This window comes from Vicugna pacos, chromosome 4 (genome assembly GCF_048564905.1).
Source record: "Vicugna pacos chromosome 4, VicPac4, whole genome shotgun sequence".
Classification (NCBI taxonomy): Eukaryota; Metazoa; Chordata; class Mammalia; order Artiodactyla; family Camelidae; genus Vicugna; species Vicugna pacos.
In genome coordinates, this window is record NC_132990.1 from 76,446,516 (window position 1) to 76,934,426 (window position 487,911).

The 487,911-nt window shown below is 52.7% G+C and overlaps 11 protein-coding genes and 6 long non-coding RNA genes across 56 annotated transcripts; 9 read left to right on the plus strand and 8 right to left on the minus strand.

Annotated features, from left to right (window-relative positions):
- The first annotated feature begins 5,904 nt into the window (after window positions 1-5,904).
- On the plus strand, window positions 5,905-13,305 carry BARHL1 (BarH like homeobox 1). The gene is made up of 3 exons (XM_072959018.1): window positions 5,905-6,562; window positions 10,449-10,671; window positions 12,299-13,305. The coding sequence occupies exons 1-3, from the start codon at window positions 6,097-6,099 to the stop codon at window positions 12,591-12,593; spliced, it is 984 nt and encodes a 327-aa protein (XP_072815119.1). The 5' UTR covers window positions 5,905-6,096; the 3' UTR covers window positions 12,594-13,305.
- Window positions 13,306-16,428: 3,123 nt separating this feature from the next.
- On the minus strand, window positions 16,429-83,537 carry DDX31 (DEAD-box helicase 31). Of its 5 annotated transcripts, XM_072960358.1 has the most exons (21): window positions 83,301-83,537; window positions 78,531-78,787; window positions 78,350-78,425; window positions 77,295-77,338; window positions 76,111-76,181; window positions 75,123-75,187; window positions 69,886-69,930; window positions 68,481-68,522; window positions 67,604-67,668; window positions 65,888-66,007; window positions 65,653-65,759; window positions 63,902-64,137; window positions 62,978-63,154; window positions 59,584-59,643; window positions 50,829-50,879; window positions 49,181-49,320; window positions 44,364-44,445; window positions 38,058-38,169; window positions 37,093-37,188; window positions 32,596-32,764; window positions 16,429-17,907 (listed from the first exon to the last, which is right to left on the minus strand). In XM_072960358.1, exons 1-21 carry the CDS (start codon window positions 83,400-83,402, stop codon window positions 17,694-17,696), a joined length of 2,331 nt encoding a protein of 776 aa, XP_072816459.1. In that variant the 5' UTR covers window positions 83,403-83,537; the 3' UTR covers window positions 16,429-17,693. The 5 variants fall into 5 exon arrangements, with proteins under 5 accessions (XP_072816459.1, XP_072816460.1, XP_015105317.2 ...); XM_072960359.1 differs by lacking the exon at window positions 59,584-59,643; XM_015249831.3 differs by lacking the exon at window positions 37,093-37,188.
- A 340-nt stretch (window positions 83,538-83,877) lies between these two features.
- GTF3C4 (general transcription factor IIIC subunit 4) lies at window positions 83,878-104,816 on the plus strand. 3 transcript variants are annotated; one of them, XR_012072328.1, is made up of 6 exons: window positions 83,878-84,429; window positions 90,310-92,136; window positions 94,550-94,680; window positions 97,395-97,483; window positions 98,890-99,946; window positions 100,300-104,816. XR_012072328.1 is itself a non-coding variant. In XM_006216598.4 (5 exons), exons 1-5 carry the CDS (start codon window positions 84,085-84,087, stop codon window positions 98,952-98,954), a joined length of 2,457 nt encoding a protein of 818 aa, XP_006216660.2. In that variant the 5' UTR covers window positions 83,878-84,084; the 3' UTR covers window positions 98,955-104,816. The 3 variants fall into 3 exon arrangements, 2 of the variants coding, with proteins under 2 accessions (XP_006216660.2, XP_072816458.1); XM_006216598.4 differs by having other exon boundaries at window positions 98,890-104,816; XM_072960357.1 differs by lacking the exons at window positions 94,550-94,680; window positions 97,395-97,483; window positions 98,890-99,946; window positions 100,300-104,816 and adding an exon at window positions 92,251-93,233 and having other exon boundaries at window positions 83,949-84,429.
- Window positions 92,320-114,575, minus strand: LOC140696190 (uncharacterized). Its single transcript, XR_012072329.1, has 4 exons — window positions 114,488-114,575; window positions 98,276-98,418; window positions 93,767-93,904; window positions 92,320-92,780 (listed from the first exon to the last, which is right to left on the minus strand). It is a non-coding gene; the product is annotated as an uncharacterized lncRNA (long non-coding RNA).
- A 3,210-nt stretch (window positions 114,576-117,785) lies between these two features.
- On the minus strand, window positions 117,786-238,876 carry AK8 (adenylate kinase 8). Of its 5 annotated transcripts, none has more exons than XM_072960362.1 (13): window positions 238,677-238,876; window positions 232,969-233,053; window positions 226,246-226,295; window positions 224,258-224,371; window positions 215,564-215,632; window positions 195,288-195,369; window positions 194,677-194,748; window positions 193,977-194,177; window positions 190,175-190,306; window positions 183,391-183,480; window positions 163,390-163,531; window positions 119,511-119,591; window positions 117,786-118,123 (listed from the first exon to the last, which is right to left on the minus strand). In XM_072960362.1, the coding sequence occupies exons 1-13, from the start codon at window positions 238,869-238,871 to the stop codon at window positions 117,886-117,888; spliced, it is 1,551 nt and encodes a 516-aa protein (XP_072816463.1). In that variant the 5' UTR covers window positions 238,872-238,876; the 3' UTR covers window positions 117,786-117,885. The 5 variants fall into 5 exon arrangements, with proteins under 5 accessions (XP_072816463.1, XP_006216659.2, XP_072816464.1 ...); XM_006216597.3 differs by lacking the exon at window positions 238,677-238,876 and adding an exon at window positions 234,766-234,933; XM_072960363.1 differs by lacking the exon at window positions 119,511-119,591 and having other exon boundaries at window positions 238,677-238,875.
- On the plus strand, window positions 141,251-143,125 carry LOC140695922 (uncharacterized). The gene is made up of 3 exons (XR_012071768.1): window positions 141,251-141,298; window positions 141,907-142,024; window positions 143,002-143,125. It is a non-coding gene; the product is annotated as an uncharacterized lncRNA (long non-coding RNA).
- SPACA9 (sperm acrosome associated 9) lies at window positions 234,978-244,484 on the plus strand. Of its 4 annotated transcripts, XM_072960370.1 has the most exons (6): window positions 235,432-235,550; window positions 236,728-236,920; window positions 239,797-239,976; window positions 242,444-242,646; window positions 243,420-243,567; window positions 244,417-244,484. In XM_072960370.1, the coding sequence occupies exons 3-6, from the start codon at window positions 239,827-239,829 to the stop codon at window positions 244,426-244,428; spliced, it is 513 nt and encodes a 170-aa protein (XP_072816471.1). In that variant the 5' UTR covers window positions 235,432-235,550; window positions 236,728-236,920; window positions 239,797-239,826; the 3' UTR covers window positions 244,429-244,484. The 4 variants fall into 4 exon arrangements, with proteins under 4 accessions (XP_072816470.1, XP_072816467.1, XP_072816471.1 ...); XM_072960366.1 differs by having other exon boundaries at window positions 234,979-235,550; window positions 243,420-244,484; XM_072960369.1 differs by lacking the exon at window positions 236,728-236,920 and having other exon boundaries at window positions 234,978-235,550; window positions 243,420-244,484.
- A 1,132-nt stretch (window positions 244,485-245,616) lies between these two features.
- TSC1 (TSC complex subunit 1) lies at window positions 245,617-297,190 on the minus strand. 11 transcript variants are annotated; one of them, XM_072960374.1, is made up of 24 exons: window positions 296,997-297,190; window positions 289,600-289,719; window positions 286,244-286,306; window positions 279,781-279,966; window positions 278,521-278,624; window positions 277,277-277,429; window positions 275,179-275,323; window positions 273,671-273,825; window positions 273,209-273,282; window positions 267,181-267,356; window positions 266,389-266,504; window positions 265,941-266,052; window positions 265,534-265,652; window positions 263,691-263,760; window positions 263,167-263,271; window positions 262,325-262,883; window positions 261,221-261,264; window positions 260,433-260,599; window positions 259,406-259,588; window positions 258,443-258,553; window positions 257,594-257,716; window positions 251,663-251,850; window positions 251,414-251,575; window positions 245,617-251,041 (listed from the first exon to the last, which is right to left on the minus strand). In XM_072960374.1, exons 4-24 carry the CDS (start codon window positions 279,884-279,886, stop codon window positions 250,519-250,521), a joined length of 3,495 nt encoding a protein of 1,164 aa, XP_072816475.1. In that variant the 5' UTR covers window positions 279,887-279,966; window positions 286,244-286,306; window positions 289,600-289,719; window positions 296,997-297,190; the 3' UTR covers window positions 245,617-250,518. The 11 variants fall into 11 exon arrangements, with proteins under 11 accessions (XP_072816475.1, XP_072816476.1, XP_072816472.1 ...); XM_072960375.1 differs by lacking the exon at window positions 296,997-297,190 and adding an exon at window positions 295,015-295,088; XM_072960371.1 differs by lacking the exon at window positions 296,997-297,190 and adding an exon at window positions 294,986-295,066.
- LOC140696191 (uncharacterized) lies at window positions 294,961-300,150 on the plus strand. Of its 4 annotated transcripts, none has more exons than XR_012072333.1 (3): window positions 294,961-295,257; window positions 297,263-297,388; window positions 298,473-298,769. It is a non-coding gene; the product is annotated as an uncharacterized lncRNA (long non-coding RNA). The 4 variants fall into 4 exon arrangements; XR_012072334.1 differs by lacking the exon at window positions 294,961-295,257 and adding an exon at window positions 299,341-300,150 and having other exon boundaries at window positions 297,201-297,388; window positions 298,473-298,638; XR_012072335.1 differs by lacking the exon at window positions 294,961-295,257 and adding an exon at window positions 297,475-297,604 and having other exon boundaries at window positions 297,201-297,388.
- Window positions 300,151-312,119: 11,969 nt separating this feature from the next.
- On the plus strand, window positions 312,120-321,140 carry GFI1B (growth factor independent 1B transcriptional repressor). Its single transcript, XM_006216593.4, has 7 exons — window positions 312,120-312,197; window positions 316,509-316,628; window positions 317,079-317,216; window positions 317,639-317,910; window positions 318,470-318,607; window positions 319,529-319,694; window positions 320,367-321,140. Exons 2-7 carry the CDS (start codon window positions 316,529-316,531, stop codon window positions 320,543-320,545), a joined length of 993 nt encoding a protein of 330 aa, XP_006216655.1. The 5' UTR covers window positions 312,120-312,197; window positions 316,509-316,528; the 3' UTR covers window positions 320,546-321,140.
- A 13,971-nt stretch (window positions 321,141-335,111) lies between these two features.
- On the minus strand, window positions 335,112-342,705 carry LOC140695923 (uncharacterized). Its single transcript, XR_012071769.1, has 4 exons — window positions 342,280-342,705; window positions 338,738-338,934; window positions 337,833-338,384; window positions 335,112-335,203 (listed from the first exon to the last, which is right to left on the minus strand). It is a non-coding gene; the product is annotated as an uncharacterized lncRNA (long non-coding RNA).
- Window positions 342,706-342,934: 229 nt separating this feature from the next.
- On the plus strand, window positions 342,935-357,328 carry GTF3C5 (general transcription factor IIIC subunit 5). 4 transcript variants are annotated; one of them, XM_006216591.4, is made up of 11 exons: window positions 342,936-343,388; window positions 344,983-345,202; window positions 346,548-346,746; window positions 350,559-350,754; window positions 351,892-351,996; window positions 353,036-353,150; window positions 353,601-353,681; window positions 353,800-353,897; window positions 355,035-355,117; window positions 355,770-355,912; window positions 356,643-357,328. In XM_006216591.4, exons 1-11 carry the CDS (start codon window positions 343,236-343,238, stop codon window positions 356,798-356,800), a joined length of 1,551 nt encoding a protein of 516 aa, XP_006216653.2. In that variant the 5' UTR covers window positions 342,936-343,235; the 3' UTR covers window positions 356,801-357,328. The 4 variants fall into 4 exon arrangements, with proteins under 4 accessions (XP_072816479.1, XP_006216653.2, XP_072816480.1 ...); XM_072960378.1 differs by lacking the exon at window positions 344,983-345,202 and having other exon boundaries at window positions 342,935-343,388; window positions 350,588-350,754; XM_072960379.1 differs by lacking the exon at window positions 344,983-345,202 and having other exon boundaries at window positions 343,256-343,388.
- Window positions 357,329-362,155: 4,827 nt separating this feature from the next.
- Window positions 362,156-370,928, plus strand: CEL (carboxyl ester lipase). Its single transcript, XM_006216617.4, has 11 exons — window positions 362,156-362,238; window positions 364,422-364,575; window positions 364,663-364,785; window positions 364,981-365,178; window positions 365,784-365,914; window positions 366,061-366,168; window positions 366,268-366,385; window positions 368,436-368,622; window positions 368,785-368,988; window positions 370,029-370,226; window positions 370,579-370,928. The coding sequence occupies exons 1-11, from the start codon at window positions 362,173-362,175 to the stop codon at window positions 370,859-370,861; spliced, it is 1,770 nt and encodes a 589-aa protein (XP_006216679.2). The 5' UTR covers window positions 362,156-362,172; the 3' UTR covers window positions 370,862-370,928.
- Window positions 370,929-376,611: 5,683 nt separating this feature from the next.
- RALGDS (ral guanine nucleotide dissociation stimulator) lies at window positions 376,612-422,371 on the minus strand. Of its 8 annotated transcripts, none has more exons than XM_072960387.1 (18): window positions 422,104-422,371; window positions 390,050-390,160; window positions 388,899-389,092; window positions 388,296-388,394; window positions 387,242-387,435; window positions 386,685-387,013; window positions 385,736-385,951; window positions 385,316-385,419; window positions 384,768-384,852; window positions 383,438-383,506; window positions 382,937-383,023; window positions 382,418-382,450; window positions 381,993-382,114; window positions 381,706-381,801; window positions 381,248-381,449; window positions 380,837-381,079; window positions 379,467-379,581; window positions 376,612-377,648 (listed from the first exon to the last, which is right to left on the minus strand). In XM_072960387.1, the coding sequence occupies exons 1-18, from the start codon at window positions 422,119-422,121 to the stop codon at window positions 377,473-377,475; spliced, it is 2,493 nt and encodes an 830-aa protein (XP_072816488.1). In that variant the 5' UTR covers window positions 422,122-422,371; the 3' UTR covers window positions 376,612-377,472. The 8 variants fall into 8 exon arrangements, with proteins under 8 accessions (XP_072816488.1, XP_072816487.1, XP_072816485.1 ...); XM_072960386.1 differs by lacking the exon at window positions 422,104-422,371 and adding an exon at window positions 415,647-415,785; XM_072960384.1 differs by lacking the exon at window positions 422,104-422,371 and adding an exon at window positions 406,228-406,469 and having other exon boundaries at window positions 388,296-388,391.
- On the plus strand, window positions 418,931-419,657 carry LOC140695925 (uncharacterized). The gene is made up of 2 exons (XR_012071771.1): window positions 418,931-419,001; window positions 419,441-419,657. It is a non-coding gene; the product is annotated as an uncharacterized lncRNA (long non-coding RNA).
- LOC140695924 (uncharacterized) lies at window positions 419,464-421,651 on the minus strand. Its single transcript, XR_012071770.1, has 3 exons — window positions 421,351-421,651; window positions 420,897-421,103; window positions 419,464-419,628 (listed from the first exon to the last, which is right to left on the minus strand). It is a non-coding gene; the product is annotated as an uncharacterized lncRNA (long non-coding RNA).
- Window positions 422,372-425,751: 3,380 nt separating the features above from the next.
- On the minus strand, window positions 425,752-434,782 carry GBGT1 (globoside alpha-1,3-N-acetylgalactosaminyltransferase 1 (FORS blood group)). 4 transcript variants are annotated; one of them, XM_015249812.3, is made up of 7 exons: window positions 434,514-434,782; window positions 433,309-433,497; window positions 432,663-432,728; window positions 429,015-429,065; window positions 428,899-428,934; window positions 428,173-428,307; window positions 425,752-427,125 (listed from the first exon to the last, which is right to left on the minus strand). In XM_015249812.3, exons 2-7 carry the CDS (start codon window positions 433,392-433,394, stop codon window positions 426,441-426,443), a joined length of 1,059 nt encoding a protein of 352 aa, XP_015105298.1. In that variant the 5' UTR covers window positions 433,395-433,497; window positions 434,514-434,782; the 3' UTR covers window positions 425,752-426,440. The 4 variants fall into 4 exon arrangements, with proteins under 4 accessions (XP_015105298.1, XP_006216651.2, XP_072816490.1 ...); XM_006216589.4 differs by lacking the exon at window positions 434,514-434,782 and adding an exon at window positions 434,350-434,476; XM_072960389.1 differs by lacking the exon at window positions 429,015-429,065.
- Window positions 434,783-487,911: the final 53,129 nt, after the last annotated feature.

Sequence of the window (487,911 nt, forward strand, 5' to 3'; positions counted from 1 at the left end):
AGGTCCATCCAGCTTTCTTTTCATGCTGAACCCCTACTGACTTCAGTCTATTTCCAGATTTTTAAATGAGAGTCCAAACCTCACTGGTTCTCTCATTGCTGCCACCGCCCCCCTACTCTGATATACCCAGATAATGAACAATTTTCTCAGCCAGAAGAAAGAAGTGGGGGTTCTGGAGTCTGACGTTGGGCAGGATTTTCATCAGGGAAGGTAGCAATGAGCCAGTGGCACTCAGTGTCTGCTATCCGCCTGGCAGGGGGCTTCTAGAAGCCTGAAGAGAAAGCACTGCTCATAGCCACACATCCAAATCCAGTCCCAAGAGTTCCCTGGACCCAGTTAGAGATCGCGTGTCTTTTTGGCTCACTCATCCAAGCTCCCCAGTGGGTTTCGAACCACAGATTTAGGGTCCAGGGAGAGCACACGTGGGTGACAGCAAGCAGTCCAGCAGCTCAGGTGCCAAGGTGGGCCTGGCAGCCACACAGGTATGTGTTTCCAATCAAGCACCTTCCTTTGCATTTATCCTGATGGACCAGAACTGTCTTTCTGCTGTATTTCTTTTCACTTGGGCAACCCTTTGATGCTTGAAATCATCATTAGAAGGAATAAAAAAAAAGTAGGTTGGCTTTTTATACAGGTTCCTAGAACTGAATGTAGCCAAATGATAAACTTGAATCCACAAACGGGAAATAGTCTGTGAAGGGGAAATTAGGTCGATGGGTGCCACTGAGCTCTGTGAAATCTGTGAGGGCGGGTCCATCCCCTGTCATAGTCCCCATGACATTGCCAGCATCTAGAAGGCAACGAGAGAGGGAAAGAGGAAGAGAGAAGAGAGGCAGGGAGAATGCAGGGAGGGAGGGCAGAAGAGAAGAAATAATCCACACTCTTTCTGATTTCTGAAGCTCCATGGGATTTTGAACTAAACCAACAAAAATGATTGAGAACAGCACGACCCTGAAGCCCACAAATTGTCCAAATCCTTGTCCAACCCATTTATTTACAGAGCAGAGAGATTATTAGCACCTTAGCCTGGCCCATGTCATTCAAATCCCTTGTCCCCTCCATGTTAAAGGCTGGTTTTGGCAGGAAGGCCCAGGGCAAAGGACGGGGTAGGGGGCTGACTTCCCCAGCAGGGGCCCTAACCTGCCACAGGAAAAGCTCTGCCTGCTAGTCTCAGTGGCCCTGCTGTGACGTGCATAATTGCTCTTCTCCTGAGCCAAGGGCAGAGCCCTCACTACGACCACTGAAGTGGGCAGTATCTTCTGCACCTTACACCTGGGAAATGCCCAGCCCAGGAAATGTCTGCTCAAGGTCACAGAGCAGGGCTGGGGTAATGGTGAGACAGGTAAGGCCCTGGCCATGGGTACAAACCATTTGACTTTACCCCAAACTCAGTAACCAAGACAAATCATCTTTTCATGCAATATTTTTCAATCAAAATTTTAAAATCCCTGATGCACAAACTAGCAACAGTTTCCAGAAAGACTTGCATGATTCATCTCCCTTGCCTCACCTTGGCCCCAGCCCTGGATTCTAGAGCCAGGGTTCTACTTCAAGTCTGGCTGATTCTGGATTCCATGACCTCAACCATGCCACTCCCTCTGTGTTATACTGCCCCTGGCCCCAGCTACCCAGAAGACCTCAAGACCATTCTCAAAAAACTTTGAGAGGAGAGGGTATAGCTTAGTGGTAGAGTGTATGCTTAGCAGGCATGAAGTCCTGGGTTCAATCCCCAGTACCTCCATTAAAATAAATAAACAAACAAACCTAATTACCTTCTCCTCCAAAAAATTAATTAAAAAAAAAGCTTTGAGCACATCTCCCCATGTGACTTTGAGCCAGGCGAGCATAACAATGCCTTTTCCACACTCAGGCCTGGGGGGAAGGTGGTTGAGTGGCATTCAGTGGAAAGGGAGGTGGGGCTGGGGTGGGGAGGAAGCTGGTAAGAACCACGGCTCAGCCAGAGGCCCAGGCCTGTTCCTGACCCAAAGCCAAACCCAAGCCAAGTGCCCTAGGTGGAGCAGAAGGACGTGGGTTCTATAGGTCAGCCATGGGCCTCTCCCACCCTTGCATCTCACTATAAACCTCTGATGTTAATGTCTTTGTAGCAAAGGGAAAGCTGAGGTCTAGGCAAGAGAGATGAGCTGTCCAGAGCAGGAGCAAGGCCAGAGCCCAGGACTTCTGCAGGCTAGTTCGTGCAGCTGTCCGCCTTCCCTGGAAAACAGCAGTGGCTCATTCTCCTTCTCTGTTTGTGTCGTTCTGTGAGTGCTTGGTTGGGGCCCTTCTGGGGCTCTGGGTCCATCCAGAGACTGATGGTTTAAAAGAAAGCAATTTCAAAGGACTGAATGGGCAGGGGCTGGAATCTGAAGCTAAAGGATCCTAGAGGAAGTGAGAGGCTGGGGAGGTGTTGGAGTCCTGAAAAGGGAGCCCAGACAGGGGTCTGGGTGCTGGCGTGGCCGTTCTGGGCCCCTGGTGAAGACTGGGTGATTGGGAGCCTGGTTCTGGACATGACCTCTCACTCCCTTTCTCTCCCCTGAGTTCTCCAAGCCTCTCCCCTCCCAGGGAAGGACCCAAGGCAGCTGAGGTAGGGGGCTGGAGCCCAGGGGGACAGGGGGGGAAGAGGCCTGCCTCCTGCTGTGTCAGCGGAGCTCTCAGAAGATTAGTAACCTGTCATGGTTCACGCCCAGCTTTGCTGGACCTTCTGCCCCTCCAGGACCAACCAGGCTCCTTTCTCAAAGGAAGGAGTGGGTCACCCACTCAGGATCCCCTGGATGCTTAGTAATATGCCAATTCCTGGGCTTCTTCCCAGTTAAACAAGAGCCCAGGTGAGTACACACCTATCTCTCAGACTGCGGACAGGCTGGGATGAAAGAACCTCCCGGGGTGATGGAGAAAAGAGAAAGGAGGAGGCACAGCAGTGGAGGTGGAAGCCCTCGAATAGGAATAAAACAATGTTAGTGAGAGAGGGCTGACTCCCAGAGGAAATTCCCAAATGGAATAAATGGCACAGAATGCTTTATATCACAATAGCCTGTGGTAATTCAGTACTAATGACAGTATACTAACAACCTGTTAAAGATTCTGGGGCTCCGAGCAGGCCGGGGACGCGGGCTAGGGCTGCAGGAAGCTGGCGTCCTTGCTGCTCTTTTCCACCTAAGAGGTTGGCTCCCTCGCCCCTACTCCCCACCGGCCTTAGGCTTCAGCTCTGATACCCGGGAGTACCCAGCACCACCGGAGGCATCACTTTCGCGGGGCGCAGGATCCAAAACAAACCCCAGCCTAAGACCCGAGGCCAGAAAAAGTCCTTGCGCCGCCGGATGCAGTTCCGCCCGGGGCAGGGGCGGGGCGGCTCGGCCCGCCCGCGGGCAGCGCGGGATCGGACTTGCCTGCTGCTTCGCGGAGTCCGCGGATCCTGGCCCTGGGGCGTTACGATCTCTAACAAAACCAGGACGACTGGTCCCTTTGACCCACACTGGGACCTTGGGGTCAGGGGGAGATGAGGTTCTTCCAGTGATGCAGACGCAGGCCGGGCGCAGGGGTGAAGCGGGAGAATGGAGAGGGGAGCGGGGTCTCCAGAGGCGCCCAGAGCAGGCCAGTTGACGGCTGGCCAGGAAGAGCCAGGCAGCGCAGGCTCCTCGTGATTTATGCTCCCCTCTCCATCTACCAAATGAAAATGAACGACCGGCTAGCTCGCCCCGCCACGGGAGGCGCCCACTGCAGCGGCCGCCGGGCTGGGGCAGGGGCCTGTCGGCTCGCGGCCCCTCGGCGCCCGCCCTCCCGCCTCCCTGACCCGACAGCTTGCAGCCGAGCCGGGCTCGCCGTCCCCGGGGAGCCGCCCGTCCTCGCCCCCAGTCCGGCCGGCGGCAGGGCCGCTTCCAATCTGCCGGCGGGCGCAGGGGGGAGAGCGCGGGGAGCCGGGCGAGAGGCCACCGCCGGCCTCGTCAGAGGGAGAAGAAAGTTTCTGCTCCAACCGGGTTGCCGGGCTTCCCTGGGCCGCGGCTCGGCTTTGGGGGTATTCGGGTGCCTCACTAATCTGCTGCGGTCTCAGACACTGAACCCCATCAGGCCCCGGGTAGTTTTCTGGGGGCCCATGGGGAGGGGGCCAGGAGCGCGCGGGCCGCCAGGGAAGGCCGGGGCTCCCGGAGCGGGGCGAGCAAAGAACGTCTTGGGCCCTCGGGATACGGATGCAAGTGCGTGGGCTCGGCTCCCTCCGCCCTTCGACCGCAGACCCGGATCGCGATCCCTGGCGTCCAGGCGGAACGGATCCAGGCCCCCAACGCGCTTCAGACCTGCCCGCCTCCCTGGGCCCCGGCACCGGAGACCGAGCCCTGAAGCGTGCGGAGCTAGAGCACCGGAGCTGAGTCAGGGAGTTGGGGTGAGGGGCGAGTTATTCACAGTGAAAAGACCATGTATCCAGCGCTGCTTTGAAAATAAATCCTCAAGCGAGCTCCGGCTCCGTGCGAAATGAGAAGCCGTTTGCAGAAGTCTGTACTCGCACTCGGAAGCTCTTGCGCGTTTCTGTTCAGAGGTACAAAAAACACCCGACTCCCGGGATCCGCGCCACAGGAGAGGCTGTCAGCTGCGCTGGGGTCTGTTGCGCTGCCTCGGTCGGGCCACACGGCTTTCTCAGGGTCCCCCTAACGTCCCAGACACGATCCTCCCAGATTCTCCACCCTCGCCCCACAGTGAAGCCGTGGTTCTGGCTCCTTCTAGGTGCAGACACCAGGCTTTCCCATCTCTGCCAGGCCCGCAGGGTCCAAAGAGGTCAGAAGAGAGGGCTGCAAATTTTCCTACACGAAAAACATCTAGAACCCAAAGAGAATGCCTGAAAAAAATGTAACAAATTAAAATCTCCTCTGCACACAAACAGTTATTTTCTGCTGGGTTTAGTCCGTTTCTGTTGCTGGAGGAAGAAAAAAAAAACGACTGGGTGGGGCGGGGGAGGCGGGGAGGGGGAAGAAAAGGGATCTATGACAGCCCAGCGGACGAATAATTTGAATAACTGTGGGAAAGTGTAGGGGAAAACTTAAAAAACCTCACATCCCAACCCAACGGCAGCGGCAGCCGGGCTCCGGACCCCTCCCCGCCAGCCTGTACCCCCCTCGGTTAATCACCCTCATTAGGAGCCTCATCACCAGCCTAATGAAAGCAAACCGTGTGGAAATCACCGGTAAACAGTTGGGTCTGTGCTGTAATTAATTCAGTGTCTCTTTTAATCAAACTGAAAGGAATCGGGCAGCGGCTTGCGGAGCCGTGACATCACCCCCAAAATCGGTCAGAGCCAATCAGCTTCATCACTCCGGGGACACGTGGGCGAGTCCCCTTAAAAAAAAAAACACAACACAACGAAAAAAAAAGAAACAAAAAAAAAACCAGCCCCAAAGTAAAAGTGACACAAGTTCATTTTTTAAAGAAAGGGGGGGAAGCGAAGGCGCGCGCGGAGGACGGGCTGAGAGCGGCAACCTCGGAGCCAGGAGGCGCTGTCCACGGTGCTGACGGGCCCCCGGAGCCGTGGGAGCGCGGAAAGAGGACCTCCTGGGCCAGGTGGAGCGTCATGCGCCGAGGGCCGCCACCGCCGCTCTCCGCGGTGCTGACGCCGCCAGGTGCGCTCCGTTCCCCCGGCTGGTAGCGCGGTCTGGGCCCGCTGCTATCCGCTGTGCTGACCCCACTGCCCTCGGCCACCGCTCGCCTGGAGGAAGCGTGTGGTTTGGATTTTTAAAAGGCCCTTCTTTATTTAGATTCCAACATTCTCGCATCTCTTCTGTGCCAAAGGGGAGCTCAGGTCGTCCGTCTCCCCCTTTGCTCTCCCCAACTTGGCGCACCCTCCCTCCCGTTTCTTCCTGACACTCCCACCACCCCCCCTCGGCTCGGAGGCTCGGCGCGATGCTGCAGAAGACGCGCTGAGCCCTTTTGGATCTAATGCGCAGAGGAGGTTGGCCCAGAGCTCCTGGGCTCCCCCAAGGCTGAACTCCATCCAAGGTGCCCGCAGGCTCCCTGCCCGCCTTCCCCATGCCAGCCCGCAGCTAGGGGCAGGGGCAGCGGCGGCTGGGGTTGGGGGTGGGTGGGGAGCTTTTGGGGAGGACAGGTCGCAGCTTGGCTATGGAAGGCTCCAATGGCTTTGGGATCGACTCCATTCTCTCCCACCGAGCGGGCAGCCCCGCCCTTCCCAAGGGGGACCCCTTGCTCGGGGACTGCCGCTCACCCCTGGAGCTGAGTCCACGCTCGGAGAGCAGCAGCGACTGCTCTTCACCAGCCTCGCCAGGAAGAGACTGTTTGGAGACGGGTGCCCCGCGGCCTGGCGGGGCATCAGGCCCAGGTTTGGACTCCCACCTGCAGCCTGGGCAGCTCTCAGCCCCAGCCCAGTCTCGTACCGTGACCTCCTCCTTTCTGATCAGGGACATCCTTGCCGACTGCAAACCACTCGCGGCCTGTGCACCCTACTCTAGCAGCGGGCAGCCAGCCGCTCCCGAGCCTGGGGGCCGTCTTGCGGCCAAGGCCGGGGAGGACTTTAGAGACAAGCTGGACAAAAGTGGCAGCAACGCCTCATCGGACTCTGAGTATAAAGGTAAGAAAACGGGAGGTGAAAACTTGGGGGGAATGCTATGTTTCTGAACACTGGTATTAAAACTGGAGGGCACAGACATGAAGACATATACATGTTCACTCCGAGCTCCCCCCAGGGCCCAGGCTGAGCCGGTGGTCTTGCCTGAGCCTTTCAGCCAGCCCCGGTGGTTATGCTTTTGAGCAACAAAGAGTCCAGTGGAGAGAGTGAGGAGCGGGATACTGTGAGCCCTAAGAGAGATTTCCTAAAATACACAAAGCAAACTTTTCAAACTTTGATTGGGATCGTCCAGCCTGCCGGTGGGCAGGAACAAGTTCCTTTCAGGCCTGTGGCTCTCTGGGAAAAGACCTTACAGAAGCAAGGGAAGACCCAAAGGGTTCTGCTTGAACACCCTTTTATAAGAGTGAAAACCTAGCAGGAAATTTCATCTGGAGCCCTGAGAACAGTCAGAATTTTCCTCCCTTTAATTTGAATTTCCAGACGGGAAGAGGAATTGAGCTTTCCCTCCCGCTGGGCTCGGTGTGATCTGGGCCCTGGGAATCAAGCAAAAGAAATGCTCACTTCAAAGTAGAAACAGCAGCCAGGCGGCTGGCTGGCCAGGAACAGGTTCAGAGGTCTAGTGGAGAGGGGAGGCCCCTGTACCTACCCAACTGTTCTCACTGGATTTGACTTTAAAAGCATTAAGCAATCAACTTGGGGCTGTGTGTGCAGTACCAGCGATTCCCCAGTACCCAGCCTATACTGGGGTTGCTGCCCCTTTCCCTGCCTTTCCACCTCCGTGAATCTGTTCATTAGTAGTTATTATTCCCTTTTCATCCCATCTTAACCAGGGAGCTGAAATTGGGATTAAGATGAAAGGGGGGAGGACGGAGAGAAGAAGGAAGAAAGGGAAAAAAAGACCAGTGAAGGAAAGAGTTCTCTAATTTTGTTTCTCACCCCCAGCCATTGCCTTGACTTAAGCTCTTTGGTCAGGTCAGAGGCCCCAAGTTGCTTCTTAGGAAAAAGTCAGGAGACAGGAAGGGAAGGAGCATCGGGACTTCAAGGGAGAGAGTCCTGTGTCCCCAGCCAGCAGAAAACCAGGGACTGGCAGAGGCTGTTCAGTGTTCTTTCAGCCTTATAGTGAATTCCCAGCACACTGGTGATAAGATAAAACTTCCCTATAAAGGCAACTTCTTTATTGTCTTGGGGGCTCTGCACCTCCTGGCCCATATTTGCATTGCACAAGTCTTCACAAAAATTTAGGAAGGCTCATTGAACACTCGTCCTAAGCAAGAATTCGTTTGTGGACAACACCCTGACCTCAAACCGAAATCCACTTGGGGCCCACTCCACATCTCACTTTCCTCCGCTTCCCCACACCACAGCGGAGCCTGAATCAGTCTCACTGGGCCAGTCGTGCCTAGAAAGCGGCAGGTCCGGCTGGAGCAGCCAGAAGGGAGGTCCAGAGGCATGTGGCCCAGCGACCCTTGCTCCTCCCCCTGGGGCTATTTGGAGAGGCACGGAAAACTTGCCCGGGAGAAAGACAGGTGTGTGTGTGAAGGGTTGGGGGAGGGGAACAAGGGAGGCAATGTAAATATATATTTACAACATCACGTTTTATTATGTGCAATTCTCAACAATACCCCGGTTCTATGGCTGGAGTAAGCGGCGAGACTCCCCAGCCCTGCGTGCTAACGTCTGGTGCCGGCGGCGGTGAAAGAGCGGGGCTCTTGTCTCCTTATATTTTTTTTTGCCGGTAGGCAGGATTTTGAGGAGAGCTTTCGTTTACAATAACTGGAATATCAGTTTTCTTCTCTTGTCCCTGACGATATCTGATCGGGGATGTGAGGCAGGCCGGCTGGCCACATAGCACTTAAATAGGTTTGGGGCCGAGGAGGGTGGAAGGTCTCCCTCACCCCGAGGCACCGCCGCTGCCTTTGCACCAACAAAGCCCAGGGTGAAGAGGAAGTGGGACTACCTGCAGCATTTCTCAAAGGTGGAAGCGACTTTTTCAGGGCCCGAGTTAGGAAACCTTGCCTAGAGACAGACACATTGGGGTGGGCATCTAAACCCCTATGTACCTAACAAGCTAAGAGTCATTTCCCCCAAGGAGCTCATGGAAGAAAGGTCAGTCCCATCCCGGGTTTCTGGAATCAAAGACTCCGCAGCATAACATTTAAGGAAGTGGAAACCGGGCTTTGAATTAAGGCGGTGTGCCACGCAGCCTCGCCTGCTAGAGCCGCTATCTTTGGAGAAATGAAACTGGTGCTCTGCAAGGTCGGTGGGCCTGGAACTCTGAGGCACTGAGATCTGGGTTAAGCCTGAGCAGCACCGAGCGTGTAACCGAAGGCTCCAGTTTGCGCAGGAGACAGAGTAGAGAAAAGCCCCAGGAGGCAGCCCTTTCCTCCCAACACCACAAACTCAACCCTGACCCACTCCCCACTATTTCAGAAATAGTCCGGGGAATTCGGTCAGAAAGTAGGGTTTCCACAACACCAAGCCTGCAGTTTGAGTAATTGCTTCCTGGAACTTGTTTAAACTCTATCTGCCTATCTGCATAGACGGAACTCAAGCGCCCCCACCCACCCCCTGCCCTGTCCCAGCACATCCCTGTCTCCCTGCTCCAATGTGGCCCGAGCCCAGGAGGGCAGGGAGGACCTGGATGCGCTGGCTTGGAGGAGGTGGGAGGAAAGTGTTGGCCCCGGTTTCTCACCAGCGAGCACTCTCCCGGCTCACCCAGCTCACCCAGCTCACCCGCCTCGGTGCACTCGGTGTCCGGCGCCATCCCAGCCTCGAAGTGCTGCCTTTCCGGTTGAAAAGTCTTGCTCCCTAGTGGCTCAATTAACCGGATTATTGTTTCCTACAGAGAGAAATCAACTAACATTCAGCTGAACCCTGTCACTGCAAACGCCATGCTCAATGAAACTCACCATAAAGGAAAATAGAGAAAAAGAGGGGGGAAGCCCCAGCCCCCAGCTGCCAATTTTACAAGGTGGTCTCTGGTTATATCACTTCAGGGGGAGAAAGAGGGAGAGCATTGAGTTTGTTCGATCAAGTGTACGTTTTTGGTGCAGTCAACCCCAAAGGAAAGTGTTGGGGGAAAAAGAAACCGCCTTGTCCGGTCCTCTCCCTGGGACTCAGGAGCGGAGACCTTGCTGGGGTGTCCCGAGCGAGGTTCGGAAATGCATGGCAGCCACAGTGGGCACCACATTGACGGAAACGCCGACCTCTGTGGTGTGCTCATTTGCCGGGAACACTCCTTGCTTATTTTTCCAAGCGTTTTGAGTTCCCAGATCTGGGCCCCCAGTGACTCACCTTCTGCACAGCATGCTGATTGTAGTTTAAGAATTAGGGAACTATCACTATAGATTCACATCCACCTAGGGGCCAGGCAGGATGTGGATGCAATTATTTGTTCTTTGGGACCACGTTTCGCTCCAGCGTAAACAGGATTGTCTCTCCATGCGGGTTTCTCTCCCCAGACTCCGGCCCTCAGCTTCCTCCCTTCCTGGTCCAGATGTAGCCAGAGAATCAGGGCACAAATGTGCAGCACAGTCCCGAACCCCTGAGCACACACCCTCGCAGCCCACCTGGCTGGAGCCCCTGGGTCCCCTCTCTTCCCCTCCCCTAGCAGGTCTGCCCAGTCGATCCGCTAATCCCTCCAGGGAGCACCAGCACATCGGAGGAGCCGGGCTGAGAGAAAGCGGATTGAGTTCTCTCGGCTTTGGGTTACTTCTCCCCGGAGGTGTCTGTCCTCCTCGGTCTGGGGGCCCAGAGGTTCCGGCTCTGAGCGGCCTTGCCTTGTCCCCACGGGCTTGAGTGCGGTGGGGCCACCGCTGCCGTGGGGAGCCGCATTTACGAGAACACGGCTGGCGAAGCCAGGCCCTAATGCACGGCTGTGTCTCCCCAGTGAAGGAGGAGGGTGACCGTGAGATCTCTAGCTCAAGGGACAGTCCCCCGGTGCGCCTGAAAAAGCCACGCAAGGCACGAACAGCCTTCACCGACCATCAGCTGGCACAGCTGGAGCGCAGCTTTGAGCGGCAGAAATACCTGAGCGTGCAGGACCGTATGGAGCTCGCAGCCTCGCTCAACCTCACCGACACGCAGGTCAAGACCTGGTACCAGAACCGCAGGTGAGACCCGGCTGCGCAGCAGGGGGCAGAAATGGCCCCCTCCCCTCTCCTCCCTGCCCCAGGACAGGACCCATCAGGGCATGGCCTGACTCACTAAGGGAGGGCTCCTGAGCTTTCCTCATTCTATAAAAAGGGGGAAAGTGGGGAAACAGGCCTCAGGGAGAGAAGGCCTTCCCCAAAGTCCACAGTGAGGGAGAGACACAGGGCAAGATTCGGTCTCCAGTGCCCAGGACAGATGCACAGACACGTGGGCCAGTGGAGATCCAAGGCCTGCCTCACCCCAGCCAGGTCCTACCACCAGCCCAGACAGCCCAGGCAGCTGCTTGGGGGCATACGGGGTGGCTCTAAGCTCTCCCAGGATTCTTCTGGCCTCCCCACCCTTTCTAGTACCTGAAACCTGAGGAGGGAAGGGGCCCAGCCCTAGCTCCTTGGGGACTGTGTGACTGGTTGAATGGGAAATTGGTGCTGGGCACTAAGTCTTGAAACTGGTGTTTCCTAACCTCCCTCCCCAACACATTCACAGGATGAAGATAAACACATACAAAATACACACTCAGCCCACAGTCACACACTCACATCCATCTGCACAACTCACGAAGTAATACAAACACACCCACAGTCACGCACACACTCTTAGTGGAGGAGGCCAGAATGGTGCTTTCCATAAACAAGCCTCAGAACACGTTGCCCCATTAATAATAAATACCGATTACTGCTCCAGGCATCAATAATTAAGGCCCGTTACAGTAATTACACAATTATGATGATGATGAATAATTCACAGAGGGAAACGGGGTTGGTGTGGCTGAGTCGGACTCAGTGGGACCGCCTCGCTGGTCAGGTGCACCCACGAGTCCAGCCACAGCAGCCCTGGCAACCAGCTTGGCCTCGGCTTTCCGGTCTTCCGCAAACCCCGGCCTACATTCCCTTTGTGGCTTCCTGGCTTCCGGACCAGACGGAACGCAGGGCTCCCCACAAGCCTCCGACCTGCGCGCGGAGTGCAGGGGGTGCGGGCACTTGGTGGAGAGGTGAGCACGGATCCTCCCCAGCATCGTCTCCAGCCGCAGTCTCCAGCCCGCGTGCTTCCAAAGAAGCGCCGCCAACTGGGGTACCGCGGCGGTGCTGGCCTCCGCCTCCGGCGGTGCGTCTGGACCAACCGCGCCCCCTTCCACGGAGAGCAGACCGGCCCCCGGGGCCCCGCCGTCCTCTCCAGGGCAGTCTTGCCTTCCGAGGGCCTCCCTAGGGGACAGATGCACAGGGGAACTCCAACACTCCACTCCAAGGGCCCTGACTGCGATCCCTTGAGCAGGGTATGGCAAGGTTAGATTCCCAGCTTAGGGATAAAACAGCCTGGCTTAGAATGTGCATATCCTCTTTCTAGGCCATCTTGAAAACTGGCCCGTGCCTCAATTTTCTTATCTGTAAAGTGGGGATAACAGCCATGGGTGGCTGGTGGAAGATTAAAGGAGTTGATGCCTGTAACATGCGAAAACGTTATTTATGAACGAATTCGTGTGATCCCTCTTGGACTCCCTGCAGGGGCTCCGGGACAAGCACTCCTGAGAGGCAGGGGTGTCAGGGTGCCACAGTTCTGACCCCGCCTTACACCTTTCTTTCCGGTCCCTAGGACTAAATGGAAGCGACAGACTGCCGTCGGGTTGGAGCTGCTGGCGGAGGCAGGCAATTACTCAGCGCTCCAGCGGATGTTCCCGTCGCCTTATTTCTACCCGCAGAGTCTCGTTTCCAACCTGGATCCCGGCGCCGCACTGTATCTGTACCGCGGGCCCAGCGCGCCGCCGCCCGCTCTGCAGAGACCTCTGGTGCCCCGTATCCTCATCCACGGACTCCAGGGCGCCAGCGAGCCGCCCCCGCCGCTGCCCCCGCTGGCCGGCGTCCTCCCGCGCGCCGCGCAGCCTCGGTGAAGCGCCGGCTCGAGGCGCACCCGGCGCTCCGCGCTGGCCCCTTCCGCCTGCCTCCGGGAGGGCGCGGGGTTTCAACGCCCCTTCCCGGGGGCCCCTGTCCGGCCCTCCCTGGCGTACAGCCTAGTGTCCCCAGAAGGGCCAAATGCCAAGTCTTCTGAGGCCCGGACCCCCGGACTGAATCTCCCTCACCCTCCTGGGCGCCCTCTGTCTCCCCGCCACTCCATCAGCGAGCCACTTCCACCGCCGGATGTGCATCCATCCCTCAGCTCCCTGCCCCAGGCACGGCCCCTCGCCCCTCCCGGGAGCAGGTGGGGCGACCCCCATGCTGCACCCTCCCCTCCCCCTCCACGCTCCAGCTGCACACCGAGTCCTCCCTGCGCACCCCCGACGTGTAGGAGAAGGGGAGTGTGGAGCCTCCCCGCAGCCCCTCCCCCCGCGCCAGGGCCGGCGGCCGAGCTGTACATACCGTGTGCAAAGTGTATATGAAGTTATTTATTCGTGACCCATGAGCCCGTGACTGTGTCCGTGAATCAGTGAGTTTGTGGCCTGTGCCCACCCGCTCCCAGGCGGTGCAGGAAGGGTCCAGGGGACTTGCCCACCTACCCCGACCCCCAGCCCTCACCTCCAGCCTGCGTCCAGGGGCAGCCAGGCCCCTCGGGTTCTTTTTTAAATGTGGAAATAAACTTCTTACAAATGACCAGGCGCCTGTCCCCGCTCGGCCCTTCTTCCCTACTACTCCTCAAGATTCATTTTCCCCACCTGGGGCTCGGACTCTTTCCACCCTCAGTAAGGAAATCCTTGCCTCGCGCTCTTCCTTGGTGCTGTGGTGGTGGGCGGGGGTCTCCCTCCCCGGCCTCAGTCTTCCTATCTTTATAGTGAGGCGAGCACGCTGCTCCCCCACCTCCCCCGCCTCTCCATCTGGTTCCTCGCTGCTCGCAGCCGGTCCCGGGGGCCAGGGTGGGGGTCAGCACGCGGGCTCGCTCGGCTGCGGGCCGGGCTCCGGTGCCCTCGCTGAGCCGGCTCATCTGGCCGCAACAAGGACGCCGGCAGCTGGTGACCGGCCCGTCGGGCGCGGGGGCCGACAGATGGGCTCCGAGGCGACTCCCCCCGCCGGCCCCTGCGCCCCGCGCCCCGGCCGCGCTCGGCTCCGGCCGCTCGCGGGCGCCGGCGCGGCTCCCAGCAACCCGCGCCGGGTAAGACGCGAAGAACCTTCGCTGGGAACCTGACGCCTCGCAGGGTAACCCCGACTCCCGCATCTTCTCACTTCTCCTTTCACCCACGGAGGACGCTGGGGGTGAGACCCAGAGGGGAGCCAAACCCCAGCGTCTGCCGCGGAGCCCCAGCCTGCGGCCCCAGGGTCTCAGGGGAGGGGTTTAAGTTTCCAGCCAGACTCCAGGCTCCCGTTCACGGAGAGCCAAGGTCACCTCCGGAGGCTGTCCCTCTCTGGGGAGGTGGGCTCAGGTGCTCCCCTCCCACACACCACCTGCAGCTCGAACTCCCAGGACACGCCCAGGGCTGGGAAGTTTGGGGGCTCAGCAAGCTGAAGCCCCCCACCCCCGTTTTGCGGCAGGGTTGCTCTGGAAGAGGGCTGCCTGGTGAAGGAGAGGTGGGCTTATGTTTAAACTCTTAACTCCCCCCACCCTGGACCCTGCTACTGTTTCCTCCCCGGCCCCCAATACTCTCACACCTCGTTTTTCTTTCTTGGGATGGTGAGGGTATTATTCTAATTTTGCAAAATGCACAGCAGCTGATTAAGTCTAGGAGCTCCCTCGGCTTTCAAGTTCTTTTGCATGTGAATGGGGGCCGGTAAATCCCCAACTCCGGCTGTGGTGGGGGTTGAGGGGGAGACTGTCCCCAACCCAGGGTTAATGAAGTGGGAAAGGAGTCTCTCATAGCCTCCTGCAAACAAAACCCCCCAGTGCAACAAACCCTGCCCAAATCCTACATGGATTGACTTAAACCCAGGGGATAAGTGCTTTAAATTAATCTCATTGAATAAGAATGAGACCAAACAAAACTCTTTAAAATCATATTAAAAATCTATCAAAGGACAACTTGCACTGGTGTGCTTTTCATTTTGTGAGAGAGAAGGAGGTAGGCTGGAGAACCACCCTTACATTTACACAGCGGCAGTGTAAATCACCGACACATTCTCAACTATGTAATTGTCCTTGTTCCTCGGAGGCGATTTCATATCTTACATTAATGAAGAACAAGGCCTCCCTACAAGTTTATAATTACAATATTTTAAATTGTCCTGCACTTGCCATCTGTAATAATAACTTTACAACCTTGGCAGTGAGGATGCTTTTCATCCATTTAGAAGGCTAAATTGGTTTCTCTGTTCCCAACCCTGGGGCTGGGGGAACTCTCATTGGAGAAAGGAAAAACAAAAATGCATGTGTGAGACCCCCAGAGTGCAGAACAATAGGAGGGGCGCCCAGAAGGGCGTCCCCTCTGCTGCTCCAATGACCCACCCCCACCCTCCTTATAAGCCTAGACTCAACGGGGCAACAAAGTTGAAAAGAAGTCTAGATTCCCCGACGGGCCTCCCTGCAAGGCTTCTGGACATTTTTAAGAAGTCGAGCTGATTTTCCGGGTGCCTCACTGCCCCCACTTGGACAGGCTTTGCTCTAAATTTTTCCTCCGACGGAGCAGATTAAGAGATAAGGTGTAATGGTCATGCAGGCAATTTAACAAGACCCGTGAAGCGCCCTTTGCAAGCAGGGCAACTTCTCCAGTGGAAAAAAGCCTTAAATTTCTGCCTCCTGGAAGCGGTATTTGGATTTTAATGGCTTCTGCTGACTTTCCGTTGAGGGGCTGAAGGGCTAAGTAGAGAGGGCATAGCAGTTTGGGAACACCTGCCTTAAGGGGTGCTCATTTACTCCCCTCTCTTCCCTAAATCTTGCCTCCCTTCGCTACAGGGGGAAAAAAAATCAAAGGAACCAGGCTTTGTCAAAATGTCCTTTGCTGAGATCTGGTTGGCTCTGCTCTTCTAAGAGTGGAAAATGCTGTTTGCATTGCATCAGCGCTGCCTTAATCACTCACCAAGGGCTCTTTGCCCTTCGGTGCGTGAGAATGGGGGCCCCTCTGAAGATGTGCAGCCACTGAGGACTGCAGACATGAAGATGTCTGGGACTAAAAAAAAAAAGCATTTTACAAGCCCACGAGGGCAAAACGCTTTTGGCTGCAACATTCCATGAAATGCCCCAGTTCTCTGTGACTTAAATGTGAGGATCAGGCTTGTGACACAGAGAAAGAGGTAAGTTTGGGAAATCAGGAGAGGCTCGATTAGAAAGACACACAAAATTAGAATATGTACAGTGGAATTAGGCTAAAGCTTTGCCTAATTGATGCCTGAAATGTATAATCTGTCAAGAGCCATAATAAGAAAGAGATTTATTTTAAGGTTATTTAAATTTAGTTAATATTAACCCTAAATCTGCTAAATCCATATTTCTTTATTAACTGGGGGTAATATATTGATTCTGCTTAGAAACAGACCCACATAACATCTATGGCAAGAAACCCTCACCTCAGTGGTAGCAAATTAAGTGTAAGTTTCCATCGCAGAATTATAGTCACTTACATGCCTTGCAAGCTTCTGGCACTTCTCCCCCGAGGAATGCCGAACTCTGTGGATTCACCCTTTAATGGAATGAGTACTATGAGGGGGAGGGGAGAGTAGGGTTTCTCTTTGATCACCCCCATCACTGGCGTTAATCCTGTTTCTCACAAGGCTGGGTTGTCTTTATAAAGTTTGATCCCTCCTTTTCTCATCCAAATCGTGTGGACCATCACACATCAAAATATAAGGAGGCAGATTTGCCCAAAGTCAGTATGACATGTGCTACAGGTTTATTTATTATTATTGTTACAGATTTCATCAACTGCCCCTATTAATTTCTGTGTGATAGCCGGCTCTGAGAGGTCACTTTTTCCCTCCTGCAGAGGACCAGTGCTTCCAGGCTCACGCTAAACCTCACGAGTCCTCAGCTGAAGTTCACTTACGTCTGATGGCTGGCTGCGGCTACCAGACAGGGATGGAGGGAAGGACGCCCCGACAACTCTCGAGATCCTCTCCCTCCCTTCAGTTCGTGTGGAGCTGGAGGGGCTACTGAAGCGGGGCCTCCACCCCTGTGCCAGTAACTTCAGAGGAGGAGGAGGCTGGATTTTTAAATGGATAACAGGAGGAAAAGTGGAGAGAAAAGAACAGACAGACGGATGGATGGAGAGGGTCAGGCTTTTACTCTCTTCTCCTTTGGACCCCTCTGGAGTTACCCGTGTCCAAATCTTACATTTACTGGGAAATCAATATGCCCCGGGGGTCCTCTTTCAAACCTCGCGGAAAACAAAATGGGGGAGGGGCCGCTGCAGCCTGGCCACAGGCCGGACCCCAGACCTTTTTCAAAGACAAGATGGGATTCGAGCGGAGAAAACGCTCAGGACACTGATGCCTCTGGTCTTCGAAGGCAAATAATAAAAAAGCAACAGTAAATCAACTGTCCTGAGAAAGTGTGTTCTCCCTGGACCAGAAGGAGAGCGCAAGGCGTGTGAACGTGACAGGGGGCTCCGAACAGCCTGCGGGCGGAAAGCAGGGCACCCTGGCGTCGCTTCTGACCCGCACCGAACACTCCTGTGGTCCTTTTTAATAAAGCATTTGTGCATCAAGAAAATGATCGGATAAAGAGTTTTTTCTCTTTCTTTACAGAGTCAATTCTAGTTTTAAAAACCCTATTTCCTGCCAACAGAGGTGTTGAGAGGGCAGGTTAAAGTAAACTGTGATGCTTTACAGAACATCGTCACAGGCAGGGTCAAGTCCCTGGCTGGCTCGCAGGACCCTAGGTTTTCACGTTAAGTCGTGGGGGCACCATGTGATCTCTGGGTGTCGCTGAGCGTCTTGCCTTGATGGAGTAAATACAAGACAGGCTGCTCAGCTAATCCGGCCTGTGCTGACCCCCAGCCCTGCTCTGGGCTGTGCTCAGTCTCAGGGACGAGTCAGCGGGGAAGGCCACACTGTTAGTTCCCACAAGGCCGCTCGGACGAGAACAGGACGCCAGCTCCGGGATCCACTCAGGCCCCGTCCTGTGGACGCAGAGTTTACAAATACTTCCTGGGAAGTCTCGCAGTCCCTCCGTGAGGCTTTTGGGCTTGTTTTTTTCCCACGGCCGAGGCTGGGCGCTGGCTGCCCGGCCCCGCGCACTCGCTTTGCTTTTTGACCTTGGCGACGCTGGTCTCCATCCCACTTGAGTATTCTGAGCGCAAGATTTCAGCGAGGCGGTGTCTGCTCTGGGTCCTCCTCTGAAGGTCGGGCCTGAAGAACAATAGCAGCAGAGGAGGAAAGAAAACTTTATTATGTTTTTTCTTTCCCATTTGGAAGCGGCTGTGAGCAGCTGGTTCCGAGGCTGTGGAACTGACATTTTTGCATTAACAGAAGTGCAGCCCCTTCAATAGCGATGTTTTGATATTCTATGCACAAGAAGATTAGATACGGTGCTGACAGATTTTCATAACGGTGGCAAAATACCATGGCATTTTTAAAAGTGAGGCTTTGTTCTGTGTTGTTTTCATGGGGAAAAAAAGAATGAAACACACTCGTACTCTGATGGCAAACGAGGTGTGTGATACAGCAGTTTGCGAAAGGATGGGGGAGAAACCCGCCTTGGAACTCGGCAACACTGAGCCGAGGCTCCTGGAGACCCCCCTGCAGTTCAAGGCAATCAGCCTCCTCCTGGGGACCTGGCGGCCACGGTGGGTGGGGGCGTCAGCCGCAGACACCTCTTCACTGGCTGAAGAGACCCTTGTAAATTACTTCCTACCCCCGCAAAACCCAGACCCAGGAACGCTTGGGGAGACGTCAGCACTGGCACCCGGGACAGACCACAGCCCCGGGGGCGGAGGGAGGGCCTCCCTGCCCCAGCCCACCCGGGAGCCGCCAAGGGCTGAAAATCAATTTCAGGTGATGAATCCCAGCAGCTGTTTTCAAAAGACAGCGGCCTTATCATTTATTTGATCAGAAGATCAGAGGGGGAAATTTGTAGAAGTTCAGCGCGGGACACAGGAAAAATGATTATGAAAATTGAAGGGTAAAACAACGTTTCCTGAGACAGGATTTTCACCAAACAGCAGAGTCGTTACCACTGAATTCATCTTGCTACGCCGCCCGACGTGGCAGTCTTGGCTTCTTGCAAAAGGCAGATGTTACCCTCTGCTACTTATATTTACAGCATTTTCTTTGCTGTAAAAATCAGAGGATAAACTGGACTAGAAGCAAATATAACAGAACTCCTCTGAAGCCCAGGAATTAAAACAGGACGAATCTGTGCTATTGTACTGATTATGGAAGGGACCCCATCATAACCAGGTTAAAGCTACCTCGTCTCTTCAAACTCACCTGCAGAGGGTGGGGTGCAAGTGACAGCGGGGCCAGGGCTCCGTCAGTCACACAGTGGATTCTGCTGTGACAAAGAGGGAGAACTGCAAAGTCATCCTGCGCTGGGGAAAAGATCTGGGGCAAGCGGGTAACAGGGCCGATAATCAAGGGCCGGACATTTGTAGCAAGAGCACGTGTACAGGACAGGGACTTCGTGAGACCACAGGTACACAGGGAAGCACTGTCTGGGTTCTACGTCATCTCACGTGCCCTTCCCTCGATGAGGTACGTGTGATCACCGTCTCACTTTACAGACGAGGAAACAAAGCCTGGAAGAGGGGAGGTAACCTCCCCAAGCCCACCCTCAGAGCAGAAGCCCAGGTGCGAACAGAGCGCGGATGGACACGGCCGAGCTCTTCCCCCTGGGCTGCCAGTCCCAGATGGACAATGGAGGGGACAGGAAGGTCCAGCAGGGTCAAGGCTGACAAGTGACCATGGTTTGACCCAGAAGAGCCCTTCATGGTCTCACAGGACTGTTCTGGTGGGACGATGGTGGGGTGGAGGCCAGATGACAGAGTGAGGAGAGAAGGGAGAGAGGACAACTGAGGGGGGAGGAGCTGCTGGGGCCAGAGATGCAGGACACGGACCCGTCTGTGACTTGGGCTTTCTCATCTGGAAAATGGGGATGCCACTCAGAACGACACTCACGAGGCTTTGTAAAAAGGGAACAAGACACAGAGGCTGGCGGCTGGCACGGGGGCTGCAGGCAATCACAGCTACACACGAGGCAGCTGGAGTCCAGAGATGCCAAGCGACTGCCCCCAGGCCACACAGGAGCCAGGACCGACTCTGGAGCCCTGGCAGCGGGGCCGGTGCTCTGTGATCACCTCACCCTTTCGTAAAGAGCAGGACGCTGCCCTGTGGACTCTGTGCGCCCATGTCCCGGGCGAAGGTCCGCGCCTCGGGGGCCCACGTGTGGCGGGGAAGCGACAGGCCTGCAGTGAACACAGCAAACCTGCTCCAAAGGAAGGCTGCCAGTTCTGGGGCTTGTAGTTTATTTTTAGTCGGGCGACGTGACAGACAGAGTGAGAAGGTTCTGACAGGAAGGAATGCTGCTTCTCCCCGCCTTGTTTGAAGCCTGGTACTCACAACATGTATAATTTTAAGCGTAACAACCCGAGTTTCAAAATATGCAAAATTTCAGTCAAAATATCCTCCCTGGCAGAAGAGCCACCACTTCAATGACGACTCCTGCCACCAGTAATGCAGAGTAAATCACCAGAGTCGCATCTGGGCGACTGGCAGGCCGACTGCCTGCAAGGCGCCCGGAGCGCGGGGGCCGCCTGGGGCTGAGCCCGCCGCCCCACCAGGCAGAGCGGAGGACACGGCACAAAAGGCCGCACAAAGGTATGCAACACACTGTTGTGCACACGCACACACACACCACTCGGTCTGCCTCCAAGTCACGCAAGATCTGTCCCTTCCCAAATTCAGCCAGGTCTGGGGCCGGGAAGGTAACCTCTGGTGGGTGTGCTGCGCCACTGAACAGGAATATTTATGAAGGGTCTTCAAGTCCACAGTGCGGTAGAGGATGCTGTTAGATGGTCCTCCTTGCCTTGAGGTTACGGTCTCAAATTTTCCTAGCCATTCTATGATTTTACTCTAGTCAACGGGCTTTTGACTTGGGACTCAAACTCAAACCCCGAGTGGCGGTCCAGAGAGCAAGCAGGGTCACACTTTCCAGACTCAGACCTTGTCCTCAGGGGGAACAACCTTGGGGTCAACCCTGCAGCCACCCCGATGGGACCCACCTTTCCCTTGGCCAGCTCACTCCCTGCTTTCCCTTTGTTCTGGTCCCAGTGCTGAAACAGGCAAAGTACAGATGGGAAGATGAAACACTATAAACCCATGCCCGCCACGGGCACATGTGGCCTTGGTTCTTCCTCCTGCCAAGCTGCAGTCCTCTCAGAAACTTGCCAACTTTCTTGCCCTCCTTGCCCTCCAGATACCCAAACCCCTCTCAAATGGGCGTCCTGAGCATCCACCGGAGTAATCCTGTAGTTACCAAGCAACAGATCAGTTTATCTAGCCACAGGGAACTCCCTTGTAGTGAAGGCTGAATAACCCCCCTCGGGTACCAGGCTGGATTACCCAGCAGGACAGGCAGATGCCACTTTCACTGCCAATAAGGTGAAATCACAGCCTAATTAGTAAATCAATGTGCCCGCTAGGATGACCACTGGAGGAGAGAGATCTGAGGACCTTCTCCCAACTTTATCAGTAAATTCATAGATGAACATCGGAGGAGCCATTCTAACACAGGCTTTTGTTAACAGCATTCTACTGCAGGACAGAATTTTAAATTTTGTTTTATCACAAGAGAAAAATACGTATTTTTATGTGAAGTCTATCAATTTTTTTTAAGCCCATCAGTTTTTTTAAAAAGTTTTATGGCTTTAAGATCGTGCTTAGAAATGCCGTCCTCAGATCTGAGCATTTAAAACAGACTTGAGTGTACTTGCTTCTAGTCTGCTACTGCTTTCATCCTATCTGGGTTGTATTTTGGTTGATGGTAGGATGTTGAGAATTCAGCCACTTCTTCACAAGAGTTACCCAGTTACCCAAGGCAGTGGGCAAGAAATCTTTCCCCTGAGGTCCTGAAACACACTTCTAGAACATTCCTTCAGACTTTCAGGACACTTCCTGTGCGGGCTCTGTGTAAGCAAGAGTAGATGACATAATGATGGTGATGATGGTGGTTGTGGCCGGCGGCAGTGCGGTCTCCCAAGCATTAGAACAACACATAAGCAAGTGACAGTTACGTGGGTTGTTAGTGGATTTAAACATAACACAGTTCAAATCACAGTCATTCAAGCTGGCTATGTGACTTTAATAACAATGGTATTATGAACGCTTACATGGCCCTTACTTATGGCAGGTAGTTTTAAGCACTTGGGAGGCATTTAGCCCACACACCTGAACACCCGTGAAACTTTCAGGCACTACGAGCACTCCCACTTTACTGGTGACAAAACCGAGGCACAGAGAGGTTGAGTAACACGTCCAGGGAGGAGATGGGATCTGAGCCCAGGACTTCTGACTCCGTGACACACCTTTACCAGCGTGCTGTAAGTTTTTATCAAAATAAGGAGCAAGCTCCTTGCACAAAATATTTTTAATACCAAAGCAATGCCCGCATTGTATCAAATCTCAAAGACTTTTGGAACCCCCGAGAGAGTGCACTGTAACACAGTTGGATAACTGAAGTGAAAAAAGCACTTTTAAAATCAAGATTTGCTCAATCTCACTATAGATATTAAAAAAAATCCATATATGTATATATGCAGAGAAAGTGAGAATGATAAAAACTGTGAATCAAAATTAACTTGGACTGTGAGCTTATTGTGTGATTTTTAAACTTTTCTCTTTTTCCTGAATTTTTACAATAAAAATGTATTATTTTTATAATCAAGAAAAATAGTAAGTTCACTTTGGGGGAAAAAAAATGGCAGCATATTATCCTGTGCTGAAATATCAGAGTATTTAAGTTTTTACTAATGAAAACCTCTTTGCCTTTGGCTTCCAGTTTGTTTGATTTTGTGAGGGATTTTTCTCTTACAGTATAATTAAAACAGAGAGAAGACTGGCAAGGTGTATTTCTTCCTCTAATTTGAAAAATCCTGCTTGTAAGCGAATGGCTGAGGGCCAGGGTGAGGCCCCGAGGACTCTGCAGGAGAAGGAAGGCCCCCGACTGAAAGAAAGGCCTGGGTTCTAAGTGACCACGAGGAGACAGTGACAACTTGAGGTGGTCTGAGGCCAGGTTCTGCTCCTGCCTCACCTTCACGGAGGAAGAAAAGTCTGAGCAGGGTTTCAGTGGCTCTCAGATGACAGAGTGACCAAGTCCATGGAGAACCTGACAAGCAGTCTCTCTGGTGCCACGAAGTAGGTCAAGGACAGAACCCGCTAGCGCGGGGTGATCATTCAGCCTACCGAAGGGCAACACGCTCTCAAACCTCTTCGGTCACCGAAGGAAGAGGAGCTACCTCAGGGCTCTTTAAACCTCTGGGTTCTGTATTGGCAGAGATGCCGGCTGGTAGGACGACCATTTTAGGGGAACCTTCTCTGTGATTTCTTAGGATCAAACTGGCTCTGGCTTTTGTAAAATTGCCAGGGCCCCAGGAGACACTTCCGCCCAGGTAAGCCCTGCTGGGGCCGTGGCTATTACAGCAAAACCCCTGAGAGAAGAATAAAAAAGGGCTCTCTGCCTCACACCCAAGAACCAGACCCAGTGAAGAACACGAAAGAGCCCCGAGCCCCGGGCAGGCCCAGGCGGTCGGCAGGTAGAGCCCACGATCCACCTGCTGCCTGGAAAGGCGGGAGCAGTGGCAGAGGGGAGAGGGGCTACGTTCAGAGATGGCCGATGTCTGAAAGTGAAGCACTGAGTCAGGACCCCAGAAGTGGCTGGAGCTTTGAGATTACTTGGCCCAAGTGCCAGAAACCTCCACAGGAGCTCTGTCGGGACTGAGGCATGGACGGCACACAGCAGGTGGCCATGCCGGGGCGGAGGCACGGGGCCCAGGTTCCGATGACCCTGGCTGGACCCTGGCGCTGACCTAGCTGATGACCGCGCAGGGTCGCAGCTTCCCCTGAGCCTGGTTCGCTCACACGTCAGAAGGGGCCTGCACGCGGGTACAGGGCCAGCATGAAGGCACAGCGAACCAGAGCGTGTTAGAGTGCTTTATAAAAGCAAATTCTCTGTGAACATGTTAAGATGGAGAAATACTGGGTGGACACGGGAACAGTTCGTGTTCCTGTAACTGGTGTGATTACATCCTACAGATACTGACGGAGATGGATAAGCTTGGGGCCAAATTCTGGCACCAAACCCTCTGGGCCTGTCCCGCTCGCGCCACCATTATTAACGATTCGAATGACGTCATGAGGCCTATTTATCACCTTTGCAGACGGAAAGACGCCTGCAGGGACAGCTGACATGCTGGATGACAGAGTACCCACCGCACCCCAACAGACCAAAAGGACGGGCCTCAGCCGCAAGGTGACACTGAGCCGGGGCAGGCGCAAGGCCCTGTTCTCCGGCCAGAGAAGGCGGGGGCTTGGATCACCACATGTGCAAACAGGCAGGGACTGAGCCACCAAGTTTCCACCCGAGCCACACGCTGCGCCGATGCCTCCTTTGATCAATGACAACACCACCTTGTATTTTCATGTTTGTAAATCAATCGCACACATTCGGCATCTGAATCTCAGAGACCAAAGGGTGGGAAATGAAAGTGGTCAATTTCGGCCCATTTCAAGAGCTCTACCAGGGAGCAGGGCCCACTGTGGGGGTGGCGAACCCCCAACTGCAGGGAGCGCTGAAGCAGAGGCCTAACGGACAACCACTCCGTGCTCATCATGCGCCAGGTTCCGCGTGCCCATCATCTCTTCCCGTGTCCCACACGACCCCCCGGGACCCAGACTTCCAGGCCAGCGCCAGGGTCGGGACCAAGGTCAGGACAGCCCGACCCCAAGCCCAGGCTTCTTCCACCGCGTCCTTCTGCCTCCAGACTTGGAAGGGAACTAGAGAAAAAGTCAGAGCCACATCTTGTCCACAGGTGTCTCAAAAATCTTTCGACATGACTGCCCCATGAGCACAAGTTTCTACGATCCATTCCAGGGTTTGCTACTCTGACTTCAAATCAAATTCTTGCATCTATGCACCAAAATGTCTCCTGCTTTAAGTCCACTTCTTTGGTTACACAAAGAATGATCTGTTCCCAGAAAGAAACACCATTAACAGAATTTATCTACTTGCTACTTAGCCCAATGCTGATTCGAGAAACCAGAAGCTTTCAAAGGGGTGCAGGCAAAGATGCAGTCAAGCGCCGGGAGTGTGGACCCTGGGGTCTCATTCCCAGTGCCACGCGACCGGGCACAGCCACTTCCTCCTCAGCTACTGGGGACCCTGCCTTGGTCCCGGGCACGTGATGAGGGCTCAGTGAGAGGGTGCCCGTGGGCTCAGCGCTCCCAAGGGCACACAGAAGCCCTCAAGGCAGATGCCTCGTGCCACCAGAGAACTTAAAGACTACCAGGCAGAGTCACACGCCGTCACTCCGGGATGTCGGTTCTCTCCAACCACACCCCTCTCCTTGACTGTTAAGTAGTTAAGACGTGAGTCCACATTTCGGACTGCTGGCTATAACATCAGGGCCAGGATGGAGATGACATCTGAAAAAGACCCGGGGTCATTCCGTCTGGGTCCTAAGCAGATGGAAAGGCTCTGGGGTCACTAAAGCAAAGGGCACGTGGAGGGGCTGGCAGTGGACACCTCCCACTCAGAAAGGGGCCGGGAACGTGGGCGGAGGTCAGAGGAGGGAGTGGCTGTCCCCACGACAGGAGGACTCCGGGGTAACAGAAACCAAACAGTGTGTATGCAGCAGGGGCGGGGGGTACGCGGCTTTCTTTCCTGATTTCTCAAATGGTCTGGACGAGAAGAGCCCGGGCAAGGACAACGCGGTTTAGAGTCGGGTCTCCTCCTGTCGCGCGCAGCCTCGTCCAGCATCTGCCGATTCGTGCTGGGCTGGCCGCACCTTCCAATTTCAGTGCTTGGAAGGCTCAACGGTGACTGACGTCTCGGGCATCCTCCCGGGAGAGGCTGGCCCGGTTCCTGTTCTTTGTTGTCAGCCCTGACTGCCTGGCTGAAAGCACACCCTGTGGTCCCCGCTGTCTGCAGGTGACCCAGGTGTGGAGGAAGCGAGGGTCACTGTGAAGTCCCCCTAATCGCCTCATTAGCCGAGTGGGGACGAGGGCGTGTGTGTTCCACGAGGAGGCAGAGAGCTGGTAATTGCACGGTGTCAGGTAGAGACAAACCGTGGGAGAAGCAGGGGCCAGGTGTAAAGGGCTGTGCGGGCACAGCTGTCATCAGAGCGGGGCCCTGCCGCAGGGTGGGCGGCAGGAGCGACCAGGAGCTGCGCCGGGGCGCGGGGAGCGGGAGGGCAGGCCCATGCGGCACCACCCGAATGCAACGCGGGGCGCAACTCCATAATCAGCCAGGAACTCGTCTGACACATCGTCCCCGAGGGACTGCTCTGTGCCAGGTGTTCTCCAACCAGAAGAGACCCAGCCACCGTCCACAGCACTCTTCCTGTCCCTTGTCCCAGTCTGGACACTTCTCCTCAGAACAAATGTCCCAAGGAGACAGTCTAGTGTGGAGGCAAAGTCACCCATCTCGTCGCCCTTGATGGAGGGGCCAGTCGAACACGCCCTCATGCAGAGTCTGCGCAGCTGAGCCAGGTTCTGTGTTAAATACCCCTACTTAGCCCTAACCCACATCCAGGCCACAAGGACACTTGGTGAGCACCTTGCTGGCCCTCTGCATTAAGGAGGACACCCAGCCCCTGCTCTGAGGACCACTCTCCTTCATGTTCTGAGGGGCTGACCTGGTCTAGGTGCTGGAGGCTGGGGGATCAGAATGGCCTTCCTCTCACTCTCTGGATTCCAGGCTTCACGTGGTCCCCTGGGTTGGGGCCTGGCCACTCCCAGCAGATTCTGAGAGCAGAGTCTGTCCCCTGCTCCACAGGACATGTATGTCTGTCCTCAGTCACCACCACGGTCCTGGCTGCTCCCCTCTGGTCCCCAGGCCGAGTGGAGACCCCACTCCCTACCCGCCTCTACTGTGACAGCAGGGAAACAGGGCCCAAGGCCGGTCCTTTTGGGGGACTATTTTACGCGAAGAGGAACGTGCCCCAGGGCTCGCTCTCTCAGGACGGACGGACAGGGAGTGGATGGGACTCTGAAAGGCAGGGTCTGCTGTTTGCCGAGTTCACTGAACAATTAAGATGCATTTCCCTGGTCGTTATGTCAGAACAATTCCTTTTTAATCTTTCCCTTCATGCTCTTCCTTTCAGAATTACAGAATGCTCTCAGGTTCTAGTCACCTATTCAAAAATGCGTCCTGAGCACCTGTTGTGTGCCAGGTAGGTGCTGGGGCTGCGACGGGGAACACCAGACAGGGGTTTCCACCTGGAGCCACACGCCAGAGGAGACAGACACGAACCACACACACAAACATCATGGACGGGGCAGAGCTGCCAAACAAGGATGGGGGTACAACGTCCCTCGGGCAGGCGGGTCAGAGACGCCTTCCCCACAGAAGGGACGGGGGCCCAGAGGCGAAGAGGAGCAGAGGGCGGTCCAGGCTTACGGCACATTTGGCGAAGGCCTGAGGAGAGAATGGGGACCCAGGGGGTGTTTTCATCATGGGAATAACGAGACATCACTGAAGGGCTGGAAGCCAGGGCAAGGCTTCCCTGGGGGTGGAGGCCCTGTAGCTGCCGGCACTGGGCAGGGGCGCAGAGTGGCCGCGGGAAACACAGCGGCAGACGGTTCCAGAAGGGAAGCTGAGGGGACAGGTGAGGATGGGGTTTCAAAGCTACAGAGAGCAAGGCAAGGAGGCCAAGGGCCGGAGAGCTGCACGCTGCTCCGAGACCGAGGAGAAGCCCTGGGCCTCCGAGGGTGGCTGTGCCCAGCCTCTGCTCTCCTGTCTGGCCAATCTGTCCTTTTACAAAATGACGACTGGCTGAACGAAACTGAGATTCTCACAGCGGGCAATACTCCAGGTTTGCCTTCAGCTAATTAAGTGATATTAGGGAGGCTGTAAATGCCACATAAAAATTGGCAGGCAAGCTGCTTGCAATGATGAGAATATTGCTTTGCAGGGAGATGCGGCTGCAGTGTCTGAGTGCGCGTCTTGGAAGGACCGTGTTCTCAAGGTGGTTCGTGATAAGAAAAGTTCAAGGTGCTAAAAGGCTGTCAGCTAACAGGGGCACTTCTAAGAATGATGAGGGCTGGGGAGAAGGACCAACGTTGCTGTCCTTGTCATCGTATCTGCAAGTGCTCCCCCGTGCTCGCATCCCAGGCACCGTGTCGACGCTTGATCCACATCATTTGGCTTGGTCCCCAGACAGCTGTGAGGCTCTGGGGCCCCCATCTGAGAGGTGAGGGGACTGAGGCACAGAGGCGCCGAGTCACTGGTCCATAGAAACAGAAACGGTGACTCAACCCAGATGCCTGTGTGAGTAAGGCCCTGACTTGTAACCACTGTGACACTCCCACAGCCAGCCTTTAAGGAACAAGGGGGCCAGGGGCAGGGAAAGGGGGGCCGGGGGCAGGGAAAGGGGGGCCGGGGCAAGGAGATGGCTAGCAGGGGTACAGACTTCTCCAACCAGGGTATATTCTGCACAGTGACTCTTACAAGTTACAAAACACTTACTGAAAAAGCAAGGACGAGAATCCCAGGGAGGGGCAGGGCAAAGGCCTTCAATGAGGAAAAATGCCCCCCAAATGGAGGGCTGCAAACTCTCTACTTTGAACCTGAAGGATAAAGCACTTCACAGGTGAGGAAAGTCTGGCAAACATGACCACCCTAAGCACGTCTCCTTATTTCAGAGAGGACGCTAAATGACAAGTTTGGAAGTCACAGGTGAGGGACGTGCTCAGTGGAGCCGGGGGTGGTGGCTGGGATGTGGGGCCGGGACCCAGGGGACTGGCCCCCCCCTTCATCCCTGAGCCCAGCCTGCCGATTGGGCACGCCCAGGTCCAGTAAGTACTAAGGCGGGAGCGATCTCTAATTTCAGGCTGTTTACCTGTTTGATAAGTCAGAACTACTAGGTAACACTTAGCGGGGCCGGCTGGTTTGAGAAAATTTGTACGAAAACGTTTCCAAGCACTAAGAACGGCATCAGAAAGACGCAGACGGCAGGAGCCGGGGGGAGGCCCGTGTTAGGTCACCACAGTGAAGCTGTTGGGGGGAAAGCAGTGCTTTTTCTAATTACAGCACATAATCCAAATGAGACAGACTGGCTGAGAACCAACAGACTCGCTCGCTCTTACTGTCACAGAAACACTAAGACCTTGGGGATCGTTGGTTTCTACGTTCTTGAACCACAGAGTGTCAAACAGATGGGGCATTCGCAGCCCCCACTGGGTGTGGTGTTGTGTGACTGCCTAGACAGACAGACAGACAGACACCCCGGCAAACAGCACAGGCGCGCCCGCTCAGAGCCGGTGGTGCTGGGTCTCAGCGTCTCCTGGGAAGACGGCAATTTTGGAAGGTACGTTACCCTTGCCTCTCAGGCACTGCGGCATCTGTCTAGCTTCAAAATAAGAACTGCATTTCCCGGGAGGAAAATGCTGTGTTCATGATGCATGTTGCCAAGGGGCCACTCAATATTTCACCCCCAGCACCGGCTCTCGGTGTGCACGTGTATGCAGGCGTCTGGGGCGGGGGCTGCTCTAACAGGCTCCCGTGTCGGTGTCAGAAGAGTCTGTGACTGTGACTGTATTTCTGGGCACAGAGGGAAGACACTCACTGTTCCCTTTCAGAACTGAGGGCCCAAAAAGGAGTCAGAGACCTAGTGATTAAGATCTCGTTTGGGGACATTAACTGTTTTTCTTTTTCCGAGCAGCGGTCCAGTAAAGGCATTAAGGCACAGAGATGAGATAAAAACTTCCCGTCACTGCACGGAAAGGCCCACAAGGCTCCTCGCCTGACCTGCCCTTGCTTCACACGCTGACACCTGGCTGAACTTCTTGTCTGGGGTGTGGCGGGCGGGGCAGGGTTCTGCTTAGTCTGACCAATTTGGTTTGCACGTAACGTCATTATTCTAGGCAGTAAACACCATAAAATGGAATGCAGAATAACTTAGAGAATTTAGTGCTATTATTTTATCCCGCCATACAAGACATAAGGAACCCATTCTCTTTCTTGACAGATGGATTTCGGAGGAGACGCCTCAGCTCAGAAACAATCATTGTGGCCATGGCGTTAACTCTCCACACTTGTGGGGGTTTAATGGACTTTTTTTTCCGTCCTCAAAAAGCAGCAACTGGCATTTGCTTGAGCCCTGACTGAGGTGAGGACAATCTGTCAAGCCCCTCTGTGGCTCACCCTGCCCACAATTATACGGTTCCCGTGCAGATTAGCTGCAAAGTCATTCTTCCTCCAGGAGTGACAGGTTTCCCCAGCGAAAAAAGGTACCTACTGTATCTTCGAGTGCCCGTCTGCATCAGCGAGGCAGGGCTGTGGTGGGAGGATGGAAGGAGTGTGGGGAGAAATGCCTTCAAAAGAAGGGCGTAACAACGGAAAAAGTAGCTGGAACAGAGTGGTGACATGGCAAGAACAGAGAGCGGCATTGTCACGGGCAGAGTAATCCTGTGACACGCTGCTGTCACTCACCACCAGGCTCCCTGCCGCGCCAGCCAGACATCAAAGGCTGCCCCGTACCATCTTACATGCTCTTTATCGGCTAATCAGCCCATTCTTCCCCAGATAAAGCCCTGTTAAATCCCCGCTCACAGGGGCGCGGCAGCCCTGGCGCCCATCTGCCAGCGAGGGTCAGCGGAGGCAGGAGGGGCGGCCTGCTCGCTCCCTAGTGGCCTCCCAAGGGAAGGGCGACGCTGGCTCCAAGTCCCCCCAGCACCTCCCGCCTCACTGCTCTGCTTTCCAGGATCTGGAGAGGAGCTGAGGACACCTGGTCGTCGGCAGGGCTGCTGCCTGGGCGAACACTTGCTAATGAAATTCCCGGTCGGAAAGGTAGAGTGCCTGCTCGCAATAAAATATTGGGGTCACATTTATCTGCAGGAAGAGGAGTGAAGGGAATACGTGTTTCTTACCAGTAATCATCTGGCCGTCCTGGTACTACTTTCTCCAAGTGCTGGCATTTTAGAGAGGGCAACAGGACGGCTAGGTTTCCAGACCGCAAGGGGGTCGCCCGCATCTGACTGCAAGCCTCATGGTTCTGTCCCAACTCAAAATCAGCTACTACATGCAGATATCGGCCACCCCAAACCAGACACTGTGCTGGTCCACAGGCAGGACCCTAACTCTGGTGCAGGGCAGCCCCAAATCTGGAGAGGAGCTGAGGCACCCTCTCCCTCTGGGAGGACCGGGCTCTAGCAGAGGGTGGGCCGAGGCACGCAGTGTGTCGCAGCAGGCAGTGCTCTGCACCCCAAACTACCCCGAAGAAACCAGAGCCGGACGTGCCAGCCTTGTCCGGGCATCGGAGAACAGCAGTGTGTGGAGAAATGTCTGCCTCACAGAATTACTGGAGTGCTGTCCTGTCTGCGAGGGACTGATAGAACAAACAATCAAAAAAACCCCAAGCATCTCAAAAATTCCAAAATGGGGATCCGAATTAGGCAACATTCTATCCATTATAAAGAGCCGTGTAGGCGCCAAGTCCCTGGACAGATCAAGTTGGATGTTCTGGAATCTTAACTCTTCTGGCTTCTACTCTCTGTCCTAAGGTGTTTCATCTGTACGGCCCTTTAAGGTTCAAAGGGCAGAGTCATGTGCATCACCTGATCCTGATGCTTGTGAACAGACTTCCTCTTCCCGTTTGTAGCTGACGAAAATGAGGCTCTGAGAAACGGTCCAAAGCTTACAGGCTCACACGGGACTGGAGCTGGAAGTAAGTCCATGCTTCCTGACCCTAAGACCAACGGTCACCTCCCTGACTGGGTGGCCCTCCTGTCATTTCACACCAGGGGAACTGGGCCTGATGAGGCTGATGATACAACCAGCACACCTTGGTGAATACGCAAGACAGACACTGTGCTGGAATGTGTGGGAAAGTGTGGAGCTACCTGCAGACTCTCGGTGCCAGGGCAAGTGTACAGCGGCGATTGTGATTCATACGCAGAAAGAAGGCTGCACGATGCAGGATAACCATCCAGAGGACTCAAGGGTTCTCTGTGCCCCAACATTTGATCTGTGCATACTTCCCACCCACACATCCCACAAGCAGTAACGGCAATCCATCCCAAATTTCCTATAAAAGCAGCTCTTGGCATCTAAAATACTCTGGTTCCCTCAAGGGGCTGGGTCTGGCACTAAAAGAACACCCTGTCTTTGAGGAGAGAAAGAAAACCTTTTACAAATGTATTTTGTTGAGGAAAATCATCTCAGGACCTCCTGACACTGTGAAGATGGACTCAGAGGTCAGTGTTTAACCAGCAGGGCAACACTCCTCACTCTGACTCTCCTCTCACCAGGACCCCTGGACAGTTCCTAACACGCTTTTTGGCAGGGTCGGGGGGGGGGGGTCGTGAGAAGAGCCCACTGTGCTTGTCTCTAGTCGTGCTCAGCATTGGAGGCGCATCAGCACCAAGGAGAGCGGCACGCGGCCCTGGGAGCCTGGCTGCTTCCCCGAGTTTCATGGAACACGCCGCCCTGCGCAGGTCAGAGGCTTTCCAGCAAGGACCACGTGAGAAGGTCTGACTGCGGCGTCTCCGAGTTACTCTACCAGTGGGCAGTGAAGACAGCCCAACAGATCTGTCTTGCTGCTCCAATAATCCCCACTACTCTGGGCACAACAGGAGACCACCGAATTTCTGCAGGTGCCTTGCAAGCATTCAGATTAGGCAGTTCTCCTGCTGTTCCCGGCACTTATCACATGGAGAGAAGAGCAGATACCAGTGATAATTTACTGCAAAAACCCAAGTTGGAAGAGTTCACACTGGGCACACGGCGGCCCACCACACCATACCACCCCTACCCACCTGAACACAGCTCTCTAAACCCATCTGCCCCTCAGCTGCTTGTCATAGGCCCAATTCAGCTCATCTTACCTCTTCAGGTTTGCTTTCTTCTTCTTTACAGACAAGGCACTAAGATTTTTGGGGGCATCTCTTAGCCCAAAGCTCTTAGCCACGTGCCCGAGGTGGAGCAAGCGGACGTGGAAGATGTGCTTCAGCTCCCGGGGGTAGGTTGCATAGGCCCGGATGAAGGACTGCAGGGCTGAAAGACAGGTGAGGGGGAGGGAGGCCGTCAGGGTGGGGGCTCGGCTGCCCCAGCTGCCGCAGCCTCACGACTGTCCTGTGCAGTTCAGTCTGCCAGGCAGTGATGGACACACAACCAGCATAGCACAACAGACACGAACAACCTAAATCTACAGTTGTGTGGGTTTTTTCAAATTCCTCAAAAAAAAAAATCTACCAGCCACAATTAATTCACCCAATATAATTTCACTTGAATAAACCCAATATAATCGCAGATACTACTGTGTAGCTTGTAATGAAACAGAGGGCAGGGGACCTGTTCTCTTTGCCAGTAGAGCCGTGGGGCCCCGCACAGCACCTGGCACACAGAAGGCTGTGGACACACGTTTGTTGTGTAAATTAGTGGATGAGAGAATGAGTGAACAAACTAAGACAGGATCACTGTCTATCATTTTCTTATGAAAAACTAAATCATCAGACATTTTAACTAGGAAAAATTTTTCCTAATTATATTAAATTTTTTTGAATACTTAATATATGCAAAAGTTACAAAATTTGAAAGGCTTTCTTACGACTGGCATCTTATGTATTATTACTGTATGCTCTTATTACTTCTAAATGCAGCCTCCACCCCAAGTCCCGCCGCCAGCTCCCCCATCCAAAGGAATCACGGAGACCAGCACTTCGTATACTCATGGGATTGTAACACCAAATTCTTTCTAAAGTATCCAGGACTGACCTACAGAGTGTTCCTTATCCATTCGAAGAATGTGTAGAAAACGAAATGAAAAGATAATTTTTAAAAGGAGGAAAAAATTGTTAAATTTCTAAAATAGCCCAACCAGTTCACCTGTTGATTGCCAGCAGTTTAGAGGTGTTCATCGGAAGGTCTAGCATGGAAATCTCAGTCCTATTGTAAAATCAAGAAAGAGGCCCCTGTTCTAGAGCCGGCACTGGCCAGAGAGGAGCCAGAGCTGGTACCCAGGAGGGTGGAGCTCCGGTTACACCTTGAGGCAGCATCCCTTCGAGGAACGATTACTCAGTTCCCCTGAATATCTTGCAGTAACTGATCAAGCGTCGGCCCTTTTCTCGCTCCCACAGGGCGGGAGGGGACTGTTCTGAAGTCGCCCCTCCCCGTCCCCGCTGCCTGTACCCCCCGCTCTCCTGCCAGCCGGGGAGCCCAGCAGAGCTGCACTGCCTGATGGCAGCAGGCACTAAACACCAGCCTCTCTCGCCCTCGCCCGTTGAGCCACTGGACTGGCAAGTTTGCCCACAGCTTAAACGTAATATCCCAGCAGCACCTGGAGACTGGCGTTTATGAACAGTAATAAAAAGTGTCATTTTAGCAGATCAGCTCCTGGAAGGATCCTGGGAATCCATCAAAGCTCTATTTACTGAGCAAAGTGAACTCCTTTTCCCAATCGATGAGAAATAATAACCAAGGCAACTCCTCTGCACCCCTCTCAGATTTGTGCTCACCCCCCTTTTCAATAACTGGGGACTAGGTTTTTCAAGGAAAACCTTTAACGCTTCAAATGGTCTGTGCTGCGGGGAGGGTTCTGCCACACGCTCAAGGCCTCAGAGGGGAAGTTGGTACGACTACCAGGACCCGCAGACTCAGGCCTCATCTCCTCCACCTCCCTCTCTCCCCCAACCCCGAACCCCTGCTCTGGACTGAAAAGGCAGACCGAGACCGCGCCCAGGCCTCCTCGCTCCCCTATGCTGATGCAGACTAGCCCCCAGCTTCCGCTTCCACTCCTGCACCTTCCCCCTCGCCTCCACGCCAGCCCGGGGCTGAGGCTGGAGAGCCACTGTCCCAGCAGACGTGCGTACTCGGCTGTACAGGGCCAACGCGCTCGCCAAGAAATGGCAGAAGCGCCCTCGCCCTCGACAGCTGGTCAGGTTCAGGGCGTCTCTCGCTGTGTATTTTTACTAAGCCTCCTTGTCCTCAAGGCTCCTGTCTCACGGGGGTCGTGACCACTGGTGGGCCTCCCATACTTGAGTGGACTCCCAGGTTTGGATAATTCAGAGCAGCAGGAACCTCAGATGCAGCGACAGCCGCCTGGAGGACCTTCCAAGGGGCAGGAAGTGGCACGTGATCACAGTGTCAAGAATGTCAAGAAGGAACAGGGGCTGTGGGGCCAAGACAGGCAGAAAGCAGAGACGTAACGAAAGCAGACGCTTGTCTGGGATGACAGATGAAGTACTGGCCCATCAGAGTGCGCACCCTCATGTCACTGAGTCCTATTTCAGGGTCATAAGGACGACAAAATTAAGGGAAATTTATTTAAAATAACTTACAAGGACATGTTGTCCTTTTTAGCAATCAAATCACATTTGTTCTTTAATAAATCTTTGACATCTGATCAGGAATGGTCAATGATCTATGGACGATGCCCAGGATCCAGGAGCAGAAAGCAGCAGGACTGCAGCCTAGAAGGTGCCGCTCGTCCTCGCTCCTCCAAACCCACCCCTGCGCTCAGAAGAGCCCGGTCTGCACGGAGGAGGCGCAGGCATCTCCCCAGCCAGCACATCCTCAGCGACGACTACCCAGAGGACGTGGGCAAGGAGGCAGCTCATTACAGCCCTCCTAAAGACAAAGCATCTGGCTGAGTAGCCAGCCACCTCCGATCACACCGGCGGGCGAGGGATGGTTTCATCAGTGACTTGTGTTTTCTTGACTTTGAGAAGCACCTCTTCCAGGCCAGGCACAACTCCTACACACGTGGTCCCTGCTCTTCAGGGAGGAGAGGCTCCAACCACAGGACAAGGGGTGGGGTGCAGGTAAAGGACTCCGCTCTCCAAAATTTTTGTTCAGAAGCCTAGAGTTCAAACTTAGGTTACCTCAGGCTTTACTACTTGAATCTCTAGCTACGAGGTGCAAGAAATGAGAGGGAAAAAGGGGTAACCACTTCTGGAAAGTGACAACAATGAAATGCTGGTTACCAGCAATGACTGGGTCAGAAAATGCAAAAGGAAAACAAACGCACACTTGGCCCAGGTTCCAGCTAGTTTTCTGCCATAAAGGCAAAGCCCAGCTGCTTTGTTAATCATTCATGAGGTGGGCTCTGAAATGGCAAGAAGGGAGGCGAGTCGGTAGTGGGGAATTGGCACATGCAGACTGAAGGGCTGAAGACAGTACCCACTCACAGGGCGTGGCAGCCACGGGCGCAGCCCCAAGCCTCCGGGACTCGCAGCCCCAAGAGGAGGAGAAGAGTGCGGGGAACCTAACGTCTGATGTGGGGTGACCAACATCTACTCTAGGCAGTTTCCTTAAAAAAGGGTACACTTATTTCCTTCCTGGGACATACACGCTGGGGAGTGGCCCCACTCCGACATTCTTTACAAGAAGACAACGAGCTCTGCCTGCCTCTTGGGATTAGTAAGTTCAATGGTAACAACAATGAGAGAAAACACAAAAATCACATTCTCTGGGAATTATTTCCTGTAACTTTTACGCTGGTGCCCCAGGCACCCTGAAATGGTTGTGGTCTCACCAGAACATCCAAAGCACCTACCTCTGCCATCAACGTCACAACGGTGGTGTGACTTTGACTTCCTTCCCTTCGCTGCCACTCTGTTATGAACCCAGAAACTCTGCTGCAAGCTGTTACGCACTGCACCGCAAGCTGGGTTTCCCTAACTTCCAGCAAAGCACCAACCTCTAAAGTTACGCTCGGGCAAACGTTTTATTCCTCTTGAGAGAATGTTCCTGTTCTTCTCTAAAGGCAGGTTCTCAGGAAGACTCTCAGGAATTGCTGAACTCATTCTAGGGAAATGCCTGGACAGGGTATTACCGGCAGCCAGACGAGCAGGACACACGCTCATCATTTGCTGGTGGTTACGGGCAATTACTGGGACCTCATCTTTCACCTTCGCGCTGCTGGCTTGCCGCAGCGTTCAGGCCACAACCGAGGCTGCTGTTCTAGTGTGCTGGGCATGTAATGGGCACTTGGCGGCATCTGCTGGCCCGGCCCATTTCTATCATCTATATCCTGGTGACCACAACTGCTGGTGACCAGCCCCTGGCCCTCACCCTTGCCCGCAGAGGCCATGCTCACATGGCAGCAGGTGACTTGTGCAGACCTATCAGACCAGGTCTCCCTCCAGTGGCTCCCCTTCCACTCGCCCTCCCCCTCCCACTAGCCACCCTGCTGTCCTGCGTTCCCCTGCGCGCTGTCCCCACTGCCTGGATGCCCTCAGTCAGAGCCTCCCCACCCCAGGGCAGGCCCCCTTGGGGTTTCTGCCTCCTGTGCAACGGGCTCGCTCTGCCCTCACCCCTTCGTCCCCTCACCTGCTCTACTCTCCTCCCCTTTCACCAGACGATCTGGTTCCCGGGTAACTTACTCACTATGTCCATTACATTCACTGTCTGCTCCCCGACTAGACTGTTAGAAAGGTGAGGACTTCCGTCTGGTTTGATCCCTGTGGTATCCTGAGCACCTGGAATAGTGCCCAACACAATAAATGTTTGTGAAACGAATTTTTTTTTAAAGTTTCAATTCATAAGAAGAAGAAAAGCAAGAATGCTACAGTGTTCATCTATTGGAAGCCAGACTGGCATTCTTCTCAAAATAGCAGGTAACTACCAAGAACTGTGGCTCCCCCAACAAGGGGGAGGTCTCATAAGCACACATGGGAGAGTCACTGGCCAAGACACACACGTTCCATCATAAAAGACATTCAGCTGTTCCAAGCGCCCTTCCCCTGTACTCTGCTCTGTGCTCAAAGTGGGCTGTGGAGTCCACACCTAATGCCTGATGATCCCAGGAGCCAATTAATCCTACAAAGGGCCTGAACATTAAATTAATACCTAACTCTCTGGCAGATTTCCTTGGAATTGGGTTCATGGTCTACAGTCCTTCCTCTGCACTGTTCTTTCTCATTTTTCTTTGTACTTTCAAACAGGAACTGCTTAGGTCTAATGTTTCCAGCCCTTACCTTCACCTCTAATTTCCATCTCTACAGCTATTTCCACCGACATGTCATGTCTCTTCCTTGCAGTTTTCAAAGAAAGAGAAAAATGGATCCCTCAGATTCAAGCTGCTGGGTCAAAGCTCGAGTCCTGATGTAAGCCAAGATAAAGCCTCATTTGTGCAAAACACGGGGAAGGATGAAATTAACATTTAATATCACTTTAAAGCCTTCCGTGCCTGCTTCCAAACCCTGCAGAATTAGGGAGATTGAAGGCTTTTGCCAGGGAGCAGAGACGCCTGCTTGGCCTCTCAGCTTGTCCGGGGGCCAAGCGGGTGGAGCTGGGGCTGAGGCTCTGCTGGGTTACCCACCCACCACCACCTAAGAAACTGACCGACCTTTCTTGGCCCCGGAGACCCTCCTCTCGCTGGAGTGCACGTAATCTTCAAACACCGTCTGCAAGACTGTGGCTCGCTCTCGGATTTCCTGGGGGCCAACGGCGTGGGATTTCTGGGAGGGTGATGGAAGGATTAAAGGAGACAGAGTCAGAGTCAGGAATAATGAAGCAGTTTATAATAGATTTAATAACAGTAAAATCACACAGTAACCACCTAGGGGCCAACAAGGGTAATCCTTTCAATATTACTAGGGAGAAAGAGAGGGCTATGAAGATGTTAAAGTCGAGCAAAGACGAGGGTGGCTTTGAGAGGGAGCGGACCAGGCCTCTTTATTTATTTACTTATTTACCTACTTTTCTTCCTGGCCTCATAGCACTCAGGTTCAAAAAAAAGTCCACTGGAGACGCTGGAATTGTCCAGGTCCAGCTCAGGCGTTTAGAACATCACTGCACATAAGCGGTTTTCAAATGAATCTTGCGTGTTCTACTCTGGCCTTAAATCCCCTGCCCTGCCCTGTACTCATCGACGGAACACTGACCACTCCTGCTGAACGGCCTCCCACAGCGACCTGCCTACGGCCCGTCCTGGAGCTGCAGAGCACGTGTCCCCGGCCCTAGGACACTCAGACTTCGTGTTTCAGACCCGGGCTTTCGGCCCAGACCGCTGTGCTGAGCCCCCAGGAACCTGTGGGGGAGCGAGTGGGCTCTCGCAGCAAACCACACGCGAGGAAGACAGCATGTGGCTCTGCAGCCAACGGCCCCCCAGTAAAAGGGAACATCTGTAGGCCCTGAAGGACCCTCTACAGGTGGAAAATGGGCATAAAACAAAGGCTCATTTTCTTCTCATCCTTCTGCAACCTCACAGAAGAGCCTCCTCTTTCCACGTCCCTCTGAAAACAAGGGCTTTGTGTTTCCTGTGTCTTAAAACAAGCCGGAAGGCTTCCTCCTGGACGTGAAGCTGAGGCCGAGAAGAACTCAGACGCTCCAGCCTGGTCTGGCGACCGTGTCTCCCCAAAGGTGCCCATTCCGCGAACGGTGCTATTAAGCTCTATCCGCACCTCTCCCCAGCCCCCCGACCACGTAGGTCACCAGGAAAAAGCCAGTGGGAGGGCCAGCTCGCTCTTCTTTTATCCCCTGTGGGGACAGGGTGTGCGCGCCCGGGCCTGGGTGACCGTGCCCTAGCCGGGCTTGGGGTCTCTCCTGCGCTGAAAGCTGCTGGGGGAAGAACAAAGGAAGGAGGAGAGAAAAAGCCCCCTCCTAGCGACATCGGTCTCCGGATTGATAGAGACTTAACAACCTGAAGATGTTCTTAGTTTAGTCAAATCATTCCTGCTACCTGTTTGGTTGACAACAGTCTAGCCGGTTTCACAGTACATGGTCCCCCTAAGGGTTTTATCCACTCAAATGTCAAGAGAAAAGTCACTCAGGAGCTGTGTTACGAAAGTGGACATTTGCTGTTGTCGTTAACGAGGATTTTTTTTCTACCCCCTTAACTGACGTGAAATGCAAACTTTTTTTTTTTTGCTGCCCTCTTTCGTTAAGCCACCTCAGCAGCACAACTGTCACCTTCCTTGCGTGTTTTTTTTTTTTTAATATGAATGTGAAATTAGCAAGGATGCCCTTTCCCCTGGCGGACAGAATCCTCTGTTATTAAAAAGTAAAGCACTTTAATAATGAAAACTTTTTCCTCTTTTTCCTGTGTTTTAACTGTTTAAAATTAATGAGAAGGGCAGAATGGTTGTCAAAGCGATATTGAAAGCCGGGCAGCCAGGACCGAATAAGCACAAAAATCCCTCTAGAGTGTTAAGTAAACAGAGCCCCAGTCCTCTCGAATCCTTCTGTTGGTTATTGTATACATTCTGTAACAGCTCTCAGAATAGATCTGAGAGCCAGGGAGGCAGAGAGGTTTCAGAATTCCAATAAAGGCCTCAAATTAAAGACAGCCTGGTGCGAATTCCAGGAGAAAATTAAAGAGACCTCAAGCTTAAGTGACAGGTGACTTGCTTCTGTGTCACAACTGTCAGGGGATTTAGTGATAATATGGCAATATATTACAAAGGGCTTTTCTTATTCCCCCCTTTAGGTTTCAAAATGAGGCATCTTTTCTTCCCAACCATAAAAAAAAAAGGAAAAAGAAAAAAATTACACATATATAGATAATGTGAGTGTGTATACAAGTGAAATCTGTAGGAAAAAAGGCAATGAGACTAGGTTCACACGTTTGAAATGATGAGGTCAGTTTTAGAGAAATGTAAGAAAAAGTTGACGGCAGAAAACACAGTGTACTTAGGAGAAAGCCGGTCTCACCCTCTGTCCGCCCCTCGTTTCCAGAAATACGCTATTTTAAAAATCGCCCCTCTTGAGAATGACTGAGGTATTTCTCAGTTGTCTTTGGGGGAGGACAGTCTAAATTTAAACTGAAGCCAGAGAGGGCAGAGTCATGCAGCACCAGCTCAGCCCCAGACAGGTCAGACGCTCCCGAAACGAGAGTGGGTCAGACCCGCAGGGCACGCGGCTGCCCCACAGGACTGGCCCTCCCACCCTCAACAACGCAGACCCAGGGTTGCTTAGAGATGCTCACCTGCAACTAATGGACCACAAGGTCCAAAAGGTCTATACACACTCAAAACCCTTTGTCAGTAAGACCCTGCTGACCTTGGAAGGGACAGATAATCAAAAAGCACTGAGCAAAGGGCTAGAGGTCTTGCTTTAGTATCTTGCCACGCCAGTGAGTGTGCAGTTAGGATAAGCTTACGGGCATATTTCATAGGACAAGAATACATTTAGGGGAACATGTCTGGATGTGTGCCTACCCTGTGAAGAAGGAAAATTCATGCAGACCAAGAGGCAACAAATGAGTTTACGGTTGGCAGGCTGGATTATCTGTGCTGTAAAAGTTTTGGGTGGGAGCAGCGGTCGGTGGAGGGTGGCTTTTTTTTTTTTTTAAGCATGTGTCTTGATCTTGCCAACTTCTAGGTGTTTTTAAACTAAATGGAAAGATTTTGTTTTAATCACTTTATTGCCAAGCTGAGGTTTACCCCTACGGTCCCTAGAACCTTCTGAGCGCTTCCCAGTCAAGCTCAGAGATGGAATTTATTCTCTTTGTAGGTGGGTGAACATTCACACACCCAGACGTAGCTATATATATTTTATCTACCTAAATATGAAATATACATTTTACAGATGCTTCGCTCGCTTTCTTTCTGTTCACAGAAACCCAAAAACACACGCGCCAGAGGGACGTTTACAATGGACTCGAACCAAGCTGGGGAAGAGGGACACCCTAATGAGGGTCTGTCTGGCCGTGTGTGCAGCAGGCCTGTCTGCTGAGGCCACACTGCTCCGCCCGGCACTGGTGTGTCTGCTCCAGGGAACTGTCCAAACTGAGAATGCCAGTTAAGACATGCTGTCTTTTTTATGTAAAACAGAATTAAAAGTTGTATCCAGCATTCACTTGGTTCTCTTTTCTGGTCTCTCTTTACTGGTCACGTGAGTCACACACATAGTTACAGCTCTCTGGCTGGACGTCTAGATAGCAATGTTGTCAATTCAGTTTAGTTTTCCTCTGTCCTCCGAACTAAAGTTGATCAAACAAGTGGTGTTCACGGACCTGAGCCTGCTATGATTAGCTAAGTTTTCTAAGGTAACCAGTTAGTTTGGTGTTGGTGAAAGCTCGATCTTGCCTAGCACTTTTTCTTTTTGAAAACAACGATCACCAAACCATAAGACCATCAAAACATTCCCCTCGTTCCTACCCACCAAGGCAGAGCCAGGGCTGAGGGGAGCTCGCATGACCCAGCAGCGTGCGGGGCGCTCTGTGCCCTGTCTTACTGAGACCTCCCAGCACCGGGCATTGGGGTGGGCCTCACCCCACAGACGGGTAACTGAGGCTGGGGAGGACCAGCTGGGGGACAAGGGCTTGAACCCATGCCTGTGTGCCTGCCTCGGGCCCAGCTCTCACCCACGGCCTCCCCCGGCCCCTCCAGCTCAGTGGTCCTCGAGGCCGGCCTCAGGGGAGAAACTGGTGCAGCCAGGCCACAGGGGGCAGAGGCTCAAAAGAACGGCCATGGCTCATCCCTGAAAGAGCAGAGGGAGGGGCAGCTGCTCTGCTCCCGCTCGGGGAACACGTCCTTCAGCAGGGCCCCCGCGCCGTCCACCTGCTGCCCCGGACACGTGCAGATGCAGCGGCCATTGGAGCCCCGGAGAGAGCCGATCTGTGCTCGGGGTAAACACCCACCCCAGGGCCCGTCGCGGAAACAGGCCGTAAAGACCAGATCCGACCAAACCTCTCCGGCCTCACTTTGCCGTGGTCCCGCCTGCCCTTGTTTCGGGAGGGCAGGCAGACGCTGGTTTTCCACTTGGTGTGACTCAGCAGAACAAGGGACGAGGCTCTGTGTCACTGAGTCTGGGCCTTGCTCCCACACCTGCTACTAACTGATGTGGCCACAGTAACAACACCCATAGTGAAGGCGCCCTCTGCTATCGGCGCCCGGACTTCCGGGCTGCTTCCTCCTGAACCCCTGCGACCTCCTCTGAGAAGAATACGAACGTTGCCTCCGTTTCACACGTGGAGAAACCGAGGCTTAGGAGGGTGCAGTCCCGGCCCAAAGCCACGCAGCTGGGGAGACTAGGAATGGGACCCCAGGCCACACTCCTGACCATCCAGCTGCACTGCCCCCGGCTGTTCCCCAGGCACCCCCGCTTACCCCACGAAGCTGCCCCACGGTGAAAATTAAACAGCTGTGGGATCATCTGAAAATTAAAAATAAACAAACAAACAAACAAAAACCCCACCCTAACTAGAATTTGCAGTCAGAGGAACAGAAGAGCATGCCAAGACCAATGAGCATCTAGTTTCCGGTGAGGTCCCTTGACAACAAACTATGAGTACAGGATGGTCCAAAGCCTAGTGTGGCCGGGATGCTTTGCGACGCAGTGTCACTTAAAATAATATGATCAACTGAGTCTTAAATCACGTTTCTTACTCATGGGGACCTTTGCTGCGGTACCATTTACTGACCAAATTTCACCTTTATGAGAATGGCTGATGTTACCTCATTTGAAAAGCAACTTAGTTCCATCTTCTTGGTCTAATTACTACTAAGGGAGGCAGGCTGGTACACAGTGGAGGACATGTGCTTTGAACTTAGAATGCCTGCTCTCACACCCCAGGAGGGCCAGTGGTCATTAATGTGCCCTTGTGAATGTTCCCTCAACTCTCCAAGCCTCAGTTTCCTCATCTGTAAAGTGGGAGGGTAACATCTACCTCACAGGGCTGCCAAGAGGATTAAGTGGGACCAAGCATATAAAGAGCTTAACACAGTCCCAAGTCCAGGACACACGCTGGGTACCAGACACTGTGATTACTTCCTCTGACTTCCTTACGCAAGTTTCCTTAGGTACCCTCCAGAGCAAGAGAACTCAAGTCAGGGTCAGTCAAAGCGAGTCCTTGCCTCGGGGAGAATATCGATCCAAATAAAGAGACACACTAACGTGTAAAAGAAACTCTTAAACTTGATCTATTTGGCTCTGATTTTCCAGTCTATCCTCAGGCATAAGAAAGCAAACGTAAAATACCCAAATTAAAGTTTCATGGACAAAATTACACACACACACACAAGTACACGCGATCTACCGAGTAACCTGTTACAGTGGGGTAGGAAGTGATTCCTAGACGGGGGAACCTCAAAAAAGAAGCAGGAAAGGATGCTCTGGGCTGTCTGCGACTGCTCAGGACCTCCATATGGAACTGTGCGGATAATAAACATTTTTCTTCTTAATGATCTCAACTTTACTCTTCCTCTGTGTACAGCACACGTTAAAAAATGGATGAACTGAGTGTGTCTGAAAGGAGATCTAGAGATATTTCCCTTTTCCACGCTGCCCTGGGTGGATGGGCCCTGTTGGTAATTTGGAGAGGGACCACCAGGGATGAGGGTGGAACACTGCCTCCAAACTCTTTCTGGGATGAGACCTCCTTTCTGGAAGGCCTGCTGCTGCCTGGCACACTTCCAGAATGGACTACAGCCCATTAACTGGATGAGACCAGCAAACACATCCAGAGCAGAGAAAAAACACAATCAAGATTTGACCAAGGCGGGTGGGAACAGCTCGTGTTTAGCACGCACGAGGTCCTGGGTTCAATCTCCAGTACCTCCACTTAAAAAAGAAAAAGAAAAACTATTTGGCCTCATCTAATGTTCATGATCCTTAAAAATAACTGCTCCCCACACAGGATCTCTATGGCCCCAAGTCAGGAACTGAGTCACGTCTGTTAGCAGCAAGCACACTAAAACACAAAACTCACCTGGTTTCCACGTCGGCTCCTTTTAAAACAATCATCCTTGGTCAGAACAGACAGGATATCTTCCATCTTTATCTCAGAAATGCTGTAAAAGGAAAGGTATATCAAGGTCGACTTTTCATTCTTTCAAAAACGTCCGGAATCTTGACGCACAGAACCGGCCTCTCGGGCTGGTTCCACGTAAAGCTGAAGCCACACCGGGTCCTGCGAAAGCGGGTATTTTCTGGACGTTCAAGAATCTGGAAGGAGGGGACCTCTGTGATATTAGAGGGACGGGTGGGGTAACACTCCCTACTGTCTCCTTCCTCCCTGATAAATTGAAGCAGGCTACGTTTAGAATTTCCTTTATAGGAATCATTGCACTATTTCTCAATAAATTCTGAATACTAAATACATGGCTCTGCTTATTGACACACTCCCTTGACTTGGGCAGAAGATGACAAAACAGAAAACATTTTGGACTGTCCCTTTAATTTCATACTTAATACAAGAAAGGAGATGGCAAAGGACCCTTAACTGTGGGGGCGAACACCTGAGTGACAGTAAACAGGTGACCGACTACGTTGATGTACCGGCGCTCCCTCCTAATCTACCCGGAAGAGACTTCACTTCCTGTCTCCGACGAATCCGGGGCTCTGGGCACACGGCGGACACCAGAACTCAGGATTCACCCGGCAACAGAAACCATCGGGAACCAGAACAGAACAACCCACCCTGCCTAGCAGTGGCGTCTGGACAGCCTCCCTGTCCCCCCTGCTCAGCAAGCCCGCAGCCCTCCACGTGGGAGGGCTCACAGCAGACTCAAGTTTTAGAGACCAAGGAAGGAACAGACGCTGCGGAAACACATCCCAGGGAGACAGGAACAAGGGAATGAGGTGCTCCGGGGGAGAAAAGCAGATCATAAAAAGATAAATGATTTTCTTGCATGTCTTTTTTTTTTAATGTAATGGTAAATTAAAACTCGAGAGGCAACCTCCTCCGTGGGAGAAGACAACTCTCCCCGGGTCCCCCGAAGGTTACTCTGACAAAGCTCTGAATGAACACGCCACGTCTCCGGCAGCGACTCACCTGAAACGTGTCACCGTGTCCCTCAACACCCCCAGCCCCCACCCCTCGCCCGGCTCCTTCTCCGTTGCTGGCTCCCAGCCCTGTGGGTACGTGAAGTCTTTTCACAGCAGGAAGAGTCACCCAGAGAAGGCGGTGTTCACCCCGAGAGGTAGGGGTTAGGGGGGAGACGTGCATGCTTTTACAGGAAAATCTATTTTTCGTGTGGGAGAGAAATGTTACGGCTATCGGATTTGCCTTTTAGGCCTGGAAATCTGAAGGGAGGTAAAAATCGTAGCCCCGTCCTGTCTTTTCCTTTGTCTTGCTGACTTGACTCTATCGTCCTTTTTTTTCTTAAGGAAAAAAAAGGTGGGGTGGGGAATACAAAAGTAAAAGAAATATAAGAACTTGGGGTCAAATCCTGAAGTCGGGAAAAAGAAAGGAAGGATGATGCCGTTCACAGCCCGGGATACACAGAATTACAGGCCGGAGAAAGGCGCAGATTCCTCAAGCGCCCGGGACGGCCGGCACCTCAGCCAGGGCGTGGCTCGTGCGCTGCGGGTGTCCCCATGACAATGTTGGGGACCGCTGACCTTAGTGAACAGGAGCTGAGAATGAACTGAGTGACAGTTTAAAAGGGTCTTCCTCTTCGTCTAAGAAGTCATTGCATCTGAGGAACAAAGCACATCTACTCTGCTGATTCGTGGTTCTATCAGCACATCTGAACCACCCCACCTTACTAGAAGAGACAGATAAATAAATTCAAGGAACTGTCTTATGCCTGATCTAAGAAACACACATTTTGGTGAATCATTTACATTTTAATAAACCAATGATGACTTTCATTGGAAATGCATTTAAAGGAGAAGTGAGGAAAACTTAAGAAGTTGGCAAATACAAAGCAGTCAAAAGGACGCAGAAACAAAGTTCTGAGCATTTAGAAGGAGGCGGCCACGGCCCAGGGCACCTGTCTCCTGCCCCTTCTGTTAAATTAAATTGTCAGGGTGAGTTCCAGGCCGCTGGGCGTAGAAGGGCAGGCGGCAATTTGCTGTGACGGCCCTGCTGCCGAGAGCCTCGCCTGCCTTCCCGAATCTTCCCAGTAATTTATCAGCCATCCCGGCGTCCTGCCACCTGGCTCGCAGGTTCTTAGGCACCAAACACACACATTTCCCTCCCTCCACCTCCTGCCACCCTTTTAGGATATTTAGATGTGCACATTTTGGATTTCCAAAATCATCAAGTCTGCCTCTTTCCATGGCACACTGTGTAATTAGTTATTAGATTTAATTATTTTGCATGAAGTCAAAGAAACCGTCTGCGTACAGATCCCCAACACGCTGCCCTGATTTCCGCAAACAGAAACCAGGAAGTGCAAGCTGAGGCAACGACGCAGCGATCGGCTTCTGATCATCACTCGGGTTCCCACCTCGCCCACGAGGCAGCCAGTCAGGCCCAGGCACTCCAATGGGCGAACACTCAGCAGAGGAACCGGCGAGGCGGGACCCCTACAGAACCCTTCGCCCCTGAAGTGAGCGTTCCCACGCCGCCCTGCGCACGCAAGGCCCAAATCTCTCCCCCGCGGGGCTCCCCTGTCTTCACCTTCCTGAGCATCCCGTCCGAGCCCAGGTCCCTGCCTGCACTGCGCTCTCGCCTGAAGGGGAACACGCTGCTGGCTTTCTCACGGATGCCGCTGGCTCTTCCTCCAGACGAGCCATCACAAAGGATGACCGTCCTCGTCGCACCTGTGAAGCGCACCCAGCTCACGAATGGTTCGCGTTGGTGCTAGTGACTGTTCCGCCTTGTTCAGTCTGCGGCTTACGCCTGAACCTGCCATCACAGAGAAAGGCTGCGAGAACACCGAGCGGCGGCGGCACGCCTGCTGCCGACTCTGGGTTGCACAGTCACCGTGTGACTTCACGCCTGTGAGCGCCTGTTTCTCCAAGATCACGCGCAGGGAACGAGCACAGACCAACCAGAGGGCTGCTGACGGGAGGGACAGGGGAGGACGTGAACTTGCGGGTCTAGAGCAGAAGGAGGAGGCGCCGTGGGGTGAGAGGGCGTCTGCTGAGGGGCAGCGAGCACTTTCTACACGGGACGGCCGCGCACCGCTCTGACAACGCCTTCCACGGTACGCGAGTTCCCAGGACGGAGGGAGAAGGGCTCCCAGGCCGTGAGAATGGGCTACACCAAGGGGTTTCATCTCAACCCCCCGGATTTCTGGAGCAAAGTGGCCTGATCCGGTGCCGGCCTAACTCAGAAGGGGCCACAGAGAGCAGCGTGAAGCAGCCTCCAGCCCCAGGGAACCCAGAAGCCAGCTGGGGGTGAAAAGTGACGGACGGATGGATCGACAAGAGACTTCTCTCACAAGGAAGGTAACAGACGCACGTCTTCCCCAAACAGATAAAAACCACCCTTTCAACCGACGAACTGTATCAAGATGAGAGAGTTCAGCGAGAGGAACACCTAAACCTCCCTCCTGTTGGCGTTCTCACCAGAGCCCTCGGGAGTGGGCCCGTGCCTCCCCCAAGACAGCAGGGTGTGAAGCACACCTCCTGAGGAAGCCGAGCCGGCAACCCTGAAAGAGTGCTGAGGGTGCCGGCAAGTCCGACTAGGGCGAGAGGGAGGGCCTGCGGGGTGGGGCGCGGGCGCTGCGGCCACGCCCCTGCTCTCCCAGTGGGTGGCCGGCCCTTAGTCCCGAGGCTCCCCTAGCCCAGGTCCGCGTGCCGGCGGCCTGGGCCCTTCGGTTCCGAGGGAGGAGACCACGCTTCTCCCAGCTCTGCGCTTCAGGGGGAAGGAGCCCTGTGGTTACGTGGGATGCTTTCCATAAAACACAGGGTGCGCACCAAGAAACGAGAGCCTCCCACAGAGCCAGGCTGGGTGCCGGCGTCACTGCGTGGCTTCTGAGATGCCCCCGAGTAGCTGTGGCCGCCTCGGTGCCCGGTGTGGGTCCACGCCCACCAGCCTGCCACACACGCGGCTTGCCCTGGCCTTCAAAGGCACTCTGTGCATCACCGCACTCTATCTGAGCAGAAGAAAATCGTGAACGTACATTGGTGTGAAAACCTGCGTGCCTTTAGAAGCCCAGTTTTAGAAGTTTGTCATTTCAGGCGCTGGGGAGCTTATGGAAAACGCGACAAAAAAAATTCCTCTCTGAGGCCCTTTCATCCTAACCCACCCTGGCCAGGTGGAGTGCTGCTCTCTTGGCCTTTTCTGGGTGAGATCAGGGAGGCTCCAGGCTGCCGAGTCCACGATCCGGGCACAGTGGGGGCTCACACAAGATGGCAGGGGGAGCCTTGGCCCCAAACTTACGGGGCCTACCTCGACTGCTCCTAACAATTTCTTTCCTCGGTTTCTTTTCCTGGGGAAGGGGGAGCCAAGTGATGAATCAAGAGTACTATTTTTTTTCAAAGACACGTCAACTTTAAAGGTCCAAGGCGTTAATTAATGGCAAGAAACAAAACCTGTGAATAAAAAAGCTCTTCAGGAAGCTGGCGGTGAGGGCGGTGCACACACATTAGAGAAATGAAATCCAGACCTCTGCCTTAAAGGAGAACGACGTGCAACAGGCCGCTCAGTGCGCGCACAACGCAGCGAAGGCTGTCACGTGCTGAAGCTGTGAAGGGTTTTAGTTTTTGCCACTGGCTATTCTGGGACTCATTTGGGGATCACAAGGGTTAATGGCTCTCCGTCAGCTTACAAGGCCCTTCCACTGTAGAAAGCGACAGAAAGTTAATTAGGTGAGATCAGCTGAAGCCGCGTTCAGGTTTCTGACTCACTTGATTTTGTGAGAAGCCAACGAGTTGACATATTCTGCCTCTGAAGGAGCCAAAATGAGCAGGCTGCTCCCACGGCAGCCAATCCGGGCCGTTCTCCCAATCCGGTGGATGTATTCAGCAGGTGAAGCCGGAGCGTTGTACTAAAAAGGGTAACAAGAATGAAGGCATTCGCAGATCAAGGGACTGCCATTAATTGGAAGTGCAACACCCCTCACCTGCCTCCAGGTAGCCCGAAAATTAAACCCGGGTGCTATGGTTACCCTAACACAATCACGAGGCGAAGTCTCTCAACCCCGAAACTCCTGGCTTCACTGGAAATAACAAGGCTCTGACGTGCGAATGTGAACAGTGGCCAAGTTTCAGAGAGACGAGGCATCTTCTCGTCCCAGTATCTCCCTGTTAATTTTACTTCTCCACAGGTCTCTTCATTTTCCCATTTGCATCTTTTCACGGAGGTGACTGCAAGGTGAAAACGCAGGCGGGCGGGGGGGCTGCTGCGGGACGACCACATGACCTTGGCCTACTTCCTCAGTAGACGAGCAGAGCGGGGGTGAGGCCACAGAGGACACTGGAGGTTCCCTCTGCTCCTGGGCCCTCAGGATCAGGTCCCTATCGCCCCAACGGAGCAGAGCTGTAGGGCAGGCCCCATTCGTGCCTCCACTCCCACGGGCAGTATTCCTGACTCAGGAAAAGAGCAAACTTAAGAACTGAGAACAGGTGTTCTCTGTGGTGATCACGCCGCCATCATTAAGGCTAACTGACCAACTATTCACTCTTCCCTTTTTTTCTTTGTTGCTACATGAATCAATGATTAGAGGGCCAAGATCAGAGGGCCAGGCACATTAAACTGACCGTTACCCACGACTCTAAGCCGGCTGTAAATGATCGATTTTGTGTGTCTGGCCTCCCGCACAATAAACCGATCCTTGCCTCCCTATTTTTAATTTGTGCCGCGGCCAGCAGGAAAGAGGACACAATGCCTCTAGTCGCAGAGTGATCATCTGCGAGAGCAGAGCAGACTTCCTAGCTAGTGACAGGCATGCAATCCCACTAAAATGTGAATAAACCATGACTCACGTAAACAGGGCACCTGCCCCCCGGCCCCCACACAGAAGGGCTTAAAAATACCAGTCCCGCAGACTAACGAAAAGAAAAAACAAAACTAAGGCCACTAGACTCCAGCGCTAACACCTCTACCCTCCGGCAAAGCATCTACGGCGAGAGGTCTGTGTAAGATGCTGTCAGGGACGTAATTGCCCCTGCAGGTCAACGTGCATGGTCACAGCTCTCAGGACAGCTGAGCCATCTCCTTCTGGATGCGACGAGGCCGCCCAGGGGCCCAGGTAGTTCCCGTTAGTTTCAGCTGGCCGAAACTTTGTGTGTGAACAGGCATCAGTCTGGGAGCAGGGGAGCCTGCCCCTCCCTCCCACGACTGCAGAATGGAGGTTGTACTGCAGCAGTTAGGTGGGCTGGGTTGAGGCAAGATGTCAGAACTGTGCAGGTAAGACTGGTTGCTGCCTGGTTACCAGGGCAACACCCAAGAGGGTCATAATAATTGTCCTGCTTAAAGCCAATACAGCTACTCACAATCATATATACTCCTGCCTCAAGCTCATCCCTTAACCAAGAAAAAAGGAAAAAAAATTACCTGAACAATCCACGTGACTTGAGGGAGATCCAAGCCCCGAGCGGCAACATCCTTCAAAACAGAAAAGAATATGGCTTAGGACTGAGCACCTCAACCTTTCTTGGCTCACGGCTCTGAGGAGCTAATGCAAACCACGAGGGCTCAGCCCCCACTAACGTGCATGGACTTGTGTGCACACGTTTGCACACAACTTCAGGAACCCACTGAAGTCCATCTGTGGGTAAAAGTCCAATTTCGGGGCAAGTTCTACAGAACCTCCCAACCCACTTCCCCAAAAGAACAAAATCTGCACTTCAGCCCGAGAACTGCAGTAAGTCACCATCAGCTGTGCCATGGAAGAAGTCTGAACAGTCACGGCGTGTTTTCCATTTTATCTGAAAACCTACTTTACGGTGAACGCATTCACAGGTCACTGTCCCCAGCCCACTCTACCAGCCACACCTAACAACGACGTGCTTTGAGGTGGGCTTCTGAAGATCGCCCAAGGTGTTCCGTCGTGGAGGTGCGCTGCAAAGTTCTGAGGACTGGCTGATTAGCCTGAGAGAGCAGGAAGGAGCGAGGGGTGCCTCGCCTCTGCTGACAGCTGAGCCAGAACGCAAGCCAAAGACTGAGCAATGCAGACCGGAAGTATAAAAGCACTGGAGGTACTTTTTTCTTTTCAGCTGGTCACTATCTATAGAACAGAGACTGCTGTCTGCTTTCTGGCCAGTCTGGCAGAGAGACCAGAAAATGGGGATTTTCCAGTCTTCAGCAATAAATGCACAGTTGACATTCACCTTCAAGTACAAGTCACGCCAGGAATCTACGCAGCCAAAGTGCACTGAGCACTCACTACGCACCAGATGCTGGGCAGAGCATTTCACCTGTGTTATCTTTTTTGAAATAACCCCTCAAACAACTATTACTCCCATTTGACAGAGAAGAAACCAAGGTTCAGAGAGACTGAGTAACTTGCCCAGGGGCACACAGCTAAGAAATAGAAATAGGTCTCAAATCCAGGTCTGCTTTACTCCTCCAAGACTGTATTATATTACACTGCTCCACCATCAAAAAAGATGCTATGTCCCTCACACGCTGTTGGTGGGAATGCAAAATACAGATCCCGAGGGTGTCGAATTTGGAAATATCCAGCAAAATCACACAGGCATTTGCCCTTTGACCCAGAGCGATCTCCCTTCTAGGAATCCATTCCAAAGAGACACTGGCAAAAATTTAAAATGACATATGCACAAGGCTATTCATTTCGGTACCATTTACAGTGTACGTCTGGCAAAAACCCCAACGTCTAGCAGGAGACCGGCTGAGTAACACAAGGCAATACTGACTCGGTATAATCGAGTTCACACAGCTACCAAAGGAACGAAGACGGTCCGATGTACTGACATGGGGAAACATCTAGGGTATATTTTGAGTGTGAAGAGTATGCTTATGTGTAAGAAATGGGGGAAATACAAACACAACTGCTCTTAGTTCAAAAAGAAATAATGGAGGGAAAAGCCCAAAGCCTCTAAAAATAGTGACCTACTGGGAAAAGAAGAGAATGGAGGGGAGGGGACAAGGACGGGAGGTGGACTTCCTTTAATGGACCTTTATCATTCGGACCCTGGGACTGTGTCTTAGAACAACTAAAAAGATGACAGCTGTCACGTGACAGGAAGTCCCGAGTGCAGTATCGCCCATGACATATTCTTGCCAAAACAAAAACAAAACCCTTGAACTGGAATCTACACAAGTGTCCAGACCTGCTAGTGCAGAGGAGATACGGGGAGACGGGAGCAGGCTAACCACCACCGTGAGGACACAATTAGCCAAATCCGGACCGTGGGGCCTTCTAAGGGGCAAACGGTCGTTCTTCCACCAAAAAAATCCAGGGGAAAAGAGAGTGACAAAAAGAAAAGACACGCGGTAGACGATGGATAAAAGGAAATGGACAGACGGATCGACAGATAAACTGAGAACCAACACCTGGAAGGAGGGTCACCGAAGCTGTCAACTCTGGTTACCTCGAAGGAGAGGGACCTGGGGTGATTTCTGCTTTTCTCCCTTACGTTCTCCTGTGCTGTTTGCTTCGTTTTTCTCTTAACAATGAATGCATATTATTTCCCCCCAACTTTTTATTTAGAAAAATATGAATGTACAGAAAAGTGGGAAGGGTAGTATAATGAGCACTCGTACATCCGTCATGTGGACGCATCACCCGCTGAGCGTGGGCACGTCTGCTTTTGTTCTCTATACGCACAGGGTTTTCTCAACCATCGGAAAGTAAGCTGCAACTATTGTGACATTTTACCGCTATACACTTTAGCACGTACCGCCTACATAAAAGGACTTTCTTCTACATAATCACGGCACCACTGCCACACCTAAGAAATTTACTGTTAGATAATCGTTTTTTCTAACAATACGTCCACATTCAAACTCGCCAGTTGTACCTAAGATGGTTTTTCTTTCCTAACTCAGGACTGAAGCACAGATCATGCATTCTACTTTCTTTTAATACCCCCCAGACATCCCTAACCTAGAGCAGACAGTATCCCGCCCTTAACACTGACTTTTTTTTGATAAGCACCATTTTTTGAAGAGTCCAGGTGTCTTGAGGAACAGCCCAGAAACTGGATTTTTCTAATTGTTTCCTCCTGGTAAAATTCAGGTGGAGAATTCTGGCAGAGACATCAGGGTGGGGGGTACCTCCCAGCACGTGACACCAGGGGACACCGAGGGCGGTCTGTCCTGCACTAGTGACACTATGCGCTGTCACTGGAGCAGGCGGCCCCCATCATCTCTCTCTGTCGTGAAGGTACCTTTCTCCTTTGTGATTAACGAGTAAGCTAGGAATGAAACTTGGAGACTGTTTCCCAGAACCTTTGGCCCAGTGGTTTTAGCAGCCTCTGATGCTGCCTGTCTGTGTCCCAATGGCTACAGAATGGTGGCTTTCCAAGTCTCTCATTCCTTCCATTGTATAACTGGCATTCTTCTGTGAAGAACAGTTCCCCCCACTCACTTTAATGTGTCACTGAGGATTTATATGTATTTAAGGTGTTTTTAAAAAAAATCCCACGCAAAGTTCTGCAAGAAGCACATTAAAACAATTGGTGCTTATCCTCCAGGGACGGAGGCAGAACCCGAGGCAGATGCTGTCCCCCATCATCCACCTCACCCAGAAGGACCACTGCAGGCAGGTCGGGCTTTGTCTGCCTTTGCCCTGACTGAATCACACCCGGGACCCGCTGGTCTCCTTTGCCCGGTGGCTAGAGGCTTCATTTTTAAGTGTTAAGTGGAAGTTTCACGCACTAAAAGTGTGTCAACCACCCAGAAGCGCTTTCAGACAGCTCCCACGGGCCCTAAGAGCGGAAGGCTGACGTTCCAGAGCCGATGCTTTGGGAACACGATGTAGAATGCTCTCTCAGGGAGCGGGAACCGCGTTCTCCGCTAACCACCGTCACTGTCTTCAGAGAAACTGACGGGTTCTTAAATCTGCTCAGCTCTTGTTAAGAAATGATTTATTTTATTTAAGTGCTCTGCAGTGGGAGATGCATGAAGACAATGGGCTGTCTGAGCTTTACAGACAAGTTTGGTAAAAAATTTAATGCTCATCAGTTCAGTAAATTCAACTGAGAAACACCAAGAAAATGCTAAAACAGTGTATGATGTTCATGAGACTCGCTCTGAGTACAAACACGCTGACGGGGTAAGCCAGGGAGAATGGCAGCTGCCTCCCACTGGGACTGCTCAAGGTTCTCTTCCCCACTTGGGCGACTGAGCTCAGGACCCCTGGCTGAGACACCTGCCCGTCTCCGTGACTCCTCGTGTGGGGCGGGGAGCCTCACCACAGCCAAGCAGCCGCAGCTCGGACTCAGCCCAGCTGCTTCCGTAAGTGCCCCTGCCCAGTCCCGGCCGAGGCGGCTACGCTGAGGACGGCAGAGGAACCGTCTTCCTGGTGCAGGAACAGAGAGAACCAAGCTCCAGCATCACGTCAGCACTGTCCAGCCTGGGCAGGTCAGCTCAGCTCTCTGGGCCTCAGCGTGTCCACCTATAAGATAGCTGTAACTTACTCATCTCGCCAAGCTGCTGTGAAGATCAAAGGAGACAGCATGTGTGAAAAGTGTCTTGAGAATTACAAATCCGAGCGTTCCGATCCCTCATGAACCGGTACAGAAGCAGCGAGGCAGGGATTTAGAAGCCTCTCCCCTACCACAGCCCACTCGCCCCGCAGGCCGAGGACCACGGAGAGGCCGGGGAGCGCTCCGTCATCGCAGACACTGCAGCCACGGCACCAGATCCACAGGAAACCGCAGCCTGTAGAAGACGCGGCAAAGCCTTCGGTTCTCTGCCCACTCTCAGACCTTAGATCCAACCCAACCACATCCCTTTAACCTAATTAGGACGAAAGAACCGCTAAAGTCAGTTCTGAAAGACACTCCACAGTGAGGCCTTGAGGGCCGTGGGCCTGACAATTGGCCGCCTCCATGAGACCAAGGGGTACAGATGGAAGGCAGCTTGCTCAGGTGCCAGCCTGTCAGTTGGATTAAAATGACTCATTTATTTACCCAAGAACCTCACAAAGTGCTTTTACTAACAGGGAGAGGGGGCCTGCGGCTCTCTGAGCGAGGGACGCAGCAAATGCGCCTCTGCCGCCTTCCCGGCCTGCCAGAAGTCATTACTGCCGTGTGTGGGCGGCCATCAGCGGGGCACAGGCCCCCGCCGGCCGGGTGACAGATTGGGTTGCGTGATCAGAGGAGGGAGGAGAGAGGGCAGAAGCTGTCAGAGGCGCGAGATCTTGGCTGGAGCCGCCAAAAACTGGCAACATGAGTTAGCGTAACCGGGTAAACAGCCAACAATCTCCAAATGATCTTGCCATGAACACGGATGAAATAAAAGTGGAAAAAGATAAACTTCGCCTAAAAACGCATACCCCTGGGAACACCAAGAAAGCTGACTCTTTCGGGTGGCGAGCTGCGTTTCTGTGACCCTCACAGCCTCACTCCTTTGTCTCCCAGCCTCCTGGCATGCTGCAAAGTCCCCGGGAGGAGAGGAAATTAAGAACCGCACAGACATAGCAGCGTGTTTCAAGCACAAAAAAAAAAAAAAAAGAGAGAGAGGTGGAGGGAAGTAGCACAGTGCGTCAGGTATCTTCCGAAAGAGCACGTGCTGGACAACCACAATACACTCCAACGCGCACTCGGCCGGCAGACGCGGGGGGAGCCCACCGTGCCTCTCCTTGCTGGGGAAAGGCTCCTGCGCTTGTCTACCCGGGGACAACCAGGGAGGGCCATGCATCAGCCTGAAACCAGAGGGACCCTGGAAACAACATACTCCAGTCATGGAGCACGGTTTCTCTTTACCAACCTGTCAACGAAACGATGGTTTTAAAACCCTTTGGCTCGGGGTGAGTGCTTCACAAGCAGGAGGAAGTATTTTGTAGATAATCCAACCTCCTGTATCTGACGCTTTGGATTTCTTAATTCCATTTGGGAAAATGGGCTTTGAACCTGGCTGCTTCTTAGACCTAATTTTCTAGAGGACACAAAATTACATTTCAAATGTGTAAAGACTTCTCTTCACAAACTGGTCTCTCCTGCCCAACTGCCTTTTTACCTCTGCCCAGATCCATGACACCACGGTCTCACATTTACCGAGAACTCACAGTATACAGTCATGTAGCAGGTCCCAAAAGATTGCATGAAATTAAAAAGGTCTTTGCTTTTAAGATGTTTATAATTAAGATGAAAGGTATATGTATGTATGTGCATGACTGGGAGGGGTATAGTGCTGTGCACCAGAAACTGACACGTTGTAACTGATGGTACTTCAACTAAAAAAAAAAGATGAAAGGAAACGCCCCCCCCACACGCACACACACGCACGCACAGACACGCGCATGCACACACACACACGCACACTTAGCTTTCCTTATGACAGAAAAGATACAAAGGAGGAGGAAGAAAATGGGGCTGGAGGAGGGACTTTCTAGAAGTAAAGGAAACAGCGTAGTTGTGAGCTTTTCTGTGATCACACCACACTCCCAACTTCTCACACAAGGCATTTGGTCTCCTGGTCTTGTTAAAAGGATCTTGGGATGATAAATCAAAATGGCAGAAGCTCCGGAACAAAGGGGGAAAATCCCCGCACAACAATTAACAACATGATCCCCCCTTTCAAGAAAAAGCAGGTCCTCCATCTGCCTGTCCGAACGCGGCCCCACTGCTCATTAACACTAAGGAGGCTCCTGGAGAGCTTGCAGAGCCTGGCAAGCAACAGGCTGCTGAAAAAGACACAAAGTGACAATACTTCCCCAACCCCAGCGCCAGCTATTACAGCCAGCGGGTCTCAGACGCCCGAAGTGTCAGGCTGAGGCAGACAGTCAGGGCAGAAATAGAAGGGACTCTGAGAGGGAAGGAAGAACTCATCACTGGGGAGCCTGGGCTCGCTTCCAGAAATGGAGGGACATGAGCGCCCACCCAGTCTTTTTCAATAATATCTTCAAGCAGCACAAAGAAAGAGATGAGACCAGCAGAGGCTCGGCCCCCGGATGTGACCTGGACCAGCAGGTGAATGTGCACCGAGGGGTTTAGAGAAATCGGACTGCGGCAAGTGAGAGCTTGCTTGTCATGGGCACCCGGGACCAGCAGGGGCAGGGGCACGGGGTCTGTGCTCTGCCAAGTCAGCGGTGCTCTTCGCCGAGCTGACATCACCTGCCTGCAGGTATCAGCCAGGCAGAACAAGGGAAGTCCTCCTGTGCTTTTGACCCCACTGAGAATTACATTTCAGAAGAAGGAACTTTTCTTCTGTAAAGCCACTAAAAACACCAAAACAAAACATGGCACTTCAAATAGCTGGAGCTTTCTTTGAGACAGAAGGCTCACCCGTGTCTGCAATACGTGGTAGCACTTAGACACTAGGAGTCTCGACTATTTCCCACCAGGGATAAATTCAGCGTCTTAAGGGTCAACAATGAAACATTTTGTTCCGATCCTAATCCAGACTCCAACACCCAGGTTCCTAGTGCCTTCTGTTTCGATACAGTCACTCTTCAGATGACCCCATACATGCGAAAACGTGAACTCGCTCCCAAAGAGCAAATGTATTCATCTCAGACTCTCTCAGTCTTCAGAAAAAGACATACATCGGTGGTTCTTAACACCGAGTTTCTTGGGCCCCAGCCACCCACCCATTTAACCCACAAACACCGAGAGCCCACTGCAGGCCTGCCCTGGGCCAACACTGGGACGGGACTGCACGAGTCCCCGTGCTCACCAGCTCACGGCCTGCTGGGAAGACACCTAGACCCCTGGCGATGAGTGCGATAAAGAAATACAGGATGCGCAGGGGCTGCCCGTGGGGAAGAACCCGGGCTTCTGTTTCCTGAAAGAAAGAAACTGAAGCTGAGACATAAGAAGGGGTGAGTCGAAGTCAGGGTGGGGTGTCCCAGGCAGCGGGAACTCATGGTCCAAGACCCCAAAACCAGAAAATGCAAGAACAGCACCTTCAAGGAGCTGCCAGAGGGGCCTGTTTGGCTGAAGGACAGGGAGCAAGAGGGAGAGGGGGACAGAGGAGACAGGAAGGGGTCAGGCTCCAGGAGTGTCACTGGCCGTGGGATTCTGCAGATTTCTTCATTAAGCAGGTTACCCGGACTCACTGTCACTTTCAACCTGGCATTTAAAGTTTTATAGCAAACACAAGCCTCTGACTAGGGAAGGGCTACCTGGTCGACTCAGAGCTCCTGAGGAGGCAAGCATTCCAGGGGTCTGTCCTCAGATGCGAATGATGAGGGTTGGCAGAACCGCTGTCCGTTTGCAAACGCGCGCGCGCGCACGTGAGGATCGGCACAGTCTGATCAGGAGGTGGCCGGGCGGCCGTCCTGCAGATGCTCAGAGACACCCAAGCTGCACTCACTCACAGGCTCTCAACTTGGAAAGAAAGCAGTCTGGAGTGACAGTTCCTTAAAGAGCCATCGCAGTAAGTGAGGCCCGGACAGGCATTCAAACGGCTCACGTCTTTGTTCCTACCCAGCGCGTGTTCGTGGGATTCCTAAATTTATAGTGCAATTTCATTACCGAATACACAGGGGTTTCTCAAATAACCAGCTGGGGACTGAGTTACTTCTTCCGACATGGCACAAATAGTGAAGGCACTTTAATCTTAGGAGGGAGCAGCAACTCGGGGGAAGTGAGTCCCCAGAGAAGCAGGGACGTTGAAGGTGTGAGTTTTCAATTTCAAAAGAGCACAAGAGGCATGCACGGAAAATGTCCAAGCGGCGCTGGAGGAGGGAGCTACCCAAGCCCGCGAAGCCTGAGGCCGAGGGAACTGGCCCTGAGAACTGCAGGCCGAATGACAGTTTCAGACAATAGCAAGTAAAGTCTGTCCAAGCCCAGCTATTTTCATTTAAGAAAAAGCTGAGCGGAAGCAGGTAGCATGATTCTGCCACGGAAAGGCTTTCTCAGCTCTAATTACTCCCGATAGCTGTAATTTACAAGTTTCTGGTGGACAGAAATCGCCGAGATTCACACGTTTTCAGACCAACAGCTGCCACTATTAGTGAGCAAATCGCCAAGTCTTCTGCACGGCGGCAGCCGGCTCTCTGTGGCAGTCAGGTGACAAACCAGGCGGGTAAAGAGACCAGCCACACCAAGCAACCCCCGGGGTTTCCGCTCCCCGTGGGGCCAGCTGCAAGGCACATCGCCGTTGGGAGACAAAAAATGCCCACCACGGTCACACGAATCTTCAACCCTCCCACGGAGCGCAGCACCATACATACCGTGCAGAGGAGGACGCCCGCTTTGGAACGTGAGAATTCTTGAAACACGGCCGTTCTTTCCTACAGAAACAAGGAGAAACAGGGCCTTACAAGTCCGAGTCCGATTCCAGCGGGGAGGCTTAGGTGCTCATGACTCTCCCAGTTTTCTACCGCTCCTGTAACTATTTTTAGGCACAGAGAGGCTTTGCCAAGAAAGAGGAAGAATTGAGTTCCACAGGACTAGACCCCTCGGGCTGCGGCAAAGGCGGGGCTCTGAGGGCAGCACGTTTCTGTAAGACAACAGGGCGAGGCCAGGGGTGGGCGATAGGACCCTCCAGAAACAGCCAATATCAAGAGCGGGGAGGGGGGAGGGCCAGAGGTCACAGGTCATTGCACTCAGGGCCCCCAACTCAGAATTTATTCCAGTACTTTTCCTACGAGAGGCGTGGAGGCTGAAGAGCAGCCAACCTTCCCTCCAGGGTGATTTTTTAAAACCTGATTTTTAAAAATACTTCAAAATGATAAAAACCATATATTTTAACTGTACCAAAATTATATTTCAAGTCAAAGGAAGAACATTTAGCATCCTACTGCTCAAAACAAACCACCACTGCTGGCAACGCTTTCTATCCCGAGCCCCTTTCTATGCAAAACATAACCAAATATGGGGCTTTAAAAAAATCGGCACCATGGGTCTTGTACTAACGTGCTCTCATGATGTGCTGACAGAATGTGAACATCTTTTCATGCTGATAAATATCCCCAAACCACATCTTCTCCTGTGATGACACTGCATTCAGTGGGATAGGTGCCCCATCCCCATGTGACCAACACCCCACTACTGGCAACTCAGCCCGTCTGCATGGCTGATAACCACAAACAACACTGCGGCGAACGTGTTTGTAGGTGAATCGCTGCGCACACGCCCAATATTCCCTCGGGGTCAATACCTAAAGGCAGACTTGCTAGACCAAAAGGCCCTGGACGTGACCTTGCAGGGGGCACACTGGGGCTGCGTTCAAGTCACGGTGTTGTAAGCAGCTGACACTTGGCTGTGCCCATCAGCAACAAAAAAAAGGGAAATATAACCAAATTACTACAGGTTTGGAGAAAAAAAAGTGAAGTCTCTCGGTTCTGGCACAGCCCCCGGGCCTCCGAGGTGGGTCTCACTCTGGCCTTTTGTGTGCACGCATCCGTCCCACACCTGGACCCCAGGATACACCTCACTGAGCACAGTGGACGGGGACAACCAACATGTCCTGAGAGCTTCCATGCGCCAGGTGCTGCTGGCCTGTGCTGATTCAGCCCTCACGGCAACCCTATGAGCAGGTACTATCACCATCCCATTTCCAGAGGAAGAAACTGAGGCACAGAGAGGCTGAGTAACTTGCCCAGCACATGCACACACTGTGGATAAAGGGCTGAACCCAGGGAGTCAATGGTGGTATTGCAGAGTCAGAATCAGAAAAAAACCTCAGGAAAGTTCACGACAGCCTGTGACACATCTTAAAGACTGGACGTCAGACACTCAGATTTGGGGTAAGGAAAAAATCACCAAACCCCTGAGCATTTATCACAACTTCCTAGCACCTTCTTCAAACTAGCTTCTCTTAATGCTCTTAAACTTGGCTGGGGTCATGGCAATCATTCAGGGAGACCATGCTGAGGTCCCTGTGGAGCAGTGGCCAGGGTAACGAGCCAGGTAGCTATGATGGGGACTGTTCGAGCTTAGTCCCCTGGGACAAGACCCTTACACAACATTTAGAAAATGACCTGCAGAGATACTCCCTGCCACCTTCCACCCACCTCAGAGGGAGGCTGTGAAGGCTGAATACTTAACAAACAAGCCAACACAGGTAAAATACTAAGAATAATTATCAAATTATGAAATAGCTACACTTTCCCTGAGAGGGAAATAACAATGATCCTGACACCTGACAGGTACTGGATGCCTGCTCTGTACCAGGACCTGCACCAAGTACCGGATCTGCGCTGACTCAGTGAATCATCATGGCAACCCCAGAAGTACGCACTGCCGTTCTCTTCATTTCCAAGACATGGACACTGAGGCACAGAGAGGTTAAATGCTTCCCTGAGGTCACACAGCCAGTGAATGGCAGAACCGGGACGAGAACACCAGCAGTCTGCCCCCAGAGCACACGGCTATAAACAGTCTACCCGGTTACCGCCATTACAATGTGAGATGCAGCGTCTCAATTAACCTAACTACAGAATCTTTTGTTGACCTTTATTCAAATCCCTGGATCCCTCTGGGTCCACATCCAGCCCCCTCATCACCCTCACACGTACCGCGCAGAGTGAGTCTGAAGGAAACAGACCCAGAGGATTGGTAAAGTAAGGTTACAAAACAAAAATGGCATCCGTGATGGAATCAACAAGCATGCCAGCCCTGGGGACCCTGAAGGCAAGAACCAACAGCTTAAAAAACGCACTAAGGTTGGAATATTCAGGAAACTCTGTGTTTAAATAAAGAGCTGTGTCCTTGAGAGACCTTGAGCAAGTTCACTTCTCTGAGCCTCCATTTCCTTAGCAATTAAAACAAAAAAGGCAAAAGCAAAAAGAGGGGCTGGACCCGAAGGCCTTTAATGTCTCCTTGGCTCTAAGAACACTCCCGTTTTTTTAAGCTGGTTCTAGTCAACTGTGATTTGCATTCCGGCTTTGTTTTGGGCTTTCTAATTTCCTGAGCCGCCTGGTAACCTCTCCTCGAGGACAAGATGGCTCCTGCACCCGAGCCCTGCTGGTCCTCCTCTCACAAGCCCAGGAGTTCATCCAGGCTCCGCCCCGACCCCTAAGTGGAAGGCCGGCTTCCCTTCAGCGGAAGGGAAGCTAACGCAGCTAAGTGCTCAAAATAAGGAGAATGTTTTACTCTTCCTCCTGAACGAAAATACCTGCCCGAGCCGAGGCGGCGCTGAGCCCCGGAGCCCCGCTGGTGCCCGGTGCCCTCTCCCGCCTGAAAGTGTTGAGCGCGGGAGCGCTGCATCTTGTTGACAATGACAGCAGTCACGCTCAGCAGTACCATATGGGATCCACAATTTAGCTCCATTAATGCTCTTAATTTGAAGACATCAAGCCCTAATTACACACTGGGTACTAAAAAGGCAAAACCCTTCCCTGGTGCCAGCTACTTAGTGGTACTCTGTTGCCTTAACAGCTGGCTGAGGTAGATTCAGGCCAAGCCGGGCCTGCGAGCTCTTTCAGGTGGAAGGGACCAGCCCCCAGAGCGAAGGAAAACTGGGACGAAGGACCCCCCCTCCCCTTGGCCACATCGGCACAGCAGGGTGAGCCGCTGCCGCCAAAGCCCTGGCCAGCCCAGCGCAGCCGCAGGGAGGCCGGGCTCGCGTCCGACGGGCCCGGGAGGCCCGGCTCCCGCTGGCGGGACGCGTGTGGCGCTCACCTCCTGCTCCATGTCCCCGTGCAGCCGCAGGAATCCGAACTGCGTAGAGGCAGATGGCAGCCGCCCCTGGGCAGGGGCCCCCGAGCCGCCCAGCAGGGTCTGGAGGAAGAGGTTGTAGTGGAACTCCACCAGCTCGCAACTCGAGAAAAAGACAACCATCTTCTGGTCTCTCTCAAACTACAGCGATAAAGGGGGGAAAACCACCGCACATTTTTAAGATTAGGTTATGCTAAAATGAACCGCTCTGTAAAAGACACAGGCTGACTGGCCCCAATTTGGAAACAGAGGTGACAGATGGCTTTGAATTATTTTTAAAAATAACACTTACGCTCCATGCTATGAAGGATGCGGGGAAGGACAACGACGTGGCTACAACCTCGACCGGGCCTCCCACCCCTGAGAAAACGACGACGCTCCAGTGTGGAGCTGCACCTTAGCTCTGTCCCCTCACTCACCCGGGACCCACCGCACACAGCACCCCCGCGGGCACTCCGAGCACGCAGGATATCTTGAAGCCTGAAGTAGGGGGACCTCAAGCTCCTCCACCTACTATTTTCCCAGGTACTAGAAGTCATCACACAAATCTAGTAAATATACAAAAACCCCGATTCTTTAAAAAACATGCGCACAGGCCCCTACCTCTGCCTCATGGCATGTTTCTACCACCTGTGACCTTCCCAGTGTCACTCCAAGGAAAGACATTTGAGGCAGATTTTACGCTGAAAATAATGGCTCTCATTGACCTGAGTCTTTACCATGATCGGAGAACCACGGGCCGCAAAGACCTCTACGAAGGTCTGGGCTCACAAACACAGGCAAGCTGGGAAACTCCTGCGTGCGTCTCAGCCCACGGCCCTCCACGCCTGGCAGAAACAAAACCATGGTCCTTCCCTGGATCAGGCTGGGCCCAGTCCCCAGACCCACCTTGCATTTCTGCAGGATGAAGGCCGCTAGGGAGACAAGCCTCAGTTTGCTGGGAACCACTGTCACGTGCTGATCGAGACCCGCTGGGATGGCAAAGCTGTCCAGTTCACTGCCAGTCCGTGGGGCAGAAGCTTCAAGAACCACTCTGCTCTTTGGGTCAGACCGGTCATGGCTTTCATCCGGGACAGAAATACTGACTGGGTTGTGTAAGCTGATATCGGCTAGCCGCGCAACACCTCGGATAAAAAGCGAAAAAGACCGAATAGCCGACAGGCACATTACTGTGGAACTGGCCACAGAGGCGCCCGCCACCCCTCACTCCACATCTGGGCTTATGAAGACACTGCTAACAGGTCTCACCAAATGCCAGCACTGATCGGCCCTAACAGCCAGTCTGCTGCGGGCTGACACCGCTTTCCTCCCATGGCCTGACCGCCCACCTACACCGCCAAGGTTTCTCAGCTCCGACCCATGGAAAACCAGTGAAACAGACGCCACCTGCCAGAAAGGGCTCTAGGGTCAAGTGACTTATGAAAGCCCTGAGGGAAAGGTTTCATGGGATTCCTTCACGGGCTTTACAAGTTTACAGACCTTCTCAGGTCCTTTACTGTGTTAGTGCGCACACGTATCTCCAGGAGAAGAAGGTCATGTGTGGCATTTCCCTAATTTTTTGAGCACAAAATCCCTTTTTCGTGGATTCTATCTTAAAATTTGTTAGTTAGGATCTAGTAAACAATTTTATGCTTACCGGGGGAAATGGGTGGGAAGGGATAAATTTGGGAGTTTGAGATTTGCAAAAGTTAATCACTACATACAAAAGTAGATAAAAAACCAAATTTCTTCTGTACAGCACAGGGAACTATAGTCAATATCTTGTAATAATCTTTAATGAAAAAGAGTATGAAAACGAATATACACGTATGTATATGCATGACTGAGACATAGCGCTGTACACCAGAAACTGACATGTTGTAACTGACAATACTTCAATTAAAAAAAAAATTCCTGTTAGCTAGAACACCCTTTGAGAACTGTTGGGGGGTCACGTGAACGGCATCTGGTATGCGTGCACCAGCACGCAGCCAGTAAACCAAGTAAACCAGACCCAAGAGCGTGAAAGCTGTATTGTTGTTCAGGCAGTGACTCGCTGTGTGGGGGATCCTGGTGGAGACCGAGGCAACGTCTCCCGGCCTAGGTGTTCCCACCCACTACAAGGAGCTGAGAAATTCCGTCTCACGAGGGTGGAAAGACAGAAATGAGCTCAAAGCAGAGATTTTTCAGGTTCAGTATCTCTTCAGGAGAAAGGCAGGGGGATCACAGTAGCAAGTGCGCTGGGACAGAGGTCGTCATCTTCCAGACAAGAGCCTGGCTCTCAGCGGGGGAACGATGGCGATCACAGCCCCAAGAGGCCGCCAGGCGGGTGGTGGGCGGCAGGCGGTGGGCGGCAGGCGGCCTCCTCCCTCCCCCTCCACCCAATGTGAGCGCCAGCAGGACCCTCCTCACTGGGATGCTCCGGATCTGGGACCTGCCTTCCTCCCCTTCCCCACATGCTGGGACCACAGGGACTCAGGATGACTGGGAGAGGGAGGCCGGGCGTGCAGGACACGTGGTTTGAAAAGCAGTCCCCTGGGGATACTCGCCCCCTCGCCCTCTCCCCCAAGGCCGAGCATCTTTGCTGCCGACAGACAATGCAGATTGTGCCTGGGCCCTCCCTCTTCGTTAAGAACAAAGAGCACGTCTTTTCAACTCACCTTCCGTGAGTGTTGCCGACAGCAAGACGTTCTGTCGTCCCTGGCACTCGGCATTTATGGCATTAAGTATCACGGTGATATCCTTTTCAAAACCCAAATCCAAGATTCTGTGATTTCAAGGAAGGAATTTCCATCTACGTGAATGAACGTGCACTCAGGGGCTACAGAAGCTTCCATGAAGACAGCAGAAAGAGCCCTTTTCTTCCCCCTTTCAGGCTTCCTGGAAGAGGCTCACCTGTCTGCTTCGTCCAGAATCAGCCACCGTATCCGACTGAAATGAATGTTCTTTGTGGATTTTATATGATCCACGAGCCGCCCAGGAGTTGAGATAAGGATATTTATTCCTTTCCGGATTCTGTTTAAAATTATTTTTCATAAAAGAAAGTAAATCAGATGGAGCCGCAGCAACAGAAAACACAGGGAAAAGGCTAAGGAGACACTCAGGGCGAGCACCCGTGCACCACAGCCTGGAACCGCGAACACAGCGACAGACTTGCGTTCCAGCTTTCCTCCGAGGTTTCTCTTACAGAACGTTAACTGTGAGATCTGAAATCCTATTAAGATCATAAACCCTAACCCTCAAAGGAACCTTTACTATCTAATCCAACGCCCTTTATCTGATCTATACGTGCTTTCTAGAACCCTCCAGAGAGATGGTCACCCAGCCTGTTCTTGACGGTGTCTGTGCCAGGGAACCTCTCACCTGAGTGACCTACCCAACGCCAGCGCGCCAATGGCCAGAACGTTTTTTCCTCATACTGAATCCTTGGAACTTCCATACAACGGGCCTACCCTTGCCCGTAGACTAGGCAGAATAAATCTAATTCTTACTCCCCAGACAGCCTTTATCCCATTAGTCCCTAGTAATTAAAGCCCACAGTTCTTAGCTGAGTGCATTTTCCAGCTTCCCTTGCAGTTCAGTTTGGGCATGTGCGTATGTTCCAGCAACGAGACAAATGGATAAACGGAACATGCAGATCCCAGAAGTACCTTTGGAAGGAGGAGGTATGATTATCTTTGTTCCTACTGGCAGGAAACTGGATACAATGGCTGGAGCTCCAACAACTATCTAACACTGTGAGGAAAGTCTGAAAATGGAAGCCTCCCTTGGTGGCACAAACAGACAGAAGGAGGCTGGGTCCTCACACCGGCGCACACACCACGCCAGCCCTGACGGGCTACCATCAGGCTTCTTAAAAGTGAAAGAAAGAGAAAACTTCCATGTTGTCTGTGCCACTACTGTTGTTTCATTTACAGCTAAGTCTAATCCTGAGCAACACATGAAGGTTTCCAGTTTAATATTAGCCACCTCGCTTACAGATGCTGCACATGGTTGGGTATAACTACTAAGCATTAAACTACAATAAAATGAAAATGCTTTATAAAGAACACAGACAATGAGATTTACTTTCTGTAACAATTTCCCTCCTCCTTCTGTAGGTTCTTATGGGACCTGTGTGTTCCGTTTATCCATTTGTCTCCTTGCTGGAACATAAGCACGTTGTGCAAACTTAACAACACAGACTTAAGAATCGATGTGTTGGGGTGTAAAGTGCAAAGAGGCAAAGCGTTATGTAGGTTTACAATCTTGTCTTTGTAAAATCAAACAACAAAGGCCTAAACTCCCAAGGTACACAAAAGGAGTCAAGGGGACACATTCTAAACAAGACGGGGTGGGAGACAGGAGGGTAACCAGCACTCTTACTGACCACATCAAAAGGTAGCCCCTGGTTGGTTCATCAGTGTTTTAAAAAACAGCACTGTCCAGCGGTGACCACTCCCCCCGTGACCACTCCCCGCAGGCTCCATCCATCCCACACCCAGGGACTAGGCCGCGTCGCCTGACACGAGGCTCTCTCCAGGTGGAGAAGGGCCAGAGAGTCTTACTGAATAGGAAGGCAGGACCGATGAGATTCAAAATGGAACGAAAAACAAGCCAACTTCCCCCTACCTGGCTTTTTCTGATTTTCTCTTCTCTCCTCCCATTAACACTCCAGGCACAATCCAGGTAAATGGCTACAGAAAGACATCAGACCAAAATCAATGCAAAGTCCTGTTCAATGAAAGCCGAGACTGATTCCCAATTCCTTTTCCTCAAGGGAGTCGGGAGGGAGGACTGGGCTTCTCGTTGCACGAGGGATTACTGGGCAGACACGACTCGCAGGCCTGGCCAGGCCCACGGCAGCATTATCTGACTGTTAGCAGCCGTAACTTAAGTTATAGTCACGCAATGAGCTCCCAACACCGAGAGAGAGAAATGTGAGCTTTTTAAATGATTCAAGTCGCTTCTCCGCCTCCCCGCAGAGCCTGAACTGAAAACACATTTCAGCAAGTCGAGTGCCTTTCTTTTCCTTTTTGGTTGAGCTAAGACCCGAGTACAGCACTTCCTTGTGCCTGCCTGTGATGAAAGAAAGGACAGATCGAGTCTCCGCCTAAGCTGCTGGGTTGGTGGGCTTCGGCTCTGAAGCGCTCTCTCTTCTTTCTTACACAAACCCTACTTGTGGCTTGTTGTTTCAGTGGGTCACCTTAAGGATGTGCCTGTGAACCTCTGTGCGTGGCTTGCTGGTGACTGTGATGAACAGATTATGGGACCTGAAGTACCAGGAAACACTGTAATCTAGCCAAGCTAGAAACTGGTGATTAATAAGGTTCAGATCAATAAGAGCCCACACCCCGTACCTGGGGAGAGCAGAGACAGCCGGGGAACAAAGGGGGACTGGAAGAGTTCCCGGCTCTATAAAAAAATAAAGAAAAGGCCGTGGCATATTTCTCTTTCTTCAAAAAGTCAGGGGGAGAAAAGATAAAACTGAACTCACGGCTTGCCTTACCTTAAGCAGTTTCTGGACAGTCTCAAAGCTTTGCAGAGCCAGCTGTAAGCATGAAAAAGTTACAGATAAGGAGCAAGATCCCATCTCCCCTTTTTATTTATTTTTTCGAATTTAGAGAGTGTAGAGGAATAAGGATCTAATGCTGGACCCCAAATTAGGATTACAATAAATACATAAATCCTATACACAGACTCTACTTGGAAGTATGACTTGTTCTGAGACTGACTCTGAAACCTGTCAGTTTGGAGAATATGGGTAGAGACATCACATCTATTTCTTGGACGTACACAAAAATAGTGTTTTGTGCTCCCTCTGCTGGCTCAAATTCCCAGAGTACCACAGAGAACAGTCTAAGGGGCACAAAGATGGAAGAAAATGAAGGAGAGTCAACCTGAATTCGGTTCCCTTCGGAAAGAGAAAGAATGTAATATGGGTGAAGGGTAAAGCACGTCGTGGAGCAACAGGCCAGCCCTGAGAACATTACTTTAAAGGTGACGTGACTACAGCCCAAGGACATGCCAGAGCAGAGCCGCAGCTTAAAGACAGAGAAGGTCATCCCCCCAGTTTATTAAAGGGAGGGGAAGTAAACAAAAGGAAACAAACAAACAAAAAACACCAACAAGCCCACCGGAAAACACCGATAGTGAAAATTAACGTAAGTTACAACCGTTAAAAACCATCCCAAAAGCGGCTACATAATCCCTTTATCCAACGACAGACACCGTTTCCACACGTTTAGTATTCACGAAGCATCCCAGGGAAGCAGCGAGTTTGCTGCTGTAAAAATTTAAATAGCTTCGTGCCTGCTCCTTCACTGGATGGAGCTGAGACAGGGCGCTGCAGGCTGTACCAAAGGCTGAGTGAGACCTCCATCTCCATGGCCAGTTCTCTGCAAGGAAGTGATTAGCATGTGATACGGAAAACAGATACCCTACCCTGAAATTGCCTCTGTAGGTAAATACAATAAATCAGATAGAAGAGAGTTCCATCAAGAAAGAAGAAAACTATCCAGAAGCTTAACTTTCAGAAACAAGCAAAATTTTGGGTGCAGTAGCTTCTTAAAAAAAAGTTCATTTTTAGGGCTGCTTGCTTTTATTTTTTAATTAAGTTGCAATAGAAAAAAAGCAAAGGAAAAAGTGTGATTATTTTAATTCTTTTGAAAAGCACAGAAATTTATAGTGTCATTAGTTTTTGGATAACAGAGGATACTCTTCCATACTTAAATTGGGGTTTTCAAAGAGTACTCAGGTTTTATTTCCTGACAGGAACCAGAAGGTGGTTCCCAGCAAAGGAAAGGGTGTACCGATTTGTGCAGTGGAGAGAAAAAAGGTTAACACCACTTTCAAACTCAACGATACAGCTGAGAGTGCTTGCTTAGCGCCCATCCTGAAAGCAGACTGCTTACCTCTCTCGTTGGCACCAGTATCAGGGCATAGGGGCCGTCAGCACGCTGTTGACACAAAAGGAAAAAAGTGCCATGAGTTGAATGAATGAAGGTCACGGGAGCCCAGACAGAGAGATTAAGGGTGGTCACTTGTAAACCAGAGCAGTCTCATTAAAGAGGGGACAAGACCGCCCACTACCCTCATTACCATAGAACACTGACCTAGAAGTTCTGGCCCATGCAATCAGACAAGACAAATAAATATGTATAAATCTAGAAAGTAGGAGGTACAGTTGTCATTAGTAGCAGATTATATTTTATCCTAGGAAAAAAAAAAACTCAAGAAGATCACTTGAAAATCTATTACAAAGAAGACAATTCAGTGAACCAGCTGAATGCAAAATTAATATATAAAAATCAACAGCCTTCCAACACAGAATGTTAGATGGAATCACACTTATACTAGCAAAAAAAAGATAAGAATGAGCTTAAAAATGTACAAAATCTGAAGGATAAAAATTTTAAAATACCTCTGAGGCACATAAAATAAAATTTGAATAAATGGAACAATGTATCTTATTACTGGGTAAGAAGACTCAATATTATAAACAAGCTAATTCTCCCTAAATCAATCCATAAATGTAATGCAGTTCTAACAAAAATGTCATACATATGCATTCTATGTGTATATAAAATATCTAAAAAATGCCACATGTATGCACATGTATATGCATATGAAAGTAACATATACAACCAGACAATCTGATTCGAAAGTTCATATGGAAAAATAAATGTGCAAGAATAATCAAGACATTTCTGAACAACATCAGATGTTAAAACTTTAAATCTACAGTAGCATTAAAAAATTGATACTAGCAAATAGAGATTACAATAGCAAACACAGTTTAGAAAAAGGGCAATTTGTATCAGTACTGAAAAGATGGATATTTCAAATGTCCTTTTACAAAAAAATTAAGTTAGAAATAAAGTTGGAATTAAGTTGGCATTTTTATAGGTGACATAAAACTCTGAAACTATATAAAACACTGATCAATTTTATTATGTAAAAATTTTAAATTTCGGAATGGAAAAGTAATACCTAAATAAAATTGAGTCAAATGACAATGTGGGGAAACAATATGCCACCTAAGGGAAAGGGCCAATTTCTTAGTTTATAAAGAAGATTCAACATCCAATTAAAAAATAAAAATGACCAACAACTCAAACAGAAAAATGAAGGACATAAACAGCTAATTTATGGAAATAAGAATTCAAAAGATGGCTTTTAAACATATAAAAAGATGCTCAACTTTATTCCTAAGAGAAATTCAAATTAAAACCATGATACAATATTTTCCCATCAGATAAGCCAAAATAAAACAGCTAATAGTGTCGATAAACGCACAGGCACACAGGAACTCTTGCACACTGCTGGTGGGAGTGCAAATTGGTATAACTCCTTTAAAGGTCAATTTTGGTATTATAAATAAAAATGCTAATTCCACTTACAGAAATTTCTCAAAAATATACACTTATATGTGTGCATAAAGAAATTCTAAAGTATTTTATAGAATGTAGAGTATTTATAACAGCTTTGTTTGTAGCCAAGTGTGGAACACCAGTGAGGGAATGATTCAATAATTTATGGTACATACAGGCAGTGGACTACTAGGCAGCCATTAAAAAAACAAGGCAGATCAACATGGTGTTAAGAAACCATCCCCAACATATAAGTGAATAAGAGCAAGGCCAGGAAATCATGCATAGCAAGCAACTACTTGTGTATCAAACAAATAAAAACTTCAATCAACTTCAATAGGGGCACTACGCATACTCATGTGTACTTCATATGCAAAGACTATCCCCAGGGGAACAGACAAGAGTCTGGTGATGGGGACCTTCGCATCCTGAACCACTCCGGGAAAGGGGCAGAATGATGCACTTCCACTATGTATTTTTTGGTACTCTTCACATTTTTTAAAACATGCACATTATATCTAAAAATAATAGGAATGATGACAGAAGAAAACAAAGTAATCTGATAAAGGTCCCGAAGTCAACGGGGCGTCTTGTACCTCCGAAGTGCTCACAGACACCTAGTGAGTGAATCAAAACTATGCTAGTGTAGAAGCTAAGCACAGAGTTGGCGGCAAATTAAATTACGAAGATGGTTTTCATGTTTTGCATGGGAAACATTTACCCACAAGGAGAAAAGGATTTGGAATTCAAACGAGAGCCGTCTGTGCTCGGCATCAACTTGGCGAGACTGTGCTGAAGCCCAGGTGAGGAACGGTAAACATGTTAGTACAACCGTCTTGATGCCACAGTGTGACGTTAGGAGATGCTGACATTTCAAAAGGTGTTACTACACAGAGGAGAAGAAAGAACAATCAATTCCTCACAGGGCAGAAGTGAGTGAGGAAGGATGGATGTGATGTTAAAAAAAAATCAGAGCCAAAATAGCTGAAAGAGTGAAAACACAGAAAGGCAGTCAGTCCATTCTCATTCTGTCACGAAAGTAATTGAAGGCTCTGCTGGGCGCCTTGAATTTGCTGCTCCCTCCAGATGTGTTTTTTACAGGTCAAATCCTTTCGCAATGAATTCCAAGGGCCTAGACTGAATATTCCTCAAGATAAGTGAATTAAATTTGGGCTTGGAAAACTGTGTCTACAGAATATTTTCAATCTTTAATAGAATAAGCTGTTATTGATATTAAAAATATTTCAGTAAATAAAAACGAGAAGGCTTGTTAATGGTCTGAATATAAGCCATTCAAAATGCTGCCCTTCAGACTGGCCACATGTCTGTGTTGACAACAGCTGATGTTTAATGAGCAAGTACTATCACTAGGCGCCTGGTAGCAGCTCCCACCTCCCCACGTTGGACTCGATCCTCGTGGCAATGCTAGGATAACCCAAGTTATTCCCCAAGAGGCACAGACGGATGAAATGATTTGCCCAACGTGACACACAGACCCAGGACTTGAGCAGAGCCACCCACCACACTGTCTACACCTTAGGAACGTAATCGAATCTCTCCTGTCCTCAGTTCATGGCTCCAGGAATGAGACAGCTGGGCTAGAACCAAAGGACCCATTCCAGCTCAAATATACGCCCAAACTCTGCAACTTTCCCGGAAGGAAAAAACCTCTAAGGGAAGAAGTTCTCCTGGAGTGTGCAAGCAGATGAGATTACCACATTGGTCTAAGAATTCACATTTCTTCTTCTGTAACCTACACGGGGCACGACGCTAAGCCCCTCGTACGAACCATCTCACTGCAGAGTGCCCAACGGAGGGGAACACCAGGAGACAGAATTCTCACTCACTCGCCTCGGACAGAACCAGTATGAGTAAGATGTAAATGTGTTCATTTTGAAATAATTTCCAACTTACAAAAAATTGCACCAACAGTTCAAAGGACTCCCTTCCACCCTTCTCGCAGGCTTCCTTAGGCGGCACGGAGTCTCAGAATCCCAGGGCAAGGATCAAACAGGGAATTAACGCTGACCCGATACGGCCAGTTCATCTATAGACCTCACTCACATTTCATCGCCTGACCTGTTAACATTCCTTTTCCAGATTAAGATCCAGTTCAGGACCACAAGCCGCATTTAGCTGCCATGTCTCCTTCACCTCTTTTAATCTGGGGTAGTGCCTTAGTACTGCTTCATTTTTTGCGACCTTAACAGTTTTGAAGAGCACTGGCCAGTTCTTTTTAGAATGCGCCTTGATTTGGGTTTGTCTGAAGCTTATGATTAAATTCGGGTTATGCATTTTTGGCAAGAAAACCACGGGTGTACCACTGCGTGCTCCACGCACCGATCAGGAGACATGATGTCGACACGTCTCAGGACCGGTGAGCCCACTCTGACCCCTCGGCTACGGTGGTGGCAGCCGGCTTCCCCCGTGAAGTTGCCCTTCTTCCCGTATCTTATGGAGAGATACTCTGAGACTGTGTAGACGCCCGATTTTCATCACGCTTTCATCCTCTCATTTTAGCGGCTCTGGGGATTCTTGCCCGAAACAGTACTGCCGTGGCATCTGCCGGGTGATGACGTCTCACATTTACTCATGGAATTCTACTGAAAGGAAGCCCTTCCCTTGTCTCATCTATTTAATCAATAATTTATATCGATTTGGACCCACGGGGATTTGTTTTAGACTACGGGCCATGATCCAACACTGTCTTTTTTTTTTTAATCGAAGTACAGTCAGTCACAGTGCGTCCGCCTCTGGTGCGCAGCACAATGCCCCAGTCATGCTGAGACATGCGTATCTTCGTTTTCATATTTTCTTCCATTAAAGGTTATTACAAGACACTGGACATAGTTTCCTGTGCTGTACAAAAGAAACTTTCTAAAATCTGTTTTTATAAACAGCAACACCCTCATTATTTTGTCACTCAAATAACAGGAAGGCTGGACACACATCTAATTCTGCATGTCCAGACTGAGAAAAAAGTAACCAATCAGCTCTCCTCACCTGTTTGTGAACCTGTCTTGCTCCCTATTTCTGATCTCACTGTTTCCTCTCAAGTGAGAATACCCAGGGCGTGTGCGGGGTTCTGGGTTTTGAGAGGACACCCACGCCTGTGGAACACAGCAGGCACACGGCCTCCCAGGGAACCCAGGGAATCCAGCTCTGGCCCTCCTGGCCCAGGTGCTAAGTGTGTTTGACAACTAAATTTCTAGGAAACGCTAAATCCGAGGTGGCCCAACTGTCACACTCACCAACTGGGTGCTTATTTTCACGCCTACTATTCATGACAAACCACCATCTTAAATACAATGCTCACCGTCCTCAGTCAGAGGAGCTGGGCCTCCAGAGCCAAAGAGGACAGAGGTGGAAACTCAGCTTCACGATCCCCCCACTCGGCCTCAGGAAGTTATCCGACCTTCTCAAGCCTCCATTTGACTTTTCCTTAATCAAGGTTAACAGTAATACCTTACAGCTGGGGGGTCTGGGGCAGTTAAGAGAGTCAAGAAAATAACACAAGGAAGCGTTTGGCCGGATGTCTGACCCACGGGGAGCATCTTACAAACGTTCCCTGTTAGACCTGCCAGGACGACCATGTGTTTACTCCATTCCACTCTGGGCACAGGCTTCAGATGCAACATGCTTATGTAATAAATTTAAAAGAGGGAAGAAAACAAAGCTAAGTGAAAAGACTCTCTTGGTCCCAATCTTACCGCTTTGGTTCAGTTTGATGGCTTCTAGTGCGCTGTGAACAATAACAGAAAAGCACACTTTACACTCACCTGTATTTTGGACTCCATTGCTTGAAGGGACTGGACCACAGGGATGCAGTAGGCAAGAGTTTTACCTTTTAAAGAAGCACAAAAGCAGTTAACATCACGGAGCCTGTGGATGTCAGAAAAGCACAGACAGCAGAGGAAGCTGGCACTGCTCTCCTTGGGCCGCCCTGAAATCTGGGGACAGGAGCGGCCCACCCACATCCAGTGAAAAGGGAAGTGACCTGTCTGCCACAACCCCTAGTTCTGCTTTGTAAAGTCAGTGCTTCTAACAAACCTGCAGCTTCTGCTCCTTTGACATCTGACAAGGGAGCCGATGATGCATCTTCCAGGTCACACAGAAGCTCAGCTCAGTGACTGTCACCCTGTATCCCCTCTGAAGCACCCCTAACCTCCCCAAGGAGCCTCAGTGGTCAGGGAGCATCCTCTGCAGTGCCCACGTTGGGAGGAGCCTGTCTGAACCCCAGAGATGGCCTCTGAAGACCAAGGAGAAACCAGGGGATGGCAAAAACTTTGGGATCCACCCGCCTGAATGGTGGCCGAGCCGGGGCAGGGGTGGGGGGCAGGGAGGCGGAAGGGGGCAGAGAACAGGGGACCTGCCATTAAGGGCACAAGAGGGTCAGAAGAGCAAGCCCAGACTGTTCTGGAACGCACAAAAGCAGTGTTCCATGTTCAAGCCAAAAGACTGGCATCCACTCAGCGTGTGCTCACCACAGAACAGTTTTAATACCAGAAGAAAATGCTCACTGCCCACTAGAGTGAGGCGGGGCAAAGCCCTGAGGCGGGCTCTGAGGAATGACAGTGGAACTTGGCTGCCTCCTGATCACTCCTGATCGCAGCCCCACTGACTGTCCCCTTCCTTTCACGATGTGAATGGATCCAGGGCTTCCCTCCCCCCACAAAACAAAGCAGCCACCACCCCTCGCCAGACCCCTTACGACACACCCGGCTGCACAACCACGTGGGGAAGGGCAGAAATTTACTGACGACTGACCTGAGCCCGTCTGGGATCTCACGAGAGCATCTCTGCCTTCCAGCAACACAGGGATACTTTGCTTCTGAACGCTTGTGGGCCCAAAAGAAAGAGCACATGCTTATCCATCGTGTATAGCTCCCCCACGTCTCCAGGCAGGGACGGAGGACACACGAAACGCAACCGCCCACATGCTGACTAGCACCTGTCACCTTAGGGTTCCCTGAACAGTCAAGGGGAGGGCTGGGAGACCTTTGACAGCTAGTAGAAAAAAACTTGTTAATTTTTGGGACTTTTGGAGCTGCAAATGTTGAGCAAGCCAGAGACTGGCTATTCTCTTAGACTAGTTAAACAGAAGAATGGGGCAGGCGTGATGACAGCTGGAGCCACCACAAAAGCCCGTCACATGCCCTCTCGCCTGCCGTACCGGGGATGCGGAACGATAAAACGTCAGGGAGGGATTCCCATGCAGAAGGGTGAGAGGATGCTCGTGAGCCTTGCAGACGGCCAGGAACCGCTGTCCCTTCCCCAGAAAAACAAGCTACGACTGCTGTGAACACACCGAGATGTGTGTTTTCGTGTGCGTTCAAAAACAGAAATCAATTCGGTGACAGCACTGAACCCCAAAAATGGCAAGGGGGCTCCTTACTTCACTCCTCAATGTTCTTACCAGTGTTTACTTCTAAGCGAAGGTGACTGCTGTTAAAGGGACAGCAGCAGACAGACGCGTGGAGGGGCCCTTCTCACCCCCACACCCTCACAACTCCATTTCTATTCTCCAGCAGTGATCACAACTAACATTTAAATTTTTTTTTCCAGCATCCCATTACATTCAACCAAATATTTTACTCCTATCTTACAGATGTATTTAATTTTTACTACTAAGAAGTGACAAGATAAATTCTGTATTTTAGACAAATTACTTTCAAGGAAACACAGACAACCATGGGCTCTTCTGCAGACCATCCTCTGGACCAGGGACCTCTTATAGTTCAGAGCTGACAGTGGAAGTGGACGGAGACCCAGTCTCTCCATCTGACAGGTGGGGAGGCCAAGTGGCTGTCAAGCCCTCGAGGGTCGAGAACCGGGCACTGCTCTCTAACGCCGGGGCACAAATGGGCTCTGTCCTCCACAGACAATTCTGATTTCATCTGGTTACACCCACTAAAGTCCTAAGAGAATCCAGACAGGCCGGGAACTCTTACCTGGTCATACTAGACATTTTTAAGACTGAATTTATTGTGGAAATCTAAGAGAAAAGACAAAAAATATTTTTGTTTATCGATTTTTTTCAGTACAAATGGATTTAACACAATTAAGGATGTAGAAAGGGAGAAAATACTGGGGAAAAAGTGATGATCATGATCAAGTCAAGTCCTCCCACCCAATGGTTCTCACCTGGAGGCGGTTCTGCACACCACCCCCACCACGCCCCAACACGGGGCAATGTCTGGGGAAACTTTCAGCTGTTAAAACTTGGGGAGAGGATGCCCTGGCATCAAGTGAGCAGAGGCAGAGGATGCTGCTAAACATCCTACAATGCGCAGAGCCGTCCCCGTGACACAGTCATCCATCCAAAATACATGGGGCACCACGCCTGAGAAAGCCTGCTCCAACCTGCTGCTGAGAAAGCAAGCATGTGTAACCCACCCGACGGAGCAGGTAAGCCGTAATCACGCGAGCCAAGGAAATCCAGACTCCCTGCAAGTCAAATGTATTTTCTCTCCTTACTCATAAATAAGGCTGGAAAGCTCATTCATGTTTTTTTTAAAAAAAAAGTGTTCATTTGCCTGTAGAAAATGCATGTTTTAAAAAAAAAAGCCCCTTCTTCCTTCAAGTCTTCATAACTAGACTTCCCTTAACAGCAAGATGCCAGTTCAGGTCCCCCTCCTAGGGTTCCTGTGACATCTGCCACCCAGAATAGCCCCAGTAGCACATCTGTCCAGTCATTAGGAGGTGGTCTTCAAGCCCAATAATTGGAGTCCCAGTCCTAAGTGAATCAGGTGAGCAAAGTCTTTAGAGTTCTTAAAAAAAGGTGGGGGTGGAGGGGTGGGGGCACTGGGCGTAAAGACAGTGAACAGAATCCTAAGCTCACTTGAATCGTCCTGGAACAGCACCTTATCAACCTGAAATCACTCAGGTAACTTGGAGCAGAAATAACCATTCTTTGATTTTTCTTCCTAGAACTGCCATTTCAGACATTCGGAATGAATAAACACATCCCCAAACCCGACCACATAAAACACCGAGAGATACTTACTAAATGTGGGTGGAGGTCCAGTTCGTGAAAGGCATCTGAAGTGAACACTTTTTCTTGCACCTGCTTTACCACAGGTCTGCAAATGATGAACAAGACTCAGGCATCAGTTCCAAGAAGCAAGAAAAAGGCAGAATACACTTAACTCCTTTCATTCCTGAAGGGCGTCTGCACCTGGACATACCTGTGGAGTTCCGGGATTTCAGGGTTGTTTTTAAACAGGGATGAAGTCTTAATGCCCGGTTTCCGCTCTTGGTTTCTATCACTCCCACCAGCCGAAGACTTCTTTGGAGAAAACGTTTTTGGTGCCTTTCCCTGAAAAGTCCCTTGAGTCTCTTTACCGGCAGTTTTCTTGGCTGGGAGACAGGATGCTTCGCTCCTCCGTTTCGCTGGGGGAGCCTCGCTGGACTCGCGGTATCTTCTTTTGGTGGCCTCTGCTTGCTGCGACGATCCCAAAAGGAAAGAGCAACAGAGGTGCATCAGTCCATGAACGCAGACCTCAGAGTGAAGCCTGACTGCCCACAGAATTGCATCCCTCCCCGCAGAGATCATTACGCCCCATATGTCAAGCAACAGTTTAGGGTCTGCAATCAGATTCTTTGACTCAGTTCCCACAACAGCTCAACTGATCCATCTACTAGACTCCTCCAATCATCTTCGCGTTTAACTCCACCAAGATGAAGGTGAGGATCAAGAAAAGAGAAACATTTTTCAGGCTGAATGTTAACAAATAGAGTCTATTTTAAAGGGCGCGAGGACCCACCTTGTGAAGCATGCAGGCTGAGTCAGTCCAAGTCCCTAGGAATCCACTTACGCGAGGAGAGCGGGAAAGGGGGAAATGAATCGTTTCTCCCTACACAAAGCCCATCGGGGACTACACGTGGGACGCCGCATCCCAGCCCACGCCCAGCGGAACCTTCATCACTGCTCTGCCCCAGAGTGCTTGGATCGCTGTCATTCTCTGCCCTCAAGCTGCTCCCCCAGATTCAGATGGCTTGGAGACAATTCTTCCTCCCAGTCTCCATTCCAAATGAGAATTCTGCTCCATCCATCACCTCTCTCACAATTACTTCCAACTCTCCTCGCCTTTCCCCATCTGAGCGCTGATTACAGACTACAACACCGGATATTTTCTCGCCTGTTGCTTATTCCCATAATATGAATGCTGTTAAATGCATGATGTCCAAACTTCCCCGAGGAGAACACCTGATGCCTCTATTTCCTCTGGCCTTCTCTTCCAGTTTACACATGAATATAAAAGCATCCTGGGAGTATTCAGTGCTTGCTATTCTGGAGTTTTCGTTTCTCTTGGAATATGTTATTTTCGTCTCTGCTGAAAATCATGACTTCTGCCTACACACCAGCCTGCTTTAGCCATGACCGTCAGCTTCAGACTAACCTACCGATAACAACAGTTCTTTGTTCCTGGCAACTGGAAGGAATTCTATCACTAAATAAGTCAATAAACACAACTCCACACATTCTATATTAATAGAGTAAGTACTGACCTGCTTCACTTTGTAAATTTATTTTTACGAAGTTCTAAGTATTCAGATAAAAAAGGAGATGAAGTCAAGTTTCGGGTCTCTGGAATCATCTGCAAGATGGAATGAAATGTGCAGACTTCACCTGGTGTACAGACCACAGACTCCTGGAGCACAGAAAGGCCTACAGGCCTCTCCCACGGCGCACGGACGTCCCACCCCAGGACCCGGACAGCTGGCCCAGCAGCTTCTGCCTGCCCACCTGCCCCTACTGTTCTCCATCCCACGAGGCGACCCATTTTCTTCCCGACCAAATTCTACGGCTTAGGAAGCTGTTTCTGACATTCACACAAGATCTGTCTTCCTGAATCCTACCTACCAGCCTGAAGTCTGCTTTCTGCCTCAGCTCTTGTACATAACATTCCTTCATCCATCACAGAACTCCTTCTTTCTTCTTCTTTGGATGAAATATTCCAAACAGGACACAAACTTTGGATCCCTTACCATCCTGGTCCCTCTTTATGCCCATGTCAAGCTCTCTCTAAAAGCAAGTGTCCAACATTAAGCACGGTATTAGACAGGTTTCCCACTGCTCTTAGGTGAAAATGTGTAACACGATCTACAAAGCCCTTGAGAATGTGGCCTCTGCACATCTCATCAGTCTCAGCTTTACCCTCTGCCGTCCTGGTCTTCCTCAAGTTTCCAGAATGTACCATGCTCCTTCTCTCCTCAGGGCCTTTGCACATGCTACTCCCACACCCATGTCCCCGCCCCTCCCTCTGGCTGGCTAACACACCCACCCTTCAGATCTAGGCTTACCTACTGCCTCCCTAGAAGGGACATTCCTGACCTCCTCTCCACCCTATCAAACCAACGTCCCTGTTCTTATTCTCTTTTGTCACACCCAGTAAAACAATAAATGCAGCATGTAATTTGTTGTGTGATGTCTGTCTTCCCCACTAGACTGGAAAAAATGACCAGCCTGTCCCATACAGCACTGAGTCCCCAGCACAGGACCATGTCTGGCACAAAGTAAATACTCAATAAATACTTGTAAGATGAGTAACATGATGGAATTACTCTTTTCCAAGATCTGGACACTTGTCTACTACTTGTTCGCTTCTCCTCCCCTCCCACCCCACACCAGCATCCACAACGCATTCATTTAAAAAACTGACCACTTAGTAGCTGTCAAGGAGCTTGGTTCTGATGATACAAAGATGTGCCAAGACCTTGCAGGAGTCACAGACTAGTGGAAGAGACAAAAGGGTAAAAGTGCAAATCCAAACCTATACTTGTACAACAGAAGAGGTACGAACAAAGGGATTTAAGGGCACAAAACGAGAAGAAAGACTACCATGGCCTTCAGCAACGGGGAGGGAGGCAGAGAAACAGGAAGGCTTCGTGAGGTGGCAACTGAGCACGGAGGAGCAAGGACATGGATCTCCTAAAAATCAGCACGTCCCTGAGGCTGCTCCCCACCCCACCCTCAGTCCAATGAGGGGATTATAGCAGATGATCTCCAGGGTCCATCTGGCCCCAACAGGCTACGCGCCCTGTCTCTGATAGTAATAAACATACTGAGTAGTTACTATACACCAGGCAGTATGCAGAATGCTAAGTACTTCTAAGAATTGAGTCATCTGCAGATACAGTACTGGTATCAACCCATTTTAAGAGAAGAACACTGTTCCTAACAATGACACTACAGTACCATTTAGGAAGTGGATCCTGTTTGGCTAGAAAACATCACAGATAGTTTGATCCCTATTTTGTTTTGCGCTGTGTTCTAGAATGATACAGACCAAAATGTTACCCAGCGTTATCTCTGAGTTTGACAATCAGGAGTGGTTTTGTTTTCTTTTCATCTATTTTCCAAGTTTCCTACAATAAATTTCTACTTTTCTCTTAAGAAAGAAAACATTCTGCACAGTCTTAGATACAGCACAATTTCAGCTGTCAAGGACTTTCCAAACCCAGTACATCAGCTACTCATCCCAAGTTCAGGCTGATAGCAAATCTGATCAGCAGATACGTAATCCTCACTCGTGACATAAAAATGTCGGTGCAGACAAGGCCACTGCAGACAGCTGTCATCACCTTATTAATATCCACTGGACACAGTGGTTCAAGCAATCATAAAACCAAATAACTTTATTTATTCATACAACTCACTCAACAAAGTATTAGTAGGTACTTTCTATGTGTTAGTCCCTAGGGATGTACCTGGCACAAGCACCTCACAGACCTCCTGACACAGCAATTCTATTACCCAAAACGGAGCCAATATGACTTTATTTTTTTATTACTGACATTTATTAAGTGCTCTTCTGGGCCAGAAAATGTATATTATCTCTCTTAACCTTCCTAACAACTTGATATGAAGTAGAAATTACTGTTCTCATTTTATGGATAGAAAAAGTGAGGATCAGAGAGGTGAAGTTAACATCTCCAAGGTCACAGAGCTAGCATGTTGCCAGGCTGGCATTCAATCCCAGGTCTGTCCTACCCCAAATCCCATACTCCCAACTGGTTCTTTCCTACTTCCCCTTCCCCCTCCTGAATAGATGCAGCTACGTATTGCCCAGCTGAAAACTCCTTACTCACAAGCCTCTAAGTCCTAAAGTTGATTATCACTAAAAATTTTAGTAATTCAGACAGTGGGTGTTAGCTAGCGTGAGCATATATGAACTCAGGGATGAACGGAACCGAACTTTGGCTATTAATTTTCAATGTAACTAAGTGTGGCTTTTTTTTTTTTTTTGAGAAAATACAGACACTCTCTCATTGGCATCAAATTGTATTCTTCCTGTTATTAGGTACCTTATGATTTTACAACAGATTTTCTGCCCCACAGCCCTCCTCTTTTCTAGGAGGTAAGTCAACCAACCTAAAAACCAGTTTTCAGCTCTGGCTTGGCTTAAATTTAAGGTACCCTTCTCTCACTTAATGAGGAGATTTTATTGATGAGTTGTGTTTTCTTTTCCCCTAACATTGCGTGTGGATGAAAATACATCACATTTTTTGAAAACTCTTCGAAGACACTTCCAGTCTCCAATTCGCATTGTTGAAACAAACGACTCTTGGAGTCGAGGAAACGGCGGCTAAGTTTAGAGACGTGGCTGGTGCGTGACAGGGCTGGGACTTACACCCAAGCGCCAGCTCCTAACTTCTAGAGGCGACAGCCTCAGACCCTTGCCACTACCTCTCCAACTAGTCCTCCAACTAGCGGCAGCCCTAGCCAGCTCCACCGCCGCTCCGCTCCCTCCAAGAACATCTCCACCGGGTGGTGATCCGCTCTTAGACACGTGTTGCTCAGCGACTCCTCCAGAAGCTGCCCAATGTCTGACTCCCCTCTACTGCCTTTTAATTCCGCGAATAACTCGCACCCAGACCGAGAGGCAGGGCTGCAGCCCGCGGCACGCCACGGCTCCGTCTGCGAACGCATCTGAAACCGGATCGGAACTCACCCGCCTAGCCCGGGCCGGACGGGGTCTGGAGAACGTCCTGGTTCTGGGGGCGGCGGCCCGGGGCTCGGGAACGTGGAGAAGCACCCGGTCGGTGGCTGCCATGCCGGCGGACAGGCGAGTCGGGACCTAGCGAACCGGGACCGCCGCTCAGCTCCGACCCACGTGGGACGCGCGCGAGGACCCCGCGTAGCTGCCCCGCCGGGTCCTGCGCCCGCGCCGCTTCCGGGTCCCGAAGGGCCCGCGGACACACGGCCCGCGCCCCGAGGGACCGAAGCCGCGGCGCCGGGGTCACCGGGAGGGCTGGCTGCCCCGCGTGGCGACCCTCGCGGCGTGGCCGGTGGCAGGGGATGCCAAGTTACACTCAACTCCTGCTTGTGCAGTTCTTTGAGTTCTTCTGGAAAACAAGAAGAGACGTGCCCCCATTTAACCGACGTTTCCTGGTTTGCCGTCGGTTTACTGTTTCCTCAGCACTTTGGTCGCCCTGGGAGACGCCTAAAGGGGCTTGGCGCTCGGTCTCCCTGCCCCTCGCCCACTTATTTCCTTCCCGCCCGCGGAGGAGGTGCGTTTTTGTTTTTTTTTTAACAGGCAGTGCCTTGGCCACCTGGCAGGGCTGGGTCGCCTAGCAACAGCGGGGTCCTTCCTGGCTCGGCGGCGCTCCGGGCCTGAGGGGAGAAAACCGCCGCGGAGGGCGCTGGGGGCCCGCGGCCGCGGTACCGGAGGCGGCAGCGGGACGGCGACACGGCATTAACCCGCCCGCGGATCCGGCCTTTGCGTCTGAGGAGAGATGAACACGTCCGACAAGGCCCGGGTGGGGCCCGCGGCCAGCCGGCCTCCTCCGCCCGAGGAGGAGGAGGGCGAGGGGGGCGGGAAGGAGCCGGCGGTGGACGCGGCCCCCGGGCCCAGCGCCGCGTTCCGCCTCCTGGTGACTCGGCGGGAGCCGGCCGTGAAGCTGCAGTATGCGGTGAGCGGCCTGGAGCCGCTGGCGTGGTCCGAGGACCACCGCGTGTCCGTGTCCACGGCCCGCAGCATCGCTGTGCTGGAGCTCATCTGCGACGTGCACAACCCGGGCCAGGACCTGGTTATCCACCGCACGTCGGTGCCCGCGCCTCTCAACAGCTGCCTCCTCAAAGTAAGTCAGCCCTGGGCTTCAGCCCCGGGGTCTCTCGTCACTCCCGGGGCCGCGTCACAGGTCCCTGGGGAATCCCGGCCCACGCCTAGTTCGGGGATTCCCCCTCCTCGCGCCCGGCGCTTAGAGCTAAGTGGTTAGGGTCGCCTTAGCTTAAAAATCAAACAAAAAACCTTCTGGCCGTTTGTTCCCAGTTTCCCAGATCACCCGCCCGGACACGCGTATATTTCGGGAGGTCCCTCTCGGAGCCAGGTTCTTCCCTCGCCCCGGCGTCTGGCTGGCTGCTGGCGCAGATTTGTTGCCTTGGTGCTTTCTGAGGCTCCACCCACTGTTGACCCAACCCCAGACCTGCCTCTGCCGTTGCTCCTATTGTCTGGGGCTTGCTCCCCGAGGCCCTTGGCTGGCTTTGTTTACTGTGATGTGCCCTCTTCTTGCGCTTCTTACACTTTGAAGAAAAAAAAAAATTGGTCCTTTCCGTTGTCTTAACAACAACTTTTTAATGAATAGTCCTTGCTTCTCATCTTGGGCAGACGGATAAATACTGGAGGTCCGTGTTAGTACTCCAGTTTTTCTTCAATAACTAAAAATCTTTGTAGAATGAAAAATAAAGCCTCTGGAAGTACGTGCAGTTCTTAAACTTTAAGCCCAAGATCTCCATGTAGATTTAGTGCTTTCAGCTTCATATTAGCGAAGTTTGCCTTCAGAACTTAAGGGTTCTTAAAGTTTTATTGTTTTATTATCGCCATTTTCAAATTCTTTTGAGTAGTAAGTTGTATTGTTCATTTTAGTGGCTTAAATGTGTAAAAACTTCACTTAAAATTTCCTTTGTAGATCGGTATGCATCTCTGTGACTATCGAAGGGTATATTCATTCTTTCAACACATATTTGAATACCACTGTGTTATCAGCCAGGCACCAACCTAGGTTCTGGAAATAGAGCATTGTACAAAACAAAGTCCTTGTCCTCATGAAGCTTGCATTCTTTTGGCAAGTCACGAGCAAATAACAATGTGATATCAGGTAGTGATAAGCACTGTAAATATATGTATCTGTGTACAGAGAACGTGTCTGTGAAAGTGAAGTTAAAAAAAAACTCTTAGTCTGCACAGCCATTTAAGATATGGATTATTAACTGTGGGTAGGGTGCAAGGAACCCACACCACTTTTTAGCATACATACTTATTCACGTTTTAAACTGATAATTTGATGTTGAGTTAGATCATTGATAAACTTGTTTGACCTGCGCCCTCTAAGATCTTGGACAAGATGTGAACAACTTGATTCAAGTAAAAACAAATCAGATGGCCAGATGTTGGTAATGCTATGAAACTGAGAAACACTCAAGGAGGGAGGCAGAACAAAGGGGTTTTAAAAGGTCTGTCCTCTGCTGGAAAGGAACTTACTGCTGCTAAGGATGTTCATATGACACATCAGCTAGAGAACATTTTAAGTGTATCTCGATATAGTAAAGATTTAATACTGTAGCAGAGAGAATTTAAAGAAAGAAAGGAATAGTGAGGTGGTGTTTATCAGGTAAGGTTATTTGGTGGTGACTCTGCAGCAGACCTAAAAAAAGGTCGGATTTGGGTTGTAAGAGGAAGGGAGGAGAGGGTCATCCATATGGCAGGAGTGGGATGCTCATCTCATGCACATACATGTAAGTCAGGAACGTTAACCTGCTGTTGTTTTGTGTAAATAATGATGGATCAACAGGTGAGTCTCTTCTAGAGAGTCAGAGAAAGGAAGGTGAGGCCGATTTGGGAACTTTGAAGGTCAGTCTGAGGAGGCTGGCTTCAATCTTGGAAGCCCTAAAGTGCTGTTACAGTATCCTAAACACGGACTGACCTGGTATGTATGGGTCAGGAGTATGAATCTGGCTGCACTAGAGGCAAGAACATGATTGTTGGAATCAATATAAAACAGGGTTAAGAGATTGGGCTTTGGCAACAGATAGCAAGATAAGCCTATTTTTAAAAGGACGATAATAAATTCTATAAATAGAGGATAAAAAAATCTCTTGATGAGAATTTTTGGAAGAATAAGTTAAACACATGTACTTATATGTGTACATACCTATACACATGTACACATGTATAGTCAGTACAGTTCCTGGCAGCCCGTAAATGCTCGAGTTAAAAAATAGTCATGCAAGTATGAAGGAGGGAGTCTGGAGTAATGCTCTGGCTATGAACATAAAGATATCTGTTGTACTGTATTCTGATAAAAATTTGACTCTGTCATTGGTTCCACAACTGGCAAATGAGTAGTAGGAAATCTTTATATATTCCTCTAATAATTGGTGGCTTTCCTGTAATTAAGTAGTGGCATCTTCCCCTTCTGTACTGATTTTTGGTATTTGCCTCACACAAACCATCTATCAGTTAGCAGTCTTATTAAACTAACTGTGCCTGGTGAGTGAATGCTGAGTTGTCCCTGCAATTCTAAAAGAGGCCTCTGTGGGAGAAAACTGGAGTAATGGTAGGAATGTAAAGAAGTCTGTATCTGTAGTTTGATGTCACTGCCCATTGACAATCCCTAGGGATTTAGTTCCACTCAGTACTGTCCAGCTTGCCTTTGCTCTAACACAAAACATGGACATTCTGCCACCTAGATCACAGTTTTAGTGCATACAGCTACGAGAATGCTAGATGTTAAATCTCTTTGAAGCTTTTGCTCCATGATTGTTACTTAGATTATGAATTTCTTAAGAAAAATGCACCGTTAAATAATAATTCAAATATTGTGTTACTTGCAAGTTACTGTTCAGGGTACTGAGGTTATGATATAAAGGTGAATGATATAAATCTGAAAAGCAGTAAAATGGTGATTTAAGAAAAAGTTGCAATTTCTCTTCCCATTAGACTGCTGACTTAGTGAATCATATAATTGTATACAGTTAGAAATTCTAATAATATATGCATAACTAATTTTATTTGTATCAATTGTTAGGAACGTTAGCAATATTAACTCCATCTGCTACATTAAGTTAAATAACTATTGCCTGTCTTTGGAATCATATTCCTGGCCTAAAGAAGCTTACTATCTAATAACTTCAAATGAGTTTTTATATATTAGATGCTCAGTCAGTTCATAGCTATTAGTTGTAGTAGTAGCCAGCTGGAAACAGGGTAGTGCATAATTAAATGATTGGCTGGGGGCTGGCCTCTGGGAGCTGGACTCACTAGTGTGCTCCCTGGACATCTGAGTTCTTGTTTTGATTTGTTAACTAGTTTTGTGATATGGAGAGTTGGGGTGAGGTGCAGTAGGGTAATTCAAACTACCTAAGATACTAGAAATTACTGCACAAACCCTAAGGATTTTCCCTACTGGTCGACATCCACGCTGCTCTCCATCCTATCAAGGATTCGTCCTGCAATGAGTAGGACAAGGCGTGAGCTTCATTTCATCCTATGCTGCTGTTTGGGGTTACGCATTCTGTACGTTGACATCCAGTTCTGTAGAAGCTTTCATTGTAGAGGATTATCCCAGTCTGAGGATTATTGCTTAGTTTACAGCATTACAGGATTTGGTGAACAGTTTTATATCTACCCTTCATTTGGTGGACAGCTTAATTCCTGTCTATCCTGCATTGTACATATTTTTATTAGGTCTCATTAACATTTACTTAATCCTCAGAGAGTATTAATAATTGTCATCATAGCTAACATTTATTGAGTGTTTATTAATATATGCTTTACATATATTGACTTAATTAACCTTCCTACTTCTGTGAGACATGTATTATTATTCCCTTGATAAATTAGGAAATTAAAACCCAGAAGGTTTAAACAGTTTGCTCAGGGTCACAGAGCTAGAGTGTGATAGAGCCAGGGTTTGAACCCAGGCAGTCTGGCATCATAACACAGATTTTCAGTCAAATTTTATCTACGCATACAAAGCTCTGGGCTTTGATTAGTATTGTTTTATTAACAGGCTAGGCAGCAACACCTCTATTTAATTGGAATTTCCAGGTTGTATTTCTCCAGCATGTCCAAGAGACCACCTTAAATGCCTTTCTAAAATCAATATACTATTGTGCTGAGCACTGGAATTTGACACAACATTGCAAAATGATTATAAATCAATAAAAAATGTTAAAAAATAAAAAATAAAAAAAATAAGATCGATATACTGCTTAAGACACCACTTCCAGAATATTATTTAGGATAATAAAAGATGACCCCCCCCCAAAAGGTTCTATTTTTAAAAAATAACTTAACTCTTCAAGTATAACTGTAAGGATAACTCTGATGTAAGCCTCTACAGTAGTTCCCTGGCTCTAACTCTTGAAAGGGGAATAATGTATAATATATAACATTTCCAAAATTTATTTGGTTACAGAACTCTTTCAACGGACAGTTTAGGGGAGGGATGGCCTGTTTAACACACATTAGAAAAAGTATTGTAATTCATTTGTTGGACTTTATAGCTACCTTTCATTTTATATGCTTGTTTATTCTGTGATCTAGCAGTTGACTATTTGTTGCACTCTGGTTTTGTGACACATTCCTGGTTGTCCAAGCTTTATCAAGGAGTGTAATGGTTCTGAGTTCATCTTCCCAGTTCTTTCTGTATCCTGGAGTGGAATTCCTCTGGGCTTGGGGACTTAAACTCACTTAAAATGACTTTATCATAGCTGTATATATCTTAGGATTTAATTCCTTTTTAATCATGCTTATTCTACCCCTTCCAGTTTGAAGATCAGCCTCTATGTAAAGGAAGATTGACACTAAAAAGGAGTCGAAAGATTCTGCTTTCTCTCTCTGTTACCCGTTTCTCTACAGACAGTGGGTCAAGTCCTTTCTTCTTCCTGCTTCCATCGGAACAGAAATCGTATTTTAATTGACCCCCTGCTCTTTTCTGACTTTAGCCTTCCTGGATATTTTCTTATGGCCCTGAATCACTTTCTTTTGGTCATTTATTTCTTCCTCCATCTTTAATGGCCCTTTAAAATCTTCTTAAAAAGCTCACCGTCGTACAGCTAGATACTAAACAAATAGCACTGCTGATGTATGTTATGAACCTGGAGGAGGGAGAGATGAATGAAAGCTAGCATGATCTCAGAAGACCTCATGGAGTTTGACCTGGAAGGATGAATGGGATTCAGATAGGAGGAAAGAGAGCATTTTACACAAGGGAGCCAGGAAGGCTGTGGGAATGTTCAGGGAAGAGCAAGTAGTCTAATGAGAGTGAACATTATCCTATAGAATCAGTGGGACTTGGCTCTCAGCATCTTTGTAAATGAAATTTCAGATAGAAAACTCAAAGCTGGCATTGGTATTGCAAAGATACTGTTAAAAATCGGCACATCTAATTTTATCAAAGATACATACAGATTTACATTTTTTCATGACTTCTTAAGTCCTTTATTGTTTTGTGAGTGGTTCAGCAGAATGCTCTGACTCTTCAGAATCCAGTGCATCTCCATCATTGCTCCTCCTTATGTCAATTTTGAAAAGAATGTAGGAACCAGGCCATGAGTAATAGCAACATTTATTCTGACCCTTAAAAAAAATTGCCATTTTCTGAGTAAATGCTCATTTGGTTTTAGACATGTTCTTGATCTTTTTTAAAAAAATTATTTTGTTTATTTTGGTTTTTTTCAACAGGGAGGTAATTAGGTTTATTTGTTTATTTACTTAAATAGAGTGACTAGGGGTTGAACCCAGGACCTCATGCGTGCTAAGCACACGCTCTACCACTGAGCTGTAGCCTCCCTCCAATTCTTGACCTTTTAAATGCATGTCATACCAAAATTAACAGAATTGATATAAAATTACTGTGTATGTTAACATGAATCAGTTAATTCACCCTACGCAATGTAAATACATTCCTCTTAGAATGAAATATTTATCTGATAGTTGTTGTCTCCCTTATTTTCAGGTGGGCTCAAAAACAGAAGTTGCTGAGTGTAAGGAGAAATTTGCCACCTCCAAAGACCCCACAGTCAGTCAGACTTTCATGTTGGATAGGGTGTTCAACCCTGAGGGGAAGGCGTTGCCACCAATGAGAGGATTCAAATACACCAGCTGGTCCCCCATGGGTTGTGATGCCAACGGCAGGTGCCTCTTGGCAGCACTGACCATGGACAATCGCCTGACCATCCAGGCTAACCTCAACAGACTGCAGTGGGTCCAGCTGGTCGATCTGACTGAGATTTATGGAGAACGTCTTTATGAGACCAGTTACAGACTCTCTAAAAGTGAGGCCCCAGAAGGGAATCTCGGGGACTTTGCTGAGTTTCAGAGGAGGCACAGCATGCAGACACCAGTCAGAATGGAGTGGTCGGGCATCTGTACCACTCAGCAGGTCAAGCACAACAATGAGTGCCGCGACGTGGGCAGCGTGCTCCTGGCCGTCCTCTTTGAGAACGGGAACATCGCCGTGTGGCAGTTTCAGCTCCCGTTTGTAGGAAAGGAATCTATCTCTTCCTGCAACACGATCGAGTCTGGAATCAGCTCTCCTAGTGTCCTGTTTTGGTGGGAGTACGAGCACAGCAACCGGAAGATGAGCGGCCTCATTGTGGGGAGTGCTTTTGGGCCCGTGAAAATTCTCCCTGTCAACCTCAAAGCCGTTAAAGGCTACTTCACTCTGAGGCAGCCTGTCGTCTTGTGGAAAGAAATGGACCAGTTGCCAGTACACAGCATCAAGTGTGTCCCATTGTATCACCCTTACCAGAAGTGTAGTTGCAGCTTAGTGGTGGCTGCCAGAGGATCCTATGTGTTCTGGTGTCTTCTTCTGATCTCCAAAGCAGGTCTGAATGTTCACAATTCTCACGTCACAGGCCTTCACTCGCTGCCCATCGTCTCCATGACGGCGGACAAGCAGAATGGAACGGTGTATACTTGTTCCAGTGACGGCAAGGTGAGGCAGCTGATTCCCATCTTCACAGACGTCGCGTTGAAGTTTGAGCACCAGCTGATTAAACTCTCAGATGTGTTCGGCTCGGTGAGGACACACGGGATAGCAGTGAGCCCCTGCGGCGCGTACCTGGCCGTCATTACAACCGAGGGCATGGTCAATGGCCTCCATCCCGTTAACAAAAACTACCAGGTTCAGTTCGTTACTCTGAAAACCTTTGAAGAGGCAGCGGCTCAGCTTCTGGAATCCTCAGTTCAGAATCTCTTTAGGCAGGTAGATTTAATAGACCTAGTACGCTGGAAGATTTTAAGAGACAAGCATATCCCTCAGTTTTTACAAGAAGCTTTGGAAAAAAAGATTGAAAGCAGTGGGGCCACCTATTACTGGCGTTTCAAACTCTTCCTCCTGAGGATTTTGTATCAGTCGATGCAGAAAACCCCTTCAGAAGCCTTGTGGAAACCCACACACGAGGACTCAAAAGCCTTACTAGTGGACTCGCCCGGGATGGGCAATGCTGACGATGAGCAGCAAGAAGAAGGCACGTCCTCCAGACAGGCGGCCAAGCAAGGCCTTCAGGAGAGGAGCAGGGAAGGTGACCCAGAGGACCCCACAGATGACTCCCTCACTCCGTCTGGAGATACTGGAGGCCGAGAGCCAATGGAAGAGAAACTCCTTGAGATCCAGGGGAAAATCGAAGCCGTGGAGATGCACTTGACCCGGGAGCACATGAAGCGAGTCTTAGGAGAAGTGTACCTGCACACCTGGATCACAGAAAACACCAGCATCCCCACCAGGGGCCTCTGTAACTTTTTAATGTCTGACGAAGAGTATGAGGACAGAACAGCTCGGGTAGGTGTTTGTTAACAAAACACTGAAACTGTGAGAAGACTGCTTTCTTCATGAGAAAGGAATGGCCTAAATTTAATTTGTAAAGCTCAACTTCTTCTTTGACTTTTTTTTTAGGTAATTAATTGGCACGAGGTGCAGGAGAATAAATAGGAAACATGGATTAATGCAGAGGACATACGCGTATCACACAAAGAATATTTCATTCTTACTCTCACTAAGGCTTTGATTGATATGCAAGGTTCGGGAGGTTTCCGGGCCATGGATGAGCTCCAGGAGGCTGCGTTTAGCAGAGTAGGTTGTGATGGGGCAGTCACCACAGGGGCAGTGTGGTGTGCCCCCCGCCTCTGGAGGGCGGGAGGAACTTGGCAGGGACTGTTCTGTTTGGAAAGACTTGAGGAGGTCGTCTGATTTAGTCTAGAAGGGCATGTAAAGTAAACATGATTATTTGTGGTATTTTTGCAAAAACTAGGTGTAACCGTTATTTTGATGTTAGAACAATCTTACAGTGTTACCCAAAACGTGTTTCACAGAATTCAGGTTCGCTGATAGAACACTAGGGCTCCACACATGGAGGAAGACCATGTACTCCATACTCCTCCTAAAGGTTCCCAGTGTGCATCATCCTTTAAGGGTTCCGGGAATTCCTATAGGAAAGAAACCGTGTAACTTTGTGTAGCTCACCAGGTTATCCAGGCTTATTAATCAGGGATCCTGAGCTAACAGCATCTAAAACCCTGAAGAACTGTGTTTCAAGGAACATCCTGTATACTAAAATACTTAAAACCACGGACACCCGTGGTCCTTTTTATTCTGAAGATAGACACTTACTCTCACTACCAACAGTCTTACTTAACATATTAACTGAAAGCAATAAATCCACAGGTCTTCATGTCTAATGTTAAACTATTTACAAACCACTTGTATTTTCTTGTTGGAAAGTGTGTGTGTGTACGTATGTATATGTACATACACCCCTAAAATTATCGCCTAAGGATGTATTTGCAATAATCTCAAGAGTAGTTAAGATGTACTGTTTATATAACTGATTTTTCATCTTTGAAAGTCAACTTTTATAAATTGTTTCATTGTGATCTGAATTGTTTGGAAGAGTTTTCTGGTTATCACTGTTTCATAGGCCCCAGCAGGGATATTATAAGCCTGAAATACTAGCATTTTAGGAAATTTGTAATGGTAGTTGGTTGGTAATGATTTAGAATAATTGCCGAGGTGCGACATGAGCATGGAAAGCTATGTTTAGCATAGTTCTTGGTTCCACCAGAGCCAATTTAAAGAAGGAAAGATTGTACTCTGCCCATCTGCAGCAACTGAGTTTTGATTGAAAACAACACGTTTCATGTTTTAAAATCCCACTGTGTGCCTTAAATGAATCTTCTCGAACCTAGTACTTTGGTTGTCCCTGCTGTAAAGGACCATAAATTAGAATTCTCAAGGCCAAAAAAGGTCAAAAGTGAATGGGTTTGAAGTTTGTAAATTACATGCAGAGTAGGTAAGACACACTTCTGCACTACTGATGCCCTTCAGAACTTCAGTGAACCCATTTTAGTGACGGTAGACTTGAGTTCTTCCACAAGAGCTGAAGTGTAAATGGGTTAAAACTGAAAGACATTACCTGCTAGTGAGACGAGGAGGCTCTTGAGGATCAGTGCTTCCCACGCCTCCCAGTGATAGAGCTGGGAAAGGTTTTTTCCAGCAAAATAATGAAGCAGATTGGAGTTTTTCAGATTTCCGTCATTAAAGTGGTGCAACCCTAATAAGTGAAGCAGAGGAGGAAACGAAGCTGAAGTCAGGCCAAGGCCTGGAGCTCGCCCCGCCTGCCCCCCCCCCCCCAGAGGGTCCTGCGCGGAGTCGGTGGGTCTCAAGTTGCAGGCCAAAACTGGATTGGTCACGGGTCTTTGGGCCATCAGAAGGGGAAATTATTATTTTTCAATCCTGATGATCTTTTTACTTTGTAAACCCTTCTTAAAGAGTAGACATTTCCGTAGTTCTACGAAGTTAGTATTTCACATGATATTTTGCCTAAGAGGTTATGCTTTTCTCTCTGAAAGTCAGAACATCATGAAGTGTAGCTAAGTGTCCTTTGTCTTCTGACAGAACTCTGAAGTCCTTATTTCAGGAGCAACTAAAGGCAAGTAGTAAGATTTGGGTTTCCAGAACAGTTTTTCCTTTAGTGGGGATAGTTCACGAGGTACCTGCATGAATTTATTTGCTTTTACTCGGCCAGGTGACACAACGTGATGGTCTAGCTTTTTTACTTTCCAGACTCCGCGATGGGCCTAAGTGGAGGAGCAGGGCTCCGGTCTTGTGTAAGATACTGCATAGTGTCCCACTTCTCTTTTGTATCTGGAAGCCCTGTGCTCACCACAAAACATTGCTGACTGCCCTGTGTTACTAGGTGCTGATCGGACACATCTCAAAGAAGATGAACAAGCAGACGTTCCCCGAGCACTGTAGTTTGTGTAAAGAGATCTTGCCGTTCACAGATCGCAAGCAGGCAGTCTGCTCCAATGGCCACATTTGGCTCCGGTAAGCTGCTTTTGCTCCTTCGTCACTTTCATGCAGCACAGACCACCGTGAAGTGTTCATCTGAAATCGATGTTGCCCATGCCATTAGGTTGGAGAGAAGCTGCTGCTATAAAACCTGGTGTGAGCTTGTTGTTTTTTCTTGTGGTCAGTTTGACTAAAGTAGGATACCCTTTAAAGAGAGGGTTTTTTTTTTTTACTGCTTAACATATGTAGGGATTTCTTTCTTTATTTTGATAATACTGTTTTGCTCTAAAGTAGCACTAAATTTTTAAAAATCATTATTACCAAAGCAATACCTGTTAAAGTTAATAGAATGGAAGGTGCTTATGTACTTTGTTTGGCTTAACTTTGTAACAAAAGGTGGAGGTCTTTCCTCCTTCTCCCCCCTGGGTCTCACTTTAAGTGGGAACCTTGAGGCTGCCTCATTATATGGCCTGTGGGCTGCGTTTGGCACGGGCTCCTCCCCCTCAAAGCTCTCTTATCACCTGGCGTCCTGGCCCCTGTCTCCTAGATGTCCGTGTCTGGACCTGTTTCTCTTCTGGCAGCACTCTCCCCTGGCTGTCGCATATCCTCTGTACACTGGGAACTTAAACCTGCCACTTTAACCCGAATCTCTCCCCCTCAGTCCAGACTTCATATTTAAGTACCTGCTCAGTTTCTCTGTTTAGAAGTTTAATAGGCATTTCAGACTTGGATCCAGACGTTTCTCACTCCCTCCACCCCTGGCCCAGGGCACCGTCGTCTCTTGCCCAGATCATTACAGTTGTCTCCCAGCCAACCTTCCTGTGTCTTTCCTTCCCCCTCCAGCCTGTTCTAAGCAGGGCCGAGATTGTCAGCTCACGTCACCCCTCTGCTCAGAACTCCAGTGGCTGCCCATTTCTGATGAGCAGAAGCTAAAATCCTTTCAGACCACACAGCCTGGCCCCCGTCCCTTCTCTGACCACATATGCATTTCTGCATCTTGCTAACTTCACTCGGGGTGCACTGGCCTCATTGCCCCTCAGGTACACGAGGCACCCCTTCCACCCCGGGCCTCTGCACTGGCAGTTCTCTCTGCCCGGACTGCTCGTCCAGCAGGTGTCCACATGGCTTTCTCAAGTGTCCCTTTATCAGTTAGGCCTTCCTGGCCATGCGACTTAAAATGGCACCACCTGACGACAGCCCCCTTCCCCCTCCCCCCGTAGTCCTCTTCCCTCTCCCTTGCTTTATTTTCCTCCTCAGCAGTTACCACCATTGATTTTTGTACGTTCTGTTTTTCTCCTCCCTCTGGAATAGAAAGCTTCACGAAGGCAGGGAGTTTTGTGGTTTTGTTCATGGCTCTTTCTGGAACATTGCCTGGCACATAGTAGGCACTCACTAAATTTTTTAAATTTATTTTTAACAGAAACAGGATTGGGCTACAAATAACTATCTTGACAACTTGCCAATTCTTTTATCAAAGTGTTGTGGCCGTTTCCCACATCAGTGCATAGATCCATTCTTAGCAGCTTTAGAGTTTTCCGTTGTACGGATGTTCCATTATTTACTCCCTTATTGATGGATATTTGGATTTTTTCCAGTCTTTATTGGTTCTTATACTTTTTCTAATTTGTTCAGACTTTTTTTTTAAAGGGGAGGACAGGAAACAAGCTTCTAACAACCAGCACTGTTTGGCACTGCCAGTGTGCCAGGCACTATTCTGAGCAACACACACATCCTGAGTTACTGTGTCCTCACAACAGCCACACGTGGGGCACTGTGATTGTTTCCATCTTTACAAATGAGGAAACTGGGGCCTGGGAAAGTCCAGTAATTTGTCCAAAGTCACACAGGGGGACGTGGCAGAGCTGAGAACCCGTCATTCTGGCTCCAGATTTTGTATGTGTAACTGCTACACATTGTTGCCTCTCAGACGGCTTTTTTCACATTTTTCATTTTTGCTGATTGAAGTTAGTGCCAGAATCCCCAGGTGAGGGTGGGTACTTGCTCTCACTCAGGTATTACCGCCCTTCCTGTGCACCCAGGTCTGTACTCAAGGTAAACCTACCTGGAATTTCTTCCCCCAACCGCCCTTCCTCTTCGTATTTTTCACTCCTTAGTTGCTCAGCTTAAACACTTACCTTTCAAAAAACCTTCCCGCAGAAGCCAGGTGCGCTGTCGGCCTTCTCACTGCTCCACCTTCCCTCACTTGTCTGCTCCTGGAAGCTGCTCAGTGCATGGTCACTGGGTGGAAGGGAACCCGTGCACTTTGGTTCATGGCTCTTCTTTTTTTGCACCATTAATTTTGTCTTCTATATCTGTCAGGTTTTCCCCACTGTAGATTCTTAAAGATAGTGCCTAATCTCAAAAGTCACTAACAAGAATAATTTCCGGTATAATACAAAATCAGGTTTTTTTAACATACCAAAAATTCAAAGCACAACGAGATATAGACAGACTAAATTCTTTCCCAGTGCTGCAAACATGGTGGCAGAAAAGGAGCTGCAGTGACTGGATGAGAAGTTTTGTGCCTCTTGGTTCAGAAGCCCAAGACAGACACTTTTACTAAGTGTGGGCTGGTGCGGGTCTGGCCGTCTTGGTGTGCAGAGGGAGACATCGTGGCCGTGAACTTGCGAGCTGGTTTTGCCCTCTACTTCGTTAACTTGCGGGCTTAGGACAGCCGCCTGTGGTGAGTCCCCCGGCGCTGTGCTGCTGCCCTGCTGGTGGGACTGACGATGCACTCCGTCCACTTTCAGGTGCTTTTTAACCTACCAGTCCTGCCAGAGTTTGATATACAGAAGGTGTTTGCTGCATGACAGCATCGCCCGCCACCCAGCGCCGGAAGGTGAGTGCTTTCCCACCTCGGGCAGATGAGCTTGCGTCCGCGGGCTCCGTGCTGCTTAGCCCTGTGCTGCTTAGCCCTGTGCCATCGGGGATGGTGGGCAGATCCATCCCGCTCTATACTGTATTATGAAGCCACAACTAAGTAAAAAATGACCATTGGAATATGTCGTGTTAGCGTACACACGGCATTTTGGTATGTAAGTTGGGCTGCAGTTTATTGTTTTGTCACTGCAAGCAAATTATCCATTCAAAGAAAGTCATCTTGTTTTAGATGACATATATAGGTCGTATTTGAATGAAAACTCTGCAGATGGTAGCGTATCCAAAGGCGGCACTGCCAACACAGCGATGGGGTCGCACCTGCAGTCTTTCTTCCAGGAGACATGGGGGTGGTGTTTTTCTGTTGGTCAGTGTTCTCTCCCTGATAGCCCCAGCGTCAAAGCCCACATTTCTGAAGTGACTAGCTGGGAATAAGACTGTAGACACGAGCAGGGGATTAGTGGTTTAAATAGTTCCATGAATGTCCATTTATGACCTGAGGTTCATTAACGTTACACTCACCAGATCAGCGAAGAGACACAGTGTGACAGTTATGTACATTTGGGGGTAATACTTGGTCTCAAGTAAAACCAAACATTCCATGTAAACTACACCTTTATTGATTTTTGCTCTAAACTGGCCGAAGCGCTCTAATTCTGAGAAGGAGGTATATCAGCAGCTTGTGTGCTAACTCTTTATTATGGAAAATACAATCATAAAAGTAGAGAAAAGAGTATAGGAAACTCTTACGTACCCATCGTTTAACTTCGGAAATTTCCAACTGATGACCTCTCATGTTTCATCTATAGTCCTCCGGCCTTCCCTTCTCTTACTGGATTACTTTGAAACAAATTTTAGGGAACTTCTAAGCACTCCTTGCAGTTGAGAGTTGGTATACTATTTAGACAGGAAATCAGGAGAAGATTAAAACAAATTTAAGAAAAAGACACGCTGACTGACTTTGAGCTGAGCTACATAGAGTTTCTGGGGAGAACGAGGGTCTGGGAGAGCTGCAGAGCGCTAAGCAGTGAGCAGAGCGTCCGCAGCCGGAGGGGACTTTTCAGAGCAGGAAGAGGTGTTGACACAGTGTTGCCAGGTTTTTCCTTCTTCAAAGTAACACGTTTTAAAAGTGTTACTGTAATTTTATGAGCATTTTAACATTAACCATGTATGATAGATACACTCCCAGAACAAAGTATAGTCCTTTCTTTAAAGTCTCGTTTACAGTGTTGCAGTGAGGTGCTTTGTCCAGGGACACAGAGCTGGGACCAGATGCCCACCTCTTGGCACTGGTCCATCCAGGGCTCATCCCATTTGGACTGCCTTTTCTGAAGTTAACACTTAATACTAATTGTCTTACTTTTGCAGATCCTGACTGGATTAAGAGATTGCTGCAAAGCCCCTGCCCCTTCTGTGATTCTCCTGTCTTCTGAATGTCAGTGACGGGAAGACAGGAAGGGCACATGCTCTGTATAGAAGATGCCCTCCAGCCGGGAGGGACCGGGTGCGTGGGAGGAAGCCCGGCCTTCGCGGCAGGAGAGGTGCTCTTCATGACTGTAAATGGGGCCCTGGGAACTGCCTGCTGAAGTGCAGTCTCCATCTCCAGGGACTAAAGGATATCTTTAGAATGACGGAGTGTGGAGATTTTAAGTCATTTTGAGATGAACATTAACTCCCCACTCCTTACTCAGTGAGGAACACTTATTTTTCAAGTGTCTTGAAGTGGCTTGAACAAAACGCATGCCCTTTCATTTCTCAGAGAGGACAACCTCTTCTAGGGAGTGTGGGTAAGGGCCTGCCTGGGCTGAGTTAGGCTTTCATCCCGGCCTTGGTCTGGAACTGCCATGTGGCTCCAGAGAGTTTCCGTGACCTGGTACGTGGCATTCGGTGTTCCAGCAGATACAAAAAGTGTCTAAAACAGCACGTGGGCCGGATATTTTGTTCTCAACAAATAGGCACAGATCTGCATCCTGCCAATTCCTGTTTTTCATGGATATTGAAAACATTTTCTTAAAACTACATATTTTTAAGAGGTTGAAGCCAAGACTAGAGTTGGTTTTAATGTGTCAAAAGATCAGGTGACTCTTACAGGTTAACAATTGCGACTCATTTTTAACGATCTCTGCCATGTCATCAGATCTCCTGCCTCCGGCTCCTTAATGTGCATGAGGATGTCAAGTATTCCAGTCCACCTGCATCTCATCCCTGCTTCAGACTTAACTGTGATGACTGGGAGAGATTTGTACATAGAGGAAAAAGAATATTTTCTCCTTTTAGTATTAAATTAAAACACTTAGTATTTCTAATGTTGACATTTCCAGACATTTCATTTATATCCCATATAGTGTGCACAGGATCTATCTAGAGACTTCCAGAAAGAGACGGACCACTCAGACGTGCGGACGCTTGAGCTCTGGTGCGGCAGGTGTGTGCAGCTCTGTTGACCAGAGCCTGGAGATTCCTTCTCTCTGCAAAGGTCCTTGATATTTATAATACAGGTATTTTCCTGTGGGCTGTTAAGAGGAGATACTAGGCATTAATTGGTCTTAAAACCTGGGATTAAAAATAGACATTCTGGAGCTACAGTGTTGTTGGATTTTTAAAATAAGTATCCTAGGGATTGGTGCTAACTACCAGGGCTGCAATGCACGCATCTTAAAGGGTGCATATTTCTGGAAAGTTGGATGGGAAATACAAAATGTGAAATTCTAGCTCATACTACACACTATTTTGCCTTTATTCTAACACTTATTACTGCTTTTATTTTTGTATCCTTAGTGAAAGGTCCTCTGTCCTCACTTGAGAAACGCTGTCATTTGCAGGACGCAGCACGCGTGTAGTGCTCTTCCCCGCTCTGCCCCGTGGGCTGGAGACAGGAGCCCTTAAGAGGCACTTCCAGTCTGGTTTGAAATGTCTTTGTTTCTCAGTTTTTTGTTTTTGTCCCCCGTGTTTAATTCTGTACTTGCTGAGTCTTCTGCTTATCTTTTTCATTTTTGTGGTAATTTCAAGGATCATGTTTATCCAGGTCTAGCGTGTTAAATTGATTGTCAAGGAGGAGAACCAGGCAGCATTAAGATCATGAATAACACAACTCAGAGAGCGGTGCAGCTGTGGTCGTTTGTGCCAAGACCTGTTTCACTTTATCATAAACATGACAGTGAAGACTGCGATCACGTCAAGGACTTACTGCAGTTTTCATAGTCACGGCATGCTTGGGTTCACTTGTTTCTTTATTCCTAATCAGAGGTAGTAGTTGATTTGTTCTTATGAGGGGATTTTTTGCTGCTGCCACTTAAAACTTACATTAAGTTTTTATTTAAAGCAGTTATGCATTTTGGGAGAAAATTTGACTCTCAGGAGTTAACTAAAAAGGATCTCCCAAATTCTTTTGTATGTCTGTGTAGGAATAAACATGGCAACTGTTCTACTAGAACATGGCTTCTGTCTGCATGGGGCTGGGCCCCCTGGCGTTCTTCAGACTCTGAAATCCAGCCAACACCTGCCTCAGCCCAGATTTCCCCACATGGAGTTGGGAGCCCTCACTCCCTTCCCTCGTACCCCCCACTCTGGCGGTTAACCCATGGACCTGTGAGCACGGGAGATTTTCAGTTACTGGTAGCATCACAAACAGAGTGCCGTTCTGACTGTCACTAAGGGTCAGCATACCTGGTGACAGCATGCTGACCTGTGAAACCTTGAAGGGTGGAGTGACACCAGAAGCTTCAGACCAGTTGCCTGGTTCACACTTCCTGTACGTACCCTCTGCACCTTCCTAACACCTGCCTGACCTGTTTAAGGGCTTTCAGGTTTATTTCCACTGTCACTGTCTCCACGGGAACAGGAGAGGTGGCAGAAGTGATGTCACCACTCTGCATTAAGGCGCAGGAGCGCAGGTCCTGTACCACTAGACCTTTGAAGCTACGACACTGTTGCATTTTGGGACTCTGATATCCACACCTGCATCACATCTTCTCTGTCTAGGGTTAATTTGTTCCTACTATTCTAGATCAGAAGTTGATAGCTTGTTACACTTGATATTCATGATGAAATCCTCATGTGTCCACTGCCCAGACTTCGGGCAGCCTCTGCCTACTGTTGTATCTGCCACAACTACCCATTATTTTTCAGTGTCAGAAGTTACTAGAACCCCCGGCAGAGCTCGCGGCTGAGCGTGACAGTTTTCTGCCTCTCCCTCTAAGGAGTTCTGAGAGCGTTCACATTGGAGCGTGTGGGTTAGTCCTGTGAGTAGAGAGCATCACTGGTTAATTAGGTTAAAAGAATGTTAAAGGGTGATAATTAAATATTGAAATATATCTGTTGTCATTGTAATGGTGCCAGGTAAGATGCAAAAGAAATCGAGGCCAGTTGGTGTTGTCAGGCGGAACACAGCTGGTTTTACGGGGCATCTGCGGCCCTGGCAGCGTGTGTGCTGCATCAGGGTTCGGGGAGTTGCCACAGCTCCTGAAATGAAACCGGGAGTTACCATCACTGTCCGATTCCCACGGGGTCTCTCCATCCTCTGTTCCTGACCTCGCTCCCTTGCTTCTCCTTCCAGGAGACGCCTCTCCATCTCCATCCCTGCAGTTCTCTCAGCTCTGCTGGGACGCCTTCCAAGCTAGCAGATTTAATGTTTGAAAGAAAACTAGGTTTGTGACCAAATTTCTAAAGTCTAAATAGCATAGTGGGCCTCCCTTCCTAGAGGAAACTGTTAAACAGTAGCTTTTTCTTCCTAGAGGAAATATTGTCGGTTGTTAACAACTTGGTCAACTATCTGGTTTTCTTCAAAATTCTGAATTCTGATTTCCTTGTTAGAGAGCTCAACAGCTCCAGGCTGAACTTCGGGTGGAGTTTGCTAGATTTCAGCCCCTCGCTACCACCTACCCCGCACCCCGAGCTGGTTATTCCTGACGAGCAAAAACTCTGGTATATTCGAAGTCGGCAGGCCTGGATTTTTTAAGGTAAAGATAGGTTGCGCCCTTTTTCTTTCTGGGATTGGGCGGCACAAACAGCACGTAGCCTGATCGGTAGCCCGGCACAGGCTGCCCGTCTGCAGGTGCCTGCGGCCGAGGGTGGCCGTGGCCTCGCGCGCTGCCCCGCTCCCCGTGGCGTGGAGTTCAGCACTGCTGACCTCACAGCCTCTCGAGGGTCTGGCTCCTCCCCTCAGGGTTGTCGGGTTATAAAAATGCCTCTAAAGGGTCTAACTGAAGTGAGTGTTTTTACTTAAGCTATTAGTGGAAATATCAGTTGGCAGCTCAAGCAGAGTTTCAGACCAGGTCTCAAGTCTCACAGTTACTAAGCTTTGAACTACTCTTTCTTGACGCTAAAAGAGGTTTTTGGAGTTAAGATCGTCACATTTGCTAACATATCTGGTGTTCAAACTGATCTTGGAGCACGTGCGGTTTGACTGCCCTTATATTAAGTCAGATTTGCAGAGTTGTTTCTGAAGACCACTCTTGCTGTAGCGTCACTGTCCTGATGAACAGCAGGGTGTTGCAGAGGCTGTGAATGCGAGGACTCACTGGCTAGTCTGAGTCTGGCAAATAGGATGCAGCCTCCCGTCTGCATGTATGGTTTCAGACGGCTGTTTCTGAAAACTTGCTTTGGAAATACATTTAGCAGGGGAGTGACTGTTTATAAAGATGTCCTGTAAAGAAATTAAATTTGGGTATATGAATGTTTCTCCCCCAGCCTCTTTATCTGATAAGGTGATTTAGTTTTTCTTACCTTGCCTTTTCTTGAAGTTACAACTGTTCTGTAGGGAGAGTGAGGTCTACAATCTGAGGTGAGTGTATTTAGCACAGTATTACATGGTTTGCTAGAGGGTGTTGGGAGCAGCTGAAAGAGGGGGCTGATACTTGCAAACTGACGTGATAAAGGCTGTCTGGTTGAAATACTGCAAATGAGTCAGGGAGAACTGAATTTCAGAACTCTGAATCTTACAGTTACTTCTAAGGTAAAAATTTGCTTACTTCACAATCATGAAATTATGTTTCATGAAGAAAAACTCCTGTGACATGGTTACATTGGATGGTGTTGGAGGTAGTGGTAATGGCTTGGGAGCATTTCAGACTTCCATCAGTCTGACGTGTGGCTAACAAACTGGTGAGGTTTAGGGTGTTTTGTTTGGTTTTGGTACTAATGCAGAATTAAATGCAAAAAAGTGAATTATGTCTTTTTAAAGACTTTGACTCAGATTTGTACTTCAGTGTATGAAAGGAAAGTGAAAATCAACCTCGTGTACACAGAAATAAGACTATATAGAAAAATGAGTCTGTGTTGTGTATGGTGATATATTTTATGTTTACCCAATGCCTGTGCTAATCTCTGTGCTTGGCTTCAAATTATGTGTCTGTTTACATATGACATTTTCTGAAATAAAAAGAACAGGCATCTAAAAACTTAAGGTTACAGGGAGGAGATGTTTTTTTAATTCTTACCATCTGATAAGGTGGTGTGTGTGTTTGACTTTCTGTGTTTAAATGAAAAAAAAAAAACTTTTAAGAATAATAGCACGTTTTGCTTGGAACGCCCCCATCTGGAAGAATCAGCGGCTTCTCCGCATTGTGCATATGTACGTAGCATTCATTATTAGATTGTAAGCTCCTCGAGGGCAGGAACTGTCGGTCTCGTCTTGGTAGTTCCTGCAGCACCTAATGTAAGTGCCTTGCACAGAGTAGGTGCTCGCGATACAGAGAATGAGTAACTTCCCGCCACCTCGAAGAGGAAGCATGGTTCACGCTTCCCAGGGCGTTCAAAACTGCAAAGAACTGATGACCAGAGAGGGCGGAATTCTTTCCTGGGCTTGAAGCAGACCATGCTGTATCCTTAGCACCCGTTGACCTTTCCCTGAAGAAAAGCCAGTGTCCTGAGCTTTTTATCTGATACTAGGGCAGAGTTTTCTGGGGAAAGGTTGAAGTGGGAAAAACTATTGAGAAAATGAAATGGAAGTTTTGGAGGGTGTTTGTCAGATGCCACTCTGTGGGGCGACCCTATTTCAATTATTACTAGAGAAAAAGGTAGCAGATCCTCTTTCTTTACCAGTTGGCTGGTTGGCCAGTTTTCCAGTTAATGAAAGATCATTGGTTTTTAGCTTTTTCCCATTTTGGATCCCCCTCAATTGCTCTTATGATTCTAGTACTTAGAGAGTCTATTCAAGCTGCTGTGAATATCCGGTGCTGTACATAATGGCAGTTTTGTAAATGTGGAGTAACCTCAATTATGTTGTGTTTTGTATGCAGAGCCACTAGTATTGTTATCTTGGCCACTTTTTTATTCAAAATAAATAAATAACTGAATTATTTGTATATCATGTGCATATTTTATCAAGTTCACATGGTTTGTAGCAAAACTTAGAAGCCTTTTCATCCTGACCAGCACCAGCAAAGGTGGGTATCAACCCAGGCGCAGGCAGAGGAGAAGGGAGAGAACTGTGTGTGAGAGGGAGACGGCCACTAGCAAAGGCCTCAGCAGCAGTAAAGTGTGCCCTCAGTGGTTTATTCCAGAAGAAGTGTGAGGGCTGTGGGGGGAAGTGACAGCTTCAGTCGGCTGTTAGAGTGCACATCCTTAACAGTGTGAGGTCGGTAGTATCTGCTGAGGATGTAAATGAAGTGCTGAGTGCAACTTACACACTTCAGCAGCAATGAACCTGTAATTCGGACAAATCCTCCTGCCAGGAACAGTCAGAAAAGCTAAACAAACAACAAACAGGACGCAAAATTAATAACGGTTCACCATAAAATAGTAGGAAAAAAATAAGGAAATAGAAGGGACCAAAGTTGGAAGAGAAGAGGTAAAGTTGTCACTGTATACAGATGACATGGCGCTATGTATGGAAAACCCTAGCCTCCGCGTGAAGACTACTAGAGCCGATGAACAAACGCAGCGAGGAAGGAGGAGGCAAGCTAACATGCAGAAGTCGGCTGTGCTTCTTTAACAATGAAATATCAGAAGAAGAAAGCAAAGGAACAGTCCCTTTTAAAATTGCATCCAAAAAAGTAAAAGGAATAAATCTGACCAAGGAGGTGAAAGGCGTACATGTGGAGAACTACAAAATGTTAAGGAAGTTAAAGATGACTTAAAGAAACGGAAAGATACCCCATGTTCTTGGATTGGAAGAATTAATACTGTTAAAATGGCCATACTACCCAAAGCGATCTACAGATTTACTGTGATCCCTATCAAATTACCCAGGACATTTTTCACAGAAGCAGAACGAATAATCCTAAAATGTATATGGAATCACAGAAGACCCAGAATTGCCAAGGCAATACTGAAGAAGAACGAAGCTGGAGAAATAACTCAGACTTCAGACAATACTACACAGCTACAGTAATCAAAACAGCATGGTATTGGCCCAAAAACAGACATACGGATCAGTGGAACACAACAGAGAGCCCAGAAATAAACCCCAAACCCACGGGCTTAAAGTCAGTCTTCAACAAAGGAGGCAAGAATATACAATGGAGAAAAGACAGTCTGTTCAGCAAGTGGGGTTAGGAATGCTGGACAGCTGCATGTAAGTCAGTGAAGTCAGAACGCCCCACACCATACACGGTCTCAAGATGGCTTACAGACTTAAATACAAGACAAGACACTATAAACCTCCTAGAAGAAAACAGGCAAAACATTTTCTGACATAAATCTTAGCCATGTTCTCCTAGGACAGTCTACCCTGGCAATAGAAATAAAAGTAAAAATAAAGAAATGTGACCCAATTAAACTTACAAGCTTTTGCACAGCAAAGGGAACCATACGCAAAACAAAAAGACAACCGACAGAATGGGATAAAATGTTTGCAAATGATGAGACTGACAGGGCTTAATTTCCAGAACATCCAAACAGTTCAATAACAACAAAATCCCAATCTAAAAAATGGGCAGAAGACCTAAAACATTTCTCCAGTGAAGACATACAAATGTCCAATAGGCACACACAGAAGTGCTCAGTATCGTAATTATCAGAAGAATGCAAATCAAAACTGCAGTGAGGTATCACCTCACACCAGTCAGATGGCCATCATTAAATAGTCCACAAATGATTAATGCTGGAGAGGGTGTGGAGAAAAGGGAGCCCTCCTACACTGCTGGTGGGAATGTAGTTTGGTGCAGCCACTGTGGAAAACAGTATGGAGATTCCTTAAAAAATTAAAAGTAGACTTACCATATGATCCAGCAACCTCACTCCTGGGCATGTATCTGGAGGAAACTCTAATTCAAAAACATACATATATCCCAATGCTCATAGCAGCACTACATACCACAGCCAAGACATGGAAGCACCCTAAATGTCCATTGACATATGACAGGATAAAGACGCTGTATATACAATGGAATACTATTCAGCCATAAAAAATAAAATCATGCCATTTGCAGCAACATGGATAGACCTGGAGATTGTCATGCTAAATGAAGTAAGCCAGGAAGAGAGAGAGAAACACCTTATGGTATCACTTATATGTGGAATATTTTTTTAAAAAGGACACAAACTTATTTACAAAACAGAGACAGACTCACAGACATAGAAAAGGTATACTCAATACCTTGTAATGGTCTATAATGAAAAAATACAAAAAGGAATATATATATATATATATATATATATATATATTCCTTTATGTATATATACCTTCCTTTATGTATATATACCTTTATATGTATACCTTATGTATAAATGAATCACTATGCTGTACACCAGAAATGAACACATTATAAATAAATTATACTTCAATAAAAATTAAAATAGTAATACTGCTGAAAATCAAAAATTTTAAACAGTCAAAGTAAAAAGACAAATTACCTTAAAAAATCAGTAATAAGACTTACTAAAGACAACTTCTTGATGGAAATGATGAAGGTGAGAAGGCAGTGGGAAGGTGCCTTTAGAGGGGCTGAAAGAATAACTTCTAGCCTAGAATTCTGAGCTTGGAAAAAAAGTCCTTTCAGAGTGAAAGTTAGGCACTTCCAGACAAAAGTGGAAAATAACACATCACCACAGACCAGCACTGAAGGAAATTCCAAGGGTGGTGCCGGGTGGAACTAAGCTGAAGGAAGAGCACTGAGAAGGGGAGGCAGGCAGGCACAGCTGGCTGCACGAACCCCCAGAACGCCCTAGCTTCTGAAATAAGACAGGCCTGCGAGGAGTCAGGCACTTGGTTCTTTTAAGTCCTGGACCTGAACAGGAACAGACAGAATGAATCCATATTAGACTTTGGCAAGTAATGTTTTCTCTAGAGTAAACTCTTGAAGAAGAGCAAGAGGGTCTATAATTAAAGTAATTGAGGGAGGAAACTAGAACATTTTTTAAATAACCCAAAAGGCAAGAAAGGAGGAAGAAACGAATACAGAATAGGCTGGGAAAAGGGAAAGCAAACAGTAAGAGAAGGGGTTTACACTGAAATAGGGCAGTAATTAAATTACATGCAAATAAACCATCCAATTAAAGCAAAGATTGTCAGACTGATTTTTTTTTAATGTAGCTTAAGAGTGATAAAACATAAGGATACAGATAGTTTCAAAGGATGGGACACTATACTATGCAGACACTAATCGAAAAGTGGCTGAGGGGGAGGGTTTAGCTCAGTGGTGAAGGGCATGCTTCTGAAACAGCCCCAGAGCAGATGCAGTAGGGCAGCCTAAGGGGTGGACTGTAGCAGAAGCTTGCTGCCTGTCACTCACTGAATGCCCTTGGCTTCGCCGACCCACTATTACACGCAGTAAACAGGTTCCAGCACCTGACCACGTCTCAGCCTGAGCATCGGTGTCTCTTTTCTCTGCCTGAGGGCTTTGGCACCCCAGGAACTTGCTTGGTTGCAGACAGCAGTAGCGTTGGGGAGTCAACTCCCCTTGAGGCAACTCTAAAGCAATGGGGAATGAGAAATAAGATAAAAATAAATGCCCTTCTCCAGGAGGCATGAGTCTGAGGGGTGTTCCACAGAGCTGCTCAGAGGACCCGCAGTGGGACGGCACCCCCACTTGCCCACAGCAGTATCCCGCCCGCTAACCTAGACTTACTGGCTTTTCTCCCTCTCCTGTCACACGTCCCCATTCCCAAACATGTGCTGCTTGGGGTCACCTCCCAGTACCCCAGGCCCCTCCTGTCTCGGGGTCTGCTTTGGTAGGAACCCCAGTAAGACAAAGCCAAGCTTACTGACAAACACAGGTGCAAAAAGCCTAAACAAAATGTTTTCAAAAGGAATTCATTATATATTTGAATAAATGCATTTAATAGATAGTAAAAAAAAAATTTTTTTTTACTACATCACAACCGAAGTGGTTTACTTTAGGAATGAACCTGGAAAAAATAATCAATGTGATTCACCACAGTAAATGGATAAGACAGAGAAATTGTGTGATCATTTCAAAAGCTGAAAAAAGATTGATAAATTTCAACAATTTTTAAAAGGACCAACTTTAGCAATCTTGGAATAAGTGCAATTAACTTCCTAATTTAGTAAGTGTATCTAAAAAAATCTTACAACAAATTTCATACTTAATGGTAAAATATTGAAAACTTTTCTACTGAGATCAGGAACAAGAAAAAAGAGACTTGCTGTCAGCACTTCTGTTCGACACTGCACTGCAGTTCTTGGCCATTGCAATAAGACGAGAAAGGTATAAAGACTGGAAAAAATAGAAATCACATCCTCAGTCAGTATGATTGGGCATGAAAAAAGCATAAAAGAACCCACTGATAAACTTATCAGAATTAAGTGAGATTAGCAAGGTATCTGGATACAAAGAGAATCCTAAAAAGTAACCTCTAGAAATACATATGGCAGTTTTGTTCATAATACTCCAAGGTCTAGAAACAACTCAAATGTCCATCAAGAAATAAAATATATAAGCAAAACGTAGACTAACCATGCAAAGGAATATTACTCAGCAATAAAAAGGAACAAATCAATGATACACACGTGCCACTTACTGGTTTTTTAATGCTCAGCTCCAAACTCACCCTTAAGTGCCTGCTGTCCCTTTGCAATGAGCACTATGTTAAGCTTTGTCAATAGAGGGCGCTGGAGGGACACTGCTGAAGGAAGGGGTTTCCTGGATCTGGGGGACTTGGTCCCCTCTTCCCTCCCTCCATGTCCCCCTCCTCCTCTCACTCAGCAGCTATGACCGTGACTATAGAGGACCCTAGCTTTCCTAAGTGTCTCCAACCCTGAAAGCAGCTGGCTTGTGGTTCCCAGATTTGACCAGCCTGGTAGGGTGACCAACTGGTCCCAATTTGCCCAAGACTGGCCCAGCTTGTAAACTGAAAATCTGGGAACTCCTTCAGTCCCATGGAAACAGGCACAGAGATTCACCCCATAAACCATGCTCCTCAAACATGATTAGTTTTCAAAAGGAAGGGAGAAGCACAGAACCCCAAGGTCCTCTCCCTGCAGTTGTGGGAGGATGCCGTCCTCGCCGGGAAGGCAGCCAGCCCAGCACCACGGCTAGTGCTACAACTGGCTGTACTCCGATTTTCAGGTTCTGTGCCCTTCCCTCCCTTCACTATTTTCTCCCTAAAACAAGCAAAAGAAGTCGGGGGTAAAAGGGAGGCATTGACCATGTTGGGGGAACTGTCCTCTGGCTGTGATTCTTTGACAACAAACCATGCCATCTACCACCCTGGGGCCCCTGCCTAGGACTCCCAGTGGGGACACGAACCAGTGTTGGAAGTGTGGGGGGATCTTTCAAGACAGGCGCCTCCAAGAGTCTCCTGGAGCATCCAGCGGGAGGCCCAAGTGGGGCGGGTGACTCAATCCAGGCCCCCAGGTCCGAATCCCTGATTCTCTGATTCTCTTGGCTCTGCTCTCCTTTGCATTTCAGCTTCATCCTCAGGTTGGTAGCAAGATACAGGGACCTGATCGCGAAACTGTTTTCAAAGCAGTGCCCTAGCCTGGCTGCACACAAGAAGGCAAGAGCCTGCGGGGTGGCGGGAGGGCGGCTCTTAAACTCTCCACGTTGCACAAGCTCCTCAGGTGATGCTGATGCCCCTGTTAACTCGCCTGCAGCCTCTCACTGCTGCCTGAGGGCAGGCGCCGCTGCCTCCCTCTCCCAGGTGACCCCTGCCCCCCCAACCCCATTTCCAAAGCGCTAGACCTTCTCACCCCCATCAATAGTCTGTGTGCGTTCCGTTGCTCCCCGTTCCCTCAACGTAAGGAGCTGCCAGATTGTTCAGTCACTGCCAGGCTAGGTGCGTGTAACACTCTCCCAGTGTGCATTTCCCTGGTTACTAAAAAGTTTGAGGTTTCCCCCCATATTTAATTCATGTTTCCTTCTGTAACATGCCCACTTAATGCCTTTTTTAAAGTTTTCTCTTCAGTCACAGATGTGTGATGCTGTTAAAGCCTATCTCAGATGCAAGATGTTAAAGCCTATCTCAGCTTTCAAGTTAACATATACCACATACAATTAGTTCCATGGCTTAAGATTTCAGCGTAACCACTACCCAGACTGACAGAGAAGATTCACATCCCACGGAAGGCTCCTTGTGCCCCTCCTCAGGCAATGGTCCTCTCAGAGGTGACTTAATTATTTCTGATTGTCTATTAACAGTGATTTGTTTTATCTGTCCTTGAACTTCGTCTAGATGGAATCAGACAGCAGTCAGTCCTCTGGGTCTGGCTGTGAGACTCACCCCCACAGGGGCATTTATCAGGAGTCTTTTTCATTGTCACCGCACGTTTAATTATAGGACTATGCCATGATTGACGGACACGTGTTGTTTCCGATGTGAGGCTATTAGGAACAGAACTGCCATGAACATGTTTGTATACACAGGCACTCCCTTCTCTTGGTGATACTCGGAATTGCGGGTCAGGCACGTGAAGCATCAGTAGATAATTGCCTTGCGGTTTCCTGAATGGTTAAACCAATGTCCCCTCCCACCAGCACTGCGGGAGAGTCCCAGTTTCTCTCTGTTCTCTCCAACGCTCTGTATCGTCCATCAGTCCTGTTAAATGCTGGCGGTGAGTGTGCTGGCAGCTTTCACTGTGACCCTAATTTGCATTTCTTTGATTGCTAGCGAGGTTTTCCGTTTTTCATGTACTGTGGCTAATTGATCGCTCCTGTTTTCTTCTGTTAAATGTCTGCTCGTGTCTGTTTCCATTTTTCTACATGGTTGCTTGTATCCTGATAATATTGAGGACTTCTTTGCATATTCCGGACAGTAATCCTGTTTAATTAATTAAATGCATTGCTAATCTCCACCCACCCTGCCCCACGGTTCTTTCTCTCTCTGTGGGGACTCTGCTTTGTCTCCTGGGGATACAATGGAATACTACTCAGTCATAAACAGAATCAAATAATGCCATTTGCAGCAACAGGGATGGACCTGGAGATCACAGTCCTAAGTGAAGTAAGTCAGACAGAGAAGAAAAATATCATATGGTATCGCTTATATGTGGAATCTAAAAAAAAAATGACACAAATGAACTTACAAAACAGAAACGGACTCACAGACATAGAGAACAAACTTATGGTCAGCAGGGGGGAAAAGGTGATGGGGAGGGATAAATTGGGAATTCAAGATTTGCGGATACTAACTATTGTATATAAAATAGATAAACAACAAGTTTATACTGTATAGCACAGGGAACTATATTCAATATCTTATAATCTATAATGAAAAGGAATGTGAAAAGGAATATATGTATGTATATGTATGGCTGAAACATTATGCTGTACACCAGAAACGGACACACTGTAAACTGACTATACTTCCGTTTAAAAATAAAAATAGAAAATAAAAATAATTTTTAAAAATTTAGAAAGAATATAGAGAAGTTGGAGCCTTCATATACTGCTGATGGAGATGTAAATGGTGTAGACACTTTAGAAAATGATCCAGCAGGTCTTCAAAAGGTTAAACACAGAGTTACCATGTGACCCAGCAATTCCACTCCTACGTATATACCCAAAGAAATTAAAGCATATGTCCACACAAAAACTGGCTCACAAGTGTTCATAGCAGTGTTTCCTGTAACAGTCAAAGAGTAAAAACAACTCAAAACCACCCAGCAGCTGGTGAACAGATAAACAAACCTGTAAGACATCCGTACAATTGAATATTATTCCTCAATAAAAAGGAATGAAGTACTGACGCCTCCTGCGACGTGGACAGACCTGACAACATTACACTACGTGGAAGAGACACAGGAGGCCACACAGCGTGTGGTTCCAGTGATACGAGATGACCAGCGCAGGCGAATCCACAGAGACAGGCAGGAGCTGAGAGGCTGCTAACAGCCAGACGTCGGGGCCGGGGAGGGACTGCTAATAGGTACAGGGTTTCTTGGGGGTGGGTAATAAAACGTTCTAAAATTAGTAAGAATGGCTGCACGACTGTGTGAATATATTAAAAGCCAGTAAGTCACACTTTAAGTGGCTGAATTCCACGATACGGAAATTACATCCCAATACAGTCGATACAGGTAGATAATTCATTTCCAGGCATCTCCCCCCATTATACTCCAATCTCTCGAGGCTTCGTAGAGCCTGTAAGACGTCATCAAGGATGAGATTCATGTCTCCAGGACAAACCCCACCCCCATGAATCCGAGGCGGCAGGTTCGATGCAGGGCACCTCCCACCCGGCCTGTGAACGGGTCCGGTTGGTTCTTCTGCACCTGAGGTGGCTGGAGGCGCCTGCTGTTTCTGGGAATAGCTGTGTTGGCGCTCCACTAGCGAGTTAAGTGTAAGTTTGATGTCAGTGTCATCATTCTGGCCTCCGGGTCCAGGACCAGGTGGAAAAAATTTGCAAAGGAAATAGCTTGAGGGAAAAAATTGGATTTCCCCATGTGGGCAACACTAAAAGCCAGTGTGCAGTTAAGCAGAAGTGATGGCTGTGAAACCTGAACTCAGCCCTCTTGCCCTGGGAAGGCATGACCAGGTTGGGGGAGGGCAGTCGCTTATTTGATGTCCTTGGATTGCTGGTGGAAAAAAAATCAGGAAATCGTTTTGCTAAAGAAAGATGCCTTTTGTGACCACCTATGAACTTTTGAGGACATTATGCTAAATGAAATAAACCAGTCACAGGGGACAAATGCTGCATGATATCACTTATACTTGGGATCTCAAATAGTCAAATTCATAGAAGCAGAGAGTAGAATGGTGGTTGCCAGGCGCTGGGGGAGGGGGAAGTGGATGGTTGCTGTTCACCAGGGATAGAGTTTTCGTTGTGTGAGGTGGATGAATTCTAGAGTTCAGGTGCTGAGCAATGAGCTTAGAGTTAATCCTGTATTATTAAGAGGATAGATCTCATGTGACCTGACCACAATTTTTTTAAAAAAGGTTATATACAATACAGTCCCATTGGTGTATTCATACCCATCCATCTATCCACCTGTCTGTTCATCCTTCTGTCCGTCCATCCATCCATCCACTCACTCCAGACTTCTAACCCTGGTTATCTCTAATGAATGACAGTTAAGGGTTTTCTTGGGGCGAACACAGGAATTTCACTTCCTGTGTGATGGGCTTCTGATGCATTGCTTGAGTTTTTTGTAAGTAACGTTTTAGTAATAAAAATACTTATATTTCTTTTTTAAGAGGGAAGTATGTTCCACAATCAATGAATACATCACCTTCTCATGCCTCTGAACTCTCCTGTGCCTCAGAAGTCAGCTCCCCGGCCACCTCCACCTCCCTGAGGGGCCCTCCTCTGAGTCCTGGCCTCATTTAAATTCCCTTCCTCCTGCTCCCATGGCCCTGGGCACACCCCCAGGCTAGTCCTAACCACACACTGGGCCCAGGAACCTTGTCTGACCCCCTAGGCAAGGAAGGGGAGCTGGCTGGGAGGATGCAGGGCCGTTTCATGGGACCCAAGGGCAGAGGCGGGTCTCAGGAACCATCAGAAATGAGGGAGTCTCTCTCATCTCTATCATCTTCGTAAAATGTAAGCCTCACACGGGCAGAGATTCCTGTCTTTTTTCTCAGCTATATCCCCAGCGCTGGGCACATAGTGGGCACTCGGTAAATACCTGTTGAATGAATGGGGTGGGCGCGAGTCGGCTTCACTCTCGGCTCCTGCCGATGAGCTGCGCTGCGCACGGGCCAGCCTGACCCCCGTCCTCGCCTTCCTGCAGGCCGCGAGCAAAGAGGGACCAGCTGCCCTTGGTTCTCTTTCCGAATTCCTGGGAGAGAGAAGCTGATTGGCCAGCTCAGAGTAAGCACAGGTGTAACGCTGGTCTCACCAGCGGCAGCCAGAGGCAGGTCCCACAGCAGGAGCACCTGCGGAGGCTGCGGCTGGGGGCGGGCAGACACCCCAAGGGAGCCTCTGGGCCGCCTGGAGTTCCTGCTGCCAGCGGAGTAGGGCAGGGACCGTACAAACACAGGCGTGAGCCGCGGTGAAGGGATGGGAGAAGTCGGAGGGGCGAGTTCGTGGTGACAACGTGCTGGAAGAGGCTGGAAGTGAACGAGGGAGCTAATTTCATGCCGACAAAGTCGGAAGCGACTGTTCCGTTAATCAGACCTCAGCGGTTAACTTCAAGCGCCGCTGCCGATCTGGAAATTAACAGGGCATTTGCCCTCCAGCCGCAGGACTGTGCCTCTCCGGGGCCAGGAAGCCCCCAGACGGCGTCCCTGCGGCGGGAACCGGATGCTGATATACTCCAGCCGGGCCTCCCACTTCGGCGACAAGGCTGGGGCTGCGGGCTCCAATCAGAAGAGCCGAACTCGTCCCCGAGGCTCCGAGCCCCTTCTGCTAAGCCGAGCGGCGGGAGGGGCTGCGCGTCGCAGGGGTGAGACGCGGGCCATTTGCTCGGCGCTTCCGGGCGGGGCGGGGAGCGAGCTACACGAGCAGGAGCGTGTTGGGCCAGCCCCGACGGCGCGCCCCGGGCCGCCGCACACCCGAGGGGCGCGCCCGGAACGCGCGCCGAGCGCATCTCAATGAAGCCTGCGCCGTCCCCGCGTCGACCGCGGCGCCGCAGCCCCACCGAGGCCCTGCGTGGGAATCCAGGACGCCAGGGGCTTCGGGAAGCGGCGGGACGAGCGCTGGCGACATCTGTCTGCGTGGAGCTCCCGGGGGCGGGGGCGGGGGCGGGGGGAGGCAGGGGCCCTGCACGCCGGGATGCCCCTGGCAGCTCCGACAGCGACGGCAGGAAAAGCAGGTGCCTGCGCCCAACATCACGTCGAGTTCTGGGACCAGCGGGTGTGACTTGGGTCCTGAACCCCTGCCGCCACTTACCACGTGCAGCCTTCCACAAGTTATTCAACTCCTCCGAGCCCCAATTTCCTCATCTAGGGATAAAAACAGCGCTGACCTCAAGGGGAGCTGTGACAATGAGACTGATTAGGACTCCGTTTACGGAGCGTGTGCGACGTGCCCTACTTTCAGCCTTGGTAGATGTAATAATCCCTCATCCCACAATGCATGCTTGGCACTGCCTAGGAGGCAGTGACTACTCGTTCTCATTTTACAAGGATCCAGAGAGGTGAAGTAACTTGCCCGAGGTCACACAGCAGCATGGGGACACAGGCTGCTCAGTTCCACGGCCCAGGCTTTGCATGGAGACAGCACCTGCCTCACAGAGTGGGTTCAGCTGCTCTGCAGGGCGGGGCGGGGTGGGGCAGGGCAGCTAGCGGAAGAGGAGGGCTAACTGTTTGGGCAGCCCCAGAGAGGAGGTCATCCACAAAGCAAGCATCACTCTGTCAACTAAATAAATGAGTGTTTTATGATGTCCTTGGCTAAGGATCTATATCCAAATGGTGTTTCATTGAGAGAAAAGTGAGACTCTATCCTCTGGTACCCAGAATGACAAGTGAGGGGGAAGGGGGCAGAGAAAAGGAAGTGATCCCAGGCCAGGCTGGTGCTGGCCACCTTCCTGGTTTTCTGTCTCCTCCAATCTGGGGGTGCTGGGTACCAGTGTGCCGCTCCATCACAGCATGCAGCACGTGCGACCTGGCCGCGTGGGCTACACCTGGGGCTTCTCCGGGGCCTCCGAGTGCCTGGGGAGGCTTAATGGGCAGGAGCCTGTTGTCAGGGGACTTTCCAGGTAGACACCCTTTTCCGGGGCTTTGGAAAGAAGTGGGGCCTAGGCAGGCAAGGCCCTGATGGAATTCTGGGCAGTGGTACCCAGTGCCTGTGCAGCACGAGGAGAGAGAGTCAGGGGCTGAGCCGCTAGGCAGGGGAAGGTGCAGAGGCCAGGATGCTGCCTCTGGAGAGGACCCAGCACCTGGAAAGTCTGGCTGGACTGGCTCGGGGCTCAGCTTGCAACGACCGGGGTAGAGACAGGAGGGCAGGCCCAGAGGCCTGGCTCCGTGCACCCCAGCTGCCGGCTGGCACGGTCACCGGCTACTATGGCTGGTGCCAGGGTCAGATCTTTGCTGGAGCGACTCTGGGTGCCCGAGGCTGGAAGGGGCTTTAGTCATTAGGCCCGAAGCCCCAGAGCTGCCCAGAGCCCAGAGGCTAGAACCCGAGTCTCGGGCCCAGGCCAGTCTGGCCCACTGAGTCCCCTACAGGCAGAGAACACCAGAGACTGGGTTCAGGCCTAGCCATGGATCTGGGTGACCTCAGGCCAGTCACTTACCGTCTGTGGATCCAATGTCCTCTCTGTCCATGGAGGGAATCACCCAAGTACCTTCCTAACGAGGTAAAAAAAAAAAAAATGGGGAGAGGGGCTCATGGAAGAGGATCAGAGCTGGCAGCCTTCGATATCACTGTCCACCGTCCTGTCCCTCCAGTGTCCACTCTTGGGCACTGTGGGCTCGGCAGGACCCAGAGGGGTTGTTTTAGTGGGAGCTGAAGGCAGGCCTTCTAAGGGGTTCCAGCAAGTCTTAAGAAACAGCTAAACATGTCTAAAACTACGCTGTCTTGCACGGCTGCACTGGCCATGTGTGGCTACTTACATTTAAAACAGTGAAAATACAGTACATGCCTTTTTCTTCTCATTTGCAGTAGCCACGTCCCCCATGCTCAGCAGCCACCTCCAGCTAGTGCCTGCCATGTTGGACAGTCAGAGAGCACGCCCATCATTCCAGAGAGTTCTGCCGGAAAAGGCTGCTCTACAGATTGTGGCTTTGGGAAAACTGCTAACTGAGAGTGTATCGTGCGGCAGGCTCTGTGCCGAGAGCCTTGCCTGCATCATTTCATTTAATCTCAAAGCAACCTGGTGAGGCAGGTACCATCATTACTGCACAGAGGCTCTGAGGGTTCGGTGACTCATCTGAGGTCTGATCTGGCTCCTCTGGGCTCCACTTCACTGCCTCCCTGGGCTTCGCCTGTCCTGTGTCCCCAGGCCCCCAAACAAGGCCACCTTCCAGCTACTTCATCTCTCAGAATACATGAGACTGCACTCTTTATTGGTTTGGCTGAGGTTCCAGAAGGTGGGGGTGAGGGTTAACTTCGTTTCCCTGGGGGGTGCTCCTGGCTCTGGACCCATCAGGGGACTTTCTTGGGTAAGGGATTAATGATCCCACTCTCTATGTATTCGAAGACCGTGTAGGGGTCCTGGTCCCCGTTGAGGGTGATGGCCTGCCGGTAGAACTGCTCCAGGTCCGCAGCGTTCCTGTAGAACAGGTCCATCCTGAGCTTGATCCGCTCATCAGCATCCTTTGGGTTCTGCAGGAGGCGGGCCTGGATCTCCATGGTTGGAGGTGGCTTGTACATGAGGTGGTACCTACAAGAGGAGAGGAAGCCGGTGACCCAGGGCCCAGCCCTGAGGGCAGGGGAGAAACGGGCCCTCTGTCCTACCGTCGAGCAAGTTGGTGCCCATTCCCACCACCATCAAACATTTACGAAGCACCAGCTGTATGCACGCCCTCGGCTGACCCCGGGAGCCTCAGGGAGACCAGAGGTGTGTCCCCGTCCAGGGGAGAGGGAGGCAGAAGGTAATACTATACTAAGTGCCAAATGCCTTTCTTTCATTCCCTTCCTTCCTCCTTCCAAACAATAGTTACGAAGCACCTGCCAGGTCTGTTGACAGGGCAATGGCAGGCAAGACAGACGCTGCCTCTGGTTTGTGGAGTTTACAGTCAAACGGGAGATGGGGTGTTATAACACGGATTGTGAGCAGCGAGATGACAGGAGTGCCGCGGTCACTGTGGGAGAGGCCCTGGGCAGGCTTGTGAAGGCCATCGCACTTGACGTGGGTCAGCGCGTCCCCCAGCAGCGGGGCGAGGGGTCAGCTTATAGTTTAGGGAAATCCGGATACCCCCGTCCTGCCGCCTCCCTGCACGGAGTCCTGCTGAGACACGTGGCCTGGTGACCAAGAAACAGGACGCTGGTCACGGGGAAAGAGGGAAGCTTCTACCTCTTTGCAATAGCAGGGACTTTGTTTTATTTTGTTTATTTTTAATTTTCTTTGTGGGGGAATTGGGTTTATTTATTTATTTATTTTTGAATGGAGGTACTGGGGATCGGCGGGGACTTTGTTTTTTTTTAATTTTTATTTTTTAAGGTTTATCTTTTATTTTTTGAGTTCTCTTCATTGATTTTGCACATTTTTAAAATTTTTATTTGTTTTTTGTTTTTGATGGTGGGGAGAGGGGTAATTAGGCTTATTAATTATTATTATCTTTAATGGAGGCACTGGGGACCGAAGCCAGGACCTCCTGCGTGCTGGGCGCGCGCTCTGCCTCCCGCCTCGGCAGGGGCTTCAAATCGTGCTTCACCACCAACACGGTGAGAGTACTCGGTCAGGCTGCAGAACAAACCCTGAATTTACTCCCTGTAACTGCGGGGGGGTCCGGGGGTGCGTGTCCGCTCAGCGACCCCCTCTGGGACGCGGGGCAGCGACAGCGAAGGCCCGGGGGGCCGTGTCACACACGCGGGGGCGGCCGAGCCCCGGGCGCTGAAGTCCTCGCTGCTCTCCCAGGAAAAGACGGCGGACAGAGAGTGCAGAGGAGCGAGCCAGGCGAACCCCCTTTCTGGAATCTTCTGTCAGTCGCCACCCGCGTCCTCCCTGGAGCAGCCCGCCCCGGCACCGGGCGGCGGGACGGAGCGGGGCTCCCGGGGGCCGTGGCGCCTGCAGCCCTAGGCCCGCCCACGGGGAGCCTGGCACAAACCTCTCTCCCGTGACGGGGTCGGTTCTTCTCAGGGTCAGCCGCTCCGCGATGGAGTCGAACGGCACGTTCAGGAAGAACACCCTGCGGGGAAGAGCGGGCGCCGGTCGGCCGGGAGGAGCCGCAGGCTGCCCTGCGCGAGACCGGGCGGCGTCGGCGCTGAAAGTGGGTGGGGCCTCGGGGCCGGCGCTCAGGGCTCGGGTACCAGAATCTGGGAGGGAAAGATGCGCGAGGGGGCACCTGCCGCCGCAGCTCTCCACCCCCGACTCCGGGACAGCTCCCAGCCCCCAGCACTCCCGGGGTGGGGGGGGGCTTCCGTGGAGGGGGCGTTAGTCAGGGGAGCTCGGGGGGCACATGCCCCATCCCGGTGGGAGAACAGCATATTCTTTGGAGTCACAAACACTTGGGTTAGAATCTCACCTCCACCGTGAACCTTCTGTGTGACCTCGGGCCACTAACACAACCTCCCTCAGACTCAGTTTCCTCACCTGCAGAATGGGGCTATAATACTTCATGGTGTTGAAGATTCAAGGAGACGAAGTGTGTGACAAGCTTAAAGCAGGCTTTGTGCGCCCTGGGCGCTCAAACATGGCAGCGAGCGCTCTATTCTTCTTGGCCTCCTGGACCCCTTCCTGAGGGTCCAGGCTCTGACTGCCTGTGCCCCCCTGAGGGGGCGGGGCTGCGTGTTCTCTGCTTCCTCACTCTCTCTGCCACAAAGGGCTCTGGATCCAAGGGAGCAGGGCCCTCAAAAGTCAACAGGCCAAATCAGAGCCCAGCAGAAAAGACCCAGCGCTCGCCTCTGATAACTCAGGACTCTCCAGCTGGGCATGCCTGGGACTACATCTCCTGAACCCCTAGTTCAGATGGTTTAATCCCTCTCTGGCAATGGAATCCTTTTTTTATATAAAATTTTCTTTAAATAAAAGGAGGATGGAGGTTCTCAGTAGGGACTAATTTGCCCTGAGAAGACATTTGGCAACATAAGGGGACACTTTTGGTTGTCACAGTTGGGGACGGGGTGCTACTCACATCTAGTGGGTAGAAGCCAGGGTGACAGTTCCCACCACAAAGAATCGCCCAGCCCCGGCGTAGCAGTGCAGGAAATGGGACAGGTGGGAGGTGCTGCTGCTCTGATTGGGGGTGGCGGGTCGCGGGGCAGAGGCCCGCGGGCTCTGGCTCCTGCCCGCAGATCTAATCCAGGCCCTGCCTTCTGGTGTCAGACCGTCTCAGTTTGCTTTTAAAACAATAAGTTCTGGAATATTCCATAGTTCACTTACTGTTTACTCATCTGTCCCTTAATTAATTCATATCTACACTTATTGAATGCCTGCTGTGTGCCCAGCACTGAAGTAAGCCCACGTTTACCAGCCCAGCGGATAGGACTGACACAGGACATTGAAGAGAGCTGTCGTCACGGCATCAAGGTCCCATGATGCTCCCTGGGGGGCAACGTCAGTGACAACACTTGCTGTGCACCCAAAGCCTCATTCATTTCATTCCCAAGTAAGTCAACTCAGATGAGAGGCACCTCTAAGTGTAGCGAAAATGCACAGAAATGAGATCTCCCACTGCCACTCTTGGCTGCGAGGCTTTTGGGATGAATACTCTGCCTCTTCCAAGTGCGTGAATGACAGAAGCCCCTCACCGTCATCCCAGGAATTCACCAGATGTGTTGAAGGGGCTGCCAAGGGGCTGAGCTTTGGTGAGTCCAGTGGGGCATTGGTCCCTACGGGCCCTGGACCAGCCTCTTGGGCGCCGGTGCCACCCCTGGGGTCAGAGCAATGCCCGTCCCCCAGCCAGTGTCCTGACACTGGGAACGTGCTCAGGAAACTCATGTGAAGGAATGAATAAGTGAATAAACGACACACGGTTCTAGTGTTCTGTTTACACTCTATCTGCCTATTGCCTGACTGCTCCATCCCAGCCAAAAAATTCAACCAACTGGTAGCGTTGAGAATGATGCTTAATTCCAGGGTTGGAAGGGATCTAAGACACGTTCCCCTAATTCCCAGGGACCAGTTGCAGCAGCGTCCTCTTGGGAGTCTGTGACTGTGCAGGATGCCAACACCCTGGCCCAGAAATGCTGGTTCAGCAGGTTTGGAGGGAGCCCAGTATCCCTCCCAGGGACTGGAATCCAATGCCTCGGATAACACCTGGACCAGGGATTCTGACCCAGGCACATTTGCAGGTCCTGTGACCTCTGGCACTTAGATACAAACTGAGGGCTCCATGTGTTTTCTGGGAGGGGATAGGTCCACATTTCTCAACAGATTCTCAAAGGGGTGCTAGTTCTTAAAAATGATTGAGTCACTGGTCTGAGTCAAAACCTCGTGTATTACAGAGGATGCGGCCACGGCAGACTGAGGAGATGACAGATTGCGGAAAGCTGGGCTGCCCCAGGTGTCGCACGCTGTCCTCACACTCGGCTTCCCAGTGATTTTCCCGAACCCCTCTGGGGAGCCACCCTGATCCCCTCTCATGCCTGTGACTCGTTTGGAGTTAGCCCATCCCAGGACTGTGGGGCTGGGCATGAGGGAGGCCCAGGTGAGGCCAGTCTGAGTACCGGCTCCTCCTGGCCACAGGAAGTGGGTCAGGATGCAGACTGATCCAAGCCAGGCCAATGAGAGGCTGCCCCGCGGCTTGCCAGAGAAGAAGGAGCTTCATTTTGTCTGGGCTGCTAAGCTATTGGGAGCCTGGGGTTGCCTGGTGCCTGCGCCCCGGAGAGAGCCTGCCCAAGAATAAAGCCCACCCCAAGAGAGGAGAGCAATGGCCGTTTGGGGCCCCAGATCAAGCTGTGCCTGAAGCCAAGCCCCCTCAGTGCTTTCCCGACATGGATACATAAATCTCTTTTGCTTAAGCCAGACTGACCTGGGTTTCCTGCGATCACAATCCAAAGGCCATGTAATACACCTAGCCGCTCCAATGCAGCTTGCTTCCCGAAAATGTGTGAACTTAAAAAAATAAAAGTGAGTCAAATGCTCTCCTTCAAGACCAGCATCTCCCACTGTCTTTCTTCTCCTTCTCTTGTTCTGCCCACGCTATTTGCTGAGGTCCACTTCTGCCCAGTTGCCAAGAAGCCCCTCGTGGGTACCTGATGAAAGCTGCAGCCACCCCTCCACGAAGTGAGTGCAGCCTGGCGGGCGGGAGCCATGAAAATCCACTTCTTCCCCGCACGCCTTCTCGACTATGATTTCCATTCACCACGTGCGGCAAAATAACAGCCACCAAATAAAACACATGAGATCGGCAGCGTCTGAACACGGGGAGCACAGCTGTTTCGATGTGCTTTCATCCCCTACACTCCAAACATGCCTCCCCCCGCACCCCTCTGCCTCGCACCCCCAGAACTTGAGAGGCTCAACAGCAACACCAAAAACACGGCTGTCACCGCGCCCGGCGGCTGACGGTGCCGCTCCGGATGCCGACGCCAGTAGAAAGGAAGCCAGTTTGGAAATCCCTGATAATTGATGCTGCTTCATAAACAAACAAGGCCCCAATTGAAAGATTTTTTAACCCAGCATATCAGGACTGCTTGTCGCCATTCAGCGGAATGGCTTGTGAAAGGCTGGCAAGATCAGAAGCACGAGGACACCAAATTGGGACTTGAAACACGTCGCTGGGAGAAGCCGCGCTGGGGAGGAGCTGTGCTTCCATGCTGGAAGCTTCTGATTAGCCAGGCTCGTGGCGCCCCGATGCCAGAGCTGGCTGGCAGGTGGAGTGGGGAGCCCAGGCAGCTCTGCGGAGATATGCCACCCCATGCGTGCCCCCACCTGCCAGTTTTTTGTCTTCTGCTAGTCATTTACAGTAACAGCCAGAAGAGGGAGAATGGGGAAGCAAAGAGAGCAAAGACTGCTCAAAGCAGGGCGTGCCAGGCAGAGACACTCGTGTGTGTGAGTACAGGGGGTGCCTGGGTTCACCAGGGGCGGGAGCCACACCTGCTTTGGGATTTGCAGAATTTCAGGCTGGTCTACATCCCTCGCTGCTCCAAGTGTGGTCCCCGGACCAGCGGCATCAGCACCAGCTGGGAACTCACGCCCCACCGCCCGCCCACTGAAGCAGAATCTACATTTTAGCAAGACCTACAGTGACCTGTATGCACAGTGAGGTTGGAGAAGTGCTGCTCTCATCCTGTATTTCCCAGATTTGTCTGATGTTGAGAATCCCCTGGAGGGCTTGTCTAAAATACAGGTTCTGACCTGAAATTAACACAATATCATAAAGCAACTATACTTCAATAAAAACAAAAAGCCATAACAAAACAAAAAAAACAGATTCCGGGCACCACTCCCAGAACTACCAAACCAAAATCTCCAGAGGAGGGGCTGGAAGACCTGTGTTTGAAAACCAGCATCTCAGGTGAGTCACGCTCAGGCAGCTGTGGGAAGCAGGGCTCTAATCCCCGGTCTCACGGGGGCCGAGCCCTGGAACCATCAGGGGAGCTTGGAGAACACTGAGGCCTGGGCCCTACCCCTAGAGATACTGCATTACTTGGCCCAAGGTGAGCTGTGAGAATGGAGATTTTTAAAAGCTCGCTAAGTGATAACAGCATGTTGCCAACACTGAGAACCACTGCTCTGACCCAGTGTGCTCAGTGTACAAGATGGGGAAACTGAGAGGGGAGGGCTCACACTCTGTCACTCAGGACGCTGATGTCAGACACCCAATGACAGCTGGGATCTCCTGACCCACCCTCATCATGACCCCTCTGATCATACTGCCTGGGGTTCTGTTTGGGAAACAGAGGAAGCTTTCTTCCTCAAAGGCCTTGAAGCTTACCCCCTGCCCGAGAGCTAAATTCACTGAAAACTGGGGGACAGAATTTTCTCGGGACCCATGGATAGATTTGATAAACTGAGAGATAAGACATAGGATCACTGACTTTAAGTAAATATGGTGTCCCGTTCTGCCCAGAGGCTGCTCTTGTAGCCCCTTGATCTCAACCCGTAAGCCTCTACCACGTGCAAAACTCCATGCAGAACATCATGATGTAACAACGATGAGACACCACTTCGTACCCATCAGGATGGCTGTTATCAAAAACCCAGCAAATAGCAAGTGTTGGTGAGGATGTGGAGAAAGTGGAACCCTTGTGCATTGCTGGTGGGAATGTAAAATGGTGCAACCACTGTGAAAAATGGTATGTCGGTTCCTGGAAAAATCAAACATAGAATTACCATGTGATCCAGCTACTCCACATCTGATATATACTCAAAGTAAAGGAAAGCAGAGATTGGAACAGAGATCTGCACACCTGAGTTCACTGCAGCATTATTCACAATAGCCAAAAGGCAGAAATAACCCAAATGCCCATTGATGGATGAGTGGATAAACAAAATGTGACATATACCCACTCTGTAATATTAGCCAGCCTTAAAAAGGAATGGAATCCTGACACCTGCTACAACCTGGATGAACCTTGAAGATGTTACATGAAGTGAAGTAAGTCAGACCGAAGGACAAATATTGTAGGATGCCACTTATATGAGACATCTAGACTAGTCAAATTCACAGAGACAGAAAGTAGAATGGTGGCAGCAGGGGCTGCAGGGAGGGGAAGTTTGGAGTTGTTTACTGGGGCAGAGTTTCAGTTTGAGACGATAGTAAAGTCTGGAGATGGATGGTGGTGGTGACTGCACAATGAGGAGCATGTACTTAATACAAATGAGCTGTCCACTTAAAACAGTTAAAATAGCAAATTTTATGTATATGTTACAATAAAAAATAAGCACTATGATGTGGTTAATAAACACTATGATAAAGTACGGGAAGGGGTGGATTTCTGGCCTCAAATAAACTTACAGTTTAATGAGGTTTAATGAATATACACATGTATACAAAAAAATGGACAGACCAAAAAATATGAGCCATACAATAATATTAATTCTACACTAACTACAATGTCAATGTTATACAAACTCAGAAAACAAAAAAGGAGAGGCTAGAACTTATTTTATCAGGCAGCCTTTCCCTGATACCAGAAACTAGACAAAGACACCACAAGAAAACTGTAGGCCAATATTCCTCATGAGTAGAGATCCAAAAATAATAAAATATTAGCAAATTGAATGCAGCAATACATAAAGAGAATAATACATTATAATTAATTAGGGTTTAGCCTGGTAATGAAAATCCATTTCAAAATTTGAAAAGTAATCAATCTAACTATATTATCAGATGAAAGAAGAAAACTATATAGTCATGGCAAGAGATGCAGGAAAAGCACTTCACAAAATTTTACATCAGTTCCTGATAAGTATTCCAAGCAAACTAGAAAGGGAAGGTATTTCCTCAATCTAATAAAAGGTGTTTAGCAAAAAACTAAAGCTAACATCATATTTAATGGTCAAAGACTAAATGTTTCCTCTTAAGACTGGGAACAAGGCAAGGGTGTCCATTTTCACCACTATTCACTCCTATTCAACGTCTTATCGGAAGTCCTGGCTAGTGCACTAAGCCGTGCATACAAACTGAAAAGGAAGAAATTGTGTTATGTGCAGATGACATGATCATCTAATTAGAAGCCCCGAAGAATCTTCAAAAAGGCTACTATAACTAATAAGTAGGTTTAGTGAGTTCACAGGATACAAAATCAATAAACAAAAAATAAACCAACTTTTCAAGATACTAGCAATAAACAATTAAAAATTGAAATTTTAAAGTACCATTTACAATAATACAAAAATGAAATACTTAGGTATAAAGCTAACAAAATATGTAAAAAGATCTGTATAATGAAAACTACAGAACACTGATGAAAGAAATCAAAAACAGATAAACAAGTTTATATTGTATAGTACAGGCAACTATATTCAATATTTTGTAGTAACCTATAATGAAAAAGAATATGAAAAGAATATATATGTATACATATGACTGAAACATTATGTTGTACACCAGAAATTGATACATTGTAAACTGACTATACCTCAATAAAAAAAATTTTTAAAAAGAAATCAAAGACTTAAATAAATATGAGGAGATATACCATGTTCATGGATTCAGATATTCAATATTGTTAAAATGTCAATTCTAATAGGTCTACAGATTCAATACAATTCTAACCAAAACTCCAAGAAGGTGTTTTGAAGATTTCACACAAGTTAATTCTCAAATTTATATGGAGGATGTTTCTGGAAAAGAATTAGAATCACCAAAAAATGTTGAAAAAGAACAACAAACTGATTTCAAGGCTTACTGACAAGCTACAGTAGTCGAGACAGTATGAGTGTTAACGGAAGGCTAGATACACAGATTAAAGGGACAGAACAGAGTCCAGAAACAGACTCATACAAATATGACCAATTACTTTCCAACAAAGGTACCAGCACAGTTCAATGGAGAAAGATGGTTTTTTCACCCAGCGGTGCTGGAACAATCAGACATCCGTGTGCAAATAATCATAGTCATAATCTTGACTGGTACCTCACACCGTTCACAAAACTTAAATAAAATGGATCACAGACCTAAATATATACCTAAAACTATTAAACTTCTAGAAGAAGATCTTTGTGACCTGGGGTTAAAGATTCCCTACATATGACAACAAAATCATGATCCATAGATTTTTTAATTGATGAATTAGGTTTCATTAAAAATCTAACAATTGAAAAACTCATGTGCCTCAAAAGACATTAAGAAAGTGAAAGACATGCCACAGACTGGGAGAAATATTTGTGAAACCTGTATTGGATAGAGGGGTTGTATCCAGAATATGTAAAAATGTGAATTATATGCACGCTAATGACATTCAGGAGGAGGCACAAACAGATCCCTTCCACCTTGTGTTTCCAAATTTGATATTCAAATTGGGAAAGTCTGGTCTAGGTGAACAGATTCCCCCAAAAAGGCTCAAACACCTCCTCCTGCCCCAGTTCCCTCGAAGCCTGGAGGATGCACTGGGCCCCCTGGAGCAGCAGCGCTGTCTGCGCTTTAAACTAACGCTCAGCCTCTGCCACTGGGAGCCCCTTGCCAGGGCTGGAACTCAGGCAGAGTGGCTCTCAGATTTCGGTATAATCAAGGGGTCTTCTCTCAAGGGGAACTTTGCAATGACCGCCACTGAAGCAGGGAACCAGAGAGAAAGGAGAGCCACCAAGGAAAAGGCAAAGTGACCCTGTACAGTAGAATGGCCTTCTCGTCTTTAACTAAAATGTGTGCCCCTGGCACATCGAGTGGTGAGGCAACATCGAGGCAGTCGCCAAACAGTGGGGTGATCGCACAGCACAAAGCAGGAGTGACCACTGCTACAGACTCATGGGGACAAGAGTCCAAGGGCAGCGGGAGGCAGCAACCCTGCCTAGAGGTGACGGCACTGGGGACAGCGGGGAGGGATGGGCAAGCTGTTAGAGGAAGCTAATCGGATTGAAAGATGAACGGATCAGACGAGATCGGGCACCTTCAGGTGGTGTGGTTACCAGGGCGGGGAGGGGTAGAGTGGGAGTTGGGGATTTGCAGATAGAAACTACTATATATTAAATAGACAGACAACGAGGTCCTACTGTACAGCACAGGGAACTTTATTCAATACCTTGTAAAAGTCTATACTGAAAAAGAATATAAAAAGGAACATATATATAATTGAATCACTATGCTGTACACCAGGAACTAACACAGCATTGTAAATCAACTATACTTAGGAAAAAAAAAGATAAACGGAGCTAAAAGTAGCAGGAAGAAAGGGGACTTGGGAGGAGCAAGTGAATTGTGCCTAGATGATCAAAAAATACAAAGTAAGAACTGGGTCAGCTGCAGAAGAGTCACCCCTCTGAGCGCACTGGGGTGAGCCGGGTGAGGACGGGCTGGGCTGCCCGGTCTCCGCCGTGCCCTTCGTGCAGGGACGTGGTGAGAGCTAAGCACACGGGTAGCGCAGGAGTGGGTGAGCAGGTGAGGGAACCAGCCGGTGCCGCTGGGGGCTCGTTCCACCCCACAGAGAAGGGCCCCTCCGCGCTGCGGGGTCGTGCCGGCCCTCCCGGCGCCCCGGGCCGCAGGTGCAGGCGGCCCCCCATCGCAGCTGGGCGAAACCTGCCCACGGGGGAGGGCGGTGCTGCGGACAGTTCGGACCTGAGGCCTCCCTGGAGACGGGAAGGGAGCTTCCCTTCCCGGGAAGAGCTTTACATTTTTTATTATGTATATTTTTTCACTCTGACAAGAGTGCCATTTGAAAATGAAAGGCCAAACATCTCAACCTCATTTTAAAACCCGGGGCATCATGTCTCCTGCCCTCAGGTAGCAGCTGCAATGTTCCGTCACTGCCGCTCCCCACTCCTGAGAAAACGAGGCTCCCGCTGGCCATTTCTTGTTGAAAACTGTGCATAATTGATAGCGGCAAATCTACCGTGCCAGTGTCTAAAATCTCTCCGGGGGCAGGAAGAACACTCTCTTCGACTGTCATTAACTGGTAAATCAGCGAGCGCGCCTGGCAGCTCACCACGCGCCACGCAGAATGCAGCAGGCTGGTGTAAGAATGACCCCAGGATCAAATTCCAGCATAATCGGTCTCTGTTTTTAAGTCATCTAAAATTTTTTCTGAGAATAATTCCTCTGCACACGACCACTCCCGAGACGATCGTGAAATGCAGATCGCTGGAAGCCAGAAAGTTCTGCAAACTTCTCCCGAAGAGAAAGGCAAATGGTTTGGGACAGAAATGACAGTGGACACGTGGAACGCTGGCCAGAGCTCCACTCCAAGACAGCCGGTCTGAGCAGCCGGTGGTGCTATCCAGACCAGTGGCTCTCAGCCTGGACGTGTGTGGACACAGGAGGACTCTAAAAATTCTGGCCTTTCCCGGGTCCAGCAGGCCTAGTGTCCAAACTTGCCCCAACATTGCCCTCTCCCGGCATGTCTGTGCCCGTGCACACTGGGCAAGCCGGCCATCAATACAGGGCACTCACCTCGGTGGAGTCACAATGGCTCTTAGGGGCCACTGGGCACCCACACTCATCACTCCCTTTTCTCTCGCTGTCCCTTCAGCTCCGTGTGTGTGTTTGAGGTGGCCTGGCTCACTACCCAGCTGGTCTCCTGTGTGAGAAGTCCCTGCATGTTCCTGGAAACCCACCATCTTCCCTGCGCACGAGCCAGAAGCCACACCCTGCAGCTCCACCAATGTCCTGCTGCCTCAGGGACCACCTCTGACAGTGGGAACATTGAGCAACACTGATCATCGATGAAGTACGCTGGTGTGGACACCGGTTCAGTCCCAGAAGCACATCTGGGCTGGAGGACAGTCAGCCAGCGCCCGGTAGTGTGGCTGACACGAGCATGTTCCACTGGGTCCCCCTTCAAGGAAGAATTTGTGGTTCAGCCACAGGAGACTGGTACAGCCTCCAGCTGTAAATATCTTCTGGGACTTGAACTCTGCTCTTGTTTTGTTTTTTTTTAAACATATTTACTGAGATATGAGTCCCCCCCTTAAAACTGTACAATGCAATTCATTTTGGTGTATTTATAGAGTGTGTAACCATCAAGACGATGTAAGTTCAGGAGACTTTCATCAGCCCCAAAGGAAGCCCTGTATCCATGAGTGGTCTCTCCCCATCCTCCAGCTCCCAGCCCCTGGCTACTGTGAGTCTACTCTGCCTCTGTGGATTTGCCTAGTCTGGACACGCCATATAAATGGAATCATACGAGGCATGGCCCTGCAAGTCTCCATTTAGAAAAATGAAAAAAAGAAAAAAAAAGACAGCATCTCGCAAGGTTATTTTAAAGCTTAAACATAATAATCTATTTAAAGTGCATCATAATAACATAGAATATCCACTTGGACCTACATGCCAGCTACACTCCGGGCATCTTTCACTTAGCCTAAAGTTTTCCAGGTTCACCACACTGCAGCACGTATCAGCACTTCCTTCCCTTTCGTGTCCAAACGGTGTTCCATTGGAGGGATAGACCACATTTTGTTTACTCCTTCACCAGGTTATGGGCATTTTAACCTAAGCTTTCGAGCAAGGTCACACTCTTCTAGGGGCGGCCCTTGGCCAGTGACTAAGCACGGAGGGGTACCACGGCCATTTCTGCCCAACACAGCCCTCCCTCGGGAGGTCCCCGCCAGGTTGGCAGAGCCTGGGGCGGGCCTGCCCTCTGAGCCCACGGCTCCTCCTGCCCCATCCTGCTTCAGTCCCCTTTCCTGGCTCCGCTGTTACCTCCTCATGAAGCCTTTTCTACCCCAAGACTTTGTCTCAGGGTCTGCTTCCGGGAGAACCCAGCCTGTGACACACGTCCCAAAAGGTACCAGGAGCCTGAAAGTCCTCAGTCCCACTGAAGTGACCTGTAACTTCTGGTTTGCATGTCTGTCCTCCCCCAGGCTGCCACCCGCGAGGGCAGGGACTCCCGAGGCAGCAGAGAGAGGGGAGTGCCTGCGACATGGGCTCTGAGGTCAGCAAGACCAGGTTTGAATTCCAGCCTCACCTTCCAGCCAACTGTGGGTCTCCCATTTGAGAATTTTTTAAAAAGTACCTCACTAAGTTATTTTAAGGGCTAAATATGATAATCCACACAAATTGCTTAGTGGGAGATAATAATACGGAACACCCATGGGGCCGTAAGACTTGACCTACCTTAGGCCATAACTCCTCATCACTACCTCCTAAGGGGACTATTACTACGTCCATTACAGCGGCTGAGAAGACTGTGGGACAGAGGGGTCCAGCAACCTGTCAAAGTGCCCCAGCTAGAAAGTGGCCATGATGGTTACTTTTGTGTTCAACTTGAATGGGCCACAGGGCACCCAGGTATTTGGTCAAACGTGATTCTGGGTGTATCTGGGAGAGTGTTTTGGGAGGAGACAAACATTCCAATTGCAGGGGTGAATGAAACAGACTGTGCTCCCTAGTGTGGGCGGGCCTCATCCCATCAGTCGAAGGCCTGCACAGACTAGAAAGGTTGACTCTGTAGCCCCCCGACTGTGGGAACAAAGGAACGGGCCTTGGGCCAGAATGGTAAACAAGTTATAAAAGGCTGCAGACGCAGAGGTGAGAAGGCTGGGTAGCCAATGACGGGTAAGTTCCCCGGCGCGGGGCGGGGGGGCGACCTGAGACAGGCACAGCCGCCTGACGCCAAGAAGAGTGTTGTGAAGCAGCCGTTTCTCATATGTTCCGCCCTGATAAGCTGTAAGGCTCGCTGGTGCCAACACGAACATGATTTACCAAAACATCAAGGGTCTTCTGACCTTGAGCCAGACGCTGTCTGTTAACCACTTCCCTTGTCATTCTTCTTTGCTGTATAAGACTGTGCAACTTAATAAAGCTTCAGAGTAGCCATCAGCTCTCTCCGCATACGGTGCATATGTGTATGTTGATATTGCGACGCCAACAGACTCTCCCCCGAGTAAAGAGAATTCCTCCTGCCTGCTCGCCTTTGAGCTGGGACGCTGGCTTCTTCTTACCTTCAGATCTAGAGGGTGGGGGTGGGATGGACACTGCTTATGAACCTCCATCCGCAAGGCTCACTGGACCCCGCCTCAGATTCCTTGAGGCCAGAACCTTCCTGCCTTCTGGCTCTTCCTGGGGCTCTGGTTTGACGGCTCACCCCGCAGATCTTTTGGCCTGCGAGTCTCCATAACCGCATAGGCCAGTTCCTTATAGTGACTCTTTCTATATAATACGCACCCGTTAGTTCTGTTTCTCTGGGGCCGGATCCAAACCCAGGCAGCCGGCTCCCACGTCTGTGCGGTAGAGCATGGCTCTCCATCATGAAACCGCTGAGAGGACGGGGAAGGAAGGAGGGAGGGGGAGGTCGTGGCATCTGCTGCTCAGCGCAAACCCCAAACCCCAAGCCCGAACTCGGGGCTCAGCGTGAGCTGCCACAGAGGAAGCCGGCGTCAGAGCCCTCTCCCTCCACTTTAAGCAGATCAGCTGGAAGGATTTGAGGCAGGAAATAGGGCGTCTGCTCTGCCAAGGAGGGCCCCGCCATGTGCCTTCCTCTCGGCCGCCCTGCTACCACGTGCACCCCCCACCCCCGGCACTGCTGTACAAGCAGAAATTTGCTTCAAGGACCAGAGAGTAGGGTGTGCAAGATCTGGACCCTTGGGCTGCTGGGGAAAAAAGTGCATGTCCTTGTCACTCGTCCCAGAAAACGGGGAGCCGACGGAGGGGAGGTGAATGAATTTCGAGGTTTCCTTTCTAAAGCCAGTCTCCCTCAGCGACAAATGCCACATGATGATGCACCCAGTGAAGAGCCACCAGAGCAGGTCCCAGCCACGTGCTTTCTCCTCCTGCCGTCAGAACCTCCACTCTTGACTTTGCCACGAGATACTCTTTTATAGGGTGCTGCCGAGAAGCCGCGGCTTTAACCCTTTCCACAGCTGGAGTTTTCCTCCATGAATCTCCCTGTCTAAAAGCATTTACTTTTTTGGCTTCAACTTTAATCCTTTGCCCCTCTTTAATCACCACCACCATCACCATCACCATTGTTGCAAACGGTTACATACTACGCACCAGGCGCCTGTGCTAATATGCCTGTTACACGCATGTGTTGTCCCACTTAACCCATGAAGGTCCTGTGAGCCTGCCCGTCTCAAGGGTGAAAACAGGCTCCCGAGAGGCTGGGTGGTGTCTCCAGACTGGGCTCCAGGTCCGGCTGCCTCTAGGTCACTGTTTTTGCTAGCTTCCTGCACATAAACAGTATCACTTGTTCCCTGCAGTCGTTAGAACCTTCCTGAAGCAGCTGGTGAGAATCAGGGGATGGAAAAAGAACCCTGAAAGGATGTAGGAGGGCAGCGTGGGGTGAGGTCGGCACCACTTAGGCATCCCAGCCTTCAGGCTCACCGGACCCCACACCTCAGACTCGTTCGGGCCAAGGCCACCACCTCACCTGTGTCCTCCATCACCTGAGAGCCACCGGCTCCCTGGGGCTGGCACCCTCTGCTCAGTTTGTCTCCCTGGGGACGCCATGCACAGCTGCCTCTCAGAGTTAAAGATAAATAACATGGATTCCAAAAGAGCCTTCATCCCCAGTCACAGCTGTCTTGCCTAAGGAATCCGCCACTGTGTTTGTTAAACCCATACTTTAATTACTCCAAAATTATGTTAAATCCTTGCATAAATATTGCAATGGCATCTTCGAAGAATTTCATTACAGTGAGGTGGGCTGCCGCCAGAGCTCTCGGTTAAAACGTAAGAGGGAAACAGACACGGGCAGGAAAGACAGATACTGTTTTCAGGATAAAAAGGCAGGGAGGTCATCCTTCGTCAGATTACCCAGGTGTCACAGAGAAACAGACTGTCCCATTTTACAGACTGAAGGAGAAAAGTGCCCTTCGGGCCTCTGATCTAATAGGTTTTCCTTCTCGAAAAAGCTAAATCTGATTAAATATTAACAACCAGCGGTATTAATTAAGGGGGAAAAGTCCATCAAGAGAACCCCAATATGCTTACAGTGTCCCCGGAAACTGGGAAAATTCACAGTCAAGTGTGTAAATGTTCTAAAAAAGGGTCCTGAATATTTTATGAATATTTGTCATAAAACAGAAATAATAACCACTGTGCAGAGCTATTAGAATTAATATTTATGCTGCCCGCCATGAAAAATTCATGGGGACAGAGAAAGGGGGGCCCGTAAGACAAGAATTAATTTACACTGGGCTCGGTTTACCCGCTGGCTTGATGTTTAAAGACGGTTGACAAGCCTCCGTATGAATCCGCCAGTCACTTCCCGCAGCCGGTGGAGTGGCGGGGGTGGGGGACGGGTCCGGGCTGCTGACAGCTCACAGATTGAGTTTCTGACAGCCCTGAAAAAACCTAAACGGCCCCCCACCTTTTTTCCCTTCTTCCATTGCCCAAGGCGCTCTGTTCTGCCACCGTTCATCCGATCTCCCCTTCCATCTGCTGAAATTAACGAATTAATGAGCGCGAGCCGCTTTACAGTGGGGCCCTATGAATGTTTACAGGCGATTAAATTATAATGCGGGGCGGCTGTATAATTCATGAACCAATTAAAGGAAGTGTTAGTTGATTTGATGGGATGAGGACGTACAAAATGCATTTTACTAATGGGGAGCCACGGGCTGCCGGGGCCGGCTCCCTCTCTCGGATTACGCGGCTAATTGCCGCACTTTATGGGGCTGTCACCGATAGCCATGCATATTTCATTGTTCTCAAATACTTCAATTGTGTGCGTCCCTGTCGCGGCTGTAATGTGGAGAAGCCGGGCCAAACGTGGCTGTAGTTACAGCGGCCGGAGCTCCGGAAACCTGAGCTGGGGCGTCGGGTGTCCCCGCCATTAGGTGATTAAAAGGGCTCGGCAGACGATCGCCTTTTGTTTTACTAACAATTCTGGACGCTGGCTTCCTTGCAGGGGCAACGCTGGGCCTCTGACCCCTCTTTCTGTGGAGGAGGAGGAAGGGGAAATCCGTGGCTCCCAGATTGTTCCCACCGTGCCTGTGTCCAGAGTGCAGGCAGGGGTCCCTCGGGTCACCCAGAGGGCCCAGTGTCCCCCGGGGCAGTTCACCATCCGCACAAGGTGGCCGCTCGGGGCTTCATTATTCGCAGTTAGGGCCAAACTTGGACCCATCGTGAAGCTCTGTCATCAGCATGCTGCTGTGTGCTTGGAAGGAGACTGCAGAGAAGAGCAAGACGAGCCTGATGCTCAGGGGAGAGCACGCGTGTGCCCACTTCTGGGGCTGCAGGATGAGGGGGGAACGCGGCCAACAGGAGGGTCTGGTGCTGAGAGACACCGCCTTCATCCCGACAAACCCCGTTCACCCCCGACGCCTCCCAGACCGTCAGAGCCCTGCCTCCAGGGTCTGCTGGTCTCCTAGCCCATCTGACAGGACCGGCCGTCCCGAGACGGCTCTGTTCTCCCTGGCTCCTAAGTCTGGACTTCACATGAGCTGAACACACGTGCACATCTGACACACCCACCCCCAAAGAAACGATTTTAAAACCCTGCGGTTCGTATCTTCAGCTCCCTACCCCTGCCCGTGGATGCCTAAGGAAGTTTCCTTTGCTCCCACTTTCGCACCCAGAGCTGGGAGGAGGGACCGGCCGGTGGCCGGAAGCTGCATTCGCGGATCAGTGCTCACACCCTTTCTCCACACTCGGCCTGAACTCTCTTTGCGACCAGAGCTTAAGTAGCACTGGGTCGATCTGCTGGGTTTAATGCATTCGGGTTTAAAATAAAACCAAAGAATCAAATGCTTACCCTGGGCACCCAACCGGCCTACATATTTTACAGACATGACCTTATATCATCTTGCAAGGTAAACATTAGTATCCTCAACGCAAAAACAGGGAAACTGAGGCCTGGGGAGTCCACCAACTCGGCTCAGGAATTGCTTCCAAGAAAATAGTTGTACAAGGTGCAAAAATAAATGCGCAAGACTTCCCACTGCCTAACCAAGGTCCTACTGCGCAGCACAGACACTGTATTCAGTGTCTTGTAGGAACCTATAATGAAAAAGAATATGAAAAGGAAAATATGTCTGTGCATAGAAGACTGAAACGTGGTGCTGCGCGCCAGAAATTGACACAACATTGCAAACTGACACACTTCAGTAAAAAGAAGAAAACGTCCCACTGCCGAGTTACTCGTAATAGCAAAAAACAGGACACGACACAAACGTCCACAAACGGGGGGGCTTGGCCACTTGTGGCATCCCCAGATTCTGCAGCTTTTAAAAGAAAGAAGGTACTCACCTTCCAAGGCCACGACACAATCTTAAAACGAAAAGTTACACAATACACGTATTAGATGAACCTGCTTATGTCTAACGAGAGAAGTAAACCTGGAAGGGTGTGCCCCAGACTAGCCACAGTGATTACTGTGGGGGGGGGACTTCACACACGTCTGCCTTTTTCTTTTTACAATGAGACTGTATTCTTTGTACAACTAGGAAAAATGCTGATTATAAAATCACAAGGAAAGGCTAATTTTTAAAAAGAAATATCGTCGATTTGAAGCTACAGGGCCAGCATAATGGTGATAACACAGATGAGTGGACGAGACTCTCCCGTGCAGATCACACAGCGCGCAGGATCGGAGTTTACTGTGTCCGAGCGCCAGCCCGAGCCCCTGACGGCATCACGGAGTCAGCAGGCAATTCACGCGAGTGGGCTGACCGGAGACAGGACACAGCAGACGGTGGCCACCCAGGGGTGCACACAGTGCAATGATCCCGTGTGCAGACCCCACCGCTCAGCGCGCCGCCCACGGGCCCAGGTGCAAGGGCAGCCAGGTGATTGGCAAGTGTAAATAGCGCAGTGCAGACTAACGCCTCTGGTTTAGGAAAAGCAACTTATGTTCATTCATTCAACAAATACTGATGCAGTGCCTCCTGTGTGCTAGTCACCTCCGGTCCCGGGTCCCAGGGAGCTCAGGATGAATAAGCCAGACACGTTCCTGCGCTCACAAAGCTTACGAGGTACGTTTTACGTACATGCGAATGCAGACTCCCCGTCCCTGGCACTTGGGGGCGGTCGGGCTATTGAAAGATTAAGATGTAGTATGAAAAGACCAGGTGGCCACCAGCCGAGGGATGAGAGGCGCAAGGTGTTTGATCCCTGTGGTTCGGAACCGGCGGGTGAAGTTCACCCTCATGTCTTAAGTGAAGAATTTTCCAGTGAAATGGCCGTTGTTGATCAGCTAACATTTACCGTATTTGCTGAGGGTTACGCATGTTACAGACTGAACGTTATCCATGGACTCTCTCCCTGTACGACATAAGTACAGTTATTATGCCCCACTGGATGGGTCTGGGAGCTGGGGCTCAAAGCAGTGAATCTCCCAAGGTCACATCCTTAGGAAAAGCAGACGTTTTGAGTTCAGTCGGACATCCCGGGCTGAGCTGTAACCATCGGGCCACAGAGCCTCTCTGGCCTCTCTGAGTCTGCTTTCTGCCTCTGTGGGTTTACCTGGTCTGGACATGTCATACAAGTGACATCATACAGCATGTGACCTTCTGTGACTGCCTTCCGTCACTCAGCATCGTGTTTCTGGGGTCTCTTCCTCAACCACCTTCAAAAGTGGTTCTAAGATCAGCCCCATTTTACAGATGAGAAAACGGAGGCTCCCAGGGAGGAAGGAACTTGCCCGAGGCCACGAAGCGGTCAAGGGCAGAGCTAGATTCCAACCAGGTCCATCTGATCCAAGAGCCATAATTCCACCAGCTCCGTGTCTACATGTTGTCCCCTTTAGACGATCTGTTACACTGGACCGACTGAACGTTTACACACGCCTGGTGTTAGCTGCTCACAGACCCATCCCCTCCACTGCCCCTCACCCCTGACTCCCGGCCACACGGCCTCCCTGCTGTCAGGAACACACCCTCTGCTCAGGGGGCCCCTGCCCTTGGTCTCCCAGCAGCCACAGGGCAACCCCGTCAGTTGGCTCAGAACTCCGCCGAGATGTCCACCCCCCGGGCCCCAGCGGTGAGCAGCACCCCGTCCTCTCACACCTCTCGCTCTGTCCTCCTTGAAGCCCCCTCCCCGGGAGACTCCACAGAGGGGATCTGCTTGTGTTTCCTGTCGGCCGCTGAAGGCACAGGTGTGTCTGGGCTGTTCACTGCCCCACTGTCAGCCCCCGAAACAGTGCCCGGTATCCAGTGGGTGCTCAATATATGTCTGTGGACTCAATTATGTCCCCTCGAGAATCCCGTCCTCAGAAGGGAGGGAGGCTTTGGAAGGGTGGGTTGGAGCCGAGGGCAGTTGGAAGAATAAGTTGAGGGGGTCACAGCCACAAGCCACAGGGACGCGCACCTGCGACGGCCACCACGCCGGGTCTGGGGCATCGGCATCGCGTGTGCTTTTTATTTCCTCCACCACTTCCCCTGTCTTCCTCTGCTGGACACTCAGCTCACTGCTACTGAGTTCCTGCTGTATGCAAGCTTCTGGGGGAGGCCCAGGCCCTGCCCGGGGGCCCTTACAGGCAGGACCTCAGCCCCCACATGTGCCGCCGAGCAGCCTCTCCGCTGCGTCCTCCCACAGCCCTGTCCGGCCTCCACCAGCTTCATCTCCTCCACGCGTCTTTCCAGAGCAGAGGCCACAGAGACCCAACAGGAGGCACACCTCCACGGCATTGCTGGCACAAATCAAAGGACTCTCCAGAACATTCCAACTCCGGGAAATCCCCTCTGAGCTTCCATTCCCAGAAGGCCACTTTCTCTTTCTTCTCAAATGTCTAACCATGATAGGACGCTCTTACCTGTGGGCTAGCAGAGACCCAGGTTCAGATTCTACAACGTCACATAGTCTCCACCTGGAGAATCCCGCCACGACACAGTCCTACCCCACGCGGGCAGCTGAAGAGAGGGGCTCCCTCAGGCCCATCCCCTCCTGAATCTGCACCCAACTTCAGGGGAGCACCCAGAGACGGTGACTCATGGAAGGTAGGTACGAACTGCACCCAGGGCTTGGTTGATCACAACTGGAGGAAAGCTCAATTTGGGGGTTAAAGGACGCTTGCCCTGGGAGGGCTCGCTCCAAGCCCAGCCCTGCAGCTCGGCGGTCCCCGGACGAGATGCCCCTAACTGCCTACCGAGAAGAGACCCAGGGTTAAACTGTTTATCTGGCTGCGCTCCTGGGTTAAACTTAAGTGAACCTACCTACCTATCACCTAGGGGGTGACACCTGAGTTGCTAGATGATGCTTTTCCATGTCCTTGGCTGGGGACCCAGGCCTGCTACTTAAAACTTCTGGGTTTCAATAGTCGCCTGTGAATTAAAGCTACTATTCAAGTCCATCCTTGGTAGGGAAGGGCCCGCTGTGGCTCCAGGACATGCTAGTGTCCTTGTGGAGGGCTGGCAGTCACTCTGCAATAATCTTGTGCCTATGCAGGGCTGGCGAGGTGTTTGTGAACATGGATGCACAACATATTAAGTGCAAAAAAAGGGATGTGATACAGTTATAGTTAAAAACCTGTTTTTGTAGAGCAGCCCTGAAAATGTCAGAATATACACGCTATACTAACATGTTAACCTTGATTATCTCTGGGTATTGGGAAATTTTTACTTAGCTACGTTTTCTAGCTGTTCTACAACAAATGGATTCCCTGTGTAATAAAATGTTCGAAATACACAGAATACCCGCCCCCGCCCCCGGGGTCTCCGACCAGCTCCTGGAGGGGCCTCCCCAGCCCCGCCCTGGCTGACGGAGGCGCCGGGTCCCACCAGGTCTTCATCCCGAGCTGTCACAGCCTCCCTGCTGCCCTCACCCAACCCCACCTCCAGGTGAGCTGCCCTGAAACCTACCTGACTCCTTCCCGCCCAAGCCTGGGTGACTTCCTCCCAACCCCCCGGCAGCTGGCTCCATCTTTTCATTGAAATCCTAGCTTAAACAACCCCTTCTCAGAGGCGCCTTCTCCTCCCATCCAACCTGCCACCTCGCCCTTCCCCACCGCCCTGTGGCATTTTTTTATTTTTACATTTTTTTATTGAGTCATAGTCATTTCACAATGTTGTGTCAAATTCCAGTGTAGAGCACAATTTTTCAGTTATACACGAACATACATATATTCATTGTCACATTCTTTTTCGCTGTGAGCTACCACGAGATCTTGTATATATTTCCCTGTGCTATACAGTATAATCTTGTTTATCTATTCTGCATTTGTCTGTCAGTAACTACAAATTTTGAAATCCCAGTCTGTCCCTTCCCACCCCCGACTCCCTTGGCAACCACAAGTTTGTATTTTATGTCTATGGGTCTGTTTCTGTTTTGTATTTATGTTCTTTTTTTTTTTTTTAGATTTCACATATGAGCAAACTCATATGGTATTTTTCTTTCTCTTGCTGGCTTACTTCACTTAGAACGACATTCTCCGGGAACATCCAAGTTGCTGCAAATGGCGTCATGTTGTTGGTTTTTTATGGCTGAGTAGTATTCCATCGTATAAATATACCACCTCTTCTTTATCCAGTCATCTGTTGATGGACATTTAGGCTGTTTCCATGTCTTGGCTATTGTAAATAGTGCTGCTATGAACATTGGGGTGCAGGTGTCATCCTGAAGTAGGGTTCCTTCTGGATATATGCCCAGGAGCAGGATTCCTGGGTCATATGGGAAGTCTATTCCTAGTCTTTTGAGGAGTCTCCATACTATTTTCCACAGTGGCTGCACCAACCTGCATTCCCACCAGCAGTGCAGGAGGGTTCCCTTTTCTCCACGGCCTCTCCAGCATTTGTCATTTGTCATTTGTGGACTTTTGAATGACGGCCATTCTGACTGATGTGAGGTGATACCTCACCGTAGTTTTAATTCCCCACCGAGCACATTGCCTCCGCAGATACTTCTCCTCTGCTTGCATGTGTATTGTCTGTCTCTTCCCATGAGAAAGTTTTGTTCACAGCTGTGGTCCTGGCATCTGGGACAGAGCCTGGCAAAGAACTGCCTGCTGTAAATACCTGTGGGGTGGACAAATCCACCCCTTATTAATAGAAGTAGCTGCCCAACTGGACTCGGGCCGAGCACACTCACCAGGGACTCACACAGCGTTCCCACGAGAAAGGGGCCAACGCTGCTCTCTGCCTCTTCTAGTCATGAGGAGTTGGATGTTCAGATTGGTAAAGTCACCTGCCAAAGCTACACCCCAGTCAGCGTCCACGTCCTTGTCCCTGCCAGTCTTCATCTTGCCCCTCCGTTGTCCAGACGCCCGCCGGCGGGTGATCCTGGCCCTGCAGGACAGCAGGCACTGACCCTCTGCCCGGCCCCAGGGCGGGGCCCCGGGATTTTTATCTGGGAAGGACTTGGGGCCGCGGCCTGGTTAGAAGTGTTTCCTAGGATGCGCTGCAGAGTCTCACGCTGCTTAGACGCTGGCTGGGAGCTCATGGAGGCGAGGGGCTGAAGCCGTCCCGGATTCTCCCCAGGTGTGCACATCCCTGGTAGGGAAGGGCCAGCTGCAGCTCCCGGACATGCTAGTGTCCTTGTGGAGGACTGGCGGTCATCCTCCCTGGGGTGGCCCTGGATGGCAGGTCCTCATGGGGTGGGGCCCCTGCGTTCACGACCACAGGAGGTAAGTATTCTCACAACTCATTCCTGCAGCCTCTTGGAGTGGCACTAAGGTGACAATGGGGACAGCAGGCGGCGTGCACAGAGGTGTCCTGCCAACTCTGAATTAAACACTATTATCACCTCCACTTTCCGATGTGGAAAAGGGGCCTGGAAGAGAAATAACCGGCCTTAGCGCAGCTAAGAAGGGGCCGGCCCTTCGCCAACGCCCCACAGGGCCTCTCTGTAAGGCACTGGCCGCAGGCAGACCCCGAGAATCCGCTCAGCTCAGCACCAACTCCGAGGAAGGAGGAAGCACAGATGCCAACGCCCAGAGTCTCTACAGGGAACGCGCGAGGTCAAGAGAGAGGAGGCGCGGAGAGGATTGCTCTCTCTGATGTTTCTAAGTGCCTCGGCCACGCAGACACAAAGATGTATGTGGGTTCAGGACACAGGTGGCTATTTGCATTTCATTATCTTTAAGCAGGACCGCGGCTGCAACCAGGGACGATGATGGAGCGAATCTGCTCACTGCGGAGGGAGCCCAAGGTGACACCAGCCTGTGACACTGTCACAGCATCACCAGTGAGCCAGGATGATGACTGGTAAGCAGGCAAATGAGGGAAGAGCATCGAGCCCCCAGGCCTCCCTGAGCGGACGTGGGGTGTTATCAGAAGCCCCTCCCCCTTTTCAATAGCACATCTGTGGCTGCTGGCTCGTCCTGGGGCCCGTCCACCAAGGGACGCCTCTGCAAAAGGCAGCCCCCCTGCTCCCGCCCCCTGGCCGAGCCCGTCTCACAGAAGGCCCCCACTTTTCCCATTTGATTCCGCTTTTCTCCGAGCACCTCTAGAAAAAGGCCTTGCGGCCAGAACATGACCGCTGACCTGAGCAGCCGTCCTCGCTGGTATTTTTATCAGCATCTTCCCTCCACTCTGCTGGCAGGACTCACTGTCACGTCAGGATGTTTGGCTTATAACTTGTCTGAAATATTTAACAGGCCTTCGTACTTCCCACGTGTCAGGGGACCCGGCAGGCCACGTGTCCTTGGTATCCCCCCAGCGGTTTCCCTGTGAGGGTGTCTTTCCAGCACTGAGTGCCCTGCCCTGCACCCCAAGAACCCCCCAGGAGAGACTGCTGCGGGTCGAGCACCCCCGAGTCCCCTTCTGAAAGGCAGACCTCTGAGGGAGGGAGCCGTGGAGGGCAGGACCACGTCTCACTCACTCTGCATCCCCGGAGCCCGCACGGTGTGCACGTGACGCTCATCCTAGGGGCTGAACCAGGGTTTGTGGAAGAAACCAATGACCTTTCCGTTTGCCGAGATCCATGACCACCAGCTCCAGAGTCAGCAGGCCGGGTAGCAACTGCAGAACTGCACCCCAGGGCCAAAGAGAACCCCAAAGCCCCCCAATTCTGCGGGTAGAATGACCATCTCTAATTCTCAAAGATTTGCAAGGAAGGAGATTTATCCTTCAGCCTCCTTTGTTTTTCCCTCTTATTGCTGCCTTTACAGACACTACCAAGGTTCTTTTTGTCCAGACTCCTGTCCACCTAAATTCTGCTTCCCTTTGTTTCTCTCCCACAGGAAATACCGAAACAGCAGCTCCCTTGCGCGCAGAGAACCGTCCCCCCGAAAAGAAGCTCGCAGACGGTAAAGAGACGGCGCGGAGGGCGGTCCTCAGGCCACTTGCCCTCCGCCGCGTTTACGGAAAGGACGCTGTTCGGGCAGAGGGCGCCGGGCTGTGGCGCTCCGCTCGGGAGCAGGGCAGGGGTGCCCGAAACTTGTGAAAGCGTCTGTTAAGTAAATCATTTACGTATTTTAAAACTTTCACTGTTCTTGGTAATAAATTCCTCTCGACCCACCTCTCCACCAACCACGAACTATGTCTCGCCCTGTGGGGGCAGGTGTGGGCGGGGATCAGCTACCAGGGCCACGTTCCAAGCCGCAAACCAAACCCGACCCACCCTCCCACCAGAACCTCCCTCGCTCTGCTGCCAGGACCCCCGGCATCCTTCCAGCCGAGCCAGAGGGCAGCAGATGACCTCACTCTTTGGAGTGAAAACGTGCTTTCTTATGTACTGAACATGTATCGCCTAATTTATTCTCACGAGACCCCGGAAGCAGGTACCATTATCATCATGCCTGCTTTACAGAGGAGGTGAGGGACCTGCACAGGGTCCGTGGCCAGTAAATGGCAGAGCAGGATTTGAACCTGGGCACTCTGGCCTGACTGCCACACGGATTGCTCTGTCCAGCCTCAGGGGCCGCCGCAGGGCAGGGGTTCAGGGCACTTTCCCCATCAGCTTCCCCTGCACAGGTGCACACCCGGCAGGCCTCCCGGGGAAGCAGTTCTGAGCACCTGCTGGTGTCTGGTAAGCGCTCCATAGGCCAATGGGACCCCTTCCCCAGCCACCTGCACCTCTGCCCCTCGGTTCAGATATCTGTTGGGCAAACAGCTTGAGGCGTGATGTGAGACACTGCACATGTCTGTGTTCATCAAATTAACGTCTGCACACCCATAAAATGGCTCACTCAAGATCATTACCGACCCTACATATACAACTCAGCAGATTGGTATCTAGAGAGTTCCGCCTGGCCGATTTTCTCTGTTCTTCCAGCTACTCCACGACTAAATGTTTCACAAAGCCATTTCCTCCCCGAAATATTTATGTTCTCAAACGTTTATTAGCCTCTCTATCATGATCAAGACTTTATGAGCACTCTATACCAACTATGAATTAAATACATAATTTCACATCCATCAAATTCCAGTTTGGTGCCGCATTTGTCTCTATTAGGCCACACGCTCGCCACGGGCGCCCGGCAGAAGACAGCTCAACGCGTCTGTCCAGGGGCAGCCGAAGTGGCTGACGTGTCGATCCGGAAGCAGCCCCGTGGGACTGGTGCCAACCGCCATCAGCGGCAGGGACGTTTCCATAGCTCACTGGCAGGGCTGGAGGATTTGGGAGCAAAGGGCAAAGGTCAGAAGGACACACCTCCACCCTCATTCCACCAACCAGGCGCCTCCAACCCACCCGTCCCTGGGAAAGGAGGGCCAGCATCTCAGGGTGAGTGAAAAAGACAGCTGAGACAAAAAGACTGCTCCTCCCTCTAAGGAGCTCACCTGCCTGGGGACCTTGGGGTCAGTCCTGTGGAAACACACAAGGAACAGTTCCCCCAGACGGCCCCGGGGTGCTGCCTGCCATAGTGCGCCCTTCACCTTCGCCTCCCCTGCCCCTGAACCTGGAGCCACTTTACATCGCATGAACTATCCATTTCACTTTGCAAATGAAGAAACTGAGGCTCTGAAAGGTGAAGTGACTAGAAAGAAGCGTGGCGGGTCCTGTCTCCGGGCCTTCACCCTGCCCCGACTGCCCCCCATGCAGCTCGGGATAATCACCCCACCCATGCCCTCCTCCCGTCCAGAGCAGGCTCCCAAATAGAGGGCAAGCTGGCCTGTCCGACCTGCTCCCTGTGCCGGCACACAGCACGTGCTCACTAAATGTCAGCTGCCACCGATTCAAACTCAGGTCTTTCTTTGACTCCAAGGCTCATGCCGTTAACACGAAACCTACCACTTCTAGAAAATGTCCTGGCAACGCCGGCCAGCAGTCGGTCCCCAGGGGAACCGAGCAGTCTGCTTCCAGTTGGAGCCCCATGTCCGTGCTCTTCCCAGGTGCACAGCTGTTCTCACAGAGGATGGACTGTCCCAGGCACCAGGACAGGCAGCCTGAGCTACGGGCCGAGCTTCCAGGGCCTTGTCTCCCCGAAGGCTGGGTGCCTGGGACCCACCCCAATTGCCGGTCAGCCCCCATGCTCTGCACTTGGCTGGGGTGCTGAGGCTTATCCAGGAGGCAGCATCTGCCTCATGAGAACCTCTTCTTTCGTGACTGGCCTTTATGTTCATGAGCCTGTCGCATTTCAGTTGTGGCTAGAGGCTCAAGGCACTAAAAATTGGAATAATTCTCATTACTTAAATACTCTAAGTCAGAATGTAACTGCTGTGGGCAATACAACCATTCTTGAAACAAAACATTCAGGCATATATTAAATCAATTATCAATCCCAAGAAAAACACACATGCTCCCTAAAACGTCAGTTCCCTGATGGCAAACATTTCCATAGCTTGAGCATGTGCATGGTAATTCAAGTGAACTGTGTCACAAACTTGGGTAGCCCCAGGAACCCACATTGCTGCCTGAGTGTCCTCTGGAGTCCTGCAGCGTGGCGTCCCCAAACCTCTGTAAGTGAAGACTTTGTTCCTTGGATGTTCCAGCTGTCTCCCAAGCACACACCTCGTTGGGTCACAGGGACCCTCCCAGCAGAACCAGGAGCTCTTGGGCGCTTTGTGGTGCCCACTGAAAATAAAAACCCAACTACATTCCAGTAATTCCATGTCTAGTATTTTCATCTGTAGACACAGTCCCGTGGATAGACAGAGCCTGTTTGCAAAATGAAAGAAGGAACCCAATCTAAATTCTCTTCAATAAGGACCTGGCCAAATCAGTTACTGTCTCGTCTCAGGCAAGACTATTACGTGGCAACTAAAAAGAATGAGGATTCGGGGAGGGTAATAGCTCAGTGGTAGAGCATGTGCTTAGTGTGCACGAGGTCCTGGTTTCAATCCCCAGTGCCTCCATTGAAAGATAAATAAAAATAAACAAATAAAAATTTTAAAAACCCTTTAAAAAATAAAAATGAAAAGAATGAGGAGCAGAGCCAATAGGCTAAATGGAAATATGTCCAGACACGCCATCAAGAGAAAAGAGAAAGTAAGCAGTGTGTGCAGTATGCCTCCATCTGTGTACAACAAAGCCATGTATGTATATCTCCTGATTGGTGCAGAGAAGTTTTCTAGACGAATTCCCAAAACACTACGAAGAGTGGTTGCTTCTGGGGAAGGGCGAGAAGACAACAGTTTTTTCCCCATTTTTTATTATGACATGCTTTGGTGTATAAAAATGAGTTACATAACATATAATCATGTATGAAGCACCTATAACGTGCCAGGTATTATTTTAGGAGCTTGAGATTTATTGCTGAACAAGACAATCCTTTCCTAGAAGAATTTCTATTCTGGCGGATATGTCCACCGGAGAAGTGCACCCCGACAGTGACACACTCCAGATGCTCTAACCAGTCCCTCTGCCTACACCCCGCCGCCAGGAGAACCACCATCACCAGTGTTTCTAAAGGCGTATGAGCACTTAAGACATTGCTAAGTTTTGCCTGTGTTGGTATCATGCTATATCTGTTCTTTTACCAATTGCTTTTCCACTCAACGTTATTTTTCTAAGATTCCCCGACACTGGCGTGCGTGGCTGTGATTCATTCACGTCCGTCGCTGCGTGGGACCCCTGTGTGGCTCTGGACTATTCACCCAGGACCTTCGCCATCGCTGGTGTGTCTCACTGCTTGGCGGCCACGCTCCGTGCTGCCACAGTGCTCACACCCAGCTGCGTCTGTGGGAGGGTAGACTTGGGTTTTATGATTCAATACACTTCGTTACAGGACTGTCTGGATTTTTCTGCTTCTTCCTACGTCAACACTGGTAAGACTCTTTCTCCTGCGAATTTATCTGTCTTGTCTGTTTCCAGATTGATTGTCACAAACTTGTTCCTAATATTTTCCTTACCCTGGTAACCTCTGCTCGGCTTATGGCTATATCCCAGTTTTTATCCTGAATATTGTTTATCTGTGTGCTCTTTCTTTTTTTTTTTAATCTATCTTGCTGGAGATTTCGTATTAATTTTTGAGCTTTATTTATTGACTTTTATTAAGTTTGTCAGAGAACCAGTTTCTGGCTGCTGCTGCCATTTTGGTTCCTATTTTCTTGACTTGCGTTCCTACGGTCTCTTTCTCGCCATTTTGGGCGCTGATTACTTTTCTAATCTAAGTCAGAAACTTAGATCATTAATTTTCAGTTGTTCACCTTTTGAGAGTTACTTTTCACCGAATATCCATGTGTATGTCTTCAATCTCTGACTCCTTTCCATTAAAAAATAAAAGTAATTAGTTTTTCAATTGTGCACACCCTTCGGCTCAGCAATTCCATTCCTATGAACTTTTTCTAAGAAAATAACCAAAACCAGCGCATAAAAATGTGCGTGGGTGTACACATTTGTTACCGCATTATTTATAATAGAAAAAAAATTGTAGCTAACTTAAATGTCTGCCAACAGAAAGCATTTGAATACATTACAATACATCTGGACTATGTAATCCTGTTCATAAACTGTTACTCTGTAATAATTTGCAGTATAAAACTATGCAAACATTTAATGAATTAAAGCTTTATGGAAAGAGAAGGATGTCCACAAAGTTTTACCAAGTGCAAGCAAGTTACAAAAGGACATACACATGACTTTATTTCTGGTTAAAAAACAAATTCATTGGAAAGCAATCCGGGTTTTAGTCCCGGCCGCACCACCTGAACATCACCTATGTATTAAATGTGAGATGACACTGTCTTGCCCTCATGGAGGAAAAACAGACAAGGCTGTGAGGGGAGAGGGGGGCTTCAGGCAAGTTTCCCAGGAGACAACACCAAATACTCAAAACACAGTGCACGGGGGCTGACAGAGGTGCTGAAAGGGCAGGACCATCCTGCGGGCAGGGGGCGCAGGGCAGAGCCTGGAGCACCAGGACCACCCTCCCCGCCACTCCCTGCCAAGTGACTCTGAGCTCCAGGCTCTCAGCCTTCCTGACCCCCCATTTTTCACGGGGTAAAATCAAAGATTTGAGCTGACAATCCTTAGGGGTTTTTCAAAGTCTGAGATTTTCAGCTGATGTTCGCCAACTGCAAGGCTGACTCGGCGCTGAATCCCACACCTCTGGGGAAAACGGGGGCCTCAAGCCAAGCGGGCCACCCTCCCCAGACACTCCCAAGAGCAGGGACCCCAGCCTCTCACGCCAGAAGCGCTCAGTAAATGTGAGTGGACGAGAGAGTGAATGAGTGGCGGAATGCATGGAGGAAACGCCAGGAGGGGCTGAACAGAAGGGGTCCGGCAAGATTTTAACGGGAGGTTTTTCTAAAGTGGTTCTTCAAGGTGATGGTGAGCTTGCCTCCAGCGCAGCCCAGTGCTGGGAGGAAAACTCAGCCGGGGGCTCCCAGCCCTCATTTTTCACCATTTTTCGCCGGCCTTTCTGCCCACCCCACTTGCCACGCCGGCTAGGTAGTCAGGTCGCTGCTAGTGAATGAAGCTGTCAGGTGAACTGTCCTCTCCGGTTGCTAGAGTCCTTCCAGAAGGAGAACCCTGCCATCCCCACCCCGCCGCCCCTGGGCTTGCGGCTCAATTACCTTAATGCTATGCAAATGAGAGGCCCTTCTCATCATTAGCTTAGAGCCCTCCAGTGTTAATCACATAATTGGGCCTTCAACAGGGTAATTAGACGAGACTTCGTCCATTAGTCTTACAAGGCTAATCACTGCTGAGGGGAGAAGGGGGGCGGCCCCCAGAGCGCCACGTGAAGAGGAGAGAGGCATCTGCTCAAAGCAAACGCGGCCGAATCGCCACCAGGTACAGGGGTGGTCACATGCAGGCCAAGGGGACAGCGGGGGAGGGGGGAGGGGCCCGGGAAAGCCTCAGGCACTGGGCAGGACTGCCAGGGGGCAACTGTGCACAGCCCTTAAAAGCAAAGCAAGAGGCCAGGCTCCGGCCCCCACCCAGTAACACAGTGTGACCTCGGGCCAGGAGCCTAGTCACCCTGGGCCACAGTCCCCTCTCTGTGCAGTGTGGAGGGCTCGCTGGACGGTCTCCAGGGGCCTTCTCAGCTGAACGGTCATGGATTTGGATATTGGAATGAAAAAGAGAGCTGAGGGGCTGGGGTGGGGAGGAAGTGATGGAGAATCTTGCCAAGGAGCCACAGGGGCTGCTGGGAGAAGCACCCCCCACCTGAACACGCCTTGGCTGTGCCCTGCGCGGACACAAAGATGAGGCTGAGATGCCTGTTAGGAACCGTTTGCTCAGGCTGCCAGAGCAAAGGACCCCTGAGACTGTTCGGCGCTGAACGTGTCCTCCAAAATTCCTATGTTGAAAGAAGCCTTAACCCCCCCAGGACCTCAGAATGTGACTGTATCTGGAAACAGGGCCTTTAAAGAGGTGATTAAGTTAAAATGAGGCTGTCAGGGTGGGCCCTAACCCAACCTGAATGGTGTCCTATAAGAGGAGGAAATCTGGACATACCAGGAGTCACACCTGCACAGAGAAAAGACCCTGTGAAGACGCAGCCAGAGGGCAGCCGCCTGCCAGCCAAGGAGAGAGGCCTCAGAGAACCCAACCCTGCCCACACCTTGATCTCGGACATCCAGCCTCCAGAGCTGGGAGAAAGTGAAGGTCTGTTGCCTGAGCCACGCAGCCCGTGGTGTCTGTTGCAGCAGCCCTGGGAAAGCCCTTCAGATTCCTAACAGGCACCTCCCTCTTACCAAGTCCAAGCGGAGCTGCTGGTCCCTCCCCACACTGCCCCTCCTGTGTTCCCTGATCAGCAGATGGCCAGCCCACTCTCCCTCTCCCCAGCTGCTCCGGCAGAAGCTGGACTGGTCCTTCATGGCTCTCTCTCATCCACCCACAACCAGTCTGAAAGCATGTCAGCTCTGTCTGTTCTACCTTCAAAACGTGGTCAGGGCCCAGGCACTGCCTGTCATTTGCACGTCTGTTACCTGGGCCAGGCCACCGGAATCTCTCACCTGGATGACACCCACTGCCCCTGCCTGGCCTCCCTGCTTCCGCCCCTGTCCTCCTGTCGGTAGTCCACTCTCCACCCAGGAGCCTGAGTAATCCTTTTAAAATATAAGTTAGACCCCAGCACCATGCCTCCCCCTCTGGTGGCTCCCACCTGACTCAGAGGAAAAGCCTGAGTCCTCCAGGAGCCCATCTACCTCTGACTCATCGCCTCACTCTGTCACTGCTCCATCGGCAACAGCCTGCACGATGCTACTTGAATTTGCCAAGCACATTACACCTCAGGGCCTTTGTACTTGCTGCTCCCCCGGCCTGGAATGCTCTTGCCCAGATATTTCCAGGATTTGTATAAGCCTCTGTTGTTATCAGAAAGGCCACCCCTGACCACCTTCCATACAACGTGCCATCCCACCGCAACCCTCCCCACTGCCCACTTGCCCTTAGTCCCCTTTTCTCTGCTTTACTGCTCTCCATGGACCCCAACATCGTGTGTATCTGTCAGTTGTATATAGTGTTTCTCACCCCAGCAGGAATGTAAGCCACGTGATAGCATCTCTTGTAGGTTTTGTTTCCTTTTGTGTTCCCAGAAGTCGAGCGGTACCTGCACACTCTGTAAAGATGTGTTGCTCATCTGAATAAAGCCATCTCCATCTTGCTGCACAGGAGGAAACTGAGGTTCAGAGATGGTAAAACACCTGCCCAGCCTCACACAGCCCATATGGGGCAAAGCCAGTGCCTCCTGCTTAACCACTGTCCTGAGGACAATGTGTAAAGTGCTGTGAAGGTGAAGAGCAAGAAGCGTCTGGGAAGGCTGCCTAGAGGAGGTGGAGTTTGAGCTAAGCCTTGCAGAAAAGATAAGATTTGGACAAAAGCCCACAGTGCTCTGAGCGAGCAGGGGAGTGTGGTCGTGGGAGAAGGGTACCCCCGCTCCTGATCCCCACCCGACCCCTCCGTTCTATGGGTGGGAGCGCCAGGCCTGGCGGGTTTCTTTCCCCTGCACACAGTCCTGTCCTCGGATCTCGAACCCCCACGTCATGAGTCAGAGGCCCAGGAGAGAAATGAGGGGCTCTGCCCAGGAGCCCCGTGGGGGTCTGACATGCTTGTCCTTGTGGGTGGGGTGGGCTCTGGAATCTGCAGACACCTCAAAGCCAAGCCAACAAGGAGGCAAGGCTCAGAGTTCTATCAGCTCAGAAAAAGTAAAGCTGAACTTCAATTTGTGGAAGACTTTCTTTAAAAGTTTTATTATTATTATTATTAAATAATTTCTGTGATATTTAGGAAGAAGAGCAGCAAGCTTTTAGACAGCTGCCACCCGAATCTGGCAGAGGCCCAGGCTTTTAAAGCATGAGCAGGGGTTCAACAGTTCAGCGCTTTATTCATGCCTCTAAGGAAGATGGAAAATTGAAGTACACACCGATGTCTCCCCAAGTCTCCTATGGGTAAAGAAAACAAATACGATCTCTCCAAGTCATCTCGGCATCCGTCCTCTTGCCTTTCTCTGGGAAATGAATTTAAGTTAACTCTCGAGCATCGCGCCTGCCAAAAATGGGGGCGTCTTCATCAGAGCTGGACTCAAATGCCAACTACCCTGGGCTCCGTTCTGTTAAAGGTCACCTGTCACTCTCCACCGAGGCCGGGAGATTGCTTCGGATCCGGCATAACGGTGGCAGGGGGAGGTGTGTTTATCTCCTCCTCCACTCAGACGCCACCAGCTTCTGCCCGATTATTACTGGTTGGATAAAATCCACTGGACTCTTAATAAGAGCTTAGAATGAGAAAAGTTGTCACTGTCTCCCCAAGTGACACATTGCTGTGCTCAGAATGCTGCGCTCCAAGTACAGGGTGGCACACTGACCCTGAACCCCTTCCTAGACCTCTTAGAGACAGCAGGAGAGTCGGACAGGCAGGATGGGGTGCTCTCAGAAAGTTCTTAGGAAAAAAAAAAATTAATGGTTAATGAATGAACTGAGCTTCAATTTACTATGGCGAGACTGTTAGTGTCAGTCTTAACAAAATTGCTAACTGAGAAAATACCATGCAAATCCCTTGCTATGCGTTGTATGTTACATCTGTATGTTGTATGTTACACCTATGCGTTGTATGTTACATCTATGTGCTGTATGTATGCCCTGTCTCTTCCTAAAAACTAAACTCCCCGATCCTCCATCACCCAGCACAGACCATCTCTCACGGCTCCTGGCTTGTCACCTCCCCTAAAGTTTCTCGCCACCAGCACACCACACAATGCACCTTTCGGATCATGTCCGCGTTGGGGACCGCAGAGCTAAGCCCGGGGACCAGGACTGGCTCTCGCTCTGGGAATTCCCTGTGCTTTTATTCTCTGAAAGATTCCTGCGGCTGCAGGCAAAGAGTTCAAAGGTAACACAGATTTTTGATGTTACTGCTTCAAAAGTAATTGCTCTTAAGCTCTCAAAGACAGACGACAAACCTTAGTAACAGACTATTATAAACTAAATTTTAACCCAGGAAAGAAAGCAGTGCTGGCCTTCCACATTTGCTCAGAATCACCCTCACCAGACTTCTCCTTATACAAACACTGGAAATCAGCGGTGAAATGCTAACTGTCCCAGGCGGGAAGATACTGGGAGAACTTCCTTTCTCCTACTTCCGTCCCTGTTTACTGACAGATTAAACGCTACAGCCCAGGGACTGTGGGCTGGGGCCTGTCACCAGTGTTTCTGGCCACAGTTTTCGCTCGCGGTCCAGGGTGCCCCTCCCTCCCTAACTCCAGGCCCCGGACCCAGCACTCTGGGAACCACCGCCTGTCTCCCCTCCAATCTCGCAGGCGGCTGCCAGATCCCCAACACTAGCAAGTATTTCTTTTTGCCACAACGAAACACAACACTCACTATCAGAGGCAGGACTGTCGGGGTGTGCTGTCACCGAGCGCGAAGTGGCTGTAAGAAGTGTGGTGGAAACTGAGCTGGTGACCCAGGAAGGTGGCCTACGTACGCCTCAGGGGGAGTGGATGTGGAAGTGGGGACAAGGAAGTTTACTCGACCAGGATGCCCGAGCCCACGATGACAGAGCGCCCAGGGATGCTGCAGGATGAAAGGGTAGCCGGGATGGACGGCCTTTCGGCTGAGGGTTTTTTTTTTCCTTTTTTCCCCCTTTTTGAAAATTTTTTTTTCTCTTTTTTATTTATTTTTTATTTTGGGGGGGTAGTTAGGTTTATTTATTCACTTGGTTTCTTCCTTCCTTCCTTCCTTCTTTCCTTCCTTTCTTTCTTTCTTTCTTTCTTTCCTTCTTTCTTTCTGGAGGTATTAGGGCTTGAACCCAGGACCTTGTGCATGCTAAGCACGAACTCTACCACTGAGATATACCTTCCCCACCTTTTTTTTTTCCTCTTTTTCAAATTCTTTTTTAATCTTTTTTTTTTTCAATTGAAGTACAGTCAGTTTACAATGTTGTGTCAATTTCTGGTGTACAGCATAATGTTTCAGTCATGCATATACATACATATATTCCTTCTCAAGTTCTTTCTCACTACAGGTGACTACAAGATATTGCATATAGTTTCCTGCGCTCTACAGTAGAAACTTGTTGAGTTTTAAGCTTTTCCGGGCTGTCTCCAAAACCATGTTTCGATCGTGGGAAGGTGAAGAATAAGGGATTCGGACAGGTGGGCTGTCCAGCCCACACAGGCAGGTGGGGTACAACATGTTACAGGTGCTGCCTCGACCTGCTTTGAAGAGGATAGGTCTCAGTTCCCCTTCTTGGGCAATTTGCCAAGCCCCACTCCAACCCCTTCCCTCATGGGCCCCCACACTCCATCCGCGGGTGGCTCCTGTGCCCCGGAGCCACTGCAATTATTTAAGTTAGCCAATCCACCGAGAGCCTGTAAAACCTAGCTAACTGCCCCCTTGCCACGTGGAAGCTGCCTTCCACAGCTCAGCTGCGGTCACCCTGTCCCCAAGGTGCAGCCCCCACGTGGCCCCACGTGGCCCCGCGTGGCAGCCACCTCTCATTTGGAACTGTAAGTAATAGAGTCCTGCCTTTCATCTCTCCGAGTGTCGCTGTGTTGTGTCCTGCCATCAAAAGAATCTTCAAACTTTATAAAATAACAGAGGACAGGTGCTCCACACCTTTTTGCAGCCTCTGTGTGATCTGCGAGGCTGTTCTAGGCTTCAGACTGCCCCGTCTGCCTGGCTTCATGGCTTCTCCAACAAAAGTGCGATTTTGTATCTATCTGTGGGATTATCTTGTGCGCCGCAAATCACCAGCCAAATAAGGAAGTATCTTTCTCCGACCAGAGGGGAGCCATTTGCTCTGAGCAGCCCAGGGACCAGCCTGGACCGCACTTCCTTGGGGAGGAACTGGTCTGACCTTACTTTTCAGAAGCTCTGATCTCCATGCCCAGGTCCAGAGTTCCCAGTGTATTAGGAATAAATGTGGGTCCCACATCCAGAGCCCCTCGTAAGGCCAGGCTCTGTGCAGAGTACTTCCTGCATCACTTGTACCATCCCCCACCTGATGGCCCCAGTGTTACTGTCCCTGGTTCTCAGTGGGGGAAACTGAGGTGCAGAGGGGCTAACAGCCTGTCGCAGGAAACTCCAGTTATGATCTTCAATCTGTTGACAGCATCATCTTGGTTGTCCGGAGTGTTCTTCTACTTCATGAGTCCTACCCATTTGCATTTTCCCAGCAAACACGTACATGAATCCAGCAAAGGATGAGCCGAGGCTTGGGTTATCACCCCATCTGATGGAGAAGGGAACCGGGGCTCAGAAAAGGTGAGGCCACGCCCCCAGACTGCTTACCCAGCAAAGCAGATTGTCAGAAACACGTGGCTAACCATCAGGAAACTTAGGGGCGGGGAGGGATCCGTGCAAAAGAGCCAGCTGCTGAGCATTAAAAGAAAGCGCAGGACCAGGAGAGACGGGGGCCGAGGGGCTGGGGCCTGCCCCACCCCCACGCCAACACATGCCACACTTCCATGCTCACCCTTGACCCCCGACACTGTTGAAATCATGGAGACTATTCCTCCAAAGCTGTTCACGTGGACGCCGAAGCCCTCAGACCCAGTGGACATCTGCCTGGAGGCGCCAGTGGAAGCAGGGGGCCCCGTGGCCCCCTCGCTCATGGGACGAAACCAGAGTGACTGGGGACCCAGCTGTGGCCGGTGCACAGCGACTCTGCTGTTCGGAGGGACCCTCTAGCTAACCGATCTTTAAGGAAGATCTTCCTTCCCAAAACAAAAGGCACCCTGGAGCACAAGTGGATGATATGTATTCCGGCCCATGTCTGGTAAACTCTCAGCCGACGGCAGCAAGGCAGGGTCAGTCGGGTTCTATTAGCTCAATTAATGAGGAGTAAGATGAGGCTAACATGCCGCTTGTCGGACGGCTCGGCACAGAGCTGGAGTAATAGAGTTATTAACCTCAGCCAGCCACCGAGTTCTGCGGCTGATTCCAACTCCATTTCCTAGTTCAGGCCTCCATTAATGGGCTGTTTATTATCCCTAATCCACATAAGGATCAGCTGCAGAAATATGAGAGCTTCCTGGAAGGACCAAGTGATAATAAAAGAGAGGCAAGAAATCCTCTCCATTTCGCATTTTAATTTTTCTTTGGTCCTACCACTGCTCTCTTAAGAATTGATAGCATTCTTCTCACTACGGAACACGTTAGAAATGGCAAAGCCATTATCCGAGGGTTTCAGTGTGTTGTCCTCCCAAACATGGTGTCATATGGAGCTAAAAAGTAGTAAGCTTTTAATCAAATTAGAGAGCTCTGGTGTATCAGCTACATGCCGGTTCAATTTTTACTCTCATAATGTTCCATGATATCCCATTGTTTAAATTTAACATAGTGGAAACCAAGAAATCAAACCATCATTCAGCAGAATAATTTATCGACATCGTTAAACACCCTGATCTCGATTTTTCAGTTTGCCTGGCTCCATGGGGGTCCTTCCAGGCAAAAAGGTGATTTTTGTCTGTGTCTATTTCAGGGTCGCTCTCCCATCCCACATGCTACCTTCCCCAATTCCAGCCCAACGGGAATTTTTAAAATGTCTTCCATGGGTAAGAAGAGCAAGCAGACTGTGATTAGAGGAAGAATATTTTGAATAGAAGTTAGTGATTTGTACCAACCCATAATGAGTAGATGAAACAGTTACTCTCCGACCGTCACCCCTGCAGAGTGTAACGATTTTTGCCGTTTTCACCTCTTCTTATGTAATGGAAATTCAAAATCACATGTGTATCCATCATAATGAATATTTTCACACTTCTTAGCATGTAGACAAATCGGTAGCATGCCTATTTAGGGGGCGTGAGTGTGTATTTACTATGTGAAAACAAGAGAGAAAACTCTATCGTACACTTTGAATGCGAGTTTGCCCTCCCAGGAGTTGCGGTGGGGGAGGGTACACGGAGCCAGCTCACAGGGTCACTCTGCCTGTGCGGCACTCACCAATTATAAATCACACCCACACATATTCCACTAACTCTCCAGAGCAGTGGTTCTGTCAGGTTAAAAGAGTAAGATTAATGTTCCCATTTGACAGATAGAAAAACTGAGGTTAAATGGAGTTTTTCCAAGTCAGCTAGCCAATCAGCGGGGACAGATCTAACCTGCAGAAAGGGTACCATGTAACCATTCTGAGCAAAGAGCTGGGTTCACAACTGGTCTCTTCCACGTGGTCTGGGGCAAGGGACACAGCTTAACCCCTGTTTTACTGAACAAACCAAACTTACTTTATGGGGATATTGGATGGATTAAATGAGATACAAAACAGGGACATGATTGGCACTTAATAGATGTCAGGTATCATGACCTTCATTCTTGTTGTCAGGATGATGATGAAGGTTAAAGACGAGGGGGCAGGAGGACCGGGGAGGGAAGACGTGTCCTCAGAGACTTGCCCTAGGAGCGAGGCAGGACCCCTGCTGAGCAGAGGCAGAAAGTGACGGGAAGGATGAAGAGGGGAGAGGACGTGAGCGGGGGTTCTCATCAGCACCAGCAGTAGCCTGGATGGAACGTTCCGAGTCTGCCTCTGACCGCCAAGCAGAGACGTAACCACAGAGCCACCTGGGCTTGTTTCAAAGCTCCAGCCGCAGGAAATCTGAGACGCAACCAGACCCGTGTGTCTGAGGGGCAGGCTGCCCTTGGGTGTGGGATTCCCAGCTCCTCTAGCCGGGGGGGGTCATGTTGAGCAGCCTGGGTCCCCTCGGTGACCCTGCTCCCTGCTTTCCTGCGGAGAGGGCTGTGCCTCCAGCAAAAGCCAGCAACTCACCCAGCACCAACTGGGAGCCAAATGCAACAGAAGGGACCTGCCACTGCTTTCCCAGGGACAACTAGCCCTCTCTGGGCTCCTCTGGATGCGGGACACACAACTGTCTAGTTTAAGAAATGATAATAAATACAACATTAAAACCCATCACACTCTCCAAAGAAACTACAGAGCAGCTGCCAATTTGCACAAAACGACCTTGGACATGACAGGCTAATCTAAAATGCTGTCCTTGGCTGATTTCATCCTAGTCCCCAAATTTAGTCCAACGGAGCAGAGAAAGAGAGCCATCCCGGAAAACAGCATTAACAGAGTCGCTGCTACATCTGCTGAACGCCACCGCCGCGGCTTCAGCCAGGGCCCCCCCTTTTATCCCCTTTCCAGGGATTTCTGAGCGACGCTGCAGCAGCCCTGACCTGGGACCTTGCAGTTGGACGTGACCCAGACCTTGCCCTGCAGCGGGACAGCCAGGTCGGGGAGGAGGCACCACCCGCCCTGCCTCCTCCACGCAGCACTGAGGGAGGAAGATGCAGGGGGAAAAAAAAGGAAAAAAACAAACCAGTCTGTCTGATACACTGCAAACTTCCCAACATCAATCAGAATCCTATACTCCTTCTCCACAGTAAACATTAATTTTAAAAGGAAACACCGTGCTACAAACTTGCAGCATGAAATGAGTGATTTTACAGCCAGGCAGAGGGCAGGATTCGGATACAGCCTTGGATAGCTCCTTCTTTGTTTCTTTCTTCTTCTTCCTTTTTTTTTTTTTTCTCCTCTTACTATTATTATTATGTTTTAACAAACTTTATAGCCCATTTTATTTGTTCTCAAATAACTTTCCCTCCTTCTTTTCGACACATCAATTACTTGGTTTGTTTCCCTCACCGTGTGATGTTGGAATCAAGAGATTGATACTGCTCAGCAGAATATAATTTAGTATTATGTGCCATGGGTTTATGAGGTAGGAGTCAAACAAAACATTGCGTTTGAGCACTATCCATTTATTAGCTCTAAGAAGAGATTTATATTTGACAAGGAGACAATAACTTCGTTTCCTGATAAGCCAAAGAGGTCTATTTCTGTGTCCAAGACACAGAATAGCTTATCCTTCCCCAATAACTCTACTTACTAGTATGAATATATTTTAATAATAAAATTGATATATATGTAAATTTATTTTAATCTAATTTCATCGAACCCTCCTAAAAAAAAAAAGAGCCTTTGTAGATTGTTTTCACATCTGAATTATAGATTTCTGTGTCGTATTCCCAGATCGATTCCTAGGCTATAATTCTGTCAAGATTTCCTCCTGGTGTCAAAAACAGCAACACCACAGCCAGAGTGCTTTATAATTGGCATCACAACCCAACCAGAATTACAGCCCTGATATCTATCCCGGTGCCAGGTGGGTTCATTTTAGAATATTTCTCTCTTCCTCAGCCTATACCTGGACTTGAAGGTGTACGGCTAAAATTGCTTCCTGAATCAATCATAAAATTGTTTAATTGAAAGCTAGGGTGGAAGAAGTGGATTAGTCAGAGAGGCGAAAGGAGGAGGAGAAACCCTCAGGGATGGGAGGGAAATACAGGAGGATGATTGCACAGTGGCACGTGATTAAACCTCTGCTGTAAACAAACATCTTTTTTTTCTCTCTCTGCTTTTCCTCTGCCCTGGGGGCAAATAAATTAAACTGACATTGTTTACTAAGTCTTTAGAAACTGGTTTTTACTTGGGGGTGGACAGAGAAGTTTTCCCTGCAAGCCTGCCCTAAACCAGAGAGGTTCTTGAATCACCTTCCCTGCAGGCTCTAAGTAAACATGGCGCCCTCCCGCTGTTGGTCGTGCAGTCCTGGTCCCGGGCACAGGGCCAGTAAAGAAAGCAGTCGTTTTTCCCCTCGGGGCTCAGAAAAATGAGCACTAGATTCTCTCCCGACGCGGTGTCAGTGACCCGCCCCCAGCCTTCTTTTAAGTGACTGTTTTTGCATCTTCCCCAGTGCCTCTTATCTCCAGGTAGATGACGAGTTTACGCAGAAGCTAACTACTGACACCAAAGTCTGTCCTATCCCCAGAAAATGGAGGGGAAGCTTGGCCTTGCGGCACTGTGGTCCCTGGAAGTTCACAGGCAACGCAAGGAGAAAGACAGGATGCTCAGGAGGGCTCGCCGTGGCCCCAGAACCAAACAGACCGTTCAGCCTTCCAGGAGGAAGCTCTCAGGACCCAACTCCAGGGGGACGATTGAGGCAGTGGAGAAGACTCCAACCGCGGAGGACAGAATGAGGCAGCCCCACCCAAGGCCCACCTCCTCAGCCCCAGAACTCGTGAACATCCCACTTTACGTGGAAATGGGGCTTCGCACACGAGATGACACGAAGGGTGTGGATCAGGTTGCGTTATCCGGGTTGGCCCAATCCAATCACATGAGTCCTCAAAATCTGAGAACTGTTCCCAGCTCCAGTCAGAGGGAGATGTGACCACAGGAGGTCAGCGTGTGGCAACGCTTCTGTCCTTGCACACAGAGGAAGGGGGCGGTAAGCCAAGGATGGGGGCGGTCTCTAGAAGCTGCGGAAGGACAGGAAATGGACTCTCCTAGAGCCTCCGGAAAGGAATGCAACCTGTCCGACGTGTTGATGTCAGCCTTACAGAATTGTACCACAATCAATCTGTGTTGTTTACACCCCCAAGTTTGTGGTAATTTATTACAGCAGTCATGGAAAACTAATTTTCTATTTTCTAAAACCAACTCATGCTATTCTTAGACAAACAACAGTCCTATTCAAAGATAAGAGATTTGCAAAATACATCCACCTTGGGACTCAGGTACAGATGTTGTCAAAAAAGTGTCCTAAAAGTTAAAATTAAAAAAAGAGAGAGAGACCGATAGACAATGAATACCTTCTGGAAGCACAGTTACTCCAGGAAACATCAGAACCTTCTAGATAAAGCCTTATCAGTATACTTGAAATAATTTAGAGAGGACAGACTCCATGATATAAGAAATCAAAGAAAAGAGGATGAGATAAAATTTAAAAGGCAATGAAAGAAAACTGACAACATGAAGAAAAAAACTAAGGGAAACGTAAAAGCATTAGAGAAAAGAAAAATAAAGTAGAGGCAACAAGAAATACATATGATAAAAAATAAAGTTATCATGAAAGACAGATTGGGAAAAAATACAGAAAAGGAAAAAAGAAAAGCTACTAGAAAGAAATCAGAATTATGGGAAACAGATGCGAAATGTCCAACACACACATAACTGGTCTTCCTGAAAAAGAACACCCAGCAAATGAGCCGGAAAGATCGTAAGAAGTGCACCAGACGAAGGTTCTCCTGAAATAACGTAAGTGGAAAGGATTCACAGTATTTCAGAGAAAAGTAGTAAAGAGAACCGAGACACGGCCTGGGGAGCATAAACGAACTGAGAGGGAGGGGAAACCCTTTGAGCACCCGGACGTAAGAAGCACACCGCCTGTGCAGGAAAGACCCTCGCTGGCCTCGGACACGACCGCGACCCCGCAGGAGTGCGCGGACGGCACAGAAAGGGCACAGGGTGCTGGGGACGAGACGCGTGATGGGAGAATTCTCCAGCCAACAAACAGAGACACGTTCTCAAAGGTGCAAGAATTTAGGACGCTTAGCCTGTATGTACCTTTGCTGAAACTGACTCAAAGACAAAACCCATTCAAATGAACAAGGAGTCAAAACTGATAAATGGAGAGGTTGACTTATGTAAACAGCTGGTGCTGAAATCTGAATCCAGCTGAAGAGAAAATGAAAACGTCACAAGTACAGTAATTGCAGCTACAGACAGAATGTAGTTGTTATATTTCTAGAAAGAAGAGCTCAATAATCTTAAAATAATCTGAGTATAACACACTGAGACAAAAAAGTTTCAGAATGTGTTTCTCCCTCCCTCCCTCCACCCCCACCTGCCAAAAACAGAGAACGGCTTGGGGAGGGGAATGAGGAGGTGTGCATCTGGGAGCATTTTCCCTTTCATCTTTCTTATGACCAAGTCAAACATTTTGCTTCATTTCGGAATCGATAAATTGGGAAATACAAGTTTAATTAAATCATCCTGGTGAGACCAGTAGAACTAGAAACACTATCTCCTAAATCAGTTGAAGGGGAGGAGAAAAATCCAACAACAGCAATAACAAAACTCAAAGAAAACACAGACCATAAAAAAGGATGGAAAACAAAGGAAACCAGGATGAAGCATAAAATAAAGTGCTAAAAGCAAATTAAGTGGGAGAAGCTCAACTATTCAAGGAAAAAGACAAGCAGGTGGAATAAAAACTATGAAACCTGATTTCATTCTGTCCACACGACAAGCTAAAATACAGCAAGCAAAGTAGTTAAAGTAAGTACATCCCGCAAGGGCAGCAGTGCCGGGGCCAGAACGGCAGGACAGCCCTTCAGGTCAGGGGGACAAGCACCTGTCCGTCGTGGCCCAGGTCTGGGGGTACTGCCCCGCGCAATTAGGCGAAAGAGTAAAATGAAAAATACCAGCACTGGAAAGGAAGAGAGAAAAGGATAAATATTTGTAGATGACATGACCATCCCCCACTGAAGAACCCAAAGAATCGACTGAAAAGCTATCAGAAGCAGTAAGAGAGTTCTAGAAACGAAGCTGGAGTACAAAGTACACAAGAACAAATCAGTATCTTTCTTATACTCCTGAAAAATCCAGCTAGAAAATAAAATGGATGAAAATATATTATCACACATCAACAAGAACATCAGATCACATAACAGCTAGGAATACACTTCAGATGAAAAGCATGAGCCCCAGGGAAGTGGCGGTCATTTCGCAGAGAGGACAGGGCCGTGTCCAGGTGCAACAGACTAACCGATAAATCGAACTTGACTCCAGTTAAAATCTCAATGGCAGTTCATGATAAAATCATCATAGTGTTCATTTGGAATAATAAATATATAAAATTGACAATAAAGAAGAGTAATGAGAGGGCTGTGTTCTGCACCGACTTGAAATTTACGATTAAACTGAAGTGGCCAAACAGTGCGGTACTACTGCAGAAGCAGGCTTGTGGGAAACAACAGCAAGTTTAGCGTACAGCCAGGTGCGCGAGAGGCTGTACAGGAGCAGACGGTGGTCAGAGTAGATAAAACAGAGAGCCCTGACCTGCCCCCGCAGCCCGGCTCAGGAGCCGAGTCACGACCTCGGCAGCAGGCAGCCCCCAGGGAGCTGGGACTTTGTCAGTGACTAGCAGCTTCCCTAATTTTGCCTCCATTTCTGATTTAGGACCAAATTAGAGAAGGCCAAACGTGCTCCCTGAACCAAGCACATAGGATGCCCGGCCTCCAGCGGGCCGCCTCCAGCCTCCCCAGGCCCACAGCCTCCATCAGGGGAGCCCTTAAGCCCCGCCCTTTCCACTAGAAGCCTCTCCCTCCCCTCGGCCGACTCCCTTGCTATAGACAGCAAGCTCTGACTTCACAGCCTTTGTTTTCTTCATTTGGGTGGTCTCTGTTTATTTCCACAATGTCTGTAATTTTGGGGTGTTCTCAAGTTCAAGTTAGTGGAGGAAGGACAGAATATTCAACAATATTCAACATTGTTTTGAAAAAACAGCTGATCATTTGAGAAGAAAAAAGAGAGACTCGTACTGCATACCCACATCAAAATAAATCTCAGACGCATCAAAGATTCAAACGTAAAAAATGGTAAAAACAGTACAAGAAAACACGAATTGCTTTGCACCACAATCCCAGGAGCAAAGCAAGACTGGTTGCTACGTGTTGGCATTCACAGGTGCGGGGAGCAGGCCCAGCAAGGTGAGTGGCAGAGCCGGGCTCTGAGCCCGAGCTGGACTCCTAGGTCACAGGGAAAATGGGATGAGTGGGTGGGAGCGAAATGAATAGGAGACGCTCCACTTCAGGGACGTGGGGAGGCTCTTGCAAGCTGCAAGCTGTCGGAGATCTGGCCGGCCGGCTGGGCCCCTGGGAAGACGGTGCCCGGGGGCGGAGACCTTCCCAGGAGGGCTGCGCTGCGGCCCCGCCGGAAGGGGACTGCTCACCTGTTGGGCTTGTAGCCCCAGCTGTCCAGCACGTGCGCCTGGTCCAGGTCTCGCGGGAAGCCGTGCAGCACCCAGCCTCTCTCGACGCAGTCCTGCTGGTCCAGGCGCTGGCTCAGCACCTTCATGATGATGCTGTCAGGGACTGCAGAGAAAGGAGGACAGCGGTCACTCTGCCATCCTCTCCTGCACCTCTCCTGACCCAACAGGAAGGTGAGGGAGGATCTTCGGCCGTGGCCCGTGGGCTTCCTAACTTTGACATGGGTTGAACTGGTAAAGAGGTGGGTTTAGGTGGACAGGCTGTGGGTGCCCGTTTCCCAGGTCCCTCCACAGTCCCAGCAATGGGAGGAACCTGGCTGCCTGAGGAGGGGGGAAGCACTGGGGTGACCCTGACTTCGACAGGACACTTGCCCACTGGCAGAAGGGTGGTTCCCAGCCCTTCAGCGATGTGTGGGCATCCCTCCCCCCAGGATCCAGTTTTTGCAGCCAAAGACTTTTCACCAGGGTCCCAGTGGAAGGTTTCATTTTCCTCGGACAGGAAGACAACGGTGCCCTCAACACACCAGCAACCCCTTCTTCCCTTCCCCCAGCTCTACTTTCCTGATGTTTAGAATCAAATTTCTCTCCAGAATCACAGCTTTAGTTATAACCCGAGACTGAAATAAAGTCTTACAGAGAATGAGATGTCGAGAAGCCCCTTGTTTACATTACTGCAACTGACATTTTCCTGAAATTTACGCCTCTCTTCTCAGACTCATTAAATGTCCTATGTTGCTAATGTACTGCGTTCCAGCAATTTGCACTGCATTTTCTGCACTTTGCACTCATTTTTCCAGAGATACTTGGTAAATATTACCGTTGTTTGCTATGAACGTGGCCCCCATGACGAGCTGGTCTCCTGGAGCAGCAGTGACAGAGCAGCGGGCAGCTTCTCTGGAGACGCCTGGTTCCCTCCCACCAGCCATCCGTGTGCCACCCAAGTGCCCTGACACACACGACTGAAACCCTCCCCAGGCCCCCAGGCTGACAGCCAGGTGAAGGCGGGGTGAGAGGCTCAGAAAAATCACTAACTGCTGTTTTCCTCCGTGGCCACGGGTTCCTGCCCTGTGGGCAAAGACCCCTAAACTTCAATCAAGTCATTTGCATTTCCTTCCCCGAATTTGTTCTTTCTCGCATCTTTCAGCCTTTCTTCCCCAATCTCTGGGATAGAGCAGAAAAGGGATTTTTCTCTGATAAGATCTGGCTATCTTAAATCAAGGCAAAGTTGATACAGCTAATCCCATCCCTCCCCCGCTTAAACCTGCCATGGCTCCCCAGTGCTCTGAGAATGAAAGCAGTGCTCTTCCCTGTGGTCACCAGGGCCCTGCAAGGTCCAAGACCTGCCTCCTTCCCTGGTGAATCTCCAGCTTTTCACTTCCCCTGGAATGTGGCGGTCTCTCCCTCCAGGACGTCCTTCCCCTACGCCTTGCCTGGACAAGACCCAAGATGAGTGTCCCCTCCTGGGATGGCCCTTAGCTAGGTTGGCACCTGCCACCTTCCCCCTCACCTGCCTCCCGTTACTAACTATCTGGCCAATTCTTTGTGAAATGCTGCCTCTTACGAGGACAAAGGGCCATGCCCACCTCACATGCCCATGATTAACACAGTGCCTGGCAAATAGTAGGTGTGGAATACATAGACAGGAGGCCTCCCTTTTCAAAGCTTCACTGCAACTAAACAAATACATTAAGACCAACTCGACCAGACATTGGGGCGCTCGGACGAGGAAGAAAGAGAAGCGAAGCCGGGCTCGAGGCACACGCACATCTGGGGTCTCATCTTAACTCTGCCCTCAGGTGCCAGCCGACCCCAACTCGGTCACTCAGCCTCTCCGCGTCCGTTTCCTCAGCCACCGAAAGAGGATGCCAGGGTCTGTCGCCACAGGGCCGACACTGCATGTAGTTCCAGGCACGCGGGAGACGCTTAGAGGGGGTGGCTGGTATTTCTCAGTTCAGGAGATGTATGCTGGGAATCGGTGTTTTGTGATTCTTTTCATGGTCATTTGCACCTCGGTCAAGGTGTTCTGAGCTGGCTTCTGGGATGCAGGATGGCTGATGTCAAAGAAGCTTCAGCAGCTAAAGACAGAGAGACTTAGGGACCTCTGTCCCAAGTCCTCTGTCTGTATTCCAGGAGTTGCAAACCTATGACCTCCCCCCGCACCAGGAATTGTCCGTATTCAGGACAGAGGGGCAGGTGTGCCAGCTGCCTTCTAGAAGCCCCAAAAGGGCCCCCTTCCCACTCCACTGCCGGCGCACGCAGAGTGCACTGGCTCTACCCAACGGCCCCTGTGCGCAATCGGGGTGTGGGGAGCCGTGCTCAGGTTACTGTGTGAATAAATTATGAGTCTCTGATCCAGAAACCACATGTTTTCTGTCAAGAGAAATATATACAGGTTAAAGGCAATGTACGTTAAGAATGTGCCCAGAGCTTTCCAACCCAGGTCCACCCTGAATACTTCGATGCTCTCACTGAAATAGGAAGCTGCACAGAAGCAAGCCTCTCGCAGCGGCTCTAGTGGAGCGTTAACGTGGCATCCTCACTGTGTCCAGGTGCCGGGTTTATACGCCACGCGTCACAAGCAAGAAGCCAAGGGTCTTGCCCTCCTGAAGTTTACATTCTAGCCGGGGAGACAGATCATACACAGATATATAAAAAACCATTTCAGAGAGCCAGGAAGACTATGAAGAAAACAAACCAAGGGACAGGAGCCTGCTGGTTTGTCTGGGTCCAGGATGGACTCTGGGGAGGTCACAATGGGCCAAGATCTAAACGGTGAGTCTGGCCTCGTGAAGATCTGGGGATGTTCTGGGTGGAGGGGATGGCGAGGGCAGGGCCCGCGAGGCTGGAATGATCTTGGCACATTGAAGGAGTAAGCCTGGCCGGTGTGGCTGGAGCAGCGTGGTCTGCGGGAAGTGGGGGTAGGGAGGCCCTGCCAGGTCTTCAGGAAGGAAGGGGCTCCGGCCACGCCCAGGCCATGTTGGGAAGGATCACGTGTTGGTCTTCGATGCATACATATTGAATGAGCATGCAGAGGTTCATCTCAGGATCCTGAGCTAGAACGTCCAGAAGCGTTTCCAGCTTTGCCCACCGACTGCTCACTTTGGGGGATCAGCCAGTGGAGTCCCCACGGGGGTCCCCAGGGCCCAAGGATGTGGCTGGTTGACAGCACTTGACCTCCTGTAAAGTCTCCAAGGAGCTCCGGCTGAGAAACCCTGAATGCAAACCAGCAGCTCATAGCTCCGGCTTTCTGAATTTCTAAAAGGAAACCATCTTTTGCTGACCCCACCAGCACCGTGCCCTTCAAGTCCCTGGACACCCTGAGCATCTGCGGGACACCCCAAGCTTCTAGCAATGCCCTGTTAGAGAGAGGCCAGTAAGTCAGACACACAAAGACAAATATCACACACTTACAAACCAGAAATAGACTCCCGGACCCAGAGAGGCCAGCTGTGGTAAAAAGAGCTCTTTGCATCGCTCTCCCAGTCCCAGGTCAGCCCCAACCATCTGGGAGACTCTAAGCTCCAGTCTGTTCGTCTGCAGACTGGGAAGGTGGGTGGGCTGAGCTGTAAGTGGGGTGGGGGTTGCAGGAGGATCTGCAAATAGAGCTGCTTTTATGAGAGTTCCTTAGAATAAAAGCCAGGAGACTCAACTCTTAGCCCCTGGGTTCCTTTCTTTGAGCAAGTGTGAGCTGAGAGCCCTGTGGTCCAGCCATGGGACCTCCCTGAACCTCAGTGTCCTCCTCTGTGACACCTGCCTCACTGGCTGTTGTGGGGCCTAGAGACGGCTCACAGGAGCTCCCAGATCCATCAGAGGTCTTTGGGAGGGATGTGTGGGCATGATCTTAATTCCTTCTAGAAGTTTGCTCAGATCCCCAGCAGATGGCTATGATGAAACCACTGGCAAGAACATGGGGCCCTTAATCACAACATGAAGTCCCACATCTGAGTTTGAATCTGGCTTTAGGAGAGAGCTGTAGGCCTGGAGTGGACTTGGCCTTTGAGGAGGAGGTCCGCTGGGTAATTAGTTTGCTGACCAGTGACACCCAGGGTTCATTAAAGCCTCAGTTGTTCGAAGGCGAGGACTGGATGGGGCCAATAATTTGACTGTTTTCTTCAACAGTTGGGTCCTGCTTGGAAACCAAGCTGCACTGCAGGAGGGAGGGCTGAGCTGCAGCCTTCTGGGGACAGCAGTGGGCAGTAGGCTCAGCGCCTTGGTGATTCTGAGAGGGAAAGGCCTGGAAGGTCAGCCTGTGGACCTCCCTCATTTCAGTGTTAAGAAATCACGGTCCAGAAGGGCTGTGGCTTCAGTGACCTGCCCAAGGCAGTTTGTCAGCTGGGAAGAAATCTGACCAGATAGAAACACAAAGATTTTTTGTTTGGGATTTGTTTTTTCCCTGTTAATTTGACAAAGAATTCTAGTGGGAATTCCTGACTGGCATCAAAAGTTAAAATGTACAAGCCTTTTGGCTTAGCAATCATGTTTCTAAGAATTTACACCGAACATATAATAGCAGAGACGGCAAAAGATGTGCACACAAAGATGTTCATTTCAGCACTGTTTATAATAGTGACAATCGGAAACAATTTTAAATGTCCATCAGTAGAGGACAGCTTAAATGAAGAATGCATGGTATACTTATGAGATGTGATGTTACGTAACCTTTGAAAAATCATTTATATTTATGTTTGTAAGCAAGCAGGACCATTTGGGGCCTTCCCAGAACAGACCCCTCCACACACCCCATGTCCTCTGCCTGCCTCTTGTGTATAGAAAAACATTACTCTCTTAGGCTTCCCCAAGTTCCAAAGGGAACATTTAATCAGAGACTTGAGAAAATGCAGAAAGTAAGGAAAACAGTCAAGCAAGATAAAATAATAACAGTTTAGCCATTAAACAAAGTCAGGACCTTCAGTGCCTGCTCCAGGGCTGTAGATGGTATTCTGAGCTACATCCTGTGGCTGTTTTGCAGAGACTGAAACCCCCACCAGGTGGAGGAAGTTAACTGCCTGCTCCCCACACGCACTGGACCCCAGACGCGCTGGCTGGAACCAGGTTGATGACCTTGACTCCACATGACCTCACACCAACCAATCAGAAGGATGTCCACGAGCTGATCACAGCCCACCATTCCCGACTCTGTCTTCAAAACCCTCTCTCTGAAAGCCTTTGGGGAGTCAGGCTGCCCTCGACGCCCTGCTTGGTGCCTGCAGTAAACGCTGCACTTCCCCTCACCGCAACCCAGGGGCAGGAGGTCGGCTTTGCTGTGCTTGGGCGAGTGGACCCAAGTTTGGTTCGGTAACATGTTGACTTGGAAAGAGGTCTCTGACAGAATAGCAAAGGGGGGGGGAAAGCAAGTAAACAGCTTGTATAATATGGCCTCATTTAAATATGCCTCGACCTCCATACAGACACCCACACATGCACACACTACACATGCACAGGGGAGAGAGGGCCGTGAGTTAGAGCCAGTCGCTGGGGGCTGGGGGTCCAGGAGCTGAGAGAGAAAATAACGTTAAGTCAACACATCCTGGCTGGAAAGCCGACAGACACCGGAGACACGGGACACGCGGGGCTTCAGGGGGCAAGGCCGCATTTCTGGAAGACGCGGGAAGAAGGTGAAAGCTGACACGGATGCCAGCTTTGAGCCAAAACCAAACAAGCCCCTCTTTTCTGGAGTCACTGCTCCTCAGAGGGCCTCACCGCGACTGTGGATCAGTAGTCCCTGGTGCACTATTCGTTTAACGCCTGTATGCCCACCCTCTGTGCCCACCCCCGAGAAGGCAGGACCCCTGTTAAGTCAGGCTCACTGCTACGCCCCAGCACCGGGCATGTGCCACGTGCCACATGATAGGCACTTAGAAACACTCTGAATGAGTGGGCGAATGAATGAGTGAACGCAGAGTGCCGTCTCCCAGGACCAGGACTGCCTCCCGAGCACTGGGTCAGGTCCCGTGGCCGTGGGAAATGCTCCTCCCCCAGGGGTCCCTTTCTCCTGCAGCACAGCCGACCTGGGGACTAAACAGCAGTCAAGGGAATGCATGCTGACGTCTGGGGTTTGTTTCAAAATAGTCCTGTTGGGGGAGGGGTCTTGTAGGTGGCTCTGGATGCGCCACGGGTGACCACAAACACATGTGGCTTCATTATACCTGCAATTCATTATTCTAGTCTCTCTCCTTTTCATATATGTTGAAAGGAGAGAGAATACTCCATCTAAAAGGTAGGGCTTTAGAAACAGACTCACAGACATGGTAAACACACGGTTACCAGGGGGCCAAGGGGGTGAGAAGGGATAAATTGGGAGCTCGAGATTTGCAGCTACTAACTACCATATATAAAGTAGATAAACAAAAGGTTTCTTCTGTACAGCACAGGGAACTATATTCAATACCTTATAGTAATCTACAATTAAAACATACGTGAAAACAAATATATGTATGTGTATGTATGACTGAAACGTTATGCAGTACACTGGAAATTGACACATTGTGAACTGTACTCCAATTTAAAAAAGATTAGAAAGTAGGGTTTTTGTTTAAAGGAAACTATTTAAAAGCCTAAAGAAGGTAGACATGGCCACTGTGAGAGACCACTCCAAAGGGACAAAGGCTGGGGGACGGAGGGGTGGGGAGGGTACAGCTCAGTGGGAGAGCACATGCTTAGCAGGCACAAGGTCCTGGGTTCAATCCCCAGTGCCTCCATTTTAAAAATAAATAAACAAATAAACAACTACCACCCCCCTAAAAAAAAACCCAAATTAAAAAAAAAAAAACAGAGGCAAAGGATGAAATCTCCCTGGAAGGCTCTCCTCGCACCCCAGAAGTGGCTCTCACTTTGGGGGGACCAGAGGTGCTGAATGGAGCCCTCGCCCTTCGGTAACCCTGCTCTGGACCCCGGGCCCCGGAGCCCGGCATCACAGGTACTCGCCCAGATCTGCCCTTCCCGGCAGTCCTGGGGAAGATGCTCAGACCCTCCCATGAGGCTGTTAGCCTCTCTGTGTCTCAGTCAAGTTTGAATATTGGTACCCGGAGCTCCCGGGGCCTGGGAGAGAGTGGGCTGTGAGGCCATGGGGGCTCAGTGGTCCTCCCCAGCACAGGGGCCTCCTCTGCAGGCCTGGTAAACACTGCTGGCGGCTAAAACGAACAACAGACCCCTCTGGACGCCACCTCCAGGGCCAGTGACCTTGACAGTGCGTGGCCCTCCTGACGGCGGCGTGCAGGCCCAGGGGCCAAGGGTGAAGCCAGAAGACCCTGCCTGCAGTACATCTCCCCGAGTCCACCCCTGCTCCTCCCTCCCGAGGCAGGATTTCTGCTCTGCATCTTTGTTTCACCGCTGCCTTTCTTCCCCTGTAGGCTACGGACTCGCTTTTCCAACCCCACATGGTCTGACCAGCCAGTTCAGCAAAAATGCGGCCTTTTAGGAACAGATCTCGCTTGCCGTGTTCTGCTGAAAGTTTAACGTCTCCTTGATAATTCTGTGCGTCTCTTCATCTTCCTCTCACAGAGAGGCCTTCAGCCCCGTGTGAAGTCTCCTCCACTGAGTCAGGTGCCTCGGGGTTGATTTCCGGGCCTGACAGTTAACACGTTACCCGGCATATAAGCTACTGCCAAAGGCTACCTCTCCAGAACGTCCTGTCAACCCTAAATTTAGCAAAGTGCAAGATATGAATATCCTATTATATCATAAGGCCACACCACACGGTTTCAGGATTTTTTTTTAATCCTGAAAATCTTCCATAAAAGATGGCAGTCCTCACACTGACCTCGGGGTTATTAAAACCTCAACCCATTTATTCCCTGCCTGCCGGGTATCCTTGGCACTGGAGTTGACGGGGAGCCATGGTCAAAGATGAGAGGTTCCCGGGCCCCATGGGCGTCCCACCAGCTCCCCCACCTACCCCACGCAGGGCACCTGGCCCACCCTTTGTCTTGAAGGGGAGCCACTCCTGTTTAGAGGCCCAGGCCCCCCTCAAGCTCTCTCCTGCACTTCAGTTGCACGGCTTGGACAGAACGTGCCGCTGTGAGTCAGGCCACCCATGAGGTGACTGGACGGGACTGTTCTTCCCGAGCCACAGGTCTGACATCCTCAGTCAGGTCCAGCTCAGAGAGTGGGCGAGTGGGAGTCAGGGAGGGCCTGGAGAGAGAGCACCTGGGCCAGCTTGAGATTCTCCTGCGGAAACGGAGCTGAGGACAGGGGACTGGCTGGGAGCCCTTCCTGCTGCCGCCTGTGGTCCCTGGGGAGGTCAGGGGCACAGGGGCACTGAGGCTGCTGGAGCCGGCCCTGGAACGCTGGACAAAATGTGGGAAAAGGAAATAGCTCCCTCAGCTGGTGCTTAAAAGTAAAAAAGACCCAAGGTTGATTGACGTACCCAGAATAAACCATTTAACCCTCCCACCACCCCAGGGCAGATCAGAAAAAGCTGAGAACCTCACCCGACCCCCACAAATACACTTAGACACCCACCCACACACACCCAGGCACTCTCCGACACCACCTCTCCGCGCCCTCCAGGACACACACACACACCCCCCGCTGTGATGTCTTTCTCTCTTCAAGGCCCCATTTGAAATCAAGTAAAGTGACACTAGGCTCTCTGTCAGGGTTCGTGGAAGACTCAGTGTCTCTTCTGTCCCCCCTCCCAGCGTCCCTGCACAGTCCCTGGGTCCCGCGCCCTCCGGAAAGAAGCCCAGTGGGAGAGTCTTGGAGAGGAACCAGACTGTGGAGGAGAAAGGGCTGCTTTTGTTTTGGGTTCTGGCTTCCGTCTCATGCGTACTGTGCTTGACAGAAACGGGGCTCCCACCCCCTCACCACGTCTCAGCCCCAGGTTGGCGGCTTGGCCCAGGATACAGGTTGTAATTCAGGGAAAGCTGAACGCCACCATGTCTGGGAGACAGTTGCCCTCCGGATGACACTGATTCCTGGCCGCTGAGGCCTGTAAGCCCTCCTCGCTGCCGTAACCAGAAATCAGGAGTGTCTGAGAAGGATCTGCAGTGCCAGCGGCGCCAGGACCCCGGCCAGGTGTTCCGTTAATGATGCTGTTTGTTTATTATTTACTGCCACCTGCTGGTCAACCATGGATCCTGCACCCCAAGCAGGCACAACAGAACATTTCTAAAACCCATGTACGAGGTCACTGGAGAAACTGGGCTGTTGGAACTGGTCGTGCTCTGCAATTTTTCAGCGAGAAGCAGACCCCTGGATAGCTTGTCTCCTTCGTAAACACCAGCCGCTTGCCCCAGACAAGCGCCTGCATGGCCAGTCGGTGTTTCCCCGGCACAAGATGGAACAGATGTCTCCTAAGACGTCCTCAGGTCCCGAGCGTCTGTGTCCTAACGCCTACATTGCTGAAGCAGCAACATTTAGATCTGCGTGGTGGACAATGGTGCCAGGAAATAACGAATTTTTTAATACTGGCTTTTGTCCCAAGTCCAGAAAAGGACACTGGGGTGGGGCTGTCACCAGCTAGGTGGATGTTCTGGATTGTCCATCCCTCGGTGAGAGGCTACCCCCCTCCTACCACTTCCCATCACTCCTCTTGTTGCCACGTCTACTCGGGCCGAAAGCAAAGATAAGACTGAGGGGCCTACACCGCTGACCCGTCCGCAGCTGAGAGGCAGCCCCCCAGCAGGGGGTCCCTGGGTTTGTCTCGCAAAGGAGGTTTTAGACGAGAAAAAAAGACCATTTAAAAACAGACATTCTTTGCGGGAAGGGTATAGCTCGGTGGTAGAGTGCCTGCTTAGCATGCACGAGGTCCTGGCTTCAATCCTCAGTCCCTCCATTAAAATAATAAATAAACCTAATTCCTGCCCCCAAAAAAATTCCACGAATTTTTTTTAAAAAAACAAAGCTAAATAGCTTTGATTTAAAAAATAAAAATAAAAACAGACTTTCTTCTATAAATAAATGGTGCTTCACTTAGCAAATCAAGACGACTTTTCATAAAAATGCTCACTTAGACACACAATGTCTAACAATTGGATAATTAGTTATTCTTAAAATACATTTTTGCATCTTTTAGTGGAAAATGAGACAAGGTCAGCAGTCTGTGTGTGGACTGGATTGCTGTAAAGTGCAGCGTGTTAATGTTAACTATACGCCGCAGATCAAAGAGTTTAAGGAACACGATTTTCCATTTTAATGAAGTCAGGGCTCAAAACCGGGTATGTTCCCCAGGTCTCAAGGGCGGAGAGAATGCCACTGCCCACGTGATCTGTGAGGAGAGAATCAGCCTCTACCGGGAAACCTGAGGACAACCAAGAGCCCCGTTTTCTGGGACAGAAAAGACGTCACGGCATATTCATTTAACAAGCATGAGCTCGGCTCTGTGCTAAGTGTGGATTTTCTAATACAAGCAGCAATCCATGTATTCTTCATAACAACCCCATTTTACAGGCTAGGAAACTGAGGCACAGAGAGAGGAAGTCACTCGCCCAGGGCTACACACCAACAGGCTATGGGGCCCAGATTTAAACCCAGGCCACCTGGCTCTGGGGCCACCTGCTCACTCTCTGCCAACATTTCAGGGGAAGCAGCAGCATGAATCCTGCCCTCCACTCACAGTGTGCCCTTGGGCAAGTCGCTTTTCCTCCCAACTGGGGTGTCTCCTCTAAAAGGGAATTGGACTCTGCGGTCTCTGAGTGCTCAGCAAGCCCTTATGTGGCACGTCACATCTGAAGACATTCCTGGAGTCATGCCATCCCCCAGGCTCCTGAGGACCTACAAGGCCATCTATGCTCAACCTCCAAGGTCACAGGATGCAGCCAATCTTCAGCAAAACCGAAGCGCTCAGTTCCAGCCTCCCCCACGTTGGTAGATTAGAGGTGGTCACGCCTACCGTTGGGAGGTGGGCTCTTTTTTGTTTTGTGGGAGGTAATTAAGTATTTATTTTGATGGAGGTACTGGGGATTGAATCCAGGACCTTGTGCATACCACCTGCATGCGCTACTCCTGAGCTGTACCCTCCCCGAGAGGCGGGTTCTGATCCCCTTCCCCTGGAATCCAGGCTGGCTCACTAACTAGGGGGATGAACAGACTCGGGGGAAGCTCATTCTGGGACTTCTGAGGCTGGGTCAGGAGAAGCTCCGTGGTCTACCCCGTCCCCCTCCCCAGCCATCACTGCCGCCTTGGCCTCCTCGGGACGCCCGTGCTAGGGGAAGCTGGCCACGACACGAGGGGCCGACTCACCCAAGGCCGCCATGGTGGGAGGAAGCCCAGGCCGGCCACGTGGAGGGGCTGCAGGGAGAGACGCCCGACCAGCCGCAGCTGGTCCAAGCATCTCATTCCAGGCACCGGGCACGGGGAGGAAGACTCCTGCCCCAGCAGATGCAACAGGGAGAAGAACCGAGGAACCAAGTCGACACCAGAACTGAGAACCTCCCTGGGGCCGCAGAGGAGCGGCTCAGCTCTCTCCCGCCGTTCGAGCCATGCCAAGGATGGTAAGTCATCAGGGAGTCAAGGCCTCCCCGCCACGCCCTGCCTGAAGTCCTGGGAGCGCCAGAGGCAGAGCAGCCTGGGCTTCTGCCGGTTCCTGGTGACCCCAGGGACCTGGCTCCCAAAGCTGGCACCAGTCACAGGAAAAGAATAAAGTACAAAAAAATCCACATGTGAAACATATGCGTACACTCAACGATGGTGCTACCATTGCTTCTTCTCCAGTGACAATGACGCTGCCACTACTATTAATAATAATGAAGTATCCAGTAAGTGGCCCATCGTGTGACGTGCGCTGCGCTAAGCATTTCAGACTTTTGAGTTAGACACCTAGCACACCGAGACTTTGACACTGCGAGCAGCTCGCCTTCTAGTGAGGGAGCCATGGCTCTGAGAGGCCGGGGGGCTTGTCCCAGGTCACATCGCGGGGCAGGGGCAGAAACTGGAGTCAAGTGGCGATTCCACAGCCCAGACCTGCAGCCTCTCCCTTGACCACGCAGGAGTGACCGTGGTTGGCCACCTCTCCAGAAACCCTCAGGCCGCCTGCTGCTTTCTGCCACCTGTCCTCCCCTTGTTCCTTCAAGACGAATGGGGTCTTGTCTGTATAGAAATGCAGGCCACAGGAGGAAGCTTCTGGGCTCCTGATGCCATCCCAATGTCACACAGCGCCATCCCGGGCCAGCTGCTGTGTGCGCCTGCCGTCCTTCCTGCCTTTCTGCCTTCCTTCGTGCCTTCCTCCCTGCCTTCTTTCCTGCCTTTCTTCCTTCTTTCCTTCCTTCGCAAACATTAGCTGAGCTCCTACTACAAGCCACACGGGCAGGCAATGGGGGTCGGGGAGGGGGCAGATGGAGCAGGAGCAGAAGCAGGCAGTGGGGGTGCTGGGAGAGCAGATACCAGGGTTGGAGGGGTCCCAGGCAAGGTCCATCTGACCTCCCTGTAACCTGTGTCCAAAAGGAGAGAGGGCAGTAAGATGGGAGCTCTAGCAGTCAAGGTCACGGGTGTGTCCCATGGGATGTTCCTGGAGGGCGAGTGGGGGTGGTGGGCGCTTCGCTTTGTACTCCAAACTCTTCTCTCACCTCCTGCCCCCAGGTCTGTCCACCCCCACCCCTCAAACCCCTCCCTCTATCCCGTGCTCCCTTCTCGCCCAGAGCAGGGCTCGCGGGGCAGAGCTGAAGGTGTGGGCCCTGCGCCTCCCCCCAGGCTGTCACGGCTGGGCCAAGTTCCCCACCAGGAAGTTTCGGCACTGCCTTCCAGCTGCCAGACCCCGGCAGGTCTCCTGTCCCTGGGCTGTTTCAGGGACGTGGCTACTGTCAGAGGTGTAGGGGCTGCAGGTCACAGCTCAGGCCCCAGTCACAGCGGGAGGAGAAAGCCGGTGTCAGCTCCCCTCCAGGGCATCGGGGAGGGGGGAGAGGGGCTTCAGTTGCACCTGCCTCAGGGGGTGGGAGGGGCTGCACCGGGAGACCTCCTGGCTGGAGGAGAAGGCTGGGGCCTCGGGGTCTGGCCTGTCGCAGACGATTTCACAGCTGAGTGGGCTGGAAGCCCGCAGGGCTGTCCGTGGAGAGGAGATGCTTCCAGACGCTCTGCTCAGAGTGAGAAGGCCACCAGGCGCCTCTGGGCCCACTGCTGGTTTTATAACCTGGGTGCCCGACACCCAGCAGGCGCCGGGCGGGCGCACTGCTCCTCTTTGGTGCCACAAGACCAGCCCACTCTTCTGGGGGGAGGGGCGTTTCCTAGAACAGAATGAACAGCACAAAGGAGCTGCCTCAGGCTCCCCCCGGCCTGGCCATTCAGCAGGAAGCCTCACAACCTTTTGGCGAAGGAGCTTTGGACGGCGCCCCAGGCAAAGCACTATTTTAAGAACGTAGAGAGAGGACGCATACTTCTGCAATGGAGGTCTAGTTTTAAAATACGAGGAGCCGGACCCTCTAGGGGCCCGGACCTGTTGATAAACAGGGCGCTGACCCCCTTTCTCCAGCTGTCCTCATTAGCAGGCCTCTGGCCCTCAGAACGCACCCCCACCCTGAGACCCGCGGTTCCTCTGGGCCGTCTCGGCGGAGAGGCTCCCGCCTCCTTTCCAGAAGGAAATCTTTGTAGAGGTCCCAGCGGAAAAGTCAAAAGTTTGACTTGAAAAAAGGAGCTACTTCAAAAGCATTGTCAGACCGAGGTGAGGGTGCCTTTAAAAGGCATAAATTACAGGGGTGCCCATTAATCAACCCAGAGGCGAGCCCACAGTGGGGGCTCCGGGTGGGGGCGCCAAGGGGACGTGTGGGGACACATCTGGGGGAGGCGAAGCAAACAAAATACACGTTGAATAAAAGAGTAAATTAAACCGCACTTGGAAAAAAAGAGTAAATTAATGTGTTTATTACTTACTGCTTGGACTGCGTGCGTGCGTGCGTGCATGTGTGTGTGTTCGTGTGTATGGAGAAAAATGAAAGGAAAATGTGGGATTTTTTCAATAATAAAAAGGGAGTTGCACCGCGGGGCCCCTAAAGCTTGTGAAAAATTAAACTCGACGGATTCAAACTGTCCTATTTCCACTTCAAAAGAGGCGAGGCACTGAGCTCTTCCCAACTTATCTTCAAACGCCCAGCACCCCAGAAAGTTTCTTTAAAAAAATAAAGCCTCCCGCTCCCCCAAGCACTGCGCCGGTTACTGTGCCCGCCGCCTCTCCCTCCCCTAATTATACCCCTGTGAGGCTATTAATCAGCTGGTGAATTATTTAGCGAGTCACGCGCTGTCTTCAGCTGGTACAAACACACCGCGTGCAAAGACTTGCTGCAAACGGGTAGGGGTCCCTCGGGGTCTCCCCTCTGCGGTAAGACAGCTTCCAGCTCGCCGAGGCTGCACTGCTAAAAACGACGAATCGCTTTCCGCTTACCTCCTCAGATGGGCAGATTCACTTTGTCTTTCAACCCAGCAACTCTTGCAAGTTTTTAACAAAAGAGAAAAGCTGGGGTATTGTCGAATCTTTCGTGTGCATTTAGTGATGAGAATATTAATTCCCCTTAAAAAAAAAAAAAAAGGCAGCACTGCGGCTGAGCGCTGATGCGCGCCTCCTGGGGTGTGGGCTCGCGGAAGGCTCTGGAAAGCGCTCGTAATCACGCCCGTTTGGGGCTGGTTTGGCCTGTTTGTGTTCCGAAGGCTGCGTTGGCTATGGTGAGGTCTCATTACCAGAAAGGGTGCAAATCAGAGTCTTGAATCTCCATCAAATCTCCCACCTCTTTTCAGGTTCTATGAGGCCATGCGGGACCTTCTCCAGACAGAAATATTTGGGAAACACAGGGTAGACGGGAGGGGGCACAGGTAACGCTCGGTAATGATCTGCCTTCCACACTACCTTTTCTACACACCAGGACTTGCGCTTTTAGGGCGAAGTTACTACGCCAGTGAAATCACTGTTTTCTCACCTGAAAGTCAGTACGTGTCTGGCGTGTGCACCAAGGAATCTGGGCCTCCTTTAATTGAACGCCTTTAGCTGTTGGGGGTTGGGGATGCTGGCAAGGGTGGGGCTGGGTAAGGAGGTGAAGTGAGGTAGGGGCTCACTGTAACTTGGCCAACAAGCCAGGGTGGCAGATGCTGGAACACAGAGTTCTCCTGTCCGCTCCTGGAGCGACAGGAGATGTGAAAAGTCTGACTTCAAAACCCCACCCCGGGGACACGCTCTCACTGGTGGCTCCCCCACCTGACAATTCCAGCGTGTTCGGAGCACAGTGTGGACCGACCGAGACAAACATCTCACACACTCAGAGCAAAGACGGAAACAACGAGGGTGAGATACACCTCTGGCTGCGTTAGTATCTTCCCCGGGCAGCCGGCCTGCAGAGACAGCCCAAGCAACGCTCGAGGAAAAGCACAGCCAGAGCCAGGGCAGAGGCACCCTCCTGAACCAGGGAGAGGGCGGGCACCGCCAACCAGACCCAGCCACCCGCAACTAGGTTAGACCTACCACCAGCAGCCATGGGACCGTAATTCATGACTGAGATTCCCCGGAGAAGGCCTAAAAATAGAGCAATGCAGACTTCTTTCTGCTCAGGTGAGTTGAGGCCGTTAAGAAGGGCTGGTTTTGTATTAAGTGAAAATTGGGAAACTACATTAAGTGCTTCCATCGGGAAGCTCTAGGTTTGTGGGATTAAGAAATGTCAGCCCCAGAGGCCCTTTGGAGCAACGAGGCCAGAGAAGGAGCTGGGGACGCCCTGGGGAGGCAGTGGCCACTGTGATGATGCAGAGGATTGAGACCCAGATGCTCCTCTGCCTGATTTCAGGGAGAAGGAAGGGACATCTGCACGCACGGCCACAGGACACCCTGGCCCGGAGCCCGCCAGTACCAACCATCGAACTTTAAACAGCGTATAAGCAAAAGCAGAAGCCAGAAGCCTTGACTTGTTTTGTTCCCACGTAAAAGTGACGGGAGCTTCCCGGCAGCCAAGCCTGCGTGACGCGCGGCTCCACCCTGTGTCAGAGCGCCCGGCTCCCATGGACGCTGTAGCACACGGAGTGCCACGCGGAGCCCCAGGGAACGTGTCTGCTGTGCTCGGCGCGGCTAGAATCGGAATGAGTCTAGGAGGTTAGACCAATTTCAAATTCCAGAGCACAAGATAAAGCATCCGCCCAACCCTCTGTCCACGGTGCTGACGCCAAGAGCCTAAGATCAAGAGATTTGGGACGGGCTGAGAGAGGGCCCTGGGGTCCTTGGCCCAGTAAATGTGGAAAGACGGGAAAACAACACCGTTATTAATTTTGCCACTGATTTGAAAGGAGAAGGTGTTGGCAGCACCTGTGAGGACAAAAAAGAACACAGCTAAGTCTGCGGAGGTCACGACTGGGACACAGCATCGCACGGCCCCTCGGGGGGAATGAGGGGAAGGGCCTCCGCGGGGAGAAAGATGACATCTGGATCTATCCTCTGAGCTGCTGGTGGTGACGGCGACAGCAGGGGGGCCGAGCGACACTGTGACAAGCACACTGTCAGTCCCCAGGGCTTGCAGCTCCGAGGCAAGTGGAGAGAGGGCAGGAGCCTGCAAGGGCAGGAACCCCGGGGAGACGGGCAGCAGGCGTGGCCAGGAGCATGGGGCAGAGTCCCCAGCAGAAGAGATCCGGCCCCCGGAAGGGCACCGACTGCCTGGCTTGGAGGGGGCGGCCCTGAGGGTGGGCTTCTACACGGCAGGACGCTCCGGCGGCGGCATCTGCCAGCTCCACGGTGCTGGCGCTCTGCCCTTGGGGGGAGACCTCTGCACCCTTACAGGCATCTCTGCCCCGTCTCTGCACTCCCTGGACCTCGCAGGGCTTCTGGAACCTCCTGGGTCTCATGTGTGAAAACACAGACCGGGGGCTCCCAGGAGGCCGCTGGCACTCGGCAGAGGTGTCTGCCCAGGGCTCCGAGGAGGGAGGCCTGAGGCGCCTCAGTGGCCCAGCAGGCGGCGGGGTGGTAGCACTGTGTCTCTCCCTCCCAGGAGTTCTGTCCACGGGCAGAAAGCGTTCAGGATGAGCCGGCTGCTCTCGAGTACTTGGGAGGACCTCCTGATCCAGGCAGTGCTGGGAGGATGAGTTCCCTCTGCCGCCGCCTCACCCTTGCCCAGAGAGGAGAGTCACTCATCCGACTGGCCCTGTCCCTCCGGCTGCCCCCACAGCTGGCTGGCCCTCGTCCTCAGTGTGGAGGAGGGACCCCCTTCCCACCTCCGCCTCCACTCAGCCGGGCCCCTCCTGGGGAGGCCTGGGCTGGGCTCCCCGTCCCCGCCCGCAGGGTGTGGCCGTTTGTTGTCAGGTGCCACCTCTGCATCCTGGCTGGCCTATCCTGGGGCCTGGACTTGGGGGCCCGAGCCCTCAGATCCCTGCCACATTCTCTATCCAGCGCTCCCAGCAGACTCTGGGTCTGTCTCCTAATGGATTCGGAGCACAGGGTTGTGAGGTGGCCGATTCCCACCCCAAACCCCAGACGCCAGCAATGCTGGGCTCAGGAAGCTTCCAGCTGTGGTCACTGGAGGTTCCCGTGTTCAGTCCGACCCTCCCCTCAGATCCGGGTGGGTGGGTCCCCCGCTTGCCCTCTGCCAGCCGAGCGCGCTGGTTTCTCAGCATCACCACCGCCCACTAAGGAGACCTTGTTAGCGGTGATGGATGTAAACGCATCCTTTGTTATCCCTGCGAGGTCAGGAGTAGTGAAATGACAGAATTTATTGCTTCTGTTAGGAAGATATGATATTGGCTGTTGCCGTTTTGCGTCTTTAATTTTGTAGGAAGTGCAGGAGGATTGCGCTACGTAGTCTAGGTAAACAGAAGGCCGAGGAGGAAAACATTTAGCACAAAGCAGTGAAGATGGAAGCTACTGCGGTCCCGCTCACGTTCATAGAAAACTGGGAACTGTGCACGCAGTCTCCACTGCTGACACCAAAAATAAATGACAAAAACCACACACAGAGAAACAGCTCTGCCTCTCGGCCCACCGGTGAGCAGACTCCTTGCTTATTCTTAGCGGTCAGAGGGAGAGAGGTTCACAGACGCTGCTGGCTTTGAAGATGGAGGAAAGGGCCTCTGGCAGACGGAAGAGGCAAGGAAACAGACTCTCCCTAGAGAACCTCTCAGGGAGACATGCAGTCCTGCCAATGTGGCTGTTTTAGGCCTTCCAACCTCCGGGACTTAAAGACAGCACGTCTGTGTCGTTTCATACCACGAAGCCGGTCCCAGCGGCGAAGAGCCGCACAGCACCCAGAGGCGGCAACGCCGCGGAGGCCTGAGCGGCCCGGGTGCTGGTGGCAGGGCGCCCCTCAGCTCCATGCAGCGAGGCACACCGCTGGCAGGCCCCCATGCGCCCTATGATGATCGGGCTGTCTGCGAACCTGAGGAGGTACGGGGGGTGTGTTATAGTACCACGGAAGGAGCGCAGATTTGGAAACCACCTAAATATTTAGTTGTTTGTAACTTTTTGTTTTGAAAAAAATTCAAAAGTACAGAGAAGTTGCAAGAAGCGTCCAAGCCTGCGCGCCCTCGCCGCAGATGTACGCACCATCGACACTGCTTGGCCGTTGTCCTTCCTTCTGAGCTATGAAGCGCTCTCTCGTGGAGAACCAAACAAATTACCATCCAGTCCGTGCGGCTGGAATACTGCGCCGCACATTTAAAGTGACATAAATCCTTTAACTCGTGATTGTATTCACTCATTTAGTCCAGAAATGTGCTCTACGGTGCTGGTGAGCACCAGCACCCCACCCGGTAAAGGGGGAGCGGGCATTGCTGGGGGGCGACTGTGCTTGCGTTGGCGTCAGGCCTGGTCCCTGCGGCTCGCGCTCTCACTCTCCGTAACAGTGTGGCTCCCGCGTGCCAGGCACACGCATCCTGGACCTTGCAACCTGGGCTTCCTGCCCGCATCTCACCTCCGAGAAGCCTGGGCCACGTGGCCGGTGGGGGCAGCACTGGCATCTGAACCAGGAAGGGGGGCAGCAAAGCTCCTCGCCCAGGGCTCCTGCTCCCGCCCCGTCCTCTTCCTGCCCCTGTGACTCAGGAGGGAGCAGACGCTCGCTGGGATCACTGGGTCTCACTACACAGGCCACAGTGTCTGACGGACCCACCTCCACCTCACGTGAACTTCACCCCGGAGACTAGAACATCTTAAGGAGGGCCTTGGGGAGCCAGGCCAGGACGCCCTCCCCGGGGGGCTCTCTGAGCCAGTGGGAGCAAGCAGCCTGTTCCGTGCTTCCTCATCAACTCACTCCATCCAGAAAACGGCAGGAGGAGGCCACGCACCTCCGCCCAGATGTGCCCCCGTCACCGCATTATCCTTTGCAATGGCAGCTTCTTTCTGGTCGGCTCTCTTCACAGCAAGTACCTGTTCATATCAGACTTGATAACGAGCTTGTGCTGACTGCCCGGAGGAGCCACAGCACTTCGCCTGAGTGGGAGACGTGGGTGAGTGTGCGGAGGCGCCCGCCCCAGATAGGAGCCCAGCCTGGGGTGAACTGGCTCCGTGGCCTCGGAATCTTGGTCTCCTCTCAGTGGCTTATTTGAGGACTCAGGAAACCAAACAGAATGATCTCAAAGGTGCCCCCAGGGGTGGGGTCCAGGGAATGCTTTCAGAGCAGAGGTCACAGAGGGGCTCTGGGAAGATGACCTCCCCTGAGGACCAACAGCTGGTCCGTCCTCATCTCTGCAAAGCTGTCTGAACCTCCCGGCTTCTGACTGCTGATTAAATCAGAACATTTGCCCACAGTCTGTTTGCACACCAAACGACGAAAGATGGGGGCAGCCCTGGGGCCTCTCTGGCTCTTGATTTTACAGTTACGGAAAGCAAGCCTTCTCGAGTCATGGAAACATCCCACACCACTGGTGAAACACGTCGCATCTGTGGACTGCCCTCACTCGGGACACCCTCAGACGCCAAGAGGACCAACCAGGGAGCAAAAACAGAGCCTCGACCTGGGGAAAGGCCCCATTTCCATTTCCCAGTTGTTTCCCCAGTCTGAGCCCCCAGGTGCCCAGCAAGCCTCACACGGAGCAGTTTCCCTCCAGAGCCGGGAAGGCGGTGGCGGGTCTGAGAAGCCTGCCTACCTGCTGCCTCCTTTTCGAAAAAGGGCAGGATCATCTCGCAGTATTTCGACTTGTCTGCCACGGCCTCTTTGAGCAGTTGTCCACAGCAGACTGGAGGAGAGAGGAACAGAAAGACACCCGTTAAATTTTAAACAGAAGGAAGAATGAGAAAAAAAAAAAGAACCCCGCAGTGCTGCCTGTTGGGGGGGGGAAAGGCCACCAAAAAAAATATAAAAGGGTTTTTCTCTGAGTGTGGGTGTGTGTCCAAGTGAAAGTAAGTATCAAAGAGAAATTGGAAAGAAAAAAGAATCCGAAGAGGAAGATGTGGAATGAAAAAGACTGCGTTTGGCAAAGAATATATTAAAGATGGACGGTGACAGGATGTCACCACCAGAGAAGGCCCCGTAGGGCCTCGGCCACACCTAGGCCTGCTGAGCGCAGCCCTGGCGGGTGTGGAGCATGTATGTCGGGGTGGAGAACCACGTGGACCCACATGACATGCCACGGGTGTGCTGGTGTTCACACTATTATTATGCAGGGGGTGGGGGGTGGGAACCCATGGTGTTTCCCAGGGGAGGATGGGACCACAGACAGGACCATCTCCTATAACAAAAGGACCACAGGCGTCTTCCTATCACGAGAACCACTATGTCCCTAGACCCCAGCCGGGGCCAACACATGGGGGCGTCAGCAAACAGGTGTGCAATGAATAAACCCAGCTGCCCTTTCCTTGGCTATGAAAACCTTTAATAGCCAAAGCTGGAAGGGTCCAGCCACGTTTTCCGGAGTTATTCATTGCACAGCCTTGCCTTTCTTAACTTTAAAGCTAAGGCCTTTAGTTCCTGTATTAAAGAAACCAAAGGCGATCCTAAAATTAGCTGGATGAAGTGAATGTTGAAGACAGCGACCACTGCCAGAGATGCATTCCTCCACAGTGATCTGTTTCATTCCCTGTGTGGTGGCAGTGGCCACATCCAAAGCGCCTGGCGGCCGCACCCACCAAGGGAGACGTAAGTAATAACAAAGGCTGACGGAAGCCGGGCCCTTTCTACACGCCGAGCACTGTGCTAAGCACGCTGTGTTACTCGGTCTTCACAACGACCTGCTGCTTCTAGACGAGGAAACTGAGAGCCAAAGAGGGACCAAGCACCCAAGCTGTTCTAGGTCCCAGAGCCAGCGAGCAGCAGAGCTGGATGCAAAGCCAGGTCTGTGTGACATCAGACGTATGCTTAGCCTCTAGTTCTGGCCAGGAAGGAGGAACAGGTATCCTGTTTACCATCTGTCACGAGAAGCCGTAAAACTAAACACAATCTATGAAGCAGCCCTTTTTCAGGCACTTGATAGCAGATGGCACAGGGCTGTGATCCTTCAGAGAAGGGAATCGCACTCACCCTGGGTTTCTGCCTATGGGCACTTCGCAAAGCACAGCACGGGCAGAGGGGAACCCAACCAGAGCAGCAGAAAACAAGGCCTGGAGTTTGGGGCCCTGAGACAGCTGGACTTTGTGGGACAGGATAACGGATGGAAGGCAGGGTGCAGAGGAGGAGTTTCGGGAATCTGCACGAGGGCACACTAGCGTCTCCGGTCAGTGCAGCGCTGGACACATGTAGGGGGAGACCCCGCACGGCCTGGCAGAGAAAAGCTCCTGGGAAGCCGTGAACCGAGTAGAGACCCACATTGTGCAGGGAGGTGCTGGCACTCTGACAGCCGGAGTCAGAGACCTTGCTGAACCCCAGACGTTCAGCTGAGACCTGAGAAAGGCCGCACTGTAGGTGCAGGGATACACAAGCCTTAGACAAAGCACTAATCCCACCTCAACACAGACTAAAAATAAGCCTCAATAGGATTATGTTGATCCTCCAGCAAATTAACTGCCTGTGAGAACTCCATTCTTTTTAATGCAATATTCTCAAAGCAGGATCACACGATCCAGACTCTCAAGAATGTGAGAACCACGATGTCTAGCACATAATAAAAAAAAAACTAATTGACATGCAAAATACAAAACAAAACAAAATAAAACACACCAGGAAACTGTGATCCCCTGCAAGGAGAGAAAGCAGGCCACAGAATCAGATCAAGAGGTCACACAGATGTCAGAAGCTGCACATAAGAACTACAAAATGGCTGTTATGAATGTTTAAACTTTAAAAGAAAAGATAATTGAAATGAATGAAAAGATGGGAATCTCAGCAGAGAAGTGATAACTATAAAAAAAAAAAAAAGAACCAGATGAAATTTCCAGAACTGGAAAATACAGTACCTCAAATGGAAAACATCACTGGATGGGCTGCAATCAGCAAATCTGAAGAGATGAAAACAGGCAATAAAAAGTACCCAGACTGAAGCCAAGAGAAGGTGGGGAGGGACTGGAAGAAGAAGAAAGCCTCAGGGACCTGGAAGACAGCAGCAAACAGTTTAACATACATGTAACTGGAATTCCAGAAAGGGGAGAGAAAGGGAGAGAGAGAGAGAGAATACTGAGAAAATAATGGGAGGAGAATTTCAAAATCTGATTTAAAACATCAACCCACTGACCCAAGACTCTCTGATACGCAAGCAAAACACAAAGAAAACCACACCTCAGTACATCACAGTTAAATTTCTGAAAACTAAAGAGAGAGAGAAAACGTTACAAGCAGCTAGGGGCGGGGGTAAGATGCTTTATATACAAGGGAACAAAGAGAAAAACAATCTGAGTTCTCATCAGAGGCAATGCAAGTCATAATACAATGGGATGACATCTTTAAAGTGCTGAGAGGGGAAAAAAAGCCTGTCAACATAGATTTCTATATGCAGCAAAAACATCCTTCAAGAATGAAGGTGAAACAAAGACATTTTCAGACAGATGAAAGCTGCATTTCACCAGCAGACTTGCACTACAAGCAACGTTAAGGGAAATTCTTTAGGCTGAAAGAAGACGGTATCAGATGGAAACCTGGATCTAAACAAAGGAGTGAGAAGTGTTGACACTGTGTCTGTATAGAAGCCCTTTTCTCCCACTGCTTGACTTCAAAAAAAAAAAAAGACTGTTTAAAGCGAAAATAATTACAATGTGTTGTAGGGTTTACAACAGATGTAGAAGTAGAGGTGTGACAACAGCAGCACAAAGGGCCAGTGCGAGGAGGGAAAGGGAAACCCAGGCCGGAAGGCCCGTGTGTCACACAGAGGAGGCGGCACGCCAGCTCACGGCAGAGCATGGTAAGCGAGGGGTGACATCTAACCCCTAGAGCAACCTCAGACAAACAAGCGAAGAGATACAGCTAAACAGGCAGCAGAGGAAATAAAATGGACTGCTAAAAAGTATTTGATCCATCCAAAAGTCGGCAGGAGAACAAAGAAAAGGTTACACAAACAGAAGGCAGAAAACCAGGACGGCAGACTTGAAACCAACTATATATAAAATTTCTTTAAATGGAAATGGACTAAGCACTTCAACTAGAAGGCAGAAAACGTCAGACTGAATCTTTTTAAAGCAGGACCCAATTATGTGTCACTCTAAGTCACATGTTTAGAAAATAAGGCAGACAGTTTAAAAGAAAAAGAACAGAGGACACTTATCAGACAAGCAGACGTCAAGAAACTGAGTATTCCTGGAGAGGCGGAGGACCGTGGCCTCAAGAGAACAGGATGATTTCATCAAGAAGCGACGACAGTGCTTAGCGTACACGCACATAGTATCACAGCCTCAAATTACATGGAGCAAAGACTGGCAGAGAAGTAGACAAACTCAGTCAGAGTTGGAGAGTTTAACGCACCTCTCTCAGATACTGAAATAATAAGTGGAGAGAAAGCGTTAAGGACAAAGAAGCAGTGAACACCACCATCAAGCATTTCATCCTGACTGGCGTTCTTAGAGCACGATATCCAGCAATACCAGAGTATGTACTGTTTCCAAGCGTACGCAGAGTTCACCAACACAGAGCAAATGCTGGGCCATAAAAAGGGATCAATCAATTTCAAAAGGCTGAAATCACACAGGGTGTGTTCTCTGACCCCAAGGGAATTCAACAACGACAACAATCTGGAAAATTCCCAAATATTTGGAAACCAAGCAATACATTTCTAAATAATACACAGGTCAGAAAAGAAACCGCAAAGGAGATTAGAAAATACTTTCAACTGAATAATAAAACACAATGTATTAAAATTCTGTGAGATGCAGCTAAAGAAGAGTTGAGAAAACTGTGTAACAGTAAGTGTTTTTATCGGGAAAGGATGGTTTAGAACCCCCGTGCATGGCCACCTCAACCTACAACCTCTCACGAAGAAAGACTTCCGAGAGGGTCCAAGTACGAAGGCTGCAGACACAGAAGATCCGGGACTCTGCCAGGACCAGCCCTGCCTCGGCTCACTCCTTCCCCTCCCCCAGCCCAGCAGGACCCACCTCTGTCCTGAAGTTCCTCTCATTCTCCCTACATTGTCCCCATCTGTGTACCAAATACAGTGCACTGTGTGCAGCAGGCACTCAATGACTAATATCAGTCATATTTTAACAGAATTTTTCACGGTTGTTTCTGGTTAGAAAATTCATGCTCGATGCAGGAAAAAAGAATCAGAATTGATAATACATGGCTCTATGGAGATAACCGATTTGCTATACGGATGGTCCTTCAGACTTTTTCTGAGCACAGGCTAACATGTTTTTGAACAAAAACGAGACCGTTCCCTGAACACTGCTGAGCAACTTGCTTTCCACCCCACCCTCATGCAACAACACATCATGGACATCCAGGCACTTTACGGGAGGTGTCTTTCTAATAGCTGCCCATCACTTACTTAACTAACCCTCTCATGAACAGGACTGGGATTGTCTTTTATTGTTCATTACACAGTCTTCACATCTCTCGCCGAGTATTTGGGTGTTTCAGCAGAATAAAATCCTAGGTGTGAAATCACGGGACCGAAAGATGTGCACAGCGAATATGTTAATCAAGAGTGATCTTCATCTTCAAAAAGATGTGCCTGTTTACAATAACACGAGATCCGTGTTGGTGTGAATGTTAGCTTGTTTGGAGATATTTTCCGATGACTGAGAGGTTCATAGATGCTGAGATTAGAACCAAGTCAGAGGAAGGCCGGGGGCCGAAGGGGTGGGGTGGGGCAGGCGGTTCCCGGAGCCTTGGGTGCAGTCAGGCCTCTGCCAAGAGACCTCAAGCTCAGTGCTTGCCTCTGCCAACCACAGCTCCCTAAATAGGTTTATGGAAATCTCACAATGTCTTGTATTTATCAAGAATATCTCTGAGAAATGTGAACTTTCTAGGTTAGTCTCCAAATGCTCAATTATTGCAAAGAGCCCCAGAATGGCCCTTCTGCTCCAAAGCAAAAACCACGATGAGCTCTTCTTATTTTCATTTTTGGAAAAAATCTAGGCAGGTGATTTCATTTCTTTATGATGGGCGTGCTGGAAACAGTATAGATTAAAAAATACTTTCCTTGAATGAGAGCGTCTGCAAAAGCAAAATCCAGCAGAGTGACAGTGAGTTGCATTAAGCTGGGCGCCATGTGAAGGTACTGCCGTCGTGGTGTCAGGCCCTCCCTCTGCCGTTAAGGGGCTGCCCCCTACAGCCCCGCGCGTGTCCTCACGGAGCAGGAAGCGCAGGCGCTTACACAAGCGCGCGGGTGCAGCTGCCAGCAGGCTGCTGCTCGCTCTTAACAAAGGGGTCGTCCTTCCCCTGGTGGGAAAGGCAGCCTTACGGTACTCTGAAGAGGTAAACTCGGACGGAGGAGGAATCATCTGAATAATGCCATTAAAATAAAACCACTGACACAAGTAAAAGCCTTTTTTTCCCTAAAGGGCCCAGTCTATTTTTCCATATTCGTCAAGTCAGAATCCTACTCTTTAGTATTTTCACTAAAACACGAATACGACCGTTACTACTTTTTTCATACTAATCAGAATAATTGCTCAGCTCTCTGAGCCTTCAATTTATGGGTATGATTTCTGTCATTGATTCCTGGCTAAGGAATCTCAGTGGTTTTTGGAATTTTAAGTTGGAGGAGACGTAACTGAAAGCATTTTTATTCCAAACTTGATCTTTCTGGGATGGTATACACATATACATATATATATATAGTGTGTGTGAGAGTATACACATGTATCTGTGTGGTGTGTGTGCACACTTTGGGGGCTACAGGTGCATGTTTACATATGTGGGGTGCAGGGCTCACGTCCCCTTGGTGAATAAAGCAGGGCTACTTAGACTCCTGGAGCATTTGAAGTGGGAGGGGTCCAGTGCCTTTGCCTCCGTCCAGCACTATGTCTGCTACAGCCTCCTTTCCACCCTTTACCCTCCTGAAGCCAGGCTGGCATCCACGACCGCCTGGGACCACCCCAGGAAAGACCTGGAGAACTGATTTCAATATTTTCTCTCCTCCTGGTAAAATATTCATTGAAACGGTGCTGAGCGAGAAGTCTTCCCCTGGTTCAGAAATCGTCTGCCTGTCAGCACGCTGACCCGGGTTGGGGGAGCCACGCGAGGCGGGAGGAGATAAACAAACAGCAGGTCCCCATTATGCGAGACTGCAGGGGCCGGACGGAAGCACCTCTGGGGCCGAGCACAGAAAAACCACTGCTCCAAAGGACAAGAAAAAGGAGGATCAGGAAACGTTCCAGCCCTCTGGGCTGTGGACATGTTTTTATCGGTTAATGTTTTTATGGCAATGACCTTTGGGAGGAAAAACCCTTATCCCTGAAAAGATGGACTAATGGGAAATGGTTCAGAGCAGAGAGCAAGAAAGAGCGGTGACGCTGACCTCCGCCTCCCGCTCCGTAACCCGGGAAGGCTGGCTCCGGGGCACTCACCGTTGACGAGGCCGTACTTCTGGGCCAGGAGGGCGGCCTGCAGACTCTTCCCGCTGCCCACGGGCCCGCACAGCAGCACCCTCGGGGTGAACGGGGCATTAGATCTGTGGATGCTTTGGACATAGGTCAGAGCTGGAAGAGAGAATATGTGAGGATAATAAACCCTGGTCCTAAAGAAGGGGAACCAGCCGACTCTGCCTCTGCTTGGGGTCTCGTGACGGCAGGAATTATTTCTGTCTTTTACAGCTTCATGGAAACCCTCTGTGCATCTGCCAAGCAGCCACAGGCCGAAGCTGCGGGGGGAGGAATTACCCTTCCGGCCTGGGTACCAAGGAGGGAGGGGGCAATGATGCACAGAAGCCAGCCTCTGAGCAGAGCCCTGCCCTGGAATTCTTCTCCCACAGCACGGTGTCCACACTTCCCTCCTGGTCCAAGGAAGGCTGCAGTGTTGTTGGGGGCTGGTCCCGGGACACAGGACACACTCCGAATATTGGGTTGAGAAGATTTTAAATTGTATCCAGGCTGAGCCTCACCCTGAAGCCCTGGGACCGGGCTGACCTAGAGTCAGACACGAACTTTGATAAATGCACAGGCCGCACGGGGGCCTGGCACGCGGGGACTTCTAAAGGACTCGGGAATTGGTGGAGAATAATTGGCAGCCGTGCTCCGGTGACACCAACTTTGTTGCGAGCCTCCAAAGAGGCTGCGATCAAACAGGTCCCAGGAGCGGGCAGGTGGGGCTGTGTGGCCCTGGCCCACAGTGCCCCCGGCATTTGATGAGCAAGGAAGTGGGGAGACGGGGGTGAGAAGCCTGAGCCGTGGGGAGCCCTGGATGCCAAAAGCCACTGAACATCAAACCAGGTCACCTCCCACCCAGAGCGGAGGGTGGAGGAGGGGGTGTGAGAGCAGGCTGAGGATGTCCTTAAAGGGCAGCCACTCCGCGTGCTGAGGCCGCGGGCGGATCAGCTCCCCACCCCGCCTCCCATCAAAACCCGGTTTCCCTTCCCAGGCCCGCCTCCTGCCAGGGGCCCAGATCATTCTGTGCCAGGTCGGCTGAGGGTGGCCCTGAAACACCTTCCTGCCTGCAAATGGATTTCACCCAGGATGAGGGGCCGAGCCCACATGCCGCCTTCAGGAACCCTGCGACCCTGCAGCCTGTGGCAGGGGGCAGGGTTTGCCAGCCTCGCACTCTTGACGTCTGGCTCACCTCCCTGGCCTCTACCATCAGGTGCCAGTGGCGTGCTCCCTAGTTGTGACAGCCACAAATGCCTCTAGACGTCGCCAAATGTCCCCCGGGGGTAGGAGGGCAAAATTGAGACCCACTGGGAGATGTTCACTGGGCAAATTTTGAACTCGCCAATCCTTGTAGGATTTTTTTGATTGGAAGGATCATCAGAGACACTACGATCCCCCTCTTTTAGAGCTAAATGCACAGGTAACCTGCCCGTCTTCAAGGTCAGGGTGACAGTCAGCATCGTTACGGCGAGCAGGCATTCACCGCCAAGCTAGACTCTCTCCCGGCCTTAACAGCTCTGATCCGAGCACAGTCCCACGAGGGATGCGTTCTTCTCGTCCCCCTTTTACAGAGACTTGGCAGGGCTGGGGCAGCTCTCCCAAACCCGCTGCCATGGGGGCACTTTCCACCGCTGAGACTAACCCGGAGGAAGAGATTCGAGCAAGGCTGCCTTGCTTCTCAGGCCTTCCGTGACCCGGCACATCTGAAGGGCACCAACACTACAGGCGAAGCAGCCGGCTAACAGACGATGCTTAATTTACAGCAAATAACTAAGTTAATTAGAAGTAATGATCCCCCAGACAGTCTCAACATCTAATTATTCTTTTTAAAAATATGTGGTTGCTGGATGCACTGCAGAGAGATTAAAAAAACAACACAGAGAGAATTTGGCATTCCAATTTTCAATTTATCTCTCTGCATTATTAATTAATAATAATTAATATTCAGACACTCACATTTTTATTTACAATTCCAGGCATGAATTCTTTATGAACGATCATCTGAACTTTTAAATTTAATTAAGTAATTTGGAAGTAATTAATGTGTAAATTCAGAATCATGGCATAAGATAAATGTTGTGGTTGTTTATCTTTAGAGTGCAGTGTCTGCTACTAAAGACCCTTCCGAGATGCAAAATCACTGGAAATTTATAAGGCATCCGCACGCCTGGCAGTTTTTAAAGTAGCATCATTCTCCAGACATCCTCCACCACTGACTGACCCCTTCGGAGGGCCAGGCTGCACCGTCTCCGGCTCTCAGTAAAGCGAAGTTGCTCAGATGAGTCCACTGGCAGGTGGGGGCCAGTGGGGGGGCCGGTCCAGGGAGCTCAGACCACCTCCCCACCAAAACAAAACTTCCTGAAGAGATCTGAGAGAATATACCAAAAAAGGACACTGTAAACTGTCAAGTGTCTTAAGTGCCCGCGGTGCTATGTTCATGGTGTCAGGGACCCGGCACTGCGTAGAAGGGGTAAGCAGGCGCGGGGACAGCTGAAGCTCAGCAATACTTTAAAAAGATGATAATTCAGCTGCTCTGGGGCAGAATTATTCTAAGGTTCCTTGTCTTTTGGAACAGGCTGTTGAATCATGCTGACAGCGATGTCTGATGTCTGCTGAGCCGTTTCTCCGCACCAGCTACTGGGCTCACAGCTGTAGATACACGCTTTTTGGGACCTCACGAAAGCCTCACCCAAGTCGGTGCGGAGGGAAGGATTTTTGTTCCCATTTTAGGGAGGACACTACTGAGGTTCAGAGGGGGTAAAAGAGTCACCGCAGACTGCACAGCTTGCTGGATGGTGGGGCTGGGATTTGTCAGGTCACCTGGCTCCAAAGTCTCGGGACTCATTAGACACCCCCACCCCCCCGCTCCCCACACAGGGCTGCTGCAGCCAGCTCCCGGGACGCGCTGTCAACACTGGTCATTGCTCTGGACGGCAGCGCAGCGCCGGTCCTCGGAGGACTCAGGACACCCGGGCTGTGTTGCAGTTTTTTGCTTTTTGTGGTGGTGGTGGGTTTGGTTTGTACGGCTGTTTGTTTTATTTATCTTTTTAATTATTTCTGTATTTATTTTAATTGATGTTTAGTTGATTTACAATGTTGTGTTAGTTGTGTTAGTTTCAGGTGCACAGCAAAATGATTCAGTTATACATACGCATACACCTATTTTTTTCGGATCCTTTTCCATAATAGGTTATTGCAAGATATTGAATATAGTTCCCTGTGCTATGCAATAGGTCCTTGTTGTTTATCTGTTTTATATATAGTAGTGTGTATCTGTTAATCCCAAACTTCTAATTTATCCCTCCCCCTGCCACCTGGTTGCTATTAAATTTCCTCTACCTTTGGTGTTCTGCAGTTTCACCGTGTTGTTTCTTTTTTTTTTAATTGAAATATAGTTGATTTATAATGTTGTGTTAATTTCTGGTGTACAGCGTAGTGATTCAGTTATACATATATATATATTCCTTTTCATATTCTTTTTCATCATAGGCCCTCATACTCAGGTCAAAACTTCTTGCTCCATGTCCCTCCCACCCCACCCCTCACCTCTCCTCGCCCCACCCCCTCACTGTCAAATCACCTGACCACTTGGGAGGGTAGACCATTAGCCCAGGATCTCTAGATGGGGCTCTCCCAGGGACTCCACACTTGTTTCTGCGCAGGGAGCCTGGGCCACCCACGACTGGACTCTCAGGGTCCCAGGCACACCCTGGACACTGGCCTCTGGCAGTGCCGCCAGGTTAGGTGTCACCAGGACGGGAAGGTGGAGGGGCCCGTCAGCATTCACCCTGGGAGAAGACGTCCACACACGGCTGGTCAGCAGGGATGACTTTCAGGATTTTGGGGTACGAGGGGAGGATCCTGGTGATGTTCCTGTGATACTCCAGCAGCTTCTGTGCAGTCTCCCCCTCTGAGATGCCTGCTGGCACCATCAGTCGGTTCTGGATTTCAGATTCAGGGGGCCAGTCGAAGGTGGTGTGATAAATCTCTGCAAGGGGAGGGGTACGTGGTTAGTCACCCACCATCCCAGAGGCAGAGCTTGCGAGTCCCGGGGGCGCTGGTTCGCCCAGATCAGTGGTGCAGCGCGAGGCTTTGGCTCCAGGTCTGCTCATACATCACTCTGAACAGTAACGAAACGATGATGCTCCTCGGCACCAGGGCAGGACAGCCGTGACCTTGGCGCTCACTCTGAGCCAGGCACCCACCTGCAGGCCCTCATTTCATACTCACAGTGACTGGATTGTAAGACAGGGCTCGGTATTTTAATTCTCAAGTCCAGATGAGAAAACCAAGTCTCAGAGATGCTGGGGAAATCGCCCAGCATCCCACAGCTAGAAAGGGGGCAGGAGCCACAGATCCGGGTCTGCCTACCACCACAGCCTAAGGGTAAGTGCTCAGTAAGGGGTGCATGGGTCTGTTCCTAGGATCACCTCCGGAACCTGCCCCCCACCCCGGGGTGGGGAGGGTCGGGGTGGAGACGGCCGTACCTCCAGTCTGAGGGTCAAGTCTCTTCCCCAAGTTTCTCTCAATCAGGACCGTGTCTGGCGCGCTCAGCACGACTGGCAGAGGAGAAAGGAGCATGGTGAGCTCCGGAGCTTTTGCTGCATGAGGACATTAACCAACCACCACCTCCCATCCCCAATAATCCCTTAAAAGAGAGGTCTTCTTGGCCCAGAACACAAACGTGTTATCTCTGGACAGAGGGAGCCTGCACTTGAACTTGGCCTGAGGACCGCCGTCCCTGTCATAAATGACACCACAATGAGCATCTTGGTACAGAACACTTTCACCACATTTGGGATTACTGGCTAAAGAGAGTTTCCCAGATACCTGATTCCTGAAACAGGGAATCACCAGGGTCAAAGCCAAACCCCACATTTTTTTAGCACAAGCCCTGAATGCATTTAGCTCTGTGGGAAATTCGATTGCTGGGTCTTCTTTTTTCCCACTGGGTCACAGGCCCATCAAACCCCTCTTGGATGGTGCCTGGACTGAGGGTGGACACCGGGGAGCTGGTGACACAGAGCAGGGCGCTCACTCGTGGATCTGGGGGCTGCAGCTCTGGGGAACGGGCCCCATGGGGTCGGGGGCCACTCACTGACGTGTCTGGGGACGATGCCCAGGGTCTGGATCATCAGAGCCTGCTCTCGCGTTTCAGGGATGCCGTCCAGAATCCAGCCCTAGGCAGAGAATTTGGAAAGATGCTCGTCTATTTTTACTTCTTCAGGTTTGGGGGAATTATTATACAATAATAATATTTTATTTCTTCATAGAAGATAAATTTATAGAAAGACTGGAACTTTTAAGATAACAGAAAATTAATGTTTCTGATATCTCCATCACCCTTACTTAACAAGCTATTCACAGGATGTCATGTTCCCTTCTGGATCCTATGTTTATCATTATAATCACAACATACAGATTTTATGTCCTGACTTTCCCCATCACATGTTATAACTACCACGGCGTTTATTCACATTGGCCCACCTCTTCACTGCCACCGATTTCACTGGCCACGCAATGCTCCATCAAGTGGGTGTGTCCTCCTTAAACATGCCCCATGACTGAACGTTCCAACGGCACACAGTTTCCACTGTCATAAATAACACCAAGAGGAACGCCTCTGTGCTGCAGCTCTTTCCACATTTCCTAAAGAGAGTGTCTTAGATATGAGAGATAAGGAACCACTGGGGTGAAAACAAAAGCCCACTTTTCCTTTTTTTTTTTTAATGGTTAACTCTTGTTTTTTAATTTATTTTTTAATTGAAGTGTAGCTGCTTTTCAATGTTGTGTTAGTTTCTGGCATACAGCATAGTGATTCAGTTTTATATATATATATATATATTCCTTTTCATATCCTTTTTCATTATAGGCTATGACAAGGTACTGAATATAGTTCCCTATGCTATACAGTAGGTCCTTGCTGTTTATCTATTTTATACATAGTAGTTAGTATTTGCAAATCCCTAACTCCCACTTAAGAGCAAGTTCCAAAACTTGTTCTTAAGAAGCTTGATCATTAAGAGGCCTGAGTTCAAGTTTCTGCTCCTTAGTGAACTTGCTATAGGGCTGAACTCCCTCAGGCATCAGCCAGCCCCTTCTTGGCACAGCTGGGGAACTGATTTAGAAGATTTACTATTTTTATTAACTCCTTAAGTCCAACCATGAAAATAACACACGATTGTTCCACACTGTGCGGAAAATACTAAAAAGCGGACATAATAAGACTAGTCACTAATAACACCACTGACTCAAAGCAGCCACTGTTAACACTGTGGTCCACCTCCTTCCAGGCTTCACACCCACACAGATCTGTTTTTCTCCCGAGGGGGATAAAGAAGTTCACACTGTACAGACTGCGGGCAGCCTGTGCTTTTCGCACAGTGAGAAGGTCTCATGCCCGTCTTCCCACGTCACAAAGCGCTCTTCTCCCGGGAGCTTTCAGAGCTGCCAGGCATTGCGTGAACTGACCCGTCAAATGTTAACGGATCACAGACTGTTGTTCATTTAGTTTTGCTCCATTATAAAGAACTATTATTTAAACAAATGTTGTATATACATCTTAATGTACCTAAGATATCCTCAAGATAAATTTCTAAAAGCTGATACCTTCTCTTATAACTTTTTGATATATGTCGCCACATCAGGCTACAAAACTGCCCACCAGTTTATGAATCCCATTCCAGATCACCTGTTTCCCTGCATCTCTGTCAGGCATAATCCTAGGGGACGATCTGTCCACAGAGTAGAGTATACCATTGTTGCTTTAACTTACATTTCTTTGATCACAAATGAGGTTCAGCAGGTTTTCCATATGTTTATTAGCTATTTGAATTTTTTCTTTTCCAAAATGTCCATTTGTGCCATTTTTTTTACTGTCACCTGTTTCTCACCTTTTTTAACTTTTTAATTAATTAATTTATTTTTTGTTTTACCCTCTTATTTATTTACAAGAGCTCTTTACATATTAAGAACATCAACCCATTTTGGCAAAAGCTACCACAGACACTCTGGGGCAAACAACGTTGCCAGCATTTTCCACAGTTTGTCTCTGGCATTTTAATTTTGTGTCTGGTACTGTTTCTAACACATGAGTTTTTGGCCAAATCAGTCAGTGCTTTCCTCTTTAGATTCTGGCGTTGTATGGATGTGTAAAAAGGCCCTTGCCACTGCAGAAGCTGATAGATATTTACTTGCATTTAAAGTGTGATCTCTTACAGTTTTACTCTTTACATTTAAATATTTACTAAAGCCATGGTTTATTTTGAGGAATGAAGGGAGTCTTGATCTAACCTGTTTCTTTGTGGCCCTCCAACCGTCCCCATGCCATCTATGAAACAGCCTATCCTCTCCCCTCTGAACATCACTTTCCTTTTTTTTTTATCTCAGTCTAAATGCTGACATGATGTTGGCTCCAGCATCTTTCTGCCTGTAGGCTCTTGTATCATCCTCACATTTTATTGTGGTTTTATAGTTTATTGCTCTATCTGATAGGATATGATCCTCCTTTTTCTTTTTTCAAAAACTTGTTCTTCCAAGTAGGCAGGAAACTATCTTGTCAAGTTTCAAAATATCAGTTCTACTAGGATTTGGAATGACATTAAATGTACAGTTTAATTTATGAAGAATGGACATTTTTACAATATCAAGTCAACACATTATCTTCCCGTTTGCTTAGGTTGTATTTTTTTTATGTCCCTCAGCAATGTTCACATTAAACAATTTCTAAAGTTCTTTCAAATCCTGTGAGTCTAGAATTATACACACACACACAGAATCTGATGCTTTCGACCTGAGAGCAGGATGAAGTAGACAGAGCGAGTCTGGAAGAGTGAAATAGAGCTGCAAGGTGCCTCAGGTCTCCACTCTGCAGTTGTGGTGGATGGGGTCAGACGACTGAAAGTTGAAGCCAGGGTTTCTGGCACTGGCTCCCAGAACAGGACCCCCCTCCACTTTGCCATAGGCCCCTCCCTCTCCGTCCTAATAAGAACCTGGTTGCAGTCCATCCAGAGGATGGACTGGTGTGGTGAACTCAGACTCCAGGTCACACATAACTCATAACGCCTGATTTACAGAACACCATGTGGATGAGGGCAAGAAATATCTTTCTTTAAAAAAGGACAGGAGGCCCGTATTTCTTCCATATTAAAATATTTAGGTTCCAACAGCCTCAACTGACAGTTAAAAAAAAAAAACTAAACAAATTTACAGAGTAAAGAGCACTGGAAAAATCAGGCATGCTTTCATTAATTTCTTAAATTATGCAGGAGAACGCACAGCCACGGAGCCCCTGGTTTCTAGAACTAATGAAGCAAAAGTGCAAAAAGACATCTTTTTAACAGCCGTTTGCTCCCTCAAGTCCTTGTTATAGCCAGCCCAGCGCTGGCGGCAGCTCTTAAAGCGCAAACACCTACAGGTGTGCGCGCTGGCACAGGAACCAGGAGGCGCCGCGGCGGAGAGCTCCCCCACCTACGCTTCTGGAAGCCGAACCCCAGTGTTCTGAGCTTTGGCTGCATTCGGACCCCTTTATTTTTCCCCTTATTTGGAGGGGAGGGAGTAGGGGCCCACTGATCGCTGCTTCTAGGACAAGGGCTGGTGATTCTGTTTCAAAATCACTTTGTGAGGCTGGCGGAAGGCTGGAACTCCACCTTCGCTCAGCCCTGAGAAGGACCTCCCGCTTTTAATATTGCATTACCGAGCAATCATTATAAGCTCGCCCATAAATTTGCAGCTGATATCAGTATGTGGTCCAAAGCTTTTAGAACTATTCAGGGGAACAGCTCTCACCGACTTCTCGCTGGAGAAAGCGGGCCTTCCAATTACACAGGGAAAGTGCAGCAAAATGAGGAACATCTCCCTAATTAGCCTGGCCTCACTGATGCATCGTTCTGACGTGGATATGAAATTTAAAGAAGGACGTGGGGGGCTTGGCTGTGAATCCCAGGCCACCCACTCTCCACGTCTACCCTTTCAGACTCAGGGAGGTGGGCCGATCACCCAGGTGCAAAGAAACGAGGTCCCTAAGGGACCTCTTAGGGCAGCACCCCCCACCGGCTAGTGCAGCCCCACGCTCTCTAGGGAAGGCAGCCCCGCACCGGCCCCCCTGGGAAGGAAGGGCACGGTGACCACGGCCTCTGCGCCAGGGACTGCGGGTCCTGGAGCATCCTCGAGACGGAAGCCCAGGCTTAAAGCCCAGAAAAGATCTTAGTTTTCCCCAAAGCGCTCACATTTATAGAGGTTATGTGCAGCAGCCCAGCTGCAAAATGGACCACAATTTCAGGAGGAAACAGCAAGTCTGGTTGAGAGCAAGTTAACGGCTGTGAATTCTGGCAAAGCCAGAAGTCATAAATCAGTAAGGAGCACCCCGGCGCCGCTGCGATGGGGCACTGGTGAGGGTCGCCGTGAGGGTCGCGGGCCTGACTTCCAGGAGCAGCTCAGTGCAGGGGTAGCAGTCAGGCCCTAATTAGAATACATTATCCATCTTCCTGACACTTCAGTGAAATGTCTCTTCCACTCTGGAGCTGCAGCTTTGTTCCGAGCAGGTTAATTGATATTCTGATGCCTCCGCTCACCATACCCCCGTGGCTCGGTTCTGTTTTATCACACATCAAAAAGGCCGTCTGCTCAGGGCACTCCGTGCACCAGCACAGAGTTGGAGGTCTGCACAGCTGCGAGGGGGACGGTATCACAGGAGGGACAAGCACCGAGCAGATGTCACAGATGAAAAAAAGGGGAAGAAAAGCAGCCAGCCAGCCCAGGGAGCTTGGTGAGGCCCAGCCGAGCGCGGCCCGACCTGGAGCAGGGCGCCCACTCTGTGTGAACACTGGCCTTTTCTGCCCTCCTGACTATTATTAAAGAGCAATCAGCAACCTCACACTGCAAGACTCTTGCCCTCCGGGCCCTCTGCCTCTTTGATGTGGTGCCCCTGCTCTCCTCCCCTCTCCTCCAAAGACCAGAGCGGGCGCTCCCCTGGGATCTGCTAAGGCTGCCCTGATCCAGCTCCCTGCTCCAACCGCAGACTCAGGGAGGCTCCCTCCTAGGCGTTCCCCGGGCCGAGCGCTGTCCTCACAGCCCTGAGGAGGCCATCTGAGGCTGAAGGTTTGGATTCGATAAACCAGGTTCACTCAGCTCGAAGTCTGAACCAGGTGAAGCACCACAAGATGCATCACAGGTCTGCCACCACCCCCCCAACTTTTTTTCTAATGAAACATTATGCAGTTTGCCAATATATAAAAAGGAGAGAGATTTTCTTGGCCAGAAGAGACACGCGTAATAAAAGATCACGTTCGGGACACCAGTGTGTCTAAAGACAGCCAGGGAGAACAACAAGGCTGTTCTGACGAATACGAGGACGTGAGCACCAAGCTGCCCTGGTGCCAGCTCCCTCGGCTGACACAAAAGCACGGCAGTCTCAGCCCCCACATCGCCTTAGGGTGCCTTCCACATTCAACTCGGCTGGAAGGTGACACACAGGAATTCTTGCTTCAAAGTTTAACCTCAAACAGCAGGCAACACCTGCTGGCGCTCCCCACCACGCTCAGGTCCAGGATGCAGCTGGGATGCCTGGAAACTGGCCCGGCACACTGGCTCTGCCACCCAACAGGCTTTGCCCGGCCGCTTTCTGTGCGCAGCCCAACAGTACATACGCTCAGATAGGCTGAAATGTGCAGGAGTGATTCTTTTAAATAACCCATAGGGCCCAGTTCTGCCCTTGCTAATCAGTGACATGTGCATGTTTTATATGCAAACGTGAATCTGGGAAAATCTGTACTCCTAGGTCTTCAGGTTAAAAGCCAGTAATCTCCAGGTGTTAAGATTTGGTAAAGCACGGATGTGAACGTTAAGAGGCTTTTTATTCGTTCCCAAATAGCTAAAAAAATGTTTTAAAGTCAAATTCACATACAACGTCCATGGTGCCACCTGCAGAGGAAGACACAGTTTGAAAATCACACTGTTCTGTCCCCAAATGGATCAGTCCCAAAGCAGCTCCGAGACAACCCACCACAGAGATAACTCGCTTCGCGGAATCACATTTAGTTCTCAGGCACACAGTGGGCTCTGGTTGAAAGTACAAGAAGCGGATAATCCAACAACAGCAGCCAGTTAATGGGTCTGTTCCTTCCAAATATTTTAGAGCATGTCTGTGATGTAGACCCACCTCTCCAGAAACAAGATTAGTCCATTAGGGTGCAGTTTATCACAGTGGTAAAGGCAAGGACTTGAGAATCGGCCTGTGCCACTGCCCGCCGTGTGACTCTCAACCAGGCACCTCCACCCCTCTGGGCCTTGCTCTCCTCATCTGTGAGATGGGGAGAGTAACAACAGTCTACCCCGTAGCTGCCGGGATAATTAAATGAGGACCATAAACAAACAGCAAAGCAAGCATAGTACCCAGCAATAAGAAACGAGCCAATCACTGTTCACAGCAGCCAAGACATGGAGGCAACCTAATGTCCATCAACAGAGAATGAATAAAGAAGATGGGTGTGTGTGTGTGTGTGTGTGTGTGTGTGTGTGTGTGTGTGTAATGGAATATTACTCAGTCATAAAAAAGAATGAAATAATGCCATTTGCAGCAACATAGATGGACCTAGACATGATCACACTAAGTGAAGTCAGTCACTTAGAAAAAGACAAATATCATATGATATCACTTATATGTGGAATCTTTAAAAAATGACACAAATGAACTTATTTATAAAACAGAAAAAGACACTCACAGACGTAAAACACAAACTTATGGTTACCAAAGGGAAGAGGGGGGAGGGATAAGTCGGGAATTTGGGAGTTAACAGATACAAACTACTGCACACAGAATAGATGAACAACAAGGACCTGCTGTATAGCACAGGGAGCCCTGTTCAATAGCTTATAATAAACTGTAATGAAAAAGAATCTGAAAAAAAATATGTATGTATAACTGAATCACTATGCTGAATACCAGAAACTAACACAACATTGTAAATCAACCACACCTCAATTCAAAAAAAAAGATATTCACAAAGAAAAAAAATAGCCCAATCAGTGTTAACTAGTTTTCTCATTTTAATTTTGAAAAAGGTGAACTGTGTTCTTTTTCTCTACCTCCTTTCAAGAAGGGATCCCACTGAAGCCTGTAGAACTTAACATGAAGAATTCATTTTAAAAGGCAGTGTCTTGGAAAGAGCATTCTAGATATGAACTGGGGAAATCTTTCTAATTAAAGAGGACATGGGAAAAACACATTCTGATTAAAATGAGGGAGTGTAGCAAGGTGTTGGATGGCGCAGATCCACTCCGAGGTGCCCAGCCATTTGCCAGTGTCCGACCCGGGGCCTCCCCAGGGGCGTTTTCTCCTCCAAAACCACAGCCAGGAGCCACCTGGGCCGCGAACCTGGCTCCAGCAAGTGGGGAAACAATAATGCTGTTGCAGTAGGGTGAGAGTTTCCACAAGAAGACCTAGGATCCATTCATTCAATCACTCACCCCTCCGTTCATTAATTCACCAGTGTATTAATCCACCACCATGGGCAGTGCACTGCTTTCATACTGAAAAGTTCAGAAGCGCTGAGTCTGGGGGCTTGTCCAGTCAGTAGCATCTGAACAGTCACCGGTTCACGGAACTAATGACCCCCAGGTCTGGCTTACCCGACGCTGCTACTTGGGACTCTTTCCTAATTGGCCATCTGACTTGTGCAAGGCCCCGGTCATCACCTGTGAGTCAAGAGGACTAGACCAGGTGACTTGTAACAAAGACATCTATGGTCTAACAAAGACATTTTAAGAGTGAACAGCAGGTTATAAATAATTATGCATGGAAAACGCGTCGACCAGGACGAGTGACCGCCCTGCCTCTACGGTCTCCGCACATTTAAAACATCACAATTTTCTTGCCATGGGGGAGGGGACAGCTCAGTGGCAGAGCGCATGCTCGGTGTGCACAAGGCCCTGGGTTCAATCCCCAGTACCTCTGTTAAAAAATAATAAATGATCCAATTACATACCCCCATAAAAGAAAAAAAGTAAAGTGTTAAAAAAAAGACTGTAAAAAATTTTTTTAAATCATAATTTACTGTCAATCATGCAGCCTGATTCTCTGCGGAAATTCTTCTAGCTCCCTGAAGTCTTGAAAAGGAGGGAGGCCTCCCCGCCAGGCAGTGGAGCAGACACTGGGGCCAGGCTGACAGCTGCTGCCGTCCGATCGACAACGACACCGATTTCTCGCAGGGAATCCTGAAGTCCGAGCTGGGGCACTGAAGTCGGCACAGAGCTCCCAGCCTCAGTCACAGAGGTCACAGCGTGGCCCAGACCTCATCCCTCTCTCTCCCTTCCAAACCCACTGACCCGGGCACAGCGCGAGACCAAGGCGGCCAGCCCCAGGACTCCTGCCTCCCCCTCAAGTTGGTGCTCTCTTCCCCTTGTCCTGGGGCGCCCACACCCGTCCATCTAGGCCCTGGTACCGGAAAAGCCCTGGCTGTACACAGACTTGTGGCTGAGTCCACGTTTTGGCTCTAGCCCTATAGCCTGGTGGTCTTGAATTATCTAACTCCTGACCTCAGTATCCTCATCTGTAAACTGGGGCGGTAAGACCCACCCAGGAGAAAATTTCTGCAACGACTGCATGGAACTGCTAACAAGCGTGATGAGACAGTGCCTGACCCACAGCAGGTGCTTCACAGACACCAGGGCCTTTCTCCCGCCAGAAAACCAACTGCGGCGCAGGGGTATTGCACTTCCGTAAGACGGAGAAAGGCTGAATCCCCAGGTGGATGACTTTCCAGAGCTGCCATTTCAGGCCCCAAGAGTCGGGCAATACTCTGGAGGGACGCTCAGGCCCCACCCTCTCAAGGAGCAGCTGTCCCTCCATCCTCTCCCTCTGTCCGACCATCCCCGGCGTGTCTGGGCCACTTATTTTCTCCAGAAAATACGTGCCACTCCCATTCCTCCCTCTCCGGCAAGCAGCCTTCTCCCACGGGCTCAGTTCCCTGGGGATGTTCACTCTAACGCCCAGAGGAGGCCAGGACCACCTTCCACATCCTCTGAAAGCTCATCTCAACTCACGCCCACGGCTACCTGCTGCCAGAGACCAGACCCCATCCTCCTGCTCCAGGAAAAGTGCTGCCTAAGCAGCTGTTGGAAGGGGAGTGTGAGAGGGGGCGTCACATCCTCCAGGAACGAGAACTCACCCACCTAGACGCCAGTGAATTCCACACAGTCCCAGTAACTAAAAGGCACACTGGTAATAACACCAGCCACCACCCCTGGACCCCCGCTAACCAGCTGTGCACAACCTGCGCATCTGCAAAGCCGGGACAATGCAGAGCGCGCCTGGACTTCCTGGCGCTCAGGGTCAGCTGTGGTGGCAGGCAGCCCGAGGGCCGGCCGCCCGCAGGCGCTGGGAAACCGCAGCCCCTGCTTCCAGCCTCTGGCACACACACCCCAGCTCTTCACAGTGGACGGCGAGCTCAGAAATCAACACCAAGAGCTTGGGGTTGGGGGAACGAGGACGCCCCTCTGTCCCGTCCTCCTGGGGGGCATCTGCAGCCCTCTGCTCCAGCCTTTGAATTCAAGCGCAACCCGCCCAGGGCAACATGGTTGGCAGTTCTGAGCCCAAACCTGCCTCCAGCACCACCAGGCCTCTCTGACGCTCTCAGCTGCTCCAGAGACCACTGATAGCTGCTCGGACATCGGGCTCTGCCCTGTGTTTTTCCTCCCCACCTGCACTGAGAGGGATCGTAAGAGGCACCCCAGGCACCTGCCGCCCACACCGGGGCACCTGGGACGCCGCTGCTCAGTGCGCGGAGAGCTGGCCGCACGCGCCATTAACAAGGCCCACATCGCACCGCAGGGCCCATGCACAGATGAGGGGCCTCCATGGATGTGCCCACGGGCTCCACCCCGCGCCCCCCCGGCCCTCAGAGCCCCCGCCTCGCCATGATCACGCCGTAAGTTTTCCGAGTGGAGTTCAGACCTCCCTCTGACACCCGGCCATCCTGACTGCATTTGTATTAGAGGAACACACAGCCCCGGGCCTCAGCAGAGCTGTTGATCAATAAAACCGCGCTCCTCTGAGGATGCGAGTGACATCTACAAACCCGTGAGTGTCAGAACAACGGCAAGAAAATCCTGTGTTCCCACCGTTGGAGAATGAGAGCTGGATAATTAATGCCAGCCCAGTGATGCCGCCAGGAGAAATAAAACAAACAGCTGCTGGTTCTGTAGACCAGGACCGGGCTCCTCCGCCCCGCTGGCTTCCCACCATAAAACACAGACTCACGCCAGGGGCAGGGAGGCATAAATCTCTGACCAAACCAGAAAAAACAAAATGGCTCTAGAAACCTGCCAAGGAAGTTTTAAACTTTTGGTTCCACCATCAAAACTAGGCGCCAACATCACCTCCTTCACCGTGAAGTATCGGAAAGTCTCCACGATGTTCAGTGAGATGGGAAAGAAATTAACCCGTGAACGCCAAGTACAACTGAGTTTTGTGTGCAGTAAAGGAAACACACTCCCGCCACCCTGCTAACTGGTTGGTGGAGGGACCCTCCTCCGTGTGTGTCGGGGACACCTCCCTGACTGTAACCTGGGGGTGTGGTCAAAGTTCTGCTTTTGATGTCATTCTTCGGCTCAGGGGGGGAGATCACTGGGACTCACCGGGCTCCTGGAAGAGCCGGTCTTCTCTCAAGGAACATAGGGATCCTTCCTCTGGATCAGCAGTGGGTTTCCGGCCTGCCGCTTCCTCTCCAGTGAAATGGGAGAATCACCAACGCCTACCTGCACATCCAGAAAGCGGCACTCTGTTTCCTTTGTCCTGTTTTGTCCTAACGTGACCTCGAACAGTCCCCGGCGCACCGTAGGTGCCCTCAAGTCTTGGTTGTTGAAAACCTCTCAGGACAATTGTGCAGATCCCACCGGAAGACGCCTCAGAGCGTGGCCGTGCCCGGCACACCACGTGTGCTAACAAACGCGGGCGAACCGTTACTTGTATCTGTCTCCATGGACCCACTCGCTCTCCAGCATCTGCGGGGGGCTTGGCTCTGGTCTTCGTTTTCACTCTTCCCGATCTGTACCACAATCACAGGGCGAGGGGTATCTCTTAACTCAGTAAAGGGCCTGCTCACATTCCCACTTAACTAACCAAGTGCCCCAGTGGACAGACTCCGTTTTTCACTCGTTTGCTTTTGGTGGGGGCGTTGGGAAGACTTCTCGATCTCAGCTGGGGCTGAGATGTTTAGAACTCAGCACCCTGGATGCAGACTGGGGCAGCGTCCCTCCGCGCGCCTCTGCTGGGCCGCCCCCAGGGGGGTGCGGACGCAGCAGCTCAGAGTCTGGGGTAGTCGGGGTGGCTTCCACTCAGAGCAGGAGGCGGCTCGAGCCTCGTGGTCTGGGAAACAGAAAGAAGAGGTGCAACAACAGAGAGCATGACGGAGGAGGGTACCGACCGCCGGGGGGCCTCCAGCACACCGATTCCTGCCTCGGTCACACAAAAGGTCGCTGCCAACGGCCCAGCTCAGCCTACAGGGGCTTCCTGCCTTACACCCTGCCAGCACCAGGAATGGAAGTCACAGAAGGAAAGAAAAGTCGAGGCAAATGGACAGAAACGGGTGGCATACGGGCGGGGGAGGCTAGCTGGTTTTGAAATTTCATTGTTTCCCCCGCGCCCCCTCCCAGGCACTACACTTAGAAGACTCCTAATTGCCATCCACGCAGGATCGAGGATATTGCAGAACTCACTGGAGCAGTGATTCCCAAGGCACACTGCAGGCTCGCTGGCCCCGGAGTGTACAGAACTCCTCCTTAACACGCAGGGAGGCGCGGAAGCAGCAGCCTCCCACCTCGTTAGAGATTCTGGCTGCTCTCGCCCAGCTCGTCTGGGGTGGGAGAGCGTGGCAGCCCTGCCTAGTGGACCTCCAGGCCAGGCACGGTGTGGAGCAGTTTGCTTGTATGATGCTCTGCGCACCCCAGAGCCCTCACGGGCAACCGCGGCACACCCACACCTAGACGCACGGAGGCTGAGCAGCTCTCCCCATCGGGTCCCGCTGCCTCCCCTAGTGCCGCCCCACCAGCCCAGATACTCAGGGACACACAGGCCGGCAGAGGCGCACAGGAGCCATCTGTGGAGGCCTCTGCCTCTTCATGGGGGATGAAACTCCCCCTGTCTGACAAGCCATCATAATTGGGCACAGCCTCTCCCTCCCCACAGGTGGCTGACCATCCATGGAAACACTTCTCCTTTCTCTCTTAGTCTCATTCCAACTCAGTCTAGTTCTGGTGATACAAACATGCCTCTGTCAAAGGGCTGGCACCAGATCACGGAGTTCCGGGCTGAAGCCAGGCCTGGCAGCCAGGGGTGGTGACAGTCCACCCCTGCCCTGGCCCACTGACCTAGGCCAAGTCCCCTCCTCCACCCGGGCCTCAGTTTCCCCTTTTGTAAGAGGTTTTAGGTAGGAGTATTTCTCAAGACAATGTTTAAAAAGAAATCGATGAACAAAAGAAAAGAAAGAAAAGAAAGGAAATTGATGAGACAAACTGGAATTCATCCGAAGAAACAATGACTTCTATGAAGTGCTGTCACTTAGTGTTTTAAAATCAAATGTCCTGGTGGTTGACCCTCGTTATCATGGATGAAAGGAATGGAGGAGGACACAGGAAGTCTCGGCACAGGGCACCCAGATCAAACTGGAAGACTGGGTCTCAAACACTGGAACCCCAGATCTGGTGGTACAGCACCCTCCCTGGGCACAGTGGTTGAACTTGATCAAGCTGTAGGACACCAAGGCCAACGGGAACCTTGAAAGCACTGATCATGGAGAACAATCTTAAGGTGCGATGAGGAGTCACTAAGCCAATCTCCACAATTCAGAAAAGGCTGGGGCAACACTCAAAACAATTCTCCCCAGAGAAGCTTAGGACAAATCTGCTCAAATGATGGTCACACCCGTCATTAGGACACTCAGATTCCACTGAGCAGTGAATTTTAAACTCCTTCCCTTTCTTGGGTCAATAGCAAGTTTGGAAAGAATTTCATTGCCATGGCGGTGCAGACTGGGGGATTATCTGAACGGCATTCATCCATTCATTTCATAAATATTTCCTGAGTTTGGCGTCTGTGCCAGGTACCACGTGAGGTGTTGGGGGGTTCTGCAGTGAACAGGACAGATGAGGCCCCTGCCCACAGACCTTGCATTCTTAATTACAAGTGCAGAGGAGAGCAGGAGGCTGTGAACTGGTGTAACCGGAGACGAAGTGACTTGAACCTGAGACCAAAGAATGAGAAGCAGCTGCTCAGCTGCAGGGCAGGAGGGGCGGGGATCCCAGTGAAAGGAGCATGTGTGTGCTAGTTTGCTGTTGCTTCACAACAAGTGATCACAACCTTAGTGGCTTAAAACAACACATTTATCTCATAGTTTCCATGGTCGGGAGTCTAATGCTACTGAGCTGGGTTCTCTGCTTGGGGTGGGGGGGACACAGGTAGCAATCAAGGTGTCAGCTGGGCTGTGCTCTCATCTGGAGGTACGACTGAGGAAGGATTGCTCCTACGCTCACTCAGGTTGTTGGGGAATTTACTGCCATGCTGCCCGAGGGTTGAGGCGTGCTGAACACGGACTGCAGGCGGGCCCAGGCCTCACCAGCTTGAAGTACACACTCCAAGATGGAGGGGAGCCGTGGGGCCCTCAGCAGAGGAGGGACACGGCAACACTTGTTCTCAAAAGACCAGCACTTCTCTACGTGTAAAATCATCTTCAAAAGGATGTTCTTTCAAGGGAGTGTTAACATCAGTTGCCTCCAGGGAACAGAGCCGGGGGTTGGGGGATAGGAGTTCAGGGTGGTGATGGGGAACCTGGGTACCTTTTGAATTTTGAACCGTGAATGTTCTCCAGGAAATAAATTCGTTCATTTTTTAGCCCAGCAATCCCTCGGGCAGCCTCATGAAGAAAGAATCAAGAAGAAACCCCAGCAGCTGCAGGGAGATGGATGAGGTGCCAAAGAAAGGAAAGGGATGCTGAGTCATCAAAAACAAAAACAGAAACAGAGTCGACAGTGACTACAGTGAAGGTGAGATTTAGCATCTCTTTGGTACGGAGCCTTCCCCCTCACATTTCCTGAACTCCCGGCCTTACTTCCTAGCTGCCCTTTGCCCTACAGCCGTGATCTGAAAAACAGGGCATTCTCAGGCTCCAAAACTGGGCTGCCCCTAAAGAAAAGCCAATGGGTCCCCGACAGATAACGCCCACCTGCTTTTGATAATTCCAATATAAAGTGCTAATTTCTCTTTCTCCAATGTATTTGATGGTCACTTCAAAGACATTCTTCAAAGAGATTGCATGAGACAAAAAAAAAAAAAAAAGGAAAGGGAAAAACACAACATGAACTACAGAATCCTGATGGGTTATGATTGCTTTCTTTTTCCCTGAACACTAGTCGCTGCATCCCTTTTTGTGCTCTAAATTACCAGTTCTAGTCCCTGTGTAGCTAAATAATAATAATTACCATATAAATGAATATGCATATGTGTCATTTTTCTCCCTAAAAGCAAGAAAGCCTGTTTATTTTGGATGAGGGTTTGTTTTGTTTCTGAACAACCAAAGCACATAATTAGGAGCCTCATCTCTTCCTCTTGAAATCCTGTCTCCACCGGGAAGAGATGAAAAAGGTACTGGATGCCCCTGGAAGCTCAGAAGAAATTTAAAAACAAATTAAAGGGGATATTTCTTTACTCTGCAGGTAATGATGGCTTGGACACAATCCGAATCAGAAAGCAAGGCCAGAAGGAGCTTCAGTGCTCAAGCCCGGCTGGCGTTTTCCAGACCGAGGCCTTAGGAAGCAAAGTCCTCGCTGGAAGGACACAGCCGTGTGACAGTTCGACAAAAACAGGGTGGCCCAAAGCATGACCCCATGTCTGCATCTTGGCTCTGGGACTGACTGTGGGACTCTGAGTAAGACTCTGCAAGTCTTGAGATTCTACATCCCTAAAATAGCGGTGATGACAGTCCCCCTCCATTGGGCTATTGTACAGATTACAGGAGCCGGTGGCTGCGGCTCCAAGCCCCCAGTCAGCAGTCACCATCAGTGGTGTATTGATCACAGCCTCTTTGCATAGTGCTCTTCAATGTGGCGTGGGGGACGAAGTGCCGCGCCAGGTTTCCCAAGCCTTTGTTTAGAGTCCAGGGAACTAACACGATCATCAAAATAGCAATAATAATGATAATAATTATAAATATTAATATAAATGGTATTAATTCAACCAATTGCATGAATAGTAATAATAATGATAATAATTATAAATATTAATATAAATGGTATTAATTCAACCAATTGCATGAATCATAATGCACAATACAGTCATACAGTACAGTATAACTGATAATAGCATCACTTACCATGCAATTAACTAGTAAATGTCATTGCCATTTTGATGACACTGGCAGCCGCTGGCAGACAGGGGATGCCTGGTCTCACACACTGTCCACACTGCAGGTGTGCAGCCTGAGCTCTTCGGTAAGCTCGAGAAAGGCTCACAGGTGTTAAACGTGTGGGAGAGACCATTCCAGATCACTGAGGGCAGATCTGGGACGTACAGTTGTAACCACAGAAACCAGGACTCAGTGACTTAGGAAGATTATAAATAAATACGCATGTGAACAAGCCAGCCCAGGCCAGCTGGCTCCTGTGTCTGGACCCAGGGGCTGGACCTCCCTTGGCATGAGTTCCAGGGGGTTCATCTCACCGGTGGGACACACCCAGTAACCCAACCTCACAATTCCACACCTCTGAACTCTCATTCGAATGCTTACGCTCCAGAAACACTTAGCTTGGGATGCAGTAAATTATAAAAATAACTTTCACAAAATAAGATTGTTCTGAATAGTTCAACGCTGGGAAGGACGGCGTCCCTGGCGGTCGCTCAGTGGTCCAGATGCCTGCTTCCATGCCAGCCGGTTCGCTGCCTCCTCCATCCTTCCCCACCCCTGTGGCCCTCTGCACAGCTCTGGGGCGTGGGTTGGGGAGGGCCCTGCAGTGGCACCCTGCCCTCCCCCTAGATACACCTCTCCTCTGGGAGGGTCTGCCAGGCCCTCTTCTGGAAGCATCTTCTCCCAGGCGCCCATCTCTAGCCAACGCCCTGACCGCACATTCCACTTGTTCATTTGGTGGTCGTCTGTCTCCCCATGGCGAGAATCTGGGCTCCGTGAGAGTGGGTGTTGAACTGGTTTGCTCACTGCCTTAGCATTTGTTGCCTGAGAGAATAAGTGACTGAACAAACAAGTGCCTGCAGGAAACCATGGTGGGTGGGTCACCCAGTCCCGGCGATGCCTTTGGTAATGATGGTGCAGGAGGCGCCCTCAAACCTGGACCGCGCAGAGCCCACATGGCCTGTGCTTGACCTCAGATTCCTCGGCCAGGCTGCACGGCACCAGGTCCATGCTGGCCGGCCCTGCCACCCCTCTCTGTGGCTTTGGGCACCCTCAGGTCCTGCATCTGCAAAACGGGATTAATAAAAGATTAACACCGACTGTGCCGGGTGGTGTGAAGATGGGTGAAGCGCTGGGCATGGTGCCTGGTCGGGGAGCGGCGGTTCTCTGGGCTGGTGGAGGGTTGTGCAGAGAAGTTGGGCTTGGCCTCCTGCTTGACTGCACCCCAGGGGCTCTTGTATCGCAGCGGTCAGCGGGGCTCAGGCCCAGGGCCTCTGCTGCACCTAAGCAGCCGGTGAAAGCAAGCTGTTGATGGTGAGGGAGGGCCTGTGAGCAGACCAGCTAGGGCTCAAGTTTCCACTTAAGCTCCTGGATCACAGGATGGTTTGGGGTTGTGAGCATCTTGAAAGGAAATCTGGACGGGGCGTGGGAGGGCCTGCTGCCTTTGCTGGGGCTGAGACAGACCGTGGAGCCGTCTCCGCTGGGACTTCTGTTTGGCAAGGGTGTGACCGTGGCTTATTAGCAGCCCACGTTCCTCAGGGCAAGTACGATTCCTGGGACAGGAAGCAAAGACGGGCACACTCCCTGCCCATGTGTTTACAGCCACAGCTAATCACGCTGATGCCCTGCTTCCAAGAGCTCGCAGCAGCTGAGCTCGCTGACATGCAAGGCTGTGCCCAGCTGTGCTTTTTAAATACAGCCTCCATGAATGTAAACTGGTGCAGCCACTGTGCAAAACAGTATGGAGGTTTCTCAAAAAACTAAAAATAGAACTACCTTATGGCCCAGCAATTCCACTCCTAGGTATATATCCAAAAAAAAACCCAAAAACACGAATTTGAAAAGACACCTGCACCCCAATGTTCATGGCAGGATTATTTACAATAGTCAAGACATGGAAACAACCTAAGTGCCCATCGGCAGATGAACAGAGAAATGGATAAAGAAGATGTGGTATACATAAACACACACACACAATGGAATACTACTCAGCCATAAAAAAGAATGAAATTTTGCCATTTGCAACAACATGGATGGACTTAGAGGGTATTAAGCTGAAGGAACTAAATCAGACAGAGAAAGACAAATACTGTATGATATCATTTATATGTGGAATCTAGAAAATACAACAAGCTAGTGAATATAACAAAAAGAAACAAACTCACAGATATAAAGAACAAACTCATGGTTCCCAATGGGGAGAGGGAAGGAGGGGGGCAATGGAGGAGTAAGGGACTAAGAGTTGCAAACTATTACACATAAAATAAGCTGCAAGGATATACTGTACAGCACAGGGAATATAGCCAACATTTTATAATAACTATAAACAGAGTATAACCTTTAAAAATTGCGAATCACTGTATTCTACACCTGTAACATCATAGTGTACATCAACTATATGTCCATTCAAAAATACAACAAATATATAAATAAATAAAATTTTAAAAAATTAAAAAATACAGCCCCCATCTCACTGAGGGGTTCCAGTCTGGGTGACCCGGGTCCACCCCCATCAAAGGAGTGACACTCCTCCATGTTTGGCCAATGCGACATGCACTGCTGGTGAAGAGGAGAAACGGCTCAGCTCTAAAGAGCAAAGAGAAGCAAGGCAGACCTGAATGCTTCCAGCCTGGTGACCTGCCACGCCAGAGTTTAATTTGACTTGGCAACTCAAAATCAATTATGGATTCAGGCATAGAGCATTTTGTATGAGAAAGTGCCACCCTGTTTCCAATCACCCAGGATACTCTATCCTTCCCTTTATTCCTGACAAATGATTGTCACACCATTTCCCAGATAAGAGGGTGACCGATGGATGGGTCAGTTTTAAAAGAGGGGATCTGACGCTGGGTGAACTGAGGCAGGGGTGCAGGTAGAGAGGGGGGCTGTATTTCAAAAACACTGAGGAACGAGGTACAGCACAGGCCCCTGCCCTGGCCCCACAGGGGCCCCGCACAGCACAGAGCTGCAGAGCACCGCACAGCACTGCCACGGTTTGAAAACAGAAGTGGGGTGGAACCCACAGCCCAGAGAAGGTGGTTAGAACCTGAGGCCCGAGCCCAACAGAACCAGCTTCTGCTGAGACAAAAGTCTCAGCATTCCCTATAGGATTTGAACAAGACCCAGAGTCTCAGAGCAATATTTTGAATGTCCAGGATACAAAATTACTCAGCACAGGGAGAATCAGGAAGATTTCAGCTCACATGGGACAGGACATCAGACACCAGCACCAACATAACGCAAGTGCTGGGATGATCAGACAAGACACAGAAGCAACTGTTAGTAAAACCCCACCACCGCCACGTAGCTCCCAGTAAATGATGGACGCACAGAAAGTCTCAGCAAAGAAATAGACGATTCAAGGAGAGACCAAATGGGATTTTTAAAACTGAAAAATACAATAATCAAAATTAAAAACTCACTGGGCAGGCTTATTAGTAGAACGGGGGTGAGAGAGAAAATATGCAATTAGCCTGAAGCCAGTTCAATACAAATGATCAAATCCTATCAATAGAGAGGGGAAAAAAAGGTATTTAAAAAAAAAAAGAATAGGGCTTCAGGGACCCCTGAGGAAACACTGAAAGGTCTGACCTTCATGCCACCAGAGTCTCAGAAGGGGAGGAGAGAGGGAATGGTGTGGGGAAATTACTTGAACAAACAATGGATGAAGACATCCCAAGTTCGGAGAAAAACAGAAACTTATAAATTCAAGGAACTCAGCTGACCCAGCAAAGGATAAATCCAGAGGAATTCATGCCCAGACATATCCTAGTTAAACTGCTGAAAATTAAGAACGAAGAAAATAATATTGAAAGTAGCAAGAGAAAAATGACGCATTATCTGTAAGACTTTGAATGACCATGGATTTTCACCAGAAACCATAGTGTTAAAAAATGAACATTTGTGAGGTGCTGAAAGAAAAACCTGTCAATCTAGAATTCTGAATCCATGGAAAAATATCCTTCAGGATTGAAGTCAAAATAAAGACACTTTCAGATGAAGGAAAATCTAGAGAATTCATTGCCAGCATATCTACTCTAGAAGAATTGTGAAAAGGTTTTCAGACAGAAAGGGATGCTTGGAAAATCAGGAATGAAGGAAGAACAACAGAAATGGTAAATACCTGGATAAATGTAATAAACTATTCTCCTCTTGAGTTTTTAAAATATGTTTGATGATTGAAAACAAAAATTACAACATTTGCCCAGTGGATTTTCAACACGTATAGCTGTAATACACAAGACAATTACAACGTAAAGAAAGGCAAGGAGAGGGACTTACGTTGCACATTCTGCTTGAAACGGTAAAATACTGACTCTAAATAGACTAGGAATCTAAGTCTGTGTATTGTAATTACTAGGTCATCCACTAGAAAAAGAGACATAGTAAAAAACACAAGAGGTAAATTAAAGTGGAATGCTAAAAAATGTTCAAAAAATTGATGCATTGGACGAAGACCAAATACATATTTCTTATTACAAATCACAGTAGCACAACCCCTGTCCACGCCCCAGGAGGCTGACCTCCATGGTCAGCCTCACCTGGACCCCTGCCCCCCGGCTTCACTGGGTCTGGTGGAAGAGGACACTGGCAAGAGATCAGAGGATGGAATGAGGGTGTGGGGTCTCCCCAGTTCTCCCTCTGTGCTTCCAGGTCCAGAGGCGCCTCCCCAGCACTCACTGACGGCCTTGACTCTGCACACTCCTGCCACGGTCCTTCCGTTAAAGGCTCTCATGTGACCCCTTGGGGCAAGTCAGCTCTTTCCTACAGGTACCAGGATGGATTCCCCAGATTCCCCCTTGTTATTTCTCCTCTAGCCACATCTACAGATTGACCTTCACCGAGTTTCAGAGTGTCAGTTCTTACCCTTCTCCGCAGGTCACCTCTGCTCTCAGAAATAAACCACACCCCTCACCCTCTTTTATCTGGTAGCGGAGCCCCATCTCCCGGGAGCCCCCAGCTCGCTCCACACATGGATTCTCACCCGCCTGACGCAGTCCTCTTCTGACAGGCGCTCCTGAACCAGTCTGATGAGCAGCATGCTGGGCACCGTCTACAGGAAAGATGACGCACAGAGTGAGGGCCTGAACTTTTGTGCTGAGCTCAGGACATGTAACTGGCAGGCCAGCGGGTTCAGCTAAGAACTGAGGGCCCGGCCCTGTTGGCACCAAGCTTCTCCAGGTCCCTGACTAAGGCCTGTGGCCTCAGTAAGCCCAGGCCCACCTTGTGGCCCCACCCTCGTCCAGCCTCCACCGCTTCACCTGCCTCCCCAGCCTTGGTCTGCCCTGGGCTCCTCTCCAGCAGCCTCCCCACCAGCCATGCGCACTGACTCCATGTTTTTCCTTATCCTGTCCGCACCCAGAAGCTCTCCCTCACCACCACCTGAGTGACTCTGAGCCTCAGCCCCAAGTGCCACTGCCTCCAGGCAGCCCTCCCTGACCCTTCCCAGGCTGGGCTAGAGGCTGCCATAATCTTCGACAGCAAACTCTGCAATCGCAGTAACTACATGGCATTGCAGGGGCTTGCTCACCTGTCTGTCTTCCCAGAGACTTTCAAAGTTCCTGGAGGAAAGGGGCTGAGTCTCACGACCTTTGCCCTCAGATAAGGGTGTGCTAACGCTACAAAGGAGGGCTTTGTCCCCCAGAGAACTGGTTGTGAGATGCTGACCAGCACACCTCTGACCCAGCACCAGACAGAGTCAGGGACGGAGGAAGCCCCAGCTGACTGATGACTTAACAAAACTCCATGTTCCTTAATTCATTCAAGAGGCAGAACAATGGCCGGCTTCTGCCGAGCGTGTGCTGGGCGCCAGCTTCTGTGCCAAGGCACAGCATTCGATGCTTCCGGCTCTGTGAGGTCTGGCCTATTGTCATCCCCTTTTTACAGGTGGGGAAGCTGGGCCTCAGAGAGGTTAAGCCACCTCCCCAGGGTTACACAGCCAGGGAGGAGCAGAGGCAGGCCTTGAACCCAGGCAGGCCAGGCTCCAGAAGGACAAAGCAGCACAGGTGGGGGTGTGCAGGGGGGTGACACCCACAGTGGCCTTCCTTCGGTTTCTCTCAACTGTCCTCCTGGACCAGAGTTGACACCCCAATCTTCACAACCAGGTCTGCTCTTTCTGTCTTGCTGTCCCAGAGCCAATGTCCCTGGAAAGCCCACTGCCAGGTGTCCCTTTGACCCAAGGTCACTAAAAGCTGGTGCTTCTCCCCAAACTCCCCAAACATCTGGCCAAGGGGGCCGAGGCGAGCCCCAGACCACACATCTCAAGCTATGTCAAGGCTGAGCTGGCCTCCAGGTGCAGGTGAGGCCCCCCAGGGCCACAGCCAAGCAGGTGGATGCTGGGTGCACTCAGAGGCACTCAGTTGAGGGGTGAGGGGCAGGGGAAATCTACATTTTGCCTGCCTTTTGCCAAGCCAGGGACTCCGAGGCGGGAACATGTAGGCCCAGGGGGATGAGCAGACAGTGGGAGGGTGAGGGGACACCTCGGGTGGGAATGGAACTTGTAATGTGTCCCCGTGAAAGGCATGGGATCACTGAGGTGTCTACAAAGGGGACAGCGAAAGTCAAGAGTGAGCGAGAGAGAGGGAGAATGAATGAATGATGAATGACACACAGGGAGAAGAGGAGGTCAGAGAGACAAGAGGGAGGCTAGCCAGCACCCAGCCTCTGGTCTCAGTATCTCCTAGACACCTCTGTGTCCCTACATCTGCCCTCTGCCAATTTCCTGCTCAGGCCAACAGTCCTCAGCTGGAACGTGCATCCCGGAAGAGCTTGTTAAAGCACAGATCACTGGCCCCGCCCAGGGCTTCCGACTCAGCATGTCTGGAGTGAGGCTGAGAACTGGCATTTCTAGCAAGTTTTTGGGTGATGCTGAGAACGCTGGTCCAGGCACCGCAGCTGGAGAACCACTGTCTTGAGCAAACTCAAGCACCCAATAGCCTTACCCCATGTGGAAGAAGTTGCTGGGGAGGGAGGGTGTCTGTCTGCTGGTGCCCATATCACCCCTGCTATCCCGGCGACTTCCCCAGGCTAACCCCTCCCACCCACATCACTTCTATCTTTTCCTGTCCCCTAGCGTCCCCTGCCAACCCTGGGCAGAGCCAGTTTCCATCCTGAGGCTGGTTTCCCAAGATTCCTCTCTTCCGTGACAACACCCCTCCAGGAGGCAGCATTCAAACAGGTCCTGGGATGTGGGGAACGAGGGGGGTGCAAGCCAGTCAAAGAACACAGGTTGAAAGGCGACAGGTCCGGGCGGGGCGCAGCGCTCCCCATGGCCCTCACGGCGGGGGACAGGTCTGCGACTTTGAGCCCCGGCCCCTCACGGGTGCCCCCCGCCGCTCCCTGCCTCTGCGCTGTCTCGGTGCCAGCTTTGATGTGTCACGTCAGCAGCGGGGGCTTCCCGGGGGCCGCTTCTCAGAGCTCTGCCAAACTGTCTTTGCAGGAATCAGGCTCCCTCCTTCAGGAGCTCTGCCAGGCTCTCCCACCCCAGCCCCCAAGCCTGGATTTGTGGGGAGAATCAGGGACAAACTGATGGAGCCCAGCAAAGCCCCTGCTGGTCGTGGAGAAGCCCCAGCCCAGGGGCCAACCACCGGCCCCTGGTCTCCCTACTTGGTGGTGAGGCAACACCCTTGCTGTAAAGGGCAGAATCGGCTATGTTGGCCCCAATCTGGGCCTCTCCTCCCCTTTCAGCTCCCGGCGCCAGGCCCGGGGCCGCACAGCTGGTCTGCCAACCTGCCCCTCCCCCGGAAGACGCAGCCCCAGGTGTGGAGGGCCAAGCCCTGGCTCTGCCTGCCTCCCAGGCACCTGGCTGCCCTTCTGCAAGCCTGGGCTTCCTCCCCAGGGTAACAGCTCATGTGGTCCCATCACCAGGCCCCACCCTCAGGGGTCCAGATGTCCCCATGTCACCTTTGGGTGACGCTTGATCAAGACTTTTGATTGACGGTATGAACTTCCATCCGGAGCAGAGCAGGGAGTGGAGGAGCTGAGATTCCTGGTCGGCCCAGCTCCTACCTCTGACCCCTAAAGGGGCTGCTAGCTGGCGGAGGAAGCCCCATACTTGACTTGAGCTCACTTAAGAACTGAGCAGAGAATCCTTTAGGAACAGCTATCATTTCCAAGTTTCTGCTGCTTCTAGGGGCTGTCAGGCAGGGAGATGGCAGGAACTCTACCAGTTCTGAAAGGCAGGGCTCAAGCTGAGTCTAGAACAGGACAGGAGATGAGACGGGGGGGGGGGACAGGAGACAAGGCTTTGAAAGAAGAACACAGGCCCCACCATGAAGCACCCAACAGGCCTGAAGGGGGAGGTGGCCTGGAAGGGAGACCCTATAGTGGGAAGGCCAGCAAACTTCAAAAGAAGCTACGGTCCTTGGGTTCATCTGTCTCCATCCTGGGCTGTAACCACCTCCACTGCCCCCAATCCTCCCCAAAGGCCTGTTCCACAGCACTGCCTCGAGGCGCTGACGAGGAACACAGGGCAAGAGGGCTCCTGCTGGCTCTGTCTTAGCACCGCCTCCAAGACAGAGAGCCAGGAGGCTAGAGATTTGGCCAGAGGTGATGGACACCATCCAGAGGACTTGGAAGCAAGAACTGACCAGCAATCCCGGAAATCCTCAGAAACACGTGGAGGGGACCACTGTTCTCTGTGCAGACAGAGGCAGGATAAGGGCACAAGTTCTATTATTTGGATTTTAAGGAAAATGGTGACTGACAACTGGGTACTTAGGTACACTGGGTTACATCAGTTTCTTAACTTTTAAATGGAATTGAAGTTAGGAATTAAATGGAATTGAAGTTAGGAAGAATCCAGCTTTGGCTCCTTCTGGTCTGACCAGCCTTCGAAGTGGGGGAGGGGTCATTTATTCATTCAACAAACACAGGCTGTTTGGCTCCAGTGCAATAGTTGCATTCCAAAGAAACCTTGATTCAGCAGTAATTGTGCTGTAAAAGGGATAACTGCACTGAGAAACGGGGAGTCGGATTTGGGGTGGGTTCCCAGATGACCCTATGAGCATTCCGTAGGGAGCCTGTTTAAATCCAGACGCCTGGCCCCACTTCCAGGGATTCAGACTGAGTCCAGTGGGGCCCAGGTGAGTCTAATGTGCTGTTAAGACTGAGAGTCTCTGAACTAGGCAGCTGTAAATTTGCAGACACTTAATCTTCCTGCAGGGATTTTAATAGTAAAGCATTTCTTTCCTTTTTTTTTTTTTTTTTGAGTAGAAATCTAAAACTCTAGAGCAACCACATCCAGCTCCTGCTGGAAAAGATCCTTCTCCCAGCGAGCCTCTTCACCTTCATCACCTCCTGTGTGATTAAAAACCAACAGGACTTGGTCTTGACCCCCCTGATTTCCCGAACCTCCAGAGGGGCCTGGACTGGGCCGAGGCTTTCCAGGAGCCCTGGGCCCAAGTCGAAGGCTGGGCTCGTGTTCAGGTTTGTGCAAGTGCTGGAGCAGCACCTGAAAGGGCACCGCCTGGCATCCAGCACCCGGGGGCTCCTGCTGGCCTCACTTGCTCCCTCCCGGACCCCAGGGCCCACTTCACCCGAGCCTTTTTGTGGTGTTTGTGATTGTGACTCAGGTGGCAGGCTTAGAGACTGGACCAGAGAAAATAGATGAGGAGAATGGACTTGACAGAGCAGATGAATTCAACTAAATAAAGAGACGCAACAGAGCGCAAAGGTGGCCTTGGTCGGCTTGGACGAGAAACATCCGCGGGGCCAGAGTGGGGAGAGAAGGGAGGTGCTCACACCGAGTGCCCTGGGGCCGGCCGAGGGGCCGAGGAGCTGAGGACCGCGAGCCGCCTGCCCCCCCAGGTACAGTTTAATCCTGACCGGACACTGGAGAAATATTGATAAGTTTTCTAAGCAGGACAGTGTGTGTATGTGTTTAATCAAAAAGTTCCTTTACCTTTTAGGGAGTGGAAAGAAGCAAAGACCAACCAAATGAGGAAAGCAAAGCTTACCGAGTCAGAGGTGGTTCTAGTGAGGGAGCCGGCCGCCATCACCTGCATTTGGCAGAGACTCAAAGGCAGGTGGAGGAGCAGGACAGCTCTGCAGAGGAAAAGGAGGCCGCGGGTGTGCCTGGTGGAGGCTGCGGGCGTGAGGGAGCCGGAGGCGGCCCGCCAGAAGCAGGGCGTCCTATGGGCTTGCTTAGGGGAGCATATTTGGCCTTCTCTGGCAATAGGTTGGAAGTGGGGACAAAGATTACGGAAGCTGGCAGTTTAATATTAATCAAACCCTGGCCATTGGGACTGATTGTTACAGGGGTCAGGCCTCCTGGACTAAATAAGAGGTGGATGTCCGACTTTTCCACGTCTGACTTACAGCCCGCCGGCTTCCTGGGCTGGTCACCACAGGCTGTGGGCCTTTTCTCTACTTTTACATATGGTCCGACCATTGTACTCTCGGCTTCTCAGCAGTTAGAGACTAGAACATCCATGGATGAAATGAAATGCTGTGTGGGTTTGCTTTCAAATAACCCAGTAGCAGGGGAGATGGGGTGTATACACGCAGCTAGACGGCCATGGGTTGATTCTGGCTGAAGCCAGGTGATGGGTCCACGATGGTTCTTTTACTTTTCTCACTGCTTCTGAACATCTTTACAATATCTTATAATAAAGCTAGAAACAAACCAACAGAAAAGCTGTTTCCCATCCCTGGTTGCCTTGAACCCCAGCATCCTCAGGTGATGCCTGCCCACGTGGGTTTTGTGGCCCGCTGCCAGATTCTGGGTTCTTCCACAGCATGAGCCCTTTAGGAAAGCTTTGTTTAGCATGACCATGGTGATGGCTCCACAGGGCCCCTTAATCTTGCAATCTGTACGCTCTTCCCAGCCCAGAGCCATGCCTGGGGCTTAGAGGTGCTCAGAGAACACTTACTGAGTGAATGAATGAGTCAACCAAGCCACCGCTGGCATGAGGGCTTCCTGGCCCTGCGTCCTGGGCTGGGGACCCTCGGTCTCCCGCACTGGCTGGAATCTCCCAGGGCAAGGAGAAGGACCTCATCTCGGGGTCTCCCCGGCACTGGATGGTGCTTGGCATACAGGAGGTGACTAGGGAGGATTTCAGAAACCTTCTGGAAATTCCTAAAATGGAGACGTCTAGGTCAATACCAGCTATGTAAGAGAATTCTGGAGGACGGAGCCGAGATTAACGGGAGAACATTACGCATTTGAAGGTGTTAGTGCTACTTGCAAGAAGAGCTATAAAGCCCCGAATCAGCAGATGCTTTAAAGACAGCACGGAACGGGCGGCCCCGGGCGGCCGCCTCCACGGCAAGGCCGCGCACCCGTCTCCGCTCTTCAGGACCTTTTACTCCTTGATCAGTCCTGACGTCCCAGCCTTTCATCTTCCCTCCACCCGTGCTTCCGAACCAAAGAACCCCAACAAGATACCCTTGAAAGCACTGCGATGTGGTCTGAAATACGCTGATAATTAGTGTAATGAAACCCAGGAGGAATTTCCCTAAACCCCCTCCTCTCTGCTGAATTTTATAAACCTAATAAAAGCATCTTTATCCTAGAAATAAGCCTGCCTCCCCCACCCTGAGAAGCTTATCTTCTGCAGAAGTGAGATAACCACTTTCTTTCTAAAACCAGACTCCTACCCCCGAAACTGGGATCCCCCAAACCACAACCGTACACTTGGACTCCTGCGAGGTGGCGGGAGCAGTGGGGCGGGGGCGTCACTCCCCCCCACTGAGAGTGCCAGCTGGGCAACGTGGGGTCAGGAAGCGCTCTGGATTAAGCAGTTGTAGAGCTGGTTCACCATTTGGAGGGTGGAGGGGGCTGACCCTGATGAATGAGGTTTTCCTTCTTTTCCATGAAATTGTTATTATCAGCAAACTTGAGGCTGGGAGTTTGCCTAAGTCACACCCCACATCTCCAGGAACTGCCCTCACCCCACCCGGGCCCTCCCGGCCATGGCCATGGCCCGTGGCCTTGCCAAGCCCACTCCGCACACCCCTCACCAGGGCTGACCCGGCCCTGGGGACACCAGACCACCTGGCCCACGCAGATCACTCTTCTGAAAATTTGGCCTCAGAGCTGCCTCTGTAGGTGGCTTGAACTGAAGACACAGGAAGTGGGACCAGGGTGGTAGCCAAGGAAGGCAGAAGACAACAGGAAGCGAGAACCAGAGAGAAAGGAGATAAGTGGCCTCAGTGGGCAGTGGGGCAGAGGGAGCCACCCAGCTCCCGGCCACAGAGCCAAAGCAGTGGGTGCCCCTCCACCAGGGTCCCAGGAGTCACTGTGCGCCCCTTCAGATCCCCTTTTCTGCCCTGGGCAGCCCAGGTGGACCTCAGCTACTTGCCACCAAGGGCTGCTCAAGAGTTGTCCCACCTCCCATCAGTCACTGGCAGCCCGCAAGGCCTGGAAACTTCCTTCTAGGTTCTTGGTGAAACAGCGACCACACGGCCATGTGGTAGAGACCCTGCCAGATGAATGAAGATAAAGACTGACAGCAACCAGGCCTCTGCGAAGCCTGGTGGGAGACCCGGGGATTTCACCCCGATGGGCGGGCAGAGCCCTGGGCAGCCCCGGATGAGGCCACGCTTAGCATGGCCACAGGCCTGAGTCCTGCCCCGGCCCTGGCAGTTACTTAACCTTGACAAGTAATACCACACCTTGCATGGAGACAGTGAGGTGTGGAGGGCAGGCCTGGAAAGTGCCAACACTGAGCTCAGTGCTCAGCATACCCCAGGATCCTGCTGGTCTTGGCTGCCTCCCCTCGTGCACAAGGAAAGCCTGGGTGTCAGGGAAGAGCTCCTGAAGGGGCATCCCCTGCTGCTCTGGTCTGAATGCCTGCCCCCCAGAGCTCAGGGTGACGGTGCCAGGAGGGAGGCCTTCGGGAAATGATTAGGTCATGAGGACAGAGCCAGAGCCTCATGAGTAAGATCAGTCCCTTATGAAAGAGGCCCCAGAGCACCCTTGTCCCCTCCGTCGTGTGAGGCCCAGGGAGAAGATGGCTGTCACCCAACACAGAATCTGTGGGCTCCACAGTCTTGGACTTCCCAGCCTCTAGAACTGTGAGATAAACTCTGTTTCCAAGCCACCCAGTCTGTTCCAGCAGCCCTGAGGGACTACGACGTCTGTTCATCCCCAAAGGGGATCTGGAAAGGTATTTTGACATTTGTGTTTAAGAGGACCAACACGATCAAGCCCTACGTGTCCGTTTTAAAAATGTCTTTCAAATACAGTATTGGTAGGACTTTAGCAACAGACACCCGGCCTCCCAGGGTGCCCCCACAGATGTGTGCAAGAGGGACAGAGTGGGTGGGGGGCTGCCCCCCGGTTCGGGCGCCCAGGGGGCAGAAGGAAATGCCCCTGAGCTGCAGCACACAGGGTCTTCCCACCCTGGAGAGAGCTGGACCGCTGCCCTCTAACCCGCAGCCCGCTCAGGCTTGCACATCCTGGTGTCAGCTGGCAGGTGCATCACCTGTGGGCTGGAGCCCCCGCCACCCCCACTGTCAATGACGCTTTCCCACCACAAACCCCTCTTCCTGGTACCCACCAGGGTCTGCGCCCTGTTTAAGAATTCTCTCCTTCCTTCTGTCCCGTCCTGCCTGTACCTCATTTCCCCCCAGGGCTTTCTCTGTCTTAATCCAAAAGGAAATGGGAAGCAGGTGGGGCAGGTGATGGGGAGACTCGGGAGCTCTCACCCCTCCTGCACCCCAGGACCAGTCCTACCTTGAATTTCTGATAATGCCTCCTGGCATCTGCAGCCAGAGAGGAAAATTCTTTTGCCATCAAGTTCGCCACGCTGAGAAGATTGCTATTCAGATGTTTGCAAAGCCACATGGCCTGAAGAAAGGAGAGAGGAAAAGAACATTTCAGTGAAAGCGGTAATTAAGAGCTCTCCATTAAAATGCCCAGGGCCTTTCAAATTCTACAAGGAAGCAGGGACCATAGGGAAGCACGGTTGTTTCTGGCTGGAAAGAGGCACCAAGGGAGACAAACCCACAGGGCCCCTCCCGGCCTCAGGACTCTGCCTGTCTGCCTTCTCCTCCTCAACCAGCCACTGACTCTAAGTGCGCCTGGAAAACCTGCACTTCACTGCCCTCGGCAAGCCTTTTCAAGCTCTGTGGACCATGAGTTTTTAACTCAAGAAAGGTTTAAAGCAAGAAACACGGGGACCAGACCCGACCTTGGGTCACAACGCAAACTCAATGTCCATCTTTTCCTGAAGACTGGGAGAGGACACATCCCGGCCGAGTGAGCGTTTATAGTTCACTGACGGCCACTAGCTACCCTCTACCAGGGAAGAACACATTTTGAGGAACAATCGTGCAATAAAATGTTCTTAATACCAAGATTATAGTGATGACCGTTTCAGCATAGAGTTGCTTCAGAAGGCCCTGAAGGTCCCCTGGGGCAGGTATGAACCTGAATTCTCCCTGCTCCTCGGGCTGGGGGATGTCAGCAACAATACAGGACAGAGCCCGTGAGCGCTCGCTGTGTGGATTTCACTGTAGATCATCATGTTGTAAGATTAGAGCCTGTGTTTGCCACACAGCAGACAGGGGAGGGACAGCGAAGTCACCAAAAGGCTTGCAGCCAAAACAGCAGCTAGTCCTCGTGACCGCCAGGCCCGGGAGCCCCTGGGCTCTAACACTGAAACAACGCCAGGGCGGGTGGCTTGCAGGGGTCGGGGGCCACCTGATCCCAGAGAACAAAGTCGAAAAACTACAGAGCAATAGACAGACAGACAGATGGACAGAGGGATGAGTGGATGGACAGACAGGTGACAGGTAAATGGAACAGCTGGCAATACTAGCTCCAAAAGCACGGCAGATGCAGGCAGTCTGGTGTCAGGACCGGCCATCTTAATTCCTTCTCAGAATAAAGCCAGGTGCCAGCTCATTGGGGCCCAGAAGGAGGGCTCACAGCGATGACACCGTCATCAAGGAAGGGCTCACTAGTGTTAGCTGATGCTCTCTAACCTGGCTTTTAAAAGACAGAGTTCATCTCAGACGATTATAATCTGAACAAGCTTTTGGCACTTAAAAAAAAGGAGCTTAAAGATGAAAACCCTACAGGGATGAAGCCCACCGGCTTCAGGACGGGGGTCACCTCCAAGGAGAGAGACCAGAGTGAGTGAAGGGGGACGAGGTGTCCGCTGCATCTTTAAAGCTGTGCTGTCTTTGAAACGGAGAGGAAATCACCAAAGCAAACATGGCCCAATGATAAATTCCTGTAAAACCTGGGAGTTGGGCACACGAGTATCTACGGTGTAGGTTCTTGGCTTTTCTGATGGGCTGAAACATTTCATAATGGAAATGTTATGAGCGAATCTGCAGAGTCCATATCAGAAGCCTTTGGAACGTGTCTGTTGTCTGACTCAGAGCCTCTACTTCTACAGACAGGTCCTGAGGACACAAAGGGTGTGCAGGGTCAGGGTGCATGTAGCCACGAGAAAAGCCTAGAAGGTTTACCCCAAATGGTAAAAGAATGCTTCTCTCTGGATGGCTGGGGACCTGTACTTTTGGGTTTTGTGTTCTGCAGGTTTTCTATGATGAACACATGTTGCCTCTTGTAATAAGAAAGTAAGTTAAGGTGGAGAAAGAAAAGATGAAGAGCTCAGTTCCACTGAAAATTCACTGAGGTGCAGTCTCATTCCAGCTCTGCAGGATAAATGAGGCATTACCGTATTTCAACACTTAATATGATACACTTACTATAGTGGTTTTCCCCGAGGCGGGTGGACCTAATATTACGATCTTCGGCACTGTGGGATAAAGAGATTTGAATGTCACCGTTCGGCATGACAGAGCAACCTCCCACGCCTGCGGGGCTCTGGGTGCATTTACTTCTTTCCCCCGGATTTCATTTTCTGGGAGTGACGCGGTCGTTTGCAACCCACCGGCTCCAAGATGCTCTCGCCATAGAACATACTCTCTGTGTTTAGAGAGGTAAGTGATCACTGAGATGGTTTACTTTTCTGTCTCCAAGGGGACATGGACATGGTAAATTGTTTGCCAAACTGATAAATATCAAGAACAATTGGCATTTCAAACACCATAAAGCATTTTAAACAGGGACTCTGTCTCAGGGACATGCTTTCAAATAAAGTTGTATTTTATGTAAATCGACCTTCAAATTTTTTTTTAAGTATTTATGCCTTTTTATTTAGCAAATTGTATTCCCCATCATTTTACAGAGGGAAATAATGGGGGAAAGCCTGGAGTGCCCAGGGCAGATTTATAAAACCCCAGATGGAAAAGTCTGTTTCCAAATGGGGCATTTCTATGCAGATGGAAACAGCTGGGTTTGGCTTTGGTGCGAGACTCCTGGCTCGGGAAGGGTCTTGGCTGCAGAATTCCTAAAGCCACCAGCAGACTATTAAGTAGGTGCTGGCCACAGGAAAAGAAAAAACCAGCATCTTAAGAAGAGCGCTGGAAGGCGTGCGCTTGGGTCAAATCTTAGGAAGCAGAATGTGGTGTCTGGACAGGCGAATCCATGCTGGCTCCTCCCTGAGGGTCACCTTGACTAGGTCACCCCTTCCCCTAACTGTGGGGGGCGAGGGGCCCAGCACAGACAGCACAGAGGTGGCGGAGCCAGCCCTCTACCACTGCCCGCCGGCCCGGCCCCCACCCAGGGCGCGGATGAACAGAGGCGCGCTCCAGCTCACTTGGGCCTCTGAACTCCACATGCGGCCGCTCCTGTCTGGCTGCCGGGGCAAGGGGGAGCCTCGTCCACAGAAGGTCTTCTAGTTTGGGGACAGGGAGTAGGAGCAAGAGTGTCCGTTTGGCCCACAATTTAATGATCAGCACACCTATGCCCAGACAAGCTGCTTGGGTTTTTAAATGGACTTTTGCCCACATTCACAGCACCTTCTCATCTTCAGGGAAAACATGGAAGGTTGGTTCAAGATAATTCACTGATTCCACAAATACTCACTGAGCGCCTCCTCCGAGCTCAGCACTGGGCTGAATGCTGCCGAGAAAAGCAAGATGGACCGCAGCCCCCCGGCCAGGTCAGTGAGGTCATGGCATTGGATGAGCACTGGCAGGGAGGGCTGTCCTCGGCTCCAGACTCCACGAGGGAACTGCTCTCTCCTCCAGAACATGACCCGTGTCAGATGCTCATCCCGGCTTTCCGCTGCTACTGGGTTTTTACGTGTCCCCCGTGGACCGCTTTACAACACCATCACTGCCCGTGTTTCTATACGTTTGTAAAGCTAGTCCATCGCCCACTGATGTGAAATGTAGGTACCTTGTGTCTTGGAAGCCCAAAGCCTTTCCTGGGGGTGCTGAGGTGAATCGGGGGTATGGGGCAGGAGGGTCCTGGTCGAGGCGGCACCAGGCGCACCTTCACGCTGCTGGTTCCAGCTTGGCAGACCCCAGCACATACTTTTCTCTCCAAGTCTTGCTTGGCTGGCATGCTTCCTGCCCTCCTCAGTACAGTGGACTCAGCTTCCAGGAGTCTCCTGGCCAAGTGGCTCGTGATCCTGTGAGTCCTTTTGGACCGGAGGGACCCGACCTCAGCAGAAGGCTGGGGTGTGTCCTGAGAATCCATACAGCCTCGCCTCGCCCGGGAGCCCTGAGCAACCCTCTGCCTGGGTCCTGGACCTCCTCGTTCTTCCTGACGACGTTCTCCCCACGTTCCTGCCTCGTCACTTGTCATTCCCCCCATCAGGAATGTCTTCCTCCCCCCACCCACCCAGCGCCCCCCATCCCAGCAAGGATTCTTGCTCCCACTCCTGATTAAGCGGCCTGCTGCTGCCGCCTTGGTGAGTTCTGTCCCCCTGCTGAGCAGCTGAGTGGGGCACCGCTGTCCCCACAGGCTCCCTGGGGGCAGGGACAAGTCTCATCTTCCTTTTCTGCAGCCAGAACTGCGAGGAGCCGTGCACAGAGCAGGACCTGCGGCAGCCGCCTCCTCCTCGGCTGTCTCCCTCTCTGCGGCCACTGGGTGTTTGGTCACCTTTGTCACTACCATTACTACCTCCTTACAAAGGCACCTCCTGCCAGTTGGCATTCTTGGGTGTAAGCTGCAGGAACCAGATGTGGCTGAGTCGAGGAGAGAAAGGGGTTATTCAAAGGCCAGTGTGGTGCAGAGAATCCTGCACAGGCAGGAGCCGGGCCCGGGCACCCCTGCCAGGAACAGTGCCCCAAGCGAGGCCACCAAGTGGTGTGGGGGAACCAGCACTGCTGTCCCGGGCACCAGACACTGCAGCCTGTGCCCGGAATGCTGTTCACATCGGTGGGTCATGGGGCTGCCCCACCAGCCACACAGCCACTGCCACCCAGGAGCCAGGCTCTGCAGGTGCCTCCCAGACCTTGTCCAGAGTCTGGGCTCAAATGACCATTGAAGCTCAGGACAGAGGCCCAGGGAGGACGAGGCATTTTCAGCTTCTGGGGTGGGAGCCAGGGCAGCCCACTCCCCGCTCTGGCCTTGTAAGCTGGGCAGGGCCTTCCAGGCCCTCCAACCCAGACGAGAGAAGCCACAGCAGGTAGAAAATACTGCTTATAGGATGAGTCTGGAAATGAGGTGGCTTTGGGGACACCTGGTCGGAGGGTGGAGCTGGGGTGCCATGGAAGGTTTAGGGGAGGGGCAGCGTTAGAGCAGCAAGGAGGGAGGTCAAGGCGGGAGAGGCGTGCTGCGTGACGCCCATCACCCCTGCTGCCTACCCAGGGCTCTAAGCACAGGCCTCCACTGAAGCTCCCTAGAACTTGGGCCAGAGCCAGCAGGGCTCAGGGCCTGCAGGACTGAGAAGCGAGAGGCACCGGGACAAGAGCATTTGGGGAAATGAGTTGACTCCCAAATCACACGTTCATTTTGACAAAGTGATGAGGCGCCGAGGCTGCCGGGGAAACCCTCCCCTCCCAGGCTCCTGTGAGTGGCACCCAAATTGTACACATCTAGGAAAACACTTTAAAAGGGGAACATCCTCGGCCTTTCTCCCCACCTAATTTCTTGCACACATTTCTGTGATTAATTTCAGTTTCTTAAAATCTAACACCTTGAAATTCCAGCCCTGCTCATGAGTAATTATTTATAAACAGTGTCATAAAAGGCTGCTTGACTGCCAAGAGTAATCAACTTCTTCAACACACTTCAAAGGAAATCAAAAAACCTTTCCATCCACAGATCCTTTTGAGGTTTAACTAGGAGCATGATTTAAAATTCACAAGAAAACCCTTAGGTATTGGAACTCTAATACACAGCTTTCTTGGACAAACGTTTGATAAAAAACGAAACATACCATTATATACACCATCGCCTGCTTTAATATTGCCCAGGGCTACTGTAAACGCTCGCTTTGTACTAAATCTGCTTTTTTCGCAGCGAAGGGGCTGCCAGCCCGTGTGCTGGTGGCTCATTCCCTCCCGTGCACACTTACAGGGAGGGGCCCAGAGCCTTCGCTCCCTCTGCACTAGCCGCCGGCCCTGCCACCGCGTATCCCAGCGAACCCCGACCCACCCGACACCCATGCCCTGTGAGCAGGGGGTGGAGAACCCGGCTTCAGTTAACACAGGCCACTGCACACGGGAGGGAGGGGCAGCAGAAGTGCTTGCTGGGTGCCAGGAGACCTCTCCTGTCCTCTTCTCCAACCACCAAGGTTGGGATACACTCTTTCTAGCTTTCCCGACTCCTAGAGAAATCCCAGGAGCATGGTCTTCTCCACTCCCTCTCCCAGGTTTTTGCCTCACTTATAGGTGGAGGACTGGGCGCAGGAGGGAAACCCAGAGACGTCCCCTCTCTGGGCTGGGACTTGAGCCAAAGGGCAAAGAGGAGCCAGCATCCTCCAGAGCTGGCAACCCCACGCCTGGGGATGGGGGTGGGAGGCTGGGGGAACAAATCAACCCCTCACAACAGTGGGCACTGGGATTCAATGACTCGAATGCCCGAGAGAGGGTCTGGCCAGAAGCCTTGACTCCAGCTACGGGGGAGGACAGATGGGAGGCCGGCCCCCAGCTCGAGCTAACAAAGAGGGGCTGAATTCTTAAGCTGCTAGAGGGCAACAGAGCAGGAGGAATGTGGACAAAGGAGAAAGGGCTCCATGGAGGGCAGCCTTGGAAAGCCAGGCCCAGGAATGACTGGAAAGGGGTGCTGAGGAGGGCGGAAGGAGGTGGTGAAAGGGGCAAGGAGGAGGCGCCCAAGATGACCGTCCAGCTAACGTCGGCTGCCTTGCGTCTAAAACAAAGACATGACGTTGGAACGTAAAACTTCGGGTGCAGTGGGCCGTCTGACAGGGAAAACTCCATCGGCACACAGAGGAGCAGGGATAAAATGTTAAGGCAGAGACTGACTCCAATTTCAGGCTCTTGCTATTCCAGGAGAGACCAGCTAAGCTTTGAGGTTCGCAGTTTAAGACCCCACATGCACCCTTAAACAGAATTTTTCAAACTGGAAGTGTGAAGTGCCAAACAAGAAATTAAAAAGAAGGAAAAAAAGAGAAAAAAGCAGCAGGAAGCGCCACCACCACCCACTCAGGGCTCGCCCGGCTACATTACTGTCAAGCACTGCTCTAGTTCAGGAAACTCTCGTTAGGCTTTCCACAAGCGGCAGCTCGCCTCGGCACCGCCTGGAGCCCTGCGGGAGCACTGGGACCTGGCCACCTCTTCCCTACTCGCCAGGGACCAGGCCAGGGCATCACCACCCGCACCTCAGCTACCAAATCTGCCCATTTTACAAATGAAAAAACTGAGGCCGAGAGACAGCAATGATCTCTCCGTTTCTTCACACTTTACCAGGAGAACGGAGCCCGCTGCGCTGAGGGCTGCTGGGCTGGGAGGGGACGCCTCCCTGAACGCACCTTCCTGCTCTCCTGCCTTTGCTTTGCTCTTTGAGTTCCACTTCACTTTTATTTTACCTTTATTTTGCCTCTCACTTTTACGTTACTTTGACTTTGCTTTATTGATTTGGTAGTGGCTGTGAGAGGGGAACGGCGGCAGAAATGCTCCCAGCAGCCCTGGAGTAACAGAGCTCAGCCACACGGAGACCCAAACGGCCTCGGGGTAGGGGTAGGGACTGCAGAATCGGCTTCCTCCGGCCTGTGGGGCCACTGGGTGAGGCCTGGGCAGGGAGCTGAGGTCTGCAGCAGGACCACCAGGAAGCAAGGTGGCTTCTCACCCTGCGGAGCAGGTGAGCCTCCATCTCGCCCCAACCAGAGAACCAGAGAATAAGGACTACAAAGAAAGGAAGGAAGGAAGGAAGGAAGGGAGGAAGGAAAGAAGGGAGGAAAGGAGGAAGGAAGAAAATTAAATGTAAAAAATAAAGAACTCAGGCATTCTGCCTTCATAAAAAAAGGGGTGGGGGAGGGACAGACCTAGCTCAGTGGTGGAGTGCGTGCTTAGCATGCACAAGGTCCTGGGTTCAATCCCCAGTACCTCCATTTAAAAATTTTTTTTTACTAAAAACAATTTAAATTAAAAAAAAAAAAAGAAGAGTCTCTGTGGGGTGAAGTGGATCCCCCCACCCCCATCATCCCAGCTGATCGCTACCTGGGGCACCCAGGCTCACAGTCAATGTCAGTTCTCCACTCTGCCTCACTAGAGGCTCAGAATAGGGCACTGCGGGGACCCTGTGAGCCACGCTGAACCACCCTGCCTAGGTCTGTGAAACAGCCCCTCGCTCTGACCCGCTGACCCTGCTCAGGACCTGTGGGCCGGCCACGCTGCAGAGGCCAGGTGTGCCTGGCAAACCTGCAGGCTTGGAGTCTCCTCCCTCTGACCATTTTTTTTTTTAACTACTTAGCAATCTTTCTCATCTTAGGCCTCTGAACCCCACCACGGGGCATCTCAGGCCTCCGTCCTTCTCAGTGGCACTGCGCGCTCATTTCACTGGTGCGCTGGTAGCTCCTTCAAAGCGGCTAATGCACCAATGAAAGAAACATCAAAGCTCCAGGACACCGGTCTCCCTGACAGCTCGCACAGGATGGCAACGATCCTCCACTTGGCAAATCGACCATGGGATGGAGCGCCTCCTCTCCCTCCTCCCCGCTCGGCGTTCCGGCCTTGGGTCCAACTCGCGCCCGCCCGGGTGAGGCTGGGGGAGCTCTGGAACTCATTAACGGGCGCCAATAATGAGACCATCAGGAAAACCGGTGCTGTCTGTCTAGGTAGACCAGAAACCACACTTACACCTGACAAGTGGAGTGATCACAGAGCTTAAACCCAACAGGCGACATCAGCTGGGGCATGCCAAAGCATGAATAATTGATTCCGTGGGCCATTCGGAGGTTTTCATTTTAATAACTTGGCAAGAGAATTTTTATTAGTTGTGCTCTGAAAGAAATTAAGGCATTTTTCAATCACCCACCTCCCCAAGTTGTCAAATCATTCCCCAGCCAGTTCTGACCTCCTTTTAGATACAGAAGGACAGAGGGCCTCACAGATTCCTGGGAGGAGGGGAGGGAGACAGCTGGGGAGGGGGAGGAGGGCCACTCGAATGCTCACCATAATCGTTGTTTCGTTGCAAGTGATTAATCATGAACGGGATGGGGTCCTTGGGCTGGTGGATCAGGAGCTGCTCCAGCATGTTCTGTGGGCAGAGGGCAGACACCCATATGGTTAACACCTACATGGACACCCAGGGCCCCAGGCTCAGGTGGCCCAGCACCCTGGTTCGCTACGGATACCAGCCCCGCGGCCTGATCTCTCCCCTGTGCCCTACCCTAGCTGGCATTTGCTTGGGTTCCTGCAAGCAGAGGCATGAGGGTATTGCTGGGGAGGGAGGCAACTGGGGGGAGGCGGAGCTGGAGGTCCTTCTCCTGCATTGTGCCCATTCACCCCCTCAAGAGCCCTAGCAAATGCTGTGCCCTCAGCCTGGAACACCTTTCCCTCAGGCCTCAAAGGAAACATCCCTTCCTGATCACACTCACCAGCTGAACCTTGTCATGTGCTCCTGCAGTCCCCGTGCACCCCTAGTATTGCTTCACCCTTGTCCCAGCGCCTGGCACAATCACAGTGGGTGCCCAGCATACATGGGCTTGGGGACACAGCTGTCACTGCTCCCTGTGTTTCGCCAGAGTGGGACAGAATATTCACCAGCTAAATACCTAAGTAGTCCTGGGGTAGCCTGGCCATTTAATTCCAAGGAAAAGCAGCTTCCATGGTTCCAAGCAAAAGGCACAGAAATGAACCAGGCAGCTGAGAGGAGTTGGGCTGGGGCACTAAGGAGCATCCTTCAGCACCACAGACAAGCAGGGAGGGGCTTTAACCCTTTGGGGGCAAGGAAAGAGTGGGGCAGTAAAAACAGCGCTGAACTATGAGGTCGTGGCCCCACTGTGCATCTCACCAGCCAGTCCCTTCCCTTCTCGGGGCCTTTGCTGGCCCACCCACTAAATAAAACCACTGGACAAGATCCTTCATCAGTCATATTTCACTGGAGAGATGGTGTGAGAGATGGTGGAAAGTTAACGCTTTCCAAAGAAGCGTACATTCGCTGGGAGGATGGAGACGCAGGTTTCTGAGTCTGAGCTCTCCTCTCACATGTGCAGGTCAGAGGCTCAAGTGGCCACAGGTATCACTAAGGAGGTGCCTCTGGGGATGGGATACATCTGGAGGAGCAAACAAATGCTCCAGCTCCCCTTTGGCCCTCAGAACCTCTGAATGGCTGAGAGGTCTTCCAGTCAGGCTCCTGAAAGCCTTTACTTCCCCGAGATGCCCAGGGGACATCTGGAGCACAAGCAAGGGTGGGGTTTTGCCTAAGGTCAGGAACTCAGGATGAGGGCTTGGACGCTGCCCTGAACTCTTGGCCGAGGAGGAAGGGCCAGATGGGAAATGCTGCTGTCCAAACCACAGGGCTGCTGTTTCAGGAGGCCGCCCTCTCATTGGATGGGGATGCCACCTCCAACTCAGACGCTCCCCAGCTGAGAAACCAACACCGCAGACAGCGTGGGAATTGTTAGGGTTAGACAAGTCCCTTGGAGACCACCTCTTGCAACCTGGCATTTCACAGATTGGGGAACTGAGAAAAGGAAGGGACCAGACCGTGGAGCGGACTGGCCAGGAGCCCAAACCAAATCCTGGCCTCCCACCAGGTTCCGCGGGATAGCGTCAGGGGGCATCTTCTGATTGAGGGGTCCCTTGAGGTACGACGGTACGGAAGTCGTACACCCCAATTTGGGCGGCCTCCTGGGTAACAAACGTGATCCCTCCCTGATGCGGGGTCACCGGCGCGCACCCGGACCGCGACAAGCGGTTCCCCGGCCGCCGCCTTGTGTCGCGACAGGACAGGGCTGCCCGGGTCACCTGCATCATCTCGAAGACGTGGTTCGCCTCCCCATACTGGGGCATTTCCGGGGGGATGCGGTGCGGGGCGGTGGTCGCGTCCATGCCACCGTGCAGCGCGGCCGCTCCCTGGTGACCGGCGTCGCTAGGGCCGCGCGTCATCGGCGCGCGCCGCTCCCTGGTGACCGCCGTCGCCAAGGGCGCCGTTACGTCATCAGCGCGCCTGGCCCGCCGGCCCGGCGATGGGCCTGGCCTCGGGCTCTTCTGCTGGTTTCGTGCCGCCGCCTGGGGCAAATGCTTTCCCCGCCCCGGCCTCCCCTTCGCGTCTGCGCCTCAGTGAGGTGCCTCAAGTCTCTTCCAGCTGTGGCCTCCTGGGGTCAGAGGCGCCCTCTGTGCTGTGACAGCGCACAACACCCCGGGGCACCTCGGCCCCCGAGAGGGCGGGAGGCGGATCCCGCTTCTGGTTCCGCCAACGCGCCCTGGCCCAGACATTAGGGCCTCAGTTTACGTCCTTAAAACGAAGGCACTGGAAGATGTGGGGGAGGGTGGTTGAAAAGGGAGGGACGGGCGCGAAGTCCTCAGCCCAACTCTGAGCTTCGGAGCCCCCCCAAGACCGCGCCACTGGCTCCGGGGGTGGGGCGGGGCTGCCTCCTGACCGGATTGCTATGGCACCGGCGGTAACAATCGGGCCCGCGGCCCCGCCCCTTCTCACCCCACCCACCCCGCCTCCCAAGCCCTGGGAAGGGCCTCCCCGCCCCTCCGGGGCCCCAGGCACCCACGGAGGCACCTCAGCTTCAGGACGCTCTGTGAGTGAAGGCCGCTCTGGGACAAGCCCTGGGTCTGGAGACTGGGTGGGGTGAGGGGGTTGGAGAATGGAGGGGACCGCCGCTGCTGCTGCTGTCCCGGGAGAAAGATGCGGTGGGATGCGGTGGGGGGAAGGAGGTATGCGAGTCGTGTTAATCCCCAGTGGGCAGCCTGGTATCGGACGCAGAACTGGATTCGGAGCTCTCCCTCCTGTCCGTTGCTATTTTTAGTAGAAACTACCTTTTTTGAGCTGTGCTCCCAACGAAACTTTGGTGTTTGTGTACATTAGGAAGAGGGAGTATGGCATCGTCAATACAGATTGCCCAAGACTCACATCTTGGCTCCGCTCTCACCAAGCTGTGCCAGCCTCCCCTGGGAAGTGGGGATTATGGCAGGACTCCATGAGCTAGTATGTCTGAAGTATTAGAAAGTAACTGGCGTGTAGTAAGTACACAGTGCTTAGGGCTAGTATTAGTAATATCATCTCATTTAATCTTTGCACCAACCCTGGGAAATAGGTACCTTCATTCCCATTTTACAGATGAGAAACTGAAGGATCAGAATGATGAAAAGTTGTTCACTGAGCCATTTCCCCCTTCTGGGCCTCTTTCCCCATAAGTTGTTGATCATGCAGCATTAAAACCAGAAGAGCCCTTGAAGAGCCTCAAAACCAAATTCCCTCATTTTACAGATGGAGAAACTGAGGCCCAGAAAGGGGGAAATTATTGGCTAAGTTCACCCATTAAATCAAAGGTAGAGCCAGGCTGGAACTAGGCAGCCTGACTCCTAGCCAAAGGCTTTTCCAGCAGCCACCAGCCTGGAGATACACCCTTCAAGGCTAAAAGGCTGCAGTTCTGTCTCTCCCCCTCAGAACTGCCTCCACAAAGCACGCACACCTTGGTAGCCTTGTCAAACCCAACTGCAAAGATGGCTGGGGGAGGAAAGGAAGCTGCCTACCCCCCGAACAAAGAACACAACCGCCAAGCCTGCAGTTTGCACTAGAGAGGCTCAGTTTGCTTCCTGGACATTTTTGAAATGACTTGCCTTTCTCCTCATTTATTTTAAGCCCTAGGCATTTTTCATACCACGATTTAATCTTCCTTAGCAGCCTGGAAAAATACAAATCAATTAAAGCCTGAAACCTATTGGGTAATCATTTTTCCCTACCTCCTCCCCCAGATTGAGAAGTGCTTGCACCCTGTGCCTTTCATCCAGACTAATTTGGCTGCAGTGACTCTGGTTCAAGGGACGATCACTTTGGATAGCTTATTACAGCTCCTCTCACGACATTCCTGGTGTGCATGTCACAAGTCCATAGGATCAAGAACCAAGTCGGTTTTGCTCCCAGGGGCTCTTGGGGCCACCAGCTAAGGTAGTACTTTATCCCCGGAGAATCTGGCAGCCCCAGGAGGGTGGCAGAGCTGGGCACACAGGGCAGCCCCCAGAATGCTAGTCCTCATGGCTTTGCGATAGGGAACAGGGAACAGTCTCACGGTAGTGGGAGCGAGGCCCAGGGGTCTAACTATGCAGGCCCTTGGTACCCACCCCCACCTAACCACCCCCCAGCCATAGTAAATCTGATATTCGGCGTGTTTCTCTCTATGGACCACGACTGAGGGAAGGTGGGAGGTATCCAATTTAAGATCCCAGACTTTATAAAGTCAGGCAAGGCTGAGTGGGAAATCCTGGTTTGCTCATACCCTAAGATGCCAGACCTCAGCTCTGTCATCTGCCATGTGGGGATAATCAGCCGTGGTCCGCCGTTCACAGGACTGGGAGGAGGACTTGAGATAATGCCTGTGCTGCGCCTGCCCCGCTCCTGCAAGTGCCCCTCTGGCTGCCTGTGTAGCCCTCTGCTCCCGCCATTCCTGCCGGCTGCCTGCTTTCTTTTCTCCTTGTCTAAACTGCTGTTCATTTCACTTATCCTTATGGTCTGCCTCCCACTCTCACAGTCCCTCCAGGGTAGGGAATCCTGTCCTGTTCAGTGCTGTATATCCAGCCCAGCAGCCGGAATGGTGTCTGGCACGGCAGCATGAATGAATGAACAAATGATCGAGTGCTTGGCACCTCCTCGGCACAGAAGCCTTCAGTGGTTGCCCTTGCAGCTTTGCCTGCCGCGTGGGTCCCTGCCAGCTGCATTCTGCACTTAAGCTAGTCCCACCCCCCAATCTCTACCCAGGGCCCACCCCTCAGCCCACCTGCCCTCCTCCCCTCCAAAGCCCGCCTGCCTCTTCAAACCTTCCTTCCTCCAGCAGCCAGAGCCCTCAGCAGCCTCTGCCTCTTTCGGGGTACACATCATGCCTGTTTTCATCCTACCTTGATTATTGAGTTTCTGGCACCCCCTTAAATTTTGTCCTGAGGTGTGTGCCTCACTCTCCTCGCCCTAGTCCAGGTCCTAAGCCTGCTTCCATGGGAGGCGACAGAAAACCACTGTGCCCCAGGTTTACTGTCATTTCTGCCTCCAGGTAGGGGGTGGGGGCCCTGGCTGGATATGGCAGGTGTTCAACACGCCTCGCCGCGTCCCCTCCACCCCGCTCCCCTTCCTGTCTTGTGCTGAAGGGGGAGGAGGCTGAGCTGGAAGGAGGCCACCGCCCTGCACGGCCCCAGACCAGGCCCGTCTCCAGTGGAGCTGCACTGCTCTGTTGGCAAGCACAGGTGCTATGGCTCCAGGGGCGGGGCCCTCCCCGCGTCTGCAGGAGACCCACCTGGGTGTGTGCAGCACGACCGTCAGGCTCCCCGCTGCGCGGCCCCTTAATGGTGACCCGGCTGCATTCAGCTCCCGGCCCGGGACAGGGGCTCCGAGGCTGCACGTCCCCAGGCCCCAACCCTCCCAAGTTCTCTGATTCACCGCTCCCATCACGCCGTGAAGGACACCTCATGGTCTGTCCTCCTTAGGTTTCCTTTCGTCCCCCTGACGCCGTCTCCTCTTGCCACAGAGTCTCCCTGGCTGCAGTCCTGCTGTGCTCAGGATGCTGAGGGAGACACAGCCGAAAGCAGGCCTCCTCTCCACCTGGGACCTGCCAGGAGGAGCCTGGAGTGTGTCCCCCTGACCCCGCCAAGCATTCTGGCCCCTTCCACCTGCAGCATCTGGCTCAGCCCCTCCCTCAGTGCCGCCACCTCTGACTCACATGGGGCACATCCAAGCCCAGGTTCCATGTATGCTGGTGCCCCGTGGTGCACAGCCAGCCAGCTGCTGCAACTTTGAGGATGCTGGTTAGACAGCAGGACACCCGGGACCCAGGGTGTCTCTGGAACAAGCTTCTGTGGCACCCCGGGGAGTCAAGGGGGGGTTGACCTACTGAAGCCCCTTCCAGCTCGGGCATTCCGTGAACCTGTGACCTGCAGCATTTTGCAGTCGCTTAGCAAAATTATGATGTCACGGAGGGCAGAACCCACAGCCTTTTCTGCTCAGAGGAGATTCTGGACGCACGTGGACCTCCTGGATCACATCAGAGACAGTCTGTGAGGCACCAAAAGACAGAACCCCTCGCAGCCTTCCTGTTTCCAATCAGGCTCACCCCTGCAAACACTTTGGGGGGCGGGGGGTCACCAGCGGCCGACCCCTGCCCTGGGGATGGGCAAACCCGAGCTCGGGCCCCTGCCCCCCGCAGTGCAGGGACACCGCGGCTGCTTAGGCTGGTGAACCCAGCGCCGGCTCTTTCCTGCTTCGCCCGCTGGGGAGACTCCCTACGCTTTCCCAGCAGTTGCAGAGGGGCAGCTGTTTTAAAATAATTTGCTTCCAATTGATAACATCGTAGATTTTCCATGCTGTGGCTCGCTCCTCAAGCCCAGCTTTTGCTGACACTGCCTGGAGGCATTGGAGGCCGTGTGTGTGTGTGTGTGTGTGTGTGTGTGTGTGTGTGTGTGTGTGTGTGTGTGTGTGTGAGTGTGTGTGTGTGAGAGAGAGAGAGAGAGAGAGAGAGAGAGAGAGAGAGACCCATAATCTGGAGAAACCAAGGCCCAGAGAAACTCGTCTACGGTTGAGGGCAAGTGGATTTGGGGCGGGCAGGGCTCTGTCGCCACAGCCTGCTGGGTTCTTGAGCGAGTTTGCAGCCTCCTGGGACCTCATTTCCTTCTCTGCAACATGGGGGTGAAAACATTCCCCGCTCCCCAGGGCTGTGGGGAGCTGCTCCGCTCGGTGTGCCTCTGAGAGGCCCCCCTCCGTGGCCGCGGGCATCTCGCGACCCCGGCGCTGGATCACTGGGCCAGGCCCCTGGGACCTCATTGCTCTCCTCTTCCTCGCACTAGACCCTCCTCTACCGTAAGTGACCACCGAGGATGACCATGAATGAGGTGAAGGAGTCCCTTCGGGGCGTGGAGCAGAAGTACAAGCTCTTCCAGCAGCAGCAGTTCACCTTCATCGCGGCTCTGGAGCACTGCAGGGAGAACGCCCATGACAAGATCCGGCCCATCTCCAGCATCGGACAGGTGGCGCCTCCCGGGCGGGCGGGCGGCCCGGGTCGCAGACACCTGCCAGACCCAGAGGCTCCACGGTGGGGGGGGGGCACTCAGGGGGTGGGGGGCGGGCCCAGGCCCAGTCCTCTCTCTTGAAAGTTGAAAAACTGAGGCCCAGAGAAGGCAAGAGCATCTGTGCCAGAATCAGGACTCGGATCCCAGTGGTGGAAGGAGCCCTTCATTCATTCCCTCAGCAAATCTCTGAGTGAATAACAAAGGGGTTAAAACGCAGGCTCAAGGCTCAGCTAGCCAGGGCTTACGTCCCGGCTCTACCACGCCCACCTCTGTGACCTCGGGCCAGCCAGTCACCTCTCTAAGCCTCAGCTTCCTCATCTGTAAAATGTGAAAAAAGCAGCACACACCTCCTAGGGCCGTTAGGCGGACTCCATGACATCATCCGGAACACACGCAGCCAGCACCTGCGTTATCCGCGGGGCCCTGCGCTCAGTGCTGGGGATGGATGGCAGCAGCTGCACGTGGTCCCGGCCAGTGGACCCCACTGGGTCGGAGAAACCGCGACACACCTAGTGCATTGTCAGTGGTGTTTACGGATGTTTCCGTTTAACCCGAGTCTCCTGGGGGGTTCGCTGCCTTCCAAGTTTGCTCTGCAGGACTTCAGGATTGAACGAGCCTTCCAGGAAGTCACAGGCTTGAGCCACGGTGTGTTGGGAACACTACCCTAGATGGTACCCTCTCCAGCTAAGGAGATGCTACCTGCTAAGGAGCTGGCTTGTCGAAGGCTGACTGCTCACAGGGTGGGGCAAGAGTGGGGACCAGGGCTCAGAACTGCTCAGGAGAAGCACACAGGGCCACAGAGGGCAACCCCTGCCTGGCAGCATCCTTCAAAAAATTCTTTAATTTTTGCAAGAATTTCTCCCAGTTTTTTAACTTGAAATTTTAAAAACCTACAGAAAATGAATGCCCATGTAACCTTCACCGAGATACACCAATCTGTAATATTTAGCCATGTTTGCGTGTACCCTCTTCCCTCCGGACTATTTGAAAGTAGACTGGCTGCATCCTTTTTAGCCCATCCCCCAGAGGCTCAGATTTCCAGGGCACTGAACAGGTTTTCAGCACCAGGAAGGAGCACCTGAGACGCCCCTACTTCTGCTCAGAATCTGCATCAGGGTGGAGTGACCCAGGCCTGCTCCTTCTTGCCTTAGGTTCAAGGAGGCTTTTGGTAAATAGTGGCCCCACGTGTGTTGACTTTCAACCCTCACCCTGCCCTTCCTGGACCAGAAGTATCCAAACGTTACCCACACACACACTCGGCATCTGGTGACAGTGCCCTTCTGTGCTTACACCACAGTGCAGGCTCCATTCTCCCACCACAGACCCGGGCCAGGGGTGCTGGAGTGTGGGCATACGCTGTGGGATCAAGAGTCTCGTCCCCTGACCAAGCGACTGTGCTTGGGAAGGGACGACTTGAGGTCACGTGCGAAGACATCCCCTTGGAACGAAAAGGCCATCAGTGGCAGCAGGAAACCCTGCTTTAGACCTCAGTTCCTGGGAACTGGAGGAGGTGGGCGCTGCCCTGCCCCCGGGTCGTGGAGAGGAGGCGACTGTGTGACCTGGGCCAGTTCATCCCACCTGGACCACAGCCAGCTCCTCCCCAGCACAAGGTCAGGCATCTCAGGTCACCCTGGAGAGACAGCCCTGACCCAGGAGGGATCCCCACCGCCAGCCAAGGAAAGGAGTTGAAATTAGACCAACTTACCGCTCTTCTTGGCACCTTTTATGACTGGTTTAAGAGAAGCCTCCCTGCTGCCAAACACACCCATATGGGAGGTTAGTTTCCAGTATTTAAGCTCCGCTCTCCTCGAGCTGATTTTTGTCTACGGCACGAGGTAGACACTACATTTTTTTTCTCACATGGGTAACTTTTCCCAGCTCTCCTTACCGACATGTCCCTCTTCTCTAACCTTGCAAACATTGGACACCACCGCTACAAAGGAGTCTAGTCTGCACCTCAGTCTGAGTGGCCCAACCCAGAGGTCCTCTAAGTGGGCCCTCTAAGTGGGACTGTGGCGTGAAAACTCAGGGACCAGCCCTCTCTGCTGCAGGTGTTGGCACAGGCGCGTGGGGACCAGTGGGAGGTCTGGGCTCAGAGCGCCTTGAGCTGGGGGTGAGATCCAGCTTTGCCCCGGCAGGGTGCCTGAGCAGGGCGTCTCAGCCCTCCGAGTGTCCACATTCATCTGTCAGGTAGGGGTGTAAAGAGGTGCCCGGCACTTAGCATGTAGGTGAGGACGAAGTGCGATCAGGCCTGCAAAGCCTTCCGCTCGGTGCCTGAGACGCTTAATGACGTTTGCTGGATGCAGTGTCTGTATATTCAGATACTTCCACACTACTGGCTTCTCCCCGGTGACTGTGGGCAGGTCGGAGGACCAGAGTGGGTTCTCCTGTGTCCTCCCAGCGCCCGTGACGCCGGCCTTTGCAGGTCCAGAGCTACACGGAGCACTACTGCAACAACTCCACCGACCGGCGCATCCTGCTCATGTTCCTGGACATCTGCACAGAGCTGAGCAAGCTGTGCCAGCACTTCGAAGCCCTGCACTCCGGCACCCCCGTCACCAACAACCTCCTCGAGAAATGCAAAACCCTCGTTAGCCAAAGCAACGACTTAAGCAGCCTTCGAGCAAAGTAAGACCCACCCCCCTGCCCGTCCTGTTCTCAAGGCTTCAGCGTGTGCATCTGGCGAGGGGGCGGGAGAGGAGGCGTCCTGAAGGAAAGGACAGGCTTCTGGCGAGAGGGCAGCTCCGTCTGAACTGGTGACCCGCGTGGCCACTGTCCAGACTTTCCTCGCCCGGAGCCCGAGGCCCATTGCTTTACTGGAATGACTCTGATCCCACACATCATTTTATTGAAAATGAGGGATTCTGGGGCCCAGATCTAGTCAGGCACAAACCCTCTCACTGGAGCCAGCACCAGGCAAGGTTCCCAGAGGCCCAGGAAGAAGTGGGACGTTTGGAGCCGGTTCCCATGGGTGTCAGCTCCGCAGGCGTGCTCCCCTAATTCCGAGCCCTGGGGGATCCGCGGCACAAAGCACCACACTCCTGAGGAAGCTGTTTACACATTAGGCTAAGAAGAGTCACAGGGACGAAACGGTATATTCTGGAGGGGTTACAGCAGATTTCCACGGCCTCAATCCAGGTTTCTACGAACCGCAGGCCCGTGGCTTACAACTCTCGCCTTTCACACTAGGATTACCCGGGGCCCCTGGCCCCCTAAACCTGCTGAACCACCGCACCTGGAACCCCGAGCCCCGCCCGGTGCGTGCACAGTTCTAAAACCTCCCAAGGCAGGTCTGAAGTGCAGGCAGGTTAGAGAGCCCTGCCCGCGGCCTGGCGGTGTCTTGCTGCAGCGCGGCGAGTCCCCGCGGCAGGGCTCACCTGGCCCTTCTTGCCGCCCTGCAGATACCCTCACGATGTGGTGAACCACCTCAGCTGTGACGAGGCCAGGAACCACTACGGAGGCGTGGTCAGCCTCATCCCCATCGTCCTAGACTTGATGAAAGAATGGGTTGCGCACTCGGAGAAGCTGCCCCGCAAGGAGCTGCAGCACGTGAGTGAGCCCCAGGCCCGCCAGGAAGCCACCAGGGCGGCCGCAGGGGCTTTCCAGACTGCAGGCGCCCAGCCTGGCTTAAGGAAACACAACTATAGGCAACTGACAAAAGACAGCCTCAAACCTAGGGGGACAGACAAAGGATGTGCAAAACCTCCCTGGAGACCACCTGGTGGGAAACTGTAAGGCCTCAACCCCAGTCCCACCCCTTCCCCTTCCCTCCCCTTCCTATAGGGTGCTTTGTTACTAAACTTGGTTTCCACTAGCTGATCCATTTTCATCATCGCCCACAGTCCCTGCCACTTATTACCCCAAAGGGGACTGCCCAATACACGACTGAGAACCTTTCTCCTTCTCTCGCTCTAACTTCTTTCCCTCGCCTCTGAGTGTCAGGCTCTGTGCCGATGAAGGGGACCCTCAGAGTGTGTGTGGGTAGAGGGTGTCGCAGGGAGGCTGGGAAAGAGCTGACTGTCCAACCCAGGTCCAGCTTTCCAGGCTGAGCCATCCGGCCGGAGGAGGCCGCACAGCTCCCTTCCCGCTGCAGCGGCGGCAGTGGCCGTAGGCGAGGCCCGGACCTCTGCAGGCAGGGCTGCTCCCGCCTCGCAGGACGCTGCCTCGGAGTGTTTAGGTCCCTGGACCAAAGCCCAAACGGGAATGAACTGGCCTTTCCTCTCCTTTACTTGAGAGAGAAACTCTGAGAGAAGCTGGAAGAATTGATTTTGTGGATCCCGTACAAGAATAATTACCTCGTTTTCACAACATAACTGAGGCCCAGACATTGAAAAAATGTGTCACCAGCTCCTGAGCTTGCCAGAGGTGCTGTCTGACTGTTGGTTTTTCCCTTCACAGGGGGCGACTTAGCTTCTGTACTCTTGCTTCCTCGGGGGCGACAGTCAAGAATAAAAGGTGTTCTACCACCTCTTTGCCTGGCTTGCTTTCCTGAGACTTGTCCCTTAAAGATAATGACATTTACCCGAAGACACCAGAGCGCACCGGGCAGCAGCAGAGCCGCTCTGGACAGGAACCCCCGGCTCCAGTCGCTTCGAGGAGGTGCAGGCCACAGGCCCACAAGCCAGCACAGTGACTCCTCGCAGAGCCAGCGGCCTAGCCAGACATCCGAACATCTGAACTTCTCAGACAAAACTGAAAACTGCCACCTCTCAGGCTTTGTCTCAAAGGAGCTGCTTCCGCCATTCCAGTGGGCAGAGCACACCCACTTCCGGGCAGCTGGGCAGTGGGGACCCACACTGTATTGCAGCTCTTCGCCTCCGGTCCTTTCCCAGGAAGGCCAGGCTGGACCTGACGAGTGTTCAGTGGTGGCTTCCTGCCTTCCTCCCGGTAGCCGATGGCACATGGAAGGCGGCGGATGTGAGCTGCACGCTCTCCTTGGCACACGCATAAGACACGGTTGGCAAGGCTCAGGGTCTATCAGTTCTCAACAACTTCAGTGTCACTTGAGCTCCATCCAAAGGGCTGTGTTCGGGGGAGGGTATCGCCCAGGGGTAGAGCACATGCTTGGCATGCTTGAGGTCCTGGGCTCAACCCCTAGTACCTCCATTAAAAAAATAAATAAACCTAAGTCCCCCCCACCTCAAATACCCAAAACCAAAATCAACAATAAAAATAGAACTTAAAAAAAAGGCGGGGGGGAGGCTGTGTTAAACCCAAGTTGCCAGCCAACCCCTAGGAAGGCGAGCACACCCTGGACACAAGGGTGGGTGGCGGTGCAGAACCGGCAGACTGCCTGGCTGTGAGTCTGCTGGTAGAGCCGCCTCCAGTCACCTCTTCCCACATCTCCAGGACACTTGAAGGGCATGAATTTGAGGCAGATCAGGGTAGGATCTGTGGCTGTTTGCCACATGATCTGCCAGAACAAAAGGGTCTTACAGAGACTGAAGCCAGATTCCCCTCGGCAGTACCTTCCTCCAGCCACCCGGGGTCACCAAGCAATCCCAGGCCCCGAGGCTTCAGCATCTTGGGACTAGTTCCTACTTTGCCCGCAAGCCCCTCAGAGGCCGACATGAACCACTTCATGTCAGTACAGCAGAGTAGTGCAAAACAATAAGTTTTTATTTGTTCACAGTTAAACACAAGCAACTGCCTTGACATTTTAGGACATTCTAAGGACAGCAAACCCTTTTGATTCCACTTCCCACTCACTCAGATTGTACCATTTTCTCCTGCAGTTCATGTTACGGCATCTGATGCGGATTGTTTGACATGCTGTTAAAGGTCAAGGCGGGAAGGTTTAAACCTTTTGACAACAGATGACTTTCTCATATTTAGCTAAAAGCAGTCAGCCAAAAAAATCTGGTTTTCAGTGATAGGACCCCTTTAAACTGCAAGTTAGCCACATGTGGTTGATCCATGATTGAGTTATAAACCTAGATAATGTCTTAGCAAAATCTGTTCCTCCATAACGTATTTCTGGTCCATGGAAGTCTGCTGAAAAGCGATCACTGATTCTTCCTAGTGCAAAATGCCTGGCTGCCTCTTGGATGAGCCAAAGTACCTGCTGCTGAGGGCAGTGCTGTTCCCTCCTGTCCCAACACTGTATCAAGGTGGGGAGAGGGGGGCTGATCTGGGGGGGGCCTCAAACTCTCAGGGGTCGCCTCTAAAAGATCTATTCCAATGGTTCGACTAGCCTACTTATCGCAGAGGGTGGACGATTTTGTGGCACTGTGATGGGGAGGAGAGAAAGCCCCTCTGCCTTCACTAACTCATTTCAAAGCCAAAAGCAGTCATGGGCACAGGCACATGGCACCCAGGCAGGTTCCCCTTGTGGCTGCAGCCATGCTTCTCTCAGGTCGGCACGAACAGACTGCAGGACGGCGTGGGAAAGACGGAAACACTGTTCTCTCTGGGCACATCAGAGAGTCGTGGACGGGGCAATGAGCCACACGGGGACAAGGGTCGCAGCAGCAGCCCAGGGGCCAGGCCCGGACCTAAATTTGTTCTCTCACTTGTAAAGAAAAGCTTAACTGTGTGCAATCCCTCTGCAGCGGTCGGGGCGGGGGGCAGGGGCACGTGTCACAGAACTCTGGATGTGAACGGATGCACAAGCATCTCCAGGCCAGATACATTCTCCCCTGTTCACTGCTTGTCAATGTTTAAAGCACAAGCCTGGGAGAGTGAAACCGCGCAGGGTAAGACGTGCTGATCTGACAGCCTTCTCCCCTGGGTGAAACGTACACTCCCGGCTGGGCTCGGGCTTCTCCCGGGACCACCCGGAGGAGAGGCTGGCCCCTCCGGGAGCATCGGGCAGAAGGTGGTGGCAGCCCACCCCGAATGCGGTTCTGGGCCAAGTCTTCACAGTGCCCAGCCCTCCTGAGATGTGGCCACACCCCCTACAGCCTCTTACTGCTTCTGGTTAGAAAAGCTGTGCGTCTTCGCGTAGCATTTTCTTTCGTTTGTTCTTCAGTTATTTCTTCCTGGATTCAAGTGGCATGTTCTAGTATTTGGTGAAAATTCACATTGGCTACCATAGCACTTTCGTTACATTCTCTACACAGAAACATCCACCTTTTTAGTCTTAAGTGGAAGTCGGAAGCTTTGTGGTCTCCAGGGACCCCCCCATCGTCACCGTCATTTTATTCATCCTCTTCTACAAAACTACTAGAGCTTTATCTTTCTCAACAAAACCCCAGAAACTACACGCGCTGTTGCACGTGAGGCCGGCCCAGGGCTGGGGTTTCGTTTCCTGCCGTCCTGGCTCTGCCCAGTGGAGGGCTGGCTTCTGGCCACGGGGGCACGGCGGGCTGATTTTTCCAACTGTCAATGGCTTGTGGGACCTTTTCCTGGATTGTAACAGTTTACCTTTTAAGAAGAGTTCGGACTACTTCCCCCTAAACGCAGTACGTATATTCTGGCTCACAATGTAGGTTCTCTGTCAGAGAGCCTATGAACCTTCAGCAGCTTACTCCCAAAGGTTAGGCAGCTCTCCCTCTGCTGACAGGCCTAGGGTGGCACGTCTACTGCCCGCCCCCGCCTGGTAAGGCTGGTCCCAGCGCTCATCTCCAGGGAAACCTCTTGACCGAAGAAACGATCTTCACCTCCCACCTCTGGATTTCAGTTAGTTTTCTTATTCATGACCAGGTATTTCTTCCACTTCCACAGTAACCACTTTCACAGATCTGGGGCAGAACCTTGTCAAAAGCTTTTGAAAACTCCCTGAACATTCTGTCTGCTGGAAGGCCTGCAGCAGCATCAGGAATTCATGTTCCCCACGGAGACCGCGCTGCCACCTTCCACCCCTACCCTGCCCCCGATGACACTGCAGTGCTCCCTTTTAGAACAAGGTTTCACGCTACCCAAGAAGCAGGCTCTGATCTTCTCTGGGCCTGTGCCGATCCCAGTTAGTGGCAGGTGGGGATCAGAACAGGTTATGGACGTTGGCCAAACAGCTCCAAGGCAGACAAGCCTGCTCAAGAGTGACCCTGGATGGAGGCCAACCCTGACGCTTGCAAATGCTGCCCTGCTTAGTCTCAGGGAAGGCTCTGCTGGGAACACCGTTTCAATGCCTTTGCCCTGCCTGTTCCCGGGCCTCAATTATCTTTCAGAAGTTCCTCCATCACCATCACCTTTCCCTCTTTAAAGACACTCACTGCAGCATAATCAAGTGAGCTGGTGACTCTTGGCAGGTTTATCACTTTCAAAATCAAACCAAACCTTCTTACCGACTCAAGTCTTTTGCAACATAAAATCCTAAATTTCCAGGTTGGGCAAGTTCAGCATGCCGCCAGACCCCCATTCCCCAGCCTTGGCCCCCCAGAGCCCAGAGGAGGCTGAGTGCTGCTGCCTTGGCCACGGCGAGGCTGAGCAGACGGATGCCCAGGCTAGAGGAGTGGGCAAGGGCCTCACAGAGACCCGCCCACAGAGCCTCCAGCCCAGGCCTCAGGCCACATGTCCATGTTGTCCGCCTCTTCCTTATACTTTTACAAACTGCCTGCTTAAAAAAAAAGGTTTTTCTTTCTTTACGTTGGCCTCCTTGCCTTTGCCAGTTAGTCAGGGTAAAGGCTTTGGTTTAAGTGCCTATGTCTTTGTTCTGCAGCACAGATCTTTTGGTCTTGGGGAGGGGTAAGCACTGAGAACCAGTTGTAATAGTTATCTTATAACATTTCTTTTCTGAATTTGTTCACGTTTTCCCTTTCTAAATGAAACTGAACTAGGGAGCTAGAATGCATTTGATTTTAAGCTTTCCTTTGGAAAAAGCTGAATTAAATATACGGTGTCATTAACTCCGCAGCGGACATCTGGCGGCCACGGCCGGCGCCGTGCTGGGCCGAGAGCAGGCGGGCACACACCCTCCCTCCAGCTGCGCAGCAGCCAGCCGCGCCCCGGGAGCCCCGTGCCAGGGCGGCCCCCCGCCCGCACAGCCATGGCCACAGGGAGGCGCTTGTTACCCAGCTCCCGCTGGTCGGGACACTAGAGTATTTATTGCCACTTTTTAAAAGAGACCTTTGCCCTCATGTGCTGGGAGCTCCCACAAGCGGTAACATTCGTACCATCACAGTTTGCCTTTGCCCTCCTCGTGGGTGAACACTTATACTTTTACTGAAAGAAGAGAAAGAGAAAAACCAAGTTCATCGGCTCTTTCCTGCCAGCCTCTCCCCGCCTCAGTCTGGGCTGGGACACGAGGCAACAATCCTTAGGCTCTAGCATTTGTTTCCGGGGCATCTGTCAAGTTCAGATTCTGTGCCACCACCAGTGTCCTGACTGGTGTCACCTCTCACGGGCGTGCGCGGGCAGCCCTTTGGCAGCGGTCACCAGGCCTCCGCTTTAACGCTCTGCCAGGTCTAACGTGGGGGGGGGGCAGCATCAAGCTCCCTGCAGAGTTGGCCCAAAAGTCAGGATTGCTGTGAAAAAGCTGTTACGTTCTCGGTGGCCTAGAACCTACCACAGTGAGGCAACTCTCACAGCCTGAGAAACAACGGTCATAAACTTTGAAGAAACTCATTGGACCTTCAGAGCCTTTCTGCTGCAGCATCACACAGAAGCTGACAGAAACAAGAGGCATACGGGGTGCTAAGGGAGGTGAACAGACAGTGGCGTGTCAGCGCGGGGCTCAGCCGGCGCAGCCCTGCCTGGACCCGGGGGCCAGGTCCCCACCCACGGCGCTCCTCCTTCCAGGTAACTGCTCTAGTCGCCATCCTGCCCTGCTGCAGAGAGCAGGGCCGAGCACCCACACGCCAGCCTCTGCTCAGAACAGTGCCAGCTTTCGAGCAAACACCACAGAAATAAGAGGTAGTGGGGGTGGGCAGGGTGTTCCCAAAGGGCAGTGTGGTCTCCACGGTGCCAGCTCTGGACTTTCTGAATGATAGGCATGTGTTCACATAGAAGTTTCTAGGCAGCTTATCAGAACCACCAAAAAAACAAGGGTGAAGAAACCATCACTTTTCTAGATCTGCTGCTTTAGGTGCTAAACCAAAGAGCAGGGAACAAGGCTCACGTAAGAGCTTTCCTGTGAAGAAGACGAGCTTTGCAGGCTACCCCTCCCGGAAAGGGACAGAACCAGACTTACCTGCGATGCCACCAGTTACCTGGGCCAGCAGAGGGCCAACCCAGTTAGCTGAGCCTCAGGAAAGGAGAGAGTGGTGTGTTAGCCTCAAAGATTAAATTTGGCCTCATATTGCACAGGTTCAAAGGACCCATTTTGCAGGAAAAAGAAGAAGATAAAGCTAGTGAGGAACACACACTGGCCCTCGGGTTAGCACACGCTGCCGGGTAAATGAAAGACAGGGTCTGGGGGTGGCTGAGGGAAGGTTAAGAGGCATTTCAATGCCAGATCCAAAAACCGTTCTGCACTCAGTCAACTGTCAAAAGGACCTCCATCCCATTTCCACTGCGTGAGCTAGCCACTCAAACCCTGGAAACAGGAAAGCTCTGAAGCGTGCATTCACACTCCTGTTCTATGCCAGCAATATGCAGGGTAACACTGACTGACCATCGTCCTTAGCTGTGCTCATTGTGAGCCTCGTTGTAGTCCATGATACGGAGCTGTCCAACACTGTCCGCGTTTGGGGGAGATGGGTGCGGGCCATCGAGGCTCAGGGGCGTCTTGGCTTCCATGCTGGAGTCTTTGCCCAGTTCTGTCTTTAGGGTCTCAGAAAGGCTACTGATGGTCACACCGTCCTCGTCACACTGGCTCTCGCTCTTATTACGAAATAACTCTCGCGCCTTCATGCCCAGGAAGCTTTTGGAGCTGGGAAGTGAGCCAACAGTCGCAGGGATGCTGGTAGAGGGCTCCCCGGCGGCAGTGTCCCACCGACTGCCGAACGGGCCCGCCCTCTGGTTCGGGGGCTTCTCCGGAGTGGAGAGCTCGCTGCCGCCGCTGCTGCCGCCTCCGCCGCCTCGGCTCCCACTGCTGCCGCGGGCGCCGCCAGGTCTGAGGGGCCTGGTCTCACCGTTACGGCCAGCTGCCTCTTCACTGTGCCCTGGTGCAGAATCCGAGCAGCCGTCATTGCAACAGTCAAGCCTGTAAGAAACCCAGGAAGGGGAAAAGGAGTTGGTGGTTATGGCGTCCACATCTGGGCATTATCCTGACCCGCGCTCACGCCGACACTGAACTATGCCAGCCGGCCCTCTGTTTTAGGATCGAGGACTTGAGTATGAGCACTCATGAAGAGAAAGGTGAGTCATGACTAGGGACCTCAGATGGCAATCTTAAATATGAACGCCTCCATGACTGTATCAAGTGATTCGGAACCGGGAAAAGGAATGTGGAGAGGTGGCTGGGCTCTCTGGGGAACAGAGCCGGTGCCACAGCTGCTTCTGACACCACATGACACAACCCTGTTCTGTCAGGGGCGGTAACGATGAGGCCATGGAGGCCAACTCTGGCTCCTACCTTTCTTCTGCTGCTTCAGCTGCTTCTGTTTTTTCCTCTTCAAGTTTCTTCAGGAGGCCATCTTTCTCCAACCTGCCATATAAATCTAAGATCTCCAATTCAAACATCTGGGTGATCCTTTTCTGAGCCTCATACCTGCTCTCTGCGGCCTGCAGCTGTCCTCTGAAAGATACAGACCACACAGAATGTGGGAAGCTCCCTCAGTGACGCAGAACGCATCACAGCCGAGCCTTTCCCGATGAGAGTTACCTTGCCTGGAGCTTGACATCCTCTAAATATTTCTTCTGTTCCAAAAGAAGGTGGTCTTTCTTGGCCAGATGAGATTCCAGTTCCAATATCCGTTTCTGAGAGGTATCGAGCCTCTGACTCTGCTGGAGAACGTGGCTTCTATTTTTTTCTAGTTCTTTCCGATATGCAGCTTTCATCATTTCTACTTCCTAAAAAAGGGGAACTGGAGTGAGCACTTTTAGAAAAGGTATATGCCACATCCATTTCAAAAGCTCAATGAAATAAGCACTGAAAGGTGCTGTATCAGTATGCTCTTAGTGGAAACAGAAACTAGCCAGCTTTCTGGAAAGGGTGCTGGCAGTAAGTATTAACTGACACCTTGCCTGAAATTTATCCCTTAGGAAATCATTTAAAACATAAGTAGATATTTTGGCACAAAAATAATCACCACAGTATATTTAGAAGAGCAAAAAACAAAAAATACTGTTAAGTCCAATGTCAAAAAACCAGTTAAGTAAATTAAAGTCTATCTTATACTTGGTAAGTTTTTAAAAATTGTATGTACCAGCAAAAAGATAAAAAAGCAGACTACAAAGCCACGGGAACAGTCTGATCGGCTGTGTAAACATACATGTTCTGAAAACCCCAAGGAAAACACGCCAGTACTCAGCGGCGACTTCCGCGTGGGGGCGCCGTGGGCCATCTTCCCCTTTCCTACTCTTCTCCCTCCTCTAACAACAGCCCAGATAAATCTAGAGACGCAGCAAGGAGTAGGTTTGCTCCCACAAAGCAGCACCTGCAGACCAGGTACCCTGACGAGGCCTGCCAGTCCTGCAGGACGACAGCCTGCCACTGACGGAGGAAGCAGCTCAGGACCCAGGGCGAGCAGACACTAGCGTTCAGGGAAGGGGGAAGGGGTACTCTCCTAACAAGCATGTGCTGCGGTGTGTTGCGTGCTTTTTTATTTGGGAAAACATATGCAACATAACATTCACAATATGTTTTTTTTTTTTTAAGATAATAAACCGTAAGGAGCATGGAAATGAGATTCCAAGAAGGCACCCCTGCCTCGAAGACGACCGGCGAGCCCAACGCTTCTTGGGCAGAAGAGGACAGATTTAAGCTCAGAACTGAGCAGACCAGACAATGCGGCCACCAGCTACGCCTGACGGCTCCAGACGATAGCATAGACTAGGTGAACAAACTGGACCTTTGTTGTAAATGATAGTTACTCATGGAGAATCAAAGTCTCTGCGCACTTTCACTACCCCTCACAGACACTGTGAGAGGGGCTATGCCCAACACCTACCAGCCCTCCCCACCTAATGTGGACGCCACTCCTCCTCCCCCCCCTGGCTGGACAAGAGCAGGCCCAGCTCCAGGGCTGGAGGCAGATCCCGACAGGTTCAAGGCAACGGCTGGGCTCGGGGCAGCACACGACATACTCCTGGCCAGTAACAAGGGCGGCAGGTCTGGTAGAGCTCCCGGGAAAGGTTTCCTTGATGAGGGAGACCTGCAGGAAGCGATGCTCTCCTCTTCCACAGGGCAACACGACACCCAGCGGTGACAGCTTTAACTGTGGCACATGCTTTGCAACCAGGAGCCCGGGCAGCCCAAAGACAAGGTCGACACAACAGGTGGGGCCATGCGGAGGAGTGGAGAGAACCGGGCTCCTTGGTGCTGTCCATGAACTGCTGATTTGGCCAGCCTGGAACCCACCTGCCTCAGGACTTCTTGTCGAGTGAAATAATGAAACTCTTTACGGTGAAGCCAGTGAAGTCTTTTTTTGTTGCCACTTACAAGTGGAGCCCTTCTAACTGTTGCAGTCAGTATCACTGTGCGCATTTTATGAACTGTGGAACCAGGCCCGAGCGGGCAGGTGGCTTGTCAGAGGTCTCAGGGGGACAAGTGCTCAGGCCGGCCCATCCACGCCTCTGTCGGGAGGTATATGCAGCGCACGTAAGCAGGCTTTCTCAGAGGTTCTAGAGTCCCTGAGGCGTGTTTTCCCTTCTTTCTTTTTCTGAGGCCATTAAATTTCCGAAGTTAGTGAGAGCTGATTTCTAGAGAAAGCCCCACATTTACACGCTTCTAAAGGGAGCCGGAACCCGAGAGGTGAGAGAAGCTGGGAAATAACGAGTAACTATGATGGAAATTACATCCCTCTGGTTCTAAGACTGACTCCTACATTTGGCCAAGAGAAAAAAAGCTTTACAAAGCACAAGCTCAAGAAATCCTAAAAAGAAAGCCTGTGCGTGATGGAAAAGTTAGTGACAGGAAGCATCTAAGCAGCTACTCTTAAAACTCCATTCCCACCTCATTCACTGTTACCCGAGGCTATTCATAAACTGACGTAAAACTTCTGCCTCCACACCACTGGTGAGGCCCTAATTAATGTAAGACCATCCCCCTGCCAGCCTTGTTGCCAGGACTGAACCACCATCTCCTGAAGTTACATTAACGCTTCGAAGAAGAAAAAACATGTACAGGAGAGAAGCAAGATGGTGGAGTAGAAGGATGCTTGTAGCTCACCCTCTCCCATAAATACACCAAAACTCACATCTACGGACCCACTCAGCCAACCAGAGCACCTGCCGAACTCCGACAGAACATCGCCCTCTTCAAAAGACAAAGACGCCAAAACTCTGGTAGGAGAAAAGGGAAAAAGAAAGAAGAAAAAGCAAAACAGTGCGGGACCGGTCCCGCAGGGAGGGAGCGGCAAAGGAGGACTGGCGCTCGTTCACTGGGTCTCCCCGTCTCCAACGGAGAGGCCAGCGGGACAGAGAGGGAGCCTCTGAGGCTCAGATCTGCCCCAAGCACCCCTTGACCGACAGAACTGAGTTAAACGGGCACAAAGGGTCCCCATGACACCCAGCCCAAGACACGAGCCGGCAGCTGGGGCCGGGACAGGCCACTCGAGCCAGGCGGAGGACAGGGTTGGCTGCACTGAGGCAGCCCCAGGGGATGACAGGGGGCTGCACGCCATGGCTGGGAGGGGATACGGAGCAGAACAACCTCGGTCCCCCATAAATAGCGAAAAAAGCAGAGCAACACGGCTGGTGTGCCCTGAGGGGAGGGGTGCCATAGCCTCCGTCTCCTCAGACCCACGCCACCATTACTGGCGCTTCTCCCGAGAAGAAAAGCGGGGCTCAGCCACAGCCGCCATCTCCTCCTGTGTGCAGCGCCCGGGTGGGGGCGGGGCCAAGACCTGAATCTGCACCCGGGGGCTCCACAGCCTCCTGGGCAGGACTGAGACTTGTTTACAGCCCGAGGCACATAGGATCTTTCTGCCCTTGCACCTCAGAGAACTCGTGCCGCCAAGACAAACAAGGAGCTGGGATTTGGCATGGAGCAGGGGTGGGGCGGTTCCAGGGTCATCCCCGAGCCCGCCTTCGGAGCGCCGACCCGAGGCGGAGTGGCCAGCTGTACAGAGCAGTGGAGCGACCGGGGCCAGGAGAGGGTGGGCGGCCACCCGCCTTCCTGGCAGGAACATAGCACCTGACTATGGTGCTGGGAGGGGGCGCAATCCACCCACCTGCCTCGCCTGAGTGCAGCACCTGACTGCGGCATCCAGAGGGGGAGTGACCCGCCAGCCCACCAGGTAATAGCTCAGCACCTGACCCAGTGTTGGGAGGAGGTGCAATCTGCTAGCTGACAGCCACTGGGAGCAGCACAGACAAGGGTGCCAACAAAGGGCCTCTGGAAACAGCAAGCTGAGTTCGTGAAACAGAGTGAAGACACAAAGACCTCTCCATAAAATCATTAAGAGCACTCCGTCTCCAGGAGAACTAGATAACTGATACTCCTTAAGCCACAGTGCCAGAGAGATATGAGCAATATGAAGAAGCAGAAGAACCACTCCCAATTAAAAGATCAAGAGAAATCCCCTGAAAGCACAATCAAGGAAATAGACATTGACGGCCTACTAGATCAAGATTTCAAAAAAGGAGTGATCAAAGTACTGAAGGAACTAAAAGAAATAGTGTTTAGAGATATAAAATATGTCAAAAATGAAATAGAAGCTATAAAGAAGAACCAAGTAGAATTAGTAAACTCATTTGCTGAGATGAGAGCTGACCTAAAGGCTGTGCAAAGCAGGCTAGATAATGCAGAGGAACGAATAAGTGACCTAGAAGACAGGACAACAGAAAGCACCCAATCAGAACAGCTCAGAGAAAAACAAATAAAAAACAATGAAAACAATATAAGGGACCTATGGGATAATATAAAGCATGCCTATCTACACATAATATGGGTTCCAGAAGGGGAAGAAAGAACAAAGGGGACTGAAGAGGTATTTGAAGAAATCATGACTGAAAACTTCCCAAACCTAAAGAAGGAATCAGATATCCAAGTACAGGGGGCTCAGAGAGTCCCAAACAAGAAGAACCCAAATAGACCCACACCAAGACATATCATAATCAAGATGGCCAGAGTCAAGGATAAAGAAATGATTCTAAAGGCAGCAAGAGAAAAGCAAAAAGTGAATTACAAGGGAACCCCCATAAGGCTCTTAGCTGATTTCTCTACACAAACACTACAGGCCAGAAGGGAGTGGCAAGATATATTCAGTTCTGAATGAAAAAAAGATGCAGCCTAGGATACTTTATCCAGCAAGGCTACCCTTTAGGAGAGATAAAGAACTTCACAGACAAGCAAAAACTAAAAAGAGTTTAGCAACACTAAACCCATGCTAAAAGAAAAACTGTCAGGTCTACTCTAAATAGAAAAGAAGCAGGATGCTACAAAAATGAGAAACTCATAACTGGAAAGGAGATAACTGCCATGAATTACAAAAAGAATAAACACAAAATTGTAAAAGAAGACATCTAAATCATTAAGAGTGGGAGAGGGAGGCAAGGAAAGCCACTGTGGAAAACAGTATGGAGATTCCTCAAAAGACTAGGAATAGACTTACCATATGACCCAAGAATCCCACTCCTGGGCAAATATCCAGAAGGAACCCTACTTCAAAATGACACCTGCACCCCAATGTTCACAGCAGCACTATTTACAATAGCCAAGACATGGAAACAGCCCAAATGTCCATCAACAGATGACTGGATAAAGAAGCTGTGGTATATTTATAAGATGGAATACCATTCAGCAACAAAAACCGACAACATAACGCCATTTGCAACAACATGGACGCTCCTGGAGAAGGTCATTCTAAGTGAAGTAAGCCAGAAAGAGAGAGAAAAATACCATATGAGATCGCTCATATGTGGAATCTAAAACAAACAAACAAACAAACAAACATAAATACAAAACAGAAACAGACTCATAGACACAGAATACAAGCTTGGGGTTGCCTGGGGGGTGGGGGGTGGGAAGGGACAGACTGGGATTTTAAAATGCAGAGCAGATAAACAAGATTGTACTGTATGTCACAGCAAAATAAATGCAGGATCTTGTGGCAGCTCATAGCGAAAAAAAATGTGACAATGAATACGTGTATGTTCATGTATAACTGAAAAATTGTGCTCTACACTGGAATTTGACACAATACTGTAAAATGACTATAACTCAATAAAAAAAAGTTAAAAAAAAAGCATGTCCAGCAGTATATACCCACAGCCCTGAGAGCTGTATGTTAGACTGAATTGGCTCCCCATCCTTTCCTGTTGTCTGTCTGTCTGTCTGTCTTGAAACAGAGTGAAGGGCTTGGGTAAGAGATGGAGAACACTTCCATCACCCACTCTGCACCCAGTGCTATCAGATGCTTTCACACGTGCCTGATTTAATTCCGAAGCAGCCCGCCCAGGGAAACAAGCTCACGTGGCAGCTGCGCAGTGCCTGTGCTGCCAGACCAAGGAGAGGTGGGAATAGACACTAAGCTGCCACGCCATCTTTCAGGACACAACTCACAAAGCCATTCTCTGTGGTGTGCCACAGACATGTTGCCTAGGTCCTAGGAGCATCCCAGGTGGGGCGTGGCTCCCCGAGCCCACATACCTTTGTCGTGTCCGAATGCTTGTTCTGCAGCTGTTCCAAATACAGCTCGTTGACCTCCCCAAGAACCAGCAGCTGCCTGTTCAAGAACTCCATCTGCTGCTGGACCGACTCACTATTTGAGAGCTGACCAAGACACACAAATGAGCAAGGTCAAAGGGCTGACAACACAAAGCTAGAAAGCCCTGGACATTAAACGGGGAGCCAGCAAGGAGCACGCTATTTCAGGGGGAGGGCAGTATGAACAACTCCCCTGGTTTCAAAGGCCACACCACAATGGCTGGTGGGGAGGAAGGCAACCAAGGGCAACAAAAGTGGACAGAAATGCACTTTAAAACCGTCCCTAAGCCAAGGGGAGGGAGTGCAAATGCTCCATGTCAAAACTGGCCAGTGCGCCTAGGGAAGACGAGTTTGTATACAACTACCACTGCCGGGACGCCAGGTCCAGGGACGAAGCCCCACGGAAAACCTCTGGGTCTTGAGAAGTGATTTATAAAGAGTGCAATCGATCCCAAAGAGGGGAACAACACAGCTCAAACGAACTCTTCACAGTTATGTAAACAATGTATTAAAAAAAGAGTTCCCAGGACACACCCAGGGCGGGGCTCGGGCTGGGCAGCCGCCCGCTGCGGGGCCATCTGCGCATCACACGGTGTTTAGGAGCACCCTTGCCCCACCCGCTCCACGTCAGTGCATCAAAAATGTCAACCAAAAATGTCTCCATATATTGCCAAACGTCCCCTGGGGAAGGAGAGCAGCATCAGTCCCCACTGGGAGCCCCTGACACAGACACCCAGGTAACACACATGCCCACCCGGAGGAGGGCGCAGGCCCGGCCCGCCTGCCTCTTACCTTCTGCGAAACCTGGCTGAGCAGCAGCTCGGTGTGGCACACCTTACTGTTGGCCTTCTTCAGCTCCACGCGCAGCTCCGCAATCATGTTCCTGCAGTCCACCAGCTTTGTCTACGCAAAGAGACATGCCGTCACATGACAGGGCGCCATCAGGCCAGGCCACGAGTGCATGTGGCCACCGGCCCACAGGGAAAGGGGAAAGCCGCACCCTCAGCTGCTCTATCCTCGGGCCACCAGGCTTAAAACTAACTTCTTAGTTTTAAAAAGTAAGTTATACTTAATTTCTGAGTTCCTGACTAACAAAAACAAAAACCAAAAAAACCCTCAGATCTGCAGCTCCCAAACTATGCACCAAAGAGCCCCAGGGCTACACAGCAACTCACAGGGGTGCTGCGGGGCTGTTATTAAATTTTGAGGGAAACACAGCGACACCTGTTGGTGATCGTGTGAACTACTAGCTGGAGGAAGCTGCTTCAGTATCAGGTGTCCCACGTCCCTGTGGAATACATATTATCTTCGCAAAGCTGGGCCTGAGGTGGCTTCTGTGATAAACATCACCACGAGAAAACCAGTGTGAAACAGGAAATGGGCGCATCAATGTCTCATCTGATTCCAAGGCCTGAGACGCTCTGCAGTGCCCAACAGGTACACAGAAAGCACTGGAAAGTAATTTCTGACATTGAAAAATGAGATTGAAAATTGAGAAGATGTACCTGTATTATTTTCAAACAGCACTAAGTTGTTAGGATGTAAATTCTAAATTGTTTGGATCTACTAAGTAAGCAGAACGGTGAGGTGTTTCTTTTGGCTGTGAAATGCTAAGAGAACTATGAACCAAGAAAGCTGGGGACCCTCTGCCCTAAATAAAATGCACCTGCCGTGAAGTCTACCTGCCATGATTTCAGACAGAGGGCGCCTGCACGCCCTCTCCTGGCTGACTGTGCTGAGTGCTGCCGCTCGTACCTGCAGCTCCTGGCTCTGGTTGTAGAATTCTTCCCGGTCATGCTGAAGCTGTCTGATCTGGCTGTGGAGCTGGGTGACCACGGTGTCTCGCTGCTCCTGAAGCTGACTGTACCTGGCTTGTTCTTTCTGCAGACTAACCTTCCAGATCTGGATGTCTTTCTCTTGTAACTTCAACTGGTCTTTCTAGCAGAGACCAAAGATGCCATCACTTAGCTGCCTTCCAGCATGGGCAGTGACGCTCAAGTTCAACGCATGCTGCAGGCACTTCACCCACAGTCACAAGCTACCCTGAAGCCGTGACACAGGCCCAGAGTCTGACAGCTCACAGCTGTCTAGCTTGGCTTTTGGTCAAGGGTTTCCAAATTCCACATTAGCAAATGGATCAGAAGTTGCTTATAGAACTTTTCTCAGGGATCAATCTGCTCTCGATACTTTCAAAAGTCCTAACCACCAGCACTGAAGTAAGGGCGTGGTACTGACCCAGGTCACTGAAGCGACCGACACTCACTGAAGGCCTGCCCGGCGCCGGCACTGAGCAAGCGCTTGCCGAAGTGGTTTTTCACCGCCACAGTTAAACATAGATGCTGCTCTTATTACTCCCACTTTACAGAACGGGTAGCAGAGGCTCCCAGGGGCTAAACTGCTTTCCTAAGGTAGTGAGCGGTAGAGCCAAGGTCAATCTCCTGGTCTGCCTGGCTTCACTGCCTTACAAGGTTTTGCCATAAAACTGCTTCGGGAGAGCTGGTTTCACATTTGGAGAAACAAAAGTATCTTTTGACTCTGTTATCATCTTAGCCAATTATAGGCCAACAAACACACAACAAGATCACTTGTCCCCACAGCTTCCAAGAGCTGCAGGAAAGTCAGAGATCTGGCCATTCACGCATTACCCCCAGAGACTGAGGGACCTGCCCCGAGTGTGCAGAGCTAGATCAAGGGCTCTGACCTCGACTCAGCTGCTGCTCCTCCCCGCCCAGCACGCTGACCCAAACCCAGGGAACCAAGAGCCCCGGCGCAGGGCGCTCACCATGGCGGCGTTGCGCTCCTCCAGGGCCGCCGCCCGGATCACCTTGCGGAGCAGCCGCCGGTTCCGGAGCGCGTGCTGCTGCCTCTTAAAACGCTCATACAGTAACTGGTTGTGCAGTAAAAGCAACTGGTTACGGAGGGTGCGGATCTCATCTGAGGGAGGAGAGCCTGATTTTAAAGCAGAGGGAGGGTGGCAGAGAGGCCTTTTACATATCTTTCAAGCAAGCCCCTGCCCATGGTTTGTTAGCTTCAAAAAACAATTCTTCAAGAAACAAGACCCTCACTGTGCACACGACCGCTGGGCTCCCAGCCACAGTCACTCACTGGGGAAGTGGGGACGGGGCAGTGTTTACCACCTATCTTCCTTTTAAAGGAACGCAAAGGGGTACAATGCAGGAGGACGCTTTCAGAGCTTGGTTTACTTCCCCCACAAACCTGGAAACACATATAGACACACACTGAAGACACCTTTCCTTGCTTCACTGGTATGCTGCCCCCCACGAGCTCTCCCAGCACCACTGGCCTCACGTGGATCTTTTCTAGGGAAGCCTGCAGTGAGGTACGCACTTCTGGCAAGTCGGCTCTCAAGCACATGGTACTTGCCACTTTTCAGAAATAGGCAATGCTGACTTTGCAATACGTGAGACACTACTTAGCCAAGCAGATAACCTGCCTGGAGCAGCAGCGGAAGGGAGGTGTTTCCTACAGGGAACCCCCTTCAAGGGCAGGAGAGGCAACAAGCAAACAAGACCCTCAGGGCCAGATTCAGAGCTGAAGCAGCAACTTTACCTCCAAAGTGGGTCCAGTCCACAGACTTGCTGGGTAAAGACAACCTAGGAAGGAAGGTTTTGAGTAACAAAGTTACCGATCTTACCTAGAAAAACCTATCTGGACTTCTAACGTCAGATCACTTCCTTGTAGTCAAAAGTGCGAAGGCACGAGAAAGTCTCAAACTTGAAGCCCACCCAGGTTAGAGGAGGAGCCTTACAGCAGACGGAGGTGGCGGGCGCCCCCACTAAGCACACCCACGTCTCTGGGGGGGGGGTCCTAACTCGAGCCCACCCACAGCCTGCGTCCCTGGTCAGCGCTCCCGGGAACGGAGGGACCAAACACAGAGCTGTCCTCAGCCCTCTCTGTGGGAAAACATGCGGAGCAGCTCCCTGCTGAGAAGCTACTGTCGTCCAAGGTTATGGAAAAACCAGGCAATTTACCTGAGTTTATTACACTAAACTTCATTCAAAAAGAGATCTGAAACATTACATACAGAATCTGCCAAACTCCCCCTCAGGGGATTCCACAGAAGAAAAATTAAAACTAACATTCCCTAACAGCCTATTCGGAGACGGCGTCACTGTGGGTTAGTGATGCCCCTACCCCTCCCCAAGATCACCTTTGAAAAGGGTAATAAAGGAAGGGCTGAAAACAGGGTCTCAGACGGGTCCTTAACCCATGCGTGCGAGAGGAGAGCCGGGGCAGGCCACCCTGAACGCGTACTGAAGCGCTGAGGGCTTTATCTTGCATCGGCTGAGCTGTTCCCAAGACAGAGCAACAAGTCTGTCCCCAGAGAAGGAGACACTGTGACCGATCTTCCTGTGTTATCTGAATACCACAGTCTCACCCTCAGGTGTTCAGAGGGCAAATGCGAACACACTGGCGCTTCCCCAGAGCACAGGGCACAGAGCAGCTGACAGGTGAAACACTCCTTCAAATGGTGGTTTAAGAAGTTACCCGCCCTTAACGTGCACATGCAGAGCATACACACATCCTGCATATGAAAAGGCGACAGGCTAGAGGGGCTTCTGACAACATGGAGAACCAGGGGCCTCTGGTGAGCGTGTGAAGGGGGGTTCCCGTACTTCACAGTAACGGGACCCCCGGGGCGCAGCGGCCTACCTGCTCAGCTCCTTGCTGTGCGCGTCCGCCCCCTGCTGTATCAGTCTGTCCAGCACCTCCACCGGGGAGGCAGAGGGCGTGTAGTCTTCCTCTGCGTTTCCTTTCGCTTTCTTTAGTAGTTCCTCGGTCTTCTTGCTGACAAAATGATGGGCAGTCTTTGGCAAAGCCACCTCAAACAGATGATCGTACGGGGGAGGCTGCCCACTTCCAAACCCCACTCCCCTCTGAGGTGGAATTTTACAAGGGCTGGGAGTGAGGATGCTGGTCTCCAGAGAAGGCTGGCGCTCCCGGCTCCCGGCAGGGCTCTCAGAGGCGCCTCCGCAGGGCAGGTCTATGGGAGTAAAGGCTTGCTTTGGTGTGTCAGGCCCAGGCTTGTCCAGGGAGGAGTTTAAAGGCTCGGGGTTCACACTGGCGCTCTGAGCACCGGAGGTGGCCGAATGGGTTTTCCGAGGACAGCCCGGGAGACTGTCCCGGTAGAAGGGAGAGTCAAAGCCTCCTCGAGGGACCAGGGGCTCAGCGTCGGCCGTGGTGATCTCAGACAGTTCTTCAGATATTGCCGCTGAGGAGGGAGGGAGAAAGAGACACCAGAGTAAGCAGGTCACCTCGGTAAGGCCAGGCAGTGCGGGGCCACATCTGCCACGCGCTACCCGGAGGGACAGATAAAAAGTAGCATGCCTTTACCTGGCACAGGACCCAGAAAAACACTCCCATCTTCCTCCCACAGAAGAAGAAAAACCAAGCAAGCCTGTGCAGGCTGACACCAAATCCCAGCGCCAGGGCAGAACGAGGGCGCTACCAACTCGCAGCAGTCTCATACAAGCCCAGAATCCCACCCGCGTTACCTTCTTCTTTATCCTTCTCAATGCTATCTTCTTCAGAGGCCAGGTCACCTAAAAACCCTGGAAGATCACTGAGAGTGACCGAACCTTTGCTCCCAGATAGTTCTTCTAAAAAGACACAAAGACAGCTCAAGTCAAAGAAACACACTGGTAACCCTCGTCGCTGTGAAACCGCTCGCATGTAACAGGGTGGGTTCCTACTGCACAGAGAAGGCTGGAAACGGCTCCCTCCCGGAGCACCCACAGAGCGCTAAACAGCACAGCAATCTAACTGAAGGGACCCAGAAAATCATCGCACAGAAAATGAAATTCTCCATTCTTAACATCTCAGAGAGCAGAGGAAACCACAGCACACGACACAGGTACTTAAAAGCTTTTTCTGATGCTATTATTAGGTTGGTTTCTAGACTTAATTACGTGTTTCATTATCTCTGGGCTTCAGGGTTTTGCGGTGTTCCAGAGTTTCCTTGTTTCCACGTATAACCCATCAAATTCAAGCAAGTTGTACCGTTACCCGGGGATTTTACCTAATCCTCTGTCATTCGGAAGATGGTGTTGTCTATGCAGACAGGGCCTTGCAGAATCTGCTCTCTCTTCCTGAAACAACACAGGCACCATTTACATCACAAGGCAGAAAACCGTGTACATGTTCTCTAATGTAAGAGAAATATCCTAAATACCTAAAATCTTGGCATATTACAAAGGAGTTTAAAGCTTAGTCAAGTGCTTCTCAAACTATTTTGTCTCAGGATGCCTTTACTTTCTATTTTTATTCTTTTAATTTTTCTTCAGGGGAGGTAATTAGGTTTATTTATTATTATTACTTTTAATGGAGGTACTGGGGATTGAACCCAGGACCCTGTGCACGCCAGGCATGCGCTCTACCACTGAGCTGCACCCCCCGCCAGCAGGATGCCTTTAAGTTCTTAAAAACAATTGAGAATCCCAAGAACTTTCGTTTATATGGTTGTATCTATTGATAGTTACTATGTCAGAAATTAACAAATAATTTTTAGAATATTTATTCACTTAAAAATAAAAAGCCCAATACGTGTGAACATAAATGACGTATTTTTATGAAAAATAACTGTATTTCCAAAAACAAAGATAAAATGAATTCAGTGAGAAGAGTGGAGCTGTTGTACATTTTAGCAATCTCTTTAATATCTGGCTTCATGGCAGAAAGCTGGATTCCCGTGTCTGCCTGTGCTCTACTGTGTTATTCTGCCTAAGGTATACGAAGAAGACTCCAGGCTCCGTGGATAAGTAGTGATCAAAAGTAAACAGACTTTTTAGATAACTGCAAATAACCGTCTGCGCTATTACACCACAACTCGACAAGGGGTCATTTCTTCAAGGCCAGTTACACCTAGAGTCCGAAAGCACACAGCAGTTACTCTCTACACTGCGTTAGGGTCCATGGCCCACCCTGCACCCTGAATGCATCTTTTACGCACGTGTGACTCTGTCACAGCACACATCGGGCACGCAGAACCCTGGTACACCTTACACAGGTCTTCTGGGTGTTGATGCATCTCATTACATAATATCAAAACCTCAAATGATTAAGCAAGCTTCACAAGGCTTTTCCAACTCATCATAAAAGACCTGGGGAAGCTATCAAGCTCTCGGTGGCAGATACCAGTTTTTTAATATTCCAATTTCACCTTTTATCACTGGCAACAAATACTGTCAGTTGTTTATCCTGAAGCGACAGACTCAGTTTGTCTTTTAAGATGCTAACTGCCTGCCAAACACTCTAGTCTGAACAACCAGTTTGTCAGTCAGTTGTTCTTTGCTCCATGAAAAAAGCAACTGGTCCAGCTCTCAACTCAAATGACGCCACAAGCACCTGAGGCAACCACCACGCAATGGTGCGCAGTCCAAGTGCTTTACGTGCAGTTCCTGCTTTATCATGAACAGTGTTAAAGGACGCGTTCCTTCTACAGAGTACTCTTAAGTTGCTTTTTTCTGGCTGTTGTTTTCCTTTCTTCCGTTAAACTGGAAGGAAGAAGCACACAACGTGGGAGAGCCTGATCTGGACTAGGGGCCGGCTGCTTTACCCACCGCTGCTTCTGTGCCACAACCACAAAGGCCAACGCAGTGAAGAGGGCAAACAACCCCTCAGCATTACTACGGAAGCAGTTCTGGCCCAGCACATCCCCTTAAAGGGTCTTGGGACCCCAGGGGTCCAGCCAGCAGGTCACACTCTGAGAGCTACTGGTGAGTCTATTTTCAATTGTTCTGATTCAAACCCATTACATTTTAGGTCAAAATTCTGGCATATCTGGCATAAGGAGCTTCCCAAAGTGGGGCTGCAAGCAAGTCACTGTGCCTGGGCAAGGGGGCAGCAGACCAGCCTGGGCATACCTTCTTGGGGGCAGTGGCTGCGGCCTGCGACAGTGAAATGTGCACGTAGTCATCGGGATGGCAGAGTGGGGCTGGAGGAGGGGAGGTTGCAGGGGTTCCCAGAGGAGTTCCTTTTCCACCTGCCCAGAGACAAGAGCAGAACATACACACTTGTCTATTAGAAACTGCCAATTTTTTCAGTCTATTACTGCAAAGAAAGCTGCCAGAGTTAACTTTCTGAGGATCCAGATCAGTCTTTCTTTTTTTTTAGGTTCACTTTATATGTTCTGAAAGCTCCAGAGGTTTGTATTGTGTTGCACATAGGTTTACTACTGCAAGTGGCTCTCAAACTCACCATGCGATCTAAGAGACAGCTCCTTATCACAAAAGGGAGGACCAAACCAACGCCAAATCTAAGACATACATACCAGCTGTACCAAAGACTTTACTGTAAGGGTGTGACAACTCAGGCGGGATATTTCCAGGAGAAGTTGGAGGAGTGGTCATCCCACAGACCACAGACGGGCTCCAGAGCGCAGCCTAGGAAGTTAACAAGGCGTGTCAGCAGTGAGGAATGAGCACCAATGCCTCCCACGGTTCATGTCCAGGACCAATGGCCATTTTAAATTTAGCCTTTTTGGCTAGAAAAACGCATTTTATTAAGATTTATCAAAAGACACGTTGCATTTTGTAAGACTAAACTAAGAGAAACCCACGTGGCAGCAGGAACTTTTTTTGCAAATTTCATGCGTTCTTAAAATTAACTCCTGGAATGAGCAGCGTGAGGTCTTCCCAACCATATGCTAAATCCTGACCCAAACGGTCAGCGGCCGCAGCAGGCAGAGGGAAAAGCAGGCCCGCTATCCAACAGCATACCTGTGGCGGCTCAGTCAGCAGCCGTGTGGATGGGGAACTCAGAGTCCGAGGCAGCTGCCCTGGTGTGTTCGACGACGGCAGCCGGGAAGCGGGGTAAGGGGTGGAAGCAGCAGGCCCTGCAACGGAAGGGGAAGAACTTGCGGGTCAGCGCGTGGCTCTAGATGATTCAGATAAAAATGATGGTCCTCTAGACTGTGTGGTAATAGTTTCTTCTCTATATTTAGAAAGTCTGAGGGGACTCCTAATGCCCTTGGGGAAAAGGTTCTTACACTCTCTGGAAATAAAGTTCCACAAGGTTTGATGTCTAGTTAAGCTTCAGGATAACTTGAAAAAGCACTACCTATATGTCAACTTCAGCGGGTGCTACCTACAGATAAGCCTAGACTTTTACATGAATCTAATTCTGAACTGTCCAGATTCATTCAAAACCGTGTCAGTGTGACAGCCCAGAGGCTCACTAAAGGTGTCTGAAAAAGCAGAAAGATTCCCTTATGAGCTGGAGCCTAGCAACCAAATCCTTGAACCCATTCTCTTTGTTAAGTGTTGGAGACACATGCCAAGGCTGCGGGCACGCTATCATGCAGGATATCGAGGACGTGGGATTGCAAATTAAACTTGGAGGCTAAATTAATGGGGAGAAAAACGCAGGCAAATACAAATTTTAAATATTTGGGAAACAGTTCCTAGGAGGTAAACTAAGTCTGATTCTAGGAAAAGAAAGTCAACAAAAATAAAACAATGCTTTCCATAGACAAAGTTGTAAAGCAGATAAGTACCAAAGTTACTTTTTACCATAGCTATTCTGTGTGTCAACATAAGGGCTGGCGATGACATCGGCTGAACGATGTGGAAAACGGGCTGAGATTTGGTGGGACACAGAATAGCCATCTTCATATGAGGCTTCTGTAGGGTCCAGAGAGATTTTGGCACATTCTATTACAACATCATGTGTTTCTAATCTCTTCCATCTGCAAAAGGCAATGAAAGTCAAGAAATGCAAGTTACAATCCATTTTCTCAAACCATCAAACACTTAAGAGTGCTAACCCATTGCCGAACCACTGAACCATGATTAGCAAAGAACAAGGCAGAACCACGCCAGCCCAAGTATTAATGAACATTACTATATAAAGAATTAACCATTCATTTTACAAAACTATACCCTCCCTATTTAAAATGGCTATATCAAGTTATCAGAAACTAATCTGAAACAAAAATTTCATCAACAAAAGACTAGGTATAGCCTCAAAATAGAACACAAACCATGCAGAGCAGCCACGAGGGGGAAGCTCCAAAGGTAATCAAAGAACAAGGAGACCTCAAAACTGCAAGGTAGCTGAGGTAAGGTCTCCTATCCAAGCCTCAGGATTTTAGTCCATTCCCAGACCAGAAACACAGTGCAGCAAGTCTCAAACCCACAGACGGCCCATGAGGACATTTAAAGAGTTGTCTAAGGATTCCTGCTATGTGATCCAGAGTCCCACTGCTGAGGATTTAGCCTATGGAAACAGACATACATCAAGATGTACAACACTCAGCACGGCTTGTAATAGAAAGAAGAAAAGAAATAACCCAAAGTCCGACCAAAGACAGAAATCCTACAGAAGAAAAATTACACCACCACCATGAAAAAGCATGCTTTCAGCAGATCAGTGCTGGCCAGATGTGAGGGGGGGACTGACCACGGAGAGCACGAGAAGCTTTCTGGGCAACAAACCGTTCTTTTTTGTGACTGTGACTTTTGCCAAACCTTAAAAAAACTGATAGATTTTATTGTATGTAAATTGTCTCACTAAAGTTGATTTTTAAAATTATGCTTTCAAAAAGCTCAGGATATAATCTCAAATGAGTAAAAGATACAAAACTACTCAGGGATATGCCCACAGACAGGTCTGACCACACTAAGAATTCGAATTAAAAGAACTCTGGTTCCAGGTGATGTTTCTCTTCCTCTTTCACCTTTCAGTATTTGCCGAATGTTCTACAAAGCCCTAATAATTAACACAACACGACCTGCTCAAGTATACGCTTTCTTCTAGACAACATAATTTCGCTGTACATGCTCCTAAGTAATTAGTAACCCAGCAGAGATTTTCATCTGCACGCTCCGAAGTTTACAGGAAGACAGCCCGGCAGCACTAACGGTGCTCCGCGGGCCCACCCCGATGAAGCAGCTGGTGCTCCACAACCGTTCCAGAGTGCTCAGCCCTGAATCTCAGACGCTGAACACACGGTATTAAACACAGAGTGCAAGAGCCAGGGCGTGGGGAGCAGGAGAGGCAGCTTCCCTGCAGGGAAAGCCTGTGAGCACCAGCACCGCATCTCCGGTCACCACGCTGGTTCCGGCGGCCTGTGCCGCCTGGCCCTGGGCAGTGGTATCCTGTGCGTTCTCAGCACGGCTGGAAAGTGATCGAGGGGGAGCGAGAGCCCGGACACACATGCACACATAGGAAGACTGATCTCAGAGAGGAAAGTGATAGTCAAAGCAGAAATGTAAAGGTTTAATTCTAATCAAAGTAGCATGTATTTACAAGATTTCCTTGATTCTGAATGAGACTTTTCATATTTTAATCTCTCTGAAACTGGGAAGTCTAATCAGTTGGGTGTTGGTTTATTTGGCATTTTTTTTCTCTGATGTACATAAAATGCAAGTTCATTCTGTGTTCAATTGCATCTTAGATTCAATGAAATACGACAGTTTAAAAAGTCAGCATAGTATTAAAAGGCGCCTCCCACGACTCCCCTCCACCTCTCTGGCAGCTGCTTCCAATTTTGCTCCCTAAACTGTTGCCCTACCTCCATATTTCTAGGCCTTCAATGTCCTGATGTATGAATTTCAGGCACCAAGTGTTTACATCTCCATGGTAGGTGAGGATTTAGGTCACTTCCATGTACCCTTTTCCCTCCTCCCCAACGCTCTCAAAATAAGCACGTCGTTGGTTTTTTGTTTGTTTCAAAACTGACTTTGGACAATTAATTATAATGACTAGGTGAGGGCTACTCCTGGCCGAGCCACAAAGTATACGATTAATATTTCCAGTTCTGTTCAATTACGTTTGTCCTGGAGTTTAAATGTTTCTGTTTCTCCTCCTCAGTCTTCTTTGTACCTATTACTAATCCTTCCTAAACTGACTCTAACAGCTCTGAAACAATGCCCAGCACAATTTCACACAACGAAAAGCGAACGGTCCACGGGGATTACTCACCCTCTCCTAAGGCGCCCCCTGCTGGAGCCCCTCCCACTGGCCGTCCTCAGCACTGCTACACACTGTCATGCTGAGACTTCCCCTGACCGAGAGCCTCAGTCGGGCCCCCCATTTCCTGGCTCTGGGTCTTCCTCGATTTTATTTCCGTTTTGGTGGAACCCATGCTCCAGCGGTTCACTGAGGCAGGGTACATGGGAGGTAAATTTCAGTCCTTGCATATCTAAAACTGCATCATACTTGATAGGCAGATTGGCTGGGTAAAGAATTCTAAGTTGAAAACCTTTTCCTCTCAGGTTTGAAGGTTTCTCAGAAGCTAGCCTCATTCTGATTTCTGATCCTTACTGTTTTGGAATTTCACAATATTGAGGCTTGGCAGCATTGACTGAGCTGGGCACTAGGTAAGCCCTTCAATCTGGAAACTCATGTCCTTCAATTCTTGTGTTGTTGTATTTTCTTGTATTATTCGTACTCATATGGGAAATTTTCTTCTACTATTTCTTTCACAGTTTTTTCCCCACCAAAGTTTTCTCCTCCCTTTAAAAAAAAAATTTTATTGGATGTTGGACTTTCCAGACTGATTATTTTGAATTTCTTCTTTCCGCTCGTATTACTCATCTCTATTCTTTGATCCTGCTTTCTGAGATATTCTCAACTAGATCTTCTAACTCTTTTACTGAAATGTTTATTTTGGCTATCATTTTTAATTTCCAGCAGTGCTTTCTTTAGTCTGACTGTACCCCTCCGTGGCACTGTGACCTTTATATACACACAAATGCCTCATCTCTGTGGCTACTGTAGACATTTTCTTCTGCTCTCTGTATTGTCATTGTTTCTTTCTAGCTCCTTTTTCTCCCCTTTACACTGGTCTCTTGTCTTTTGTGTTAGAGCTTCCTTCAAAGGCCAGACAACTGTCCACCCACTGTGAGTGAGGCTCTGTAAGATGACCCTTAGGCTTCTGAGTTAACACAGCATCAAGCTGCACAATCTCCCCAAACCCCACCAAGTCCAGAGTAAAGACATGTTTGCTCCCTTCTAAACATTAATGCACAAAAAAGAAAAGAATGAGAAAACAGAATAGCACCACAAATTTTTGAAACTGGAAAGCAGACAGGCAAGTGCGGACTGACTTAGTGAATCCAAGAAAGCAGAATCCTAAACTGCCAATGTATCAAAGCTAAAAGTCAGCCTGACTCACGCTGTGGAATTCTTAAAAAGCTACAGAATTTTACATCAAGTACTTCTGGAACTGGACATGAGTGACAGGTAGGTGAGGGCAGCTGAAGTCAGGGGGGCAGGGCCAACACTATCTGAGATCCTTCCCTGACTCCACACTCCCCGGCAGCAGCCCTTTCCTCACCAGAAATCTGGACTGTCCTCTGAGGAGGTTGCACAGAGGACAACTGGGCTGAGGCACTCCAGAAACAGCTGAGGGCATGAGTACTGCTCAAAGAAGAGGATTAAATAAGCATGTGCACTCTAAACGCCTAGACCACTAACCTCTCCCTACCAGAAGCCTCTTCTCTCCAGGAGGAGCCAGACCCTTGTCAGACTAGCAATCAGAAGACCCTTTTCTGGAAAAGTCTGACCAGCTCAAAGGAAAACAGTACTGTCATCAGTGTCTCCAACAGATGCTCAGATCAACACACAAGGAAGCTCAAAGGCAACAAGTCCCGTCCCTGTAAGCAGAGCTTCTAAGTCTCCTCACCCAAATACAAGCAGAGTACCAGATCTTTGCAGAAAGCCTCACAATTTTGAAAAGAACAACAAAAGAGCAGTTTAGAGGAAACAGATGATGGAGGGAAAGGTAAAAAAAAAAAAGATCAATATTCTCAAAGACATGAGAGACTGCACCCATGAAACAAAAGCAGGCTACTATAAAAAAGGAGCATTCAGAGAACTAAAACGGGCTCTTAGATGTTGAAAGCATGATGGTAGAAATAAAACTACAGTAGAAGAATTAGAGCTAAAGACAAGGAAGTCTTCAGGAAATAGAAGAAAAGAGCAGAGAGAAAAAAACAGGAGATCAAAGAGAAGCAGAGAACCACTCCAGAAGTCCCAACCAGAATACAAGGAGTTCCAGAAAGAAAAGACAGAGACAGTGAAGGACAACAAATCAAGTACAAAATAACAGAAGAAAGTTTCCTAGAACTTAAAGATAAGCACTTTCAGACTGAACACGGGAAGAGATTCATACCGAGGGACATCAGTAGGCATCAGAACATCGTGAGAACGAAGAGGAGACGGCAAACACAGATGATCAGAAATCAGAATGTCTCTGGATTTCAACAGCAGCCCTGGAAGCAAGGTGGCAATGGAACAAGGCCTCCGAATTCCTAAATGAGAATGACTCCCAACCTGGAAGTCCGTACCCACACAAAAAACTGCATCCTTCCTCTGCACCCAGTACCTGGCCCTCGCGACAGGCCGTGCCAGATGCCCCGACTAGGGCGAGCCTTATGCTTCCAGGACTTGCTCAGGACCCTGCCCACTGACTTCCCCAGAAGGGGCTCCTGTAAGCTCTTGGGGCAGGGGACGCCACACCGAGACCCGACACTCAGTTCTTCCTCTCCTGGGAACCTGCGCCGCATAGTGACGAGATTGCCTGTTCCTTAGCCAGACTTTGTCTCCCAATCAGCTTTTCAAAATGCAACAATACATGTGGTAAAACGGTAAAGAAAAGGAAGAGAATGATTACAGTAAAAGCGGGAATAGCAGTTGTTGCTGCGGGGAGACGGGAAACGGGGAGGAAGATGGCTGCGACTGAGGAGGGCAAGGTTCCAGTTTTTAAGCCAAGTGGTGGCTGCACAGGTGTTCCTGTTACTACTAAACTTCACATACGCATTTTCTACGCATCTCCACCTACATCTCACAGCGCGCTGCTTTAAGCTGAGGTTCTGTGTGGCACGGGGCGGGTTGTGGAGAGGTGGATTTGCTGGAGGGGGTGAGCCACCCTTCCTGGTGGGAGAGCCTCAAATGTCAATATCCACGGGCTGCTCTCCCCCAAAAGGCTTTAATCCCCTGCCCGGGAGCACGAGGCTGGCAGCCAGCCAGAGAGAAGCAGGGCAGGGGGCTGAGCCTCCCCCAGCTCAGTGTGCAGGACTTCATCTCCCCTCCTTTCCAGTCACGACTCGGCTCTACCCTCCGCCATGCTGGGCGTCCTCAAATCAGGAACCTCACAAGTTCTGCTTCTCCAGAGAATGATCGGGGCACTTCCAGGGGGCCCTGTGGAGGACGGCAGTCGCCTGGCCAAGCAGGATGGAGGAAGGGCCCAGGGAGCCAGACCACTGGACACCCAGGCTGTCGGCAGCGCGCCTGTTTCCAACCACACCTGTCACCGCCGCCTCGCATGATGGTCGCACCCCCGAGCTGCGAGCATTTCTGGGGTTCTGCAGGGCTGGCACCTGCACCGCAACTTCCTCCACTCTGCCAAGTTACCAATTCTCTGTCTCTGAGGAGCATGTTTTAGACTCAGGCAGAGTTTTCACCACACAAGTCCTTCAAAATGGAATGATTCCACAAGCAGAAGAACAGCACAAAAGAGGCTTCTCCAAGATCACATTTTCAATCTCTCTACTGATTCTACAAAATTCTGCTTTACTAGCTTAGTTTCCATACCTTCGAGGGTCCAGTTCATGGTCCTTGGATCCAGTCACTAATTCCGGGTGAATTCGCACATGCTCCATCATTGGCTAGAAGAGTTTGAGTTGACCAGTCACAAAAAGCTCAATTTCTGTGATATCGCCACACCATGAAATATTATTTGACAATAAAAAGGAATGAGGTACTGATACATGCCACCACATGGATGAATCCTGAAACATTCCGTTAAGCCAAAGAAGCCATTAACAGAAGACCACACACTGTATGATTCTATTTACATTTATGAAATGTTCAGGACAGGCAAGTCTATGAAGGCAAACAACAGAGCAGCGGTTACCAGGGCCGGGGGCAGCACGCATGACAAGGAGAAGGCTAAACGTCTTTTCAAAACCTCCCTGTCCACCACTCAGCACGGAAGGGACAAATGCAGCCTGTCCATGCAGCGTGCTAGATGTCAAGTAATGAGCTTCGGCCTACCTTGACCACTTCTTCGAAAGTCTCCAGGTTCTCCTTCATGCTGTAGTGCGAACGCAGAAAGGAGACGAAGTTGCACGGGTACATGCCGTACAGGCGGTGAAAGAGCGCGTACACGCTGGCGTGGAGGTGGACCAGATAGATTTCTGTCACGTGGCCTGAAAAGGAAACCATTGCGAGGAGACTCTTCGCGGGACACAAGACTGATGCGCGCCAAAACAGACACGGGCACAGGGCCGCCAGCACGGCTTCTCACCTCGCGCCAAAGACGGTAGGTCAGGGTGGGTTTCCAACACACAAATCGAACATACAGGACACCCCTGTCTGAAATCCATCAATGGCTCCCCACGGCCTCTGGATAAAGTCTCATCTACTTAGACTGACCCATAAGGCTCACACTGATTTAACCTCTGCCCTCCTCTCTAGTCATCCCTTAAAAAGGACTCCAGACGTTCTCATAATGCTGAACTACCTTTACAACGACGCTCCCTCACGTCCGTCACTGTACTCCTCCACTGCCCTGTTCAGTGTGTGCTTCTTGAGAACAGCACTGTCACACTCACCTCTGTATCCTTAGTGCCTCGCCCTGGGCTTCATGCGTAACGGGCATTCATATATTTGTGGAACAAATGTGTGAGAACCTTTTAAAATCAGTATGTAGTCTTAGCTATGCAGATTTGGAACTACAGAGTGGAAAACTATTATCTAGAAATTAGCTTAAAGAGCTAAGAGTGAGAGAAATGGAAAACTTAATTCATGTAGCCTTACCTAGACCCTACAGAAACCCCAAGTCCACAAAGCTCCTCTACTAAAGGACAGGCCGTCCTCTTCTCCCCAGGAAGAGCCTACAGACAGGCCAGCATCACATGGGCCTCATGCCTGCTTTTTAATCCTATACAGGAAGCCACAATATTCTGCTTCCCAGTGCGTACACATTTCATTCCTTCCACACGAGCATCTCATGCGGGATTACCCAAAGATCCTGAGTTTTACATGTTTACAGCCTGTGAATGACTGGGACAGAGCTGAGCCACCTGCGGGTGCGGGAACAAGCCCCCTGCGCTGGGAAGTGGAGCACTACTTAGGACCCGCTGCGCTCCCCTCGCCCCTCCCCACGTACAGCGGACAAGGTCTCCGCTGAGCCAGAAGCCTGTGTTCTGCCACGACAGACCAGCAGCATAAGACAAAAATGTTCCACAAGCTTGTCCTACAGTGTACGACACAGACTGAAGCTGGTTTTCAGTGTGCCAAAAATAAGGAAGTTCTACCTACCACTCAGTATCTCTGATGACTGACGCTCTCAAGCCAACAAAACAAAGGAAGGTGTCTCAACAGTCACACTTCTTATTTGTGCCCCTGGTGGACGTACCCAAGGAACGTCCTCATCCGGCTGGTGACAGGCACCCACTTCAGCTACAGGATTCTACAAGCCCCACTAACGGCGCACGAGCTGCTGATCAGCAAGGAAAGCACGCACCCCGCACGCGACGGGCACACAAGGACAGCCTTACCTGGTTTCTTCAGGCACCACGACGAAAGACGGCCGAAAATATCAAAGAAATCGTGGAGGTGCTGTTTCCCCGACTGTGGAATCATTGGTAGCATGGTTATCAACACTAAGACGCCGGTCGTGAGGACGACGACATCGGTGTCCACCTGCAGGAGGCAAGGTCAAACGGGAAGGAACACCTGTCAGGCACAGCATTAGGATTAGCGCACGAAGAGGTCCTAATGCCAAGGGGCCACAAGTCAGAGGCCCACCCACAGACTCATTCCCCTACCCCTAAGGGTTCTGGGGGCACAACATTGAAATAGGCTCAACCAAACACCACCGAGGACCGGCCCAACTGTGCCGAGTCTGCGGGGACCACTGCCGACACACCAAACTCATGTGGGGCAGGGGCTCAACGTGGCCCAGGGACTCCCAAGTCCCAGAGACGGAGGATGTCCTCGTGTTAGCACTCGGAGGGAAGCACAAGAAGCTGCTTTTCAACAGAACAAAGGAACGCTGCCGCTTTTGCTCATTCAATCAAGTCCTAAAATACTTGATTTTTAAGTCAATTAAAAAACCTTATACATTGACACATAATTGACTATTTTTTAAAGAATCACAACAGAGTTGTAACTGAAGAAGAAATCAGTATAGCACTAACCAGTATACTTAATGGCTCACCTTCACAACAATATTTAGAGACCAGCAAATAAAAGAAGATACAGTGATCTCTTTATATTAAGTCATACAAATTAAGATTAATTCAAGGCACTTAATAACCAATGGATAATGAATCAACTCAGGCTGGCTACAGTGGCTCACCTGACCCATAATTAAATCATGAATGTTTGCCAAGTGACTGGAATTCAAATCTAAGACACAAGGCATTAATCAAAAGACTACCATGCAGGCTAAGACATTATTATTTCTACTGATAAAGGAGACAATGAGTCCAGAAATAAAGTTTTAAATATACATAGTTTTTACATCAGGCACCAGGCCATTTGTTACAGCAGGTACCTAGTAGGAAGGATATAAAATATTGGTTGGAGAATCTAGAATATATAATGAGTTCCAGTAAAAAGGACTAACTCTAATTTTGGTTATGGTAACATTCAAACTGAAAGCTTGGGTAACCAGCCCATGAGTAATTTTCAAGGCTTGTCCTTTTGGGAAAGATAAGTATTCTGCAATCTGAACTAAACAGAGTGCCTCAAAATTGGATTATATTACCAACCCATTTGCTTAAAAAAATTCAGTTGTTAAAACCGTTCCTGTTTTAATCTTAACATTAAATGCACATTTTTATGATACTCTACCAATGTGACTCCTTGGGACCCACCTCTAGGGATAACAAAACAGCTACCCTTGTTGGCAGAGACAAAAATCGATTTGCATGTTGCTGTATCAGACGGCTCCAAAGGTCCTGCCACCCTGGAACAAACACTACTGGATATTTTCACGTCTCTGTGAGGTACAGGCAGTTCGTATTAACCACACTGTCTTATTTTATAGATAGGAAACAAGTTCAGGAACTAAAACAGATTAAGCAAATAACCCTGAGGATTTCAGCAAGCCACAGTCAAAACTAAAACCATAAAGTTCTGTTTAGGCTTTAACTCCTTGTGCAGAAAAACACACTAAGGTCAGTGCAAAAAAGTGGAGTGTGACTCACCCAGCAGGGCTTGTATCAATAAAACCTTCGTTACAGCTGCAACCAGAACGTGCTCCCAAAGACTTAAAAGAGCCCTTAGCCATTTTTCTATCAGCCAAAAGAGAATTCAGAAATGGGGGCTGCCCAAAGATAAACCAGCATGTTTTCCACTGAGGAAAGGCTAGACGATGATGAAATCAAAGAGGACTGGAACAGCGCCGTGTTGAACCAATGTGACTGAAACTGTTACCATGTCTGCTTGGACCGAAGACATTAAACAGTCACAGCGATGCACTGGCAACTTACCAGGCATCAACTCTGGACTACATTACATTCGGGAAAAACCAAACACCTAGAAATTTTTAAACTCTCAAAGTTAAAATCTAGCTTGCTTTATAGTTACTCAAAATTTCAGAAATTATACTCAAAAGCCAATTCATTCAAACCCATACAATCATCGTACCTTGAGACATTTTAGTAAAGAAGGCAAAAGAGGTGCTTGAGAGAGCTTATGCTTCCAAGACGGCTGCAGTCTCACGACGTGCCCAAGCAATGAGAGGGTGGATAACCGAGAGGCGGCTTTGCCCATGTATTCATTCATTTTGTCCAAGAGGTGCTGAAAATGTACAAGAACAAGAGAAATATATCTCAGTAAAGCTGGGGGGGAACCAAGGGAACCAAGCGAAACACTCATCTGCGTGTACAAAGCTAACACAAGTGAGGGCAGCAGTGACAGGCTCCAGTCTCTCAAGTCTTCCCTTTGATGTAAAGCAAGGGTCGTGCAGGTAAAGAGATCAAACACGAGATTTCAGGATCTTCTAAAACCATGCCAGCAAACAAAACACTGCTGCATTTGGCCTAAGAGAGGGCAACCAGCTTGCAACTCCTGAAAAAGGATGCCCACAATTCAGGTCTGTAAGTAAGGAGGAGCCCCCTTCATAGGCCCTCTTTGTGAAACACAAATAAGCCACTGCCTAGAATAGCCACCGCTCCCGGGAGCCCGTGGCGGGCTGCTGGAGCTGGAGGGGGCCCTGCTGGAGCGGGCACTTAACGCTACAGCAGCCCAGCCTGCGTGGCTTGGCCCCTGGTATAAATTAGGTAGGTGCAGAAGTTAAAATTCAGCCCAGAGTGGAAAAACTAAGATGTACTGTAAAAGGCAGACAATGGCAAAGCCTTTACAGCCCAGTAAAGTAAGCGCATACAAACCCAAGACTTACCAAAATCTGCAACTACAACGCTTTGTTAGCTATTTACCACCAACAAGTATCAAAGCAAAAATAAAACATAAAGGAACCTTCCAAGTGCCTGGTGCTGGCGAGCAGCACCAGTCAGTCAGCGCCATCGTTATCCACACTGACAGGTTCTGCCATATTGATTAAAAACCCAAAAAGCCTATTCAGAGCATGGGTTTAAAGAGGGGTACCTTACAAATCACACTGTCACCACACAATTATAGTTTGAGATTACAGGATTTCTTTAAACAGCAAGATCTGTAAAAGCCTCTGAAATATGTTTTACTTTGAAAATTCTACAGGAAACAATGGTCCTGACGATTATATGCAGTTATAATCCGGGAGCAAAACCATCTAAGGCACCCAGAAGTCGAACGAGTAAGCTCTGGACAAACCACGTAGTGGGTCTGCACAGACGCCGCCACACGACTTGAAGAAATGTATTGACTCTCTCCCGTTACACTCCAGCACTCACCTTGTCATGTGGCTCTTGCAAGGTAGTCAGGATGTGCAACACGGGCTGAGAGCTGGTTTCCAGGTAATAATCCACCAAGGTGTTCACAAGCATCGGACCACGGTCTAAGTAAAGAAAGGGCAGTTTATGATGGTTACTTCCTTTAACATCCTAAACTTACCTTAAACAGCTGCCTGTCACAAAATCCAGGACATGCTTCTTTATATGCTAGCCAAAGTTACATGAAACATTGTATTTATGCCCCCTTAAATTAACTTAGGTTTAACAATTAATAGCTATGTGCCTAAACAGCCACAAAAGCACATGAAGTACCATCTTCTTTTTTCATTCACTGCAAAAATAATTCATGTTATTGTTAACAACTCAGATTATACGGAAGTATACAAAATAAAAGTAGAAGTCTTCCTCACCACCTGCCTCCCAACCCGCTCTTCAGAGACAAACACCCCTGGCTTGCGACAGGTCCTTTCAAAGCTTTTCACACCTGTATCATCACACACACACAGCCTCCACGTCCACACACCACAGGCTGGGTATGCGTGTGCTTTTCCCACTTAACAAGGCATTTTAGACCCCTTTCCGAGACAGTGACCTCCTTCGTTCTCTACTGAGCTCCCAGCTCACTGCATGGCTCCACATAACTTAGCCATTCACCTGCTAAAGGGTACTTGGGACTTCCCAATTTTTTGCTGTATTTCATTCAAGGCTATAATGAAATACAGATTCTTTTAAGTGGGCCAAATGGTATCTGTTTTTAAGTTGATGACAGATACTCCAAAAGCGCTGAACGCCAGAGCATTCTCTGCTGACAGTGCCCATTTCTGTGACCAATATTTGATTTCTGCCAACCTGTTAAGCAGAAAAAAAGGGTCCTGTTTATACTTCTGATTAAAAAGAGGTTATGTATTTTTCATATTAAAAATCATGTATATGATTTACAGTTGAAATGATATATCTGGAATTTGCTTTAAAATACTTGGGTGGGGGAAGTCAGGGAGGTAAGATGGAACAGGGACGGCAGAAGCTTTGAAGCTGGCACACAGGGTTCGTTTCTCTGATTCTTACTTCTATGATTGTGTGTATATTTGAATATTTCCATAATTAAAAGCTTAAAACACACATAGAGTGAATCGTTCAATTTATGTTTTTCCTTGGTGGTTTTAAAGACTCTTTTTAGAAGATGAAAACCAAATTCAAGTCACCTCTCGGTCAATCCTGTCTGATCAGCAGATAAGCTAACCGGGATATGACTTTGCTCACCAGAGCTGAGGTTCTCTTTAAAGACAGCTGTTACGTCATCACGCACACTCAGCATGGGGGAATCCAGCATGGAGAGGAGCTCCCCTATATTTGCTTGCTGGGCCATTATCTTACACGAATGTGCTATGCCGGGTCCAGGACGTGCATTACAGACTCTGAAGGCTCTTCATTGGTGCCACTACCAGACTGAAAAAAAGGAAGAGGAATGGTGTTAGGAAATGGCCCCATTTACCCCCAAAAAAGCTACCTGCCAGACAAACCAAGCATGTATTCAAAGCCGTGAAAAGTCTGTCCAGAGCCCTGCTGATAAAAGCAGCTGAGGTGTGTAAATAGTTCTATCCTTGACAAATTTATGAAGAGGGGTTCCAGGGAATGCAACAGAAAACCTAAAAAACGTGATGCCCATCAGAATCAGCACAGCAACTCAGCAACAGCGTTAAATCGAAGCTTTATTCCTCCTTCTGATTCTACCTTGGGTTTTTGCCGAGACGATGCTTGCGTCTCAAATCACTGCTCAAAAGAGTCGATGAGCTACCTGCAGGAAAAGAACACGCGCTGTTCTCCTCCTGACAGCCCCCCAGCGGCAGTACAGCTGGCTAGGTCACAGGCACACGCGTTCAAAGCCTCCTCTGAGCCAGGGCTTGTTTCTCTATCTTCAGCGCATGCTCCGCACCCCAGACATCAACCACACACTCAAGGGCCGCTGGTCACAGGGAAACAGGCCTGCACGGGGCATCAAGGTAACCCTGCACCCTTCAAAAACTCAGCTCTTTACAGAAGTGGAGCAGCTGCCTTATCTTTATACATGAAAAAAGCAGCTCATTCTCCAAGTGTCACTACACACATTTACAATTATTCACTCCTCCCTACTACAGTCTCTAAAGCTGTATTTTCCAAAACAAGTGAAAACAGTCACCCCTTGTTAGACAGGCACTGCACGGCTCTCACAAACACCATCGAACATACTCCTCATGCTGCCACAGTAGGAGTGGTTCTTTGGTCCTCATTTTACAGGAAGAGAAACAGAGACTAAGCCACTCGCTTAGGGTCACAAAGCTAGCAAGAGGCAAAACCAGGGTTGAGCCCCAACCTGCTGAACTCAAAGCCCAGGTCCTGAAGTGTGACGTCAAACTCACTCGTGGCTTTGGTCCTCACAGCAACTGTGAGGGAAGCAGAGACTATCCTTACTTTACAAATGAGAATACGGAGACTCCAGAGGGACAAACGGCCCTGTCAAGGTCACATGGCAAAGCAAAACTGAGCTGGCTCCACCGCCCCCGGCCAACGACCGGTACATGTCACTGGCAGCCATGGTGAAACACATTCTTATTTCCACCTGGCTTGTTTTTGGGTAAGCTGCAGTAGCAAGGCTCGAGCTGTAATGTGCATCTGGGATGTTCAGTTCCTGGTGCCATTCCAGAACTGAATTTTGGGCTCAGGAATCTGTATTATAATAAGTACCCCAGGTAATTCTTACATAGGTGATTAAAAAGCGCCATTTGAGAAACACTACACTAGGGAAAAATTCCACTAAGAAGTTAAGCTCCTCCTACAGGGATACCAGATTTAAAGTAGCAATAAGCCCAGAAACTGCTGGGTATTAACTTATTATCATCTATGCTCTGTTTGATTACAACCTAATGATATTCACTGATTCTGCTTTCAGTGAATCAGAAATTCATTAGCCAGAAACATCAATTAAAATGTAAAATGCATTTCTGATAGCAAATCATGATGTAAAAAGTATGATGTAAAAATGTAGTACAAATTTATACTTACATAAACACGATCTTACAGGTAAATCACAGAGGAAGTGAAAGGGGTCAGAACTTACCACAACTAGTAAGATTTTATCGCAAGAATTCAAAGCTGAAAACAGAAATAAATGTCACCTTATTGTGAGCTGGATTAAACTAAACTTACGAGTGAAGGTAACACCAGCCCGTCGGGGCTCACGGTCTGCGGAGATTAAGTGAGACACTGCGCGTCCCGGCATGGCACCCGGCACAGCACTCACTCGCTGAGCAGCACGCACATATCATCAGAAAGAAAGCTAGTAAACGTCTCTGGGCCGCCACCTTCAAAATAACTTTCAATAGCACGTTTAGCATCTAGTTAGTCCCCACACTCATTTCTACGTCAGGTAAACCACAAACAACTCTCAGGCTTCAAAGCATTTTGTCCCTAAGTGTGGTTTTGTTCCAATAAAACTACTACTGACCCAGTCTCAGGCTAGCGAGACTCTGAGTTTGTCTTTTGTGTATTCAGAAGACGGTAATGTCAGAGCTCTTCCTCCAAACACAGGCAGCCCAGAGCCCAGAATGACATGAGCTCGATTCTAAACAAAGATGGCGCCCATCCAGTCAACTTGGCGGTAGTCAGGGCTGATCGGCATGGGCCACCTAGCTTGTTTTTCAGATTATAAATGTAATTTAGGTGTAAAAGTCTGTCATCTGGAGCCTACTCTTTCAAACGCGTTATAGAAAGCAAAAATAAGGTTTTATTCTAAAATGCACTAGTACATTTTTGGCAACAAGCTTTTGTTGTTTTTCACTTTAGCCCTAAAATTCTACCTTTCAACCATATTTTTTTTAATACCCAGAAAAAATATACATCATGGGCTTTGTGTGGGATTCTTCATTTAAGTGCCTCAAGTTTAAGGATTTTTGACATTCCTTTTAAAAAGCCCTCAAGAGAGTTAAATCATAAACTTTCGAAATCAGATTGGAAAACCTGTCCTTTTTAAACTTATTCAAATATTTCTTGAGGGGCTAAGTGCAGGCTACTAAGTAAGGAAGCAGACTTAGCAAATGCAATGCAGAACTATGTGTGCATGAGTAGGAAATGGACATGGTTCAGTGAGAACCCAAGGAGGGAAGGGACCAGCTCGACCTGGACAAGGTGGTAGTGGGTGAGCTGCACACATTAAACACACTTTATAGCCGACAGAGACCAGCTGGGAGAAGTCACTTAAAAGTTAGCCCCACAGACACTTGAAGCGTCCGTTTACAGCCATGGAAGTCTCTTCCATTTTGGAAGTACCCAAGTATGGAAAACAGGAGGCAGCAGATGCCAAAAGTCAATATTTGGGTTAGTACATTTCTGTATCTTACACGCCGCTTAGTTTAATAACATCTTTGGTGGCCACATGCCACAATGCAGTGCTACCAATGACACTGTTTATATTAGGGAACCATGACTTTCAACACCCACTCCCCGCCCCAAAACCTGCCACTCTGTCAGTCTTCCGGACCCCACGACTGTCAGTCTGAAGCAAACATCGAGGTGACATCTTCGACCCTCACCTCTAATCCGTCAGAAAGCCCACTCACTGATCCACTCTGTTTCAAGTCCCCATCATCTCCCCTTGGGATACAAGGGAGCAGCAGTCCCCTCACCACCCTCCACTACAAATTATCTGCCACCAAACAACCACAAAAGACTCTGAAATACAGAAACCAGAATCTACTACTCTCGTTTAAAAGCAGCCAATGGCTTCCCATGGAGCTAGTAAGACCCAAACTCCCAAGTAGCCTAAAAGGCTCCACAGATGTGGCCAGCTGTGAACTCCCCACTCCTCAGCCTTCATTTCACACCACTCTGCCCTTTTATTTCTCAGCTCTAGTCCCCACCTCCTAAAACCCAGGGAAGCGGGTTCTTGCTACAGCCTCCGCACTTGCGGCTCCCTCTGTCCTTGGAACGCTCTTCTCCCAGATCCCTGTGGGACTGCTGGCTTCAAGTCTCCGCTCAGAATGTCACCACCTCTGAGAGGCCTCCCCTGACCGCTCGATCTAAAGCAACAGGGAGTTGTCAGTCACAAACTTTGAATAAGCCAAGCTTAAACTCTGCACTTTAACCAGACTTTTCTCAAACACAACAGTTAGTACCATCTCAACAAGCATGGAAAATAGAGATTTAGCAAAGTTCGATTTTAGTCTCCATACTTGGCCAAAATCTGGTCTTCAGAAGGACAGAAAGTTGAACCATCAATGGCCCACTTCAGTAGCATTTCTGGCATCCCTGACAGTGTGTGTGTGACCAACAACTATATGTTGACAACTGTATGTTAATGTTGTTATCATCATACCCAATCCAGATGATGTCACTAATGTGCACAAGGCATGCATTTGCAACTACTGCCAATATCTGAATATTCACTTTCAAATAAAGGTAAAACATTCTAGATGTAACAGCCAAGTTTTGTTTTGTAAGCTGAAATTCTGTCACTGTAGTACTTATTATTATATAATTATTATAAAAATAAAAGCTTCATTAATGATGTAATTTTTATGTTCAAAAACAATTAACAACACCAAATAGTTAAATATATTAACTAATAATATAAATAGTAAGAAGGTAGACTCACTGAATAGTTTTACAAATAACAGTGTTCTTTAAGCCAAATATTTATAAAAAATTTAATAACACATGGCTAAATAATAGAAATTAAATTATATTTTAATTCTTTTATATAATTGTTTTGTAGCATTTATTCAAAACAAAATAATCTTTAAGAGCTGCATTTAATTTGTAGTCCTGTTTGTAGTCTTTATTTCAGAACACTTCACATCTTGTGAGGGTGAATTAAAAATAAAATGTCAACCTGTTACCTCAATTTTATGACATGAAAAAAATCCAAAATCAGTCACCGATATCCATGATAAATCATCTTCAAGCCAAACATAAAAAATACAAAGAGTATGAAGAAAACAATATTAAGAAAAAAAATTAAATAAACACATTTTATACTTACTAATCAGATTTCAAAACAGATCTACAAAAATATCTTAGGAGGACAATTCCTCGTAGTTTTGTGTCTATGGAGGCTAAAAATTAAAACAAAAAGCTTGTCAAAATGATTGCTGCAGGCTGCCAGTAATTTTTAGTGGCTGAAGATGAAGGATCCCTGAGGCTTGCCCGAGCTATGAATCCCGGGTACAGGTTCCCTCTAGAAAACAATGAACAAGAAACTCCCCTGAATTACATTCTGCTTTGTCCAAAATGGTCAGTTCTGGGACTAAACGTGGCGGCTGAAGGTGAATGTCTATTTGGTGTCACACACACATAAACGCAGCAGCAATCTAGCAGCTGACAGAGCTGACAACGTATTTTTCCTACATTAAAATTTCACACTTTAACAATCTGGCAACTGAAACGTAATACAATGCCAATACTGAAAAATGCTGAATAAAACCTGAGATTTATGATGTGTGATGCTCAGCTTGGGCCTCAATGACGTGAACATGACCCTCTGACCCTGGGTTCAAATTCATGTTCAGTGGACATCTGACAACAGACAGGGTGAGGTACACATCAAACATTTGAAAATGAAAAGCCAAACTTAGCAAGCTTTTCCCTACTCGTGCGAGAACGGTACTTTCACCTTCCTGCTAGACGGTGTATGATCTGCATTAAGTCCCAGTCTGTGAACAGACACCAATCTTTAAGGCAGAACCCCCACCTTACTTCACAATTCCTGTGAGGTGAGGCTGATGGAATACGGCAAACGGCAGCCAGCGAGGTGGTAAATGAATCCCATCAGCCATCCGTGTCTAAACTCAGCAGACCAAGCGCCTTCCCTGCCTTCCCTGCACCCTTCCTTCCTCCAGACACAGAACACGGCTGCACTGCACACTCCTGCCAGTAAACTCAAAAGCAGAGCTCAGTGATCAGCAGGCCACTGAGACCACATTCATGTGCACAGGAATGCCAGAGCCTCAACATTTAGGAAGGATATATTCTAGGACTTTGAGAATCCCCAGTTCCTGGAAACCACACATACAACTCATCACCCCCCAAATTAAGACAATTAATAAATAAAGCCATGTTAAGATGCAATGCTAACTCATTAGCTCAGGGGTTCTCAGCCCACGAATGTACGCTGGAAACACCTGGAGAGTCTACAAAATCCTGCAGCCCAAGCCTCACTCCAGAGCAGGTTAAGGGGTGGGGTCCAGACAGTATATTTGATTTGTTCTTACAGACCATGTGGATTTTAAGGCACAGTCAGAGTTGAGAACCTCTGTGTTAGTTAAAAGATTTGCTCAAACACACAGGCTTCGGTTTTACGTAGTGGTTAGAACCAGACTTCGCTGCTAGTCAGAACCGACTTGAGTCACAGGCCCACCAAGTACTAGCTGCACAGCCTCAGGGAAAGGACAAGACACCTCAGAGCCCAATGCCTCATCGTAAAATGGAGAAACACCAGAAGTGTGGACAAGTAGAAAATAAACAACCAAAGAGCGAGCCTGACACAGTGCCTGGCGCTGAACAAGCAGTCTACAGACTCCGGTGACTTAACTCATTACTTCAGGCCACAGAAGGCCCAGCTCCTGGCAAGTGGCTACAACCATACACGTTAAGTCCTAAATGCAAAGAAACGTGTCTACACCAGCACCACCACAGCAAGATAAACAGTTCTCTTCCGCCGCCCCCTAACCATTGGACTGAGTCCATGCCTTACCTGTTCTGGGGACAACTGGTACTTCAGTTTCCAGTGCTGTCAACCTGGTGTCTTTCATGGTCACTGAAGAGGAAAAACACATATATGTAAATAACCACCTTATAATGAAGTGAAATCCCGGAGGCAATCGGAGGGAGTTCAGGGTTCATCTGCTTCAGCCTCCTTCCTGCTCCATCCCTGACAGGTGGCCATCTGGTCTCCACTGGAACGAACACTTGCAATCACTGGGTGCACGTGCCTCTCCCTGTCTACATTTCTGAACAGCTGGTTGCTGGAAATTCTTTACATTGTGCTGAACTTGTAATCTGTGCCTTTTGTTAACTGTCTTTATTAGAGCTATAAATGAACGGGCAGTAACGAATGTGCAGGACAGGCTCTAGAATTAAAGAGTTGCGAGTTGAAGTCCAAGCTCTCCCACCTTTGTCTGTAACTTGATTATTTATCTTAAGTCTCCGACGTCTAACCTTAAGTTACCGCATCTATAAGCTGAGTAGAATCTGGGCATCCACCTCACAAGGCCATGTGAGAACTGCAGGAGACGAGCACCCTCTGGCCCCTGGCACAGAGTCATCACTCAAGGAGCCCCTGCGAGGCAGCCCCCAGCGTAAGAAGGGTGCCAGGTGGAAAGCGCTCAGCGGGCCTGCCTCGCCTCATACCCGCCGGGCGCCCCCCCCTTACAATGCTCCCCCACTAGCCTCTCCATCTCGCAGCCAAGCCACATGCGCCCCCCCACTTCGGGACCATGTACACTGTGTCCCTGTGCCTCAGAGACGTGACCTCTGCCCCCTCCCAAGGTAAGTCTTCACCCTTAAAATCTTGGCTCAAACATTCACTTCATCAGAGAAGCCTTCACTTCCCTCCACTCTGCCCAGGCTGCCTCGTACTCTGAGCAACCTCTATTTCTCTGCATCGCTTACCATGACCCAATTAAGTAAGCGTAATCAGTTACTGAACGTGTCTCCCTCACCAGAATAGAAGTTGGAGCCAGTGAAAGACGGTGGCTTCTGCAGCACCGTATCTCTTGCAGCTGCCACACTGTCTGGTACTTGCTGACTGAATGATTAGGAGTTAAAAAATTTCTTAAATAAATATACAAAGTTGAATTCTGCCTTCAAAACAGATCTTAATCTAATCCTTCTACACGACAAGTATAAAATAACTTGAGAACAGCATCATTTCTCTGTTTTCTTCCCCCTTTTACCCTATAATAATTCTGCCTAAATTATCTCGTATTAAAAATCCATGTTAAACGTGAGTATATATAAATACATTCAAGTTTGCTTTTAAAATGCAGGCCCTTCAGACTACATTTAAATATGGTCTGATCATTAGATTGTAAACTCCATGGAGACAGGGACCACCTGTCTGGTCCACAGTGCACACCCAGGGCCTGTTTCAGCATGGGCACACAAGGGGCAAATACACCCTGTTCAGTTTAACGAAGACTTCATCAGCTTCTTTGCTGGCCATTCCAGGGCTGATACAGAGTATGGAAGCTGACCCTCATCCACTAGATATGCCTAATTACACTGCTCACGGAAGGGCGTGAAAGCAAGCCCTCAACACACAGTCATGGTCAAAGTCAAACTGGAGTATTGAGCAACTCGAACAACTGCCGTCTCCTGCTCCAGATGACAGGGTAATTACATTTCCTTGTGGAACACATTCTAGGCATTAACACCAGGGATCCCCAGTGGCACACTGCAAGTGTGTGTGCGGTGCTGGGAGGCGGGCTGGCCTTTCAGAAGGGCCAGCCGAGCCATCCAGACAGGGAGAGCTTGCCCAGTCACCGCCATTCAACCCAAAGAGCTGGAATTAAAACACTGGAGCCTCCAGTCTTCGGAATCTTAAAATCAGCTGTTAGTCCAGTGAATCACACAGACTTCCTCTTGCAATTAATCTGTTGGATCTTTCAGCTGAAAAGGAGTATCTAAGGCAAGGGTAAGGTTAGGACGCACACAAGAGGAGCGCGTGTAGCCCGTCCGGCCAAGATCACCATCCTGAATAAAGGCACTGGCATGGGAGATTCAAGTGTCTTTTGTCCAACACTCAACATCATGACTTCTTAACTTCTTTATCATTCCACTAAAAATGGTAATGGTAATAAATCGGCATCAGTTCAATGCCGGCAAGTCAAAGGCTGCCTGCCATTATTTATATTTTAAGTGTTTGTTTACTTATTCATTTCTATTTAAATCCTGCCCTATGGAGGTCCTGTTACGTAAAAGCTGTGACCTGTGGACCTCCTGATCAGAAGTGAGGAATGGAGAGGACCCTCCTCAAAAATGTGCACCCCTTACGGGTATGGACGGAAACACCTGTCAGAGCACAACGGGGCCAATCCACGTTCCTGCCTTCAAAAGTCAAACTAAAAGAGAAACATGCCCTCAGATCTAGATTATTCCTCTGGTATCTGACCCAAAGTTGTGTGCTCACCTCAAAGCCAACTGCAACTGCACTTCTACAGTCAGCCTTTTTGAATAAAAATACAGGGTAGGTTTGAGTTAGAAGATGAGAGCTTCTGTGTTTTGAGATTAAACAGAAGGAGTATAGGTCATCGTGTTCTCACAGTTCACCTTCATCTCATTTAGACAGAGAGATGACCTGCACACCCTGGTTACACGCGAACTCCAGCTTAACAGCCAGGCAGAGACGTCATTAGCAGGACCTGTTCCCGTCTGCACACACCTCCGCCCCAGGCAGGATGCACCACGAGCGGTGAGAGAGCTAAGGGCTATGTACACCTTTATGAAATACCAGTGGCAGGTACCTAAAATGCCTTTAAGAAAGTATTTTATCTGAAAATACCAGTTAGGAAAACCAGTGCTGCACGTGACCTTCTCCCTCCTAGGACCCCTCCGAACTACAAACCACATAAAACACGTAGCTGCATATACGTCACAGCTGCATACGTCACCTGACATAATGCTGTACAGTGATGTAAACACACTACAGGTGTAAATGAAGGCAGATGTCTCTTCACTGTAACTTGTTTTCTATACTGAGGTTTTTATCTAAAAAAGTGCAGACAATTCAGATACAGGTTCAGGCATAGACGGACTGTTTCACTATCCAGCACAGCAAAGGGAGAGGAGAAACATTACACTGTTACGTTACTGACACAGATAACAACAATCATGTCTCAGTGATACACCGTTACACAACTATGTTAGGCTCTGGCTCAGCAATGCTCAGGTGATTTCTTAGAGTAACATTCTATGAAGTGAACAAAGTTACTTTCAGCCTAACTGCACCCAAAAAAGGCAAGGCACAAGCTGCAATCCACTCTTTCTGCGGATGCACAGAAGCAGAGAAAGGGGTGAGGAACACTACTTGGTGTGTGAAATAAAACTTGCCAAAACATGTAGTCATCCGTGATTTAAAGGGTCTCAGCAGTCGTGGTCCCTCTCAAGGTCATATAAACAGGGGCAGAAGAGCGGCAGATTCTTCATTCAGAACTTTCGCCATGAGGGACCCTGAAGGACAAAGCACAGACCCTACTCAGAGGTGAGCCCTCTAGTAACTCACCTGCAGGGACAGAGCTTGACTTCGGTAATGTGTTCTCTCTTCTACAGATAATGTTTCTTATGTCTTGACCTTCTATTAGCATGAACAAAATTATTTACCCAGAAAATAAACCAAACATCCTCTATGTTTCAAAAACAGAGCTTCCCTTAGAAGAAATCTGAGCAAACTGTAAGATTTCCTTAGGTTTCAAATTCATAGGACTAAAACAGAAATACCCTAGGAGATAAAGGTGCAGGGTTGGACAGTCTAGACCTGACAAACGTGGTTCTCAGCTCAGCAACATCACCATCACTGGTGGGTTTGTTAGAAATGCAGTTTCCTGGGCCTTGAGCCTTGGTCCAAGACGTCTGAATCAGAACCTTTGGGAGTGGGGTCTCTAGGAGATTCTGATGCCCACTAACGGTTGAGGACCACTGGTCTAGGAAGAAGGATGAAGGCAAGAAACATCAAAAATATATACTTAATATATACTTTATAAATGCTTTGAGGTTCAGAAGAAAAAAACAGATAGTGTATAAATCTTGGGAAAAAAACCTACATGGAATTCTGCCAGGTACTAAAGGTACACACAGACTAAATACCAAACCTGGCTAGCATTTAGCAAGTTACACACCTGAGTTCTCCACTTACAATTTTTTTAATGTGGCACTTAAGGCTGAATTCCCAGTGAGTGTAAAGAGCCTTTCAATGTAAAAGCTTAACAAAATGATCTATAATACGAACAGTACACAGTCCATCCTTAAAAGACGGGGCCCTTTCCTATCTGCTGGTTTTTTTTAAGCCAAGTCCATTTTTTCCCCCTTAATGGAGGCATTGGGGATTGAACCCAGGACCTCATGTATGCCAAACATGTGCTCTACCATTGAGCTATACCCCTCACCCCCCACCCAAGTCCATTTTTAAGACCAATAATCTATCAGAATGATCAGTTGGGCTTCAGGCTGGGTCCATAAAGTTTGTAAAGCCATATCCAAAATTTCACATCTGTATGAATTTTGTTGGTGGTGGTGGGACAGGAAAGGATATTTGGTCCACAGCTTCCCACAGATTCTCAGAGGGGGATGACCCCCCCCAAACTTGAGAATCACTGACCTATGAGTTAGTTTATGAGATCAGCAGTTCAAGCAATTTATCAAAGTTAAAGATGAAATGTTTGGACTCTGGAGTCAACCAACAGGGTTCAAATCCCAGCTCAGCCACTGAATAAGTGATCTGAACTCTCAATTTCCTCATCTCCCTGTCCTGCCCCTTAAGGCTGTTGGAAGAGCTAACAGGATTATGCATGTAAAATATTTAGCACTGTTTGGCACTGTGTCAATAAATGTAAACTTTATTGTAACAATATTACTCTTAAACAAAATGTATTGCTGGGTACCTAAGGCTTAGAAGTCTACATTTAATAACTTACATTTGCAACATTGATAAAGTTACTCTATCACTTTGTAACATTGATAAAGTTACTCTATCACTTAAAATGGATACACTTCATGTTTGTTGCTGTGCTCTTGTGCTCTGTCAACTACTCAAAGCAGCACAGGTCTGAATGATTGCAGGCATTAAGGTCACTACACCTGTTCTTCCTTACCCCCCACCACCACTGTGTCTTCCATCACCGACAGAAGGGTAAAACTGTCCCTTGTTACTCAAATAATTCATGGCCTCTCCTGCCATTATCTTTATTTTAGAAAATGACCTGTGAATCCTAGGCCAGTAACTACTTGTTTTGTATCAAAGCTAGGTTTTTAAGGCACTTGACTCATTAGATGACAATCTGAATTCATTCAACCTTAAAAAGTGTTTTGTTACCTTTTGCTACTTCCCTGTATAGGACAAAAGTTAGTACTGCCCAAGGGAAAGGACGATGAAATTAGCAAAGTCCTGGAGTTATATATGCTTTATACATACATATATATATTTTTAAATTCTCCCCTCTCCCCAAAATAGACACCAAACATTAAGTTACTAATTTCTGGTAACTATAGGCTTAAAAGTAAATCAGAAAAAGAATAATCCAAAATTGCTGACGGTAATTTTAGACCAATTTAAATGGTCTTTCAGACCAAGGGAAAAAATAGCATTTCATGTAAACTAAATTATGTTAAATGCTGAAGGAAAAAAATTAGTGTCTGAGTATGTGCTAATCATAAATATATACGTATTTTTAAAACAGAGCTAGAGCTTTAAATGCTATTGAGTATTACTTTTCTCTCATGCCTGCAGCTACTTAAATGACTAACAAAACTAATACAAATAAAACTAATTTCTCAAAGAGACATTTACAATATAAGGAACTTATAGGGAATACCTTTTTTAAAATGTGATATAAAGGAAAGGATAAAAAAGCATCACTCAACAGGTCAGGCTAAAAGTCACCCACTTGCTTAGTTATCATAAAGCCATCAACACTTTGATTCAACCAACTTGGAATGTTTAACTGAAGTCCCAGGAGGACCTGAAATCACAGAAATGTAGACTGAAACACTCATATACAATCAACTCTCTTATTTCACAAATGAAGAAACAGAAGCTCAGACAACTTAAGTGACTTGTTAGAAGTCAAAAGCTATTTGACTTTTAGAAAACCTTGAAATGGTTGACGTATTGCTGTATTTGGCTCATACGCATCCAAGAATATCCAGTTAATTCCAGGAAAAGTTAATTTTAGTCCACCATGGCCCTAGAACCCAGAAAGAACATATCTACACCCTAACAAACTTTGAAAGAAAACAGATCTATAAGATTAAATCACCTGTAATTCAGAGCTCAAAACTTACCCACCGCTACATACACCAGAGATTAGAAGCTATTTTAAGAAATGCCTCTGTAATAAGCTATAAATTAAAATTAAAATAGCCAGTTTGATACTTTAAGTCACTGGTCCTGAACTACTGCTGCACATCAGCATCACCTATGACTTCTTCCAAAATATATACCCAGGTTGTCCTCTAAGACAGATTATGTTGGTCTACCCACTATGGGGTCAGACATCTGTGTGTGAAGGTTCTAATGAAAGCTATCATTAAAGAGCTCTCATTTTCTGACAATTTCACTATTCTGTAAACATCACGTAGACAGGTAAATATTTGATTTGTCCTAGCAAGACTGTTCAGTTTCACCTCACAAATGAAAACAGGCACCCACAGAAGGCATCGTTTTACACTCCAACGGCAGTAGCATGGGGTATCTTTGCTCTCAACCCAGCAAGGAAGAGTATAACTGAGTCACAGGATTTGAAACACTCCAATTTAAAGAAAACGAGTAAGAATGCTTGTAGCCACCTAGCAATCTGTCTAACTAGGAATTTAGGAACATACCAAAGTCTTTATGACACCAGGAAATGCATGAAGCAAAGAAAGCTTACATCATTCGACCTTCCAGGCACGTGATGTAACAGTGTTTTGGATAAGATATTAACTTTAGTAAGAGGATATTTTCCATTTACATCTTCTATAAATACCCCGTAAGTTTACACCAGGTGGTTAGAGGAAGATTCTGCAGCTCCCCAGGGCAACAGCAAGAATGGTTCAGTGTTTCTGAGGAGCCTCATTTGCCTGATACATGACTGGTAAAGGTGCATTTTCCTACACAAACCTAAATCAGTTTTCATATTTGCATATTCCATGTTTACTCAGGAATGTTCAACTTAAGAATTACAGGTGGTTGCTTAGTAAATCAAGGGCTCCCACAAGGCTCAGTTTTATAATGCCAAAATTTACAGCACCACTTTGCCAGCATGTTTGAATTCAGATGACTCCCAGTTGATCCCAAAATTATAAATCGAACTATTTCAGAAGAGTATTATTCTATTTTAGTATTTTTACAGCTTACTGGATGTAAAGTGAAGTGCTATTTCTACGCTTTCTATAAAAAAAATCTAGCAAGGATTTTAGCAGGACTTCTTTCTGCAGTAAACGCATCAGTTTTATGAAAACATCAAATACTTTCCAGCCTAATTTAGACTAACATGTTTACAGGCACAACACTGCCATCCCAGACTAAAGCTAAGGTTTATAAGCAAGTGCGCCCTTCTTCAAAAGTAGACAAAGGCACGCATACACACATGCAGAGACACTTATGCACAAACCTGAGCCAACTGATTAATTCTAATCACCTAATTAGAAAGAAGGACAGCCAGCTTTGATCAAATAACAGGTAAATGAAAGAGTGGCGTGAGTACAAATGACAGGAGCATGTCTTGGAATCAGTCAGACCTCAGTTCCAGTCCCGACTCAGATAATTCTAGAAGTGTGACCTTGGGCAAGTTACCCTAATCTCTCTGGGCCTCAGTTTCTTCATCTGAGAAATGGAGGTATTAACAGTGGCTGCCTCTCCCCTTTGTCAAGAGGACTAAAGAAGATGATGACTTAAAAGCACTTTCACAGTGAGCGCTCCATAAACAAGCTGTTGTTATCAGTTAGGAAGACCGCGCCCCCTCTACGGCCCCCTCTCCCCAAATCCAAAGAGCACGAAGCAAAACTCTTTTAACAGGAAACACAAAGTAACAGCTTTAATTCTAAGAGGTCTCTCTGACCGCGGGCTCTTCATACTCCAGTTCCTCAAATGAATGAATGAGCGTCTAGGAGTGGCTCTGCAAATAGCTGTCTTAAAAATCACCTCTGCTGACTTTAAGGTAACTGTCTTTCGCCGTCAATCAAACACCCACAAGCACGCCCGGAGCGAGGCACTCCAGTCTTGCAAATTTCAGCGGAGATACCGAGTCCAGGCGGATCCTTGATGCCCACAGGCAGCCTCCATTCATTCCCCGCCCCCCACCCTTCGCCCCCTCTCCTCAAGCCCTGGGACCAGCCCCGCCACCCGACCCTTCCCCCACGGCCGGGGGTCTCTCCCCTGCTCTCCGCAACCCCGCGGGAATCTGTCACCCCACCAAGCGAGGGGCTGCCGAAGCGGCCCACCTCACCTGCCCTCGGCACCGCGGCCCGGGGCGCAGCGGTCCCCTCCGTCGCCAGAGAAGGGCGAAGTGCCGGCCGGGGCCGCCTCTCCTCCCCAGAGACCCGCCAGCCCCGCTGGGCCCCGCCGGAGAGAGCGCGTAATAAGAGGGAGGGGAAAGCTCTCCGAACCCCCCTTCCCGGGGTCCTTCCCCGGCAAGTGAGCCCCTTGCCCCCGCCCCACAGAGCCTCCCAGGCTGGGGTCATGGTGCCAGGACTGCCCCGAGAAGCCCCCGTGAAAAGGAGGGGGCGACACCCCCATACTCACCCACCGTCTCCTCCCCCTCAGCTGTTTACCTCACAGTTCCTCCAGCCTACAGGGCGCCGCCATCTTGGACGTACAGCACCTCCCCCCGTCGTGAAGTGTCCACAGCCGGCTGCAGCTTCCGCCACGAAAAAGAGTCCCCAGCTGGGTCTCGCCGCCCCCGCGACCCCGATAACAGGAGACCGCGGTCCGCTGCCCCTCTGGACAGAAGAGGCCGTTCTTCTCATTACTGAGGATGCTAACCGGTCAAGAAAGGACCAAGGGGAGTTTGCAAGGTAGGGGGGCGGGGACGTGCGGAAGGATTCCGAAAGCAGGCCGCTGAGAGATCTTGTGACTCCGAAGGAGGCAAAAAGAAGGGCCGGCGTGGCGGGAGGAGCCACGAGAGAGAGCGAGGGGCGGGGCGCAGGTCACGTGGCCCGGCCGGGCGGGAGGGGCTGTGCAAGAGGCGTAAACAAGTTCGCCGGTCTGGGTGTGGTTGGGGTCCGTGCCGCCCTCCCGCTGCTGCTCCTCGCCTCGCAGACCCTGCTGCCCCCGGCCCAGGGTCTCCCTGTGCCCGGCCGCGGAGCTGCGATCTTGTTTTCCTAGGAGCCAGTGGGGCCCCCGTGGGTGAAGGGTCTGCTTTGGACCCTTACAGGAGTGGCAGTTCAGCTAGGGAAGGAGAAAAAGCTGCACCAGGGCAGCCTTCTTTGCTTCGCGGACGATTTGCAAAAGCCCACCTCTGGGACTGCGACGAGCCACACTGGCTTCCGCGCTCAGATTGCTGACGTTTCAGACCTGGTCACAACATCTATTGGAAAGTCACCCTAATCAGAGCAGGCAGTTTTAAAAGCAGAACCCGTCAATTCAGTTCCTGCCTTGCTACTTCCTAGCTGTGTCAACCTAAACCAGTCTTGAAGTCCCCTTAGCCTCAGTTTCTTCCTCTGTGAAATGGGCATAACAACGTTAGCGAAGTGAGGACTCAAGGAGAAAAGTATGGAGAGTGTTTAGCACAGTGTCCCACGGAGAGTAAGTACTCAAAAGATGATGGTCCTTATCAGAGGCAGGGTATGGTAAACGCTGTGACTGAAGCGAAACCGTGTGAGAGAGGCCGCAGGGAGTGAGGTGAAGACCAGCTGTGGTGTCTGAAAGGCTTTTTGAAGGAGTGCGCAGCCAGCTGGGTTTAAAGGAAAGGTAGGTGTTATGATATTACAAATGGGAGAAGCCGTTGGGAAGAACAGGGCATTCCAGGCAGAGAACCAAAGCAGCAAGTATCTAGAGGCAGTAAACGCTGGGTAAGTTATGGGAATAACAAGTTTTGTCATGGGAACCAATTGGGTCACAATGCAAGGCAGCATATGGTTTCAGGGGCCTGCTGTGTCAGTGGCCGGCACTGTGGGTGCTGTCAGAATTCCAAGAGGCCCTGGCATCGTCTGCTGGGGTAGGGCTGTTGCTAGCCCATCTGGTGGTTTGTGAGAATTAGAAAAAGGCACTGCCTCTGGGCCCACAACCCATGTGAGCAGAGCCCAGGCTGTATTTTGGCCCCTACCCAGCTACACTTACTCTTCCTGGGGGCTCTTGAGCAGTACACAACCTTGATAACTGTGCTGGCTTACAAGGGAGGTGGACTTTGAGCTAGGGGTTCCACCAGCCTAACACGGTCATGGAGGCAGTTGGGAGAAGCTAAGAGGTCATGAATCAAACAGACTAGAGTTTGAAGGCAGATTTCTGCCTTCACACTAACTCAGTGAGCCTTGCTTTCCTTATCTGCAGCAGGGGAGTAATAATAATGCCTACCTAGTGGGGATTTGGGGTGGATTCAATGTGACATTAAGATGTAACTAGCATAGAACCTATTTCAATCAGTGTTAGTTTTGTTACTTTGTTAACTGCACTCGCAGGCAGCATCCAGTCACTGCTGGAGTCAGTCCACCAAATGCTAACTTCCATGTAGCTGCCTGGCATGGTCCGCTTGGGGTCCAGGTTCTCCCCACTCTGCCACCAGTTCACAAACCATCTCACCAGAACAGATTCCTACCTTTCCACTAACACCGTGGCAGGAACTCAGGCACATTCTGAGACCACTGGAGATTGGGAGAGTTGGGTTAAGGAATGGAGTCAGGGAACAGGCACTGCTTCAGAGCTCTGACTCAGGAACCCCCGTTCCCTGGCTCCAGTTTTCCTTCACTCTGTGACCTCATCCTGCTGGAATGCTCTTCTCCTTGGAAGGGAGCAGTGATACATGAGGCTCATCAGCTCCTGGCCCCCAAGGGGGCCGTAACCACACTGTTACTGTTTATACAGTGTCTGGAAGAAGAATGGTAATTGTTCTCTCAGCATGGACCACCAGAGGCTTGTGCGAGGAGGCTGGGAAGAAGAGGCAGAGGCAGCCCTGTCACCATCTCCAGCCACTGACCATGGGCTGCCTAGGTATTTTCTGCATTTCTGGGGTTAATTTTTTGCCATTAGCTAAATAGATGTTAATCAGATCACTACCCTCCACACTACCACCCTAGACCCTTCCCGTGGCAGGGGCTTGCCGACCGGGGATTGCCAACAGCAATCATGTCCCGCCTGTCTGAGTGTGACAGAAGACAGAAGGAGTGCGCCCTCAGAGGCAGGCGGTGCTGACTTGATGCATGTGATGTACGTCTTTGCATTCGTGTGTGTCTGTGTCTCTCCCGCTCCCTCCTGGGGACACCCACAGCACCACCCTCAGGCTGCAGGCTCCTATCCAGCCCTAGCCAGTCCAGCATCACAAGCATCCAGCCAGAATGGTTGGCACAGTTGGGCCAATCAGGGGCTTCCTTGAGTCGTTATACCTGGGTGCTGAAAGAGACTTTGTCGTTCCTCCAGGGTCACTAAACTGGGATGAGAAACCTATGGCCCTCCCCCCTCCCTCCCCTCCATCAAGCTCTGCAAGGAGTCTAGCCAAAAGACGGAAAAGACACAGAGGAACAAAGACACAGAGGGAGAGCTGGAAAGAGAAATGCAGGGTACTAAGATCTTGTCAGCTTCCGGAGCCCTTGAGGCCAGCTTCACCCGGGTCCTCCCAGTTCCATGAAGCCAAAACTGACTGTTTGGACTAATGCTAGTTTCAGTTGGGTTGCTGTCTCTCACAAACAAAAGGCCTTCCAGATGCCAGGAGATTTGAAGGTCTTTGGAAGGACACCACTGGTCAAAACTATGTCCCTGTCAGTGCCGTAGTTCAGGTTCATCCATTTAAGTGGCCCTCCTGCTTCAGCTGTCAGCCTTCTGTGTGGCAGCCCCCTGCCCCTTGCCCTGCCTTCAAGGGGTCACACATCTCCTGCAGGCTGGAGTCCAAGCTCCAGGCAGTGGCCCCTGAGGCTCTCCTCGGCCCTGGCCTCTCCAGTCTTATTCTTGGCCCCTTGCTGTCCAGTGCCGTGTCCAAATAGACACACATCTATATATAAATGTATGCGTGTATTTTTAACTTATGTAAATGGACCGTGTCATAGATGACAGTCTGTATCTTACTTTTTTCCCCGTTCAGCAGTATGTTTTGAGGCTCCATGCACGTTGCTTTGTGTCCATCCAGCCAGGAGCTTCTAACTGCTGACAGCTATTCAGTGGAGTGTGTCTGCCCTGAGCCGCTCTGCACCCTCCCAAAGTGCCACCAGAAGCAACGCTGTGACGAACCTTGCTGCGCTTGTTTCCTTGTGGGTCCAGCTGAGAATTTCTTCGGGTTACACAACTGAGTGACGCTGGTGGCGGGTCATAGGGTGTATGTGGACTGCTACTCTCTTGTGGTGTTTTTAGAGAAAAACAATTTAGCTTTATTGAAGTGTCATTGATACACACATTTAATGTTATATCTTGATGACCCTGGACACGTGCATACACCTGTGCTACCATCGCCACAACTGAGGTGCTTAACATACTCATCACCTCCAAAAATTGTGCACAGCCATGCTTTGAAGGGACCCCCCTGAACTGTTCTCCAGGACAGCTGCACCGCTCTGCACCCTCACTAGAAATCCACAGAAATGGCCACATCTCTGCCAATGGTCTTTAATTTTTAATTTTTTTTTTTTTGGTGGTGGGGAGTAATTCGGTTCATTTAGTTAGTTATTTATTTTTAGTCTTGCTTTTTTAAGTGAGGCACTGGGAAATGAACCCAGGACCTCCTGCATGCTGAGCATGAGCTCGACCACTGAGTTGTACTCACCCTCTAACTTTAAACTATAATAAGCCTACAGTGACACATCCTCTTGTTTTCATTTCGCGCTCTCTGCGAAGAAGAGGGAGCATTTCTTCATCTTGTTAGTCTTGTGGGTTTCATCCTCTATAAATGGCCAATGCCTGTCTGTTGCCCGTTTTTCTTCCCGTGGAGTTACTTTCGTTTCCTTGTTGATTTGCAGGATGCAACACACAGCAGTGTTTCCTTTGTTGGCTACAGGTATTTGTGGCGTCTTCCCTGTCCTCCTGCTAACTATCTTGTCCTTCGTTGGAAAAGAGACATTAATTTCAATGTTACCAAATCATGCTGCTGCTGCTGCTTTGACTTAATTGGGTTTTGAGGGTTTGTTCAAGAATGTGTTTTCTGACCCTCAGTCGTAAAGGACAGTCAGCATGGTGGCCACGGGCATGCAGCACACGGACCAGGCCGTCGGGTGAGGTCCGAGTTGGGATCCAGGCTCTACAACCCAGCCTTTCGAGTCACCAAGCTTTAGTTTCTCTACCTGGACGATGAGGGTGCCGCCAGTACCTTAAATACCCAACTCACAGGGTTTCTAGGACAGTCTAGTGCGAGACTTATCAGAGCACGTGCCAGAGTGTGAGCATCTGTGAATATTGTCCCTACTGTTACCTGCTGCACGAGTTCCCTCAGGTTACTGTAACAAAGCCACCAGCAGGATGGCTTAAGACAACAGAAATGTAGTCTCTCTCAGTTCTGGAGGCCAGAAACCTGAAGTCAAAGTGTCAGCAGGGCTGGTGCCCTCCGGGGTCTCTGATGGAGGATCTCCATCGCCTCTCTCCCACCTTCTGCTGGTCCCAGCCATCTCCGACACTCCTCGTCTTGTGGCTGCATCTCTGCACTCTCTGCCTCCATCTTCACGTGACCTTTCTCCCTGTGTGTTTTCCATGACCTTCATCTCTGTGTGTGTCCCTGTGTGTCCTCTCCTCTTTTTCTGAGAACACCAGTCATTGGATTTATGTCACCAGTATGACTTCAGCTGAATTCACCCTATTTCCAAATAAAGTCATATTCTGAGGTTCTGGGATGGCATGAATTTTAGAAGGCGGGACACTAGGCAATCCCTGACACCTGCTTCTCAGGTGCACAGAGTCCAGCACATGCGATGGAAGTGGGATGACCATACTGTGACTCAAAGTCAGGGCCAGCCCAGAACCACCTTGTGAAGTGCTGCAGAGTGAGGAGGTCACACATGCTCCCACGGGTGGGGCTGGGATTTGAATTTTGCTTCCAGTTTAATCAGGAATCTGAGACATGGTGACGGGGAGGATGGGAGGAAGGAGGAAGGAAGGAGGAAGGCCCAGCTTGAGCAAAGGCATGGAAGTAAGACCACTTAAGGCTCATTGGCTGATAAATGGGCATTTTAGGATGTACATGGAATAGGAGATAAGACAGATAGCACCTCGAGCTACATCAGAAGCCTGAACGCTATCTAGGGGCAACGAAGAGCCTCTGAAGGTTCAAGAGGTGAGGAAAGAGGAAGAGAGTTGTCTGTTGAATACTGGCAAAGGCTTAATCCTGACTTTAATGCCTGCCGATGGAACTTTGAAATCCTGGGCTGTCTGTCTCATTGGCAGGCCACCTCCTCACCCAGACCCTCAGCCACATCTCTCTGCACCCCTTGCAGTACGATGTGTAGGACCACACCACCCATGTGCTGCATGTTCAGAGGTTTTCTGGTCACTGTGAGACCTCCCTCCCCCAAAGCAGAAGCCTTCACAACTAGAGGTTTTATTTTAGCTGGGCCTCCCCTGGAGGATGTGCAGGGATCATTCGAAAAAAGGTAAGTCTGGACCCCGACTTCACACCCTGTACCAGAACAAACTCCACAGGGATCAGCGCTCTCAGTGTCAAAAGTGAGACCGTACAAGAGCTAGGAGAGAACAACGCAGGTGAGGTTTCGGCATCGGGGATGAAGAAAACCTTTCGTGAAATGGCTCAAAAGTCAGAAGCAACAGAAGAAAAGGCTGACAAATCAGATGCCCCCCTAAACAAGCAAAACAAATGCCCTTCTTATGCCAAAAACAAGACAAGCGAAGTCAGAAAACAAATGAGCTTAGAGAAAATATTTGAAACTTCTTTCACAGACAAGCCTCCTAGTATAGAGAGCGCTCCTTAAAAATCTTCTTTTTAACCCAATTATTTCATAGAAAAAGAGGGCAAAAGATATGAATAGAAAGTTCACAGGAAAAGAGGCGTCATTGAGTTCAGACTCCCAGCCTCTGGAACCAAGAGAGAATACATTCCTGCTGTTGAAGCTGCTCAGTTGTGGTCATTTGTTACAGCCGCGCTCAGAAACTAATACACTGGGAAGGAATTTCTGTCACGTAACGTAAACCATGGAGAAAATACAAATCCATGAGCTCATGGTGATACCCAAATGTAAGGCAAAAAAAAAAAAGGGGGGGGGGAGAGAGACGATTTTAAAAATCCAATTATGCCAACACCTTACTATGGAAATCAGCAATTGGAGAGAAAAGATAATCATTATTTGGAAGACCTCTGGCTCGCCCACAGTTAATGAGGGAAAGCTCTTCATTACAGAAAAAAACAAATCCCAGGTAATCAGCGCAGAAGGAATGATGGAATTGGAAGAATTACTGTTTTGCAACCGTCAATGAAACAGTTGACTCAGCAACAACCAGCAGCGGAGGCAGAACCCACCAGGAGAAGGCTGTGGGGAACAGGATGCTTGCGTGCATGACAAAGCCTTACTCTACAAATTGTTCCCCAACTCACCTTCATGATGGAGAGTGCTGGCTCTCCCCTTTGAACACGCTGACCAAAGTTAGTATCACTAATGTGGGACAACCTGACTTTAGGTACCTCCAATGCCGTAGAGCCCACAGCATCACCTGCGAAGTATCTTCGCCTATGACATCTCACCTAAATTGAATCAAGGCTTGGCCCTAACCTCCAGTAAACATGAGACGGAGGAACAGGTTAAACAGCCCCTTAAGGAAACAGTCAGGCAAATCCAGGAAGCAAGACCTTCTAGACTGGTCTGGGCTCTTTTGAGGGGTTGGGGCGGGGTGGGGGGGGACTCAATATCAAAAGAAAGGGGTAGGGGGCACTGTTCTGTCATAAAGAAACAGGCAAATGCAATGCTGGAAACGGCATGATCCTGATTCTACAAGAGCAATTCTAGAAAATTGGGGGAAATTGCAAAAAAAAAAAAGAAAAAAAAGTGAATATGGACTGAACGATACTAGGAAATTATTGACAATTTTCTTAGATGTGATAATGACAGTATAGTTACGTGATGATGTAAGAATATCTGTTTTGGGGAGGTAGATGCTCAAGTCCTGATGGGAGAAGTGTCATAATGTCTGCAATATATCTTGAAAATGTTTTATCAAAAACACATTGATGACACAACATTGTAAAATGATTATAAATCAATAAAAAATTTTAAAAAAACACATTGATATGCATATATATGCACAGAGGAAAATGAAGAGCATGGTTTACAAATGGTGACTTGTTGAATGAAAGTGCTGGATATATAGGTGTTCATAGACATGTTTCATTCACTTTCCTGTTTGAAATTTTTCATAATAAAAAGTTGAAAAAATATTTGAAACTCAAAAACTAATTGGACGAAGCATTGAAGGGAGATCTGAGACCCCAATCGTGAGATGGTGAGGTTCTCGGGGCTTCACTTCCACTCTGTCGATCTGTGAAAATGAAGGATGGGGCAGGGAGGTTTGTTTTTAACTTGTGGTAAAATACTCGTAGCATCAAATTTACCATCTTCACCCTTTTAAATGGACAGCTCGGTGGCATTAAATACATTAACGTTGTACAGCCACCACCACCATCCATCCTGGGACTTTTTATCTTGCAAAATGAAAACTCCATACCTGTAAAATATCTCATTCCTTCCACCCCCAGCTCCTAGCAACCACCTTTCTACTTTCAGTCTCTGCGATTTTGACTTCTCCCTATACCTCATGTAAGCAGAATCGTAGAGTATTTGTCCCTCTGTGACTGGCTTATTTCACTTAATAGAATGTCTTCAAGGTTCATCCATGTTGTGGTTCATGCATGTTGTAACGTGTCAGGATTAGCTTGCTTTTTAAGGCTAAATAACATGCCATTACATGGATAATACTATATTTTGTATACTTATTCGTTTGTCAATAGACACCGCTTGGCTGTTGTGAATACCGCTGCTGTGAAGATGGGCATACAAGTATCTCTTTGACTCCCTCCTTTGGAGGCTTCGGGTACATACCCGGAAGTGGAATGGCTGCATCTGGGCAGGATGGTTTGTGAAGGATTCTTTCCTGGTTTCCAAACGAGCTCACTACGTGTGTCCTTTTTGAACTGCAAACCGCACATCTTGTAGAAATGCGTGGACAGACCACTTTTCAAGGTGGTACCAAATGCAGCTCAGTGGTAGAATGTGTGCTTAGTGCACATAAGATCCTGGGTTCAATCCCCAGTACCTCCACTTTAAAAATTAAATTAATAAATAAGTGAACTTAATTACCTCGCCCCCAAAAAAGTCTTAAAAAAGGCGAGGAGCGAGGATGTACCAACTGTAGTCACAAGACTACTCGGTCCTCCCCTTCTTCCCAGCATCTACATCCTTTTCTTCAGAGGAGGGGACCTCGCTGCGTGCTTTTGGTTGATAAGAAGCAACAGGAAGAGAAAAATGCTCATCCTTCGGGGAACAATGATAAAATGGTCATTTGAAAAACCTCTGAAAAGCCTCTGCAAAACAGATGTAAATTGACTCCAAATCCTGGCGCTGGAAGGCTCCCTCACATGGATTCCACCAGCGCCTCCTGCCGGACACTCCTGGTGCTGATCAGCATTGAGACAGAGCCGCGGGTGTGCACAGGAAGGGCGCGCTCTCTCCCTCGTGGGTTGGTATTTCCAGTTCTCAGCAGAGATGTGTGCGTCCTTGGCTCTCACGTGTTTGTAAGCTCCTTGGAGGCTTTGATTTCTGAGTCTGGAGGCTGAAGCTGTGCCCGAGGCCCGAAGTCCCCTGACCTAAGTAGCACATGGGGGGAGACAGCGCCCCTCCCCCCTCATCAGCCACAGCAAACTCCGCGCTGAAACTGCCCGGGCATCAAGGCCACCGCCCGCTGGGGCTGCTCCTTGTTGGCCTTGACCAGGGAGGTGAGGAGCCGTTGGAGATTTTCACCGTCCTCCGGCTGGCTAATGAACCCCCGTACACAGATTCACACACACACACTGCCTACTGGGAAGAACACAAACTTGCATTCGTGCATGGCCAGCTTAGAGATCCCGTGACACGCCAGGCATGGTGATGATGGAGAAACACTGGGGAGTGGAAGCTGGGGTCCTTGCCCAAGTGGATGGGGCTGACCCCCCTAGCCCCACCGACCTTACTGCTGTGTGGACTTGACTATGGTGCCAGCTGCACCTGGGTGTTGGTTCTTGGTTTCCCATCATTTGGTCAATAATTCCAAGTGGCAAAATGCTCCCTGGGACTGAAAAAGACGAGTGTTGTGAAGACCCTGCACCCTCTCTGGCCCAGGTGAATGTTCACAGAACTTTCCTTCCTCCATGTCTGCAGCCCCCACGTGGACTTTCTGTGAGTTATCCAGGGACCGTGAACGCGGGAGTCACCGGAAGAGTGTAACTGGATGCCGTGTGTTTCATTCATAAACAACCTGCCGTGGAAATTAGCAAAGCCCACCCAGTAGGGATCAGGCTGCCCCGCCCTGCTGGCTCGCTCACCCCCAGAAGCTAAGACTTCTTGAGTGTCCAGCGAAGCAGAGAAAGGGTAGAGTTCCACAGTCAGCTGTTGGCTGATTGTGCTGAGAAGCGATAACTCACACATTTTAGCCTTTAGAAAACGTTTTGCATTTATTATTTCACGTGCCATCTACATCTCCAAGGAAAGCTTTATCTTAGCCCTGTTTTAAGAGATGGAAAGTCCGAGGCTTGGTGGAGGCTGATGCCTGCTTGTGGTCTGGGGTGTGCCGAGACCAGGTGCAACGCCAGGTCTGAGTCCCAGAACGATGCTCTGTTTCACCCAGGTGACTCTGGGGAATCAGACATGATCTGCTCTGCTAATTGCCACTGGGGGTTATGTTTTATAAAATGCATGTGAGTTATCTAGATGGGAGGTCGCCATTATGAGGGGTTGTCAGGAAGAGTTAGGAGGCCAGAGTCCCAGCCCTGTCTCTGCTGCTTGAGAGCTGTGTGACCTTGGCCAGTCTCTCTCTAGGCCTCAGTGTCCCCTTCTGAAACCTCAGGAGGCTGCACTGAGGATCTGCCATCACCCGGCCTCTCCGGTCCTCACGGGCCTCCCCCAGAGGGTTTCGTGAGGTCGTCGTTGGGGCTGAAGGAGCAACGACGCCTTATTTTCTCAATCTAGAAAGGGGGTCCCAGCACCCTGCTTGACAACCTCTGCCAGGGGTGTAGGGTGGCACCAGGCAGGAACGCGGGCCCTCACAGGCTCCTCTCTGGTACCCTCTGCCCATGCAGAGCTCCCCTGCTTCCCCTGAGCCCCTCTGTCCTGCCCTGCTCCTCTGAGGCGAACCAACCAGTTTTTGAAGTGAAGGCACCCTGAGCCTCGCCCCATGGTCTTCCACCAGGACGCTGCCCATCCGCATCCCGGGGTTCATGGAAGCGGGGGGGTTGAAGTGTTGCGCTCACAGAGGGAAGGGGGGAGATGGTGGTGGTTGTGTGGTTCTCACAGCAAAGGGCCAGTCAAGATTTGTTTGAATTGAAAGGCACCTATGTGGGGAGAGGGAGACTGGAGAGAGGGGGAGAGGAAAGAGGAAGGGGGAGGGAGGGAGTGGGGAGGGAAATTAAAAGAACACACATCAGGGTGGAGGTGCATGTTTTATTTTCGTATTTATACCCTGATCATATATTATTCTCATAATTTTATTAATAATCATAATTATAATTAATTAGGTAGGTAGTTGGATAGGCAGATTGATTGGCTGGTTGATCGTTTTCTGGCTAGTTTTTGTTAGAGGAAAAGGGGGCAGGAGCGCCACCACGTGGCAACCCAGTGAATTGCTGCCTCCCACTGCGCAGAGGCGCCTCGGTCATGGGCTTTGGGCCTACGGGGAGGAGTGCCCTCCGGAGTGGCAGGCAGCGTGGCGCTCCCTCCACCTCAGCTGCCTGCAGCTCCTGGCGAGGAGCCTGGGCTTGGACAGAGCTCCCCCATCTCTCTGAATGACCGAGTTGCGGCAGAACCGCCATGGGTGTCTGGGAGCCCCCACCCCCAGGACAAGGACCATCCTATCCATCCTCACATTTCTGGGGCAGGTGGGCTCAGCTCAGCTCCTGTTTGGTCTATTCTGCATTCTGTGGCCCTTCTAAGCCAAGGCCATAGAGGTCCCCAAGGTCACACAGCTAATGCCAGCTGGTGCTGGGACCAGAGCCTGAACCCTGCTGCCCACCCAGCGCAGCACAGGCTGGCGTTACTGAGGTCAGTCTGTGCCTGTCGTCTGCTGAGACAGGATTCCACACTGTTCCTACCCTCGGATAGCTGCTGGTCTCATCGAGAAGCAGCTGAGTGCCCCTGACGGACAGACAAGAATTTGAGGGTTGTCATGGGTGAGTCAAGTCCTTTATGCCACATGGACGCCGGGGGGTTGCAGGGAGTCTCAGAAGGCTTCCTAGAGGACTAGACTGAAGGGAAAGGACATTCCAGACAAGGGAGAACAGAAAGGGCACAAGCAGGATTTGGAATTTGGTCTTGTGGACAAAGAGTGTCACCTGCCATTTAGTTAACAAAGGATGTTGCAGCCATCAAGCCATTGGCCACTGCAGCCGCCCCTGACCCTGCACCCTAAGGGGACTCAGGACGGAGAAAAACATATATCTCCGGATATAGGCCCAGGAGTGGGATTGCTGGATCATATTTAACTCTATTTTTAGTTTTTAAAGGAATCTCCACACTGTTTTCCACAATGGCTGCATCAAATTGCATTCCCACCAACAGTGTGGGAGGGTGCCCTTTTCTCCACATTTTCTCCACCCTCTCCCAGCATTTATCGTTTGTAGACTTTCTGATGATGGCCATTCTGCCCGGTATGAGGTGATACCTCACTGTAGTTTTGACTTGCATTTCTCTGAAAATTAGCGATGTTGAGCATCCTTTCATGTGCCTAGTGGTCCTCTCTATGTCTTCATTGGAGAGATGTCTGTATAGGTTGTTTCTTGTTTGAACCCCTAGCATCTGGTACCTACTAGGTACTCAATAAACAGGTATTAGCTAAGGGAGTGTGATGGACTGAATGTTTGTGTACCTCCAAAATTCATGTTGATGAATGAATGATGGTATGTGGAGGTAGGGCCTTGGGAGGTAATTTGGTTTAGTTGAGGTCTTGAAGTTGGGGCCCCCATGATGGGATTAGTGTCCTCACAAGAAGAGAGACCAGAGCTCGCCCTCTCTCTGCCAGGTGAGGACTCAGGGGGAAGGTGGCCGTCCACAAGCCAGGAAGCTTGTCCTCGTCAGAGACTGAATCTGCCAGCACCTTGACCTTGGACTTCCCAGCCTCTGTGAGAAATAAATATTGTTTCATCACTGAGTCCGTGGTGTTTTGTTATGGTGGCCTGAGTGAGGAGGAGGAAGAGAGGAAAGGGAGGGGCCTGCCACGGGAGAGGTACCGACAGAACCTGCACTAGTGAGTGAGTGGGCACAGAGACGGTGCAGGGACTTAGCCCTTGGGAGGGACCAAATGAAGGCCCGTTGTTCCCAGGACTGGCTACCAAGGGGAGAGGTTCTGGCCCTGCAGGCAGCCCGGGAGAGGACCCAGAGGCTAGGAGGCCTCAGGCAGCAAGAGCCTATGTGGGGCCTCCTGGCTTCAACTGATGTGCCCAGGGGCTGGGGGCTGGGGGCCCCGGTGGTTCCCTGGAAGTCCTGCATTTACTTGCAGGCTGGGATCCTGGTCTAGGAAGGGAGTCCCTGAGACGGTTACTCAAGGGGGAAGATAAGGACCCTGGGTGGGATTACATCTTAGAACAGCAGCTGAACTGAACATGCCCGATACAGCAGCTTTACGCTAGGAAATACCCCAAACGACTAAATGCCTCAGAGGGAAAAGGGGTTGGCAAGGTGAGCCATGAAAACCTGGACCTGTTAAACATGTTCGTAAAAGCCATGGAGAATTTAACACTCAGTGGGAAAAATGACCTGCTGGTTGACAATAGCAAAACACAGGCATGTGTGTACAATGAAGTACGTGGAGAAATGGGGATGCGTCTGGTTAAGGGACAGGTCCTTGAATTACTTCTGATTTTTCTTCTTACTTCTAATTAATAATTTTTCTAAGTATTTTTTATTTTTCCTAATGTCCTCCAATTATTTTTTAACGTTTCTTTTTATTTCCAATATAAATTTTCTAATTATTTTTTATTTTTCTTAACGTCCTTAAATTATTTTTCAAGTTTTCTGCCCTAGTGACAGACACTTCAGTTGACTGTTGGCGAAGTGCAGCATCCAGAGACCATGCCAGGTGTTTCCACTAACCTCTCTCCGTCGAGAGGAGAGACCGACTGTCCCCCGTGTTTGGCTTGTGGTGGGGACCCGGGTGACCTCCAGGCTGCCACTGGCTGGAGGGCCCGGTCCAGCAGCAGGGAGAGCCCGCCCCATCCACCACCCACCCCCGCCTCCCTCTCCTATCGGACCTTGGACTTCAGTTATGTCAGGGCTTCCTGTCGCCAAACTTGTTTTCTTTATGAGGGAAACATAATCTCTCCAGCACTGGGCTGGAGGGTCATGCAAATCAGCATAACAGTGCTCTGTTCTGTGAATTCTCCTCTTATGCAAAACCTCCTGAAATAAACCAGCCGGAGGAGGAGGCTCGGGTGGGGGGGGGGCAGAGGAGGAGGAAGGAGGAGGTGAGGGCTGAGGGGTGGGGCTCCAGGTCCCAGCCTGGCCATCCCAGCTTTCCCGCAGGTGCTGGCACACCTGGAGGGCCTCCCCTGGCTTCCTCCACAGCCACCAGATGGCAGCACACGCGGGCCCTGGGACAGGAGCACAGGCTGCCAGGGGGCCTGAGCCGCCGAGGGTCGGGGAAGCGGGCAGCCATCATGCTCAGTACCACGCCCGCTGCTCCTCACCTGTCCTAGGGTCACGTTGGGGGAAGCGTGAGTTTGACTTTTTTTCTCAACAGCGACCTCTGCAAGGACAAGCGAGGCCACTCTAAAAGCGGTCTAGGGGAGCGAGTCCAGGGCTTTGCAGCGGAACGTCCCGCCCCAGGCTGGGGATGCTGAGCTTGGGGAGGGAGCAAGCGAGGGCAGGAAAGGAAGAGGGGGAGGAAGGAAAGAAAGGGAAGGAGGGAGGAAGGAAGGAAGGAAAGAAAGGAGCAAGGAATGAAGGAAGGAAAACTTTCTGAGTCCTCTACCCAAAATCGGGTTTATAAGTAAATGTTTTGTTTTAACTTTAATTTTTAAAATTTAATAATTTAGCCATTATTTTTTCTATCTACATGTTATTAAAAGTTTCCAGAGAGAAAGAGTGCTGCTCCAGGAGCAGAGGATTGGACAGGAGAATGGAGAGTCGTGAGTCCTGGAAAGCTTTGATAAGCAAATACGGCCCAGCACTCTCGCCCTCCCTCTATTGGCTGTTCCTTCACCGCCAGATTTTGACACAAATAATCAGATTGAAAATCAGGGAGGGGAACAGAAGAGGAAAAAAAAAAAAACAGAGAGAGAGAGAGGGGGGAAAAAAAAGGAGAAGTATCTATTTGTGCAGAGAGTCACGAAGTTGACCGGGTGGCGCATATCCCCAGAGGGAGGCAGCGAGGTTCCTACCGCGGGACACGCGAGCTGGGACAGGTGAGTGCCCACAGGACGCCCCTGCCTCTTCTTTCTAAATTTGCATGTCTGACTTAGATTGCTTCCAAGCAGGTTCCCTGGTCCCCTTGGCAGTCCTAGGAAGAATAAGGTGGGCTGGACGGATCTCTTTTATGGAATGTGACTTTCAGCCCTTGAACTCGGAGAAGAGTGGTAAGGAGTTAGTCTTATCTGAGATGCTGCGAGCCCGTGGAGGAGTTACCGTCCGCCACCTGGGCATGGACAGCCTTCCAAGACTCGATTTTAGGCTGATGGATGTCACCTACCTGCACGATGCCATATCTACATCCCAGGGTCTGGGCGGGTGAGGCACGACACACGTGGAGTTGGTTCAGGCACAACTGGTTCTGTCCCCAGGGCACCCTGAGCTTTTCTTTGGCTGTGAAATGAGCGGGGCTGAGAACGCTGAAGGAGGTTGGCGCTCCAGCATCCCGCAGTCCCAGGCGACCTTCACCGATGTTCCTGGGACACTCTGAGAAAGAGGTGCCTCTCACCCACAGTCTGTCCTACAGAGCTCTCTACCGAGGGGAAGCGGGGGTTGCCAGCTCCACCGCACTCCCCCCAGCCTCCAGGAACAAGAGATGGGGAGGTGGTGCTGCTTAATTTTGACAAAAAAGCCAAGTTAGAGTCTGGGCATCCGGGCAGAAGTGCTTGCCCTGAAGTCGGGCTTCTTAAGGAGGCATTCCACAGCATCACGGCTGGTATGTGCCTGTGTACATTTTTCTGGGGAGAAAGTTCACAGCTTTCATGAGATGCTTTGGAGGGGTGCAAGTTAATTTGTAGTCTCTGGACATGGATCTGGTAGAAGCTAGCTGGGCTGCACCCGCCCATCTGGGCTTACTCGTCTGCGTGGTTCTTAGTGGGCGGTGGGCAGACGGCAGCAGTCTTTGTGAGGTGGCAAGTTTCTTGTCCTCAGAGGTGGTGCAGGAGGGACTCTTTGCATAAGGAAGATGTGTGAGGTTTCCTTCCACCCAGATCTGAGGGTCGCTCTGCCGGTTTCCCTGCAGGTAGTTCTCAGGGACAGCCAGAGAGCTGTGCCTGGATTAGGTTTGATGGAGACACCCAGAACCAGTGCAGACCACTTTCTGGGGGCTCTCAGGAGAGCGGGGGTGGGGTGAGGGGTCCCACTGGGGAGCACAAGGTCTCCCGAAGGCTGGGGGGCCAGATCGCACCCCGACCCCGGGAAGACTAGCCGGATGCCATGTGGTACCTCGCAACTTCCCCGCCCCCTCAGAAACGGCAGAAAACCTACCCTTCTCAGGCTAGATGGAGGTTTTCGTTCCTTTGTTTCCAGAAATTCAAACCAATGGGAGCTGCTTTAGTCTTTGATTCAGAGATGCTCAGAAAATGTTTTATTCATTCTTTTTAAGATTTTTATTGAGGTTAAAATATACATAATATGAAGTTGACCGTTTTAACCATTTTTAAGTGGATGGCCCAGTGGCATTAAATACTTTCACATTGTTGTGCTACCGTCACCACTGTCCATTCACAGAACTTTGTTCATCTTGCAAAAATCTGAAGCTCTGTCCCCTTTAAACATTCGCTGCCAATTCTCCACCCCGCCCGCAGCCCCTGGCCCCCATCATCCTACTCTCTGTCTCTGAATCTGACCCCTCCAGGTAACTCACATAAGCAGAATCATACAGCACCTGTCCTTCTGGGTCTGGCTCAATTTCGAGAGGCACAATGTCCTCAGGGTTCATCCACGTTGGAGCCTATGTCAGGATCTCCTTCCTTCTGAGGACCGAATACTATTCCATTGCTATGTGTATGCTACGTTTTGTTTATCCACTCATCCAGCAGCGGGCACGCAGGTTGTAAATCCCACCTTTTGGCTATTGTGAATAATGCTGCTATAAACATGGGTGTACAAACATCAAGTGCCTGCTTTCAGTTCTTTTGGGTACAGACCTAGAAGTGGATTCGCCCATTTCTGATATTGCCTTCTGTGAACTTAGGAGGAGAACTGCTTCCAACTTTCAAATAAAAACAATGACCACTCTGTGCTGGGACCCCTAGAGCTACCCGCGCTTGCTTCCCCCCGACTCCTAGACGGAAAGGATGTCTTTTCTGATTGTTTGTTTGTGTTTCCCCTTGAGTCACGTCTTTAAACAGAAAGGAAGTCCAAAGGGTCCTCTGCAGCAGACTCTGAGAAACAGCGGCGTCTTACCCAACCCTCCCAAAAAGGGAACCCGAGTGATGAGTTTCTTAGTCAAGGTGGGTCGGTCCTGTGCTAAAATCAACGAACCCAGCTTGGGATTTTAGAGCAAAAGGGAAGTTTAGAAATCTTAGTCCAACCGTCCCTGTTGAGAGATAGGAAAACCAAGCCCCAGGTTGGCAGCTGACCTGGTCCCGTTCAAGGTCACAGAACTTGACTCGGCCCCCGGGAGACACGAGGCGCCTGTTGCTGGGAAGTCACAGGCCTGCTGCTCTGACTCCATGTGGAAGCTGGGGCGCAGGGCTGTTCCCCCACCTCCTTCAGAAGCACTGGCCGAGATTCTGACTCAGGGTCAGGGGACCCTCTGTCAAGATTGGGGTTTTTTGAAGAGATCTTAACAGTGAGGTTCTTTCCGGAGGCCCGATACCATCGAGGCCACTGTTTTATGAAGAAATCTTGGGCTTCTTTCACAATCTCTGCTCTGAGCTCTTTCTCAGAACAGGTTCGTGTGAATCAAAACGGTGTGGTTGTTAATTAACTGCAGGATAGGTGATTGGTTCCTGTTTTTTTTTTTTTTTTTAAACTCCACTAACAGGGGCCAAAAGGAAGTTCTCTGAGTGCGTTTGGCCACCACGGTGAGCTCGAAGGCTCGGCCAAGGGGTTGGCTGTGCCACTGTTACTTTGCCAGGTTCAGCAGAGAGAATGTGCCAGGGAGGGGCGGGGGGAGATTGGGGGCCCCAAGAAGCCGTCCTCCAGCAGGAGAGCCCCAGACCCTGGGACCCCCCCTTGCTCCCCTTGTGTGTGTCCTGAACCCTGGGGAGCCATTGCTGGGTTGTCACCCCAGCTTCCAATCAGCTGACTTCTGGAGTCTCCTCAGGTTCTGAGCCCAAGGGATCCCCGAAGCTTTCTAAAAGAAGTCTGTTCTCTTGCCTTCCCTCCACCCAGCACTGCTCAGGAGCCCAGTTGTGGCCTTCTGGGTTCCGGGAAAGGCCCAGCATCAAGGGAATTAGATTTTTTCCACCATCTTGCTCCACCAACAGGCCCTCCCCTTCCTGCTCCAGGCAGGCCATCTTCCTCGGGTGTTGAAAGGACCACAAATGAGGATGAGCAGAGCGCTGGGCCAGGAGCCAAGTCCTAGCAGGACAGGAGCGCCGGGCCTGGCTCTGCTGTGGGGCCCTGGACAGGCCACTTGCCTCTCTCCGTCTCGGTGCCCCCTACCCCCGTGACCCGGGAAGACAATCACTGCTTCCCTTGCCCAGGGGGTGGGGGTGTCAGATTCAATGACATTGTGCCCACCAGGGAGCTTTCCACCCTCTCCTGCTGTCCTCCTCGGCTTCTCGGCTCAGTTCCCTCTGCCCTGAACAAGTGCCCCACCGTGGCCTGTTGATCAAGGACATTGAGGCCTGGAGGGGCTAGACATCAGAGGCCAGCTTGGCCTCGCTCTGCCTTGGGATCCTGGGCCAGTCTCTAAGCCTCAGCGCCTCCTCTATAAAATGCTCACAGGTCAGGACTGAGGGAGCTAAGGCTTTGCAGATTGGGAGCAAGAAGTATTTCCTGGTATTCTAGCTCAGTGGATTTGTACATATATTTGTGTTGAAGTATAGTCAGTTCACAGTGTATGTCGGTCTGGTGTGCAGCACAATACTTCAGTCGAACACGAGCATACATACATTCATTTTCATGTTCTTTTTCACCATAAGCTAGTTCAGTGGTTTTAATTCCTACCTCTGGTTCTAGTTGATTTACTAATGAAATACTATGTTCAAAATAAATCGTCTTTGGATAGAAACACAGACCACAGCCCTGGAGGCTCCCCCACCTGCAGAACAAAAGGCCAGGGGAACCCAGCGCCACCCCCTCAGTCCTCTCCTAAAGTGTGGGGGTCTCCTCCTGCTCTGCCCAGGGTCTGGCCTCCTCAGGGGGCTCCAGAAGCCAAGGGTTAGAAGGGGGAAGGAAGGAGGGGATGGGGAGCCCTGCTGGGGGAGGGGGAGGAGGCGGGAGGAAGACTGTCCCTGGGAGATAAGGCCACCGCGGGCTGCTGCACATGCGGGGGAGGACAGCGGGCCAGCCAAGCCTGGTGAGGCCAAAATCTGACAGCTGGACGGGCCCCCAGAGCCTTCAGGTCCCACCCTCTCATTTCAGAGCCCAGAGGGGAGGCGCCTGGAGTGTGTCCGGGCTTGCAGAACGGGCCAGCTTTGGGCCAGGAGTTAAGGGTGCCACCAGACAGGGTGGGACTCGAGCAGTGCCTGCTTTCCAGAAGCCTCCTATCCCCTGGGCACCCCCGCAGCCCAGGCACCACACCAGGCCCTTACACACTGGTTTGTAATAAATAAAGGTCCTTTACTGCCCCAGCAGTCCCGGGAGTTTGGTTGTGTTCCCCAGTTAGCACACCTGGACACTGAGGCCTGTGTCAAGGAGGGCTGGGCCTGGGATTCCCCCGGGCAGGGTAGCCACGGCCCGAACTCCTGATCCCCCAGAGAGGCAGGCAAGTCTGGGTGCAGCTGGGGTGCCATTCTGTTTGCTCTGGGTCAGCTCCCTGGGGAAGGGGTGACTCCCCGGGGCTGCTCCCAAGGCAGAGCTCCAAGCTCTCTAATCTGCCTCCTCCCAGCCTGCTCCTTGGCCGTGACCTTATCGCCCAGGCCCTCGCTGTTGTTCAGAGCTGCGTGATCCCTTTCCCGCGCTTGGCCCTATCGCCCCTGCCGCCCTGCCTGGTGGCTGGGCTGGCCTGGGATGGGGACTCACTCCTCCTCTGAGGCCTGGGGAATGGCACTGGCTGAGTATGTCGTCTGAGCTTCTGCCGGGGTGTGGCGTGGGGGTGGGGAGCAGAGAGGACCACTGCAAGATGTTCTGTCTCCTGGGAGCACTCAAGAGAGCCTCATAATGAGCACAGGGCTGTGAATCATTTGGGGGGCAGGAGAGGGCTCTGCACGGAAGCCAGGAGGACCGGGTGGTCAGGCTGGTCCCGGCTCTGCTACTGCCCCACCCCGACCAGCGGGCTCGGTGAGGCGCCTGGGCCGGCATGCCCGGCACTTCGTCCTGGAGCTTGTGGACATTGGTCTCTTCCTCCTTGTGCACAAAATGGCCTCAGGCCTCCAGTGGGGTCCTCTCGGGCCTTGAGCCCCCCACAACCAACTCCAACTTTCCCCTCCACCCACACTGAGAGAGAAAAAGCCCCTCCTCCACCTCTAGGGACCAGACTCTGGACTGGGGCTGTGGACAAGGCACAGGCCTGCTCTGGCTGCATCAGCTCCCAGCTTGCACAATAACGTGGACTTGGCATTGAGGTGCCCCCTTCTTATTGCAGCCCACCTGCCAGGTCCCTCTCTGATAGGCACTGGGCACATAAAATGCACCGGCCGACACCACCAGCCTGGATGCCCACTGCACGGAAAGGGAATAGGTCCAGAGAGGTTAAGCCTGTGCCCCAAATTGCACAGCAGGTGAGCTGGGATCCTAACCCATGAGCATGTAACCCAAAAACCTGAGCTCAGACCACTTTCCACGGCCTCTGAATGCAAGTCCCACCGGGATGCAGATGTAGCTTGCTGGGTGCAGGGTCCACAGTGTGTCACAAATGGAGATACACCCACCCTTCCTCCTCTGCTCTCAGTGCAACTCAGGGCACACGGTGGGAACAAGCTGACCCTGGGGTTTTCTAGAAGTGGGTGTATTAGTTTCCTAGCAAGAGACTAGTGAGGCACATTAGGCTTTGTAACTGCTGTAACAAAGTGCCACAAACCGGGAGGCTTAACGCAACAGAAAGGTATTCTTTGAATATGAAAACAATTACATGTATGTATATGTATGCCTGAGACACTGTGCTGTACACCAAAAACTGACACATTGTAACTGACTGTACTTCAATTTAAAAAAAGGAAGGAGGGAAGGAAGGGAGGAAGGAAAGAAGGAAGGAAGGAAGGAAGGAAAGAAATGTATTCTTTGAGAATCCTGGAGTCTAGAAATCCAAAATCAAAGTGTCAGCAAAGTCAGCTCCTCCCACGGGTTCTGAGGGAGAGTCTGTTGCAGGCCTCTCCCCCAGCTCCTGCTGGTTGCCTTGTCCCTCCAATCCCTGTCACACTTCCACGTGGCTTTCATCCTGTGTGTTTCTATGACCAAATTTCCCTCTTCTTATGAGGACACTAGTCATATGGGATTTCTCCAAAGCCAGTGTGACCTCATCTTAACTTGATTGCATCTGCAAAGACTGTTTTCAAATAAAGTCACATTCACGGGTTCCAGGTGGACATGAACTTCTGGATGACACTATTCAACCCAGGACAGTGGATTCTGATTTTAGGAGGAGGTGCTAAAATACAGAGGAGTATGGTCCTCTTGTCTCTCCTAACTGTTCTCACCCTCTCGCCCTGCAGGTGTGGGGCACCTGCTGACAATGCCACGCTCCTTCCTGGTCAAGAGCAAGAAGGCTCACAGCTACCACCTGCCCCGCGCCCAGGAGGATGAGCCGCTCTGGCCTTCTGCCCTCGGCCCTGGTGAGTCAGAGCCCAGGCCAGGCTTCTGCTGCGCCCACCGGAACCCCCTGCCCCATGTGACAAAGATGAAGTAACATCCGACCTGATGTAGCCTCTCTTCCAAGTCTTTAAGCAGGAGGAGCTCAGCAAATGCTGGTTAAGTGAATGAGTAAATGCACCCATCTCTCCTGACCCCGTGGGGAGATGAGAGCACGCTGATTGGAGCTGGTCTTCAGTCACTGATGTGTGGCTCCTAATTGGTCAGCAGATCTAGGGCTGACGTCCGATACTCAGAAACTGAGACTGATCCAGGGGCTCTCCTCGGGGGTCTCCTCCTGGACTCCACCCTCTCCCACCATCCTGGGCAGAGCCCCTGAGTGTGAGCAGCAGTGGATGCCCCTCCTTCCCCCGACTCCCTCCAGACTTCCCGGAGCTGCAGCTGCTGATTCTGACGGTCTTGTCTCCCCACAGTGGCCGGGGACCAGGTCCTGAGCAACAACCCTGTCCTCGGCACCCTGTTCCCAAACCAGTGCCTGGACTGGACTGACCTCAAGCAGGAGCCAGAACCAGAGCTGGACCAGAGCTTGACCAGGATGGGCCCGGCCCCAGGTAGCCGCCTGGGCCTCCGGCCATTTCCCAGCGCGTGCGGCCATTCGCCAGCGAGCGCAAAGGGGCTGGAGGGTGGGTGGGCTTGTGGAAGCAGAGCCCCTTGGAGCTGTGGAGTCGGGGGGATCCAGGCTCTCGGGCTTCTGCCTGGATTCCTCCAGGCTGGGGAGCTCGTTCCCAGATGAGCTCTTCCGTGCGGTGGGGCGGAGGAACCAGCCGGCCAGGCTGGTGCACAGGGTGAGGCAGGCACTGCGCAGGGGCTGGGGCACATTTCTGGACCGAAAAGTGAGGCCCCAGACCCTCTCCGACAGTAAACAATCTGAGCTACACACCAAAGGCCTCGGCACGAGGTCACTGTGGGGGTGGCGGGGAACAAGTGCCCTGTTTTTCATGTCACCACCAGCCATCTGTCCCCCTCTCCACAGAGGGCCCTGTTTTGATGTCCCGACCCCAGGATGGGGACTTGCCATCCTCCGACTCACCCCCATTCTACAAGCCCAGCTTCTCCTGGGACACCTTGGCTTCATCCTATGGCCACAGCTACAGGCAGGCCCCCTCCACCATGCAGTCTGCCTTCTTGGAGCGCTCCGTCAGCCTGTACGGCAGCCCTCTGGTGCCCAGCGCCGAGCCGCCCTTGGACTTCAGCCTCCACTACTCCCCGGGCATGGACGCGTACCACTGCGTCAAGTGTAACAAGGTGAGTGAGGGTGTGCAGGTGGGCCGGCCTCCTCTCCTTGGGAGCTGGGAGTGTTCGTAGCGGGGTGCTCCCTGTGCTGTGGCTCTTGAGTCCTCTGGTAGCATCAAGGATTCACAATGTTCATCCTCATCACCATTCATTGAGCCTTGACCATGTGCTCAGACCTTTACTTAGCATTTGATACGCATGAGCCCTGGGAAGTGGAAGAAGGGCTAAAGTTCAGAGAGGTTGAGTCACTTGCCCAAGAGCACACAGCAAGTAGATCTCAGAACCAGAGTTCAAGCCTGGCTCTGGCCAACTGCTGGCTCTTAACCCCCAGGCAGTTCAGCCTCCAGAGATGGCCAGGAGTGGCCTTTCAGATTTCTGCTCCCAGACTCCATACAGGAAAGCCAGCCACAGAGAAGGAAAGAGACCTTCCCAGGACGCACAGCGCAGGCCAGCAGAATCGGTCATCCAGTGCTGCTGCCCCTGTCCGCCCATCTGGCTGAGCTGGGCGTGGAGGTGTGGTCCGGCTGCCTCTGTAGCCCCCGGGGGCCTCACATGTTGTCCCTGCCTGTAGGTGTTCTCCACCCCGCATGGGCTTGAAGTGCACGTCCGCCGCTCCCACAGCGGGACCCGGCCCTTCGCCTGTGACGTCTGCGGCAAAACCTTCGGCCATGCCGTGAGCCTGGAGCAGCACACGCATGTCCACTCCCAGGTGGGGATCTGGCCGAGTCCAGGACCCCCAGTTCCCACTCCTGCTCTCCGCTCCACCCAGGAAGCCTAGGGGACTGTGGCCAGTCTCTCTCCCTGCTCTGAGTGTGACAGATTGGGGGTCCCTGACCCTGCCTCCCCGATCTGGGTCTCTCCACCACCCGCCCTTAACACCTTTCAGTCCCTGATGGACCAAGTTGGCTTGATGTCCAATTGGAAGAGGCCTTTGGCTCGAGGGAGATTTGGGGGGCAGTGAGATATCTGTGATGCTCAGAAACAACCCTGCATCCTGGGCTGTCCGGGCAGGTGTCCGCACCTTTGAGGCCCTCAACTCTTAGAGTCAAGCTTAAACGTTCATCTCGCCCCGCTTAGCCCTGCCTGAGGCTGGAGTCCGTTCTCCAGGCTCCCATTCCGGGAACAGCACCTGAAACTGACCCGAGGTGCCAACACGTGGGTGAAAATAAAAGGTCAGGTGGAGAAGCAGGGAAGGATGGTGAGAACTTCTGTTTGGGAGCGTGAACCACGTGCCAGTGGCCAGCTCAGCTCTCGACCTCCAGTCCTCCCAGCGACCCTCTGAGGTCACAACTCGTCCTGTTCCAATGTACACTTGAGGAAACTGAGACTCAGGGAAGTTAAATGACTTGCTTACGGTCACATGGTGGGCAAGAGGCAGAGGCCGGAATGGGGCCCTAACCAAACCACAACGGAAACCCCCCAGGAGGCCACTCAGGCACCAGGCCTGAGGATGCGGGAATCAGGGTCCCAGGGTCCTGCTCCTCCGGGCTCCATCCTCGAGGCCACCCCAACGGAGTGTCCTGTTCCTCAGGGGATCCCGGCCAGGTCCAGTCCTGCGCCCAGCTTGGCAGTCCCGGGTCGCGAGGCCCCGCCTGTGCCTGACCCCCCGGGGCCTCGTTTCCTCCGGCAGGAGCGCAGCTTCGAGTGCCGAATGTGCGGCAAAGCCTTCAAGCGCTCGTCCACCCTGTCCACCCACCTGCTCATCCACTCGGACACGCGGCCCTACCCCTGCCAGTTCTGCGGCAAGCGCTTCCACCAGAAGTCGGACATGAAGAAGCACACCTACATCCACACTGGTGAGGACACGGGCCCTCGCTCTGCCCCAGCGCCCCTCGCCCGGCCCAGGTCCCTCCCACCCAGGCCCCCGCCAAGCCCACCAGGGCCCAGGCAGAGTCTATGGGCACCCCCACCTTTCACTATTAAAAGGTCCCGGCTTTAGAACGAGGGTGGGGTCAGGTTGCACAGCGGGGGCCACTCCCCTCCAACAGGAGGGCCAAGCCCTCTGTGATACTTTACGTATTAAAAAAATATGGGAAGGAAACAGCAGAATGTCAACACTGATGACCTGTGTTAGACACGAGAGCAGGAGGTGAATTTCCCCTCTGTTCATTCATTCTTCCATTTACTCATTCCTCCACTCATTCGCTCGCTTCCCACTCGGTCATCCGTCCATTCATCCCTCCCTCCGTGCGTTCGTTCCCTCCCCAGCCGTTACCCAGTGCCTCTGTTGTGCCCTGAGCCAGGTGCAGGGCTAACTGATAAACAGGGTGGATCCAGTCCCTGCCCCAGACAGGGAGTAAGTCACTGGAGGGTGATGGTCAGAGTGGTATTTTTCTTGTCTCCCTCTCCTAATTCTTTTCTCAAGTGAATGTGAAATAAAACATAGTAAGTTCTGGAGAACAAATCCAGGGCATTGGGGCAGCTGCGCTGGTCCAGACGGCCCTGACCCCATCCTTGCTGCCCCTCAGGTGAGAAACCACACAAGTGCCAGGTGTGCGGGAAGGCCTTCAGCCAGAGCTCCAACCTCATCACCCACAGCCGGAAGCACACAGGCTTCAAGCCCTTCAGCTGTGAGCTGTGCACCAAAGGCTTCCAGCGCAAGGTGGACCTGCGACGCCATCGCGAGAGCCAGCACAACCTCAAGTGAGGCTGCCCCCACTCCCGGCTCCTGGCCAGCCAGCCCCGAGAGCACGTCACCTGGAGGGAGGCCAGCCTCACACCCCCAGACGCCCAGTCTCCTGGAGGCAGCACTGGACGGGAATCTTCAAGCTTGTTTTGAGACTCACAAAATTGCTGTGTGACCTCGGGCAAGTCAGTTTCCCTCTCTGGACCAACATTTCTCCTGCTGCGAAGTGCAGCAGCCGGGCTGGGCCATTGCTGAGCTAATGTCTGCAGGTTTAACAGTTTGGTGTCTTCCCTGGGGTAGAGCCCTGGAGGCCAGAGTAGCCCCAGGGGGACAGAGGTGCCAAGAACAGACCGGAGCTGGGACCCACAGAGAGATCGCCCCACTCTGCCTGCTGCCCACTGGGATCTGGTCAGCTTGGGTTTCAGCAGGTCTCTTTCTGGCTGCCACGGATGGTCAGAGCTATCTCCTGCCCCAGTGGGAGCCTAGCACCCCTCTGCTTCCACCGACATGCTGGCTGCCCCCCACTTCTGACAAGTACTCAGGCCACTGGGGTTCCAGTTTTGCTGTCAAAACACAGGGCTGGGGAAACCAGCCATTATTGCTGTCAAAGCCTGTTCCTCTCAACTGCTGTAAATAAAAATGAAAACACAGATTTGCTTACCTTTGACCAGCATTTATTAAGTGCTTCCTGGGTGCAAGCTGTGCCGAGGGATGGCGGGGAGCCCTGAGAAACAGAGAAAGCCATGGAGTGGCTCAAAGACAAGTCAGGAGACGGGGACCCAGACCAAACTGCTTAGTGCTGGAACCAAGGCGTGAGACCCTTATGCTGAGACCGGGCAGGGGCAAGGTGGATGCGCTTGGGGGCTGTTTCCGTCTCCTGTGGCTATTATCACAAATGACCACAAGTGTGATGGCTTCGAACAACACACAGTTATCCTCTCACAGTCCTGGAGGTCAGAAATCCCAAGTGAGTGTCATGGGGCTAAAAGTCAAGGTGCTGGCAGGTCTGGCTCCTTCTGGAGGCTCCAGGGCAGAATGTGTTTCCTCACCTTTTGCAGCCTCTCGAGGCCACCTGCCTGCCTCAGCTTGTGGCTCTTCCTTCACCTTAAAAACGCGTCGCTCTGACCTGCTTCCATCCTCCCACCTCATTCTGCTGTGGGCCTCCTTGCCTCCCTCTTGTAAGGACCCTTGTGATGGCACGGAACCCCTGGATCATTCAGGGTAACCTCCCCATCTCAAGGTCCTTAATGAAATCCCCACAGGAGGCAGAATCGTTCCCCCAAAGATGATATCCGCGTCCTAATCCCTGGAACTTGTGCATGTTACACGGCCAGAGGGACTTTGCGGAGGTGATGAAGTTAAGCCCGGGGCTGGCCCCCACTAGCTGTGTGATTGCAGGCTGAGCCTCCTCCTCTGTGAAAGGTAACTGTAGCAGTCCCTCCCCGAGGCCCTGCGTGAACAGCAGTGAGCAGGGCCCAGCACATGGGAAGTGCCGCTAGGCCCTGAACGTATCCTCTAGAAGTCCTGCCCTTCCTGCAAGGCCTGCTCAAAAGCTGCCTCCTCCAGGAAGCCTTCCTAGGTCACTCCAGTTGGAAGGTCTTCTGCTTCTAAAACACTGAGCCCCTTGGGCTCCTGACTCACAGGTCAGGACCCACTGAAGCTGGGCTGGCAGTTATGTGTGGATAAGTTTCCCCTCGGCTAGTAGGAAGTCCCCCTGGGCTCTAGCCCCCGCCCGGCCCCCAGCAATGGGCACTTCTGAATGAGTCACTCTGGGGTACCGAGCTGGGCCCAGGGTTTCCATACATCATCTCTAACACATGCAGCCCTCTGCAAAGGAGGTGTCATCATCCCATCTTACAGAGCAGGTGACCGAGGCTCAGACAGGGTGGCCGTTTCCCCAAGGTCACACAGCGGGCAAGTGCAGAGCTGGGATTAGGATTCTGAGCCAAGTCTTCTTTGAGTCTCTGTTTACCCCTCCTCCCAACGACCCCTGCAGATGTTTCACCCCTGCAGATGTTTCCTCTTGTCCTCGCCTCTGCTGTGAATCTGGAGGGTTCCAAGGCTCCTTGGGGAATAGAAAAGCCATTCACTCCGAGGCTCAGGTTTTGGCTGGGCAGGACCCCAGGGTATACTTCATTCCAGAGCCCTTCCTGTTTACTTTAGCAAGAATTCCCCTAAACAAACCTGTCAGGTGTGCGGAGGGTGGGGTGGAGGCTCAGGATTTGCATACGGGGGTGGTCCGGCCTCCTCAGGCTTTCCTGTCCTGCAGGCCCCACTCTGGAAGTCAGAGGAAGACGGCCTCCGGCCTCCGGCAGGCAGCCAACCTACCAGAGCCATCAGAGCCTGGAGACCACCTGCTCCCACCCCTCCTCCTGTCCCCGGGGACCGTTAGCCCAGAGAGGGGAAGGGACTTGCCCAAAGCCACACAGCAAGGCCAGGCTCACCAGAGCTCCTGAACCTGGAGACACACATACACACGCACACACACACATATACACAGACACAGACACACACACACACACACACACACACAAGGAAGATCTACTTTGCATGCTCCTTGTTTGCTAAACAAAACCACACCAATACCAGGATTTCAGCCACTTCTGCAGCAGGGTGGGGCGAGGAAAAGCAGCCAGACAATGCGTCTTTCTTCTTTCTTCATCAGCTGAGGTTGGGACACCCGGATTTGCTGTGTCGTCGGCCCCTCCACTGAGTGCCCACACGATTGGGAGTGAGGGGCCCCCCCGCAGACTTGGAGCAGGGGACCTGGAGCCCCATTTACACATTGCAGAGAAAGGGGGCCAGTGCGTGGGCAGGTATCAGGGGCGTGAAACCTGCTTCATGGGAAGAGTCAGCGCTGGATGGAGGGGCCCAGCTTGGTGCTCCTCCAGCCCCAGAGGGGAGTCTTCAGGTTGTTGTCCTGAGCAGGGGAGCAACATCGCTGCCCCACCCCCACGCCCACCCCTCACCCAGCTGCAGGAACCCCGGGGCAGTGGCAGGAAGGATGGGCGGCACACGCAGAGCTTCTCCCTGGAGCTCCCTGAAGGTTGGCACCAGCCCACGAGACACTCCCGCCGTTGGGAGAGGAGGTCCCATCAAAGCCGCGTCTCCCTGGGGTGGGGGCGCCGGGGCTGCGCTCATCGCGCTGGGGGTGGGGGCCCGACTGGTAGTGCCGCGGGCGCTCCCTGGCTGCTGTCTGTGATTGGAGCGAGTCCAGTCTCCCCGTGCTCTGCCTCCCAGTCCGTTTCCACAACCTGCTGGTCTGAAAAGCCCAGCATCACAGTCACGGTGTGTAAACAGGGAAGCCCTGTCCAGCCTCTCACCGCACCGGGACTGGGCCAAGGGAGGGAAGGCGGTGGCCCCGGGCACGCATCCTGCTGGCAGCAATGTCCATCACACAGAATCCAGGTTTTCGGAGCCCGAGTCTAGTGGCCTTTCTACCAGGGCTGTGAGAGGATCGCACGACTCCCGGGGACCTTGTTCACGCAGAATACAGCCAGTGGTGGCCCCTGAGTTTGTACAGTGGGATGAGGGGCTGGCGTCCTTCTTGGACTGTGGCCCCCACCCCGCTGCTGAGGGCTGGGAGGGTGTGGATGGATCATGTGAGACGTCAGGACAGCACCCGTAAGCCGACCTGCAGCATCAATTTCCTCCACGATAAATAACAAGACCAATATCTTGATATTAAAACACATGGGTCACATTAGGGAGCAGAACTCAACATCTGAATTAATTTTCAGAACAAAGGTCCCGTCAGTGATGGCAGCTTCAGGTGACACCGCTGGGCCCCTGCCAGCCCCTGAGGGACACAGTGGGAGAGGCCCCACAGCCCTCACAGAGATCACTGGTAAGGATGGAAACGTGTCTCCCAGGGTCAGCCTGGGCACAGTGTGGCTGAGCTGGCTGCAGCCTGTCCCCGTCCACCACTGCCCAGAGCGGACTACACTCAAGGGACAGTGTGGGGAGTGGAAGAATGGAGGGTTCTCAATTATCTGGGAGAACAGGACCTATTCTGAAAGTTCCCTGGAGACCAAATGTGCCGCCTCCCATCACCTGAAGAATCAAGCCTGGCCATGGCCATGACCTAACTTGCCCAGCGCTGGATGGGCTCCCTGGTGTGGGCGCAGGCTAGGCCAGAGGATAAGAGCAGGCCGAAGAAAAGGGCAAGGGCTGTGATGAAGAAGCTGGACTGGCCACACGCCGTGGGGCAGAGCCTGGCACCGGCCGGGGGCAGCAGGAGGGCCCTGAGGCCCAGAGAAGTTTCTCAAGGCGCCCGAGCCACTGGCTGCTCTGAGACTAGGGGAGGACCCCAAGAGACATGGGAGCTGAGGTTTAGAAAGACATCGGTGGTGGGTATGCGGCGTGGTCCGGGGAGCCCAGCGGGAGCCCTGGGGGTGGAGGCAGTTCTGAGTCAGTGTCCGGGTGACTGGCGGCAGCACCGGGCTCCCTGCGATGCTCCGGGCTCCCAGCTGAGGCTGGTCAGGGAGAGGAGGCTCCCCGGGGGTGGAGGGAGGACACACCATCCCGCTTCCCAGGGGTTCTGGACGAGCAGTCAAGTCTTCCCTGTTACTCCACAAGAGCCCTTTAGGGAATTCCGGATGCACTTCTTACCCTGGCACCTCTGCCCACGATGTTCCCTCCGCTGACGCCCTCTTCCCTCCTCTGAACCCTTGAAACCCAGCGCAAGGTCATCCATTTTCAACATGTGCTCATCTCCTGACCCTTCCTTTCACTCCTAGGAATTTGTGTGAAAGAAATAGTCATGGATGGAGGGGGAGGGTACAGCTCAGTGGCGGAGCACGTGCTTAGCATGCACGAGGTCCTGGGTTCAACCCCCTGTACCTCCGTTAAAAAAATTAAAAATGAATAAGTAAACCTAATTATCCCCCCAAAAAATTTGGGAAAAAAGAAGAACTAGTCCTGGATGGGCTGCAGATTAGCTGCACAGACTTCTTCTGAAGCCCGTTGGAAATGGAAAACAAACTGGACCCGTCCTAGAGTCCCACGAGAGGAGACTGGCTGGGCGACCGACGGTGGGTCCAGACGGTGGGCGTCCGAGCAGCCACTAAAAGGAGCCTCCGTGCTTTACAAGGGCTGACCCGGAAGGGGCCTGGGTGCTGCTGCGGTGTGAGAGTGCTCACTGCTCCGTCGTGCGCTGGTTCCCAGAAAACAGCACGACAAGCACCTGCAGATGGTCAGAGAGACAGAGCCAAAGGCAGGCCACCAAACCATCGGTCGCACTTGTTTCTGGGGGCGGGGAGGACGGCTGATTTCACTCTCAACACTATCTGTAAAAGAGACTTGGATTTGTGTGTGTGTGTGTTTTGCTAAAAAAAATTGAAGAGAAAATAGATGTTGCAGAGTAAGGCATCGACATAGGAAGCTGTCCCTGATATCTTCAGTGAAAAAGTGGTTTAAAATCAGTATATACCATATGATTCCATTTAGTTAATTACACACACGGAAGGAAGTCTGGGAGGATAAAGAGCCCCTTATTTTTCAGTGAGTGTGTTGTATTTTTCGGTAATGAGCGTGCGTGATAACGCTATCGCTGGCTTTACAAAAAGACTCCCTCTGCTCAAATAGAACTTCTCTGCCTTGAGGTTTGGCTCTCCACTCCGCCATCCAAGCTGCTAGCCCTCCACGACTCCACGGGCAGGGTGTTTTCGCCCTCACTAGTGCTGCCCAGCTTGCCCCCAGCCCCCAGCCCTGTCATCCGCTCCCAGCAGCCAATCCTAACACTCAGCTTCGGCCCCAGTAGCAGGTCCTCAGTAAGTCTAGAATGGATGTACAACCTGGTCGGGACCCCTGGAGCATCCGTGGCATGCGGGGTGGGACCCCTAATGGGGACCCTCTGGCTTGGGAGCAGTGGGGCAGACCCTGGGCACCCAGCTCGTCCTCCTGGCCTTGGCGGAGGGCTGCCCCTCCTATCTCCCGGGGGTCCAGCTGGGACTGGGTCCTGGCCAGGAGACAGGCAGGGCCCGGGGTTCCAGCAGTGGAGGGGGCGGCGGGAAGGCAGGAGGAGGGAAATCTGAGACAGGGGCTTGTGCTGCTCGGCCGTGCTCAGGTTTGGCCTGATAAGTTTATCACACGGTGCCGGCTGCCAACCGTCGGTGTGGAGCAGGCTTTGGCGGGAGGACGCTCCCGGGCTGATAGCGCCTTCCAGGGTTATCGGGGGGCCTGGTGGCCCAGAGAGCGGGAGAAAGGGACAAGCCGAGAGAAAGAATGAGAGCGAGAGGGAGGGAGGGAGCGAGCCGTCCAACCACTTCTCCCAAACGACAAGGGCTAGGAAGAAGAGGACTCTGAGGTTCCTGGGGGACCCTGGACATCAGCCGCAAAAGCAAATGTAGCTGGGAGCCAGCCCCTGGAGGTGCAGGCTGGAGCCCATTGCTCCCCGTCACAGCCCCCCAGGCCACAGAACAGGGCTGATGCTTCCCAGCTTTTCTGCAACGCCGAAAGAAAAAGCCCCCTTTTCTGGAAGGTTCCACATCCCAGAAGGCAGGAGGGAGCAGAGGGCACTTCTCCACCATTCTTCCCCACCCTAGCCTTGCTCCCTGCTGCCCCTGTGGTCTCAGGGTGAAAGTCAGACAGTTCACATCAGGGAGCACCCCTCCTCCCCGAAAGTCCAGCCTGGCACTTGTCACTGTCCTGGGAGTCACCACTCAGGGAGACAGGCACCTGGTCGTCCCCGCCTAATGGATGAGGAAACTGGGTCTCAGAGCGAGTGTAGGCGAGGGTCAGGAGGAGGAGGGCCCAGGAGGCTAGGAGGAGGAAGAACAGAAGGAGGAATGAGAGGCCGGGGACCACCCCCACCCGCCCCCCTGGTCTGGAGGTTCCCCAAGAAGAGCCTGTGCTCTGCAGGGGCAGCCCTTCCACACGTGGTGCTGGTCCTGGGCCCCGAGCGCTGCGGCACCGGGCCGCTGACCTTGGCAGTGGGAGGAAGGGCCAGACCCCAAGGTCTGCAGGGTTATCTTGGGGGATGGGGCATCATGGCAGAGTCTTTTTCATTCTTTAAATTTTTATTTTTATTTTTTATTGAAGTGTAGTTGATTTACAATGCTAGCTCCAGGTGTACAGCAAAGCAACTCAGTTATACCTATCCACACGTATATGTTTTTCCTTTTCAGATTCTTTTCCATTATATGCTGTTACAAGAAATTGAATACAGTTCCCTGTGCTGTACAGTAGGTCCTTGTTCTTTATCTATTTTTTACATAATAATGTGTATCTGATAATACCAAACTCCTGATTTATCCCTCCCCCACCCTTTCCCACTTGGCCAGAGTTTGTTTTCAATGTCCGAGAGTCTGTTTTTGGTTTGTAAATAGAGTTTGTATCATTTGTTTTAGAGTCCACGTATAAATGGTATCATATGATGTTTATCTTTCTCTATCTGACTTCACTTAATATGATCATATCTAGGCCCATCCATGTTGCTGCCAATGGCATTATTTCGTTCTTTTTAATGGCTGAGTAGTATTTCATTGTATATGGAGATCATGTCTTCTTTCATGGAGGATTTTTATAGCTTCCTTCCCTAGTTTCCTGGGTTTTCCATGGTTTCTACGATAATAATGTGGGGGGCTGGAGGGGAAGAAAGGTGATTTGTTTGTTTTAAGAAGAAGAGGAGAGTAGACGAGGGTCCCTGGTGGGCAGGGAATGCACAGCTGGACCTTCCAGTGAAGGAAAGGCCCACAGGTGCTGTGCCTCTGCCCAGCCTGAGGAGCAGGCAGAGTGCCAGGCCTGCCAGGGTCTGCAGAGGGAACCGCCATGTCCCCTGGGTCCCATAGGACAGCCTGGGCCCAGCACCTCCCAGAGGCACACAGAGCGCTCTAATGGTTTGGAAAGCGTACATTCATCAACTTGTATTTACCCAGCACCTGCCACAAGCCAGGCATCACTCTGGGTGGCGAGGAGAGGGCAGTGGGGTGAAGTGACACAGTGCCCATCCTCCTGGCGCTCAAAGGGGACACAGGGGAAAAGCAGACAAAACCAGGAGAAGCAGGTGCAGGGGGAGGGGGCAGCGGGGAGGCTGGGGCATCCCTCTGGCCCCCGCTTGGCCAGGTGGCTTTCGGGCATTTCCCTCTGGGCCTCAGTGTCTCTCACCTGTAAGATGATGACGCTTGTCTCCAGGAATCTCTAAGTTGAGCCTACACAATTCAGGTGCCAGGATTTCCTTCTGTCGACTTTTCTTCCCAGCCTTTTGCATTTTAATTAATTAATTTTGAGATATAATTGACATATAACATTCTAGTAGTTCTACGTGTATCATGTAACGATTTGATACTTGTATGTACTATGACATGGTCGCCCCAGTAAGTCTGGTCAACATCCGTTACTACACAGAAATTTTTTTCTTGTGATGAGAACTTGTAACATCAACTCTTGTTTCTCTCTCTTTCTCTTTGAAGTAGAGTCGATTTGCAATACTGTCTTTGTTTCAGGTGCACAGCAGAGTGATTTGGAGATATATATACTTTTTCAGATTCGTTTCCATTGTAAGTCATTACAAAGTATTGAATAAAGTTCTCTGTGCTGTACAGTGAATCCTTGTTCATCTATTTTATCATAGTAGTATGTGTCTGTTAATTCCATACTCTGAATTTATTTCTCCCCCCTACCTCCGCCCTGTGACTCTTGAACAAGGGAACGGAGGGTGAGGGTGACAACTGTCAGGAGAGACAGCAGAGCAGGCACATTCGTGGGCCTGCAGCCACCTGGGTGCAGGCGGGGGTCCAGATGTGCAGCACAGTTTGAAATTAGGGAAGACGGAAAAGTAGTACCTGACACATCTTTGCAGCTTGGACCTCTGCGGCCTGCACCTGGCAACACCTTGACCTCGAGACCCTGCTCTTGGCCCATGTCAGGTACAGAGAAATGTGCTTGCTGTCATCACCTTTGCCAATGGCCCTGACCTTGGAGCACAGGCCCTAGGCTGGATCCCCGGGCCAGCGCCCTCCCAACCATCATGTGACAAACTGACCCAGGCCACACTGGTGGGCTGGCCCTGCTGACAGCTAGAACCACAGACGCCAGGCTGAAGCTCAGAGCTATTTCTGCAAAGAGTGACTTGGGACTTCCTCCCGGATCCCTTAAAAATAAAGAGGTTATCGTGGCCCTCAGGCTCCTTCCTCCACGCGAGGAGCCCTGGCATGATTTCTGGGGGCGGCCTGAGCCCCCGAGCCCCCGAGCCCCCTTGGCCCAGTGAGGACTTATCTCTGGGCTCAGCTGGGCAGCAGGAAGGGGGTGAGGCGACCACCGCAGCCATCTCTTCCTGCCCCAGAAGCCCCTTTTGGGAGCAGGAGGGGATGTGGCCACTGACTCAGGGGCGTCAATCACCCCTCTCCCCCGGCGCTGCGGTTGCCCACCGGACCCTGGGGGAATGAGAAATCAGGGGGGCAGAGAGCGTCCTGGGGACGCCTTCAGCACGTCCAGCCCAGCCTCTGCTCCGGGCCTCCCACTGCGCCCGGTCTCTGTGTGCGGCCCGCCGCTGTGCCTGCAGAACGGACAGTACAACGGTCTCCACGAGACCGCCAGCCCCTGCAGAAGCTGGGTGACCAGCACCGGGAGGTCAGGCCACCCTACAAGGAAACAAGGAGCAAGGAGGCGGAGGCTGTGGAAAGGCTGGCAGGGGCTGCCTCACCCGACAGGATGTCCCCTCTGCAGCAGGCAGGCCCCTCTGGGGATTCCTTCCCACCTCGCAGGCCCCAGAATTTTAGTCCCAGTAGAAGACAACTCCTCTCAGGTTTCCAAGGAGAGAACCTCCAGACTCCATTCAATAAGCTGAGCATCCCCGCAGGCTGGGCCCTGATGGGACAAGAGCTTGGAGAGAGGACATCCAGGAAACTCTGGGAGGCTCTGGGGCTGACCAAGTGCAGCCCTGTACCAGGAAAGTCTTCCTGGAGGAAGCAGACTTCTGAAAGATGAAAAGAATTTGATCTGTCAAAAGTGGAGAGGGTGGCCCCAGGCCAAGGAAGGGCAGGTGCAAAGGCCCTGGGGAGACGCAAAGCCTCCATCTGACCCCAGCTCCATCCCCAGCCTGCAGGGGAGATGGAGGCCAGCCAGTGCCCTGTTGGGGCCACAGGAAGCCAAAGTGTAGAGCAAGGGTGCCCTAAAGGGGTTACAGGAGCCATCCTGCGGCGCTCGGCGACCAGTCACGGTCACCCCTACTTCCTGTCAGCTCTCACAGTCCCAGCCAGCCTGCCCCTGCTGGCTCTACAGGATGCCCACCCGTGGCCAGCCCTCCTCTGGACTCCTCCAAGAAGAAGGTTCGGGCCCATGACCGAAGTGAGCGTCCCCAGGGCAGCTCTGCAGAAGCCAGCAATCTTGGCTGGAAACCGTCAAGTTCGGGGTTTCCTCCGGGGCAGGCTCCGCAGCGCCCCTCAGCCCAGCCTTAGACTTATCACTGCCCACCAGCTGCCTCGCCCCCGGCCCCTCCAACCACCTCCCCAGGATGATTCAGCAAATCTTCCCTCCCTGGGGGGAAAAACAAGGGTAAAAAAAAATCACAATGTCAGATTACAAAGCCCCAACTGTAGGGCAGGCCCCTGGCAGGGAGATAAGGGTCCCCGCTCCTCCCGCAAAGCCCCTCTGGCAGATAAACCTTCTAAAGCAGCAGCAGGTGTGGGTGTGGAGGCCTGGCCTCGAGGAAGTCCGCTGGTGGAGGCATGCCGTTGGGCGGCCCTGCCTGGGCTGAGGGCCCAGGGCCACCCCGCAGGGAGCCCGGCCGAGGGGAAGCACCCGCCGCAGCTGCGGCAGTGGCCGGAGCTGGTGTGGCCATCCCACCCCCGCCGGGGAGGCAGAAAGAGAAGGGCGGGGGCCTTCTCAGAAAGTTCAGTGGGAGCGTGCCCACGGAGGCCCTCCACCCGGCTGTTCCTCTCCAGCTCGGCCTGCAAACCATGCTCCGTGCAGGGGGCTCAGCTGTGTGAGGAAGTGAGTGCGCCTGTCCTCTGGAGGCCCTGGGTGGAGGGAGGTGCGGGGATGCCCTGCAAGGCTGGGGAGGCCTGGGGGAGGCTGAGGCCGGCTCAGCCCATCAGCTTTGGACACGTCTCCAGGGGGACAGGCCAGACCTTCTGGCTCCAGGTAGACCCCTGACTCCATCTCAGGGGGCCTCTGGACACGGGGAGGAGGCAGGGGGAGTGAGAGCACCGCCTTTCTCCACCAGTGGGGTCGGATGTGGGGTCAGACAGGAGGATGACAGATTTGAAGTTAGGGCTTGTGCGGGGCTCTGTCATTCTAGGCAAGACATTTTTCTACTCTGGGCCCGTTTGTCAGTTTGTAAAACGAAAGTGATTGCAAAACCCACGACAGGGCTATCCCAAGGCCTGAAGGCACACACGTCAGGCACGAGCCACCCCGGCTCTGGCCTCCATCTCGGAGGCCAGGGGACAGCATCTGGCTGGACGGATTGGGGTGGCTTGGGGACAACTGCCCACACCGTGCTTGGCACACAGGGCCAAGGGCCCGACGACCCAAGCATCTGGCTGGCTCTTTGTGGGGCAGTTTTATGAGGTCTTTTTTCAGGAAAGGGTGAGGTTGGCGAGAGTGGAACAGGTACCAGAGGGGGTGCTCCAGGCTTGGGCCCGGGTCCCGGGACCTGACGCCTATTTAGGCCTTGAGGACTCGCAGCTCCTCAAACCCCTACTGTGACTTTGGGAAAGTCCCCTTCTTCCCCTGGGCCTCGGTTTCCCGAGACACAAAACTGGGAAAGCTGGTCAAGGTGGGCTCAATGGTGCCTTCATGCTGTGGTTTTGCAAAATATCAACTGCTCGTGGGGCGTGTGCTTGGCCCGAGGGGCCAAGCCAGACAGCAGTGCCGCTCACAGCAGCTAAAAGGGGAAGCCGCCCCAGTGTCCAACGAGAGATGGTAGATAAACAAACAAAGTGGTCTGTGCACACAATGGAATCTTTTTCAGCCTTCGAAAGGAAGGGAATTCTGACACCTGCTGTAACCTGGATGAACCTGGAGGGTACCTTGCTAAGGCACGAAAGGACAGATACGGTGTGATCTCACTTGTGTGAGGGACCTAGAGGAGTCAAACTCATAGAGACAGACAGTAGGAGGGTGGGTGCCGGGGCTAGGGGAGGGGGAGTGGGAGTTAGTGTTTTTAATGGGGGCAGAGTTTCAGTTTTACAGGATGAAAAGTGATGGGGCTGGTGGGTGGTGATGGTTGCACAACAATGTGAATATAATTAATATCACCGAACTGTATGCACAAAGATGGTTAAAATGGCAAACTTTATATTATGTATATTTTAGCACCATAAAGAAAGAAAGAAAGCGGGTGGGTAGCGTGTGGCCTTGGTGTTTGCTGAACAAAGGCTTTGGAACCAGAGTCCAGCTGCAAATGGTCTGGGTGGAGAGATGGGCTGGCAGTGTTGTCCACTGAGGCCAGCCAGGCGGAGACCGGGGAGGGACCTCAGGGCTGCGGGAGAGCCGCAGGGAGAGGCCACCTCGCTCAGGGCTAAGGGACAGCACCCACAGGGCAGCTGCAGCAGAATTCCAGGGCCCTCCTCTTTCTCCCAGATGGCTCTGCCTGCCTCTTGGCCACCTGGAAACCTGTTCCCTCCACCTGGAAGGTGGTTCCCTCCATTCCTCACCAGGCTTGCTCCTTCATTCTAGTTTCAACCCACATGCACCTTCCGAGGAGGCCTGGGACTGGTTCTCTCAGGCCCCAGCGATTCTCCTCTCTAACGCTGATCATAATTGTCATCCAATAGCCATTTGTGCCATTGTCTGAACACACTCCGTGAAGGTCCCCACTGCTCCCTCTGCGCCCAGCTAATACACACTTTTCAGCGGATGGATGCATGGATGGGCAAACAAACTAATGGGGCTGTCCCTTCACACCCCAAGGGGCTGGTGCGTGGTCAGGGCGCAGGGCTGGGGGAGCCGGGGTGGAGGGGATGCTCGACTTGGAGTTCAGAACCACCCATCAGTCCCACCTGCGTCTGCGCGGACTGTGCACCTGTTTGAGACCGGCTGCCCCGCCATCGGCTGACAGGCGAGACCCCAGCCCAGAGCTGTGCCCACCGCCCATCGCGAGGACCAGCCCTCAGTCGGGAAGGCGGAGCGCTGGCATCAGCGTCTAGAACCCCCTCCCTTCCTCTTCACCCCCGCCCCCCTCGCTCCCCGTCCTCCTCCCCACGCCCCCGCCCTCCTTTCTCGCCCTACTTCTCCCTCCCCACCTCCCTCCCCTCTTCCTAGCCTCCGGTGGGGTCACGGCCCTGGCAAGCCTTGAGACCCAAATGCTGCATTATGCGATTATTCGGGTCTTTCATCCCCGCTTCTCGCGTTCCCTAGCGCCCCTTTGCGGGGGGTCCCAGGCGGGTCGGTCCGGGCGGGTAGGGTCGGTGCCCCCTGGTGGCCGCGGGCGGCGCGGGGCGGGGGGCGGGGGGCTGGGGGGGCGGGTCTCCTTTCACTCCCTGAACATTTCATTCAGCAGCCGCCGCGCGTTGACTGGGCGTCTGTCTGTCTGTCTGTCAGGGAAACTCTTAAAGGCGCTAGAAAACAGGCCAAAGAGACCCCAGATCCCAAGAAACAATCAGGGCGGGGTCGGGGGTTCGGGGGGGGGCAGCAAGTGTGTCACGAGCTGGGGCCTCTCCAAACCTGGGGAGGACGCCTCTTCTCAGGGGTCACCCTGAGGAGAAGGGAGGGTGTAGGCAAAGGCACAGAGGTTCGGGGTGGGGCGCCCCGGAACCGCAGGGTTAGGAACTGGGGGGTAGGGCGTGGTTGGGAGAGTCCGGGGAACAGGACCCTCGAGTCTCTATTAAAGTGTTTGGGCTCCTCCCACCCCACACCCCGCAACCCCTGCAAGAGCAGCCCTGGCAGCGCGGGGAGGGTGGGATCAGCTTTGCGTTTGGGAGCGAAGCGCCCCCTGGCTTCTGCGAGGGGGAAGGGCAAGCAAGAAGCCTTGGCGCAGGCTGTGAACTCGGAAAACCGGGGTGGGGGTGTCCAAGAGGAGCCAGGCGGTTCTCGGGTCTAGGGGCCCACGGCGGACCAGGGCTGGAGGATGGCTTGAGGCCCGGAGGCCCCTGTGACCCCGACACAGCCTGGCCCCGCGCGCGGAGGTAGGGGGAGGAGATCACATATGATTGTGGCCCTAACAGGGGAACATTTAGTGACGTCTAATAAAATCACAGATATGCCCTTTGACCCAACAATATCTTACAGATACCTGCCCATGTGTCAAGCGAGACACAACAGTGATTCATTGCTACATTGTATTTGCAAAGGGTTGGAAACAACCTAAGTATCCCTGCAAGAGGGCTGGTTGGATAAATCATGGCCCAGCCATACAGTGGAACAGTGTGTATCTGTTCCAAGAATGAGGAAGCGCCCTGTGAATTGACAGGGAGTCATTTCCATGATATATTGTCACATGAAAGAGGCGGGGTTGGGAGGCAGCCTATAGTGAGCTACCATTTGTGGTCAGTTCATTTATAGTTGACTTTCAAAGATCAAGGGATCATATTATAATCTCTAGGGAAGCCACCAAAAGCATGTGCAACAATTTATTAGAAGGAAAGTAGAGTAACAAAACCGATTTGGAGCTTAGTGGTTTGATTTTCAAGGGGGATGAAGAATCTATATACAATTTTGCTTCTTACTATGTAGAGTATCTCCAGAGAAATTAACAAGCTGAGAAGGGTCACCTCCTGGAAGAGATGGTTCCTGCATCTGGAGAAAGGAGTGAGAAGGAGATCTTTTCACCAAAAGGCTTAGGTGTCTTTTAGGTTTTGAACCACGTGTATCTAGCTACATCCCCCGACAGACAAATACAAGTGGATGTGTGAGGGGACCCCCACCTGCTAGGAGGTTGTTGGGTGGCCAAGTTGAGAGGTGACATGAGCCAGATGGGGGTGCTGGAAGGGGTGGGGAGGGGTGGGCCCGCACCCCCCTGCCATGTGTTTAGGAGACAGAGAAGTCCATGCAGCAGCGGGAGGCGGGGGCCAGGGAGAGTGGGGAACCCAGGGCGATGCCCCCATTTCTGGGGCTCCCAATCCCGGGGAAGGGGGTCTAGAGGAGGGGGCTTGGGGGAGGCAGGTGAGTCCAGTTTGGGCTGATTTGTCTTTTTTCCTGCTTCACTGGTCCCCACCTCCTTGGTGGAGATATTTCCTCCTGTGGGCGGTCTCGAGGGGAGGGCAGCTCCCAGGCCACCCTTGTCCGTCCAAGTAAGCCCTGGTGTCAGATGCCTCCTCGGTCATCCCCCTCTTCCCAGAGCCCCTGGGCCCCTGTCTGTTTTCTCGGCCTCCGCTGGTGAAGTGACTCACTGCAAAGGGAACTAGGGGGCCCTTCGGGTGAAGTACTCCGTATCACGGCTGAGGTGGTGATTACATTCATGTATCTGTAAACTCAGTCGTGGAACTACACATGCCAACTGGATGTTTACTGCAGGTAAATTACACCTCAGTGAAGGTTTTAAAACACACACACACATATATATGACATGGTAACAATGGCACAAAAGGCAAGAGGGGTCTAACCATGTCTTTGCTTTGTCACGGAAGTGATAAAAGTACTAATTTACCTTTGACTGTAATAGATCAAGGGTTCAGATGGTAACCTCTAGGGTAACCAGTAGCACTACGGACAACTATTTATTAGTGGGGAAAACAGAATAATAAAATACGATTAGTATAACAGAAGAGGGAAGGGAGGAAAAGGACGGAACAGTTGGACAAACAGAAAACAAATAGGAATATTTAAACCCAAATATATCAGCGTTACATTAAATATAAAAAATTTAAATACTCCAGTGAAAAGATAAAGGACATTAGGAGAAAAAAATTCACAACTTCATCCTGCTTACGAGAAACAGATTTAAAATATAAGGATCCAGAAAGACTGAAACTGAAAAGATGGAAAGAGATATATAACATGACAAAATTAACCAAAACAAGTCTCTCTCTTTTTTAATGGAGGTACTGGGGACTGAACCCAGGACTTCGTGCAGGCTAAGCACACGCGCTCTGTCACTGAGCTATACCCCCACCTCCAGAAAAGACAATTTTTATATTCCCCAATTTTGGGATATTAAGCAAGACTTCTAAATAACCCAAGATCAAAGAAAACAGTCACAAAGGCTGTTGGGAAGCATTTTCAACTGAGGGGAGAGGGAGGAGAGGAGAGACAAGGGGAGGGAGCAAGAGGGGGAGGGGAGGGGGGACGAGGGAAGAGGGGCACCGTTACAGGTAGTCCAGACATTTAAAAGACCCCAGGAGAAGTCCCAGGGGGAGGGTGCAGCTCAGGTGGTAGAGCACATCCTCAGCATGCAGGAGGTCCTGGGTTCAATCCCCAGTACCTCTTCTAAAAATAAATAAACCCAATTATCTCCCCCAAAAAACTTTAAAAAATAAGCATTAAAAAAAAAAGACCCTAAGACAAGCTCTACTTTCAGTTAGGATGTAGGAAGTTCTGAAGGGCAATGAAAAAACTGTGGATATTTCCAAGATTTGGGGGTTTCAAAGCTTACAGTTTTAAGGCCAACGAAGACAAAATTAAGAATACAAAATGAGATAGCAAAGCAAATAGTTGTGTGGGATGAGAAAAGAAATCATAACAAATGATAAATTTTATAGGACAAATATTTTTTAAAAATAAAAAATCCAGAAAAAATATTTATGTTAATTAATCGCCATACATCTCTTTATAGTACCTTTTCCTTACTTTTTTCCCATACGTACTCTTTGCTTGTCTCTTCTTACTACAGTGATTCTGTAATATTTTTTACCAAGAGAACGGAAAGTCTTTAGCATAGTTGATCAAAATTTGGCTTTTTATTGTTAGCTAAGAACTTTCTTTCTTTCTCACCCTCACAACTTATTGGGGATGCCCAGGTGAGAGATGATCAGACTTGTTAGAGAGCAGAAAACAGGCTGCCTTGCTCCCAGGCGAGCTGGCTACCTGTAGGGCGGCCACAGAGTTGGGCCCCACACAGAATTCTGATCAATTCAACTTTGTGCGAATATCGTCAAAAACAAACAAAAATGCATGGTGCATTGAAACGTGTACTTTGCATGATCACCTCTATTCCTGATGGGAGAGAACTTCCATTCTGACCGTGGAGGAGAACCAAATCCTCTGCTTACAATTCAATAAAAAAATTGTGATGGAAAACACATAAAATTTACTATCTTAACTGTTTTTAAGTGTACAGTTCAATGGTGTCAAGTACATTCACAGTATTAGGCAACCATCACCTCCATCCATCTCCAGAACTCTTCCATCTTGAAAACTGAAACTCTGTCCCCATTAAATGCTGACTCCCCATTCCCCCTCCCCCAGCCCCTGACAACCAACCTCCTACCTTCCATGTCTCTCAATCTGACTCCTCGAGGTCCCTCGTATCAGTGGAATTACACAGTATTTGTCTTTTTGTGACTGGTTTATTTCACTCAGCATGATATCCTCCAGATTCATCCAAGTACCCTGTGTCAGAATTTCCTTCTTTTTGAAGGCTGAATAATATTTCATTTTACAGATGGACTGTATTTTTTTATCCACTCATCTGTTGGAGGACAGTTGGGTTGCTTCTGCCATTTGGCTATTGTGAATAATGTTGCTATGAACATGGGTGAGGAAATACCTTCGAGACTCTGCTTTTCATTATTTTGGATGTATACCCAGGAGTGGAACTGCTGGATCACACGGTCATTCTGTTTTTAATGTCTGAGGCACCGCCATACTGTCTTCTACAGCAGCTGCGCCATCTTACACTCCTCTGCTTACGGTGTTACATGTCTGCTGGTTGCAGGAATTTTCCAAAGCCTGGCTTCTGGCTCTGACTGCTGTACTACCTTTGGCCCTGGATCCTCATATCACACCAACAGCAAATTGTCACTGAAGGTGGAAGTCATTCCTGCACAACGAGACAGGAGGGAAGGGGGCAGGGCATAGCCATTAAAGGAATGACGCAGCATTTGGCACCAAGATGGCAGAAAATTCAACTCTCAGTAGACCTTGAGGCCCAAGATGGCCGGAGATGTGACCTCCAGTGGACCCTGAGCTGCATTACACGCTCATTGTGATATATTAATGTGGTAAATGACACACCCACAGGCGCCATGACAGTTCCGGGCTGACCATAAAAGGTCAAAAAGTGGGCAGTGGCTCAGTTCCTGGGAATCCCAGCCTCTTCTGGGTAGTTGGAATAATCCTCCCACTTGTTAGCCTGTGAAGCTACCGAGCCCATAAAAACTAGCAACACCGCACCTCGTGGCCGCTCGCTCCGAGACGGCCCGTACGCTGTCTGTGGAGTGTGCATCTCTCTGAATACATCTGCTTTTACTCAACTGCGGCTCACTCTTGAATCCTTTCCTGTGCGCAGCCAAGAATGTACACTTGGCGAGACGCATCCCAGGGACTCAGCCAAGATCTGGGACACGGCCATCCTTTGTCACCGCATTTTCCTGTATCAATACGATGACCAGCAGTAACTTAACTATACACAGAAGTGACTACAGACCACACACACATATTCCACTCAGTCCAAACTGCATGTACTCCCAGTTTGACTTCCCCCTAGCGCAGCCTCCCAAATACCCATGACTACTTCAGTGCCTTCCGGCACAAGGGCAGGTGTGACCAGAGGGCAGGTTAGATGGAAAGAGATGCAGTCCCAACCAATCGCAGTTAAAATATCTTACCTTTTCCATTTTCGTAAGACATATGCCCGTGTGAACACAATGACAAGGCACCTCCCAGGGCCTTGAAGAAAAGCACCTGCAGTTGAGGGGCCCGGTGCTTAAATTTTATTAGCTTCATTGAAATTTGCCTCTGTCTGGCACATTTTTAAAAATATTTATCTTGGCAACATAAACTGTATTTATAAACAAATTTTGATGTTCAGCCCTGTAGGTAGAGAAGTTTAATGTTGCTTTGGAACAAGCTGACTAGGAAGACGAATGTCATCTGGAAAAGACTGTCCCACTTGGAAGCAAAAAGAAGGCTGAAACCTCTGTATCAACCCCATTTCCCACGCCCCCATCATTTGCTGGCAGCGAAGGGACTGGGTGGGAGGCTTCCTGGACCTGGGAGGGCTTGTACGTGTGAAGCCGGGGAGATGGGTGGCCACGCCTCTCCGCGGTCGGACCTGAGAGGGAGCAGGCTGCTGACCCTCCGCCCAGCACAGGGGTGTTAGGAGGCTCTGTTCCCTGCGCCTAAGTGGGTTTCTCTTCCTATGAGGCAACTTCGCCCTTTCTTCCAGGGAGTCATGAGCGTGGGTGACCAGCAGGTGGCAGTGTTTGCCGACGGGGACGCTCCGTCGCCATCTCGTGGCCGAAAGTGAGCACTACGCCTCCTCTCCCGTCCTAAGGGTGCAGTGAGAATCTAGTCCCCGCTGGGGAGTACTAACCACTCACTGCGTGCTTCATAGACTGACCCAGCGGCTCAGGAAGGAATATTCAGATTCTGGGGCCCAAAGGAAGTATTTTCCAAGGCCCTCCTTGCCCTCGTTAATAGAGGATCAATAAACACCCATCCCAGGTACATCCTCCCCACCCCTGCCCGTGCTCTGCCCCAGAGAACGGGCTCCTCAGCCAGGATTCAATATTCAGACCCTGAAACAGGCAGGGAAAGCGCCCCTCCATGTGCAAACATTGTGTCATTGTTATCTGCTCCAGAAGCTGGGGTGTTTCAGGAAGTCACGGCTGTTTCTTTAACTGGGGTCCTGAGCCTCCCTGGCCTCCCTCTCCTTCCCAGCCTTGCCTCACCTCCCCATCCCTGCCTCCTCCCTCCCCCTTCTAGCCCCCTCCTCAGTTTCTGTGCACTCCCGGGATACGCCCCTATCTGAGGAGCCTCAATTTGTTGTCCTCGTGACCGTGCCCTGATCTAGAGGCTGCACTGAACTGAAGGTTCAAATGAGTCAAGTAGCCTCATCCACGCATTGAATAAACATTTCCCGAGTATCTGCTCTGTGCCAAGGCCTGGGAAGACAGTGGTGAACCACACAGATTGGTTTCTGCCCTCAGGAAGCTGCTACTCCTGGAGGAGGAGAAATAAGAAATGAAAACTGCGCTGCAGGCTCTGTAGCAGGATGAGTTTGGGTGCCATGGGCACAGAGGATGACGCCGACCTCTCCAGGCAAGATGAACTCTAAGCTGGACACTAAAGGATGCAGAGGAGTCAGTCAGGTGGTGAAATGGGGAATTGGTGGGGAGAGGGGTCCCTGGAGACAGGGCCAGAGCCAGCTCCTCCCAGAGAGATCACTCTTGCTTCCATAGAGAGCAGATCAGAGCAGACAAAACTAGAGGGTCACTGAATTGGGGTGGGGGGTACAGGGTGGTCAGGATCTCAGTGGATTCCCTAAGGTTCTGGGTAGTTTGCAACCAGCTTTGCAGATTCAGAAACTGAATTCCTTCAATACTCAGAGGAAGGGGTGCCATATTTAGCAAATAAAAATACCCCTAGCTAAACTGGAATTTCAGATAATGAATAAATGATTACTGTCTGTCCCCAGTATTTAATTTTTAAAAGTATGTCCCCAATATTATGTGAAATTCTAACTTAATTGTGTATACACTATTTTATCAGTCAACTCTACTGATAGTGACAGTCTTCAGGATTGACTCATGTGTACCAAACTCACAGGGGGCTGATACACTCACAGGGGAATGAAAATATACATCCGTTATTCAGATTCTCCTTTCTGGAAAATCAAATCAATGCAGAATACTGCTTGGTGAGCGTGGAATGAGAGCAAAGGACAGGAGTGTAAAAGGATACTTCATCTCAAGGCATGGAAAATTCTGGAGAATCACCCTGGCCTCACTGCACAGAATCTTCTGTGGTGGTAGAAGATGCAAGTTCCTGCTGGAAAAGGCAGGTCGGGGCTGCTAAGCCCTCAGGTCCAGCCTCCCACTGAAACACGCAGCTTCTGTCCACCATGTGCTGCTGATTGACTCCTCACTGTGCTCTCGGAGGGGCCTTCCTTTCAGAGTTCCAGGGCTCCCAGCCAGTGACATATAGCTCACACTTGAATTACAAATTTTTCTTTTGAAAAGGGACTTTGTGGTCTTTGCAGCCATTTATTTGACCTTCTGAAATCCATCTAGAACAATGAGGTAGTCTTTTGATTCAGAAATCATTTCTCCCCCTCACCCCAAAAAGGACATTATAAACTCATCTACAAAACACAGACTTGCACACTTAGTAAACAATCTTACTGTTACCGGGGAAAGGGGGTGGGAGAGGGTAAGTTAGGGAGTTTGAGATTTACAAATGCTAGCCACATATTATATATAATAATATACTTTTTAAGTTTCTGTTGTATAGCACAGGGAACTATATTCAGTATCTTGTAACCTTTAATGGAAAAAATATGAAAACGAATACATGGTGGTATGTATATGAAAGACTGGGACATTGTGCTGTACACCAGAAATTGACACATAGTAATTGTCTGCACTTCAATTTTAAAAAATCATTTCAGCAACTTGGGGTACCCATATCCAAGGGGTCCCTTGCTCTTACTGATTTTTATCTCCTAATATTCTCAAATCCAGTCTCTTCTTTCCATCCTCACTGCCACTTCCCCGGCCGGGGCAGCATCTCTTGCCTAGATTACGCAGCCTGTCAGCTGCTTTCATCTCAGTCCACTTTTGCCCTCTTTGGTCTACTCTCTACACAACAGCCATAGAGTCTTTTAAACGCATAGATCAGATCCGGCACTCCCTGCACAAAAGCCTTCAAGGGCTTTCCATCGCACTCAGAGAAAGCCAACCCGTTAGGTACATCGTTTTTAGGATCTGTCTGACCTATGTCGACCTCCGACTCTTCGTCTCCCCTCACTTTGCTCCAGATAGTTTTGTCTTCCGTCACTTCCTAGAATGGTCCCTGTCCCTCGCTTCAGGGTCTCTCACACAGCCGCTCACTTAATGCTTCTGTTGGGTTTGAGTGGTGCCCGGCACAGCAGGCGAGGAGTAACTGTCCGAGAAATGAAGGGCCGACGCCCGCATTCCGCCCCGAGCTCCCGCGCGGAGGGCGCTTCCGGGCTCCCTGTGCGTGGAGGCAGGCGAGCCTTCCAAGCGCAGTTCCCCCGCGCTCGCCGTTTTCACATCAAACTCCTCGCGGCCTCCACGCGCCGCCAGAAAGCTCATCCTGGGGCAGCCAGCAGGAGCGGAGGTCCGAGCCCGGACAAAACCTCCCCGCGTACCCGGGTTCCGGAAATAATTCTTTACGGGGACCTTCCCGTGCAAGAGGGCGGACCGGAAGTCTTTCTTTGTCTCGCCCCCGGGCTGTCATTGGGTGGAATCCGAGAAAGAGGCGGGAACCTGGCCTAGTCCTGGTTCGTTATTGGCTAAACCTATGGAGGGGGTGGACGCTGGAGGGGCTCCTCCCGACTCTTCGTTGGCTAAAAAAACTCTGCTTGGCCCTCGGGTTCTCATTGGCTAAAGTCGAGGACCGGGCGGTGTCTTACAAACAACCCGGTCCCTCTCAGGTTGGTGGGAGAGACAGGTCCTTCCCCGCCCCTCGGGCTCTAACCCGCATCATTTTAAACACAAAGTTAAGGACCGGCGGGTGTACCCTGAAGTCTTGGGACCTCTCCATGGGCGTTTGTTCCTAGAGGCCTTCGGGCCTCGCAAAACTCAGGGATTTAGAGAGACCCGAGCAGGGAAGGACCCCGGAACGATTCCTTCGCGGAACCATTGAGGCTAGGCCTTTGGGAACGCGTGGAGGGACAGGCTGCGGCGGCCCCACCAGACGGGCCGGGATGGCGGCGGGGGTGGCCGGCGCGGGGACAGGGGTCGCGGTGCCCCTGGAGCTGCCGCGCGAGCGGCGCATGGTGTGTGTGGAGTACCCGGGCGTGGTGCGCGACGTGTCCAAGATGATGCAGACCTTGGGCGGCGAGGAAAGCGTCTCCCGGGTGAGGAGCGAGGAGCCTCCGGGGACCGGGGGAAGGACTGAGTCGGGGGACGACGCCGGAGGGGCGGGATGTGTGGTTTCCTTGGCAAGAAACTGAGCCTGAGGCAGGCTCGGGCGGCCATGGGCGGGGTTTGCTTCTGAGTTCGCCGGGCGCGGACCGTTTTCCCCGGGAGCTGAGGGGAAAGGTCTGCAGAGGAGATCCAAGGAGGGGAATGTCTTTTCCATCCCATCCTCGGATGAGCCGCAGCTTCCGCATCCCTGTCTTGAACGCAGCTCAGCTGCAGCCCCCCCCCCCCCCCCGGATGTGCTGGGCTGCCACATCCTCATTTCGCTGAGGCAGAAAGCTGGGGCAGAAACCTGAGGAATGGGTAGATGAAGAACCATTGACCTGCGTGAGAGGAGGGCTAAGGATTATGTTATTAGGGTTGAAGGTGGTAATAGCTAACAACTTACTCTGTTCCAGGCACAGTTCTAGGTGCTTTTACTTACTTACATTCAGTCCTCATTAGAACCCTGCCAGGTAGAAACTGTCAGTGTCCTAATTTTTGCAAAGAAACCAAGGCAATGTGTTTACGCGGCAAATAGTGGGGCTGGGATGGATTCTTACCTTATACAAAGCTCTATGTGTAAGTGCATTACATGCATCAGACCTTGAAGTGTCTCCTTTAGAGAGCCCTTCTCTGCCTGCCCTCAGTAAAGTGGCTGCTAGCAGTTAATATCTACCGACTCAACCTGCTAATTCCAGTCTGAAATTATGTTTTAATGTGTTTATTGTCTGTCTAGGATCCTTGGCTCTGAGGCTGTAAACTCCATGAGAGCAGGACCTTGTCTCTTTCATTCACTCCCTTAGTTCTAACATCTATAATACTTGTCAAATGCAAGATTGAATTTTCACAACATTTTCTAGTGAGTTAGGTAACATTATTATTCCCATTTTTCAGATAAAGACACAGGAAGAAAGATTGGATCAAATAAGTTCCTACATGGTACAGTGGGGATTTGAACTCATGCTCGCCTCCCTCTGAAATCTTAACTCTGCCTCCTCATCCTTTATGGATGTTAAAAACCGTGAACTTGTCATTAAGCACAAGATGCCTGCCGAGACCCAGTCAGTCATGCTTTATCCTTTTATCCTGACTTACTTTACTGCGGCATTGACAGGACCCTCCCACTAACCCTGGGGATGTCAGCCCCCCAGTTTTAGTGTGAGCCCTTTGGCAAGAGACTGGTCATTCATTCATTCCATGCCTGTTTCTGGTGCACCTCCTCTGGGCCTGGCTCACTTCTGGGATCATTCCCACCCTAACAGTCTATAGACCTGTGTTTCATGCAAAGGGATTCCTAAGTCTTGGGTTTGAAAAATGATTCTTGGAGGGTGGGTATAGCTCAGTGGTTGAGCGCATGCTTAGCATGCATGAGGTCCTGGGTTCCATCCTCAGTAACTCCATTAAAAAAAACAAATGAATCTTTTGGGAATTAAAAGCTGAGAATGAAACACGAGCCTCTGGCCCTGGCCACCTGGGTTCCCATTGGGATTTTGTTGAGAGGGGAGCAGTTTCCTGCTGCCTGCTTAGCTGGTCACTGCTTCACCACAGATCTATACTGACCCTACCAAGAGGCTGGAGCTGTACTTCCGGCCCAAGGACCCCTACTGCCACCCGGTGTGTGCCAACCGCTTTGGTTCCAGCAGCCTGCTGCTCCGGGTCAGGAGGAAGACGAGGCAGCGGAGGGGGGCCCCAGGGCTTGAGGCTCACCCCGAGGTCACAGTCGACGTGGAGGTCCTTGGCATTGTCTCCACCGTTTACAAATTTCAAGGTAACTGCAAAGTGCAGTTCTTCCTGCACTGAGTTATTTCAGGGCGTGTGTCCCTCATACCTGCAGGAGTGTGTGGGCCATTCACACCCTGCTGTGGGTAGGGGACGAGGGGGTGGCATAGTGCAGGCCCCATCCAGGAGGCAGACTCTCCTCCCTCCAGCCAGCAGCTCCCTGCAGTCTGTGGGCTCATTGTTGCCTGGCTTTCTGCATTCTTTAGGGAACTGGAGTTCTCTGAGAAATCTTGTTTTTAAAGCCATTATTTGGGGCCAAATAAAACTAGTCAGCAGGCCTCTACTTTTCAGCCCCCGGTGTTTGGGAACCTTCTTGGTCTTGATGGCTGCTGGTCTTGCCTTCCCTCTAAAGCCTTCCAAGATGACTTCCCTTGGGATCTCATGTCCTGTGAACTCTCAGTGGACTGAATATCTCCTGTGGGGTCCTCACCTGAGTTTGCCGCCCCCAGGGAACTCCTGTGAGGAGGCAGTAGGCGTGGGATGAGGAAGGGGAGTCAGAAAGAACATGGGCTTGGGCGTGGTGCCTGCGCCAGCTCTGCGAGTCTCTCTGGGCAGGTAGCTTGGCTGCCCTCAGCCTCGGCCTCCTTGTCTGGGCGGCCGGAGCCCTGAGTTCCTTAAAGCCTTGGGGAGATTCGGGGAGATTCAGGGAGATAATGCCTGTTTAAGGGCCGGTTCCCACACACTGGAGGCACTCGGCAGGTTACTAACAAGCCTTCAGAAGGTCTGTAGTTGCAGCTGCAGTTCTTGAGATAGACTCTGAAGAGGCTAAAGACTCAGAGAGGAAGGAGGGGATAGAAAGCGTAAGGAAACCAAGACGGCCTGGGATCCCACGTGTTGGGCCTTTTGAATGTCGGTCATTCTGGCCGTCATTCTGGTATCCGCCGAGAGGGCTGTCCTTCCCAGGATGAGGCTTTCCAAGTGATCGTGTTTTCTCTCTCTGACGGAGCCAGCATCTCCCCTTCCATGTGTGTCCCTGGGCCAGCAGCATCGGCCTCACCTGGGAGCTTGTTAGAAATGCAGCGTCTCAGAATCTGTATTCAGCAAGATCCTGGGTGAGTCACGTGCGCCTAACATTTTGAGGCACACAAGTCTAGACTTCATCATCACATGTCATGTAACCCCCTGCCTCCAAAATACTTATCCGAGTGACTTGCAGTGCATTGGGCTGAGTTCACAGGAGCGACTCGCAGGGGTGGTTTTGGCTCCTGCCACCGCTGCCCAGCAGCCTCCCCCATGGGGCTGGCTCAGGACCCTCGAGAAGGTGTGGGTGTCGGTGCGTGGCCACTGCCACGCCTGGGCAGGTGTGATAGGGTGTCTGTCCCGTCTCTTTCCAGGAATGTCCGACTTCCAGTACCTGGCTGTGCACACGGACGCAGGCGGCGGGCACATGTCCATGTATGACAAGGTTCTCATGCTCAAGCCTGAGAAGGAGACTTTTTTCCACCAGGAGCTGCCCCTCTACATCCCCCCACCCATCTTCTCCAGGCTGGACACCCCAGTGGACTACTTCTATCGACCAGAGACACAGCACCGGTAGGTACTCCCAGCTCCCTGCAGCATTGGGGTTCAGAGCCAGGGCCCTGCGGTCAGAGGGCTCGACTCTGCCACTCATGGGGCAGGTGGCCAGGGTGGCTGGCTTCACTCAGGCCCATGGCCCCAGCGCCTCCAGCGGCAGAGTAGCCAGTGATGAGGGACCCTGATGAGAAGTGTCAGGAACAAGCCCTGGTCCCTGTGCCCCACCCGGAGGCCTTGCTCAGAGCTGTCCCCACACCACGGAGCGTGAATCAGGATGTCACCTTTGAACGTGAAGACCCAGCCCCGAAAGCGTGTACCTTGAGGTGCGGAGAGACAGACCCCCGCACTGAAAGGGCACCAGGAGGGAGGCCGGCTCTTTTGGAGAGCAGCCTGGCGGGGTCTGTTACAGTTTCATAGGCTCCTCCCTGTTGGCCTAGCAGTGCTGCCTGTAGAAGCCTATCCCACAGCGACGATCAGAGCTCAGAAACACACTTGGCACATTTCCTGGTTGTTATGGGCAGCAGCAGGAAGCTGAGAGGGCCTGGTGTGGGAGAGCCCAGGTGAGCTGGGGCCTGTGTTCGGGTGCTGGCATGCAATCCCGAGTGAGCCTGGACCTCCCGTGCCAGCCTCCCGCCTGTAACGGGGCTGGTGATAACAGTGCCGCTTCCCTGTGCTGTCGGGGGGCTAAAGGACTGCCGTTTTCTGAAATACTTATGACAGTGAGTGCCTGGCGGAGTCCGACAAGTAAGTGATCGGCCCACTAATGGCCTGTTCGTGCCCAGGAAGACCGCACAGCCTGCAGGAGAGCAGGCTCCGTGGGCTGACGCAGCATGCGTCCAGAGAACCTTGCTCTAGTAGGTGTTCAGGCAGAGTCTGTGGCATAAAAATAAATTGGGGGGTGATTCTAGAAGCCTAGAAAAATTTGGAAGATTGGGCCCAGAATAGTTGTCTCTGGAGGGGTGGGAGGACGAGAACCTTCTCTCTCCTCCCTAAATACTTCCATTCACGGGGACTGACCGCCCATCAGGGCCCAGGCTGCCCTTGGAGCTGGCATCAGCGGGAACACGTCAGGGGAGGCTCTGTGCTGGGCCGGGGGTTCGGAGCCGGATGGAGCCTGAGTGAAGGGTGAGCGGACGGTGGGGCCTGTGCACAGATGTGTGCCTTGAAGGCTGTAAGAGAGGAGTGGGCGGTAATGGGCAGTGAGTGGGGGGGTTAGGGCCCTGGGAGGAGCTGACCTTTGAAACAGGCCTCTTGATGACAGAGCCGGGCAGGTGAAGACCCAGGGAGAACAATCCAGACACGGGGTAGGGGTTGGCACAGGAACAGTCGGGGGCATTGCCTGCAAAGCAGAGCAAGCCAAGAGCGTGGTGGGGTGGGGTCCCGTAGGCCGCAGTACGGTGCTTAGATTCTGTCCTAAAGAGAAAGATGTACTGTTCTTTCCCTTTGAAAACATATTATGGGGAGTTCCACAGGTGGAGAGTTGTCTGATGCACCCTCACCTGCAGCACCGGCTTCAGTGATCAGCAGCCTTCTGCCGCCTGCTCCCTGCCCCGCCCCCCCCCCCCCCAGCATCACAGCTCATCCTCCAGAAACAAGTCAGTGTGGGTCTCTAACAGGGAAGGACTTTTTTTTTAACTTCACCAGAGTACTATTATCGTAAGGAGCAAATGCGACAATGTTCTTTAATGTCACCCAGGACTAGTCCTTGTTCCATTTTCCATTTGTCTCAAAAGTGACTCAGGAGCCAGACCAGGGCCGTGCGGGTGGCTTTGGTTGACGTCTCTCAGGCCTGTTGGGTCCATAAAGTTCCCCCGCCCCACTCTGTGATTGCAGGAGACAGAGAAAGTCGAACGGTGCCGAAGCGTGTAGCTAGAGAGAAGCGGGTCACACCGCCCCCCCGCCAGAAACTAGCGTGCTGAGTGAGAGTTTGCTGTGCCTGTATTATCTGCGGTACGGGAGTTTTAAGCAGGGGGAGATACAGTCTGTTTTTTAAATTTACATATTTATGAAATATTTTGACTTTTTGCCCCACGAGCATTTTACTTTTACAGTCAGAAATAAACAGAAATGTGTACAAGAAGGAACTAGAGCCCCCCACCCTGGATCCGCATTGCTGGCCTGGCACTGGATGGCAGCGTCTGAGTCAGTCTGTCCTGCGGGGCCAGCAGACAGCTGTCCCCCAGCTTCTGGGAGGGGATGAGGGCAGAGGGCCAGCTGCCCTTGACCCAGAGGCCCTGTTTTCCTCCCACGTGGTCTGTCGATTTTCCAGCACATGGAAAGAACCTGCCGTTTCTCCCAAGGCTGCTATTGATTTTTCTGCTCTGCTGGCCTTGCTGGGGCCCCGAGGGCTGGCGGGGAGGAGGCTGGCCTAATGGGGGTCCCTCCTCCTCAGGCCAGTTGGTGGGGAGGAGGGCCAGTGGAGGCCGCCGGCTCCCTCCTGCTCCTGCTCCTGCTCCTGGTTTGGAGCCGCCAGGATCTCTCCTTGGGTGTCTGGGGCTTCAGGAGGTGTCTTTGAAAACAGGATAGTGTTGCTGTTCAGGGTGGTTTCCAGTGGTGTCATGTGTTTTGTTTTGTGTTTTTAATTGAAGTAGAGTTGATTTATAGTGTTGTGTCAGTTTCTGGTGTACAGCAGTGTCACTTATACATATACATGTATATTCTTTTTCAGATTCTTTTCTATTATAGGCTATTATAAGATACTGAATATAGTTCCCTGGGCTCTACAGTAGGACCTCGCTGTTTATCTTTTTTATATATAGTTGTGTATATCTACAAATCGCAAGCAAATGGAGTCACGTTTAAAAAAAAGGCACAGATTTGCAATGGTCTGTACTCATGTAGAAAATTAAGGTAAAATGGAACACGTTTAAAAGGTGGTGATCACCTCAGTGTTGTCATATGACATCCAGGACATACTCTGAAATATCCCTCAGAGTGGCTGAGCGGGTCCGGGGTGCAGTCTGGATGACGTGAAATCAGCCACGTGACAGTGATTGTTAAAGCTGGCGGTGGGCTTTGGGGGCTCCTCATCCTGTTCCCCCGCTCTAGCGTAGGGGCGGCGTTCCTGACATCCCTCCTCAGAGGTGGGCGCTCTGAGACCCCAGGGCTCGTCTCCCTGCATGCTCTGTGCTCACGTGGAGGGAGACCTGCTTGTGGCAGAGCCCATTTTAACCTCTGTGCTGTGGGACGAGACCATTCAGTAGCCTCTGTCCCTCCTTTCCTTGGTGACGTCGAGATGCTCCCAGGCCGGAGACTCAGGCTCTGGCAGGCGTGGCAGGACGGTGGTTGGCGGCCCCCAGCCTCCCTGGCTCAAGTCCCAGCTCCGTTCCCTTGAGCTCTGCTCTCGTTGGGTTTCCAAGCCCTGTGGCCTCAGTGACTTCATGGGAAAATGGATCCTTCCCCCATAGGATAGTTTTCAGGGTCAAGCAAGTGAGCTGTAGACATCATTAAGTACCGCTGTTGTCTGACAGCTGATCCCCGTGTCCTATGTGTCTGTGCCCCACCTGACTTCCCCATCCCCGCCTGATGGGCATTTAGGTTGTTTCCAGCTTTTCACTGGCTGGACTTGAGCAGTTGTGAGGGCACCAACCTCACGACAGGAGCCCTTCCCTGCTCCCCAGCGTCTGGGACCTTTTGGCCTTGCTGGGCCTCAGAGCCGCCGCCGCTTCTCCCAGAGACCGGCCTGGGAACTCAGGCCCCTGCCCTCAGCGGCTGGCGCTGAGGTCCTCTCCTCACCCAGATTGCAGGGAAAAGCACACGAGCGTGGGCCGCCGGTGTCCGGCCAGGCCCGCGCCTGGCGCTGCTGCCCCAGACGCGCTCTCTGCCCCCAGGGAAGGCTACAACAACCCCCCCATCTCAGGCGAGAACCTCATCGGCCTGAGCCGGGCCCGGCGCCCCCACAACGCCATCTTCGTCAACTTCGAGGAGGACGAGGTGCCTGCGCAGCCGCTGGACGCTGCGGTCCAGACGTGGAGGAGGGTCTGCACCAACCCCATCGACCGGAAGGTGGAGGAGGAGCTGCGGAAGGTGCGCCCCGCCCCCGCCCCGCCCCCCTGCGCGGGCCCCTCCCGTTTCCCAGCCGGCGCCTCGGTGTGGTTCTGCTCTCACTCTGCTGCACTGCCCTTTCTTTAAACTCAGGCATCAACACTTGGGAACTGTGCACCTCCTGTCACGTCTGAAGTGATGCCAGTATTAAGCCCTGCCTCCCCAAGGTTGAAAGTGCTTCTTAGAACTCTTAAGGGTCTCTTTGGGGTGGGTAAACCTTGTCCAGATGTGACTTCAGGATGCGCTCTGAGACCCGGAAGCTTTTATTCATCCAGTCGCTGGTTGCAACATACCAGACAGGGCACCTGCTGCGCGCCAGGCCCGGCGCTTCCCCTGCCTTAGAGTCCGAGTGGACGTGCGGCCCTGGGAGGAGGCAGCCTTCCACCTTGCCCACTGGCTCTCAGGTTCTAGAAGACACAGTCCAGGGGCCTCTGTTCCTTGCGTCCCCACAGGTGGGGACAGCAGGTCTCAGGCCACATCACTGCTGGCTGATGCCTCTTCCCCTGTTGAAGTTGACTAACCCTGGCAGGGGTGGGACAAGGCGCTGTCATTTCTTAAAGAGACTGTGTGGACACTTTGTTGTGTTTCTAGCAGTCATTAGGTCGGTGGGTGATGGGGGCCACTCTCCGAGGCCCCTCATTGTCCTCTGGTCACAGCCCAATCCCCCACCTGGTCAGGGTCCTTCCCACCCTGGCCCTTTGTGGTCCAGACCCCAGCCTTTGGCAGCCCTCCCCTAGGCTGGGCCGTCCCCTGCGGCCTCCATGGCGTCCCAGCTCAGGCCTCTGCCCTCTAGGCTGGTGCCGCTCAGGATCCCTGAGCTCTGGCATGTCCCCCTCATGGCCCTGTTCTGGGTTGTCTGCCTCCCCGGCTGCCCTTTGAGCTGCACGAGGACAGGGACGGTGTCCCTCAAGGTCATTTCAGGACCCTCAGGCCCTGCAACTGCACTTGAAACGTGCTGGGCGCACAGCACACGCTTCTGAGGGAGGTGCTAAGCGCTCAGCCCCTGCTCTCTGCTGCCTCCTCGCGGAAGGCCCTCTGGGGGCCAGACCACGCAGGGAGCCTGGGGCAGGCGGGCCAGAGGCTGCTTGTGCTCATCTCAGCCCCTGCCTTGACCCCCAGCTGTTTGAAATCCGACCCATCTGGTCACGTAACGCCGTCAAGGCCAACATCAGCGTCCACCCTGACAAGCTCAAGGTCTTGCTGCCCTTCATGGCCTATTACATGGTGAGTGTCCGCCCACCACCCACCTTGGCTCCCCCTGGGGTTCTGGTCCCTGATGTGACCGCTCAGAGTCGCAGCAAGAGCAGGCGGCCCTGTCCCAGCCGCACGGGCTTGTTGCAGCCCCTACAGAGGCCTCCTCGGTAGCACGCCTGGCCGTCCTGGGATTGTGGCATTGAGGAGTGGTCGCATGACTTGTAAGTGAAGGAATTGTACGTTTTAAGTGACTTTGTATTAAGGACTTTCTAAGGACCAGGCACTGGGCTGAGTGCTGTGTGTTTCCTGTCCTGTCTTCCTCCGGCGGGGATGGAGAAGCCTGGCTCAGGGCAGTGACTCGATGTGTCAGGGTCCTGCGGCCAGCAAGTGGCTGAGCCGCCCGGGGGCCCCGGCCTGTGTGGCTGCAGAGCCTGAGCCCCTGACGTCGGTGCCACTCCGCCTTCACTCAGTCTGCCTGGGTTGAGTGGGGTTCAGTGGGGCAGGTGCACCGTGGACTCGGTCCTGGAGGGCATGGAGATTCCCACAGGTGCTATGAGGAGGAGCCCCGTGTGGTCCCCACCATCCCCAAGGGTCCCATGTGGAGCACTGGGGGGGCAAGTGCAAGACATGACCGTGACAGTGATGGCGGGGGTGGGGTGCACGAGGACACCTCCCTCCTGTGCTCAGAGCCGCCATCTGCCGTTCAGTGTTGGCTTCCTAGACAAGGGCTTCGGGAGTACTGTTCCGGGACCTTACGTCCGTCCATCAGTACACTAATGACATTTTTTGAGCTCTTGCTCTCTGCCCAGCCCTGTGGTGAGGGCTCCGGGGCAGCATCTCATTTAATCCGCACAAAAACACCATCTGACAGGTGGACCATGCCTTGAAAAGGCCAAGGGACCTACCCGAGGTGATGGAGCCACACTTGGCCGAGCTGGGGTGGGGTTCCAGAGCCGCGTCCTCACCTCTTGGACTGTCCCGCTGCCCCACCTGGATGCACCACTGTGGCCCGCGTCTCTGGGGGGCCGGGGATCGGCCCCACTCGCACTCCCACCCTTTCTGTCTCCAGATCACTGGCCCCTGGAGAAGCCTGTGGATTCGATATGGGTACGACCCCCGAAAACACCCAGGCGCCAAGATCTATCAAGTCCTTGACTTCCGGATCCGCTGTGGCATAAAATACGGTAAACGTGACTAGTGCCTTTGCTCCTGTCTTTCTCTCTTCGTCTCTTTCTGTGTCTAGCATTTTCTTCTGCAATGAGAGTATATCCATATGGAGAGGATGAAGAGCCTTTCCCCTTTGGTGAGACTGTTGTGGGCAGAATAGCATAGGGATGAGGACCAGAGCTCGAGTCCTGGCTCCAGCGTGGACCCTCTGGCGGCTGAACCGCAGTCCCCATTCGGGTATTCCGGTTACTTGTGGCTTCTGCGGTGCGGGCCGGGCCTCCAGTGAGTGTCCAGTGTCCAGCCTGCCCTGGGCCCCTGGCACATAGAGCTCCAGAACGCGGGGGGCCTGGAGTCCCCCTCTCAGGAACCGCCCCCGGGACACCCGCGTGCGTCTGTAGTGCAGACCAGTGCTGTTTGCCAGAGGGGGCGGCGCGCCCACCCGCCTGACGCGCCTCCCTCTCCATCAGGCTACGCCTCCAGCGACATGCCTGTCAAAGCCAAGCGCAGCGCCTACAACTACAGCCTCCCCATCACCGTCAAAAAGACGCGTGAGTGCCCGAGGCTCGCCCTGCTCCCTAGGGAGGGGGTGGGCGGCAGGAGGGCAGGGCGGGGGGCTGGGGAGAAACACCCCGTATATTCCAAAGCACTGCTGTTGTCCCCTCGCAGCCAGCCAGCTTGTCACCATGCACGACCTCAAGCAGGGCCTGGGTCCCTCGGGGACACCCAGTACACGGAAGTTGACCTCCAACAAGTACAAGCTCAAGGTGGGTGTCCCTGAGCTGGCTGCTGGGTGACAGTGAAGGGGACAGGGAGAGGCGGCTTCTGCCCGGGCAGGCCAGGCACCCACAGCGCGCTCTCCAGGCCCCATGTGTGACGGCGGGAGGAGCCCTGACGGAGGTGGCTCTGCCCTCTCAGTGCCTTTGCACAACTCCCAGCTTCCAGGACAGCCTCCAAAAACAGAGTCAGAACTCGGTGTGAACCACCCAGGGCAGTGGGGGTTATGGACCACCTGGGCGGGTCTCGGGGAGGGATCTTTGACATCAACAGCCCCAAGTGGTGCCCTCCGTGAGCCAGGCCCTGAGGTCCTATGTGGCTGCTGCAGGGCTGGTCAGAATCGGGCACCGGGAGCGTGAAGCCCGAACAGACCATCTGAACCTGGGCTGTGAGCTGGGTCCAGGGTGTGGAGTTTACGGGCCCAGGGCCCCACCCTCACGGGCTCATGCTTTCGTTGACACAATGGCCCAGCAGAGGTGGCGATTTCCAAAGGCCTCTCCCATGCTTGGGCTGGCCTGAGCTGCTCTGGTCCAGGGCAGGGGTCGGGGGAGGCCGCGCAGGGCACGTCCCCCGCCCTGGAACCACCTGCCTCGTAGAGGGGGCGGGGCGGCGTCTTGTGCCCTCTGTCTCTTCAGTGCAGCCGGCTGGATCCTCACCTGAGCGACCGTCCTCCTCAAGGGCTCTCGTTTTAGGCCACTATCCCCACCTCTGGGACTTGGTGCCTAGGTGGGGAAGGAAGAAAGCAAGCAGTAAAGCCCGCTTCGTGTCTTAGGGGTGGACACACAGGGCCATGTAAGATGACCAATTAGTAGAAGTTGGCGGGCAGTGAGGAGGGCTGGCTTTACAGGAATGCCTGGAGGCAGAGCCTGGCCTCAGGCTGGAGGGACACCCGCCAACCGTGAGTGGCTGGCCGGCTCGTGGTTCCGGGGGCCGTGGGCCACCCCTCGACGACCCCTGGGGGTCAGAGCTTGTTTTCCCCACGCCTGCTCCCGGCCTTTGGCCTGACCGCCCCGCCTGAATCCGAGGAGGCAAGCCGGGCCTGCTGGAGCCTGGGACTAGGACTGGGAGCCACCTCGTGGGGGCGAGGAGGTCCCCAGCACCTTCCCGTGTCTCCGCTCCTTTCCCAGGACTCGGTCTACGTCTTCCGGGAGGGGGCCCTGCCGCCCTATCGACAGATGTTCTACCAGTTATGCGACTTGCACGTGGACGAGTACGTCCCGAGGCGCCTGCCACGCCCAGGAGGGACCGTGGGGCGCGGGTCAGGGAAGAGGAACTGCCCGGGGACCAGAACGCTTCCTGTGGCTCTTCCGTTTCGCGTCAGCCGTCGTCTTAGCGAGAAGGCTGACTGCCTGGGAGTTAAGGCCGCCGGGAGATCCCTCTGCCAGGGCGTGCGGCCCCCGGAGCGGGTCCAGGGTGCCAGGGTGTCCTGTGTGCACCGCAGGCGGTGCTGGGCTGTGGTCTCTGCTCTCCTCCTCTGTCTCCCACGTGGGGGTTCCCAGTCCCCAGGGCTGGCCGGAATTCCAGGAACCTTTAGTCCAGTTGTTCTCAGTGATGTTTAAAAACTGGGGATGGGATGCTGGGAGTGGGTAGGGATGAGAGCAGGTTAAACACAGCCTGGAATCTGGTGGGAGCTCTGAACTCTCACCAGAGACGTGGGCACGCGCCCGCTTTGTGTGCCATGTGGGGGTCAGGGACCCCCTGTCCAAGGGCCCCGGCGGGGGATGTGCCACTTTCACGGGCGTGCTTCCTGACCATACTCACCCCCCGAGCGGGCCCTCTAAGCATGACCCTACCTCTGCCACAACCCTCACTGGCCTCTGTGAGCAGAGGCCCCGCCCTGGGACTGGGTGTCCTGCCCCCAGGTTGCAGAAGATCATTCGCCGCAATGACGGGGCTGAGAACTCCTGCACGGAGCGGGATGGCTGGTGCCTCCCCAAGACCAGTGACGACCTGCGGGACGCCATGTCCCTCATGATCCGCCAGACCATCCGCTCCAAGAGGCCTGGTGAGAGCCGCTCGGAGTGATGGGACGCCCCCCGTCCCTTGGGCCCCACTCGGAATGGAGCAAGTGTCCCTCGTGGCCCCAGGTGGGGCTGGAACAGGGCGCTGCCAGCCAGGGCCGCCCCCACACCCGATATCCTCTGGCCATATGTGGGCACGGGGCACCTGTCCTTCCCCTGGGAGCCTGAGTCCTGTTGCCCTGCGCTGCCTGCCCCTCCCCGGGTGTGAGGAAGGGGAGTGAGCCCTCGCTGGGCTGTGCGCCTGATGGGGCAGGGGGAGGGTAGGCAAAAGGGCCCCTCTCAGGGTCCCGCCTAGGCTCGGGCAGGGGGTGGTCCCAGACCCATCAACCCCCACGGAGCTGACGGGAGCAGGGGTCTCAGCCTCCTTTAGGACGCAGTCCCCCGAGAGTCTGGTCCATAAAAGGCCTCCCACGGCATCCCGTGCACACCCGGGGAGTCCACTGGGCCCGTGCAGCCACCCAAGGCTCCTTCAGGAGGTGATTTTCAAAGCCACTGGCTCCAGTGTCCCCTGAAGTGCTTGTTAGACTGCAGGGTCCCAGGTCCCCCAGACGGCCGTGCTCCCCAAAGCAGCTTCTGCACAGATCGAATTCAGATGCCCGTAACTAGACAGGCGCTCAGGAGCCTGCCTGGGGGCGGGGCTGGCTCTGGTGAGACTGGTCTGGGGGCCACCCAGGAGCCTACGTTGGGAGACACGGCTTTGTCTTTTGGCGCCAGCTCTGTTCTCCAGCCCGACCAAGGCTGACGGCGGGAAGGAGCAGCTGACCGGCGAATCTGGGGAAGAGGAGGAGGATGAGGAGGAGGAGGAGGAGGACTTCAAGCCGTCGGAGGGGAGTGAGAATGAGATGGAGACAGAGATTCTGGACTACGTGTGATGCAGCCCTGGGCCCGAGGCTGGGCCTCCCTGACCAGGCCAGAGTTGTGTCTGACCTGATGAGGGGGCCAGGACGAGCCCGGGCTCCCCACGCTGCCTGCGGGGGCTGGAACGGCGGCCCCTCTGAGGAAAGCTGGGATCCCAGCAGGCGGGGGCAGCTAACCTTGTCCTTCCTGGGACCTGCTGCTCACGGCTGCCCGCTGGCCCTGGGTGCTTGGGGACATCCGCGAAGGTGGCGCCCTGGCTTCTCACAGCCCCGAGCCAGCCCAGTGTCCAGTGGGCTGAGCCGGCGCCCAGCACCTCCCTCTGGCTGAGACCAGCTGGAGCTGGAGGTGGAGATGGTGCGGTAGGGCAGGGGCTGGTTTCGGCTGGGCCTCACGACCGAAGGCAAGTACGGATGGGGCTGGAAGCCTGGTCCACGGCCACAGGTGACCAAAGAGCCTCCTTGGATTCAGACCCCATCCATTTGGTGTAGCCTGACAGAGGGCAGGCCCAGCGGGAACTGTCATTAAATACGTTTTCCCAAGGAGTCTTGGTGTCTCAGTGCGGGTGTTGGAGCCAGAGGGGGTGTCCTCTTGCCTTGGGGCTTGGGCTCCGGCCAGACATCATTGGTTCCTTCAGTTGTTCATTCAGTGACCTCATGCTGGGTGACACTGGGATGACTGAGAACAGGCCTGCTAGGCCAGGTGAGAGCAGCCAGAAGGAACTCCAGCCTTGCAGTGTCCGACAGCCGCATGCTCATCCCTTCCTGTTCCAGATGGATGTGTTCTTGAGAGGTTCCTGGGAAACAGACCTGTCTTCTTCAGCTGCCCAGTGTGAAACCAGAGGCCACACGGGTCCCTGGTGGGCTGAGCCACCCTTCCTGGGGGAGCGCTCCCCTCCCCCTGCTGGGCAGGTGCTCGCAGTCCTGCAGGGCAGCCAGAGCCAAAGATGAACCCATCACTCCCTTCCTCAGCCAACAGACTGGGCCACCTCATGTGACCACAGGTTCCAAAGTCAGTGGACGCCCCATCCTGCCCATCAGGCTCCTGGGAAGCCCTCCCACGACAGATCCCAGTGGCTCACAGTTGGCCTGAAGTGGCCGGTCCTGGGAACCTACCTTCTATAGTCAGCCCCCCTCCATGTGCTGCTCCCTGCTGCTGGGGACAGGGCATACCCAGCTGCTCCCCACTCCCTCACCTCTGTCATCGTTTCCCTCAGAGGCCGCTGGTCTCTGCTGGTGGATCTCAGCTGGGGCAGTCCACCTTCCCTGAGCCGTGCCACTGACCTCGAGCCTCAGAGGGAGAGCGTCTAGGTTCTGGTCCCCTCTCCCGGAAGCCGCTGTGGTCCCTACGCAAACCTGAGAAGGGCTTTCCTGGGACAGGGACACTCCCTCTGCAGCCAAGCCCTCCCTTACCCGGAGTGCGCCTTCTCTGTGCCAACCTGGAGGGGCCACCCGAGGTCTGCCCACGTTCTTACAGAGTGTGAAGTGGGTCCCCACGTAGAAACCTAAGTGCCTACACCCCCTCCCTTAGAACATTTTAAGGGAAAATTGCAGGTAGACACAGAAGTGCTAACTTACTGCTGAGCCCCCAGCCACTCACCCTGGGGCTTCGCCAGTTACCTGCTGCCGAGCTTGCCGCTTGCCTCCCCCGTGGCTTTACCTTTGTTCCACCCTCGTGCTTTGCTGGAACCGTTCTCAGGAAAACGTGCATCTCTAACACATCAGGACTTTTTGTTTAAAAAACACAATAATGCTGCAATCACACCTAATAAACAGCAGTTCAGCTCGAACGCGCCCGTCAGCCTGGGAGGCACGGGCGTGTGCTGGGTCCCTTTAGTGACATGAGCGTTGCCGGCAGGGCCAGGTGGTGTCACCCTCATCCCCTGGCCTTGTTTACGGTGCTGTAACGTGGCCAGTGGTGACCAGGGGGACACTTTTTAGCTTCATAATGAACTCAGGTTTGTTTCAGTCAATCTCGGTCTTGCTTTTTGATGCCCAGTGTATCTCACCTCTGGCCTGAGAGCAGCCCCAGGTTGGCTCCCTGTCCTTCGACACACCCTCTGGTGTTCCCAGCCTTCCTGCTTCTGGCCACCGTGATGGCCCAGCCTCCCCCACTGCGTCTCCTGTCTCAGACCCAGCCTAGTTGCCCCCCAGGGGGCCCCTTTCCTTGGTGTGGAAGTGGTGTTTAGAGACCCCAATCTGGGCAGCAGCGGGGGCTCGTTGCTCCTGGGTTTCCTTTACCTCTAGGGCTTTGGACTACACAGCGCTAAGAAACAGGCATTTTTTTATTTCAAAGAAAAAATAAAATAATTTGTTATAAAAATAAATTATAAATTATGAGTTCATGCAGATATTTCCCAATTGAAATACTTGTTTCTTTTTCCACCGATGCTAAAAATCTTATACCACTAGCATAATTACTTTTTCTCCTACCAGTATAATAGATCGTATAATAAATCACCAAGTATACGATTATTTAAACAAATGATAAACTATATAAAGCAATACATGATAAAAAATAATAAGACCCCTGGAGATCATTTAGGATTGCTTTGCCCTTTCTTTTTCCTTAGGATAAATCCTGCTTGGACATACAGTCCTGCCTCCAAGTCACTGGAAGGAACTGTTTTCACGGAGGCTAGAACATCTCCTGATAAATGACCTAAAGTGGATGTTCTCTGCCTGAAAACAAATTTTAAATGTTCCTTTTGAGCACCTTGTAAATAGTAAAATTCGTAGACCCTGATATTAATTGTGCTATGAACCTATCATAGGTAGTCTCCCTGAGCAAAGGTATCAGTGAGGAAGTTCAGAGAGGTAAAGACACCGGTTCGGGTCACACAGCTATCGAGTGCGTCTCTGATTTGCAGCGTCTGCCTTGGATGACGTTGACACAGGTGCATTTGCCTTTCGTAGAAAATGCTCCAGCCCAGAAAGAAACATTTTCAAAATGTATTTGCCTAAGGTCCATGTGCCATTAAATCAATCGGGTTAGTTTTCTGTTTTGTCAATTATATCAATTCAGAACGTTGGTCATTCCAGCCTAGACTTTTTGGAAGGTCATAGATGCTCCAAGCATCCAGTGATAACCGTAGCATTTCTCTGAAGAAAAACATGCCTACCCACACACACGGGCATCCAGTTCCAGGGGCATCGAGGCCCCCATGATCTGTCCTGAAACTTCCTCACAGGTCCGCAGACCAGGACTCAAAGCTCCCGGTTCGGACGTTTGGATTAAATTTTCTCCACCACGTTACCACAGTGCAGCTGAAATGTCACAGCCACGACTAGTTTTGTCTGATTTTCCCAGGTTTCTTTTGTGAGAACCAGGGAGTCAGAAGATTGCCTGAGAGAGGAACAGCAGCAGCGAGGCCACAGCGCAGCAAATGCCACACCGTCCACGCCCGGGGGACCGAGGTGGCCGAGGCACACAGACCACCCCTCCGCTGGGCTGGGGTCCCAGGGTTTGGAGGAGATCTGTAAGAGGAAACCCAGAGCCGGGCAGTAGTTAAAGCAGTAAGAACAGTTTATTCAGGATTATTGCAATAAGGGGAGAGAGACTTCAGCACAGAGCAGAGCTCAAGCCCAAATACAGCACGGGCAAGTGGGAGTTCATAGCCACAGAGCAGGGTGAGTCCGTGGATGGAAACTTACTGGGAGGGAGCATCACGGGTGAGGGGGCTTCTGGCGAGACTGACCTAGCGGGATTCTTGCTGACGGCAGGCCAGGGTGGTCAGAAGCACCTGGGGGACGGCGGAGGGCGGGGAACCCAATCAGACATTGCAGGGGCTCAGGTATGGATGGTGGGGGATACTGGTTAAACCAAACTGGCAAGATTCTTGCTAAAACTGGACAATGCAGAGCTGGAAAAGAGTCCGGAGAGCCTGAGTAGAGTTTGGTCAAGGAAAGAGTCTTTGTCAGGCCTCAGACGTCGGCCAAAGCTTTCCTGGCTGAGATTAACATCCCAAAAGTCAGATCTCTAAAGCAGGGCCAACCAGTGGACGCACTGGGCAGACGCAGCCAGGAGCCCAGCCGTGAGCCTTCCTTCTAGGCTCTTCCGGGCCTTTCGGGACGCGCTCCTCAGGTGTTTGCTAATCCCCTGCTCTGTGCAGGACCTGGTGGGCCCTTGCTGTTCTATAAAGAAGTAGCCACCTCCTATTATTGAGATTCAGGAAAAAACCCTCTCCCCTGCCTCCCCTCCAGCCCCCCACCCACCTCCTTCCTTTCCTCCTTTACTGTAAAGAAAACTGCACACAGGGCCCCCTCCCCCACAGTCAGAATCACTTCCTTCAGAGCAGACGCTCAGAACTGGAGGAGCTGGGCAGAGCCGTGAGTCAGCAGGAGTGCTTCCTCGTCACTGACAGCACCCCTCGAATCCTTTGTGCCCCAGTCCCCACACCCGCCAGCTGAAGCCGTGCCCATCCGGCAGGCCCCCTTTTTCCCAGCGTCCTGACTTCTCCCTCCTACCAGAAGCCACCCCCCCTCCCTACCTTTCCTGCCCTCTCTCTATCCACTCTGCATCACAACAGATGTGGGCGCTGGAAACAGTAACAGGTAGACTGGCAGACAGGTGTCTATCTGTAGGTCCCTGTGGGTCTTGGTGATGGTCACAGGCCTGTGGCCCCAGGGTCTTCACTTAGGCCATTTCTGTGGCCAGAAAGCCCAGCTGTTCCTTTTCCTCGGGAAGCCCTCAGGGCTGGGCTTGAGCCTCCCGTCCTCCCATCCCAGGGCTGTCCCGGTGACGGTGAGGTCTCCCCACACTCAGGGCAGGACAGCCTCCTGATGCTCAGGTCCCCGCCTCCCACCTCAAACTGCATGACCAGTGCGCCCTCAGTACCGAGGGGCAGCACATTGGCCACCCAGCAGCACCCAGCCCTTTCTGCCCTGGAAGTCACGTGCCCAGTCCCCTGTAAACCCCATCTGCTGAGCTGCAGGCAGGGCACAGGGAGGAAGCACACCCACTTCCCCAAGGTTGAAACGAAGCCCTTGTGCCGGTGTCAGAATGCAGGGCACTGGGCACCCAGCCCTTGCAGCTCCCCCACCCCGTGCCACCTGCCTCTGCTCCCAGGTAGGCAGTCACCTGCACAGGTACACTGTGGGCAGCAGGGCACCTGGGAGCAGCCGGCCCTGGGAAGGAAAGACCATCCCTGCACGTGTGTGTGTGTCTGCACGTGACCTTGGCCAAGCCTGAGCCCGGCTGGAAACAGCAGCTGTCTTCTGGCCTCGGTTACACCACCTGGAGTGCGGCCAGCCTGGAGGAAGGGGCAGAGGTTAGGAGGAGGGGGAAGAGACCCTCCGCAGGCAGCTGCCAACCCGGGCTCCCGGCTGGCTCTGGCCCCATAAATTCCCGCAGGCCAAGAGGGAGGGCCACATACAGGCAGACACACACCATGGGGCGCCCGGGGCTGGCCGTCTTGGGCCTTGCTTGCTGCTTGGCAGTAGCGAGTGCGGCGAAGGTAAGCGAGCGCCCAGCAGAGGGGCCCCTCTCTGTCCGCCAGGCCAGACCCGGGAACACTGGGGATGGGGCCCAGCAGAGGGAAGGCAGACAAAGTCACAGGCAGAAAGACCCAGCCTGAGAAAGAGAAGCCAGCAGCAGTCCCAGCGGTGCTTGCTCCTCCTTTGCAGGGTGAGTCAGGCTGCCAGATAAAAGGCAGAACGCCCAGTTCAACACGAACATCACCTAAACCAGGAGGAATTTTTGATACATGTTCCACACAATATCTAGGACATAAATATACTTAAAAAAATCATCATTTGTCTGAAACGCAAGTGTAACTGGGCATCCTGAGTTTTTACTTGCTGAGTCAGCTGCCAGGCCCGTAACAGCCCCCGGGCTCCTTCCTCTCTCTAGAGATATCGATGTCGTCCCCTTTCCCAGAAAGGGGGACAGGGGCCCAGAGCAGACAAGCAACTTGCTCAGCATCACACAGCCTCAGTGGCTGAGCAGCAGTCTGGAACTTGGGCTAGTCCAACCCTGGATCTGCCTCCTAATGGAATCTCCAGCTTCTGTTCCTCCCAAGGGGGAGGTGACTGCCAGCTGGTTGCAACAGCTCCCCTCTGGAGTGAGAGCCAGGAGGCCCAGCTAACCCTCCCGGGGCAGCTATAAAATCTACCCTCCTGGGGTAGGAACAGGGCAAGGAAAGCAATTCCAGGAGGGAACACGAGCCAAGCCACATGCAGACAGCGCGGGTGCCAGCCAGTCCCTGCTCCCAGTAAGGACTCCAACAGGGCCCCTCAAAGCTGGTCTCTCCACCCTGCTCTCGGCACCCCTGCTGCCCGGAGGGAGGTCCAGGCACTGGTCCTGGGCCCCTCCTGCCCCCGGGAGGAGGTCCCTTCGAGGGAGTTGTTCTCTGGATGCTGAGAGGACACTGGTTTCCTCCATGCTACTCCAGCAGCCAGTGACACCCCTCCCCACGCTGCCATGAAGGCCGGGGTCCCATGCCGCGGGACCCCCCACCCCCGGGGCCCTCAGGCCAATCTCCGTCACACAGACATACTTTTGAGCAGCCATCTCCAGTCCCCCAGGCCCTAATCTGGCCCTGTTCCCTCTCCCAGCAGCTGGGGAAGCTGGTCAAGAAAAACAGGGGGGGAGGGGTGCCGGACGGGGCCTGCCTCCTGGGCCCAGACCCCCAGGCACCTGCTTCTGCCTCCCTCCTCTCTCCACTTCCAGCCATCCCCAGTCCGCACCCCAGCGAGGCCAGGGGGCCCTTGTTAGCCTAGACCTCAGAGGGCAGCCGGGGCCCAGCCAGGCTTGGGATGTGGGGCTGCCCTGCTCTTGCCCACCTGGAATCTAGCACAGGTGAGAGCTGGGAGGTGTCCACCTGTGCGCTTGCCCTGGTGGGCAGACTGGATGGAGCACTGAGGGTGGAGGCTGCAGGGAGAAGGGCCTGGCTCTGAGGTCAGGCAGCAACATCCCAGCAGGGCAGCTTCAAACAAGAAAGCCTCAGTTCCCTCCCTGGGCAGATAAGCGCCAGCCCCCAGGCCCCTCGTAAGGACAGGGCATGTTGGCCCATGTGGGACCAGCTCAGTGCAAAGGCCACATACACAGCAGTGGTTCTGGCCACCTCAGGTAGGGCTGGGGTCTTGCCCAACTTGGAGCACAGGGGCTGTGAGAACTTGGGACCTGGCTGGTTGGACACCATAGGGAGGGAGGAGAGGAGGAGAAAAAGGGCCTATGGCTCAGGGAGTTCACAGTTGGGTATGAAACAGTCAGTATCCACAGAGCATCTCCCACTGCCGGCAGCCAGACAGGCAAACAGGCCATGAGGGAGAAAGTGTTTTCACCCATCTTACAGATGGGGAAGCTGAGGCTCAAGGTCACAGGAGGCCATAGGAAGAATCCCAACTTTCACCTCACCTATCTTGGCCTCCTTGAAGGGCTTCCTTGAGTGAGAACACATGGGTGGGACCAGCTTTCCGTGAGATTCAGGGAGCAGGACACCCTGTGGGGCGGGGGAGGCAGGGAGCTGGCTCCTCAAGCCACGTGGGCAGGCGGCAGGAGTCTTGGTCTCGGGTGCAGATGGGCCCCTTCTTGACATTGTCTCTGGGGAGCCTCTGGGCACTCAGGGCCTGCTGGGTGGCCCTCGCGTGCTGGGGACTAACCAGCCCGAGCCCACCTGACCTCGGCCTCCCGTCCCAGCTGGGTGTCGTGCATACGGAGGGCGGCTTCGTTGAAGGCTTCAACAAGAAGCTGAGCCTCTTTGGCGGCGACTCTGTCGACATCTTCAAGGGCATCCCCTTCGCTGCAGCCCCCAAGGCCCTGGAGAATCCCCAGGAGCACCCCGGCTGGCAAGGTGTGGGGGGGTGAGGTGGGCCCTGCGGCCCCGGGGGTGGCCCAGGGCGCCCGCCATCCTCACACCAGCCCCGCCGGCCGCCCACAGGGACCCTGAAGGCCAAGGACTTCAAGAAGAGATGCCTGCAGGCCACCATCACCCAGGACGACACCTTCGGGGAGGAGGACTGCCTTTACCTCAACATCTGGGTCCCCCAGGGCAGAAGTGAAGGTCAGCTCCCGCCCGCCATGCCCGCCACCTACCCTGCTCCCACGGGAAGCCCCCAGGCAGCCAGAGGCCCGGGCCCAGCCCCTTGGTCAGGTCTGGGGGCCTCAGAGCTGAACTTCCCTGACATCTGCACAGAGTGGAGGGGGGGCACAGGAGGGGGTGCATCTGGGGTCACCGAGCCCGCTCCCCCTGCCTCAGTCTCTCACGACCTGCCCGTCATGATCTGGATCTACGGAGGTGCCTTCCTCATGGGGTCCAGCCAGGGGGCCAACTTTCTCAGCAACTACCTGTACGACGGCGAGGAGATCGCCACCCGGGGCAATGTCATCGTGGTCACTTTCAACTACCGCGTCGGCCCCCTGGGCTTCCTCAGCACCGGGGACTCCAGCCTGCCAGGTCCGCCGGGCACCGTGGGCTCGCGGCGGGGGTGGGGGGGAGGGAGGAGCCAGTGCACCCGGCCTGTGAGCTGAGCCCAGTGGGGCGCCCCCTCAGCACAGCCCCCTGACAGTCCCCTGGAAAGGCGCAGAATCCTACTTGCAGAGTGAGGGGGAGCTGGACTGTGAGCCCTAGGAGGAGCCTCTTGGCAGCTGCAGTGAAAGCGAAGAGGCTGCCGGTGGCCAGACCCAGAGGGATGCCCGGGGGAGGCCCAGGAGGACACCCACACCTCGGGGCAGGGAGCCATGTGAAAGAGACAGGAGATGGGACGTTGAGGTGGTGGCTTGGCCGACACAGAAGCCACAGGACAGACAAGAGGGGCTATGGTGGGGGCAGAGCGCTGCACGGGCCTGGCCCTCCTGCTCCCCTCCCCTATCCTGAGCCCCACCCACCCAGACTCACCTAACCAGCCTCCTGGGGACCCACCACACACCATCCTGGGGCTCCACAGTCTCCCTGCAGTCAGGGACATTCTCACCCCACCCACGTGGATTGTGCACCTTGTGTGGGCCAGGGTGTGGGCCCTGGCCAAGAGTCCAGGATTCAGGCCCCCGCCCCGCCCTCAGGTAACTACGGCCTTCGGGACCAGCACATGGCCATCGCTTGGGTGAAGAGGAACATCGCGGCCTTCGGGGGAGACCCTGACAATATCACCATCTTTGGGGAATCAGCCGGAGGCGCCAGCGTCTCTCTGCAGGTCTGGGGACCCCTGGAGGGGAGGGCCTGCCCCCACGGGTGTGGGAGGGGGCTGACGGGGATAAGGAGCAGCTGGATCCGACAGGCAGGGTGTCCTGGGCGTGCCCTGTGGGCCAAGGTGGGTGACAGGACCCCTGTGTGCTGCAGACCCTCTCTCCCTACAACAAAGGCCTCTTCAAGCGAGCCATCAGCCAGAGTGGCCAGGCACTGAGCCCCTGGGCCATCCAGAAGAACCCCCTCTTCTGGGCCAAAAAGGTAGGCAGTGGGGGTACCTTTCCATTCCTTCCTCCTTTCCATTCTCTGTCCTGGACCCCACATTCTCTGCCCTGACCACTGCGTCTCCCCAACCCCCAGATCGCAGAGAAAGTGGGCTGCCCCGTGGACGACACCGCCAGGTTGGCTGGGTGTCTGAAGGTGACCGACCCTCGTGCCCTGACACTGGCCTATAAGTTGCCCCTGACAGGCCTGGAGTGTGAGTGGGGGCTGCTGGGGCTGGGGTGGGGGGCATGGGGGCTCCACAGAAGGGAGGCCATGCTCCCGGAGGGAAGAAGAAGTGATGGCTGGCTGGCGCCCCCGGGCAGCTAGCTGCATGGTCCGGCTGTAAGGGGAGGAGGAGCCAGTCTTTCCTCCTGTCCTCCGTGGGTCTTGACCCCTTTGAGAAGCTGATGAATGTTTGGGCCCCAATTCCCAGTAATGCAGATGTATGCAACCACTTGCACAAAATTTGGGTGAGATTCAAGGGGAGACCAAGAGCCTCTATACTAGACAAACTCATTCTTTCCTCCAAGCATTCATTCAACAAACATTTCCTGAACACTTGCTGGAGCATCTGGCCCTTCCGGCTCTGCTGCTTTACACCCCAGGAAGGCCAGGGGACCCCAGCAGCAAAGGCCTATGAGTGCCAGTCTCGTCAGCCCAGTAGGCGAGAATTCGCTCTTGTTCCTTCTTCTAAGATAAAGCGCTTGGGGCCGTAACAGTGGCACTTTTACCTAATGGGAATTAGACTATGAGTGCCTGGCAGAACGAAACTGCAGCCAGCAACATGGCCCCAGATGCAAACCAACGCTGTATCGGAGGGTTCTGCCTCTGCAGATTCAACCAACTGCAGATCAAAAATGTTGAGAAAAAAAAAATCCCAGACGTTTCCAAAAAGCAAAACTTGAACTTGCCTCTTCTTGGCAACTATCTACATAGCGTTTACATTGAATTTACCACTATTTGCACAGCAGTTACAATTGTATTAGGTATTATAGGTAATCTAGAAACAATTTAAAGTACACGGGAGGCTGTGGGTAGGCTACATGAAAATGCGACACCGTTTTACATAAGAGACTCGAGCCACCGGATTTTGGTGTCCGATGGGGGTCCTGGTCGCAATACCCCAGGTTTGCAGAAATACTTTATTTCCTTTAGAGCTGAACGGGAGGGAAAACGGGCCAGACCTAATAACAGCGGAGCATCCAGCTGCCGAGAACCAGCCACTTGGTGCTCTCGGGGCCAGTTCTGGGGTCTGGAGGGATGTGCAGGCCTCGCACCATTTCTGGGCAGCGCACTAGAACCCAGGCCTGAGAGGGGGCACCGCTTTCTCCATCGGTCCCCTTGGCATTTCCAGGTCTTCCTCCTTCCTGATTTAGGCCCAGCAAGACGAGGGAGACAGGAAAGGGCCGCTGGCTATAGTGAGAGGACAGTCCTGGGCCCTGGACCAGTGGTTCTTGTTGACTGAAAAATGTACGTCCTAAAAGTTGAGAGTTCTGTTTTATTCGGTGGAATTTCCGAGGACTCAAGCCTGGGAGGCAGCCTCTCAGATGGCTCTGAGGGACTGCTCCAAAGAGGCGGGGGAGGAGCCAGGATATACCCCGAAGACCAGGGCATCGAACATCAGAAGAGTATTGTTAATTAAAGAAAACCAGATATCGCAAGTTAAGGAATTCAGTGCTTTTTTATGTATGGGAAGGTGCAAAGATCTGAGCCACTGAAATCGCTCCTCTGATCTGCCCCTGAGCTGTCCAGGGCCAGCGTCCTGTGCTTTCCCACCCGAGTTGCTCAGGGGACACCGCTGGGGGAGCTGCAGAGGCCGGGCCGCCTGTTTGTCTCCACCCTGAGTTCCCTCCGCTTCCTGTTGGGGGCGGTGGTAGCAGCAAATGACTACCACCGCATCCTTTTTTTACCGATTGGGCTGGCAATATTTTTCATTCACATTCTCAGAGCTGGTGAATTTGTGTCCAGGGATGAGTCTGGAGACTGTTCTGGTTCTCACAGCTCGGGAGAGGGTGGAGGGGCCGCTACTGGTGTCTGGTGGGTGGAGGCTGCTCAACTCCCTATACAGCACAGGACGGCCCCCGCGACCTAGAATTCTCCTGCCCCAAACGTCGTAGATCTGTGGCCGAGCAACCCTGCTCTCCATCAGAGGAGGCAGATCTCTGCCGCAGCCTCGTCAGGGCCGCGTCAGCTCCTGCCTCGGATGTCAAGGGGAGGGCAGGTGGGTGCCGGCAGGGGTGAGGACCTGCCGCTCTCCCACCCAGACCCCATACTGCACTACCTGGGCTTCGTCCCCGTCGTCGATGGAGACTTCATCCCCGATGACCCCATCAACCTGTACGCCAACACCGCTGATATCGACTACCTAGCAGGCTCCAACAACATGGACTCCCACCTCTTTGCCGGTCTTGACATGCCAGCCATCAACAACGCCCAAAAGAGCATCACCGCGTGAGCTGGGAGTGTGGGGCCCAGGGCAGCTGCGGGAGGTGTTGGAAGAATGAGGGAGTCAGCACCACGGTGGGGATGGTGGTCCATCTGTGGCCTTCTGCAGAGAGGGGTGCAGATCCCCTCCTGTGGGCAAAGGGTCCAGTGCTGGCTTGGTTCCTGCAGGGAGGACTTCTACAAGCTGGTCAGCGGGCTCACCATTGACAAGGGGCTCAGAGGTGCCAACGCCACCTTTGACTTCTACACCGAGCCCTGGGCCCAAGACTCGTCCCAGGAGACCAAGAAGAAGACCGTGGTGGACTTTGAGACTGACATCCTCTTCCTGATACCCACAGAGGTCGCCGTGGCCCAGCACAGGGCCAACGCCAAGTGAGGAGGGAAGGGTGGGGGAGGCCCACCTGGGATCAGGCACCTTCCCAGGGAGGCCGTGCAGGTGGGCGGCTCCCAGGTGTCCCAGAGGCTTGGGAAAGCATGCTTGGGTCCCCACCTGTTTCGCCCAGGCTTCACCGGGCCTGAGAGAGCCCCTCCTCCCCTCCCAGGCTTTATGAAACCCTCCTGTGAGCCTCTGCCCAGCCCTGCACGCCCTCCCACACCCCACAGTCCTTTTATTGGAGAGTCCTTGAGTCTGCCTTCCATCCCTCCTGCTGTGTAGGAGGAGAGACCACTGAGTGGTGATCTCTGTGGTGGGTTTCAAATTTGCCAACTCGCAAAATAACTTAAGCCTGTGGCCGCATTTAAAAACCTCCATGTAATAATAGCCAATGAAAAATGAAAAAATAAGTTAAGAATGCTTAAAAAGTAGGGAGGAGGGAGGGCATAGCTCAGTGGCGGAGTGCGTGCCTAGCATGCACGAAGTCCTGGGCTCAATCCCCGGTACCTCCATTAAAGGTAAATCCAAAAAAAAAAAAAAAAACCACAAAAAACAAAACAAACCTAATTACCTCCCTCCTCAAAAATAAAAACAAACAAATAGAAGTAGGGAGATAAAATCACACCTAGAAGTCTAGGATGAAAGCTTGGCAGGAACTTTAGCTCTGAGCTTCCTGTCAGTGAGGCCGAAAGGCAAACATCTGAGGGCACACACTATCTTGTCCAATCACATGAAGAACACAAATTCATCTGCAGAGAAAAAAACCTTCCTTGATCCTGAATTACCAAAGGAAGATGCCTTGAATACGTTCGGTGAAGCAAAGGACAGATTCAGCTGAAATCGTAGAACCCGTGAATCTGTAAATTGGCCACAGCTTTCCCTTCCCCAGGTGTAAGGACCCAGGTGGTGCTTGAGTTGTGCGGGAACTCCCTGGACCCTTCCCTGATCGCCCCACGGCCTCCCCTGGGGCCCACGTCTGGGATGCGTGGCCCCAGGTGAGCACCCTGCCAACCTGGGCGGTCTCCCCTCCCCGCCTCAGGAGCGGCAAGACCTACAGCTACCTGTTCTCCTACCCCTCGCGGATGCCCCTTTACCCCAGCTGGATGGAGGCCGACCACGGGGATGACCTCCAGTACGTCTTCGGGAAGCCCTTCGCCACTCCACTGGGCTACCGGGCCCAAGACAGGACTATCTCCAAGATCATGATCGCCTACTGGACCAACTTTGCCAGAACTGGGTAAGGCAGGGGTGAGGCCTCCTGCCGCCTTGTCCGGCAGCCCCTGTTCCCTCTCTTACACGTAGCCTCCCTGAGCCTCGGTGCCCCTGTCTGTGTACCTGGCTGGGCCCCAGGGTGTGCACGTGCCCAGCCAGCGCCCAGGATGCAGGAAAATGTCCCAGTGGTTCCACTCGGCCTGAGGGTGGAGGACTGCCCAGACAACCCGGGGCGGCACTGCGTCGGGGACATGGGTCTCCAACCCAGAGCCCCCAGGCCCCACTCAGCCACCCGGCTCCTTTTTTTTTTTTTTTTGAGGGTTGAAGTACTTTTAATCACGGAAGAGTCACTCAGCCTTTTCATGCTTGCTCCGCAGGGACCCCAATGTGGGCGAGTCAGCTGTGCCCGCGAACTGGGATCCCTACACCCAGGAGGGCGGCGACTACCTGGAAATCAAGAAGGAGATGGACAGCAGCTCCATGAAGCAGCACCTGCGGACCAGCTACGTGAATTACTGGACGCTGACCTACCAGACGCTGCCCACGGTGGCCGACGAGGCCTCCACCTCTCTGCCCCCCATGGCGGACTCTGAAGCCGCCCCTGTGTCCCCCATGGGGGACTCTGAGGTGGCTCAGATGCCCATAGCCATTGGCTTCTAAGGTCCTCGGCCTCCAGAGGCCACAGGGTGGGACCCCAGGGCCCACCTTCCCTCCTGAGCTTTCCCGAATAAAGCCTCTTTCTTCTGTCTGGAGTCTTTCTTTGCTGGAGGCAGGGGGCTCTCAGTTGTGGTTATAGCATCAGGTGCCAGGGCTAACGCATTTCCCCATGATCTGCCAGTCCTCGAGCTCCAGAAAGCTGACAGGACCATCCTCGTTTTACAGAGGAGGAAACAGATTTGCAGCAGTGAAACGTCAGAGCCAGGACTGGGATTCAGGTGTCGACCCCTCCATGCAAGTCTGCTGGCTCCGAGGGGCTGGGCTCTGCCCCAAAGGGTGGGCAAGGGTGGCGGCAGCCGCAGGCAGGAGGACAGCTGGGCTCTGCAGGCGGAGGCCTCCTCGGGACCAGTGAGTCCAGCCACATCCAGGTCCTCTGGGTGCGGGGAGGGACCTCTGTGTTCTAACTATGGTCTGGGAAGAGAGACAGATTCTGCCTCCAGCTGGATCCATATCAATGAAAGGAGAAAACATCACACTGGAAGGTCAGAAGCAAAGGATGTGAGAGGCTGGGCCCTGGGCTCTGGCAGAGGTAGGGGGTGGGAGGCAGAAGTCAGAGCTGGGACGTCTGGGAGCCTGGCCCTGGGCACATGCCCAAGGTCATCAGAGCACGATTCAAACCCAGAGACCCCAAAGCCAGTGCTCACAGCAATGTCGGGCATCTTCCCTTCCCGTTACCCATTCTTTAGTCTCTGTGGGGTGGGGGTGAGGGCTCAGAAAAGAGAGTCCAGAGTCCTGAGCAGCTCAGCCTGGGGTGGGAGGGGCAGCAGCACCAGGGGCCCTCTGACCACTTTCCCTCTCCAGCCGCAGACAGAAGACCTAGGCGGGGGGAGTGAGTCCTGCAGTGGGGGAGGGTGGGGGTGGTGGAGCAGGGGAAACCGCAGGCTGGCCTGGGGCCACTGCCCTGGACTCCCCGGCTTGGCCGAGGGCCTTCAGGTTTCGTGAAAGACCCCCGCAGCAGCGCGCGCTCTCCCGGCAGCTGTCCCTGCTCTCAGGTGATGGAGCCCAAGGGTGCAACACGCCCTCCTCTACCACATCAGCACCTGGTGACTCTAGGTGTTTCTACCTGCTGGGTCCACTCTCGGAGCCTCCTTGGGCCTGGCCAGTCCTGGGACGTGGCACTTCTCTCCCTTGCTGGGGGAAAGCACAGCTGTGTCCGTCACTCAGGACATCATATCCCCGGGTGCCTGGGCTGCATCAGAACCCAGGCTTCCCCACTGCTATTGTTATTATTATTACTATTATTATTATTATTATTATTATTATTATTATTATTATTATTTTTGCTGTTGTTGCTGTTAATGGAGGTACTGGGGATTGAACCCAGGACCTCATGCATGCTGAGCACACGCTCTACCACTGAGCTATGTTCCCACCCACCAGCTGGGGTGCATCAGAATGGCCAGGATCCGGGGTTGTGTTCAGTCCCTGGGCTGCACGGAGAAGGCCTCCCTGGCAGAGGCGAGCCCTGCTGTGGGCCTGGGTGACACCATTGAGACAGCGTGGGGACATCTTATTTTCACCTGGCTCTTGCCTTTAAAAGCCGATCTTGGGGACAAAGCTGAAAATACCAGTTGCAGGCTGGAGGCTGTCCAGGGTCCTGGAGGCTCCCAGCGGGGCCAAGCATTAACTGTATTAGCTCCTCTCGTGGTGAAGCCCAGGGGAAACGCGTGGGTGAGCTCGGGACAGTCTGTTTACCACCGCGATGAAAGGTGCTTCAGTATTTCAGTGGCAAGGCTGTGCCCAAGCACGCCCATGGGCTGGGAGTCTTGGTGGCAGCCCCCTCCCCTGCCCCCATGCTCCATATTGCAACCTTCCCCAAGGAAAAGATTCAAAGCACCCACCTCCCTGTGACATAACCAAAACAAACTTGGACAAAGAACACAGCATCTGGGGGGGCTGCAAGCTCTAAGGGCACCTGCCCAGCTACCCTTCAGGACAAAGTCGGTACCAACACGGCTGCATCTGAAAACTGGTGACTGCATAAGACAGTGGGCCTCAGAACCACATGGCTCTGACTTCACCTTGGCCAGAGAGGGATGGTGTAGGGTTCCTTCACTGGCAGGAGTCAGCACCCTTACGCCAGCAAAACAGCACTTACCCTGGATTCATCGGACGCCAGCGAGGATGAACAGCCACCCTGTGCCTGACAGAGAGGGGCAGGGGGTCTTCTAGTGAGTTTCTGGGTGAAATCAATTGTAGAAAGAGTTGCAGAAAATCCTAGAGTTGCTGGAAATTCTAGTTCACAAGTAGCAGAAATGCTTAAGGAATGAGGCCAGCTGTAGCCTTAAAAGCTGCACCACAAATATTTCTCCCAAACATAAAAGCTGTAGGAAAAGGAATTTTGAGGCCAGAGACAAGGGTTCCAGGAGGTAAAGGGTCGATCACGGGGCCTGGGTCGGGGCCAAGGATGCACAGCCCTGCACTGTAATCTTTACTATTTCCTTCCTTCAGCTAGCTTTGGGTTCAGTCTGCTATTTTCCTAGCTTTTTAAGGTGTACAGTTAGGTCACTGATTTGAACGCTTTCCTTATTTTTAATGTAGGTGAAATTTCTTCTTGGCACTGCTTTCACTAGATCCCATAAGTTTTTTGATACATAGCATTTTTGTTTTCATTCATCTCAAGGAATTTTCTAATACCCCTGGTGATTTCTTCTTTGATCCACTGATTGTTAAAGACTGTTTTGAGGGGGAAGGTATAGCTCAGTGGTAGAGCGTGTGCTTAGCATGCACGAGGTTCTGGGTTCAATCCCCAGTACCTCTGTTGAAACATAAATTAATTACATGATAAATCTAATTCTCCTCCCCCCGAAAAGTGCTGTTTAATCTCTACTTACGAGTACTCCAGTGTCCCGTCTCCTGTTCATTTCTGTTTTTATTCCACTGTGATTGGAAAAGATACTTTGACTCCAAGCTTTTAAAATTTATTAAGACTTGTTCCACAGTTTAACATGCAGTCTACACCGACCAAGGCACCACATGCCCTTGAAAAGAAGGCGTGTTCTCTGTCGCGCTCCGCACATGGCCGCCGGGTCTGACCTGACTTACTGTGCTGTTCACGCCCTGTTTCCTTCCTGGTCTTCCGTCTGGTTGTTCTAGTCATTATTGCAAGTGAGGTCTGAAGTCTCCAACTGTCTCCTTTTCTCTCCAATTACATCGTTTTCGATTCATGTGTTCTGGGGATGTGTTTGCAATTGCTGCTTTCTAGATGGATGGAACTTTCACATCAATACTGTCTTCTTCTCTTGTTACCTTTTTGACTTAAAGTCTATTGTGTCTGATAATAACATAGCCACCAAGCTATCTTCTGTTTGCTATTTTTAGAGAATATCTTTTCCATCCTTTTATTTCAGACTTTTTGTATCTTTGTAGATAGGTCATGTTTTTTAAAAATCCACTTTGTCAAACGCCAACTTTTTCAGGGGGCAATCAGGTTTATTTATTTATTCTTAGAGGAGGTGCTGGGGATAGAACCCAGGACCTCATGCACATTATGCGTGCGCTCTACCACTGAGCTCTACCCTCCCCCTGAACTCTGACCTTTAATTGGAGAGTTTAACCCATTTATATTTACAGTGATTATTAACATGGATTTCCTTCTTCCATTTAGCTATTTGTTCTCCATGATTTTTGATCCTCAAGTCTGCCATTACTGCTTCTCAAGGACCTGGTTAATTTTTCAATAGTGCACCATTGTGATTCCCTCCTTTCCTGCATATTCCTAAAAATTTTTTCTTATCGATTACCTTTGGGAATACAGTGAACATCTTAAACTCATAGCAACCTAGCCTGAATAATACCGAATTAGTCTCAGTAGTATACACACAGCCCTGTTACCTCCATCCCGCCCTCTTTTTGTTGTTGTCACAGATAACATCTTTATACGTTCTGTTCCCATTAACATAGATTTATACCTATTGTTTTATGAATCTGCCTTTTAAATCATATAGCAAAAAAGAAGAGTTACGAACAGAAGTGCAACAATACACTCTTTTAGAACTGCCTACTGGTTACCTCTACTAGGGTTCTTTATTTTTTCATTTGGCTTTGAGTGAGTGTCTAGTGCTCTTCAATTCAGCCTGAAGGGCTCCCGTTAGCATTTCTTATAGGAAGGTCTACTAATAACAAACTACTCTAACTTTGTTTATCTGGCGACATCTTAATTTCCCTTCATCCTCAAAGGATAGTTTACTGGATATAGAATTCTTCTTCTTTCAGTACTTTAAACATGCCATCCTATTGCCCTCTGGTTGCCATGGTTGCTAAAGAAAACTCAGTTGTTGATCTTATTGGGGACCCCATTGTGACAAATTCTTTCTTTCTTGCTGCTCCCCAGATGTCCTCTTTGTCTTTCAGCAACTGTGTTATACTGTATCTTGGGTGGGTCTCTTTGAGTTTATTCTGCTTGGAGTTCATTGAGCTTCTTAATGTGCAGATTTATGTCTTCCATCAATTTTGAGATGTTTTCAGCCATTATTTCTTCATATAATCTCTCTGTTCCTTCCTCTCTTCTCCTGGGACTCTCATTATGCATATGTTGTTACATTTGATGGTGTCCCTAAAGTCCCTCAAGGTGTGTTCAATTTTCTTCATTCTTTTTCCTTTCTGCTCCTCAGGCAGAATAATTTCAATTGCCTTAACTACAAGTTCACCGATTGTTTCTTCTGCTTGCTCAAATCTGCCATCGAATCCCTCTAGTTAAGTTTCCCCTTTCAGTTACTGAACTTTGCAGCTCCAGAATTTCCATTCGGTTCCTTTTTATTTCTATCTGTTCATTAAGTTTCCTATTTGTTTTTACATTGTTCTCTTGATTCTCTTTAGTTTAAAATTTTGTTTTTGTCCATGGTTTCTTTTAGCTCCCTGAGCATATCTAAGACAGTTGACCTAATGTCTTTGACTAGCGATGTTAAGATAGAGTTTCTGTCAAGTTCTTTTCTCCCCCTTGAACAAGCCCTACTTTCCTGTTTCTCTGTATGCTTTGTAACTTGTTGAGAGCTGGATACTGAGTATTATAATATGGTAACTCTGGAAATCAGATCTTCTCCCTCCTCTGGGGCTGTTCCGTTGCTTGAGGGCTGCAGCCTTCTGTTTCTGCAGCGACTCTTCTAAACCGTTTTTGCAAAGCCTGTGTTCCTCGTGCAGTCACTGCAGCTTCTGCCCCACTGTCCCAGGGGTCAGTGTGTGACCTGACAGAGGTTCCCTTGACAGCTGAAGTTCAGCCGCAGCATCCTTCCTCAGGTACTTCCCTGGCTGCTGTGTCCGATGAGGTTCCAGAGCCCCCAACTTGTTGATTCTGATAGTTTTTTACCCCCAGGTTAACTATTGTTTCCATGGAGAGACTGACCCCAACTCCACCATTCTCTGTTAAAAATGTTATTTTTTAAATCACTTGCATTTCAGGGGTTGTTGCTATGCCATGTGAGAGTACTTCCAAATTCGAATAGCAGGGGTTCTGAGTGGCTGTCTTAGTTTGGTGTCCAGTTTAGTGACACTGAGGTGACCATCTGCTCTGTGGCAGGTGGGCTTCTGTGCTTCCTTGCGTGAGCCATGACAGGCAGGCTGGCCCTTCTCACTTCTCCTGCATAAAACCACCCAGTAACCCTGCAAAATTTCCTGTTTGAACACAGAAATGTGAGAGTCTGCACCTCATTTAAATTAGCACAGGCAATGAAAGAATCAAGCCACAACACTTAGGCTAGAGTAGAAACGGAATTTTAATATAATATTCAAGTCTAGCCTTTGCTATTTACAACAAATAAATATTGTCCCTCCCCAAGTGGTAAACATTTTCTTTTCACCTTTTATACAAATATTCAATCCCCGCCCCCTCCCCCCCAAGCCTCCTTCCCCACTGACCCCCGTCCCTTGTGGTCTCACACAGCCCAGGATGCAGCATTGCGAGATTCGACATCAGTGGGCCTCGGCTGAGACCGTCCTCGCTTACCGGTTAAGAGTGTGGTCCATGAAGAGGGTCTCTCTCTCCTCTCCCGGGGGAGGGCTGGAGCGGGCAGTGGGTGAGACTCCCTCACTCTCAGTTGGCCCTGATGATGGACTCTTTGGTGCAGCCTGAGAAAGGCCAGAGTGGTGGGAGGAGGGGCCAGGACCCCCCCAAGGGCACGAGGAGAGAACTGCAGTGGTCAGACCCAGTGGATGAGTGGGTGCCCTGGGGTGCCCACGGGCACAGCTGGCAGTAACCCACACCTGGCAAGGTGTGAGGGAAGTGTACAGAGGGCAGTGCCCAGCAGCAGGCAGGGCTCCGTGCCCATTGGCAGCGCTCCTTGGCAAAAGTCAGCTAGTCCTCTGATTCCAGAGAGCAGAAGGCACCTAAGGCAGCGAGTGGTCCACGGGAGGCCAGGTCAGCCCATCGGTCACAGGCATCAATCCCGGCAGCAGGAGAGGTTCAGGGTGAAACTGGAGTCTGGGGGTGGCCTGGGTTGGCAGGTTGGGCAGAGGTGCCCGCCTGGCCGGCCTGGGCCACTGCAGTCTATAAGTGCTTAGTTGCCCGGCCAGCCAGACCCTGGAAAGGGTGGCTCTGGGGCTGGCCAGCTAGGGACCAGTTAGAAGATGCCCTTGGCAATCTTGAGTCCTTTCTGCTTCATTCGGGGGAGGGTAGAGCTGGCTCCATGCCTGACCTTTGCCCCCTTGGTGAAGGTCCGTTTCTTTAGGACAAAGTCATAGTTGGCGGTAGAGTTCATGGCGTAGAACACGTTGGCGTTGTCAGGTATCTTCAGCTCTGGTCAGGGAAGGGCAGGGGGGTTCAGCTGTGCTCATGGGGGCCCCACAGGACACCCCACCACTTGAGAGCCCCCACCAGGGCAGGTCTGATCCAGAGACCTGAGACTCCAAACGCCACTCCAGGGTCACCAAGGACGCCTTTGAATGACACCTACCTGGGACAGACTCTGCTGAGGCACTGATGAAACCTAAGGACTCTTGTTTAAAAAAGACTCTGGGGGGTTGGGTATAGCTCAGTGGTAGAGTGCATGCTTAGCATGCATGAGGTCTCGGGTTCAATCCCCAGTACTTCCATTAAAAAAATAAATAAATAAAAAGACTCTGACTCCAGAAAGCCACATCTCGGGCTGGCAAAGGTCGTGCCACCCCTACACCTATGCTACCTCCACAAAGCAGGATCAGCAGCTAGAACAAGCTTTCTAGAACCCAGACCACCTGCACCTGCCCTGAATCCTGTCTGACTCGGGACAAGGGCTCTGGTCCCAGCAAAGGACAGGCTTTGCCCCAGGCCTTCTGCGCCAGAGTCCAGGGAGGCCTCCGAGCCAGGCTCCCAGCAGGTACTTGCTGTCGGGTTCTCTTCCCCGCTGTCTCCTGCTGAGCCGGAATATGCACTCTGGCCCCACCAAGTGGCTCTTACTGCAGGTCTTTAATCTCTCTTGGCCTCAGTCTTATTTTTCTGGAAGATGGGGGTCCCACCTGCCCTGTCTACCTCACCAACATGGTGCTGGAAGGTGAGGGGGGATTTAGAAAGCAACTTCTAGGCCTCGTGGGGGGGTCATCACTAAGTGTCTGGGCCAATGGCTGGGAGTGGGCGATCAGCTTACGGGAAAGGAAACAGAGTGATGGCAGTACCCGCGGTCAAGGCAAGTAACTCTGGGACGCGCACACACACACGAGCTCGTGTACAGACACCTGGATTAACTCCCGACCTGTTTTATCTCCATGGTAGTGATGGGAACACAGGCAAGGAGGACAGAGGAATTTGCCCGAGGTCCCCGAGCCACAGCTGTCTGGCTCCAAGTCTGCTTGTTTCTGATTCTTTCTTTCCTAATTTTCAGAAAACCAAGCTGCACCCTGGTAGCCTCCGTGTTTAGTGTCTGCTATGGCCCCAAGTTTGCATCCTCCCTAAATTCACTGAAACCCTAACTCCTGATGGGATTAGGAGGTGAGGCCTTGGGGAGGCAATTTGGTCATAACAGGAGAGCCCCACAAATGGGATTAGTGCCCTTGTAAAGGGGACCCCAGAGAGCGTCCTACCCACTCCCACCATGTGACAACACAGCGGACATCAGCAGCCTGTGGCCTGGCAGAGGGCCTTCACCAGAACCGGATCTTGGACTTCTAGCCTCCAGAACCGAGAGAGAGGAGTTTCTGTCATTTACAAGCCAGCAGTTGTGGTATTTCATTACTGCAGCCAGAAGGGACTAAGACAGTGTCATATGCACATAGATTTTAACAGATACGATGCATTTCCCATCTTGGCCAGAAGGTGCCCCTTCGAACGGCCTGTGGGCTCTGCCATCTGGCCGCCTGGCCCCAGGAAAAAAGCCTTTTCTCTCCTCTCCTTAACGATTCCAGCACCTAACTAGGTTCCCACTGACTGTCCACGCCCAGGGAAGGGCAGGTAATAGGGGCCCAGCAGCCACTGGGGGCCAGCGAGGAGACACGGGGGGGGGGGCGTCCAGGGCTGCCCCTGGGTAGGCCGGAGGGTGTACAAAGCCCACTCCCTCCCTGGTGGCATGTTTCCTGGGGCAGTGGTTCCCAGGACATGGTGCACCCCCTCTCCACCTCCCGGCCCCGGACTGGCCCTACTTACTGCGATCATCCGAAATAACCTGCACCAGCTCGTAGTCTTCTGGCTCGTCCTCGTCCAGGTTGTGTTTGTCCATGGCCTTGCGGATTACAGCCGGAGCCTTGTCTTGGCTGGTCACCTGGATGGGGTAGGGGACAGGCCATCAGGGCGAGGGTCCAGAGCAGCCCGAGGGTCCAGAGTGCGGCAGCTGAGGACCCTCAGTCTGTCTCGGCACCAGGCACAGGGGCTCACAGCCTCTGGCCAGGTGCAGGGTCCAGGGGGGTTGTGCTACCTTCTCCTGCCCTCCGGGAGAGGCCTCTGTGCAGTGACCATGGGTCCTTCCCAACTGCCCCCCACTTCCAGAAAGACCGCCTCCCGCACCACCGAGGGACACTGCCTGCTTCTGTGGCTGCCCCCTTGGCCCTACCCGTCCAGGGCAACGGCACCAGTGAGCCTGGGCATAGACAGCGTCTAGTCCTAGCCCTGGGGGGAAGAGGGGGCTTGCTGGCTGGACACCCAGCGGCCGCCTACGAGCCAGGACCACACTGGCTGGAGGCTGCAGGGGTGGACGGTGCAGGCCGACCCCTCCTGCCTCGACCCCAAGGGCCAGCGCACAGGCCGGACTTGGACTTCAGGTCACACAGATGACTGTGTGAACAGGGCACCTAACCCAGTGTAAGTGGATGCAAGAGCTCGTTACGGGGTGCGAGGGGCTCCTCTGCAGCCTGAGTTCTGGAGGATGAGAAGAGCCCCTCAGCCCCCACCCCCAAGAGACACAGTGTCGGTGGGCAAATCCCGTTGGCTTGATCTTAGTCTTCAAATTACATCCAGTGTCTGACACTGCCGGCCATCCCACAGCCACCAACCTGGTGTGGCCACTGCATTTCCCCACCTGGACTGTGACAGCAGCCCTGCAACTGCCCCCGGGCATCTCTTGGCACCAGCCTGTTCTCCATGGAGAAGGCGAAAGTCACTGCCGCCCCTCTGCTCCAACACACAGTGGCTCCGATCTCCCTCCCACGAGGTCCAGGCCCCTGACACTTTCTGGACCTCTGCTCCTTCACCTTGTGCCTCCTCACTGATCCTCCAAGCCCCAGGCACACTCCTGTCTTAGGACACTGCACGGTGCTCCCTCACCTACACTCAGGTGCTTTATCAGTGAGGCCCACCTCGCCCCTCTCCTGCCACAGATGTAAACCCCTCGTCTACTGCCCTCAGCACTGATCACCATCGGTGCCCTGGCTGCTTTATTTCTGTGCCTGGTTGACTATCTGTCCTTCCTAACTCACTAGAAGGCCATCTCCAGGAGGGCAGGGGTGATGCCTGGTGTTCAGCACAGCCCGCCTGCCCAGCAGAGCGCAGGGCCAAGGGCACAGCCCGCCCGCCCAGCTCACCAGGATGCTCTTGTACATGTTGCCGTTGTCCACGTCCAGGCTGACTCGGATGATGCAGCAGTCGCCCACCTGCTGGTTGTAGAGGGGCAGGGAGGAGCTGTAGTTGCAGACCCCTGAGACGGAGCGCTTGTGGGTGCGTGTGCTGGCCACGGGTGTGGTGGAGGCTGAGGAGGAGGAGGTGCTGCTGGAGGCCGAGCTGATGCCAGAGGTCTCCGGGGACGACTGGGAGGCCGACTCCCAGAACTGCGGGGGACGGCACGGTCAGCAGAAGCCCCGGGCCCGGCAGGGCCCCCCAGACCAGTGTCCAGCTCTGGGGGGTTCTAGGAACCTGTGCAGGAGCTGGGGCTTCCTGGCCCCTCTGGCGGGTACAGGGCTGGAAGGGCTGCCAGGGAGGAGGGATGGGGCCGTCACCTTCTTCTCCTGGCCGTCAGGGGACTCTGGGACAAAGCTCATGTTGATCTCCTCCACGTCAGAGCTGGAGGAGCCGGCTGAGTGGACGCTGAGGGCGTCGGCAAGGTCCCCGCTGCTGAGGTAGGGGCCACACCTGAGCTGGTCACAGGACTTGGAGTGGCAGCTGCTGCTGGTGCTGAGCTCCGTGCTGGGGGCCTGGCGGCTGCACAGAAGGGCTAATTTACTTGGGAGAGGCCTTTCCTGGGACACGTCTCAGCCCTGCCCTGCATGCTCTGTGCCAAGCACCCAGGCAGCTGCTCTGTTGGCTCCAGTGTCTGAAATCACCCCGTTTTACAGGGGAAAAAACTGAGGCCCAGAGAGGTGAGGCGAACCTCCCAGTGCCAGCTGTCCAGAGCCACTCTCACCCTGAGCCAGGAGGCGGCCCTCCCCAGCCCTACCCGGCCCTCCCCAGCACTCACTCGCTCCAGCGCTTGACGATGGCTGTGTTCTTCTTGACCTTGAGGGTGTTGCTGGCCGAGTCGGAAGGGGGCTCCAGCTCACACGACAAGTTGTAGCTATGGGACAGCAGCAGCTTGGCTACCAGAAGCCACACTCGGGTCTCCCTCCCGGCACCTGCCCCGCAGCTAAAGTCCAGGTACCCGGCTGTCACCAGGCAACAGTCCCAGGCTGACCTCGATCCCATGCCATGGGCTCCCCGGAGCCGGCCCGGGGACCCCACGCTGTGCCGGCTCCTGCCCAGCCTCACCTCTCCGTCTCGCTGAGCCGCTCCAGGGACCGGAACCAGGCCCCGAAGTGCTCTTCGGGCGAGATGCTGTAACTGTTGCAGGCCGACTGGAGCAGCTTGATCTGGGCGATCACTTCGAATTCCTGGGGCCAGAGGGAAGGACAGGATGGTGACGGCCTGGTGGGCAGGGCCTGCCGTGTCCTCTCTTTCCACTCTCTTCTTAGAACTGGGTTCAGCCCCTCCAGGAAGTTGTCCTTGATTCGACCTTCTGCCCCACCCTCCATGGGAGACGGTCCCCCTCCCTACCCTGAGTCCAACTCTCAGGATAAATGTAACAGGGCGGGGGGGGGAAGGAGCCAGGTGTCCTACGCAGGGGGGCCTCTGATCTCCACCCGTCAACATCCCCGACATCCGCCCCCTTCTCCCATGAGGCTGTGACTGCTCACCTTCCTCCTCTTCTCGAAGTTGATCAGTCTCCCCTGGAAAACAGACGGCCAGTGTCAGAAAGTGTCCCCTTGCCCATGACCACCCCTTGCCCCCTCTCAGGCTGCACTACCCAGAGCACACAGCAGGGGGCAGGGCAGCACACACCTGGCCTGGGTGGACGTGGGCACCAGGGCTGGGGGAAGTGGGTAGAGGCTCAGAGACCTCCCATCCAGTCCTCTGAGGCCAGTTGGAGGCCTTGGGCAGAAAGGCCCGCTTGGCCACAATATGCCTGACCTTCGAGGGTCCATCCTCTCTCCAGTCACAGCCACCGCCTCGGGGAGGGGCTGTGTCCTGCTGGGCCAAACCCCCTGTGGCTCTGAGCCCCACCAGCCAGGCACCAAACTCTGTTCATTTGCTGCTAAAGTGGGTAGGTGTTCCTGGGACACAGGGAGGCCAGGGGGCTCTCACGGGAGTTGCACCCTCTGCTAAGAGCTCAAGGCTCAGACCCCACCCCCACCCCAGCCCCCGGGCTCACTCACATACAGATAGTCCTTCATGGCGGTGTCCAGCATCACCAGGTCTGTGAGGAACGTGCCCAGGTAGGGAACGGTGCCCTGGATGACACCCTGTGACATGGGGGAGGGGAGCTGATGACCAAGGCCCCAGGCCCTGGCCCTGAAAACCCCTCAGCCCCAGCCTCCTTCCCACCCAGGCCTCTCATCTGGAGCAGCTTGGGGACGTTCAGCCACCTCCTCCAAGTCCCCCTCCCAAACTCCCTCTAGTCACCTTCCAGCCCTGCATTTGGCAAATCCCCAAGGTTATACGGTCCCGGGCCCTCCCCACCACATCCCTGCTGAGCCCAGCTCTTCCAGTTCCCTGCTCCGGTGGCTACAGCTAGTCCCCCAGGGACACCAGCGGGTCAGGGTGCAGCCTCACTGGGGCCCAGGGGAGGTCAGGTCTAAGAGGCACGTAGGCCAGTGCGCCCACAGGAGGGGAGGGGTTGGGCCAGCCCCTCCTCTCCAGGCCTCGGGCACACTTACCGTCTCCTTTGGCCGCTTCTGGGCTCTCTTGGGGTTCATCTCCAGGGTAGCAAACTTGGAGGTCCCCTCCTGCAGGGCCGAGGACAGGGCCGGTGAGGCCTTCGGCCCCTCCCCCCTTTACACTACAGTAGACCTGCCCCCAGCCTTGGTCAGTCGTGCAAACACTCCGGCCACCCCCAGCACACTCAGCTTCTAGATCTGAAGCCCCGTTCCGGCGCTCACGGGGTGTGGGACCTCGGGCCAGCAGCCTGGCCCCCCTGAGCCTACTTCCTCAGCTGGACAGTGTAGACAAGGACTACATTGGCCCCTCAGGGTCTCCAGGGATACAATGTCACATGCCCGTCACTGTCACCGTGTCTGTGCTGCCCCCCCTCTTCGCAGTCATCATTCCTCCACTTTCCAGAAGAGGAAACAGGCCCGGAGAGGGGCAGTGACTGCCTCTGAAAGGGACTTAGAGGGACTCAAGGAGAGCAGGCTCCTCCCTCCCCCCCAGGCCCCGGGAGCCTCTGCTGAGTGCTGGGTCCTCAGCTGGGCGAGCCAGGGAGAGAGGGTCAGGGACTCTGCCTGCTCCCGCCTGCCCAGCACACTGGGGTGTCCGCCCTGCTGAAGGCTTCATGTCCCCACGGAGCCCCCCGGCTGTCCCCTGCACAGAACTATGCCTTCATCCACTCAGCAGGGCTCTCCTCGGTGCCACCTCTCACAGGTGAGATGTGGCTGCCAGGAGCACTGGGTGGTGACACTCTGCTTCCTCTTTTGCACGGAAGCTGCCGTGGAAGGACCCCTGTGAATGCATCGGCCCCCCTACACCTGTCACAGCCATTTCAGGCGTTCGTCCTGGCCAACTAAGGCTGGTGCTGAGAATCCGAGAAGAGTCCCTGGGTTTCATTTGTAGTGTCGGCCCGGGGCCGAGTGAGGAGTCCTCAGCACCCAGACCTGCCTCCCGGGTCTGGTCCTTTGGACCCGCAGCTGCGCAGCCCCTGTGGTGCCGGGCAACCCCTGCAGTGCCGGCCCTGGGCAGCCCTTGGAGGTGAGTGCGGACAGAGGAGAAGCAGGGCCTGGCTTGGTGGGCACAGGCTGGGCTGGTCTGGGGAAGGAAAAGACCCCCTGTCCTTGACCCCATCCATCCCCCTACCTGGGGGAAGCTGAGTGCTGGGGGGGAGGGAGCAGCGAGGATGCAGGAGACGCTAGTCCTGCTCCTCCCCTACTCCATCCCAGCACCAGGGCCTTCTGTCCCCCAAAACTGCCCCTCACCTGCCCACAGACCAAACACATCCCAGGGGAATTTTCCAAAGCAACTTGCAACGCAAGGCCACCCCCGCGCCCCCCCCACCTTGATGAGCAGCTCTCTGCTCAGGGAGTAGTTGTTCTCATCCGAGAAAATCTCCGACAGCTTCTGGAAGATTCGAAAGCTGTCCCTGGAGGAAGAAGGAAGGAGAAAGTGGGGAATGTGGGGAGGGGTGCGCGTGCAGAAATACTGAAGAACCCAGAGACACAAACTCCCTGGTCGGGCGGTTTTCAAACAGGGTTCCGCTGGGCCCTGAGGGCTCCATGGGCCTGGGGGGCGGGGCAGGCTCTCGTGGGTCACCGGGGCCTCATTCCTCTTTTTACTGAGAAGCTTTGGTGGCTAGTTATGATTTCAAGTGGACAGAGTTGTACGGCTGCGACAACCACATGAAAATCTCCAAAGTGACTCAATCCAGGACCTGACAGATAAGGAAACTGGGTTTTGAGGCAGAACCACTGGCCTGAGGCCGATGGACCCTGAGACCTCGCCTCCCCAGGGGCCTCCCCCCAGGGTTGCCCCCAGGCAGGTCCCAGGCTCCCCGGCCCAGCAGCACACAGCCCTGCGGGGGCTCCTACAGGGAGAAGCCTGCCCACCTGGAAACCTCCTCCCACGTCTTCTTCAGTCGGTGGATGGAGTTGCTCTGCAGGGCAGACAGGATGGCGTAGAGGGACGAGAAGTTCTTGAGGACTCGGCACTCCTGGGAGGGAGGGGAACAGGACGTGAGGCGGGGCTGGAGCGCCACCTGGTCAGTTGCAGTCCCCCTCGGCTGGGACCACCCCTCCCGGGTGAGACCCGAACCCCGGGAGGCACTCCCAGGAGGAGATCTGTGCTCGACCCAGGGAAGGACTGCGAGGAGGAAGTGGGCGCACAGGCAGTGAGTGGGGTGTGTGGGTCCAGTCCGCGTGCCCCTGTGGAGGCAGGACCCCTGGCCGTTCAGGGGCTCAGATCATAGACCACAAGCCTGAGGGCAGACAGGGGTGAAAAGGGGTTCCCCCGGGCCCTGGGCGGCATACCCTGGCCACCTCGATCCAGTGCTCCACCACCCTGGCCCTGTCCCGGGCTGTCACGTTCCGGTCCCCGAGGCAAGTGGTGATGACGCAGTTGGCCACACTGTTGAACTGGGTGACGGTGGCACGGACGGTGGGGGCCAGGTGCTCCTTGCCCTTCTTGTCCCGCTGGGACCAGATGGAGCCCAGGCAGTGGTAGGGCACCACCTTCTTGAAGAGCTCCTGGGGAGCAGGGGGCGTGTCACCTGGCTCTGCCACACCCCAGCTCAGCGTCCACAGTACCCCCGCCCCCTCCCCGGTCCCAGGTAGGGTGACCAGTCAGAGCTGGGGCTCAGGAAGCTGAGGATGGGGCATCTGGGTTTTGTTCCCTGCCCACTGCAGGTGCCTAGCACATGGTGACCCAGGATGAACTGGCAGGAAAGAGTTCGGCATTTTCACTCGCCCATCCTAACTCCAAGGCCCAGAAAGGGCTCATCCCTGCATGGACAGGAGGTGCTTTCAGCCCTTGATCATGCCTTAGGTCTGTCCCCCATCCAGATACGTTCATGTGGGTGCCACAACCAGAGGCTTTCTCTGGTGTTTGCCATGGCCTCTAGCACACACCAGGTGCCTATTAAGTGCTGAAGCTGGGGGGCAGTGACCCATGGAGCTGGCTGCACCCTGGTGAGCTCCCCTCCCCCACCAAGTGGGCCAGACCTCTCCCCACCCTGGCTTTCTACTGTTCCACCTCATTTCATCCACTGTCACTCTGTGCAGAGAGGTCCCATGTCCACAGTCTGGAGGGGAATCGAGGTCTCAGGGTTAGGAAACTTGCCTACATCACACGGTTTGTAATGACAGAACTTGGACTTGGAGCAGGGCAACAGCTCTGGACAGGGAATGGCAGGTCTGGGCAGCACATGCCAGGAAGAAGGTGCACCCCTGCCCCCCCGCCCTGTGGAGAAGAGCTGCCTACCGCATCCATCAGTGTGAACTGCTCTGCCACCAGGTCCGGGGGGAACACCAAGAGATGCGGCTTCTCCTCACTCAGCCCGTTCTCTGCAGGCACAGGCGAAGGCCAGGGAGGTTCTGGTGCTAGAGCTGACTCTAGCCCTAGACTTTGCAATAGAGCTGGTTCTGGCTCTGGAGTTGGGGTTGGAGCTGGTGCCGATACTGGGTCCAGCTCTGGAGCTGGTGCCGATGCTGGCTCAAGCTCTGGAGCTGGCACTGAACTGGGTGTTAGACCTGGAGCTGGCTCTCGCTCTGGAGTTGGTTTCTGAGCCGGAGCTGGAGCTGGAGAAAGAGCTACAAGAGGATAAATGATCAGCAACGTGCATGTCTTTTCAAGACATAAAAACACGCCACCGCCTTCAAGAGGAGCTGCAACCCAAGACCACCCCAGGATGACTTCCCGGACTCTGGTCCACCACATGGGTGGTCTGAGGCCCGCCTCTGCTCCTGGCCCAGCAGTGGCCTCTGGGGCCCCTCCCCATGTGCTCACACCGCCCCCCCACCCCCGGGGGATCTCCTCACCCTGCGGCTCTGTCTCGGTGAGTTCAGCATGCTCCAGCTGGGCCAGGAGAAGCTGGGAGCGGCGCTCCAGGTCAGAGCCAGGCATGTTGAGCTGCACGTAGGCCACCAGCTGCTTGAGGCAGGGGAAGTCCGGTGGCTGACAGAAGTCCTCTGAGTACTGGTCCAGCCAGGTACCCAGGATGGAGGAGATGGCACTGGGGGCAGGCAGTGGTGGGGGGCGGGGCACGACAGAGTCAGAGGCCTGGGCGTTCCTTCTGCACTGCCCTCCCATGGCACCTCCAAGGCGGCTGGGTGTTGGGGCCCATCCCTGCCCATCCAGAGGCCAGCCCCGCCCCAGCCCTCCCAGACAGGGGCAGCCTGGCCAGCAGGTGCGGCGGGCAGCCTCCGTGGGAGGGAGCCTTCCATCCATGGTGACCACCTCTCCCTTTCTCAGGGAACCTGACTCACTCCTGTCCGACCCCAGGCCCTCCTCACTGGAGTGGAAACTGCAGGAGGGCAGGGAGGGTCACGTCTACTCCATCACACTGGCCTGGCCGGCACATGGCAGGTGCTGCATGAGTGTGCGAGGGAGAAGGGGACGAGCAGAGCGTGGCCCCTGCCTGGCTTTCCTGGGCCTCGTGCACCTGAGCCTGCAGCTCAGCCCTGAAGGGCTGCCTTTGTCTCTGCACTGCGTGTCAGCCTCATTCCCCCGGTGACACTTTTCTTGGGATTGGGAACACGGCCAGCCTCCGAGCCCCGACTGAGCTCTCGTGAGCCCCAGCCGAGCACTCACACTGGGGCACGAGGCCGACGTGTGAGCAGCTCGCCCCTCACATCTCCTGTCCTGGGCCCCAGATCTGGGAGGGGATGGATGTTCTCAGGGGCGGCTCTGAGCCCCCAGCCTCCCCTCTGCTCCCTGGGGACTCAGGACCCCAGCCACAGCTCCCTGACTCCTTTCCTCCTGCAGGAGAGGCCCCCAGACCTCAGCCCTGCCCAGCCCCTCCCCAGCCTCAGCCCCACAATGTCCCCATCTTGGAGACAGGAGGCCCCCCCATCAGACCCAAAGCCCACTCACTTTCTCAGCTGGTCCTGGGGCCCGCCGTCCTGGTTGGAGTACGGGAGGATGCATCCGTATCTAGAGGAGGCCGTGAGGGCGTCACATCTACCATACCTGCTGTGACGTCTGGTGTTACTGGCTGACCCCCCGACCAGGGTGGAAGCCCGGGAGGGCAGGGGTTTCCATCTGCCCCAGTCACTGACTTATGCCAAAGGCCTGAAACAGTGCCTGCGCACAGTGGGGGCTCCATGTGTAGCCCCTAGTCGGCCCCTTACAGCTATCTGAGTGGGCTCAGCCAGCGCCCAGCGACCCCTGCTCCGGGAGGGCCCCCCGCCCCGCGACGGAACCCTGAACCTCCTTCACAAACGGGAAGACAGCTCTGCCCGAGGGCGGGGGCTTCTTCGCGGGGGAGAGGAAACCCTCAGGAAGAACCGCACGTGCCCCGGCAGCCCTTCCCGCAGGGCTGGGCACAGGGTCGCGCTGTGCACGCTCACCCGATGTCCTGCCAGCCCTGTGCGGCCGGGCCTCTGGGCAGCCCGGCCTTCACAGGCGCAAACAGAGCCTCGGCGAGCTGAAGTGGCGCTCCCAAGTCACACGGCCAGGAGGCGGGCAGGGGCTCACCTTTTGAAGAGCAGGTCCAGGACTTGCTGCGTGGTGGTGAAGGCTCGGTAGGTGCACAGGAAGATGGTGACATAGGAGAGGTCGCTGCCCTGGAAGGCAGGCACCAGGTGTTCCACCAGCTTCTCCAGCGTGCCCGCCTTCACGGTCCGCACCTTGCACGTCTCATACAGGTTCAGGGCCGACTCATTTTCACACTAGGGTGGGACAAAGAAAAATGGATAGTCAGTGGTGGCGCCATGGCCCACTGGGAGGGCAGGGGGCTGGGGCTCAGAGGACCTCCCCAGTGCTCAGTGACTGCCGACCAGAGCTGGGACATGAGTGCCCCCAACAGGAAAAGGTTCTCAGCTTTCAAAGCAGAATTGGAGGTGGGGGTGATGACAAATACTCACACCTTCAGGTTGTCTTATTAGCTGAGTAATGACAGCACCTCGCTGTGTTAAGAGTATTTACCCCTGCCAAGCCCTGGCAAAGCAGCCCCATTTTAGAGACGAGAAAACCGAGGCTTATCCTGGGGCAGGAGGGAGCAGTGTATTAGGACACACAGGCTGTGCAGGGCAGCACTGTGGAAATGGCCACGGAAAGGAGTCACATCAAGGGCCAGTGCAGTGAAAGGCTCAGTCACGGTGGCAACCAGCCTCCCTCCCGAACATTCACGTCAGGCTCCCGTTCTGACCTGGAGGGGTCACAGGGCTGCACTCCAAGAGAGCAAGTTGCAGAGAACTGTATATAGTAGAATGAGCCCTTTCTGGGTTAAAAAAAAAAAACCCTATTAAGTATGTGATGCAAGGCTTGGAGGAGGTGTGCAAGGACATTTAGGCTGACGGGTACCAGGGACAGCTGGGGGCAGTCGTTAAAACAAGAAGTACAGGGGCAAAAAAGGCACAAATGACCCTAGCCTGACATGAAGTGAAAATAGTACGAAAATGTCTTTTTTTGATGTTCACACATATATGTGAAGAGTGACTGTGCACTTGGCCCAGCCCAGGGTAGGACGGTAGGGGAGGGCTGGGGGCCCAGATTTCTCTGGGAGCAGAACTGGGGCCCCGCGGGCAGAAAGCCCTGGGAGGGAGCCCACTAGGGTGGCCAGGGCGGCCCCTGGGTCACAGGCCCTCTCGGGGGCCCTGGGGGTGGAGGCCCCACGCCGCACTCACCCCGAGCCGGCGCTGGCCCTTGCTGGCGCCGTGGTGCGCCTGCACCTTGCGCAGGGAGACAGAGTAGATGACCCCGCCGACCAGCTCCTCGCCAATCTCCTGCGTGGGGCTCTGCAAAGACAGCGCCCGGCCGCCGGGCGGGGCGGGCGTCAGAGCCGGCCCGCCTGGACTGCAGGGGGTGCCCCCGGGCCTCCTTCTGTTGTCCAGAGGAGGCAAAGATGGATGGCCACAGAGACCACCGGTCCAGAATGCAATGGACCACAGCTGGACAGCTGTGGATTAGCATTGGGGCAGGCGGGCACTGACCCCACCACTCCCCTCCTCTCCCCACCAGCCACGAGGTGGGCGGGAACAAGACGCGCCCACCAGGGTTCTGACCCCACAACAGCCTGCTCCTGCCCGGGCGCCCCCACCCCTGCCCCATGATGAGTACTGTTAAGTGGTCGTTTCACAGATGAGTACGCGGAGGCCGAGGAAAGGGCAGCTGTCCAAAGCCGTGCGGCTGCAGGTGAAGAGCAGACCCGGGACCCTGAGGCTCCTCCAGGGCCTGAGGCCTGCGGCCTGCGGCCCCCTCACCTCATCCGCCCAGCCAACCCCCCCACAGCTGCCCAGACCCTGGAGTCAGCCTCACAGGTCTTGGGCAGTTGCGAGCATCCTCGAAGGCCACAGCCCAGGCCACTTCCTTCCCTCTCTGCTCATTCATGCTCTTGTGCCTTCTTGGGCAACAGAGGAGTTCCCAGTTCCCTGTTCGTCATCACGTGCGTGGGGACAGCACAGCATGAGAAAGACAACAGTGCTGGCACCTGGGCTGACGATGGGGTTCCACAGAAACCCAAAACCACAGGACTCAGGCTGGGCCAGGAAGGGGGGTCATCTGGCTGCTCCCTGGACCCCGGGGAGAAAGGCTCTTGTTTTAAAAGGCAGCCATCCCTCCCGCTAGGCAGGCTGGCCTGGAGGGGGCATCAAGGCCTGGCCAAGGCCACTTGTCCCCCACCTGCCCCTGTTCAGGGAAGGGGCGAGCCTGCAGTGAGGAGGGGAGACTAGGAGCAAAGACACAGGCCTCTGAGAGTTTAGGGAGGAGGTGGGAGGCACGAGCTGGCACCAGGCCATGAATCACACGGTCAGTGCCAGTAGCTGGGAGCACGGGTCACTGCCCCAACTCAGGGTGGGCGTGGAGCTCAGAGAAGGCCCAGTGAAAGTGCCGATTCAGCCTGGGCCTCGCCGCAGCCCTTCCCTAAAGCCTCTGGCCTGAGCTGGGCCTCTGGGCAGGAACCAAGTGCCCAGCTTCCTGTGAGCTGTACCCTCAGACATCAGCCCACCTGGGCAGGGGCTGGGAGCCTGGGCCTCTTACCTCCTGCCTCAAAGGCTCTGGGAGGCCTGGGAGCCATCCTCCGGAAAGCCACTTCCTCTGACCTGGGGCTGCCCTCCCACTCTGGGCATCATACCAACGGGAAAGCCAGTGCAATCACACCGGGCCTCCTGACCCTTCTCTGCCTCTGGAGAGAAAGCCAGGCGTTTCTTGGAAGTTAGCAGGGAACCCGCAGGCAGAGGTTCCCCCGACTGAGTGCCACCTCCTAGGCCACAAACCCCAGCAGCCCACGCCTGGGGAGGTCCAGCCCTTCCGTCAAGGAGGGGAAATTCCTTCTCCCGAAGCAGAAAAACTGAAACAGATGCTGGCTTCCCCCCCGCCTCACACAGCCCTCCCCCACCTAGAAGAGGCCACAGTGACGCTGGGGTGCTGTCCACCTGCCAGACCAGGGCCCTGTCCATCCCTGCATCTCCTCAGGGGTCCAAGCTGCCCCCTGCAGAGGCTGCTGGCCCACCTAAAAGGGCCTGTCCCTCTCCTGAGGATTCCAGCCACATCTGGTCTAGCTGGGAGCCAGACAGTTTCCCAAGCGCCCAAGTCGCTGGCAGCAGCTTGGAGGCCCTGTGCTGGACCTGCCTGCCAGAGGGCACCGGACTTGAACCCCATGGGAGCCCCCACAGCACCTGGCTCCCAGCGCGGCACCATCAAGGCCTGCTGGATGGAAGGGCCCCCTGGCCAGGCCAACCCAGGGGAGGACTTGCCGCCCCTGAGCAGGTCTAAACAACGGTGCTGCAGTGAGCCACTGGCCCCACTGGCGGCAGAGCAGCTGGTCAGCCCTGTCTCAGTGTCATGTGATCCCCGAGCCCTTCCACCTCCCCGAGGGGCCCCTTTCTGCCAGCCGGGTGGGGGGGCCGGGAAGGACGCTGAGTGCCACACATGCTGGGCCAGGGGGCGTCACCGCCCTGTTGCACAGATGGGGAGCTGCTCCCGCTGGCGCGGCGCTAACCCTGTCCTCTCCGGTCCCTTTGCAGAAGCAACAGCAGCAGGAACAAATCAGACCCTTAGAGCAGTGCTGAGAGCAGGCACTGCTTAAACCGTCCACCCAGAGACACCAGAGCAGGGGGCTCTAAAGAGAGCTGCCTGGGTCCTGGGCACAAAGTGGCAGAGTGGGACATCTGCTCTCTGCTCCAGGGACAGAGAGGAAGCAGCCGACAGCCTTGGTTTGGCATCTGCCCCTGGTAACCCATCCTGTTAGCAGAGCAGACAGCGCACAGGCCCAGGGACAGGCAGCCTAAAAGGACAGTGCCAAGTGCTCCCGAGGATGCTCTGGCAGGGTCTGGGGGCTCCTGGGGGAGGGAGCAGCTGAGCAAACAGCAGATGCCCCAAGGGGAGGCGTCCACAGGGCAGCACCGAACTGTAGGGGAAAAGAATGCCACGTGGGCAGCTGTGTCCTCAGGGGACAGATCCTCCAGTCCCACTCCAAGCAGGTACTCAATGAAGTCCCCGGGGCACTGCAAGCCCGTTGGCAGCTGGGCCTCGCACACCCTGTCTGGCCTTCCTGCACTTGATTGTTGAGGAGGGAGGGTGGTGCGGGGCCTCCAGGGGAGCAGAGGCTGGTGGAACAGGCACCAGGGTGTCCGGCACCCGCTGTTCCTGGGGGCGCCCTGTAGCCCCAGGGACAGGAAGACGGCCTGGGTGGCAGCTGCTAGTGTGTCACCTGATCGGCCTTCTCAAGGTGACGGGTCTGCAGGATGCCGTGTCCCCCGCTGCCTGCAGCCAAGCCCCAATTTCCTCAAGGTAGATAACGGGGTCTCCAGGGGCCGATCCCATCCGTATTTTGGGATAGACCCCAGGGGACCTGCCGAGCCGTTCCCCAGTCCTGCCACCTCCCCCAGAGGGAGGCTCGTGACTGCACACCCGGAGGTGGCACCTCCTCCCATCTGATGACCCCTCCACACCCGTTCAGCTGTCCACTTCCTGTGGAAGCTACAACCAGGGGCCACGTGGGGCCTCTAGGCCCACAGATGTCCTCAGCTGCAGACCGGTTCCTCCTAAGGAGACCTGGCCAAGGCCTGCGGCAGATGGAGGAGGACTAGAGCCCAGACCATAGTCTCTTCCCTGGGCTGCGCGTGGAGAAAGCTGGGCTCACTCAGGTGGGCCGGGGGTGGGGGAGTGGAGCAGTGGTGGCTCCAATCGCAGGGCCTCCACGTGCACAAGGTCACTGCTCTGGGGCCTCGTGGCACCCTGCTGAGCTGCTGCCCAAATCCATGGAGTCATGAAGGTCACCCGAGGCTTTCACCCAGCCAGCTGCCAGCACCCTGCAGCAATGGGCATATGAGAACCCCCTCCAGGGCCCACCAGACCCCAGGGTACTGTCTTTCATGGAGAGTCCTGGCTCCATGGAGCCCCACAGCCCTCGGCCTCAGTGAGCCTGCCTGGGAGATGAAGGAAGACCCACAGCTCTAACAGGGCGACAGCGAGGGTCACGAGAGGGGGCACCAAGAGCCCAGGAACGAGACCCGAGGACACTGTTGTTGGGGAGCTGATGGTTGACACTGGGCAGGGGAAAACCTCCCAGGAAACCTGCCAGAGGCTCTGGGAACCTGGAGGAGGGCCATGTTCAAGGGAGAGCAGGTTATCCTAAATCTCTGCGGAGAGGGGAGAGCCAGGCCTGCAGCTTCCTGACCTTGGAGCCAATACACCAGAGGGATCAGGGAGCAGAGAGAGCTGCTCAGCCTCTCCAAATCCCAGGCTCGAGGACAGTGTGAATACAAAGTCGTGTACCCATTTTACAGAGGTGGAGACCAAGGCCCAGGGGAGATGGTCAAGGAGACAGTGTCCAATTTACAACAGCCAAGACATGGAAGCAACATAAACGTCCATCGACAGATGACTGGATAAAGAATACGTCATGTGTACACACACACACACACACACACACACACACACACACAATGGATTATTATTCAGCCATAAAAAAATGAATGAAATAATGTCATTTGCAGCAACACGGATGGACCTAGAGATGATCATACTAATTGAAGTAAGCCAGAAAAAGACAAATATCATATGATATCCCTTCCACGCAGAATCTAGGAAGAAGGCACTTATTCACAAAACAGAAACAGACTCACAGACATAGAAAACAAACTCATGGTTACCACAGGGGAAAGGGGAGGGAGGGATAAATTAGGAGCTTGGGATTAGCAGATACAAACCACTGCATATAATATAGATAAACAAGGTCCTACTGTATAGCACGGGGAACTACATTTAATATCTTGTAATAAACTATAAAGAAAAAGAATGCACATATGCATATGCACTTACAGATAACTGAACCCCTATGCTGTACACCAGAAACTAACACGACATTATAAATCAAATATACTTCCATTAAAAAGGCAAAGGATAGAGTGTCCAGAGGGAGGAGAGAACCCAGGACTCCTCAAGTCCAACTCCTGGTTCATCTCTTAGGCTGTAGTATGCCCAACAAGGCAGGAGAACAAAAAGGCCAAATGTGTGTGACCCTCCCAGTATGGACAGGGCCCCACCTCGGGCCTGCCCCCACCCTCCGGTGGGGGTCCTCCACCCTGGGCCCAAGGGCATGCAGAGGACCCTGGTGAGGACTCAAGGTCAGCCCTGGATGGGGGTGGGCCACATTCCAGGTCCCCAGGCACCGCTGCCCAGAGGAGGCCTGGGCAGGGGACCACACAAGGTGCCTGGCTGGCAGAGCAACCAGGGAGCTCAGTGACCCTAGAAACTGGAGTCTGGGGACTAGCCTGTGCTGAGTCCCTGCAGAGGCTAACCCATCTCCCCAAGATCCTGCCTGGCCAGCCCGAGCCCAGCTACTCATCAGTATTTAGAAGAGAAAAGTGCCTCAGGTGGGGATGGGAGACCAGCCCTCGCAGTGGCCTCGCCCGCCTCGTCCTCCTGCCCATCCAGGACTGGGTCCTGACTGTCAGGCCTGCAGGAGCCAGGCCGGCAAGGGGGCGTGGCCAGTGACAGCTGAGGAGGGTGGCCTGGCCCAAGGGGGTGTAGGCAGGGCTGGCTGAAAGTCCAGCCCCAAAAGCAACCCTGCCGGCCACAGCATCCAGCACAGGTGGGCACTCCCTGGATGCCAGGCCCTCGCACACTCCTCACGTTTAACCCTCCCCACAACTCACTTGATGGGTGAGGAAAGCTGAGTGGGGAGCTCATCCCAGTCAGGAGCCAGGAAGAGGCAGCTGGGGCAGGGATTTGAACCCTCGCCTGTGACTCTCATGTCCCATGGAAACACACTGAGGCCTAGCTCCACTGGTCACAGCCACAGTCACAGCCTCAAAGCAGAGTCCAGCCCCTGATCACACAGATGCGAGCGAGGAACCAGAGACAGGATGCGCTTCCTCCGGTGGCCCAGCGGCAGGTCCCAGCTCCTTCACACCCACACCTCTCCACAGACCGGGGGTTGGTCAGGGCTCCTGTCATGGGATGGCAAGGCACCCATAGGCCCAAAGCTGGCTATAGGAACCAGGCTTGGGAAACACCTGGCTGACTGGGCCGGCAATGTCCTCTTGGAGCCCCGGGCATGGGCATTTCTCTGGCACCTTGTCAGAAAACACAATGGTGGCAGCCACCGCCTGTGTGGCTCGGACACCATGCCAGGCCCTGTGGGGACTGCTTGTCCAGCTGCCTGTCTTTCAATCCTCACCAGAACCCTAAGCAGAGGACTCAGCATCAAGTCCATTTTACAGATAAGGAAACTGAGGCCTAAGCACAAGAGCAGGTATAGGGTTACAAGCAGCTGAGCTGGCGTTCCAGCGGGGCTCTCTTCCCTCCAGAGCCCAAGTTCTTGACCCGCATGAACAGTTCTGCCCCTCAGTTCAAAAGGACAAGATTATGCCTCTAAGGCATGACTTCAGGGCCAGCTGTTTAAACATCCGAGGATTCCTTGGGGAGCAGAGGAAAACGTCGAGGAAACACTCACTCCCAAGAGGTCCCCCAGGGCAGGCCCTAATGCTGGGTGCTGGGCTGGCCAGGGGATGGAGGCAAGGGGTGCTCAAAGTTCTGCTTCTCCTGCACTGGGCTGCAGGTTCAACGCCCACCTCCTCAGAACTGGATAGGGGTAAGTCCCTTCTCTGAAACTGTGTGTCTAGGAACACCACGTTTCTGGGCCTGGGAGGCTGGATGTCGGAGCCTGAGACCTAGTGGACATAGCCCGGTGCCACGCTGCGGGGGCTGTCCAGGCCGCCAGTCCTCCACTGCCTGGGTGCTGCCTCCTGAAGCCACGCCCACCGGCTGGTTCGGAGGCTGCCGCCGGCCAGAGCTAAGCCTACTCCAGCCTTCTCGCCAGCAGTGAAGACGGGGTCTGGAGACAGCCAACTTCCAGGCTGTGGATCAGGCCTCGTCCCTGGGCGTCAGCAGTCTAACATCTCCCAGGGCTGACCCTTACCACACACTTCTGCTTCAGGGCCATCCCTGAGCCTCCTGGGCAACAGCCCCAGCGTGCCCAACCCAGAAGCGCCCAGGACCCCGTGCCAGCCAGCCTGGCCTCCTCTCTCCTCTTCTCCTGGGGCCCCGGGGAGTCAAGCAAGAGGGGAACCCAAGGGTCCGTGGAGGTTCGGCCGGTGGCAGTCAGTCCCCTCTTGAACTTGACAGGCTCCACAGCTACAGAGTCAGCCAGGAAGTCCTCCTTGAAGGTTACAGTACATAGACGCAGACACACGCACCTATCTCTGAGCCATGCCTCTTGGCCTAAGGCTAACAAGCCCTGGAGGTTAAGCCGAAGACCTGCACACAGTGTGATCAAGAGACCAGACAACGGAGGAAGGAGGTGGGGAGGCTGGAGGGAGACGCTCCCCTGCATATCTCCTCCTGAAGATCAGAGAAGCCTTCCTAGGTTCATTCCACCCACACGCTGCGCTCAGGGCTTGCGGGCATACTGCCTGGGTCGGAATCCCGCCTCTGCCACTCACCAGCTCGGTGAGTTTGTGCAATCGAATTACCCTCTAGTGCCTTGGTTGGTTCATCTGCTAAATGGATGACGGATAAAGCTGACCACAAAAAGACATAAAACGCATGCAAACTACTTAGCACAGGGCCTCCCACAAAATGCTGGTTCGTATCAGTTAGTATTTAAAACCTTTAGGGTCCAGCTGGGGGCTTGTTTCTTCCTTGAAGCTCTCCCCAGTGTCTTTTGGCCCAAAGCACTTTCTCCTTCCCTCTGGTCTGTAGGCATCCCTACCCTCCATTGACAGAGGAGGCTTCTGGGCTGCCTGGGCCTGGTTCCATTCCTCCTCACAGCTCCACCGTCTGCTCCATCCTCCTCTGATCCCTGTGGGCTCTTGCACACAATTGGCTCCCCATAGAGAACACAGCCCATGTTCAACTCCTGGCTGCATCTCCTTGGCTGTGTGTACGTTTAGATCAGGGACTTCACTTCTCTGAGCTCCAGTCTCCTATAAAGTGGATTTGGCACCTACTCTGGAGGGTAGGTCAAAGCCAACTGGAATGAGGGGGTGGTGTCGGCAGCCAGTAGGGACTCCAGACTCCAGAACTCCTCTGGCCTGGCTGAGGCAGCCGCCTGCCAGGAGGCAGGGGCATAGGCCCGCTGACCTCCAGAAAGCACAGAACCATGCACGCTGAGCTGGGTCAGCAGTGGCTTGGCTTAGAATCATGATGACGAGCAGATGCCCAGATGTGCAAGGACATCTGGCAGCCCAGAGAGGGAAGGACTGGGTGGAGGTCTGGTAGGGAAATGGGGACTTGGGAAGGAAACAGAAACTGCCTGGTGGTTTCCAGACAGGACAGGGACTACAGGCGGGCCGCCTCAGCTCTGGCAGGCTACAGCGACCAGGAAATCGGCCCCAGGATGGGGGGGCGGGGGCGGTGTACTGGCAGGAGGGACAGGGACTTCCCCGCCCCCTCCCCCAGTGCATGGTAAATGGTCATTGTGTTTGGTTTCCGGCAGTGGCCTCCTCTCCTGCCAGGACCCTGGTTTTCCTGCCCCAGCCAGAAGCTTCCCCTTTGATTTCTAAACAGCGGACCGTGGCCTGGATCTCAGTGCTGAGGCCAGTGAGGGAGAGCAGTGGGGAGGGGGGAAAGGTGGGGAAGAGAGGGAGAGGGGAGATGAGGCAGACCCCTGAGCAGGTTCAGGGCTCAGATTCGCCTCTCCCCTGGTTCCGCAGGGATGCAGGGCGGGGGGGGCGCGGAGAGAAGCAGCGGCCCGCCCCTGTGAGCAGTGAGCACGCAGGCTGGACCCTCCAGCACACAAAGCCCGAGTAGCTGCCAGACCTAATGAAAGTCAGATGAGTGCTCGGCTGGTGTCAGGCCTCCCACCCCCAACCTCCCAGGGGTCTCGCTCCAGCTGCCAATGGAGACCAGAGCTTGGGTGGATGAGGGTTCCCCCACCAAGAGCTCCCTCCACCCCTTGCCTTCCCCTGACTCTGAGCGAGGAGATGCGCTCTATCTTTGGGCATCCAGGCCCTGTCTGGGCACTGGGGACACACAGAGGCACAAGACTCAGGCTGGCAATTATAACGCGTCGAGGCCCAAAGTGATGAATGCGGGAACACCAAGGGGCCCTAACAAGCATGGGGGCTCAAGAACTCCACTAAGGCTCCGGCTCGGCCGAGACATGCCTGGAGCCCTCTGACCCAGCAATGGCTTCTGTCCAGACCCAAGCCTGGATTCTGCTACCTTGGCCGCAGGGAGTCAGAGTCAGGTGGACAGTCGGATGGGAGGGAGGGGGCACTCCCTCCCCCATGACCCACAGTACCCTCTCCTGCCCCCACCCAGAGCACTAGAAAGAGGAGTCCACCCCCACCTAGTTACCCCGACCCCATCCGTGATAGGCACACACCGCATTCTGAATCCTTCCAAATTCAGGGTGTCGGTGCATTGTCTAATCAAGCAGAAGTGAGTCACCCCGGAGCCTGAGAGGCCGTTGTCCCAACCTCCCAGCCAGGACACCTGGCCCCAGAAGCTGAAGCCCCGCCTCCCCAGCCCTCAACATCAGTGTCCACTTCTGACACCATGGCGGGCTGTCTAGAAGGCTACTGTGGTCCCAACAACCTCTGAGGATTCTAGGAGTTCACCACCTGTACTTCCTAGCCAAACTGCCTGCCTATGCAGGCCCCGGGCTGGCTACGTGAGTGAAATACGGCCCAACCCTGCTGTCGGGAAATTCAGACTCAGTGACTGCCAACTGGAATAGGTCTACCTGGGCTGCAGGGGCGCGGGGCCGGCACACCTGGGCTCGGCGAGGGCTGGTACTGGGACCGACAGAGGTGGGCACGAAGAGCCGGTTCTGGTCCCTGGATCAACCGTGCGGCAGCCCCCACGCCCACCTGGCTGCCTTGGGGTTGGCGCAAGGAGGGGGATTTCTGCGGAAGGATCTTCCCCCTGCAAGGCCCCCCCAGGCTGGTTGGGTGGTGTGACCCGCTAAGGACGCTGGGCCCCCACCCACTCCTCGCTGGGCCCAGCTGGCTCACCCACCTCCAGGCGCGGCAGGTCAGGGTCGAGCTGCGTGAAGCTGTGCAGCACCACCGAGCAGCTGTCGGGGCCGCCCACCTCCAGGCGCACCGCGTCCCACACGCTGCGGCTCCGCCGGGAGCCCGGAAACAGCGGCTCGGCGCCGCCCGCAGGCCCGGCTGCCTCGGCCCACATGCGCTGCACCATGGACGGCTCGCAGCGGCGCGGGCGGCCGGCCGGGCCGCAGGACCCAGGGCGGCGCGGGCGCGGGGCCGGCCCGGCGCGCGGCGGGGGCGGCGGCAGCCCGCGCGGCTCGGCGCTGCCTGAGCTCTGAGCCCGCGGCCCGGCCCCGCTGAGGTCAACCCGGGGGCGGGGCCGGCACACGGAGGCGGGACCGGCAGCGTGGAGGGGGCGGGGACAAGGGGCGAGGCTAGAGACACCAGAAGGGCGTGTGTACGCGCCTGCGCGCGCGCGTCCGCGGGAGGGCTGGGCGTTTGCCTGCTGCGGAACGCACGTGTAGTTTGTGTTGCGCGGCTGTGGGTGCAACGGTTAGGCACTTTGTGTGGGTGCGTGCGCAGGTGCAGTGCATGAGTTGTGTAGGTGTGGGACTTGTGTACATGTTAACGTGTGGACAAGCGGTGGGTCTCCACCTCATATAAATCCCAATTAAGCCCTTCCTCAGCTCTGTGGCTTTGGGCAAGTTGCTTAACGTCTCTGAGCCTGTTTCTTCATCCAAGAGGATCACACTGGGTAACTGACGTATTGCACTCAGCCGGTGCCTGTGCCTGGCTGCGTGCTCCTGAATCCTGGAACCGTGACTAGGTCCTCCGTGCACATGTGCATTTGGAAGTCCTGAGGGTTGTGGTGTGTGTTTAGTGGAGGGGGGAGCGGGGCCTCTGCTGGCACTATTCCACCCCAAGGAGGTAGAAATGAGGCTGCGGAGAAGGGGCAGTCAGGGGGTGAGGGGGAGAGTCCAGACCATGCATCACCAGGTTGGGGCCTACAAACAAGAGTGAGGAGTCAAGAGAGGCAGATCCCAGCTGAGTACCTGCCACCGGTCTGGTTCACTGGTGCCATGGTGGCTTGGCACTCATGGTCTCAGGGAAGCGGTCAGAGTGGCTATGAAGATGCTGAGGGCTGGGGAGGAGGCAGAGCTAGGGAGCCTCAGCTACTCCTTCTAGAAGCCAGTGAGGAGGCAAGTAGACAGATGAATGAACAGGACCAACTTACTGCTGGGGCCTGGGGCTCCGCCCTCAGCCCTCACAGAGCCCTGCCGCGGTTAGCAGCAAGCTACAACCTCCCCAGAACCGGTTAACTGGTTCCACACCACTGGGCCTCAGCTTCCCACCTGTAAAATGAGAGGGCGGGTCCAGACCACATATTCCATAAGCACATCTTGCACACCCACTGTGTGCCAAGCCTCAGCTATCCGTGGACAGTGGGGCCCCAGCTGCTCCCACCCACTTGTGAGGCCACCTGCTGGGTGGTCCTCCATCGGGCACAGGCAAGGCCTTGACAAAGATGCACGGAAAACAGTTTGGTGGTTTCTAGGGATGGCATTAAAAACGCTCATACCCTCTGACTGACAAGCCCACTCTTTGGAATTCACCCTGAGGAAGCTTTCAGAGGTGTGGACCTGGATTTCTATACAAGGATGTTCATGGAAACCTCGATGACACCTCAACTGCAACTCGGCCAAACGAATCCACTCAGACACCCTCTAACTGACAGGACCCTGCACGCCGTTACACGCCGTGGTAAGACAGTGACGCAGGGAAATGCTGCTTTCACTGTGAAGTCAGAAAACCAGGATTCGGGACATGCTTTCAGAAGTCGACCCTGCACGCCTGCGTATGACTAGAAGGACATACTTTGCAAAAGTAAGGGTGGTTGTTTCTGGATGGCGCTATTCAGCTTTTCCTTTTTACTTCTTGGAATTTTCTCCTTTTTCTAAAATACTTTAGTAATTATGCACATGTCATGATAAATGCTGGGTTTTGTTTTTTGTTTTTGTTTTTGTTTTAAAGCTAGATGGGTAGATTTGGCTTGGGGTGGAGATGCCAGGGAGGTTGTTTAGGGAGCCCCAAGGGAAGGTGAGGTGGGTAGGGTGTCTTTAGAGGAAGGAGGTCCTCAGAGAGCCACAGAGGGGTGACCTGGACCCTGCTGCTGCCTTAGGCCAGCCACTCCTCTCAGTGCCTGGGGACTCCAGCACCTGCCTGCCTCACTTTATCTCTTTTCTTTGGTCCCTTTATCTCTTTCTCCCAGGGAGGGGCTTGACAAGCAAGCTCACACCCATTTAACAGCTGGAGAAAGGGGCCCATGGAGGCCAAGTGACTCCTGAGTGCACCAATGTCACCACCTCTCTGACCTTGAAGGTCAAGCCGGCTGGAGTTAGGAGGGCCTGAGCAGGCTGGAGAGGCGAGGAGCCTCATCACCACCCTAGACACAACACAGTCGGCCAGGCCGCCTCACCTCTGACTCCCTGGGCACCATCTACATGGTGGGAGCGGGCAGGGCCGGGGAGCGGGGCTCTGGTCGGTGTCGGTCCCCTCCCTGCCTTGTTCACCCCTGCTTTGGGCTCCCCTCCCTGGTCCTGGCAGGCTATTCCCTGCTCCAGCTGCACGCACACGCGTACACACACACACACCCCTAGTTCCCAGGTGGCAGTGTAGCATGGAAGGACAGGTTCTGGCACTGAAATGCCTGGGTTGAAGCCTGACTCCATCCCTTTCTTACTGCATGACCCTCAGTCGGCACAGGTGGGGCACCTCCAACCACCCCCAGGGCTGGCTGGCAGCTGGAGACTTTGCCCACACCGTTAGCAACAGGGGCTGCGAGTCAGCGGACGCCTCCTGCGTGCGAGGCCCTCTCCCCAGCCCTCCAGCGTCTCCTCTCATCATCCTCCCCTAAAGCTGTGGGGTAGGCCTCTCACCAAGGGCAGGGCTAGCCCCCCAGAGAGGGGACCAGGACAGAACACGCCACCTAACGGGAGAACCCGTAGCCACCCAAGAAGTGCTCTTGCCAAAAACCTAACCTGAATCCAACCAGGCTCTGCATGGAGGAATTTGGCAGAGTTACAGGGGACCGAGGACCGTGTTAAGCACACGTGAGGATGCATCCCCATGAATTCCACACTGGGAATCAGCACAGGACGAATCGCTCAGTTTCTTCAACAGATACATTTCAGGGGAAAAAAACAAGGAGAAACTGTAGACTAAAAGAAAGTTGAGAGATAGTAACCAAATGCAGTGGATTCTGAATTGTGATTTGAAAAGGGTAACTGTTAAAAAAAAAACCAAAAAACAAGCCCTAAGAAACAACTGGGGTTGTTTGAACACTACTGGACATAGCTGACATCAGTTCTGGAGTGCGATGGTGGGATTTCAGTTACTGTTAGAGTAACATATTAAAATACTGATGGATGGAACATCGTCCCTGGGATTTATATAAAGATCGTCTGCTCTGGGAAGGAGGGCAGGGCGTGGGTCCCGTAAGAGAAGACACAAGAGTGGCCCCGCACTGGTGGTCAGTCCGCTGTGTACCTTTCTGAGATTTTCCCTACTTTCATGTCTATTTGGAATTTTCCAAAAAAAGAAAAAGAACAGAGTTTGCGACTCACTCTCTGATGCTGCCAAGGCTCCCAGCCATCACGGAGGAAGGGCAACACTCTCCAGACCCGGGGCCAGTGCGACACCCGGCCAGCATCACCATTTCCCGAGTCCCTCACTCCGCACCTGGGGCACTTGTAGCATCCTTACAACACCAGGGTCTGGGGGCTTACAACACACACGGCCCGAGGCCGTGGGCAGCTGGGAAACTGAACCATGCAGTTCAGATGGGGCTGGAGACAGCCCTGGGGACCTCAGGTGAGGCTGAAATCAAGACTATGCCAACCCTGGCCCTTGGAGGGTCCGCTGGGAGGAAGAGAGAGCACAAAGCACCGTAGGGAGTGTGGCGCTTTACAAACTGGTGTCCCTCCTTGCCTCCCTCCTCCTGCTCCCAGCTCACCCCACCCCCAGCCATCCCAGGTTCCCAGCCTTTTCCTGGGGAGCGCATCTGCCCTTCCCCGGGGTGGGGCACAAGCAGCCCTGGAGAACATGGTTGTACAGACCGCTGCCGCCAGCGCAATCCTTCTAAACACAGGAAGCTTAACAGACAAGTTTCTAGTTGACAGTCGGGAAGGGAACCAGGCCTAATCTAGCCCACACGTGTGTTTTGTTTGGCTTGCAAAGTGTTTTTCAATTTTGGAGCCAACAATAAAAGGTCAGGTGATTTCATCTAAAAATCCACATTTCCCGCTGCTCCTGTAACTCCGGACAACCCAGCCAAGCAGGGTCTTCTTTCCCGCAAGACAGGAGGCTGGGCGGGAGCTGACGGGTGCTGCCCTCTCCAGCCGGGCCATGTGCTCGTGGGTTTGCCGTAGACCCCACTGGGCCTCCCCTCACTCGCACCTCCAGGTTAAGATGTGCTCAGGCCAGACCTCTGGGGCCCCATCTCCTTCCCACTGTCATCCCATTGGTCCCCCTGATGCAAGACCCCAAGACAAAAGACCAACAGTGACCTCAGCGTGCACCTCTGGGTCCTCTCTTGCCACACCCGGCTAGGCTCACACAGAACCGCTGCAATCCCCAGAGCCTCACGCCAGCCCCTCTCTGCCTGGCCCAGTCCTCCCACTTTGCACCCACCTCTTTGCCCTGCACATGATAGATGATTCACAGGGTCCCAGGGAATGGGGTTTGGGCCGAGGGTGCAGCTCTGGGGAGGCCTGCCAGGCACACAGTGGCTCAGAGTGAATGGGCTCAAGGCAATGTCCAGGTGACAAGGGCCTCGGCCATCACCTCCTCCAACCTGGGCTCAACCAAGGTGATGGAGGCAGCTGGGGGCCCAGTGAGAAACAGCAGTCAGGTACCCAGACTCAGGTCGGGCCTTGATGGAACACTTTCCATCTCTCACTGGGCAGGTGGAGGTCACCCCGCTCTGTCTTTTGTGGTCTATATTTAGAGCCTGGGGAGTTCATGGAGGGAGTGTGGCCTGGCCAGGTTCCTTGGGCATTTCCCTGACCTGACGTCACCATTCCTGGCTGCCTGGGTCCCAGGGTGGCCTCTGTGGGCGGGTGAGCACACACCTTGGCAGGAGGTGAGGCACCTGGGCTGAGCGTGGGAGTTCTTGGCACAGCGGGAGGGCCCGGCTTAGCCCCACCTCCTGTGCGGCTGGGGTCCTGGGAACTTCCAGGGCCCTCCTCCTCCTTGGGAGAAGGGGGAGTCCCTACCGGCTGGAGGCCAAGCTCAGAGATGTCAGGAGGCGGGAAATGAAGCCTCCAAACGGCCAGGAGACCATCCTGGGTGGAGGGACCTGACATCATCATCCGAAATCTCTGTCCTCACGGGGTGTTTCTGTCCCAGGGCAACCAGAACAAGATGAATCAACGCTGGGAGCTGTGGAAGTGGCTCAGGAGTAAGATGCTGGCAGCTCGCTGTGGGGCCTCCCTGTCCCCCCTAGAGAGGTGTGCTCACGGCCCCTGACTTTACCTCTGGGGATGCTGAGGGGGGCCCTCAGAGGACTGCATCCCAAGTCCAAGGTCACCATGACAAACACTGTCCACAGGGAGACCAGGGGCCACTCTGTTCTCCACTCCCAGGGCGCTTAGTGCCCAGCACCCTGAGGGGTCCCTGATACCCCCAATGGCCACCAATCCCCAAAGGGCCTGGGGTTGGGGTGCAGGGGAGGAGAGAGGAAGAGAAACTGAAGGGGACACAAACAGGTGGAAATAGAGCCTAAGCCTCTGCAACTGAGCCTGAAACCTGAGAGTAAGAGGGGAAGGTTAGGAAGGGAAACAGTCGGAGACGGGGGCGGGGGGCTCCTGTCCCTCCCAGAGCCCACACTGGTGGAACACTGGCACACACCACCGAGGAGGGGGCCTGCAGGTTTGGGAAACTCTTCAAATTTAGAGTCTAGGTTTGTGCTCAAGTCCCTGCTGTGGACCTTCCTAGCCTCAGTTTCACCTCCCTGAGCCTCAGTTTCTCCATCAGGAAGATGGGGATGATGATAACAAAAACAGTAGTAGTAACACCACCACCATCCGGCTCTCGGCGTTCTCAGGAGAGCAGACGATAAAGCAACGCACAAAAGTTTTGTAATCTGAGAAGCAGCGTAGGAACAGCGTAGGACAATCCCCAGCCACCCAACCCCGCCTGGGCGGGCAGGGGGCAGGCAGACAGGCCGGCCGGGTGGGCACACGTGGGTACCCCTGGCAGCATGTCCCCTGCCTCCTTTCTCACACCCAGAACAGGAGATGGAGCCTCGCCGGCAGCTCCCAGTCAAACTCCTTCAACCTGTTCTGACATGAAGGGAGGAAGTCGAGGGCCCTGGCCGTGACCTACCCAGCCCCTTGGCAGAGGTACCAGTTGCCCTGGAAACTCACCTCGGTGGCTGGTGCCGGCAGAGGTGTTGTTGGCCAAGGTGGGGGGCTCTGGCTCTGGAGAGCAGTGCGGCGGGCGATGGCCCACCGCCTGGCGGTCACCACGGAGACAAAGGCGAGGAACACCCCGCCCTTCCTGCCCTGGGGCTCAGCGGGCCTGGCTTCCCGGGCCATGGTGGGGCAGGAGCCGGGCCTAGGGTGGGCTCCAAGGGAGGCCCTCTGCCAGTCTGCCTGCCTGTCCACTGGCCCCAGTGGAGTCAGGCACCTGAGTGCCTAGGCCCGGTGTCACCCGCATGGCTGTCATACCTGCTCCCGTGACGACAGAGCCAGGAATTCCCGCTTGTATCCGGCTGTGGGCCAGCCAAGGGCGGGTGGATAGGGCTCTGTCCTGAGCTGGGTCAGTAGCTCCAGCTCAGACCTACTCTCTTGGGGTGGGCCCAGCTGTGTCCCCCAACACCCTGAGGCCCCATCCCCACTCCCCCTGCCTAGGGGGGAATCACCACCCAGAGTCACAAAAGGTGGCAGGTCCAAGTTACCGAGATTACAACAGGGCTCGGGCAGCGGGGCTGCCACGTAGGCGTGAGCCCCGCCAGGCACTGCCGGGAGTGCAGGAGACCCCACCGTTCTAAGCCGCCATCTGGTTCTGGAAGCCCCCCCTGCCACTCAGCCCTTAAAGCTCCTCCACCCCAGGCACCCAGTCATGGGACTTAATTTTAAACTCTGGGGACCCACCTAGGGTGGGGAACTGTTTATTTTGCCAGATAGAACAGATTGAAAAAACCCCAAAAAACAAAAAACCCCATCACCACCACCATTACCATCATTCCAGAAAAGACAGCACCAAAAGTGACTAGGGGGGCAGGCTGTCGGAGGAACGGGCTGTCGTTAAATGAATACATTTGGCTTTAAGAAAAACTCACAACCTTGTCTCCATTTTTCTCATTTCACTGCAGATCAGACACCAGAAGCCATGGGATGAGTCTAACATACCCACCTGACAAATGGAAAAACTGAGGCCCCAGGGGAGCTGGGACTTGCCCAAGATGTCACATGGAGATTCCAAGTCCTGTGTCTGTGCAGCTCGGCAGAGCCCAGATACCTTCCTTCCATCAGCATTCACAGCTCAGATCCCAAAACCTGGGGATGCCAGTGACCCAGAAGTCAAGGGGCCGGGCTGCTTCCTCACCCTTCTGGGACCCTGGGGGGCAGGAGGCTGGGTGCGCAGGGTCCTGGAGGCTGAGGGGAGCGAGGGCTGGGTAGGGGCTCTGGAGCCGGCCTGCAGGCACCTCAGGCCCCCAGGCCCTGGCAGGGTGGCTGGGGCCCAGCGTGCCACCCTGACACTGAGCCCCGCCAGCCCTCGGTCTGCTTCTCTGAGCGAGCGAGCGTTTCACATCCTCTTCCGGTGGGTTTGTGGGGTGCAGGGGACCCGACAGGGCGGGCAGCGCAGGGCTCGGGAACCGAGACTGTTCCTGCCCCCCCCCCCCCGGTGCTGCCTCCCTGTGGGACTTGCAGTTTCCTCTTCTCTCTCAGCCTCAGTTTCCTGGTTGTTATGGGAGGTGGAGGGGCAGTGTACAGAGCTTTTCAAATTCAAATTCCTCCTCCCTCCATGGCAGGAGAAGTTAGGAGCCCCTGGGAGAGGGTTCTCTACGGGGATGTGGGTGGGCGTCTAGGGGGTTCCAGGTGGACCATGGGGCAGCTGCCTTCCTGTCTCCATGCACCCACCCTCGAGCCTGCAGCCAGATCACAGCACGTCTTCCTGACACTGAAATCCTTCCAAAGGCTTCTGTCCAACCCACCAGAGAATCCAAAGTCCTCCCTGCCCTTGGCCCCCAGACCCTTCCGACTCACTCAGCCCTCACCACCTTCTCATGCTCCCCACTACTCAGGCACCCCCTGCTCCTTCTCCCCAGCCACCTCAGCCCTTCTGTGCACGGTGACACTGAATCCGGACCTTTAAGAAACAGCAGAAGTGACCGGGCTCTCTACTAGCCAGCTCTGGGACTCTGGGCCAGTGATGTAGTGGCCTCGGTTTTCTCATCTGTAAAATGGGCACAAGGGCATTGGAGGCTTCGGCAAGAACTCAGCACAGGCCTGGTTCACGGTCGGCACTAAGAGGACCCAGACTCTGACTGTTTCTCATGGTCATGTGCCTGCCCGGTGGCCTGGCACGTAATAAACATTCAGGGAATGTTGGCGGGTGTCGCCCATGTGCCAGGAGTACTGTGGCCTGCTCCAGCCCCACGAGCAAGCTCCAGATGGCAGTCTGAGGTCTTCCTGGTGCTTAGCATGCAGCCCTGCAACTAGATCCCAGTGGGTAACTTGGAAGCGTCTGTTGTCTAAAATCGGCAAACATACGTTGGGCACCGAAAGGCAGCACTGGTCCCAAGAGAGGGGAGGCTGAGAGGGCTGGCAGACACGCTCTGGTCCGCTTCCCCTGAGGATATACTGGCACAGAGGCCTCCCGGCTCTCAGCCTTGTAGTGCGGAGGCCCGTGGGGACTCCAGCAGGACCTGGGTGAGGCAGTGGGCACTAGAGCTCTGAGGGGGGAGACAGCCACAGGCTGCCAGGGCTGACGCCACCCGTGGCCAACTCCCCGGTGTCGCCAGCTGACTGGCTTTGTGACCTTGGGCATCTCTGGTGTGGTTTGGCTGCTCTGTACATGTTCCAGTGAGATCTCCCCAGCCTTTGGGGGCATTTGATGAAACGGGAGAGGGCCTCCCCGGAGCCGTGGCCTCCTTGTCCTTGAGCCCAGTGCTGTGGCAGGAATCAGTGGGCGAGGGGCTGGAAAAGCCTTCCCAACTGTGTGGACATGTTTAGGGGTGGGGGAGAGCTTCTAGAGGCCCCTGGAGGAAGCGTGGGCGGGAGTGGTTACAGAAACCCATAGGGATCCCAGCTGCCCAGTTGGGCGTGTCTGTGTGTTAATGCCTTTGATTCGACATGCATTTATTGAGTGCTTCCCAGGCACCAGGCCCCAGGCGTGCAAGGTGGCACATCTTCCCTCCACCACTCCTGAGCACCAGGCTGGCTCCCTGCTCCGCTCTAATGTCCTCAGCCTCCTAGCCTGTTACCTCTGCACTTCCTTGGCCCCAGCCGCCTGCACAGGCCAGCCTGGCCTCAGGGTCATTCGGGCCATTCCTCTGGGAGCAGGGCCAGGCCCAGGCAGGGCTGCCCCAGAGCAGTGGGCTCTGAGCTGCTAGTAAGGCTGAGGGCCTGAGTCACAGCCAGGAGGCAGGACAGGACCAGCTGCAGGCAAGAAATGCAGGAGCCCTGAGGAGGCGGGGTGAGCAGGGGGAGGGGCGGGGCAGAGCACATCCCTCTCCTCCCACCCGCAGGGGGAGAGCAGAGGCGCCTTTGTTCCCTGCCGGCCTTGTGTCACCACATGGTGCACCACATCACTGTCACGGCCTGGAACGGAGTCGGGCCATGGAGAGCTAGGGCTCTGGGGCTGGGAGCAGTTAGGGTGCTCCACCTGCCCCCCCCAACAAATTCACTTCTCGGCTGGAGTGCGCACAACCTTTTCCTGCTTTTCTTGTGTCCTTACTGTGCGTGGAGCTCTGGGTGGGTGCTGCCTCGGGGAACATTCATACCAGCCCTGAGACGCTACCCAGGCCCCCACACTTGTCCCAGGACACCGAGGTCATATGATCCACAATCAGTCCCACAACGCTCTGTCCACCATGCAGGTGGCCCTGGGATAAGGACCCTGGCCACTTACACACAAGCTCAGCCACAGCAAAACCCCGCTCACGAACATGTGTGTATGCGCAGGTATGAGCCCGGAATCAAGCCCTTCGAGTGAGAAGGGTTCCCGGGGGCCCGTGGCACCCCCTACTGAGGGTCCTCTCACCCTCTCAGGCTCCTGTGGACAGGCCCTGATGGGTGCAAAGCACACTGTTTACAAACACCGCGTGGCTGTCGCTAGGAGCAGTGACTCAGAGCCAGAGTGGTGACTCCTCTCGAAGCTGTTTACTCAGCACAACATCCTGTCCAGGAAGCAGACAGGAGAGGCCTGGGGCCAGGCTTTCGAGCCTCTTTCCTGCAGCCTCCTGACCTGACCCCGGGTCCTGCTGGGGGTGGGGGGGCAGCCTGGTTCTCCCTCTTATTTCTGGGAACCTGAGGCCCATCATTAAGTCGCTCAACACACCGTCACCTCCAGCCTGGCTTTGCTAGGTAGGGGTGACCTTGCAGCCATGCACGCAAGTGACCTGGCCCCCAAGCGGGGCCTAGGTCCGGAGGTGGCGGGGATGCACTTACATCTGGCATCCTTCCCTCTTGAGATCTGCCAGAGACTCCCAGGGACTAGGGCATAGCAAACATACAGCCCAAAGGCAAACGCCCCCATGTAGAAAGCTTACAGGCAGAAGCAGCTCCTGATGCCCCCTCGTCCCCCAGATCCCGGGCTGGCCCTGCCTTTGGTGCTCCTTGGTGGGACAGAGCACCTTTCCATGCAGTGTTTGTGAAACAGATGAAGTCACAGTAATTATCTGTTGTACAACTAAGACAGTCGAGGCCCAGAGAGGGCAAGCAACTGGCCTGTGGCCCACAGCGGGTCAGTGCCAAGCCTAGGTACATGCCTGAGCCTGTCCTGCCCCCAGTGCGGCTTGCTTTCCTCCACTCTGTACTGGGTTAATGTGGATTTGCTCCCAGCAGCACAGGCAGGCATGGGGCTGCTGGGTCCCTGTCAGCAGGCTGAGTGGTCTGTGCCCTGTACGAGGCCCAGCTTAAGATTCTGCCCCCTCACGTCCCTGTTCACCATTCCCTCATCTCAGGGCCTGAGCCGGAGTCAACAACTCCCCCATTATTTTTCCTCTTCACCGATGTGCCAGTGTGACTATCATTTAATTGTCATAATATGTGAGGCAGGTTTGCAGGTGAGCTTCAGGGCAGAAGCTCAGAGACAGCACCAAACTCACCCAAAGCCACACAGCAGTCTACCTCTGTGGCTGGTGTTCCCAAGCTGCTCCCGGCTTTTTATAAGAGCTGAGGGTGAATCTACCCTGGAGATGCCCTTCCATGGACAAGGGGCCCCTCTTTATGGGAGGGCCAACAGGCCGGAGCCTCCGAGTGGCTTGTGGATGGCCACAGGCCCAAATAGGGAGGCTCTGTCCCCTGCTCCAGGCTGGGGAGACCTGGGGACCCCTGGGAACAGCGAAGCCCCAGGAAGCACCTGTCAGGGGAACTGGGAGAGAGAAGAGCAAAGAGGGGCTGTGCTGGTTTTGGCAGCGGAGGCTTGGCCCCACCCCAGGCAGAACAGTAACCCAGCGGTCAGCTGCTCCGACTGCTGACTCACCCACCACAGGGTTCCCCTGTGCTGGCTGCCCGCCCGCCGGCCCCTTTAACCAGCCCACTGAGTCACACAGGTTGCCAAGAAGCCAAGGATCCGAGAATCCGGGGCCGCCCCAGCCACTCCCACTGGCTTCCCGCCCAGCAGGATCTAGCCCTGTCAAGAGTGCCAGCCCCCTCAAGCCCCATGGTGGCCCAGGACAGGTCCCCACCCCCTCACCGCTGCCTGCCCCCCACCCCCGCGTCCAGCTTGGCAAGGAGCCCCACGCCCAACTGTAAGGATTAGAGTGGCAGCTATGAGCTGGGGCTCCGGGGAGATGGCGCCTGGGCTCAGTCCCCAGGTCTGCCACTTACTGGCTGGAGGAAGCTGATAGGTGACTTACCCCGCTGAGCCTCATCCTGACCCAAACGCCAAACGGGGCGGGGGATAACCTCTGCTTCCCAAAGCCTACATGGGGTAAATCAGATATTGGATGCACACGCTTAGGATGGGGCCTGGGACAGGCCCCATGTTTAAAAAAATCCCTGTCCTCAAGTAGCCTCGGACACTCTGTGGGGAAGAATCAGTGGTCCTCCTGTTTAATTCCCAGGTCAGGGCCAACTGATCCTTTTGTAAAATGCAACTGACACGTCGCAGCAGTGTCCCACTGCCGTAATAGTCTCTAAACAATTTCGATTTCTATCCCCAAGCACTGGTGATAGGGCTTGTGGCCTGCACCATCCACGGACCAGAGCGGCCCTGGGGCCCAGCGACAGCATCACAGTCAGCGCACACCGAGTTACTGAGCACCTACTAGGTGCCAGGCCCTGCTCAAGTGCTGGGAATACACCAGGGAACAAAACAGAAAAAAGTCACCTTCTGTTCCTGCAGTATAATAAATAAAGTTCTTTCCTCTTTTAAAAGTTATTAGGACTGTAAGCTCCCTGAGAGCAGGGAATTCTATCGATGGCCTAGATCCACCTCTGACACACGAGGGGAGCTCTCAACCAATACACCGTGGTCAGGATGGTTCCTCCAGCTTCAAGATTCCTAGACTTAAAAATATTCACAGTTCAGGGCCAGTGAGTTCCTTCTGGGAAGATCACCAGGAAAGCTTCCTGGAGGAGGCAGCGAGGCTGGAGAGGAGCCTGAGGGATGGCAAAGAGGAAAGGCATGGGCAGGGCAAGGCCCTCTCTGCCAACCTGCCAGAGAGTGAGGCTGGGAGCAGAGGAGGGAGGCAAGTCCAGGCAAGAGAGTCAGAGTAAGGTGGGGCAGGCAGGTTCTCTGGGAAACAGGGGCCTGGATGGTCCCTGAAGCGGGCCTGTCTTGGGATGTCAGTCAGGGGAGGCAGGCAAACAGCTTAGCTCTGGTTCAATCTGGGTTTTTTTTCCTCCTTCCTGAATTCCTGGCTCAACAGTAATTCTTGGGGTCTCTGCTCATCGGGTAAGCAGAGGTTGCTCTGACGGGTCTGGCCTGGGCTAAGAAATCCCTTCGCAAAACACAGACAGCCCGGCTGAGGCTGCGGGGAGGGAGCTGAGCCCCCAGTCAGGCCCTTGTGTCCAGCGGCGCCTGGCCACTCGGGACTTCAGGGCCAGGGGAGTGGGGATAAATGGGCCCTTGTGGTGAGGAGGCTGCCCGCCGTGCCAGGGACACTGCGTGCCGGGTGCTACCACCCACCCACTGCCCGCCTGTGGGAGCCCAGGGCCTGGAAAGCAGGGCTGCCCTTTCAGAGGGGGAACTCCTGAGCTGCCCTGGCCTCAGGAAAGGACCTGGGGGTCCAGCTGGCTGCCAGGAGGTGATGGGGCTGGTGCCCACTGCCCTCTTTCCCACAGTCCTTCTCCAGCAAGGAAGATCCCGCAGGCCAGTGCATGGAGGAGGCGGGTAGAGGTGGGGACTGGGGTTGGGGAGGCGGGGAGGGTGCCTTAGGTTCCAGGCCCCAGGGCTGAGTGATGGTTTCGTGGCTTTTGTCCCACCTTTCTGCCACTCGCTGTCCCTCTGCCAAGCTCTGGTCTTTGCTCCTTCCTTGGTTCCTCCTACAGAAGGCAAAGCTCCAGGGCCTCCCCTCTCTGCCTCCCCCTGCTCATACCTGGGATTCAGGCAAGGGGCCCCTGGGCACTCCCAGGGACGGTCCCAGAGCTGTCTAGGTCTCCACATGACCGCCAGGCAAGAGCGTGCATGCGTGTGTCAGGCCCCGGGCTAAGCACTTTATGGCCCCGTGAGCTGGGCACACTTATCAACACACTTAAAGAGAGAGGTTGAGGGGCTCAGGCACGAACACTCAGGCCTCCTCGGGTCAAGGCTCGGGCCCAGTGTTTGGGAAAAGCAAGATGTCAGCGCTTACACAAACACACGCGCACGCGCACACACAAACACACACACACACGGCCTCCCATGACACGTGCTCTCCCTCCCACAGGCACCAGTCTGCACACGTCCTTTCACGTGTGTGCTTGCTTGGCCACCGCCGGGCTGCCGCACACACTGGTGGAACCTGATGACACATGTCACAAATTCGCTCAAATGTGCCCTTATTCACCCACAGGCAGGGAAATGCTCCCAAGACACACCCACGCCCATATCCGTGGATAGGTGCAGAACGGCACACCCAAGCCCAGGAGCCTCGAATGTACCCCCAACTCCCTGCAAGTCTGCCAGACCAACAACAGCCACCCCATGTCCCTAGCCTCAGCAAGCATGTGTCTTCAGGGACGCTCCTTGCCCACCCTGTGTCTGCTCCTGGCCGGGCTGGTGAGAGGGGAAGGAGGCAAGTCCTCTGTGCAGGGATCTCCCGGTCCCAAGTGGCTGTGAAGGAAACTGCCCTTGCAATCCTGAAGAATTGCAGTCGTCTGCGGTGACGGGGCAGGTGGGTGGTGCTGCCAGCTCCCTGCCCTCAAAGTCCACAGCTGTCACCTCCCGGGACACCCAGGGCCTCAGGCCAGGTGGACTGCCTCACCCTTGAACTTCAACTCTGAGCAACAAGAAGGTCGCAGGGCAACTTCTGGGTGAGCACACCCTTTGAGGGTACGGGGTGGTGGTCAGGGGCTTGGGACTCTGGCCTCAGGGAGGAAGGACCTCGGGTAGGGCTCCCTGTATGACCTGGGCAATTTTTTCAATGTTTCTGGGCCCTAGTTTCCCTCCCTGGAAATACATGTGGATTCAACCAGGGGCTGGCCTCCAGCTCCCCAAGGGAAGTCAACACTGCATGTCGTCACAGCTGGTGGGCCAGCCTTCCTTGAAGGTGAAAAGACCTTTCCGGCCACCTGAGCAGGGCCGGCTTGTGCTGGTGCCAGGTGCTTCAGGAACATTTCCTACACCTTGACATCCAAGAGTCCTCGAGTGAGGAATCCAAGGCGTAGAGGGGGCAAGGAAGCTGTCTGGGGTGATGCAAATCCTAGCCAGGGCTCCTGCCCCGTCCCAGACTTCTCTCTCTCCTTTGGCCTCTAGACAACCTCCCACACGCCCGAGGGGCCAGGACTTCCCTTCGAGATGGTGGTGGAGATGGTCAGGCCTGGACTCTCCCTCCTTCCCTCTGCTGCAGCCCAGACAGATAGGGGTGGGTGTGTAGGAGCAAGAATCTTGTTGGAACGGATTCATTTCAGGTGGCGGCAGCCCCGAGGGCTTAATAAACACCATCCTCCACCCCACACGTTCCCGCCCTCCCAGTTCTGAGCTGGACAGGTCCAGGGAAAAGGCCCCCCAGGACAAAGGCCTGTGGTCAGGGTGGAGTCCCAAAAGAGGAGAGGGTGGGAGGGGGTAAGATCTTGGGCTCAGGGCCACCCACTGACCAAGGGTACTTTCCTCTCAACTGTCCAGGAGCAGCCCATCCCCATCCCAGCTCCACACAGTCAGGTGTGCATACCTGGAATCTCAGGGGATGCCAGAGAAGAGATCCCGTGTCAAGAGAACCAGTTCTGGGTCCCAGTTCAGAAAGGGGGTAGGATCTGGGGTGTTCTCTGGCCCCAGCGTGGACCCGCCCCTTCTCACCCTACCGGGTAGGGGTAGCGGAAGGAAGGGCCGAGAGGCCTCAGTTCGGTTCATCGGGCACCCACCAGGCAGAAAGCCCAGGGTGGGTGGGGGCAGCGCGCCTGCACCTTAGCTCCCGCCCGCGCCGGGGGCCTCCTGCCCCTCCTCCCCGCGCCCCCGCGGGGCTGGCGCTCACCTCGTCCGCCCGCGCGCCCGGCGGCGGGACCACCAGCATGAACGCCGGCAGGGGCGCGCCGCCCGCTCTCGCCGCCCGGCCTGGCCCGGCCGCGCCCCCGCGCCCCGCTCCGGGCACTGCCGCCGCCGCGGCCCCGGGCCCGGGCCATTGTCTGCGCCGCCCTCGCCCCGCCCCCTCCTCCCGCCGCGCTCCAGCGTGGTGGGGGGGTGCGGGGGCTGGGCAGTCCCGGCGGAGATCCCCGCACGCCCCGCACACCGAACCCACGTGCCCCGCTGGGCAGGGGTTGCAGCGGGTGCCGCCGAGCCTCCCTCAACTCCGGAGGGGGGCACAAGCCCTCCCTGTCTGACAGATGGGGCCGGGGAGGTTCAGGGGGATGAGTCCGGCCCAAGGCCAATCAGAGTGAATGGTCACGGTCAGTCTAGCATCCTGTCTCCTTGAGGGCACCCGGAAACGTGTGTGTGTGTGTGTGTGTGTGTGTGTGTGTGTGTGTGTGTGTGTGTGTGTGTGTGTGTGTGTGTGTGTGTAGGGGGGTGTCACCAACAGTCCCACCCCTCACTGCCCTTCCCAAAGGGAACAGCTGAGGGCAACTGGGCCTCACCCCATGCCCAGCTCCAAAATCCAACCACTGGGCAGCCTGGCGCCTGCTAGCCCCCTCCTCCATTCCAACACACTGCCCTTCTGTGGTCTGGGGCTCTGGCACCTCGCTTCTTCCTGGCTGGACGCAGCCCTGATCAGTGTCCTCTGTGATGCTGGACACTAAATAGCCCCTAAGAGGTCCACAGGGCCGACTGCCTTCCACTCTTTACACTGGGGAGCAGCGTGGCTCCAGGGGTTTAGTGTCTGTTCTGGGCCACTCAGTGCTAAGCAGTGAGTGAGCGGGGACACAGACACAGGTGTCCATCTCAAACCCAGTGGCCTTAACCCGAAGACAGCCTGCCTCCCCCTGAGTACCGAGACAGATGCAGGCAGGCAGAGGAGGAAGAGGTGGCTGGCCCGGTCCTAGCCCCTCACGCTCCCACCCCAAAGCCCCAGTAGGTGGCATAATTTACAAGGCACTGAATGCTGAACTCACAGGCACAAGGGTAGACGGGGCCACAGGTGGGGAAACTGAGGCAAATGAGAAGGTCACACAGCCTGTCAGTCTCAAAAGTGGCCCAGAAACAAAATCCCCTATTCCACAGGCTCTACCCACCCTGCAACCCCAGCCACACCCTGCCTTGCCATCCTGCCCCAGGCCCAGGTTGCTCATGGCAGCAGGATGCAGGGGATGCAAAATACAAGGTACCGTGTGTTCCCCCCTCCCCCACCGCCACCAACTCTGGCTGGTACTTGGCTCCATCCACTGTGCCCTCTGACCCTGCATTTTATGACATTTTGCTACCATCAACTGTCACTCGTATATCCAGGAAGTAGCCTCCATTGCTAGGAGACTGGCCTGATGCTGGGTGGCTGGCCAGCAGGGTAGGGCGATGGGCAGGGGGAAGCAGGCTAGGGTTTCCCACGGGAAGACTCAGAGGGTGGGGTTGCTGGGTGGAAGTGGAGGGTGGGGGTGGATCAGACACAGAGTAGGTAAGGTCTACACACAGGCCATGGGAAAGCCCCGGCCCTGAGCCTTCCTGCAGGCAAGTATTTTGGGGACCTGGAGTTGCCAAGCAACTGCTCCAGGTTACCATGAGAACTCCCCTTTCTCTGGGGCTTATCATATTTAGGGGGATACCCTCTCCTCTCCACCTCCTGGCTTGGCTGCCCTGGGAGGAGACATCCAGGTCCCATAAGCTCATGTCCCCACCCCCCAGGGAGACCACCCAGTCATGATCCTAAGAGAAGATTCTTTGAGGTTCAAAAACCCAGAACCCTGAAAAAATGCAGAGAACAGAGCCCAAGGCCTTCATTAGAGCGGGGAGAGGACGAAAGGGGTTCATTAGCTCTGTTTACGTCTCCACTCCCGCTGTTAACCACCACCTTGGGGCCTGCCCAGCCCTGGCCGTTGGAAGCTCACCGTAATTGGAAGGAATTTGGCCCCCTATGCCTGGGCCCTCCCAGGCTTGTCTGCACACAGGGACATGCCCCCACCAGCCCTGCCACTGCTTAACTGTGGGATACCTCCACCTTCCAGTGCTTCAATTTCCCCATCCAGAAGGGAGGATGACAGTGGTACCCATCTTGCAGATACAAGACACCGCAGCCCAAGGCCAGGAGCAGGGAAAGTGCTCAGGGCTGGCAGTCATTACCAGGCACTTCCACAGCATGGGGTGGAGGTGCGGGAGTGGCCTGGGGAGTTACTCTGCAGGGCTTGGTCCACGGCTAGTGTAACACTGATGGCTGAGTGGCCACCAAATCCAGGTCCCCGGCTCCCAGCTCAGTGCCTTCCCATAGGATCTACTGCTTATCTTGTATCCATGTTGCCCCATTCTTCCTCTATGGTCGGAAGCTACAGGAGCTAAGATGCTCCACACAGGCCCGGTGCTCAGCTCTGAGGCCCTCGATAAATATCTGCTGTGCGAATCGATCAGTAGCCTTGGCCTTGTGAGATACGGAGGTGTCCGAGGGCCACAGTAAGAAATGGCCTCCACAGGTGGAGGGTACAGCTCAGTGGTAGAGTGTGTGCTTAGCATGCACAAGGTTCTGGGTTCAATCCCCAGTACCTCCATTAAAATAATAGAAAATAAATAAATAAACCTAATTACTCCCCCCAACTCTTTCCCCCCCAAAACCCAAGGATAAAATACTGGGCTTTAAAAAGGAAGAAAGAAAAAGAAAAAAAAAAGAATAGGAAAAAAATTTTTTAAGTTTAAAATGGCCTCCACTTCCCAGGCCAGTGCGCACTTTGCTCTTTCTCCCTGATGCCCAGGGGAGCCCAGGCCCCTGCTCCTCAGCAGATGGCGCTCCCCGCTTTGTGTAAGAGGACAGGGCAGAACCCCACCAGGGGGCAGTGGGGTAGCTCAGGCAGCACCAGCCCCAGGTCTCTGGGGAAGGGACCCCTCCAGCCTCAACCTGCATGGACACCCCCGTGGCTGTCTGGCTGCCCTCCGTGATCCCTCCCCAGCCCTGGGACACATGGCTGCCCCCCCTGCAGTAATAGGAGAGCTGTCTGGAAACCACCAGTGTAATCATAGCCGCAGGGCCCCTGTAAGCGACTGAGAAAGGCCGGTTCAGCTTGCAGATGAAGCAGGAGACACAAAACCAACCCATGTGGGTCTGGCCCTGCCGGGCTCCCTGGCCACACATCCAGGTGGCCACCCCGTCACTACCCCACAGCCCCGCCTTGTTTAATTTCCTCCACAGAGCGTCACTCCTGAAATGACTGTGCTCCTGGTCTGTTTACAACTGAGTGTTGTCTCCCCGCAACTGGAAGGTGAGACCTTTGTCTTTGGGGCGGCTGCTCAGAGCAACTTCGTGGCAGCCACAAGCAGGGCACAGCGCCACCTGCTGGCGTTGCGCCAGGATGCGCCAAGCTGGGGAGTCCCGTCGTTCCTGGCAGCAGCGCAACCCCAGGCTCCATTCACACCCCACAGCCCTGCGCTGGGCGCCAAGCCCCGGTGACCTTCTCAGACCCCAATTTCTCCCCCCATCTCTGTGGGCACCTGGGTACCTGGCCTTTGGGGCCACTCCAATGCCCCTGATGTGGGGTAAATTTTGCTCCCCACCAAAAGGTATGCTGAAATCCTAATCTCATGCTCCTGGGAATAAGACCTTATTTGGAAACAGGGTCTTTGCAGATGTAGTCAAGTTAAGATAAGGTCATACTGGGGTGGGATAGGCCCTAAGCAAATGAGCAGTGTCCTTACAAGCAGAGGGAAAACTGGACACAGACACGTGCAGGCGGAAGCAGAGTTTGGAGTGATGCACTGACAAGACAAGGAACATTAAGGATCGCTGGCAACCACCAGAAGCTGGAAGAGGCAAGGCAGGATCCTCTTCTAGAGCCTTCAGAGAGCCTGGTGCTACCAGCAGCTTGATTTTGGGCTTTTGACCTCTGGAACTGAGAGAGAAAGAATTCGTCTTGGTGTTTTTGTTGTTGTTTTGTTTTCATTTTTCGGTGGAGGTACGGGGGCTTGAACCCAGGACTTCGTGCATGCTAAGCATGCGCTCTAACACTGAGCTATACCCTCCCCCTAAATTTGGCTTGTTTTGAGCCACACAGTTTGTGGTACTTTGTCATAGCAGCCACAGGAAACTAGTACCACCCCTACTGCCCGTGTGGGACCAAGCCCGGCCTCTGCTGCCCTGGCCCAGTGCAGCCGAGCCAGCGCTCCAGGCGAGAGCCCAGGAACCTGACGACTGCGCAGCTGACCCTGGGCAGTGAGGATGGGACACAGGAGCACTCAGTAGATACCAGACCCAATCCTCCTCCTCATCTTCAGCATCGTACCTTCCCGTCTCCAGTCAACTCTAACCACAGGACATGCCCTTCCGGAATCTCTCTCTGCACCCACCCGCTGCCCAAATGAACCCTGCCAATGACCTGTGGGTAATCTCAGAGACAGACGCACCCTGATGGAACCTCAGTTGAGACCACAGCCCAGCACCTAGGGAGACCTGGAGGCAGAGGTTCTCAGCTGAGTCAAGCCTGCATCCTGGTCACAGGCACGGAGATGGTCGATGTTGTCTTCATAAGCGCTAAGTTAGGGGAACGCTGTCACCCCGCACAGACAGCGGGTCGGCCTTCCAGACCCGGGTCCGGCCCTGCCCTCCTCCCTCCCGCCCACCTCTCTGGCCAAAGTCTCTTCAGTCTCTGAGTCTCTGCACCTTCGACCTTCCCCCGCTCACTGCTCACAGTCTGCAGGGCTGGTGCCTCTGGTCTTTCTGGTCACAGCATCATGATCACCCTGGAGACCTTTAGACACCATTCCCCCACCCCAGGAGCTCCCGGCCCTCCCTCCAGGACCCTGACTCGTTTCCCTGGAGCACGTGCTCTTCTCTCTCCCAGGGATTTACTTTCCTGCTTTTGTCCATCTGGCCCTCCAGGCTGTGTGCTCCTGGGTGAGTGCCCAGGGCACAGTAGCTGAATGAATCAATAGAGGATCTCAGAGCCCCTTCCCGCCTCTGAGCAGCTTATATTGTGGACACAGAAGCTAGTAATAAAAGGCCCTTGTTGGATCAGGGGCAGGGGGACACCCAGAATGACTCCCTGGTGTCCCTTCCCCGCTTCAGTTCCTCCATTGAGCAGAGTAGGCACAGCCCGCCCCCTGGTGGTCAGCTCCAGCACTGCAGTCCCAGGCAGGAAAACCAGAAAACAAAAACACACACCTTTGTTTGGGTGTTGTCAAGGCAGCGGCTCTCCCTCCCTCAGAGGGGCAAAGGAGCAAGAGCTGCTGGCTCCAGAAGCGATGTGAGCATCCTCAGAAGTCCTTCTTGTCCCCCTGTTTCCCTCCACTGTCGTAGTGTCCAGTTCACTCACAAGGCCTCCTGACCCCCACCAGGGTAATGACTCCACCCACTTCCAAATGAGGACCCCTAGGCTCCAACAAAGATAGATTTGTTCCTTGTCCCTGGACGAGTGGTCCTGCCTCATTCTGCACTACCCAGGTTCCCTGTCCCCCAAGTCCCCAGTCTGCCCTCTGCTCAGAAGGACCTCGAGGAAGTAGAAAACAGTTTCCAAGGACTCAGAGCACGGTGAGTCATGGATGGAGAACCAAGGCCAAAAGACTCTTTTACAAGCTGTAGGACCCTTGGGATCACCCCATCTATGTACCCCACTTACAGTGGAATATGCTGAAGCCTTCTGTCCTGTAGTTCCTTCCACACTGGGGTTGGGGGCGGATCTCATCCTAGTTCTATGTGCCCAGAGTGGTGGATGCAGGACTCAGAAACTGTCCTCTCCAGGCTACTCTGGGGATGGTCCCTGCCCAGGCAGACCCCTGGGCACCTTGGGGATACTCTGTCCATCAGCCTAGCATCTTTCCCCCTCATGCTTTGGGCCCTGAGTATGTTGCCAGGAGACTAGATGGTCCTGCCCCATGGTAGAGCTGCCTCCAACCTCTTTCTTCTTTCCCTCTGGTCACCTCCCAGTATCCACTCCTCCTCTGAATCTACGCCGTGGTCCCCATCTGTGACGTCAATGTGTGTGCATATACCTGTGGGCGCATCAGGATGCCGAGAGGAAACAGCCTTTTATGGGAGGGGGTGGAGGAGTCCCCCAGGATTTTAGGAGCGTTCATTCCCAAAGGAAACTCCATGGGAGTGGCCGAGCCCTCGCATAAGAGGCTGGGACCCTTCCTTCTCTTCTGGACTCTGCCCACTTCGTGGGCCCCGAGCCAGTCTCTGTCTCTCTCCTGGCCTCAGTTTCCCGGTTGTACCAGGAAGGGTGGGACACGGAACTGCGTAAGCGCGCGCTCAACGTGGACTCGGCGCCGGGCTCCCTCCGGGATGGATGGGGTGTTGACGGGGGAGGCATGTGGTCCTCCCTCCACCGCCGACGCCGGGGAGGGCGGCCGCGGCCGGGCGGGGCACTCACCTGGCAATCTACCATCATCCTCAGCCCTGGCAGCACATCGCCAGCCCCAGGGCGGGGCCCAGCGCTCGCAGAGGCCGCTCGCCTCGGCCCGCGCGCGGCGCAGGGGGGCGCCCGGCTGCGGGGCTCATGGCGCGGCCTCCCGTCCCCGCCGGGCCCGGGACTCCACGGCCGCCACCAGCGCCGCTCCCATTGTCTGCGCCGCGCCGCGCCGCGCCGCGCCGCCGGCCGCTGGGGCCCCGCTGCTCGGTTCCGCCTGGGCTCCCGGGCTCCGGCCGGGTGGGCGGGGACCACCTCGGCCCCGCCCCCGCCCGCCGCAGGTGTCAGGGGCGGGCCCCGCCGTGCGAGCTCGGGGGCGCGCACTGGCCTCCTACTCGCGGGCAGACGTGGGTGGACCCGGCCGGGGCAGCCGGGCCTCGCGTCCACGGCCGGGCGCGCACACGGGGCCTGCGCGGGTCCGCGGACCGCGCGTGCACGTGAGCCCCGCCTTGCCTTGCGCTGGCGCGCCGCGCACCCAGGGCTCAGCTAGCGGCGGGTCCCCTGCGTCCCCACAGCCTGCTCTGTTCCTCCTGTGCACCCTAGGACCCGAGCCACCCCAAACCCAAACGGGCAGGGGCTGGGCCGGGTGGTAGTGTAGACCTGGGGTTGTGGGAGTCACCGATTATACACCTCATCCTGTCCTGGTCTCCGTATGCCACCTGCTGGAGACAGCTCAGTGCGTGGCTGGGACAAGTAGTCCTCCAGGCAGCAGTGGGCACGGAGTACAGGCAGGGAAAAAGTCAAGCCGCACCTACCCCCTCCTCCTCATCCCCTCTCCTCCTCTTCCCGGCAGGACCTCTGGACACAAGGTCCAGCCTGCCCCCCGCTGCAGCCCTGGCTGGTGAAAGGGGGTTGGAGGGAGCCCAGGGAGGAGGGGCCCCACTACCGGGATGAGCGAGTGCTGGGAGTAGTTAGTGATGGTAAGGACACCTCCTGGGCGCTCCGGGGTTTTGCCCCTTTTTATGCATGAACAGTGCATGTATAAAAGGTCTCAAGGTCACTCAGCTCTGAGTGACCAAGTCCAGCTGTGAATGCGGGGCTCACAATCATTGCTCTTTTCCATCACTGAACCCTGTGCTGACCGTCAGAGGCCTCCTCCTGTGCTGGGCTCCCCCTGCCAGGCAACATCCTGAGTCCAAGCACTTAGGGCACCTTCATCTCCCTGCTTTAATCCCCATCACTCCCTCCCAAGGTCAGAGTCACTGACCCCCTTTTCAATGGAGGAAACTGAGGCTCTGAGAGTCTCAGGAGCTTGCCTGTCACAGGGCTGTGAGGTCACAGGGCTGTGGGTTTGAGCTCAGGTCAATCTGACCCCAAAGGCTGTGCTTACTCAGGAGCCCGAGGAGGTGGCCTTTGGGCCCAGCCTTGGAGGTGAGTTCATCATGGATGGGGGGCTGTGGGGAGGGGCACTGCAGGCAGGGGGCCCTGAGCAGGGCAAGGGCTTGGAAGGGTCAGTGCAGGGAGGAAGGCTGTGGGGAGGTGGAGTGGGGGTGAGGGGTGCACACTGGGAGGACATCCAGACCACACAGGACTTTGAATGTTGGGCAAGGAGTACGGGGTCACTGCAGGTTGGGGGCAGCAGAGGACATGATCCAGGTGGTTTAATCAGAGCCACAGCATCTCAGTTGGAAGGAGCGTAGTGCGTGCATTATTCACGCCACTCAAGCGTGCATCCCTGAGATGCAGCCAGCGATGCAGTCTGCCTGTTTCCTCCTGTGTACAGTGTGGGCTCTGGTGGTCACCTCCCCCTCTCAGGGTTGGGCATGTTGCCTGGCAGGCCCAGATCTAGCTATTTCTCCAAGTACCTGCCTGGAAGTCAGTGCCCACAGGTGTCCCCACCATAATCCCATTTCATCCTCACCTCAGGGCTTCAGGGAGGTGACCTGCCCAACATCCCACAGGTGCTAGGACATGCTCAAACCTGTGTTCTCAGCTGCCTCACATTCACACAGTCATTCAACAAACACTCATGGAATCCCTCTGGGGTTTCAGGGACTGGGCTAAACCTGGCAGGCCACCATCTGTGCCCTCTTGGGGTTTACCAGCCGGGGGAAGGGGTGGAGATGACTAGAACATTGTAAATGATGACACAGGAATGAGGATTTATGGGAACACTGAAAAGTACCCACTCTGGAGGGGGACACAAATCAAGGTAGGCTTCCTGGAGGAGGTGAAGTCAGGAGTAAGTATCCAGGAACTGGCCAGGTGATTGGACCGGGAGGCCTGACTGGTAGGCAGTGTGAGCAGAGGTGTGCTGGGCCAGGCCCTGTGACAGGGTAATGATGTTGGGTTGTTGGGCGTGGAGAGGAGGTAGCTGGCCATGAAAGGAGAGGTGGCTTACGTTTCAGGGGCCACTGCAGACATTCTGTAACTGTAATTTTGTCTATTTCTATTTCCAGGCATTCTCACCTCCTTCTGCCGGGCCAGGCCTGTCCCCCACCACCCATCCCACCCCTACTAGGCCCCTTACTTCCTCCCAACCATGGAGGAGCTCCAGCCCCCAAGCCCTTAGCATCTTTTTGGAAAGTAGACTGTACCCCAGTTTGGTTCCAGGAGTTGGGCACTGTCACTCACTCAACTTGTTTCTGAGGGCCATGCCTGGGATGGGGACCAGGGTAGCCATAGTACCTGAAGGCTTGGGCCAAGGCTGAGAATGGCCCAGAGTGGCCTGGGAGCAAGAAGGGACCCCCTTCCCCCCTGCAAGGCTGATGCTGCCCAGGCCTCAGGGCCACCTCCTCCTCCACATCACAGGCCCTCTCCCTGCTCCAACATGGAAACTCCTCGAAGGCAGGGCCTGTTCCTTCAACCTAACTGGCTTCACAACCCCTCCCTCCCCAGGGCATGGACAGACATCCTAGGAAGGTGCTCCCCACTGGCGACACATGGGCCATGGTCCACCCAGGCCTAACTGCCTAACCTCCCTGATGCGTCTTGTCCAGTCCGGGCTGTCTCCTCACACTGGTCAGCCTGCCTACACACCTGTAGTCTGTCCTTGTTCGCTGGCCAAACCTGCAGGAAGAGTGGGCATGGGGCTGGCCCAGCTTTGCCAGGGGTGGCCAGGTCAGGGGTTCCTCCTTCTCCCGTTATGACCACAGATTACATCCCTCCCTGCCCCCCGCCTCTCCCTTACGTGGTAAAGACGCTGCTGCCCCCAGGAGAGTGGACACTGGGCCGCCCCCACCACCACAACTCTGTCCCACCAGGCAGATTGGACCACAGCTGGGCTCTGAAGCCTCTCTAATCCTGAGCCTGCACAATGCATGGCCTGGGGGCCCCATGCCCGCCAGGGGCCTCACAGGGCTAAGGCTCACCTGGGACACAGGGGCCCTTGCAGACACATTTGCTATGTGCTCAGGGTCTAAGAGCCCACAGGGAACCCAGCTGGTGGGCTCTGCTCCAACTCACCAGTGCGGCTTGTCTGGTGGCACGGTTCCACTTCACCCGTCTTCCAGGAGACTCGGGGTGAAATCCTGTCTGTCGCAGGGACCAGCTTCAGCCCAGGTTTCCTGGAAGACTGTACCCCTCCACCAGCTGACTGTATCGGCCACTCCGGCTGACTGAATCCCTAGGGGCTGGCAGCGCAGACAGACGTGCGGGTGAAGCAACAGAGCCTAGCGCTCACCACCTTTATTAAGAACTGCCCTAACCCTCTTACAGAGAAGGTGGCTGGTGCCAAGGGAGTGTGGGCCACCTCAAGTGCAGGCTGGACTTGAAGCCAGAAAGCCTCAACCTGGTCCATTTCAAAGGCGCACTTGGGGTCCCGAGTGAGAAACTGTCTCTGTGTGGCTGGGGGACATCCCAGGACCCAGCACTCCTGCAGCCTGAGAAAAGGGGTCCAGGATGCCTTTCACACCAGGGTGCTGGAAGTGCAAACTTAAGGGCAATAGGCGACAAAAGGAGGGGGGTGTGGGGACTTCAGTCCCTGGGCGGGGCTGAGACTCCAGAGCCCGCCCCCAAGGCACGTGTGTGGGGTGAGGCCTGCGGGCCCTGTCTCCTTCCACCTCTAGTCTCCCTTCCTCCCTTTCGACCATTCTGGGGCCACGTGCTGTGTGATCTTTGCATTCTTCTAGTGTGAGCATGGCCCTTTACAGTTTGCAAAGGTCTTTACACGCCCATTTTCCCTCTGGATTCTGCTGGCAGACTGGGAGGCAGGCGACACAGGGCTGGTCTCAGCTAAGGCTTGGGAAGTGAGGCACTGTTGCAAGTAGGCTGCACTGGGGGCTGGGGGGCTGGGTACTCACTGGGGCGAACTGGGTGCAGGGCTTGGGGTCCCCCCATCCACAGCAGCCTGGACTCTGCCGTCAGCTCCTTAGCCAGTTGGTGTCCTTGTCCAGTGTAGAAAAGCGGATCAGCTTCAGGCTGGGAGGCTGGGGCTTCCTGTCATCCCAGAGGTACTCGGGGGACAGCACTTTGGAGGGCTTGTGTGAGATGAAGCGACGGTTCAGGTGGCTCTCCTCCTGCCAGGCCGCCATGATGCCATTGGCCTTGTCCGCCAGGATGCCCATGTGGCAGCCCCTGGTAAACTCGTACACCCTGGCCACCCGCCCCCCAAAGACCGCCCCACCATAATAGAAGTCTCCCTCGCCGTCAGCCACAAAGGCAGTGGACACATGCCTGCGCTCGTAGGGGAACTGCTGGCGGGGTACAGCGAAGTAGCCTGGGTGAATGGCAGCCACCAGGTCCCCTAAGGTCTCCGGGCCCCATGGGTTCCGGAATACCATGTCCACATCGACGCAGAACAGGTAGTCCACCTCCCGGTGCGCACTCTCTGCAATGTGCTGGCTGATGGTCTCCATCCGGCGTGTGGAGATCTCCTCCCAGTGGGAGTACCTCTTGATGGGGACGATGCTGAGGAGGCGGCCGGGGCCCAGCGGGACCCGAGGAAGGACCGTGGGGTCATCGGTGAAGACATAGTAGCGCACTCGGTAACCCTGCATGAAGAAGCGTTCGGCCGACTCCAGGAAGCGCTGGACGAATTGGGTGTACCTGGTGGACATGACTTCATCATCCACCACCACTGCCACAAGGCTGCCGCCTGGGTCCCCACTATGTGCCAGCACCACGTGGGGCCAGGGCCTAGCTTCCCGCCTCGAGAAGTCGCTCAGGTCTGACCCTCGTGGTCTTCGTCTGCCAGATTCCTCCAATCATAGCACCAACCTCCTAAGATCATCCTAATAATGATACTTTATGACTCTCATAGTCATGGACAGAACTCACTTTGACTGAGTCTTACTAAGTGACAGGCAGTGTTCTAAGAGATTCTTACTTCCTTCTGGCCTCATAAACTCCCAAGAAGGCCAGCACCACAATCCCCACTTTACAGGCACAGACACTGAGGCTCAGAGAGAGGAAAGTAACCAAGCAGCAGGTGAGTGGTGTGGGGTGCTGGGTGCCGGGACCACGTTTCCCGGCCGCAGCTGATTGGGTGGGAGGTGCTCTGACCCCAAGCGGGCAGCACTTTAGGCGTTGGGGCCCCATCAGGGTCGCTCTCTCAGGAGCCCCAGGAAGGGACCCAGAGGGAAGCTGCCAGGTAATGGCTCCTAAAAGAAAAGCAGTGGGGGGGAGGGGGAGGGAGGGGAGGGGAAAGTGTGGGTGGTGGTCCCGAGAGTAGGCAGGCGTTGGGGTGAAGAGAAGGTCCTGGGGCAGGTCCAGCTTTGCCTAGGTCTCTTGACCTGCCTGTGGCCTGACTACAGACCCCTGTTTATGTGACGTGGTCTGGGGGGTTTCTATTCCTTCACACCTGCCTGGACCGTTCAGGGGAAGCAGGGTGGGTGGGCGAGAGGGCAAGGATGTCTCCTGACAAAGGCTCCTGCTGCTCCCTCACCTAGGCTGCCTCCCCCGGCCCCATTCTGTGCCAGGGCCAGACTGTCTTCCTCCAGGAAGCCCTGCTCCTACCATCACAGTCTGCACCGTCCCACCTGCACCTGGTTCAGAGCCTCCCTGGTGCCCGGGCCAGGGTCCTGTCTCTCCCAGGACTATCAGTCCCTGGGGCTCAGAAACCACCCTCTCCCCGCAGCCCAGCCCACCACTCACTTCCCCACCGCAAACACTGTGAGCCCGATGGTCAGGTTCAGCGGCTGGTAGATGTGATGCAGAAGCTCAGGGTCGAAGGTTCCCTCAGAGACGATGGGCGCCAACCAGGGTGTGAGTGTCAGTAGCCTGGTGTGCCTGGCAGCAGAGGAGGCCGTGGGGGCTGAGACCCTCCCCTCATGAAAGCCTCAGTCTCCTCTTGGCCCTGCCTCCCCTGCTGTGTGACCCTGGGCAGCTTCCTCCCTGTCTCTGGGCCACAGTCTCCTCATAGGGAAAGTGGGGATCATAATAGCTACTCCCCAGCACAGTCAAGAGGAGAGAGTTAACACACGCCAAGTGCCGGGGAGGGGGGTGTCAGGCATTTCAGGAGCCTGCTAAGTGCCTCAGAGATGGAGGTCATTAACATCATCATTACCAACAGATCACGTGCTACGAAACAGCAGGCCCTGTGCTCTGCGTTTCACAAACACCATCTCATCTGGTCCTACAACATCCTAAGAGGGGGGTATTATTATTATCCACCTGTGCAGAAAAAGCTCAGAGCAGTTGGGGAACCTGCCCAAGGTCACACAGCAAGTGACAGAGCTGGACTGGGGCCCAGGTCCCAGACTACCAGAATCCTAAGGCCACATGACACCTCCACTACCCCAACTTATAAACCAGAACTCTGTCCCCGCCACCTCCACCCCAGGTCTCTCCCTCTGCACCCAGGCGCTGCTCCACACCTACTTTTGCTCCAGCAGCTTGGGCTGAGGGTACTGTGACCTGCAACCAAGAAGGGCCAGTGGTGAGCGGAGGCAGCCCCCACCCCCGGGGCCACCCAGGGGGAATGACAGTCAGCTTACTGTGCCACGGGCTGGAACGGCTCCTCACCCTTGTACTGCAGCTTCATGTTGCTGGTGGGAGAGGTGAGGCAGAGCCATTAGTGCCAGGGTCGGGGGCAGAGATAGGAAGCAGGGAAGGATGAAGCTGAGCTGAAGCCCCCCGGGGCAGGCACCCTTTCCCGCCGCCCCAGGCTCCATGCAGATGCCCTTCCCCACTGCTCGGCCTGCTCCGCGGGGCCTGGGCTCCTACAGAAGCCGGCTGTCCAGGGGCACTGTATGATTTGAGCCTCGTGCCACTTGTCAAGAAGTGGTGCTCTTTCAGACTCATTGCTCTGTAGGATGTGGCACTGGGCAGGAGGTTTGAGAGGCTGTAAGGTCCCCGTGAGCCCACTTTCTAGCCTGGGACCCTTGGGCGAGTTAATTAGCCTGAGTCCACAGCGATGGGCAGTTGTAGCGTCCACTTACACAAGCACCAGCTGAGGCGCTACCGTGAAGGTGCGTGCATGTTTGGTAGATGTGAATAACATCTACACCGGCTGAACCTAAAGATCATCTTCTTCAGTCTGGGGGGCGCCTAACACACTCAGTTGAAAGACCTTAAGAATAGAACTGAGGTTTCCCTGAAGAAGAAGAAATTCTGTTGATGGACAGCCGTGTCAGCTCCTGCCCAGAGTTCCAGCTCGTCTTCCCGACGGCCTGCTCTGTGGATTTCAGACTGGCTTAGCCACCCCCACAGTCACGGGAGACACTTTCTTTCAGTCAATCAATTGATCGATCTGTCGGTGTCCTTCCCTCCTCTTGGTTCTGCTTCTTTAGTGGATCCCTGACTGATACACCCACTTTTCCTCATCTGTAAAAGGAGGAAGCATCCTTAACCCTCAGGGCTGCCATGAAAATTAAAGGAGCCATGGAAGTCAGGGGCTGTCAGCCCATGCTCAGCACGGAACAAATGGTCAGAAAGACCAGTACCCTGGCTTCTTCTTGTCAGGCAGTCTGTGTGGTCAGCCTCCACCAGCTTCAGTCCAGGCCTACCTGGGTGAACTAGAAGAGGGGTGCCCAAGGAAGGAGGTGGCCGGTGGCAGGCTCAGACACAGGAGGCTACAGGTCATGCAACTCCGGGTTCTGCCACTAGGTGGCTGGAGAGACCTGGGGCCAGACATCTCAATCCTCCGGGTTTAGTTCCCTCACCCTTAAAATAGGGACAATACATTCATTCTCCAAGCAGAAGTGAGGCCTTCAGAAGGGAAAGGCTGGCCCAAGGCTGCCCAGAAAGCAGGTCAGAGCCAGCTCCAGCAGAGGCCCGAGGTCGGCCATAAGGCTCAGACCACCTGAGGATGCGGTGCCCGTCTGCTTGGGTACCTTCAATATGTCACATAGGATGGGATGCCCTAGGCCTCTTAGAGCTTTCCTACTTTTTCCAGTCTATGCTGTGTGTGTGTGTGTGCACGCACACATGTGTGCATGCGTGTATGTGTATGGTAAGATACACATTACAAGGATTTAACATTTTAACCATTTTAACAGTTCAGGGCATTAGGTACATTCACATTGTTGTGCTACCATCACCACCATCCATCTCCAACTCTTTCATCATCCCAACCTGAAACTCTGTCCCCATTAAACACTCACTCCCCATCCCCTCTCCCTGAGCTCCTGGTCACCATTATTCCTACTTCTGTCTCTATAAATTTGACTATTCTAGAGTGCTCATATAAATGATACCCTGTAATATTTGTCCTTCTGTCATCAGTCTCTACTCTTGAAGCAACAATGTTTTTAAAGTCAATCCATCAAATTGGCCTTCTGATCTAGTTTCACAAAGACAAGCACATTTCAAGTGCCTGCTCAGAAACTGATGGGACTGAGAAGATGGCCAGTAGTGAGAAGAGGGGAAGGGCCCCTGTTCCCCACTTCCCTGGCCTTCAGCGCCTCCCCTGTCCCCATCAGCTTCAACACACCCTACTCCGGCCACATTAAAGAGTTGAACATAAGAATACCAAGGCCACGGATGAGCCATAGCCAAAAAGAGGAACTTCACATTTCCAAACCTCTGAAGGTAATAAAACCAAAAGTAAAGGAGAGATCCAAATGAACAGAGGGGCAGCTGTGACCATTTGAAACAGACAAAAAAATCTCCAACTTCAGTCTATTTAAAAAAATTACTCAGGAGAACCAAAAGACAGACAAACTGGAAAGAAAAAAAATGCAGCAATTACTTGCGACCAAGGTGACAGAAACCCCAAAAACAGGCCAAAGAAGGGAGGTGGCTGAGCAGGCGAGTCACAGAAGAGAAAATTCAGTTAAGGGAAAGCATTGGGGAGATGAGGACCTGGTAGGAATCCAAGAAGTGAAATTTAAAAATTTAAATTAAAAAAAATAAAAAATTAAATCAGATGGCATTTCCCGTCTCCATCTCTGGAATCAGCAAGATGGTTTGGTTTTTGTTTGTTGTGACGCCTGATACTTCCAGCACCTGCCCAGATGCAGGCAGCTGCTGGGGGTGGGAGTGGTGTTGTGTGAGTAGGAGTGGGAGTGTGTGACCGAGATGGTCCCTCTGGGGACAACCTGACCAGATGGATGAAGAACCCAGCCATGTCCTCTGGCTCAGGAAGGAAATGTACCAAACAAAAGGATCTTCAATATGGAAACCGCTTTATAATCAGAGCTTTACAAACTAATTTAGAATGCTAGGAGACTGGAAACAACCCAAATGCCCCAAAGCTGTTGGTGGAAAAAGGAGAGGGGTTCAAGAATCAGAGCCCAGCCCCTGGGTTGAATAAAATGATGGTGACCAAACGCTGGCAAACAAAGCCAGTTCTGGGAAAGCAGGATAAAAATTGCAAAAACAGCATGGTCGCAACTATTTTCAGTATCAAGTAGCCTTTCTGCTTCTATTCAAATCTATTCAAATTAGAAAGCGGAGCAATCAACAAGTTGATGATGAACTTTGGAATCAGAGTATGATCAGACCAGGAGGACACAAGAGGGTTTTTTTTTTTCTGTCTTTTCTGTTTTCCAGCTTCTTAATTTCCATATTCTATGTTTATAAGAGTAAAACACACCTTGTTGTTAATTAGTAGTCTCTGATTCAGATTTTAAACGTTCCTTTTGCTTTCACAAAAAACAAAAGACGATGGGGCCAAACGCACCCTTGAGACTGTCCCAAACCATCTTCTCCCCTCTTAACTGTCAAAAAAATCAGGTTTGTGGAGAAGACGGGTCCCATATCCATTTGTTCCATGAATCCACATAGAAGACAAAATTGAGCAAAAAGGTCAAGTCCTAAAAGCATCGTTTACTGAGTACTTCCAATGGGTCGGTCAGGTGCAATACCGGATTTGTACAGGCATCATTGCAGCCCATGCTCCAAGTGGCCCGGGAAAGGCACCTCTATCATCCCATTTTACAGATACAGCAAGTGAGGCTCAGAGCTATGCAACAAGCTCCAGGTCACACCATGGAGGGGGTCCTGCAGGGACACCCAAGGATTGAAACAAGAGAATTTCACTCCACATTTAGGGCAGTTCACAAATTACCTAAATATTTATCACACTGATCAGAATCATGAGCTTACGACCTAAGAACCTGCAAAGTGACCTTAAAAACCCTCCCAACTCCCCCACTCTGGGTAGCTCACAGCGCCCCCAATCTTCCTACCCAGATACTTACAAGATCGATGGGCAGGGGAGATAATAGGGGACGTAGGAGACTGGCAGCGAGCTCTCCACATACACCCTGGGAAGGAAAAACACCTGTTTGACTCCACTCTGCCCCTGAGGCTGAAAACTCACTTGTTTGTGGGAGTGAAGGCTCCCAGGGCTGCACCTGGGGATCCCCCATCACTCCTTGGGTCTGGCTGACCTCAGAGGACAAAGCCTCCTGGCCTTCTGCAGTGCTGTCATTATGCCCCCATGCAGCCATTCATTCCTGGGGCAGGAATGTTCTGGATGCCACGCCCTGCACATAAGGGGCTGAAGGTGAGGGGCAGCCCCGGGAGCTTTGCAGAAGGAACACCTGGGGCGAATTTTGGGGCACAAACAGGAGTTCCTGATTAACACAGCGAGAAGAATAGTCCAGGAAAAGGAAAGAACAAGTGCAAAGGCTAGGAGGCCAGTACAAGGCAACCCCCCCCCGGCTCTACCCCCATAGGCCAGACTAGTTCAGTCTTAACCGGGGCTGGGGCTGGGGGACAGGTGTGCCAGGAGAGGTGGGTGGGACCTGGGAATCCTGTGAAGGGGTCAAGGTTTGCGGGGTTGAGATGCTGACAGAGGGAGTGTCTGAGGTGGGGAGGGAGGGCTCCATGGGGCATGCTCACCACAGACAGTAGAGGGCCATGCCCACCAGCAGGCAGAATCCCAGGCCCAGGGCTAGCCTGGGGCAATGCATCTTGGGGTGCAGCATCTCAGCCTGGGCACCTGCAGAGACTGGGTGTGCCTTGGTGAATCAGCCCACCTCTCTCAGGGCTCTCAGGCTCTGGGCCTGTGTCTCCAGGGTCCGGAAACACCTGCAAAGGAATGTTCCTTATCCAGGGAACAGTGGCCCCGTCCTTGCTGCCTTGCCCTCCCCTGGGTAGCCCCACCAGGGGAATGTGGATTCCGGGTATCTCCTCGTCCTGCTGGACGCCCCGCCCCCGGCCCAGATCTGGCAGTTCCGGTAAGTTGACCCGGGGACAGAGGCTCAGCGCTCAGCCGAAGCCTGCAGCTGTGCCTTGGGAGAGGCACTCGGGTCCGGACGATCGGCCCCCGGCCTCGGCTCCCCCAACCTCCTTACCCCGCGAGCAAAGGGTGGCCATCCTAGGGACTAGGGCAACAGTGCTGGGGCCGGGCTTGGAGGATTCCCGGGGGGAACAGGACATCAGAAAGCAAGCCCAGAGCCGGGACAGCGGGGACACACCAGGCCTGAGGACGGGAGCGCTGCGCAGAGAGGGGCGGCCGCGATACCCCTAGGAGGGATGGGGGGTCGGGCAGGGGTGGCAGCAGTGCATTCCTCCGGGAGGCGGGGCCTGCGCTTTCCAGGGGACCGCCGGAAAGCACCTCAGCTCTCACAGCTCGGCGGTAACTCGGGGCAAGTCACTCTCCTTCCCGCTCCGCCACAGCCTCAGTGTCCTCCTCAGTTATAGGGGTCTTGGTGGTGGAGGGGAACAAGACGCACTGCCCCTGATGGGCGGTAAGGGCTGTGAAGCCGCTTGGTCCCGCCCGGGTCACAGTGAGCCTGGGACCCCCGGCAGCCCTGCGGGTATCCGCCCGGGATCACATAAAGCTCCCCGGACCGGAGTTTTGGGGCTTTGGCCCCTGCTCACTCAAGTAGCCTCTAGCAAGCCCGTCCCTCTCCTCCGTCTGCGGACCCGTTTCCCTACCGGGCTTGGGGCGCAGCGTCCGCCCCTTAAAGCCCCGCCTCGGGCGTCGGCTCCGCTAGATCCTGCCTCCTGCCCGGCCCAGGCCCCCGGGGCCGCTCTGCCGACGCAGAGCCAGGCCCGAGCTCCGTCCGCCCCAGCCGGGGATCTGCATCCAGAACGCACACCTGGACTTCCGCCGACCACTGCGGGCCCGGGACTCGCGTTGCTCGTTGCTCCTCCTCCGGCCGGGCGCGGGGCGAGGACAAGGTGCGGCGGAGGGAGCGCGACTGTCCCTGCGGGCTGCAGATTCACCCCTCTGAGGCCAGACCAGCCTTAGGACGGATCCTAACGGCGCACCTCGGCCGGGAAATCAGGGATTGCCGGGGTTCCGGCGAAATCGGGCGGCCGCGCCGCACTTCCAGTAGCCCACTGGGTAGGGCCTGACTCAGGGCCGGTCGGGGGCGGAGCCTGGTGGGATTCTGGGGAGGGAAAAGGAGCCTTGCGCCCCGCCCATTGGCCGCAGCCCCACCGACCAGCCTGTGCGCCACGCCCACTCACCGCTGCCCCGCCTATCTGCCCGCACGCCCCACCTACCAGCTGCCGCCCCGGTCCCCCGGGTCCCAACGCGCAGGGAGTCCTCTGGGCTCTATCCTGCGTCTAGGAGGCGGTCTCCGAAGCAGCGGGCCCGGCTTCCGGGCGAGAAGTGCGGGTCCGGCCACTGCGGATGGGGATGTGGGCCTGAGAAATAAGAGAAAGGGTTTGGGGGAAAAAACTATTGTTTTTAGAAGAGTTGGCCGTACTTTCCAACCATGGCCTGTAGGGGTAGTATTGACCCTGGCTCACCCCAGGGATTCCAGGAGCCCCAGGGAGACCCTCTTACACGTCTCCAAGCATAGACCAAGCGCAGGGCTTGGAGGCCTTGGAGGTAGAGGCCTCTGCTTAGGCGTGGTGGGGGGGCATTCAGAGGGGCAAAAAGAAGGTACCCTGATAGTAACTAAGGGGCCAAGCAACAAGGGCTGGGGAGGAACTTGGTACAGACCATATGGGACTTTTATCAGGAGGTAATCCCATTGGAAGTCTGGGAATCGGTGGACAGAGAAACAGTATGGAAGACAGAACAACCATCAAGGTTCAGAGAGGTTATAGGTTTGCTTGAGGTCACATTGATGCAGCTTGAAGTTACAAACCCAGATCTTCCTGGCGCCTGGGCACAGCCTCCCAGGTCCTTTGTGGACGTCATTGCCCGTGTCCTTGGGATTTCCCTTGAGGACCCTAAGTTCCTGGCTTGTTTCCCCAGAGTCTGCAGGGGCCTGGCACAGGCCGGGGGAGCTGGTGACTGTTGGCTGAAAGGTCATGACTATTTTTAGATGCAAGCACTAGTTTCCCAGGATCTAGTCTGGGACCAGCTGATTGGTTTTTCTCACTCAGTTTGTGTTTTTGCGAAGTTCTCTGGTGTACCTTCCGGATACTGGTCCCATCCTGACAATAAAGAGTTGGGCGGGATGGGGCAGACCCAGCCCTGTGGCCCTGGCAGACATGCCAGCATTCTGCCAACGGGCAGCAGCTGTCCCCTGACCCAGCCGACAATCTCTGTTTTCCCCATGCCTCCTACCCTCCAGGAGAGAGGACAAAGTCAGCCTCAGGGCAGCCTCGGGGTAAAAGGGTGAGGGAAGATAAAAGGTTCCTGAACTCTCCTCCTGGAGAGTGACTCGGCAATGGGACCCGGAGACCCTTCCCTTTGGTTCAGTTTATCTACTTCTAGAAACCAGAGGAAACGACTAGAGACATGTATCAGCTGCTCATGTGCATGGATGGCCATCTCTGCCTGTCTCTGAGAGCCCTGCAGAGGACACCCCCAGGGCCGGGCCCGGGGGTCTCAGGCAGAGGTCCCCACTGCCCTTACCACTGCTTAGTGGGCCATGACCAAGCGTGTGGGGTAGCTGGGACTTTCAAGTAAAACAGAAAACATGAGACAGCAACCGTCCCAGGAAGAGCCAGCGTTTCACGGACTCTGTGTGCACGTGTGTGCACGTGCAGGTCCTGCGTCAGATGTGACGTGTGTTCCAGGTGGGGACAGGCCCAGGGGACAGGCCACAGTGTGTCTGGTGTGCGGGGGAGGGAGCCGAGGTATTCCAGGCCCCAGGGCCTCTGACGTCCCTGCTCAGGGCTCCATTTTCCAGGAAGAGGCCGAACCAGCCAAGCCTTGTGCCTTTGGGCTGGAGGGACACGGCTTTAACCCCAGTGCTGCTCCTCACAGGCCAGGAGGGATCTTGGCACCTCAGTTTCCCACTTAGAATATAGGGGAACCATTGTCCCTACCTCAGAGGTTCTTTTGTTTCTTTCATTCTTTTTTAATGAAATATAGTCAGTTTACAATGTTGTGTCAATTTCTGGTGTAGGGCATAATGTTTCAGTCATATATACATATATACATACATTCATTTTCATATTCTTTTTCATTAGAGTTTACTACAAGATATTGAATACAGTTTCCTGTGTTGTTTATCTATTTTATATATAGTAGTTAGTAGCTGCAAATCTTAAACTCCCAATTTATCCCTTCCCACCCCCTTTCTCCCCTGGTAACCATAAGTTTGTTTTCTATGTGTGTGACTCTGTTTCTGTTTTGTAAATAAGTTCATTGTCTTTTTTTTTTTTTAGATTCCATATACGAGTAATATCATATGGCATTTTTCTTTCTCTTTCTGGCTTACTTCACTTAGAATGACAGTCTCCAGGTCCATCCATATTGCTGCAAATGGCATTATTTTATTCTTTTTTATGGCTCAGTAGTATTCCATTGTATAAATGTACCACAACTTCTTTATTCCATTATCTGTCGATGGCCATTTAGGTTGTTTCCATGCCTTGGCTGTTGTAAATAGTGCAGCTGTGAACATGGGGTGCATGTACCTTTCCGAATTGAAGTTTTCTCTGGATATATGCCCAGGAGTGGGATTGCTGGATCATATGGTAAGTCTATTTTTAGTTTCTTTAGGACTCTCCATGCTGTTTTCCACAGTGGTGACACCAAACTGCATTCCCACCAGCAGTGTAGGAGGGTTCCTTTTTCTCCACACCCTCCCCAGCATTTATTGTTTGAGGCACCTTCTTTTTAATCAGAACTTCATTTCCCCCTTGCATTTGCTGACAGGGAGCACAAGTGATCCCAGAAGCCTAGAGGCTCTCCTGCACTAGATGCTCCCCTTTCTCACTGCCAGCTCATCCATCAGCTCCTCACCCTCTCCTTCTCCCCAAGCCCCTCCCATCTCCCCTCTTCTTGGATGACCTGGCTGTGGACCAGTTCCCCTGGGGCAGAAAATCCAACCTGGCCAATCTCAGAGAGCCTGCCTCTCTCTTCCAACACGTGGTTCACTGGGACTCTTGAACCTGAGGAAAAGAGGATTCGCCTACCTGGTAACAAGGAGTTTGACCCTGTTAGCAGTACCCCCGCCTTTCTAGGAGCACTGTTATGCCTGACAGCCTCCTGGGGAACCAAAGTGCTGGGCAGGGGTCAGGTGGAGGGTACCCCATCCATAGCTTTCCTCATCCTCTGAACTGGCCTCACTTCCATTCCCTTCCCACCAGCAATGAGTCTGTCCTCTGTGTTGCCCCTGGGGCCCGATCTGCTGAACCAATTGCACTAAACCTTTTATAGGACACTGGTGTGCCAGGCATTCTATTAAGTGCTTTCTCTGTACTAACTCATTAATCTTCACCCGATCCCTACCTTTAAAAGGTAATCAAAGCCCAGAGAAGAGAAGTGATTTGCACAAAGCAAGCAGCAGAGCCAGGATTTGGACCTGAATGATCTGGTGCAGAGGCGAACCTCTTAACCGCCCCACTGTGATCCAGCACTTGCTGGAGCCCAAAACTCATTCTTGCCCAATATCATGGTTCCTAAAAGAGCTGTGTTTAGGTTTTTCTGCCCTCCTCAAGCCCCCAGCTCTTTGCCCCAGCGCTCTGAGCTGTGCCCTGGAGTGCAGCTTCTGTTTTGGTGCATTGAGAAGTAAGAAGGGGCTGAGATTTGACCCACTTGCAAACTAACTGAGCCTGTCACCATTTCCTAGATGCCTTAGACTACACGGATTCCCGGGTCAGAGACAAAGGACTTTACACCTCTCCCCATGGCAGAGAGCCAAGCTTCATGTTCCCAGGGGTCCCTGTGTTCTCCCAGTCCTATTCTGGTGGTGGGATGCTAAAAGCTTCCCAGGAAATTTGTCCTCTTCCAGCTGTCGTGGAACTCCAGGTGCCCTGCTTAGACTTCTTGTCTGACTCATCATCTCCTGAGCACAAAATCTGCTTGGAGGCACGTGTGCTGGGCGGGAAGACCTCATCTGTCAGCTCGTCAAACGATGTGTTCATTGCTATGCCACCAGCATTTAGAGCTCTGCCTGCATGGAGCACACCCTCAAGAAATGTGGGAAGTTGCAAAAAAAAAAAATGTGGGAAGACGGAGAGTGGGTACAGTTCCGTGGTAGAGCGCAGACTTGCATGCATGAGGTCCTGGGTTCACTCTCTAGTCCTTCCATTAAAATAAAATAATAAATAAACCTAGTGACCTATCCCCAAGGGAAAAAAAAGAAAAGAAATGTGGGAAGAAGGAATGAAGGAGTCCAAGCAGCACAGAACCGCCTTCACCTCGTCTGTCCCCTCCCCATGCTGCGAGGCTGGTCTCAGTGTCAGGAGACTGGCCGCCCCTGCCCGTGGCAGAGCTGCCTCCAACCTCTTTCTTCTTCTCTCTTGTCACATCCCAGGGTCCACTGGGACCCCCAGCAGGACATTTAGTGTGTGAGTCTGTGTGTGAGTGTGTGCCCACGTGTCAATGCCCAGAGGAAAGGGTCCCGATGGGAGGGGGTGAGCAGGGACCCTCAGGATCTCAGGATCTTCCATTCCCAGTGCAAACCCTATGGGACGGTTGAACCCTGGTCTGGGAGGCTGGCACCCTCCCTTGTCCTCTGGACCGTGTCCACCTCCTGTGGCTGGGGCGACTCCCTGCCTCTCTCCTGGCCTCAGTTTCTTCATCGTCCCACGAGGGCTTGGTTAACGACCTGCTTAACAGGCTCAGCGTAGACGCTGCGCTGGCTCGCTCTCCTGGGAGGCCGGGAGGTGCGCTCCGGGCCCCGCCCCTCCACCCACCCCGTGACGGGAGGCGGCCAACCCCGCCAAGGGGGCGGGGCCTCCAGATCTCGCGTGGGAGCCTGCGCGGCCCCAGCAGTCTCACCGCCCGCACGCGCGGTGCCGACGGCTCCTCTCCCTACCGGTCCTGATGGTACTCCCAGCCCCCAGTAGCTGCTTGGGCCCCACCTCCCCTTGACCCCCAAGACCCCCCCCCCGCGCCGCAGCCTGGCTGGCCGCAGAGCGCTGGGCCGAGTAAGCATGGAGACCCGGGGATAAGATAGCCACGGAATAAACCCCCACCCCTATGTCCTCGGCCCCAGACTCATCCGAGGGTTCAGCTCCGTGCTGATGCTGGGTCAGGGGGGCGTGGAGGCAGCAGTGGACACCGATTCCGGCAGGGGGAAGGTCAGGCCACCCCATCCCCTCCTCTACCTGCCTTCCCTTTGTCTTTCTGACAGCGCCCCAAGACACCAGGTCCAGCCTGTCCCCCGCATGCAGCCCCGGTTCGGGTAAGAGGGACGGAGGGATCCCAGGGTGGAGGGTCCCGCCACCCCTGTGGGTTGGTGTTGGGGGTAGTTACTGTTATTAGCGATCCCTCTGGGCACTCAGTGATTTCACACCACTTTATAGGTGAGCTGTGGCCCCAGCTCTCAAGGTCACTCAGCTCTGGCTGACCAAGTCCAGCCGTGAATTGGAGACTCAAAATCATTGCTCTTCTCCATCACTGAGCCCCATGCTGACCATCAGAACTTTGTCCTGTGCTGGGCTCCCCTGGCCAGGTGACCTCCTGAGTCCAAGCACTTTGGGCATCTTCATCTGTCAGCTTTTATCCCCAGCACTCCCTCCCAAGGTCAGAGTCACTGACCTCATTTTTCAGTGTGGGAAACTGAGACTCTGAGAGCCACCACATGAGCTTGCCTGTCACAGGGCTGTGAGGTGGCCGTGCTGTGGTTTTCAACTCGGTCAGTCTGACCCCAAGAGCTGTGCTTGGACAGGAGCCCGAAGAGGTGGCCTCTGAGTGCAGCCTTGCAGGTGAGTCGATGGGGGGCTGTGGGGAGGGGCACTGCAGGCAAGGGATTCTGAGGGGAGCAGACGTTTGGTGGGGTCCCTGGGGGAGGAAGGCTGCAGGGAGGCTGGAGTAGGGGTGAGGGGTGCACAGTAGGGAGGACATCTGGACCACATAGCACAGGGTCTGAAGATTGAACAAGGAATCCATGGTCCCTGCATGTTGAGGGAGACAAGATGCAGGCTGTCTTGTCAGAGCTTCAGCCTGTCGAATTCTAGCTTTTGAGGGATCCTGTTGGATACGTTATCCATGTAATCCAGCATGGATCCCAAAGAACAGACCCAGGATGAGGAGGCAGCCTCAGTCTCCTCCTGTGCACAGCGGGGCTGTGGGAGCCAGCATCCTCCTCTCAGGGAGGGGCCAGAGATGGCTTCTTGTCAAAGTAGCAGTTCAGGTGATGTCTGTACCAGGAGGATGGCTGTACCAAGAGTATACTATGTGCTTGTTGCTGTCCTCATGTCCAGGCTGACACGGATGGTGCAGGCTCACTCACCTGCTGGACAGAGAGCTGCAGAGAGGACTGCGGTTGCAGACCCAGAGACACAGCACTTGTGTGCCTGGGCTACCAGGGATGCGGTGAGGGCTGAAGAGGAGGAGGGGCGGCTGGCGGCCGAGCTGATGCCTGAGGTCCCCGAGGATGATGAGGATGTCAACACCAGGAACCTGAGAAATAGGAGATCAGCAGAGCCCAGACCCTGCAGGACACCCTATGCCAGCATCCAACTTCAGGGGCTTCTGGCAACTGGGGCTTCTCGGGCCCCTTTGGGTATGGAGTGAGATACGCTGGAACTGGGAAGGACTGTCAGGAAGAAGGAGGGGCACTGCCTTCTCCTCCGTCAGGTGGAAAAGCTCATATTGATCCACTCCACTTTGGAGCTGGAGTGCACACTGAGCACATGGGCAGTGTCCCAGCTGCTGAGTTCAGGGCCTCTCCTTAGCTGATATCAGAACTGGAAATAGGAACTCTGCTGGTCCTGGGCTCCATGCTGGGGCCTGGAGGCCGGATGGTTGGGCTGGCTTTGCTATTGTCAGACCTACTGGGTGATGGATGCTCTAGGATGCCCATGGGCATAGGTACCAGTGACCCAAACCTGGGAAGGTGTGATGGAGGTGCACAGTCAGTGCCTGGTGGTGGTAGGTAGGGCTCTGTTCCCGTGGGCAGTGCTCCTTGGTAAAATTCAGCAAGTCCTCTTGTTCCCAGAGCACAGAGAACACCTAAGGCTGTGGCCTATGAGAGACCAGGTCGGGCTGTTGATGGGCAGGCATCAAAGCCTGGGAGGAGGAGAGATTCTGGGTGAAACCACAGTCTGGGGGTGGCCTGGAATGCCAGATGGGGTGGAAGGTGCCCTGGTTTCCAGCCTGTAATTACTTATCTACCTAACAACCCAGACCTGGGGAGAGAGGCCCTGTGGCTGGTTGTTGCCTGGGGCTGATGAGAAGATGCCCTTGCTTAGCTGGACAAAGAAGAGCAAAGCAAACCTAAAGTTGGAAGGACAAAGGGGCGAATAATGAAAATCAGAACAGAGATAAATGGAACAGAGGAACATTCAAGAAAATCAATGAATCCAACAGTTCTTTCTCTGATAGATTTACAAAATGACAAACGTTAAACAATTTAATAGAACAGGTTGGTTAACCTAGATGAAATGGATAAATTCCTAGAAACACACAAGCAACCAAAACTGACTCAAGAAGAAATGGAAAACCTGAGTAGTTGTATAATAAATAAATAGACTGAAGCAGTAATAGGAACTTCCCAACAAAGAAAAGCCCAGAACCTGATGCTTTCACTGGGGTTTTGTCTTAAACATTTTAAGATATAACACCAATTCTTTCTGAAGTCTTCAGAAAGTACAGGAGGAGGGAACACTTTTAAACTCGTTTTGTGAGGCCAGCATTAACCTGATTCCAAAGACGCCAGAAGAAAGCACATTTACATGCCAAAACCCATTACGGATAGAGATGCAAAAATCCTAAACAAAATACTAGCAAACAGAATTTTGTGGCATATTTAAAGGACTACACATCATGTCCGATGCGACTTATCTCAGGAATGCAAGGGCTGTTCAACATAAATTAATCAGTGTCACACAACACATCAATAAAAAACATGATCATCTCAGTTGGTGTAAAAGAAAGCATTTAAGCATTTGAATAAATCTAAACGTTTTAGTAAGTTCTCTCCATAAAACGGAAACAGAACATTTCCTCCACATGGTAAAGGATATTTATGAAAAACTCACATGTACATTACACTCTGTGGAGAAAGGATTAAAGTTTTCTCCCTAGGAGCAGGAGTAAGTCAGTGATGCCCACTTTTGCCTTTTCATTTCAGTATCGTAAAGGGAGTTTGGCAAGAGCAGTTAGACAAGACATATATCAATAAAACAGAATTGAGAATCAAGACATAAGCCCAGGCAATTGATTTTGTACTTAGCTGTCAAGACCATTCAACAGAGGAAAGCAGCCTTTTTACCAGATGGTGCTGGGAAGCTGGATGTCCACGAGCAATAGAGTGAGGATGGAGCCCTACCTCACACCATATAAAAAAAATGACTCCAGATGGATCAAAGACCTAAATTGAAGACCTAAAAGTAAAGCATCTTAGAAGAAATATGAGGGCAAAACCCCATGCCCTTGGATTTGGCAATGGTATATTTAATATGGCATCAATCATGCAAGGGACAAAAACCTGATAAGTTGGACTTAATCAAAATGGAGAACTTTTGTGAATGAAAGGACAATCTCAAGAGAGTATGAAGACCCAAATACTGGTAAAAGATGTTTACAATCTGATCAAGATCTTGTACAGAATACATGAAGGACTCCTGCACTTAAGAACATAAACACAAGCAACACAAAAATAATAGACATTTCTCCAAAGAAGATATACAAATGGCCCATTAAGTGCATGAAAAGATGAACAACACCACTAGATATTAGGGAAATGCAAGCCAGTGTCACCCATCACTTCCACCCACTAGGATGGCTATAATTGGATAAATGGAAAACACCAAATGTTGGAGAGAATTTGGGGAAATTGGAATTCCCATGCGTTGCTGGGGAGGGGGTCCCTGGAAGTAGGAGGAGTGGGGGATGGGGAGTGAATGTTCAGTGGACATGGGCTGGACTTTCTCTTTCGGGGTAATGAAAATGTCTTGAACTAAATGGTGGTGATGGTGCCCAGCATAGCAAATGCAGTTAATACCACTGAACTGTACAGTTAAATATGTTTTAAAAGATAAGCTTTATTTTGTAGGAAAGTTAACACATAAAGTACAGATAACCTTAAAGTATGTGAAAAGATTTTTAAGAAAAGAAAAACAGGAAAAGAATGCTGTCCCAGTGAGGACAGGAAGACTCTGGTTCTGGAGCTGACACTGGTGTGTTTCCTGAGCAGCCACCGGGGTGGGGTCGGAGCTTCCTCGCGCTGTGGACAGGCCACTGGATCTGGCTCTGGGCTGGAGCTGGTGCTGGTGCTAACTCTTGCTGGGTCAACTGCACCAGCCATAGCTCTGCAGTGGGTTCCAAGAGCTGGCTCTAAGGCAGGAGGTGGGGCTGATTCTAGTCCTGAGACTCACACTGGTTCTGACTCTGGAATTGGTGCTGGAACGGCTTCTAGCTGCAGAGCTGGCAATGGAGCGGTTCCTCTCTGGATGCTGGAGGTGGTGGTGCTTGAGCTACTTATAGCTTTGGTGTTGGAGCTGGAGTTCTTGTTGCAACTGGTGCTGGCTCTGGGCTTGCGCAGGCTCTAGCTCGGAACTCGTGCTCAGGCTGGCTCAGGACCTGGCTCTGATTTGAGCTGGTTCTAACTCCAGGTCTGGTGCTAGAACGATCACTGGAGTTTTCACAGGAGTTGGTAACAAAGCCGCTTCTACCTCTATAGTTTGTGTTCAGACTGGTACTAGAGATTATTCTATTTCTTGTTTTGGTGCCAGAGCTGATGCTAGGGTGTCTGGAAGGCAGCTAGGCTCACCACTATACCACCAATGCGATGCTAGTCTGTTTGCACCTCTGGAGCTGGTGCAAGGGCTGCAACTGGCGTGGCTCTAACACTGGAGCCCATGCCGGGTCATCCTCTGAACTTGGCATTGCCTCTAACTCTGCACTTGCTGTTGGAGCGGGTTCTGGTTCTAGATGAGGCCTGCCTCAGTTTCCCCCTGTGTACAGCTATGGCATCCCTGGCTTCAGGGGTGGGCACGCTGCCAGGAAGACCCGGTTGGGCTCATTGTCCAGGCAGCCATTCAAAAGAGGTGTGTATCCAGAGAGGTCCAAGTGAAGGAACCAAGAGGATGCCTGGCCTGCCGAACTCACAAGGATGCTCTTGTACGTGTTGCCATTATCCACGGGCAGCTTGATGTGAAGATGTGCTGTTGCCCATGCTGGATAGAGAGCTGCAGCGAGGAGCTGTGGCTGCAGACCCTGAGACAGAGAGTTTGTGGGTTCGTGGTTGAGGCTTGAGGAGGAGATGGTGCTGGGGGCTGAGCTGATGCCAGATCTTTGGGGACCACAGGGAGGTCAATTTCTGTAACTATGGTGGGCAGCACGGTCAGCAGATTCTCAGGACTCTGCAGGGCACCCCGGGTTGGCAACAAGCTCTTGGGCTTCTAGAAGCTCTGTTTGGGAGCCGGGGCTTCCTGCCCCCTTTGGTGGATGTGGAGTGGGGAACTCTCATGCTAGGAATGGAGGGGCTGGGGAGGGCTGTCTGGGAGAAAGGGCGGGGCCATCACCTGGTTTTACTGGACATCATAAGACTTTGTGTCAAAGCTCATTTTATTTCCTCTACTTTGAAGCTGGAGGAGCTGGCCAAGTGCACACTGAGCACAAGGTCACTGTCCCTGCTGCCAAGGTCTGGGCCCATCTAACTGGTCATAGGACTTGGAGTGGGAGCTGTCTCTGGTCCTGGACTCTGTGTTGAGGACCTAGTGACTTGGTGGGTGGAAAGGCCGCTTTGCAGTGGTTAAATCCACAGGATGAGTGGTGCTCTATGGGGCCCATGGGTACAGATGGCAGTGACCTGCTCCTGGGGGTGTGGGGGAGATCTACAGAGGGCAGTGCTTGGGTGGTGGACAAGGCTTCACGCCCAGGGGTAGTTCTCCTTGGCAACCATGAACCCACAAACTCTGTCTCAGGGTCTGCAGCCACAGCTAGTCCTTTGGACTCCAGAGATCAGAAGGCACCTGAAGCTAAAAGTGGTCTGTGGGAGGCCAGGGCAGCCTGCTGACTGGCAGGCGTCATCCCCGCATTAGGAGAAGTGCAGAGTGAAACTCTTCCTGGGGGTGACCTGGGCCAGCAGGTTGGCTGGACAGTGCTCACCCGACCTTTGTCACTCCAGTCTGTAAGTGCTTAGTCACCCAGCCAGGCAGCTGCTGGGGAGGGCGGCCATGTGACTGGCCAGTGCTAAGGACCAGTTAGAAGATGCCTGTGGAATCCTGAGTCCCTCCTGCTTCAGGTGGGGGAGGGCTGAGCTGGCTCCTTGCCTGCCTTTCCCCCCTTTGCTGGAGGTCGTCTTGGTCAGAACACAGTCGTTGTCGGTGGTAGAGTTCGAGTTCGTGGCACAGAACATGTTGGCATTTCCAAGGGTCTTCACCTCTGTTGGGGAGGGACGTTGGAAGGTCAAGTTGAACTCATGAGAGGCCTGTAGGCCAGGGCGGGAACTGCGTAGAGACAGGAAGCAGACTGGCAGCTGTCAGGGGCTGAGGGAGTTTGGGGCGTGACTGCTAATGGGACAGGGCTCCTGCTGGGGTGATGGAAGTGCCCGGAGCTAGATGCTGATGGTGCGCAACGTAAAGAAAGCAGTAATGCTGCCAAATGGTACAGTTTAAAATAATTCCAGGGCTACATTTTATTGTGTCTAAATTTTAACACATAAATATAAAAATGAAAGCTCATATAAAGGAGAAAAGTAAAGGAAAGATGGCCTTCCTGGGCAAGGTGAAAAACTGCTCTGGTGCCGGAGCGGGTGCCAGCTGGAGCTCAGCTGCGGTGGTGAGGTGACGCAGGAGGTGGCTCGGGTACTGGCGCTGGTGCTGTGGCCGACGCTGGGGATGCCGCCGGCCCGGCTGCGGGCTGGCCTCGGAGCTGGTCCTAGGACTGAGTCTAGTTCCGAGCCGTAGGCGAATGCCCACATCCTCACCTCAAAGCATATTACGTATCTTCATTAATCAAAGCTTTTGATACTGTCATAAAAATGAATCAACCAGAGGAACAGCATAGCTGTCCCACAGAAGGACCCTGTGTAAATGATCGAGTGACCGTCAACAAGGGAGCCACGGCACACGGTGGAGAAAGACAGTCTCTTCAACCAATGGTGTTGGGAAAACTGGACAGCCACGTGCAGAAGAACGAAGCTGGGCCTTTATACCAGGTGCAAGTCAACTCACAATGGATTAAAGACCTACATGCAAGTCCAGAAGCTGCGACAGTCCCAAAAGAAAGTGGAGGGGAAACACTCCATGACATTAGATGGACAGTGATTTCTTGGACGTGACACCGAAGTGATAGAAGACGACACCAACAACAAAATGGTCCAACAGGACCGCGTCAGAGTGCAGACGGCCACGCCTCAGCGCGTACAGCCGGTGACAGGGTGACCTATATAGCACGGGAGGAAACGTTTGCAAATTGTATATCTTATGATAGGTTAATATGCAGAATAAATAAAGTACTCCTACAGTGCAATAGCAAAAGCAAATAAACTGATTAAAAAATGGGCAAAGGGCTTGAATAGACATTTCTCCAAAGATGATCTACAGATGGCCAACAAGCGTAGGAAACTAAGCTCAGTATCGCTACCCGTTACCTCCCGCACTGCTGGTGGGAATGCAGGCTGGTGCAGCCACTGTGGAAAACAGTGTGGAGATTCCTCAAAAGACTAGGAATACACTTACCATATGACCCAGGAATCCCGCTCCTGGGCATATATCCAGAAGGAACCCTACTTCAAAAAGACACCTGCACCCCAATGTTCATAGCAGCACTATTTACAATAGCCAAGACATGGAAACAGCCTAAATGTCCATCAACAGATGACTGGATAAAGAAGAGGTGGTATATTTATACGATGGAATACTACTCAGCCATAAAAAACCAACAACATGACGCCATTTGCAGCAACTTGGATGTTCCTGGAGAATGTCGTTCTAAGTGAAGTAAGCCAGCAAGAGAAAGAAAAATACCATATGAGTTTGCTCATATGTGGAATCTAAAAAAAAACCCCAAAACATAAATACAAAACAGAAACAGACTCATAGACATAGAATACAAACTTGTGGTTGCCAAGGGGGAGGAGCGGTGGGAAGGGACAGACTGGGATTTCAAAATGTAGAATAGATAAACAAGATTATACTGTATAGCACAAGGAAATGTATACAAGATCTTGTGGTAGCTCACAGCAAAAAAAAATGTGACAATATATGTATGTTCATATATAACTGAAAAATTGTGCTCTACAGTGGAATTTGACACAACATTGTAAAATGACTATAACTCAATAAAAAATGTTAAAAAAATCACTACCCATTAGAAAAATATAGACCAAAGAAACTCAAAGAGATATAAGTCATTAGGATGGCTAATTAATTAAAAAAGAAAGAAAATATCAAAATATTGGCAAGGATATGGAGAAACTGGAACACCTGTGCACTGTTGGTGTGATTGTGAAATGGCACAAACAGTCTGGAAAACAGTATGGAGGTGACTCAAAATTAAAAATGCAACTACCATATGATCCAACATTCCCACATCTGCGATATATCCAGAAGAATTGAAAGTAGGATCTGGGAGAGAAACTCCGCACACCCAGTTTCACAGCATAACTGTTCACAATGGCCAAGTTGGGGAAGCAATCCAAGTGTCCACCAGTGGATGAGTGGATACACAAAATATGGTCTATCCATATAGTGGAATATTACTCAGCCTTAAAAAGGATGGAGATCCTGGCTGCATCATACATAAATCTTGAGGACATTATGAGAAGCGAAGTAAGCCATTCACAAAAGGTAAACAGTGGATGAATCCACTTCTAGGAAGTATCTAAAGGAGCCTATTCACGGAAATGGAAACAGAATGGTGGTTACCTGGAGCTCAGGGGCAGGGGGTGAGGGGAGTGTTGTTTAGGCTACAGAGTTTCAGATCTGCAAGAGGAAAAGCTCGGGGGATTTGTTTCACAACCCAGCAAATGTACTTAACCACTGATCTGTACACTTTAGATGGTTAAGATGGTGAATTAAATGTGATGACTTTTTTAAATCATAAAAACAGAGTACATGCTGTATGATTTCATTCAAATCAAGACCAACACGGACTTACTCATATGAACAATTTCATCAAAAAAAGATTTGACTAGGCACTTCACCAAAAACATAACCAATGGGTTAAGTATATAGTACGTTTTAGATAGCCAGAGTGATGTATACAGGACCCCAGCCCCTTGTTCTCTCAAGGTGCCCTGTGGATGGTCCCCACTCAGGCAGTCCCCTGGGGACCCCTTGCCATCAGCCTGGCATCTGTCCCCTCCCCTTGCTGTGGGCCCGGGCATGTTGCTAGGGTACTGGATGCCCCTGCCCCGTGGCAGAGCTGCCCCAACCTCTTTCTTCTCACCCCTTGTCACCTCCCCACTGTGCACTCCCCTCTGACACCCAGGAGGGCAGTCTGTGTGTGTGTGTGTGTGTGTGTCCACATGGGGGGGTGCCTAAAAGAAAGAGCACTACATAGGAGGGGTGGGCAGGGTTCCTTGGGGACTTCAGGGGTTCTCATTCCCAGTGGAAACTCCAAGGAAGGCTGAAACCTCCTGCACTGGTCTCTGGCCACCTCAAGTGTCCTGAGCCTCTCTCTTTGTCTCAGATTCCCAGTTGTCTTCTGAGGGGCTGAAAAGGGAACTGCAGGGCCCCTGCTCATGTGGATGTGGCTTGGATTCCATCCCCTGGGTGGGGTGGGGTGTGGACCGTCCCCAGGGGTACTCACCAGCCTTCCTCCCACAGGCGATACAGGCTAGGTTGGGCACATGGGGCCCGTGTACAGCACGTGACCTTGCCTCATAGCACCCACAGGCAGCACATGTGCCAAGTCCTATGTGGCCCCTGCACCCTGCAGCCGGAAAGAGGTGCCAGCCCAGCCTGACTTTATGGACTGCGTGTGGGGAAGGGGCGGTTCCCCAAAGAGAAACTGAGGCACTGCTGGTAGAAGAGGACATGGATCAGAAAAAGCACCAATGTTCAGAATCAAATAAGACCCTCACCACTGCCTCTGCCACTGGGCAGATGGTGAATGTCCCAGAGAAGAGATGGTTCTTACCCCAGTCACACAGTGATTCAGTGGGAAAGCTATTATGTTATTTTTTTTATTGAGGTTTAGTTGATTTACAATGTGTTAGTTTCCTGTGTACAGCACAGGGATTCAGTTACACATGTGCATTTTTTTCAGATTCTTTTTCATTGTAGGTTATTACAAGCTACTGAATGCAGGTCCCTGTGCTGTACAGTTGGACCTTTTCGTTTATCTGTTTTGTATACAGTAGTGTGTGTCTACTAATCCCATACTCTTAACTTCTCCCTCCCTCCCTGTCCCCTTTAGTAACGTGAGTTGGTTTTCTATGTCTGTGAGTCTGTTTCTGTTTTGTAAATAAGTTCATTTGTGTCATCTTTTTAGATTCAACATATAAGCGATATCATGTGGTATTTGTCCTTCTCTGCCTGACTGACTTCACTCAGTATGATCATGTCCAGTTCCATCCGTATTGCTGCAAATGGCATGATTTCACTCTTTCCTATGGCTGAGTAGTATTCCACTGTGTGTGTGTGTGTGTGTGTGTGTGTGTGTGTATAAAAAACATAATTTCTTTATCCAGCCATCTGTTGATGGACATTTAGGCTGCTTCCATGTCTTGGCTGTTGTAAATGGCGCTGCTGTGAACATTGAGGTGCATGTATCTCTTTGAATTAGAGTTTTCTCTGAATATATGCCCAGGGATTTCTGGATCGTATAGTAACTTCCTTTTTAGTTTTTTTAAGGAATCTCCATACTGTTTTCCACAGTGGCTGCACCAAACTACATTCCCAGCAGCAGTGTAGGAGGGCTCCCTTTTCTCCACACCCTCTCCAGCTTTTATCATTTATGGACATTCTAATGATGGCCATTCTGACCAGTGTGAGGTGATACCATTACAGTTTTGATTTTTATTTCTCTCATAATTAAAGCTATTACTTTAGATAGGATTCGATATCCCTACACATAGCAGAAAACTCAACATAACAGGTTCACAGAGAAGAGAGAGATTCTTTCTTTCTCCTGTAAGTGGACTTGCATGTGAACAGTCCATGCTGGCCCTGGATGGCCCGCCATGGCAACCAGCCATCATTTGTCCTTCTGCTCCAGCATCTTAGTAGGCGTTTCCATTCTCAAGGCTGTCCTGTGGCCCGAGGTGGCTGCAGGAGCGCCGGCATGGTCCTGACACCACGGCTGCATTTGAGAGGGCAGGCAGGAGGAAAGCAGGCAGGGCAGAGGAGCACCAGGCCCATCAGAGCACCCCCCCCCCGCCCCCTACCGCCAAACCCCGTGTAGCACTTCTGCTCCCATCTAATTGGCCTGAACTTGGGCTGGTCACGCCCAGCTGGGAGGGAGAGCAGGAAGGGCAGCCTTTCATACTGTGATTACAAGATCACTGAGCCCAGAAAAGTAGTCCCTCGAAGCGGTTCCTCCCGCCAACCTAACTTCGGAAAGGAGAAGACAAGGAGGGACTTACCGCCCTCATTTGCCTGGATTCAGAGCAGAAGTCTGGGGGCCGACTGGATCAGGACTTTTGCCTTTTGTCGGTTCTTCCCAGTGTGCCTCCGGGGTGAGGGTCCTCCCTTAGAGGGGCGATTTTTTCCCTCCACCCTCATAGGATTAGCTGCTAGAGGCTGCAAATCAAACTGACAAAATCGGGTTCCAGGAGAAGAGTGTTTTCTGTGCACACAGCGAACAAAGGACGCCGCTGACACGTCAAATGGTGAAAGAGAGTTAGAAACCTGAGGGGAAAGCAGGGCAGAAGAAACGGAGGCTGTGGGAAGACCAGACAGGTTTCTTCAGAAAAGAATGACGGGTTCCTAGGAAATCAACGGGGTGCAAGAAATTCTGTGACAGTGTTTGTCTGCACAGGTGTGAGCGGGTTGCATCGCGCAGAAGACGTTGCGGCGCGTTTATTCTTAGCGTCTCCGCTGGGGCAGAGGCCGCCCGGAAGAGGGGATTCATGGCCATCGCCGTTTCTCCGAAGCTTCCGCTTTTAGTCAGAAAAGGGGAGGCCCCCGTAAGCCCCCTTTTCCCTCTACATCTGCTGAATCTCAAGTGTCCTCATCGAAAAGTGCCCTTGATACCAGTTCTGGGGTTCCACGTGTATCCTCATACTCCAACTTTATGCTTTCTTAAAAATTCTGTTGGCTCTCCTGAGTCCTGTGCATTTTCTGTATGAATTTTAGGATTGGCTTGTCAATGTCTGCAACATGCGGCCAGGACTTTGGGAGGCCTTGTGCTGAATTTCTGGAGTAGTGCCGTCTTAGCAGAATTAAGTCTTCTGATCCATGAATATGGGACTGTTTCCCACTCAGGTCTTTAATTTCTTTCGGCAATTTATCGAGGTTTTCAGGGTACAAGTCCTGCAACCTTTACTGGATGCTCATTCAGAACATGCAACTCCCTGGAGTACCTTGCCCCACCCCCGCAAGGTATTGCCACCTAGCTGGCACTGTAACCGAGTTATCAAAAGGCCATCGCACCGTTTTATCAAGCCAGCTGCTTCAGAATGGTGGCAGGCGTGGTAAGATCAGTGAATTCCACGTGCGTGAGTCATTGCCACACTTCACGTGCTGCGAAGCGAGTTCCTTGTTGAGAAGCAATGCATGTGGTGTACCGTGACAGCTGATAAGGCACTCTGTAAATCCCTGGATGGTAGATTTGGCAGAAGCGTGGCTTGTACCGAAGGCAAATCCGTATCCAGAGTAGGTGTCTATCCCAGTGAGAGCGCCACCCTGTACCACCCACGGTGGAAGAGGTACAGTGCAGCTAACCTGACAGCAGGTGTGGGTGCTGTATCAGGGACTCAGAGCCGGTCGGCAGCTTAGACTCAGCAATGTCTGTAGGCAGGTCAGCCTGGGTGAGTGGGACTCCATCTGGCCGAGGCCACGCACACCCTCCATCACTGCCGCCACGGCCACTTTGTTCCTGAGCCTGTTGGGTGATGACGAGTTGCTGTGGAAAGTCGCTGACTGCTGTCCACAAACGGGTCACCCACCCCCCTTGACTACTGATATCCTCCTCTGCTGAGGTCACCCTGTGGCCGGCATTGACATAGGACTCAAATTTATCTTCACATTTTCTGCCCTTTCAAAGAAGTCTGTCCACACTTCTCTGCCTCAGACTTTCTTGTTAATTTTCCAGGCTGGTTCCTTCCAAGTCCTTGCCCATCTGGACAAGCCACTGGCCACGGCTCCACTCGGTACACAACCCGTGTGGCCACGCTCCTCCCCCCGACCCTGGGGCAAAATGAACAACCAGGCGAACTGCTTGGCGCTCTTCCCCGGGAGGGTTGCCCTTCACGGTTGTCCTTTGCCAATATCCCCAAAGTGGGCTATCGTGCTGGCGCTGTCCACTCCTGGTGGTGCCTACATTTCAAGCAGAACCCTCTGTGAACCCGGCCCAAGCTTTTCCTTCCTCTGTCAACTGGTCGTGCGGACGTTCCCGGTGAGGCTGGGAGCGAGAAGGCAGTGTAGCAGGAGTGGGGACCATCGGCCCCTGGACCACTTCTTTATCCAACTTACTTGTGCCTTCCGAGCCCGCCCGTATTGTTTCCACCACTCGCATTTGATGAGGGAGTGTTGTCACGTGTGTCCCACGTCATAGCTTGGTAGGTCTGGAGACCAGGCTGGCTGACAAGGGCTTAGACGTGGCACTCGCTCAGAAAAACAACAAAATTCAGGCTTGCACACAAAACCTGGCAGACCAGCTTGTGACTCTTACTGTTGACTCCAGATTGGCTTTAAGGAAAACTGATTTTTCTTTGGAGGCTGAATCCACTGGGATGCCCTTCAGCTCTGTGTTTATTAATGGGCTAAACCAAGGTCTTTCTCTTAAAAGGACTAGGATGGAATGGGAAACTACATCCACTCTGGATTTAGTTAATTTGACAAACCAGCTTGCCAACGCCATAGATGCTTTGACTAAAGGGAAGACCACCAAAAATCTTGATTTTCAACTCCGGCAAAGGGAGGCCCCCAAATGATACCAAACCCTCCTGGTTTCTGACACTATTGTAAGAAGTCGGGACACTGGAAAAAAGATTGTCGCAACCTTAAGCATTCCAGATGCCTTCAACCTTCTATTAGTCTTTCCTACATTCTCCTAATTCCCAATGATGGGAAGCGCAGGGGCTCTTTCCAACCCGTGCTTTTAATCGGCTCAGAGCGACAACTCTCTAGACTGGGGATGAGTCTCTCAGTGCCGAACCCCACTGCTACGAAGCAGCGCCTGCCTCGGAGCACCGGGATGGTCCAGCTAGTGGGGGTCTCTAGTGAACAGCAACAGGGTCCTGTCTCTGAATCCATTCCCTTTTTAGGCTCTTTGAGAGATACCCGCCCTTTCTTCCGTAGTTCCTCCGTCCCTATTCATTTGTTAGGATGAAACTTCTTAGAAAAGTATCATGCTGGAATTTCATTTTCCAAAAAGAGGGAAATAATTCTGGGATTCGACAATAACAGTAAAAAGAGCCCAGCAGGCGGATTAAATGACCCTCCAGTGTCTTTTATTTGCTCCGTCTCTGACGGCACCATGGCTGCTTCTGGGAATACTGGTCATTTTGTTACCGAACCAAACTTGGGTCCACTTGCCCAATGCACAGCCAAGCCCACCCCCGGGCACTGGGTGGTGCTGAGGGGAAGTGTTTATTGCAAGCTACCACACAAGGAGTATAGGTGCTAATGCTCCAAAGACCTGACCCCCTGATGGCTCTTTCAGGGAAGGAGTTTTAAAGGCAAGCTGAGAGAGAGGGCACGGGAAACACGGCCAGCTCGTGCACGATCTTCTGATTGGTCAGTGACGATGTCACCAGATGAGGCCATAGGAATGAGCACTATTCAGGCTGCAGCCAGTCTGGGGGCTGCGTGTCCACAGTCACCACTCCATCTGACTGGAGCCTGATTTCTGCAGAACGGTTGAGGAATATGCGCTGGGCTTTACCTTTGAGACGCTGGGAGTCCTGGGGCTGGCTTGCTGTCTCGGTTGTGGGGGCTTGTCTGCCCAGCCCCCCGCTTTGCTTCTGTGTTAGCTTTTCTGATCACAACTGCTGGGGCTGGTTTCTTTCTCCACTCACGGAGGATCTAAGAGGCCGCAGACTATTCCCACAGCTTTTTTCTAATCACCAGTAAGAGGGGACACATTAGGGGTTCTGCCACCGGCAAGGCCTCTACGCAGGTTTCAGTTTATCCCTATTGGATCGCTCCCACCCTCCTTACGGGCAAAATCTACAACTGGTATTGGCAGAATCCAGTGTTCTTCCTGTAATTCTGAGGGCCTTTCATTGGACAGTGGACACACAAGGCTAATTCCATGGAGCAAATATGCCTTCCTGCCACATGGCAGTGTGAGGAGCCATGGAAGGGGCACAAACAGCAGGGCTGACCCGTCAGCAGCAGCAGGAAGCCCCCCCAGGAAGGCAGCCTGACTTTGTCGTGACCACGTGGTGACGCGCCCTGAGCAGAGGGGCTGCAGGCTCAGGGCTGGCGGGCTCGGAGTCACCGTCTCGCTGGTCCCTGGCAGCGCTGCGCGCGGTGCCCTTCGCGGCCGGTCCAGGCCAGACCCGTCGGGGTGTTAGACTCACGGCAGGGAGCCCTGCAGGTGCAGACGGGCTGAGAGGCGGGTCAGCTCCCCTTGAGGTGGGAGACCATCCCGGATCAGCCAGGTGGCCCAGAGCAGTCTCACCTGTTGGGAGGGGCAGGGGGAGGGTCAGAGAGGGAGGACGGGAGGATGGGGCAGGGTCAGAGTGACGCCCGTGGGGTGACTGCGCTGGACACTGCTGGCCATGAAGGTGGACAAAGGGGCCACCAGCCCTGGGAAGGCAGTGGCCTCTAGATGTTGAAAAAGGTGAGAAAACGGATTCTTCCCGGAGGCTTCAGAAGGCAACCAGCACGAACTAGAAATACAGCCCCTGGTGTGTGAACTGGACGTTTGAGCCGCACCACTTCCACTCACTGGAGAGGCCGCCGCACCGTCCGGCAGACGAGGAGGCGGGGCTGGCCCACTCAGGAGCGGCAGGAGGTGGTTCTGCACGGAGGGCCTGGTCCAGGCCTCACAGGACCGAAGGCAGAACCTGTTCTCCCATGCTCAGGGGGCCTTTCAAAGGGGGTAATTCAGCCTGTGATAAAGGATTTGCCTGTGGACACGAGAGTGGCCTGTGTGTGTGTGAGAGAATGAATCTGTGTCTGTGTGTGCGGCTGTGTGTGGCCGTGTGCATACACAGTGTGAGCAGGTTAAATAACAGAAATGTATCCTTTCGCAGTCTGGAGGGCGGGTGCCTCAAATCCAGGTGTTGGGATGCTGATCCAGTGCATGTCCTGAACCAGTGAGCCTGTGGCCGCCGCCCAGGGTCTGAAGCCCAGGGCTCTTCCGAGGGTGGGGCTGGGGGTGTCCCTGACTGACCACTGCCCGTGGTCCCTGCCAGTTTTACAGCCAGATTATCCAGATGCCTATGAAATGTGCGAGCTCCGGGGTCATCTCATTGAATTGAATTTCTGCTTGAATTAGCCTGAGTTTCTTCCAATTTGGTAGGTCAATAGCAGATCCAGATGTTTATAAAGAAAAACTTCACCCCGGCAACTCCTGCCCCCAGAAGTCTGTAGCAGAACCAGGTCCCCGGTGTCCTGGGACCAGGTCAGTCAGACAGAAGGACAAAAAGACAGAAAGCTCATGAAGGAGAAGAGAAACCCCAGGGAGGGTGTGCTGAGAGTTTTACCTGACTCAGAAGAAGTGCAACCAGGGACTCAGGCAAGTCCATGAACAAGGATGTTCTTTGTGGCTTTATTCACTGCAACCAAAAGATGAGAACAGCCCTAGTGTCCGTCAAGCAGAGAACAGATCCCAGAGGTGGTCCATCCGCAGTGGGATATCCCTCAGCCACAGAAGGATGCAGTCCTGACACACCTGCCACGTGGATGAGCCTGAAACGTCACGCTGGGTGAAGGCAGACGCCAAAGGCCCGGGACTGCGTGATTCTGCTGATAAGAAATATGCACAGTGGGTAAATCCCCAGGGATGGAGAGCAGATTAGTGATTTCCAGGGGTGCGGGGGAGGGAGGGAGGAAAGGGGGAGGACTGTGGAGAGGAAGGAGGAACGTTTCAGGGTGATGAGAATATTCTGGAATTAGATAGTGGAGGGGGCCACTCCGGGGCTGTGCCTCTCAGAAAGGGGGGAGGGGCTGCCTGGAGTTTCTGAGCTTGACACGGAGCGAAGGCACAGTGACCCCCGTCCTTTGCTGACTGTGTGGCCTGGGCCACCCCCACTTACGGGCTGGGACGCCTTGATGTTGACCCCAGGAGAGGTGGGTGAATGTCAGCGAGTCCCACAGAGCCAGCCCCTCGGCTGCGGGTCATCGCTGTCTGCTGAGTGGACAGCAGGGCCTTGTAAGTGCTGTGGACACTGAGCCAGGTCCCTCCTGGGAGGAGACAGCGAGATCCAGGCTCCAGTGATCGTTCCTGACAACTTCTAACCAGACTCAGGAGTCGGGCAGCAACTCTGCACTGGCAAGGTGCTCCCTCCCATGTGAGTGACCGAGCGAGGACACACACTGGCCACCTGACCCGGCGTGTGTGCAGGACGGAAGGGCTGGGTCTCCTCACCCTGGGAACTGCTGAGACCAGGGTAGGGGTGTCAGGGGGAGGGGCAGTGGGCAGGGACAGTGGTGGGGAAGCTGTGAGGGTCAGTCCAGCCTACGGGGCTGCTCTTGCTTCAGGGCCACTCCTCGGCCTCCGCCCCAGAACCAGGCCCGGGTGGGGACAAAGCACAGTGGCCCGATGGCAGGACGTGGGCCCCACGACGCCAGCTGCCTCTGAGAGGCTGAGGTCCTCCGGGGCCTCCGGGGCCCGTCCCCTGGGAAGTGCGGGCTGTAGGATTCTGTTCAGATCGCGCTGCTTCCCCGCTCATCTCAGCCCTGACCGTCCTCCCCGGACACGAGGGCCCTGCGGGGTCCGGGCCTCCCTGCAGCCCACGGCCCCGCCTGGAGCCCGCACCTGGACACCCTGCAGGCCGGGCCGGGGTGGGGAGGTGCGGACGGCGCTGGGGAGCGGGCTGCTGGGCTCGGGCTCCCAGACAAAAGAGAGCGTCTCCACGGGGGAACCTGCTGCCCTTGGCCAGGAAGATGGACCCCAAAGTAGGCTCCTTGGAAGCCCAGGCGCTGGGCGCAGAGACCCCCAGCTCCGCCCAGGCTTCTCCAGGTGGAGGGAGGCCTCCCGGGCAGATCTGAGGAGGACTGTCTCCTGTCGGGTCCAGCACCCCCAGCCCAAGTCTTAGCCCTTGATCGTTAAGCCCTGGCCCTGGCCAGGCGCCAGCCCCTTCTCTGCACAGCCCCTTGGGGGCAGCCAGGTCAGAGGGGACCCACCGCTTAGGGGCAGGGCAGCACCAGGCAGACAAATGGTCCAGGGCCCAGATCCCAGGACAGGGGCCAGTGGACCAGGCACTGTTCACCGGGTCCCCCCACCAGGCACCCAGTTTGATGGCCTCACGCCATTGCAGGGGCAGTGGGGCCAGGAGAGTTGTCATTGCAGAAAGTGGGACACTCACCACCAAAGCCTGAGGTGGCCGGACCCCCAGACACCCCCAGACTGGTGAGGGGCTTGCACTGCCGGGGAGCCCCATCTGGCGTCTCCTTGTCAGGGAGGGAAGTGCCTGAGCCCCAGCATCTGCGTGCGGGGCCTGCTGTGCCCAGGAGGGGCCCGGGAAGGCTGGCCTCCCCGACGGGGGGCTGTGGGCCTGGGACTTGGGAAGGTGCACCTGAGTGGAGGGAGCCCCCTTGTCCCCAGTCTCCAGGGAGGTTGGTCTGGGGTCACCCTCCCACCACGAGAGAGGAGACCCTGGACGCTGTTGCCTGGCTGTCAGGCAACGCATCACCAAGCCCCAGGGTGATTTTGGGAAACTGCGGTGTTGGCGTCAGAATATGCGGGCAAGGTCACTGCTGAAGTGATTCCCTCCCTGGGGGCAGCGCCTGTGTCCAGCCAGGAGTGGGGGAAGGGGCAGGAGTGGAATCCCACCCCAGCTGGGGTCCCCGTGTCCTGCTGTCCCCAACCTGGTGGGCCTGGGCCAGCCTGGCCCCTTCCTGCATCCTCCACTGGGGGCTCCCCTCACTCCTACCTCGGCCTCCAGCCAGTGGGGAGCTAGGGGGCCAGGCCATTCCCACCTGCACAGGTGACCCCACCTGGGGACTGGAGCTGACCCTGTCATCCTCACACCCTTCCCCCCACCCCCAGGACCAGGGAGACCCTGAGCTTCACAGGAGTCAGACCTGCAGGAGCCCCCACGGGACCTCGGGCAGGGCTGCCGGCACCCACCTCTCCCCTGACCCTCATACCTCTTGGACTGAGACAGGACCAGGGAGACCCAGGACAGCAGGGGTCCTCCCACCCTCCCCCACTGCGTCCACACCCCCTTCTGGTCCCAGCCCACCTGAGGGACCCCACAGACAGGCAGAGCCACGGAGGATGCGGAAGCTCTTTATGTGAAGCCAGGAGAGGGGTGGGGGGCTGGGGGAGGAAGTGGGGGGGCCAGAGGGGGCGGAGCAGCCCAGGCCCCCGGGACAGGGCCCCTTCCATGTCCTCCACGACAGAGGGTCCCGGTGCGGCGGCCCCGGGGCTGCTGTGGAGACTCGGTGCCCCTGCCGTGGAAAGGGGGGACAGTCAGTGAGGCCAGGAGGGGAAGGGGGAGGGCAGATTCAGGCCACTAGGGGGCAGAATCCAGCTCCCCAGGTGCACGGGTGGGTGGGGACAGACCCCGTGTTCCCGAGTGCACAGCAGTGAACCCAGCAGACACTGGGGGAGCAGAGAGGGGGCCTAAATGTCTGGGAATGAAGCTCAGGAACAGACATCGAAGGGAGGGTCCCGTTCCAGAGGGGTCTCGGAGCAGAGAAGTCCCTCCTGACTCAGGCCGGGCCCCTCCTGCCTGCAGCTTGGGGTGGCCCCTGACGTCCCACTGGACCCAGGACTCTGGTTTGCTTCAAGGTCACTCACCCTAATCACTTTCAGGATCGCAGCTTTCTGTAGAGACCAAGACAGAGCCGGGGATTAGGAGACGCCGGGCCAAGGGCCAAGGCCCCTCCCCACCCCACGCAGGCGCCAGGGAAGGGGCAGGAGGGTCATGAGCTGCGTGGAGAAAGAGGAGAGGACACAGGGAGGGGCACGGGGACACAGCAGGGCCGTCCCCTTACCCATCAGTGCAGGAGTGAAGATGTCCTCCTGGGGTAATCCCTTGCACTGCGTGAACTTCTTAAAAGCATCCAGGGCTTCCTGGTTCACTTCGGGATTCCTGCCTGCAGGCCGGGCACCAGGTGAGCCCCAGACTTGGGGAGCAGATCCAGGGAGCAGGGGCCCCCCCCACACCAGGGTTCACCCTGGAGTGTCCGAGGGCAGGAGGGGCGCTCAGCCGGGGAGTGGAAACAGAGCAGGCCCAGAGGAGGCAGGCCCCCACCCAGCTGACACATCCCCAGGAAGGGGGGTAGCAGTGGGGACGCCCTGCGTCTGTGAGGGCTCCGGGGGGCCCCAGGCTGGCTTCCGAGGCTGACCTGTAGGGTCACATCCCTTACCCAGAGGAACGTGCTGCCCTCTGACCAGAGAATTCTTGGACTTGACCCTCACCCTGGAGGGTCCTTGTTGGGAAAAAGCCTCCATCAGCAACACGCTGACCAGCCCCGCGTCCGAGACCCCGGGAAGCGGCTCTTTGCAGCAGCAGTGGCTGGAATCCACCCCGTGAGTGGTCAGGTCACTGAGGGAGCTCAGACCGGCCACCCGGGGAAGTAAACTGGGCCAGACACACAAGGACCACCACTTGTTCATGTTCTGGACCGGGATGTGGCTGATGCCGGTTCCGCTGGCTTCTGGAAGCAGAGCCTGAAGGGCCGGGTCAGGAGGTGCGGGTCTCCGAGGGCCCAGGATGGCAGCCCCTCACCTAAGAGTTTCCCCGCTCTGAACTGTTTGCCATGGCGCTGGGCCTCACAGTAAAAGACGTAGTGGTCCTCCACTGGCAGCTCAAAGATGTACACGTGCTTCCTGCCCCCATCTGCAGACAGAAGGGAGAAATGGGTCCTTTGTGTCTCAGTTCCTAGAGAAGATATCTGAGACCGCATTAAGGAGCACTCGAATGTTCCCGCTTCTTGCCACCCCGGCAGTACCGAGCTCCCTGTCACCCAGGTGCCAAGTGGGCCTGTGCCCAGGACATGCTGCTGCCCCAGCAGTGACCCTGACGTGGGGAGGAGCCTCCTCCTGGCAAGGTCTCAGCTAGAGCCGTGGAGTCAGGAGAGGCTGGAGGACTTAGAGGCTGCGGCTGGACGCTCCAGAGCTGCCCCGCCCTCTTCTGCAGCTGTACCCCTTAGCTCCCCTCGGGGTGGGGGGACAGCCAGGACCACCCAGAGGGAGGGCGTGGTCCCTTCATCCCTGATGTGGACAAACCTGTCCCATCTGGTGTCTGACGTCAGGCCGAGACCCCTGGGAAGGGAGGTGAGCATCTCCTGAGAGGGGACAGGGACCCCCAGGGGGAGGCCTGGGCTCTGGAGGGGGCTGGGCCGGGACTCACAGGCACTGTATTTGCCGGGCTCCTCAGTTGGCTGCATCACCTCTCTCTTCTCATGGCACTGACCCTGTTTCCTGGGAGACGGGCGGAGCAAGGAAGCCATGCTCAGCAAACACACCTGCGCCCACCTGAGCTCACCTGACACGTGGGCCTCTACCCAGTGTCCCCAGAAATTCCACCATTGCCCCTGCTGCCCAGGACTCTTTCCCCTCAAGGTCAAGGGGACATGCATTTTACCAACACCCAACTGGGATGGGAGGAGGCACCTGGAGGCCACCCCTAGGCCAGGGCAGGGGGAGGGAAGCGGGGAGCAGGGCCCACAGTGGGTGACACTCACAGGAAAGTGAACATTATCTCCAGGTCCCCACCGTCCAGGGCTGTCACTGTCACAGGGGACAGTTTCCTGGGCCTCCTCTCCTTAGGCAGGTCATTGTCGACCACTATGGCGTTCACATACCATGTCCCTGTGATCTGAGCAGATGGGGGTCCTGAGCCCCTGAGTCCACCCCAGCGTGGCCCAGATTCCCCTCCTCACCCAGCGCCCCAGCCCCCCAGCGCCCAGCTGCAGCCCCTACTAAAGGCAGTCTGGGTTGTCTCGTGCCCACACCCCTCGCTCAGTCAGAACAAGCCCGGAACCCAGGGCTCCCGGCCCCGAACAGAGGCAGGGAGTGTCTGTGACCCCACAGATCTGCTCTCCTGCTCCATCTGACCCCTTCCTGCAGAGAGCACAGGCATAGCCAACCTTCAGTGACCCTTCCTAAGACAGGGCCCCTGGGACTGCCGCCTACAGGCAGTCCGCCTGTCGCTCCACCTGCCCGCCTCGCCCTCCCAGGCTCACATCCTGTGTCTCCAAGGGGAAGGACAGGGGGTCCTGTGCCTCCAGGGCAGCAAGCAGGCTGAGAGTGACGATCAGGAACAGGGCCTTCATCTCCGGGGCTCTGCGCTCGCAGCTGCCGGCAGGTCACCTGGGGTCTGGGTGAGGCTGTGCCGGCTCCACACCAGGCTGCAGTTTATACCCATCTGAGCTGCTGGCACCTGAGCACCTGGCACAGACCACGTCCCTCCCACACAGCATCCCGGCCAGTTCTGCATCGGGAAGGCGGCTCGTGGTTATTGCTGGACTCTGCTGAGTGACCATTAAGAGCCACCCCACAACGAAGGACGCATAACGCTGCTGCCCCGCCCAAGGGCGCAAACCCACAGGTGCGCCATCGGCAGGGGTATGCTGTCAGCACGGACGGGTGTGCGCTCGGCACGGAGCCCAGGCCTTGGTTTCCTGACCCTCCCTCCCACCCCCGACCTCCCAGAGCCCCGGCTGGGATCTTCAGCATGGCTCACCTGGGAGGAGAGAGGGACTGGCCTTTAGCGCTGCAGGCCTGCGGGGTGCACTTGGCTGAGGGCCCCGGGGTCCCGGGGGCCAAGTACGCCCCCGCCCCTGCCCTGATGCTCTGCGCTCCTGGCTCTGGGCCTGGGATGCAAACCCCAGAGCTGCCTGGGGGCGGGGCACTACTTTGTGGCCTGGGCTCAGTCTCAGTGCCGTCTCCTCAGGGAGTTCCCTGCAGGCCCAGGGAGGAGCGCCATGGCCTCCCCGGGGCCCCTGGCTCGGGCTCCGGGTGCCGGCCGTTCCCGGGAGGGCGCACGGTTCTCTCCGGGCGGGCCGGCTCGCTTCCGCGCACGCGTGTCCACGGCCTGGCGCCCCCCCCACCCCATTCCGACCGCAACTCCCCAAAGCAGGGGCTTGATTCCTGCGGTTTGCTGGCTGGTGAGGGAGGAGCTCCGGCCACCTGGCAGGGGGTCGCTGGATATTTGGCCCTGAAGGGATAAGCCCGCGACTCGTCTCCGGAGCCTCAGTGGACTCCTCTCCAGCGGGGGCCCCTCAGCTCCCGCGGCTCTGGGCCACGGCGCGGGCTCCCCGGAGGACGAGTGACGGGCCTTCCCAGCCCGCAGGAGGCTCAGAGCGCGTGGGTCCGGAGAGCCTGTCCAGCCCCTGAACTTCATGCTTCTAGAATCCCGGCCACCTGGGAGCTTCTCCCCCATCAGCTTTGGCCCCCACGTCACCCAAGACAGGCCTCGCATCTTACTCCTTTCGGATAAACGGGCTGGAAGAGTCCAAGGCGGCCCCGTGCGAGTCTGTGCTGCCGTCGCGGCTGGGCCTCCCTGGGCCCCGGCCCTGCTGGCCTCGGCCCCGGCCACGTCCCGAGCAGGAACCTGGGCTTCTCCCTCCCTGGCCCTGCAGTTCCCGAGCCCGAACACCTCCCTGAGACCCACGGCTGACCCGGGCCCTGCGGGCAGGTGCTGGGGTCACACATGGTGTCTTTGTGCCTCTTTGGCCCGAGGTTGGATGCTGCTGTAGGTTGTCCACCCCAAGCACTGGCTAAACAATAAGAGTTGGCCCTTTCTCTCCCCCTGGGGCTTCACTGAAAGCGCTGGCATGATCCGGGAATCACTCCAGCTTGGAAGGTGCGGCTGAGCAGAAAGCCCCTGCCTCGCCCGCCCCCCATGGTGGGCCGGAGGTGAGCGGCTGCGCTGAGTCTCCTCGTCGACGGGAGAGCTTCCTCTGCTCCCTGCGCCTCCCAACGGTGCCCAGGGAGCACGCAGTCAGGCTGTTATGTGGGAGTCACTGCTCTCAGCGTCTATGACAGGGACCAGTTTAATTCAATCCTCGAGGAAACACTGGAACAACACGCAGGTCTCACCGAGAGAACAAGGGGGCCCCCGCCCCTGAACCCTCTGCTTGGGGTGGCTGAGCTTTCCAGGGCTCCCGTCCTCCACCCCCGTGCCCTGTGCCCCAGCGGGCTGAACGCTGCCCAGTTCTCCAACTGTGTGCTTTCTGGACACTGGATGTGCACCACTGAGGGTGGACCCCACTGGCAGATGGGGGGCAGGAGGGGGGGACACAGCCCTGCCACAGTGCCAGAGAAAGGCCGGGACCTTTCTCTGGTTCTGCACCCCTTCGTGATGTGGCTGCCGGGGGCTGCCCCCTCCACAGCCCCGGCTGTCACCGCTCTGCTGAGTCTCGCCTTCGAGTCTCGGTGCTGCCACCTCCCGGGTGCCTCACTGAAGTGGACAGTGTCTTGCTTTCCTTGGTATTTGGGTATCAGAAGGTTTTGACGGCCCCACCTAGCAAACACCAGACCAGAGGGCACGCCGGCTGGGGCTGAGGGGCGTGTAGAAGGGAGAGGGGAGGCAGGATGCCTACACAGAGGGTCCAAGAACGGCTGCTCAGCGGGACTGCGGCTGCTCTGCTAGCCGTCCATTCACATCACTTGAGGGGCTGTGGCCATCACTACCCTGGAGCCTCAGCTCCAGCGCTGGCCAGAACCACTCAATACGGGGCAGGGGTGCATCGGAGCAGGGCGAGGGGTGGACTGTGATTGATGGCGCCGATCCCCCCTCCAGCCCCTCCTGCAGCTGGAGGACACAGTCCCTGCCCCCGACAGGACCATGGCTTCCCGTTTCAACTGCCTGCATCCTTCCTTCTGTGTCTCCCCTGACACACGGGGTGAGAGCGGATGTGCAGGCGAATTAACACACCCAGTGCAACGGATGGGAGCTCAGGGCTACCCGTCCCGGGCTCCTTGCTCCCCAGTGGGACATCTGACTGGTCCCACCCACTTCTCGGAGGTGCTTAGGAGGACCGAGTCCCCGTGCCTACAGTGGTGACCACCTCATGAACACGCATTTGACTGCATGTTCTCCCTCCCCGTCTCACTTGACTCAGACTGCTGGCTTCTAGAGCTGTGAGAGAATGAATTTCTGTGTTTTAACCCACGTCATATGTGGCACTGTGGCACAGCAGCTCTAGGAAATGAATACAAGCCCCAACACGTTCATAATTCTGCCAAAAGTAAAGGACGAAGTACACAAAGCAGACCAGGGGTGGGCAGAATGGATTAAAAGCCGTGATACAACTATGTGCTGTCCTCAGAAAGCTTACTGCAGCTCTCACAACAAAGGCAGGAAGGAGGTACAAGCACAGAAAACGTCAGCAAGCGCCTACGGAGCCGCTGTCAATGGGCTGCCTCTGTGATGCAGCGTCAGTGCACCGTCCTCCGCTGCCTGCTCTGCAGCGATGGGGCCGGACCCAGCAGACACGCCTCTTTTGCACCTGCTGCGAGTTAAGCTTTGTTGGTAGGAGGCTTAGGACGAAGGGGCCTCCTTCCCGGGTCCGGGGTGCTTCCGTTTCATTCTTTCTCTCTCTCCTGCTGGATGACTAACTGCGGCACCAGTCGGGGGTGTCCACCACCACTCAGCACGCTGATGCAGGGAATCCCCAGGGATGGCTTCCTGCGGAGAGTCAGAGGCACCTGGACAAGTGGATTCCCGGTGAGCCCTGCAGGATTCCCAGCCTCAGCGCACCCGCCCCTGGGAGAGGAGAGAGGCCTGCTGCTTGCCAGTCTCAGCCTGTGCTTGCCTACCTGCCGGCCTCTGTCCTGACCGTGGACCAGCTCTGGCCCACCGTGACCCAGCGAACTTGCCCACCATCCCTCGGGTTTCAGTCTCCCCTTCTTCAACAAGATCTGGACCCAGCCCTGGGGAGGGGCCTTCTCCCCAGCCTGACCCTTCCTTAGCCGCTCTGCTGTAGCCCTGGGCTCTTCTCTGTAGTTCTTCACAGTTCATTGTTCATTCTACAGACCATCCCTGCCCAGCCTATTGAATGGCTTCTGTGTCCTGATCTGAAGGCTGATTCATATAATTATATATTATTTTAAAAGGTGATACGTGCTAAGGGGAAAAGTCAAAGTGGAACGGGTGGAGTAGGAAGTGTGGGGACAAGGGGATGGTTTACATTGTAAGTGGTGGGTCTGAGACGGCCTCCCCAGGGAGACATTTGCACACACTGTAAAGACATTGGAGGAAATGAGCCATGAAATCGGCAGGTGGAAGAGGCTTCCAGGTGGAAAGAACATTCAGTGCAGATCTTCAGGTGCGAGAGTGTCGGGTGTGTTCCAGGGACACAGGGGAGGGCAGAGGGCCTGGGGCAGATGACCAAGGGAAGACTGGCCACAGGTGAGTCAGACAGGTGGGTGACCAGTGGTGTCAGGAGGGCAGGCCCCCATGAGGACTTTATCATGTGCTCCGAGAAATGGAGACCCCACAGGGACAGTTTGCAAAGTCCAGGCGTGCTTTATGGCTTTAAAGGGTCACCCCAGTCGCCACGTTGAGGATAGGATGGAGGCAGAGCAAATACAAAGACGGAGAAACCAGCCAGAAAAATACAGACATGATCTAGGCCAGAACGATAGTGCAACGAGGTCTACCCAGCCATCGGGAGTAACAGGGGTGGACTTACGTGCCCACTGCAAAGAGAAAACGGGTCCAAATATACGAAAGGATTGTTTCTAGACATTGGCCAGCAGACAATGCGAAGCTATGATCCTGAGGGAAAACAAGTGAGGTGAGCCATTATCCCTGCAGCTGAAAGTCAGGAGGGAATTTCAACACCGCGGCACAGAGAAGGGAATTCCAGCAGAGCAAGGCAGCCATGCTGAGCAGAGGAGACAAAGACTGGGCTTTGGGGCTCTGGGATGATGAGAGTGAGTTGAGCAAAGAGCCAGAGAAAAAGAAGTTAAGCACAGGAATTACCGGAGAGACCCACAGAGCACCTCACTAAAACCAGTCTACATATGCACCAGGTGAAGCCCCTCCAGCCAAAGATAAACAACTTCTGGGTAAAGAGCATCTCCAAGGAACTGTAAGTCAAACCACACCCCCAAACACAAGTGCAAATGTTAGTTGAGGTGCCAAGACAATGGGGAAATATAGTCTTTGGCACCAAGGGTGCTGGGATAGCTGGATATCCACATGCCACAGAAGGAAGTCAAATCCTTACCTCACACCGTATGTAAAAACTAAGCCAAATGGATCAAAGATGTGAGACCTAAAACTGTAAAACTCTTAGAGGAAAACAAAGGATTAAGTCTTCATGGTTTTGGAACAGGCAATGGTTTCTTACGTATGACCCACCCCCGCAACCTACAAGCAACCAGAGAGAAATAGATCAATTGAACTTCACCAAAATTGAAACTTCTGTGCATCAAGGGACACTATCAAGAAGGGAAAAGACCATCCTCAGGCCAAGAGAACATGTTTACAACGTCTGTGTCTCTGATAAGGGGCTACTGTGCAGAGCAGACAGTGAGCTCCCACAGCTCAGCGCTGAGAACACACGCAGCCCGGTCAAAACGCGCAGCGCACGTGGATGGCGGCCCTCCTGAGAAGACACGCAGGTGGCAGCAAGCACACGTGGAGACAGCGACGGAGCAGCGGACATTTGGGAAACTTAAATCAAAGCCACAGGGGGATGTCACTTCACACACACGCTAGTGTGGCTCTAACAATAATTTTTTAAAATTTAGATAATGGCAAGTGTTGAAGAGGATTCAGAGAAACTGGAACCCTCCCTCTTCACTCCTGGTGGGAATATAAACAGAGCAGCTGCTTAGAAACATAGGTTGGGAGTTTGCACTTCCCCGTGTCTCCCCAAGAGAAATGGAAGCACATGTCCACACGAAAGCCGGTATGCGAGTGTTTATAGAGCAGCATCACTCCTGAGAGCCTGAAGTGGAAACAACTCAAATTTCCATCAGTCGATGAAGTGATAAACAGAAGTGGGCTATTCATATAATGGAACACTATTCAGTCATAAAAATTAACGAAGTATTAATACATATTACAAAATGGGTAAACCTTGAAACATTATGCAAAATGAAAGAAGTCAGACACAAAGTACCACATTTTGTATGATTCCATTTATAAGAAAAGTCCAGAATTGGCAAATCCACAGGGACAGAGCATCGATGACTGGATGCCAGGGGCTGAGGGAGGGAGGCGTTGGGAGTGACTACTAACAGGCACAAAGAAGGTCTTCAGGATGATGAAAATGTTTCTGGAATTAAATAGTATTGATGATTACACAACCTTGAGAATATATTAAAATCCACCAAATTGTATGCTTTTTAAAAAAATTAAGAGTTTATTTTTTTAATGCAGTTTTAAGTTAACAGCAAAAATCGAGGGGAAGGCACAGAGATTCCTCAGAGACTCCCTAACCCGCAGATACACAGCCTCCCTCATTCTCAGTATCTCCCCCAGGGCGCTCAATGTTTTATGACTGATAAACCTGTGTTAACACATCGTGATCACACAAAGTCCATAGTTTACCTTAGGGTTCACCCTGGGTGTTGCTTACTCTGTGGGGTTGGACAAAGGTCTGGCACGTATCCATCACCATGGTATCACACGATTTCAGTGTCCTAAACCCCCCCGCACCCACCCCCATCCATCTTTGCAATCACTGAGCGTTTTACCAGCTCCCTGATTTTGCCTTTTCCAGAAAGTCCTAGGATGGAATCACGCAGTATGCAGGCTTCTCTCACTTAGTAATACGCGTTTGATCCCTCCATGTCTTCATGGCTTGAAGGCGCATTTCTTTTCAGTGCTGAATAATATCCCACTGTCAGGATGAACCAGTTTATTGATCCATTCACCTACTGAAGGACGTCTTGGTTGCCTCCAAGTGCTGGCAATTATGAATGAAGCCTCTGAAAACATCCGTGGGTGGGTTTTGTGTGGTTGTAAGTTTTCAACTCCTTTGGATAAAAACCAGGGAACAGGATTGCCAGATCATGCGGTGTGAGTTTGTTGACTTTTGCAAGAAACCGCCAAATCATCTTCCGAAGTGGCTGAACCCCGCTGCGCTCCCAGCAGCGGTGATGCGAGTGCCTGCTGCTCCGCATCCTCACCAGCGTTTGTTATGCCGGCGCTCCAGGTTTTGTCCAGTCCAGTAGACGTGTAGTGGCATCTCGTTGTTTTAATTTGCATTCCCCTGGTGACATGTGATATGGACAGTCTTCTTTAGGGAGGGCTGGGGGGGTGCCAGGCAGGAGGGTCTGAAAGGCTCGTTGAGGTGGCGGCTGCTGCGACCAGAGTGACAGGAGCAGCCGCCTGCCCGCGTCTGGGAGCAGTGAGCCGGTGCCGGCGAGGCGGCTCGTGAGGACGCTCAAGGCGGCTAATGCATTTCTTCTGGAGCAGAATGCAGAAGCTTCCCTGCAAAAGGGGAAGCCAGTTGTCACCACCTGTGCCTGGGAGCCCCTGCCCTGTCCATCAGAGGTTGGTGGAGACAGAGCTCTGTGCAGGAGCGGGGGAGCATCCGGAGGGCTTCCTGGAGGGAGGGGCAGCCTTCCTGGCCTCGGACCAAACCTGCAGGAGACACCCCAGGGGCGGGGGCAGCAGAAGCTGCTTGGCCAGGCCCCCAGGAGAGTCCTGGGCCTTTCCTCTGCGGCCCATCGGGTCTGGGGGCCGGGACACACACCGAGCACCTAGGGGAGGGGGCCCTGGTCAGCGGTGGTGCCGCAGGTGGTGAGGGCCGCTGGGAGGGGCCTCTGGCTGGGAGGGGCCCTGAGCAAATTGCTGTCCCTGTGGGCCTGGGTGTCTGCATCTGGACTTGGAGGGTGGTGATGTTGTGCCCAGGCCTCACAGGGCAGAGATGAGGTTCAAGGGCAGAGAGGAATGGATGGTAGCAGTGTGCTTGGCTCCCCTAGGGGGGTGAGGGCCAGAGCCAGGGTGACCGCCACACGACAGAGTCCTCCGGAGACCCTGGGAGGCAGGGGGAGTTCCCCTCACACCTTCCAGAGGAGGAAAGCGGCTCAGGCAGACCAGGCCCCAGGCCCACGCTCACACCAGCCAGTGTGGGATTGATCTAGAACCATGGCCGCAGCTGGAGGTGGAGGCAGCACTGGGACCAGCTGGCTCGGGCCAGATGTTCTGAGTCAGGGGCCAGAGGGACGTGAAGGTGGGGTGGGAGGCCTCGCTGACCTTGTCCTCGACCTTGGCAGGAGGGGACCTCCACGATGGCCAGCCTGGAGAGAAGCCCCCAGAGAGCCCGGAAGAGGCAGCAGCATGAGACGTTCCTGTGGCTGTGGGGGAGGGGCTCCGGGGTCGGGGGAGGGGCTCCGGGGTCAGAGGAGGGGGGCTCCTCCCTCCCCGCAGGAGGCCTCACGTGGTGGGGGGCGTCCTCCCCAGCCCCTGACTCCTGCTGCCCCAGGGCCCGAGTCCCATCCATCAGAAGTGACCAGAGCAAGGGCCTGGGAGAGCCAGGGGCAGGATGGGTGTGGGTGGGCAAAGCTGTGATGCACCAAAAGCTGGCCCTGTGCTGATGACATGACTTACAGAGCCTCAGATTCCTCCCCGAATTCAGAAATGGGCAGCGTCAGACGAGTTGCAGGGCCTCAGCGCACCCTCCGCGGGTTTTCCCTCCCTTCCTAAGCTTCCCGTCTCTTGTCCTTCTGTCTGAGGACAGAGCCTAGGACGCCGGCGCTGGCTCCGCACAGACCCCAGTGCTGGCGCCGCCGGGCTGACTGTTCTTTATAAGCATCTGGCCAACCGGGGCTCTGACTGCAGGTGCCAGAAGGCTCTCCAGTGGGTTTATGTGGAAATACAGTTCAGGGCCATGGTCCTGTGGCTCTCACAGCTCGTAGGAACCAGGACAGTCAGACTGGATGACAGGACCCAGGGGGCAGAGGTCACAGGGACACCCAGCCCCACCCTAGGAAGAGCCCAGGCAGCCGTGTGTCCAGGGCTTCAGATGCTGGGCTGCGGCCACAGACACCACTGGTTCAGGACACGCCCTGGATGACTTCCCGACAGCACCTGATTGTAGACACCTGTCCTCCAAACTGTGAGAGAACTTCCTGTTACTGTGAACTACCAACATCATGTGGGTGCACACAGACACACACAGAGACACACAGACACACAGACACACACAGACAGACATAGACAGACACACGGACACACACACAGAAACACACAGACACACGGACACACACACATACGCACAGACACACAGACAAGCACAGACACACACTCCCACGGGCCTGGACTAGGCCCTCCGTGCAGAGCCACCTCCTGCCTTTCCCGAGGGGACCAGCTGCGCCTCCTCGTCTGCCGGACGGTGCGGCGGCCTCCCCAACGAACCATCCATTTCACAGACCAGGGTTGTTTTCCTAGTTCATGCTGGTTGCCTTCTGGAGTCTCCAGGAAGAATCCGTTTTCTCACTTTTTTCAGCCTCTAGAGGCCACTGCCTTCCCGGGGCTGGTGGCCCCTTCATCCACCTTCAAGGCCAGCAGCGTCGAGCGCAGTCACCCCACAGGCGTCACTCTGACCCTGCCCCATCCTCCCGTCCTCCCTCTCTGACCCTCCCCCTGCCCCTCCCAACAGGTGAGACTGCTCTGGGCCACCTGGGTGATCCGGGATGGTCTCCCACCTCAAGGGGAGCTGACCAGCCTCTCAGCCCGTCTGCACCTGCAGGGCTCCCTGCCGTGAGTCTAACACCCTGACGGGTCTGGCCTGGACCGGCCGCGAAGGGCACCGCGTGCAGCGCTGCCAGGGACCAGCGAGACGGTGACTCCGAGGGCCTCTCGGTGGGCGGGGCACATGCCAGGCTAATTCCATGGAGCAGATGTTCCCTCCTGCCACACTAGTGTCACTGGTGTGTGAGGAGCCATTAAAGGGGAGAAACCGCATGGCTGACCCCTTAGGAGCAGCGGGAAGACCCCCAAGAAGGGAGCCCGAGCTTTGTCGTGACCACATGGTGATGCATCCCCAGCAGAGGGGCTGCAAGGTCAGGCTGGAGGGCTCAGAGAAGGTTCTGGGTCTGGTGGGGATGGGACCACCCACCACTGGAGTAAGAACTGTGTAGCCAGGGGAATGTTCTGGAATCTCCCCCTGACTATGCAGACACACACACACACAGTCTCACGGGCAGCACAGACACAGCACAATACGCACACAATGAAACATACCCTCGCATGGACACCTGTGCCCATTACACACACGTGTGCATCCATGCACACAGAAAGTCATGTGTGCACACCTACGTGTGCAGTGCACACTCAGATGCACATGCATGTCACACAGACATAAGGACACACACACATGCACACAAACATGCATGTACACATGCAAAGGGGAGAGATGATGCTATTGCATTTTGGTAGAAAGTTCTGGGTGCAGAATGGGGGGTGGGGAAACCAGAGACCACCCAAGGTGCTTCAGTCAGTGGCCCTGCACCCAGGAGCCTGAAATGAGGGGGGAAGGGGCAGGAACAGAGGGAGGAGGTGGATTCAGGACACGTGGGGTAGGGGTTGGGGGCAAAGTGTATGGGCTGCGTGGGCAGCAGAGGAGAAGGTTCCAGCGAGGCCTCCCAGGTCCACACTGGGGCCCTGATGGGAACACAGGAGCCTGGGGACATTTGTGGGGAAGATCAATCCAGCCCGCCTTGGGGAGGGGCTGCAGTGGTGTGACGGGCAGCCTGGTGAAGGCGTTCAGGGCATGATGCTGAGCCTGGGGTTCAGGAGGTCTGTTAGTAAAGCAGGGCACGGGGACATCAGCTCCGAGGTGGCAGCTGGAGCCAGGACGTGGATCAGCTCTCCTGGGGAAGATCGAGGGACCAGGGCTGGTGCAGGAAGGCCCTATGGCAGGGGGTGGGGGGCGGGGAGCGTAGGGAAGTCGGTCTTTTATCTCCTGGCTCTTAAGCCAGGGGGGCCCTCCTTCCCTTTCTGATGACAGCCTCCCTCCCAGATAAGGCTCTCAGAAGGCATCCCGTTCAAGAGTAATGAGCTAATTACACAAAACTGAGAACATCCATTCACAGGATCCAAACAAAACAATTGGATCACCACCTACACAGCAAAACTGAGGGGCTTTTGGTGAAGGTGGGGGGCGGGGCGGGATCCTGTCTCCTGGACAGACTGGAGCCGGAGGATAAATGAGTGGCCAGGAGGCCAGGGGAGCGCAGAGCAGACATGAGGCCCTGAACATGCAGCTGTTCGTCCTGGCGGCAGAACTGGGTCTGTTCTCTGTGTTGGGAGCCGAGGGGCACGGCTTATCCCCGCTTGACACTAAGGAAGTGAGAGCCTTCGGGACGGATGGACAAGGGGACGAGGGTGTCCCAGGTTGGCACCTGTGCTGGGCTAGAGTCTCAGTCCTATTGCTCCCAGCCCCAGGTGGAATTTGGCCAGAGTACCCTTTCTGTGTCTTCAGTGACCATGATGTCTCCAGGCAGAGGAGGGGACACTGAGTGACACAAGGGCAAGCTCACTCCCCAGGGCAACAGGGCTCAGTGAGGCCGTGGACAGATGGTGCCTGATGTGGGGCCCAGCCCAGCCCCTACGAGGTCTAGTCTACCCCGAAATCCACTTCTTGCCCCATCAGATTGTGGGTACCAGAAACTTGCTCTCTGTCCATCAGACAGGACTCTGATCAGAGCTTCCACTTTGCCATGAGAGTCTATACGTGAAGACCTATATCAGAACCATTTACCAATAACTTGACTGTTACAAACTCAGGGGTGATTTATGGTGAGTCAGGGCCCTAGAAATGACCCGCCACATCCCAGGCCCTGTCACCCAGGCTGTCAGGGGGCAGCCTCCCCAACCTAGGCACATCTCGGGGTCCAGGTGCCCCCACACTCCCTCCAGTGACCAGTCAGCACTTGGTCCCCCTTCCTGACCACAGGGCATGTGTCTCCCCCCACCACCCTATGGGCCCTCACACCCGCCTCCCATCCCCAGGAGCTGGTCAGCTTGCCAGCCCCACTGGGGGCCAGAGCATCCCTCTCTTTTCCGTTTCCCTGTTAAACGTTCCCTAGCGAACCCCTGTCCCGAGGTCCTCCCTCCTCACTGACAAAAATGGCCTGGGCTCAGTACATCCCACGTGTTCCCCACAGCCCTGAGGCCCCGGGTTCCCCTGAACACAAGAGACAGGTGAGGCCAAAGAGTGTGGAGCCCAGAAGCCACACCCAGGCCAGAGCTGACACTGAGGCTGGGTTTGGGGCTGGCGGGGGAAGGAGGGCGGCGTTCACCCTTGACCTGGCCACCGCCAAGCAGTGGTGATTGTGCTACTGACCTGGGCCCTTGGACTCCGTGATCAATAGAAATTGACAAGAGGCCAGACGAGGAATCCAGGCAAGACTTTACTGGGACACCTGCTGCAGCAGAGGGAGGGAGCGAGAACAAGAGACAGGTGGTCCCTAAAACGGGGTGAGAGTCGGGCAGACAGGCGGGTGGGACAGGAGGCATAGCCTGGGTGGTCGCCCGCCCCCTTGGCTGGAGCTGTTTGTGGGAGTCATGCCCAGTACCCCGCGTTTGCTCCTGGCACCTCAGAAGTGGCATTTAGTCTGTGGCCTCTTTTGTATTTTATTGTTCATAATTTGCCCCAACTGCACAGGTGTGTGGTTATTTTTAGTGCCTTCTAATTTCCCTGTGTTCTGTTGCTTGAGGAGATGCTTCTCCAGGTGCAGGCACTGCAGCACAGGGTCCCACGTCCCAGGTCCTGGCCTGTCTCCGTGGGGTCGTTGGGCCAGCTGGTGCTCAGACAGTGCCATTCCTGGGCCAGCGCCCCAAGCTCTGTACACTCTCAGCACCCTCCTCCTGTCATGTCCCCCAACACAGGGCTTTGACCTGGTCCTTCGGGTGACTCTCCTCAGCAGCCCAGTCCCCTGTGTCCCCACGTGTAGAGGACTGTCTGTGCCCCTCCCTGGAGCCTGGCTGCCCCTTGTGCTGCTGGACGCAGGGGCCGTGATGTGACCAGGCTCTGGTCCCCTCAAGCCTTCATGGGAAAGTGGAACCAGGCCAGGCCTCCTTGCGGGCCTTGGCACCTTCTCTGGTCAAGCCTGCCACTGCTCACGGACACCTCCGCTCAGCTTTTAGGAAACTGGTACATAGGGTGCTGGGTGCAGAACATGCCGATCCCTAAGGAGAAGAGGGGCCATCAGCTGCCTCCCTTCGAGTTCGTGATAAGCCGTCTGGACAAGCTGGCGTTCAGGATGAACCTCATGTAAGCACCTCATTCATCTGCCTTCCTGCTCCCACATGCAGGTTCCTGGCCCCCACCCCCACGAATGGGAAACAGGCCGGTCTCCCCCAGCCCTCAGCCCTTAGCTCCATGTCAGCCCCTCCACACTGAATAGCACACCTGAAGCCCCGTCAGTGATTCCCTGGCTCCTGTGTCCTCACTCCCACGACCTTCATGGAACCAGAGGGGACCTCACCCAGCCAGATGTGAGCCCAACGTGAGCCCTGTCCCTGCGGGCATCAGGCATTCACTCCCGGGAAGACCGCGGCCTGGGCACTGGCTCCCACGTAGGGACAGAGGCCTCGGCTAATGGCTCTGTGGTCAATGAGTGGACCAGGCGGGAGCCAGGGGGATCCGGCGTGTGGCTCCAGGTTTGTTCACCTCGGGAGGAGCACTTGAAGAACTTGAGATGCGATCTTACCAAGGCCACTCCAGGGTCTGGACACACGGGGAGAGAGTGGCTAGAGGCTCACTAGCTTGGTGAGAAATTGCCCCAGGTTGTCCTGAAAGCCAGTGTAGGCTGGTCCTGGCCCTGCCCTGCCCAGGTTCCCTCCTGGCTGGGGCCACCCAAGCACCCAGGGAGGGGTGGGGGTCCACCGGGAGTGGGCCCTCATGGGAAGGCTAGGGGCCTTCAGGGCTGGCGGGGCCGCGGCCAGGCTGTGTGGGGTCCAGTGAGGACCTGGGACCCTGCCCAGCCCCCTCCCAGAATAAGCTTCACCTGCCTGAACAAGGTGAACTTGTGGCAGCCCCCTCGCTCCGGGGCCTCTGGGTGGGGCTCCAGGAGTCTGGCAGGCAGAGTTGAAGAGCCCAGGGGCAGGGGGAGGAGCAGGTGCAGGCCTGACCTGGGGCGAGGGGCCCCGAAGGTGGGGCAGGGAGGGACCAGTCTGTGTCGTGGGGAAGCTCCCCTGCTCCTGTGTTCCAGGAAGCCCATCGGATGCACACAAACTGCCCCTGCGCAGAGGGTCTGACGCCGACACCTTCAGCACCTGGGAGTGGCCGCGATGCCCGTTCCCTCTCTAGGCAGACAGGGGTGGTGTGTGTGGCCCTGAGGGTCCTCGTTTAGCCCATGTCGCCCGCAGGATGGAGGCACGGAATCTCCATCCACCTCCTCCCGGGGAAGGCGCACGCCATCGTGCACTCCAGGAGCAGAGTGGATCGGATCTACTTCCAGGATGACCATGCTCATCGGTGCGCCCAGCACTTTCTGAGGTCAAGGGGCGCTGGCTTGGGGGTGCTGTGGTCCCTACTGCTCAGACGCTGCCCGCGGAAAAGGAATTTGCAAGCTGTCGCTACCCCTCTAGTCTACCATCTCACATTACCACGACCGTTCCCCGCGCCGGCGCCCAGCAGGCCCCGCCGACCATCGGACCCCACCCCCCGCCACCAGGCCACGCCCCCATCAGACCTCGTCCCCGCCCATCAGGCCCCGCTCAGCATTCCCCCTCCCCCCACCCCTCTCCGCTTCCGAGATCCTCTGTCCTTTCCTTCCTCAGCCGGCGTCTGGTGCGGCCCTGCCCTGGACCAGGGGTTCCTAACAGAGCCCCAGGGGACACTGGGCAATGCCTGGGGACATCTGTGGTTGCCATGACTTAGAAGAGGTGGTCCAGGCGCCTGGTGGATGGGGGCCAGGGATGCTGCTCCCCAGGCATCAGTGCCCACATCAGCGCACCCCGCCAGTCCTGCCGAGGTGGAGAAACCCTGCTCTCGACCTTGGACAGCAATGACCCCGGGAGAGCCACAGCCCCATTTTGAGGCCGCACACTCTAACAACCTGTTGCCACGTTTCTGTCAGAGTTCCCCGTGTGTCCAGTCCAGATTCCGCCAGTCATGCTTGTCCTTTCATCACCCCCAGCGTGCCCTGCAGGGACAGTCCCCTCACACCCCCAGCCCCGAGCAGGCTCTGTGCCCCCAGCGTCCCAGCCCAGCCGAGCCAAGAGGACACTGTCTGGTGCCTCCTGGACTGCAGAGCACAGCGCCCTCGGTGCCGCCCAGCCCCTCGGTGCCCCCGGGTCCCCTCACTGCCCCCTAAACGGCGTTTCACACGCCCCACTGTCTGTCTCCTGCTCAATTTGCCCTGGCGCCCCTGGGGACAGCAGGCAGGAGTCCCCTTGGTGCCTGGAGGCCCTGCCTGAAAGAGGCCCCTGGCGAGGCCTTGCCAGGACCCAGCTGCATCCATCTCACCTGCAGGCCCCTCCCTAGAGGCCAACCCGGAGACCCCTGAGAATCTTCGAGGAGTTTGTGGAGAGCAAAGGGCTAAACAAAACAGAAATCGTCAGCCCCCCGCACGGTGGTAAAGAGACTGGATTTAGCGCCTCCCGTCTTTCAGTCCTGGGAGAAGAGGTTCAGCCCAGGGGGCCTGGGTGCTGCTTTCACCCTCGCAAGCAAACGTCCTCAGGGCTGCATCCACTTTGTGCAGGTGACCCCGGGAGAGCCACAGCCCCATTTTGAGGCCACACACTCTAACAACCTGTTGTCACGTTTAGGGAACACTTAGTTCACGGACTCGCAGAACATCACTGCCGGCACCAGCTCCAGCCCGGGGAGCCACCGGTTCCTCCTCCAGCCAACGCCATGCTCAGCAGGTACTGATGAAACTGTTTCCAACTCAGGCCCCATGTGATGGTGACACTGTGACCTTTCCCCTGGAAAATCCAAGGCTTTCCTGGCATCACCCCCCGCAAGGTCCCTCAGAGGACAAATCCTATGTGATTCCACTTATGTGAGGTCCCTAGAGGAGTCAAAGCCCTGGGCACAGGAAGTAGATGGTGGGGCCAGGGCTGGAGGAGGGGAGTGTTTAATGGGGACAGAGTGTCAGTTTGGGAAGATGAGAAAGTTCTGGAGACAGATGCGGTGATGGTTGTGCAACAATGTGAATATACTTAATGACACTTAAAAATGGTTAAGATGGTAAAGTTTATGTAATGTATATCTTCCCATCATAAAAAAAATCAAAAAATATTCCACTGATAATTTTTATTGGGGAAATTGACATTTTTATACTGGGTTTCCCTGTACAGAGTCTTGGGCCAGATCATCATTTGGTCAAGTTGCTAGGGGCTCTCCAACAGTGTTCTAAAGTTTTCCTGATAAAGGCCCTGCATTTGCTGCTTATGTTGTTCCAAGTGTTTTATTATTTTGTTGAGATTCCAAATTATTCTTTGCTTTCATTCTAACTTGTGGCTGTCTGTTGCTTACATATGTAGGAAAGATAATGGTTCCTAAACTACTTTGGTTTGTATTCTTATAAGTAGCTGAATCTCTGTTGTCTACAATTGGTCTTCAGCTGATTTTCTTGAGCTGTGTAGGTGTGCGGTCAGGTCACCTGCCTGTGGTGGTGGGTTTACTTCCGTCTTCCCTTACACTTCTGTTTTCCCCTCTTGTCTGATTGTCTTCACTAACAGGCTGGCGCAGTGCTAAGGAGCAGTGGTTTTAGTGGGCATACTCTGATTGTTCCTGAAATTCAGAAAATCTGTCCGTTGCCAGACACACACACGCACATTAAATGAAGACTCTGTGATAAACTCAACAGATGCTGAAAAGCATTTGATGACAAGCTTCCCACAACCACAGCACCAAAACCTCCTAGAAAACTGCAAATAGAACGTGTCCTTAACCTTGTAAAGTTTGTTTTGCAAAAACCCAAGTTACCATCATGCTTAACTCTGAAATAGCAGTTCCCTGAGCTGGGCAATGAGTCCAGAATGCCCATTTGATCTCCTTGGGCGCCGTCACACTGGGGTCGCTGCCAATACAATGAGACAAGAAAAGGGAGACCATAGAGATCGGGTTAAGGGAGTGCAAAGGGGTCACTACCGCTTACATGATTATTGACATAGAGGAACAGAGAAAGTCAGCCGGGAACCGCTGGATGGAGTACAAGGTTTTCTAGTACAAGATGGCGGTGAAGAGGATTTTTTCACAACACGCATATCCAACCAGATAGTTTACAGAAGAAAGATATGAGGTTTACAGCAGCAAAATAACAAAGCACCAAGGAGTAAACCTTACAGAAAATGTGCAAGACTGTGATAGGAAAGAACAAATCTGCCTCCATATTGGATCTGCTCCTTTGGCTCCAAGCCTGCGCTCTGTTTCCTGTGCTGAGTCTTGCTGGTTCTGCGCCTTTTGTAAAAGAATGTTGCCTAGAGCCTGAAATATACAAGACAGCCCCTTCTCAAGGCTCTGACCTTTAAGGGTACATCTTCCCATTCATATACAGATGAAGAGTTGCAGAACCTTCCCCGGCGCATCTGGGATGGGCTGTGTGTGACGGGGCCCTCCAGTCCTGCAGGGGACCTGGTGCTGGGGTGGGCTCTGCAGTGATGATTTGGCCAGAAGCAGGAACTTTTTTTAAGTGTGCAATAACATCATTTAATGCAACCCTGTACAAACCACATGCAATTACTATCTTAATCTACACACTTTCTTTCTGTGGGTTTTTCCTCCTCAACAAAGTTGAGAATACAAAGCGTTCCTTACAGTTGCTGCCAAAGAGGCCACTGAGGTGTAACCATCTCTCATTAACTGATGGATTTGAACTTGATCCACCGGTTTGCAACCTGTACTTCAAAAGGCGGATCGTTGCAGTAGATGTGATAGGTGACTTCTTCCAAAGGGGGTTCAGGATTGGCTGTAACAAACTGGGCAGCACCCTCAATTTCTTTCCTCACTTTAACATCAATTTCCTTTAATTCTTCAACTCTGACAAGATTGCTGTTCACCATCCTATCCTTGAGAAGCATAATAGGATTCCTCTTCTTCCTTTCTGAATTTTTTTTTCACTTCTCCGACAGATTTATTTTTTCTTTAAAGGAAGGGATTTTGAAGAGAAAAAACATGGGCAGAGAGGTATACAATTAGAAAATGAATACAAATGTAAGCTGTTTTGCTAATTGTATTATAATCACCACAAATTAATTTGGGAGCTGCTAGAGCCCGGGAAACATGGGGTGAGGAGTGTCTGGACCCCATGACTTCATCCTCTCACTGGGGGCTGGGTGGGTGGTGAGCGCAAGGCGGACAGGGGAGCTGGGGCCTCCGAGACCTGAAGGAGCACATGGAGAGCCATGATGTTAGGAAACCCTCTCTGTGCTCACCATCTACAGGGTGGCCTGTCACTTGGTTTCCCAAGATCCGAATGGTCCCAGGTAACACTTATGATTTGCACTTTAAATCCACCTGGGTTAACAGACAAGCATTATTTCAAGAGTGGGAAATTCTACAGCCCAGTGTTTGCTAGACACTCACTGCCTCCTGTGTTCATGTTCGGGTCCTCGGGGCGAGGGCATTTCCGGTCAGGAGCCCCGTTTGGGATGAGGGATGCAGTAAGGGCGGTTCAAGTTCAAGTGTCACCATGTTATGCTGTCACTGCCTTTCAAGGAGGGACAACAGGTGTGTCAAGGAGATCTTTGCCAAGAAGACTGAGTGTGCAGCCAAGTTCAACATCAGTGGTCAGTGCCCAGCTCCCGAGGGCTGCTTTGAGCTCAGACCAGGGACAGGTGGGGCCTTTGTCCACATCCAGAGCTACAGGCCTCCTGACTCTGACTCGCAGGGGGCACTTTATCTCAAGGGGCTGGCGGGGCCCTGCCCAGACATGGAGGTGTCTGAGTGCCGCACGGGGGCCTTCCGTGTGTGGTTCCCTCCAGCCTCACACCAGAGCCAGGGCAGCGTGTATCTCCTCCAAGACTGTTCTGGGGGGTCTGTTCTGGCTCAGAAAGAGTGGGGCTGCCTCCAGCTCAGTCTAGAACATTGAAGCTCACTCCTTTCTGAGCTCCTGGACCTCTTTGCTGGATGATGGAGAGACACAGGGTCTGTCCTGATGGAGGGACCAGAGCATCATTTGATGAAGAACACAGAGCATCTTCTTTTTCTATGGAATTCTCCATGACCATGTGCAACATCTTGAGTTTTTCAGTGAATTATAAAAAAACAAAAGTGGAGACAAAGTGGCCTCAGAACCTCTTGTCCACATGTGGACAATTGCCTTAAAACTTAAACAGAAGGATGCAGGAGAAACTTCTTGTGGATGTTTCCCTGCAAATTCTCTTTGTTTCTTGCACCTGGGACTTGCTCGGGGTCATCCTGACCCTCCTCCTCTCTCCAGAATCCCGTCACTTCCCAGAGGCCTATGTCCTCTGCCTCTTTCCACCCCAGCCCCACACGCCCCTTTTCGTGCTGGCAGTGCCTCCTGCCCTCACCCCTCCCTCCCCTGAGCTCAGAATCCACCTCCAGCTCCTCCCCTCTGTCTGCAGTGTCTGCTTCTGCCCGCCTAGGCCGGATGCACACCTGGCCCCCCACCTTCAGCAAGTGCTTTGTGTTGCACCACTTTGCCCTGCTCCGCCTCCTCTCCTGCTGCCTCCCGCAAAACACCGCCTGTGCCAGCTTCTGCCCCAGGGTGGCCGCAGACGCCGGGATCCAGTTACTTGCAGGGAACACTCAGTAGCACCTCTGGCGCAGAGACTTCACCTGCACGTAGGCTCTGCTCTTCTCTCCCAGGGGTGGGACAGAACAAAGCTGCCCTGCTCCACCCTGACTGCGAAAACCACCAGCTCTTCTGCACGGAGAACGCTGTCGCCCCGAAGTGCCAGCTCCTGGATCCAACACCGATGTTCCTGAGGTCACCCTGAGTGAGAAGGGTGCTGAGGACCCCTGCCCAGGCCCTGGGCTCCTGGAGAGCAGATGGTCAGCGTCCTGTTGGCCCGTCCTGTTGACCGAGTTGTCCTCCGCTAGTGTGCTAAGTCCACTGACATGGGCCAGAAACTGGGAGGCGGGAGCTGGAAAGGGGGCCCGGAGGATGGTGGCCAGGGCAAGGCGAGGCTTAATGTTACTGGCTTGGTTGAAGGATTAATACTAAGTAAAGCTTTGGTTGAATGGTGGTGTTTAATAACAGGGCCACTAAAACTCTAACGTATTTAACCAAATGCAAGCTCGGAGAAGAGGTTGCATCAGGTCAGGCAGAGGCGTCCCCAGTCCTCTTCTGAGGGATTTCGCGTGGACATACTTCTGTAGACATACTTCTGATCAGCACATCAGCCACGCTGGGCGAGACCCGGACAGCCCGGACCAGGGGGCTTCCCCTCCGTGAGCACGCACACCCTCCTGGCGCTGCCCTGGAGGGAGAGGAGGGGGCTGGGCAGAGGCGGGTGGGCAGGGAACCTGGAGGGCAAGTGGCTGAGCCCTGCAGACCACCTGAGAAGCGGGGCTGCACCAAGCGCTGTGGATCCTGGCATGTCAGTCGATCCAAGCTGTCAGGGGCCCCAGGGACTGAGCCCGCCCCAACTGCCAGGACCTGAAGGTGGACGAAGAGGTCGCAGAGAAATTCGCCGGAGCCCGTGAGCTCAGCACCAGCTTCAACCCGACCCAAATGGAAGGGGATGGATGACCCAGGCCCGCCCCTGCGTGCCCCAGTCGCAAAGACACAACCCTGGGCTATCTTCCTCCTGTGGTGGCCCAGTTCTCCCAGGCCTCCCTGGAGTGGCGGGGGCACAGAGCCACCGAGGTGGGTCCCAGTCCCCACACGTCTGCCAAGCCCCCCGGGCCTGGGCTCTGCATCCTGGTTCACCCCTCGCAGGCCCGCTCTCCCGCCCTCCCCCCAGCGCAGAGCCGGCCCGGTGCGCCCCTGCTGTTCTTACCCTCCCGAGGTACGGGCACGGGGTGGGGGTCTCGGTGGGGCCTTAGCTCCCCCAGTCAGGTCCTGTCCCCCACCCCCACCATTCACCACTGGGATGGCTGGAAGCTGGGGAGGAGGCAAGGGTCCTTCTCCCAAGGCGGGGCCATCCTGCACCCCCAGCCAGGGAGGGGCTGGCGAGGGTCCAGCAGGTTACCCTGGAATCGCAGGGGAGCCCCATGTCCATTTCAGGGCCTGGGAGCCTTGGCCCCTCTGGGGACAGACATGTCACCCCCACCTCCCTCATCAGTGGAATCAGGAGGGACTGGGTCCAAGGTCACTCCTGCTGGGACCCGGGATCTCCTGCTCTGGGCTGTTCCTCCTCCAGCAGTAAAGACATAAACCAGCGAGCACTCCTGCCTGAGTCTTTCCTGGCCTGTGCACATGGATGGAGCCACGGGGCAGCTTCAGAGGGCGACGGCAGGGGCCGGGACCCAGGGTGTCTGCGTCATAGGCCTCGTGACACCTGGGTATCAGCACACGCCATCCGGGTCTTTTAAACTTTCGGGAACCAGGTAGCAGTGCTGCAGAGGCACCTGCCAATTAACGTTGTGAGTCCAGCCAACACCGAAACTCCACCAAAATAGGAAATGAAAAATTACTCTCACTTAATGTAATACATATCTAATAAATAAATAAAACCTTAAATAAGGTTACTTGCAGATCAAATTCTGCCTCTTTTACAAACGCAGCCCCCTAACCCTCAAGGCCATGTTACAGGAACACAAGGGTAACTGCTGGGAGGAAGACGGTTGATACCAAACTTCATCTGCCAAAAATGCATTCATCTTTTCCACGCTAAAATGAAAGGGAGACATTCCCCCTGGATAGAGGAACTGGACAAAGAGGCCAGAGGTTGAAGGAAACTTGTTCTGCACACACTTCTGAGCAGCACAGATGGAAAAGGGGTATCTAGCAACAGAAACAGGGATTTTTAGTATTTCTGCATTTTAGTATTTAGGGCCAACCACTGTCTTTTTTAGGGGGGCAGGTGATAGGTTTATTTATTTACTTATTTGAGGCACTGGGGATTGAACCCAGGACTTCATGCATGCTAGGCAAGCACTCTACCACTGAGCTGTACCCTCCCTGCTGAAACAGGGATTTTTAAATAATAAGAACAATTTACATATAACATAATATATGCTCATATTTATATATGTTTAATTATATATGTTAAAGATTTTAAAATATAGATGAAATGGATCCATTAAAAAATATATCATATATCAATACAGGCTAAAAAAAGAGAACTTGGAAAGAACAGTAACTCTAGCAGATGATGAAGAGTTCCCGATCTTCTCAGTCAATGGGTGGGAACCACCAAACCAGCATCAGGCGCATCCTGGCTCACACAGTGTGCCCCAGGCACACAGACGAATGGGGATTCTGGGCTATCCTCCGACAAAGCTCCTCGAGGATGATGCAGGAGGAGGAGCAGAACCATCACCTTTTGGAATAAAGACACAAATACCCAAATAATTTATTAACAAGTTGAATCCAACAAAGTATTCAATATATCGTGACTAAAACCAGAAGGATCAAAGAAGTGTCCCCATTAGAAAATATATAATAAAGGGTAAGGGAGAAACGCCCATCTAAGCACCTTTAATTGATTGAAATATATATACATATTTCAAAAACATCCTGTGCCACTCATGAGGCAAATCCTTTACACACCAGGAGGGTCATTCCTTACAAACTGGCTTTGCTGCATTAATGAATAACCCGAAAAGTCTCAGTGGCTTAAAACATCAAAGACTTGTTGCTTGTTTATGTGAAAGCTCCTTTGCAGGTTGGCAGCGGTGTCTGCACCTCGTGATCACTCAAGGATCCAGGTGATCGAGTAGCCACCACTCACGAGGTTGCTGGTCACCATCCAGAGGGGAAATGTGGACATCCGGAGGGCCACACAATCCATCCAGTGCTTTATCCCAGAAGGCACACACACTACCTCCCTTCTCAACCTGTCGGCCAGAAGTTGTCACTCAACAGGAAGGGAGCCAGAAAGTACAATCCTGCCTAGGAACAGCAGGGAATATCCTTAAACTGATAATTAAAAAAAATATATTTTTAACCAGCTAACACCATACTTAACGATAAGAGACTAAACACTTTCCATAAAGACTGAGATGAAGGCAAGATTGTCCTCTCCCATCATACTGAAAGTCTTAGTGCAGTAAGATAACAAAAAGAGACAAAAGGCATAAGCGTTGGAAAGGAAACCTCTAGCATGACTCACGAAGCATAAAAGAGAGAAGACACAAATGAGTCATATCAGGAACGAAAGAGGGGCTATCACTACAGACCCTGCAGACTTCAAAAAGATAATAAGGGAATTCTGTGGGCAACTCAGTATAATCAATTTGATGACATAGATGAAATGGCCCAATTGTTTTAAAGAATACAAACTAGCAGGACTCATCCAATGTGAGCTAGATAATTTGAATAGTCCTACAACTATTAAGAAAACTGAATTCCTAATTTTAGAACTCCCCCAACGCCATGTCCAGGCCTAGGTTATTTCATAGGAGAATTACACCAAACGTGTAAAGAATTAGCATGAGTTCTACAAACTCTCTTGCAGAAAATAGATTAGGAAACACTTCCTAATTCATTTTGTGAAACTAATATTACCAAAATATTATTGGTAATTTGGTATGCCAAATATTGGTATATTGGTAAAGTGGATACCAAAACCACACAGGTTTTTTTTTAAGGAAACTCCAGACTAATGTTTCTCATCAATATAGACTCAACAATCCTTAATACAATATTAGCAAATAGATTTTAGCAATATATAAAAAGAATTATACACCATACCCAAGTAGGATTTATGCCAGGGATGCAAGAAAAAGGATTCAACAAAATTCAACACTCATTCATGATTAAAAAAAAGAAAAACTCAGAAAAACAAGAATAGAGGGAGCTTTTTCAACTTGATAAGGTCATCTACAAAAAACTTATATTAACATTGCACTTAGTGGGGGGTGATTAACACTTTCATCAGCGATGAACAATGAATGATCAAGAATGTGGGAAGAATGGTCCTCTCACCCTTCTCGCTCATCCTTGTGTGGCAAGTTCTAGCCAGAGCAATAAGGCAAGAAAAGGTGATGAAAGGCATACAGATCTGAAAGGAAGAAATAAAAGCACCTCTATTTGCAGATGACATGATTGTCTATGTAGAAAACCTCACAGAATCTAAAACGAACAAACAAACAAACGAAAAATATGAAAACAAAACCCAAAACCTCCTAGAACTAATGACTGAGTTCACCAAGGTGGCCAGATACAGGCTAAACATACAAAAATCAGTGGCATCTTTACATACTCGCAATGAACATGTGGACCCCAAAATTAAAAATGCAAAACCATTTATAACCACTCAAAAAAAAGTGGAATACTTAGGTGTTAATCTCATGAAACTTGTATAGGATCTGAAGGCTGAAAACCACACAATGCTTGCCGATAAAAGAAATCAAGGAAGATCTAAATAAATGGAGAGTTCATGGACTAGAAGACTAAACAAAGCAAGGATGTCAGTTCTCCTCAAAGTGACATGCAGGTTTAACGCCATTCCTATCCAAATCCCAGCAAGGTTTTTTGTAGACATAGATAAGATTATTCTAAGGCTTATACGAGCGGGCAAAGAATCTTGACTACAGAAGAGCTAAAGTTAAAAGAGTAAGATGGGAGGAGTCAGTCTATCACATTGCAAATCTTATTATGCAGCTACAGTAATGAAGACGCTGTGGAATTTGCAGAGCATAAACCACCGATCAGTAGAACAGAGCAGAGGACCCAGAAAGCGATGTGCACGAATGCGCCCAGCTGACGTGCAGTCGTCCAGACCGGGCATCCTAAAAAGCATGCTAAAGCCTTCCTAGTTTGTACACAAGATGAGGCTCATTCACTCCTGGCATCTTCCCAAGCTCAGCCTCCCTCCGTGCCCAGGCGAGGCTCCCCGCAAACAGCAGCCATGACCGGAGAACACCCCTCCCACTCCAGAATGCCTGTCCCCTTGACTCGTGCTACCACAGACAGCCCTGCAGCAGCACCTTTCATGGCTCACTATCTTAAAAAAAAAAAATTGAGGTCTCTTTTGTGCCTTAAATGCTGTAACTTCTGAACACCCTGAGCAAGGCGCTGGGCCTCACTTGCAAGTCACCAGTAATGCCCAAATGGACGGGCCTCCAGAGTTTCCACAACCTTGTCACTCTCCCAGTCACTCCTGTCAAAGAGAAAGAGATGGGTGACTTCGTAAAGCAACCGGACCCCCACGGGACACTGTGATGCTGTTGAACCTAAAGGGGAAACAGGAATGCTGCTGTGCAGACACACCCCTCGCACCTCTCCAGGGTTTTCTCACTTTGAGTCTGGAAGAATTTAACTCCTGCCCCTCCAGAAGGAGCCATTGCGCCCCCGCACACCTCCAAACCCACAGAAACATCAGTGGGAGGTTTCACCCACGGGGCTCAACCGTCCTGCCTTAACCTGCCTGCGTTGTAACCCAGAAACCTGCACATGTGGGAGGGCTCAGAGCCCTCCAGCTTTACAGGTGAGCCTTGTTAGCAGGTGATGTGGGCGGTCTCGCTCTCCAGTCGCAGGGACAAGCCAGCCCGCGTTAACTAGGGCTTTCTGAGTCAGCCTCTGACATGTTAGCCTCTTGACCGTCCTGCGTCTGCCGAGGCCAGGCAAGCACGGGGACCACAGGCTGTGAGAGATGCAGGTGGAGCCCGGCTCAGAATCACACAGCAGTGCCGGGGCCCCGGCCATCTTGCTCACTACCCCGGCCCTCTCCCAGGGCCCACCCCCAAGACACAGTGGCTGGACCCCTCCCAGGACTGGGGAAGGCCCAGAAGTGGGGAGGGGGCCATCATCTGAGGTCATCTAATGTCCCAGAACACACCCTGGCTGCCGGCAGGGACACTCCCTTGGCAAGCGGCTCTAATGACCTCTCTGCAGCCTGGCTGCCAGGTTTGGTCTCCCTCTGTCCGTGGGTGGTGGTCGATCCCAGAAAGTGAAGGCCAAGGGTGCCTCACTGCTGGACACAAGTGGGTGCGATGATGGAAAAG

Bases quoted from the DNA above. Each gene is read 5' to 3' on its own strand.
- RALGDS (XM_072960381.1), bottom strand. From the start codon at position 400,013: ATGGTGCAGCGCATGTGGGCCGAGGCAGCCGGGCCTGCGGGCGGCGCC. The intron at 389,093-390,049 runs GTGAGTGCGGCG...GTCCCACCCTAG, and splicing joins AGGGCCAGCGCCGGCTCGGG to TGTGAAAATGAGTCGGCCCT. The intron at 381,450-381,705 runs GTGAGTGCTGGG...CCTTCTGTGCAG, and splicing joins ATCGTCAAGCGCTGGAGCGA to CCGCCAGGCCCCCAGCACGG.
- AK8 (XM_072960362.1), bottom strand. From the start codon at position 238,871: ATGCCCGAGCTGGAAGGGGCTTCAGTAGGTCAACCCCCCCTTGACTCC. The intron at 215,633-224,257 runs GTAGGACTGGTC...TCTTTCCTGTAG, and splicing joins GGCATTATCAGAAATTCAAG to ACGGTGCCCAGCATGCTGCT. The intron at 183,481-190,174 runs GTGAGTGCCCCG...TCTCTCCTCCAG, and splicing joins GAAGTACGGCCTCGTCAACG to TCTGCTGTGGACAACTGCTC.
- BARHL1 (XM_072959018.1), top strand. From the start codon at position 6,097: ATGGAAGGCTCCAATGGCTTTGGGATCGACTCCATTCTCTCCCACCGA. The intron at 6,563-10,448 runs GTAAGAAAACGG...GTGTCTCCCCAG, and splicing joins ATCGGACTCTGAGTATAAAG to TGAAGGAGGAGGGTGACCGT. The intron at 10,672-12,298 runs GTGAGACCCGGC...TCCGGTCCCTAG, and splicing joins ACCTGGTACCAGAACCGCAG to GACTAAATGGAAGCGACAGA.
- GBGT1 (XM_015249812.3), bottom strand. From the start codon at position 433,394: ATGCTGCACCCCAAGATGCATTGCCCCAGGCTAGCCCTGGGCCTGGGA. The intron at 432,729-433,308 runs GTGAGCATGCCC...TTTCCTTCCCAG, and splicing joins ATGGCCCTCTACTGTCTGTG to GGTGTATGTGGAGAGCTCGC. The intron at 429,066-432,662 runs GTAAGTATCTGG...CTCTCCCACCAG, and splicing joins CTCCCCTGCCCATCGATCTT to CAACATGAAGCTGCAGTACA.
- CEL (XM_006216617.4), top strand. From the start codon at position 362,173: ATGGGGCGCCCGGGGCTGGCCGTCTTGGGCCTTGCTTGCTGCTTGGCA. The intron at 365,915-366,060 runs GTCTGGGGACCC...TGTGTGCTGCAG, and splicing joins GCGCCAGCGTCTCTCTGCAG to ACCCTCTCTCCCTACAACAA. The intron at 366,169-366,267 runs GTAGGCAGTGGG...CCCAACCCCCAG, and splicing joins CCCTCTTCTGGGCCAAAAAG to ATCGCAGAGAAAGTGGGCTG.
- GTF3C4 (XM_006216598.4), top strand. From the start codon at position 84,085: ATGAACACGTCCGACAAGGCCCGGGTGGGGCCCGCGGCCAGCCGGCCT. The intron at 92,137-94,549 runs GTAGGTGTTTGT...CTGTGTTACTAG, and splicing joins ATGAGGACAGAACAGCTCGG to GTGCTGATCGGACACATCTC. The intron at 97,484-98,889 runs GTGAGTGCTTTC...TTACTTTTGCAG, and splicing joins CCGCCACCCAGCGCCGGAAG to ATCCTGACTGGATTAAGAGA.
- DDX31 (XM_072960358.1), bottom strand. From the start codon at position 83,402: ATGGCAGCCACCGACCGGGTGCTTCTCCACGTTCCCGAGCCCCGGGCC. The intron at 68,523-69,885 runs GTAAGCAGTCTG...TCATGCTTACAG, and splicing joins TACTGGTGCCAACGAGAGAG to CTGGCTCTGCAAAGCTTTGA. The intron at 50,880-59,583 runs GTATGTATGGTG...TCTGTTTTGAAG, and splicing joins CGGGCGTCCTCCTCTGCACG to GATGTTGCCGCTCGGGGCTT.
- SPACA9 (XM_072960369.1), top strand. From the start codon at position 239,827: ATGACCATGAATGAGGTGAAGGAGTCCCTTCGGGGCGTGGAGCAGAAG. The intron at 239,977-242,443 runs GTGGCGCCTCCC...CGGCCTTTGCAG, and splicing joins CCATCTCCAGCATCGGACAG to GTCCAGAGCTACACGGAGCA. The intron at 242,647-243,419 runs GTAAGACCCACC...GCCGCCCTGCAG, and splicing joins TTAAGCAGCCTTCGAGCAAA to ATACCCTCACGATGTGGTGA.
- GTF3C5 (XM_006216591.4), top strand. From the start codon at position 343,236: ATGGCGGCGGGGGTGGCCGGCGCGGGGACAGGGGTCGCGGTGCCCCTG. The intron at 353,151-353,600 runs GTAAACGTGACT...CCTCTCCATCAG, and splicing joins CCGCTGTGGCATAAAATACG to GCTACGCCTCCAGCGACATG. The intron at 353,682-353,799 runs GTGAGTGCCCGA...GTCCCCTCGCAG, and splicing joins CATCACCGTCAAAAAGACGC to CCAGCCAGCTTGTCACCATG.
- GFI1B (XM_006216593.4), top strand. From the start codon at position 316,529: ATGCCACGCTCCTTCCTGGTCAAGAGCAAGAAGGCTCACAGCTACCAC. The intron at 317,217-317,638 runs GTAGCCGCCTGG...CCCTCTCCACAG, and splicing joins CAGGATGGGCCCGGCCCCAG to AGGGCCCTGTTTTGATGTCC. The intron at 318,608-319,528 runs GTGGGGATCTGG...TTCCTCCGGCAG, and splicing joins ACACGCATGTCCACTCCCAG to GAGCGCAGCTTCGAGTGCCG.
- TSC1 (XM_072960377.1), bottom strand. From the start codon at position 279,886: ATGGCCCAGCAAGCAAATATAGGGGAGCTCCTCTCCATGCTGGATTCC. The intron at 258,554-259,405 runs GTACGAGCGGCA...CTCTTTGCGTAG, and splicing joins ACCAGAGCCAGGAGCTGCAG to ACAAAGCTGGTGGACTGCAG. The intron at 257,717-258,442 runs GTAAGAGGCAGG...TGTCTTGGTCAG, and splicing joins TCAGCCAGGTTTCGCAGAAG to CTCTCAAATAGTGAGTCGGT.